The 420469-nt window shown below is 44.6% G+C and overlaps 4 protein-coding genes, 3 long non-coding RNA genes and 1 other non-coding gene across 22 annotated transcripts; 4 read left to right on the top strand and 4 right to left on the bottom strand.

The window, feature by feature from the left end:
* Positions 1-2692: 2692 nt before the first annotated feature.
* On the bottom strand, positions 2693-2765 carry TRNAR-CCU (transfer RNA arginine (anticodon CCU)). The gene has a single exon. It is a non-coding gene; the product is annotated as a tRNA-Arg (tRNA).
* A 1053-nt stretch (positions 2766-3818) lies between these two features.
* UBN2 (ubinuclein 2) lies at positions 3819-129229 on the bottom strand. Of its 6 annotated transcripts, XR_012905657.1 has the most exons (18): positions 128597-129229; positions 119958-120080; positions 115605-115706; positions 103109-103246; positions 101615-101727; positions 90546-91044; positions 85201-85283; positions 84080-84209; positions 81741-81859; positions 80777-80890; positions 79367-79510; positions 57728-57778; positions 54191-54233; positions 49168-50703; positions 19995-20241; positions 14985-15184; positions 14750-14839; positions 12817-12863 (listed from the first exon to the last, which is right to left on the bottom strand). XR_012905657.1 is itself a non-coding variant. In XM_075935246.1 (17 exons), exons 1-17 carry the CDS (start codon positions 129044-129046, stop codon positions 12814-12816), a joined length of 4032 nt encoding a protein of 1343 aa, XP_075791361.1. In that variant the 5' UTR covers positions 129047-129229; the 3' UTR covers positions 3819-12813. The 6 variants fall into 6 exon arrangements, 5 of the variants coding, with proteins under 5 accessions (XP_075791361.1, XP_025042877.2, XP_075791354.1 ...); XM_075935246.1 differs by lacking the exon at positions 14985-15184 and having other exon boundaries at positions 3819-12863; XM_025187092.2 differs by lacking the exon at positions 14985-15184 and having other exon boundaries at positions 3819-12863; positions 85201-85271.
* On the top strand, positions 65440-70243 carry LOC142830441 (uncharacterized). The gene is made up of 3 exons (XR_012905679.1): positions 65440-65511; positions 66981-67113; positions 70106-70243. It is a non-coding gene; the product is annotated as an uncharacterized LOC142830441 (long non-coding RNA).
* A 103-nt stretch (positions 129230-129332) lies between the features above and the next one.
* Positions 129333-157207, top strand: LOC112546549 (uncharacterized). Of its 2 annotated transcripts, none has more exons than XR_012905674.1 (3): positions 129333-130003; positions 155538-155732; positions 156888-157207. It is a non-coding gene; the product is annotated as an uncharacterized LOC112546549 (long non-coding RNA). The 2 variants fall into 2 exon arrangements; XR_003090267.2 differs by having other exon boundaries at positions 129340-130023.
* A 3275-nt stretch (positions 157208-160482) lies between these two features.
* IFT56 (intraflagellar transport 56) lies at positions 160483-247612 on the bottom strand. Of its 5 annotated transcripts, none has more exons than XR_003090266.2 (19): positions 247480-247611; positions 247205-247342; positions 246608-246700; positions 241439-241553; positions 232719-232768; positions 223497-223642; positions 218146-218317; positions 216956-217030; positions 204639-204741; positions 200684-200739; positions 195298-195351; positions 194773-194836; positions 187475-187563; positions 182063-182146; positions 179079-179148; positions 169870-169976; positions 165999-166132; positions 161865-162672; positions 160483-160877 (listed from the first exon to the last, which is right to left on the bottom strand). XR_003090266.2 is itself a non-coding variant. In XM_006127813.4 (19 exons), exons 1-18 carry the CDS (start codon positions 247480-247482, stop codon positions 162561-162563), a joined length of 1665 nt encoding a protein of 554 aa, XP_006127875.2. In that variant the 5' UTR covers positions 247483-247611; the 3' UTR covers positions 160483-160877; positions 162538-162560. The 5 variants fall into 5 exon arrangements, 4 of the variants coding, with proteins under 4 accessions (XP_006127875.2, XP_006127874.2, XP_075791420.1 ...); XM_006127813.4 differs by having other exon boundaries at positions 162538-162672; XM_006127812.4 differs by lacking the exon at positions 160483-160877 and having other exon boundaries at positions 161691-162202; positions 162538-162672; positions 247480-247612.
* Positions 247613-247805: 193 nt separating this feature from the next.
* Positions 247806-360091, top strand: GUCY2C (guanylate cyclase 2C). 3 transcript variants are annotated; one of them, XM_075935275.1, is made up of 28 exons: positions 247806-248145; positions 268958-269216; positions 271127-271239; positions 271820-271887; positions 285125-285340; positions 289415-289536; positions 291237-291333; positions 301685-301802; positions 304095-304233; positions 308763-308845; positions 311579-311690; positions 313708-313789; positions 319279-319384; positions 319677-319739; positions 321128-321199; positions 328407-328511; positions 329792-329878; positions 333575-333707; positions 337939-338076; positions 340385-340473; positions 342529-342620; positions 344107-344265; positions 349027-349219; positions 349588-349762; positions 351840-351938; positions 354939-355033; positions 355505-355581; positions 357895-360091. In XM_075935275.1, the coding sequence occupies exons 1-28, from the start codon at positions 248107-248109 to the stop codon at positions 358067-358069; spliced, it is 3306 nt and encodes a 1101-aa protein (XP_075791390.1). In that variant the 5' UTR covers positions 247806-248106; the 3' UTR covers positions 358070-360091. The 3 variants fall into 3 exon arrangements, with proteins under 3 accessions (XP_075791390.1, XP_075791393.1, XP_075791399.1); XM_075935278.1 differs by lacking the exon at positions 247806-248145 and adding an exon at positions 263515-263574; XM_075935284.1 differs by lacking the exon at positions 247806-248145 and having other exon boundaries at positions 269080-269216; positions 285259-285340.
* Positions 271909-291635, bottom strand: LOC142830439 (uncharacterized). Of its 3 annotated transcripts, none has more exons than XR_012905677.1 (4): positions 291459-291630; positions 291205-291277; positions 274892-275162; positions 271909-272171 (listed from the first exon to the last, which is right to left on the bottom strand). It is a non-coding gene; the product is annotated as an uncharacterized LOC142830439 (long non-coding RNA). The 3 variants fall into 3 exon arrangements; XR_012905678.1 differs by lacking the exon at positions 271909-272171 and adding an exon at positions 278182-278308 and having other exon boundaries at positions 274802-275162; positions 291459-291635; XR_012905675.1 differs by lacking the exon at positions 271909-272171 and having other exon boundaries at positions 274802-275162; positions 291459-291633.
* A 3574-nt stretch (positions 360092-363665) lies between the features above and the next one.
* Positions 363666-408320, top strand: PLBD1 (phospholipase B domain containing 1). The gene is made up of 11 exons (XM_075935232.1): positions 363666-364002; positions 374042-374261; positions 378629-378712; positions 380761-380899; positions 381982-382143; positions 384286-384430; positions 395511-395711; positions 395829-395969; positions 405504-405689; positions 406649-406755; positions 408073-408320. The coding sequence occupies exons 1-11, from the start codon at positions 363930-363932 to the stop codon at positions 408238-408240; spliced, it is 1626 nt and encodes a 541-aa protein (XP_075791347.1). The 5' UTR covers positions 363666-363929; the 3' UTR covers positions 408241-408320.
* Positions 408321-420469: the final 12149 nt, after the last annotated feature.

Raw genomic sequence — 420469 nt, 5'->3', positions numbered from 1 at the left:
TGGGTCCCAGGCACCGCACCAGCCTCCTGAGTTACCTGCCTGGGCCTTGTGCGCTCATGGTGCCCCGAGGGCTCGCGCTGCGCTTCTTTAGTGTGTGACAGTGGCCGAGCGGTCACACTAAAGCTACACAACCCCAGCCCCGCCCGTCATGGTTCCCCCCTACTGAGAGAAACGGTTCTAGCAGGTTGGGGAGTGACTAGGAACATTTACTGGTTGGGCTTCTCTACTCATGCTGGGCAAGAGCCCAGGGATTTGTTAATCCCGGCAAAAAAGAATTGACTCGTTTTTATGTGTTTTATGTCAGCTTCTTCTCACCTGAGCTATTTTGGAACCTCTTCTGCTGTATTTTGAGTGCCTGGTGTCATAAGACTGATGAGCAGCATTTAGGGTTACCAGATGATATCAAAAGTATATGGGACACACTTGATCTCAGATGGGTGGGGGGACCAGCTGGCTGGGAAGAGATGGGGGAGCAGAGCTGGCCAGGGGAGATCGGGGTGTGTGTGTGTGTGTGTGTGTGTGTGTGTGTGGGGTGAGGGGGAGGAACCAGCTGTGGAGGGGTGTCGGGGTGCGGAGGGGTGGGGACTGGCTGGGGGGGAGTGGGGCTGGCCCGGGTGCACGCAGATCCCGGGGTGCTGTCCGTCCTGCGCTCGGTCCCAGCGGGGCACATGGGCGAGTCTGGCCCCAGGGATTCCATCCCGTCCTGGGCCTGCCCCCCTCCTCTCTACTGTGTAGTTGCTACTGCCTGGCTGATAGACATGATACTCATGATAATAATAAAACTTAATTAGAAAATACAAATGTCCAGTATTTTCTCAATTTGTTTCCCGGACAGAAAGGTCAAGTACCGGACTGTCCAGTTTGAAACCGGACACCTGGCAACCCTAGCAGCATTTCAATAATAAATCAGTGTTTGTACTCTTAGTAGCTTGTGGGCAGAACTGTAGCAACACACTGATGTGCACAGCTTAGTGCAAACACAAGCTAGTGTTACCAACTTGTATTTATCTTGAATTTTGCAATATTTATTTTTGTAGGAGTTCAACAACTGGAGTCAAATGATTACATGAGCCTTTCAACTTTAATTTAAACATTCTGTTTCTTCTGTTGTAGAGAAAAAACCTCCAAAACATAAAGGCTACGTCTAGACTGGCATGATTTTCGGCAAATGCTTTTAACTGAAAAGTTTTCTGTTAAAAGCATTTGTGGGAAAGAGCATCTAGATTGGCATGGACGCTTTTCCGCAAAAGCACTTTTTGCGGAAAAGTGTCCGTGCCAATCTAGACGCGCTTTTCTGCAAAAAAAAGCCCCGATCACCATTTTTTGATCAGGGCTTTTTTGCACAAAACATATCTGAGCTGTCTACACTGGCCCTTTTGCGCAAAAGCTTTGCGCAAAAGTTCGTGCGGAAATTCAAGTGGCTGGTGTAGACAGCTGGCAAGTTTTTCCGCAAAAGCAGCTGATTTTGCAGAAAAACTTGCCAGTCTAGACATAGCCAGACACTAAAAGCTAGGGGGAAAAAACCCATCACCAACCCTTCTCCAAGCAACTTCAATCTCTCCCCAAAACAAACACACACCTGTCTTCATCATCTAGTACACAGAGCATTCATTTTCTGCCATTTCATTCATGTGCTCATTTGTTGCTTCTGAGTGTCATGTCAATGGAGTGGCCTTTTTTTTTCAATTTTTCTGTGTAACATTTCTCTAAGTGCCCTGTTAATTTGCTCACTTACCATGGAAGTTGTGTTGCTGTCATTCTCAACATATCCAAAATATGTCCAGTATTGTCTTTGTGTGATAGTTAGATTGGTTTGTTTTACTTAAAAGTTTCTTATGCTGCAAGCAACTCTTTCTAGTGGACTCTGAAGATCTTCCACAGGTATTTATTATGAGTTGATTTTCTTACAATTTCTGCGAAAGATTGATGTTGTCATTAATAATAGCAACATATTATTGTGTGTGGACCAATTATGTTACTTTTTTCAAATCCTGTAACAGCTTTGGTAATATTTGATGTGTGACAAATGGCCTGGTGCTGCCATCATTACACATCTAATTCCTTAATCACATACAATGACTTACTTCTAGTGTTTCTTCATCCAGTCTAATAGTTGCTTTGGGGATATTGGTAGCCATGTATTTTAGCTTCCGTTTGTTAATGAACTAATCAATTTGTTTTGTTGTATCAGACAAAAGCGATGTGGTGGAGGGGCTCACAACGACACTATTTTATTGAACCTCTTCTCAGTACAATATTATCAACCCAAACACTCAAAAATCACTTTACGAAATCTGGGGTTATTTTTATTTGCTTTCTGGTGTGGGGGTAAATAAAAAGAACCTATAGTTATTAAAGTCTCATAATTTTGAAGCCAAACTCATGATACTTAAATGCTTGGAGCTGATACAACTGCTGGACAGGTTCAGTAAGAGTCTGGTTCCTTCCCCCAGAGTGTGGTAGGCAGCCTACACAACTTTCGCTAGGAGCTGAGATGTTTATGCTTTCAGTCAGCTCCTTTCAGTGTTTAGTTATGCAGAGGACTATATTAGGCACTAGTCATCGCTAGTGACTTCACTCGCCCTCTAGCTGAAAGCAGAGCATACAAAGGCTTGTCCTTGGAAACATCTAACTTCAGGCCAATTTTTGAACGGATAAAGAGTTTGGCAAAAAAAAAAAAAAAAAACACCACCACCCCAGATGGGACTCGAACCCACAATCCCTGGCTTAGGAGGCCAATGCCTTATCCATTAGGCCACTGGGGCTACCGCAAAACAAACTCCTTCATTCATTTACTTCTCTCTAGATCCAACTGCCGTCTCCTTTTAACGAATGGTGATTGGTCAATTTACCTGCATTCGCCGTCAATTTAGCCCGGAAGCAGTGCGCGCAACCCTCTGGGACTTGTAGCGTCTCTGCGCGCTGCCTTCTGTGATTGGCAGCGCTCCCCGCACAGAACCCTGGGAGATGTAGTTTACTCGAAGCCCGTAAGCGCTAGGGGCTGTGCGTAGCCTTAGGTCCTGGCCCCTTTGTTAAACTGGGGAGGCCACGGACTAAGCGGAAGCCTCGTAGCTGGCGAGGCCATAAGGTTGTGCCTGAGTCTGCTCCTGCCACGTGGGAGCTGACAAGCATGTTTTACCGCCGGAAGGCAAGCACCGCTGCTCAGCTCCCCCATGGACCCGGATAGCAGGTTGCCGCGGGGCAAGGCGGGCTGGGTTTGCTGCGCACGGGCAGCAGTTTCTGACAGCTGCGGTTGGGAGTTAATTGGTCAAAAAATAAATATGGGTCAACCTTTCCGCTCTCTAATTTAAGAACTTGCCCCTCTGCACTGTAGCCGACCTGCGAATAAAACTGATGGGAATCAGGGCAACAGTTTAATGCAGAGGCTTTCCGGTTAAAAACGAGATGAGGTGGTGCTAAGATGGTGCTTACAGGCTAAGATGGTGGAGCAAAGCGGAAAACAAAACGCATCTGCCCAGCACCACTCCCCGGGCCAGAAGCAGCTCTGGCCGTTTCAAGGAAGTGAAGGGCATTTTAAAATTATTCTGATTGGTGGAGGTAGAAGAGGGAAAAGTAAGATGAGATGTATTTTAACATCCTTACTTACTGCCACGTTTGTCAGAGTAGCCATTAGCCAGCTTGTGTTGTATAACTCTGTGATTCTTCCTCAGGCTTTTCAGATTTAAGATATGGCAATCTACATTCTTTCCCAAACAGTGGGGGACTGATTGATCATTGTACCTGACAGTGAATCTCTGATTAAATTATAATTTAATTAGTGCACCAGTAGAAATAAAGGCCATAGGAGAAATCTTAGATATGTATATGGTCCAGTCTTTATTGTGCTGAGTTCACAACCACACAGACAGTGCTAATATGTACATTCCTCTTTATTTAATACAGCACAGACACATGACATACAAAAAAATACACTCATGAAAAAGAACCCTGTCACAATTAAGGACAGGAAACATCTACACGGAATTGAATAAGGCTCTTTAGAACACAGGCCTGCTAGCTACACTTGGAATCTCAGAGCAAGACTATTGCCAAAAAAGTCTCAGAACCCTCTTTAGGGCAGTGAATGTAGGGAGAGAGAAAACATGTTTAGAACCTGAGAGACAGGCTCAGAAGATTGAGTTACCACACTGAGATCTGCTAGAGTGAGGGCACAGATGTGGTTATAAGATAGCATTAATTCTCTGCCATTAACCTACAGGACTGAAGCATGATAAAAAGGAATTATGTTCCACCACCTTTTCTTAGAGAATGTCAGCTACAGAACCTGTCAAATCAGAACAGTCCTGCAAAACACAGGATAGTCTATATGAATATTTGGGAGGAAGGGGAAAACATCACAGTATCAAAGTGGAGACTTACCAGGAACCTCCCAAATGGACAAAGCTCTGCCAGCCACACTTGGAAATGTACACAAGAAAAATTAGCTTCCTAGTTAAATGACTAGCATGTATTAAACTGATCTGTAAGCATACACATTTGGAACTGGTACAGCCTTTTGTGGCAGCAGCTTCCCCAGTTTTCTGCTCCAGTTCAGGATGGAAATTAAACAGGCACCAGTTCCTCTGGCAAAGAGCCTTATACACTTAATTAAAAAAAAACTAAAATAGAAAAAAAGGGAGACAAGTGTATTTACAAAATCCATGGCTGGTACAGTACATTATTTTTAAGACACGCTAAATGCTACAATCTTTCAGGTCCTGAGATTATTACAAAAAAAATCAACTCAAAACTTGTGTTCGGGTCCAGTTTTATAAGGAGAGAGAAATCAAAAATCACGTTTAAAAATACAGTATCCCTTCAAGTTACTGAAACGCATCTTTGTAAAAAAAAGTAATTGGCACCCGTCACCAATAAGTAGCTGGATTTGGTTATTAAGGTCCCTCTCTTCAAGGGCGGCTATACATACTTATTGTCACATGGGGGAAGCATTTCACAGGGGAGTTCATTAGGTAAGCACATGGCTTGCTTTTTCACCAAGCCAAGGGCTTTCCCATGTTCTGAAAGCAGGTATTAAGGAGCAAGGTGACATGAATTTGTGTGGAATAAAAAGAAAAAAAAACACAGAATCCCCACTTAAAATTGTTTGCCAACTCACAGGAATAGTACATTCCCTTTCTTAGTAGTAAGGAAAATTACAAGAGGCTATATATTGACAGTTTATTTTTAAGTTTAGTTGAAGCATTTTTTGTTCTAAACTTGGCAATGACAGTCAAAGTACCCAAATGAAGAGCCCTCACTTTAAATAATCTACATTCCCAAGAGCAACATCCAGCCAAGCAGAATTAAGCTGGGTAACTCTCATATTTTTAAATGAAACAGCAAACAAGGATACTGCAGCCTAAACCCTTTCACTGAGAGGACTCCTGTTGCAATTAGAATAGGCAGCTTTTAAACTTGGAAGCTCTCCTTTTGAGCAAATGTCTTCACTAGGCAGAGGTAAACCATATCTGTTCACAAAGAGAGTTTAGCACAGTGCTTACAGATACCCTTGTCCTCCTATAGTAAAGCATCTTTGACTGGTAGGCTAGAAACTGCCAACATTCTAAGGGTTATTTCACCACAAAATACATTTGACCCCTGACCCTTAGATGAAGGAGGCTGGAAGAGGGAGAGAAAAAAAATCAGGTAAATAGTGGACTAATTTAACTGGTAAAATATAAATGCTCAGCAGAAACTTTGAGGGGGAAGTAAAACAGAATTAATAATGAATGTAGTTTACTTTTTAAAATTAATAGTCCTAAATAAATATTATGGAGAGAAATAAATCCCAGTGTAAACCTTGAGAATATATGCAAGAAAAGTGCACAAGTTGCCACAGCAAGATGGAAATACTGACTTTAAAAGAGACTCACTACAGCTCTTGCCTCTGAGCTAGATTGTTCTGCTGTAACAATTGCAACACTGAGCAGTGGATGAGAAGTGGGTGTCCCAACTCATCCTCTATTTAGAAGAGATTCCATCTATAAGACATCTAGTCACTGACTAGTTGAAATCTCCTCTTGATTAGAAGCAGTCAGTTCACTAAATATTTTAATGACTAAATCCTATGTTTCTGTGGTAGGAAGGGCACAAGAAATCAATCCCACACTCACCAAATAGTGTAATTATATATCAGAATTATTTCAGATTACTGTGGCTTCTTGATCCAGTTTTGCAGAGCTGAATATTGTGCAACCATCTAAAAGATCTCAGAATCAAACCTACCATCAACAGGAGATTTTAATCTCCCTTCTAAAGCCATTTTATTAGACTTCTGACATTAGGGTTTGCACCAGAGAATGGGTTTCTTTTCTTTTTAAATACACAGTTCATTTTCCATGCTAGAAAAAAAATACTTTTTGTAGTACAGACATTCAAAAAACTATGCCATATTTCTTTGGGTAGAAGTTTAACATTTGTTTATGGGGGCAGCGTGAGGAGTGTACATAACACTGGAACATGTAAAGAATACATATCTGCATAGTTGATATTCATGACTACTAATTAAACTAAGGCCTTATCTGGAAAAAGCTAAGAACACAAAACAGTCCACCCCCTTCCCATTGTGGAAACTAAATCAGTCCCAAATAAGCTCTGGGTGTCTCATCAGCTACTTGGTTTATCTTAAACTTGGTGGTCTCTCCTAGCTTTTTTTGGTTGGACAACAGATCTTCCCCCTCACATCCTTTTTTTGGTGCTGGGCAGTCAAGAACATTGTCAAAGTTAACCAAAGGTAGTGTACCCTGCCTATACTATACATTTTCATTAGGATTGCACATTTATTATCAGCTTATTGCTTCGCAGCCAGGATGGGGGTGACAAGAGAAAAAAAGTTGCAGTTCATTTCCACAAATATGGAATAAGTAGAAGAGAACTTCTTTCATTATAAGAGTTGCTTTGTAGAGTTATAGTTATCACATGTTGGATACTAAAAATAGACACACATCCTTTGCCTCAGCTAAGGGGAGCACAGCACAATCAGGTAGAGGGTGCACATATAGAGGGAGGGCACCTTTTTGTTTCTTCATATCCTAGAACAGCTGCATGATCTATTTTGGAACAGCTTCATGGATTCTCTAAATTATCTCAACTAGCAATAATCCCAAGGGGCTATGTCAACAGCCAGGGATTGATGAGTAGAAGGGAGAGAAAGCCAGCTTTGGGGCTAGTTTGTGCTAGCAATGATCCCTAATTTATATAGATAGGTTCATGATTTTCAACAGGTTAAAAAAAAACTTTTAGCCAAGTTAAAAACTAAAATCACAGCCATGCCCTATTTTCATTCACAAAACTATACCCTGGTATTTGACATTCTACTATGCTCCCTAGATTAACTTTGTCCCTAATTAGGGAGGGGAGTTCTCAACCCTCCACCTAGTTTCTGGAAGGAGAAAGCTCACTGTTCCCCATCACACTGCAACCAGACCAAACCCCTCACTAAGAGAAACACTTCACAGGGCCACCATAGCATATTTAATTTTGTCATTTTAGGTTGAAGAATATTCAGTATTAGTCAATATTTGATTTTGACTTTGACTAGTCAACATTGAATTCTCTGAATGTTTTTATATAAATGCAAGCTAGACATTTGTTCAGTTATTTTTAGCATATAGTAAAACCTTGCTAATTTGCATTAAGTCACTTGAACAGCCATTAACAGATTACTTATTATATAAAGAGCAAAATTTAACAAAACATATGTACATTTAGTTTGATCACTGTAGTTAAGATGTATTGTAATTATTTATGCAGCCAATTAATAAATGTTCGTACAAATAATGAAGTGTTAATACGACATCTCTCTCCAGTCTTTGCTAAGAGTGGGGAAAAATGCACTTTTTTGGTGAGTGATTTCAGCAGTTTGTGAATTATAGCAAGGTTTTATTGAGACTAATTACAGGAGAACAATATAAGGAAGCCCTCTCCATACATCTATTGCATGTGAGAAAAAGTGGCACAACTTTGGTGAATTTAAGTACTCATTTAAGATAGGGACTGATGGCATGATTAATGCCAGGCAGATGTGGATAGCACCATGCAAGCTTCCCTGTAATGCACTCTCAATTCTGAGTTGTTGCAAATAGTATTTTAACTCAATCTCTTCTAGTAAAAGGGCTATCAGTTGATGGGAATCGTGTCAAACTCTAGGAGCATGAGAGAGTCTAATACAGGTAGACAGATTGAGACTACCAAACTAATTTCATTTGAGACCTAAACAAGATTCAAAAAGACCTCCAGAGGGAAATACATCCAATTCCCTTCACACTAACCAACCTCTCTCTCTCTCTCTCTCGGTCACATACACGGCTACTATACTGTCATCTATGCCCAAATGTCCACCTTCAGAAGGAAAACAGGATTTTTAGGAATACTGCTTTGTGTGTGAGAGAGAGCGCACAAACAGAATGAATGCCATGGTACAGCAGCTATAACATATTACACACACTCACTACACACTTTTTACAAAAGGGAAAAATAGTATAACAGCATAAAGTCATCTTGGCAAGTTTAAGATTTTTCTCCTAAATGCCTCACAGCACTTTAGGATCTCTGAGAGCAGTTTAAAGGAAGGGGGAGGGGGAATAAAATAAAGAAAAGGCACTTAAACAAAGGACAAAGGCCTGAATCAAGTCAGTCATGGAGGGGTAACAGCCATTTCACCAGAGTTTGGACCAATAAGAATCTAGCAACTTTTATTTTTAAACCTCTATAAAATTAAAATTGCATAAAGTGTTAGTTAGCCAGTCATTTACCTACCACATTTATTTTCTGGTTCATTTTAAGAAAACAAAACAGCAAGTGTCCCTATTGTTATCCCCATCTCAGCAAAATATAGGGAACTGGAGTCCTGGTGTAAGCCTTCCAGAGCTTTGCTTGACTGCAGGTTTTGCTTTTTCCTGCAATTCCATCTTCAAAGAAAGTCAAAAACTAAAACAGAAGAGGGAGCACTGTGCCTTTAACAATGCACTAAAAAAAATAATAATCAAACACCCAATCATTCCTAATCCATCTGTGGGCAAAAACTACTCCAAGAACAAACTGTAAACTAGATTAAAATTTGCTAATAAATACAGCCAAAAGTTCATTTTACAAATGTAGCAGCAAATGTGATAAAGTTAGTTGGAGTCCTAAGAGTCAACCCCCGAGGGTTAGGGTTTGCGCAACTGATGGCAGGTTGGGAGAGTTGCGGGATTTCTCTGCTTTCATGTCCTCAAGTGTCCTAGACCAAGTGGAGGAGGAGTGTAGAGGAAGTTTCAGGGAAAAGAACAAGATCCTGTGTGCCTGCTTCACTCAAAATCTATGCACCAAACATCTTTGACTGGATTCAAACAAAAAGCAGAATCCAGGTAAGTAACAGTCACTTCTGATTAGCTGAAAACAGATGTTAAACCCACAGCAACCACACTCACGACTTGGTGCCACAACTCATTAACAGCAAACTAATAGAGAATGATGGGCAAAAACCGATTTAGGCCATCAATGTTTTACCTATGGAGGTGGAACACACAGCAGTCATGATCCAAATAATCACAAGCTGCAAAATTTCTGGTTCTTCTAGTCTAGCTCCTATCTCTATTGTTTGCAAAAAGTTCACAGGAAATTTAACATAGCTATTTATGCCTTTTGGAGCTTTGGAACATGTAGCAGAAGGCATTACCCACAGGGTTTTAGCTTCAAAAAATTATGTTTGAAATTATTGCTTGCACTATTTGAGGTTCAGAGTGAGCTTGATACTTTAGCTCACATAAAATCCTCAAATTAAGGTCAGCCCTGCTGCCCAGAAAGACAGCTCTTCTGGCTCTTATTGCTTGTGAATACTGAGGGTTATTTAGTATGTACAACAGTTAAACCAAAGGCCCTTAAAGTAGTAAGACTCTTGAAAAACAGCTTAAACAACACATAGCTGTGCAAGGACTAGTGAAGTGTATTAATCTAATTTTGAGTTGGGATGTTGCAGATATCCTTCACTGCATATCTGCTCATGCTCCCCCATTCTGCAAAGATCCTGGGAATTACTCTATAGATATCTTTTGACCTGGTGTTTCTGGGTTGAGCAAGTAGAGAACAGAGAAGGAGTTGGAATACAAAATCTTTCTCCTCTATGTCACTTGGTTCTGAAGTGGCCTACCAGACTGGTAGTGAACAAAATCAGTTATCCTTTGAGAACAGTTTCAGAGGCCTACAGTAAGTGATTGTGTGATCTCAGTCCAGTTTCTCATCATACAACTATTTCAACAACTAGTATTAATATGCCTTCTTGTTACCAATCTCAGTAAACATGCCAATGATTGATTGGAATGTGGAGACTGAACTCCCCCTGTCAATCCTAGAGATGATACCCTACAAATGAGGCACACTTGCGGTATGGGGAGAAGGAAACTTGTGCTGTCATCGTCTGTGCTGTATGGATAAAGGGCTCCAATCTCTAGAACTGTCAATTGTGTTCATGTCACTAGATCTAGAATTTCACTTTTTTTTTTTTAAAGTGTCAATGTAAAGGATAGCAATATGAGTGAGACACCTTGATGGAAGAAATATAGAAGGAGGCAGAATTCTCTTAGGGTAGGGGGTCTTTTCCACATATTGCTGCTGGATGGCTCTTCACTTCAGCCCCCTCCCCATCCCCCAGCTACATGCATTATTAGAAATGTTGGTATGTTTGGCTTAGGTCAAAGAATTCTGGCCTTACAATATCTGCTTCCTTCATCCTTCTTGGAGTAAAAGACCACACAAAAGTAAAACTTGAATGCTCCCCTCTGAATAGTTAGTGGAATCTTATGCCTCGGAGAATTTTCATCTGACTAGGAATGCCACTGTCTGTATGAATATATATACACACCCTTTTTTAAATTAACCTTGATGCCAAGAGTTATAGTTTAATCTAACCAACAGGCCACCTACAGAACACTTACATTAGCAGAAATATCAATTTGCCTAGTGCCATGGGGTGAAATCCAAAACCTAACGGATCTTATTTTGGTTTAATCTGTCATTTACAGAAATTCCTTGTGCAAAATTCTTTATTGCTGGGCTCAACCCAACATTCATTTATTTTATACTACATATACAATATATATTATCTTAAATTCATGTTTATATAAATTTATATATAAAAATTAAAGAGATCTAAATTGAAAAAATGAACTGTTGTCTGGTTTCAAGAAAAATCGTTCACATGTAAAAGAAAACAAAGCTAAAAGTTAGTCTAGCAAAAACACTAGAGATTTAATAGCCAAGGGTCAAAGTTTGTACTTGGAAGCTGTGAGATAATCAGTCACAAGTACAATCTCTAATCAGAACTACTGGAAAGTTCAAGTAAAACTAAAATTCCAATATCTGATCATAAGGATGTACTGGATTTACAAGTGAAAATGTCTCAAATCAGAAACTGATGTTCCAGATCAGAAGATTTCATACTTTCTTGCTTTTATGTTGCAAATTCTGCCAGGCTTCCCTTTCCTCTTATAGAACGATGGGACTCAACAATACAGTTTTAATCTAAAGATCTCTTCTGTCCTATTGTCAAAAGTGCAAGGTGTGCTAAATGTTTCCTAAACTTACAAATGGACCACCCAATATATTGCTGTTCAAAAATGAAAGCTAGCCATACAGTCTTGTATTACCATGTAGGGCAGAGTTCAGGTCATGAGTACCCCAGGCCAGCAGGGGCCAGAAACGCTGGAGAGAAAACACACTTAGCCCCAGGAGGAGAAAAGGCACCCCAGGTCGCTTTTGAACGACTCCTCTTTGGCTAATACTTGAAGCAGTATAACCTGGCTTTGAAGTATGCCTCATCCAGCTCTGCTTAGCTGAAGGGTTCACTAAAATGTCTGGCTTTTGAAAGTAGTTGGATGGAAGAGGTGTGCTTTATAAAGGATGAAGATTCCACACTGTAACAGTAGAGATGCACAAGGAGAACCAATTGAAGAAATGAAGCAAGTTTAAGGGTGGAAAACCAGAGTGTCCATCTTCCAAAAATAAGTTGTGGGGAGATAAGAATTCTGTCTGATGTGAAAAAAAATCTATTTTATGTAAAAAGACAGAATTTTGTCTTTAAATACCAATCATTCTATGCTAAAATTAACTTGGGAGCAGAGATTAATAGGAAACCCCTTTGATTCTTCTCCTGCTTCTCCAACATGATTATCTCTTTGAAAGGGAGCTCTGTCTGGGGAGTACTGAGATGGCTTTTCCACAGGATCCACAAAACCAAACAGGGCCTATATTTGTTAGGCTTTTCCAAAAAGAGGTAATGTTGGACAAATGTCCTTATTAGAAACTATCTGTACAAAGTTAATTTCTTACTTATGCCATAGAGCACCCAAGCAGAGACCACCTCTGGTCTGCCACTACATATGGTCCACAACTATATGGTACACTAAGGGCCCATTTATATTCTTTTACAAGGGCCTTCAACTTGTTGAAGTGGATGGCTTTTCATCTCCCAAGATGGAGTAAATTTCTCCATCTTCCTTCATGCTTCAGCCTTAATAAATGTTCTGGGTAATGCATAATGATGTGCCACTGTGGGTTTGACAACTGAAACTTGCCAGTCAGAATGGATTTTGAAAGGCTGAGTTTCTTTAGGTAAGCTCAAACTATGACCAATCTACATGAAAGCATTTCCTCCTTTTCCTCCTCAATTTGATCAAGTATTTTCTTTTTCTTCTTTCCTCTCACCACAGTGCTTGGGATCAGAGTATGTAAACATTGACAGAAACAGCAGCCCTGTGACCATGTAAGCATTTTCCCAACTGGGCAGATTCCATCAGCCAATCAGAACTGCTTCATGCTCCCTTGCTCATCCAGAAATCACTGGGTTTTCCGCTGTAACTTAGTGTCCCCTTTACTTTGGCCTCCATCTAGAATTTGGGGGTGGGGACAGAAGGGGGAAAGAAGAGGAACAAAGAAACACAGGCATAAAGTTATTTTGTGATTATCTAAGTTACACTATAAATAAAGCAATGTACACTGCAGAATATTGAACTGCATTCCCACTGGTTGGTGTATTCTACCATTCAGGGTACATCTAGACTACATGCCTCTGTTACCAGAGGCATGTAGATTAGGCTACCAGACATAGGAAAATGAAGCGGCGATTTAAATAATCGCCGCTTCATTTAAATTTACATGGCTGCTGCGCTGAGCCGACCAACAGCTCATCAGCTGTTGGTCGGCTCAGCGCGATAGTCTGGACGCGCGGGTGTCGACATCAGAGGTATCTGTCAACCACCCAGGTATACCTCATCCCAGGAGGCATACCAGGGTGGTCGACAAATACCTTTGATGTCGACACCCGCGCGTCCAGACTATCGCACTGAGCCGACCAACAGCTGATAAGCTGTTGGTCGGCTCAGCGCAGCAGCCATGTAAATTTAAATGAAGCGGCGATTATTTAAATCGCCGCTTCATTTTCCTATGTCTGGTAGCCTAATCTACATGCCTCTGGCGACAGAGGCATGTAGTCTAGACGTACCCACAGTGGGCGTGCACAACTTTGACTTGTAGTAAATGAATGTACTTGTTTGCGTCAAAAGCTGTGACTGACTGACAAGTTTTCTACAGAGCGAGGGCAGATTCTGTTTTTTATTAAATGCATTTCTATTAGGGATGCCCAGGTCAAACACTACTAAAATGTACTCTCTCATGGGCTGGAGGATCCCCTTATCTTCTCGCTAGCTTATTTGATTTGAATTAGAGTTGTTGATGCTTAATGCTCAGCTCAAGACACTTTTCTCTCGAAATAACTAAATTGTCATTTGAGAGAATGCTAAGATTGACCTTCAGATCATTCTAGTACTCTTTACCTTGTAATAAAGCATATAAAATCAACCTGTGGAACTTACTGCCACAAAGACTTACTGAAGCAAAGAGTTGAGTAAGAAAGGTTGGACTATTTTCACAAGATCTTGGAACAGCACTTCCTAAAACCCATGGAGCAAAGCATTATGTGAGTGAAGTAAAAAGCACTCCCAAACAAATCCACCTACTTTAGACTATCTACTTCCTGTCTGAGTCATGATTCAAAGTAGCCCAGAAAGTTCCTTGCCCTAATAGTTGTAAACTTCCTCTACAACTGTGGAATGATTTTTCAGCCAGAATGAGCCTGTGGACCAAAAAAGATGGCGAACCTCTGATCTAAACTATCCTGCCTTAAAAATCAATAACCTAACCTTCTCAGAAGCCACAATATTCTTCTGAACTAATATTCTGTTAGGAATTTTTAGCCTGCTCCTCCTACTGAAAGTATGAGATTTTGTACTTAGGCAAAGCAATTAACAAAAAATGAAGAAGTTGGTAAATGGAAGTTCAGCTTCACCTCCAAAGGGGAAGAATGGCTCCACAATTAAATCCCTCCTTAATCTTGTAATCAATAAAATAATTATTTCCTGGGCATTAAAAACTACATTTCATTGGAATCTTAGGATTTCATCTTTCAGTGCAAGGAAGTTCACTATCCCCCAAGATTTTTGACATTTTGAGGCAATGGTAGTGACAATTTATGACCGAAAGACCCACCTTCCATTCCCACACATACAACTGCAATAGCATGTGCACTATTTGCCATTATTGCAGCCTGAGAACCTTCCAACCACTTCCTCTGTTGTCTTCATTATCTTCAGAACAACATCAGTCTGGTCCCCAGAAAGGAAGCTGAAGCTCAGATAAATTCTCAGGTCAAATATTGAAATTTGGCCTTTTGGTTTTTAACCTCTGAGAAAGGGAGCTGGGGAAAGGATTTCCTTACCTGTGTAAGCTTGCTGCAAGTGAGCAGGCAGAGGTGAATGAGATAGCGTTGCTGCATGCTGAGCACCTGGCTGTAAACCCTTCAGCAAATCTGAAAGAAATGAAAAGAGCAGGGAAAAAAGCAGGAATTTGGACCCAATGTATACGAGAAGGCTGCCATCTTTAAAAATAGCAGCCTCCTATTTTCAGAGCTATGTTGATGGGCACTACAGAAAAACAAACAAACTGTTACCTACCTATCATAACTGTTTTTTGAGATGTGTTGCTCATGTCCATTCCAAGCAGGTGTATGCGCGTTGCGTGCTGTCATCGGAAGATTTTCCCCTAGCAGTACCTGCCGGTTGGCTGTGGAGCCCCCTGGAATGGCGATGTTATTGTGCTGTATATAGCCCACTGCCGATCCTCCCCCTGTTCAGTTCCTTCTTGCTGGAAAACTCTGACAGAGGGGAGGCGGGTAGGAATTGGAATGGACATGAGCAACACATCTTGAAGAACAACAACAGTTACGAATGGTAAGTAATAGGGATGCTAAAAGTTGTTTAATGAGGTAACAAGCCATGTAAGCTGCTCAGATTTTTGTGGTTACAAGTACTGCAGACTCTGCCGTATAAAGCTTAAATAAGCTTCATACATCATAGCCACCTCCCCAGGAGCAGGGCAGAGTTTAACCAATATCATTAACTAATAAGATTAATCTTATCACATCAACTTATCTGTTAACCGATTAATTGGTTAATCTCTAACTTGCCTAGCAGGTAACTGTTTTTTCTTCTGCTAGCGATTGCTCATGTCCATTCTAAGCAGGACTACCAAGCAGTTCTCTGATAGAAGGGCCAGAAATTATTGAATTGCCAACTGCAGCACAGCCCTTCTGAACCCAGCATCGTTCCCAACATGCAGGTGAACTGCTTAGTGGGAAGTGAACACATGGATAGAGGACCAAGTGGCTGCCCTACAAATATTCTGGATAGGTACATGCACCAAGAACGCAGTGAAGGATGCTTGTGCGTGTACAGAAAGGGCAGTCAGTGGTGGAGCCACAATCTTGGCCAGGTCATAACACACCTTAATACAGGTTGAGATTCAGGAAGAGATTCTCTGCAAGGTAACTGGAAGACTTCTCATTCTTTCAGCAATTGACACCAAAAACTGAGTGAACTTCTTAAATGGCTTAGTTCTAGCAGAGAATGAGCACTACAGTTCCTTGATGTTTGTCGGGCTGTAGAGTTTGATTTAGAGCACTTTGGGTAAAAATTTACACTTTGGGTAAAAATTTTGCAGGAAAATGTCCTGGCTGGCATGGAAATAAGAAACCATCTTTGGTAAAAAGGCTGGACCTATGGTTCTTATCCTTATAAAAAAACTGTGTAAAAAGATTCCAATATGAATGTCTAAAGTTTGGATACTCTCCTAACCAATGCAATAGCTACTAAGAAAGCCACTTTCCTTGATAGATGCAGAAGGTAACATGTAGCTAGAGGTTCAAAAGGTGATGTCATTAGTTTTGATAATACCACAATAAGGTTCCACTGAGGGTCCAGCTGCTTCACATGTAGGTAAAGCCTGTCCAAACCCCTGAGGAGTCTGGAAACTGCTGGGTCTGTAAACACCATGTAGCCAGCTGAGCCAGGATGAAAGGCTGAAATGGCTTCCAAGAGCACACTTACCGAGGCCACTGTGAACTCTTACTGTTTTAAATGAAGCTGCCTAAGACAGTGTTTCTCAAAATGTTCTGTGGGCTTGCTCTGGGAAAGCTGCTAGCAGGCCTTCACTGCTTTTTTTTTTTTTTTTTTAAACCTAAAGGGTCCATGGCTATGGAGCCTCACAGTTACCATTGGCTCCAGTTCATCATTTCCAGCCAACGGGAGCGTGGACAGAAAGGAGGGATAGTGATGGTGGGTAGGAAGGAGGGAAGAAAAATGACTGGAGGGCATATCCCAATTGCACCAGGCTTTAGATCCATTGGTCTTAGGTGATGTGAGATAATTGTTGGCTAAACATGGGGATAGGATATGGTCCACGAGGCTGGTAAGTCATCCATGATCATACCTTGAAAACTTTTACTTTGGACCAGGGGACTACCTGGATGACCCCTGGCCATGATTATTTGAGGAATTTGGTGGTCTATGTCGATTCCTATGACCATTCCTCCTGCCCTGGTTATGCCTCTGATGGGGTGGGTAGAGAGTGTAATACTTAGGCAGTGGTTGAGGTTTAAAAGCTTTCCTCCATGGTGCAGGTGTGTGGAGGTCCAAGGATTTCAGTGTTGCCCTGGTGTCCTTGAGGCTATGAATCATAGAATTTGCTTGTTCAGAAAGAACTCCAGAGCCATCAAAGGGCAGGTCTTTGGCAGTATGCTGGACTTCAGGAGGAAGACCTGAGACATGGAGCCAGGAGTTCTTATGCAACAGGACTCCTGTTGACATCGGGTGCACTGTCAAATCTGCTGCATCTAGTGTTGCCCGGAGAGAGGTCCATGATATAGTTTTCCTTCCTCTAAGATCACCGAAAATTCTGATCTAGAATCCCCAGGGAGGACCAGGAGTTAAAATTATATTGGCTAAGAACTGCCAGCTGATTAGAAATCCTCAACTGAAGACTGCCTGATGAGTAAATTTTTCTGCCAATAGGTCTAATTTTTTGGCATCTTAATAGATTTAGGGGTAAGCCCCTAATGACCCTGCCTTTATTTGGGATTCACCACATCAACCACTAGTGTCCCAGCTGCGGGTGTGTATAAAAGGTACAAAGTATTTCTACTCCACAACCCTTGCAGTGGGAGGAATTGAAGCAGGGGTTAATCAAAGACTTAGTGATAGCAGATACTGTCTTAATAAAGAACAAGGCCACCCCAGAGATGCCTTCAGGGGTCAATATGTTCACCACAGAATCAAGGTCTTCTACAACCTTCTCTACCTTGAGACTTAAATTAGCCACCCTCTCAAGGAGGTCTTAGTGGGCACAACTGTCCATGAAGACAGTGATGTAGATCTGGTCACTGCCTCATCTGGTGATGAGGAGGAGGATGATCCTAATGGTTCAGGGTCCTCTTGACCTATGAGCTCATGTTGCGTGGGTAGGTGCTCGATGCTGTGATGTCCTGCACATGATGTGTGGTGCTGAGATGGAGATTGGTCACTTAATGAATCTCCATAGTTGAAGGGGCCTGCTTACCAAGCGTGGTGCTGGCTTGGATGTGGGAGGGTGTGGGTTGCGGTGTTCCCAATGCCTTGCCTTGTCATGGTGTGCATGCAGTTCAGGGGGGCATACTTGGACTTGGTGTTGCTTTGTGGTGCAACAACAGTGCTCTGCTGAATATATGACTCCATGCTGGCTTGACCACCATATTCAGTGCTGGGTTGCATGCTGTTTCGGTGCCAGGATGTGCTGCATGCTCAATGCCCTGGAAAGTAGAGGTGCCCTGGCCAAAGAGTAGGACTGAGGACCTCCTCCTGTCGGATACTACCAACACTGATCAGAGGCTGGATCTCTAGGCTTGATGGTACAACCATGGCATCCGATAGAGCCACTGTGGTGGTGCCTGCCATTGTGGCCACAGCATTGCTGAAGGCCAGTGTGATTGGTCCCATTGAGATTGCACTAAATGGCAACTGCTTCTCATGGAGACATGAGCGCCACGGTCTGAGTCTAAGGACCAACCCAATCTTGATGACAAAGGAAGAGCTGATCCTGATGGCGCAGGAGAGCTGTGCTGAAATGATTGGCCTCTGGGAGTCGCGGTCTCAAGGAGAGAGGTGGTGGGATGAGGAAGACTGTTGACTAAGGTTGGCAGGGTTGCCCCATGCCAGCACTGAAGCAACAACAGACTAGTCTCGCAACCATGGATATGAAGAGTGCTGGGCCATCAGCTCTGTAAGATCTTGAGCCACTTCAAAAGGTCTCTGGAGTAGATGGCAAGTCCAAATCCCCAATTTGGCTACCTCTTGATGGGGACTCAAGGTAATCGGACTCAACGGCTTCTCCAGTAGTGGTGGAATCAGTGGTGCCAGAGTCAGTAGTGCAGGTGTATTTCTAGGCCCAGTAGAGTATCCCAGCATGGGGACACACTCTTTGGGCCTTATTGGACTTGATAGGCATCCTTTCTCGCTGGGTCTTTTCTTCTTGTGTGGTACTGGTGAGTAAGATCAGTGCCACAAAGAAGTGTCTGTAACTCTTGCATTGGGAGAGTGTCAGAGCCAAGAGGTCTCGGCAGTGGCTTCTTTCAGTGCTGTGCTGTCTCGTACTGAAGAAGGCACGCTGCACACCAAGAATGCTGGTTTGGGTGTTGGTTGCATTGACTGTGATTCCAAGGCTGATTCCAACAGGAGAAGCCTTAGTCTAAAGTCTCTTTCTTTTTTGGTACTGGGGAGAAAGCCCTTACAAATTTTGCACTTCTCTCTTTGACGTCCCTTGCCCAGGCACTTAAGGCAAGATTTGAATGGTGTGTAACAAGAAGCACAGGGCTTGAAGTCTTGGGACTGAAGAATGTCCTGGCCCCTAAGATGGGGAAGACAGTATTACTCCCACTATCTAAATAACTGTAACACTTACAATAGAACACTAATTACAACTATTAGCTAAGGGAAAACAGTTGCTGGAGGCAAGAGAGTAAAGCTCCAAAGACCATCACTGGTGGTAAGAAGAAACTGAGTGGGGGGAGGGTCAGCAGTGGGCTACATATGTCACCAGCCATATGTATAGCCGACCAATGGATATTGCGAGGGTAAAATCTACTGACTATGCATATGGTGGACACATCTGCTTGGTATGGACATGAACAATCACTTGAAGAATAATTAAATGCACAGCAGCACATTCCTGTTTGTTTTTTTTAAAGCCATACCTCAAATCTAAAATGAAATATCAAGAATTACACGATAACATTGTCACAGGCGGGTTAGGGCCATTTGGCTATATCGCCAAAAGTTGGTCTATTCAGTCATGGTCCTGTTCAATACTTTAAAAAATGGGATAAACAAATACAAGACATGTTCAATTAACATATATATGATATGTGCTATTAATATATTAGTACTGGTCATCTTGAATAAACTGTGGCTAAGTTTTAGAACCGAGAGACTTATATAGCACATTATAACACTGTTCTTTGCCCAATCCAATTTGAAAATAACTTTAGCAGTGGTTTCTATAATTTCCTTCCCAGTTTGAATTTGCAAGTGGTGAAGTAAAGAATGATGTAATTACTCCTGAATTAGATTGCAGTGTGAATAATTAGCTTCACTTACTCTGAGTTAGGCTGTGGTGGAAAACCGCTGAGGTAGATCCCGAGGTGGTTGTTACTCCAGCTGTGTCCGTTCCAAAGCCAAGCAGCTCCAAGGGAAATTGGAAGGGCACGGTCACAGGAACAAGGCCACCCAGCATCCCAAAAGGAGTCAAGGGTGCAGACGTCACATTCTGATTGGTTACAGACAGCGGTGATGTCATAAGAGTCAGAGGTGAGGCATTTGCCAGTAATGATGCTCCTCCTGTTGACTGTACAGAGATGGGTTAAAATAACAAACAACTTTTACATGCATTACTGTGACACCTACGAACCCTACTCTCAGACCAGGACATCATGGTGCTAAGTGCTGTACAAACAATGAAAAAAAAATCAGTTGTTGACTCAAGGAGTTTACAATCAAAGCCTTAATGGAATAAAATCAAGAATTTTAAATTAACATATTAAGCAGTGGTTCTCAAACTGCAGTCCACTGACCACTAGTGGTTTGCGGCTCAAGCTCAGCCCCCTCTTTACTCCTCCCACAGTGGAGAACCCGTGCTGGAGCAGCAGCCTCATGCACTTGCAGCCCTGAGGTTGGAGCATTAGTGCTGGCTTGACACTTTGGGGAAGGGGACCGTTTTGAGAAAGCCCCAGCCTCCCTGCTGCATTCAGCTCATGGGGAGCCAGAATCAGCTCTGTGTGCTTCTGCTTCCCTTCCCACTGATAGGGGAATAGCAGCGCATGGATGCATTGTCTGGAGTCTTTCCCTGCTGCTCCCAATGGGAGAAGCAGGAGGTCATGCCTGGGACATGGTGCCTGAGAGAAGAAGGGGGCACAAGGCAGGAAAGTGCCCCCCTTCCCCTCATGTCCAGTCCCTGCACTCTCATCTCCTCATGGATCTCCCTACAGAGACGCCACAATTCCAGCCTGCTCCCGTACCCTCCCACCAGCCAGATAGCCTACCCCCAGCCTAATCCCGAACATTGCTCCTACACCCTCTCTCTTGGCCACACATTGCTCCCTCTCTTGCTCCTGCCCCTCTTGCTCCAGGGGAATGAGGTGTCTCAGTTGGGGGACACATCAGAGAGGGTTTTGTTTTGGACAGAAATTAATATTTTACTTTATTTAAAATGAAGTTTGGTAAACTAACATGAGAAAGTTTAAGCACTTCATCTGTTTAATAATTTTGATTAATATTTCCTCTCTTACTGGTTAAATTAAACCGTTCTCTCTAGCTGCAGCACTAGCAAAATGGCTCAGGTGCAATTATGTAATTAACAGTGAATTTTCATTAGCAACTGGTGCTCCGCAGAAAGGTTTTCATTGATTTCATTGAGTGGAGTGGACCGGACCATAGGCCAAAAAGTCTAAGAACCAACGATTTAAAGAATTCAAATGTTCTTGTTATATCTGGTGTTTTTTAAAATACTAAACTCTTTATAAGTATCTGCTATCAGTGTTTAAGCTTCTCTCACACTGTTGGCTTGTTACATAAGCACTTTATAAGATTCATGCATAATGACATTCTTGTTCATCTCTTGTGTTTGCCTTTAAATTTAGACATAACACCATTTCTTTGTTGGTTGCACATGAGGAAGAGGGTAATCAGAGCTCTAAATAGGACATTTTCCATTAAGTTTTTGTACTGTTATTTTTCATCTAATAAGAGGAGCTCTGAATTTTGAGGCAGACAACCTCTTCCCCCTTCAAAAATATATTTTTAAAACACCGAGTCTTAATACACTAGCAGATTTTTTTATAGTTGCTTACGATAAGAAGTCCTGAAAACCACAGCTCCATATTTAAAAACAGTTCTATTTCAAGAGGTATGCGACTCTGCAAAGAAGTGTCCATAATCACACTAATTAGAATTTCAGAGGGAAAGCAAATGAAAAAAAATCATGCTTAAAGAAAATATCTGCCCAAAATTAGATATCTAAATTACCAGGGCTTGCTGAACCGCAGCGAGCCCCGCTTGCCAGCCGTGCTATCCGGCGATCTGCGCATGCGTAGATCGCCCGAACCCAGCTCTTCCGGGTTACAATCTACTCGCTATGGGCAAGTAGACCGTACTATTTGTTGAGCCCTGTAAATTACAATTGTGTTCTCTAGGACTGAAGCAAGAAGAGTCAAGAATACCCTCTAAAATGCATTAATTCACCTGCCATTTAAATATCAGCAACTGTTCAGCCCATTCCCATTAACCAATATTCCTCCATCACTAAGTAACTAGAAAATTGATCTATCGCTATTCATTCAAGAATCAAGGTGAAAAGGACAATAAAAAACAGAAAAGTGAGCCTGTGTGAATGGACACCAACATGGATATGTAAGGGCTCATCTAGACTACGCTAAAGGGTTGAAAGAGGATATGCAAATTCCATGGGAATTTGCATATCTTCTTCTGATCTCACTTACAAAAGCAGAGCTTTCCTCAAAAAATGAGGTGTACGTAGCTTTTTGAGAAACAGGGAAGGAGGGAATTGCCAAAAAAATGCATCTGGATTACTTTTCCGCTGAATTTGCATATCCTCTTTCGACACTACAGCGTAGTCTAGATGAGCCCTAACAGGCATCTGAGACACAGACATCTATTGAATATAGTACTAGGAAACAGCTTGTATCTGAATAGTAAACTTGGATTAAATACATAATCATTTTTTAAAAAGGAACTGAGATCACCAAGATGATGGAGAAATCTCTCATTTTTAAATAGAGATTCTGGTAGGAGAAACCAAGAAAGAACAGTTCATGACAGAATGGTGAAAACTTCTGCTGACTACATCAAGAATAAAACTAAGATGAAAGTGATTAAAGAAAGACCAGCTGCTGCCTGCTTTCTACAAAGCAAGCAAATGGAATGCTAGAATATCCAGTACCCCAGAAGGACAAAGAAATAAGACTGGTTGTTAAAAGCTTTACTTGTCCTCGTAGTGGTAACAGGGAAAGATCCTAGAGTAGTTGGAGGCCTACTGAATCCCATAAGAAAAAATAAACATTGGTAACAATTATTTTTTAAAAAACAAAAACACTTATTCCTGCTCTGGAGTCCTTAAAAACAACTAACGTATCATGTATAAAATCACATAAGTCAGCTGTTCACTGCCTATATAATTATAATCATTAGTCCTGCAAAGACACAGAAAAAAGGTTATATTCCCTGCCATTACACGGGCCTTAGTCATTGGTGTACCTCAGTCCTTTCTGCTGTTTGCCTGTGGCACATAATAGTCTCTTATGGGTTGTAATACCACGTCTAATTTTGATTGTTGGGTTTAATATGTGAATGCTGGGTGTGTTGGTAGGTTTGTGATATAGGAAGTAAGATTAAATGATCTGGTGATTCCTCCTGACCGTAAACTTTATTACTCTAATCTCTTCCAACAGTTCTTTTGTGAAATGTTGGAGAACCAGAGATGAGCTTCTCACAATGTTCAAAAGTAAACAAATCCAGGTTCTGCTAGACCAAAGGGCAGGACAGAACATTCCAGGACTGAAGATATATACAGACAGAGCTCCAGCTCAAATGCCTCTGATTTCTCCTACAGCTACAAGACACAATGAAAGAGCTAACGCCTGGTAACTCAGACTCAACTCATTTAGCGTTTTAAAGGTCGAAACTCATGAAGTAGCAGTAGAACAAATGAACACAAAGCTCTACTTAAATAATTAGGCTGCCATATTTTGGATTAGCTTCAATTTTGAATGTTCTCAACATATAGCCCCAAATATAGTATGTTATATTATCTATATGTCAAGTTGACAAAAGTACACATAGGTTTGTTGTGGTCTATGTCAGAACTAAAATAAAATAAAATGAATCACACTTGCCATATCAACCATAGAGGGAAAAAACAGTTACTAACATTCTGTAACTATTGTTCCTTGATATGCATTGTTCATTCCATGTTTGGCACATATGCCATGTGCACTGTAGCCAGAGTTTCTCTGTTAGTGTTATTTGTTGGGCCAACTCTAGTGCCCTCTGGAGCCTTCTTCTGCTTATATGCCTGCAAATGTGCAGAGCCAGCAGTACCCCTTATACTGTTCTTTCTTGCTGGTAACTGTCAGAGGGATAAGCAGGGTGGGTCATGGTGTAGGCATGAGCAACACATCTCTAAGAACAATGAGAGCAGCAAGAAATGGTGGCCTGGACTGCGCCACATCCTGCAGCTCCCACTAGCTGGGAATGGTGAACTGCAGCCACTGGGAACTACGAGCAGACATGCCTGTGGATGCTCAGGAAAACAAATCAACTTGTAGCCCACCAACAGCTAACTCTGATGCATCATGTGCTGCCAGCACTCCAAATGTTTCCCACCCCTAAAGAACACCATGAATCAGAATACTAGAACTGGAAGGGACCAGGACCAAGCAACCCTAGAACCACCCCTGTTTATCTAACTTGCTTTAAATATTGCCAATGATGGAGATTCCACAGCTTTCCTAGGTAATTTATGTCAGTGCTTAACTACTCTGACAGGAAGTTTTTCCAGATGTCCAAATCTAAACCTTCCTTCCTGCAATTTAAGCCTATTGCTTCTTGTCCTAGCATCAGAGGTTAAGGAGAGAAATTTTCCTTCCTCCTCCTTGTAACATCCTTGTAGGTATTTGAAAACTTAGCACGTTCCCTCTCAATCTTTTTTTCCCCAAACTAAACAAACCCTATTTTTTCAGACTTACCCCATAAGTCATGTTTTCTAGACTTAATTTTTTTTGTTGCTCTTCTTTGGACCTTCTCCACTTTCTCCACATCTTTCCTGAAATGTGATCCCCAGAACTGGACAGAATACTCCAATTGACACCCAATCAGCGCAGAGTAGAGCAGAATTACTTCGTGTGTATTGCTCACAACACTTCTGTTAATGCATGCCAGAATCAGAGAGTAAACAGACCCTATCCACATCTGGAGGAATCAGACACAGCTTTGTGTATTTAATCATGCAAGTACAAGCTGCCATGTGAATCTCCCGAAAAGCCTGTATGCAGGATGTACAGGCAGTCCCCGACTTACGTCGGAGCCGCACTTACGAACGGGGCTTTCTCGCCCCGGAGGTCGGGGCGAGAAAGCCCCATTCGTAAGCTGCTCCAGTGCCCCTGGTCTGCTGGAGACCGTCTCCAGCAGACCAGGGGCACCGGGCGGGTTCCCGCGCTTCTGAGGCTTTTTCAGAGCAAAGCCTCAGAGGCGCGGGGAACCGCCGCTGCTGCCGCTTCAGTCTGGGTGCCTGTGGTCTGCTGGGGACCGTCCCCAGCAGACCACAGGCACCGGGACTGAAGCCGCAGCCGCGGCGGGGTCCCTCCCCTCTGAGGCTTTGCCAGAGCAAAGCCTCAGAGGCGCGGCACCCCGCTGCCGCTGCGGCTCTGCTCCCCGTGTCCCTGGTCTGCTGGGGGGGGGCGCAGCTAGTGTGCTCTCCCCCCCCCAGCAGACCAGGCTTTTGTTTTGGACTCTGGGGCAGAGCAGCTGGGGCGCTGCCGATTGGTCCTGCAGTGCCCGCTCTGGGCACTACTGGACCAACCCGGCAGCACCCCAGCTGCTCTGCCCCAGGTCCTGATTCAGCCGCTGCTGGTCAGTTTCAGCAGCGGCTGAATCAGGACGCCTGGGGCAGAGCAGATGGGGTGCTGCTGGGTTGGTCCAGTAGCACCGAGGAGCGGCGCTACTGGAGCAACCCAGCAGCACCCCAGCTGCTCTGCCCCAGGCGTCCCCAAGTCAGCTTCTGCTGAAACTGACCAGCGCTGACTACAGGAAGCCCCAGGCAGAGTTGCTCTGCCCCGGGCTTCCTGGAATCAGCTGCTGATCAGTTTCAGCAGCAGCTGACTTGGGGACGCCTGGGGTTCTTAAGTTGATTCTGTATGTAAGTCAGAACTGGCGGTCAGTTTCAGCAGTGTCTGAATCTGGATGCCAGTTCCGACTTACATACAGATTCAACTTAAGAACAAACCTACAGTCCCTATCTTGTATGTAACCTGGGAACTGCCTGTATAGTAAAGTGAAAATAAGAATTCTGCAGGTTGAGGAAAGGTCATCGAGTCCAGTACCCTACCTTCGCAACAGGACCAAGTACCATCCCTGACAAATTTTTGCCCCAATCCCTAAATAGCCTCTGCAAGGATTGAACTCACAACCCTGGGTTTGGCAGGCCAATGCTCAAACCACTGAGCTATCCCTCCCCCTAACTCGAAGGGAAGGGAAGGGAAGGGAAGGGAAGGGAAGGGAATACAGTGGCAGATGCCATGGCCGGATGCTGATGCACTGTTGTAGCAGTGGTACAGGGCTGCTTTACAAGGGTCAGTGTGGCAATCAGTGCCAATTCTGGTTTCAGTGCCATGGGTTCTGGAGCATTAATGGACAGGCTGGATGCAGTAGCAGTGACACTGGACAAGTAGGTGCTACATGAGGCTGCCGCTTGTAAGGTGCCTGAAGTGCCTAGAGTACCAAAAGTGCTGAGTCTAAGAGCAGTAGGCACCATTGACAGAGACCTGATTGGAGAGCTTTTTCCGCCTCTTACTTTCTATGCAGTAATGTAGGTAGCTTTTTTTGCTGCTTTTCTCTATTTTAAGGACTGAGGCAGGGAAGGGACTGGAGACCTGTGTGTGGAAGGTCTGCCCAGCCCGGGTTAGAACCTGGTCAGAGTGACCTCTCCATTAGAATGGGTTGCAGGCTCAGGTCCCTGTCTCTTCAAGCCCTAGCCTTAACGTTGGAGCACTGGGCACATTTCTGGGAAATATGGAATTCTCCGAAACACTGGAAACATTGACTATCAGAGATTGGTTTTGCCTCACTGCAGAGAGAACATCTCAAAACACAGGGAGCTGGGCATCCTGTTGACTGAAAAAGTCCATTTGACAGATTTTTTTAAAATTTAAATCTGATTTTAAAAAAAAAATCAATAAAATATTAAATTTCTAATCTAAAAATAGCAGTTACAATTAAATCTTTTCAGAAACATGCTACATCAACACGAACAACCTCATAAAATAAAATACCGTATTTTCCGGCGTATAGGGCGACTGGGCGTATAAGACGACGCCCTATCTTTTTAATTAAAAGATAGGGTTTCATCTTATACCCCAGCGCCCCTCCGCCTCCTTTGCTCCCGGTGTCCCTGGTCTGCTGGAGATGGTCCCCAGCAGACCAGAGGCACCGGGAGCAAAGCCGCCAGGAGCGCCTGGGCTTCCTCCCCTCCCCCCCCCGCCGGAGCCTCGGGGGAAGCCGGCGGGGGGGCATCCCAGGCGCGCATGAGCTGCCCCCCCCGCCGGAGCCCTTCCGCGGCTTTGAAAGCCTCGGGGGAAGCCGGCGGGGGGGGGGGCATCCCAGGTGCGCATGGGCTGCCCCCCCGCCGGAGCCCCTCCGCGGCTTTGAAAGCCTCGGGGGAAGCCGGCGGGGGGGGGGGCATCCCAGGTGCGCATGGGCTGCCCCCCCGCTGGAGCCCCTCCGCGGCTTTGAAAGCCTCGGGGGAAGCCGGCGGGGGGGCATCCCAGGCGCGCATGGGCTGCCCCCCTGCCGGAGCCCTTCTGCGGCTTTGAAAGCCTCGGGGGAAGCCGGCGGGGGGGCATCCCAGGCGCGCATGGGCTGCCCCCCTGCCGGAGCCCTTCTGCGGCTTTGAAAGCCTCGGGGGAAGCCGGCAGGGGGGGGGGGGGGGGGCATCCCAGGCGCGCATGGGCTGCCCCCCCGCCGGAGCCCCTCCGCGGCTTTGAAAGCCTCGGGGGAAGCCGGCGGCGGGGCATCCCAGGCGCGCATGGGCTGCCCCCCCTCCGGAGCCGCGCGGCGCGGAGGGGCTCCGGAGGGGGGGCAGCCCATGCGCGCCTGGGATGCCCCGCCGCCGGCTTCCCCCGAGGCTTTCAAAGCCGCGGAGGGGCTCCGGCGGGGGGGCAGCCCATGCGCGCCTGGGATGCCCCCCCCCCGCCGGCTTCCCCCGAGGCTTTCAAAGCCGCGGAGGGGCTCCGGCGGCGGGGCATCCGGCGTACAAGACGACCCCCGATTTTTGGGGGATGTTTTTTAACTTCAGAGGTCGTCTTGTACGCCGGAATATATGGTAGCTTTAGTCTGTCCAGTCTAACAACCAGTTCTTGTTTTTTGAAAGTTTTGGGCTTTCCATTTCTGCTTCTGAGAAGATTATCATGTGCAAAGACAGAGACACGCTGGACAGGATTGTTTTTGTTTTGTGCTTATGTAGTGGCAGACCAGACAGACACACAATATATAGGAACAGTGGGGCTGACTATCACCGTGGGCCCCAGGACAAGATGTGTGTGAGGGGAGGGAGAAGGCAGTTCAGTGTCCCTGGGCCTTGGGCAGAAACGGCGGGTCCAGGGGCAGCCAGCCCTCAACACTGCCTGGATTGTGGTGCTGGGCTTCCCCCACGCCGCAGAACCACGTGGAGTAGTGCTCTAGCTGCCGCTGCAATAGCAGCAGCCGGAAGCCATAGATCCCTTTGATTTGGTGGGCCCTAGTGCAACTGCCCCACTTTCCTACCCCATCTTCCCAGTGGCAGCAATATGTAGGAAAGGATGGAACAAACACTGACCGGAAAGAACAAGGGAATACATTATTCAGCACACACACAGCTTCCTATATTTTCCTACACTTTTGCCACAGAAAAAAGGTCATGGCTTCTGGATGTAAGAGACCCTATCTAGGAATATTTTGAAGAAATTTGTTCCCTGGGTAAAAAAGGAAAATGTGTCCAGTATAAGCTATGCAAGATGATGATAAAAGGCCTCGCTGCAAGAATGAAACATCATAGGAAAAACTGCTTCTAAGGAGAAATGATGTGGATGTCAGAAAAACAATGTGGATCAACTTTGCTATGCATGGTTCTTCAAGACTCTCTCTAAGCCTTTTAATATAAGTGTCATTTAACAAGTAAGTTTCCAAGCTGCTTGCTATTTTGGATGCTGCTAGAAAAAGGGTTTTTTTTAGCTAATCCTTATGGCTTGTTTAATTAGATAGGGTATATAATAAATAATATATTTAGATTTGTCTTACTGCAACTTTCTGTAATGAATACTTGGACGATAGATTCTAGAATTGTCAGTTGCAACTGAAAGTCATTTTCTTATTCTGTATTACGTAATTCATGCCTCTTATTTTGGAACATCATAGTCAGACCATAACAGTGATGCCATAAGTCTATTCCCTATTTTATTTCAGCATAACAGCTTTTCCAAAGAAACCCTGCCCTATACTTATTTTCAATGGGGCTTACTCCAAAATTAACTGGACCCTAAGCACTCTTTAGTAACCCGGAACCAGATCTGCATCAAAATGACAGTAGTAGTGGGGAAGATGAGAGCTAGCTGTAGATCAAGATACCATAAAACACTAGAACTGGAAAGGACTTCGAGAGTGTATCGAGTCCAGTCCCCTGCCCTCACGGCAGGACCAAGTACTGTCAGACCATCCTTGATGTCTATCTAACCTGCTCTTAAATATCTGCAGAGATGGAGATTCCACAACCTCCTTAGGCAATTCATTCCAGTGTTTAACTACCCGGATAGTTAGGAAGTTTTTCCTAATGTCCAACCTAAACCTCCTTTGCTGCAGTTTAAGCCCATTGCTTCTTGTCTTATCATTGGAGGCCAAGGAGAAGAATTTTTCTCCCTCTTCCTTGTCACACCCTTTTAGATACTTGAAAACTGCTATCATGTCCCCTCTCAGTCTTCTCCTTTCCAAACTAAACAAACCCATTTCTTTCAGTCTTCCCTCATAGCTCATGTTCTCTAGACCTTTAATCATTCTTGTTGCTCTTCTCTGGTCCTACTCCAATTTCTCCACATCCTCGTTGAAATGTGGTACCCAGAACTGGACACAAAACTCCAGTAGAGGCCTAATTAGCACAGAGTGGAAGAATGACTTCTTAGGTCTTGCTCATAACACTCCTGTTAATGCATCCCAGAATCATGTTTGCTTTTTTTGCAATAGCGTCACACTGTTCACTCATATTTAGCTTGTGGTCCACTATGACCCTAGATCCCTTTCTACAGTACTCCTTCCTAGACAGTCTCTTCCCATTCTGTATGTGTGAAACTGATTGTTCCTTCCTAAGTGGAGTACTTTGCATTTGTCCTTATTAAACTTTATCCTATTTACCTCAGACCATTTCTCCAATTTGTCCAGATCATTTTGAATTATGAACCTGTCCTCCAAAGCAGTTGCAACCCCTCCCAGCTTTGTATCCTCTACAAATTTAATAAGCGTACTCTCTATGCCAATATCTAAATCGTTGATGAAGATATTGAACAGAACCGGTCCTAAAACAGACCCCTAAGGAACCCCACTTGTTATGCCCTTCCAGCATGATTGTGAACTGTTAATAACTACTCTGAGAACAGTTATTCAACCAATTATGCACTCACCTTATAGTAGCTCTATCTAAGTTGTATTTGTCTAGTTTATTGATAAGATGATCATGTGAGAGCATATCAAATGCCTTACCACGTCAACTGCTTTTCCATTATCCACAAGGCTCATTAACCTATCAAAGAAAGCTGTCAGATTGGTTTCCCGTTTGTTCTTTACAAATCCATTCTGTCAGTCACCGATCACCTTATTTTCTTCCAGATGCTTGCAGATGAATTCCTTAATTACTTGCTCCATTATCTTTCCTGGCACAGAAGTTAAATTGACTGGTCTGTAGTTTTCTGGGTTGTTTTTATTTCCCTTTTTATAGATGGGCACTATATTTGCCTTTTTTCAGTCTTCTGGAATCTCTCCTGTCGTCTTCCACGATTTTTCAAAGATAATAGCTAAAGGCTCAAATACTCAAGAAGCTGATAGAGGAGGTATTCTAGGATACATTTCATCAAGCCCTGGTGACTTGCAGATATCTAATGTTTCTAAGTAATTTTTAACGTGTTCTTTTTTATCTTCTAAATCTACCCCATTCCTACTAGCATTCACTATGTTAAGCATTCCTTCATCATCAGACTTCTTGGTGAACACTGAAACAAAGAAGTCATTGAGCACCTCTGCCATTTCGAAGTTTCCTGTTACTGTTTCTCCCTCCTCACTGAGCTATGGGCCTACCCTGTCCTTGGTCTTCCCCTTGCTTCTAATATATTTACAGAAAGTCTTCTTGTTTCCCTTTATGTCTGTAGCTAGTTTGAGTTCGTTTTTTGCCTTTGCCTTTCTAATCTTGCCCCTACCTACCTGTATTGTTTGCTTATAGTTCTCCTTTATAATTTGTCTTCGTTTCCACTTTTTATATGACTCCTTTTTTTTTTTTTTTTAGATCACGCAAGCCCGGTGAAGGAACCCCTTGCAAGGCAATCTTTTGCCATACTTTCTGTCTTTCCTACACAGCAGAATAGCTTGTTTTGGGGCCCTTAATAATGTCCTTTGAAAAACTGCCAACTCTCTTCAGTTGTTTTTCCTCTTAGGGTATGTCTAAACTACATCCCTTTCTCCATAAAGGGATGTAAATTAGATGTATCAAAATTGTAAATGAAGCCGGGATTTGAATTTCCCGCACTTCATTTACATAATGGCAGCCGTGGCTTTTTTTCCCCCCACGAACAGAGATTTTTTTAAATAAACCCGCAGTCAAGACTGGGATCTTTCAACAGAAATGCCCCATTTCGAAAGATCCTATAAATCTCGGGTTACAGGATCTTTAGAAACGGGGCATTTCTGTCGAAAGATCCCAGTCTTGACCGTGGGTGTTTTTTCTTTAAAAGCCGCTTTTTGAAAAAAAAAGCCACGGCTGCCAGTATGTAAATGAAGCATGAGAAATTCAAATCCCGGCTTCATTTACAATTTTGATATATATAATTTACATTCCTTTATCGAAAAAGGGATATAATTTAGACGTACCCTTAGTCTTGCTTCCCATGGGACCTACCAGCTCTCTGAGTTTACCAAAATTTGCCTTCCTGAAATCAATTGTTTCTATTTTGCTTTTCTCCCTTCTACCATTCCTTAGGATGCTGATCTCTATGATTTCATGATCACTTTCACCCAAACTGCCTTTCATTTTCAAATTCTCAACCAGTTCCTCTGTATTTGTTAAAATAAAATCTAGAACAGTTTCCTCACTAGTAGCTTTAACTTTCTGAAATAAAAAATTGTCTTCAATGGAGCCCAGGAATTTATTGGATAGTCTGTGCCATCCCTAAAGGGCATCCGCAGGGTGGGAGGCTTGGGACTGGGGCAGTCCTAGATGGGAGAGGAAGAAGGGTGCACCCCCAGTCAGACTCTTTCAGCAGCCTGGTGATTCTGTCTCTTTTCTGTACGGTTTTACGAGAAGCAATCCCATTCCAGGCATATCCCATTGTCTGGCTGTGGCCAGACAGACTAACCCCATATCATCCATCTTATTTGCCTCTCTGAAGCACAGGGCAGAGAAGGAGCAATAATATCAGCATAGTCTATGCTGGCTCATCTGATCCTGAGAAGCTGAAACACAGATATGTGGATAGAGAGCAGTTAAGTCAATAAGCTGGCCTCGAGGCTGCGGCTGGCACCTATGTTGATTCGAACACACACAGTCCCTGGAAGGGGAATTTCCCACTGAGAAAACAATGTCCCGTACTTCCAATTTAATCATCTCAAATCTCTCTTACAAGTGTAAATTAAGTTCACAACTCCCTTGTAAGAACTGGTCTCACAGCAGACAGACCAGCATCAATTGGCATTACAGATAAGAAAGAGAAATACGTGACCCCATGAGTATAAAAGATGGGCCCAGCACACACTCACTTTGAGTGTCATTCTACCCTCTACCTGCTGGTCAGGTTAGGTGTTTGACCTCCCGAGGTTCTATGGGGACGCCCACCTCGTATTTTCGTCTTTCCTAGGAATTGAGGGACCGGCCCTGGCCTGACATGCTGGAGTCGAGAGGCACAGAAGGGGGTAAAAATTGTACCTGGATGTGGTCCTCTGTCTTAAGTGTACACATAGAAAGAGTAAGCTGTTACTTGGTACCATTATTTCTATTTTTCTATCTTTATCTTCTTTGTAACCATTTTTAAGACCTATATTTTGCTAATAGTTAAGAAATAGAACAATAGCCATTGCAACCATATGATTTATAAGCTTCCTCAATAAACCTGTAACTGTTTAAGTTTTAACCTGACTCCTTCAGTTGTTGTAACAGAACCAAGCACAATTTAAAAACTTCAGCCGGTCTTAGGGACAGATATAGGGAGAGCTTGGGCGTTTGGATTTGTGTCACACCCAGGTGGCACAATCCATTGGGGCACTCGTCAACCTCCTCCAGGTTGCCCGCTGCAAGGGACCCCGGTCTCAGCAGTTGAAGTCTCGGGTGTATAGCGCGCGCACACACACACACACACACACACACACACACACACACACACACACACACACACACACACACACACACACACACACACACACACACACACACACACACACACACACACACACACACTGCCCTGACTGTCGGCTGACACTGGCACAATGAAACCTTGACCTTGCTTAATGATAAGAGGAAGCTGAATACTGAATTTGGTGGTCCTAGCTCTTAGGAGTCGTTCTTGAACAAGCAGACATACACACAGACAAGCTCTCAAATATATAGTAGACAAGAAGATTTATCCAGCATTGCTCAGATCCTTAACTCACGTAAGTCTGTTTTTCTTAATTTAAAACACTGTTCTGGGGTGTGCCTTGGGATGAAGAGTTCAATATGCAGGCTGCTCTGGGGAGAGGAAAACCCCAGCAGCCTGGGGCCAGGAGTCCATGGCCGCTGTAGCAGGCACAACCACGAGAGAGGTGCATGTCTCCTGGCTGCGGGAAAGACACTCTCTGAAATGTATAGTAAATAGCTGTCCCTTTCTCCAGACCTGCCCCTTGCTGGCCCAGTAGGGTTATAGCTGTCCTGGTCCCCATCTTGGGCCCCTTACTACCCTCTGTGGTCACTGTATATTATAACTGTTACTCCTACCAGACCCCTCACTTTCCATTTTATGAGACAATCAAATTCCAGGCACATCCCATTCTCCTGGCACAACCAAACCCTGACCTTGCTTTAAGTTATGATTAAAAGAAGCTACATACCAAATCTGGTGGTCCTAGCTCTTACAATTTAGCAGTTCTCGAACAAGCAGACTTATAGGCAGATAAATGCACACTTCTAAAATATATAGTAAGATTATCATCCTTCATTTTGGATACAGTGGGCATCTCTCTCCAGTTATGGTGCATTAAGGATACTGTGGCATAGGGATATGAAGGACTAGTCGACTATCTGATGTATGCTTATTGGATAGTCAACAGGATAGTCAACTAGTGACTAGTCACTCCGCCCCTCCCCCCCACTACCTCTATCAAATAGAGGCAGCAAGAGGCGGGGGGGGGGGGGGGGGAGAGAAGAGAAGTAGTAGTACTTAAAAGCAGCAGCACCTCTTGAAGTCTATAAGAACACCACTTGTCATCACCTACAGCCCCCAACTTAAACCTGTCCAACACATTATCAATAAACTACAGCCTATACTGGAACAGGATACTAAACTCCAAAAGGCTCTGGGAGACAAACCCATAGTCTCCTATAGACAACCACCTAACCTCAGGATGATTCTTACCAACAACCACAGGACATGCCACACTAATACCAACCCAGGTACCTTCCCTTGCAACAAACCCCGTTGCCAGCTTTGTCCACATATTCACTCTGCCGATACCATTATTGGACCTAACCAAGTGAGTTATAAGATCAAGAACACGTATTCCTGCGCATCTAGAAATATAATTTATGCTATCATGTGCCAAAAGTGTCCATCTGCTATGTACATTGGACAGATGTCTCAGACACTTCACCAAAGGATCAATGCCCACAAAACAAATATTAGACAGGTTCACAAAGAAAAAAAAACAGTTTCTTGCTATTTCAACCAGAAAAAACATTGGCTCAACGACTTAATTACCTGCATCCTGCTTCAAAAGCCTTTTAAGACTGCACTTGAAAGAGAATCCTCTGAACTGTTATTCATGCTAAAATTCGACACGTTACACCTGAGTCTGAATAAAGGATCTAATTATCTTACCCATTACAAAGATAGCTTATATACTTATATATTAAAAGTATGCCTTATATATTAAAAATGTATATAATTGCGACAGATTGAGATGGACACAGGTCACAGATGTGTTGAGTGTTAAGGTAAGGTTAAAAGGGGTAAAAAGCCAAGGCGATGTCATGGTAGGTGTCTATTATAGGCCACCTAAAAAGGAAGAATAGGAAGATGAGGAATTTTTAAAAACAATGATCAAAATCATCCAAAAGCACAGGACTTGGTGATGGAGGACTTCAACCATCCAAAACATATGGTGGGAAAGTAACATAGCAGGGGACAGAGTATTCAACAAGAATTTATTTATTTCAGAAGTTGGAGAAAACTACTAGGGGGGAGGCTGTTCTAGATCTTATTTTAACAAATAGGGAGGAACTGGTTGAGAATTTTAAAATGGAAAGCGGGTTGGGTGAAAGTGATCATGAAATCAGAGTTCATGATTCTAAGGAATGGGAGAAGGGAGAAAAAACAAACAAAAAAAAGACAATGGATTTCAAGAACACAAACTTTAGCAAACTCAGGTAAGGTCCCATGGGAAACAAGACGAAGAGGAAAAACAACTGAAAATAACTGGCAGTTTTTCAGAGGGACAGTACGGTTGCAAAAGCATACTATTTCTCTGCACAGAAAAAAAATAAGAAGTAAAACAAGAGAGCATCTACGTTTAACCAGAAGACTGAACGATCTCAAAATCAAAAAGGAGTCTATGAAAAGTAGAAACTAGGGAAAAGTACAAAGGATGAATATAAACAAGTAACACAAATATGTAGAGGCAAAATTAGAAAGGTGAAGGCACAACACAAACTCAATCTAGCTAGAGACAAAGGATAACAAGAAAACAGTCTACAAATATATTAAAAGCAAGAGGAACACCAAGGACAGTGAAAGGCCTTTATTAAGTGAAGAGAAAAAACAAAACAAAAACAAAGTGTGGAAATGGCAGTGGTTTTTAACAACATCTTTGTTTAGGTTTTCACCAAGAAGGTTGGTGGTGACTGGATGCCTAACATGGTGAATGCTGGAGGAAAAAGAGGAAGGTTCAGAAGTTAAAATAGGGGGAAAACACACATGTTAAAATTACTTAGAGAAGTTAAATGTCTTCAAGTCACCAGGGCTAGAAGAAATACATCCTAGGATACTCAAGTAGCTGACGGAGGTACCTAAAAGAGGAGAGATTCCTGAAGACTAGAAAAGGGCAAATATAGTGCCCATATACAGAAAGGAAAATAAGGACAACCTTATTTAAAAACCAGCTCTCCTCACAGACCTCCTGCCTGTCGCCCTGCACTGTTGCCTTTTTTACACAGGCAGCAGTGTGGGGTGGCAGCAGTCCCTGTCCAGAGAGTTGTCTGAACTTCCAGACCTAGCATGAAGCGGAACTGAACCAGGCTGCCTTCCCACCTGGCTTCTAAAACACTTTAAATGCAGAGCCACAGCAGGGGTAGGTTCTAGATCCGATGCAAGTCAGGACTGAGCTGGGCTGCTGGCCTGCCGGCTAAAAAATTTACTGGGGGGGGGGGGGGGGGGAGGGGGGAAGACGGGATGTGATGTGTATAGTCTATAGCATTAATTGATAAGCTTTTACTTATCAGTTATTTGGTTAACCGACTATACTATTACATCCTAATGGAGGGCTACTCAACACTTGGGCCGTGGACCACATGTGGCCCACAGCCGATTTGCATATGGCCCGTGGTGCTTTGAGCTGCTTCCTGGGCCGCCTATCTGCCTCATCACTGTGGGCTCCAGTGGCAGTGCCTCCCCGTGAGCTGAGTGGCACCACATTGAGACAGGCAGCGTGTGCAGGAGCTGCCAACTGGCTGGTGGGGGCAGGAAAGCAAGAGGCAGTGGCAGAGCCCACCTGCCGCATCGGCCACAGTGGCAGCGCTTCCCCATGAGCAAAGCCATGCGGCGCAGCACTGAGCCAGGCTGCAGTGGTGCGTGTGCAGGACCTGCTGGGGCGGCAAGAAGCAGTAGTGGATCTGGGCAGTGAGGCACATGGCAAGGCAGTGGCAGAGCTGGGCAGCAAGAGACATGGGCAGTGAGAGCGAGGTGGCGGCAGAGCAGGCAGTTAGGCTGGAATGAGAAAAGTCTGCGCTGGGGCTTGGGTAGGGTTACCGTATGTCCGGTTTTTCCCAGACATGTCCTTATTTTCCACATGTTAATCACCATCTGAACAAGTTTTTTAGAAGGCAAAAAATAACCAGGAAATTTTGTCCCGCAAAGGGGACTGGGGAAAGGGGCCACAACATGTACCTTGAATAGAACAATTGGAGCCGCGCGCCCAGACCATTAACAGCCGCTCTGTGCACGGGCTCCAGAGCCTGGAGGGAAAAGCACATGGCTCTGGTGAGACCCAAGGCGTTACCCTCCGCCCCATTACATAAGAACATAAGAACGGCCGTACTGGGTCAGACCAAGGGTCCTTCTAGCCCAGTATCCTGTCTACCGACAGTGGCCAGCATCAGGTGCCCCAGAGAGGGTGGACCGAAGACAATGATCAAGCGATTTGTCTCCTGCCATCCCTCTCCAGCCTCTGACAAACAGAGGCCAAGGACACCATTTGATCCCCTGGCTAATAGCCTTTTATGGACCTAACCTCCATGAAATTATCTAGCTTCTCTTTAAACTCTATTATAGTCCTAGCCTTCACAGCCTCCTCTGGCAAGGAGTTCCACAGGTTGACTACACGCTGTGTGAAGAACTTTATTTTATTCGTTTTAAACCTGCTACCCATTAATTTCATTTGGTGACCTCTAGTTCTTCTATTTAGGGAACTAATAAATAACTTTTCTTTATCGGCCCTCTCCACACCACTCATGATTTTATAGACCTCTATCCTATCCCCCCTCAGTCTCCTCTTTTCTAAACTGAAAAGTCCCAGTCTCTTTAGCCTCTCCTCATATGGGACCCGTTCCAAACCCCTAATCATTTTAGTTGCCCTTTTCTGAACCCTTTCCAAGGCCAAAATATCTTTTTTGAGGTGAGGAGACCACATCTGTACACAGTATTCAAGATGTGGGCGTACCATAGTTTTATACAGGGGCAGTAAGATATTCTGGGTCTTATTTTCTATCCCTTTCCTAATAATACCTAGCATCCTATTTGCCTTTTTGACTGCCGCTGCACACTGCGTGGAAGTTTCCAGAGAACTGTCCACGATAACTCCAAGATCCCTTTCCTGATTTGTCATAGCCAAATTAGCCCCCATCATACTGTACGTATAGTTGGGGTTATTTTTCCCAATGTGCATTACTTTACACTTATCCACATTAAATTTCATTTGCCATTTTGCTGCCCAATCACTGAGTTTGGTGAGATCTTCTTGGAGTCCCTCACAGTCTGCTTCTGTCTTGACTATCCTCAACAGTTTGGTTATCATCCGCAAACTTTACTACCTCACTGCTTACCCCTTTCTCCAGATCATTTATGAATAAGTTGAAAAGGATTGGTCCCAGGACTGACCCTTGGGGGATACCACTAGTTACCCCTCTCCAATCTGAAAATTTACCATTTATTCCTACCCTTTGTTTCCTGTCTTTTAACCAGTTCTCAATCCAAGAAAGGACCTTTCCTCTTATCCCATGGCCATGTAATTTACACAAGAGCCTTTGGTGAGGGACCTTGTCAAAGGCTTTCTGAAAATCCAAGTATACTATATCTACTGGATCCCCCTTATCCGCATGCTTGTTAACCCCTTCAAAGAACTCTAATAGATTAGTAAGACAGGATTTCCCTTTAAAGAAACCATGTTGACTTTTGTCCAACAAATTATGTTCTTCTACATGCTTCACCATTTTATTCTTTACTATTGTTTCGACTAATTTGCCCGGTACTGAAGTTAGACTTACCGGTCTGTAATTGCCAGGATCGCCTCTAGAGCCCTTTTTAAATATTGGTGTCACGTTGGCTACCTTCCAGTCATTAGGTACGGAAGCCGATTTAAAGGATAGGTTACAAACTACAGATAATAGCTCAGCAATTTCTCATTTGAGTTCTTTTAGAACCCTTGGATGAATGCCATCCAGTCCCGGAGATTTGTTAACGTTAAGTTTTTCTATTTGCTCCAAAACCGCCTCTAATGACACTTCAATCCGGGACAGTTCCTCAGATTCATCACCCACAAAGGACGGTGCAGATTCGGGAATCTCCCCAACGTCCTCAGCTGTGAAGACTGAAGCAAATAAATTATTTAGTTTCTTTGCAATGGCTTTATCATCCTTGATTGCTCCTTTTATAGCTCGATCATCTAGGGGACCCACAGGTTTTTTAGCAGGCTTCCTGCTTCTAATGTACTTAAAAAACATTGTTATTTCTTTTTGAGTTTTTGACTAGCTGTTCCTCAAAATCTTTTTTTGCTTTTCTTATTACATTTTTACACTTGATTTGACAGTGTTTATGTCCTTTCTATTTATCTCACTAGGATTGGACTTCCACTTCTTAAAAGATACCTTTTTGTTCCTCACTGCTTCTTTTATATGGTGGTTAAGCCACAGTGACACTGTTTTAGGTCTCTTGCTATGTTTTTTAATTTGGGGTAAACATTTAAGTTGGGCCTCTATTATGGTGTCTTTAAAAAGTTTCCATGCAGCTTTCAGGGATTTGGCTCTAGTCACTGTGCCTTTTAATTTGTGTTTAACTAACCTCCTCATTTTTGTGTAATTCCCCTTTTTGAAATTAAATGCCAGGGTGCTGGACTGCTGAGGTGTTCTTTCCACCACAGGAATGTTGAATGTTATTATATGATGGTCACTATTCCCAAGCGGTCCTGTAACGGTTATTTCCTGGACCTGATTGTAGGGTAAACTGAGGCAGCCCTAAATGTGCTAGTAGGCCTCTAAACAGCATAACTCCATTCTAGGATTAAGGCCTGGGAACACCACAGTCAGGATAAGAGCTGCAGACAGTAAAAGACCCATAGCACCATAGCAACCACGTTCTAAAACACTCGGACAGGGTCTCAGTTGGTAACGCAACACATTTTGCTTAAGATAACATTCATAAAATGTGCTTAAACTGTCTTGCTTCACTCCTAGATAATAAGCCTGAGAACCAAGCGCTGCACCAACTCAAGGCCATACCCGCCTGCTATAGCAACATCATCATCTATGCAGACTAAAATGTTATTACTGTTTTGCTGACATGTTTTGGCATTTGAACAATAACCACCTGTATATTAATTAATGAGCTGTTACTTTGCAATGGGCGGAGATATTATGTAATCTTTAGTAGTTCTATTGGCTTACGTGCTCATTTAGTCTTGCTGCTAGACCTATCAAATCATTTTTCCTCCGTCCACCTGCTGACTATATAACCTATTGTATTGTGTTAATTAACCAGTGTTCGCCAGGGTAACCCCTGCGTGTCACTCCATCAGCTGGTGTAATAAATCCTCTGCTTGTTTTCACCTGCATCCAGAGTGTCCTGGCTTATTTCCAACACTGATCCTGCACTCCACTCAGGACTAAATCGAGAATTGCCTCTCCCCTTGTGGGTTCCTGCACCAGCTGCTCCAAGAAGCAGTCATTTAAGCCATTGAGAAATTTTATCTCCACTTCTCTTCCTGAGGTGACATGTATCCAGTCAATATGGGGGTAATTAAAATCCCCCATTATTACAGAGTTTTCTATTTTGGTAGTCTCTCTAATCTCCCTCAGCATTTCAATGTCAGTATCGCTGTCCTGGTCAGGTGGTCGATAATATATCCCTACTGCTAATTTCTTATTTTGGAGCATGGAATTTCTATCCATAGCGATTCTATGGGGACATGTTGATTCATTTAATATTTTTATTTCATTTGCTTCTACATTATCTTTCACATACAGTGCCACTCCGCCACCCACCCGGCCTGCTCTATCCTTTCTATATATTTTATATCCCGGTATGATTGTGTCCCACAGATTTTCCTCATTCCACCAGGTTTCAGTGATGCCTATTATGTCAATCTCCTCATTTAATACGAGGTACTCTAGTTCACCCATCTTATTAGTCAGACTCCTAGCATTTGTGTAGAAGCACTTTAAAAATTTGCCAGTGGTTATTTGCCTGCCCTTCCCTGATGCATTGGATTCTTTTGAATGTGGTTGTTTGTCTGCTCTTGCCCATGGTTTGTCCTCTCCCCTCCTCTCTTTCCGACTACAGCTTAGAGAGTCTCTATCAATGGATTCTCCTCTAAGAAAAGTCTCCCTCCGATTTACGTGCATCTCCGCACCAATCGGCTTTCCCCCATCTCTTAGTTTAAAAACTGCTCTAAGGCCTTTTTAATGTTTAGTGCCAGCAGTCTGGTTCCACCCTGGTTTAGGTGGAGCTCATCCTTCCTGTATAGGCTCCCCCTCTCCCAGAAGTGTCCCCAGTTCCTAATAAATCTAAACCCCTCTTCCCTACACCATCGTCTCATCCACGCATTGAGACTCTGAAGCTCTGCCTGCCTACCTGGCCCTGCGCGTGAAACTGGAAGCATTTCCGAGAATGCCACCATAGAGGTCCTGGATTTCAGTCTCTTTCCTAGCAGCCTAAATTTGGCCTCCAGGACATCTCTCCTACCCTTCCCTATGTCATTGGTACCGACATGTACCACGACCACTGGCTCCTCCCCAGCACTACACATAAGTCTATCTAGATGCCTCGAGAGATCCGCAACCTATGCATCAGGCAGGCAAGTGACCATACGGTTCTCTCGGTCATCACAAACCCAACTATCTATGTTTAACAATCGAATCACTACTAACACCTGCCTCTTCCTAACTGGCATTCCCTCCCCCTCAGAGGTATCCTCAGTGCGAGGGGATACCGCAACATCCTCTGGGAGGAAGGTCCCAACTACGGGATGGTTTCCCTCTGCTCCCATTGAATGCCCTGTTCCCTTGAGGCTTTCATCCTCCTTAAGAGCACTGGGGCTCTCAGACTGGAGGTGGGACAGTACTACAGTGTCCCGGAAAGACTCATCAACATAGCTCTCTACCTCCCTTAGCTCCTCCAGTTCAGCCACCCTGAACTCCAAAGCCCGAATTCAGTCTCTGAGGGTCAGGAGCTCCTTGCAACGAGTGCACACATACGCCACCCGCCCACAGGGCAGGTAATCATACATGTTGCACTCGACGCAATAAACAGGATAGCCCCCACTCTGCTGCTGGGCTTCTGTCTGCATTTTTCTAATGAATAAGTTTAGGTGTAAATGGGATTCTTTTTAAATCTCTGGAATATAGATTATTCTAAGAGTTATGTTTTAAAGAAGGTCCGAAGTCACTGGTGCCCTCTAACCTCCCCCTCTAAACTCCCTCTCCAAACTCTCCTGTTAGCTTTATGTTCCCTGCTCTACAGGAGGGAAAGGGCATTGGGTTAGAGCAGGGGAGTCTGGGGGGTACCTGGCTCTGGGGGAGGGGAGGAGCATTGGGTTGGAGCAGGAGGACTAGAGGAAGCCTGGCTCTGAAGGAGGGGTGGGTACACTGAGTTAGAGCAGGGAACTGGGAAAACTTCTGGCTTCTTTCCTTTCCTGGATGTGGGCAGTGGGTCTGTTGGTTAGATTTGGGGATTCCAGTCTCTGCTCTGAGATGACTATGGGATCTGGTGCTTGGTAGGGAGGGCAGTGGAAAGGAAGGGATTCTGGGAAGCAGGATTCCTGGGTTCCTTTTCTAGCCATGCCACTTCTCCCCTCGGTGCCTTTAACTTCACATTGACTGTACTTGTATTTCAGTAAATATTATATGGGCAGTATGTGTTTGATTTGTTAAAATTGTGAAGCAAAACCAAAAAAGTAATCAATACAATGGTCTTCTGTTGATATGTGTTTTAGTAGTTAAATTCCTGGACTGTCATTGCTCATTAAAAGTGCTATCACATGGGTAGAAATCAGGCAAATATTGCATTTTATTAATATCAGCAGCACTGACTTAAATGGGGCCTGCATGTTGTATAGTCTTGCCTTAATCTTTGTAGTCATGCCCGTCAGTGTGAAATAAGCTATTTTCATACATTTGCATAAATATTTGCATATATATGCAACCACACTTAAGTTACAGCACTCGGCATGTGCTGTGGGTATCATTGTGGCCCCTGGAGCTTCCAAAGTTGAGTAGCCATGTCTTCATGCAAAGTACTTCACAAAGGAAGGAACAATTAGTTGCACATATCCAAAATGGGAAGTGCCTAGCTAGGAAGGAATACCGCAAAACAGGATCTAGGGGTGATTGTGGATCACAAGTTAAATATGAGTCAACAGTGTGACACTGTTGGGGAAAAAAGCAAACATTCTGGGTTGCATTAATAGGAATGTTACAGAACAGACAGGAAGGCTACGTCTAGAATGCCCCTTTTTGTGTAAGAAAATACGCAAATGAGGTGAAGCGGTGAATATCTTTGCACCTCATTTGCATATTTAATGAGCCACCATTTTGCACAAGAGGCGTTTGCCCAAAAATGAGCCATCTACACGGCTCCTTTTTGCCAAAGGGGGCTTTTGCCCCTTGCCCAACTCATTAAGCATACAAATGAGGTGCAGCAATATTCACTACTTTGCCTAATTTGCATATTTTCTTGAACATAAGGGGGCAGTCTAGACCTAGTCGAAAAGTAATTCTGCTCTACTCTGCGCTGATTAGGCCTCAACTGAAGGATTGTGTCCAGTTTTGGGCAGCAAAATTCAGGAAAGATGTGAAATTGGAGAAGACCCAGAGGAGAGCAACAAAAATTATTAGAAAACATGACATATGAGGTAAAACTGAAAGAATTTGGTTTGTTTAGTTTGGAAAAGAGAAGACAGAGGGATAGAATAGCAGCTTTCAAGTACCTAAAAGTGTAACACAAGGGCTACCTCTAGACTACAAGCCTCTTTCGAAAGAGGCTTTTCTGAAAGATTCTTTTGAAAAAGAGCGTCTAGACTACAACCAGTACTTTTGAAAAAGCGAGCTGCTTTTTCGAAAGAGAGCTCCCAGGCAGTCTGGATGCTCCCTTTTGAAAAAGCAGTTTGCATTACATAGCGTCCTTTTTCGAAAGAGCACTTTTGAAAAAGGCATTATTCCTCGTAAAACGAGGTTTTCCGCGATTGAGAAACTGCCATGTTCTTTCAATTTACTTTCAAAAGAAAGTGGCAGCAGTCTAGACTCAGGGGAAGTTTTTTTTTTTTTTTTTAAAAAAAAGGCCACTTTTTTCGAAAAAATCCTGTAGCCTAGACACACCCAAGGAGGAGAGAAAAATTATTCTCCTTAACCTCTGATGATAGGAAACGAAGCAATGGGCTTAAATTGTAGCAAGAGAGGCTTAGGCTGGGCATTACGAAAAACTTCCTAGCTGTCAGAGTGATGAAACACTGGAATAAATTGCCTAAGAAAGTTGTGGAATCTCCATCATTGGAGATATTTAAGAGTGGGTTAAGGTAAACATTTGTCAGGAATGACCTAGATCAGGGATGGGAACCTTTTTTGAGTCAGGGGCTGCTGACCCACAGAAAAACAACAGTCAGGCTCAAACTAGTAGATTTTGTGTGCTCCTACCTCATGAAGGGAACCGAGGGCGGGGGGGGAGAATACCAGTGGAGTACAGGCAGTCCCCGAGTTACGCGGATCCGACTTATGTCGGATCCGCAGTTACGAACAGGGCCCTTCCTCTCCCTGGTCTCCAGCAGACCAGGGAGAGGAAGCAAAGCGGCGGAACACGCGGGCAGCGGACAGGGCTGTCCCGCTGCCCACGCGCTCCGTGGCTTGGCTCTGCTTTGCTCTGCTTTGCCCCCCCCGTCTCCCTGGTCTGCAGACAATATTCAGCAGACCAGGGGGACGGGGAGCAAAGCAGAGCAAAGCCACGGAGCCCGAGGGCAGCAGGACAGCCACAGCGTGTCTGGGCTGTCCCGCTGCCCCCGTGCTCCGCGGCTTTGCTCCGGACACCTGTGGTACAGCAGCTGGGGCGCTGCCGGTTGGTCCCGTAGCGCCGCTCTGGGCGCTACTGGACCAACCGGGCAGCACCCCAGCTGCTCTGCCCCAGGCGTCCTGATTCAGCCACTGCTGGTCAGTTTCAGCAGCGGCTGAATCAGAACTCCTGGGGCAGAGCAGCTTGGGTGCTGCTGGGTTGGTCCAGTAGCGCCGAGGAGCGGCGGCACTACTGGACCAACCCAGCAGCACCCCAGCTGCTCTGCCCCAGGCGTCCCCAAGTCAGCCGCTGCTGAAACTGACCAGTGGCTGACTACAGGAAGCCCCTGCCCCGGGCTTCCTGGAATCAGCCGCTGATCAGTTTCAGCAGCAGCTGACTTGGGGATGCCTGGGGTTCTTAAGTTGAATCTGTATGCAAGTCAGAACTGGCGTCCAGATTCAGCCGCTGTTGAAACTGATCAGTTTTAGCAGCGGCTGAATCTGGACGCCAGTTCCGACTTACATACAGATTCAACTTAAGAACAAACCTACAGTCCCTATCTTGTACGTAACCCGGGGACTGCCTGTACTGGTACAGGCTCCCCAATACTGAGGGGGAGCCCTGAGCCTCAGGAGCCAGATCCAGGCAAACCTTAGGTTCCCTACCTGATCTAGACGGTATTTGGTCCTGCCATGAGTGCAGGGGACTGGACTTGAGGACCTCTTGATGTCCATTCCAGTTGTAATATTCTATCAGTACCACATGACATTTTGAGTAACAAACTAGTCTAATACAAAATCAACATGGCACACGTTAAACATATTAAAACAAGGTGATAGGTCTTGAAATGTAATTTTGAACAGGGAGCCATCATGCATGTTTTTAGTAGGATGCCACAGGATTCAGTTCTTGGTCCTATGCTATTTAACTATTTGATCAATGATCTACATAAACCATTACTGGCAAAGTTTGTATATAACAGAAAGACTGGGTAAGTGGTAAATAATGACGATACAGATACACTGAAAGAGGGAACTGAAATGCTTGGAAAGTTGCAAGAATGCAAAACACGCATTTCAATAACCAAACTTAAAGTCATACATCTAGGAACAAAGAATGCAGGCCACACTTGAAGGAGGATTTATTCTGGCAAGCACAGTTTCTCTAAAAGAGACTAGGGGATCATGGAAATAATCAGCTACACATGAGCAACTAGTGTAACGTTATGGCCAAAGGGGTTAGTGTGATCCCGTGATATATAAACAGTGAATACTGAGGAGAAGGAGAGATTATATTAATTCTGAATTCAGCACACGTATGACAGCTAGAGGAATATGGTGTCGAGAATTTAAGAAGGACATTGATAAGTTGTGGAGGGTTCAGATAAGATTCACAAAAACAACTGAAGAATTGGAAAATATGCCTTAGCAAGAAAGACCCAAGGAGCTCAATACAACTTATCAGAAGGTTAATGGGTGAGTTGTTCATGGTGTATGATTACCCATGTAAGACAAAACTTCGGTAATAGAGGCCTCTTCAGGCTAGCAGACAAATGTATAATGAGATCTAATGGCTGGAAACGAAACCAAGACATTCAAGAAATGGGGCACAAATTTTTTAACAGTGACTAGGGTTGCCAGATGGTCTCCCAAAAAATACCGAACACATGGACTAAAAATTTGCCAAGCAAACGCCGAACACACATCCTGTGTGGATACTACCAAGAGCCACCAAGCTAGGAACAAAGGGGGAGGCAGCAGAGCCTGCTCTGCAAAGCAGCAGCCTGCTACCCAAAGGAGAGAGAGGCAGACCCTGGGACAACACAATGGTGGGGATGGGGGGGGGGGGGGGGGAGGGGAAGGGAGAAACATGGTTAGGAAGAGGACTCCCCCATAGCCAGGTCTTTGGGAGTCCCAGTGGGAAGAAGCAGAAATTCCACCCCAGTCAGTTTTGGCTGAGCGCCCATGAAAGGCGCCTCAATGCAACTACAAAGCACCTGTGGGCTTCTCTCCTGGACTACGGCACCACAACGCACTTGAACAGCACTCAGGAACAGGGATGAGGCTTCTCCTCCTCCCCAAGGCATCACTCCTCCTCAGATGCAATCAGCTGAGTGCTCCCAGTGCGGATTGCACCCTGCCTCCCAGCCACTCCCCCCGCCTGGCTTCTGCACGCAACTACAAGCTCCCTGGCTGGGAGGTGGGGCCGCGATCAGCGCTGGGAGCCTGTGGTTGTATGCAGAAGCTGGGCGGGGGAAGTGGCTGGGAGTCCCAGCCACTCTCCCCGCTCCCGCCAGGCTCTTGCACACTACCAGAGTCTCCCAGCACCGATCACCGCCCTGCCTCCCAGCCACTCCTCCCACCGCCCGCCCCTCCCCACTTTCTGTCCAGCACACAGCTGAAAAAAACAGAAAACACCGGACACTGCACATGTCCTGTATTTCTGAATTTTTTTTTAAACCGGACAGAGGGCGCAAAAACCGGACTGTTTGGTAGAATACCAGACACCTGGCAAACCTAACAGTGACAGTAATTAACTATTGGGATAACATTAGCAAGATTTGTGGTGGATTCTCCATCACTAGACATTTTTAAATCAAAACTGGATTTAAAAACACACACACACACACACACACACACACACACACACACACACTAATTCAAACATGAATTAATTCAGGGAAACCCTATGGCTAGACTAGATCACCACAACAGTCCCTTCTGGCCTTATCGATGAACCATAATTCTCATACTCAGTGGAATGCCCCAAACTTCACATCAACCTTTTTTTGATGGGGGCACCCACATGGGCAGGAGCTCCTGAAATTCAAGTGGGAAGAAAAAATGGACCAGGCTCCCCCATAAGCCTCCAAATCCACAATATGGTGCCTGTAAGACTCTTTTTACTCTGGGATAAACAGTGATCTCTTGCTACTAGCAAATATAGTGAGACCTGTAAGTACTATAAATCTTCAGCACAGAGGCTGGGTTCAATCTAGCTGATGATGCATTATGAAGGAGGTCATTACAGATGTACATAACATCTATTTTTATGCCATTAAAAAGAATCTAAGATTACATACAAAATGCCATGTTAAGTTATTTCAGTTGCAAAGTCAAGCACTCAAGAAGTTAGGAAAAGCCAAATTTATAGTTATCTATCCAACTTTAAGTCAGCCCAGTTGTATATATATGCATTATGACAACGTGTTTGATTACATGATCACAGGGTCTATTTTTTCCTACTTTCTCCAGTTCATCTGTGCAGCAAGAATAGTCGAGTAAAGATGTGTTTGATGAACTTATTACACAAAAATGTAAAAGCATAAACAGCTTATGAATAAGAGTATGGAGAACAACAAAAAAAAGTAACTGTTTACATGCTAACTTTTCTCAAATGTTAACCTGAGACCTAAAGACCTCAGACCTGGAGTGATAATTAATTTGAAATTCTGTTTTGCCCAGACCTTCCAGTGACCTGATTATCCTACTAAACAGAACAGAATATTCTGGAAATTATAAATTCTCTTCCCTGGTTCGTGGTACCAAAGCTCTCTCAAGTCTGGCCAAGGACTACTGTCAAACTCTAGTATGAGCAACTAGGAAGACTAATCTTACATAGGCTGTTTTTATTCATGTACGAGCAAATCTTGCCCATGCTTTTTTTTACTAAGCTCATTTCCAGGTCATACATGCACTATTAAGCTTTCATACTCCTTCTGAAAGTATTCCATAGCCTACGTAATATGTATTAGCATAAATACTAAAAACATGCTAGTTATCCAACAATTTAACAGACATCATGCTTGCTAATCTAACCCTATACATCTTAATTCTCATTGTGCAAGTCAATCTTGGAAGAGTCAGAGCAAACATACTAGATACCCTTATTCTTCAGTGACATTAGAATAAAGGAAATCAAACCCAGAAGATGTAGACAGGAAAAGTTCCAGTCTACCAATGTTTGATCCGATTGTGATTTCCAGAAACCCCATTAACTAGTTACAGTCCACAGAATCCAACATGTCTCTTCTCAGTGTTCTATAGAAGAAAAGCTCTACTGCCATATACCACAGACCTGCCAATATATGTTGTGATGAAAATTCCTTCCCTCCCGAGCTATAAGATCAGCTGGAACCCTTCCCTTGTGAGAATACAACCCTTTCATGAATGTGAAACAATTTCAGCATATGCATTAGAGAGATTTAGTAAAAACACATTCATGACCTATCTTCAAACACATTTATGAGAAAGAATAGCTACAAAAAGAAACTTCAAAGCAAATCTAATTACAAGTTCCACAACCTAGTCCCACTGGATACATACCTGCACGCTGGCTGCTACAACTGGAGACCCTGAGGCAGAAGACGGTCTGTGTGGAGTTGACAACTGTTTAGTAGCACCCTGTGTTCCACTTCCTGTTCCCCCAGAGAGACTAGTCCTACTTGCTCCACTTGAATTAGGGTTACTGCCCCTGCTGGCAGGTACATTCATTCCAACTCCACTCAAGTTATTTTTGCCAATAGTCCCAGAGGAAGAAGAGTTGGACAACTTTGAAGAAGCCTGAGTGTTCTTTGCAGACTGAAGGCCTGCAGTGCGACTAGAGGGCAGCAAATTCATTGTGGGAGACTGCCTGCTGATATTAACTCCACTGGGCTGTTTATGAAGGGGGTTGTTGCTGGAGTGACTACTCTGGGGGGCTAGTGCACTTGAACTGGAAGAAGTGGGTGATGTTGTGGGCCTGGAGGATGAGGTTGATTTAGATGGAAATTTATGTGATGCTGTGGGCTTGGGTGTCACAGAGGGTTTGGATGCAGTGGGCTTGGGAGAGGCAGCAGGTTTAGGGGAGGCAGCCATGGAAAAGGGAGGCTTGAAACCGTGGGAAGAAACCTGTGACACCATAGCCTTTGCAAAACAGTTACTAGAGGTAGAGGAGCTGGATGCTGTCCGAGAAACTAGTGGGTGGGATACTTGAGAACCACTTCCAGATGATGGGTTAGACAAAGGAAGGCGATACACTACTGTTTTATCTGGACTCTTGATGACTGGAGATGAACAGGAGAGCTTGGGATTACTACTCAGTTTCACCACTGGATTGGTCTGTGACTTACTAATAGTTGCTTGTAGAGGAGACACGTATTTCTGTTGGACAGCTGAATGCTGGTGCGCCTTTCCCACTTGTAATGTTGAAGAACCACCTTGGCCTTCTGAAGAGGATACCAGGAGAGGAGCATCCTTGCACCTCTGAGAGGAGGACGAAGTAGCTGCTTGGCCCTTGGAGGAGGAAGAAATATGGGTCTGCGTAGAGGAAGCAGCTTGGATCTGGCTTGACCTCTGTAGTCCTTGCTGAAGTAGCTTGGCTGGCAAAGGTTCTAAGGAAACCTTGGGATTTTGAATTGAAGAACCAGCAATAAGGCCAGAAGAGATGCCTGTGTGAACCAAGTCCTGGGGTTTCTTTGGTACTGGTCCTGTGTGACCAGCAATAAGACTTGATGAATGTTGAGTTTGGGCTGGTTCTACCTTCTTTGAAGTTGCTAGAGGCAACTTACTCATGATACTTGCTAGCTTCTCTTCTCTTAGCCCAGGGCGAGGTCTTGAGGCTGGTGGGTCTATAGTGGACACCACTGGAGAGATCTTGGCTCCATTGTTGATAACTGCCAAAGCATCAGATATAGAATCCAAAGAGGGTGGGTGAAAAGAGAGGTCTTCATCCAGTGAGTCATCCAGACAGATGGTCTCTGGAGCTGGCGTACTGATAGAGCTAGCGAGTGTACTTATAGGTGTGCTGGAACTCAGTGTAGTAACACAAGCTGAAGTCACCAAAGTAGTACAGGGTTTCTGCTCTTTCTTTGGACTGGAGTCCTGGTGGAAGGAATGGGATAAAATAGAGAAAAACAATAAGAACTCAGAATGCCTTCCCCAAAGCAGAGCAATATAATTTTAAGTGCAAATCCAGAAGTGCAGATCTACTTCTGTATTTTTCCTTTAAAGATAGACTTAGCATTATCTGACACCTACATGCTGCAATACAGAATACCTCGCTCACCAAGTAGTAAGGTATAGGAATGAGACAACAGCCTATTCAATTATGAGGAACAGGTATTATGCTCCACAAGCAATCATATTATGCATGCTGAAAGTAAAAATGTGAGTTAAGTGGTAAGGCACCAGGAATAGCCTCTATGATATCTTGATGCAAAATTCCAGATAATGAACTTGCTATGAGAAGCCCAGATCCTCCAAAAGGTATTTGGATGCCTAACTCCCAATGATTACAATGTGAGTTAGGTGCCTAAATACCTTTCGAGGATCTGGGTCAGAGTTTATAGAAGACCTATAAAGAAAAATGTGAGTATATATAAGAAACTTACCCCTTAATAAGCTAAGCATCAATAAAGCTATACATTGTGGCAGACTATCCCACTTTTCTCTTCCTGTGTGACTGAATCCCCAGAGGAAGAGATGGTGTAGTAAGGAAATGGTTCTAGGATGCAACATTTTAAAGTTTTCAGTCAAATTCAGTCCTGTGTACTCACAGAATACTAGAACTGGATGGGACCTCGAGAGAAAAATCAAGCCCAGTCCCCTGCCCTCACGGCAGGATCAAGCACCGTCTAGATCATCCCTGACCGATGTCTATCCAACCTGCTCTTAAATATCTCCAGTAATGGAGATTCCACAACCTCCTTAGGTAATTTATTCTAGGACATAACCACCCAGATAGTTAGGAAGTTTATCCTAATGTCCAACCTAAACTCCCTTGCTGCAATTTAAGCCCATTGCTTCCTGTCTATCATCAGAGGCCAAGAAGAACAATTTTTCTCTCTCCTCCTTGTAACATCCTTTTAGATACTTGAAAACCACTATCATGTCCCCTCTCAGTCTTCTCTTCTCTAAATTAAACAAGCCCAGTTCTTTCAGTCTTCCCTCATAGCTCATGTTTTCTAGACCTTTAATACTTTTTGTTGCTATTCTCTGAACCTTCTCCAATTTCTCCACATCTTTCTTGAAACGTGGTTCCTAGAACTGGACACAATACTCAGAATCATGTTTGCTTTTTTGGCAACAGTGTCACACTGTTGACTCATATTTACCATGCGGTCCACTATGACCCCTAGATTTCTTTCTGCAGTACTCCTTCCTAGACAGTCACTTCCCATTCTATTGTGTGTGAAACTGATTGTTCTTTCCTAAGTGGAGTACTCTGCATTTGTCCTTATTAAATTTCATCCTGTTTACTGTAAACAATCTATTGTATTATTTAGAACCAGACCCATATGCTCCTGGGCTATGTCTAGACTGGCATGATTTTCCGCAAATGCTTTTAACGGAAAAGTTTTTCCGTTAAAAGCATTTGCGGAAAAAAGCATCTAGATTTGGCACGGACGCTTTTCCGCAAAAGCACTTTTTGTGGAAAAGCGTCCGTGCCAATCTAGATGCAGTTTTGCGCAAGAAAGTCCCGATTGCCATTTTCGCCATCGGGGCTTTTTTGTGCAAAACAATACCACGTTGTCTGCACTGGCCCTCTTGCACAAATGCTTTTGCACAAGAGGGCTTTTGCCCGAACGGGAGCAGCATAGCATTTCCACAAGAACACTGACAATCTTACCTGAGATCGTCAGTGTTCTTGTGGAAATTCAAGCGGCCAGTGTAGACAGCTGGCAAGTTTTTCCACAAAAGCAGGTGCTTTTGTGGAAAAACTTGCCAGTCTAGACGCAGCCCTGGGGTATGTCTAGACTGTATCCCTCTGTATGCAGAGGGATGCAGATTAGGCAGGTCGACATTGCAAATGAGGCAGGGATTTAAATATCCTGTGCCTAATTTGCATAACAATGGCCACTGCGTTTTGCCGACTCAGCACTTTGTCAGCAAAAAGCAGCAGTCTAGTGGGGGATCTGTCGAGAAAGAAAGCCTTTTTCGACAGATCCTGTAAACCTCCTTGCAGTAGGCATAAGGGATCTGTAGAAAAAGGCTTCCTTTCTCGACAGATCCCCTCTAGACTGCCGCTTTTTGCCGACAAAGTGCTGAGTCGGCAAAATGCGTTGGCCTTTTTTATGCAAGTTAGGCACGGGATATTTAAATCCCTGCCTCATTTGCAATGTCGACCTGCCTAATCTGCATCCCTCTGCATATAGAGGGATGCAGTCTAGACATACCCCTGAAGTGTATTATTAGTACAGTTAGTATGGCTCACAGGAGCAAGACTTAGAGCTGTAATTTCACTTGGAATATCACAGTAAAGAAGAATAAACTTTACAGGGTTGCAGAGCTAATCTTCAATATGAAGAAAATTAAAGTAAATCTGAGTTTCAACTATACCTACAACAGAACGTGAGACATACAGTCATTTAGAGGCTACCTCAGCTTATTGCATTGAACTTTTCCACCCAACATGCAGAATTTTCTAGTACTCACCTAATTTATGATGAAAATTCAGTCACCAAAGCACCTAAAATCTGTAACATTTTAATGCATTTACAACCTTCTGATAGCCTATTTTCAATGTTTATATATCTTAAAAGTACAGTAAAACCAAATGGTACGTTACCTACTTTAAAATCTATGTCATAAGGTTCTAATATGCTACCACATGCAATTAAGTGCTGTTTAAAATATCTAACCATAATTTTTCAATTGATATAAAACAGGATCATGAGCTAAATATTCATGCTAAATGGTTTAGTATGTAAACAAAAACTCCACTGTGTGGCAGGCAGGGAGCTGCTCCAGCCCCCACCAGTTAAACCTTCACATATCTACGACAGCCATGAAGCTAAGCACTCCAGATGTCACAATGAACAGGAGGCAGACTTTTGAAAAGTGCATGTGCTGTTTTAGGGAGGTTGCCAAATTGGTCCACTCAAAGAACCTAGATAAAATGTTTGATAAAAAGTGCTGACCAAAAACTGGAATTTCTAACCTACATGGAATTCTGAGATTACAAATCTGGTTCAATCCTGAATTATTATGAAAATTTGAAATTTTTTTTTTTTTGGTGCGTGAAATGAAATATTCTACAGTATTTCATTTTGATCTCACTAAAATTACTCTTTTTTACTTTGACTTTCATGTATAATATATGTCAAAATACTGACTTGTAATAATAATAATATAAATTGAAACAAAACTTTGACCTTAATGTTAAATTTCATTCTCTGTTGAAAATGTCAACGTTCCCCAGAAACGTTTTGATTTCATGCAGTCAGCATTTTCTGAGGGAAATACTTGCCTATTGAAAAGTTTTCAACCTGTACAAATGACTTGGCGATGGAAAAAAATAAATGTTTTAAACATGCACTATGTTAAACATCACTTCCTGAACGTTTGCATGAGTGGCTCCAATATTTACCTTTACTTTGGGCTTAGGTGCTAGAATCACCTTCTTCTTTGCCCTAGTGCGGGAGAGGGAGAGGGAGACACACACACACACCAAGAAAAAAGAGGGTTAGTCATTCTAACTCTAGAAGACTTAATCAAAATAAGTTCACAGGACTACAGAAGACATTCTCCCTCCCTTCCTCCCCCCAATATAAATTGTAACTTTTGTCTCAGGGACTTCTAAGGGTGGGAGGGAATGGGCTAAAAGGAAGAAGCAAAGGTTATATATCATAATATCATGCTGTGTCACACTTCCCTGGGCTTCCTTAGATCAGTAGTTCTCAAACTTTTTTTTCCCTCATGACCCAGTTGAAGAAAATTGTTGATGCCCATGACCCAGCATAATTTGACTAGAGTGAGAGTTCTGGGATGGGGCTGAAGATGAGCTTTGGGGTGTAGGAGGGTGCTCGAGCTTTGGGAAAGTAGTCAAGGTGGGGCAGGAAACACTTACCTTGAGCAGCTCCCATCAGCAATGCAGTGGGGGTGCTAAGGAAGGCTTCCTGCCTGTCTTGGCACCACAGAGCATGCTGTGCCCCAGAATAGGATGTTACATTTTGATTAATTGACTAATCAAATAGTCAATTCAATTTGCATCGACTATTCAATTAGTCAATAAGGGAACCTCAACATTTGAAGAGTAGAAACAGCCCCAGGGCTGTTGCTATACTTCAAAGGCAAAAGAGCTGCAGGGAGCACGGGGCCAGTGGGGGACTCCCCCACTGGCCCCATGCTCTCCGCAGCATTTCAAAGCAGCAGCCCTGCATTCAGCCCAGGATCAGTGGGGGAGTTCCCAGCTGATCCTGGGCTCTTTGCAGTGTTGCTGCTTTGAAACATTGCGGGGAGTTAAGTGTCAGGCTCCTTGTGGCATTTCAAAGCGGCAACACACCGTGGAGGCTGGGATCAGCTGAAACGCCACATCAGTCTGGGAACTCCCCAGCTAGTCCTGGACTGCACACAGTGTTCAAAGAGGTAGTGCTGCATGGAGCCCATGGTTTGTATAGAGGAAGAAGCTTGGATCTGCTGCTTTGAAGCACCCCCTCTGCTCCTCCCCCCCACCTCTTTCTGATAGAGACAGCAGGTGGGGGTAGGGGAGGGGGAACAACTAGTTGACTAGTGTGTTGACTATCTAATGAGCATTTGCTTATTGGATAGCTGATTAGTTGTTTACATCCCTACCCCAGAAGCAGCCAAAAGCAGGCTCCCAGCCAATGGAGTGCAGGGCTAGTGCTCAGAACATGGTGTGCTCTTCTGTCCCCCGGCCTCACCTAGGAGCTGGTCCTGTTGCCAGCCGCTTCTGGGGCACAGTGCACTCTGCGATGCCAGGACAGGCAGGCTACTTGCCTTAGCACCCCCCACTGGTCACCTGACCACCCTGCAGTAATAAGATTTAGTGCCCAACTTTGCACAACCCAGTATGAGGTCATGACCCATAGTTTGAAAAACATCTGACGTATTTGCTGACTAACCAAGTTAAAAGCAGCTCTCTCATTTTGTACTCCTGAGGCAGAGAATATTTTTATTCCTATTTAGAGAGAATACACTGTTTAATGTAAACTCATATTTCAGCCTATTTCAGGGAAAACTGTTTACGCCTATTTAGTAGCTGCTATAGCTTTGTACAAACTGGAGTCATCTCTCATATTTGGAAGCCTGTTGTGTTACACAGACATGGCAGCTGAGCCAAATAATTCACCAACGTGCAATCTGCCTCACAATCAAGGAAACTGTTGCATGCAAATTAGGTGTACAGTAAGGATGATGGTTGGATGAGTTACCACTGGTATTACAATGGTCTAGAACAGGGCAGGGCAAGATGCAGCTCGCGGACTGGATCCAGCCCCCCTAACACTGTGATCTGGCTCGCAGACTGCATCTGACCACTTTCTATTTATATGCTCCTACCCATGCCATTAAATTGTCAGGCAGTGGCTCAGGCAGCAGATCCTATTTAAATGTCTCCTAGTTGCGTGCCTCCAGGTCCAGACAATCCTAGGGGGAAGGCTGGTCTCAGCCTTGCCCCTTCCACCTTAGACCAGATCTGTTCCGGGGGTGGAGGAGGCCCAGGACCATGTACCAAAATTCATTAAGTGCCCCCTTGAAAATTATTGCCGACCCCTGGCCTAGAACTATTAATGTGGCATAGATGCATGTCTTGCTGTTGCATAGGTTTAGTTTCAAAATATGTAGATTGGATTGGTAACAGACTACAAATCCTAGTAATGATGGAATCTGGTGATATTCTGCAACAAGAAGAGCTCAAAATACTTGTAGTGGTTTCTATCACTTCACATGGTCACTCTGAAGCCAAGAATGTCTGAATCAATCATGAAATCTTATTGTTCAGATAAAAGTGGCTTATATACCTTCTATTATAATTGACAACAACCTATAACACCTGGATGTCCTGAATGTTTTTACATCTGTATTGTGTTGTCAAACCATACAGAAGAAATAAATATTAAAATAGACAAAAAAGCAAAAAAGACTAAATTTCTGTCTGACAAGCTTATAAAATGGCAAAATGGTCACAATTAACTTTTGGCACTTGTGTTACTGAAACAACCAGTTTGGTAAGATGCAAAAATAATTAATCATTTAAATTAATATGAATAGCATCTGTCGTTATACCAACTCAAATAATTATAAGAACTAACATTTCTTAGCTTCAAAGTCTGAGGACTACTATTCACTCACCTGTACCCTCCACTGTACACATACTTTTGCCCTTCAATTTCCTCGAGGGATTAAATATTTTTCTGCAATATACTGTTTTTATGCCCTTCTCTGAAGCATTTGGTAATAGCCATGTTTGAAACCATATATGGACCATAGTTCATACTTTATGGACCACTGTTCAGATCTGCTGTTACTATTCGTAAGATTAAGAATTGTTTTGTTTTTTGCTTATCCTGGGAGTTACAAGTCGCTTTGTGCTCCAAGTTATAAATAAGTATTCTAATTCTGGCTGAACTACAAAGACTCCTCACAGAGAAGGCAACAGCACTAGTGATGTTTGAGGGCTAGAGAAGGTAGAGTTTTACTTACACCAGAGTGGATATCTTACTAGATAGGTTTTTGTGGAGTGAAGCCAAGAGAGGAAAAGTGAGAGAAATACCCACATGCTACAATACTTATTTGCTAAGGGTGTAGCAAAGTTTAGGATTTGTAAATCACTTGGAAATCCTTGGATGAAAGGTGTTATACCAGTATTAATATCTGTTCCAGATATTTAACCACTTCATGCTTGAATTCCACAAACCACAATGCCTCAAGGACACCAAAATGGTAGGTCAGAGAGTTAAATCATTAAAAGAAAAAAATTGGGTATATTTTAAAGCTACTCAAGCAGAAAAACAAAACAAAAAGCAGGAGGTAGAAGCAGTGAAAATAATCCATAATCCATCTGAATTCCTAAGGAGTAGAGCAACACACAAGACTTGCCACAGCTACCCAGACAACTGAAGCACAAAAAAAAAAAGATACCAGCAGGTGCCAGCTTTATACTCACGGAGCAGAAGTGAGATGATTGTGAACACTTCGACTTTCTTTAAAGAGCATCCTGAAAGAAAGAGGAGAGAGACAAAGTAATTCTATAGAAGCAATCATGACATGGTCATCAGCAAATCATCTACCACCAGGTTTCCAGATAGGCCATTTACTTATCTGCCCCCTCTAAGCACTAAGCAGAAGTTTATTTGCACAGTTTTCTTGGTATAGTTAAAAACAAATAGTCAACCATAAACAGAAGAATGCTGCAAAACAGATTACAATTCACATTCAATATACATAACTATTAAGCTGTCAGAAAGCAATGCAGACTAGTATTACCTTTAATGGGACAGAAGTATTGTATTTTAAAATGTCACCCTCCCCTTGTCAAGGTTTTCAGTGCAACGTACAACCAAAAATTACCATCAGTATTTCACATTATAATGGTATTGGCAATACCATGGTCCTTGATTTAAATTAACTTCTGGCACTGCAAGGGGTCTACACATCAGTTTCCTTACCATGGAGGAGGAGGAAAGCATAATCCAAAAGACAAGCTAGATCCCAAACATCTCAGCATCATGTACAGAATACTAAAAAAACTGCTACACATAACATCACTTTGGTTGCTTTGACACTGTCAAAATTCACTAATGGGGTCAACAAGTACAGCTCTACCAATGACCGCAACAGCAGAAGTTTCAAGGTAGATAGCGTTCAGGTATTATTACCTTGTCACCAGATCCTGCTCTGAGATGGGTTGGACATCATGGTGCTATAAATGCCCACATCCACTTGAATGTCCTCTAATGCCACCACACCACCACCGACAGCTGCATCAGACGTGAATTACAGTCCCCCCCCTTCTTTCCTGCCAGGCCCCCTCCCCAAGTTTAGGCATCAAGGCTTTAAAGGTGCACTTGGACAATGAAGCATTTTTTTGCACCACTTCCATTGTCAGGCAACTCATCCACCATTTCACCTAATCCTGAACAGCTATTTATACAGCTTCCACTACTGATAACACACTGGAGAGGTGCACCCCAGCAGAAAGTTTTCCAAGTATATAAAGTGCATTGCAGCATGATGCACTCATGCAGATTCAAGAGTAGAATTTCATTAATCCCATCAGAAAACTCTTCCAAATGTCTTTTCAGTACAGCACCCAACTCCCACCTCTCCTCAATTCCATTATTCATTCTTCTGACTTCATTCTCATGACTGCTCTCCAGTCCTATGTTCTCATTCAATTCCATCCATTTTAACAATCTTCAACCTCGTTTCACATCCCCTGTACCGTTCCTGCTCCTAAGCCACTGAATGTCTCTAGTCTAAAGAAAATCCAGGGAGAACATGGACTTCCTCCTTTGCAAGTTTATTTTGTTTACTCTTCCAACTTCTTCCAACAGTTATACATTTCAATCTCCTCCCTGCATCCCTTCCAGTGGCATAGCGAGGGTGTATTGCACCCGGGAGCAAAGGCAAAATTTGTACCCCCCTCCCGGCGCATGGCTGAGCCCAACTGTGGGGGGGGGGGGGGGGGGCAAGAGAAGAGGGGGGAAGCTGGTACTGCATCTTCCCCCGCCCCATCCAGTTTGGAGCCAGGCACCGCCCCCCGTACTGATCCACCGGTGGAGATGGAGTAGGGTCGGGCTGTGAGCGGAGAGGAGATCTCCACCTGCCAGCAGCGGGCAGAGGAGGAGCAGGCAAGGCGAGGAATGACAGGGGGAGTGAAGGGGGACTAAATTGGCACCCCTCCTCCAGCATGGTGCCCGAGGACAACTATCCCCTTCAGCCCCCCTTTGCTACACCACTGAGCCCTTCTTTACCTTGAGATCTTTTCCTCTGAGATCCTTCAGCCTGGAACTTACAAGGTTCTCAAGGTACAAAATAATGGGCTTATTCAGTAAACTAAAATTAGAAACAATACTCAAATGATAGAGCACCATAGATTCTAAAGCAAAAAAAATCCACACACCCTAGAAATATTGAATTTTCTGAGTACAAATGCCGTGCTTAACAATACAGGAGGAAGCGTTGCAAGGAGGAGGCGTTGTAACTCGAACCCTCATTTATGATCAGTGCCATGGTAAATGTGGGCCAAGGATGCAAGTCGAGGGTTTTCAGCCCCATCCGCACTTACAACAATTGTTGTAAGTGCAGAGGGTCAGAACTCGGGCAGTAGCAAGTCGGGGGCCTCCTCTATATGAAAGTTTAACCTAATGAGAATGTTCAGTTTAAGACACTCAAACTAACTACGCCCTTCAAATTATATAAACCTCATCAGACTGCAGCACCAACAACAGCTGGACCAAAACACTCAGCAAAAGCAAACAGTAAAATTCTCTTCAAGAAAGATGAATGCTTTCCAATGATGAAAACATACTTTCTGCACCTCCTTTGACACTCAAAGGGGAGAAACAAAAAAAAACAAAAAAGGGACAGATGTGTGTGCATGCCTGCCACATGCACCAGAGTCAGAAGTTTTTCCCTAAGCAGTACCCATAGATGCCGGGGTCCCCAGTGCCCCCTGGAGAGGTGTGCATATACCACTCTATAAAGGCACTTCCTCGCCTCTCCCTCCTCAGTTACTTCTTGCCAGAATTCTGACAGAGGGAAGGGGGATGGGAAGTTGAATGTGCACAAGCAAACATCTCTTGAAGAACACCAGTTACAGAACAGGCAACTGTCTCCTCTCCATCAAGTGCTTGCTCATCTCCATTCAACACTAATGGCTGCAAGCAGTGTCTGCGGAGGTGGATAGGAGTTAAGGACATGCAGACTGCCGTATAGCCCTGCCAAACGCAATGTCATCCATAGCCTGTTGCATGATAGCATAGTGAGATGTGAAAGTGTGCACCGATGATCATGTTGCTGCCTGACAGACTGAAGTGGGACATACGCGAGATAAGCGCATGATGAAGCCCAAGCTCTGGTAGAGTGGGCTCTGATCAACGCTAGCATCTGGGCCCTTTTCAATTTGTAGCATGTACGAATACAGGAGGTGATCCATTTTGAGAGCTGCTGGGAAGAAATACAGGAACCTCTCCCCTGCTCTACATAGCCCACAAAAAGCTGTGTGGACTTCTGGAAGGGTCTTGTCTTAAGTAGAATGCCAGTGTTGTGTAAATGTCCAATGTGTGGAGATGCCTCATTGGTTGCATGAGGTTTGGGATAAAAGACTGGCAAAAAAATGTCCTGTCCAAATGAAAGGCAGAGACCACCTTAGGAAGGCTGTCTGGATGAGGCTGCAGCTGGATCTTCTCCATGAAGAACCAAGTATACAGAGGTTCTGATGTCAGGGCTTGGACACTCTTCTAGAGGACATGATTGCAATCAGGAAGGCTACCTTGAAAGAAAGCAACAACATAGGGCTCATGGCAAGGGACTAACGATGGTCCCATGAGCTACACCAAGACCAGGTTTAAGTTCCACCAGGGAAGATGATCTTGGGTCTGGGGGTACAGCTGTTCCAGATGCTTCATGAACTAAGATGTGACATTGTGGGAGAAGACATAACGACAGAGGAAATGTGGAAATGGGCATTAGGCGCACTCTAATGGTGGCCAGGGCAAGCCCTTGCTGCTTCAGATGGAGGCTTTGACAGGACAACCTGTCACTGCTGTGCCCACACTGAAAAATGAGTCCATTTGGCCATGTAGGTAGACCATGTTGAGGGTTTTGATTCTTGAAGAGATCCCTCCAAGCCTCACCCAAACACACCAGCTCTTGAGGGTTCAACTATGGATGAACCACACCGTCAGGTGCAGCAAGCTGAGCTTAAAGTGTAGGAAATGCTGATAGTCCTGGGCCAGCACATCTGGTTTCAGGAGCAGCTGCTTGGGCACGTGGGATACCAGATTCATGAGCGCCCCAAACCAGTGGTGACATGGTCAGGTCAACATGATGAGAATCATTGTCGCCTTATCCCTCTTGACCTTCTAGAAGACCTTGCCAATGAGGAGAAATGGAGGGAAGGCATAGAGAAGACCTTCTGACCACTGAAAAAGGAATGCATCCACTAGGGAGCCCTACTCAAGACTGAACTAGGAGCAGAATCTGCTGCATTTCACATTCTATTGTGTCACAAAGAGGTCCACTTTGGGAGAGCCCCAATTGCAGAAGTGGGAAGTGATCAGAGCTGGGTGAAGAGCCCACTCATGGTGAGAACTCTCTGCTGAGACGGCCCACTATTGTTTTGCATGCTCCTGGAAGGTGACATGCCTCTAACATGATGTTGTGAAGTACACAGAACTCCCGAGAGCTTCACTGCTTCCCTGCAGAGCTCTGGGTATTGGGCCCTAAATTGTCTGTTTATGTAGTACACGATGGTGGTGGTGTTGGTGAGAATGCGCATCTCCCTGCCCATAAGGCGAGAAAGAAAGACTGATCACCCTGAGCTCTTATTTTTAAATGGAGTGATCTCTCATGTACAGATCACACCCCTTGAGTCTGAAGGGTCCACATGTGGGCTCTCCAGCTGCACTCTGAAGCATCAGCTACTAGCTCCCTCAAATGCAGCTGAAGATGGAATGGAATGCTGGTCATGATGTGCTCCATCCTTGTCCTCCACTCTAGGGCCCTCGGGACATGAGGCAGGGCTGTTACCACTTCTGTCAAAGGATTTCCTGCCTGGTGCATACAGCGCCGCTAGCCATTAGTTGAAGGGGTCTCATCCTGACCCTGGCTAGGGGCACACCATGTGTGTAGGCAGTCATGTGCCCCAGGACTTGCAAAACACCCTTGCTGTGGTTATGGATATTCTGGCGAGCTGCTGCAAGAGGGCTGACAGGGCCTCAAAGTTCTCTTGAGGGAGCAATGCCCTGGCCTGGGTGGAGTTCAGGACCACCTCTATGAATTCTATCCATTGGGTTGGCACTAACAGTGACTTCTTTTCATTTATTAATAGGCCGAGCTGGTGGCACATGTCCAGAAGAAGACAGTTGCGTTGGACCTAGATCCTCAACAGACCTCTGAGAAGCAAATTGTCCAGGTCAGAGTACTTACACTCCTTGGCACTTCAGGTATGCTTTTACCACTGACTGCATTTGGTGAAAATCCTGGAGGTCAAAGACAGACCAAAGGGCAGGACAGCCAACTGGTAGTGGTTCTTTCCCACTACAAACCTCAGGACTTCGAAGATGGCAATGTGGAAGTACACAACCTTGAGGCTGAGGGCAGCATACCAGTCCCCGGGATCCAGATTGGGAATGATAGACGCTAGAGAGACCATGCAGAACTTGAGACAGACCAGGAACTGGCTGAGATCGCAAAAGTCCAATATAGGTCATAGATCCCCTTTGGCCTTGGTAATCAGGAAATAGCAGTAGAAGCTTTTGTTTTCGAAATCTGGTGGAACCCACTTTAGTGCTCCCATCTGGAGTAACTGAGATAACTCCTGTTTGAGGAAGTGCTTGTGAAAAGGGTCCCTGAATAGGGACCATGCAGTGTGGAGCACAGCTGGAGGGAGTAGCCATGCTGGACAGTGGCTAGGACCCAACAGTCCAATGTGATGTCCCTCCATGCTGGGAGGAAAGGCTGGAGTCTGGAGAACAAATGGGCATGATCTGTGGAGTCTGGTATACCATCCTCGGGTGCACTCTCAAAAGGTGCACTTGGCCTGAGGCTTAGACTGGCTAGTTGACAGCTGGCCAGACTGAGGATGGTGGCCTGGCTTCCTTCTGGAGGACTTTGAGCAGGAGTGGGCCGTATCCTACTGGGGATAGTGGCCCTTCAGTTTAGATGTCTGGGGTTTACATTTCTTCCTCTCTGTCCCTGGGCGGTATAAGCCCCAGGTTTTTAATGTTGTACAGGAGTCCTTAAGACCATGCATTAGCGTCCATGTGCTCTGCAAACAGGGCACTCATATTGAAGGGCAGGTCTTGGATGGAGTTCTGCACCTTTGAAGATAGGCCTGAAAGGAGGAGCTATGCTGGTCACCTAATGGAGATGGCAGATGCCATGGAGCGATCTGCCAAGTCCACCACATGTGAAACTGCCTGCAGTGCCACCAGAGCCACTGAAGACCCTTCCTTGACCAGGGCCTTACTTCAAGGCCCATCTGGCAGGGAGGACTCGAACTTGGCCAATGCCTGCCATGTGTTGAACTTGTAATGGGCAAACAATGCCTGGTGGTTTGCCACCTTCAGCTGAAAGCTGGCTGAAGAATAAAGTTCTGCTAACAAGTCTAGGCACGTACAGTCTTTATACTTGGGGGTGGGTGTAGGCTGTCCCTGGCTCTCCCTGTGGTTGACTGATTCCATCACAAGGGAGTTGGGTGGCAGGTGGGTATAAATGTAATCATGGTCTCCCCGCAGGGACGAAATACTTCTTTCTTCCTTCTTGGCTATACATGGGATAGACTAGAGGAAGGGGTCTGACATAAGGTCTCAACAACCTTGACGACTGCTTTGTGTAGAGGTAAGGTGACCCTGGCGGGGCTCACTTTTCCCAGGACTCCAAACAAGCTTCGCCTGGTTGCCCATGAGGTGCTAAGGGCATGGAAGGGGCTTATGATGCTCCAGTGACTGAGCAGGTAAAATGGGGTTGGAGCAGGAAACCCCAGGGAGACCATGGGCACCACAGCCTGCCACTGCAACTGAGACCTTGACATAGCTAGTGCCATCTCAGGGTATGTCGAATGCAATGAGGCAGAGGGCTGAGATGTCTGTGCAGGAGGGATGGAAGCAGAGTCTGAAGCCACAGTGCAGGGCCAGATGCTTCCTGATGCCCAAGATGAAGACCTTATAGGGCAACTGCCCCAGTACCAGGATTCTATAACCAGTGGAGACCTTGAGCTACGACACTCAGACCTACCCCTCAAGTGTGGGGATTGGCATCAAAGAGGGGAGCCTCAGTACAGTGATGGAGACTGGGACTACCATAACAAGCTTCTGCAACTGGCATAACTTGGTGCCAGTTTGTACCTACGGCACAGTGAACGGTGCCACAACCGACTCCAGCAGCACACAGGACCATGAATCATGCCCAGGCCTCTCTCTGACAGACCTCTGAGGACTTTGAAGAGGCCATGGAGGTTGCCATCTCTCTAGCGGAATGGGCCCTCAGTCTGGGCGGTAGCGATCTATTGCGCAAGGAGTAATATCGCGTAATGCAGGATACAATCAGGTTGGAAATGTGCTGTGCGGAGAGCTGTTAGCCTTTTGAATGCTCCGCTATAGATAACAGAAAATGCTGCGATTTTCGAAAGACTCGTGTCCTTTCTAGGTAAAAGGCAAGCACTCTTCTGACGTCCAGCGCATGTAAGCGCATCTCTTCCGTGGTGGAGTGCGGTTTCGGATAAAAGGTTGGAAGGCTTATAGGTTCGTTTATGTGAAAGGTCAAGTTTACCTTTGGCAAAAAGGACAGTTGAACGCAAAGTATTACTCCGTGCTCTGTGAATAACGTGTATGGGGGATCAACAGAAAGTGTTGCGAGTTCACTCACCCGTCATGCCAAGGTAATGGCAAGCAAGAATGTCACCTTCATAGCGAGCGTGCAGAGATCGCATGTCGCAAGTGGCTCAAAGGAGGGGGGGAGGAGTTAGAGGGTCCAGGACTAGACCTAGGTCCCATGGCTCCCGAGGAGGTCTGTGAGGGGGGCACAGGTTCGCAAGACCCTTCAAAAATCTTTTGGTTAATGGGTGAGCGAAAATTGAATAGTCAGTCATTGATGGGAGCTTGAAAGGCTGATATTGCCACCAAGTAAACTTTCATTTCAGGACTTTGGAGCCAACTAGGAGCCATGCAGTGAGGTGCAGGCAGTCGATGTGAGGATGGAGGACTGTACCGTGATGTTGCAACAGTAAGTTGTATAGATTCGGCAGTCATCATGGTTGGGACACAGACAACCATAACAACTGCAGCAGCTGTGTCTGTTGGGGCCAAAATGACGTTAATATCACTGTGGCCCTGTCCATTGCTATTTTCTCCAATACTCATGGGATGAGTGGAATAGGGGGAAAAAGCGTACAGCAAACAGTGAGGACCCCAGTTGAGGGGGAAGGCATCCCCTGAGAAGCTGCACCAATGCTGGCCCTTGAGCAATAGCAGTGACACTTTGTGTTGTACTGGGTGGTGAAGAGGTCTATACTGGGGTATCCCCAGTGTTCAAAGAGGTTGTGGGCCACATCATTGAGCAGTTCCCACGCGTGTTGTGGGGGAAAACTCCTACTGAGGGCATCAGCAATAACGTTGTTCTTGCTGAGGAGGTACACCACGGTAAGGGTGATCCCGTTTCAGATAGCCCAATGCCATAAGCAGATGGACTTGGTGCAGAGGGATCGAGATCGAGTACCGCCTTGCTGGTTGATGTAATAAATGGTGCATATGTTGTCAGCGAGGTTCTGTACTGTGATACTTTCCACACATCATACAAGGTATTTGCAAGCGTTGAACACCGCCTGCAGTTTGAGAAAGTGTGCGCGCTGCAGGGACTCCTGAGGTGCCCACAGACCTCGAGCACGATAGTTCCGTAAGTGGGCCCCCCAACTGAGTAAGGGTGCATCTGTGGTCAGTTGTGTAGCTGGTTTCAGGCTGTGAAATTGAATGCCCAATAGCATATTTTTGGGCGTGTGTCACCACAGAGTCTGACATGTTTGGGAACAGCGACTGCCTTACGCATGCTCTGGATCCCTGGTGCATATACAGTGAGTACCCAATGTTGAAGGCACCGTCAATGGAGCCTCGCTTGAGGCACAACATAAATAGTGGCAGCCATGTGTCCCAGTAATTGTAGGCAGGTAAGTATGGGGGTCTTGGGAGTGACCAATAAGGTGTGGACCAGATTTTGGATGGTATGAAATCTGTCTAGGGGTAAGTATGCTCTTGCAGTTATCGAACCCAGCCTCGCCCTGATGAATTCCAGAGATTGGGACGACATTAGGGAAGATTTTGCCAGGTTGATAATGAGCCCCAGGGTTTCGAACGCTGCCCTGGTTGCGTTACTGCCAACGTAGCCTCGTCTAAGGTGGGGGCCTTCAGTAGACAGTTGTTCATATAGGGGAAGATCGTGATGCCGAGATGTCGTAGGTAGGCAGCGATGACCGCTAGGGTCTTGGAAAATACTCTTGGCGCTGCCGAGAGCCTGAACAGTAGCACTCTGTATTGATAGTGTTCCATGCCCAGTACAAAACAGAGAAACCTCCTGTGGCCCGGGTGTATCGTTACGTGAAAGTAGGCGTCCTATAAATTGAAGGATGCGAACCAATCCCCTTTGTCTAGAGCTGGAAAGACGGAGGCTAATGTGACCATTTTGAATTTGTGTTTTCGAAGGTGGTGATTGAGCCGACGCAGGTCCAGGATAGGCCTCCAGCCTAGGCCTCCAGCCTTCTTTCGAGTGAGGAAGTACTGGGAATAGAAGCCCTTCCCTCGGAAATGATCCGGTACCCTCTCCTCTGCCTTGATGGTAAGGAGGAATGAGACCTCTTGGTGCAGAAAAGGTTCGTGAGAGGGGTCCCTGAAAAGGGACAGGGAAGAAGGGGTGGGAGGGGGCAAAGTAGTGAAAGGGATGGTGAAGCCCGATATGAGGATCTCTCGGACCCAACAGTCGGTGGTTATAGCAAACCAGTGCAGGTGGTATGGCCTCAGCTGGTGATGGAATAAACCGCCTGTGTCATGCGGAGCCTCTGTAAGGGGGATGGCACACAGTCCCTCGATCGACACATCAAACCTGCTGCCAGGCATGTTGTTGATTGGACACTTTGTTGGGCTGCTGGCAATGCTTCTGTGGGCATTGTCTCTGTCTGGGTTAGTCATATGGCCTAAAACAGGGTATGGCATAAGAGACCAGTCTCTGCTTATTGTAGGGCACGCATCTCCTGTGTCTGTATGGTGGCGTGTACATTCCCAGCGTTCTCAATGTGGTGCGAGAGTCCTTGCCCGAGTGAAATATTTGATCAGTATTTTGGGCAAAAAGCGACTGATGATCAAAAAGTAAGTCTTCTACCTTTGATTGTAGGTGGATGCGAGGTAGAGCCAGGAGGAGCGGCGCATGACCACCAATGTGGCCGTGGTCTGTGCCGCTGTGTCTGCAATGTTGAGGGTGATCTGTAGTGCTGTACGAGCTGCTGTATAGCCCTCCTTGACAACCACTTTCAGGATCTGCCTCTTGGTAGCAGATAAGTGTTCTAGTAGAGCGACCAACTTAGTATAAGTGGCAAGGAGTCCTGTGGCACCTTATAGACTAACAGAAGTGTTGGAGCATAAGCTTTCGAGGGCAAAGACCGACTTCATCAGGTGCATCTGACAAAGTCGGTCTTTGCCCACGAAAGCTTAATCTCCAAACACTTCTGTTAGTCTATAAGGTGCCACAGGACTCCTCGCCACTTTTGTAGATTCAAACTAATACAGCTACCCCTCTGATACTTGACATCTTAGTATAGTTGTCAAAGTCGTGGTTGGAGAGGAGAGCCACATAATTAGCCATCCTCAGCGTGGCAGTGGCAGACTAATAAACTTTTCTGGCCAAAATGTCCAAGCATTTTGCATCTTTGTCACTGTCGGCGCTTTTGCCCTGTGGAGTTTTCACACTCTGCTGAGCGACGTCCAGGATGATGGAATTGGGTTGGGGGTGTGTAAACAAGAATTCTGTGGCCTTAGACGAAATGAAGTACTTTTTAATCTGACCGCTTGTTCATCGGCAATGTAGAGGCTGGAGTTTGCCAGATGTCATTAGCAATTTCCAGGATGGCCTTATCAAAGGGAAGTGCTAATTTGGATTTTTGGGACAGCTGTAGGTTCTTCAGCAGGCGATGTTGTTTTTGTGCCATGCCCATGGTCTGTACTTCCTGGGACTGAGAGACTCTTTTATAAAGCTCCTGGAATTGCTTGTAGTCATCTGTCGGGGAAGAATCCCCCTAAAACACTGCGTCGTCAGATGAGGAAGATGACTGGTCGGTGGGGGAATCTAAGCAATGCTGCTCGCGGTCAGGGTGCAGGCTGTCATCCCTCTCCTGTTGGCTAGTGGCCGAGGGCACGTCTCCCATGGGTGTCGGAGGAGATGTACAAGGAGGCGGGTTGTCCTGGTCTGATGCTGCGAAGACAGGGATTACCTATGTCTTGGTGATCTAGATCTAGAGTAGTCTATGCTATGTGAGCATGGGCGCTCGCGATGGTAACAGTGTAGTGTCACCTGTGATGATATGCATGAGGGGAGTGCCTTGGGGAATAACTGCTTGCACTCCTGTAGTGTTGGGAATATACCCAAAGCGTTGGAGATCTCAGCGATCTTGACCTCAATGTATAATGTGAGGGCGACCGGGAGTGGAAAGAAAGATAATATCATTGAAGCATTAGAGATCGACGTGGTGATCTTAGGTACCGTTCCCGGGAAGAAATGTAGCATGGAACACGTTGTTGGCTCCCAGAGTGATACGAAGCTGAAAAAGGAGGCTCTGGAGAAAATAGCCAGCTCCGGACTAGGTGACGGCGTGCGGACATGCTTAGCTTTTCGCTGTGCCTCAGTGGGTATTGGAGGAATAAGCGCAGGAGGTGAAGCTGTGCGCTGCGGGCTGGTCGGTACAGAGACAACGTCACCTGGTTCCAAACCATCCTGGTGCTCGGACGGTGCTAAAGGCGTCAGTAGTGGTGATGTCGGTGCCGTAGATGTCACCGGTGCCACCTGTGCTGCTGGTAGCGGTGCTGAGGCCATCGGCACCGCAGGAGGGTGTTGCGGTGCCGATGGCTTCAGTGCCGAAGGCTTCAGTGCTGAGACTACTGGCCTCGTGGTAACATGGGCCCTTGGTGCCGTTGCTGACTCTGGTCGCAGCACCGCATGCACCGTTGGTGCCGGGTTGCTAACTATGGCAGAGCTCAGAGCCAATGTGCTACAGCCCTTACTTGCCTTGCCACTAACATGCCTGGGTGGCAAACTGGAGGTGCCAGGTCTATCTCCTGCACTCGTGCTCCTGTAAGGCGTGGAACTCCTCTTATCTTGAGACTTGTGCACCACAGGCGTCTCGTCCGCTGGCGACTCTCTGGCTGGTGGCTTCAATACTCTATTGAAAAGAAGCATTTTGAGCTGCATTTCTCTATCCCGCCTGGCTCGGATGGTTAACTTGGTGCAATGCATGCACTTTTGAGGGATATGATCCTCCCCAAGGCACTTAATACAGCGTGAATGGCCATCTGATGCAGGCATCCCATCTTGGCATGTTGTGCACTTTTTTAACCCGGGGGACCCAGGCATGATGGTAACTGTCCCGTGTAACCAGAAATCTTAAAGTAGTCTCTCTGTCTCCATCTTCTTTTCTTTCTTACATTGTTGGCAAACAACGAACAGGAGAAAAACGTTATATTTTTAAACTAGAACAGAATGTTATGAACTATAACTAATGGAAAGGGCTAAACTGGGACGAATAAAGTAATCTCTTATTTTTCTTATTCTTATTTTTCCTCAGAATGGAGGAAGAACTCATCTGGATTCCGTCCGTGGCTGTGGATGGTTAGGAGGAACTAGCAGGGCCAGACCTCGCTCCGCAAAAGAACGCAAACGACGCAAGACGGCGAGCGAGCATGCACGCGCATTCAGCTGGGCTACTGCTAATGAAAAATCTCCGACTTGCAGCGCCAGGACGAGCCTGACTCCTTCAGTGGAGCACCCACAGGGACACTACTAGACAGGGAATCAAAAAAGTTCACAAAACTATTCACAGGTACTTAAATAAGAAGATAACTATCTACCATGCAATGGAATAGACAATGCTATCTACAAATAAGTCTGAAGCATGCTGTTCCAAGCACCACCACTGGCGATAAGGAATTGAGGGATGGAGGGTCTGGGAGCATCCTATGTAGCATGGCACGGGTACAGGAGGCCCCTGACTTGTGACGTGATTGGTTCCAGGGGAAGTGTTGAAAGTCGGGGGCATCATAACTTGAACCCCATTTACGATAGGCACCATTGTAAATGTGGGCCGAGGACATAAGTCAGGAGTTTCTGGCCCCTTCTGCACTTACAAAAATGGTTGTAAGTGCGGGAGGTCAGAACTCGTGAGGTCGCAAGTCGGGGACCTCCTGTACTACTTGGGGAAAACCTTCCGGCACCAATGCATGCGGTAGGCATACCCACCTATGTTGAATGGACATGAGCAAACACTAAAAAGAAGAATCAACTGTGTTTCAGATTAAGAAAAAAAACCCCTATCAGTAAACTAAATGCTTACCAAGAATATTTTACTTTCATACAATGCTTTTCATCCTGAAGGATTCCAAAGCATTCCATCTCTACAAATGCACACCAGTGAAATAGAACTGCTGGGGTGGAGTAAGGCAGATGGTATCTAGCATATCATATGACAATGGGGGATTGCGAAATGGTGATAGGTTTTGGCCAATGACACTGGGGGCCTACTAACCAAATGCCAAGAGATCTTTAATGTCCAAGGCAAAACAGATGAGACATTGATTTAATGGTTTCTTCTGACAGTCTCTCTGCACACAGTAAATTACAAGGAATTCAATGTGTTGGTTTAGTTCATAAGAGGGAATAACTGATCAGGACTAGACAGAATCTAGATATTTCAAACCACTTGTTCAGATCATTAAACCGGTGTCATCTGGAATTCTGCATGCTTATCCATCCATCCATGATTTAACATGAAGTGTCTTATTAATTTCCAGTTTACATAGTTCCTACTGTTGAACAAATACCAATCCAAACCTAAAAAAATGGTATACATAATGGAACATACTGAGCATAATTATCAACACATTTAATAAGCAGGCTGGTTAATAAATGAGACATACCAAATGTTAAGTACTAACTGATTATTTACCCCCAATCACTCAGCAACTGCTATTACCATCTGGTGGTAGGGGCTTTAGACTGCTCTATTCATATGAACCTGGCTGTCTTCTGCTCAGTGTCCCTCATGGGTCTCTCTGGGGAGCTGAAGCAGCTGGGGCCAAGATTAGAGATGTCAGGGAAGCATCCTGAAGTCAGATTTCCAGTAAAAGGAATTAATGGGATATACATTAAAAATAGGACTGAACAAGAAATGTTCCTTATCCTCAGAGACAGACACACCTTGCAGTACAGTTGGACTCATGTCTACTGATCAGTGGTTCATACAGTTGAGTATGTAGAAAGGACTAGCTTCAGGCTGACCTTTTTTCACTGTTTCTTCTGTGTACATGTTGGGGACCTGGGCTCATTAATAGTCAACACTGAGGACTATGACCATTGCTATAGCCAGCCAGGTTGAACTGTTTGGATATGGTATTGCAATCAACAGCATTAATTTTGGGTGTTGGTCAACCTCACACATGTGGAAGCCCACCCCCCCTCCTCACGAAGGTACCATCTGATGCTGGACTAACTGTCAATCTGCCAATCTAATTTTTTCATTTTGGCTATTGAGAACTGCTATGTGTTCTGAAACTACCCAGGCAGGAGTGAGTGCAAGACATTTTTCCATCACTGTTAAATATGACATGTCTGACTTGATATGTGGTACACATCAGTGACATATCCTATCTTCCACATTTTCTCAGTATACATGAACTCTCTTGATAAAATATCCTCTAAATCAGGGGTAGGCAATAAATTTTTGCCAGGGGGCCACTCCAAGATTTGGGAAAGTGGTCGAGGTCCCCACTCTTCCATGATACTAATGGGGGAGGTGCAGTGTCTAGGATGGAGGTTGGGTGCAGAAGGGAGCTTAGGGTAAGGGACTGGGGTGCAGGAGGAAGAATGGAGTTTGGGAGGGAGTCTGGGTGAAGGAGGCAGTTGTGACCTAAGGCAGGGGACTGGAGTGCCAAGGTTTTGGGATGTGACCTAGGATAGGAGGGGATTGTGATCTGGGACAGGAAATTGGGCTGCCAGATCTGGGAGAAGGTATGGGGGCAGAGGGTTGGGGTACGGAGGGGCTGGGATGCCAGAGGCAGGAGACTTACCAGCTAGCAGCCAAACCAGGGTTAAGGCTTGCAAAGCTTAAAATGTTTCCCAGCCAGTTTGCTTGCCCAGCCATATGCTTGTGTGAATAACTGAGCTGAGGAGAGGGGGCATGGTTCTTCTTGGCTGCCTGTTATTCAAACAGGCAACTCCCATTGGCCAGTTTCTGGCCAGAAACTGGCCAATGGGATCGTGCTGGGGGCAGAGGCAGCACCTAAAGCTTTCCCCCACTCAGCTCCGGGACTACAGTTTTGAAAGTGAAACTGGGCCAGGCAGCTACATTTAAGCAGTGTGTGGGGCAAGCTTAGGAACCTGCCTGGGGCTCCTCACTGCTTCTGCGGGCTGGATCCAGTGGCTTGATGAGCCACATTTTGCCTAGGCCTGCTCTAAACGCAGGTTACAATTGCATCAGTATGTGGATATGTAATTATGTATGTCTTGTTTTGTAAACCTAGCAAGTTATTTTTCTGTTACACAATTACCAAGTAGATACATAAAACTAAACTCTGATAAAAGAGAAATCTTGTTTGGATGAAGAAGTGATTTAGATGAGAGTGCTGTTTCTCCACTTGTTGAGATCACTTGTCTGGAGGTAATAAGAGTAAAATCTTGAAAGCTCTTTTCACACATTCCTCCCATTAAAAGCCATGTGCCAAAGGTAGTATAATGTTTTCAGTAGCAAAGTATGCCCAGGCTTAGCTTTCATTTATCTTGGAATAACTTCGCAACAGGAGACATTTTCATTTTCCTCACCAATAATCTCTCCTGACCCTCTCTTACTTAACTGTTGTCCTAGGTCTCGTTTATCAGAGTGTAAAGAGTCACCGCACTATATAAATACATTAAAACAAATACTAGACATACCCATGAAAATTGGTATTCATTAGCACATTTACTCACTATTTAAAAAAATCATTACATCTTCCTTTGTATTATTTACATAGCAGATTGGTTATTTATTTATAACCTACCAACCATAGCACAAGTGTTTATTTCAGCAATAAGTAGTGTTGCCTTTTGGCTACACTCATGATCTCCTTCTCCTTGTTTTAGATTATCAAAACTTGGACATTATCCACCTTTTAGGACTTAAAGTATTATGCTCAGGGGTGGCAGAATTCACTTTTAAAAATAAAAAGCATAAATATTATCCATACAAATTAAAAAAGCTTTTAAAACAGATTTTTATTGATCTTAATGATCAAATTGCAGAAAGTTATGGGGAGGGTCAAATAGCTATTTAATGAAATTAGATGAGACAGGAAAAAAAAGTTAAAGCTTACAAATGTTAAACTGTCAACAAGTCCACATATGCAAAGTAAATAGCCCTAAACCAACAAAAGATACCAGTATTTACTATTCATTTGCTAGTCCACTTTGACATTCCTTCATACATTGATTTGAATTTTAACAAGAGTAAGGCCATGTTTATACTAGCAAAAAGATAGATGCTTTGGCAGTTGATCTACTGGCAATTGATTTAGTGGGTGTAGTAAAGACCTACTAAATTGAATGTGGATGGCACCTTCCTCCCCTCACACCTGTTGATGACGATACTCCTTGATTAGTAAGGAGAAAGTAAAGTCAATGAGAGTATTTGCTCCTGACCTCCCTCTATGAAGCCAGCGCAGAAGGCTGAATTTAAAGTATGTTGACTCTAGCTATGCACTTAACAGGTAAGTAGACATGGCCCTAGAAATTGCTGTATTTTGCTTATGTCACTGCACATCAGACATGTGTTAGCCAGGGACAGTTTAGAAACAGAAGTATAAAGGATTGTTAATAAAATGTTTTGTGCACTGATAAATTAAAATCATAATCAAGTCACCATGTTAAATTGGTCAGAGATTACAGAGACAGCTTCACTTTCTACATCACCCAAACCACCAGAGGAAAAATCTCCCCAGCAATCTCTCTGTTATCTCCTGAGCTTCCCCAACAAGATGTGGTTTGAACCATGATCTTCATGTTCTGCTCTGATGTTGTTTAGCCACAGTGGCACTTTTTTAGTTCTCTTTTTATGCTTTTTAATTTGGGGTATACATTTAAATTGAGACTCTACTCTAGTATCTTTAAGAGTCTTTAAAAAGTTTCCATGCAGCTTCCGGGAATTTCATTTTTGGCATGGACCTTTTAGTGTCTGTTTAACTTCATTTGTGTGTCATTCCAGTTTCTGAAATTAAATGCTATTATATTGGACTGCTGCGGTGTTTCTCCTGCCCCAGAGTGTTACATTTAATTTCCAGAGGTTTAAAAGTGTAGCCATGTAAATGGCTAACTGATAAATATGAGTTTATTGGTTACCCAAACAATTTTTCAGCAGTTACATGGTTAGCCAATTACCTGCATTTTAACATCCCTAATTATTACCAAATGTCCAGCTATATGCACCTTTTGGCCCAGATCTTGTGCTCCACTTAACGATTAAATCAAGAATTGCCTCTCCTCTTGTGGGTTCCATGACCATTTGCTCCAAGAAGCAATCACTTAAGGTGTCAAACTCTCTTTCTGTATCCTGTCCTGAGGTGACACGTACCTCATCTATATGAGTATAATTGAAATCCCACATTGAGTTTTTTATTTTAATAGCTTCTATAATCTTCCTGAGATTTGACAGACACTATTACCACTCTGCTCAGCCAGCAGTAAATCCGTACTGCTACATTCTTATTGTTGGAGCATGGCATTACTCTCCATAGAGATTTTAAGATACTTTTGGTTCACTTAAGACTTTTTACCTCGTTTGAGTCAATACTTTCTTTCACATAAAGGGCCACTTCCACACCAGCAGGACCTGTTCTGTCATTCAGATATTTTTTGTACCAAGGTATTACTGTGTTCCATTGATTATCGTCATTACACCTAAGAGTCTGATGCTTATTGTATCAATATTTTAGTGCAGGATTTCCCAATCTTTTCAGGCATCGAGTCCCTATCGGGGTCCTGAAAATTTGGCAGAGCCCTTAAAATATTTTCATTTTTAATTAAATAGGTATCCAAATATACAAAGATTTAGAATTCTATTTTATGTATTTTTTTATAAGTGTTATTTTTTCAAGAAAACTAAATAAGAAAATTAGTAACAAAAGAGAGTCACTGTTATTGAAATTAGAGATGTGCATGGTTAATCAGTAAGTATCACACTTAATGGGTGATAATTACAGGATAATGATTAACTGTTACCTGGGAGCAAGACCACCAGGGCAGAAGGCTACTCTATTATGAGGGGCTACTGCCTCCCAGCCCACATGGGTGAAGAGTCCGCAGCCTCGCAGGGAGGAGGGAGAGATGCAGAAGTGACAGTGGAAGAGAGGCTACCAGATCCCAAGCCTGCACGGGTTGGTAGCCAGCAGTCCTTTTGCCCCCCTTCCAAGTCCCGCAGACACTTCTAGCCCCACATGAGATTGCTGATTCCCAGCTCATACGGGTGGGAGCCAGCAGCCCACTGTGGGGTCAGAAGCAGCCAGGCTTGAGCAGCCCCTATCTATGGCGCAGGGGCTGCTGCAGCTCACCTCCATTTAATCAGTTTAAACATTAAATTTAATGTTTAACCAGTTAACCAATTAAATGGGATTTTACATCCTTATTGGAGAGCAGTGATCCCCTCTTAGGTGCGCGCTTGTGAACAAAAAATTCTAAACTTGCCCACCTCCTTCCCAGCAAGGACCCAGAAGGTCCTGGACCCAGAAGGTGAGTGGCATGGCTGCTCGGGTGGATGGGATCCGGGGCCAAGTGGGGGGCGGCTACTAGGGTGGCTGGGACTGAGTGTTTTGGAGCAGCTGCTCTGGCTGCTCCGGGCCAAAGCCGAGTGGGGAGGGCTGCTCCAGCAGCTGGGAACTTTCCATTTAAATCTTGCAGTCTTAATTTTGCTTAGTCCAGCTGGAGGAGGGTCTGGGAGAGGATTATAAATGGAGGAAGTTGGCTACTTAAAATTTTGCTGTATTAATTTTTTTTATTTTACTTCATATTAAACTTAAAGTCATGCATCTTGTTAATTATGCCTTGTTTTAGAGAGAGAGAGAGAGAGACAGAGAGAGAGAGAGAGAGAGAATAACTTTGATGCCAAGGTGGCACACATCCGAACAAGCACACATGTTGGTGCACAAGACAAAACTCACTGTGCTCATGAATGGAAAATCTTAGAGGGAACTCTGTTGGAGAGCCCATTAAATTATGAAAAAAAAAATGTAACCACTTTTTTTCTTTCCTTTGCAAATCCATTTAACATCAGGAATGATGCTGCAAATCTGGATTCTTAGGTGCAGCAGCAAATTTGTTCCTATCTTCTGTTTTTGTTGCAGTATAATACAAAAATCCAATTTCACACAAATGTTGTAGCAGAGAGAAGGAGTTCATAAACTGCATGTTTCACAACTTTTCGGTACTCTTGAATCAGGTTACTCCAAAACTTAGTGAAAGTTTGCTGAAATTTTGCTTCAGAAGTCATGTTGATCAGGATCTCAGTCTTGAGTTGATAAGCCAAATGACTTGGCTATTATTAAAAATAGATGTCTCTCTCAAGAATTGTTGTTTGTGTGTGGAAAGTGTTCTAAAAGAGAGGAGTGTAAGTCACTTAAGTGCTGTACACAGTCACTGTGAATATCTTCACTGAGAATGGAATTTGTTTCAGTCCAAAAGTCATTCAGTGTAGGAAAGCAATCAAAGTTTTTTTCTTCTACAGAAGATGCACAAAATTCCAGTTTCCGCAATAGTGACATTTTATCTTTTACGGTGAAAATGTTCGGCTTTCTTCCTTGCAGTGCCAGATTAACTTCATTCAGCTTAGTGAATGCATATGCAAGATATGCAAGTCACAGCTGCCATGAGTAATTTTTAAACAACTAGTTGATGTTTGTGATCAATAAAGTAAACTAATTCTTTGTGACAAAGTTCAAAAAGTCTTATAAGCACTTTCCCTCCTGATCGCCACTTCACCTTCATATGTTGAAGGAGCGCTGTGTGCTGACTGCCCATTTCTTTGCACAGAATTTTTGAACAGTCTGGATTGGTCTAGTTTTTATATAATTACTAATTAGCACTGCCTCATCCAGAACACATAGAGGTAAACAGGCATCTTCTTAACAGTAAGAACTTGTCTGTGGAGAACACAGTGACTGACCGTGCAGTTTGGAGCCACATCCTTAATTTGTGATTCAGCTTTGGCCATTTTCCCAATCATTGCCCTAGTACCATCACTACACACATCAATGCATTTCCCAATTTCATGTCTTGTAAAAGTTACTTATCCAGTTGTATTTCTCTGCAAGGATTCGCATGCCAGCAAGTTCTCTTCAATGGCTTTATCAAACATATAATGGAGAAACACAAGTAACACTGCTAGCCCCGTCATGTTATATTGTATCCAGCTACAACGAAAATAAAATGTCAGTCCAGAAATTAGCTCTGAGGTCAGCAACAAGATCTTGAATGTGAAGTGCAACAATAGTGTTTGATAGCAGCACTGCTTCCACTTTACTAGATTGCTCATCAAGCAGACACATTGCAATATCTTTTGCACAAGGCTTGATGAGTTTTTCTGCCACCGCAGATGCTTCCCCAGTGAGTGCAATAAAGTAGCTCACTTTCTAGAATGCTTCTGTTAAGTTTTCTTTTTCCAATTTAGCAATTTTAATAATTGAGATTTTACTATTTGAAAGTATGCCAAGCTTTTATTTGAAAAAACTTATATTTGTGTCTTTGTGTTCAGAATGATTTGTTTCTAAATTCCTTTGCAATTTAGCAGGTATCAGAGAACTACTGGAACCACACACTACTCATTGGGAGCATCTTCCAATGCAAGTAATTGCAAAAAATTAGTAATTCTCATCATACTTATGTTTCTTGTTGTCTGCCGCTATTAGACGGATGAAAGTGTTTTTTTCTTCGACAGCTCACTTTCAGATTTTTTAGTCACAAAAGGTTGTGATTGTCCTCCTTTTTCAGTCCTGATATTTTGTTCATTTGTTCCAGCCAAAGTCCAATTGTTAGAAAACAAAGGGGTTTTTTTTTTAGCCTCTTATCCATGGAGAACGTGTTTGGTAATAAAGGTGATGCATTGCAAAACACTGAATGAAAACGCAGCGTGAAGAGCGCTGTATTGCAGAGAGCTTTGGTCCAAAAAAAAGCAGGAAATAAATTTCTTAAATCTTTGACTTGTGAAGAACTAGGCCACATGGATGAATTGGGCATTTAAAGCATTTAATATAAGTAATCAGGTCTGCAGCTCACAAGGAACTTGTTATAAGCTACCGCAAAACACCTTAATTTATGTCAGCTGTAGTCCCCATGTTTCATCGAGCTATGTAGTTTTATATACCCTCTGCCTCCATTTCATGTTGCAATGTCGAGCTTATTTACTGAATGTTGCCACAATAATTCTCAATATAATAGGCTATGTATAAAACGTTGCTTCATACAACTGTCATTAATATTTTCCCACGGACCCCCTGTACCCATCGGACAGAGGCTACTTGGGAAGCCATGGCCTAGTGTAATACGAGGCACTCTAGTTCACCCATCTTTTAGACTTCTAGCACTGGTATATAAGCACTTTAAAAGCTTGCCACTGTCTGCCATTACATGATGTAATCGAACGGGCCTCTTTTTTAGATGACAGATGTTTTTAAATTTTCAGGTTTTAATGATCTAAAGTATTATTAGTAATAGTGTCCTTCTATACCAACAAGCTGTAGAAGGACGTCACCTTAAGTGAGACTCAAGAAGCTGTTACGTAGTGGCAAATGGAGATACTGAGGAAGTTTCTTACCTAGCCTGCATCCAGCCTTTAGGCCAGAGTGGTTTCACCTCCGTCTCCATAAAGGTCTTGAGATAATCCTCTGGAGACTGACTTCTATTTGGCTCTAGGTCATAGCATCCCAGCTTTATCTTGACAAGGTTACACAGCAAAGCCCTGTTGAAAGAGAGAAGCCAGACATGAACCATCTAATGAACTGCGGAAGTCAAGCTGAACACTCAGCAGAGTGAGGAATGTAAGAGTTGCTACTATATAATGGGGTGTTCAGTGGCCTCTGTGAAAAAGTCCTCTTGTAGGAAGGGAACCAATGTAAAAAAGACAGTCATTGGAACATAGTGATGACCCATTTCTCCACTCTTCTTTAAATTCCCTCCAGGCCTTATATAGCTAACTCCCTCTGCTCTCTGACTCTTGACTCCTTGTCCTTTTATGTGGCGTCCCCATGTCTGGAACCTTCTCCCACAGCTGGTTTGTCATAGCTGTAATTTCTTCTTGGATCAGAGGATGCTTAAAAGCTCTATTGATAAACCATATCCTACATCAGAGTACATTGTTCATTTGAACCACACACTCATCTAGGCAGAGACCTTGTCCTTTTATTGTAACTAAAGTGTCCAGACACAAAGCTGTACCAGAAAAACTGGGTGTGTGATGCAGCCCTATGTCAATGTTAAGCAGTGAGCTGTGGAGCTGTTTAGAGTCTTGCAAATTTGTGGATATCTGCATCCATAGTTGTGAATAAATGCAGATACTTTTTATAGATCGCATGAGGATACACATTTTTGTATATGTGAAGAGCTCTACTAATCAGTGTCCAAGAGCTGCAAATTCAGCACCTTTCACTAATGCTAAATTCAGAACAGAAACTAAGACTTGCCTAGACTGGGAAATACAACCTTTCTTAATACTGATTTAGTGAGATTCCTTTGCTAAAACACAACTGTCAGTAACTGTTAAATTTCCTGGAGTAGACAATACATGTCAGGTGAGTTTCTGTGCTTTCCAGAATCTCTACCCACAGTATATCCTCTTATAATAGGGCTTTTAAGGTGGGTCTCTGGGATGCAGCCTTTCAACTGTCTTCTGAAATTCCTGCATCAGGGATATCCTCCCTTTGGCCAGATATAGTATTCTGATGGCCTTTTATACTGTTCCAACATTTTTGTATGGCATAAAGGGGTTAGATTGGAGATAAAGGTCCCTCACCCCTCAAGTTTGATATAAAACTGCCTGGTAAACTGAGATGCCTTCCTTCATATATGCCTATTTTTTTATAAAGTCATTTTCCTCTTATCCCTTTCCCAAACTTCTATCAACTATGTTTCTGACTGGGATTGTATATTAGACAATGCCGTGATGCAATGTCTCCATAGGTATGTTAAAAAGCTTGCACAAAGTGAAAAGGGCAATTTTGTGTCACACCTCACTGTATCATCCCAGCGGAATTTCTTTCTTGGCCCAACAATCCTCTTGCCTGGCTTCTCATCATCATCTTCCTCAGACCCATTTTTTTCTCGTTCATCTTCTGCTTGCAATCTAGAACAATTTTTTTGTGAGAGTTAGACCTTAAAGACACAGGTGTATTCCCTTAAAAAGTCATCAATTCTCTACCACCAAGCTGTACAAACAGGAACACTATCCTCAGAGTCTCATTATACCATTCCCAAAGAGGTAAACATTTGTTCCTCCTCCCACACCTCTCCATGTGATTCTCAACAACTGTGGCTGGCAAGGCAAGTTGTGTAGATTTCTTCAGGGCTGTTTACTGAGTCTAGTTCTGTGAATGGAGAATGCTCACCAGTCAATTTTTATTCCTCTACCCAACCTCAAGCCCAAATCAGTTTCCCTCATGTAGTTAAGAGGTAACGATTTTAATAATCAGGACAAAAATAATTAAGAACATAAAAATACATCTCATTTCCAATATTCTTGCTAATCTTTTTCACTCGTGTGGAATAAATGTTATGTGCTCTGAGGAGGCATGTGTACCACCAGGAGAAACACAAACTTAGCTGTGGGTGCTGTTCATCAACTAGGCAGTAGTGGACTCTCTCCTGAGCAGCTGCACAAGCACACAGCTTACAGGGAACACTGCTCAATTCCATCTTCTTGTTTTGCATTCTTAATATGTTACAGCCTCCTTTTCCCCCCATTCCTAAGATTTTACCTTACTGGGACTTTTCAGTCAGTTAACAACAGTAATTAGCTAAAGGAATCAAAAAGACTACTTTGCACTGTCCCAATTTCCTTTTACACCCCTATATGGTGTGAGTACACTGCCCTTGCAGTATTTATACCCCAGAGCTGGGAAACAGAAATGTAATCCATGTTTCCTGCACGAGTCCCCAAGCCAAACACATCCTATTCCAACTTAAAAAGTACACACTTTGCATTCTTAGCTTGGTTGCGAGCCTGACAGTCTTCCTGATACTTGAATAATTGTTCAGGCATGACGTTACTGACAGCCAGTCTCAGCTTTTGCAGCGGTTCCCGCAAACGGTCATCCTGGGAAAAGGCAAAAACATCAAAGTAATCTTAGTATATACCCTCTAAAGGCCACACCCAAGATTTTTTTTATGAATATCTACTCAGATTGCAATCAGGCCTCTAGAGTGATTTCTAATCAATGTCCCCAACAAAACATTTAGAAACTTTAGAAACAGTTCAAGAAATAACTGCTTACTGGAAAACAACAAAATCAAGGAAGATTTTGTCTAAAATGGCCCTGAACTATTATGGTTTACAATGGTACAAAACAATGATACACTTTTTAACTGATAATACAGCTGAGATGCTCTTGAAACCAAAAAGACAAAAAACCCCAACTGGAAAGAAACATTTCTATCTCTATATGCTTCTCACAACATTACTTCCTGGTCTTTTCAGATGACCCTTTTTTGTAAAAAGGGGCTAAAAGAGTTTGATAGAAAAATAAGAAAAATGGACTAACGTGTGCACCAACACTTACCAGCAAGTAATTAAAGTGACCAAAGATTCCCGGTTGTACATGAGCCATTTGGGTAATATGGAAGATCGCTCCCCAAAATTTGGTGATCATATTCATAACAAAAAACTCATCAAACGTTAAGCTGATATTGTATTATTCCATTTACCATTTCACCAAATTGTAATTATCTTACCCTGGCCACTGCAACCATTTGTAATGAAGGAAGACTCGAATAACATTCCTACAATCAGCAAGAAGATGCTATAACATACAAGTGGCATTGTTCATTTCTTACGCTGCCCCTTTTCCTCCCCATACCACACAGGTGATGAACCTTGTACCTCCATGGAACATTTACAGGCCCTGAACAAGGCTTGGTCTCGAGCTCTTCCACCACCAACCCTAACTACACACACAAGTGGCAATGCATTTAACAGACTCTCAGGACAGCTCTGCTATTCAATCATAGATCACAAAATACCATCATTTACTCATCTGTACCAGGTAAAATAAATAAACCCATATTTAAAAGCAAAGCAACTGTGAAAATGAAGTACTAAAATAACTTAACAGTAATAAGAAGCACAAAAAGGGGTTAAACCAGATGACTCTCACGGTTCATTCAAACCCTATCATTTTGTGAAAGAGTACAGGCAATCCCCGGGTTACGCGAATCAGACTTATGTCGGATCCATAGGTACGAATGGGGCTTTTCGCGCCCCGGAGGACGCGGATGGCGGGACCGCCCAGACGCGCCGCGGTCCCGCCGCCCGCGTCCTCCGCGGCGAGAAAAGCCACTCCGCATCTCCCTGGTCTGCTGGGTGGGGGGGGGCGGGGCGCGGGCGGCGTGCACTGGCTGCGGCCCCTCCCCCCCCCAAGCAGACCAGGCTTTTCTCGCCGACACCTGGAGTAGAGCAGCTGGGGCGCTGCCGGGTTGGTCCCGCAGTGCCGCTCCTCAGTGCTACTGGACCTGGCAGCACCCCAGCTGTTCTGCCCCAGGTGTCCCCAAGTCAGCCGCTGCTGAAACTGACCAGCGGCTGACTACAGGAAGCCCGAGGCAGAGTTGCTCTGCCCCGGGCTTCCTGGAATCAGCTGCTGATCAGTTTCAGCAGCAGCTGACTTGGGGACACCTGGGGTAGAGCGGCTGGGGTGCTGCCGGGTTGGTCCCCGCAGCGCCGAGGTGCAGCGCTGCGGGGACCTACCCAGCAGCGCCCCAGCTGCTCTGTCCCAGGCATCCAGATTCAGCCGCTGCTGAAACGGATCAGCGGCTGATTCCAGGAAGCCCGGGGCAGAGCAACTCTGCCTCGGGCTTCCTGTAGTCAGCCGCTGGTCAGTTTCAGCAGCGGCTGAATCTGGACGCCAGTTCCGACTTACATGCAAATTCAACTTAAGAACAAACCTACAGTCCCTATCTTGTATGTAACCTGGGGACTGCCTGTATTAAGACTCACAAAATGGGTTAAGATAGTTAAACTTCTCTTATGCGAATGGCCTATTTACATGGAATTCTGTATAATCAGGTACCCCAGTTTTGTGTGTACTTACTGTGTGTTATTGTGTAATTTACCATTAGATTAGAAACCACACAGTGCAGCCACAGCCTTCTTGATTTCTAATCTCATCTAGCCTTCAAGAAGGAGCAGTACAATTTTCATAAAAATCCTGAAGACAAAGCTACCTGGCAAACTAGCTTTGCCTTCAGCATCTCGTCCCTCCACCCCGAAATGTCCTTACCGTTACATACATCACTCGTGAAGCAGCAACTAGTTCCCTTTTACCTGAACATTGAGGTGTAATTTCTTCAGACGCTTTATCAGTGTGTCTTTATTGCATGGCACAAAAGCCTCAAGATGAGAGTACACGCTGTGGCGGATGACAGGACTTATCTCCTGTAACTGCAGCTCAATACTGACAGAAACAAACAAAGATAGCTAACTAGTGAGGCAATCCTGAATGAGGATGGAAACAGCAAAAACTTAACCATACTTTAGTTATGCATACAAACACATGTTGAGGATGGAAAGTATTTATATAAGTGTATCAGTAAGAATAATTCTCGCAGAAAGATGGAAGCACAAAGAAAGTATATTTAAAAAAAAAAATCGAATCTAATGCATATTAGATGTTGGCAGTACTAAGGTTTGTTTTGTATATCATTCAAAATTGCAATTACTCCACCAATTTCATCCCAGGAATGATTCAGTTGTGGCTGTTACATTTACTCAGAAATAATTTGATAAAATTTTCCAAAATATTTCTTTCAACGTATATTACAATCATACAAGCGGCACGTGCATGCATGCACACACATGCCACCCCAAACAAAAAAATCACGTTCACACATCAGACACTAAACTGCAACGATTAGAAAATTAGAATGAGCTAGATTTTTCCTTCTTAATAAAATCTGAAATCATGTAATTGTATGAAAACATGGGCTGTAGGAAAGTGATGTACAAAACTTCCACAGAACTCTGCTAATGAACTCAAGGCCATGGGTACTGAAAAAATATTTTACACTGGTTAAACCATACATTTACATCTCTGTATTGAACTGGTTGTCACTTGTACCAGTACAGATCTTCAGCTGGTCACTAAGGCTATGTGTACACTCACAGCTTCTTGCGCAAGAACATCTTGAGCAAGTGTTCTTGTGCAAGAAGTCTTGTGCAAGAAAATGTCCACACTGCCATGTACGAGCTGTGCTTTTGCGCAAGAGTGCCTATGGCAGCGTGGACGCTTTCTTGCGCAAGAAAGCTCTGATGGCCATTTTAGCCATAGGGCTTTCTTGCGCAAGAAATCCCTGCTGAGCATCCACACTGCCCTCTTGCGCAGCAATCTAAAGATAACATTCCAAAAACATTCCAACACACACAGAACTGAAGAGATAAACACTTACTCCAGCAGAATATTGTTCATATCCTGTGTGAAGAATTTCTTCCTACCTTCTTCATCAAACAGCTTGGCAGCCTGGAAGGAGAGCAATAAAAATACCAAGAAATTTATAGCACATTTCACCCTAAAAATCTTTACAGGATTTAAATGATACACAAACTACCTTTGTGGCCATATATCACACTGTCTTGAAATCCTATACCACCATGAAATACAAAACCACTACATGATTATTTAAACCAGGACCTGAAAAAATATTACTACAGGTTGTACCTCCCTGAACTGGAATTCTCTGGTCTGGCAACACCATGGAACCCAGGAATAGGGGAGTCTGGCAGCAGGGCAGGAGCACATCTGGTGGGGGAGGGGGCGTGACACAGCGGGGAGTCTCTTCTGGGCGTGAGGGAGGGCAGTATGACAGACAGCTCCAGCCCTAATGACTAGGGATCCCCGGCTCCAGCCACAGAGCTCTGGCCTCATTCTGACATAAGTGGCCAGGGAGCTCCAACCCTAGCTGCAGAGTCAGAGCTCTGTGGCCACCTGGCTCTGCAGCCGGAAGGCCAGAGCTCCGCAGCTCCCTGGCGGCAAGCCTGGGGCAGCAGGGCTGGGCTCAAGCCCTAGCCCAGAGGCAGCAGAGCAGCATGAGTCATTAGGAGAGGGATCTCCCCTGGTCTGGTAAATCCCCTTGTTTGGGACCTTCAGGTCCCGAAGGTGCCAGACCAGAGGTCCAACCTGTATATCTGATTAAAACTACAGAAGTGCTAACAGGCAAAACAATCTTTTAATTTAGAATGTGGCCAGGTCTGTGAGGTTAGAACCCCATTCTTGCTACAAGTGCCAAAGGACTTTTAACTGGAAAGTTATTAGGATCTTTGTTTCAATTTGCTCCAAAAGATACCCCTCTAACAGAGATATCCTTCCCCAATAAAAACAAAGAACAAAAAAAAACAAACAAAAAAACCCACACCAGACTAGAAAGGTGGCTCATTGTTTACTTGAAGGAAAGAACACGACTCAGTATACTGTACCAACAGCAGCAACAACAGGCAAATCCCTGCTTTCAGTTCATTAAGGGTTCTGTTCCTCCTCAGCATTACTAATCCCTAAGGAAGACAGAGGATCTGCAGAAGAGGACCTGTTTCCACTACTCCTGGTGAAACCCTTGTGAAAGAACCATGTAGACAGAAAGAACAACCACTTCCTGCTGTCTAGTACTGTCCAGTGTTCTCCCCAATTCTGGTCTTGCAGAACAGAGAGCTCATTTGTGCGCCCTCCTTCTCTTCCTGAATCTATGTACCTTCTTAGCTCTGTAGGAAGTGGGAGGAAAAGTGGCCTCTCTCCTACGCCTTCCCACTGAATTGAAATTTAAGGTGTGATTCACAGCTCTGGTAGGCATACCCACGCTAGCTTTCAACTAGCTAGCAAACTAAAAATAGGAGCACAGATACCGTGGCATAGGCTTTAACATAGGCTATATAAGCTAGCCTGGTCAATCTGAGTACATACGTTACTAATCCATGCTGCTGCATCTTCACTGCTATTAATATACTAAACCTCTTAAAAAGAGTGAACTTGTGAATGCCTCGAGTAGTACATGAGTATGGTATCATTCTAATATGTGTGGCTACAAATAATGTGACAATCCCACAGCAGTGCAATTGATAATATTTATGTGGAGAATGTCAATCCTTTTGAAAATGGAAAACATTCTTCATCTATTTCTACAGTGAATGTGTTATTCTTACAAGAGTAATTAAACTGCAGACAGATATCCTGAGTTGACAAAGCTCCTTTAATATTGCAACACACCTGTTCTCATTCTTTTGTAATATACACATGAACTATTTCACTTTCAAACATGTATTATTGGGATAGTGCATTTTGTAGTGCATTTTGTACTGCATAAGAGTTTAGTAGTCAATAACAAATCATTATGTTTTGTCCTTCAATCATGCACAGATAAGCCTATAATGGCAAAATAGTTTAAGTGCTAGAGCTAGACTGTATGCACTGCATTACTATAGCAGAGTTCCAGAGTCTGGTACTGTATCTCTTTATCGGTCGTAAAAGCCCTGAACCATTTGTTTTGTAAAGACTACTAAAAATACATGAACTTTACAAGTTATTTATAAGGAAAACTACCACAAGACAACAGATTTAATTGTAAACCTTCCAACCCCAATGCGTGATTAAAAAGGCTCATTTTGTAAAGTGGATTCTATTTCATTTCTTCTGACAGCCACATCATCACAGTCTATTTCCTTCCTCCAACTTAACAATATTCTCAACTATTTTTATTAGTTTCTCTTGCTTCATTTTTAGCCTTGTATCAGAAGGCTGCTGAAAAAGATTAGTTAGGGTAGGTGAGAGGAGTCGAACTGACCAAGAATAAACTGAAGTATAGTAATGACTAATGTACTCTGGCTGTGCCTGTTCCCCGCAAAGGCAGCACATGACTGGAAAAAAACCCCCATAAAGGGTTCAAAGGTGACCTCAGAAGTCTAGGTCTGCCAAATGGAATGCATGGTAGTTTTCCCATTGAAGAGAAAAACATTCAGAGGTTTGGGTATATTTTTAATCACACAGATTTCTCTAGAATACTACTAATCTGTTGACTTGTTGGAAGGCTGGTATGGCATTTGGACAACTATTCTCACAGGAAAAAAAAAAATCTCATCCTGCAGCCTCCATTAGACTGCTTCTTGGTATGCATCTTTCATACAAAGGAGTAGCCAATCCTACCCATACCAGAAAATTACTGGAAAATTAAATATTACTTGTCTGTCACAATAGTGGAGATAGCGTGTATGTGAGGGGGAAGGAATTACCTGAATTTATTTTTTGAAACAAATTTGGGAATTCACTTACATTTGTTTAAGAAAATAATGAAATGTTTAGTAGGACCATGTTTTTATTCAAATTAATCTCATGGTTTTTAAAGATCTCACACCTATTCTTGTCTGCAACCAATATTATCCATAACTGACAAGGCTAGGTAAAAGGAGGTTATTCACTTTGCAATAACTGACATTCTTCAAGATGAGTGTCCCCATGGGTGCTTCATATTAGGTCAGTGCGCCGCCATGGATTGAAGTCTTCACCACAATGTCCCTGGGGCTGCACATGCAGGCGCCACTAGCCACATGCTCCTATTATACAGGCATTGCACATGTATGACCCCCCCCCCAAGTTCCCTCTACTTCAGAGTTCTGACCTCACTGACGTAGAGAAGGGAGGAAGGTAGAGTAATGGAGCACCCAGAGGAACACTCATCTCGAAGAACATAAGTTACAGCACAGGTGAGTAACTTCCTCCTCTTCAAGAGATGTCCCTGTGGGTGCTCCTCATCAGGTGACTTTATATATGTATTTATGGAGGCAGAGACTTCAGATTTGACATAAAAACCAAGTCCTTTGTTATGGTTTGCTATGGAAACGAATAGTCTAGTAGAAAACCTAAGGTGCTTAGTATGATGTAGATAAAAATAAAGTGTTCTACACAGCTCTAGAGTGTGCATTTTTTACTCAAAGGAGTTAGTATGAGGTTTGGGGAAAAACATGGGTAGGTTTATTATTTGATTGAGATGGAAGGATAATCTTTATTTTTGGGAAGAATCTGGGGTGTGTGCATAATGTCACTTTGTCCTTGAAAAGGATAATATATGGAGGGTCTGCCATGAATGCTGCAATTTCTCCTACCATCTGGCCAAAGAGATGGCTACTAGAAAAGCTGTTTTCATAGACAAGTGCAACAACAAATTGGCAGTCATTGGTTCAAATGGAGGGTGGGGAAGTGCATTTAAGACCAGATGCAGGTCCCAAGGCTCCACAGGTGGAACCATCTCTCGGTTGAGTGCTTGTAAACCTTTCAGGAATCTCTTACAGACAGCATGTGCAAAAATCAAGGAGTCGTGTATCTTAAGGTGAAATGTTGTTATAACAGTCAGATGGACCGTGACAGTAGTAGTAGCAGCAAGGGCAGATTATTTAAGCTAGTAAAAACAGGTACAAGTTATATATAACTACAAGGATACAACTTGCAATAGCACAACAACTGTCATGGGCAGTGAGAAGGAACTGAGGAGGGGAAGTTTGGAACAGTACCACCCTCTATACCACTATGCAGCAGTGCAGCGCAGCTGGGGATGCATGTGTTGCTTCAATGGGTATTCCTGAAGGAAAAAAATGCTGACAAGAGTGCAGTGGATGCACATTACATGAGCATTCCATTTATGGGTATCACTCAAAGAAAATCTGACTAGTTTATTTTTCATCTTTCAAATAGATTTGCACAAAGTAATCAAGCAATATAGTGAAAAATTCTTTCAGTATCAATAAGATTAAGGTGACAAAAACTTGAGAGGTAGCCATGTTAGTCTGTAACTTTCAAAATGAATAGTCCTGTGGCACCTTAGAGACTAACAAAAATATATAGGATGCACTTTCGTGGGTAAGACCCACTCCTTCTTACCTCTACAAATAAAAATGTTCAGAAATCATTGAAGTTAGCAAAAGGGTCAAAGTTCCAAAAACTACCACTAGAGCAGAAGCTCAGAAGACGTTTTCAAGTGTCTCTCCGGGTGTTTCTAGACCACATCGCTCTGTAGGCAGAGGGATATAAATGAAACACTTCAAAAGTGCAAATGAAGCCGGGATTTAAATATCCCACGCTTCATTTGCATAATCACATAATGGCACTCTTTTGAAAGCGCTATTTCGAAAGAGTGCCATTATGTGATTATGCAAATGAAGCATGGGATATTTAAATCCCAGCTTCATTTGCACTTTTGAAGTGTTTCATTTACATCCCTCTGCCGACAGAGGGATGTAGTCTAGATATAGCCCCCCGACACAAAATGGAAAAGTCTCTTTAAAAACCTCACAGGCTTACTCCTTCCTGACAGAACATGGCAAGAAAGGAATGAATGAAAAGACATTAACTCCTAATTCCTTATTAATTTATTTTGCTAATAAAGATGGAAGAGCTTTATTAAGTCATCTTGTCTACCCAAGCCCAAACCTCAGGAGTGCTGGATTTTTCTCTACAAAATATTCAAAATTGTTTTGTCTAGTCAAATTCAAGAGAGTGTAAGGTACCACTACCTCCCTAGGGAGAGCATTCTACAAGCTTTCATAAGTTGAAATAAAGAATAGATCTTGTTGCTGGTAATTATTTCCTTGTTACTCAACCTTTGCTCAATTTCATCTAATTAAACCAAACAGTTATGCTCCCTTCTTGATATTTCTACCAGCATTTGAAGGGTATGAAGTCACAGCTTAAGCTGTAATTATTCTTCTCAGTTCTCAAGGGTTGCTGAATGTAATCCCCCACCAATGAGTTTATACTTACTATTCGTAGGTCTCCAACACGCTTTTCAAGAAGTACAGGCAGACCTTCTGGGAGCGCAGGCACCTGCTTTGGTGTCGTGACCTGAGAAGTGTTGGTTGGCTGAGTGGCACTTCCATTCTCTCCCGATGGCTCAGACCCTGGGCTGCCATTAGAGGTGCCATCAAGCAGCTTGTCAAAGTCAATATCTCCCAAAAACTCCAGGGCACTTTCGGTTTCCTGCAGGAACTCATGCTCATTTGTGCTACCAAAAATGGGGAGGACAGGATCGGTCACCCTGAGGTTTAAGTCAGAAACATCATTTCCTGTGGTAGCAGAGGAGGAAGGGATTTTACTAGGGGTGGAGGTGGCAATAGTCATTGGGGGTTCTGGATTGGATTCTTTCTTCCTCAGTGTTTCCTTCTCCTTTTGGAACTTCCGGATCATGGCTGCCAGAGAGAGTGAGTCCTTGTATAATTTCTTCTTCTTCTTTTCAGATTTGTGTGAATTTAAAGCCATTACTCTGTAAAGAATGGAAAATTTTGTTAGAAAGCATATCACTGCCAATGCCAACATCATTTTCTGCAAATTCACAAAAGCTAAAAATAACCTGTGGAGAGGAAAGAGCAAAGTCAGCCTTGTGTGCATGCATCATGAGATTTTACCCAATCAAAACATTACAGACTTCATTGCCAACCAAAATGTTCCTTTTCCATGCTGCCCATCTCTTAATTGTTCAGCACTAATAAATCCTGTACACTATATAGAATTAGCGAAGTAAAGCTCAGACAGAGTCAACACTTATGTTCTAAAGTTATTTTCTGTATTGCCCTGCAAGCATTTGAATGATGATCAGTTTGCTTGTGATTAGGTATGTTTAACTAGCATATAATACATTTTTCCTAAGAATTTTGAAAGTGTAGGATTCACATTTATAGTCTACTCAATAAAAACGAGGATTCATTTTTATAGTCTACTCGTTATTTTAGCATGTTATAAGCTATATGAGGTTTTCAGAACTAATTCTAAGACACTCAAATGGGTTACTTTTAGTTCATGGAGAACTTTCCAAGAGTTAACGTTACAAATCTTTTTCTTTACATACTAGCCAGAGAGAACAGGTACGATTAAACTAAAAGATAATTTAGCTACCCTTACCGTTTGTTACTAGTATTTAAGATTTTGGGGGGATTATAAAAAGTTCTCCAGGATCAGACAGCAGAACAGTTGACACTCTCCTAGTATATAGTTGAAACTTAAATTGTTCTAACAAAGACTGCATTGGTAGGAAAACTGGATAGAATGGATGCATGGAGCAAGAATGTATGGACTGAAGACTTTAAAAGAAATTTATCTAGAAAGGAAGACTGACATGGTTATGAAATGCAGTGGGGACAAGCAGGATAGGAGAATCTAGCTGTGCAAAGAAACGGAGGTGGTGGGAACAAAACAGAAGATGTACACAAGAAGAAGTATGGTGAAAAGATGAAAAATAGACTAAGGTAAATTCAGGAAGGACAACATATAGCAGAGGTAAATGACTCAAAGGAGAAAAGTCTATTAGAAAATAGGGAAGAGAAGGAAAAAAAATGCAGCAAGTGCCTCAAATGTGCTCTTATTTAGCAATATCAATTTGGAGTTCAGTATCATCTTAGAGCCCAACATCAATGAATTATTTGAAGTTGAAGCTCAGACTCCATATTTAACATGTTAAGATTTCACTAGTGCATGAATGCCCAAGTTCCACTACAACTTCAAGCATTGAAACATTCAGCACTGAAATCTTTATCATCTTCAGAATTCATGTGAAATCACAGTTAGAAAATAAAGGGACCGGTATAGGAGAGGCATGGAGAAAAGTGGGGAGGAGGAGGCACAAAGAGCAACAATACTGCTTTCCATCTTACCTGTCTAGAAACAATTTCTAGATAGTTTCCTTTCTCATTTCATGTCTCTCTATGCACTTGCCCTTAACAAATGTGAATGGAACAAAGGAAAGCAAGGGCATGAAGGTGAGGGGGAAGGAAAAACAAGAAAAAAGAAACTAAGGATAGGAAGGAGTCTTCATGACATTAAAAAAAAAAACACAAGGGAAAAGAAGAAAATGTATTGCTGGTGTAAGGGGCCTTGGGCTGAGTAGTGATGCTGACTTTCATGGATTCCAGGCTCCTTTTGCATATAGCAGAATCTCAGTTATGAACTTGTAAAATGAAGTTGTTCATAACTGTGAAACATTTGCAACTCTGAACAAACCATTATGGTTGGTCTTCCAAAAATTTACCACTGAACATTGACATAAAAGAGCTCTGAAACTATTATTGAGAAGAAAAATCTCTCGCTTTCTAGTAGTTCACATTTAACACAGTATTGTACAGGTTGAACCTCCCAAACCCGGGACTCTCTTGTCTGGCAACATCCGTGGTCTGGAAGGAAGGCCCATAGATGTTGTTGGACAAGAGAGCCCTGTAGGCGAGGAGCACAAGTCAGGGAGTCCTACAGGTGCTGGGGAGCCCCAGCAAAGCTGGCAGGGGCTGGTCCTACAGTGGGTGGGGAGTCCAGCCCTGGGGAGCCCCTGCACAACTGAAAGGAATCCCCAGTCCTGGCTGAGAACCCCAGCAGCAGCGGGGCTGGCACCAGCTAGGAGCAATCCTTGGCCCCAGCTGGGAACCCAGGTGGCAGTAGAGCTGGTGGCGGGTACAGGGACTTCCCGGTGAGGACCCCGGGTGGAAGCAGGGCCAGCAGTGGCTGGAGGGGAAGGGACCCCTGGGGGAAGTGGGGCTAGCAGCCCAGAGAGGAGCCTTGACCTCCCATAGTCCAGCAAACTCCGTGGTTCATGACCGCTCAGGTCCTGAGAGTGCCAGACCAGGGAGGTCCAATCTGTACTGTGTTTGAGTTTTTGTGTGTTTGCTGTTACCTAATTGTGAAATTTCAGTTCCAAGTGAGGTATGTGGTTAATAGATCAGTTTGTAATTCTGAGGTTTCTATGATACCTTCATTTCTCCTGTTTCTCTTTCCTGCTTAACGTGTTGTGCAATACAGATGTTTAAATATTAATTACTAAATGCAAAACCACAAATTCCAAAACAAGAGTTTTGTTAGCTAGCAGTTATGGTTGAGAACAAATATAGTTATTATAGTAGTTATGAAAAATAACCTGTGGAATTGCCTGCAAAGGTATACAATTCTGATACCAAACTTTGGACATATTACAATGCCCTGCAGTTCAGACTAAGGAGATGTGAAAAGCTGTGTGTACTAAAGTGCTGCTCTTGTAATTCCTTCGTGCTGATTGTGTAAATTATTAGTGAGAAGTCAGGACCTCTAAGACTATACCCACAACATCCTCAGAGACGAGATAAAGCTCAGCTCTTTTGTACACACTGCTATTCACACTCCCTTATTCAAAAGGGCAGGCCAGTGTAATCACGTCATCTCCATCAGTTCGTTAATGTACACTTACCTAGACTACAAATCTCTGTCTGAGTAACAAGCCAGTCTCAACTCTACATCTGTATTGCTGCTCTGAAGTTGGGGAGAGAAGAAACTCAAAACAGCCTTCCCATCCATAAGAACTTTTATCTCAATGACGACAGCCACTGTAATGCATTATTGAGACTCGTATAGTAGATGCACAAATGCTATTCTGCTTTGTAGGTATATATAGTCTGCCAATCAAACATAAGAACATCCATATTAGGTCAGACTAAAGGTCCTTTAACCCAGTATCCTGTTTATTGACAGTAGCCAGTGCCAAGTGCCCCAGAGGGAATGAACGCAGCAGGACATCAAGTCATTTGTCCCCTGCCCATTCCCAGCTTCTGGCCAACAGATTAGGGACACCATCTGTGCCCATCCTGGCCAATAGCCATGGATGGACCTACCCTCCATGAATTTGGCTAGGTCTTTTTCAATACATAGTCTCGGCCTCCACATCATCCTCTGGCACAGAATTCTGTAGTTTGACTGGGTATGGTGTGAAGAAATACTTCCTGTTATTTGTTAAACCTATTAATTTCATTTGGTGACCCCCTATTTCTTGTGTTATCAGTAAGCAAACACTTATTTACTTTCTCCACACTAGTCATGATTTTATAGATCTGTATCATATCCCCCTTACTGATCTCTTTTCCAACCTGAAGCAGTCCTAGTCTTAATTTCTCCTCATATGGAAACCTTAATATTTTTGTTGTCCTTTTCTGAACTTTTTCTAGTTCCAATGTATCTTCTTTTAAATGGGGGTAACCACATCTTCACACAATATTCCAGATGTGAGGATACCATGGATTTATATACAGGCAATATATTTTCTGTGTTATCCTTTTCTTAATGATTCCCAACATTCTGCTTTTTTGACTGCTGCTGCTGCAGAGTGGATGAACTATGCAAGATCTCTTTCTTGAATCTCTGATTATAGCTAATTTATATGCTATCATTTTATATGTACAGTTGGGATTAGGGATGTAAAATCCTGTTTAATTGGTTAAGAAGTTAAACGTATTGATTAACCAATTAAAGGGGAATAGATAGGGAGGGCTGCCCCAACCAGGCTGGAGCAGCCCTCCTTCCTGCCGCTGGAGCACAGACCCCCAACCAGGCAGAAGCTGTACTGATTTGGCTAGAGCAGCTCCTGCCTACAACCCCTGGCATGCAGGGTATATGGGCTGCTACAGACAGAGGATGTTGGAGCAGCCCCTGCCTGTGGTGAGCCCTCTGTGAGGCTGGAGGAGCACCTGCCCCTGGCAGGAAAAGAACTGGTCCAGCCCCCACTTGTTAACTGGTTAAACATTCACATCCCTAAGTGGGATATTTTCTAATGTGCTTTACTTTGCATTTATCAGCATTGAATTTCATCTGCCTTTTTGCTGCCTGGTCACCAAGTTTGAGAGATCCCTTTGCTGGTCTTCACAATGTAATTTTGCAACCTCATTCTTTTTCCCTTTTTCTAGATCCATTTATGAGTAGTTTGAATAGGACAGACTCTTGGGGGACACCACTATCCACCTCTCTACATTCTGAAAGTTCCATTCATTCCTACCCTTTGTATTCTATCTTAATTTTTACCAACCCAGGAGAGGATATGAATAAGTCATACATATTCCAATTCTCTCTTTGCCCTCTCCACCAGTTTTCTATCAGTCTACTCCCTCTAGCTTTGCATCCTAGCTTTTCACCTACTAAGCATTTGTCTCCCTCTCTAAATAGCGCGTATGAGTCTTCATTTCACCACACCAGCTCCCAGTACCAGTTTCCATCCCCGGGCTCTTCCCTCCAGTCTCCTTACCTCACCAGTCCCAGCCCGCAACCCATCATTGGCTCCTCATGTGAATGGTCTTTCACCCTCCAATGGCTCTGCATATTTCCTCCTGAACTGGTTCCCAGACCTCTTTCATGCCCATATTCCCCTTCCTCCCAACTGGCTCCCAATTTTAGTTTCCCCCTCCACAATGTATGCTCCCATTTCTATCCTAGCCCAAGTCTCAATCCTCTTGTCCCCACCTACTCGCTCTACCACCACCCATCTCAGATCCAGTTCTAGTCCTCTCTGCAGTTAAGTCAGAAGGCTGCTTCTTCCTTTCTGCCAGAGCTCCAACAAAAGGAACACAGACTACACAGTAACCCTTCTTTGAAGTTAGTCAGTCAGTGCTACTGCAGCCAGGAACAGCAACTACAGAGTGCATCTTGCTCACCCTTTGCAGATCTGTAGAATTTAGCTGACAAACTCCAACAGCACTATTGAGCATGTATAAATGGAGATTATTTTCAAAAGGCCTATGTGTGTGGTTTTAATCCCAGGAACAAGACCATGCAATTCCAGGAGGATACCCTTGCCAAATTTCCAGTCACTACTCCAAAGAATGATGGCACTAAACTGCTCAGTGACTCTGTTTTTGGATTTGATTTTAATATACACAAAACAATTTACTTTTCCCTAATCATCTTATTTTCAGAAACTACTGAACCATTTTTGCTAAAACAATCAAAAAAGTGAGCCTGAGGAAAATTCCAGCCCACATGGCTAAAATTTGGCACACTTAAAATTAAGCAACTGAAAACAGGGTCTTAATAATCAAAATGGCTGTGTAAACCTTAACTATAAGTATAACAAACTCCTTTTTGGACTAACAGCATAAAGAGTATCATACCACCATATTTTTGTATTTGTTGGTATACTTTAGGCTCTCTGAAAACTCTATCACCGTGGATTACAAAAGCAAATAGTAACAGGTGATACTATTATGCAGGAAGAGCTACAGTTGTATAAATGTGTTATATACCCCCTGGGTTGAAATCACTCTTAGATTTCATCTTGTACTTAAAACTGATTGAATTCTTTATGATAAAAATCATCCTAAAGGAATAATAAAGAATGGGAACGATATAGTTATGATTGCAATATACTGGTATTTTAAAAAGGTCTTGTGTCCAAAATTTAAATTCTGTAAGCTACTTAAAGTTCTTCATCCAAAAAGAACAAATCTTTCAACTTAATGGCCTCATTTTGCAAGCCTTTAATACCTTGAGTAATACATGTAATTGTGCATCTATTAGGAGAAGCACTTTTCCACTTTAAACAATCAACCACTTAAGTTTGTTAGAAACTGCATTAAGATCAAAACTAATCATGAGAAGAAAAGAAATAAGGCGACAAAGTATTAAAAAAACAAAGGGCAAAGGAAAACAAGATGGGACTGCAAAACTGTCTGGGCTTGACAACAGTTTTTTTTTGTTGCTATGGATAGCTAACCTGCTATTTTTCGTTTACTAGGTACGGCAACATATTAAATATCAGAACTAGGGATGTAAGCGACTAGTCAATTATCAAGTAACTAGTCGCTCCTCCTCCTTGCTGCCTCTATCAGCACTGTCTCCGCAGGGGACAAGGGATAGCAGGGACCATCCATCGACTAGACGATTAATTGAATAAACTAAATTTAACATTCGTAGTCAGAACCAACAGACTGCAACGTTAGCAGAAGAATCGCAATAAGGATATACATCGAAAGCATTGGCTTTTTCTGGTTTGCATAATGCCTTCAATGTCAAACAAAAAGTAGACAAGATTATGAAACGTTATTTTTTCAGTAGCAGATTATTTCACTCAGTAGACGTTCAGTCGCACCTTCAGATCTAACTTCATCTCTAACCCCCATATCCGATATAGACAGAGCATTAGTGCCAGTTGCACTTAGGTTGGAAACTATTGGTCAACTATTGGTCAACCTTAACAATGACTTTAGTCAGTCATAACTATCAGAATCTTACATCTTTAGGCTGAAAGTTTTCCAGGCCTGTTCTCTATCTGAAGGTAAATATGGAAAGTCCGAACAACAATAGTTTAACCATTTGAGTAGGAGCATGGGAAAAATAAACTCCACAGCAAAAAGGACATGTTTTCTCCCTCTCCCCACACCGTTCTAGCACCCAAACAGCGGAAGTTACAGAGCTGAAATTTGGCAAAGATACAATCTATGGAAACTACCTTTGAGCAGTGAAAAATTGACTTCATTTGGCAGTTATGACCCATATAAACACACACACACACACACACACACACACACACACATCCCATTCATTCACAATATCATCTGTACTATTTTTGAAGCAATGTTTGTAGGAAAATTATGTTATGTAATACGTAGTGCATGACACATGGCTACATTATCAGCAAAGAGAAAGATTTTTGTATTGAAGGTACACTGTCAATTGAAGTGGTGTTATATAGAAACCCTTGTTTTTTTCCATTGTGCTTCAAGTATACTGATGACTTTCACAAACTGTCACACAGACTAGTATTCAGAAGTTAAGATGCCACTCATGTAGCTAAGACTGGTAAATTACACAGGTTGAACCTCTCTGATCCGGCAACATCCATGGTTCAAAATTATTTGAGTTAGCCAGATGTCCACTTATCATGGGTGCGGCCAAGTTTCCCATGATCTCATAAAATTTGTTTACAGCCACCAGTTCTGACTCTCTCAGTTTTTTGTGCTATTATTTAGCTCTAATTTACCCCTAAATGTCTTCCAAGAGCCTAGTAAGCAGTGACAGCGTTGGTAATGCTGCTATACAATACTGACCTCCTATGGTCTGGCAAATTCTCTGGTTCGGCACTGGTCAGATCCTAAGTAAGAATGTTAAGAAGCAGGTAATTCGCTAACCATGTAGGCAATACTATTTGTATTTACTACACAATTAGTCAATAAGGGAAGGGACTCTGTACTACATTTAAACTGCAGAGCCTCAGCAGGGATAGATCCCAGACCTGGCATGAGCTGGGACTAGGACCACTGCACCAGCCTACCCTGTCCCCCACCCTCCACATTGTGGAGATGGTGCTGGGGGGAACTGGCTTTTAATCCAGCTCCCCCTAGCACTCCTGCTTCCCACCTCCCTTGCTGCCTCTGATATAGAGGCAGTAAGGGGGGGGGGGGGGAAATGAGTAGTCAACTCAAATACCTGAAAAGCCTAGACTTATTGGGTAGTCAACTACTTGACTAGTCGCTTACATCCCTAATCTCGAATGTGCCAGACTAGAGAGGTTTAAAACCTGCACTGTGAGAAAGTTTATGAAATATAATTCAAGATCTTGTTAAGATAATCTTAAAGAATAATGTACAAGGGGACACTGTATGGAACCTAACTTTTCTATTTTATATTTCCTGACCTGCTTAAAATGTGTGCGCTTTTTGAAGAGCCAGGAATATTTTAATGAACTTCCATATTTTTACAATAATTTAATCACAAATTTGTATCCAAGAATGTGAAAAAGTGGGCTTTTTAGTAAGCAGAAAAGTTACACAACTATGTTCAAAATTTTGAATTACTTTGGAAGCTTGGTAGTTATACATAGGTTTTTAAAAAGAATGTTTTAAAAAAGGGAAGCTTATGTTAAAACTCATTTAAGAAACACCTCTGATTAATGCCACTACTTTGTACCATAAAGGCAATGAAAGCTATCTAAATCGTCACAAGTGAAGCAGAATAATAAGGCCAAAAATTAAAAACTGAAGCTTCCAACCAACAAAGAATAACGTTCATGCTTAACTTTATGCACTGACTGCTGAGTAGTGCCATGGAAATCAATTGGACTATTCACAGTGTAGAGAGTTAAGAACATGCACACATTCTGGGCAGGATGGAGGCTTCAGTCTGTTCAGTGACACACAAGTTTGCATGTTTTCACTTTGTGTGTCATATACACAATCATCTGATTTGAAAGTACTGCAGGGTAAAGTATAAATGCAGTAGGGATGTTAAAAAACAGTAATTGTTACATCCTGACTCCCTAGGAGTGGGGCCGACAACCAGTGTGCTGCTCCCAGCTCCACTCCTGGGAAGTCAGCTGCTGCCTTGTGCTGCAGACTCTCATACAAAGTCAACAGCGCAGCTGGCTCCCAACACGTACTGGGCTCCTGCCTGCTGCCAAGCGCTGCTGCCTATGATACAGAGGCAGCAGCGCGGGACGGCAGTTGGCTCCTTGGAAGCTGGTGTACACCAGAAGCTGGCTTTTAAGCTGGCTCTAGGTCCTGGGTTCCCAAACTGGGGGGCATGAAGAAATTCAAGGGGGTGGGGGCGCGAGGCGACCCAGCCTCTCCCCCATCAAGTTTTGCTGCCCTGTTCAGTTCCTTTTTTCCTTGCTCAACAAGTTTTGCTGCTATTTGGCAGGGGAGGAGGGCGGGGGCGGGCTGTTAGGGTTTTTCAAAAAAATAAAAAAGGGGGCGCATTTCTTCCAGCATTAGGCAATTAACTTTCTCCACACATGATTTTTTTTAAACAGGAAAGGTAAAATTAAAATTTATAAATCAAACTTGATTAACTGAGTAGAGACACTGTGTGTAAAGCTGCATTTCAGAACATTTTTTAAAAAATTAATGGTCACATTACTTTAAGCCCTTGAAAAAGGAGTTATAAATTGGGAAGTATGATAAACACTCTATTATTATGCTAAATCCAGGAAGTTTCCAGACAGTGAATGACAGTCTTGTACAAAGCAGAGCTACTCAACACGTGGCCCATGTGCCACATGCAGCCCATGGCCTGTTTGTTTGTGGCCTGCAGTGCAGTTTGGGTTTACAGTGTTGTTTGGGTTCATATGTGTTTTAATAGTTAAATACCTGGACTGTTGTGAAGCCAAAACAAAAACGTAGTCAATATAATGGTCTTTTGTTGATATGGTTTTTGGAAATTAAATTCCTGGACTGTCATTGCTCAGAAGTGCTGTCATATGGGTGGAAATCGTGGAAATATTGCATTTTATTAATATCAGCATAACTGACTTAAATGGGACTTGCGTGTTGTATAGTCTTGCCTTAATCTTTGTATTCGTGCCCATCCGTGTGAAATAAGCTATTTGCATATACATTTGCATGTATATGCAACCACACTTAAGTTGCGGCCCTTGGCATGTGCTGTTAGTATAATTGCGGCCCTCAGCTTCCAAAGTTGAGAAGTACTGATATAAAGGGTGTATCACTAATACCCAGTTACAAACAACTGCCATAGTCCTAAAACTGCAGTAGATATCCATTTAAGTACAACAGACTGATTCCACTTCTAACACCTTCATTGTTCTTTAGATAATTACATTTTACAACTTTACATTTAGACTTGGAAGGATTAGATTTTTAATCGGTAAGTGTCAGCAAACATAGCAAACTGTCTTCATACACAAACCCACAAAAAATTTCTATCTAGAAGTAAAAGAAAGCTTAAGAATATTTACTTTGTATAGTTTGACGTGTGATGTATTTTTTTTCTAATGGTTATAAAGCTTTTTTTAAAAAAAATCTCACTGTGTAATTAAATAAGTATTTGACTTCCTCCATAATTTTCCACATCTGTGAAAATTTAATTAAAAAAATTTTAAATGCTTAAAATCAATATCACTCAAAATTAAAAAAAAAAAAATTCTGCCAAGCTTATTTACATTTAACTATTTTCATCAAAAACAAAGTCAAGACTGGCAAATGAACTTGACAGCGATGGTGTGTGTGTGTGTGGGGGGGGGGGGTCAAGGGACATTAAGCTCTTGCTTCTCTTGCTGTAGTGATGTGCCCTCTCCTTTAAAAAAAAAACCTGACAAATTGACCTACCCCAGCTGCTTAGGAACTTTCATTTTCCGAGGCTTTTTCTCCTTCTCTGTCCCATCCTCTTTCCGCTTGCGCTTCTTAATTCCACGATCCTCTCCTCCTTTTAGTTTCGTTTCCTAAAGAACCAAAAAGGCGTTACCTCTGCTCTACAAAGTGCTTCAGCCTCCTCATGTCTGACAATTCAGAGTTGACATTATCACTGTTAGGCAACTGGTTTAAAAAAAAAAAAAAAAAAAAAAAAAAAAGCAGCAAAGAAGGGCACTCCTTCACCTGTTTAACTTACCAACAGCTCCAAGCTCCAATCACACATCTTCTTATGTGTGTTCTTTTTTATTTTTCACCACTTCAGATGACAAAACAGATATAAGTATTCTTAGACTAAGTTTTCCTAACAGGTTCCTGCTTTTGAATGTGTTTATATAGCACAAGGAGGTACCTGACAGTATTAAGTATTGCCACTCATAGCTAACTAAACATTTTTAAAAATTAAAAATATACATAATTGAATGTATAACTACATCCTGGAATTTCACTGGCTCCATCAAATGGGTGGTGTAAACAGATGCTAGAATGAGTTGTAACCTGCCAGAGGAAGTGTAAATTTTAATAAAAAGCCGCCACTTTTCAGAATAGAACTATACTGAGTAACATATTTAGAGAAATATTTTAGGAATGTGTTTCTAAGGCTACTTTGGACAGTAGGAACAATTTAAATTCGTGATATGAATGGTTAACCAGTAAGCACCACTCTTACCAGGTTATGGTTACTGGTTATGATTAACTGGTAAGGAATGGAGCAGCTTTCTGCCTGCTGCAGGCAGGGTCTGGTCCAGTCTGGTGGGTCCCAGTGGGCAAGGGGCACACATGGTGGGCCCGGACCATCACACTGCCGGCAGGAGCATTCCAGCCTCGCCAGAGCAACCCCCACGTACATCAGAACTGGCCTGGCCACAGTAGCACACCGCAGGCTGGCGTGGCCTCCGCTGCTCATCCCAGTTTAATTAGTTAACCAGTTAAACATTATGTTAATATCTATTAACATAATATTATATATTTAAACATTAATATAACTGATTAAATGGGATTTTACATCCCTAATTTAAATCTTACAATATTTTGTGAAATTGTAAATGTTCTCTCAAAGAATTCATACTGAATTTTCTTTTACGGCAATGTTGTTTTTACAGAAATAATATGAGCAGACCTCAAGAAGTTTTTTTTAAAGTGTATGGGTCCAATTTATTTGTTTGCTTTAAAGAACTTAGCAGCTTTGGAATACTGCATAGCTTGCAGAAGTCAGAGGTTATTTATGTAAGGAAACCTTGTGACTTCCCATTCCCTTATAAACAAGTACCAAGACAAGGACACTGACCTCACCCTTTATCTATTCATCAACAAGCTCTCAGTCTTCTCATTTTCTTGTAGCCATCTTATGAACCCTTTCCTGATTTTGAATCAGCCATAAACTCCGGGGGAAAAGAAACGAAGATCACTCACTTTAGGTGGCCTATGTTTTTTGTCCTCTGCAAAGTCTTCATTTTCTGAATCAGATGCTTGGCGAAATTGCAATGTTCCCGTGTTTATGTAAAATCCTCCATATTTGGTTGTCAGAGATGCAGGAACCAATTCATCATACTGGGCAAGAAATAGAAGAGTCAGGCAATTAACCAATATCTACCACCTTATTAACAGAAAACATTCATCTATCTAGTCTCTGAATAGGAGGTATTAAATACAAACATATTACATAACTTGACAGATATCAAATCATAAAAATATCTATGCTGCTGAAAAGTTGCCAGGTCTTGGAATGCTAGTGTCACAGTATCAACCACTACATTCGAAACAGTATTTGGGAGAAGGTAACATAGTACCAATGGAGTGGTCAGTGGCATATCTAAACACACTACCAGTCAGATGTCATACTTTAAACATCTAAGTCAATATTCTGTCTGTGCCGGTGTCTACTACTAGCAGCTTCAAACAACTGTACACGAAACCATGTAGCAGACAATATGAAATGTCCTCTCAAAGGTCAAAGAATATTTCTTCCCACCTCCATCAGTTACAGGGTAACTTAACCTACAGTATATAGATTTAATATATCTAGATTTTTTTAAAATGCTAAGATCTTGACCTCACTCATATTTGTTAACCACAGACTCTATAGATTTATTATAAGTTTTTAAAAAATCCTTTATCAAATTTTAACGTGTTGCATTTCAAATTTCACAGAATTCATTCACTCTTATTTGTCTATTGTAAGAACAAATGCCTAATTTAAATTCTCTACATCATTCATTTTTTGTGTAACATGATGCTCTCAATTTCTCTCCTAAATGGTCCTTATCTTTTTAATTATCATCATCATCTGTTCCTAGATTTGTTTCTGCTATATATTTTTGAGATAAGGTGACCAGACTGAAAAAATTTTGCAAGTAAAGGGGCCCATGAATTTATGTATAGGTTTTCATATTTATACTTTATGTAAGGATTTTAATATTTGTAATATTATATTTTTAATATTTTGTTTGATTTTTTGAACCTCTGCTCAATTTGGGATTTGTTTCACTGAATTGTCCAAGATACCCAGGTCATACCCGAACAGAAAGCTCAAATAATGGACTGTCCAGTTCAAAACCCGATACCTGGCAACCCTAGTCACAGTCATAAGTTTTCCTCACTGCTTTTCATGCACTTGCAAGATCTCTAACATAGAAGTTGTATTTAGCAACTGAATAAGCAATGATAAAGATGACAAACTTCTAGCTCTCATGTTTCATTTTATGGAAGGGAGAGCTGTCTTAATAGATGAATTGCTATTTTCTGCTTCCACAAGTTTCACATGCAGAGCAGTCACATACATGTAATGCTTACTCTTTTCAGAAGGACTCATGAATCTGGCAAGTTACCAAAAAAAAAAAAAAAAAAAAAGTCTAATATTTAGATTTCCATGAATTGTGAAAAGTGTTGTTTTCCATATTGATTTAACATACTCTTCTGTACCACATGCTTTAAGATTACTTGGTCCAGGGCCTCTGGTGCTTCAGAATTTTTTTAAACCAAGGTTTATGGTGTATTCCAGACATTTCTCTTTGTAAAGTCAAGCATGTCTATGCAATTTTTTTTAAATACAGATGTTTATTTCGGAAGTTAGTATTTGACACAATGTTAAGCTACCTGGCTCTGACAGCAACAAAGACTTCAGTTCAGCAGGTACTTAAACATACAGTTATCTTTAAATACCATCAGGTGTCCCACTAAAGGCAATGGGATTGCTCATGTTCTTGAAGTTAAGACACTTGCTCAAGTACCCTGCTGATTCTAGGCCTCCAAAGTAATTATATTGGTACCTGAATCAACTAGGCCCTCTCTCTTCTATAAAGGGAATCAAATTACACTTTATAGAAATAGCAAATCAAGTGGTTGTTTATTTTACTACAGATCAAACCTCCTTTTTCCGGCACCCCGGGGACCTGACTGGTCCTGAACCACAGGATTTGCCGGACAAGGGGAGGTCAAGGCTCCCAGCTGGGGCTGCACCCTGTACTGCCTCCTCTACTTCATCCAAGCCTCTCCTCCCCCAGACTGCACCAGCCCCGGCCAGGGGCCGCCCTGCTGCCTCAAGCCCCAGCGGCACCTCCCACAGTGCCAGGCCACGCTGCGCACCCAGGTGCTGGCCCTGTTGACTCCAGCACTGACTGGGGTTGCACTTCCCACAACTTGCCAATCCCGCTGCTTCCAGCCCTGGCTGTCAGCTCTGCCCCACCCCACTGGGGCTACGCTCCTTGCCACCCCAGTTGGGAGTTGAAAAGGTGAGGTATACTCGCCATTCTTTAAAACTTTTAAACTAAACTATATTCAAAACTTTCTGATTTAAATAAAAACCATATCAATAACCTAGGTTGCTGTAGAAGAGAATGCAGGCAGAAGCCCAGCAGCAGAGTGAGAGCTATTCTGTTTATTGCGCTCAGTGTAGCATGTATGATCACCTGCCCGGCGGGTGGGTGGCATGTGTGTGCATTCAGCACAAGGAGCTCCTGGCCCTCAGAGACCGCATGCAGGCTTAGGAGGCCAGGGTGGCTGAAATGAAGGAGCTAAGGGAGACAGGTACGTTGATGAGGCTTCCCAGGACACTACAGAATTGTCCCACCTCTGGTCAGGCAGTCCCTGCGCTGTTAAAGAGGATGAAAGGCTCAGGGAAGGAGAGCAGTCAACAGGAGCAGAGGGAAACCTTCCCATAGCTGGGACCCTTCCTCCAGATGATATTGGGGTATCCGCTTACACTCAGGTTACCTCTCTGGGGGAGGGAACTCCAGTCATTAGGAAATGGCGGTGTCAGTAATGGGAGATTTGATCATTAGAAACATAGATAGCTGGGTTTGTGGTGCCCGGGAGAACCGTATGGTGACTTGCCTGCCTGGTGCGAAGATTGTGGATCTCTCGAGGCATCTAGATAGACTTGTGTAGTGCTGGGAGGAGCCAGTGGTCATGGCTCATGTAGGTACCAATGACATAGGGAAGGGTAGGAGAGACCTCCTGGAGGCCAAATTTAGGCTGCTAGAAAGAGACTGAAATCCAGCACCTCTATGGTGGCATTCTCAAGAAATGCTTCCAGTTCCACACACAAGGCCAGGTAGGCAAGCAGAGCTTCAGAGTCTCAATGCATGGATGAGACAATGGTGTAGGGAGGAGGGGTTTAGCTTTATAAGGAACTGGGGAAACTTGGGATATTGGATGCCTATACAGGAAGGATGGACTCCACCTAAACCAAAGTGGATCCAGACTGCTGGCACTTCACATTAAAAAGGTTGCAGAGCATTTTTTAAACTAAGAGATGGGGGAAAGCTGATTGGTATAGTACAAGCATGTCCAAAGTCCGGCCCGCGGTCGGATTTAATACGGCCCCCCGCTTCTCCCGGCTTTCCGGTGCTTCTTTTAACTGGCGCGCGCAGCGCGCCGCTTTGGGCCGCCGCCGTGGTCCCAGACCCTGCCCCTGCACTCCGCTTTGGGGCTGAGAGTGCGGGGACAGCCCCCCGCTTCCTCCCCCTCTCCTGGCTCCCCAGCGCTCCTCTGAACTGGCGCCACTTCCGGCCGCGCCGCCACCGTCCATGGCGGCCGCTGCGGTCCTAAAGTCTGCCATGTAGGGCACGTCCGCAGCCCCGCTCCCCCGCTTGGCTACGGGTTCGCCCTGCCCCTGGGCCGCCGTGAGGCCAGCGTGCCCTGCGCTCTCCGCCCGCCTCCGACCCTGCAGGCCCTCTACCTTGGGGCTGAGAGTGCAGGGACGGACTCCGCAGCTGCTCAATCTCAGTATCTGTGATTGGCCCTGCGCACTGTCAGCTTCCTGGCGGGCTCAGGCACGTGGAGCTGCGAACACGCCGGAGCTCATCATTAGACACTTCGCCACAAAGGCAAGAGAATTCTTGTTGGGCAGTGTATTAGTGCAGTGTATTAAACCTCTGGCACTGCGCTCACATGATCCCTTCCCCTTCTGGTCAATTTAAAAAAATGGCGACTGTAAATAAGAGAAGGAAAGTTGACAGTGAGGGCCGCCGCTTCCAGGACAGGTGGAAAGTGGAATATTTCTTCACTGAAATACAGAATCACTGTGTTTGTCTGATATGCCAAGAGACTGTGGCTGTTTATAAGGAATTTAATGGCAAGAGACACTACCAGTCGAGACATAGCACATACGACAAGCTTACAGGGCACGACCGCAGTGAAAAGTTGAAGCAACTTGAAGCTGTTTTAATGTCACAACAGAAATTTTTCATAAGAGCCCGTGAGTCAAATGAAAATGCCACAAGGGCGAGCTATGAGGTGGCAACGTTAATTGCTAAAAATTGCAAATCTTTTGCTGAGGGTGACTGTATCAAAGAATGCGTTATGAAAATGGTTGAGAATATCTGTCCCGAGAAGAAGCAAGAGTTTGCCAACATTTGCCTGGCTCGTAACACTGTAGCACGGAGAATTGAAGAGATTTCAACAGATATTAAGAGACAGTTGACATCCAAAAGAGTGGATTTTGACTTCTTTTCAATAGCCTGTGATGAAAGCACGGACCTATCTGGCACAGCTCAGTTGCTGATTTTTATGAGAGGGGTGGACGATGAAATGAATGTGACTGAAGAGCTATTTGACCTCCAGAGCCTTACGGACCAAACAAGAGGAAAAGATTTATTTGTTTCTGTTAGTTCCGCCATAGATGACATGAAACTGCCTTGGAACAAAGTTACTGGGATTATTACTGATGGGGCACCTGCCATGGTTGGCGAACAAAGTGGATTATCAACCCTAATCTGTAACAAGGTGATCGAAGAAGGAGGCAAAGCTATTAAACTCCATTGTATCATTCATCAACAAGTTCTCCGTGCTAAACATCTCAAATATGATCATGTTATGAAACCGGTGCTAAAGACTATTAATTTTATTCGCTCTAAAGCCCTGTGCCACCGCCAGTTTAAACAGTTTCTACTGGACATCCAGGCTGAATACGAAGATGTTTTATATCACAACGATGTAAGATGGCTCAGTCGGGGGTCTGCACTGCAGCGTTTCTACTCTCTCAGAAAGGAAATCGGAGAATTCTTGGAAACAAAGGGACAACCAATGCGAGAACTATCTGATCCTATTTGGCTGGCTGATTTGGGGTTTCTAGTTGACATAACAAAGCATCTGAATGTACTGAACACGAGTCTTCAGGGGAAAGATGCAGCGGTGAACCAGCTTTATTCACACCTCAAAGCCTTTGGGACAAAGCTGCAACTTTTCATAAGGCAGTTGTCACAAACACAGCCCAATACCATACATTTTTCAGCGTTGCAGGAAATAAACAGTTTTCCACAGGACAATATCAGTGCGCAAACGAGCAGGTATGCAGCAGACATTGCATCTCTGGCTGGGGAGTTTAAACGGCGCTTTCAGGATTTTGCAGCTATTGAAAAGGAGATCAGCCTTTTCTCCTCTCCATTCTCTGTTGACCCCGATGATGCTCCAGATCAGCTGCAGCTCGAGCTCATTGTGCTGCATTGTGACAGCGAGTTACGCAGTCGTCACCAACAGCTCTCTCTTGTGAACTTTTACCGCCAACTGGATAAGAGCCGGTTTCAAGAGATTCGAACATTGGCTAAGAAAATGCTGAGCTTGTTTGGCTCAACATATATGTGTGAGAAGACATTCTCTGCTATGAACTTTAACAAGAACCGCGTGAGGACAAGACTAAGTGACTCTCACCTGCGTGACATTTTGCACATCAAAACCACTGCCTTTGAACCAGACCTAGCCTATGTGCTGCAGTCCAGATCTCAGTTTCACCCTTCACATTAGTGTAGGCAAGTTTTTTTTTTCAATTGAGATGAATACATTGTAAAATCTCAGTTAATGTCAGTTGGTCTAAATCAGTTATAAATATATTTGGACAACATGTATAGTTGGTGTTATGTTCCTGTTCATATTTTTTTAACTTAAAAGTTGATAATATGTAATGTACTTTACAATGTTCCTGACATATATTTCAGCTTCCTGGATTTTTTTTTCATCTGGCCTTCAGATATGAAAGGCAGAGTGATTTAACACTTGTTTAGATTTGTCATCCATGTGACAAAATGAAAAGTATGCCGTTTGCAATAAACTTTGCATAAAATAGTTAATTTGCATTTAATTTTAATGGTTCAAAGAATGTCAGGCAAAATGGTCGGCCCTCACGCATGTTCACTTCATCAAATCTGGCCCTCTTTGAAAAAAGTTTGGACACCCCTGGTGTAGTAGATCGGACAGAGACTTCACTTGGGCTGTGTCTATACTGGCATGATTTTGCGCAAATACTTAACGGAAAAGTTTTTCCGTTAAAAGTATTTGCGCAAGAGAGCGTCTATACTGGCATGTGCCTTTGCGCAAAAGCATCCATACCAGTGTAGATGCTCTCTTGCACAAGAAGGCTAAAATGGCCATCGGAGCTATCGGGCTTTCTTGCGCAAGAAATTAACGTTGCTGTCTACACTGGCCCTCTTGCGCAAGAATACTTGTGCAAGAGGGCTTTTCCTTGAGTGGGAGCATCAGAGTATTTGCGCAAGAACCACTGATTTTGCACATTACAAAGTCAGTGTTCTTGCGCAAATATTTGCGGCCAGAGTAGTCAGGCGGCAAGATTTTGCGCAAAAGCGTCTGCTTTTGTGCAAAATCATGCCAGCCTAGATGCAGCCTTAGGGGATAGTCTATTGATAGAGATTCTCTAGGTTTTAGTCAGGAGGAGAGGACAGAAGAGGATAAAGTATGGGCCAGATCGGATGAGAAACATTCATATAAAAGAATCTGACATCAGAAAAGGGAAGACAAATTAACAGTGACAAGTTTTTAAAGCACTTGTACACAAATGCTAGAAATCTAAATAATAAGGTGGGTGAACTAGAGTACCCCATGTTAAAGAAAGATAGGGTATGTCTACACTACCACCCTAGTTCGAACTAGGGTGGTTAATGTAGTCAAACGAACTTGCAAATGAAGCCCGGGATATGAATTTCCCGGGCTTCATTTGCATGTTGCCGGGCGCCGCCATTTTTAAATGTCCACTAGTGCGGACTCCGTGCCCACGGCTACACGCAGCACGAACTAGATAGTTCGGAATAGGAAGCCTATCCAGTTCGTGCCACGTGTAGCCGCAGGCACGGAGTCCGCACTAGCGGACATTTAAAAATGGCAGCGCCCGGCAACATGCAAAGGAAGCCCGGGAAATTCAAATCCCGGGCTTCATTTGCAAGTTCGTATGATTACATTAACCACCCTAGTTCGAACTAGGGTAGTAGTGTAGACATACCCATATTGATATAATAGGCATCACAGAAACCTGGTGGAGTGAGCACGATCAATGGGACACAGTCATACTGGGGTACAAAATATATCGGAAGGACAGAACAGGTAGTGCAGGGGGAGGGGAGGAGTGGCACTATATATGAAAGAAAGTATAGAATCAAATGAAATAAAAATCTTAAATGAATCCACATGTTCTATAGAATCTCTATGGATAGTAATTCCATGCTCTAAGAATAGAATAGAATAGTAGGGATATATTATGGACCACCTGACCAGGACAGTAATAGTGATTATGAAATGCTAAGGGAGATTAGATAGGCTATCAAAATAAAAAAAACTCAATAATTGTAGGGGATTTAAATTATCCCCATATTGACTGAGTACATGTCACCTCAGGGCGAAATGCAGACACAAAATTTCTCGATACGTTAAATGACTGCTTCTTGGAGCAGCTGGTACAGGAACCCACAAGAGGAGAGGCCATCTCAATTCAGTCCTGAGTGGAGCGCAGGATCTGGCCCAAGGGGTAACTATAACAGGACCACTGGGAAATAATGACCATAATATAACAACATTTAACATTCCTGAGGTGGGAAGAACACCTCAGTAGCCCAACACTGTGGCATTTAATTTCAGAAAGGGGAACTATGCAAAAACAAGGAGGTTAGTTAAAGAGAAGTTAAAAGGTACAGTGACTAAAGTAAAATCCCTGCAAGCTGCATGGACACTTTTCAAAGGCACCATAATAGAGGACCAATTTAAATGCATACTCCAAATTAAAAAAAACACAGTAAGAGAACTAAAAAAGAGCCACCGTGGCTTAACCACCATGTAAAAGAAGCAGTGAGAAATAAAAAGGGACCTTTTAAAAAGTGGACAACCTCTGGGTCGAGATAGGAAGCCCTTTCATTCTGTCCGCGAAAGCAACGAACAGTTGCATGGACTTACAAAAGGGTTTCGTTCTATCGACATAAAAGCATAACGCCCTCCAAGCATCTAGGGAGTGGAGCACTTGCTTCCTAGGGGAGGCATGGGGCTTTGGAAAGAAAACCGGGAGGTAAATTTCTTGGGACAGATGGAACGGTGACACCACCTTGGGGAGAAAAGCCAGGTGAGGATGAAGCCTCACATTATTCTCCGAGAACACTAGGAAGGGTGGGTTTACAGTTAGCACCCTCAGCTTGGAGACCCTGCGAGCTGACGTAATGGCTATAATGAACGCAACCTTCATAGAGAGGTGCTTCAAAGAGCACACGTGCAGTGGCTCAAAGGGGGGGGGGGGTGACAAGTCTAGATAACACGAGGTTAAGGTCCCAAGCGGAGAGAGGAGGGTCTAACAGAGGGGTACAACTTATCCAAACCCTTAAGGAACTCTTTGACCACAGGGTCAGAGAACAGAGAGACTCCATGTAGGTTCGGCAGGAAGGTGGAGAGTGAGGCCACATGGACTTTGATAGAAGAGGTAGAGAGACCACTGGACCGGAGTTCGAAAAGGTAGTCCAGAATGGATGGGACAGGTGCACAGGATGGGTGCACCCCCCCTTTTGGAAGCCCAAGACAAGAACCGCCACCACTTGGCTGCGTAGGACCGTCTGGTGGATGGCTTCCTGCTACCTAGGAGCACCATCTGCACCTCCTGGGAGCATTCCCTTTCTGGTTGCATCAGCCACGGATAAACCAGGCTGTCAGGTGGAGAGAGCTGAGATTCAGGTGAACTATGACCGCCCCCCCCCCCCGTCCTAAGGTTGGGTCAGGAGATCCCGAACCGGCGGGAGCGTTATAGGCTCCGCGCACAGCATGTCCACTGGGGGCACTTGGCAGCCAAGTCTGTTGCACGTGCAAACGATCACGCCAGTGCCGGGAATGGGATCTATGCTGAGACGAAGCCATCGAGGACCCCGATCTAAAAGAGCCCATGTCCAAATCTGAAGAGTAATCAAACTCGGGCCAGGGTGGCGCCAATGACGAGTACCCCGTCACCATCGGGGGGGCGAACCTGGCCATGGATTCTGGCTTGCCTGCGTGCGTGCAGTGAGGTCGTACCGGTACCGAAAAGTCAGGTTTTGGGCCCGACTGTGGTACTGACACAGTGCACATGGACTGTGGTGCTGAGGTCGGTGCTGGTTGCGGGCGCGGAACTGCATAGTCCAACTGCCCCAGAGGTGGCGCCCCTATCGGTGCTGCCGTGGGCGCCATGGTGGGTAGAACTGAAGGCGTCGGAGCCGTGGTGGCCACCCTAGAAAGGATCGGCGTCGCTGGCAATGGTGGTACTGACATGGCCTACGGGGCCGATGCCAGTACTAGAATCAGTGCTGAAACTTGCAGCAGTGCCAATGACTGTACCTGCACCCCGGGAAAGGGGCCCGGTGCGGGTACTGCTGACGGTGCCATTGACGGTGCCACAAGACCTGAGTAATATGGCACCGACGCAGCTAAGACCGGTTCTGGGCGAGGTCCCAGCACCGAGGCAGATTGAGTCCAGCAGAATGCTGGGTGAGGCCTGGCAGCCTGTGGCGAGTCTGGCAACGACGTAGAGGCAAGTGGTACTGGTCCCACAGGGGACGGTCCCACTGCATACCTAACAAGTGCCGACCAACTTGGAGACGTATGCACCAGCGACACATAGTGACAGTGAAGGCCCGACCTGGACTTCCAGCTCAGAGACCTACCCCACGAAGCCTTCAGTTTCCTTGGTGCCGGGGAGTGAGAACAGTGCTGAGCCCTCAGTACCGAAGTCTGCGCATGGGATGGGATGTCCTGTGTCGACGCCAGCGCACTGCGCACCATGGAGTGGCCAGTCAGTGCCGGTTGTACAGCCGCCTCCATGAGGAGAAACTTCAAGTGCAAGTCTCACTCCCTCTTCGTGCACGGCTTGAACGACCTGCACAGATCTTACAGGCATCTGCTAAGTGGCCCTCACCCAAACACTTTAAGCAGCTATCGTAAGGGTCTCCCTTAGGCATGAACTTGGTGCATACTGTCTGGATCTGAGAAAAGGGAAGAGGACCAGAATCTTGAAGTCAAGTTGTGGGACCCTCCAGCTTCATTACTGAAGGAGTCCAAAGTACTTGGAAACAATTCCAGATTGAGACTGGAGAAGTCAGCAGTCAGGAAGTAAGCCATGCTGTGAGATGACTAATAGCCTTTGTGGTGGATTCCCCACTCATGCATTGAGAGGTAAATGTTTTATTGGGATCTCCTCAGAAGTTTACTTCTTCTGATCTATTTAAAGACTTTCCTGCTATTTGTTTTTTGTGTCTCACTAACTTCTCTTTAAATACCCTCTTACAATAATATATCTGCTCTACAAGTGCTGTAGCAGCAATGCATCATAGACACTTGGTATAGTAACAAAGTTTTTTTTCTGTCACTGTAGCAAATCCACCCTCTCAAAAGGCAGTAGCTAGGTTAATGGAATTCTTCTGCCAACTTAGTATCTATACCTGGGCTTAGGTTGGCTTAACAACATCTTCCAAGAGTGAATTTTTCACCTCCACTAGGCAACATAGGTATGCTGACCTAAATTTTAGGTGTAAACTGGGCCTTAACCCTAATTTCTATCTAAGAGTTTACTTGGACCTAGGTAGTGCTTCTATTTACTTCATTAAATGAGCTGTAAAACCATACCAACTTAATCGCCAGTAGTCCTTGTGTATTTATTTCAACAACAAAATGTTTTAAGTTAGTGAAAACAAAGTGATTCTTTTTGGAGGAGGAGAACCTAAACATTCCTTTGAAGTGCTGGAAACCCAATCATACTAGCATATTGCCACTACCTGGGACTTAATTTAACTGACAAAGGTGAATGAAGTATAATAAAGAGAATTACTGCATAAATAAGCCAATTTGATTTTTAAAATATCTGGTTTTAATCACTTATGAGATAGTAACAAGGTAAAGAATTAATATGCAGTGTACCTTTTATCATTTGAGGAAATGATAATTTCTTGGGTGCCTGAAGTCATTTGTCTTTTCAATTCGTACCACGCACACAGAAGAGTGTAAAAAGTACATTCTCCTCACCCTCCTTAGTAATAAGTACTCTCTCATGTCTTGTTGATAGGGCCCTACCAAATTTACAGCCATGCCAAACATGTCACAAGACCACGAAATCGGTCATCTTCCCATGAAATCTGGCCTTTGAGTGCTTTTACCCTATACTATGCAGATTTCATGGCGGAGTCCAGCATTTCTCAAACTGGAGGTGCTGATCGAGAAGGGAGTTGCAGGGGTGGGATGGGGGAAGTCACAAGGCCATTTTAGGAGGCTCACAGTATTGCCCCTCTTGCTTCTGCACCACCTTCAGAGGTGGGCAACTGGAGAGCAATGGCTGTAATACTGGCCATTTGGCCAGTTCTGATGGCAGCACCCTGTCAACAGTAGTGTAGAAGTAAGGATAGCAATACTATGTCCATGTTGCCCTTACTTCTGTACTGCAGCTGGAACTAATTTGGCCTTCAGAGTAGTGATGTAAGCGACTAGTTGATTGACTACTCACTCCTACCTCCCACCCCGCAGATGCAGCAAGGGGTGGAGGAGAGCAGGAGCTGGTGCTGGGGGGGAACCGGCTTAATAGCCGGCTCCACCTAGCACCATCTCCACAGTGCAGGGGACAGGGGCAGGCAAGGCAAGGCAAAGCCGTAGCACTCCTACGGCCGGCACAAACTGGGACTACTCAGTTCCTGGGAGTGGCACAAGCCGGGACTAACTCTGCTGTGGCTTTGCACTTTACATATAATAAGAGACCTTACTACAAGTGGCTCTTACTACATTTAAGATGCAGCACTACAGTGGCGGTAGCGAACACTTCTCCTTATTGACTACTAAAGTAGTCGAAGGAAATTGCATTGACTACTTGATCAGCTAATTAACTGGTATTTAACATCCCTATTTCAGAGATTCTTCCTGGCCAGAAGCCACTTCTTTAGCTGTCCAGCTCTGAATGCAATGCAGCTGCCAGCAGCCATGCAGAAGTAAAGACAGCAATACCACAACCCCCATACAACAACCCTTCAACCTTCATACAGCTTTTTTGGCTCAGGACCCCTACAACTACATCATGCAATTTCAGATTTAAATACATGCAATTTACCATTTTTTAAATCGTATGACCGTGGAATTTACCAAAATGGAGTGTACATTTGGTAGAGCCCTACTTATTGATGCTTAAATGAGATTTACTCACAGCTTCAGAGTTATCGATGAAAGGGTCTGTTTCATCATAGCCATAACCTATATCAATCAGATCTTGCAAACGATCTTTTCGATGTTTGTGAGACTTTCCACCCTGGGGAAAAAAAAAAAAACACACACACACACACTGTGGTAAGCCAGTCTAGGAATCACATAGTTCTCGTATCAAATGAAGACTGAAATAGGAACAGGAATCCTAGCAGGATGGCTCAATTTCAGAGACCAATGTTCTTCACATCTTGGACACCTGGGACCACACTGAACTAGTCACGAGAGAGACTAAAAGTCATTGACATCCAATAAATGTATTTTAAATTATGCAAAAATAATTAGTTGGCAGTGAGTACAGATAAGTGATTCCTAAACTTTTAGTCACACCTACTTACCAGTAGTGGAATCTATCCCAACACTGTCAAGGGGCCAAGCTTCAGTTCAGGGCCAGGATGGGACGGAGGCAGAGTTGGGCTGGATAACACTCCCTACCGCTGTCCCCACCCTGGTGAGGACAGTCCCAAGCCCCATCACACCCACCCTTAACATTCCTCCGTGCCCACTAGAGGGGCATACGCCACAGTTTGGGACCCTCCAATCTGGATACTTCAGTGGCTGACAATATAAACACTCAAAGTTTAACTCCAGTCTCAACATATACCAACACAAATATTAACTAGTTAATTTTCTATTAGCTTTTAAATCTCTACAAACCAAAACAAATTCTAGTTTTCAGAAAAGAGTTCTACTTCAAGTTAATTTTAGTTACAAGGATAATAGAAGGTAAAACCTGACCTTATGATAGGAATTCAGTTGCACCTTTAAATATGGAGAAACTGTCTCTCCAGAATGTTTCAGGACATTATTAAGGGAATGCATTTCATAATTATATACACCGTATAAAAATCTCTCAAGTTCAGTAATTGCCATGTTGTTCTTTTACTACTGGATAAGGTAAACAATAGTATTCAACTGCTGTTTTCTATACCAGCTATTTTATATACCTATGTCATCTCTCCTCATTAGCAAGCTCATCTGCCATAACAAGTCTAAACTATTGTGTCTAAAACTCAACTATCTCCATAAAATATATTGATATCTTAGAATGAATGTTTCTTATCCTACTAAGGAAACTTGCCTTTTAATGGGAAAAGTTCCAGAGAAGTCAGATAAATCAGTTTGTAATGATATAAACATTAATGTTTACAGAGACATTAACACCAAAAGTATTTTTGCTAACGAAAAGCACTACCCTAATAGCCCCAGACATGGAAGTCCAAGTACAATGATTAAGTTGTTTTAATTGCCAACTCATAATTTAGAATCTAAGTCTATCCACGTGAATTTAAGTAGCAGGTTGGGTGTGGTCTAATCTAACATCTCATGGTTTCTACTTAGGCATTTTTAGTAGAAGCTTATTTCAGGGTGATTATTTAAAAATAAAAGCAATTCAAATAAACTGTAATCATGACTCAAATCAGCAAGCAGGAACCTTGATTCAAACAAGAGGTTTTAATCCTGCTCTGCATTTGTATTTTTTAAGCTATTTCCTAAAGAAAAAGTTGCTTCTCATTCACTGGTAACCAAGTATGTTTTATATACAACTAAATAATAGTTTTTACACTAAATTCAGTACTTTTTACTAACCAAGAGGTTATACTGTATATACATTTAGGCAATAAGACAGCTTATCATATCACTCAGATTCTGAATTCTGATGGTGTTTTTTATTCACTGAATTAATTTTTACTTATGATTGTGTCTAGTTCTATTTAGATTGAAATTGGAATCAAAAGTGCATAAACACAATTTAGTTTTATTAGTTACATATAATTGCCTTAAAAGGTGCTAGATACAAGAAAAGTTTATTCAAAAGAACTTCTGCATTTAACACTGATTTATTAAACAAAGAAAATATCTGCAGTTAGTAAATTAAAGTGTTTGTTTCTGCTCACTGTATCCTTAAGATTTTAGAACTAGTAGACATCTTCTCATGCCTAGATTTTATTCACATATTTGAGGACAAATGAGATTTCCTTGCTTTTTTATTCCCTATCAACTTTTCAATTCTGAAAGAATTGCTCACTGAATTAATTGAAACGAGAAATATTGTCTGCACCTACTACTGTGATGTGGCAGCTTGCCTAAGAAAAGGAATTAAATGACTGACACTTCTGAAGAGTAGTAGTAATGATCTGGGATAGTAACTTGGGGAAAAGAATCCCCTTGCACAGTGTTCTGCAGCACTGGTAAAAGAGAAAAAGAGTACTATCTATAGTCACCATCCTTATATCCTGCAGCACGTGTTTTTCCTCTGACATTTCCCATCCATCACTTTAGAGGTGCATCCTCTCACCCCTTGAAAAGATCTATCATAAATACAGACCAGTACTCCCTCTAAGGTGTGCGGCTGCGCAGCCACACACCAAGAATTCAAATCCTGCCCATCTCCTCCTCAGAGCCATGCAGTGACTGTTCAGCTGTTCGGCCACCATGCAGTTCTCCCCCTAGCTTCAGCCCTTACTCAGCTGGAGCTGCGGGCCACATGGAGCTGCTCCACTGGTGACTTCGGCCAGGGCCTGAGCCAGAGGTGCCTTGTTGGCAGCAGCAGCTTTTCCAGCATCCCTATCCAGAGCCATAAAAGGTCTTGCAGGTGGCCAGCAGCAGCAGCAGCTTCTCCAGCGGTCCCAGTTGGGGCCAGAGCCGGAGCCAGGTGTTGGCTGTGGGAAATAAACAGGTGACCTCCATCCAGGCCTCTCCATCACCAGATTTATGGCACAGTCACCCTTCTCATGGCCAGATCTCAGTGGAGGAGACAAGATGCCTGTTGCCAGACCAAACTAGCACTGGTAATTATCAGATAGATATGAGAGAGCAATTAGGAGTGCCACAGACTAACAGAATGTAATTAATTAATGCATGAATAAGTGCAGACATCCATATATATATATATATATAATCTCCCTCTCCCTCTCCCTCTCCCTCTCCATTTAGATCCATTTAGATCCATGCCTCTAAAGAATGGTCTGGCTGGAAGAGTCAAGGTGCTGGAAACAGATTTCTTAAAGGTCTTGGTACGTGTTTAGATCCTCTCCTACCCCCCACAAAAAGCTTGCCACCTGCCAGATCAGGTAAAGTATTTAAAGTAGGACTTGCATACCCTGGAAATTTATGTGAGTGTTAAGAAATGAGCATTAGTTGTAACTGAGACTTCAAAAATGTCAGCTCCTCTTACTTTCATTTGTTCATAAACAGGGCCAGGAGCATTAGGTGATGGGTTTTACTTAATGGGATTATTAATAATCATTGGATGTACTTGTTTTCTTTGTTATTTACAGACTTCAGTTGCAAAGCTAGGTAGCCTGGTATTAGGGGCTATGTTAATGTGTATATTGTTTCCATTCATGTGTTGAGAGAGCGTGGGCATTTTTATTGTACATTATTAGTTTTCCTCTCTCTGTACAAGTTTGTGGTCAGTGTGTGTTGTCATCTGTGTAGTGTGAGAGCTTGTGTGTCTTTCGGTTCCCATTGGGCTTTTAGTTCCCAGGCTGTATTAGGTTATGCATTAATTAATGTGTAGTTACAGAGGAAGAATTATGTTAACATGGGTCAGCAGTGTGTAGTGTTAGTTTGTGCATGATGTGGTGTGGGTGCTTTGTTTTGTGTGGTCAATGGGCAAGAATTGATCGAGTGAAATCAAATGTTCTAATATAGTTCCCTTAAAAGATCTGAAGAGATCTTAGGAGAATGAAAAGAAGCTCTGTTTAGACATTGCTTCACAGCAATGATCAGACAGCTTTATCTGGCAAATGCCCAGCCCTAGTTGGGAGATTTTAAAGGGGAAAAGACCAAGCTGGGTGTGCATAGGTGCAGAGTTTTGCACCATGTTAATTATCCCTTGTTTTAGTATTTTTCCTTACATAATTTAAAATTTATATATTTATAATTTTTCTTAGTAACTGGTGGGTAACACAATGGCACACACCCAAACAAGTGCACATAGCCCTCAATATTGGTGCACAAGACAAAACTCACTCCACTTACGGATGGAAAAAAAAAATCTTAGAAGGAACACTGGTACAGACCATTGTACAAGTGAAGGTATTTGTTTAGTGAACTCACTTATGGACGTGTTCCCAGGCACAGATAATATCTAGTTAAGCTTTTTTCATTAGTATAGCCTTATCAGACAGAAAGTGTGTCCATCACAAATTAAATACGATAAGAAACTTAACTGAGGCAAGAGAATCAGCTGTGAAGTCAAGAGTAGTAACCACACCAAAAGACTCTGAAACGTTAGCAAAAGATATTACTAATAAATGTAGTGTTACAGTAGCTCTGCTAACATACTCACATATTTTGCCTCACATTTCTTGGCCAGCATTTCTACTTCATACCGCTCACGGAGTTCATCATTAAATGGATCTTCTGAGTGGATAGGTTTCTTCTGAGAGAAGAGAGTGGGAAATAATTCATCCTGTTTCACAGAAAGACATGATGAAATGAAACCTTATTTAATATCAGATTGTGCTGTGATTGTTTTAGTAATCACAATTCAACTCGCAAAAAACAAAAAAAAATTACAGATGGACTTTTCTGCTTCCAATAGCTATTTAAAAGGAGTTAGAATGATTAGATCAGTCAGAGTTACAGGAACTACCCTTTTTCTCATGTATACTTCAGTACATAACTTCTACTATCGTATCTGTAAACAGGCATATTCCAAGTTACAGTACATCCAGTTTCTCAAGTCAGTAGTTCCTAAACTTTCTGATACCGGGGATTGACAAACCCATTCACAAACTTTTGGAGGACTGGTAACGTTTTATTTGCATATTCATTATGCAAATGATGAATATGTAAATATACCATTACCAGTCCACAAAAAGCCCAGACCCTAGAGCACCCAGACCCAGCCCTAACCCCTAGTACCCCCTACCTCTCCACTACCTCCCAGTGCCAGCCACTGACCCGAGTCCCCTGCACCCAATCCCTCCAGTGCCACTCTCCCACCCTCAGAGACCCTCATTGCCAGCCTCCCTATCCCAAGCACTTCAGTGCCAGCCCTTGCCCCCGAGAGGCCCCCACCAACTGACCCCACCAATAGACCCCACCAACAGCCTCTTGTTTCCAAAGCCCTACTGCACCCAATCCCCCCAGAGACTTCCCCAGTGTCAGTTCCCAATATTAGCACCTCCTCCTCCAACCCCCTCCAAGTGTCAGCCCTGCACCCATAGCCCCCCCCACTACTTGCTCAGCCTACAGGGCCCCCCAGCAGTAGCCCAGCCCCCAGAATCCCCAGTGTCTGCCCTGCCCCCTCACCTAGCCCTGAACTGCTACCTGTGTGGCAGCAGTTCTGGGGGCTGTGGCACACTGCCCAGCACATCCCCTCCAGCCACAGCTGTTGGGAGAGGCATGTCCTGCCCCGCCTATCAGCCAACCAGCAGCAGGATCGCCTCCTGGACATGAAAGAGCACTTCCCTGTGCAGCAGGAGGGCCACGCCATGCAGGCTCTCCTCTGGCCATGGAAGAGCACTTCCTTGTGATAAGAGTGATGTACCCCAGCCCTGGCCCCCCATTGTTGCAGTATGGCAGCAGGCTGCGGCCTGGCGGTTGGAATCTGCTGACCCAAGTGATCCATAATTATTCTACCTGGCAAGCAATAGTATGGCAGACATGGAAGAACTGCTGTTTGAGGAGTAACAAAAAGAATGTCCTCCAACCCAATTTACTCTTATTGTTTATGAACAATGTGATGTGATATTTTGTGATGATAAAAAGATTAATTTGGTATATTTTTCCACATGAAAGGAATGAAAAAGAGCTAAATAAACCATGGGCAAAACAGAAAAGAAAGCAATTATCTTTGTATTCTTTCACCATCTCCTTCTCCTTCAAGCAATAAGTAGTTACAGTACATACTGTCTGCATCTCCTGCTATGGCAGCTACAATGATGTTGAAAAGAAGAGATTAAGACATCACTGTATAAATAAGCAGGAAAGAGATACTAGTTTCAAAAAAGCTATTTTCACCCAGCTACAGATAAACTGATGCAAGGGCTGGGGAAAAAAAGTGTTGACAAGAACATAAAGATTTGTTTGAGAATGTGGAGTAGCAGAGGAAGCAGAATTACTTTCCTCAAACAAGATTTCATCTATAGAATGAGAGAGTTGTAGCCAAAAAAAAAAAACCTCCTAGAAGGGTCCACAATTATTTTTCAGGCTAATGCAGTCCTTTATGGACTGAGCCATGCCTTTCTATTCTAATTTTAATTTAGCACTTCAGAATAAGAAAATTAGTGACAGTCTGAACTTATTTTTCTGCAAGTGCCTTCTCTAATTATGATAGACAACCAACATATGACCAAATAGTTGCAATTCTAGCCCAAAAAAGGATTGTGAACTATTCTCTAATTCAGTGTGATGATGCCACAGAGAATAGATCTGCGAGGGCTACATTTCTAAAGTTCACAGGGCTTTTGAACAAGTACACAGAGCAGGGCTACTAAAGATGCGGCCCGTTTGTTTGCAGCCTGCAATGAAGTTTGGGTTTACGGGGGGTTCAACAGGTGGAATCCTTTGAACATGGCCTCCACTGGGAACATACTCCACAACAACAAGTCAGTATAATGGTCTTCTGTTGATATGTGTTTTAGTAGTTAAATTCCTGGACTGTCATTGCTCATTAAAAGTGCTATCACAAGGGTGGAAATCAGGTAAATATTGCATTTTATTAATATCAGCAGAACCGACTTAAATGGGGCCGACTTAAGTGTTGTGTAGTTTTGCCTTAATCTTTGGATTCATGCACAGCAGTGTGAAAGAAGCTATTTGCATATATATTTGCATGTATATACAACCACACTTAAATGATTGCGGTCCTCAGCAATCCTGTGAGCATCACTGTGGCCCCCCGGGCTTCCAAAGTTGAGTAGCCTTGGCACAGAGAAAAGGTTGAAGAAATTACTCATTTAAGAAATTCTGTAATGGCATCAAAAATTTACCACAGACCTAACTAAACTTAACCCCTTTGTCACTTTCATTCTTAAATGGAAAAAATTCTAGTTTATACTGGTTAAAGAATATATCTAAGGTAACAAGTGCGATCTTGCACTAGCGTATATCAGCCCTTTATTTCAAGGTCAATTCCCCCCACATTGGGACCCCATAAAAGCCACATTAGATTAGAATAACATCTTTGTTAGTTTACTTAATTCTATAAACTTCTTAACATTTAAGGACAATTATTACTACAACTTACCAAGACATCCTGCTCATCACACAGCATAATCTTTCATATTTAGAGTTAGTAGAGCACATCTTGTCAGCACTGAACTAAAATGAATGTCTCCACTTATCCAGAGGAAAAACAGACCAAGGGCAGCATAAATTTCTTCTACATAAACCTGCTGTCTATTTCTTACTTGGGGCAGGAAACACACCTCTAGGTCTCAAAAAGAATTAATTCTTCAATGTAGGGATGTGAATGCATACCCATGTATACAGTTAGCCGATGGGTCTAGGCTCATTGGTTAACGTGCATGGTTACAGGCAGCTCCCCTTTCTCCTCCCCAGCATCCACCTCTGTATCAGAGGCAGCAACAGGGGAAAGGGGCAGGCAGGAGTATGCATGGGTACCGGCTTATGGGGAGTTGCCTACCCCCTTCAATCCTCCTGTGCTGCTGGCTCTGATACAGAGACAGCTGTGTGGGAGAGGGGAGGAACCGGGAGCTAGTATGCACGGGGAGCTGGCTTTGTAGCAGCACGGCGAAGGGGGACAGCCAGGCACCTCCATGGGAACTGCCTCCCCCCATATGTAAATGTGTAACTGCTAACATTTTTAGTAGTTGCACATTTGCCTAAAACACATTTTAACATCCCTACTTCGTGGCCACTAAATCTTTGGACTATCCGCTGAGTCTGCCATTATTATAGTGGTGTTGAAAAGTTACATATTCCCAAAGGAAGCTATACAAGACAAACTGTGAGATGCTCTTCCACTTCTTTCAGAAGTCACCTGTCTTTTCTTTTGATGATTGCTCGCTCTCAGGCTTTTCCAGTTCTATCAGATACTGTAAGATAGAAAGGCATATTCCCTGCTCTGTTACACAACATCAAACTTGCAATGGAGATAGTGAACTTCCCTTTAACTAAGCCCTTATAAGTGAGTGGGAAGCAAAGAAAAGTTTTCAAAAAAACGATATTCCTTTTTGCAATAGTAGTATGAGAAACTCATTAAGTTCGTTGATTAAACACATTAATTGATTTTACATTTACAAACGGATATCTTGCTAAAAAATGTGCTCAACTCCAGGAGCTAAAACTACTACAGTAAAACTCCATTAGTCCGGCATCCAATGCTCCAGGACTCCTGATGGTCCGGCACCATCAGGAACCCGGAAGTGCTGGGGCAGCTGGACAGGCTTCCCCCATTCAGCTGCTGCTGAAACTGACCAGCAGCTGAATCAAGGAAGCCGGGAGCAGAGCAGCTGGGGTGCTGCCGGGTTGGTCTCATAGCACTGCCCCTCGGGGACGCTCGGGGGAGTGCTGCTCTGCCCCAGGCGTCCCCAAGAGCAGCTGGGGTGCTGCCGGGTTTGTCCCGCAGCCCCAAGGGGCAGTGCTACGGGACCAACCAGGCAGTACCCCAGCTGCTCTGTCCCAGGCGTCCCCAAGAGCAGCTGGAGTGCTACTGGGTTGGTGCCGTAGCGCCGCCCCTCGGCACTGCGGGACCAACCCGGCAGCACCCCAGCTGCTCTATTGCAGGCATCCCCGATTCAGCTGCTGCTGAAACTGACCAGAGCGGCTGAATCAGGGACGCCTGGGGGGCGGCTATGAGGGGTCTGGGGTGGTATCCCCTCCCACCCCACTGCAGAGCCCTCATAGCCCCCCCTTCTGATAGTCCGGCATATCTGATAATCCGGCACTCCCTGGGTCCTAAAGGTGCCGGATTATCGGAAGTTTACTGTACTTAAAAAAAAAAATAGAATGACACTAACAGTTTCAATATCTGCAGGAAACAAAGAAATGGACTCAGATTCTATCCAAAGAGCCAGAAAGGACAAGGGTGTTAGTTTTTAAGGTTCATTTTAATAAGAATATGTTCTTCATTGTATTAATGGGGAAAATGTTAGCATGGCTCTTCTATATGAAGAATGCCATCAGTTCTGTTTTAACACTATGAATGCCATTTCCCCAATTCTTCAGTTCCCTGTGAAAAATTACATCTGTAACATATCCAGAAAAGTGAAACAGATTGAATAACAAAAGGGCCATAAGAAGGGCCCCCCTCCCCCTGCATATTGCAGTACTACCCTCCCCTAGCTCCCTGCTTTAAAGAAAAAAAATGATACTAGTAACTCTGGAGTCAATTTTGCTTCTATAATACGGTCGAATTAAGTATTTTCTCCCTTTGTTATCCTAGTTTAACTGAGCATATTTTCAGCCCATTCTTTACATTAACATGTCTTTTTAAAGATTCTACCATTTAACAGTTTCAAACAACGAAGGGAGGCAAGAAAACTCAAAGTACTACTTCAAATGGATGGAGGCTCTTTATGGGAAACAGAATCTCACCATTTGATCGTTTCACACTGTTCAGGAGAGAGAAGGCATCATAATCTATCATAAAGTAGGACTCTGCAGGGAATTGACAAACAGCATTGATTTCTTACAGCATGCATAATTCTTGCTTTTTCTGCTACCTAACAAGAAACTTGTTCCTTCCCATCCCAGGGACACTGAAATCCACCATAAAGGTATAGCAGTTCTAGTATAGCTTATTCCTGTTCTCGGAGAGAAATAGCTATACTGATAATAGAATATTAAAACTGGAAGGGACCTTGAGAGGTTATCAACTTCAGCAGTACCCTGCCCTCACAGCAGGGCCACAAATCATTCTAGATCATCCCTGACACGTTTATCTTACCTGCTTTTAAATATCTGCAATGATTAAGATTCTACAACCCCCTTAGGAAATTTATTCAAGTGTTTAACCACCCTGACAGTTAGGAACTTTTTCCTCATGTCCAGCCTAAACCTCCCTAGCTGCAATTTAAGCCTACTGCTTCTTGTCCTATCATCAGAGGTCAAAGAGAAAAAAAATTCCTCCCTCCTCCATTTAGCACCCTTTTGGGTACTTGAGAATCACTATCATGTCCCCTCTCAGTCTTCTCTTTTTCAAACTAAACAAGCCCAATTCTTTCAGTCTTCCCTCATAGGTCATGTTTTCTAGGCCTTTTAATATTTTTTGTTGCTCTTCTCTGGACCCTCTCCAATTTCCACACATTTGTATTGAAATGGAGTGCCTGGAACTAGACAAAATACTCCAATTGAGGCCTAATCAGTGCAGTGTATAGCAGAAGAATTATTTCGTGTCTCTCAACACTCCAGTCAATGCATCCCAGAATCATGTAAAAAAAGCAAACAATATCACTCTGTTGACTCATTTAGCTTGTACCCACTCAGACCTCTAAATCCTTTTCTGCACTACTCTATCCTAGACAGTCACTTCCCATTTTGAATACTTGAAACTTATTGTTCCTTCCTAAGTGGAGTACTTCGCATTTGTCCTTATTGAACTTCATCCTATTTATCTCTGACCATTTCTCCAGTTTGTCCAGATCATTTTGAACTATGACCCTATGCTCTAAAGCACTTTACAGCCCCTCCCAGCTAGGTATCACCTGTAAACATAATAAGTGTACTCTCTATGCCTATATCTAAATCATTGATGAAGATACTGAACAGAACCAGTCCCAAAATGGATCCCCAATGAACCATATGCCCTTCCAGCATGCCTGTGAACTATTGACAACTATTCTCTGAGAACAGTTATCCAGACAGTTATGAACCCACCTTATGGTAGCCTAATCTAAGTTGTATTTCCCTGATGTAATGCAGCTTTAAACCAGTTTATCCACATGAATAGTAATATAAATTTACACTTAAATTATATTGGCATCGTTAAAGCAATGCAACTTTTTTTAAGTTTAGAGAAGGCTCTTGTCAGCGCAATCAGTAACAACAATGGCCAAAACTAATTTTTCATGCTTTCAAAGGGGGAAAGAGAAGTCACCTGCAAGCCAGATATGACTATTATGTTAACCGAATTACATATACAGAGACCTTAAGTAAAAACTGGACTAAAAATGCACAAGAACTCAGCTATCACAAACACTAAACCTCTGAACATTTAACATTCATTTCCAGCTCCCTCACTCAACACCATTTAATGTTCATACAGGAACAAAGATAGTAACTCTAATATTCCTTAGATCCCTATATGCAATATATAGGTTTTCACTACGAGCTAGCCATTTAAGTAACCTGAACTTGCACTGGACATTCACAGTAGCTGTAGGAAGGGACCTCATTATGAAAAGCAGATCCAAAAGAGATAGTCAGAATCTTCACTTCTAATTTTCTGAAATCCCTTGAATCTGAAGGAAGAAGTGATGCTATTTCTCCAAAAAGAGCATAAGGTCAAAGGGGTAGAACATCAAGATGTAGTATTGTCTCATTCAAAGGCTTTGAATGAGTACCCAGGGTTTATCTACCCCAGTGGTGGAAAACCTAAGGCCCGGGCTCAGGACTCCCCATAGCATTAGGGAGCCCATGCTAGCACCCCAACCACCACCCCTTCACTGTCCCACCATGGGGCTGGAGCACACAAATCTACTAGCCTGGGCCCCTGTAGGCTCTGATGTGTGAGGGGAATGTAGGGAGTCTCTCTCTCCTTCTCAGTTGGGGGCCATATCAGTAAGAGTTTGGGGAGGGGTTTGTTTTTTGTTTTGCTTCTCACTTGTGTGTGGCCTCGGACTGATTTTTCTGTGGACCAGAGGCCCTCAACGCAAAAAAGCTTCCCCATCCCTGATCACCCCAATGCTCTGGATGGCCAAGTCAAATGGTGCTACAGACAACGGTATTTACGCCTTTTGTAATCAATATATCCAGCATGACCAGAATTCTGTCATTCTGTCCATATTCTCAACCTAGCCCCACATTCCCAAAGAGAGAACATATACCCCAGTGTTTTCTATACCAATGAGAGGAAAAACAACAATTACATAAATCCTCTAAGTGACTTCACTACTGTCAGCACCTACAAAAAGCATTTGGATATGATAGGCAGCATTCAACACTCAAGAACTGGTAAGAACAGAATAGGTCTAAAGTATCTATTCTAACATTGCTCCACATACTGGTCTCTGATGAGCAGCAGGTGCAGCCTACCTTGCATAAAGCTTTTTTGTAATCTACTCTCCAGTTCCAAATGGGAAGCTTTTTCTGGAGAGTGCAAGGGCATGAGCCACCCATTTTGGGGAGGAGGTTTGCCCCAGAATTCAGAAGTTCTCCCCCTACTCCCCGATAAAGTGAAGTATTTAACAAGTCTAACATTCCAAATAAGCCTGAATCTACAGGGACATACCTCCAGCACTGCTACTGCTAACAGTGTACCTTTGCCAAGCCAAGAACCTCACATAAGACTGCCTCAGTTTCACCCTGCTGCTCAAAACCTTGCAGACAAGTGTGACCTGTCAGGAGCTGTCAGTTTCACTCTGCAGCTGTCTGAAAAAGCTCACCGCAAGAAAGGAAGCACTCGACCAACTTACAGGGAATAAAAACCTGAGAGAGGCATGCCCTGATAGTCAGGCCTCCTGACACAGAGAGGCAGCACTCTGGAGTCTAAGGAAGGGAAACTGTACTGAAACCAGCAGCCAGAAAGCGTGGAGATGGAGTCCTCTCCTCTGCACAGGGCATATGAAGAGTAGGGCACCTAGGCTCCTCAGCAACGCGCTGCCCGGTCCATCTCCAGCGGGGCCCACCCCCGGATTCAGAGGCGCCCAGCAACCTGCCGACAGGCTGCGGGCGCGGTTGGCTATGGGCCAGGCGCCCGAGCCGGAGAGAGGAGGCAGGCACCACACTCCAGGGACGGGGTTGGTCATGGGGTGGGCGCTGCGCGCGGCTCCCCGGGGAGGAGTTGGGGTCCCGTACCCGCGGCTCCCCGCACAGCAGCAGCAGCTCGGGGTAGCTGAACTCCACGCAGCTCTCCTCGGTGGGGTCCTTCAGCACCACCTCCAAGCGGACCGTCTGGCGCGGCTGTGGCGCCTCCTGCGGCGGCGGCGGCTCCTGCCGGCTACTCTCGCGCTGCTGCTGTTGCGGCGGCTCAGGCCGGGGGGGCTCGCACTGCTCAGGCCAGCTGGTCTCGCGCGGCGGCTCCGGCCGAGGGCTGGTCTCGCGCGGCGGCTGAGCCTGTGGTTCCGGCCGGGAGAGCTCGTGCGGCGGCGGCGGCTGCTCTGGCGGCGGCGGCACCTCGCGCCCTAGCAATAGCTGCTGCTGCTCCGGCTCGCGGCCCCCGAGCTCGCGCTCCAGCGACGGGCTCTCACCCTCGCGTCGCCTCACGGGTGACAGACTAATGAACGGCACCCGGCGCGGCTCCGCCATCCTCCGACCCCCGCCCCCCACTCACCGGCCCCCGCCTCACCCGTACGGCGACACTCCCCCGCCGGCTCCTCCTCCCTCCCTCCCCACCCGATCGGAGCTGCTCCCTACGTTCGCCTCGCTGCTAGCACCGCCGCCATTTTGGAGCCCCCCCACATAAATAGAAGCAGGCTGCTGGGCCGCGCATGCGTAAGACAACGTGGGCCCTGGTTGAACCGCCCCAAGTCGCTGTTGTTATTGCTCATCGGTTACTACGTCACGGCAGCCCCAGTGCCCACAAGCTTCTGACGCCAGCTCCCGCCCCCAGTTGCCTTGGAAATATACACGCTGCCTGCGGTAAGGCTCTTAAAGGGCCACGAGCGCAGGTTACCCGGCGCAGGGGTTCGCACAGAGCCTGCCGGATGGCGGAGGCGCCGCGCCGTGAGGCCTACGTGACCCGGGGCACGGACATGGGCAGCACCGCGACCCCCGGGGCGGTCCTGCAGCGCTAGACGCAGGGCCCGGTGCCGGGCGCGCCGCCGGAGAGGTCCCTCCCTCAGCTCTCCAGGGAGCAATGGGGCCACCTCAGCGACTCGGCCTGCTCGGGGCGGGCGCGTGTGACGCGGCTGGGGAGGGGTGGGCGCGCGAGCCGCTTCAGCTTCCCGGAGCGCCCTCCGGCCCCCGGCAGCCGAGGTGAGTCCTGCCCCTTGCGCGAGGGGGCCGGGAACCTCAGCTGTCACCTCTCCGACTGGAAAACCGGGAAGTGTCCCGCAGAGGAAAGACCGGAGAGAACGAGATCACTAGGACGGTGGCAGAAGATGTTTAATAACCAAAACGGTTTTTTAAAAAAAATACAGCCCCTGGAAAGGCGGTGGCGGAGTGCCAGGATGAGTACAAAAGATTAGCACGTGGATGTTACAGCTACCAAAGGACATAAAAGGCAGTAAGAAGTGAGGCTAAAATACTTTGAGGAAGGAAAATGTAAGACCTTTTTTCCATTGGTGAGTTGTGTGAATAACAGATGGCCCTAAACAGGTTGAGGTGTTTTAATAATTTTTTTTCAGTCTTCACTAATAAAGATCGTGACTAGATATGTTAGAAAGAATACAAGCCAGAAGAGAAAAACAACAGGTTACAGTATTATGATAAATTAGATATATTCAAATTGTCAGGGCCTGATTAAATTCACTTCATCTTAACTTAAGGAACTCCGTGAGGCAAACTTGGCACCATTCTCTTTGAGAACTAAATACGTGAGATGTTGGACCTCATTGATCCAGCACTCTGGGGATCTTAGCAGTCCCCGATTAGGGAATTTGCTGCACCAGGGCAGGTCCCCTGCCTCTGGCTCTCTCTGCCTGCTGTCTTTCCCTACCGCTAGCTCCTTCAGTCCCCACTGCTGGCCTGGCGACACGGCTGCCCCCGGCCCTGCTGCCAGAACTGCTGCTCCAGTCCCACTGGCACAGCAGTGCGCAGCAGCACGCAGCCCTGGCCTGCTGCTGTAGCACCAATCCTGCTGCCAGCCAGCATGTGGCCCCAGATGGGCTTCTCTTGGTGTCCTTACTGCCAGCCAGGCTGTTGTGGCTCTGTCCCCACTGGCAGGCTGGAACCAGTCCTGCTCATGTTGCTGCGGCACAACCCTGCTGTCAGGGCAGCATGCACCTTACTGCACTACTGCCATTGGTCTGCTGAGGCTCTGGCCCCACTACCACCAGCCATGCCTTTCCTGGGTCTCTCAGCTGCTGGCCCTCCTGCCCCATGACTCTCTCGTCTGGTATCCTGCTGGACCACAGATGTTGCCAGACAAGAAAGTCCCAGTTTAGGGAGATGCAACCTGTAGTAAAATCTTTCCTTTTTTGTCCTCTCTTTTTGTAAACTAATAACAAAAGGGGAGGGGAAAAAGAGGGAAGAGATGACCACTTATTTAGCACAGAATCAAGATGCTGAGAGTGTAAACCAACAAACCAAAGGACATAAAATGAATACATTATTTCATTGGTTAAACACCAGTGCTAGGAGCTTGGGTAAAATAAGTAGATTTGGAATTCCTCATTTATGACTCTAAATTTGATAGTTAGTATTACTGAAACCTGGTGGCATGAGTTGTACAACTGCAATGTTAGAAATGAATGGTTATAAACTGTTTAGGGATCAAGTGGGCAAAGCAGCACAGGAGTGGCACTCCAAAGGGCACTGCCTGCTTCTGAGTTACTGATAACTTGGAAGAAATAATCTTAAATGCTTGTGGCTTGATGTTCAAGCAAATAAAGTACACAGTGGGCTATTGGTGCCTCTTACAGGCTACCAGTTCACAGTAAGAAACAAGGTGATTTGATTCTGATACATCTCTCTATACTGAATAGGGAAAAAAGCGCTCAGTTATATTGGATCAAAAATTGAATATGAACATTGAATATGATACAATTTCAGAAAAGGCAAATATTCTGTATCTTGTGTATTAACAGGAGAGTCATGTGTAAAACATGGGAAGTAACTGTTCCACTTTATGTGGTGTTGGTGATGCCTCAGGGGAGGTGTCCAGTTTGGGGCACCATACTTTGGGAAAGTTGTGAACAAATTCAAGAGAGTCCAGAGAAGAGCAACAAAGAAGATAAAAGTCTTGACCTATGAAGAAAGGTTTTAAAAATGAGCATGTTAAATCTTGAGAAGCAAAGACTGAGGGGGAGGAGATATAATAGTTTTCAAATATGTTAAGGGATATTATGAGGATAGTAATCTCTTGTTTTCCATGTCCACTGAAGGTACGACAAGAATAAATGTGCTTAGTATGGAGCATGGGACTCTTAGGTTAGATATTGGGGGAAACTTTCTAACTAAAAACGAGTAGTCCTATGGCACCTTAGAGACTAACCAAAATATATAGAATCATGAGCTGTCAAGGGTAAAACCCACTCTATGAATTAGAAATGCACTGGAATGAAAACAAGTAATATATAACAGCAGAGGTAACTGTTAATTGTAGGACCTGTGTTAATGAGACTAATTAAGCGGGTGGGTCATACAATTGACAGGCACTTCTGTTTTTATCTATGTCTATCTTGGTTTCTGTTATTTCCTTTTTGCGCAAAAAAACCCTTTTGCACAAAATCATTATACCTCCTTTTTTGAGGCATTAGGATCTTGCGCAAAAGAGTTTTTTGCGCAAAAAGGAAACATCCACTCTGCTTGTTTTAGCGCAAAAACCCCTTGCACAAAAACAGAGCAGAAGAGATTATGTAAATGAAGCACGAGAAAATGCCAATCTGCGCTTCATTTGCATTGCCTCTTCCGGCAAACATTGTAGTGTAAACGTAGCCTTAGCCCTTAAGGCAACAGCGCAGAAGTAAGGGTGGCATAATATGGCACAGGAAATAGTGTTGATAGTAAGTGACTGAATTACCGAAAAGTCTTTTTACAGTCCAGGACGCCTGCCCCTGGCTAAAGGACCTCCACCCCTCCAGCATATGGGGAGGATCCATTGAGCCCAAAAAAATCAAATGAATACTTAGGACAAGTAAAAAGAAAATAGACCAGTGTGATGGTCAAAGCCTGCCTGAGTAGGATACATGATTGGTATAAAAAGCTATTCTATTAGGCCACCTCATCCGGAGGCAGTCTAAAGTTGCAAATCAGTCTTTGAAATGTTGAACTTTGAAGCCAGGATATTGTGTCTTATTTATATTCACAGTCAAGCTTTAAACAACTTAGATGAGTCACAGTTTTGTTTTAAGCAGCCACCACACCCATCTGTAACATGAATATGAAGGATTATCCTTCATAAGGAATTCTTTTTAGCAAGACTTGAAATGGAAACTTCTGAATGCAAAGGCAATAGTTGTAAAAGAGCTGTGAACATTCTTGCTTGAGGCTTATAAGTAACACAGTGTACAAAATGTATATTATAGATATTTTCCCTATAAGGGATCTTATGCAGGTATTAAGCAAGCACAGTCTGACTGCTTTTGAAACTAGATGAGAATAAAACTGGGCAAATTCATACCAGAATAGACTGCTTATTAAGCAGTTAGTGATTGCTTCTTCAATGTCATCTTTAACTGTTACAAGTACTTCATTAATCCCCCAAAGCAATTCAACACATTTACAAACTACTGCACAAGTAACAAGATAAGAAGAGCTGTTAGGCTACATCTACATTGCGGCACTATTTTGGGATACTTCCAGTTGTTCTTTTAAACAAGATTTTGAAATAACAGGCTATTCCGACATCTCTGTAAATCTCATTCCATGAGGATTAAAGGATGTTTCAGAATTGCAGTTTATTTCGAAATACACTGAAATAAATTACTTCATTTGCGTAGCTCAAATTGCATAGCTTATTTCAAGCTATGGGTGCAGTGTAGACGTACTCTTGGGAACAAGCACTGAACAGTGTTCTTCCCTCCCCAAGAGAAAGGAAAGCTCAAATGAATATATGTAAACGGTCTCAATGAGAACCAAAGATTAGTGGATCCAAATCAACTTTGTGGGGAGCAAATGGAGTAGGAAATTAGGACTTAACTCCCGAGTTGCTTTCCCAGCTCTATGCTGAATTGCTGTAATATTTTAGGAAAAATCTCTCAACTGCTTTTTGCCTCAGTTTACCAATTTCTTAAACAGTTCTTTTATGCCTTTATTACAGGGATTTGCAAAGTGCTTTAAGTTATTTAAATGATGGACATTTTATAATGGCCAGAACCACAAAAGTACATGGATGGCGAAATCCCTATTCAGGTTCCATTGTTGTTATGCAATCCACTGCATCTTGTCTGCCACCTAAACTTACAGGCAATTATCCGACTCATCACCTCATTTTTGCAGTACAAGTTCTGTAGGCACAACCTCCGCAGAGCCTTCCCAAAAGCTTAGGGGACAGATCCCTCATCCCCTCCCCTTCCAGACAAGGCCCTGCCCCGGACAAGCTGGAAGCTGGAACAGGTTCTGATCTGCAGACCCTCCCTGTACCTGGGGTGGGGAAGCCCAAGAGTAGTCTCTAGCCTGTGTTCCTGCCCTGTGAACCTCTTCCCCCCCCAGGCAGGTGGAGGGTTTGGATCACCCCACAGCTCTTTCTCCATCCCAGCTCTGGCTGGGGCCTCAGAGCCACAGCCCAGTTATGGTAAGAGCAGTGGGGTTAGGGATCTGTGAAGAGTTATGACTCTCCACTTGCCCTGGACAAGGACATGAGCATCCCAAGCAAGTAGAGGGGCTGCATGGGTTCAATGTTCAGGCTCCAGCTGCCAGCCTGCCGGGAGGGGAAGGGAAGGGGTGACTTGGGAGGAAAAAGAGGGGTGTGGGCAGAAGGGCTTATGGAGAAAAATGGGGAGGGCCATGGCTCCCTTGTCCTGCCCTATTCTGATGCGAATGCCTAGGCATCTTAAACTTCAGCCACTGAGCAGGCACACTCTTGCCCAACTCTAGCTGACAAGGTGCCTGTCTCATGTATAAACTCCAGCACAATCCATGAACCAGGGGGAAAATCAGTGTTTGCTTAGCTTTCATGTGAGGCCCTACCTGGTAGGTATGCTCAGAGGCTGCCCATTTAATTGTGTCCCATTCAAAATCTGGCCACGGGATAAGATAGTGATGTCCACCTAAATAACTTTTAGCTTAGTGTTCAGAGTACTAACTAGGATGTGGGAGATCTACTATGTTCAGCTTCCCCCCTTAGGCAATGAAGAAGAAATTTTTTGAATTGGGGTTTCTTGCTTCTCAGGACAATTCTCTAACTGCTCATCTATGACTGCGGTTCTCAAACATATTGGTGACCCCTTTCATAAAGCAAACCTCTGAGTGTGACCTCCCCCCTATAAATTAATTTTTTTTATATTTAACATTATTTAAATGCTAAATTTATATCCCTATTTAAAATGAATGTACCTTTTCTTGCTGCATTTAAATGAAGATTAAAACACATTTTTATTGAATTGTTATAAGCAGGAAAAGTTTTTTTAAATAGTTACTGTTTAAAACACTAGAGCTATGTCTGTACTTGCAACTTCTTGTGAGAGAAATATGCAAATGAGCAGGGGTCGACAAATTATGGAAAACCCTACTTGCCAGACAAAAAAGGGACTCGCCACCCTCCCCCACAAAAAGTATTTTTTTAATGGCATAAATTCCTAATAAGAATAAGAACAGTAATTACTAATAAGTTATTAATATCTTATAAACCTCTACCTTTCTCTCTGCTGCCATGTCTCCTCCCCTTGCTCCATTACCTCCCCTGGTGCCTGCTGCCCCCCAACCCCTCATCCTCTGCTGTCCTGACTCCTGCCCTTCTCAATGCCCTCAGTCTTCCTGAGACCTGCCCCCTTCCCGCAGCCCTTCTCTCCCCCCGTGCCCACTCCTCCAGTAGCCCCACTCTGATCATGTGAGCTATGCCTCCTCATCCCCTCTCTTAACACCTCCCTCTACACACCTGCCCTGCCTCTCTCCTCTGGTGCTGGTCCCTCCCCTGCAGGTGTCTGCCCTTCTGCTTCACCCCCAGAATCCCTTGGCATGTGCACCCTCCTGGTGCCTCCCCCTTCCCTCACTGCCCCTGCCCCCTTTGCCCTCTTTTTCCCTGATACCCACCCCCTCACCACCCTCTGCCCCCGTTCCCCTCATGCCTCTGTGCCCTCACAGATGCCTTGCTCCATCCCCACCTTCCTCATGCCCACCCCTTCTTTCAAGCCTTCTCCTAGCACCTCCCCCTTCCTCTCTAGCTCCCAGTGCCCTTACCCTCTCCTCTCCCAGCATCACCCTGTCTCCCCTCCCACTGACACCTCCCCTCCTGCCCTTTTCTTCATTGTCTGCACTTGGCCCCCTGGCATTAGTCTCTCCTGCACCTTCCCCTTTCTTCTTATTATTCTTCTGACCTCCTCCCCTCAGCACAAGCCCCTTCCCCATATTTTTCCTCTCCCCTCCCCACAGCCCAGCCCAGTCCCTTCCCCTCCCCGGGGGCCAGCTCTAGGTTTTTTGCTGCCCCAAGCAAAACATTTTTGCTCGCCCCCCCCTTTTTGTTGTTGTCTTTTACAACTTTGCATTTTGCAATGGGGTTTTCTTTGTTTGTTTTCTTTTTTGTCTGGGCATTTTAGCCCTATAAATAGCAAATAGCATTTTCATTCGTTTTTTTCCATAAAGGCAAAGGCGCTTCAAGTGAACTCCCCCTTTCACTTGCTGCTGGGTCACAGCAGCCTTTTCCCTGCCCTGTCCAGCCCCTCCCTATGGGCAAGCACCCTTCACTCCTGACCCACAGGGGGAGCAGGGTACAGGGACAGCACAGAGCCAGAGGGGTGCAGGGATCAGTGGGAGAGTACAGGGGTGGCGCGGTGAATGGGAGGCACAGAGCCAGAGGGATGCAGGGATCGGGTAGCAGGGTGCGGTGGAAGCACAGGGAACAGGAGGAGCAGAGGGATTGGAGTCTAGGGGCAGTGCGGGGAATGGGCACCACAGAGCTGGGGGGGGGGGCAGAGATCGGGGTGTAAGAGTGGCGCAGAGCCAAAGGGTTGCAGGGAAGAGGGAGAGCAGGGAGTCTGGGGTGCAGGGGAACAGGGTCGGTGGGGAATGGGCAGCGCGGAGACAAAGGGGAGCTGGGGCCGTGGCAGGACTGCAGCCGGTAGGGCGGGCCCTGGATGTGCCACGCACTACAGCCAGCTCTCAGGGACACGTGGCTAGAGCCAAGCTGCCATGGCCCTTTAAAATCAACGGAGCCAGGTCACGCCAGCGTCCTGGCGTCCTGCCCCACCTCCTCGCACCAGAGCTGCACGCAGGCAGCCCGGTGGGAAGAATCGCTGCACTTCCCCCTTCCCAGCGGCGCTCTGCTCCTCCGCCAGCCGGTGGATCGGATGGGGCTGCGCCGCCCATAATGAGGGCTTCAGCCAGCCCGTCACAATGGCCCACCGGGCCAGTCCACCCCTGAACTCGCCAGCTGGAAAAATCTACTTGCCATGGGTGAGTGCATTTGTCGAGCCCTGCAAAGGAGGCTAAGCGTGGAATATCACCAAGCCTCATTTGCATACCTAATGAGCCACCATTTTTGCAGAAGAGGCTCTTGCGCTAGAAGGAGATGTCTACACTGCCCCTTCTTGCATAAGAAATCCCCTCTTGCGCAATGCTGCTACGCTGATTATTTTCAGGAATAAGGCATTGCGCAAAAGGGTTTTTCTTGTGCAAGAAGGGGCAGTGTAGACAGCTCCTGGCACAAGAGCCTCTTCTGCAAAAATGGCAGCTCATTAAGTATGCAAATGAGACTCAGCGATATTCCACGCTTAGCCTCCTTTGCATATTTCTCGCGCAAGAAGCCGCGAGTGTAGACATAGCCTAGAAGTGCAAAAAAATCTTTGACAATATCATTTTTCACATCAGCCACTCTTACTTCTGTACTGCTGCTTGCAGCAGCACTGTCTTCAGAACAGGGTGATTCATGACCTCCCACGTAATAATCCTGCAATCCCTTGAGGGCTTGTGACTCCCATTTTGAGAACTGCTGATTGATAGACTAGTCTGATGGGGGCTCCCTTAACCTCTTGTGTTTTGTAGCTACCCGTTTCTATTTTGTATTTGACTTATCCCATTTTTCCTCCCATATTCCCACTCATTGCTCCTTCATTTTTCACATCCCTGTTCTTTCTTGTCTACAATCCTCCTGTTCTTTTCAATCTGCCTCACGTCCTAATTCAGCCCCTGCCTTCTACACACGTGGCTATTTCTTCTGAGTATTTATATCCATTTCTGTTTTTTGGTGTCAAGAGAGCTAGACTACACTGGATAAGGAGAAGATTTGGTTTTGTTTGACAAGAGGTTGAGTATATAGTTGTAGAAACTCTTTAATATAAAGTATTAACCTTTAATTCTCCTTTGTGAACTACAGGAACTCCAACTCCACAGCTCTGTATCTTCCAGTAAGATCTCAGCCTAAATCAGAGAAGACTTGTTCTTTTTAATCTTAAAAATATTAAACACCAAACAGCAGCAAAGAAATGGTTATTCACCCTATAGATCAGGGGTGGGGAACCTTTCTGGGGGAGAGGACCACTAACCCACAGAAAAATCAGTCGGGGGCTGCACACAAGTAAGAAGCAAACTAAGAAGCCCCTGACTGAGGAAGAGAAAGACACTCCCCACATTCCCCTTGCACACCAGAACCTGGGGGTGGGGACTGGCTAATAGATTTTGCGTGCTCCAGCCCTGTGGGTGGGTGGCTGGGGTGGGCTGGAGCGCCAACACAGGCTCTTCAATGATAAGGCTTAGGGGCCAGATCCAAGCAAGCTGGGGGCTGCATCTGGCCTCCAGGCCGGAGGTTCTCCACCCCTGCTGTAGAACAAGTGTGATTCTTTGAGATTCATACCCCTATGGGTGCTCCATTCTAGTGGCACTTTTGCTCTCTTAATCTTTGATCAGAGGTTTCTCGTAGCAGTGTCCATTCAGGCCATGCGTGTGTGTTACTTGGTCTTGTGCTCTGTGGTGGTGTCATATAGCATTGTGTGGGTGAACTCATAGGGAAATATATCTCAAAGAACCACAGGGAGTTCTCTCTCAAAGCTTGACCAATGAGGATTTGAAATCCTCTCAAAGCCACTAATGGCAGATAAGGGAACCCCTGAATTCCTTTTCTAAGGAGGTATATCATTATCACTGACATAACCTTCCAAAAGATCCTTAGAGAAGTGATTGGCCAAAAGGGAGTACCCTGTACTGAAAATAGTCCTGCAAGACAGTAAAGTGTAGGAATCATTTGTAAGATAGGGGGATCACTATATGAAAATATGCCTCTGCTTTGTCTAGTGATGGAATTATTGCTGTGTTGCTATTTTGAATTTTTGTGCCTTCACAAAGGTGTTGATTATACTTAAATCTAGAACAGGTCTCTAACTGATACTCTTTTTTGGAATCACAAAATATCTTGAATAAAATCATTTTCTTATGTGCTGCATGGGAACTGATTCTACAGCAGCCAGGAGGAAAAGAGAGTACACTTTGGCTGTGTCTAGATTACACCCTTTTTCCGTAAAAGGGATGCAAATTAGACACAGCGCAATTGCAAATGAAGCGGGGATTTAAATCTTCCCCACTTCATTTGCATAAATATAGCTGCCGCTTTTTTCCAGCTCGGGGCTTTGCCGGCAAAAAGCGCCAGTCTAGACGGAGATCTTTCAGAAAATAAAGCCTTTTCCGAAAGATCCCTTATTCCTGATTTTAAGAGGAATAAGGGATCTTTCGGAAAAGGCTTTATTTTCCAAAAGATCCCCTTCTAGACTGGCGCTTTTTGCCGGCAAAGCCCCAAACCGCAAAAAAGCGGCAGCTATGTTTATGCAAATGAAGTGGGGAAGATTTAAATCCCCGCTTCATTCGCAATTGCACTGTCTAATTTGCATCCCTTTTACGGAAAAGGGGTGCAATCTAGACACAGCCTTCTTGTTTTAAGAGTAGTGTGTGAGAGGAATATCAGAAGAGGGATGGAATAGAGGGGCTGATGGGCAGGAGAAAAAGAGTAGATGGACACATGATCTCTGGGAGCTCAACAACTGGGCAGGACAAGATCTCTGCTCTGTTAGGGTATGTCTACACTACAGCACTAATTCAAACTAACTTAATTTGAATTACAGGCAGTCCCTGGGTTACATGGATCCGACTTACATCGGATCCCTACTTACAAACGGGGTGAGGCAACCCTGCACTAGCTGCTTCCCCCCAGCAGACCAGGGAGACACGAAGCTAGCGCCCTCCCCCAGCAGACCAGGGAGATGCGGAGCGGCTTTTCTCAGCAGACACCTCAGCTTGAAAATAAAGGACTGAGGGAAGTGAGGCGTGGGAGAATAAAACTGAGCTCTGGAGAAATGTTTGGCTAGAGTTTCCCCTACAATATGTACCAGTTCCGACTTACATACAAATTCAACTTAAGAACAAACCTACATACATACAAATTCAACTTAAGAACAAACCTACAGTCCCTATCTTGTACGTAACCTGGGGACTGCCTGTAGTTAATTTGAACTAAGCTAATTTGAACTAGCATGTCCACATTGAGTGGACCCTGAACCGAAGCTAAGGCTGTCCGGAACAGGTGCCGGCAGGGCATCAGGTTAGGACTTAGAGCATGGAGCTGCTGCCTCAGGCTAGCCGAGGGCTGTGCTTAAAGGGACCAGACCCCCACCCCGGACAGACAGTTCTCAGGGTTCCCCACTTGCTTGTCTACCTCGATGAGGGACAGCAAAGCAGTCCTGTCTTGGAGTGCCCTGAGTGCCCACACTCGGCACATCACAGCACTGTGCCATCAGCCCGGCTGCACTTGCCGCAGGCTCCTATCCGGGGGGGGGGAAGGGGGTCAATCAGGGAGCTGTCAGGATCCAGGAGACCCTGCAGGAGAGATTCCATCCCGAAGAGCCCGCAGAGCCACCCCAGTCCTCCCCATCGGGGGCTCGTAACCCATTCCTCCCTCACCTCCTTCCACTTACCCCTCCCTAGCCCCCCTTCCTGATGTACAAAATAAAGGACACCTATGTTCAAAAATAGAAACTCTCTTTATTTAACAAAACTGGGGGAGGGAGTAACCTCTGGGGAGACTGGGAAAAGGAGGTGGGAGAGGGGAAGAGAAAGGGTGGGAGAGAGGAGGGGGAAATCTGGGAGGAGGGAGCTGGAAGGGGGAAGCCAGGGGAAGAAGGAGGAGGGGAAGTATAAAACTATGGTATGCCATATCTTCAGTACTGTGTACAGATGTGATCTCCTCACCTCAAAAGAGATGTTTTGGCCATGGAAAGGGTTCAGAAAAGGGCAACTACAATGATTAGGGGTTTGGAACAGGTCCTATATGAAGAGAGGCTAAAGAGACTGGGACTTTTCAGCTTAGAAAAGAGGAGACTGAGGGGAGATATGATAGAGGTCTATAAAATCATGAGTGGTGTGGAGAGGGTGCATAAAGAAAAGTTCTTCATTAGTTCCTATAATAGAAGGAATAGAGGACAGCAAATGAAATGAATGGACAGCGGGTTTAAAATTAATAAGCGAAAGTTCTTCTTCACACAGCACATAGTCAACCTGTGGAACTCCTTGCCACAGGAGGCTGTGAAGGCTAGAACTAGAACAGAGTTTAAAGAGAAGTTAGATAAAGTCATGGAGGTTGGGTCCATGGAGTGCTATTAGCCAGGGGGTAGGAACGGTGTCCCTGGCCTCTGTTTGTGGAAGGCTGGAGATGGATGGCACAAGACAAATGGCTTGGTCATTGTCTTTGGTCCATCCCCTCCAGGGTACCTAGTGTCAGCCGCTGTCAGCAAACAGGCTACTGGGCTAGATGGACCTTTGGTCTGACCCAGTACGGCCATTCTTATGTTCTTATGTTCTAAGCTCAGGGTCAGGGGTCTCACTGGACCACCTTGATTTTCATGCAGACCTGCTCCTGGGTTTGCATGTGGCCTTTGGTGGCCAGGCTGGCAGCTATCCTGCCCTAGACGGCCACTTTTGTGTGCCAAGTGCAGAGGTTGTGGATGTTGGAGGCCTCCCCCCAAACCTGAATGAGGTCCACGATCTCCGCACTAGACCAGGTGGGCGCCCGCCTCTTGCAGTCCCGGGCAGGCTCCTGGGAGCTGCCAGCATGGTCCCGGGAAGAATTGGAGGGCTGGATGGCAGCGCGTGGTGGGCTTGTGCCGTGCTAGATGCAGGGTCTGCTGGCTGGGTTCTGGCAGGCTTGGAACTGGCACGGGCGCCGTAGCAAGACCGTGACCCTTTAAGGGCTGAGGGGCCGGGAGGGGGGCAGAAGACTTTCCCTGGTTGTGCCCAGAGTAGCCACCAGGGCAAGCTGGCAAGGGCTAGCCTCCCACTAGCTCGAATTAAGTGGCTACACAGCCCTTAATTTGAACTACTTAATTCGAACTAGGCGTTAGTCCTCGTAGAATGAGGTTTACCTAGTTCGAATTAAGCGCTCCGCTAGTTCGAATTAAGTTCGAACTAGCGGTTTGCATGTGTAGTGCCTATTAAAGTTAATTCGCACTAACGTCTGTTAGTGCGAATTAACTTTGTAGTGTAGATATAAGAGTTCCTAAACCTTCTCTTGTGAGCATGTCTGTATTCCCCAACACAGCGTTTCCTCTAATTTTTCCCATCCCTGAGCAAAATGAATTTTATGTGCACCAATATAGAGGTGTTGTGTGACATCACCTCCATGTTAGTACACATAACAAAATTCATGTGGTAGGTATGGGCCAAGAGGTTCTGAGTGTGGGAGGGAGCTCAGGGCTAGGGCAGAGGAATGGGGTACAAGGGTATGAGGACTCTGGCTGAGGGTACAGTCTATAGGATGGAACTGTGTCAAAGAGTTTGGGGTGAAAAAGGCTGCTCACAGGCTCCTGCTGGGAGAACTCCCACCAGCTTTCTCTACTCACAGCAGCACCTGGGCTGTGAGGGAAAGGCACCACACCCTGCTGTGGGGCTGCAGCAGCAGAATAGGTGCCTCTAGTCTAGCCCCTCTCCAGTTTCCAGCTGAGGATGATTTGGAGGTGGGGGTTGCAGCTGGCTCTTCAGTGTCAACAAGGGTGTGACCCACAGCCAAATGGGTGTGAAGGGACCATCACAAGCTATTGAACAGCAGGTGAATTGTAACCAAGAGATTTTCAGTTCTATGACAGGCAATTACACAAGCATGACAAAATGGGGAATGCTGAACTCTATGACTCAGCAAGACCCACCAGGACGTGCCTGGGCCAGCATCTTTCATGCAACATGAATTGAGAGTTGTTGCTTGTCACTAGTAAACATCATGAAAGACAGCCTAGGTTGGAGATTTATGGTGCTTCAGTGATCCCACAGTTCTAGGTTGTGCCTCAGTGATCTGATCAAAATAGCTAAACTAAATTACTACTACAAAAACAACTCTAATACATTAACTAAGGGTGGGGGGGGGGAACAGTTGAGCTAAAACTCAAAGTAGACAACTGCAAAGGCTCTGTTTTAAGCAGAGGTGATTCAGAAGAAAATGCGATATAACGACAGCATGTACAATGCAATATAACGACAGTATGGAATATGAGACTGCGTGATATGCATTTGAGGGCTGAACAGACACGACTATGAGAAATCTCAGATGAAAGGTGGAGGGGGGGTGTGCCAGAGCACCTCTAGTGGAGCATGCAGAGGGATACTACCTTAAGAAAAGAACGGTTACTTACCTGTAACTGTTGTTCTTCGAGAAGTGTTGCTCATGTCCATTCAAAATAGGTGTGTGCACCCATGCACCGCGTCTTCCGGAGCGTTTTCCCTAGCGGTACCTGTAGCGCCGGCAGGGCACTCCCTGGAGTGGCGCCACCATGGCGGGGCATAAGTACCCCTGCCGGTGCTGCCCCACCTCAGTTACTTCTTGCCGGACACTCCGACGAAGGGGAGGTAGGGTGGGAGTCGAATGGACATGAGCAACACATCTCGAAGAACAACAGTTACAGGTAAGTAACCGTTCTTTTATTCTTCGAGTGGTTGCTCATGTCCATTCGAAGTAGGTGACTACCAAGCTAACCCCACAGAGGAGGGGTCGGAGCAGGCATACCACCAGAGTCATGAAGGAAGGTGAACAATAAACGGATTTATTTGAACAATCCAACACTGATAAGGCACGTATTAAGAACAATGACAACAGGATATATTTACATATTTACATCACAGACTTGAGGACTGCAGAGCCCACTCCTGCATCCTCCCTGGCCTGCTGTGGTAGCGCATAGTGCGCTGTAAACGTGTGAAGGGAAGACCATGTGGCTGCCCTGCAAATTTCTGTGATTGGTACCTGGGCACCAAAGGCCACCGAGGACACCTGCACCCTGGTAGAGTGTGCCTTCACCCTGGGTGGGGTTTTACCAGCCAGTTGATAATATTCTATGATGCATTGCACCCCCCCATCTTGATAGCCTTTGTGTCGAAATAGGCGACCCTTTCACCCTGTCCCCAAACGCAACAAACAATTGTTGTGATTTACGGAACGGCTTGGTTCTGTCAATGTAGAACACTAGCGCCCGCTTGGCGTTCAGGGAGTGAAGCACCCACTCCTTAGAGGAGGCGTGAGTTTTTGGGGAAAAAACCGGGAGATAAATCTCCTGGGACAGGTAGAATGGTGATACCACCTTCGGGAGGAAGGCTGGATGAGGCCGTAGCCTTACGTTGCCATGTGAAAAAACAAGGTAGGGCGGGTCTACAGTTAGCACCCTTAGTTCCGACACCCTTCGAGCCGATGTAATGGCCACAATGAAAGCAACCTTCAATGAAAGGTGCTGCAGGGAACACGTGGCCAGCGGTTCAAAGGGGGGTAGCATAAGCCTGTGGAGGACCACATTGAGGTCCCAGGTGGGAAGCGGGGCCCTCACCGAGGGATACAACTTTTCCAAGCCAGTAAGAAACCTTTTAACCACCGGGTTAGAAAAAAGGGAGACTCCTGCCGTACCAACATGGAAGGCGGAGAGAGATGCCACATGGACTTTGACAGAGGAAAAGGATAGGCCACTAGACCGAAGCTGGAAAAGATAGTCAAGAATAGTTAGAATAGGAGCCAAGGACGGGTGTACTCCTCTCTGGGACGCCCAAGACGAGAAGCGCCGCCACTTGGCAGCGTACGACCGTCTAGTAGAGGGTTTCCTGCTACTGAGGAGGACCATCTGAACCTCTTGAGAACATTCCCTTTCAGGTTGGCTCAACCACGGATAAACCATGCCGTTAGGTGGAGAGACCAGAGATCCGGGTGAACCATGATCCCCTTGCCCCAGAGTTGAGTTAGCAGGTCCCGGACTGGAGGGAGTGCTATGGGGTCTTGGATAAGCATGTCCACTAGGATGGGGAACCAGAACTGTCTGGGCCACCTGGGGGCTATGAGAATGATCAAGGACCAAAAAGTCCTCGCCCTGGTCAATACCCTGGAAATTAGGGGAAATGGGGGAAAAGCATAGAGAATGCCCTCTGGCCACACGGTCATCAGGGCATCCCCCAGGGAATATTTCCCCAGCCCCAGCAGGGAACAGTAGTTCCTGCACTTGGCATTGCGTGCTGAGGCAAACAGGTCTAGGCGGGGATAACCCCACCTGCAGAAAACCTGGCGGAGAGCAGAGTCCTTGAGTGTCCACTCGTGGGCTCCAAAGGATCTGCTCAGCGTGTCTGCTAGCAGGTTTTTGCACCCCAGGAGGTATTCCGCCTGAGGTGTGATATCGTGCGTGACGCACAAGTGCCAAAGTCACAGGGCCTCTTTGCAGAGGGGAGGCGAACGCGCCCCACCCTGCTTGTTGAGATAAAAGACCGCTGCTGTGTTGTCCATACGAACCAGGATCAAGCAGTGGGAGAGCCGTGGCAGGAAGGCTTCGCAGGCTCTCCTCACCGCCCGCAATTCCCGGATGTTTATGTATAGGGCTCGCTCGGAGGGAGACCAGAGGCCTTGAGTCCTGTGCCGCCCCAGGTGTGCTCCCCAGCCCAGGTCGGATGCATCGGTGACCAGCATCAAGGAGGGGGGAGGGGCATTGAAAAGAACCCCATTGCGTACCACAGTTTCCTGGGTCCACCATAGGAGGGAGTCCAGAATTTCTGGGGGCACCATAATTATCGAGTCCCAAAGACCCCTGGATTGGCTGAAGGCCCTCGCCAACCATGCCTGCAGGGGTCTCATCCTCATTCTGGCATGGCGGACCGTGTACATACACGCCACCATATGGCCCAGGAGCCTGGAGCAGACCCGGGGGGTCGTGATAGGGGACCAAGTTAACCCCGAGATCAGCTCCACTATGGAGAGGAACCTGCTCTTGGGCAGGAACGCCCTTGCCACCCTTGCATCGAGAAGGGCTCCCACAAATTCTATCTGCTGGGAGGGAGTCAGGGATGACTTTTCGACATTTATCATGAGTCCTAACCTTAGGAAAAGGGCTCTTGTGAGTGCCACGTGAGCTTCTACCTGCTTGTACGAGCGACCTCGGATCAGCCAATCGTCAAGATACGGGAACACGTGCACCCCGTTTGCGGAGATATGCAGCAACCACCACCATACATTTTGTGAACACCCTCGGTGCCGTACATAAACCAAAAGGGAGCACCACAAACTGAAAATGGTATTGGCCCACCATAAACCTGAGGAACCTCCTGTGGCTGGGCCTGATCGCCACATGGAAGTACGCGTCCTTGAGGTCGAGACTTGTGTACCAGTCCCCTAATTGTAGCACTGGGATGACCGATGCCAAGGTCACCATTCTGAACCTGTGTTTTATGACCGCCTGGTTTAAATTTCGGAGGTCCAAGATGGGGCGGACTCCTCCCTTCGGTTTGGGGACAACAAAATAACGGAAGTAAAAACCCCTTCCTCGCAGATGCGGAGGAACCTCCTCTACTGCTCCTTTTTCGAGGAGCGCAGACACCTCCTGGCACAGGATGTGTTCGTGAGGGGTGTCCCTTACTAAGGACAGAGAAGGGGGTTTTGAGGGCGGTGGGCCCAGGAATGGGATAGAATAGCCTCCATTTACTATGTTCAGAACCCAGGCATCCAATGTTATTAGGGCCCATGAATGGGCAAAAAGGGATAGCCTGGCCCCAAACAGGGGGCCAGGGCGGGAGACTGGTACGGGACTCTCGAACAGGGCATCACAATTGGGGCTTGCCCTGATGGGAAGGACCGTGGGGACCTCCCCGCTGGGTATCGGTCCTGGGGCGACAACGTCGACCCCTAGCCCCCTGAGGGTGTGCAGCCGCCCCGGAACCTCCACCGGAGGCCCGGGAGCGGCGCCTCCAGTAATCCCCACGGGGGACCTGGGGCTGCGCTCTCCCCTGCTGCCTATAGGGCAGCTGCCGACGCTGCAGGGCCGGCGTGTGGATGCCCAAGGACTTCAAGGTGGACCTTCTGTCCTTTAGGGTATGGAGCCTAGAGTCAGTGTGCTCTGAGAACAGAGTTTTGCCTTCAAAAGGCAAGTCCTGTATCGTATGCTGCACATCCGGGGGAATTCCCGAGACGTGGAGCCATGCCCCCCTGACGCATAACGACACCAGTTGCCATCATGCGGGCTGCTGAATCCACAGTGTCCAGAGACGCCTGGAGAGCGGTTCGCGCGATGACTTTACCCTCCGAGGCAACGGCCGCGAACTCCTGACTGTCCTCCCTTGGGAGTCTGTCTCGGAACTTTTCGACGGCCTGCCAGGTGTTAAAAACATACCTACTTAGCATTGCCTGCTGGTTCACGATGCGGAGTTGTAGTGCCTCTGTGGTGTAAACCTTACGGCCCAACAGGTCCAGCCGCTTAGGCTCTCTCGCCTTTGGAGAAGGACCGGGCTGAGGGAGTCTTTCCTTTTGGGCTGTAGCCTGCACGACCAAGGACCCGGGGATGGGTTGTGAGTACAGGTATTCATGCTCCGAGTGTGGGACGTAATAACGCCTCTCGACCCCTTTTAAGGTAGGGGTCAAGGTTGCCGTCGTTTGCCTCAGGGCATTAGTAATTTTTCACACCGTTTTGTTACGCGGTAAGGCCAACCGCGTAGGCGCATCTTCCGTGAGGATGTCTACCATTGGATCCGTGTCCTCGATGACAGGTTCCACCGGAACGGCCAGGTTGGAAGCCATGCGGCGGAGCAGATCTTGGTGCGTGCAGGCATCCATTGAAGGCAGACTCGGTGCAGGGTCTGCTAGTGCCTCGTCCGGAGACGACGACAAGGACTCCTGAACTGGCACAGGAATGGTTGTCGCCAACTGCGGTGCCGGTTGGGCAACTTGTGCTCCCGATGGGTCCGCCTCCAGTGCCGGCGATTGCAGTGCCGCTGGATCGGGTTGCGGCGCCCAAAGAGGGGAGGGAGGGGCCCGGGACAGGCACGCCGACGGTTGGGAGCGATGCCTTGAAGTCTCCGACCCCAAAGAAGGAGGCAGCTGACCTTGCCACTGATGGTAGGCCCAGGGGGTCCAAAAGGGCCACTGCGGGTGCGGAGGCCACGTTTGCTGAGTGTGGTCCCTCCGATGTCTGGACCTGGACCTGTGGGCCGAGGATGCTCCCAAAGACCCCGATCGGACGGAGACAGCATCCGAGTCCGAGGAGTAATCGGACTCCGGCCAGGGTGGAGCCGAGGAAGAATGCGGGGCAAACTTGGCCATGGACTCAGGCTTACCCGCATGGGTATGGCGGGGCCACACTATCTGTGGAACCGGGGGACCCATGCCCAGTGCCGGGAGGCCCGCTGACAGTTGCGGCACCGGGGGACCCAGACCCGGTGCCGAGGATTCTACGGAACCCAGTTGCGGCACCGGGGTGCTCAGGCCCGGTGCCGATTGCGTCGCCAGCAGTTGCGGCACCGGAGTGTCCAGGCCTGGTACCGGTTGAGACGCCAGCAGTTGCAGCACCAGGGTGTCCAGGCCCGGTGCCGGTTGAGTCGCCAACAGTTGTGGCATCGGGATGCCTAGGCCTGGTGCCGGTTGAGACGCCAGCAGCTGTGGCACTGAGGCGCTCAGGCTCGGTGCCGATTGAGATGCCACCATTGGCTGCGGTACCAGGGTGCTCAGGCCCGGTGCCGGTTGAGTTGTGGCCAGCGGTTGCTGCACTGGGGTACCCAGGCCCGGTGCCGGGCGAGACCACTGCATTGATGCCGGTGCAGATGAAGGCACGGAGACGGATGCCGGCTCCTGGGTGACCTCCATGGAGGAGAGAGATGTCTGAGTGGATGCCACATGGCTACGGAGATACGGCACCGGTACCGCCAGCGGGGAGCTGGCAAGGAACTCATCTGCAGTGAAGTTCGCGCATGGCTGGAAGCTACCTGAGACTGACGGCTCAGCATCAAAAAGGGAGCCGAAGTAGCGATCGGTACTGACCCCACATGGGATGGTCCCGACGCATAAGCCACCTTAGCATGCCGACCTGGGCCATGCTGGGGCGAAGCCGTAGCCAGCCGAGCCTCCGACAATGGTGATCTCGACCCTTCCAAGTCGACCGAGGATGGAGGGGAGGTTGTGAGGCTAATAAGGTCCTGCGCCGCTTCAAATGTGTCCGGTGTGGACGGGCGGTGTGGAGGCAGGTGACCAGGACTATCGAGGCCTCCTTGACGCCGACGGTGTGCCGGAGGAGATACGCGCACCGGTGAGCCCACGCTGCGGTGCCCGACCAAAGTTGGCTTCTTTGAAGGGGACCTTCCGCGGGACTTCTTCACCCTCTTGGACGGAGGAGAGGGAGACCGGTGCCGAGACCTCGATGCTGACGCACAGTGCCGGTGTGGAGCCTCCCGCGTGGAAGCCGGTGCGCTGCACATCGCAGGCTGCTCCGGTGGCACCGGTTGAAGCGCTGTCTCCATGAGGAGAAGCTTCAGGCGGGAAACCCTTCCTTTTCTGGTACAGGGCTTAAAGGACTTACAGGCAATAGCCAGATGAGCCTCACCCAAGCCCTTAAGGCAACTGTCGTGTGGGTCGCCCCTGGGCATAAACTTCCTGCAGTCAGCGCACGTCTTGAAGCCTTGCGGCCCTGGCATTCCTTACCCCCAAGGGGGAAGGAACAAAACAAAGAACTTAACTATCTAACTACAAGAACTATTTACAAACCAATGTGAGAACGGGAACCATTAACTAACAAGGGGTGTGTCTAGACTACATGCCTCCTTCGACGGAGGCATGTAGATTAGCCAGATCGGAAGAGGGAAATGAAGCCGCGATTAAAATAATCGCGGCTTCATTTAAATTTAAATGGCTGCCCCGATCTGCCGATCAGCTGTTTGTCGGCAGATCGGGGGAGTCTGGACGCGATGCCCCGACAAAGAAGCCTTTCTTCATCGACACAGGTAAGCCTCGTGAAACCAGGTTTACCTGTGTCGATGAAGAAAGGCTTCTTTGTCGGGGCATCGCGTCCAGACTCCCCCGATCTGCCGACAAACAGCTGATCGGCAGATCGGGGCAGCCATTTAAATTTAAATGAAGCCGCGATTATTTTAATCGCGGCTTCATTTCCCTCTTCCGATCTGGCTAATCTACATGCCTCCGTCGAAGGAGGCATGTAGTCTAGACACACCCTAAGAGACTAAGAGAGATAGAGACGCTCCAACGTCCGTCACCGCGGTAAGAAGGAACTGATGTGGGGCAGCGCCGGCAGGGGTACTTATGCCCCGCCACAGCGGCGCCACTCCAGGGGCGCCCTGCCGGCGCTACAGGTACCGCTAGGGAAAATGCTCTGGAAGACGCGGTGCACGCGGTGCGCACACCTACTTCTAATGGACATGAGCAACCACTCGAAGAAGAACTTTCTAAATCAGGGTTACTCAATACATGACCTGTAGGCTGCATGTGGCCCATGTCCCGTTTGTCTACGGCCCATGGTGTGGTTTGGGTTTACACGGGACTCAACATGCAGCCTGTGGGTGGGATCCTTTGAACATGGCCTCCACTGGGAACACGTTCCAAAACGGCAAGGCATATCCCAGGCGGAGTGAGCATTGAAAGACGCAAGCGGACAGGCTGGCTGCAAGAGACAGTTACAGGATATCGGCGTTTCTAGCCCAGAAGGAGGAGGTGCTGGGAGTGCTGGAGCATTGTGGGAAGTGCTGGCTGTTTAGCCTTGTGGGCAGAGCCTGAGAGGTGCTGACTGGCTCACACTGGCCACGTTTGGGTCCAGCACCATGGCTTAAGATGTATTGTTCATATTCATGCCTGTCAGTGTGAAAGAATCCATTTGCATATATTTGCATACATATTTGCATTTATATATAACCACACTTAAGTTGCAGCCCTCGGCCTGCGCTGAGTATCACTGTGGCCCTCAGGACTTCCAAAGTTGAGTATCCCTGTTCTAAACTAAACCTTTCAGATCTTCTTTATACATTATCAAGCAAAAAGTTCAATCCCTTCCTTAATTCAGATCATCTTTATTATCAGTACATAGACTTGCTCTACACTAGGGATATAAACTGTGCTGGAAGACATGTTAAGTAACACTTTTCTTTTCAAACAAGTTAAATTCCTCTTAACAAATATTGTAAACAAAGACTAGCATGTATAAAAATGTAGTTGGCCATATATCAACATTAGACTGTTACACTCAGCTAAGTCATTTAAAAACAAGAAATATTTTAAGTATGACAATTATTGAGATTCTAATTAAGTCACAAAAATACAGTTCTTAAAAAGAAAGTTTAACGCCCATGAATTAACACTGCCTGACTGTGAAATAACACATACACTTGGACTGAAGCTGAGATGAAACTAGGAGACAGTCTTGTTGAAAATCTCTGGGTAAGGATAAAAGACATAAAAAGCAAAGACAATATCATGGTAACTGTCTACTACAGACCACTTAGGAAGAAGAGGTGTATGAAACTTGTTTTAAACAACTAACAAAATTATCTAAAGCACAGGACTTAGTGGCGATGAAGGACTTAAATAAAACGGCAGGGCACAGACTATCCAACAAGTTAATGTAATATATTGGAAGCATTTTTTTAAAATTTCAGAATGTTGAAGAAGCTACTAAGGGAGAGGCTGTTCTAGATTTGATTTTGACTAACAAAGGAATTGGTTGAGTATTTGAAAGTGGAAAAAAGCTTGGGTGAAAGTGATCATGAAATGATAATTCATGATTCTAAGCTAAGGAATGGTAGGAGGAAAGATGGTACAATACAGATACAGGCAATCCTCGCTATACGTCTAAGATACGTTCCAAAAAACTTGGACTTATAGCGAAACAACTTAAAAGCGGAATTTATTTTTTCCATGGCTGACTTCCATTTAAGCAAATTGGAGGGAGTGTTTCACATGACTTATAGTGGGGAATGGCATCAGTTCCTACAAACGTCAACGACTTTAGTGTGGAATTGATGCATGCTGGGGCAACTTATAGTGGAGATGCCCTGTACTAGATTTCAAGAAGCAAGAGTTAAGCAAACCCTGGGAGATGGCAAGTAAGATCTTATGGGAAGCGACAATAAAAACTGTTCAAGGGACTTGGTAGTTTTTCAAAGAAACATTATTAAGGGCACAAGAGCAAACTATCCCACTGCATGGGAAATAAGGCAAAAGACCACTTTGGCTTAACCAGGAGTTCTTCGATGTTCTAATGATCAAAAGAGAGTCCTACAAAAAGTGGAAACTAGGTCAAATTACAAAGGATGACTATAAACAAGCATATAGGGCTAATATTAGAGAGGCCAAGGAACAAAACAAGATTAAACTAGCTAGAGAAGGTGTCAGCAACCTATGGCTTGCGAACCAAATACGGCTCTCTAGGGAGCCAGATATATGGCCCTTCTGGAGTCCCAACTCAGCCCCTCCCCCTTGTTCCCCCCCACAGCAAGAAGCCTGCACTGACACTACAACCTTACGGTCTCCCACAAAACTGGAGGATCAGCACTGGCTTCCGGGGAGGGGAGTGGAGGTAGAAAGCCCTGAGGCTCTGTGCCAGATCCAGCATGCAGGGAACAAGCAAAGCAAAAAATGTCTCAGTGTGCTGCAATTTTTCCTTCCCTCCACATGCAGGAAACAAGCAGAAAAATGCTCATGCACATCACTCCTTTTCATCCCTTCAGGAAACTTCCCTGGAGGATTCCTCTGTGAATCCTTCTTGGAGGCTTCTGGGGAATGGAACAACAGGCATGTTAAACAGTGCCTGCCATGTGGCACACAAACAAGTAAGTGCACCACCGCCCCCTCATGCCCAGACCTCAACCCGCTCACTCACTCCTCTTGGCCAGACAGCCCCTGCCCCCTGGCCAGAATCCCCAAGTCCAAAATCCTCCCTACCCCGTCCCCTGGCCAGACACCCTCTGCCTTTCACCCCTGGCCAGAATCCCCCGGCCTCCTCCCCTGGCTAGAATTCCCCACTGGCCAGGCAGCCAGCTTCCTGCCCCCAGCTCGCTCTTGTCCTCTGGCCAGACCTTGAACCCTCACCCCCTCCTACATCCTACCTCCTCCCACCTAGATCCTGCACTCCCACATCCCTATCCCATTCACTGATAGCCCTGTTCCGCACACATAACCCTGCATTTTGGCCCCACCCAGAGCCATGGGGGGCCCACAAAATCTACTAATCCTGGATTCCCAGAAGAGTAAATCTAACCTGAGGCCTTGACACTCAGTCCTCCCTGCCCCCTCCCCATTATGGGGCTGGAGCACCAAAGGTGTGAGGTGGGGGGACGGGGTCACATCAGTGAGGATTGGGTTGGGGGGAGGGTTTGCTTTTCACTTGTGTGGTCCCCGACTGATTTTTGTGTGGGTCAGTGGCCACCAACTCAAAAAAGGTTCCTCACTCCTACCATAAATCAAGACAATGTTGAAATCTTTTGTGTTGGACATTATATTTTATTTTATTTAGAAACTAAGCCTGGCCAACAACCCTCCAACTGGGGCTCAGCCCCCATCTGGCTGCAGTGTCATAACATTCCTGCACCTCCCCCCCCACACCAACCCTGAGTCCATCATACACCAGAACCTCCCGTCCTGAGTCCCTCATATCTCCACATCCCTTGACTCCTGTACCCCCACATCTCCAGTTCCCTGCCACAACACTCTTGTACTTCCACACACCCCAACCTTGTGCCCTGAGTCCATCATACACCCAATCTCCTGCCCTGAGCACCTCATATACCCCAACCCAGTCTCCTGCACCTCCACATCACCAGCCCCCTGCCATAAGATTGACAGAAGACAGCCTGATTGTATACATTAAGTTGGATTTGATCAGTTATGATGTAAACTTCAAAGAAGTGCTAATCTATTAAAAAAGAAACAAAGACAACCTGGGGAATTATAGGCCAATCAGTTTAACTTCAGTAATCAGAAAGATAATGGAACAAAGAATTAAGTAATCAATTGCAAACACCTAGAAGTTTACTCACCTGGGGCAGTAACTGAGGTTCTTCGAGATGGTTGTCAGTGCAGGTGTTCCACCTTAGGTGTCTGAGCGCCGCTGCACTTCTAATAGAAGATTTTAGATAGTAGTGCCTACAGTCAGCTGCCCTGCGGAGTAGCCAGTGCACGGTTTGAAATAACTATTCCGCATGCATAGCCAACCATCTCTTCAGTTCCTTCTGCCCTACACATGGGAGATTCCAAAGCAGAGGGGAATAAGGATGGGTGGTGGAGTACCCACTGGAACAACCATCTTGAAGAACCTCAGTTACTGCACCAGATGAGTAACCTTCCCTTCTTTGAGATGTGTCCCTGTGGGTGCTCCACTCTAGATGATTATGAAGCACTCATCATATTTGGTAGAGGGAGCTTCGGGAGACCTGAATTGGTTACAGAAAATACTGTTCGGCCAAACAGAGTATCAAAAGCGGACTAGGTCTTGATGGCATAGTGGTTGTAAAATGTATGTGTTGAAGCCCAGGTGGCAGCTCTGCAGAGGAGGAAGGTATGCCCTGGAGGAAGGCCATGGATGCTGTCATTGCTCTTGTGGAATGAACCTAAATGGCTGCTGGGGGCTCCTGCTGGAATATGCTATACACAAGGGCTATGTCTAGACTGGCATGATTTTCCGCAAATGCTTTTAACGGAAAAGATTTTCTGTTAAAAGCATTTGCGGAAAAGAGCGCCTAGATTGGCACGGACATTTTTCCGCAAAAGCACTTTTTGCAGAAAAGCGTCCGTGCCAATCTAGACGCAGTTTTGCACAAGAAAGTCCCGATTGCCATTTTCATGGTCGGGGCTTTTTTGCGCAAAACAATACCACGTTGTCTATACTGGCCCTCTTGCGCAAAAGCATTTGCGCAAGAGGGCTTTTGCCCGAACGGGAGCAGCATAGTATTTCGGCAAGAACACTGACAATCTTACATGAGATTGTCAGTGTTCTTGCGGAAATTCAAGCGGCCAGTGTAGACAGCTGGCAAGTTTTTCCGCAAAAGCAGCTGCTTTTGTGGAAAAACTTGCCAGTCTAGACGCAGCCAAGATGTATGCATCCTGAGATCCATCTGGATAGCCTCTGTTTTGAAATAGGTAGACTCTAAGACCTCTCTGTGGTTGAAATGAAGAACTTTGGAGATTTTCAGAAGGGTTTTGTGCATTCTAGGTAAAGGGCAATTGCCCCGTGGATGTCTAAGGTATGCGAGGCTGCTTCCCTGCTGTCCTTGTGAGGTTTAGGATAGAAGACTTAGTAAGTAAATTCGGGTGTGCAAGGAAGACTACCTTATCTTTATGAAAGACAGTGTAAGGAGGGTCCGTCATGAGAGCCCCTAACTTGCCTACTCTATGTGCTGATGTCATTGCCACAAGAAAGGAAACTTTCATCGAGAGATAAGCAATGAGCAGGTGGCCAGCAGTTTGAAAGATTTGCCTGTTATTACTCTCAGCACTAAGTTTAAGTCTCATGCTAGCGCTGGGTCTCTCACTGATGGAAACATTGTGTAGGCCTCTGAGAAAGCACTTCATCAATGGGTGTGCTAAGATGGAGTAGTTGTCTATGGGGGGATGGAACACTACATTTGCAGCCATGTGCACCCTGATAGAGCTAAGGGAGAGACCAAAATGCTTTAGACAAAATAAGTATTGGAAAAATGTGTGGGAGGTCTGTGGATGTTGGTGGACATTTGTGTTCAGAGCACCATACTGTAAAACTATGCCATTTATGTTTATATATCTTTCTTGTAGTGGGTCTATGGCAGTTCATGATGACCTCCCGTACAGATGCAGGACATGCAGTTTCAGGAGGAGTCAGCCAGCCAGAAGCCACACCTGGAGGTGGAGAGCCTGTACCTTGAGAAGATGTAGCTGTCCGTTCTTTTGTGTGAGCAGAGATGACACTGGCAGGAAGCACCACAGAGAAGCTAAACTCATATGTAGCAGGTACAGATACCATGTTTGTCTGGGCCTACCGGGGGGCTATGAGAATGACCCAGGCCTTGTCCTGTTTTATTTTGAGAATTACCTGTTGAAGGAGTGAAAACATGGGAATGCATATAGCAGGGGCATTTCCTATTTTACACTGAATGCGTCCCCTAGAGAGTGGTGGCCTATCACTACCCTGGAGCAATAGTTGCAGCATTGGGTGTTCGAATGAGTTACGAACAAGTCCACTGCGGGGAATCCCCACTGTCTGAACAGAGGAACCAGCACCGAAGAGTTGAGTTCCCATTCGTGGTTCTGTGGAAAGTGTCTGCTGACGTTGTCTGCCAGCACATTTTCTTTACCTGATAGGTAGGTTGATTAGGTGGATGTTTTGTGGAATGCACCATGCCCATAGAGCCGGACTCACCCGGGCATGTGCAGATCCCAGGGTGCTGCCTGCCCCATTCATGCATCCCTGACTGAGACAGAGGCGAGTGGAGAGAGAGTGAGAGGCAGGAGGGGGAGAAGAGAAAGAGAGAGATGGAGTGGAGAGAGAGAGGCAGGAGGAGAAGAGAAAGGAAGAATAAGAGGCAGGAGGGGGAGAAGAGAAAGAAAGAGACGGCAGAAGGTGGAAGAGAGCTGAGAGAGAGAGAGAGAGAGGGAGGAGGAGGAGAGAGAGCGCAAGCGCTCAGGAGAGAAGACTGACGTGGAGGAGATACCTGAAAATCCCGTCTTATGACGGGCTAATTGGCTAGTTGAAGGAGATGGTCCAATTTATGCAGGAACACATCCTCATGAGAGGGGTCTCTGCAAAGGGATGTGAGAGAGGGGTAACTGAAAATGGAATACAGTAATCAGTTAGAATAATTTCTAGCACCCACCTATCAGTGGTGATGCTGGGCCACACTGAATAAAATGAGTCTAGTCTCTTGCCAAATGTTGTGGATGAGGTGGATTGCTGCCGTGCAAATACTGGGGCTGTCAGACCCTCGACCAACACTTCAAAAGGTCTGATGTGAAGTGGATGGTTGTGGGGCTGATGTCTGATTGGATGTCTGTCTATGCCTATTTGGCGTGGTTGGCACTTTTTCTCGTATTGTCTATTCTGTTGGTTAAAAGGCATTGGTCTGTATCTCTGTGTAAGCGACCTTCCCTGATTTCTTTTTATGACAGGGTCATGGATGCTGAGCATCTTGAGCATGGCTTGTGAATCCTTAAAAGTGTCCAGCGAGGCATCAGAGGACTCAGCGAAAAGTTTAGTGCCCTCAAAAGGCAGATCTTCAACTGTGGACTGCAGCTCGCAGAGAGCTGCGTCCATGAGGCCCATTTCATCACCACTGCCAAAGAGATGGATCTAGCCGTCATGTTGGCCAAGTCTAATGTGGCCTTTAGGGCTGTTCGGGAGACTAGAGCACTCTAATTGATATTTGATTTAAATTGCTCTCTTTTGTTGTCTGGGAGGAATTCAATAAAGGTTGTCTACTGGTCAAAAATGTTGTGAGTGTATTTCACAAGAAGAACTGTATAAGATTTTGAGCTGAAGGCTGGCTGAAGAGTACGCCTTCCTCCCAAACAAATCCAATCTCTTCCCGTCCTTGTCATAAGGTGTTGTGCAGGCTGTTTGTTGCCGACCCCACCTGTTACCAGCATCCACCACCAGAGAATTTGTAGTAGGGTGGGAGAATAAGAAGTCTGCCCCTTTGGGGGGGCTATGTAATACTTTTTGTCTGACCTCTTCCATGTTGCGGATATTGTTGCAAGCATCTGCTAGATGGTTTTTGCTGGATCCATCATAGGGAATGCAAGCCTGGCATAAGGAGAGGCATGAAGTATATTTGTCAGCTTATGCTGATTCTCTGGCACGGCTGATAATGGGATTTCCAGGGAGTGTGCCATTCTTTTGAAGAGCTCTTGGAATGACTTGAAATCATCCCCGCAGTTGGAGGTAGGGGCATGATTGTGTCATCAGATGATGAAGATGACAGGTAAGTGGATGGAGGAGAGTCAGGTGTTTGCTCCTCACCCATTACATCTTCTGCCTTCTCCTCTCCCTCAGAGAGAGATTGGTCAGGTGGTGGGTGCCTGGGACCTGGGTGCTGGGAAAGGTTGCTGTGGCTGTTGTGGTTGCTGTGTCTGGTATGCAGCCCATGGGTCCCAGTACAGCTAGCTGGAAGGGATTGGTGATAGCAGCCACTGTGATGGTTTCCACTGGAGAGGCTGTTTGCTCGGCTTAGGAGAACAATGTCTTGGAGTATGTATCTCCAGAGGATTGTCATCACTGTTGTCGCTGGACAATGGTAGAGCTGATCCCGCAAGGGTAAACTAAAATGGGATGTATTTGGGGTGCTGTTGGTGCTGAACAGCAGCTTCCCGAGCACCGAGGAGACCATGAGATGTGTACCTGCCTGGTGACCAGAGCCGGTCCGAGTCATTCTTGCGTCTCGGGCGCCCAGCGCATGTGTGGTTCCGCCCCTGGGCGCCCAGCAGCCCCAAAAGTTTAGGGACTACTGTGCTAGGCAGTGGAGCTGGTACTGGGGCAGTTTGTGGCAATGTAGGTTGAATTGCCAGTGCTGAGTGCTTAGCATGCATTGGCAGCACCATTTGTTTCATATGGGCTCAGAGTGATGGTGCCATGGGCAGTGGCATGGTAGCGTTCGGTGCCAGTGCTGAACATGGTCTGGTTGGTACTGTGGTCGGTGCCAGCAGGGCCTTGGCCAGTGCCAACACCAGAGGCTTTTGCTTTGCCTCTGTTGGTGCCTTGGAGGAGGATCAAGCCTCCTCCTTAGAGTCTTGGCCCTTGTTCGTGTCGGACTTGCCAGTTGCTTCCTTTTCAGGCATCTTCAGTGCAGCTGGTGCCAGGGCAGCTTTCTTATGGAGAGAGCATTACCTTGAGGGGGAGTCAGAGCTTGAAGAGGAATGGGATATCTTCTTGGGCACCTGAGCCCTATCAAGAGCCTTTGGGGCTCAACCTTGCGGGAGCTACTGTCTCAGAGGCTACATCAGGAGACGGTTGCCTGAGCAGTGTAGTGTGCTCTGGGTCAGAAGCAGGTCAGACCATTTTCTCAAGGATCATCATTTTTAACTATAGCTCCCTGGTTTTCCTGGTCCTTTTGGTGAGTTTCTTGCAGTGGGGGCACTGGGAGGTAGACTGCTCTTCGTCTAAGCAGCGAACACACTGGGAATGTCCGTCTGAGATGGGAATGGACAGCCTGCAGGTTATACCCCTCTTAAAGCCAGGTGAACCAAGCATGTCCCAAGAAAACAGCCGTTACTGGAATGCAGGAACCTTAAAAACCTAGAACTAGAACTAACTCAAGCTGTCCTATGAATTTTTTTAACAACTACACTACTAACTACGGACTGTTAAAACTGAGGAAAAAACTAGGAAACTGCTATTAATAACTATCTAAATGATAACACTAACTGATGCTTGAGGGCAACTGCTGGGTTCCTACTGAAGCTGACAACGATAAAAGAAGGAACTGAAGGGATGGTTGGCTGAACATGAGGAGTAGCTGTTTCAAACGATGTGCATCAGCTGCTCCATGTGCTCAGTCGAACATGGGCACAGCTACTTAAAATCTCGATTAGAAGCACAGAGGTGCTCAGACACCTATGATGGAACACCCACAGGGACACTCCTCAAAGAAGAAAAAGGCGATTTCCCATCTGTGAGGATAGCTAAGCACTGGAATAAATTGCCTAAGGAAGTTGTGGCATCTCCATCATTGGATATTTTTAGGAGCAAGTTAGACAAACACTTGTCCGGGACAGTCTAGGTAATACTTAGTCCTGCCTTGGGTGCCGGGTCTAGATTAAAGAGCTCTCAAGGTCTCTTCCAGTCCTATGATTTAATTATTGTTGTCTACCAGTCTACAGTGCCTTAAAATGTGTTGCTGTGGGATATTCACCTAACTTGTTAAAGATTAGCAGTGGATCTGGGGGTTCTCAGGCTTTTCTGCTGATTAAGCATCAGTGAACAGAATGATTAGCTGCATTTAACATCTGTTACAAAGTCACCACACTGATTTTTCTGTAGCTTTAACCAAGACCCACAGCAGCCATTCCAAACTGTTTTCAAGTTAATTAGACTGTCAAGGAAAATAAAAATCTCTCTTACAAATTGAATGTTTTATGTAATTGCCTTTGGTGACAGCATTTTATGTGGTCTCTTTTTGCAACATGGTGACACTACCCTTGTTCCTGTCAGTTTGAGAACTTTATTTGTACCACTATCATGATGGGGTCCTTAAAATGGAATCCTTTCTTATTTTTGTATAAAAGCAGGTGACCTACAGCCTCTCAAATCATTCCAGACATCACATTGTGATACAGGTAGAAGTTCTTGTTTGAAGATTTGGGCATGCTGCAGAAATACCTTTGCTTCTGCTGTAGTAAGATGATAAAAGGTAAATGAAGTTCCTTATCTCCAGCAGAGACCTACTGATATCTTAAAAGATAAGCGCCTATTCTTTAGAAGCTGGGGAGAATTCAGAATCTCTTCGGGAGTAAGAAAAAGCAGAACCAACACCACTTACAAATATAAGGGTTATCCAGCTACCCTCATTTCAGAATCCAACATCAAAGGTAAGTACATAGGCTCTTGGGTCAGGCTGCTTTAACATGGTTCATCTTCATCTGACCATGAAATGCTGATTTGGCATTCAGTCAATTTACACATCTGCCCACTTCTGAAGTGAAATAAATTTGTCATATCAATTACCAGCCTCATCATAATGAGGCAACAAAGCCAAGCAAGAAGTTAGACTGAAAATCCAAGTATAATTTTTAATCAAAGTACAGAAAATCCAAGTATAAGTATTAATCAAGTAGCATAGTGTTAAATTAAATACTTTCTAGCAAGGTACAAAAATACTTTGTAAGTTAAGCAGTTTTTCTTTACAAATAATGTACAAATCTTATGTACTGTAAACACTACAATGTGTTTCTACATCGTATCCATTGTGCCTTTTTCTTATAATGTCACCTTCTTTAGTATTAAGTGCTATGTCCTGAAAAGGATTCTCCACAGTTCCCTGTTCAGACCCCCTTGAAACACAGCAGAATATTTGCTGAGCAAAACTGTCAAGCAAACACACGACAGTTAACCACTGAGGAGGTTAACTTCCAGTCCTATGATAGCGATTGACAAACAGTCTGATCCTGTAAATAAACATAAATAACTTTATCCTTCCAAAAAGTAAACTGATGGTACAATTCACATGATTAAACTTAATAACATGCACAAATGTTTGCAGAATAAGGCTCAATAGCAAGAAACAGCTCAATCAGACCTCATGCTTTGGTAAGTAATCCCCCAAATCTTGTAATTATCCTCCTTGAAAATAAGTAAATGCAGGGCTCCAAAATTGCTTGTGGTTAATTCTGAACATGAAACTAATCAATCTGACTTTGGACAAGGGATGACAAATCGTTTTGGACAAAAAGGAAAGCAATAAAGAGGCTAGTAATTGGTCAGCAGGATCCATCTACAAAATGGATGTTGCTTGGAATGCTGGCCCTGAAATAGGCCAGGAATATTAAAAGCATGTTAACTGTTTAAGTCAGTCACGAAGGGTATGTCTATACTACCCTCCTATTTCGAAATAGGAGGGTAATGTAGGCATACCGCAATTGCAAATGAAGCCCAGAATTTGAATTTCCCGGGCTTCATTTGCATAAGCCGGGCGCCGCCATTTTTAAATCCCGGCTGGTTCGAACCCCGTGCCACGCGGCTACACGCGGCACGAACTAGGTAGTTCGAACTAGGCTTCCTAGTTCGAACTACCGTTACTCCTCATTCCACAAGGAGTAACGGTAGTTCGAACTAGGAAGCCTAGTTTGAATTACCTAGTTCGTGCCGCGTGTAGCCGCGCGGCACGGGGTTCGAACCAGCCGGGATTTAAAAATGGCGGCGCCCGGCTTATGCAAATGAAGCCCGGGAAATTCAAATCCCGGGCTTCATTTGCAATTGCGGTATGCCTACATTACCCCGCTAGTTCGAAATAGCGGGGTAGTGTAGACATACCCTAAGATAACACAATCCTTCTTCCATTTGTCTTCAACATTATTGTGTTGAAGCAGATTTGCTGAGCCATTTTAAAGACGATTCTTCTTTGGAAGCCACGAGAACTATTTTAAAATACAAACCTCTCCAACTGCCACAGTATATCTTCTGCAGTACTATTAGAGTTGGTACAAAGGAATCTGGAGTGCATGTGAGAGGCAGGTTGAGTTGCTGAATGTTGGAATCAAAGTATGGAAAAGGTTGAAAATCCTTGGACTAGACACTGAGATTGGTGTAGAACAAAAAAAATGCCACTAAGATTTGGATGGAAAGAGCATGAAATTCATCCCCCTTTTCTGTTCAAAGAAATGCTCCTTAGCAAACTCATGGAAATTTTTTTACAGTCCAACTGTGGTACTCTTCTTGCTCCATCTGAGAGTTTGGCAGTCATGTTTAACGATAAACCAGCCCTGAAAGAAGACTACAAAGATGAGGGGCGGATGGGGTGTGCGTGCGTGCGGTATGTGTGTAAACCAGCCCTGAAAGAAGATTACAAAGATGAGAGGGTGTGTGTGTGCGTGCACGCAGGCAGGCAGGTAGGGTGAACGGAGAGGGCTAAGACTACAAAGATGAGAGGGGGGTGTGTGTGTGTGTGTGTGTGTGTGTGTGTGTGTGTGCGCGCGCGCGCACACGTCGCGCGCAGGCAGGCAGGTGGGCGCGCGCACACGTCGCGCGCAGGCAGGCAGGTGGGGTGAATGAAGAGGAGAGGGCTAAGTTCCATGCCCTCTAGATATGCACAAAAAGAGGGCAGCTGACCTGATTTTCTTGGTGGTGCTGTTTTAGACAGGCACTCTGTTCTCTTTGGCCCACTTCTTCATGATGCGGATGATATACTCTACCTGAGGATTACCAGTGCTCCTTAGGAGATGCAGCACTTCCCGCAGAGTCTCTCTGAGAAGACAGAAGACAAAAGTTTAAAGCAGGGTGAGGATCACTTGGATAGAAACAGCTGATATTTCTGTGCATCTTTACATCCTGAAGCACAGACTCTAGGTATGTAATCTACTTCATCTATGACCGAGGAAGGTGACAGCTAATAAACACAGCAGAAAACCTACACAATCGTATGGATCTAGAAATAAATAAAGAATATTGTATTTAGGTTCATCTAGAAGGGGAATTCTAGGTCAGCCAAATTTGTTTATACTGAAGCCTATCAGGACATAAAAATTAACATTCCTTGCAAAAAAAATGCCACAGGACATTTAATGGCAAATTGTTAGCACTTCAGTTTTTCAGGCTGGCAGACTTCAACAGCACAGCATTACCTATCTCAACACAGGACCACAGCTCAGACTAATTAATCACTGCATTTTAAGCATATTAAGTGTTATACATATTTTTTACTAGAAGATTTATCCAGCATTGCTTGGGTCCTTGAGGGCAGGGGATTGTAGGTGTGGGGGGTGCCGGAGTCAGGGCAGGGGCTTGGGATGTGGGGGGCTCAGGGCAGGGAGCTAAGGTTGTGGGGGTTGCAAGAGTCAGGGTTGGGGGTGAAGAGAGGCTCAGAACAGAGGATGGGGGATGCAGGAGTCAGGGTACAGGGTTAGGAGGTAGGAAGGTTTAGGGGTGCAGGAGTCAGGGCTGAGTGTGGAGGTAAAGAAGTCAAAGCAGGAAGTTGGAAGTGGGGTAGGGATCAGGGCGGGGTGGCTAGCGGGTGCTCCCTGTGGCTGTCATGGAGTGGCAGGGACCATGCTGGGTGACCAGTGACTGCTCCCTGGGACCAGCCCAGGGCAGTGGGCACTATACTGGCCAATTGGTAGCTACTCCCTAGGGGCAGCAGGGGCTGTGATGGCTGGTTGGTGGCTGCTTCCCAGGAGCACCAGGGGCTATGCTGCCTGGCCGGTGGCTGCTCCCCAAGATTGGGGCACTTACTGCCCCCTGTGGTCATTGTGGAGTTTAACTGTCCCTGCAGTCAGAGCCCTTCCTTTCCATTTGATGAGAAACAATCAAATTCCACATCCCATTGTCTTGGCACAATCAAACCTTGCTTTAAGTTATAAGAAGAAGCTGCATACCATATTTGGTGGTCTTAGCTCTTACTGTTTAGGAGGAGTTCTTGAACAAACAGACTCACAGATAGACAAACATATACAAATTCTCTCAAATATATAGTAGATGACTAAGACAGACAAGTGCTTTCCCCAGAAGAATCACTCCCTGAAGTACAGTACCTTATATTTTCCTTGTTAATCTTGTTAGTAGGTGAATGGGAATCTAATCCAGAGATATCTGATGAATTTATTCACAGTCTGAGGTGGTTTGCATTATTTAGGGGGAACAAGACCTGATACAACAAGTTAATCAGTTTGTTTCTTGAATGTCTACCAGCTCCATGCAGAAATCAGATTTTGTGGAAAGATTATCTCAGTTGCAGTTCAGAAGTTTAAGGTGCACTACTGAGTCTGCACTATTTTAGTAAATGTCGCAATTAAAAAAATGGAGGGCAAGCAAGGGAGAGAGTAACAGATGCCATGGCTCTGTGTGCTCCTGTCTTGTTGAAAGGTATGCATTTAAGAAAGCAATGGCATCTTCTCCTCTGTGTGACCTTAAGTGGAGGAAAAATAAGAATTCTAGAGTTTCTGTGAATGTTAACCAGAAGATACGGGTACTCTGCCAGAGGGAAAGTTAGAGGGGTGCATTAATTAATACCACTGCTTTCAGAGCTTATTCGCCCACAGCATAGCTGACTTCTTACTAGACAACAGGAGCAGAAAGTATCCCTCTATCTTCCCCCCTTCCCATATCCAGAGAGATATGCCAAAGGCAAAACAATCAATAAAATCAAGGAAAAGGACCATTTCCTTTTTTCTTTTAGTGATTCAATCAAACCAATATCCAAGCTATGCGTGGAATGGATGAAATGTGCAGTAAGAGACATTGGGCTTTCACGTCATTCATTCATCATTCAGAAACATGTTTCTTATCCCTCTTTGAGGTGTGAATAACCATCCTCCCATTTTAATTCTGCTGTCCTTGAAATTCCAAGACCAAAGAGGAGTGGATACAACTTCCACTCAGAGGTTATCAGTACCTCTCCTTAAGCTAGGGGTGGGCAATCATTTTTGATGGGGGGGCCACTCCAAGATTTTGGAAAGTGGTTGAGGGCTGCACTCTTCCATGATATTAATGGAGATGCGGTGTCTGAAATGCAGAAGGAAGCTTGGGGTAAGGAACTGGGGTGCAGGAGGGAGATGAGTCTGGGAGGGAGTTGGGATGAAGCAGGTGGTTGTGACCTATGGCAGGGGACTGGAGTGCAGGAGTTTGGGGTGTGACCTAGGGATTGGAGGGGATTGTGATCTGGGGCAGGAGATTGGGGTGCCAGATCTGGGAGGGGGTATGGGTGTAAGAGGGGGACAGAGGGTTTGGTTATATTGAGTGTGGGGGGAGGAGGGGAGTGCTGGGATGCCAGAAGCAGGCTGTGGCCAAGAGAATTACTTGTCATCTGCCAAACTAACCTGCCTGCCTGCAGAGTTTAAAATGTTTCCCAGCCAGCCTGCCTGTTTGCCTGGCCATGTGCTTCATGAATAATTGAGTGCAGGAGAGGGGGCATGATTCTTCTTAGCTGCTTGTTATTCTAACAGGCAGCTCCCATTGGACAGTTTCTGTCAGAAACCAGCCAGTGGGAATGTGCTGGGGGTGGGGTGTCTCCTAAAACTCTACCCCACACCCTTCGCATCCAGTTTCAAAACAGAAACAGAGCCCTGCATCCACTTCTCTGCGCAGCATGTGGCGCTACCTAGGGAGCCTGCCTGCCTGGAGCTTCCCACTGCGTCCGTGGGCCAGATCCAGTAGCTTGGCGGGCCACATCAGCCTGTGAGCCGTATTTTGCCCAGGCCTGCCTTAACCAGTGATATGAGGTCCTCTCTCACTGCCTTTAGGTAAGAAACATGATGTGTCTGTAGTTTAGCTACTTCAAGAACTATGTCCTATTTGGGTCTTTGAAGTGCAGAGCATAACTAGATGATGGATTATTTTCCAAAACATAGACTGTTCCAGTTGGCTGGAAGATAGAGATTAACAGTAGTTATTTATTGTTCAACTACTGGGGTAGCAGAGGTTTCTTTCAAAAAAAAAAAAAAATTGGAAGTATATGGGACGTCTGTTCCTGAAATTGTGTGTCTCTTCACAAAAGCAGCTGTAACTGTGGTTCTAGCTTCAGCTTGCTGGGAATGGAAGACTAACAAGAGACATTCATACACAGCAATGGTACGTACTTTGGTTCTCGGCCAGCTAAGATCATTTGGAAGATGCCCACACAGGCACCCCTCTTCCCTTCCCAATATTCAGGGTTAGGATCTAGTCTCTCCAGAACGTCAAAAGCTTTGGCTGAATAGTAAAACTGGCCCATCTGTATAGAAAGAAAAAAAATACATATTTTAGTCACAAGATTGACTATATAGAATGAGAGCCAAAGTTACAGCCTGGTTCTTATGCTATTTGTCTGGTGTTAGTCAATAAGAGGAATAAGTCATGGGAACAGCACACATTTTCCTGCTCTTCTAAGGTAGACTATAACTAGAACAGGTAGATTCCAATTCCACACAGGCCATATATATAGATATAGATATAGATAGACTAGGAAAATAGGTAATATTTTATCTAATATGATTTTAAACATGATTTTTTAAATCTAGTATAGACAGGCCAAGTTGAGATGTTTTGTTAACCTGTTGTGATCAATTCGAGGCTCACCCTCTGTGTAAATCACATTCAACTAATATGAGCTAATAAAGCTTATAAAAAATGTCATCCCCTTATTTTCGTATTCAAAGTAGTGTTGATCCCAGAATATTAGAAAGGCAAGTGGGGTAAAGTACTGGACTATCACCTGTTGGTGAGAGAAACTTTAAGACTTACACAGTGTTGACTCAAGAAGAATTCACTGTAAATTAAATTGTCTCTCTCATTAACAGAAGTTGGTCCAATAAAAGATTTTACCTTATCCACCATGTCTCTCTAATCCCTTTACTTTTGACAATTTCAGGTTTTTTTCAAGCAGCCCTAATCTTTCGCCTTTGTATATCCTAGGTGCAAAGTCCAATTTAAAAACATGTTTGTTAAGACAAGTTTATCTCTATGTTGTTTTAAAACACGATGAATTTTCGTAGTCCAGGTCTGGGCATAAAGATAACTGAAAATTGCTTGTGTATTAATTCAGAACGCTCATTTTAGCTTTCACTATAAAAGTAAAAAGAAAAATCAAATGCAGTACCTGATTGGTACAGTTGGGAAATTTTCATTTCTTCTCTTGGGACTTTTCTAAGTTAGATTTTAAAAAATGTAATGTTAGCTAACACGTTTTTAAAATCTACTGTACCCAAGACAGAGTATATTTTATTATGTGTGAATTTGCTCGAGTTAAAGAGTATGGCATTTTAGCATAACTTAGCTTCATATTTGTTCTCATAGGAAGAGTGAAAAAAGGTTAAAATGTGTGCATGCCAGTCCTGGGATAATTTCCAGCATATCATCACAGGACAATTATCAATGTGCTTTTGAAATCTTGCATGATCTGTATCTCGATATAAAGAAATGGACAAAAATTCCAGTGCTAGAGGCTGAAGATGGCGATCTCATTTGGTGGCTTACTGTATTTAATCTTGAAAGTGGAAAAACAAATACCAGAGTATCTGTGCTAACTGACAAGGTAGGAAAATGTTAAACTTTTTAATGGACCAATTTCCGTTGGTGGAAAGGACAAGCTTTTGAATTTCACTAAGCATTCTTCAGGTCTAGGGAAGGGAACTGGACTGTAAAATATAAGATGGGGGCAGACTGTTAAGCATTAAGGGGGTTACATAGGCTCTAGGAGATCTCTTAAAAGGAAGTGGACATTTAAGGGTTAGCAGGAAGAAGGGTGTGAAGGCAAATCATAATGGCCCACCAAACCAGTGTCTCAGTTTAGCTTATAATTTTTAGCATCTGGCAAAGTAAGTAATTTAAATTCCTTTGTCTTCTGAAGCTGTTGTGAAGATTTCCTTTGAGGATGAGGACTGTGATTTCAGATATGGAGTGATCATTGTGTGCAAAGCATTCAGCAGGAGTGATGATGTTTCTGTCATTTTTCTGTGTGAGCTCATTCAAGAATGTAGTGATTGTCTGGTTTCACCAACAAAGCTGTTAATGAGGCTTATGATGCACTGGATGAGATACACATTTTGTGCTAAGCATTTGTAGGACCCATAGACCTTGAAAGGTTTGTTGTGGGTGGGTATTGATCAATGTAGCAATAGAGATATGTCTGCAGGTTTTGCATCTGTTGTTCTGGTAGGATCTGACAACACTTTAAATTAGTTGGCTCTTGATCCTTGGGAAGCTTACTTCTGATGATGAGCTTAGTGAGGGTGGGAGGTTGTTTGAAAACCAGAGTACGGGATTCAGGAAAGATTTCATTCAGGATGCGGTCCCCATCATGTATGGATTGTAACTGTTCAAAATGGGTTTCAGTGTGGGGTGACAATTAGGATTGTGTGGTCAGTGGAGGTTTTCCCCCTGTACTGAAGCAGTTTCTCCTGAGATATTTGGATAGCCTATTCCACAATGTGATCTACTTCTCCAGTGGAATGTTCTTGTTTAGAGGAAGCAGCTTAGAATGTGATTTAAATGGCCAACTACAGATAACAGAGAATGGTTGCAGAATCTGAGGAGGTAAATGTGGTGATCTGCAGGTTTCTTGCATACAGTCATTTGTATGCAAGAAATCCGCAGAAGGTGAAGTTGATTGTGGTATAGGTTGAACCTCTCTACTCTGGCACTCTTGGGACCTGACCGATGCCAAATCAGAGAATTTGCCAAACCATGGGAACTCAATATCGTCTAGCAGCATTATCAACACTTCCACTGCTTACTGGGCTCTTAGAAGACATTTAGGGGTAAATTAGAGCTCAATAATAGCACAGAACACTGAGAGCCAGGACTGATAGCTGTAAACAAACTTTATGGGACTGCGTGAAACTTGGCCACACCCATGATAAGTGGACATCCAGCTAACTAAAATCTTACCAGACTATGGATGTTGCCGGACCAGAGTGTGCCGGACAAGAGAGGTTCAACCTATAACCAGGAAGTTGATGCTGAGGTGGGTGTTTTCTAGAGAACATGGTTGTGGTTAAAGTTATGGTGGAAATCTGAGGGAACTGATGTAATCTGTCCAGAGGATGAAAACGTCATTGATGTACCTCAAGTAAATCATTGGTTTTGTGGTATATTTTTCCAGAAATTCTTCCTCAAGGTGTCCCATGAAGAGGCTGGCATACTGGGAGTCGGGGGAGGCATCTTAGTATCAATGGCTATTCCCATAGTTTGGAGAAAGTGTTTGCTAAATGTAAAGTTGCTGTTTGTGAAGATGTCTGATGAATTTTGCAATGTGTTTGAGTGAATTTTTCAATGTTGTATATTATCTTGCAAATATTTGAGGCAGGCAGCAATGTTATCATGGTAAGGAATCTTGGTTTATAGAGACATAACATCCATGCTGGCAAAGATGGTATTCTGGGGGAATATGCTGATAGAGTTTCTGGAGGAAATCAATAAAGTCTTGGAGTCTTTGTGCAATAAGTGGTTTGAGGGTGGTTTCTATGAGATCTAATACTCCTTCTGTAAAAGTCTTGTAACTAGATATGACAGATCTGCCTTGCTTCATTTTTTGTGCATCTTGGGAAGCATGAAGCAGGACCCTAGTATGGGTTTGTTGGGATGAGGTTGTAAGATTCATGTTCTGACTACGAAGGGCAGAATCTGCTGTTCTAAAGAAGTCCAACTTATAGCTTCTGGTGGTGTCTGCATTAGATTTTTCCTCTTAAAATTTCCCATTGCGCCTGCCACTGAAGCTTTAATAAAGGTAGAAATTGTGATTAGGTCTAGTGTAACCCAGTCACCAGCATTTTAACTTGCATATTGTCTAACTAGAAGACATGCTGGTTAAAATATTGACAGATCTCTACCAGACCGTATATGTTGCAGAGCTTCACTAACAGTAGCAATGGAAAGGACTTTTACAAAAAGGAGGCTGCTGTAGACAAGGCATCTGAGTGTCGTGCCACAGAATTAACACACTAGATACCAGGCTTCGAAAAGAAAACTCACCTTGTAGCAGTCATTCGCAATGAGTTGCAAGAGACTAAAGGACTCTCCTGAGGTTTCCATCTTCAGGTAGAGCTCCCAGGCCAGTCGAGGCTTCTTATTCATGATATCTACAATGAGAACAGAAAATTGGATCAGACTGCCCAATAACAGTGAAGAAATGCCATAGTGCACTGCCCAATAACAGCAAGACTAAAATGTTCACCATCTTATCACTCATGCGAAAGATTCAAAAGAAGATATGCAAATTCCACGACAATCTGCATATCTTCTTCCGATCTCACTTTCGAAAGCAGAGCTTTCGAAAGTGAAAGTAGTTGAGATGTGGGTTTTTCGGCAACCCCCCCTTTTCGAAAAGCCGCGTAAACCTAATTTTCCTTCAGAATTTGCATATCCTCTTTCGAATCTTCCGTGTAGTCTAGACATAGCCTTACTGAAAACTATGGAGTTTAAGTGAAAGCTAGCCGTCCCCTTAGCTAAATTACTGATGGTGGTAAAGTGCTAGTTTGCAAATACAAGAAAAAAGAGTTATGAAATCGACACCACCTCGGATTTATATTTCACAGATTGAGCACTTACAACGCTGGAACTCAATGGTCCATCTAGTCTGGCATCCACCCTGGTGATACATCAAATCAGTCCACTGCTCTAACTACTCTAATATTCTGTCCCTGGTTACAGACAAACCAAATGCTTAACAAGATAAGGGGAACAGCGATGGAAATAAGAGAGAAATTCTATTATACATAGCTAGTTATACAAAACTATACATAAAAGAAACAATTCCTGATCCCCATTTTATCCTTTGAAAGAATTTCATATTGCTCTCATTATCTTAGTGTTCACAAACTAACTGAAGAAGTGGGTTGTGCCCATGAATGCTCATGATACCATCTACATGTTTTGTTAGTCTTTAAAGTGCTACTAGACTACTTGTTGTTTTTTAAGTTTTCCTGTTACAGACTAACTCAGCTACCTTGCTGAAGCTTACAAAATTAAAGAAGTTCTAGCTACCTAAGTCGGCAGAATTTTACACTAAAAAGCTTATCTGCACCTCAACACATGAGCCTATAAGATAAGCCCTTGTCTACATCACATAGAAAGTACGCTTATTAAGTTTGCAGATGATACCAAGCTGGGAGGGGTTGTGACTGCTTTGGAGGATAGGGTCATAATTCAAAATGACCTGGACAAATTGGAGAAATGATCTGAGGTAAACAGGATGAAGTTTAATAAAGACGAATGCAAAGTGCTCCACTTAGAAGGAACAATCAGTTTCACACATACAGAATGAAGAAGCGACTGTCTATGAAGGAGTACGGCAGAAAGGGATCTAGGGGTTATAGAGGACCACAAACTAAATATGAGCCAACAGTGTGATGTTGTTGCAAAAAAAGCAAACATGATTCTGGGATGCATTAATAGGTGTGTTGTAAGCAAAACACGAGAAGTCATTCTTCCGCTCTACTCTGCGCTGGTTAGGCCTCAGTTGGAGTATTGTGTCCAGTTCTGGGCACCGCATTTCAAGAAAGATGTGGAGAAATTGGAGAAGGTCCAGAGAAGAGCAACAAGAATGATTAAAGGTCTAGAGAACATGACCTATGAAGGAAGGCTAAAAGAACTGAGTTTGTTTAGTTTAGAAAAGAGAAGATTGAGGGGGACATGATAGTAGTTTTCAGGTATATAAAAGGGTGTCATGAGGAGAAGGGAGAAAACTTGTTCATCTTGGCCTCTGAGGATAGAACAAGAAGCAATGGGCTTAAACTGCAGCAAGGGAGGTTTAGATTGGACATTAGGAAAAAGTTCCTAGCTGTCAGGGTGGTCAAACACTAGAATAAATTGCCCAGGGAGGTTGTGGAATCTCCATCTCTGGAGATATTTAAGAGCAGGTTAGATAAATGTCTATCAGGGATGGTCTAGTCAGTACTTGGGTCCTGCCATGAGGGCAGGGGACTGGACTAGATGACCTCTCGAGGTCCCTTCCAGTCATAGTATTCTATAATTCTAGTATTCTATGATTTTGAGTATCACTCTCTGGATGAGAGGAATTGGTGGAAATGCATATGCTAGAGGCGCATCCCATCTGATGTTGAACGCATCCCCCAGAGAGCCGGGGCCTAATCACACTCTGGAGTAATAGTGAGGGAACCATGAGTTTGTGTGTGTGGCAAAGAGGTTCATTGTTGGGAACCCCCGTTTTCAGAACAGATGATTGATGGCCGACCTGTTGATCTCCCACTCGTGATTGAGGAAGAAGTCCCTGCTGAGATCGTCTGCTAACATATTGTCTCTGCCTGGGATATATGAGACTATGAGGTGAATGTGCAGAGGATGCACCATTCCCGTAACCGTACTACCTCCCAACAGAGCTGGCAAGAGCGGACATCGCCCTGCTTGTTGATGTAGTGCATCTGGGAGAAGTACATGCATGCATACTGGACTGATCTGAGCTCAAACAAGTTGATGTGTTTGCATTGCTTGTCCAGTGTCCACCTGGCTTGGACTCCCTGGTTCAGCCTGTTAGTGAGGCATCTGTGGTAACGGTAAGTATTGGAGAGTTCCATTGAAAAGGAAACCCCTCTCCATACACTCTGTGTTTGTGTCCACCAAGTAAGAGAAGCTTTTATGTTGCATGGCATGATGAGAGACTTGTTCAATGGGTGTACATGCAGCCTGTACACTGTCCTGAGCCAAGTCTATATCGGACTCATATGCAGGCATGTTTAAGGCACTATGAATGTGGCAGCTGCCATGTGACCATGGAGGTGCAGGCACTGCCTGGTGGTTATACAGGGGCTGAACTGTGCCAGATGCCCCAAGTCTTGAATTTGCTGTGAACCTGTGCTGTGGAAGCGAGGCTGTGGCTGTTTTGCAGTCCAGGTGTGCCCTGATGAAGTCTAGTGTCTGCGTAGGGAGCAAGACAGACTTTGCCAGGTTTATTCATAGTACAAGTCTATCAAATAGTTCCCTGGTAAATGTCACTGCCTGCTGCGTATGGTAAGGTGACTGACCCTTTATGAGGTAGGGAATCATTGAGGTAGGGAAAAATGGTAATTCCCCTTGTTCTGAGGTGAGCGGCAACCACTGCTAGCACCTTTGAGAATACCCTTTGGGGCAGTCAACAGGCCGAAAGGCAGGACTCTCTGTACTGGAAATGTTGGTTCACCACTGTGAATCTGAGGAAGCATCTGTGTAACAGGTGTATTGTGATGTGGAAGTAAGCATCCTGAAGGTCGAGGGTGGACAGCCAATCTCCTTTCTTGAGGGCGTGTCTGACTGTGGCGAGGGTCACCATTTTGAAGTGTTGATAATGCACGTACTTATTGAGTTCTCTGAGATCTAGTAAAGGTCTCCAACCCCCTGATTTCTTGGTTGTGAGGAAATAGTGAGAACAACCTCTCCCGTTGCAGTCGAAGGGCACTTCTTCTATGGCTCTCAATTGCAGCAGACATTGTGTCTCTTGTACGAGCACAGCCTCGTGAGAAGGGTCCCTGAAGAGGGATGGGGATGGTGATTGTGGGTGGAGGTAAAGGGGATGACATAACCCGTGTTGATGATCTTGAGAACCCACTTTTCAGTCGTAATGGATCACCAGGCAAGATAGAATGCTGCTAGTCTGGAGCCAAATGTGGTATAAGGCTTGGATAGCTGCCCTGGATGGATGGGGGCTGTCCGACTCTTGACGAAGACTTCAAAATGACTGATGTGCTGTAGCTTGTTGGGTGAGGGGTTGTTCCAATGATTGTCTATGTCTGGGTTGTCTTTAACATCGTCTATTGTCATAATGTCTAGTGTGGTTGAAAGGTATTGGCTTGTACCTATATGTAAACTGTCTATTTTGCTTTCTTCTATTGGCAGGAGGTTGGATGCCAAGTGTGCGCAGAGTGACTCGCAAATCTTTCAGGGAGTGAAGAGTCGTATTCTTAGTGTCTGCAAAGAGCTGGGATGTCTCAAACGGGAGGTCCTCGACTATGCTCTGGTCTTCCTTTGGAAAACTTGACAGTTGAAGCCAGGACACATGCCTCATCACCACTGCAGATGCCAGAAATCTAGCTGTATCTGAGGAATTGAGGGCAGACTGAAGTGTGGATCTAGAGATCAGAGAACCTTCCTTCATCAAAGCTTTGTATTGCTCTCTTCTGTTGTCCGGTATAATTTCAATAAAAGTCAACAGCTGGTCAAAAATGTGGTGCGTGTATTTGGAAAGAAGTGCCATGTAGTTAGCAATATGGAGCTGAAGGCTGGCAGAGGAGTCTGATCTCTTGCCCCTGGCATCAAGCCTCTTACATTCCTTGTCATATGGGGTTGATCACATAATCTGCTGTTTACCCCTCTAGTTCGCCGCCTCTACCACTAGAGAGTTTGGAGAGGGGTGAGTTAACAGAAATTCTGCGCACTTTGGAGTGATGTAGTATTTTTGATTTATTCTCTTTGATATAGGTGGAATTGTCACCAGGGTCTTCCAGAGGAGCTTTGCTGGATCCATCAATGCCTCATTCATGGGTATTGTGACCCTGGTTTGCACCAAGGCATGAAGAATATTAATAAGCTTATGCTGTGTGTCAGGAGAAGTGAGGAGGGCTATTTCTAGTTTGTCAGTTACCCCTTAAAAAGGTCCTGAAAGGACTTAAAATCATCCCCCGAACTCATAAGCAATGGCAACATAATTGTGTCTGCAGATGAGGCTGGAAAGGAGTGTATAGGTAGCGGGAAGTGGAAGGATTGTTCTTCCCCTGTGACATCCATGTCCTCTTTGCCTTCAGAAAATTCAGACCTGTCTAATGAATGTAGGCGGGGAAGGTGAGGTCTGTCAGACGAGTGGTATTGGCATCCTGATTGGGGTAAGGGCTGCTGTCTGAATGGGGCCCATGGATCATAAAATGGAGAATCCTGAATAAATACAGAAAGTATTCTATAGAGAGTAATGGACTGTGACATCCTCTTACTCTCTATTCAGATTGTGAGATTTAGTGTTGCCCACTCTCATGTTCATAGAAAGCAAGACAGACATGAAGGACTGATGTCTTGAATGACTAGCATCCACCTGATTTTAAACACTGATTCCCCACAATTCTCATTGCTCCAAAGAAAAATAAAAGTATACACAAGATCATTGCAATTGTGTTTCCTGTGAGGAAATTATTTCAAGAATCCATAGAATGTGTAGTCATTTTAACAGGGTATATATGAGCAAGAATTGCAATCAGCCTTTAACCGAATATATTTCTGGTACAGCACAAATAGTCATAAGTGCCAGAATGCACCCCAATAACATGCATCTAGCACTTTTGGAGACAGAAAATTCTACAAACAGACCTTCTGAAGGTAAGAAAGTATTTAACCTAAAGTTTGGCCTGTTAATTCCAGACATCTGTCAATGTTCTCTTATTGTGGAGAAAAAAAGTCCCCTTGGATCAGATGTCTATCTCTTTTCGAGAGTTTCACCATCTACCATTCTGTGTGCTGGCCATTAATATGGGAGAAATTGTGCTCTTCAAGGCGAAGGAATGCTTGGTATTATGTGCACAGAAGTGAAGTGGAGTAACAATCATTTCTGACAATTATCAGAGATACCAATATAAATCCTTTCACACTACACTGGAAACACTCTAGTTTCTTTGCACAATCAAAGATCCTAAATAAAACAATAATCTAGGGATAACTGAATTTAAATTACAAGAACTTCACATATTTCTGAGCACAAACTGTTCAACTGCATTCAGGGAGAAATCCACCTTTCCTTCACAATCAACATGGTACGGTATTGTACTAGGAAGTGTATTATGAAGAAATTACATCCTGCAGTGGTCACCATTATAGATAGTACATAAGAACAGGTGATCACTGGATTCTCCTGGTATGGCAGAAATTAAGGCACCAGAGTAGGGTTTTGTGTCTTTAGCTTCCGTCACAGCACACTTATCAGAAAAAACACTTCTTCTCCCTACATATGATGATCAGATGTCTGAGCACTGAAAACCTTATAAACCATAATTCCTTATGGGAAAACAATGCTTGGATAATTTAGGAACAACTAGCAATCTGTGCATACAGAGAAACAAAGTACAGTAAAACTCCATTAGTCTGGCATCTAGTGCTCCGGGACTCCTGATGGTCCGGCACCATCAGGAACCCGGAAGTGCTGGGGCAGCCGGACAGGCTTCCCCCATTCAGCTGCTGCTGAAACTGACCAGCAGCTGAATCGGGGAAGCCAGGAGCAGAGCAGCTGGGGTGCTGCTGGGTTGGTCTCATAGCACTGCCCCTCGGGGCTGCGGGACCAACCCGGCAGCACCCCAGTTGCTCTTGGGGACGCCTGGGGCAGAGCAGCTGGAGTGCTGCCGGGTTGGTCCCGCAGTGCCAAAGGACGGCGCTGCGGGACCAACCCGGCAGCACCCCAGCTGCTTTGCCCAGGCGTCGGGATTCAGCCGCTGCTGTTTCAGCAGCGGCTGAATCGGGGACCCCTGGGGCAGAGCAGCTGGGGTCCTGCCAGGTTGGTCCCGCAGCGCCGTTCTTTGGCGCTGCGGGACCAACCCGGCAGCACTCCAGCTGCTCTGCCCCAGGCGTCCCCAAGAGCAGCTGGGGTGCTGCCGGGTTGGTCCCGCAGCCCCGAGGGTCAGCGCTACGGGACCAACCGGGCAGTACCCCAGCTGCTCTGTCCCAGGCGTCCCCAAGAGCAGCTGGAGTGCTGCTGGGTTGGTGCCGTAGCGCCGCCCCTAGGCGCTGCAGGACCAACCCGGCAGCACCCCAGCTGCTCTATTGCAGGCATCCCCGATTCAGCTGCTGCTGAAACTCACCAGCAGCGGCTGAATCAGGGACGCCTGGGGCAGAGCCGGACTATCGTATGTGGGGGCTATGAGGGGTCCGGAGTGGCATCCCCTCCCACCCCACTCCAGACCCCTCATAGCCCCCCCTTCTGATAGTCCGGCATATTTGATAATCCGGCACCCCCTGGGACCTAAAGGTGCCGGATTATCGGAAGTTTACTGTACTATGTTAGGAGGTAAAACAGAACAGGGCGTCTCTTCCAAGAGTCGCCCCAGTATACATTGGTTCTGCACTAGCATTGTTGATACTTGTGGGAACTGTTCCCAATTCCCCACTCTTTCTTCATGCAAAAAAACAAACCAAAAAAAAAAAAGAAGACCAATTTACGAAAATGGAAGTCAGCCAGAGGAAAAATTTTTCCCCTCTTAACGTCCTTTCACTATATGTCCATGTTTTTTTGAACGTATCTTGGACGTATAGCAGGGATGCCCTGTAATGGCTTTTTCAAGATAAGGTCTAAGTAATTGGTACAATAGTTTGAGACCACAATATTACATAGAGCCCTGAATGAGTGCACTTCCAGCATCTCTTGCCTCCTGCAAATATACGAGGACAGACGTGTCCTGGAGATGATCTGAAGGCCAAAAATACAATGGGGGTTCAAAATAGAATTAAATTAGTTCATGAAGCATAGATCCATCACTGGCTATTAGACAAGATGGCTAAGCCTCTGAATGCCAGTTTCTGTGACTGGAGGGGATGGGTCACTCAATAACTGCCCCAGTCTGTTCAATCCCTCTGAAGCATCTGGGATTGATCACTTTCAGAAGACAGGATATTAGACCAGACGGACCATTGATCTGACTCCAGTATAGCCATTCTTATGTTCTTACAGTATCTACTCATGCTCAAAAATGAATATGCTAACATTTGCATATGCTAACTGTAGCATTTTTCACACAGAAAGATCCCAAAGTAATACTTTGCACATCCAAGGATAATTTCAACCACTACTGAAAGTAGCTGGCCCTGTAATAAGTTGTAGCAGCTGTTTAATAGCACACATCAACATTTTAAAAGATATGGAAGAAAACAGCAACTTTACTGGAACTTCAGAGGAAACATAGTATGAAGAAAATAATTACTAATGCTACATTTATTTAATGTACCCAAGAATAATTAACTATTTTTATGACAGTTCCACAGAATTTTTTAATGACCACAAGGTCACTATAGAAGTCCTAGCAACATAGTAGGGAATTGCTTTACAACAGAATTAAAGGGAAAGCATACAACCTATAGAATCAACACCACCATTTTATTCTGCATCTTGGGTTCATCCATCAAAATAAAACTTCATTCACAGGTAAATGCAAAACATAAAATTGACAATACAAATTATAGATTTATGGATTCATGAAGTAAGAAACTGTGAGGTCCCAAAGCAGAATCAGGGATGGGTGGTCAATGTATGTAGTGTGGAAGTCTCCAGCTATCTGTCTGGGAAGGGCATAGCATAGATGGTGAACCTATCTCCAAAACAGCATCATGAAGCTACCATTGTGGCTCTGGAAGTCATTGGGGTGAGAGGAGGGCAGTTGAATGCATGTTCTTAATACTGTGTTGAGGCAACAAGGAAATAACTGCCACAGGACATGTCTCCAGTTGGAGCTGCGCAAATATGAGCAAAGGCCACCTCCTTGGTACTCTGTTCTGAAACAGTGGTACTGCTTATGTGCCCTCAAATTGACAAAATGCCACCTAAAGTAAGTGACATTGGCAAGCAATCATCACAGTGACAGCCCATGTGTTCTTTAACTAACTAGACAGTCTATGGTTTTCTTCATCAAAGCACAATCACTAATAGATTTTATCGTCATAATATCCTTTACAGTTAGGGAAATACTGTCCCCATTTTATAGATGGGAACTGAGGAACAAATATAAATGACTTGTCTAAGATCCTGACTGTTAGCTTGGTGCCCTGTCCACTTTGACTATCTTTCCTCCCACTGGTCTCCTCCTATTTCTCTAGGTTTTATATGGCGTCATCACCTGTATATTAGCATCTTTTCATGAGAGGGACTTTGCAAAAACTGGAGAGAACCAATATTAACGTAACAGCAATTCATGTAATCTATTTTAAAGGTTCAGACAGTGTCCTGTTCAGACAATGTCCTGGACTGGGAAGAATGAGATCAAGAATGAGGTATACTGGCAGAGCTGTGTAGGGGCCAGAACGGAAATAGGAGGGGTTATGCACTCCAAAGAAATGCTGCTTGCATAATACTTGCTGACAATGGCTAGAGCAAGTGCCATTTACACTTCACTTTCATAAATACTAAATCCACCCACAACATTAAAAAGCGATTAGGGAAGGTGGACTGGCAAGACTAATGCAAAACATGAGGATCCACATCCTGCAATCTTGCAATTAAAGTGACTCACAGCAACGAGCCAGCCAGCTAAGGTAAACATAATCATTCTTGATCTTCTCACTCTGGATTAAGAGGAACACCTGCAGGAAAGAAGGAAAAAGAACATTATGTGCATCTGCTCCACCATATACGCAGTAGGCCTGTCCTTGTTCCAATATGTAGCCAAGGCTCAGGCCGGAGAATACTCAACAACAGCTTAATGGAAAGTTAGAGTGTGAAATTGTAATCTATAGGGGCATCTCTCTGTCTCAAGCAAGTGGGGAATTCAATCAGTACAACATTTATCATGAGATTATCTAGAGCTCTAAAATGCCAAACTATGGTGTGGCCTCACTTGAACAACTGCCAGTGAATGTGTTTGTACATAACAAACCAATCATAAATGAAGACAGGATTTGAGGGAAGACAGTAGTTTGCCTAAGCAGCAATTGAGAATGCACTAATTTATAATGCAGTGCAGAGACTGAAATCAGTATCTTTCTGAAATACTAGATGTCTCATTGTAATGATGATCCCTTCCCACCCCTCTGCCACATATTGTATGTAACACAGCAGTCTTGGATTAGCAATAACAATCCTTAACCCTTAGTTTTATCAAGGTGCTGTGTCAACATCTTAGCTTTGTACAACATACTGTGGAGTTAGTCACAATGGATGATCTTGTTGAGTTCCTGAGGCCTGATCTACAGTATAGTGTTATGTTGACCTAAGCTGACCTGTTTTACATCTATCCACACAACAATCTGTATCCTGCTGATGCAGGCACCCAGCAACATCAGTGCAATAATAACCCAATAATTCAGTTACAAAGGTTACATTCTTCCATTTAGTGCTAAACTAGACAATGCACTACCTGTATCAACTCTAACAGTCCTTTGGGGGCTGTTCCACAGTGACCCTCCTCCACAGCAGCGGTTGCTCCATTCTCTATTTTAAGCCCCACATCCTAGGGTTCCCAGATACCAGAAACTCCTTTCTCCCATTTAGAAAATTCAGCATGTTTCTGAGATGACTTTCCCTGGTTGTCCACCTTAGCAAGCACACCTACTAGCCCACATTTGCAAGCATCCAACTATGATGGTTCAGCACAGAGAGCTACAATTAATCTAGAGGAGGGCAAATACTGGCCCACAGGTCGGATCCGGTCTATCAGGGTTAGCTCCGGGCAAGCCATCACTGATATATTTACCTGCGCCTCTGCACGTATGTGCAATTGGCTGCAGATCACCGTTCCCAACCAATGGGAGCTGTGGGAAGTGGTGTCCTGGTCCATGCCACTTCCCACAGCTCCCATTAGCTGGGAACAGCAATCAGCGGCCAACAGGACCTGCAATTACCTGTACCTGTGGAGGGATAGGTAAATATTACACTATCAGACTAGATGTGGCCTGCAGGCTGGTATTTGCCCACCCCTGGACTAGTTGTAGTTCCTCCCTCTACCATAAAGCCCCACAGTTGGCTCTTCTAATAGTCTTTGTGTCTGACTGGTCAAATTGAGCCGACAGCCAGTCCAACTCACTCCTCCATTCTCCTAGTAGTCTTTCTCCATTCATTTCAAAACTATTAAGTAATACACAACATGCAGCAGCAGTAATAGTAATGTTTGCCTTCCTGAGATCCAATCTTGTCATTAAACATCACTAACGAGCTTTGAGTATAATAAAAGCACATTTGACAGTCATCCTGCACCTGGTCAGCTGGTAGCTAAATATTTCCTTGATTCTGTCGAGGTGGCTAGTGTATAGTTTTCATGAGAAAGGGACTGGTTGAGTTCCTCCAAAAGCAGTAATGGAGTTTCAATATCCTTATACTGGTATCTCCCTACCTTGCCAATGAATACATAAACTGAAAAAGGGTACTTTTCCATGATTATTCAAGTACTAGTTGATCACCAGAGACACTTCATTGCTATAATTCTGGGCTGGTAAGGGAAGATGGATGAAGCTGTCATCTTTAAGAACAATGTATGCTCCCCAAAGCTGAAAGTATGGACAATCTTTACTGACCAGCACATCTATTGATACACCACATTTTCTACTGACACAACCATTCATAATGAGGACATGTAGCAACAATGCAAGCAGTAAAGCAAGCATATGCTCAAAACAGTTAAAAAAAAAGTCACTGACTGCAAGCCAAGATAATTATTTCAACCAAACTTTGTAGTGCAGACACTGCCTCGATCTTCTCTGGCTTCTCCCAGCAAAAAGGTACAAATATCCTTTCTTTAGAGTCAGTTTATACTGGGATACTGCTAGCAAAAATAAAAAAATCCTATCTCTGTATAGGCTAGTTTTTATGCCAATATTTATAATACACTTACTAGAAAAGTGTGTTCTGTCAAAAAGTTGTATTGATAATGAGGTCTTTGGCCTTCCTCTTGATGGGTACTACTTTCTGTTCATGTGCCTGTATATTTATACCTGCCTCTGCAATTTCCACTACATGCATCTGACAAAGTGGGTCTTTGCCCACGAAAGCTTATGCTCCAATAAATCTGGAGCATATTTATAAGGTGCCACAGGTCTTTTAGTTGTTTATGCATATTCAGACTAACATGGCTGATACTCCGATACTGATCTGAAGAAGTGGGTTGTGCCCATGAAAGCTCATGATACCATTTACATTTTTGTTAGTCTCTATGGTACTGCAAGACTATGTTATTTTTTAAGTTTTTTCAGTTGTAGACTAACACGGCTACCCCTCTGAAACTGATCAAGAGAGCATTCTTTGATCAGTTAGAGATAGCTTGGAGTGCTTCTCTCCCAACATGATCCTCACATACCCCAATGCTAGGAGGTTAGCAGGACTCTGACTCCCTTGAATAAGGCTCACTGAAAGCAAGACATACATTTAAATTCCTGCAGGAAATGGCAGCTCCATTTCCACACAATAGGCAGAATCAGAAAGGTGTGAGGGAACAAGTGTGGGACTGTGTGTGTGGTGGGGTACATAGGATTTCATTGTTTGTTTTTTAAGAAAGCAAATACATACCTCCTCACCCTCGCTGGTATTGCCAGTGGCAGCTTTGGCTTGGGCATAGTTAAAGTTAAATGTATCATCATTGTAGAAATAACTCTAGAAAATAAGCCAGACAGACAGAAAACCATGGCATATAATATTAAAAATAAAGATCCAAAATCTGAATCAGTCTATATCAGACAATTGAGGAAAATAAACAACCCATACACTTTAAACATTAGGCTTTTACAAACAGTGGCTAAAAGAATTATGGAGGGCCTTTCCATCCTGAGTCTATGACTACAGGCAAAACCGAAACATTCCACTATATTAACCTTGGTTGGTTGTAGAATGTTCCAAGCCAAAAATTGTGGCGTGGCAGCTTTTGTGGGTTTGGCTTTGGCTTTCATTCTGGGCATGCTGAGACTTGCTTTAAGGCTGTAACCGATTCCTCCATGTAACCCTTCATATAATCTCAACACTTTAAAATATAGGGTGGTAAACAAAGAGCTCTGACTCCCCAATGATTTAAAAGGGTAAACTCTTGCTTTGTGAAGCTAGTTAGGTGATACTCAGAATCATAATTCTGTGCTGAGTATTCTCCCTCAACAATTGTTTTGTCAGATTTAGAACAAATCCCAGAGTTAGGGAAACTTAGTAAGCAGGAAGCTAGCTTCTCTGAACCACCACTTCCTTTTGTACAGATACAACCAGCCTTCTCACACAAAGTTCAGCACTGGATGTCAGAGGATGTCAATGCTACTCCTTCCTGTGACTTTATATCTCAGAATTCTTCAAGCTGTGGGAATCAGCACAAATAAGGCCCATGTCCACTCTACAACTTTTACAAATTCTAATCAACTATTGGCATGGTTGGCTATACACACAATTCAAAACTGTGACAGCAACTATGGTCAGCAAACACCAATTCACTCCAATGAGAGTGGATCTGCAATACAGCAGTGAACAAAATTGGGAGGAATATGCCTTGTGTAAGGACATCTGTTGCTGTAAATTCACACTAGTCCTTTTGATTTTATTTGCTCTTGTTGAACACATTGACACTGCTCTAGAGAAGACTGACAGAGGTGGACCACATGGTGGTTAATTTTGCTTGCAGCATATCTAATCAAAACAGCACAATGATCACTTGAATGCCATTGGAAACACAGAATCATAGAACACTTAGAATTGGAAGGGACCTCAAGAGGTCATCGAGTCCAGTCCTCTGCCCTCATGGCAGGACCCAGAACCATCGAGACCATACCTGATAGATGTCTAACCCATCTGCTCTTAAATATCTCCAGAGATGGAGATTTCACAACTTCCTTATACATGTGATGTTTCTTGCATTCGTGGGTACAATGAGAAGGTTGTAGGAACAAGTGGTTATTAGTGACCAAATTTCTCTGGAATAGACCAAGTCACATAGTTCTAGGCTGGTAATGGTTTACTTCCTTTATCCTGTTCAGCACTCTTTTTTACAGTGGGATTTGGACAAACTAGTTATATTCAGATAATTAGTTTAACCAGCCTTCCTTGCTTCAGGCTCTCTTATCTTATGTCCCAGAGTGCATTGCTCCACACGCTGCTGATGTTGCTTTGTTTGCATTTCCTTGGCCAAGGTGGTTGCCCAGATTTTCCCAAAATGCACTGATAAATGTGCTTAGATAGCATAGTAAGTGCAGATGTACAAATAAAGCTCTTCAGGGAAAAAGTGTGCCCTGTTACACTTATCCAGTTAAACTGCTTTAGCCTCTATTTACAAAATCATGGATAAAAGTTATATGGTTGAGGGCCTAAAAGATCATTGGCTGCTTTTTTTGGAAACAAAGTACAAGTTGAACCTGTCTAGTCTGGCACCCTCAGAACCTGACTGGTGCCAAAGCAAAGAGTTTGCCACAGAAGGTCAATATTCTCTGACAGCATTACCAACACTTCCATTGCCTACTGGACTTTCAGAAGACATTTAGAGGTAAATCAGAGCTAAACAACAGCACAGAACACTGAGGGCCAGGACTGGTGGCTGTAAACAAATGTTATGGAGCTGCAGGAAAATTGACCACACCCATGATAAGTGGACATCCAGCTAACTAAAATCATGCAGGACCACAAATGTTGCCAGACCAGAGTGTGCTGGACTACAGAGGTTCAACCTATATTATTACTTACCCACTCTTGTTAATGTTTAGACCATGCATAGGGACACATCTTTCATCTACAGCTATGACTATATTAGACTATTTTGTGTACTCTTTTTGCTTGAAAGCACTGGCAGTGCATTGTATACAAGGGGTTAACCCAAACATCATGGCTACGTCTACACTGGCCCCTTTTCCGAAAGGGGCATGCTAATTTTAAACTTCAGAATAGGGAAATCCGCGGGGGATTTAAATATCCCCCGCGGGATTTAAATAAAGATGTCCGCCGCTTTTTTCCGGCTTGTAGATAAGCCGGAAAAGAGCGTCTAGACTGGCCCGATCCTCCGGAATAAAGCCCTATTCCGGAGGATCTCTTATTCCTACTTCGAAGTCACATAGTTCTAGGCTGGTAATGGTTTACTTCCTTTATCCTGTTCAGCACTCTTTTTTACAGTGGGATTTGGACAAACTAGTTATATTCAGATAATTAGTTTAACCAGCCTTCCTTGCTTCAGGCTCTCTTATCTTATGTCCCAGAGTGCATTGCTCCACACGCTGCTGATGTTGCTTTGTTTGCATTTCCTTGGCCAAGGTAGTTGCCCAGATTTTCCCAAAATGCACTGATAAATGTGCTTAGATAGCATAGTAAGTGCAGATGTACAAATAAAGCTCTTCAGGGAAAAAGTGTGCCCTGTTACACTTATCCAGTTAAACTGCTTTAGCCTCTATTTACAAAATCATGGATAAAAGTAGGAATAAGAGATCCTCCGGAATAGGGCTTTATTCCGGAGGATCGGGCCAGTCTAGACGCTCTTTTCCGGCTTATCTACAAGCCGGAAAAAAGCGGCGGACATCTTTATTTAAATCCCGCGGGGGATATTTAAATCCCCCGCGGATTTCCCTATTCTGAAGTTTAAAATTAGCATGCCCCTTTCGGAAAAGGGGCCAGTGTAGACATAGCCCATTGGTTTGGAATGTAAGGAGGGACTTGGTGCAAACTGGCACCAGGACTTAACCAGCAGGGAATGTTCAAGTACCCTCAGGCTGGATTATCAGACTTCTGGAACTGGCTTTGTAAAGCACCCTATTTCTCCATCACTTCTTAGCTGTCCTTTAAACCAACTGCATTGTTTGCCAGCTTCATGTCCAAGTGCCTTTATTTTAGTCATCTCATCTGCATTAGGGATGTTAAATTTCGATTAACTAATCAAATAGCTGATGGGATTTCCATCAACTATTTGATTAATCAATAAGGACTTTTGTGGCGTTCCACCTTTCAAATGCACAAGAGCCAACAGGGGGTCCTGTGCATTTCAAAGTATAAAGCACCCACATGGAGCCCGGGGTTTCAATCTTTGAAATGCACAAGAGCCCCTGCTAGGGCTCTTGTACATTTCAAAGTGTAAGCACCAGTATGGAGCCTGGGGTCAGTGGGGGACTCCCTGCTGGCTCCAGGCTCCACGCAGGGTTTCAATCTTTGAAATGCACAAGAGCCCCTGGGCTCTTGTGCATTTCAAAGAGGAATCCCCACATAGAGCCTGAGGCCAGTGGGGACTCTTGTACATTTCAAAGTTGGAACACTACCTCTGCACTCCTGGCCCCTCCCACGGAGCTGGAACTGGGGGGGGGGAACTGGCTTTTAAGCCAGCTCCCTCCAGCACTCCCTCGTCTTCCGTCCCCCCCTTGCTTTCTCTTTGTGTTAACTAGTGTGTTAACTATCCTATCAGCTTTTGCTTATCGGAGAGTCGACTAGTCACTTACATCCCTAATCTGCATATTAAATTTCTACGCTTCTTTCTTTCATCTACTTCACATTTCTACAGTTACTCTGAACTCTGCTATACTGTAGTGAAATAATATACATAATATCAAATAAAATATAGGAACTGTTTTTACATGTGAATGATCAAAGAAATGAGAAAAGGCAAGGGTATGTGCCTGTGTACAATAGTGTCCTCTAGTGGGTGGCCCATGAAAGATCTGCTCATGTGCAAATTGCCAACTAAATGCAGGAAGCTGCTCCTTCAGCATGTAAATGACAGACAAGAAAAAGTATGTGTGTGCGCAATAATGTATTTTGTGGTAGGAATAGGTTATTCACCCGTGACCCCTGATTTGCTCCTGGAAGGTTTATATTTAAAATCAAATTATAACCTATACGTTAGGGAAAATTAAAATGTGTAAAGATGTTGATGATAAAAATAATTAAAGCTGTAATGCAAGTAGGGAAAACAAATGCAAAAACGTGCGCAACAGGCTCTGCAAAAGTTGGAGGCATAGAAAGTTAGCCTAATGTGCTTGACCTAAGGTTTTAAGATTTAGTAATATTAATTTTTTGTTAAACAAATAAACCACAAAAGAGCAGTTTAAGTTTGAAATAATGTATTTTAGGGGATTTTTGGTATTTGTAGCCATCAGGTTAACCACATTAACATGTTGGAAATACTGGAAAATATATTGATACAAATAGCTTATGTCAGCAATCAGAACACCAATTCTGATTTCCAAAAAACACACACATGGGAAGGAACTGATAGGCAATCTAAGTATGGATACTGGATGCATGAGGGACGTAACACAAATTGGCATACAAAGATTGTCAGACCAATCCCAGTGGATACATCAGCTTGACAAGATGATACAAGTTTGGATTGTCAAATCTCACTTCTGATTTTCTTCCTCTTACTTTTCCTTTATCCTCTCCTGACCAGATGCTTCTGATAGTCTTCACATGGTTGTGAGAATGCATAAGGCAAGGGATTGTTCTGCTATACTTATTTGTTTCATAACTACTATGTCTTTATGTATTTAAGTATTAAAAAAATGTCTGATGTCTCTGTGTGATTCACCAATCTCATCTCCTTTAATAAATTTGTATAGCCATCTGAGTAGGAGACTCTGTTATTAGTGACCCAGGCTATTTGGATGCTAAATTAATCAAAGGGCACAAGGTCAGGTTTTTCCATGCATATTTTAATTCCTTCTGTTGGGTGTATTGGAAAAGGGTCCAGCAGGCTGCTCTTGTTCCTCAGCACGTAGAGGTTTGCAGCTGAAGATAAACCTCTTGATGTAAGGTATTAACACTGATAGCAACATTATATACAATAAAGCTCCCTTGTTTTCACTTTGCCTACAAACATAAACCATACAGAAAAAAAGATAAGGCACCCAATGACATTTTCCCATGCCACACAAGTAGGTTATCTTCTTCTCTCAATAGGAATTATGCACACAGAAGCCTGAGAGAAAAAGCTCTTATCAGAAAAAGTTGGTAAACCCACAATAATTAAGGTGCTCTACTGACCTTGACAGAGTTGAGGTAAATCAGGACATCATCAAACTGTCTGAGCAGAAAAAAGCAGGAGGCCATGCACTGTCTCCCTGGGATCGTATCTGAGGCATAAGAGGAAAAGGCAGATATTTAAAGTTGGGGTGTGGTGGAAAATTAACTCAGACATCTGCCTTTCCAACTGCAAAAAAAAAAAAAAAAAAAAAAAAAAAAGCCCTAGAAAATAATATAATCTGCCCCTTTCAGACAGGGGACTACACTATAGATGGAGAAAAGCTAGCTACTAGTTCATCTTGTAATCCTTCCCTATCTTACTCAACCGATAATGCAAGATTTTTTTCCTAAAATAACTTTTCTAACCCTAAAATATTCACATATTTTGAAGTCCATTATATTAGTCTCTACATGAGGCCATACTATGTCCCACTGGAAAAACTCTTAATTTCTCTGTAAATGGCACACTGATAACACAGTACTCTTATATAGCACTTTTCATTAGTAGATCTCAAAGCAATTTACAAAGGAAGGCATTATTATTCTCATTTTACAGATGGGGAAATAGAAGCCACATCTTTTGAGTCCTCTGTATCTCTGTGATCTTCTCTCACTGGTTGGGGTTCCTATGCAATCTGGAATAATTTAGAGGAGAGATGTTTATAATTAATTTAAATTCCCAGTGGTGGTTATGCAAATATTCAGACCGGTGAAGCTGCACCATGTGAAGGAAGCAGCACTGACTTAATTTACCTGATTCAGGAGCTCTGAAAGACAGCCTGATGTGACTCAGGACAGACCCATTCTGCAACAAAAGACTGACAAATTTGTATATTGGCCTATCGGGATTTCATGCGGATGATGGAAATACCTGGTAAATTTAGCACTTATGTAGACTGTTTATTACTTTATGATGAGTTCTCTCTGTAATACTTTTGACAGAAATAAATGCACTATGCTTTGTGAAAGCTGGCTGGTTACTGATTTAATAGTTATTGTCCCTGAGAAACAGCAAAATGGTGCTGGAAATAAAGTTAGGTGCTGTAATAAAGTCAGGCTGGCTGGGATAACAATGAATTGTAAGCTCACTGTAGCTCTAAGGTTTGGATCTGGAAGGAGAGGAGCACTGGTTCCTGCCCAGAAAAAGAGTACCACTAGAGGATTGAGACCTAGCTGTGTGACCTTGAGGCAGTCATGAAGGTGGGAAGTATATAGTTCACATCAATATCATGACAATTTTCAAACACAGAAAACCTATCCCAAGCTGAACACTATAATCTGACCGCTGGGCAGGAGATCTGGAATAGAAAATTCACTATTTGAGGGGAAAAGTTTTGGTTTTGCTTTTTAAATGAAGCAGCAGTTTGAAGTTGTTCAGAAGACTTGGAAAATAAGAATAAATTCTACAGGGATATGGATTAGTGGACAGAGGATTAGGAGGAAATCAAGTGTTATCACAGGGCTCTGCAATTTAACACATTAATATCACCTCTAGGGGTGTGTCTAAATTGCAGGGTTTTTTCGAAAAAAGTGGCCTTTTTCCAAAAAAACTTCCCCTGCATCTAGACAGCTGCCATGTTCTTTCGAAAGTAAATTGAAAGAATGCAGCAGTTTTTTTGACTGCGGAAAACCTCATTTTACGAGGAAGAATGTCTTTTTTCAAAAGTGCTCTTTCGAAAAAAGGCGCTATGTAATGCAAACTGTGCTTTTTCGAAAGACAGCATACAGACTGCCTGCTTGCTTTTTTGGAAGTACTGGTTATAGTCTAGATGCTCTTTTTTGAAAGAGGCTTTTTTGAAAGTATCTTTCGAAAAAGCCTCTTTCAAAAGAGGCTTGCAGTCTAGACACAGCCTAACTGTGATGTGTTTATATGAAACACACATGTACTTTGGTTAAATGTTAAAACAGAACAACTTGAGTGTTTAAATAGTTTCTTATATTACCCATGAATGGAGTCTATCTGAAAACGGTAAGTTTTTGTTCCCCTTCTCTATCTACAGCCAGACTCAAATCTTAATGTCTTTTCTTCTAGAATTGTTAGAATACTGTTTGTCTACATCAATGGTCCCCAAACTTTTCTTTTCACACATTCCCTGTAATGGAGTCTGTCTGCACCATTCCCCTCCATTACTGCACAGCCAAGACTTCCTCAGGAGAGGTACCTAAGATGAAGGCAGAGCTGTGGGCAGAACTGGGGATGCAGGAGGAGCTGAGAATAAAGGCAGAGCTGGCATGAAGGAAGAGAGGGAAAGATGGCAGAGCTGAGCAAGAAGTGGAACGGAGCTACAGCTGGGACCAGAACTGGGCTGGGGCAGAAAAGGGTTCAAAGCTGGGCTGGCAAGTGGAGTGAAAATGTGGCTGGGGCATGAATGGAGCTTTCACTGTAGGCATAGGTGGTCTGGGGGTCAGAGTGGAGCTTAGGCTAAGATCAGGGCTGGTTTGGGGACAGAATGGAGTGGGTGATGTTCTCTCCCCACCCCTCATGTTGGCTGGCCAACCCCCCACCCCAAATGTTGCCCTGGAATACTGCCCCCCAATTTGGGGGCCACTGATCTGTACTCTGGCTTCCAAGGACACTTCACTAATATATCATATTCTCCTACCTAACTTGGGAATAGAAATTAGCTTGTGTGTTTAATTTTCCCTTCACTTAAATGTATGCCCATCACCAGGGCTCGACAAATCAGTGTATGTACTCGCCCGTGGTGAGTAGATTTCAGCTGGTCGCCCCGTTCACTGGCTGCGCGTGCATGTGCAATGTGGGTCTGGTGCATACTCAGTGCGGGTCTGGCGAGTGGATTTTGCCATGGTTTGTCGAGCCCTGCCCATCACTATGTGCATCTTTACATGTCAGGGAAATAAACTATATACACTTCAGTATTCTTCCATCCTTCCTCATGGCAACAGAAGGCACAAAGCAACCACAAAAGAGTCCCTTCCCGACCTAACAAGATATTTGAGTTCATAAATTCATAGTAATTTATAAACTACAAGATGTAAAGAAAATATAAAGAAATATTTAAAGAGAACAGTCGTTGAGAATATATTTTCTTTATGAATTAATCAATATAATGGAACATTAATTTATAAAAAACAGAATGTTCAAAGGTCAATAAATTCTCTCAAGATTTATTCTTTTCTACCACATCCCTACTCATCTTCCACTTTTTAGTAGATCATCTTATTCCAGCACACTCCCCTCTGCATGTATTTCTTTAAATTGCATTTTATTAAAGTAATATTCATACATTTCATACAACTCAGATTAATGCTATACATTTCAAAGACAGTCAACTAGTACATTGATCTTAGCATTCTAATTTTTCCTCACTGTCACATTCATATAGTTCACAGAATGTTTTGGGATGATGACTATATAAAATATGGCATTAAAAAGATAATAAAAGAACACAAGAAAGTCATGAATTGGTACCACTATTGCCAACCCTGGTTTACCATACATACTACTCCTTTTATGGCAGGAGATGAATGGGAGACTTTGCCTTAGCTCTGTTCCATTTTGATGGACGTAAAATAGTAAAGTTGGGAATTTCTAGACCTGATCCATCCCATGTGATTTCCACAGAAAAGAGGAAAAAACATCACATTGAGAAACTCCATTCTTTGTGCAACTTAAAGCGACTCAAGTGCAAAGTAACAAAAACCAGAAAAGAGATTTCCCCCTTTCGGTGATTTGATGTTTTTTCCTTTACCACATGCCAGATTTGGTCTTAAAACTACTGAAGATGATTACATTCCATTATTTTGGCAAGCCTTATGTTCCAGCAGGCAGAGCTACCACCAATCCACTGGATCCGTATCCCAGAGGGAGTTTAGGGCAGGCTCTCTGTTTACCCCACCCCCACAAACCGCTAAGAGAAGGGGGCAAAAGGGATCATGTGCTTCTTTGAGTGCTGCTGCAAGCCAGGAGAGAGGAGAGGCTTTGCATGCTGCTCCCACTCCCAGCACAATCTCACAGCTCCCATCACCGGAAACTGGCCAATGAAAGTGCCTGGGCCATGTTTGTGGGGCAGGCAACATACAAAGTACTCCCTCCCACCTGGGACTTGCGGTACTCAGTGAAGCACATAGCCCCCCACAACTAGCCATTCTGAGCAGTGTATGGGGTGTGTGGAAGGCAGGAAGTTTGCCGCTGGGAGCCACCAACATAAGCGCCTCCTGATCAGAGCCTGTACCTGGCACCCCAGCCTCTCTCTTCCTTTCCCCAATATTCTCCTCTGCCTCCTGCATCCCTGCCCCAGGTCACAACCCCCATCCAGACCCTGCAACCTCTCTCCTTCACCTCTCCAGGTCAGAATCCTCTCCTGCACCAATACCCATACCCCCTTATAACCCTGCATCCCCTCCTGTACTCCAATCTCCTGCCCCAGGTCATAACCCCCTCCTTCACACAAACTCTCTCCTAGACCCCATACCACCTTCTGTGCCCCAATCCCCTACTCATGCTCCCTTCTGAACCCAAACTCCATCCCAGATCCTGCACTTCCTCCATTAATATCACGGAAGAATACGGCCCTTGACCACTTACCAAATTCTTGGAGTGGCCCCTCATCAAAAATTATTGCCCACCCCTGAGCTACCAGCTATAGATGTGGCAGCAGCAGCCATCTGAGTGGGCTACGGGTCCACTCACATTGCGAATTAAGTTTGTCTAGTGGTAATTGGATATTTGAGAGTTATGCTCAGCCACATAAATCATAAACCATTTATTAAGTGAATGTGGCAAATCACTGCCTCTCCCCATACTTCAGTTCTTCTTTTACTGTATCCAATAAATCTAACTCTCATTTAATTCTCCACCAATAGGCTAAAAAAGGTGAGCTATTGGGAAAGATCACTCAGAGCACCGGCATTAACTGCTGAGAGAACAGGCAACAGTAAAACAAACAAACAAATAAATCATGCAACCTCTAGTGCCCTAATCTGCAATGTGAATTCCAGTTTATGAGCCATTGGTGACCAATAGTTTAAGCCATCTTTTTTTTTTCCCTGAAATGAAATGTACAGCTCTTGACTTTGGTCAGGTTTTATTCTGGAGGAAAAGTAAATATTGGTTGCTACATAATGGATACTTCTTGGCATAGGTGACTCATGGTAGCACTCAGTGGTCCACCACCACTCTGTGCCCCCCTCAAAATTGCAATTGCCAAATGGGGTACCCCCTCATACCTCCTCCCTGTTCCTCCAGGTGACCATCCCTGCACCCTCTCTCTCTACAGGTGCCAATTGCCTATGCTTCTGAGGTTTTTCTCAAACTACACAATAATTAAAAGTCTAGACTAATATAGCTCCTGTATGGAAGGACTCATATCCTAACTTTGCTCATTGTGTGTTTCTTAATTTTCTGAGTCATTAACCTAACTGGAAACAACAGATTCTGGAAGACTTTGCTGAAAGTGTGACATAGTTCTCATAAACTACACTGTTCCTGACAGTTTTTTAACATTTTCCATTTCCCCATTTTCTGGTCCTAGGATCTCTACAGAGAGTGAGGGTACATCTACATTGCATTCCTCCTTCGAGAGAGGAATGCAAACGCAGACAAACGAAATTGCAAATGAAGAGCAGATTTCCCACGCTTCATTTGCATAATCACAGACCGCTGCTATTTTCGAAATACCCTATTTAGAGATAAAAAACGCCGTGTAGACGCGGTTATTTTGAAAGAAACCCCTTCCTTCAAAATAACCCTAACGGGGTTACTTTCAAAATAACCGAGTCTACACGGCGTTTTTTTATCTTGATATAGGGTATTTTGAAATAGCGGCAGTCCGCGATTAGCAAATGAATCGCGGGAAATTCAAATCCGTGCTTCATTTGCAATTTTGCTTATCTGCGTTTGCATTGCAAGGAGCAATGCAATGTAGACATACCCTGAGAGATGCAGCAAGACTGGGCTCAGTGAAGAGAGTGCTCTGCTTTTTCTGTTTGATCATTTATCTTTGAAAATTCCCAGTAAGTTAACGGGCTTGTGAAGGTGCTATCAATCACTTCTCTAGCTCACCTTTCAGAGACAAAACAAACTCATAACCCCCAAAATCCTAAAGCAGGGTTTTTTTCCCACAAAACATTATTCCTTTCCAGTTTTGTGAAACAGTTAGGTATCCTGATGTAGAGCACTGTCTAAGACTTAAATAGACAATCTAATTGTACTGGCTCTTTACACTCCTGGGGACCACCAAGAACTAGCAATAGAAAGACGTACTAGAAATAGACTTCTAAGCCAGCAATGTTTGCAAGAGCCCTCATACAAAGGCAGCAAAACTATAATCCCCATCCTAATTCTAGGGAAGCAAATGCAAACACCAAGATCAGCTGGATGACTGTAAGTAGCCAACAGAATGGTGTGTTATACCTCCAGTACACTGGATTTTGGAATATTGCACTGAGAATTCTTATTGCTCCTGTTTATTAAATGCCAACATAATTTGACTGGAGTGTGGGCTCTAGGGTGGGCTGAGGATGAGAGCTTTGGAGTGTAGGAGGAAGCTCTGGCTTTGGGGGGAGCGGGGAGTCAGGGCTGTGGCATGAGGAGCTTACCTTGAGCAGCTCCCAGTCAGTGATACAGCAGGGGTACTAAGGCAGACTTCCTGCCTCTCCTGGCACCGCAGACAATGCTGCGTCCCAGAAGCAGCCAGCAGCAGGTTCCCAGCCAATGGGAGTGCAAAGTTAGTGTTTGGGACGGAGCACTGTACAGAGCCCTGTGCACTACCTTCTCTGCCCCTCTCCCATCTAGGAGCTGGGCCTGCTGCCGGTTGCTTCTGGGGCATAGGCAGAAGACGGGTAGCCTGTCTGAGCACCCCAACTGGTCACCTGATCACCCCCAGCAATGAGACACAGTACTTCACAACCCCAGTAGTGGTCGTGACCCATAGTTTGAAAACCACTGGCTTACAGTCTAATTTAGACAAAAATACGTTCTATGACAATAATACTGGTAGATCACCAGGCCCATCTCTAGCCCAAATTATGTTGTTAATGTGATTGTTTACAAACCATTTCACATGGGTAAAGATGCTGTTTTATTACAAACCAATTTCTTTAACTGGAACAATGTAGGTGTCTACAACATGCACAAAACTGCATGTACATGTATGTGAGAGCACAGCCTCAATTTCGTATGACAGCAGATGTACCATGTGGAAACACCGTGTTACCAGCATAACTACAGCAACACAATACCTGGCACTACACATGCTGAGAGTCAGCAACTTCACAGACACTATTATAGGACAGTATATACTAAAGTATCAGTAGACGAGTGTTTACATAATGGAGAAAGAAAACTTCAAACGTACCACATTCACTAGCTGATCCACCCACCAGCTGGAAGAACTGCTGAGCAATTTTCAGATGATCCCTCTTGGAGAGAAACAAATGATATGAGATTCAAAGTATGGAGTGGTCTCATGGAACAGAATGAACACATGCTCTACCGTGGGTGGGTAGGGTGAACTGGAGCAAAGTGAATACATACATTGGAGAGCAAGGGGGAAGATAGGGACAGAGATACAGTAAACAAGGAAGAAATCTTATTGGGTGAACCCATAAACAAGGAATCATTGGAAAAGGAAGCGAGACTTTTGTAAGCAGGGATAGAGAGACTCCATTCAGTTTGGATGAGTCTCAGGGCTAGTAACCAAAAACTCATAATTCACTCACTCTGGACTGCAAATTATGGAGAGAGGAAATGAAGGGACTCAGAAAGCATGGGATCTGAGTGTGAAACTACCACCTCTTTCCCATTAGCTCTATTTTAAAATACATTTATTCCTCCCCTAATACTCATGTAAATGCTGGAGAACAAGAAGGGTTTTACTTACTGAGCCCATTTCCTGTCCAAGGGCTGCATTCACCACTCCCTTGAGTATGTACTCCTACAACAAATAAGAGAATCAGAGAAGACAAGTTAAAGAAATCAGAAGTCATACAACAGCAGCAAGCAACTCAGAAATTATTTTGTTCCTGGCCATATCAACTCTATTCAAACTTTATTTTATTAGTAGTCAGATATGATTGCACATCAGCAGTGTGTAATAAATAATAATTTAAAAAATCAATCCTGCACATGAGCCAGTGGTTTATCTGAAATGAGCTAGGGTTCTGAATCAAGATCCTAGTGTAGACATAGCAACATTATAAAAGCACTATCCAAATTGCCAGGAATTGTCCTGTGGTTATCAGTTGCAGCAGAGGGATCCAAGCAGATTGAACTCCCTTTCCATGCATATAAGTGGTCCCTCCAGGGAGGAGGAGATGTGTCTCTGACTCAGGACATGTAAGTTTGCATTGCCTCTGCTATTTTATATCTACCCTGCGAATAAAGAGGACTTAAATCTCTTTCTGAGGGTATGTCTACACTACAGCACTAATTTGAACTAACAATTCGAATTAGTTAATTCGAACTAAGCTAATTCGAACTAGTGCATCTAGACCTAAAAACTAGTTTGAATTAGCATTTTGCTAATTCGAACTAGCATGTCCACATTGGAGAGGACTCTGAACCGAGGTTAAGGCTGGCTGGAAGCAGTGCCGGCAGGGCATCAGATTAGGACTTAGAGCATGGAGCTGCTGTCTCAGGCTAGCCGAGGGCTGTGGTTAAAGGGACCCAATCCCCACCCCGGACAGACAGTTCTCAGGGGTTCCCTGTTTGCAAAGCAGTCCTGGCTTGAAGTGCCCTGAGTGCCTACACTCAGCACATCACAGCACTCGGCCATCAGCCCGGCTGCACTTGCCGCAGGCTGCCATCCCGGCGGGGAGGGCTGTCAATCGAGGGGCTGCAGGAGAGCTTCCACCCCGAGAAGCCCGCAGAGCCACCCCAGTCCTCCCCATCGGGGGATCATACCCCATTCCTCCCTCACCTCCTTCCACTTACCCCTCCCTAACTCCCCCTTCCTGATGTACAAAATAAAGGACACACGTATTCAAAAATAGAAACTCTCTTTATTGAACTAAACTCGAGGAGACTGGGAAAAGGAGGTGGGAGAGGGGAAAAGAGAGGGTGGGAGAGGGAAGGGCAACTAAAATGATCAGGGGTTTGGAACAGATCCCATATGAAGAGAGGCTAAACAGACTGGGACTTCTCAGCTTAGAAAAGAGGAGACTGAGGGGGGATAGGATAGAGGTCTATAAAAGCACGAGTGGTGTGGAGAGGGTGCATAAAGAAAAGTTCTTCATTAGCTCCCATAATAGAAGGACTAGAGGACACCAAATGAAATGAATGGGTAGCAGGCTTCAAACTAATAACAGAAAGTTCTTCTCCACAGAGCAAATAGTCAACCTGTGGAACTCCTTGCTGCAGGAGGCTGTGAAGGCTACAACTAGAACAGAGTTTAAAGAGAAGTTAGATACATTCATGGAGGTTGGGTCCATGGAGTGCTATTAGCCAGGGGGTAGAAATGGTGTCCCTGGCCTCTGTTTGTGGGAGGCTGGAGATGGATGGCACGAGACAAATGGCTTAGTCATTGTCTTCGGTCCATCTCCTCCAGGGTACCTAGTGTTGGCCGCTGTCGGCAGACAGGCTACTGGGCTAGATGGACCTGTGGTCTGACCCAGTATGGCCGTTCTTATGTTCTAAGCTCCGGGTCGGGGGTCTCACTGGACCACCCTGATTTTCATGCAAACCTGCTCCTGGGTGGCCAAGCTGGCAGCTATCCTGCCTTAGACGGCCGCTTTCCTGTGCCTAGTGCGGAGGTCGTGGATGAGGTCCACGATCTCCGCACTAGACCAGATGGGCACCCGTCTCTTGCGGACCTGGGCAGGCTCCCGGGAGCCGTCAGCCTGGTCCCGGGAAAAGACGGAGGGTTAGGTGGCAGCGGGTGGCTGGCTCGTGCCGTGCCAGGTGCAGGGTCTGCTGGCTGGGTGCTGGCAGGCTTGCACTTGGCATGGGCACCGTAGCCAGACCGTGCCCCTTTAAGGGCTCCGGGACCGGGAGGGGGGCAGACGAGTTTCCCTGGTGGTGCCCAGAGTGGCCACCAGGGAAAGCTGAGGAGGGCTAGTCTCCCACTAGTTCGAATTAAGTGGCTACACAGCCCTTAATTTGAACTACTTAATTCAAACTAGGCGTTAGTCCTCGTAAAATGAGGTTTACCTAATTCGAATTAAGTGCTCCGCTAGTTCGAATTTAATTCAAACTAGCGGTTTGCCTGTGTAGTGCCTATCGATGTTAATTCGAACTAACGTCTGTTAGTTCGAATTAACTCTGTAGTGTAGACATACCTTGATTTATTTTGATACAATCTGAAACCTGCTAGTGGCTTTTAGGGATGCAAAGGACTAGTCGATTAGTCAACTATTTGATAAGCAAATGCTTATCGGATAGTTGACAGGATAGTCGACTAGTCATTTCCCCACACCTTGATGCCTCTATCAAACAGAGGGGATAATTCAAAGCGGCAGCGCCACTTGGAGCCTGAGGCCAGACCCTGGGCTGACCCTGGGCTCCACGCCGAGCTTTCACCTTTGAAGTGTAGCAACAGCTGTAGGGCTGTAGCTACACTTCAAAGGCAGAGGTGCCCTATCAACTAATAGAACGGTGGATGCAAAATGCATCCTTAGTGGCCGCCCAGGAGGCCCCCAACCTGAGGTTGAGAACCAGGATGGTTAAGGACACAACCCCATACTCTGAGGCTACGTCTACACTGGCGTGATCTTGCACAAAAACTTTTTAGCGCAAGACTTCTTGCGTTAAAGTAGTTGTGCAAGAGAGCGTCTACACTGGCATGTGCTTTTGTGCAAGATCATCCTTGCCAGTGTAGACACTCTCTTGCGCAAGAAAGCTCTGATGGCCATTTTAACCATAGACCTTTCTTGCGCAAGAAATTCATGTTGCCTGTCTACACTGGCCTCTTGCACAAGAACAGTTGCGCAAGAGGGCTTATTCCTGAGTGGGAGCATCATAGTTCTTGTGCAAGAAGCCCTGATTTTATACAGTAGAATGTCAGTTTACTTGCGCAAGAACACATGGCCAGTGTAGACAGGCAGCAAGTTTTTGCGTAAGAGCGGCCGCTTTGGCACAAGATCGCGCCAGTGTAGACACTGCCTGAGTGTTTTAAGCCTCTTACTACAAGAAGCTGGGACTGGACAACATGGGATAGATCACTCAATCGCCCTGTTTTGTTCATTCCCTCTGAAGCATCTGGCACTGTCCACTCATGGAAGACAGGATACTTAGCTAGATGAATCATTGATACAACCCAATCTGACCCTTCTTGTATATATTACATATTGTATATTATCAGCTTTGTGGCCAACACTAGCATATACACGAGGAATGTATTTATAAATCAAGCACATGCATAGAAATCCTTCATGTGGAGATGGATCTATCATTCTTAATCTGAGGAGCTCCAGTCACCTTTTCAAAAAAGCCTCCTAGAGAAAAGTTTCCTCTTTTCCTTCAAATCTGAATTTCCTGCCAAATACTGATAAGCAGGACTTAATAACATCCAACCTAGAATCAGTGACAGATTTACAATTGTAGAAGGTCTCTGCAGGGCTAAATAAAGGAGTATATATCATTGCTATAGAAAGATGTCCATTTTGCTAGTGGGAACAAGCATTTGACGTTAGCCATTGAAGGTTCTAAAATGTCAGATCTGAAAAATTATATGATTTTTGAAAATACTGTTTTAGGCAATATTTACATCTCCCTAACATTTATTCATTGTAATTTCTCTCTCTCAAAAACCCTACACAGTGGGACTAATGATGACTAAGAAGCCTGGCTTTACAGGCAGACAAAGATAATAAAATAGTACCAATGAATATTTTAAAATTTTATAAAATATTTTTCTGTAAAATATGTGGCATATGCACAATTGAGGTGATAGGAAAGATTTACTTGTACTCATCTAGAATGATATGCATAATTTGCCTATAGTATTGCCATTCTCAACTCATGTTCACATAAGATTTATAATATATCTCCACTACCAGTTAGCAGATAAAGAATACATGAACACAAATAGATAACACATGATGAAGTGGTATGGACAAAAGGCATTATCAGCATGAATTTGGGATGACTTGCACAAAGTCATCAATAGCTGCCCCAATGCAGTCAAAAATAGGTAAATTATTGATGGTGCTACTCCACCATCAACAATGATGGAAGCTGGAGGGTAGGTACACAGGTTTCAGGCATTCTGGTCACTGTATCTAATCTTCTAGAACACCCATTCCGCCATGTCTGTTTTAGACATTCTCTCTTGTTCGTAAAACTAGGAATGTAAAATCCTGTCTAATTAGTTAACTAGTTAAACATTATGTTTAACCAGTTAACTGATTAAATAGGAGTGGGCAGTGGAGGGGGAGAGAGCCGGGCTGCAGTACCATCCCCCACTGCAGATGGGGGGGTGGATAGGAGCACGCTCCACCTGCATCGGGCCCCAGAGGGCTGCTCCAGCCTCCACCAGTTAATCTTAACCATTTATTCAGGTCCCTAGTTCAGACCCACTGTATTTATACAATGTATGCGTGTGTATGCGCGCTCTTTCAGAAAGAAAACACAGGAAGGAGCAAGAGACCGAAGCTGGCTCAGCAGTTGTAGTAAGCAGTTTGAATTGGGGTGAGAGGTTAAAATAGGGCCCAGCTGGGACCACCTCTCCCACCTAGAATGATCCAGACCTATGCAGAGGACACCCTGTCCTCTCACAAGAACCTATGAAATCTTCCCTCTCCTCCTCAGTCATGTAACCTATGAGGGGAAAAAAGCTAAAGGGAAGAGTCAGTAAGAGACAGAAGCAAGCCCAGCAGCTGCACAAAGCAGTTCAAGCAGCAGCCAAGGACAGGGCAATTTTCACCCTGAGCAGTCCTTCCCCTGTGCAGATTGGCTGTTGCTCCTAACACCTCCCTCCATCACTCTTCCTATATAGCTAACATGCTTAACATAACCCAACTGAAAGGATTTAAATAATAAAATTGCAAAGTTAACATTATTTTTACTGCCATTGGATTGTTCTCTCTGTTTGTACATTCTATTCCTTTCTACTACCCTATTTCTGTCTGGTCTATTTAGACTGTAAGATAAATAATACCTGTATGTCTATATTTCACATATATACAAAGCTTTAGCATGGGTGAAAACTAGTGAAAGGATGAAAGCAGGATATTAAAGGGAATGAATCCTCAGGGATCTGGCTTGGATGTGACAAAGTCTATCCCAAATTGTAAACTCTCTAAGTAACCATGCCATAAACCTTAAATTACCTGTGGAGTTGTAGGTTCCAGGTCCTTAATCAGATTATAAGCCTCCTGCACGTCATCTGAAATACCAAAAGTTATATACATGACAAACCACAGTGAATTGTATTCAGAGAGACCACTCACTTCCACAACATTCCTTTACCCAGTCACAGAGGGCATGTCTACACTGGAAACTATTTTGAAATAACAAGGGGAGTGTGCACACTACCAAGCCTGTTATTTCAAAATAATGGGCTTATTATTTTGAAATAACTCTTGCTTGTGAAGAAGAAGAAGCTTATTTTGAAATAATTATTTCCAGAGTTATTATTTAGAAATACTTATTTCAAAATAACCTGGTAGTGAAGACATAGCCAGAGAAACAAAGCATTTGATGGGGAGGAGTCAGGGGACTATAAATCTGTATAAATGTATACTTGGCTGGTGGTGGCTTTCTTGAGCCTGTATAACAAACATAGTTTGAGTAATAGCTTCTTTTTAAATACATTTCCCCTAGAATAGAGATCACTTATGCCTCTTGTTCATAGTCCAGTGAATGACTTCTCAACTGTATTAGGTTAAGATAATAAATTCCTCATGCTCCTGTCTCATCCAACATGTTTATTCCTCCCCCAGGGCAAAACAAGATTAGATGCTTCTGAATACAGACTTTATAGTTTCCTTATTAATACTTCAACATTTGGCAAATTAGGGTATCTGATTCTAATTCTCCCATACAGAAAACACTGTTAGTGCAAAAGTTAAAGAATGTAACTCACACACAAAAATTATATATAAAAAAGTACTTTAAAAAAAAAAAAAAAAAGGATCCAGTCTTAGATCATCTTAACTCCATCCCCGCCTCACTTTCATATATTTTCATAGGGTTTTTTTGGTCACACAATTATCCAACAAGTTAATTCTCACTAATAGCCAGGAAATCCACTGCAAATTAGCAATTGCTGATAATAAAGCAAATGAATTTGATTTTTTTTTAAAACAGAAGTACTATATAAACAGCATATTTTGTTAATGTATTTTGACAAGTATAGTTTAACTTTAATGATACTTCATTGTATAATATTGATGCATTATTTTACATCTTCAAAACACTGTACAAAAATCAAATCCCACATAATCATGAGCTACTGAGGTACAGATGAGGCAAATTATTTTTTAAATACTTTACTCTTAAATACCAAGTACTTTTGGTTCACTAGTGTATATATTCTTGCACAATTTGTAAAAGTAATGAAGTCTTAATACAAGATCTTACTGCACATCTCTGGCATTAAATCTTTGATAATAAATTAGGAAAAATTGCCATATTTATGAGACTTAAAGGGCCTATGGATTAGCAAAATGATATGGAGGTTCTTCTGTAAAGCAGGTACTGCAAATGAGTTAGATTCATTCAGGGCAATAGAAAAAGAACACACCTATGTACTAAAATTTGTCACAGCTCGTGTAATGAAGCTAAGTACCAACTGGATGTGCAGATACAGGGACATCTTTGGAAGCAATTAAATAGAAAGATGAAAAAACTCATTTGAGACAAGTCCTCTGACAAAGGGATTAAATATCAACAATCGTATTGGCATGGCATAAATGTTGCAAAAACTGGCATAACAAGCATAAGAATCAATATAATTAAGCTACAGAAGACTCACAGAGCTTTTTCTTTTCATATTTTTTTTGCCACTCAAACTCCTAGATGCACTTATTGGTATGTAAAGTTTAGGGTATGGTTTATTTCTGCTCTTCAGGTAAGAAGCCTAAAGTTTTTCTGATTATTTTGAACCAACATGACCAAGGCTATGGTGCCACTGTAGTGCTTCAATATAGATACTACACCAACAGGATGGGTTCTCCATTCCTGTAATTAATTTGCCTCCCTAAGAGATGGTACCTAGATCAATGGAAAAATTGATCACCTCACTATAGGCATGTATTCACTATCCACCAGATTGATGGGAAGCGATTGATCCAGCAGGACAGACACAATAAATCAACTACAGTAAAACTCCAAGGGTACGTCTAGACTACAGGGTTTTGTCGACGGAAGTTTTGTCGACAGATACTGTCGACAAAACTTCTGTCGACCTAGAGTGTCTAGACACATTCGGTTCTGTCGACAAAGCAAGCTGCTTTGTCGACAAAACCCTGTAGTCTAGACGCAACCCTACAGGCAATAACACCTTCTGTCGACAGAACTCTGTCAACAGAAGGTGTTATGCCTCGTAAAATGAGGTTTACCAGCGTCGACAAAACTGCTGAGTTCTGTCGACGTTTTGTTGACAGAACTCAGTGGTAGTGTAGACGCTGGTATAGTTTTGTCGACAAAAGTCCACTTTTGTCGACAAAACTCAGTAGTCTAGACACACCCCAACTGTCCAGCATCCAGTGGTCCAGCACTCCTGATAGTCCGGCACCAACTGGAACCCAGAAGTGCTCCGGCCAGCCAGACAATTGGAGCTGCTCTGCCCCCGGCTTCTCCAAGTCCACCGCTCGTCAGTTTCAGAAGCAGTGGACTTGGGGAAGCCCTGGGGCAGAGCAGCTGGGGTGCTGCCAGGCTGGTCCTGTAGCGCCGCCCTCTCCCATGCTGCGCAGTTCCCCGCCAACCCCCCACCTCCCACCCCAGACCCCTCATAGCCCCCCTTCCAGTACTCAGGCATATCTGATAATCTGGCACCCCCTGGGTCCTAAAGGTGCCAGATTATCAAAAGTTTACTGTACTGATTTACCGGTTGATACCAGTATTCCACCAGAACAAGAAGCATAGGTGGAGCTGACGAGAGAGACTCAGCTGTCAACTTACCACAGTGAAGCCACCGCAATCTGTTGATCTAAGTACATCAACTTCAGCTACGTTATTCACATAGTTGAAGTTGTTTAATTTATATCAACCGTTATATATAAGATCAAGTTGTTTAACTTATATCTGTGGTAATGTAGACTAACCTCAGATTAGGTTGTTTTAACTACATTGCTCAGGGGGGTGGATTTTTTTACACCTGTGAAAGAGATAGCTATGCAGACATAACTTTTCACTGTAGACCAGTCACAACTCTAGACAAATAGGTGACAAATCTGGAAAGTTTACTATCTGAGGCAGTCAACATTACTGCAACCTTCTTTGAAATACAATAAAACAGAATATGTGGGACACAACCATAAAGACAACGGAGATAACATCTACTGCTTTTAAATACACTGCTCTAAATAACTAGTCATGCAAAATTGATGAATTACCATGAATAAGGAAGTCAACAAGTAGAAAAGTGATCAACATATCCCATTACATATGGTGCAATTAACACCAAATCACCAATCAATCCACTTCTGAATGGAGAAATACAGTGGTGATGAGCATGAGGGGAGAGGGAGTCACTGTAACCAATAAAAATACAAAAGGAACCAAAAATAAAGACTGAAATGAGTTGGACACAGAAGAAACTTGCTTCTGCTGCCTGGGGAATCTACCTACATTCCTGTTACTACGGCAGGGGACTGGACTTGATGACCTCTCAATGACCTCCAGTGCTAGTATTCTATGATTCAATAATTGGCAAACGTATAAAGAATGGACATTCTTGTTCACAGACTACAGCCTTGTGTCGGGCCTCTTTGATTTATAGCAGGTTTGTGCCACATTTACCAAATAGTTTTCATTGATAGGTTGCTGTCCTATGTACATTTTTAGCATGTTAACAGGCTTAAGGGGAAGGATTTCACTAGCGTAAAAAAAGGTCTCTGAACTTCTGCTGAAGTGGATTTGTTCAACCCCTTGAAAATGGTTTTTCTTCAAAAACCAAGAAAGCTTATAAGATGTTTATTTCCCATAATGCTACCAATGAAATAGCATAAAGAACGCTATGGCCTATCTGAGGAATGCTAGTTGTGAGATGAAGAACAAATGTCACAGAAAAAGAAAAGTTTCTAACCCCTGTATGTAAGAGTCAGAGGGAAATTTCTTTACCCTGCCGAAGATAGTAAATCACCAGGTTCAATCTGGCTTCAGGAATAACATCAACTAGCGGTGGCAGAACCTGCAGAGCCCCTTCCCCTCCTCGGAACACGACCTGCAGAGAAAAAAGCACCAATCTTGTTAGTCCTATAGAGTATTCCTGTATGTGGTTTCACAACCACCCTTGAAACTTCTACAGTAATAAGGGGCTGTAGTCAACAGAATCAGACATGTGAAAAGTGTCATGTAATTTTTAAATGACCAAAAACAGACAAGTCTTCAGTTTCATATAACAATTCTCTCCTTCCCAAAAGCCATATGGAACACTTATTCAGGTGTAACTTGGGAGGGAAATTTACCACTTGCTGAATCATTGGTAAAAGGATCAAAACATAATTCCACCATGGACATCAGAAGTTATGCTTAAGTTTGCTGTGACTGGATGAATGACAAAAACTTGCCATTTGCATAAGTTTCTCAATCACAATGCAACTTACTGAACAAAAAGAAGAGAACCCTGAACCTGGCAAGGGATGTGTTTTGGTGGCTCTTGTGATGGGAGAGGACAAAAGAACATGTCTTAAGAGATTTCCAGCTCCACAGGACTTTCTGGATAAACTTGAGGTTTTATAGGATTTCGCCCATTATTTGGATACATAATCTTGTAGGATTTGGAGCCATATAAGCCATGATAAGATTCATATTCTCAGAGCTAGACTTTGTTTGCTAGTTTCTGGTAGTCAAATAAGAAGAAAGCACAAGGAACATATGGATCATAATCAGCAGTCTGGCAATGACCAAAACCTGCCTGATTATGCAAGGCATGTGGCTGACCATCTGTGGACCAAGAGCCAGAGGGGGGGAGTGCAGCAGATGGGCAAACAGACCCACTTAGCCACTTAGTACAGAGGACCGTGTGTTATCTATCCCAGATCAGGAGGCAACCAAAAGTAAGGAAAGAGAGAAAAGAACATGAATTCAGGAAGAGAACCACATTCTAAGTGGGCAAGAATAGGGCAACTCACAGAGATAACACAGTCCATTTCAGGTCGGACTGGAGCCCTGGAAAATAAGTCAGGCACAGTGTGAGTTCACAAACAGTTGGGTTCCACTGGGAGAGCAGGGGAAAGCCCCAATGGTATGACCCCATCAGTAGGTATATTTGGATTCAGCACACTCCTCTAGTGTGACCATTTTGTCTCAGGCAGGTAGAGCAAAGTGGGAGCTCTGGTGGGAGCAATGGGCTGGGCTCTAGGTAGTTTCAAGATTAGGCCTAAAGGAGAGCTCATGGGGAACATGAATGGAAAGTTATAGAACATGCCCTATTGTCTGCAGGCATAGGCAACCCTTAATGGCCAGGTGTATTCTCAGCTATTGGCTTTCCAGCTGCTAGCTCCTCAGAGAGTAGCCTTACAGTAGGCTTGTGCCCTACATTATCTACATGAAGGTGACAGGACAGCTATACCCAGTAACATATGAGCCCATGCTGATGTATTTTGACATTATATATCATGCATATAATACATTTTCAAGCACCTGATTGCTCATGTACGATGAGCATATTACAATTAAAGTAAGCTTGAACCCCACCCTGTGCTGGGATAAAATTGATAAAGGGACTATGGCTGGAGTTCATAGTTCAGAAGCACGAGAGCATACCCTTCCCCAAATGAATTGCAGTTACGTACTGGTAAAGCTGGGGTGTGAAAGGAGCGAAGGGGCTTGCCTCAAGGCATTACACACCTGAACAGCTGAGGCTTTCATGCTGAGACTACAATGCAACAGGAAAATGTCTTCACATATAGTGTATGTTATGGAATGAACATGAACATTATGAGGTCTTCAGGCGACCCACATTTTAAGTGAACCTTCCCCCGAGTCCAAGACTGCATGGAATGGGGGCAAGGCCAACAAGGCTGAAAAAGGCAACATCTCCATTAATATGGGTGTTTTATCTCCCCCGCTCTTTAAGGAATTGTTACCCCAATATGGAGTCCAAATATTTCTGGGAGGATTTTGTTCAGGATTTCAGGGACCTGTATGAAGGGAGAGGATGAACATAATGACAAATAACCTCAGATCTGTTAAAAGCATGGAGGGCACATCTAAGAACAAGATTCAAAAGGGGGTACATTTGGGCAGAGTCAGTGTCCTTTCCCAAAGAAAGTGCCTAGCAAGTATTGCCTCACTCACTGTCTCTCGTACACAAAAGAGGAACTGGTGACTGATGAGAAATAACTTCGGGCTGTTCACTTTGCATCAGTTGAAGTGGCAGTGCACATGGTATGCTCATGTGGCCTTGCTTGTAAAGAGCCACATTAGGTTAACCTTTGACATCCACCCAGTGGACTGTGCCCTATTGGGCTTTTCCTTCAACGGTCAATTTTATGTTGGCAAAGCAAAGTCCATGGGTATGCGTGCAGCCTTTGAAAAATGCAGTACCTAAAAACATAATGGTCATACCGTGTTTAGCCCAGTATCCTGTCTTCCAACAGTGGCCAATGCCAGGTCCTTTAGAGGGAATTAACACAACAGATAATCATCAAGTGATGATCATCTCCTGTTACTCATTCCTAACTTCTAGCAACAAAGGATAGGACAGTTCAGAGCATGGGTTTGCATCCCAGCCCAACCTCACTAATAGTTATTGACAGGGGTGAAAGTAACTTAAATATCTTACAGCTACTATCCTATCATAACAGTGCTTGTAACAAATGCAAAAATACTTGTAAGAAATTTTTAAATGTGGGGTGGAGCGCCGGGGGCTCAGAGCAGAAGGTTGGGATATGGGGGTGCAGGAGTCAAGATTGGAGAATATGAGAGGCTCAAGGCAGGGGGCTGGGAAGTGCAGGAGTCAGGGCTGGGATATGAGGAGTGACTCATAGAAGTGTGGGCGAGCTCAGAGCAGGAGGAATATGGGGATGCAGGATTCAGGGGCAGGGGGCTGGGAGTGTGTAGGGATGAGTGAGGAGGGGGTGAGGGTGCCATTTTGGGAGGTAGGTGGGCTGCAGCCACACATACCGGGTCCCTATTGCTTTTACTGCTTCCTCTGATTAGGAAGTGAAGGGAAAGTGCAGAGCCCGCTGTGTTTCTCTTGCTCCTGGCTGCCCAGGAGAGGGGCGGAAGAAGAACACAGCAGCCTCTGCACTCTTCCCTTTGTTCCCTAGTCAGAGGAAGCAGGAAAAGCAACAGGGACCTGGTATGTGTGGCTGCATTCCAGCAAAATTGGGAGGGTGGGAGCTCAGGGCTGGGGCACTCTTCTAACATGCCTGGCTGAGTGCTTCTGAGTATAGTCCTCAGAAACTTTTCCCCAGCAGTCTCCACGTAGTCAGCCAGGGTATGTCTACACTACAAAGTTAATTTGAACTAACGGACGTTAGTTCGAAATAACTTTAATAGGCGCTACACATACAAACCGCTAGTTCGAACTTAATTCGAACTAGCGGAGCGGTTAATTCAAGCTAGGTAAACCTAGTTCGAATTAAGTAGTTCGAATTAAGGGCTGTGAGGCCACTTGATTCGAAATAGAGGGAGGCTTGCCCTCCCCAGCTTTCCCTGGTAGCCACTCTGGGCATCACCAGGGAAACTCATCTGCCCCCCTCCTGGTCCCGGAGCCCTTAAAGGGGCACGGTCTGGCTACGGTGCTCGTGCCAGGTGCAAGCCTGCCAGCACCCAGCCAGCAGACCCTGCACCTGGCACGGCACGAGCCAGCCACCCACTGCCACTCAGCCCTCCACCTCTTCCCGGGACCAGGCTGGCGGCTCCCAAGAGCCTGCACGGTGCCGCAAGAGGTGGGCGCCCGCCTGATCTAGTGCAGAGATCGTGGACCTCATCCACGACGTCCGCACTAGGCACAGGAAAGTGGCCGTCTAGGGCAGGATAGCTGCCAGCCTGGCCACCCAAGAGCAGGTTTGCATGAAAATCAGGGTGGTCCAGTGAGACCACCCGACCCAGAGCCCTGTGCTTAGAACATAAGAACATAAGAATGGCCGTACTGACTCAGACCAAAGGTCCATCTAGCCCAGTAGCCTGTCTGCCGACAGCAGCCAACACTAGGTACCCTGGAGGGGATGGACCGAAGACAATGACCAAGCCATTTGTCTCGTGCCATCCATCTCCAGCCTCCCACAAACAGAGGCCAGGGACACCATTTCTACCCCCTGGCTAATAGCACTCCATGGACCCAACCTCCATGAATGTATCTAACTTCTCTTTAAACTCTGTTCTAGTTGTAGCCTTCACAGCCTCCTGCAGCAAGGAGTTCCACAGGTTGACTATTTGCTTTGTGAAGAAGAACTTTCTGTTATTAGTCTGAAGCCTGCTACCCATTCATTTCATTTGGTGTCCTCTAGTCCTTCTATTATGGGAACTAATGAAGAACTTTTCTTTATGCACCCTCTCCACACTACTCGTGCTTTTATAGACCTCTATCCTATCCTCCATCAGTCTCCTCATTTCTAAGCTGAAAAGTCCCAATCTCTTTAGCCTCTCTTCATATGGGACCTGTTCCAAACCCCTGATCATTTTAGGTGCCCTTTTCTGAACCTTTTCCAAGGCCAAAATATCTTTTCTGGGGTGACGAGATCACATCTGTACACAGTACTGAAGATATGGTGTACCACAGGTTTATACTTCCTCCCCTCCTTCTTCCCCTGGCTTCCCCCTTCCAGCTCCCTCCTCCCAGGTTTCCCCCTCCCCTCTCCCACCTCCTTTTCCCAGTCTCCCCGAGTTTAGTTCAATAAAGAGAGTTTCTATTTTTGAACACGCATGTCCTTTATTTTGTACATCAGGAAGGGGGGCTAGGGAGGAGTAAGTGGAAGGAGGTGAGGGAGGAATGGGGTACGATCCCCTGATGGGGAGGATTGGGGTGGCTCTGCAGGCTTCTCGGGGTGGAAGCTCTCCTGCAGCCCCCTCGATTGACCCCTCCCCCCCGGATGGCAGCCTGCAGCAAGTGCAGCCGGGCTGATGGCCAAGTGCTGTGATGTGCCGAGTGTGGGCACTCAGGGCACTCCAAGCCAGGACTGCTTTGCTGTCCCTCATCGAGTTAGACAAGTGAGCAGGGAACCCCTGAGAACTGTCTGTCCGGGGTGGGCGTTGGGTCCCTTTAACCACAGCCCTTGGCTAGCCTGAAACAGCAGCTCCACGCTCTAAGTCCTAATCTGATGCCCTGCCGGCACTGCTTCCGGCCAGCCTTAACCTCAGTTCAGGGTCCCCTCCAATGCGGACATGCTAGTTCGAATTAGCAAAATGCTAATTCGAACTAGTTTTTAGGTCTAGATGCACTAGTTCGAATTAGCTTAGTTCGAATTAACTAATTTGAATTAAGTTAGTTCGAATTAGTGCTGTAGTGTAGACATATCCCCAGAGAGTCCCCTGGAGGGCTGCCGGTATATGGCGCTATGTATGACCCTGCTGGTCCACCCCTCCCTTGGTTCCTTCTTGCTGGCTACTCTGACAGAGGGCAAAGAGGGTGGGTATCGGAATAGATGTGAACAACACATCTCAAAGAACAACAGTTATGAAAGGTTAGTTACCAGTTTTTCTTTTTCCAGTGCTTGTTCAGGTTGATTCCAATTTAGGTGACTCCCAAGCTATTACCTAAGTGGTAGGTTTACAGTGAGTCTGCCACTGATTGTAGGACTGCCCTGCCCACATCATCATCATTACCGTCCTGCCAATCAGTGGCATAATGGGCCATGAATGTGTGGATCGAGGATCCGGTAGCTGCTCTGTATACATCCCGAATTGGAACCTGGGTTAAAAAGGCTGCAGAACAGGCCCTCATGTTATGAACAGTAATCATTGGTTCAGGGACTCCTGCTAGCTTGTAACACTTGTAGATACAGTCCGTGATCCATGAAGAAATGTGCTGAGAGACAACAGAAAGACTTCTCAAATGATCTACCACCTACACAAAGAGTTGCAGTGACTTTCTTTAAAGGACTTTGTACACTCAATGTTAAAGGGGAGTGCTCTACGCATGTTCAGTGATGGAAGTCTTATACTAGTAATGTGGCTTAGGATAGAAAACTGGGAGGAAGATGTCTTGACTTAGGTGAAATTGTGACACCACCTTGGGAGAAAGGCCAAGTGAGGCCTGAGTTGCACTTTGTCTCTGTGGAAAATCATATGTCTGAGCCCTCCTTATAAGTGCCCTCAGCTCCAAAACCCTTCTGGCAGATGTGGTCACCACCAGAAAAGCCAATTTCCAGAAGAAATAAAGGAGTGAACAAGTAGCTAGTAGTTCGAAAAGTGGTAGCATCAACCTGGAAAGGACCAAGTTGAGGTCCCATACAGGGAGCAGCTGTCTTACCCAAGGAAAGGATCTATCTAGCCCCTTAAAGAAAGGTACCACTAAGGGATTTATGAAGACAGAGCGAGCCCCATCCCTGAAATAACTGAAATAGCTGCTAGATTAATTCTGACCAAAGAGAGGGCAAACCATGCTCCTTCAGATGGAGCAGATTATTCCTTTCATTCTGGACTGACACCTGGGTCAGGAAGACCTGGCACTCAGCATACCAGCATAAAACCCTCTTCCACTAAGCAAGGTAAGCGGTCCTGGCTTCCTATGCCTAAAAGAATCTGCTGGACCTGAAAAGAGCCGTGAAGTTCCATGAACTTTAACCATGGAGCTTCCATACCATGAGGTTCTGCAACAGGACATCTGGGTGCCGCAGATGCCCATTGTCCTGCATGGTCAGATCCAGGTGAAGAGAGAGTTCTATGGGTGATTCCACCAAAGCTCCAGGAGCATCATATATCAGCGCTGGTACAGCCAGGCTGGCACCAGCAGGGTCACTTCAGCCCCATCCCTGCAGATCTTGAGGATAACCTTGTTGATCAGGGAAAATGGGGGAAAGATATGCATTGGCTGATCCTTCCAAAGCAGCATGAACGCATCTGCAGCAACTCTACACCGTGGCCTTGGAAAGAACAAAGAGGAGCTTTTCCTGCTGGTCTCCATCATGAACAGATCAACGTGGGGAACTCCACAGTGATGGAAGAGGAAGTGGAGAACGTTGTCCCTTACCAACCACTTGTGGCTGAGAAAAGACCTGCTTAGGCAGTCTGCCACTATATTTCAGATCCCTGGGAGATAAGAAGCCTCCAGTTGTGCGGAATGAGCTATACAAACTCCCAGAGGAGAAGAGCTTCTTTACATAGTGGTGACAACCTCTCACTGCACTGTTTGTTGATATATAACATGGCAGTAGTATTGTCTATCAGAACTGTCATGCTTTGACTTTCCATAGTAGTGTGAAACATATGACAGGCCAAACAAACCTCCCTGAGCTCCCTGACGTTCATGTGGAAAAACATCTGATTGTCTGACCATAGGACCACAGATCTCCCAGGTGCATCCTACCCTCCCAGGTCCAACATGTTTGTGACTAGCATAATCTCAAGCTTGAGGACCCAAAAGGGAACACAGCCCAGGGGTCTGCCCACTCAATAGGGTCTGCAGGGTATTCAGAGGAATGTTTAGGACTTGATTCTAGCTGTCTTGACCTGGATCGTAGACTGAGGAAAGCCACACCTGGAGCGTCCTGAGACTCAATCTAGAGTGCGCAACCATATACATACCCACCACCATGTGGCTCAGGTAGCTCCAGGCAGGGGAAGTGGGAAAACACTGTAGGGACTGTATGAGCCAACACATGGCCTGGAACCTTGAGTCCAGCAGGGAGGCCCTCGCTGTCATGGAGTCAAGGATCGTTCCAATTAATTTTATTCTTCTGGTGGGAATGAGCGTTGACTTTTCCAGGTTGAAAAGAAAGCTCAACCTCTGGAAAGTGTTCCTGATAAGATGAACATGTGCCCCCACCTGCTCTTTGGAGTTGCCTCTTAGCAGTCAATTGTTGAGGTAAGGGCAGTCAATTGTTGTTCTCTGCTCTCTCCTGTGGAGAAACGTGGCCACCAATGCCATGCACTTTGTGAACACATGGGAGGCTCTGGAGAGGCCAATGGGAAGCACCATGAATTGACGCAAAAAACAGGAATAACAAGATGGTTTATTAGGTGATGAGCTTTCGTGGGCCAGATCCACTTCCTCAGATCAAATAGTGGAAGAAAATTGAATTGATGGTGTGCCTGACTTACCACGAATCAGAGAAAGCATCTGTGCATCTGGTGAATGGCAATGTGGAATAGGTGTCTTTCATATTGAGGGCTGCATACCAATCCCCTGGATCCAGGAAGGGGATAATGGAGTTTAGCAAAAGCATGTGGAACTTTAGTTTCAACAGGTTCCTGTTGACACTGCAAAGATCCTAGATGGGTCTGAAGCCCTCTTTCGCCTTTGGAATAAGGAAATAGCAGGAATAGTACTCTTTTCCCCTGAATTCCTGAGGAACCTCCTCTATTGTCCCCATGGCCAAAACCAATTGCACTTTCTGCTGAAGGAATTGCCTGTGAGAAGGGTCCCTGAAGAGAGCTGGGGAAAAGTACTGGGAAGCAGAACTGGAGCACGTAGCCCATGTCTACCATTCAAAAGACCAAGTGGTTCAAAGTGATAAGGATCCATGCCTGGTAGAAGCAGGATATGCAACTGCCAAATAACGGGAAAGGATCTAGGGTAGAGATTGGTCCACAAGTCCTCAAGCATGAACCTGGGTGAACCTTGATTCTGGCCAGATGACCAGGACAGGCTTCTACATCTGTTATTTCAGCCCCTGCACCAATAGGAGTCTAGGCAAAGTTGGGCATACAACTAGTTCTGGCAATGTTGTTACTGTTGCTGTTGATGTGCTCAGAAGGGCCTATATTGCATGGTCGGAGTGTGCATCCCCCAGGAGCACGTTGGGGCTCTAGTGTCTTTTAAGCTGTGCAGCTAAGTCGATTTGTTCAGAGAACAACCACAAGTTGTCAAATGGGAGGTCCTGTAAAGTATGTTGCACCTCCAGACGGAGACCAGAAAATTGCAACCATGCCAACCTGCGCATGACTATGCTCAGAGATTAGGAGCGGGCTGCTGAATCCACCCCATCCAGAGAAGCTTGGAGAGCTGTTCCCCACTACCTTCCCTTCCTCTATCAATGCCGCGAAGTCCATCTGAGAGTCCTCTGGAAGGAGCTCCTTGAATTTCCACGTGGCTTGCCAGGCACTGAAATTGTATCTGCTGAGGACAGCCTGCTGGTTTGCTATCCTCAACTGGAGGCCCCCTACCATGTATACATTTTGAGGTGCCTGGCCTCTTTGGCTTTTGGTGCCGATTGGTCCTGTCATTCCCATTCGTTGACCAAAGAGCTGGGAGGGAGGGAGAGTAGAACTATTTATATCCCTTAGATGGCACACAGTACTTTCTTTCCACTCCCTTGGCCGTTGGGGGAATGGAGGGAGGAGTCTGCCATAGAGAGAAATTGCTTCTTTTCCAGAGTCTTTATGAAGGTGCTAGAATGTCCACCATAAGATCCTCAGCCTTAGCCGGATTTGACAGTGCCTGGACTGTGGAAGTTGGTGGTGCCGCCTCTCTCTGCCTTGAAGTTCTGCAACCTGAGAGAGGCTTAGCGGGCTGAAGGGGGGAGCACTCTGTCATTTTTCTTATGCTCTTGGATACCGGAGAGTTGGATTGGTGCCACAGCTAGGTATCTCACTGTGGTGCTGGGACTCTTTGGAAGTGTCCTTAGGTTGTGCCATAGTTGCTAGTGGCCTGAGTGCCACTTCCAATAGTAACTACCACAGACAAAAGTCCCTTTCTTTCTATATATGAGGCTTTGCCTGATGGGTTTCCTGTAGACAACGTTGCCAAGAATTGTGGGTGGTCACTGTTGGGCATTCTTGGGCTTGTGGTATAACACAATGCCAGATAGAAGGTGGTAACAACTACCTACCATCTTATCTAACAACTACAATGATTAATACTTAATTAAGAACAATGCAAACAAACACCTAGGCAATGAGACACTCGTAAAGCAAGCAAATGATGTTCCAACACCATCACAGATGGTAAGAAAGAACTAAGGAAGGGATGGTCAGCAGGATCATACATAGCACCATCACTTCATGGGGCTCCCTGCTGACCCCATGGAAGCTATTAGGGGAAAAGTTTCTGATGATCATGCACAAAATGTGCGCACGTTTCATTGGAATCAGCATGAACAAGCTCTCAGAGAAGAACACATAGAGACCCTCATAATGTAATAACTGGCACCTCCATCAAAAGGAGCCTCCAAGAGTTGGCGAAGGACCAATGAGATTCAAGTGATGATGCTGGGCTGTCCAATGTGAGCCTTGGATGTAATTTAATTAATAAAGTTGTATCCTGGTTAAAACCCACACAAACGTGTCTGCCTTTTTCTATCCAGGGAGCACACCAAACTGAGCAACTCTCCAACATCAAATAAAAGCAAACTACTATAAACAGCCATTTAACAGAATAGCAATAAAATCACTGAACTGGAATGTTGCCAGATGATCAATGTATCTCCTACGTCAAACACAAATATTTTTATTTGCCTTAGTATCTGCCCAGCATGAGTTCCTAATCATTAGCATGGCAAATAGAGACATTTTAATTCCACTGATACTGTACCCTGATTAGACAACATTGTTAAGAGTCCTCATTCATCCTAACTTTTGCATTACAGTCCTGATTTTGACAGAGTTATTCAAATAAGATTTGGGATTTAACCAGTACAAAAATAATTGGTCAAATAACATAAAAAATGATAAAATAAAGTACTAATTTATTAGAACGGTAACAAAACAAGTAAGACTTTATGGTCTCCAACAGGGTTAGCCTTAGATATTTATGCTTAATTACAAAAAAAACAAGTACTTAACTGAGTCATTTTAGCTAAAAAATGTGAAATATAATTAAATGAAGTTGTAAAAATGAAAAAAGGCACCATGATGCAATAGGCTGTATTCTTGCTGGAATATATGGTGAATATTTGATTATGATCAAATAACTCACAGTCAGTTCTCAATCCTAACCTCAAGTCTTCTGCAAGGACAGGCTCACAGGATATTTAAAGCATCCTAAAATGCTCCTGACAATAAAGCAAGATTTCTTCATGACATGGTAACAAGCTGTGCCAATTTAAAAATACCTCTAGGCTAGGAGGTACTGCTGTGACAGAACCCCACCTCCCATGCTTTATGAAATGGACTTATCGACAAGAATATATATAACTCAAAGGTGCTTTGAGCAAATTATTTCATGTACCCTATCAATCTTCATGTCATGATCCTCTGGTTCTGTTTATCTTACTTTGATGTATGTATTATTTTTGTGTGTAAAATTAGACATATGGAGTGGGGAATACTTTGTGGGTTTTAAATGTGTGAAAGAGACATCGAGGGTATTACCCTCAATGTCTTAATGAGCAAGTGTTAAACTATCTCTTTTGTCCTTAAGTCTGAGCAGTAGTTGGTAGGGAGTGGCCTCAATTCTTAAGAATAAGAAAGCAGGGGCCAAGGTCTTTTGGCTGGGCTGCAATTGTAGGAAGGAGCCTAAGACCCTAGGATGGGAAGATAGCCCTGGTTTGGAGGGACAGCTGGAAAAGAGGTTTTAGGGTGAGTTTGAAAAGTTTGTATTGAGGTTTCCGTGTAGAATTAGCTAAGTGTTTTTGTTTCTTTTAATTTGTAACTTACTTTGCTCTGCCTGTTCTCACTTATTACCAGTTAAATCCTACTGCTTGTACTTAATAAAAATCACTTTTATTTTCTGTCAAACCGACTGTAAATCATTGTTACCTGGAGGGGCAACCAGTGTGTACATGCTCCTTTCATTGTTAATGGGAGCTTACCTAGGTAATTCATTGGGGGTTTCAATTCCATTTGGGGAGTGGTATCTCAGGGTACTGGGCCCAAAACTGCACTCTCCTTGGACCTGCAGAGGTTCAGTGTTTGTACTGCTTCTCGGTGGGGGCAGGGATCTCAGCTTGGGGCTTTGGCTGGGGGAGACCAGGGAGCTGGCCCAGCAGGAGTGGGAAGTGAGGAGCCCCAGAGAGCAGGAAGGCAAGTGGCAGTGGCCATGTCAGCCCTCCCAGAGGTACCCCCAACATGTCTTCTGTGACCTCACCCCATTGCAACTGCAACAATTTTGCCCCAGAAAATTAAGTAGAAAGAGGGAATAGGAATGCAAGCTCTTGTCTTGAAGTTGGCATAGAGACAAGCAAGAAAATGAAACTGATTAAATAAAAGTGGGAAGCATATTAATCAGACTGCCTCCATTCCTTACATGATGACCTTTATGGATTAAAACAACCTCTTAACATCCCACCTTCTAATGTTCAGTTTCCAATTATCAGTGGTGCCTCATCACAAAAAGCTCCACAGATCAGAGTTTGAGATCCACCAGCTTAGATGAATTCATTACTTACCAGATTGTGCTTAATGAGCTCCTTAGCAAACTCAAAAGATGATGAGGCATTGTCCATCAGACTCTTGAGTTCTGCCTGAAATTAAATATTATATCTATAAAAAACTATACAACTTAGCACCCCCCTACACACACACACATATACGTGTAGATCCATACCACAGCTGAAACTGATGGGGAAGCAACTCCAGTTCTGATTAACTGAGTTGGTAGAAGAAAACAAACACATCCCCATTATACCTTGATGATTATTGCGGATGGATAATTCATACAAATGCAAAGCAATACTTGCACTGGGAAAATGGAAAGGCCTGCATACCAGAGGTGGCCAACCTGTGGCTCGCAAGCCACATGCAACTCTTCTCCCTCAAAAGTACGGTTTGTGAAGTTGCTCCTGTGTCCCCCCCCCCCCAACAAACCCCGCCCTCCTCCCCTGTGCTCACTGGGGCGGTGATTCAAAATGGCACCCAAGATAGCAGCCACTGACGGGAGCCTGATATGGTCAAAAAGCCTAAGCTTGTTTCTTAAAGGGACAGCCTCCTTTTTTTTTTTTTTTTGCGCTTGACAATTCGGGGGAGGGGGGCTGAATTCTGGTGTGGCTCGTCACCCTTGTGGGTGTCACAAGGAGGAAGGCGAAAATTTGTTCCTCTTGGTTTCTGAGAACAGGACAAGGAGTAATGGGCTTAAAGTGCAGCAGGGGAGGTTTAGATTGGACATTAGGAAAAAATTCCTAACTGTCAGGGTGGTCAAATATTGGAATAAATTGCCAAGGGAGGTGGTGGAATCTCCCTCTCTGGAGATATTTAAGAACAGGTTAGATAGACATCTGTCAGGGATGGTGTAGACGGAGCTTGATCCTGCCTTGAGGGCGGGGGGCTGGACTCGATGACCTCTCGAGGTCCCTTCCAGTCCTATTATTCTATGATTCTATGATTCTATGATTTTTTCTGCCGCTGTGTCGGCTCTTTTTGTTAAATGGGTTGGTCACCCCTGCTGTATACATACAAAAACTAAGTGCCCAACAATGTGAGGACTATGGATAGGTAATATCCTTTATGGGAGAAGACTCACATGATAAAAGGCCATTTATCAATAACCTGTAATTAAGAAAAACATAACATAACAGGGAAAAGAAATTTGCATGGTATCTTGAATGAGACAGACAAGCCAAAAGGGCTTTTCAATAGTTACCTCAGCAGCCTTGCCATTGTACAGTCGGAAGTGATTACAAGCCTTGAGGTTTAGAGCTATGGTGCTGTCAGGAACTTGCTGAAGGTAAACAGCCAGCACCTCTTGTGACACATCATAGTAATCCAGCTTGTAGTAACATAAAGCCACATATACATTGAGAGCCAGGTATTCCCTGAAGGGTAAAAGAGAAAGAGTTCACAGAAGCATTCATCTCCTATCAGAAAATTGTGCCAAAAATGAATATTACAGATCATTATGCACGCTCTCTCACTTTCCCAGGTACCTTTTACAAATACAACAAATACTGAGTTCCTGAAAACAGCCTTATACAGGCAGTCCCCGGGTTACGTACAAGATAGGGACTGTAGGTTTGTTCTTAAGTTGAATCTGTATGTAAGTCGGAACTGGCGTCAGCCGCGGCTGAAACTGATCAGTTTCAACCGCGGCTGAATCTGGATGCCAGTTCTGACTTACATACAGATTCAACTTAAGAAACCCAGGCATCCCCAAGTCAGCTGCTGCTGAAACTGATCAGCGGCTGATTCCAGGAAGCCTGGGGCAGAGCAACACTGCCTCGGGCTTCCTGTAGTCAGCCATTGGTCAGTTTCAGCAGCGGCTGACTTGGGGATGCCTGGGGCAAAGCAGCTGGGGTGCTGCTGGGTTGCTCCAGTAGCGCGGCTCCTCCGCGCTAATGGAGCAACCTAGCAGCACCCCAGCTGCTCTGCCCCAGGCGTCCTGATTCAGCCGCTGCTGAAACTGACCAGCAGCAGCTGAATCAGGACGCCTGGGGCAGAGCAGCTGGGGTGCTGCCCGGTTGGTCCGGAGCGGCGCTGCAGGACCAACCGGGCAGCCCCCAGCTGCTCTACCCCAGGGGTAGGCAAGAAAAGCCTGGTCTGCTGGGGGGGGGGGGGGCACTAGTTGCACCCCGCCCCCAGCAGACCAGGGAGATGGGGGTGGCGGGACCGCCCAAGTCCTCCACGGCTTTGCTCCGTCTCCCTAGTCTGCTGACCTGGGAGACCCGGAGCAAAGCCGCAGAGCACGCAGGCAGCGGGACAGTCCAGGTGCACCGCGGCTGTCCCACTGCTGGCATGCTCCGCGACTTTGCTCCCCGTCTCCCTGGTCTGCTGGTCAGACCAGGGAGACGGGGAGCAAAGCCGCGGAGCATGCCTGCAGCGGGACAGCCCGGGCGTGCTTGGGCTGTCCCGCTGCAGGCATGCTCGAAGGCTTTGCTCCCCGTCTCTCTGGTCTGCAGGGAGATGGGGAGCAAAGCCTTGGAGCACGCCCGCAGCGGGACAGCCCGGGCGCGCCACCCGTGTCCCCCGCGGTTTTGCAAACCAGGGAGAGAGGGAGAAGCTTTTCTTGCCCCGGAGGACACGGGTGGCGACCCGCCGTCCGTGAGCTCCGGGGCGAGAAAAGCCCCGTTCGTAAGTGTGGATCCGACATAAGTCGGATCCGCGTAAGTCAGGGACTGCCTGTATGTGACTCTCTCAATGCAGCTTCTCCTACAGACAAGCACAAAATTATTCAGGATTGTATGCAAAGATCCCATATGCATTTGTCCAACAAGAGGAAGTAATAGTGTTGTGACCTTTGCATATATGAAGACATTCTGTCATGCACGGACTCTATGATTCAATGTGCATTGACTCAATGTCACAAACACATTATCCCAACATTATGTGGGTAAACCAAGAGCTGCTTCTTCCAGGTACTAGTGAATACAAGAATGACGTGTGAAATTTGAGGCTCGTCATTTTGGAAATTGGCAATAATCCCATGTGAAGGAGTGTAAAAGAGAGAGTGCAATTATTTTATTTCAACTGATGAACTAAGGCTCATCCACATAATGAACACAACAAGGCAATTTGACTGTTTCCCTTTACCAAGTATATTGCATGCATACAAAACTTCAACAATATTTGTTTAATGTCAGTATTTATTTTTATTTCAGGTATAGTTAACCTGTGAAACTCACTGATGCATAAAAGCAAGCCAAAAAGGACAAGACAGTTACTGTAAATGTTTTTCTTATTCATGTAACAACAAATTGTAGTATAACAGTATGCATTGTTGTGGTAGCCATGTCATCCCCAGTATATCTGAAAAATGTGATGGGTAAGGGAAGGTTACTCACCCTGTGCAATTACTCGAGTTCTTCAAGATGGTTGTCCCCGAGATGGCTGCACCCATGATCGGCAGACTTTTGATAGCAGTGCCACTCTGGTTGGGTATGCACGTGGAGCGCTGGCATGTGGCAGTTGGAACAGTCATCCCACGCACACAGCCAACCATCTCCTCAGTTCCTTCTCTGACCCAGAAGCAGACAGATCCAAAGTCAAGGGGAGAATGGTGGGTGGTGGAGCATCCATGGGGACAACCATCTCAAAGAACTCCAGTTACTGCATAGGGTAAGTAACCTTCACTTCTTCTTTGGGGAATGTCTCCATGGGTGCTCCACCTTAGGTGACTAAAAAGCAGTGTTCGTGCTTGATGGTAGGTGCTTCGGTATCGTTGACTCAGTGACTGCAAGTACAGTTCGGCTAAAGTGTGTGTCTGTGTCCACATAATGCTGTGAGAATATGTGAATAAATCCCCATGTGGCAGCTTTACAGATGCCCTCCATTGGGATTCCACTGAAGAAGGCTGTTGTTGTTCCCATTGCTCTTATGGTCGTTGGGGGTGCTCTGTTAAATATACGACAGGCTAGGGGTATACAGTCCAAGATCCATTTAGATAGTCTTTGTTTGGATATGGGTAGCTCTTTTGATCTTTCCACAGATGAGACAAAAAATTGTGGAATTTTTTGAAAAGGTTCCATGCATTGGAGGTAGAAGGTGATTGCACTACGGATGTCTAGGGTGTATAATGCCCCTTCTCGGTCATCTTCATGGGGTTTAGGAAAGAATACCGGTAAGCATATTGGTTCATTACAGTGGAAAGAGGCAAGTACTTTTGGGAGGAATTTAGAGTGAGTACGGAGGACCACCTTGTCTTTATAGACATTTGTGTACGGTGGTTGTGTCATGTGTGCCTCTATCTCACCCACTCTTCTTGCGGAAGTAGCTGCCAGAAAAAAGGCTAACTTCATTGATAAGTGTAATAGGGAGCTGGTAGCTCATGGGGTAGTTCAAAGGGTTTACCCCATGAGTCTTTAGTATAAGACTGAGGTCCCATGCGGAGAGCGGGTCTTGTTGGGGTGGGAATGTGTTTTGTAGACCCTGTAGGAACCTCTTGGTGAAAGGATGAGTAAAAGCCAAGTAGCCGTCTATTGGAGGATGTAATGCCGCTATTGCAGTGAAGTGTACTGTGATTAAGTTTACTGATAGTCCTGTTTTGTGTAGTTCTAGCAGGTGAGTAAGTATTTCTGACACTCCTGATCCTATTGGAGTGCAGTTGCGTTTGAGGCACTATAACTTGAAGCCGTGCCATTTCTAACTATGTTTTTCTTGTTGCATGTCTATGACAGTTTACCAGGATTTGCTGACCTCTGAAAGCATCATCCAAACACCATCCACACGTGGAGGTAGACAGCGTGTACATTCAGATGGAGGGGAGGCAGCTAGCTCCGCACACAGGATGACTGTTCCAACTGCCGCATGCCAGCGCTCTGTGTGCACAGCCAGAGGTGCACTGTAATCAGAAGTCTGCCAATTACAGGCACAGTGGTGCTGGTACACTTAAGGTGGAGCAGCCACGGGGACATTCCTCGAAGAAGGTAATATCTTTTATTAGACCAACTTTTTTTGGTGTGACCTGAAGAAGAGCTCTCTCTGCATAAACTCGAAAGCTTGTATTTCACAGCAACAAAAGTTGGTTCAATAAAAGATATTATCTCACCCACCTTATTGAGCTTCACATTTCAGGGCACAAGTTGATCACAGCCTGAGGGAATGTCAAACTGAAATTTCCTCCCAAAACGCAGACTTATACAACAAGGTCCATTATGGAAGCATTTCAGCTTTGTCTGAAGCATTCATCATGATACATTCCAGAATAGCAATTTATACGCTGTCAAATGTTCCCGACTTCTTGACCCTGCTTCCCAGGCCAGAAGCATCTAGAGAATTATTACAAAGGCAGCACACTAAAAACTATCTGTGAAGATGTGGTTGAAGGAAAACACATGCCTTGTACTGCTCAACAGCAATATCTCCAAAGATTTGGTTCCTTATCTACTTCCTGGCTGAGTTTGGTGGCTACAACTTGGAGTCCTGAGACAAGGGTTATAATTAGGGATGGAATAGTGTAGTTGATTAACTGATAAGCAAAAACTTATAGCTTAGTGCTATAGACTACATGCATTTCCCCACACCCATCAGTACATTTTTTAGCAGGCTGGCCAGCAGCCCAGCTCAGGCCTGGCTCATGCTGGGTCCAGGACCTACCCCAGCTGCAGCTCTGCATTTAAAGTGTATTAGGAGCCGGGCGGGCAGGCAGCCCAGCTCATTTCTGGCTCATGCCATGTCTGGGAGCTTAAACCCACCCTGGACAAGGGCTACTGCCACTTTGCACTACAGCCTCTTTATCAGAGGCAGCAACACAGGGCGACAGGCAACCAGTCTGCAAAGAGAGCTAGTTTTTAAACTGGCTCCCTTTGTGGACCAGCTCCTGCCTGACACCCTGCACTGCTGTCTCTGATACAGAGGCAGCAGGGTGGAGTGGCAGGGGGCTCCTCGGGAGTGAAGCTGGAGCGCACTGGCTACCAGCCCCGCCCCCAAGAACTATATAATAGTCGACTAATCAATAATAATTCATGAGATTAAACTACTATTCAATTAACTTATATTTAACATCCCCAGTTATAACAGGATAAATGGGAATTGAAAGAATCCTCAGAGCTCAAAAGGACACATGGGATCCCTTGAATTAAAAAAAAAAAAAAAATCTGAGAATTTCTGAAGAAGGCTGGGGTGGAAGAGAATTCAGTTATTAAAAATCAGGGCCAGAGAGGCAATCAGTCAAACAAAACAAAAGACAGGTACATGATCTATACTGAAGATAAGACACACAGAATATTATCTACTCTGCTAATAATTCTGCAGCATTTCATAAGAAACAGGAGGGGGAGTCTCAGGATGAGCTACAAAACAAAGCATGTTAAAAAAGGGGCTCAGGGTGGATACATTCTACATGTGCCTTATTGGTGTCACAATTCCATTTCCAGTGACAAAATGGAGATAGATGCATTGTCCCTTTCTCACATAGGGAGAGACACAAAAGCATGAATACCATCACAAATCACAAATAACAGTTTCTAGAACCAACTACATGGAATGGAAACACAAATTAATCGGAGATACTGCAGTGAGATTGAGACTAGAGAGGGAAGGGAAAGAAAAAGAGACACCAACCGGTTATCAAGCAGTATGCGTTTGTAGATATCAATAGCCTCTTGGTAGTGGGACCGCATATAGTGGATAGATGCCAGACTGAGCTGATCTTCTGTGATGTCCTGCAAATTCTGGTGGAAGCTCATCAACTTTTTTTCATCACTGAACTAACAAGAAAGAGACAGACAACCTCTAAAAGCATTCAGCATGGAAAACAAAAGCAATTAGTCATATTAATCAGGAAGGGCATACAACAAGTAGTAAGTGAGACTGAACTGCAGCAAAGATGATTCAGGTTAGACATTAGAAGTTACTTTCTAACTTTAAGACGTTTTGTCAATGGAGAAATTTATTGAGGGAAAACATAGAAAGCCATTGTTGGGAATAACTGACGCTGAGGCCAAACACACAACTGTCAGGTTTGATTCAGACATAATTAAATCTGCTATGCCATGATATTAGGGGATACTAGCAGGGAGATGGACTAGATACACCATGCTCAAAATAAATCTGCAATTTAAGACTTTACTACTATAATTAGAGCTAAGAAAAAAATTGGTTTTGGATCCAAAGCTCAGTTTTCAGGGACCCCTCTTCTCACTCCTCCCCACAATACATACATACATACATTTTTTAAAAAAAAAATCTCATGCTGAGCAAAAGCCTACCAGAAAGAAAATTACTACAATACTTGTTTGTACATTTTAGATCTCTCTTTCTACAGGGCTCATATCTTCAATTTCTGCAATTCCATACAGTTTAATGTAGTAATTTCCATTTACAATAATTGTTGAATTTTAAATAACAAATGCACACATGTAAAATGGAGGGAGCACAATTAACAATTTTGTAATTGCAGAAAACAATATCAGTCCACTCAAGTCCCTTACAATTCTGATGCTTCCCCTTCTTCTAAATGCTGCTGCTAAAATGGTAATTATGAATCTACTTTAGTGCTGGTAGAGGTAGGATGTGGGTTTTTTTCAACCAGATGTCTTTTTGTTGTTTTTTAAAAAATCCATAGATATCCCAGATATTTCTAGTAAAAAATCTGTCTGCTCATCTTTGTTTCATATCTCTTTTGCTTGACCTGGTCATGCAATAACATCCCACCACAGCCAAGAATGCTCAAAAAGAGTACTTTTATATTGTCATAGTATCTTTCATTCCAAAGGCTCCTAAAGTACAATAGAACCTCAGAGTTATCAACACAAACTGACCAGTCAACTACTTGTCTCATTTAGATCCAAAAACATACAATCAGGCAACAGTAAACACAAGAAGGGAAAGAAAATACAGTAGTATTGTGTTAAATGTAAACTACTAAAAAGATAAAGAAAAACCTTAAATAAAACAAGATAAGGAAACTGTTTCTGTCCTTGTTTCACTTAAATAAAGATAGTTAAAAGCAGCATTTTTCTACTGCATAATAAAGTTTCAAAGCTGTATTAAGAAATTGTTCAGTTATGTTTTTCCTTTCAAAAGTTTACAACATTTTGTTAAGAGCACCAAATAACCTCCACTCCCAAGGTGCTTGTAACTCAGAGGGTCTACTTTGTAGACTATATACTTAAGGATTGTTCAACCACCACTGTAGTCAATTTGCATCAGTGCCACTGCACTAGGGATGTTTAAAAGCAGGTAACTGTGTAACTGCTGAAGGCTACACACACTTGCAGTGTGGGATGGCAGTCCGCAACCAGTGCACACTGGGAACCTCCTTTTAAGCAGACTGCTGGAGCATATCAGCTGTCACCCCAAGCTTCTGACTCTGTATCAGAGGCAGCAATGCAGAGCAGCAGCTGGCTCCCCAAGAGTCAGTGTATGACTAGAGCCGGCTTTTAAGCCAGCTCCCAGTGCATACTGGCTCCAGGCTCCCACTCTGCTCCCAGGAGGCCAGCTGCCATCCCACACTGCAAGCTCTGATAGGGTACTTCTCCACAACAGCATTATTTCGAAATATCTAATTTCGAAATAGCATTTTGAAATATCTTATTTCAAAATAATGCGTCTACACACAAAATGCATTTCGAAATAGCGTTTTGCTATTTCGAAATAGGGCGTCCACACTGAGCGGATGCTGAATCGCATTTAAGGCTGGCCGGAACTGGTTCTGGCAGGGCATCAGGTCAGGAGTTACCTTTTGTGGCTGCTGCCTGAGGCTATCTGAGGCCTGTGCTTAAAGGGACCTGCCCCCCTCACCCCCAACAGCCAGTTCTCAGGGTTCCCTGCTTGCTTGCTTACCTCACTGAGGGACAGCAAAGCATTTTTTTCTCTGTGTGCTCTGGTTGCCCTCACTCAGGACACCACAGCACTCTGCAGCATGGAGCCAGAGCAGCTCCCGGGCATTCTGGTACTTCTCCTGGACGTGTTGCTGGGAGCCTGGCAGCACGTTCTGCAGGCAGTAAGAGTCTCCCTGGTGTGCCCCACTGGGGGCTTGTGCCTCATTCCTCCCTCACGTCCTTCCATTTACCCCTCCCTAACCCCCCTTCCTGCTGTACAATAAAAGATACATGTTCATTACAACAATCTCTTTATTGAACAAAACTGGGGTGGGGGGAAATGAAAGTGAGGTGAGACTGGGGAAAGAAAGTGGGAGAGGGGAGGACGGAGGGTGGGAGAGGGGAGGGGGAAACCTGGAAGGACGGAGCTGGCAAGGGGAGGCAAGGGGAGGAAGGGGGAGGAGAAGCTCAGGTATCAGTGTTGGGGGTCTTGCCTCCCAGCTGCCTCCCAGCACCGCGGGTATGGGGGCCTTGGTGTCCCCAAGGGTGTAGGAAGGGGTTGGAGGGTGTGGAGGAAGAAGCGGGAGGGGGAGAAGGAGTTGGAGGAGGAGCAGTAACTGGAGAAGCAGCAGGAGCTGGAGCGGCAGGAGGCAGCAAGCTCTGCACAAGGGTCTGCAGGTGCTCGCAGATGGCACGGCCCTGGGCAAGCTGGTCCCGCTGGAGCTGCAGGTATTCCTTCACCCAGTGGTTGAGGGTACGGTGCAGGGCTCACAGTGCCCACAGGTGCTCCTGCTGGTACCTCTCCACTGCACGGGTGGGCCTGAGGAGTCCTCAGGTGTGGGAGGATGTCCCAGGTGGTGTGGTGCGCCCTGCACTTGCAGCTGGAGCGGCTGTGAAGAAACAAGAGAAGTCGTCAGTTCTCCCTGAGGACACAGGGGGTGAAGCCCAGCCCCACTCTGCAAGGCAAGGATGACAGGTTGACCATCAGAGTTGATGTGCTTGCACAGAGGAAATGTTCGGGATGTCCTGCTATCCCTGGGAGTGGGAGCTGCCCCGGGACTGCACCCATGTCTCTGTGATGTATATAGTAAGGGTGTGGGTGTGGGGGGGGGAGGGAGAGATGTCCCCTGCCTCTGCGTAGAGGGGGCTCGTGGAGGGAGGGCACCCTGCGATCAGGAGCATGTTGTGTCTCTTCACACATGCGTGTGGCTAACAGGCCAAGGCCCCTGTGTGGCAGCCAGCTGGGGCCATGTGCCCAGGGGTGGCACGGCACGCGCTCGCACGTGCACAGGTTGCTGTGTTATCCGTGGTCAGCAAGGCCCATGCACGCGGTCCCTGGTCTCCCTCTCCTGCCCCCCCATAAGAGTATAGTGATGACACTCACATGCTGTTGCCTCCCTGGATGACACCGGCAACAGGTCTGCTGGGACGGTTCTGGGATCCTGGCTGCACGGTACACTCCTTCCGGGCTCCTACGACTCCAGGCCTTCCCCCTCCTCCTCCTCCATGACCTGGTCAGGGCCCTATGCCCCAGGGTCGATGACTACCTGTGGGACACAGACCGTCCCACCCCCCAGGATGCAGTCCAGGGTGTCAAAATAGGGGCAGCTCTCTGGATCTGCCCCTGTTTGGGAGCTGCCCCCTGTGGCCCTGGCATAGGCCTGCCTCAGCTCCTTAATTTTCATCCAAACCTGCTCCTGGGTTCGGATGTGGCCTTTGATGGTCAGACTGGCAGCCATCCTGCCATAGATGGCCGCGTTCCTCCATCTAGTGTGGAGATCATGGACACTGGAGGCATCCCCCCAAACCTCAGTCAGGTCCATGTTTGCCACACTGGTCGAAGAAGGCACCCGCCTTCTCCAGCCCCTGGCAGGCTCCTGGAAGCAGGGAGACTGGGCCCAGAGAGTGGTGGAGGGCTGGCTGGTACTGGCTTCCTGGCTCATGCTGGGGCAACTGGGTCAGAGGAAGCGAATACTGACTCTGGGCTGGCAGGCCTGGAGCTGGTACAGACACTACCGCTTTAAGAGCTCTGGGGAGGGGGGGAGGAGAGGAGTTTTCCTGGTTGGGGCCAGAGTGGCCACCAAGGCACGCTGGGAAGGGCTGGAGGCCCCCAATTTTGAAATAAGCATCTACACAGCGCTTATTTCAAAATAGCAATTTTGAAATAGGCGCTATGGCTTGTGGAATGAGGTTTACCAATTTCAAAATAAGCTCTCCACTATTTTGAATTAATTTCGAAATAGCGATTGGCTTGTGTAGACACTAGTACAGTTATTTCGAAATCACGGCTGTTATTTCAAAATAACTTTGCTGTGTACACATACCCATACTGAGCCAGCAGTATGGGGTGGCAGCCAGCTCACTGGGAGTGGGGCTGGAGCTTCCATGTAACCATTCATGATAACCAATAAGCTCAGACTCATCGGTTAATGGTATAAATGGTTATCCTATTGCATCTCTACACTACAAAGCAGATTTTAGTTAAGGAAATGAAGAATTATGTTTTCAAATAAACCTTCAAAAAAACAGAATACAACTATCGAAATTAGAATTTGCCAGGTTACCAGGAGTTTTTGCAGAAAGTGCCATTATTTGGGTGAGAGAGAAAACCCAAAACACAGAAGTACAGTGTTCTTTTGCTGCATGCTGGGGCATGGCACAAAAGTAAGTCACATGGAATAACACAATGCCTAATGAGGACCCAATCCAGCAAAGCACTTAAACGATATGCTTAACTTTAAACATATTCGGAATGTGTCCTTCACACATTACAAAGCATGTGCCTGACCCACTTTTGTATTTGGCTTGTCAATCTGATAGCCCACTGATGTCAATGTGGCTATTCATATACTTACTAAAAATTAAGTACCGTGAATTAGCATATAACGCACGGGTTATACATGTTTTTACAAACTCCCCCACACACCCCTACGGGGTATACATGTCCGCATCTTATATAAATTGATTTTTACTCCAGGAGCATCAGTTCTCCTGAGCGGCTCTGCCCGCCCCCCATTAGAACTGGGTTAGCTCCACTGCAGGGAGGGCCTGACGAGCTTCCAGCACGTCTGCACTGCACTCTCTGTTCCCCCCGCCTGGAGGAGGGTGGGTGGTGCCTGGCTGTGGCTGCACGGGGCGGACCTGGGCACGAGCGTGGCTCCCCTCCCGCAGGTCGGTCGGCTTGCTGACAGCAGGATGGCTATTGCCTTGTGTCTGCTCTCTATGCGCTGCTACTCAAGTCCCTGGGGCTGCTGCAGAAGTCTCTGTGGTTTATACATGTCCGCAGGTAATCTTTTTTTTTTTTTAAATACATAGGATAGAAAAACCGTGGGTAGTACAAGGGTGCGGGTTATACATGGATGCGGGTTATATACGCTAATTTACGGTATATGCTTAAACATTTTACTAGATCTAGGGCTTGCATAACAAATACCACTTCTTACAGGACTTCAGTTTTCTGTGACTGTGCTTAGTTTATATGATCTCACAAAAATCACAGCAATTAATAATATATATATAATAAAGACATTTGTTGGGAAGTGAAAGGCTTAGAATAAGTGGCATTTTATCTGTTCCTTTCTCAAGTTGAAAAGCCCATTCTGAAAGATATCTGTTGATAAAATTAAGTTTCATTCTGAAAACAGAATCACATCTTGGTGTGGTTGTCTTATTAACTTTTCATGTTTCTAAATTGCCAGTAAATAAAAACCACTTATTCACAAGTGGCTTATGCCGTGGACATAAAAGTTCCCTTGTTAATAATAATAAACAGATCTATTTATGGAATAAAAGCAATCTAATTAGCAGGCTAGAAGTGAAGGAGCTCTCATTAGTGGGCTAGGATAAGACAGACCTAGTCCTCTAAAAATCTGTTTACTTATTCTTGCACATACCATAATGTAACAAAGTGAAGTTTGTGCTTCAGTCATTTTTTAAATGAAAATTAAATCTTCCTGCTAGAAACAAGATTGTGTTTTGGGGAACTGAATAACTCAGAGGTTTAGTATCAGAAATGACAGGTTTTTTTTTTCTTAAGTTGTTCCAAGACACACACACTCGGAGAAACTAGCTGATCTTGGAAGAATGGAAGTGTAAGTAGAAGTCTTTCATATTGTTCGTTTTAATTAGGTCATATGGTGGTGGCAATGGCCAAAAAAATATCAGACAGATTCTATTAGGCCTATGTGAAATGAACTGGTAGGTCTCACTCTAGTTCCTAGCACACTGGTGTCTTCTGTAAGCTCCTCTTTTACAGCTACCAAAGTGAATGGATTTAAATAATGTGATTTAAACAATGGATTTAAATCAGGATTTAAATAACCAAAAATCATTGAATTAAATCAAGTTTTCCACTGATACTTCTTCACATTTCTTCAAACTATGGTGCAAAACTAATCCCTAAAACATGTTAATTTATGGCTTAGTACTGCATTTTACAATATCTAAGAGGGTATATTTTGTATAACTTTTAGATACCTTGATTTTATTAATTTAGGAAATAGTACATAATACTCAGTACTTGTATCAGCCTTCAGATGCAGTAGCAGCACATTAGGAATGGCAAGAACTAAATCACACAAACATAAGAGCAGTTATATAACATTTAAGATGTAATTTAATAAAATGTTTCATATTTGCAATTGGAGCAGTGTCCTGTGTTACCGGCTGACAGCTGACCTTAACCCCTTTTTTTATTTAATTTTCAAATGTTGTTAAATCTGAAACACAAAAGCTTCAGACGGTTAGCCACATTAGTCTGTAACTGGAAAAACTTAAAAAACAACAACTAGTCTTGCAGCACCTTAGGCCGTGTCCAGACTCAAGGTTTTTTTTAAAAAAGTAGCCTTTTTTCGAAAAAACTTCACTTGCATCTAGACTACAGCTGCGTTCTTTCGAAATTAAATCAAAAGAACACGGCTTTTCTTTCAACGGCGGTAAACCTAATTTCACGAGGAAGAACGCCTTTTTTCGAAAGTGCTCTTTCGAAAAAAGGCATTCTTAAATGCAAACAGGGCGTTTTCGAAAGAGAGCATCCAGACTGCCTGGGTGCTTTCTTTCGAAAAAGCACCTTGCTTTTTCGAAAGTACTGGTTGCAGTCTAGACGCTCTTTTTCGAAAGAGGGTTGCAGTCTAGACGTAGCCTCAGAGACTAACAAAACATGTAAGTCCTCAATGTATGGTGTCCTTAAAACTGCTACAACTAGCTCTCCTCTTCCCCACTCCTATTGTCATTTTGATGCAGATCTGATTCCAAGTTAATAAAAATGCTAAGACTGATTGTGCTTAGAATACACTTAATTTTAGAGTAAGCCCCACTGAAAACAAATATAGAATGGAGTTTCTTTGGGAAAGAGGAATTATGCTGAAGTAAAATAGGGAATAGACTTATGGCACCACAATTATGATCTGTGACCATAATGCTTCAAAATAGGGGGCATGTATTATGTAGTATAAAATAAGACAATGACACGCTGTGGCAACTGGCATCTCGAGAATTCTCTTATTGCAGCTTTCTGTGCTGTATATTTGGCTAATAGAATCTAAACCTAGTTAACTAATTAAACAAGCCATAAGCGTTAGCTAAGCTAAACCTTTTTTCAAGCAACATCTAACATAGCAAAAAACTTGGGAATTTACTTGTTAAATCACACATACTAAAAGAAATAGAGAGAGTCTCAAAGAATGATATAAAATTGATCCACATTGTTCTTCAGACATAGGCACATCTTCATCCACATCATTTTCCTTATAATGTTTCATTCTTGTAGCTAGGCCCTGCATTTTCTTCTTGCACTGCTTACACTTGACATATTTTTCTTTTTTTCCCAGGGAACAAATTTTTTCAAAATATTCCCAGATAAAAAGTTCACTTTTACACCCAGAAGACATGACAGTTTTTCTATGGCAAATGTTGAGAGGCACATAGAAGCTGTGAGTGTGCTGCATAATATCTTCCCTTTTTCTTTCCAGTCCATTCCACTGCCTCTGTCCTTTCCTATATATAGGCTGTCTACACTACAGAGTTTCTTTGGAAAAACAGATGTTTTTCCGAAAAAACCCCGTCAATTACATCCACACTGCAATCGCGTTCTTTCGGAAGAAAAAAATGAAATAACAGAGGGATTTTTCTGACAGCGGTAAACCTCTTTCTACAAGGAAGAACGCCTTTTCCAAAAGAGCTCTTTCGGAAAAAGGCATGTGTGGATGGGGAAAAGTGGGGGTTTTTTTTCGAAAGAAGAGGCCTCCAGGAAAAAGCACAGGTGCCCTGGTGGCCACTCCGTTCATAGTAATCACAAATTAAATGCGAGATAACATTCAATGAATGTGGATGATGTCTTTCGAAAAAGCAATCACTTTTTCAATGCACTTTGGCAGTGTGGACGATCTCTTTCAGAAGAAGATTTTTCGGAAGATCTCGTCTGGAAATGCTTCTCCTGAAAAAGCCTGCAGTATAGACATAGCCAGTCTCACTGTCTTTAGACAATATATCTTAACTAATTCTGCTGTGCTTGGGCTTGGCCCACTACCACATAAGCACAAAATGAAAACAATCCTGTCCAGACTGTCTGTCTTTTCACGTTAGTCTGCTGAGAAACAGAAATTGAAGACCCAGAACTTTCAAGAAGCAAGTGCTCGTTGTTAGGCTGGACAGACTAGAGCCATTCATTCCTTTTTTTTTTAAGATTGTAAGTGTAGGAGTAGCATGTTTGTGATAAGATTTAAATGTAACTGCTATTTTTAAATTAGAAATTTAGTATTTTATTGGTGAGTTAAAAAATTTAAAAAAATCTGATTTAAATACAAACACTGATCGTTTAAAATAATTGATTTTTATCCATCCTGACACACACAGAGAATTACTCTAAATCAGATTAAAGCAGTTGTGTTGGTGGTTGGGAAAATCTGTTCTGCTCATGATGTATCTACAATATAGACTCATTCTGGAAGGTTGTCAGTCTAGCACCAATTACTGATCAACATTCAGAAAGACACATGATGAGTGAGCAAAGAGACATACATACCTTATGTGCTAGATGAAAGAGCAGACGATTCTGGAGTCGACTTTTAGGTGCTGAAAGAAAAATCCAAAAGTAAATTACAGAGCCCCAGTACCAACACAAGATGCCCCTCATTGTTTGTAACATCCCTCAGACATTCTACTATCTTGCCTAAACACACGTCACCAACACCACATAGTCTATAGCTGAACTTCTTGGAACTTCTCACAATCTTGGCACTGTTTAAGAGTCTTTCTGTATTTCCCAACTTCATCAGCTCTACAGCTCTTTTTAATTCGCTGCTGAACACACATGTTCTCCCATGCTTTTACCTCTTGTCTTCCTTATTTTCATGGCTTTATTACTTCTCTCTAAAACATTTTGTATATTTGCTAGAGTTTATATGAAACATGCTATACAAAGCACACTGAAAACAATGTATCTGAAAAGAAATATAGGCAACCAACCCTTAATCAAGGCTCCAAGTACCATATGTTACAATTGCTGTAAATTATGTGGCAAGACCTTTAAAATTACATAGCAAGATTCCTGGAATTATGAGGCAAGGCCCAGCAAAGCTGAGAATCCAAACAATATCAGCATCCTTCAATAATACCATCTTTTATGCCTGCTAACACAAATCAGTTCTAATTATTGTATTAATGAATATGGAATAAATGGGTCCCAGAGACTCAAATTTGTTGTAACCTGTCTAATATTAAAGAGTTTTAAATAAATTTCATGGTTTGGTATGCAAAGACTTTGGCCTGCTTAGTACCATTAAAATAATTTTTAACCTTTTGTTAAAGACATAGAAAAGGGAAAAAACAGTTAAAGCATTTGAAATGTAAAGTATTAAATAACGCTTTATTTTTAATAATGGCCCTTGTTCACTTTCCCTGCAGCTAGAGAGAATTTTTAGATGGAACCACACCCTTACCCCTGGAATTCCAGTCTCCTAAGTGGTATTAAAAATATTTATTGTCCTTTTGGGGAAATTGAAGAATCTCCTGCACTCGATACTTAGTACTATGTTAAGTGCAGGCAACTAGACTAGAAAACTTCTCAAGATCCCTTCTAGTCCTACCATTCTAAGAGCCTACAAGTTAGTTGAGGTGTGTGTCTCTATGGGTATATCTACACTACAGCACTAATTCGAACTAACTTAATTCAAATTAGTTAATTCGAACTAAGCTAATTCGAACTAGTTCATCTAGACCTAAAAACTAATTCGAATTAGCGTTTTGCTAATTTGAACTAGCATGTCCACATTGAGTGGACCCTGAACCGAAGTTAAGGCTGGCTAGAACAGGTTCTGGCAGGGCATCAGATTAGGACTTAGAGCGTGGAGCTGCTGCCTCAGGCTAGCTGAGGGCTGTGCTTAAAGGGACCCGACCCCCACCCCGGACAGACAGTTCTCAGGGTTCCCCGCTTGCTTGTCTACCTCGATGAGGGACAGCAGAGCAGTCCTGTCTTGGAGTGCCCTGACTGCCCACACTCGGCACATCACAGCACTCGGCCATCAACCCAGCTGCACTTGCCGCAGGCTGCTATCCGGAGTAGGGGAGGGATCAATCGGAGGACTGTCAGGATCCAGGAGACCCTGCAGGAGAGCTTCCACCCCAAAGAGCCCGCAGAGCCACCCCAGTCCTCCCCATCAGGGGCTCGTACCCCATTCCTCCCTCACCTCCTTCCACTTGCCCCTCCCTAGCCCCCCTTCCTGATGTACAAAATAAAGGACAGCTGTGTTCAAAAATAGAAACTCTCTTTATTTAACAAAATTGGGGTGGGGGAATAAACCTCTGGGGAGACTGGGAAAAGGAGGTGGGAGAGGGGAAGAGAAAGGGTGGGAGAGGGGAGGGGGAAACCTGGGAGGAGGGAGCTGGAAGGGGGAAGCCAGGGGAAGAAGGAGGAGGGGAAGTATAAAACTATGGTATGCCATATCTTCAGTGCTGGGTACAGATGTGGTCCCCTCACCTCAAAAGAGATGTTTTGGCCTTGGAAAGGGTTCAGAAAAGGGCAACTACAATGGTTAGGGGTTTGGAACAGGTCCCATATGAAGAGAGGCTAAAGAGACAGGGACTTTTCAGCTTAGAAAAGAGGAGACTGAGGGGGGATATGATAGAGGTCTGTAAAATCATGAGTCTTGTGGAGAGGGTGCATAAAGAAAAGTTCTTCATTAGTTCCTATAATAGAAGGACTAGAGGACAGCAAATGAAATTAATGGACAGCAGGTTTAAAACTAATAAGCGAAAGTTCTTCTTCACACAGCACGTAGTCAACCTGTGGAACTCCTTGCCACAGGAGGCTGTGAAGGCTAGAACTATAACAGAGTTTAAAGAGAAGTTAGATAAAGTCATGGAGGTTGGGTCCATGGAGTGCTATTAGCCAGGGGGTAGGAATGGCGTCCCTGGCCTCTGTTTGTGGGAGGCTGGAGATGGATGGCACGAGACAAATGGCTTGGTCATTGTCTTCGGTCCATCCCCTCCAGGGTACCTAGTGTTGGCCGCTGTCAGCAGACAGGCTACTGGGCTAGATGGACCTTTGGTCTCACCCAGTACGGCCATTCTTATGTTCTAAGCTCAGGGTCGGGGGGTCTCACTGGACCACCTTGATTTTCATGCAAACCTGCTCTTGGGTTTGCATGTGGCCTTTGATGGCCAGGCTGGCAGCTATCCTGCCCTAGACGGCCACTTTCCTGAGCCTAGTGCAGAGGTCGTGGACATTGGAGGCCTTCCCCCAAATCTGGATGAGGTCCTCGATCTCCTTACTAGACCAGGCGGGCGCCCACTTCTTGCGGCCCCGGGCAGGCTCCTGGGAGCCGCCAGCCTGGTCCCGGGAAGAGGCAGAGGGCTGGGTGGCAGCGGGTGGCTAGCTCATGCCATGCCAGGTGCAGGGTCAGCTGGCTGAGTGCTGGCAGGCTTGCACCTAGCACGGGCACCGTAGCCAGACCGTGCCCCTTTAAGGGCTCCGGGGCCGGGAGGGGGGCAGAAGAGTTTCCCTGGTTGTGCCCAGAGTGGCCACCAGGGCAAGCTGGGAAAGGCTAGCCACCCACTAACTCGAATTAAGTTGCTACACAGCCCTTAATTCGAACTACTTAATTCAAACTAGGCGTTAGTCCTCATAGAATGAGGTTTACCTAGTTCGAATTCAGCGCTCCACTAGTTAGAATTAAGTTTGAACTAGCGGTTTGTATGTGTAGCGCCTATGAAAGTTAATTCAAACTAACGGCTGTTAGTTCGAATTAACTTTGTAGTGTAGACATACCCTATGTGTGTACATGGAAAACACAGTTTTCGTCTGTGGTAGTGACTTTTACTTGCAACCTCGATGCTGGAGGAACACTGGCCCAGCACAATCTTGGCCACTCTGACCAGCATTAGGCTTTGTTTTTAGTTGCTTCTTTCTGGTCACAGGCTTAGTGTTGCAAAATATGCAGTCTTGGGTGGGTAACCAAGCCTCGTATTACATAGAAGGAAAAAGGGGTATAGAACAGAAAAGAAATAAGGTAGGAAAGGAAAAAGGATACATCGGAGTGGTGCAGGAGAGACACAAAGTCTCTTCTTGCATGTGGTGGACAGGCTTCAGCCAAACCTGATAGCAGGAGAGATGTCATTTCTATCTCTCTTTCTGGTCTGATCTTTCCAAGACTTCTTTCAGGATCAGGATGATGTAGACATAGGGAACCAAGAGATGTGTCGTCCATGTCTGGGTGTTGGCCAGGATAGTAAAGCTTGCTCCAGGAACCAATTTTTCTCCTAAAGTTTATTTTTTAAATCCCCTACATCTGAGTGATGCAGAGATCATCCCATTCCCTCATTATTTTGCCCACCAATCAGGCACAATATCCAGAACGCCAATTTTGATTGGTTTCTGGATCCACATTCTTCTTGTTTACCAAGCGTGAGCTTAACACAGACCTTAAGTTAAGTCAATTGCCCTTTTTTCTCATTGACATTTGTTGCGATAAGATGGTTATTGTGAGATCTTATTAACTAATATCCTCTTTTTACAATTGAGTTCACAGGCTACATCTAGATAGCGGCGCAATTTCAGGATACTGGAAATATCAGCTATCCCAAAATAGCTATTCCGAGTCTTTAAACAAGCCTGTTATTTCAAAATAGATTTTTAAATAACATGCTATTCCAGCATCCCTATAATCCTCGTTTCATGAGGGTTAAAGGATTTGTTGGAAGAGCACTTTATTTAGAAATAAACTATTTCAAAATTAAATCAAAATAAGATACACAATTTGCATAGCTCAAATTGCATAGCTTATTTCGACCTATGTGTGCAATGTAAATACACCCACAATTAGAGTACATATGTAGGTCCAGTTATTGCAACAAATCACTCTTCTCTGTGGAAAGAGGTATGTGACAGCAGTTGGGAGGAAGAATAGAAAGTATTGAGAAAAAGATTGCATACAAGGAGTTGTTAATGTTCAAATCATGAAACAGAGGGAAGTTCATACAAGATATCTCCTCTATGCAGTTCCTAAATTTCACTGCAGCACCGTCCTAATCTACAAAGATTAGGAATGCCATAAGGTACAGTTCCCCATCTTAAGAGCTACACAATGGAAGGTGCCTATCTTAAGCTGTGTCTACACTGAGGAGCTATTTCAGGATACTTCCCATATCGCAAAATAGCTATTCCGCATCTTTTGAGTAAGTCTGTTATTTTGAAATAATTTCAAATAACGGGCGGCTTATTCCAACATCCTGGTAACCCTCATTGCACCAGGTGTAAGGGGAATTTTGGAATAGTGAGTTATTTCAAAATAGCATCAAAGTAAGCTACACAATTTGCATAGCACAAATTGAGTAACTTATTTCAAGCTAAGAGTGCTGTGTAGATGCACCCTAAGAGTGTACCTCAGCCCCATAAATTAGCAAAGTAGTTTGCACCAGAATCTTTGTTAGTGCTGATTTGCTGAGGTAGGAGTATCATTCCTACCTCAGCAAATGACTTAGATCAGTGGTTCTGAATGCAGAGGTCTTCCAGGATGTACACTAACTCATTTAGATATTTGCCTAGTTTTACAATGGGCTACATAAAAACTACTAGTAAAGTCAGTACACACTAAAATTTCATACTAAATACTTGTTTATGCTGCTCTAAATACATTTCAGTGTATAGTAAGAACAATATTTGCATTCTGCGACAAAAATGAGAAAGTAAACAATTTTTCAACAATAGTGTGTTGTGAAGCACTTGTATTTTTATGTCTGATTTTGTAAGAAAGTACTTTTCAAGTGAGGTGAAAGTTGGAAGTACACAAGACAAACTCCTGAAAGGGCTACATTAATCGGGAAAGGTTGAGAGCCACTGACTTAAGATTCCATATTTTTGGAGAAAGGCTGTTTCTTTTCCTCCGTCTAATATGGTATTTCCCAGTGTTTGGAGCCATGATGAGGCTCTTTTTAGCTTTGCCTTTTAGCCTCACCCATAAGTTGGGACACCGGTGCTGGTCCTAAAAATGCAGTTGTCTGTGCCAGGGCTGCTAGAGTTCAGGCCAACCTAATATCAGTGCCAGTTACTGATCAGTGCAACTGTACTTGGTGCCAAGATGGTTGGAGTTGACGTAGCTAGCACCAGTTTTAACAATGTTTTCCCCCCTTGTTTTCCTATCCCTGATCAACCTGTGGTGTGATGTCTATTACAAGGAGTACTCACTGAAAAAGTACTCTCCTTGTTCTTTGGAGGTAATAGTCTCTTCCAGGTCCTTGGTGGCGCATGTTGATTGTTCAAACAAGTGCAGTTTCAGCCATGCATTCCTTGACCACCAAGTCCTTGAGAGAAATTTACAAACCACACACTTTCCTCCAAACAGAATAAGCATCAACCAGAAAGGATTAGTAAGTCATGGATCAGAGTGGGTTTAAGCCTAGAAGGTTTGGGGTCTTCCATAACAGTAGGCAGGGGGTGCATAGGCCTAACATATGGGGGGGTGTTAGAATGTCCAAACTGAAGAAGAGAAAAGATAAGAGGATTAATATAGATTTCTTCACAGAACAGTTGAAAATGGGTGAGTGCAGTAGAAGGAGTGGGTCAGAGACTCACTGGATTCCATCTTGCTGCACAACACTTCTCTTGCTGCACAACACTAGCTCCAATCACTCCTGTCCAGAAGAGCTCAGAAAGCAGTTTTCCTTCTCTCCAAAGGCCTTCAAAACTATGCAGTACAAATGTTCAAATTAACATCAAGTTGGCTTAGCCCTTGTTAAAATGAAATACAGTATAGCTAACAAAGTATTTTAGCATAATTAATAACATAACATGATAAGATTTCCCCAACAGGGTCTCAGATCCAAATTGGGTTTCTTACTGAGAGTTCAGTTCATTTCCAGCATCAGGGTCCTGAGTCCCAAAGAGATCCTGGCTTTTGGGGACAGATTTTCACTGGCTTCCTGATGTTTATCTTCTAATGACTCTTCTAATAACTCTTGTTTCTTGTCCACATGGGCTTATTGCATGGGTGTTCAGTAAAGCTGTAATTGATCAAAATCTAGTCCATCTTCTCAAAAGATTGATAGATTCCATTTCCATTCCCAGATCTTTTCCTGATATCCTTAGTTTAATGTACATTCTTCTGAGCTGTTTGCTCTTAATTCTGTACTAATAGATATCTAGGTTATTTTGCCCCTTTGCAGTCATCTACTGTACTTAGCAATGTCCAAAAAAATCATCTTTACTTCCAGTGACCAGTCACAAGAGCTTCCTACATTGATGCTTCTCCCCAGATGGCAACGAGATCTAGGGTCTCAGCATGACTCCAAGGTCCTAACCATGCCAGTTACAAGATCAAGAACACATATTCCTGTTCATCCAGAAATCTAATTTATGCCATCATGTGCCTAAAGTGTCCATTTGCTATGTACATTGGACAAACGTCTCAGACACTTCGCCAAAGAATCAATGCACACAAAACAGACATAAGACTCTCTCACAGAGAGAAAGCTGTTGCCTGCCATTTCAGCCAGACTGATCATTCCCTTAATGACCTTAAAACATGCATATTGCTTCAAAGAGACTTTAACTCCAGACTTCAACGAGAAGCTTCAGAACTGTCATTCATGCTTAAATTTGACACTTTATGTATGGGTTTAAACAAAGACTCTAATTATCTCACCCGTTACAAAGATAGCTTCCCCGATTATCACCCCTATGTCATTACCTCACAGAAACTTACCTTTCCCCCTCACCCCCACTCTGTTCTAAAATTTGATTTGTCAATTTCACATGCGTTCTTTTTTTGATTGTATCACTTTTTTCGAAAAAACTTCACCTGAGTCTAGACTACAGCCGCGTTCTTTCGAAATTAAATCGAAAGAACATGGCTTTTCTTTCGATGGCGGAAAACCTCATTTCACGAGGAAGAACGCCTTTTTTCGAAAGTGCTCTTTTGAAAAAAGGCGTTCTTGAATGCAAACAGGGCTTTTTCAAAAGAGAGCATCCAGACTGCCTGGGTGCTTTCTTTCGAAAAAGCGGCTTGCTTTTTCGAAAGTACTGCTTGCAGTCTAAACGCTCTTTTTCGAAAGAGGCTTTTTCGAAAGTATCTTTCGAAAAAGCCTCTTTCGAAAGAGGCTTGCAGTCTTGACGTAGCCCTGCCCTCTCCAATCAATCCCTTTTCCCCAAAACAAACATACCAACTTAAGCAACAAGCCAAAAGACAAAACACCCAACCCTAAACAAGGCTTTTACCCGGAAAAGGGAGAAGAGTCAGAAACTCCATGAAGTCCACTAGGCACTCCACTACCACTATTAATTTTAAATGGAATTTGATTTTATTCAAATATTACACTGAGGCAGAGGGAAAGTGATGGGTAACTTCTCAAAGTGAAACTGCAGTGAGAATTTTAGGAAGGCAAAACAGGTAGTTACTCTACCTGGAATTGGGTGCTGTTCCATCCTCTTTTAGTCAGTGCTGTGGAAACTTTAGAACCTTTTCTTGCAACATCCAAGTCCTTCAGCAAGGTGCTGAGCAAGGACATACCCTTCATACAGCATAGCATACAAAAACTGGAAATAATACTCAAGATAAAATTTCACCAATGCCAAGTAGAAAAGGACAATTACCTCCTGTGCCTACATATAGTATTCCTGTTAACACACCCAAGAATTATATTTGCCTTTTTTTGCAACTGTACCATATTAATGGCTTATGTTCAATTTGTGATCCCCCATAATTCCTAGATCCTTTCCTGTGATACTACTAAATAGCTTTTTATTCCAATTTTTATATTTATGCACTTGATTTTTCCTTGTTAAGTGTAGTACTTTGTGCTTGTCTTCACTGAATTTCATCTTGATGATTTCAGACCAATTCTCCAAGTTATCATGTTATTTTGTATTCTAATCTTGTCACTGTAGTGTCTTCTGCTAATTTTATAAGCACGCTCTCCACTCCATTATCCATGTTATCACACAATCAGGAAAAAAGTATTCCTACTAGATTATTTCAATTCCAGATGTTCCACCTGCCCAAGACTTTCTTACATAGCAAGAGACTTTACAATCCTCATGTTAAATAAAAACAGCTTAGAGTAACAGAATCACTGAGTTACAAGGAACACGAAGATCATCTAACTACCTGCCAAGATTTAGGATAAATCAGCCTCTTGCATTTTTGTTTCAGATCTTACTTTCCAAATCATAAAATACTTTCTGTAGAACACGCTGTAAAGGCTTTTAAATCACCAACTTTTACTACAGTCAATCAATGTGATGCACCTCACCTTTCAATCCTGCCTGTTCAGCTTGTGTATACATCCCCAAGAGGAAGTATGTGCATGCTAGATTCACCCAGACATCCGGGTTACAACCCGATTGCTTGCTCAGACCCTCATATTCCTGAAAGACAGAAGTTTTTAAAAACACTTTCTCTTTGCTAAACTAGACATTTGACAGTAAAACAAGTATTATGTAGACCTGAAAGGGAGTATGCTATGAAGAAACCCTGGAAATTTCTGATCTACCAGCTTCCCGCATACCCCATCCCTTCTCAGTACTGATACTTTGTGTGTTCTTCTTAACACAACTTGTCTTTAACAATGAAATATGGACAGATGGCTACATACACATATAGTACGACATATACAACTGAAAAAGCCCCTCTCAGTAAGTACTGAGCTCAGTTAGACTGGACAATTGCTGGGAAACAGAACCCATGCTGTATGGTGATTAGAAGTGAGGACTAACTAACAGATGTTACATAAACTCCCACAGAGTTTTAAAACATTGAACAACCCATTATGAAAATTCAATAAATAATTAATAAATAAAATTGACCATTACACAATTTTTTCTGTGTACTTCCTATCCTGTCAGGGGTACACATATCAGAGTTTGGGAATCCCAAAGGTAGACAATATTACTCTCCCTTTCTGATACTGGACAGAGTGCTATCTGTTTATATAGAGCAGCCAATTTTTTCCAAAATACAAAAAGGTAAGTGAGCTGTATGAAATAACATTGGGACAGGGATTTGAAAGTATAAATGCAGGAAAGGAAAGAGGTGCTACAGACCATTCTAGATTTGCATCTAGAATTTCAAACCAGATTAGCTGTTTGTGGCTGTTCAAACTCTGGGAGGAAAGGGGAGGAGCAGAGATGGAGTGCAAATCAGGCAAATTCATGCACTCTGAAAGTGCTGGGAGGGAGTGGGGAGGTCTCGGAAGTACAAGGCTTCAGTATCCAGTGCACAAAAGGAGTGTGCAGGAAAGAGAAAGACAGTGGGACAACAGGGCCGCAGGTAGAACCCCAGTGGGCCACGGCTTGCCGAGACTGAATGAGGTGAAGAAGGTACACTCATGTGAACAACTCCCTATTTTTGGTTGCCCATTGGTCTAAATGATCACGTGCAGGTTTGGGAAGAGATTTTTCCCCAGGTCAGATTGGCAGGAGTCTTGGGAGTTTTTCTGCAGCAAAACACAAAGGTCACTTACCAGGCAGGAGAGATCTCACTCATTTCTCTGCTACTAATACAGAGTGTAATCCCTCTTATTCTCTGTCTGTGCCACGTAATAGTTAGGTCTCTTATATGCAGTAATACTTTGTTTTAATTTCAGTGGTTTGATGTGAGGGTGCTAGGTGGTATTGCTGGCCTGGGACACACAAGAGGTCAGATTAGATTATCTAGTAGTCCCTTCTGGTCTTAAAACTCTATTACCTTTGTTTCATATTAGATTTTGACATCAAATGTGTGTTCCCTTTTCACACTATAGAACAAGTCAAGAGTATGGAAAATCTATCAATATAAAAGTTAATTGCAGGGTTATGTAATATATTCTACTAGCATATTTACCCAGCATTGTTTGGGTCCTTAAGGAAGGCCTCAAGGCTGAGGGTTAGAGGGTACAGGAGTCAGGGTTTCGAAGGGTGGGGTGGGGCTCTGTGTAGGGAAGAGAGAGAGAGAGAGAGAGAGAGAGAGAGAGTGTGTGCGCGCGCAACAAGCAACTTTATGCTTTGTGAAAGACAGCTGTGATAATAAAAATCATAGAAGAGACAAAGACCAGGCCATAAAGGGTATAGATGTCCCACACACATCATTTTTCACTGATTTGCCTCAACCCCTCATGTAAAGGGACCATTTTTAGGGAAGAAGGGAGCATTAGTCTCCACAAACTATTCAACTGTTGGGGTACCAACTGTAACGTGGATATATGGCTCACTAGGAACTGACTGAGACACATCTACTCATTTCACACAGACCCCTGAGCAGATTTTAGCTATTATTATTCAGACTAGGGATGTAAAACCCTGTTTAATTGCTTAAACAGTTAAATGAAGTGCTAATATTATGTTTAACCATTTAAAGGATTAAAAAGAGAGGAAGGTGGGAGGCTGTACCACTGGGCCTAGAGTGGTCCCCTTGCCCATTAGAGTTGGGCTAGAGTGGCCCTGCCACAGGCAGGGGCTGCTCCAGCTTGGCTGCTCTCAGCCACTCCAAGGGGGCTGGCACCATGGCTTCCGGACTCCTGCGAAGGGTGCAACGGCTGCCCCTGCCCCCTGCCAGTCAGCCCCCAGCCCACGCAGGCTGGAACCCAGCAGCCTGTGCAGGGTGCCTGGCAGGACTGCTTCCAGGTGTCGGTTAACCATTACCCAGTAAGCATCACCTGTTAAGGCTGATGCTTACAAGGTAACCATTTAACTGGTTACCTGTTAACATCCCTAGTTCAGACATGACCATTCTGGACCAAATTAGATACAGAGTTTTTCAATATCTTAAATGTTAGAATTGAGTAGGCTAAATGACATAAGTTGCCTCCACTGAAAAATTCTTTAATTACATCCAGAAACTATATGCCTATGTAGATGGAGAGATACTCAGTAAAAAAACCTGACTTCTTTACATGTGCATAAAAAAAGATGCCACGCCACTTTCAATTTCAACTTAAAAACTGGTCTTCGCGTATATTTATGTGTGTACACACAGACTTTGTCTACACTGCGAGTTTTTGCGGCAGAAAATATGCTAATGAAGTTGTGACATAAGTAACATATTTTCTGCCATTTCGTTTTGCGCAAGGGGTTTTTGCACAAAAAGAAGCAGTGTAGCTGCTTCCGTTTTGTGCAAAAACCCTATTTTGTGCACGATCCTTATGCCTCTCCAGGACAGACAAGGATCTTGTGCAAAACAGGGGGCTGAGCAAATCGGAAGTGGCTACACTGTTTCTTTTTACGCAAAAACCCCTTACGCAAAAAGAAATGATAGAAAATATGCTAAGGATGTCGTGATTCATGCTAAGAGTCCCTCATTAGCATATTTTCTGCCGCAAAAACTCGCAGTATAGACGAAGCCACAGAGACCAGCTCCTAATGCCTTTATCAGCAAACAGCAGAAGAGATGAATACAAATATGTGAACTTTTTAAAAGACTGAATTCAACAATGCCACCTGGAAATGAAACAGATCTAGACAAACTGGATAATGTGTCAGTTTCTCTTTTACTCTTGCATGCAAGACAGTGTTCAAAATTTGAAATCCATCCCAGCTTTCCTTCTAGTAATAGATAAACAGGATAAACGTTTTTTCTATGGACTGTCTCTTCATCTCATAAGTAAATATTACCAGCAACTAAAAAAAAGTTTCAATGCCAATTCATACCTTTTAGCCAGTTGGTTGGCAAAACATGGCTCATGGGCTGAATCTGGGCCACTAAACATTTTTTTCAAGGGTGAAGCTGGAGAAAAATGTCTCACCACCCAGCATTGTGCTTAGGCAGTCAGTCTGCCTGTCTGCCACAACTCCTGCCATGCCATTCCTAGATTCGCCATGGCCAGAGGCTGCTGGCAATCATGTCTCTGCATGCCCCTTTGGAGAGGAGGCAGTAGGTCTCTGCAATGCTGCTCCCATCCCCAGCACCATTCTCAAAGCTCTAATTGGCTGGAAACCAGCCAATGTGAGCTGCAGGGGGGGTACTTGCAGGTATGAACAGTGGATGGAGACACAATAAACCCCACCTTCAAGAGGTGCACAGCTTTGAGCAGTGTAGGGCCACCATGCAATGAAGATTGCCTGCCCACCTGCCTCACTATGATGGTGGCCAGGAGTCACCTATGGTAAGTGCCTCCCAGCCAGGGCCAGAGCCCACACCTTGCATCTCCTTCCACACTCCAACTCCCTGCCCCAGGTCAGAACCATCTCCTGCATCCAAACTTCCACCCAGACCCTGTACCCTCTCTTATACTCCTATCCCAGCTCAGAACCCCCCTTTGCACCCAAACTCTGTCCCACATCCCTTCCAGCAATATAACTGAAAAGTGCAGCAGCTGACCACTTACCAAAATGCTTAGAGTGCCCCACTGCAAAAATTATTGCCCATTTCTCCCTGTAGTTAACCCACTTAATTTAAGGTGATAGAAAATGTAGAGGTCCACCTGTTCTAAGCACCCCTTACAACTGTAGGGAATATAAAAAATCAAGCAAGATATTTTCCCTTCTGCTCCTAATTTTGTCCAAAATAAGGGTAAGATGAAACATCCTCAAGAATCTTGCAGACATATTCCAGGATGGTTGAGAAGGGAAATTTCATCTCCATCCCAAATCTGAAAATCAGTTTAAACCTGTATGTGTGAACAAAAGTTGCCACCTAATTTTATAAGGGAAAAAGTCATCATAGTCCACAGTATAAAACTCTAAAAGCTATGGAGAAATTGTTTTTTCCCTTGTGATCCCTACTTCTATGAATTCACTTCTTTAGTGAAGCAGGTGGTACTGTGGAGCCAGTGCTGGAGAGAACCAGCTTTTAAGCCAGTTCCCCCTAGCACTAGCTCCTGCTCCCCCCTTGCTGCCTCTGATAGGGGGGGGGGAAGAGGGGAGAGGGGCAAAATGAGTGAAGTTGACAAGATTAACCAATAAGCCTAGGCTTATCAGTTAATTGTCTAGTCGACTACACATTGACATCTCTAGCCCACACACACAAAAAAGCCACGCCCATACAGTCCAAGCCTCTTTGGTAGGTTCACATAACCCTTTGCTTTTAGATGGGCAGCTGTGATTAATATAGCCTTACCATTATGTTAACTGAAGAGTATATTTGCACCCATCAATTGCAACGAGGTTTTAACTCAATCCATAAGGAGATTATAACAAAAGCTTTCTACATATTATTTTCTCAAAGTGTACATACCAAAAAGGTGAAAGAATAGAAGAACAGTTGTAATGAAATTAAGAAAAGGACAACTTAGACTTTTGAGCAAAGATTAACTATGATACCTAACCAATAGACTGTTTCAGTGTGGAAACTCATACTTTTCTAATACAATTCTGTATAGTTTGCTTTATACATAAATGGTCCAGCCCATTTCTTCCACAGCACAAAAAACATCTCTCATGCCTGCTGCCACCACTTTAGGATAGCATACTGATTCTCTCCAGCAGGATGCAGGATTTTTTCATCTCACCTCCAATGCTCTCTTGTAGTCCCCCAGGTGAAAGGCACAATATCCAATCCAGAGGTCAGTGTCCTCATCTTGTTCCCCAACATGACGTTTAAACTTCAAAGAAAAAGAGATGCAAAAATGACACCACCTGCCAGTAACTCATGTGAAACAAATCCATTTATAAAATTAATATTTGGATGATTTGTGCTGGCTTGACAACCTGGACCCTGAAGTTAGGCACTGTCAATGTCACATTTTCAAGGAGAAGCAGTTTCTATCACACGGAGGGCCAGTGATTATTCAGGTTGGTACAGGGCGGCATAACAAGGGTGCGAGAAAGAAGAGAAAAGCCAAATTAGTTGGAATTGCTGGACCTTTTTCCAAACTGGGAGCTCTGCTGGAACTGGGAGCCGTCTGCCAGAAGGCACCTCCTCACCCCAGCCACTGAAAGGAGGGACTGGTCAAGGCGCCGGGGGCTGCGTTCTGCACTGATCCTGCACTGATGGGGGAGAGGGGCGGATCGCACGCGATTACCTGAGGCCCCTCCCACTCGCACCTCGTTAGCGCAGAACCCCCTAAGCTGGCCCCTGCCGTGAGCCCGGGGCAGCGCTCGGTTACCTCCAGCAGGGCGATGGCGCCGGTGAAGTCCCTCTGGGCCAACAGTTCCTCCAGCTGCGGGACTTTCTTGCCTTTCTTCTTCCGCTTGTCGCCCTGCGGCGGGGCGCCCCCCACGGCCGGCTTGGCCCGGGAGAGCATCTGGACAGGGGAGAAAGAAGAGAGCAGACGGGGTCAGCGCTGGGATTGGGGGTCAGACGTCCCTGCTCCTGTGTATCCTCCCTCCGCAAGCTCCAACCCGGCTGGGGCGGCGCCGCCCTCCCCGCCCCGTCCCTCACCATCTTGCCCCTCTCCTCGCTTCTCCAACGACTCCGTTACCGTGGTAACCACGGGGGGGGCAAGAGGAAAGAGGACTGAGTGCTACACAGAATAGGACTCGGCTGGAACTTGCTTTCTCGCTCATAGTTCCGGTTCCGACCCCGGGGCTCGGGCGGATGGGGAATCGCTCGAGTCTCTGGGGAGGCGGAAGGAATTTAAAAGGGATCATTTCCGGCGCTCCTGGCGCTTATCGCCATAGCAACCCACGGAGCGGGGTGTGATTTTATCGCCGCAGTGCCACACTAGTTGGCGTGCACAAGCGGTCGCTTAAGACTGCGAGTTTCCGTGTATAACACAAAACCCGGCGGCCTTCAGGGGCATGGAGACAAGCTTGAGAAACCAGGCTCCAAGTACGCGGGAAAGGCTCAAAAATCAAGGAAGCGAAGAGAACAGTTTTGGGGGCCCGATTCATGGTTGTTCAGGGCCTGGGGTTGGCAACAGAGGGATCGCGCAGCGCACACACGGTACGACACCAGCGGTTTGTCAGGCGCAAACATGGACAAGAGCCTTTGGCAGCGCGTAGGACAGAACATTGAATCGCGAACGTGAGAACAAAAGGGGCAACTGATTTTCATCGCAGGGAGCAGATGATGCAGTGGCGCTGCCATGACGTGTATCAGCATGTGGTATGTGATGTGATCGCTGCATTCTTCAATGCCATCCGTGTGCAGAGACCTTTTCAGACACTATATGAATTCTGCCCCCCACCCTCCGCGTTGGCTCATTAACTCTTCTCCAGTCATAGGGAGGAGAACGGAGGAGAGCAATTGTGGGGTCGAGTGGTTGTTAGTGGGTTATATAGATTGTCCTCATCCTCAAAGAAAGCCTGCACCAACAACTCTTGGATCTTACATTCTTAACTTCGTTGGAAATTAAAAATCACGGATCAAATAGAGACACTGGATTAATGGTTTATTTGAAACGTATAAGTGAAGTGTAAAAGGGCCACTACACCTTGAATGGGCCCTTCAAATATGTGTTAACTATCTCCTGAGGGGGCTTTTCTGTGGGCTCTGTAGTATGAAGCTTATTTAAGCTTCATACCGCAGAGCCCACAGTGAATGTAACCGTGTAACTGTTACCTTATTAAATGACTTTTAACATCCCTAGTAGACATGCTGTCTTGGAACTCTAGCCTGGGGTGCCTTTTGCATGGCTTTGTTGTATAAACAGTGACTCCTGGCCTGTTTACACAGTTTTCAGCATTGTGACAAGTATAAGAGGGGTAGCTGTGTTAGTCTCTATCTGCAAAAACAACAAGGAGATCTGTGGCACCTTAAAGACCAACAGATTTATTTGGGCACAATTGTGTGCAAAAACCCACTTTATCAGATGCAGGGAGTGAACATTATAGAGACAGGCACATGGACATCTGGTGCTGGTGGCTTAGGGGGCAGAAGACTCTGCTTTCCCCAACTGCCAGCCTGGCCCCGCCCACAATCCATCCCCAGTGCCCGCCCTCCCCATAATCTGGGGAGGCTTGGGTCATGCCACTACCTCCCTTCCTGCTGCTCCCCGGGGTGGGGAACTTGGGCCCGTTCAGGCTGCACAGCCGCCTCCTTACCTGCTGCTTCTGAGGGCGGGGAGTCTTGGGCTGGCTCAGGCCATGGCTGTCTTTCTTCCCGCTGCTCCCAGGGGTGGGGAGGCTTGGGTTGTGCAGCCTCCTCCCTTCCTGCTGTTCCAGGGGCTGAGGAGGCTGGAGCCATGTGGCCTGCTCCCTCCCTGCTGCTCCTGGGGGTGGGGAGGCTTGTGCCACACAAATGCCTTCCTTCCCACTGCTCTGGGGCTGGGGAGGCTGGAGCCATGTGGCCGTCTCCCTCCCTGCTGCTCTCAGGGCTGGGGAGGCTTGTGGCTCAGGCTGCAGCCGCCTCCCTTCCCACTGCTCCCAGGGTGAGGAGGTCTGCCTCTCCCAGCCCCATCTGCACTGACTATCCATTGGCAGGCATAAATATACTAGTACATGAAAAGTTATTAAGTGGAGGACCTGTGCTAAAATAAATAAATAAAGACAATTCAATCAAGGTGGATGTGGCTCACTCCCAACAATTGATGAGGAGGTACAAATAGCAAGAGAGAGAAAATTGCTTTTGTAGTGAGCCAATCATTCTCAGTCCCTATTCAAAACCCAGACTACTGTAATAGTGTCAAGTTTGCAAATGAATTGCAGCTCCGTAGTTTCTCTCTGAAGTTTGTTTTTAACTTTTTTTTTTTTTTTTTAAAGAATGGACACTTTTAAATCTATTACTGAGTGTCCAGGGAGACTGAAATATTTCCCTCTTCGTTTTTGTGTGTTACCATTCTTGATGTCTGGTTTGTGTCTATTTATTCTTTTTTGTAGAGACTGTCCAGTTTGATCAATGTGCATGGTTGACGGGCATTGCCAGCACAAAATGGCGTATATCACATTAGTAAGATGTGCAGGTGAATGAGCCCCTGATGGTATGGTTTTATGTGGTTAGGACCTATGATGGTGTCGCTTGAGTAGATATGCAGGCGGAGTTGGGAATGGGACTTGTTGCAGGGATTGATTCCTGAGTTAGTGTTTCTGTGATGTGGTGTGTAGTTGTTGTTGAGTATTTGCATCAGATTGAGAGGCTGTCTTTAAGCGAGGACTGGCTTGCCTCCCAAGGTCTGTGAGAGAGAGAGAGATCATTTTCCTAGATAGGTTGTAAATTATTGCAATGTGGTGGCCATTTTTATTCTAATGAAGCAGGGGATATTTAAATCCCCGCTTCATTGACTATGTTGGTATGTCTAATTTACATGCCACCGTTGGCAGAGGCATGTAGTCAAGACATAAACTATGTGTGGAAGTAAATATATTAAACCAAGGGATAATTAACAAGGAGCAATGATTACAATATTTAATATGAAATCAAATAAAGAAAATTAACACTACCCTTGGAGTACATGTATCATCATCCTTTCTAACAACTCAAGCTAGTAACACACCGGAATGCATATTATCCACACATAGCTCAGCTTTAAGATGCTAAACAAATCTGAGTCAACTAGAAATAGTATTTGCAAGGAGAGCATGACTAATACAATATTTACTGACACTGGAAAGGAGAATAAAAAGCATTCAGTAAGGCTTATATAGTTTTTCTGGGGAATGTTTAGGATCCATGCTGTAAAAACAGATAAAAGTTCTTTTTCACCTTGTGTTTGTCACCAACTCAAAGACTCAGAGGGATAGCGTGTTAGTCTGTAAAGGTATGCCTACACTGCATCCCTCTTTCGAGAGAGGAATGCAAATGCAGTTGAGCGAAATTGCAAATGAAGGGCAGATTTCAATTTCCTGCGCTTCATTTGCTTAATCGCGTTTGGGTGCTATTTCAAAATACCCTATTTCGAAAAAAGAAAGGCTGTCTAGATGCGGTTATTTCAAAAGAAAACCCTTCTTTCGAAATTACCCTTAAACCTCATTTTATAAGGAGTAAGGGTAATTTCAAAAGAAGGGTTTTCTTTTGAAATAACCTCGTCTGGACAGCCTTTCTTTTTTCGAAATAGGGTATTTCGAAATAGCGCCCGGGCGTGATTATGCAAATGAAGTGCAGGAAATTCAAATCCATGCTTCATTTGCAATTTCGCTCAGTTGCATTTGCATTCATCTCTCGAAAGAGGAATGCAGTGTAGACATACCCTAACTGAAAAAAAATGTAAAAACAATGAATGGTCTTGCAGCACCTTAGGGTATGTCTACACTTGTATCCTCTTTCGAGAGAGGGATGCAAATGAAGACATTCAAAATTGCAAATGAAGCTGGGATTTATATATCCTGAGCTTCATTTGCATAATCGCGTTATGGCTCTTTTTCGAAATAGCACTAGTTCAAAATACAAAACGCGGTGTAGATGCAGCTATTTCGAGAGAACACCCTTCCCTTGCAATAACCCTTATTCTTCATAAAATGAGGATATTTAAATACCGGCTTCATTTGCAATTTCGAATGTCTTCATTTGCATCCCTCTCTCGAAAGAGGGTACAAGTTTAGACTCTTAGGGTACGTCTACACTACAGCGCTAATTCGAACTAACTTAGTTCGAATTAGTTAATTCGAACTAAGCTAATTCGAACAAACGCGTCTAGAACTAAAAACTAGTTCGAATTAGCGTTTTGCTAATTCGAACTAGCATGTCCACATTGAGTGGACCCTGAACAGGGCTTAAGGATGGCCGGAAGCAGTGCCGGCAGGGCATCAGAGGAGGACTTAGAGCGTGGAGATGCTGTCTCAGGCTAGCCGAGGGCTGCGCTTAAAGGGACCCGACCCCCACCCCGGACAGACAGTTCTCAGGGGTGCCCTGCTTGAAAACCAGTCCTGGCTTGGAGTGCCCGGAGTGCCCACACTGGGCACATCACACCACTCGGCCATCAGACTGGCTGCACTTGCCGCAGGCTGCCATCTGGGGAGAGGGGGCAATTGGGGGGCTGCAGGAGAGGTTCCACCCCCAGAAGCCCGCAGAGCCAGCCCAGTCCTCCCCATCGGGGGCTCGTACCCCATTCCTCCCTCACCTCCTTCCACTTACCCTTCCCTAGCCCCCCTTCCTGATGTACAAAATAAAGATAACGTTTCTTCCAACATTGACTCTGTCTTTATTGAACAAAACTGGGGGAGACTGGGAAAAGGAGGTGGGAGAGGGGAAGAGAAAGGCTGGGAGAGGGGAGGGCAACTAACATGATCAGAGGTTGAGAACAGGTCCCATATGAAGAAAGGCTACAGAGACTGGGACTGTTCAGCTTAGAAAAGAGGAGACGGAGGGGGGACAGGATAGAGGTCTCTAAAAGCAGGGGTTGGGTGGAGAGGGTGCATTCAGAAAAGTTCTTCATGAGTTCCCATAAAGAAGGACTAGAGGACACCAAAGGAAAGGAATGGGTAGCAGGCTTCAAACTAGTAAGAGAAAGTGGTTCTTGACAAAGCAAATAGTTAACCTGTGGAACTCCTTGCTGCAGGAGGCTGTGAAGGCTAGAACTAGAACAGAGTTTAAAGGGAAGTGAGATCAAGTCATGGAGGTTGGGTCCATGGAGTAGTCTTAGCCAGGGGGTAGGAGTGGTGTCCCTGCCCAAAGTTTGTGGAAGACTGGAGAGGGATGGCACGAGACAAATGGCTTGGTCACTGTCTTCGGTCCATCCCCTCCAGGGTCCCTAGGGTTGGCCGCTGTCGGCAGACAGGCTACTGGGCTAGATGGACCTTTGGTCTGACCCAGGACGGCCATTGTAAGCTCAGGGCTCAGGGTCGGGGGTCCCAGTGGACCCCCTTGATTATCATGCACACCTGCTCCTGGATGGCCAGGCTGGCAGCTCTCCTGCCCTAGCCGGCCACTTTCCTGTGCCTATGCGGAGATCGTGGACGAGGTCCACGATGTCCGCACTAGCCCAGGAAGGTGCCCGCCTCTTGCGGTCCCGGGCGAGCTCCCGGGAGCCACCAGCCTGGTCCCGGAAAGAGGGGCTGGGCTGGGGGACATCGGGTGGGTGGCTCTGTGCCGTGCCAGGTGCAGGGTCTGCTGGCTGGGTGCTGGCAGGCTTGCACCTGGCATGGGCACCGTAGCCAGCCCGTGCCCCTTTAAGGGGTCCGGGGCCGAGAGGGGGGCAATAGAGTTTCCCTGGTGTTGGCCAGAGTGGCCACCAGGGAAAGGTGGGGTGGGCTAGCCTCCCACTAGTTCGAATTAAGGGGCTACACACCCCTTAATTCGAACTAGTAAGTTCGAACTAGGCTTAATCCTCGTAAAATGAGGTTTTCCTAGTTCGAACTAAGCGCTCTGCTAGTTCGATTCAAATTCGAACTAGCGGAGCGCTAGTGTAGCGCCTATGAATGTTAGTTCGAACTAACGTCTGTTAGTTCGAACTAACATTGTAGTGTAGACATACCCTTAGAGACCAACACAACTCAAAGAGTAGAAGCTCCAGAACAAAGTAACACGTGCCTTCAAGATTGGTAGACAGAAGGAGTTTCAAAGAGTTTACAAATAAGGTTTCATCCTACAAAACAACTAGCATCACACCTAGTACTTGCCACTTCTGACTTGTAAGAGCCAGAACTTTACCACATAGCAAAAATCTCGCATTGATGCAATAGAACAGCGTTTCCCAAACTATGGGCCGCGGTACCTGGCCGTGGGAAAAAAATACCGGGCCTCAGCGTAGCTGCCAGGAGGGGGACCAGGTGGGCTGGGAGGCAGTGTGGGGAGGTGGAGAACCAGCCGCTGGGAAGCAGGGTTGGGGGCAGTGGGGCTGTCCAGCGGAGATCGGGGGGTGGGGGCGACGGGCAGCCGGCAGAAACAGGGTTGGGGCCAGCGGGGCTGTCTGGCAGAGATCGGGGCTGGCGGACAGGGGCAGCAGGGCTGGCCAGGGGTGGGAGGGCTGGCTGGGGGAGATTGGGAGGAGAAGAGAGGAGTGAGGGGGACGAATCAGCCAGCGGGAAGCGGGACTGACCTGGGCACACAAGTGAGTCTGGCCTCAGGGATTCCATTTCCTCCTCCCCCCCCCCCAATACTCTTCCTCGAGTAGTTGCGAACTGCCTGGATGGTAGACACACTCATGCAGCGTGAGCACATCTACCAGCCAGGCAGTTTGCAGCTAAGGACTGATACACCTAATTATAATAAAATGTAGCTAATTTGTTCCCCAGACTGTCCGGTACAAAACTGGACACCTGGCAACCCTTCCCCTCCTTGCACCCTCCCTCCTAGCCAGATACCCTACCCCCAATCTTCTCCTGCTCCTGCCTTCTGGAGTGCCCATGCGGTACCGGGTCCCTCAAGCCCTGGCCCAGGCTGGGCGGAGGATGCAGCCGGGTGAAACACTGAAAATTTATTCATTTTTAATTCTTTTTTTTTATATGTGTTTATATTTTTGGGCTGCAAAAAACAGTACTGAAAAAAAATGGGTTCCAACCAGGGCCGACTTATCCATTAGGCACAGTAGGCACAGTGCCTAGGGCCCACGATACTTTTAGGGGCCCACGAAAATGTTTTAATTTCTTTTAAAATCAGAAGAAAAAAATGAACTTTTAAGGTCGAAGAAAATGTTTTAATTTTTTTCTCCCATCACGAAACGAAACTTTTAGGGCCCACGAAAATCTATTAAATTTTGCCTAAAACAGAAAAAAATAAAATGTTGAAATATTTAAAGTTATATAAAAAATAATTTTAAAATATTTTTTATGGAGGAAGGGGCCCACGAAGGCAAAAGTGCCTAGGGCCCATGAAAGTCATAATGCGGCCCTGGTTCCAACTAAAGTAAAAAGTTTGGGAAACCCTGGTCTAGCCAGCTTTTATCCATCTTACAGTCCATTTATCCAATCTGTATTCCCTTGACTTGCTGGCAAGAATATTGTGGGTGACTGTATCAAAAGCTTTGCTAAAGCTGGCACTGGAGGCTTTGGGAGGACCAGAAACAAATTATTTGAATATTCATCATTTGCTTAATGAATATGCAAACATGCAAATGAATGTTACTGGTACTCCAAAAGCTCGTGAATGGATTTACTGGTCCCTGTGTCAAAAAGTTTGGGAACCCTTGCAATACAATATACCATGTATTAATTAGTAAAACAGAATTTTAAAAAGTCATTAAGATCAAAGTTTTAGATATCTACAACTTTCCAAAAAAATTGTTAAAAGAATCTTTTCTTTTCTTACTATAAGCCGTTAACACACCTATGTAAACTTTGTTTGAAAAGTAATCATGCAAATGTCCTCCTGGCATGTGCACACACCATGCAGCCTGCTTTCCCTCCCTGCTACCTCCAACCCACGCAGACAGAGAGGACTGCAGCAAGTCAGTCAGGACAGCAAAAACAAACTGCCCCTGCCTCTACCTCACTGCACAGATGCCAGCACCTCCTTTTCCCCACCTACCCCTGTGCAATCCGCTTTTCCCAGCCCACGTAGGGGCTGGGATAAAATCCTGCTTCTCAAACTAGCAGGCACCAGCAGCCTATCTAGGAGCTAAAACAGGACAAAGCACAAACAAATTATCCACACTGCCCCCACCTCACCTCAGGACACAGCACAAACTCCTCACCTTCCTCCACCTCACCCCAATGCCAGCACTCACCCACCTCTTCTTTTCCCCCACTAACCCCATGCAGTTAGCTCCTTATCTCCTCCTTACGAGGAGGCTTGAGAGTGCTGAGTTTCTGCCTCTTTCCCCTCATACAAACGGGACTCTCCAAACTGCACTCCACTCTGACTTTCTCTCAGACAATTCCTCCCTACTTCTGCTCTTCCTCCCAACAGCCACTTATTCTCTTCTTATCTCCCTTCTTTACCTGCTGTGGGAGCTACTCAGTTTCAAGCACGCAGCTGCTCCATTTAGCTGCTAGCTTAGCAAAACAACACCCCTCTCCCTACCAGTCAATTGAGCTTCCTGTCTGTGCGGAAGCTTTGAACCTCTGAGAGGAGCACAGAAAACAACTGTGTGGCCATGCAGCTTACAAGGAATTTAGCTTGGGACTGTTCCTTGGTGTGCTGATCATGCCACTGACACCCACTTTCTTGCTCTCTGAGGCTTCCCACCACTCCTTCCTGCTGGGCCAGTTCCTTTGGTCTCCCCCAGACAAGGCACAGAGTTACTGGAATTACTGCCCCCCTGAAGAGCATGCAGATACTGAACCATTTCAGCTCTGGGAGAATGCAATTCTAGGGCACAGTACCCAGGAAACCAACCCCCAAACGAAGGAATCAAAACCCCAAATAAATCTGTCTTTTTAAAAAAGTTTTACACAATCAGTGCTCATTCAAATAAGCCTTCTTTATCAATGAAAGAAAAGTATGGACACTGATTCCCCTCAAGTAACAGTTATTTACACTGGGCTTGATAGAAAACAAAAGTGTTGTTTTTTTAAGTACAAACAGTAGGATTTAAGTGGTTGTAAGTGAAAAACAAAGATCAAAGTAAGTTACAAGATTAAAATGAAAAGAAAATGCATAGCAAGTTCTAATACACTAAAACTTATTGGAAACAAATTCTTATCCTAAAAGCTGTTCTTGTCCTAGCCATAATCTTCAGGTCAGAGACTCTTTTACCCTGACTTGGGTCCCACCTCTCTTTTTGGGTGTGTCACGCCAGCCAAAGACAAAGGGACTAAGAGCTTTCCATTGCTTAAATAGACTTTCTCCTGGATGGTAATCTTTTCTTCTCCATTCCACCTTCTATGGAAAATTACCTGGTCAAAATGGAATCCCAATGCCAGGTAGTGTGGTCACGTCTTACCAGTCTAGTCACCCTTGGACTTATGGAACAATCAAGGCTGTTTATGACTTGTTATGTTGATCATCCAGTCATTAAGGCTTCTGGAGCACCAATGATGGCTGTCATTAGCATATTTATAACCATAAACAATCTCATACTTCAAAAAAATGAGTGGTCTTGTAGAGATTAACAAATATACATATATGTAGTGTCATGAGTTTTCATGAGCACAATCCACTTCTTCAGATGAGTGGAGTAAAAACGAAAAGTGGGTTGTGCCCACGAAAGCTCACGATAAACCTGTTAACTGGCCACTGAGGTGTGTTTATTTACCAGCTCCACAGCCATGGAGCCTCACGGCTCCCATTGGCTCCGGTTCACCATTTGCAGCCAAGGGGAGCCACAGGAAGCAGCGGCTCCGCTTGGCTGCAAACAGTGAACGGTGAATTGGAATCATTGTCCCTCATATCCCTCTCACTTCACTGCGGTCATCTGAAGAAGTGGGCTGTGCCCACGAAAGCTCATGATACCATCTACATATTTTGTTAGTCTATAAAGTGCTATCAGACCATTTGCTTACTTCTTTGGGGATTACTCCAGTTAAGATCTATGTGATAAACAGTCTCTTTGTGGACTTGAGGTTTGAAATATTACTGTGCTGCAATGTACATGTCTTATTCATGCCTTCCTCCTGGTGAAGTGATTTCCCCACACCAGGAAGTGGTGGGGTTAAAGCAGACCAGAGGGAGCCTGTGCAGAACCCTCCAATCAGAGAAGGGCTCACAAAGTAAGCCATTCAGTAGGTGGCTTGTGGCAGCTGCCAACCAGGGACATATATAATGGACTGCTCAAAAGGGCAGAGGGCAGTCTTTCCTGGGCCTGCTAGGGAGAAGGACTGGTTGCCTAGGAGCATCTGAGCTGAAGTAGTGCTGGGCAGAGTAGCAGAGCAGAAGGAGCTTCTGGCTGATCACTGCCAGACTGAGGCCCTGGAAGAAGGGTAGATAAGGTGCTAGAACTATGGGAATACTGGCTTAGGGAAAAGGGGCAGCAGAAGAGTTGGAGTAGGGGCAGTCAGGATTCCAAGTAGCTGCTAAGTCTGATCCCATTCCCCCTTTCGCCTACACTTGCTGCTGAGGGAAGTGGCAAACTCACACTGCAGTTTGCCCTTGGAGCAAGATACTAGACTGCTGACCACAGCAGGCCATTGAGGAAAGTGGCTGGACTACAGTCTGCCATTTCCCCTCCTCCCCCCCCTCAAAAATGGGGAAGACAGTGGAGTGAGCTGTGCACCACTTGCATTACTTACTCTGCTGGTCCCTCCCCTCACCAGTCAGGAGTGAGAGGAGTGCACACAAACTGTGTACTTTCCCCGCACTATTTGAAAGTGAGGGGACGAGGAAGAAGAACAAGCAGTGTCTGGGTACGTGCATTTGTAGCCCCACCTGCCCTCCCAAAATCATGCCCTTGGAACTGAGTAGTACTCAGTTGCTGCATAGAGCTTGAAGAGTGAAGGCTGGCTACCTAGCTGGCAGGAGAAGCAGCAGGTCCTTGAAAATATCCGTGTAGGCAGGCTGAGCCTGGGATACTGATCACAGAACTTGGCTAGACCATATAAGGATACCAGTATGGGCCCTGCTGTTCTGGTGTTTAAAAAATGCAGTGCTTTGGGGAAGAAGCCATAGAGCTACAGCCCCACATCAGGGCCAAGAAAGATTTGGACTGTATACCCAGGAAGGAGGGAGACAACATGTATAGCTCAGCTGGAGGCCTGAGCTACTGAAGACCCTCTGAGAGAAACATTGGCTAGTGATGGGGGGCTTGTGAGAGGTGGGTGCCAATCCTGTTACTTTTATCCATGAAGGACATAAAGGATGAAGACATTAAATAAATGCCATAAATGGGCCAACCAGCCAGTGTGATCGCTTGGTTTCAGCAAGGAAATAAACAATAAAGTGTTTGCATGTGAACATTAAAGAACTAACAAACCAATACAACATAAAGTACTTTTAATAATTAACACATCTACCTAGCTGACAATGGAAAAGACTATTTACAAATTTATGTGAATATGAGGCTATCATTACCTGGTTGTAGGGGGACTATTTTTTCAGGTGTATTGGAATAATGTACTTGAAAGACATAACATATCACAATGTTAACAAGAAACTGCAATGCACTTTTGCTTACTTTGATATTCTAGAACAAAGGTTGGACAACGGATCAGAGTTCAGTGCAGCAGAATTTAAGTCATTCTGTACAAAACATGATTTTGATTATTTTACTAGCAACCCATGCTATTCAGAAGCGAATGGAGTGTCTGAGAGAGCTGTGCAGACAGCCAAGAAATCCATAGAGCAGGAAGATTCATTCCTTGGTCTCTGAGCTACAGGTCAGTATCAATAGCAGCTATTAGATATAGTCCAGCACAACATTTGATGGAAAGATAACTTAGAACTACTGTTCTAGCTGTTGAAAATAATCTATTTTCAAAGTGCCAGATATAAAAAAGTAGATAAATCAGATAAAGGCAAAAAAGAGCTTTTGATCACATTTATATCACGCAACACTCAGAACTGCTGAGTCTAGAACCCGGTGACCATGTTCATGTCAAATTTAATAGAGAGATAGTATTGACAATTTCAGCTGCCATAAAGTGAAATAACTCAGAGCCCAGATATGTGAATGAGACCAATAGTGGAGAGAGCAACAGAAACCTCATTAGCATCTGAAGTTGTTCTTCAGAAAAAAAGGTCAACAGAGAAACTCTACAGATCGTGAATGCAGAACAAAATGAAGAATACTCAAGGATTCCAAACTGACCACAGCATGTTATTGCATGGGCTGCCAGATGACCAAACTATTACACATCCAGATTGTGTAATTAGAAAGCTAATATGATTCATAGACATTAAACAGATTAATCTGTGCTGAACTTCAAAAATAAATTAAATAAATTTTGTAAATGTAAGAATGTACTTAAAGGAGGAGATGGAATGGAATGCGGAATGCTAAACTGTATTATGCTGTGAAGCCATGAGGTGGCACATAAGAACAGCCATACTGGATAAGACCAAAGGTTCATCTAGCCCAGTATCCTGACTTCCAACAGTAGCCGTGCCGGATGCCCCAGAGGGAGTGAACAGAACAGGTAATCATCAAGTGTTCCCTCTCCTGTCATCCATTTCCAGCCTCTAACAAACAGAGGCTAGAGGCACCTTTCATACCCAACAAATTATATTCACCCATGTGTCTGACAATTTTATTCTTTACTATAGTTTCAACTAATTTGCCTGGTACTGATGTTAGACTTACCGATATGTAATTGCCAGGATCACCTCTTGAGCCCTTTTTAAATATTAGCATCCCATTAGCTATCTTCCAGTCATTAGGTACAGAAGCTGATTTAAAGGTTAGGTTACAAACCACAATTAATAATTCCGCTATCTCCCATTTGAGTTCTTGCAGAACTCTTGGGTGAATGCCATCTGCTCCCAGTGACTTGTTACTGTTAAGTTTATCAATTTGTTCTCTCCTAGGGGAGGGAATCACATGAGGATTACCTGTTGTGTTCCCTCCCTCTGGGGCATCTGGTATTGGCCATTGTTGGCAGACAGGATACTGGGCTGGATGGATGTTGGTCTGACCCAGTATGGCCGTTCTTATATTGTTCCAAAATTTCCTCTAATGACATCCCCATCTGGGACAATTCCTCAGATTTGTCATCTAAAAAGAATGGCTCAGGTTTAGGAATCTCCCTAACATCTTTAGCCGTGAAGACAGAAGTAAAGAATTAATTTAATTTCTCTACAATGACCTTATTGTCTTTGAGTGCTCTTTTAGCATCTCAATTGTCCAGTAGCCCCACTGGTTGTTTAGTAGGCTTCCTGCTTCTGATGTACTTAAAAACATTTTGCTATTACTTGTTGAGATTTTGGCTAGCTGTTCTTCAAACTCCTTTTTGGCTTTTCTTATTATATTTTTTCACTTAATGTGACAGAGTTTATGCTTTTTTCTAATTTCCTCAATAGGATTTTAACGTCCACTTTTTAAATAGCAGCTTTTTATCTCTTTCTGTTTCTTTTTCTTAGTTGTTTTTTAATTTGGGGTATATATTTAAGTTGGGCCTCTATTATGGTGTATTTGAAAAATTTCCATGCAGCTTGCAGGGATTTTACTTTTGGCACTGAACTTTTTAATTTCTGTTTAACTAACCTCCTCATTTTTATGTAGTTCCCCTTTCTGAAATTAAATGCTACAGTGTTGGGCTGCTGAGGTGTTTTTTCCACCACAGGGATGTTACGTTTTATTACATTATGGTCACTATTTCTAAGAGCTCCAATTAGATTAACCTCTTGGACCAGATCCTGCACTCCACAGTGTACAGCATACTTTATTTCAATTAACCTCAGCTTTACAAGGCAAAACATTAAATGATCTTATGAAAGCTGCATTTCAGGTATATATCTTTGAGGAAGAAACTCGATAGTCAGCCAGTATCTGACATAAAAGTTTAACCTACCAGTAGCAGCCCTACAGCCTACTGTGTATGAGGTATATATGACATCTGTGACATTGGAAGACTCCCTTAGCAAAGGGAAGTACAGCAGTGTTGGGAAGAAACCACCTGTATCTACATTCACAACGAGAGCATCCCTGGCCCCCACTTTTCTGGAGAGAAAGGTTGGCTGGATTGCTGAGCTCTGATGCCCTACAAGCTCTCCAATACTGGCTCACCCAATTGATTGGTGCTTGAGTACCCTGATGGTGCCTGTGGGATTGGCTCTCCATTGGTTGGCATTACATGCCCCTGAAGGTGCCATGGTCACTCTGGCCTTTTGCTTCCACAGCATCAAATGAGAGACCATTCATAGTAAATTATGAAGGTGGGTGATCTCTCTTCTCTTTTCTGACTTGTGATGAAGCAGCAAGTTAACCATGTTGACAATTAAATAATCATAATTGGTAATCTGATCTAACATGTAACTGAGATGAATGGAACTGTTCATACTTCTCAGAATTATTGTTTTATGTTCTCTGCAGATGTCATCTAGTTATCACTATATAATCACAGCTGTATAGTTAGCTTATATAGTCACTCAGGGGGGACATCTACACAGCAGCGTTATTTTGGAATAATTTTAAGATGGATGACTTCTTAGTCCTGTAACCCTCATTTCACAAAGAGTAAGGGAAGTTGAAGGAAGAGTGTTCTTCCTTTGACTTCCTGCTGTGTAGACAGCACCAAAACCGAATTAAACTATTTTGACTTCAGCTACACAATTGACGTAGCTGAAGTTACGTATCTTAATTCGACTTTTGCCCTGCAGGGTAGAGATGTCCTAGAAGACTTACCCAGCATTGCCCAGATCCTTCAGGCAGGGGACTAGCATTGTGGGGGGTGCAGGAGACAGGGCAGGGCCTTTGGGATGTGGAGGGGATGGGGCAGGAGGCTGGAGGGTGCAGTAGTCAAGAACTCCTCCTAAATGATAAGAACTAGAGCCTCCAAATTTGGTATGATAATGAAAAAGGGGACGTTACCAGAGTGCTTCTGTGCTCCAACAATTTCTTGCTTTTAGAAGGATATCTCAGGAGTTCCTTGCAGCTGGATGCAATTTAGAGCAATGGTTTTCAAAGTCTGGTCATGGGCCTACCTGGGTAGGCCACTGGTGGGCCCACAACACTTTGTTTATCTAAGTGTCTGTAGCCATGAAGCCTCGCAGCTCCCATTGGCTGCTGTTCACCATGCCGCTTTCTGCAGCCAGCCTGACTTCTGCTGGGGTCCTGCCACCTAGGTCCATCACCGGGGAGGGAGGAAGGCTGCTCCCACCAGCCCGACTCTCCAGTTAACTGGTTACCCCAGAAAGCGTGCCGGTAAGGCAAATGCTTATCAGGTAACCAGTTAACCTTTTATATCGTTAATGCCAACATGCTTTTTTTAAAATGCTGTGCCAGATTAAGAAATCTGGCTGCTTTATTAATAATACTGCTGTAACAACAGTGTTATTAAACACCTGCATTATCTCCCAAGCCATGTACTTTTAGTGTGACTGATGATCTTGTTTATTCCCACACAGAATTGCTGGGAGACAGTGGATTTACTTGCACTTCGAGCAGCAAAAAGGGAAGTCGTAGAGCTAGGGCTAAACATAGAAATAAGCGTGGGAACACAATAAGATTTTAAACTAAAAAACAAAGAGTAGATTATAAGGCTTGAGAAGAAGGGAAAAAGTGAAAAATGGAGCAAAAGAAAAGGCAAAAAGTGAAGTGCATTCTGACAGCATTAAACATTGCTCACAAAGGCAATGACAGTGTCAGTTTGGCAAACACTGAAAGCAGTGCAGGGTGAAAATCCTATAGCCTTTCTGAAGTTCTGGGGCTAGTATTCTATAGAATTTGCCTCTCTGATGCCTTGCATAGACACATCCACAGATAACAAGCCAAAACCGTATAATGAGCAAGTTGTTTTATCTACAGTATTTAGTCACAAATAAATCTTACAGTAGTGATACATAGTCTGAAAACTGCAGTAATTAAAAAAACTTCCTCTGGCCATGGTTCTTGGTTGAAAACTACAAAGATGGATGAGGACAGAAATTACTACTATTTTAAATGTTTTTTATGTCATTTAGATTATTTGGTTGTTTGAATAATTATGGCCTTTGGGATATTGGATTACTATGAATTTTGGATTGATTTAAAAAAAATCTCAACCTATCACTTTGTGCTGAGGTCTCTCTCTCTTTCTCTATTCCCTTTTCTAGGTAACATTGGCCTGGTCACAGGTTTCAGTAATGGTTCAAAGAGCTCCATGTGGGAGAATCAGAACTTTTATTCTCAGTATGTCAGTTTCAAGAAGCAAAGTACGGTCAGAAACATTACTGTGAAAAAATTTTACCTCTCTCTTTAAGCCTTCCGCCATAACTTATCAGCCTTCTTTAATTAGAAATAGCTCTGAAAAGCAAGTGCAGATTCTATTATGCTTTGCTTGTCATCAGCAATACTCTCTTCCAGATCTGGAAAGTAGAATCCTTATTACAGTGGTTGATGTAAGAGACAGAAGTTAGAATTTCTGATCCCAGAGGGATTTTAGAATGTTGGCAGTTAGAAAAAAGTCACCTTTTAGCTAGCCATACTGTATCTAAGGATGTTAAGGAATAGAAGACTAGTCGACTATCCGATAAGCAAATGCTTATCGGATAGTCTAATTGACTTGTTGATTCTCCCCCTTGCTACCTCTATCAGATGCAGGCAGCAAAGCAGGGAGGAAGAGAGGGTACGTCAAAGAGGTAGCGCTGCACGGAGCTGACCCTGGGCTTCATGTGGCTCTCCCCCTTTGAAATGCCGCCCCAGCATTTCAAAGCGGCAACACCGCATGGAGCCCGGGATCAGCTGGGGACTAGCTAGTTGACCCCTGGCTTCCTGTGGCATTTCTGTGGAACCTGGAGTCATCTTGGGAGTCCCCAGCTGATCCCAGGCTCCGTGTGGCGCTGCCACTTTGAAATGCCAAGAGGAACCCAGGATCAGCGGGCTCAAATATGGCATTTCAAAGCACACAGAGCCCGGGATCAGCTGGGAAGCCCCCAGCTGATCCTGGGTTCTGGGGAAATGCCGCTCTGGGCCCAGGATCAGCTGAGGATTTTTCAGCTGACCCTGGGTGCTGTGTGGCATTTCAAAGCGGCAGCACAGCATGGAACTTGGTATCATCTGGGGACTCTTGTACATTACAAACGGGCATGCCGCATGCAGCCCAGTGCCAGCAGGAAGTCCCGCTGACTCCATGCTCCATATGGGTGTTTCCACTTTGAAATGCACAAGAGCCCCCAGAGGCTCTTGTGCATTTCAAAGGGTAAGCGCCTGCGTGGAGCCCAGAGTCAGCGGGACTTCCTGCTGGCCCTGGGCTGCACATGGAGTTCTGCATTCCTCCTTTGAAATGTACAAGAGCCCCAGCTATACCACCATGTTTCATTCAGAATATAAAATCAGATATTTGTGTAGCAGTGTATGATTCTCTACATGACTATTTTAAAATATTCTTTTAGCTGATTGAATGTTCCTTAGTACTTTAGACAGAATGTGGGATATTAGGCACCAAATAAAAGATATCCCTAAAATGCAGAATATGAGTTCATGCACCCCTCCAAGCTAGTAGGGGGACAGAAATAATGTTAACACCCATGCTTTGTTATTCATTGCTGCTACATTCATCTGATATGCTCACATCACTTACTGATTGCCAGGCTGTATGTTTTCAGGAATCCTCAGTTACTTGCTTCTCACTATTACTCCTCTATCTCCACCTTTCAGGAGGGAGAGGAATTATTATGAGTTGACCAAGGAGTACAAATAAGAAAGTGGGATGTAATTAAGAAAAGGAAGATAAGGATGGATACCAGAAAAGATTGTTAACAATGAAACAATGATCTCTATTAAGGTGTGGAAATATAACTGGCCCACTCTGTACCCCATTACACCTTTAGAATGCGAGTTCTCTAGACTAAGGGACTCTGTTACACCATGTCTGTTATGTTCCAACTAGTGCACAGTGTTCTTGTACTTCTAATAATGTTTATAATACAATTAGTGTTTAATGCCCCGTCACTTGAGAAATTTAGAACTGGACTGGATAACATTTTACAGGGACTAATATTAATCGGCTGAAGGAGCTAACAGAGCAACTCAGTAGGTATTCTCCTTTTCAGAGTTCTGTTATTCTTTGTGTATATGAATATTCCAGAAGAATAAGACTGAAGCACTCATAGTAGTTTTAGAACAGGAAGTTAATGCAGTATTATCTGTTTAAACTCAATTGAACAAATTCCAGTTGTTTATTATCCAATACAACAGCAAGGTGAGCAAACAAAGCAGTGTCCTTGAGTTGAGGATGAAATCTTAGCTCCACTTACGTCAGTATAACACTCCATTGACTGCAATAGAGCAAAGATGTCAAATCTAACACAGAAATTCAGGAATCTCTCTGTCCCTTCCCCTCTCAATATTTGTGATATTTACAACAGTCTGAGTGACCACATAATACAGTATATTACACACTTCCCATAGGTATAATGACATAAACATGTAACATAATTAATTTACTGTACTTTACTAGTATCTGCTGAATGCTTCCAGAAGGCAGGCTAAGAAGAGCATTTAGGTCCAAAGCTTGCTCCCGCTGGAATCAATGACAAAACTGCCATTGACATATGTGGGAAAATAATTAGACCCTTAATAATTACCCCAGAACAGCCAGAGATGAGCCAATGATCTAGACACAAAATGCTTCATATTCCATTCCCAATCTGCTGGTCCATCCATCCACTCCCATGCTCTTTCTTCTATTACACCTTGTTATTTAGAGTTCCTACATTGTTTATGAGCACAAGGTTAGATGGGCTGGTTTGCAGTTCTAGGCTCATATTTATATTCTGGATAGAGTAATATGGTTTGCTCGTAAACCTGAGTTGCTGCCATTGAGTTATCCCACCTTCAGAACTAAAGAACAGCAAAGCATTTATTTGGCATTATGGGATGGCTCATATAAAATAATACATAGATGTTGTAAAGAGGTATATAAATATGTGATGCTCCTTTAAACACGGGCTTTAATAATGAGATAAACCAAGAAAATTATGGTCAGTGGGTCTGTGCCGCAAACACTGTATTTGTTCAGAGGGTGTTTAATTTTCTTTGTTTAAAAATCATTTTCAGAAGCTTATAAAAGCTTATTTAGTCTCCAGTGGGGCTTCAGTCCATGTTCTAGTGGGCAGGCAGTAGCTCCCATGGATGTCCATTAGTCCAAAAATGCAAGACCCATCATATTAAGTAAAACATGGATTCAATATTTGTCTGTGTTAAGGGCTGTTGGATTCCTCCACCTTTCCATTTACTTTTTTCCCTTATCAGAATAGTCAAGGGTCAGTAGATACCCTCCCCCCCCCCCCCCCCGCCTTTCTGACCCCCTGCTTTGAGAACATTCTCAGGACGTGTTTTTGGGAAGATTCACTCCAGAAAACTGCCCTATTATTTCGACATAAGAATGGTCATACTGGGTCAGACCAAAGGTCCATCTAGACCAGTATCCTGTCTGCCGACAGTGGCCAATACCAGATGCCACAGAGGGAGGGATCACAACAGGTAATCCTCACGTGATCCCTCCCGTCACCCACCTCCAACAAACAGAGGCTAGGGATACCATTCCTACCCATCCTGGCTAATAACCATTGATGGACCTAACCTCCATGAATCTATCTAGCTCTTTTTTGAACCCTGTTAAAGTTCTAGCCTTCACCACATCCTCTGGCAAGGAGTTCCACAGGTTGACTGTGCGCTGAGTGAAGAAAAACTTCCCTTTGTTTGTTTTAAACCTGCTGCCTATTCATTTCATTTGGTGACCCCTAATTCTTTTTTGTGGGAATAAGTAAATAATTTTTCCTTATTCACTTTTTCCATACCAGTCATGATTTTATAGACCTCTATCATATACCCCCTTAGTCTCCTGTTTTCTAAGCTGAAAAGTCCAAGTCTTTTTAATCTTTCTACATATGGGACCCGTTCCAAACTCCTAATAATTTTTGTTGCCCTTTTCTGAACCTTTTCCAGTGCCAATATATTTGTTTTGAGATGAGGTGACCACATCTGTACACGGTATTCAAGATGTGAGCATATCATGGTTTTATATAGAGGCAATAAGTTGTTCTCTGTCTTATTCTCTATTCCTTTTCTAATGACTCCTAACATTCTATTTGTTTTTTGACTGCCGCTGCACATTGAGTGGATGTTTTCAGAAAACTATCCACAATGATGCCAAGATCTTTCTCTTGAGTAGTTGTAGCCAAATTAGTCCCCATCATATATATAACTGGGATTATTTTTCCAATTTGCATTACTTTACATTTATCAACATTAAATTTCATTTGCCATTTTGTTGCCCAATCATTTAGTTTGGTGAGATCTTTTTGAAGCTCTTCACAGTCTGCTTTGGTCCTATATTGAGCAGTTTGGTATCATCTGCAAATTTGGCCACCTCACTGTTTATCCCCTACTCTAGATGTCAACTTCTTCTGAATGTCAACTGTACCATTTGAGGTTTGGCTTTGGTCCCACATGTCAAATCTGTGACCTGCAAGAACTGGGTCCCTGCATGACTCTTAACAGCCAATCACAAAAACAATTAATACAGTTGCTCCTCTCATAGGTAGTCTCAGTAGACAGGCCAAGACCTAAATAGACTATTAAAACTGCATTCTCTAGAGATGATTTCTCTATAGCAGAGTTGGGGTACGTGGCCCCATGGTGATATTGGGAGATTCCTATCATATTGATTCGGTGCTGATTCTATTCTGTGGATAAAAATGGAGGTTTTCAGTGAGGCATTTTTTTCCATCACTAAAAATTATTTTTATGGGAAACATTTAAGTAATGAAAATGGTATGTTAGGTGCATCTACACCGCAGGGCTTAACTCAAAATAAGCTACACAAATTGAGCTCCATCAATTGCGTAGCTTATTTTGAAATAACTTATTTCAAAATTGGGAGCGTCTTATACAATAAGTGCTATACAGCACTTATTTTGAAATAGACCACTCCTCCTCCAACTTACCTTCCTCCTCATACAATGAGGGTTACAGGAGTTGGAGTAAGAAGTCCTCCAGCTTGATGGTATTTCATCATTATTCCAAACTAACTGCCTGCTGTGTGGACACAGACTAAGTTATTTCAAAATAATGCTAGTTATTTCGAAATAATGTTGCTTTGTAGACATACCCTTAAAGACATAAAAATTATATGTAGTAATATAATAATCCCCAGAGTTAGTGGCACAGCCAATATGGGTGGGATGGCAGGCCAAAACACAAAGGAACCATCTGTGTTCCTCTGTGGCTTTAATGGAGCTCTTCTTTTATATTAATTTTAAAAGGCCTCCTTTTACAATCAGGTTGGCCCCTCCTTCTTTCTCTTCTCTACCCATCACTGTGATGCAAAGTTATATTGTTCTTATCAGACAAGGTGCCAGTAATGTCTCCTTTTTATAGCCTAAGCCTTTTAATGAACAAACATGCAAAGCAACCTTTGGCCTCGCTCTGTGCCTGAGTTCTGTTATTGCTCACAAGCAAATGTGCGAGTTAGGGTAAATGGGTGTGGGGTGGATGTAGATACTGAAAAGGGGAAAGAATTAAAGTGTGACAGAGATGTGGTATAGCTGATCGCTGGATATACAATGCAAATCTTTGTTTCACCCTACCCAGGAACAACGTAGAGTGGACGTGAGCAGTGAGTCTAAACTGAGAGGAATAATGAAGCAACAAATGCAGGGTCAGGATCTCTGGCCATTACTCCTCTGTCTCCTGATGCTTTGGCAAGTTGGTGAGAGCAAGTGCATCAAGGACAATTATGTAATCAATGTGATGCAGCTGAATCACTCAGATCTTCCATGGACCTTTGATAAAATAAAACCAGCAGTGGAACTAGGATTACGTATGGTAGAAAAGGAGCTGCAGGGGGAAGGTAAGAATATGATTCCTTTCTCCTTTAGAGTTTTTGGATCAAACTCCAAATCCTGGCCCACCCTCACTCAGTGCTTTTACAAACTGCCCCAAAGAGCTGTTGTAGGGCTTTCCGGTCACCATGTAGATTAGGCAATAACTGTCCTCCTTCTCTCAAAACCAGTGAGCCACAATGCAAGGGCTGAACTAGGGATGTGTGTGCCAGTTGATGCAAATCCTTCCTGAGATAATTTCTGAAATAAAATGATCATTTGGGAATTGAGAACATAGGAAGTACTGAACTAGATCAGATCAAGGGTCCATTGAGTCCAGTATCCTGGCTCCTCCTTTATTAGAACAGGCTAGTGATCTATCTAATCAGGTAACTTCTATGTTAGATAATGACAGATGTGTCAACCTCCTGCTCCAATGACGCACATAATTTTGTAACATTATGGTAAAGAAATGGACTCCAGCTGCTGCTCACATTATTCTTTGAAAAGCATAGATCAGCAGCCCTCATAACTTTTAATTTTGGTAGTATCACTGCAGATATTAGTCTTACTCCTTTTCATATTTAATACTTCTTCTCAACATCACTAAACAACTACCTGCCTCCATAATGTCCTGCGACAGCAATGTCTAAGAAAACTATTTCCTTTTCCTTCCAAATTTGAGTGTTTTGTCCTTTTGTTTCATTTGAATTTGCCTTCTGATTTTTTTTCCTGTAGCTTTAAAAATCAATCCGATATCCTGTCTCTGATCATGCCCAATATCTTGTGCATCAGAGGAGGATGTCAGTCCTCTATATTGGCACTAATTCTGTCGTCACATCTAGTGGAATGGAGGGTAGGGAGAATTGCTCCACTGAATGTTGGGATGGGAGACGTGCAGGTATGATGGACGGGCCTCTGGGGTTGGAGCCCAGGCCCCTCAGAAAACCCAACCCTCCCCAAACCCATGAAGTAGTAGTTAGTAGCATTGTGATCTGCACCCAGGGTTGCAATGACACTTACATTTGGCCCAGCCACTTTTCCATGACCAATGTGCAGCTGGACAAACCTGAGCCGTGTTGCAACCCCAACTGCTAGGTCACCATGCCTAGAACAGAGAGCCAGCTCCAGCCCCGTGAGACAGGGACCACTGCGGCAGGGTAAGTGCAGGTTGCACAGTGGTTTTTGAAACTGGGGCCCTACTACCCTTCAAAAAAAAATTAAAAACTACTGACAGGAGGCCTCAGGAGCAGAGAGTATAGCATCATAGGTGACTTGTGGTAACACTTATGAGGTGTACTGCTCCTCTATGCCCCCTCCAAATTTTAATTGGCTAAATGAGGTGCCCCCACATGCCCCTCCCTGCCTCTATAGGTGGCCCTCCCTGCACCTCCTCCCTCTGCAGGCACCAGTCACTCCATAGAGCAGGGCTCAGGTTATTATGTCTGCAGAGTCCAGAATGTTCTTAATCTGGAACTGTTACTATAGCTATGTCTACACTACATCCCTCTTTCGAAAGAGGGATGTAAATTAGACAGATCAAAAGTACAAATGAAGCGGGGATTTAAATATCCCGCACATCATTTGCATAATCACATCACAGTGTTCTTTTGAAAAAGGGTATTTCAAAAGTGAAACTGCAGTCTAGACACGGTTCTTTAAAAAAAATCCTTTTCAAAAGATCCCGTACTCACAGCTAGACTGCAGTTTCACTTTCAAAATACCCTTTTTCGAAAGAACGCTGTGATCCGATTATGCAAATGACGCGCGGGATATTTAAATCCCTGCTTCATTTGCACTTTCGATCTGCTTAATTTACATCCCTCTTTTGAAAGAGGGATGTAGTCTAGACATGTCCATGATTGTTGCCCTGTCATGAACTGAAGGATCATGAGTGAGTAGATGTGGCTTGTAATGCTATTTTCCATTTTTCCCATAGAAAAAAATGTGACGATCAGTGCCACCTACCATGGCTTCAACACCTCACTGTATGTCTCACAGGGCTGCCATACTAGTACCTGTGAAGGGGTGGAGGTCATCAGGCAACTCTATGTAAGTACTGGGCATTTCTACCAGAATCCTTCTTTTCTATATGTGAAAGTGAGGGTTACGAGTGTTGACTAGAGGCAGGTATAGTGTGTGCTGGTGGCAAAGTACACGCTTCCTATACAGATAATCATTTCTCCTCCTTTCCAATTTATAGAAGCCCCATACATATGTATAGCTAGCCCCTCTTTAGCTACTTCACTCCTCACCTGCAACTCCAATAGAGCTCGGATGATGCATTTTTATTCTGACATCTAGTTCTCCGTGCTGTTCCAGACTTGAGCTCCCACACAACTTTGTTATACATCTCTGTGCAAATCACACACTGCTATGCATCGTTCTGTCCCTTCCCTGCTCCTCTTGCTCCAGATTCACCCTCTTATCCTTTCCCTCATTCACTAGCCCCTTCTCTCACTACCCTGCATTTGCTCCATGGCAGTTCATCTCAGTTCAGTTTTCCCACATTTCAGTCTCCCCCCTCAGTCCTCCTTGCTTGCGCCTCGCTCCATATTGAGCATTTTCCATATTGGTAGTCCCTTCCCTTACGTTGCACTTTCTGTTGCAAATGCTGTTTTATTTCTTGCAGGATAGTGGCACACTTGGCTGTGTTGTCCTGGGACCCACTTGTACTTATGCCACATACCAGATGGTCTCGTAAGTATACAAAAAAAACCTTACTGTGTTCCAGGGAAGTAAGATATTCAACAAAATTGTTTCCTACTTGTGTGAGCATAGACACTGAACTTGTGGGGGGAGGGGCATAGTGTGCTTCACAATCAGGATCCTACAGATCTCTTATACCTAGCCTTAAATTTCTGGCGAGGACAAAATGCCCCCTTAAAGAACCTATCCATGCAACTGCTTTACTAGGTAGGACTCAGTAGAGAGTGATAATGATTACTCAAGGTTGCAAAAGGCTATGTCTTCAACACTCCCATCTGGAGAAAGAAATTATCTTCAGCATAGAAATCTCCACATTGGCTCAGACCAGTGGTCCATCTAGATAAGTATATTGTTTCTGGCAGTGGACTGAAGTGCAGGGTGGGCAATAATTCGTGATGGTAAGTGGTCAAGGGCCACACTTTTCTATGGAAGGGCTGTGGAGTCTGGGATGGAGGTTGGGTGCAGAAGGGAGCTCAGGGTAGGGAACTGGAATACACAGTGGCATAGTGAAGGGGAGCAGGAGGGGGCAATTGCCTCCAGGTGCCGTGCTAGGAGGATGCTGATTTAGTCCCCCTCCGCTCCCCCCTGTCATCCCTTGACTCGCCTGTTCCTCCTCTGCCCGCTGCCACTGGCTGGAGCCTTCTCCCTGCCTCTCCGCCCCCAGCCCGACCCTCCTCCATCTCTGCTGGCAGGTTAGTGCATGTGGAGGTCCGGCCCCAAACTGGAGGGGGTGGGGAAGACACAGTACAAACTACCTCCCTGCTCCCAAGGTTGGGTTCAGCCATGATCCAGGTTCGGGGCCCAGCCATGCGGTAGCAGCGGGGGGGGGGGTCACAAATTTTGCCTTTGCCCCATGGCACATAACACCCTCGCTACACCTTTGGGGGTACAGGAGAGTGTGGGATCTGAGAGGGAGTTTGGATGAAGGAGTGGGCTGTGATCTAGGGCGGGGAAATAGGGCATAGGGTCTGGCAGGCGTATCGATGCAGGAAAGTGTTCTGGCCTGGGGGAGTGGTATAGGAGGGAGGTGTGATAGGGGTAGAATTGTGATGTAAGGCAGGGGGGAGGAGGGTACAGAGGGTTTGGTTGTGACCTGGAGCAAGAGATTGGGGTGCAGGATTCAGAAGGGGGTATGGATTCAGGAGAAGGATTCTGGCTGGAGGAGAGTTTAGGAGGGATGCAGGGCCTGGGAGGAGAGTGGGGTGTCAGAGGTGGGCTCTGGCTGGGAGCTGCTTATCTATACATCTCTTGGCCAGCAGCAATCTCAGGCAAGCTTCCCACTACACCTGCCTCAGCAGTCCCAGCTCGCTGGTTGGCTGTGCATTTGGGTCTCTGTGCTGCCGGAATTGAGGAGGGAGGGAGAGGCTTCACATGCTGCCCCTGCCCTCATCATAATCTCTCAGGTCCTATTGACCAAGTTCCTTCCAATGGGAGCAGAGAGATTTTGCTGGAGGAGAGAGTGGGACAGCATGCTGAAGCCTTTTCCTTCTCTGTGCAGTACATAGAGCAGGAGTGGCCAATAATTTTAATGGGGGAGTGGCACTCCAAGATTGTGGCAAGTGGTCAAGGGTTGCACTTCTATGGAGGGATTGTGGGGTCTGGGATGGAGGTTGGGTGCAGAAAGGAGCTTAGGGTAGGAGACTGGGGAGCTGGAGGGAGTGTGGGGTCTGAGAGGGAGTTTGGGTGAAGGAGGAGGATGTAATCTGGGGCACGGGCTTGTGGTGCATGGTCCAGGAAGGGGATAAGGGTGCAGGAGATGATTCTGGCCTGGGGGAGGGGCTTTAAGAGGGGGTGCAAAATCTGAGAAGGAGTTGTGAAGGGGTGCAGAGGGTTTGAATGGTGACCTTGGGCAGGGGAATAGGATACAGGGTCTGGGAGGGAATATGGATGCAGGAGAGGATTCTGTTCTGGGAGAGGGGAACAGGAGAGTGTGCAGGGTCTGGGAGGGAGTTGTGACTTGGGAGAAGGGGGGAAAGGGATTCAGAGGGTTTGAGTGGTGGCCTGAGGCAGGCAGGCAGAGTGGAGAAAAGGGGTGGGGTGCCAGAGGCAGGTTCTGGCTGAAAAATGCTTACCTAGGTGGCTCCCAGCCAGCAGCCCTGCAGAAACCTGAGGCAGACTGTCTGCTGCAGTCTGAGGCTGCTGACTGCTTCATGTGGCTCTTCTCCGGGAATGGGAGGCAGGGAGGGAGATTTCCCACACTGCCTCCCAGCAAAATTTCTCAGCTCCTATTGGCCAGAAACTGGCCAATGGGAACTGAGAGATTTTACAGGGCAGGGCGGGGGCAGCATGTGAAGACTCCCTTCTCCAGAGTGGGGAACAGCTGGCTGTTTAAAGTATGAGCTGTTGTCTGCTTAAGGGTTCTGGCAAGGAGGCCACGGGCTGGATCTGGTGGTTAGGTGGGCCGGATTCAGCACTCTGGCAGCCTCTTGCCCACCCTGGCATACAGCAACACGGAGCAGCTAGCTGCTGCAGGGGTAGGTGTGGGCTGGATCAAAAGACTTGGCTGGCCAGATTCAGTCTGTGGGCCATATCTTTCCCGCCCCTGGTGTAGTAGATGCTTCAGAGGAAGATGCAGGAAACTGTGCAGAAGACAGTACTGGGATAATATGCCCTAAAGGGCTTTCCTTCTAACCCCCAACATTTAGAGGGTTACTCATTTTCTGAAAGATCCCTTATCCCTTATTTTAAGAGGGATAAGGGATCTTTCGGAAAAGCCTTTATTTTCCGAAAGATCTGCGTCTAGACTGGCGCTTTTTTCCAGCAAAGCTCCGTGCCGAAAAAAGTGGTAGCCATTTTTATGCTAATGAAGCGGGGGAGATTTAAATCCCCACTTCATTAGCAATTGCGATACGTCTAATTTGCATCCCTTTTATGAAAGAGGGATGCAATCTAGACGTAGCCGCTGTGTATATAGAGGTATTATAATTATTTCTCTATTACACTCCATCTTATTTCTTAAACATCCTAGCATTGCCTTTTTGGACTCCTGATGTACCTAGATCAAAGATTGTCATTGAATTGTTTACAGTAATTCCAGGTCTTCTTCTTCGAGTAGTGTCCCCATGGGTGCTCCACTGAAAGGTGTCGGGCTCGTCCTGGCGCCGCAGTCTGGAGATTTTTCTATAGCAGTAGCTCCTGGAGGACCGCGCATGTGCAGAAGCCGCCTTGCGCTATTCGCACCCTTTCTGCAAAGCGCAGTCCGTCCTGCGGGGTCCTCCTAACCGTCCACGGTCGCAGACAGAGTTGGGACAAGCTCCTGCCTCCGCCTGAGGAGAAAGCAGAACCAATCATATTTAGTCTTTTCTTTCATCCCAGTTCAGCCCCTACATTATAGTTGGTTAGTATTTTACAGTTCTAGTTAGTTAGTTTAAAAAAAAAAGAGAGAGAGACTTTTTAGTTACTGTATATAGTTCAGTGTTACTCCGCAGACTCCCTTAGTTTTAGTCTGACGGATGATCTCAACGTGCCCAGCTCCCCGGGTTTCAAAAAAATGCGCATCATGTGGAGACGCCATGTCTGCATCGGATGGACACTCCAGATGCATAAAGTGCCTGGGGGAAGGCCACATTCCCCATAAATACAGCCATTGTTCCAAGTTAACAGCCTGCGCCAGGCGAGATAGGGAGATGTGGCTGAAGATGCTGCTCTTTAACAAAGCTCTCCAACCGCCGCCTCCCGAACAACAGAAAGATCTTCCAGCCCATAAGTCCCACGAGGACATGGGCCCTGCTATGCTTCGAAGCACGAAAGTGGGAGATGCACCAGGCACTTCAGGCTTGCCGTCGGGACATACTGCAGCTAAGTCTTCAAAGCCCTGTAGCACTTCAGCGCCTAGCCCCGCAATCTCTTCTACATCGGGGTCGGCGTCGCATGAGCCACCCCACCCGGAATCAGCACCGGGCGCAGCACCACGAGACCAGCCGACACCAAGAATGGTGCAAAGACCTGAGCCAGTGCTGTTGACGGCACCAATGGCTGAGTCGGCACCGAGGAGCCATAGGGCACCGAGATTGGTGGTGTGGGGTGACCCGACGCCAAGAACTCAAATGACGCTGAGGGCTGACACGGCGCCGAGACCCAAAGCGGCACCAAGACACGAGACGGTGCCAAGGGCCGAAGTGGCACCGGGACACGAAACGGCGCCAAGATACCACACTGCGCCGAAACATGAAGACGCGGCACCGAGACACGAGGCGGCACCAAGAGCTGACTCGTTGCACAAAAGGGATACGGCACTGAAGAACGAAGCAGCGCCGGGCAGTCTGCAAGATGCACCCATTCCCTCGGCACCAGGCAACATCAGCGTACCGGAGTCTTCCCTCTGCATCCAGCGCCGACGTCCCCAGTGCCTAAATCACCTTCCATGGATCGAAGCGTATCAGAGGTTGGTTCAGTCTTATCTGCACCAGTTAGCCCTGCACTTACAGTCCCTTCCCCACCACAGAGGTCCATCTTGCCAACCAAGGCACAAAGAAAGGCTCAGTATGTGCATACTCCTTCCCCCAGCCCTGACAGGACGGTGTTCTTTCCTGAGCTGTCTCCGTCTCCTTGTCGTCATACAGACAGGCATGATCATAGTCTGGACAGGTCACCGTCTCGCCGGTACTGGAGATCCCCACGCAAATCGTGCACACCTCCACGGTACTACCATTCATATCGATCCTGATCTCCGTTGCATTACACAATCTGTTTGGGATTGGAGGTGTCTCCACCACGGGCACACTATTCCCATTACAGGAGTGTCAGCTCCTATTCTCCTCGACGCTCCCCGCACACCATGGTAGTCATCATACTTACTACTAACGACATCATATGCATCCCCATAGTACGGCTCACTCACCATCAATTTCACCAGAGAACCCTTGTTCTCGCTCACCGCATCTTCCCACCCAAGAAATAATTCCCCCGGGACAAGCTCCACCAACACCCACGGGGGACGCCCCCTCAACTTCCACCCAACACGAGAGGGATGACAATTGCTCCCCTGCTTGCGAGGAGCAACACATGGACTCTCCTACCGACCAGTCGTCTTTGTCGCTGGACGATGCAGTCTTCCCTAGGGACTCTTCCCCGGTAGACGACTACAACTAACTTCAAGACTTGTTCAAGAGAGTGGCTCACTCTCAGAACTTGCGTGCCTCAGATGTGCCACAAAATCAACATGCCCTCCTGAGGAATTTACAACATTCAACCAAACCAAAATTGGCTCTACCCTTCGACAAGGCCATATTAGAAATATCCAATGACATCTGGCAAACCCTGGCGTCTGTACCCCCTATGAACAAATGTACAGACAAAAAGTACTTTGTTGATGCCAAGGATGCAGAATTCCTGTTCACGCATCCTCCCCAACTCTATCATTATGGACGCAGCACCGCAAAAGTCCAAGTCAGCACAGGGAAGAAACGCAACGCAGGACAGAGAAGCGAAACGCCTAGAATTTTTGGGTAGGAAAGTTTATTCTTCGGCCACAGCAACACTGAGAATGGCCAATTATTCAGCCCAATTGGCCAATCATGATTTTGACAATTATTTCAAGTTGGTACCTCTGTTGGAATATTTGCCTGAACCCAAAAAGCAGATTCTCAAGGCGGTGGTACAGGAGGGGTACACATCAGTGCCCACTGCCCTCCAAATCGCCCTTGATGTCACCGATACGGCCTCACGAACAATGGCGACATCTGTGGTTATGCGCCATGCTTCCTGGTTCCACCTTGCCTCTGTGCCCAAAGACTTGCAGCCCAAGGTCGAGGATTTACCCTTTGATCGGCATTCTCTGTTTGCCCAAAACACAGATCAAGTGTTCAATTCCGGGAAGGACTCACACACCACCCTGAGGACTCTCAGTATGTACACGCTGCCCTTCAGGCGTAAGAAGCCTGGCCCATACAATACGCAAAGGCCTTTCTCATATGTCACTCCCAGATTCTGGCCCTATGACCAGACAAGGCAGAGACAACGTCCACAGCGCCAACACCAACGACTCAACAAGGCATCGAACCAGCAACAATCTAGGCAGCAAGTTTGACATGCCGGTTGAGAGACTGCACGCTATTCCCCTCCCAGAGGCTTCTCACTAAGACGCCAAGCTATTTCACCATCGCCTAAGACCCTACTACGCCTGCTGGTATGCCATAACGACAGATCGCTGGATCAGAGGATCATCGCCTCTGGTCTCACCATTCCCTTTTCAACTCATCCCCCTCCCAACCTTCCCCTTCCGTCTCTCTTCAGGGACCCATCTCACGAACCTCTATTGCAGCAAGAGGTTTCTCGCCTACTTACCATCGGAGCAGTGGAGAGGGTCCCTCATGAGTTCAGAGGCATAGGTTTCTTTCCTCAGTACTTGCTTACGCAAAAGAAGTCCGGAGGATAGAGGCCTATCCTGGACCTACGCAAACTGAACCGGCACCTGTGGAAGCAAAAGCTCAAGATGGTTACATTAGCCTCTATCATTCCAGCACTGAACGAAGGGGATTGGTTTGCATTTCTCAACCTCCAGGACGCATACTTTCATGTGGCAGTACACACAGCCCACAGGAGGTTTCTCTGTTTCACTCTGGGCGATGACCACTACCAATACACCGTGTTACCATTTGGCCTTTCCATGGTGCTGAGGATGTTTTCCAAAACCTTGGCCGTTGTAGCCTCTTACCTCCGGCATACTGGCATCACAATTTTCCATTACCTGGACGATTGCTTCTTAAAGGCCCCTAGCGTGGAAGAGGCACGGATGGCAGTCAATATCACCAAGCATATATTTGAGGCGATAGGCCTCCTTATCAATGTACCAAAATCTTCTCTAACTCCTTCCCAGTTGCTCGAGTTCATTGGAGCGAGACTGGATTCCAAAGCTGCTGCCGCATACCTACCTCTCGACAGATCCCAGACCATTTGAGACCTAGCAAACGTCCTGCTTACCACTCCCAAATCCACCATACTTACCTTCCTGAGGCTCCTGGGCCACATGGCAGCCACCGCTTTTGTCGTCCCCCACGCACGCCTTCATCTCAGTTGCCTCCAACATTGGGTTCTCACAATTTACAAGGCATTCACAGTACTCACAAGCTGGTGGATCTCCCTGCACACGTCAGAGATTCTCTGATGTGGTGGCTCGATCCAAGCAACATGCTGATTGGCGTACCTTTCCATACCCAGAAGCCATCAGTTCAAATCACTACAGACGCATCCCTAGTTGGGTGGGGTGCGCACATGCGTCATCACCAAGTTCAAGGGCTATAGTCACAGAAAAGTCCCTCCTGCATATAAACTTTCTAGAGCTACAGGCTGTCTTCAATGCCTGCAGACATTTCATGCAATGGATCCGCGGAGTCGCAGTGCAAATCCTCACTGACAATATGTGCACGGTCTATTACATCAACCGCCAGGGTGGGGCCAGATCCAGATCCCTTTGTGCGGAGTCCATTCGACTGTGGAATTGGGCCATTCGTCACGGGATTACTTTCACAGCGGTATATCTCCCTGGAAAGAGCAATATTATCGCCGATGCTCTGAGCAGATCCTTTCACCTACAGCACGAGTGGGAACTGCTCAATCAGGTGGCCTGTACTCTCTTTGAAGCCTGGGGATACCCCACTATAGACCTGTTCGCTACTCAGCGCAACAAGAAGTGCTGTTTCTACTGTTCAAGAGCTGGCATAGGAACCAATTCTCAGGGGGATGCCTTCCTTATGCACTGGGGAACACACACCCTCTCGTACACTTTCCCTCTGATCCCGCTTATCCAAAGGTGCTAGAAAAGATAGCCACAGATTGAGCCACTGTGATACTAATAGCACCCTTCTGGCCTCGTCAAACATGGCTAGCTCAGCTGATGTGGATGTCGGCATCCCAACCGTGGCAGTTACCACAGTTACACAAATTACTGTCACAACAGCACAGGTCGCTCCTTCACCCCCACATCGATCGACTGCACTCGACGGCGTGGCTCCTGACTGGCTCCAAGGCCCAGACTTAGCATATTCTCAGGCGGTCAAGGACATCCGGATACATAGCAGGTGCCAGACCACATAGAAATCTTACCTTTATAAGTGGTGTCGTTTTCTATCTTGGTGTCAAACAAATAACCTGATCCCTTTCTCAGTCCCGATTCAGCGAATTCTGGACTACATACTTCACCTGCTAGTCAGCAGGCCTAGCATTATCTACACTTAGAGTACACTTGGCAGCAATCTCCGCCTTCCGTCTACCAATCGATGGCCACTCAGTCTTCATCCACCAGCTCACGAAAAGGTTCCTGAAAGGCATCGTGAATCTCTATCCCCCACGCAAACCGCTCCCGGAACCTTGGGATCTGGGTCTTGTCCTGGACACTCTTACCCGACCACCCTTTGAGCCAATGGCAACTTGCGATTTAAAAACTCTTACCATGAAAGTGTGTTTCCTGCTGGCTATCACATCTTCCCGTCGTGTGAGCGAACAGGCGGCGTTGTCTGCTAACCCTCCCTATACGTTATTCACAGAGCAAGGAGTAAATTTACGCAGTCATCCTGCCTTTCTGCCGAAGGTCAAGTCACCATTTCACATCAACGAACCCATCACTCTACCTACCTTCTATCCAAAACCGCACGCTACAGGAGAAGAGGCGCGTACACTCACTGGACCTTAGACGAGCGCTCGCTTTTACCTGGACAGGTTATGCCCTTTTCGAAAATCACAACGTCTTTTGTTGTCAGTAGCGGACTACTCCAAGGGCCAACAGCTTTCCTCTCAACGCACCTTTTCCCACATCGTAGCCTGCATCACCCGCTGTTACTCTCTGAGAAACAAACCCTTGCCTGGCAGACCAAAAGTGCACTCTGCCAGAAGCATGGCTATTTCTACAGCCTTTCTTAAGGGTGTGCCACTTCGTGACATATGTCAGGCCACTACCTGGTCCTCTACATCAACCTTCGCCAGGCACTATGCCCTTCAATGCGTCATGGCTATGGATGTGGCAGTGGCACACGCAGTGCTCTCCACGGTTCAAAGACCTTGATGCTGAAGCAAAACAAATTTGGGGTTACTGCTTCACATTCATCTTTCAGTGGAGCACCCACGGGGACACTACTCAAAGAAGAAGGAGTTACTCACCTGTGGAGTAATATCTGTTCTTCGAGATGTATGTCCTCATGGGTGATCCACGACCCGCCCTCCTCCCTGCTTCGGAACTATTGTCCTTATGGTTTTTTTTCAGATGTTCTGGCTAGGAGGAACTGGTGGGACGGACCGCAGAAAGGGCGCGAACGTGCGAGGCAGCTTCTGTGCATGCACAGTCCTCCAGGGGCTACTGCTGTAGAAAAATCTCCGGACTGCAGCACCGGGACGATCCCGACACCTTTCAGTGGAGGACTCACGGGGGGACACATCTCGAAGAAGAGATGTTACTACACAGATGAGTAACTCATTCTTCTCCCTACCAACCCCAGTTAATTCAAAAGATTCCCGAGGAGTTGAAGCTTCTGCATGGCAATGAAGAGCACCAACTCTTAGGCAACTAGGTTGACCCAGGGTAAAATGAAGAGATTTGGGAACCAAAAGCAGGTTCTTTATCTGGCAGTACTCTAGACCAGCCTCATAAATTTCCATTTCAACAATGAAATCCTCTTCCTAGTTCACTGCATCATTTATCCTCCTGAGCTTCGTACATCCCTCCACTGGCTTCCTCTTTTCTACTGCATCAAACAAACTACTTCACTTCATAGAATAATAATAGCCTTTTCTGGAAACAAAGTTCTTCAGTATTCTATTATACCCAGTGCCAGACAATTCTAATTGTTCAGTACAGTATTTCCTATGAAGTGTAAAAGCTTCTCCTGCAGAATTTTTCAATATGATAGCATTGCAACATTGCAGAAAATGCCTTCACCCATTACAACCTCTGTATGGAGGAAAAATAGTGATGTTTTCATAAAATTCATCCCAGGGGGAAGTTTACCATGTTTGTCTCTATAACTACTACTGTTTCTCTGTTCCCACAACACACTAAGGCTACGTCTACACTGGCAAGATTTTCCGAAAATGCTTTTAACGGAAAAGTTTTCCGTTAAAAGCATTTTCGGAAAAGCACATCTAGATTGGCAGGATGCTTTTCCGCAAAAGCACTTTTTGCGGAAAAGCATCTGTGGCCAATCTAGACGTGGTTTTCCGCAAAAAAGCCCCGATCGCCATTTTTGCCATTGGGGCTTTTTTACGGAAAACAGTACTGTGCTGTTTACACTGGCCCTCTTGCGCAAATGATTTGCGCAAGAGGGCTTTTGCCCAAACGGGAGCAGCACAGTATTTCCGCAAGAACACTGACGATCTTACATGAGATCAGTGTCCTTTCGGAAATTCAAATGGCCAGTGTAGACAGCTGGCAAGTTTTTCCGCAAAATCAGATGATTTTGTGGAAAAACTTGCCAGTCTAGACACAGCCTAAGGGTATGTTAATTGTGTATCTGAATTTGAAGTTGCTTAACTCGGCTTTTGGCACTATGTACGCTGCAGGAAGTCCAAGAAAGAACACTCTTCCTTTGACTTCCCTTACTTGAAGTCAGCGTAAGAAGCCCGTTATTTCAAAATTATTTTGAAATAACGGGCTTGCTTTGTAGATGCACACGCTGTTATTTTGAAATAAGCATGCAGTGTAGACATAGCCTAAGAAGTCTGGGTTTTCCATGAGCTTATAGAAGTAAGATTTGTCAATGGCTTTGAAATCTCTCCTCCAGCCTTGCTCCCTGAAGTGCTAAATCCCATTTAAAAAGAGTGGCCTGTGATTCATTTCACATCACTCACCTGGCAAAGGGTGGCAGCCAGTGTTCCCGCTAAGATTTTCCATCCAGGAGCAGAGTGAGTTTTGTCTTGTGCACCAATATTGAGGTCCTGTGTGCTTGTTTGGATGTGTGCCACTGTGGCACCCAGGTTATTAACAAATATATTTTATATATTTTTTAAAATGTTATGGAAGAACGAATACTAAAACAAGGGATAATTAACAGGGTGCATGACTTTAAATGTTTATGTAATATGAAGTCAGATAAAAAGAAAATTAATACCGCAAAATTTTCAGTAGACAACACCCTCTGTTTATAGCCCTCTCCCAGACCCTCGCCCAGCTGGAATAGATGATCTTCCTTGCAGGCTTATTATTACTATCAGAATTCAAAACACCAAAAAGATATTGGAGGGTTTGCTAGCAATATGAGAATTATGAGATCCAGCAGAAAAGTCTGAACTACAGCAGCTCTCAACTTTTATTAGGATACCAAGGCATGACCACCGTGCATGAATGCAGGAACGCTGAAAGAGTGAAAGATGTATCTAAGCTCCCTTTGTGCCTTCTGTATTTTCCATCTAGCCAGAAGCAAGTCCAGCTGCTGGTGTATGTTAGAGCAGCCTCAAGGCTGCTGTAAGTCTGCACTGCCCACAGTTCCATAGAAGTCATAGGAGGCCAAGAATAAGCACAATGCGGCACTGTTCTAGTTTTCCTTCAGAATGCCCCTAGCTCAGGAGCTGGGTGGGGGGCACCATAGAGCCATTTCATTGGCTCTAAGCAAGATAGGGAGTCCTACCTACACTGAGGGTTAGACCCAAATAGGGAAGTGAGATCACTGGAGTGCAAAATGGCCATACTGCATGATGTGCATAATGCTGCACAAATAGGATGGATTCCCACTGGCACAGCCAGGCAGAATCTGGGGCAGGGCGCTCCTTTGCCCCCTTTGCAGTGGTGCCGGCAGCCTGTGGCACACTATTGGGGGAGTCAACATCACTCCCTCCCCCGGCTGGATCCCTGCCCTGTTTTTCTCCACCACCACCCCCATCCTTCTACCAGTGTCTGAGCCGTGTGGTTGCTGTCAGCACAGGGCGGCAGAGCAGCAGGAGAACAAGTGGTAGGCAGCACCATGTGGGCTGCAGGGCACCCAGGTGCTGGGGCGGCAAGCCCACAGTGACATCAGAGCACTGAGCAGCGCCATCATGCGCCTTCCCCTTGGGAAGGAGACTCACTCAAGGCCTGATGTGAAGGCCCTAGTGTCTCCAGTGCCTCTTGTGCCTGCTCCCTCTCCTGCACCCCTCTGCCGGCGATGATGACAGGAGAATGGCAATCTGATACCCCGTAACAGCAGCTCCCAGTCTCCCCCATGCTGCACTGCAGCCCCAGCTCCTGGAGCAGCCACACCGCAGCCCTGGCTCCAACTCCAGCAGCTGCCCCGGCCCCAACCTCCAGAGCATCTGCCACCCCCTATGTGTCCCTGGCCCCAGCTGCCACCCGTCATGCAGCTCTGGCTCTGGCTGCCAGAGCAGCTGCTACCTGCCATGTGGCTCCAGCCCCCAGAGCAGCCAGACAGTCACTAGATGGCCCTGGCTGTAGTTCCTGCTGTGGGGAGTTGGGGACAGCAAAGAGCTGCCTGGATGAGCCCCCACTCACCCACCAGCACTCCTAGCAGCAGCAGCTGGTCTTCACCTCTGCTTAAGAAGTGGGCAGGATTGAAATTTCCTCTGTGTGCCCGCACAAGTGCGCACCTTAGAGGGAACTTTTAGCCCACAGTTCATCTAAAGCTGGATTCATAGAAATAACAAGACTTCACTAGGCTGTTTTAGATTTCCTTAGTGCATAGTCTGGCACTGTATAATAATTTTACCCCCCTCCATCAGATGGAATGTAGTAACTGTCCTGGAGATCTTTAAATCACATGTAGAGATTGAGAGATTACACAAGGAATTGGTCAGAGGACATGTAGCTTTTTGTTTCTATGTTATTAGCTTCCACCTGGCCTCAAGAAAATGCCAGTCATCACCCTTTGATAGCTGTTAATTGATAGATTTCATAACAATTCCTAGCGGTAGGTTTCATAACAACTCCTAGCGGTAGAAGATGGCATCACAATAACCATCATCACATTTTGCAGTAATTTGTCCCTTGTTAGCAAACCCAGGAGATGTAACAAGGACAGAATAAGTCACAGATTCTGCATTCTCATCTTACCTCTCACCTCCACTGCAGAAATGGAAAGGTAGCGTGTAGTGGAGACCGGGAGTGTGCCTATACCAAGGTTAGTTAAGTACCATTATTAAGCTGTTCTTTAGTGGGATGGGTTAGGCTGTTATTTCAAATATAGTTTGTTGTAAAACTAAGTCAGTAAACAAAGTGAGAGGGTGCATATGAATTACATGGTAGCTACCATGATGTGACATCAATTCATGCAATAGCCATATTGTTCCCCCCGCCCTTTCTCTTTTCCTTTAGCCTTGACACAATTATGGGCCTGCCTATGATCTCTGCAGGAAGCTTTGGACTGTCATGTGACTACAAAGAAAATCTGACTCGAATCCTGACTCCAGGCAGGAAACTGACCTACTTCTTCTTTGATTTCTGGGCAGAGTCCAGATTGCCATTCAAAACCGGCTCTTGGCAATCCACCTACTTCTATAAGACGAATGACAACACAGAAGACTGCTTCTGGTAAAAGCATTCTCAAGTCTCTCCCAGCTACTGTCTTAAAAAGATACCTCTGGAATGATTCCTTTAGGCTGTCCTTAGATTTTTTTTTTCCTCCTTTTTCTCTCTACCGCTGTCATAGAAATGACTTGAGCATTGGAAAAGCCCAATTAGATTAATTAATCCTTCTCTCCAGAACAGCAAAATTCTCTACACAGCATTTTCCATTGTTACATCCAGTCTGCTTGCAAATATTCCCAAATATTTGGAAGTCACACTTTCATCAGGTGCCTTGAGAGAGTATTTCACAGTCTAATAGATTTCACTGCCAGAGTTTTTCCTGGTATGTAAATTAAAATGTTCCTAATTAGGTTTCATCCCATCACTCCTAATAATGACCTTTTGTATTATCCTAAATAATTCCACTCCTTCCTCTTTGTTGCCTGATTGGCCCCACACAGGATACTAATCAGTCCTATTATTACTTATATCTTGCTAGGAGGAAAAGGGTGTGTCTGGTGGTTGTGAAAGTGGGGGAGGAATCAAGTCCTTGGTTTTTCGTCATGATGTTAAGAGGCGGGTAATTGGCCAATCATGTAGTAATAGAGGTAGCAGCAAGGTTGGGGGGCAGGCAGCACTGTGTAGATGGTGCTGTGGGGAACCGGCTTTTAAGCTGGCTCCCCACTAGCAATTGTTCTTGCCCTGCCCTTGCTGCCTTTACATCATGGTGGGCTGTGTCTACATTGGCACCCCTTTCCGGAAAAGGGATGCTAATGAGACCAGTCGGAATTGCAAATGCCACGGGGGATTTAAATATCCCCCGCGGCATTTGCATGAACATGGCTGCCGCTTTTTTCCGGCTCGGGGATTTGCCGGAGAAAAGCGCCAGTCTAGACGGGATCTTGTGGAAAATAAGCCCTTTTCCGAAAGAGGCTTGCAGTCTAGACATAGCCTTAGAGGGAACACTTCCCCCAGCCTCTCAGATGCTGAGTTAATGTCACACACATTGGGTTAATGCTATTGCAGGATAGTTGCATGAGGGGGGTTTGGTGGGGGTCAAAATAATCCCTATTGCAGTGGTCCCCAATGCGGTGCCAGCGGGCGCCGTGGCATTTATGTGTGCCTGCCTAGTGACCAGGGCTGGCCCGAGCCATTCTTGCACCCTGGGCGTGTGGCGCATGAGCGGTGCCGCACCCGGCAACCCCGAAAGGTTGGGGACCACTTCCCTATTGGTAGGAGGATGGTGGGAAAAATCCTTAGAGGGGGGGTCACATGACACCTTTTACTTCTGGTCATGTGTCCATTTTGCCCCGAGAGTGTTACCTCTAGAGGCCTGGCTAATGGGAATCGGGGTGTGGCTAATGGGGGTCAGAGGTGTGGTTAACAGGGGTCAGGGGTGTGGCTAATGGGGGTCAGAGTACATTTTTAAACAATTATTTGGGTGCACACCCTAACAAAATGTGCTGCACACACCTATGCCTTTCAGTGTGACTTATGCATGTATTTAAGTGAATTGGGAACTAAAATACAATCCCAGTTCCATTATCTCATAGATGTTTAATGGTCATTTTCTCTTAGTATTTGTCATTTTATTAAGGATAGGAATTTGACTTGACTTAGGATGATATTGGCCAGGATCATTTTTCTTTCATCTTTTGGAAGTCAGTTTGGTTTTTTTCCATCTAATCTTCTGCTATATTCCCAAGTCATAACTTTCTAAAAAAAATGTCTATGGTATCATACATTGTTTAGCTAGATTCCTTTAATACTTTAGGTTTTCTACCATTCAGTACTGTTGCTTTCTATATTTTCATAATTTCCAAGTATTTTCTTGCTTTTTCTTCATAAATACTACTTTACATTATCTTCTTTATTTCCTAATTGTTCAAACCTTGTTTCTTTTATTGTTATATTCAAGGAGGACTATTTTAAGAAAGGAGTTTAGTATCTCTGCCACTTTTAGTTTTCATCAATTTAATATTTTCTCCTAATTTTCTAGTGCTTATTTTTCTCCTAGTACAGTTATATAAAGGCATCTTCTTCTGTGTAAAGTATTTTGGTTAACTGAAGTGTTTAAAATTTATTATTTTATTTTTTAACTGGTTCAGTTTCCAATAAAGCATCCATTAAATAGTATGGCATGGTTAATTCTCCCACTCCCCCACAAATATTTCAAGGCATGAGACTATTCATGTATGAAAAGTTAAGATACCGGAATATGTGCATGATTGGAACCTTATTCACAGAGGGTGTGTCTAAACTACACCCCTCTGCTGACAGAGGGATGTAGATTACGCACATCACTATTGCAAATGAAGCGGGGATTTAAATATCCCGCGCTTCATTTGAATAGAAATGGCCGCCACTTTTTGCCACCGCGGCAATTTGCCGGCAAAAAGCAGCAGTCTGGACGGGGAATGGTTGACAAGGAAAGCCTTTTCCGACCAATCCCTTATGCCTTGTGCAATGAGGTATACAGAATCGGTCAGAAAAGGCTTTCCTTGTTGACCGATCCCCATCTAGACTGCCGCTTTTTGCCGGCAAAGTGCCACATCGGCAAAAAGCGGCGGTCATTTCTATTCAAATAAAGCGCGGGATATTTAAATCCCCGCTTCATTTGCAATAGCGATGTGCCTAATCTACATCCCTCTGTCGGCAGAGGGGTGTAGTTTAGACACACCTTAAAAGTATGAACTTGTAAAGTGAAAACAATGGGGCTGTGTCTACATTGGCACCCCTTTCCGGAAAAGGGATGCTAATGAGACCAGTCGGAATTGCAAATGCCGTGGGGGATTTAAATATCCCCCGCGGCATTTGCATGAACATGGCTGCCGCTTTTTTCCAGCTCGGGGTTTTACCGGAGAAAAGCGCCAGTCTAGACGGGATCTTGTGGAAAATAAGCCCTTTTCCGGAAGATCCCTTATTTCTACTTTCAAGTCTAGACTGGCGCTTTTCTCCGGCAAAGCCTGGAGCCGGAAAAAAGCGACAGCCATGTTCATGCAAATGCCGCGGGGGATATTTAAATCTCCCGCGGCATTTGCAATTCCGACTGGTCTCATTAGCATCCCTTTTCCGGAAAGGGGTGCCAATGTAGACACAGCCTGGGAGAAAAAGGGATTCAGCACTTCACAGGATGTAGCCCCAAGTGCTATTGGATCACCAAGGGTACAACTACACTGCACAGTAATTCGAAATAAGATACGCTATTTGAGCTGTGCAAATTGCATATCTTATCTTATTTTGATGCTATTACAAAATAGCTTATTTAGTCATTTGTTGCTGTTCTACACAGTGCCAAATTTTGAAATAAAGTGCTATTCTGAAGCTTCCCTTACTCCTCGTAGAATGAGCCTTACAGGGACATTGGAATAGCGAGCCCAAAATAATGGGCTTGCTGTGAAGACACAGGATAGATATTTCGTGATACTCCAGTATCCTGATATAACGTTGCAATGTAGAGGTAGCTCAAGGGAGAAAAAATAGAGAAAACTATTTCTTCTCCCTCCATCAGTTTTTCAAATATAGTGATCTAAGGTAACTAAAGGAGATAACATAATTTTCAGCTAAAAATAAGATATTCAAGCAATTTCCCTTTAGTGTTTTTATCTAGCATTTTTTTATTTTTTTAAAACCTTCAGTATTTAAGCAGTCCTTTGAAAAACCACATTTGCTCCTTTGCACTTTTATTTGTATCTTCTAGGATTCCCTAATCTCCCATTCAGATTCATTGACTAGATTTTTGTAATTCCTCAACATTTTCTGATTTGAAAATTAATATGTTACTATACTAATGTCTTATTTGAACCAATCCTTTATAATACCAGATTTAAGTGGCTCTTGGTCAGGGTCAAAGTTTTCCTTTTTATGCTCTGTATTGCTTTCCCTCCCACATTCTGTTTAATTTTATTGATGTTGAATGACTATTGGATTCTACCCCAGAACAGGCTACATTTCTGTAATAGGTGTAGTGATTCTTATTTGCTGCAAACAGTCTATCAGACATTTTAAGATTATTAATGAGAGAAGGTGATATATAAATGTAAGACAGTAGCGATATTTTCAGTTGATCTATAACCTGCACATCATTCCCTGCATCAGGTACCTCAATGCACTGGAGGCCGGAGTCTCATATTTCTCTTCAAAGCTGACGACCAAGGAGGTTTTAAGGACTCCAGAACAATTAAAGAAAATTGTGAAGGATCAGGGTCGGAAGAGCAACGGTAAGAGTATATCACAGTTCTCTCTCCCTTGCATGAATGCTGTTGGTCTCTTGTTTATGCACTACTGCCTGGTTATGTTCCACTTATGGCAGAAAGAGCTTAGATAATGGTTTTTATCTTCTATTATTGTGAGTGTGGGAAGATGGCTCAGAATTCAATTCACCCACTGTCCTGATAAACCCTATGGGAATATTCTGAGTCTAGAGTTTTCTTGGGGTGGGTTATCTTCTGCAGACATGGCACTATTTTCCTACAAGCCCTGTCCAGTGAAGGATTTATAACCCAGCAATCCGAGGCCATAATTTGTATTCCTGTAACCCAAAAACGTCCAGCTCCTCTCTAAGTGCATCTACAATGCACCATAGCTTGAAATAAGATAGGCAATTTGAACTACACAAGTTGCGTATCATATTTCGATCTTATTTCAGAATAATTTAATTCATACTTTGGCGCTGTCTACATAGTGTCAGATTTCGAAATAACCCGCTATTCCAAAACGTCCCTCACTCCTCATGGAATGAGGTTTACAGAGATGTCAGAATAGTGAGTCCGCTATATTTTGAAATAATGGGCTTGCTGTGAAGACATGGGATAGCTATTTCAGGATACTCCAGTATCCTGAAATAGAGTTGCAGTGTAGATGTAGTCTGTGTGTGTCTGTTTCTCCCTCACACCCCACCCCTGATGTGCAACAAAGTGGCTCATTCCAGACAAAGAGGACCAATCCCTACTGGAAACCCTGGCCATGCTGGTGATGCCTCAGATCTATTAGCAAATGTTTATGGTAATCCTAATCCCTGACATCTGTGGAGGGGGGAAATTTAAGAATAAGAAAGCCAGTGGCAGATGAATGATTTTCTTTTAAGATACTCTGTTTCTGCCTGGTTTATTTTTCTATTGCCCTTTGCCTTAGAACCTTCCATACTATGTTATTGATATTATTTTCTACTGCACTCCGTGTCTGTGTGCAGTTTTAATCCTGATGAAAGTGAGGTGCTGATAATAAAAGCTGGAATCAGGTGGAAGGTGGACTGGTGCTGAGAGAACTTTCACCTCCGAGTGTAGTTCAGTCCTGACCCACAGCTATCTATTCCCCCATTTGTGGCAATGCACCTCAGCCCTGGCCTGCTGTTTCCCTGCTGTTCTAGAGCAGGGTTTCTCATAACAAAAATTTTGGAGGCCGCAGACTGAAGTCACCAACACTTACGGGTGGCAGCTCTGACAAATTTTCTTTAAATACTTAATTACCTATGCACCCTGAGGTCCTTTTTGTGGCCTCTCACAACTCTCCTTGCCTCTTGACGATAGCACCAGATAAAGCCAGTACTGCTGAAGCCTCACTGATGTAACTGAAGCCCAAAGCAGTAGCCTTATGGCTGAAGTAGGGGGACTGGGAGGCATCAGGCTGAAGCCCAAAGGCTCTTGGGGTGGGGAATAGGAGTTAAGGCTGCCTCTAGAGTCTGTCAGCATTGCAGGTAAGGGCCACTGATTTTTCATGCATCCCATCTCTTTCCAGGAAGCTGTTGTGGTCACAGGAAAAAAAACAACAACACATAATGGCCACATGCAGCCACAATTGCTGCATTTGAGGAATGCTATTCTTGAGTGTATGTTCTAAAAGTAGTATGTAAACTCCATTTGTCCTCTCCTTATTTGTATGTGTCTCACCTTCTCTCCATTTGCCTTTGCCTGGGCGATAGTGATCATCATGTGTGGCTCCCCAGATGAAATCGAGAAAATCCTAGGGCAAGAAAGACTGGATGAAGACATAGTCATCATTCTAGTGGATCTTCACAAGTAAAGTATCACCAATGATTTTCCTTCTCCTCCTACCTCTGTTTCCTTCAGGATGGAGATAATGGAAATAGTAAAAGGGAAATACTCATGATGAGACATTTCACCATGAAACACTTCCCACTCACCTCTTTTGTAGTCTTCTTGGTCCCCTTTTAGCCAATTATCAGAGCATGTTGGAGTCTGAATCAGGATGCATTTTCTATCACTTATCCAACCCATATTAGATTTTTTTCTAAAGCATCTAAATTTTGGACTGTGATGTCATAATCAGTCATGACCTCACTGCAGGATGAAATTATAGAATAATAGAAATCAAAGTTGGACTCTAATGTCTTTTTTTATTTACTTCCTCCCTAATACCCCACCATCAATTGCAGGAATGCACCTTGAAAGATATTCTCCAGTGCTTTGTCTTGTCCAATTTTAAATGGCATAAGTAGTGGGGCTTCCACCACTGCTCTTAAGAAACTATTCCATAGCCAAATGGGTCTTTCTACTAGCATATATTTCCTGATATTCAGCCTAAATGTGCACCTGCTCATTTTAATCTTAGTGTTCCTAGTTACACCCTCTTACATGATTTGTCTCCTTCATTAAAATGGGATTTTCAAAGGAGCCTGAAATACCCATATCCTATCTGGGTAGTAATGAGTATCTGACTACCTTAGGCTCTTTAGGCTCGGAACACCATGCAGCTTCCTCTTAGCATATCTTAAAGCAAGGTCAGGGATTGGTTGTTCCAGGAAAATGGGATGTGCCTGGAATGGGACTGCTTCTCATAAAACCATACAGAAAAGAGACACAATCACCAGGCAGGTGAAAGGGGCTGGCTGGTGGTGCACCCCTTCAGGATTATCCCAACCCTTCCCTGATTTGTACTAGGGATGAAAAGGACTAGTCGACTATCCGATAAGCAAATGCTTATTGGATATTCAAGTTGACTAGTGGCTCTTTCCCCGCACTTGCTGCCTCAATCAGAAAGAGTCAGCTGGAGGGGAAGGAAGGGGTACTTCAAAGTAGCAGTGTCACGTGGGCCAGACACTGGCTCCATGCAGTGCTGCCGCTTTAAAACACTGCATGCAGCCTGGGGCCCACTGGGGTGTTCCCAGGCTGTACACGGCTTTTCAAAGTGGCAGTGCTGCGTGGCAGTGCTGCGTGGAGCCCGGGATCAGCTGGGGACTCCCCTGCTGACTCTGGGCTCTGTGGGGTGCTGCCACTTTGAAAAACTGCATGGAGCCTGATGCTGGGCTCCCTGTGGCATTTCAAAGTGACAGCGCCACATGGAGACCGGGTCAGCTGGGGAGTCCTCAGCTAATCCTAGGCTCCACGGAGCGCTGCCGCTTTGAAATGCCACAAGGAGCCTGATGATGTGCTCCCCACAGCATTTCAAAAAGACATTGCCGCATGGAGCCTGGAGTCAGCAAGGGAGTTCCCCACTGACCCTGGGCTCCACGCGATGCTGCCACTTTGAAATACCATGGGGAGCATGGGGCCTGCAGGGGACTGCCCCGCTGGACCCATGCTCCCTGCAGCACTTTCACTTTTGAAGTGTAGCAATAGCCCTAGGGCTGTTGGTACATTTCAAAGGTGGAGGCACCCTATCGACTAATCAAATAGTTGATGCAAATTGCATCAATTATTTGATTAGTCAGTTACTCAAAATTTAACATCTCTAATTTGTACAAGGATGTTGCTGGCTGTTCTCCTTTGTCAGGCAATAAAGGGAAAGTGCACAGTTTGCTTAATTCCTTACTCTGGCAGGACAGTGCAGGGGGCAGACAAATCTGCACCTGCCGCAGCAAGGGGACCTGCACCCCTCTCCCAACTTTGTCCACTGGAGCTGCAGAGGCCACAGAGAAGCACTTCTCACTTAGCCCTCAACTGTTGGGGTGATAGAGGGTTAGAGTAGTCCTCTGTTCCCAGGGCAGCCTGGATACTGAACCCCTCATCGTCAGCCCCACCCCAGAGCACTAATTTAAATGAAGAAACACAAAAATTAATTGAGTTAAGGACCCAAGCAATGGCGGGTAAATATAAAAGTGAGAGAGAGAATGGCTGTTACCAGGCTAGTTTTGCAATGACTTCCACAGCAGTGATCTCAATGGGATTTCACAAATACAAGATTCTGATTTAATTACAGGATGGAATAGAAGCTGGAGGCCTAGAAGTTTTCACTCACTGAATCTAGGACTCAAACACGTATCAGCAATAACAGGAAAAGAAAACAGGAATTGATAAGGGTTGGTGGCATTGAGAGAAATGGTCTTTCAGGTTTGCCCTATCATGAATCCCTCTTTGAAACATACTAAGCTCAGACATGAGCAAGTGTATAAATCTGAAGGAAATCAAATAGCAGTAGTATATTGACCATCTTTTTGACAGTACGGATAAGACAAATTTTGATTATAGATTTTGGAATAATATTAAAGCTATTGAAAATATTACAAAATAGGGTGCTATTAATGGTATTCTAAATATCCTCTGACAATAAGTCACCAGGTCCAAACAGGTTAATGCCAAAGCTGGCAAGCAGAGAAACTGGAAAACTCAGATTAGGAACCGGTTTTGGAACTTTTTACTGGGACAGTTCAGTGTGAAATGGGCTGGTAATCTCACTATCACTGGGACAATAGGTGATTTTTACCATTCATATTAACTAATTCCAGTAGTGGTAACTTCAAAGAGGACAAGAATCTCCAGGACCATGGAGTCTGAATGCCTCTCAGTCCTAGAGCTAGCTTCTCTGTGTCAGAACTGAGGTTATGAATGATTTAGCTACAGAAGCAGCAAATAGGGAGTTTTGAGAGGGCGTTCTCCAGGTGAAGGAGGAGCAAATATGGGACTCTTGAGATAAGTGACTCTCTGTAGTGTTTGTTTGGGGATTACTTGCTGTGTGCTGAGCTTGTGTTTGTCTGTGTGTGTTTGTTTGTTTGTTTGTTTGTTTGTTTGTTTGTTTGTTTGTTTGTTTGTTTGTTTGTTTGTTTGAAGGAGTGTGTGCTGTGGCCGGCAGTTGGAAGCTCTGAGTTTCTAAAGGTTTGAAATCTTGAAGCCTCTGTTAATTGGCTGAGCCTTAGTCAGGGGGTGGGGCTATCAGGAAGGCCATGGCTTTATAAAGCAGTGAGTCAGCGACCAGGAGCAGCAAACAGGGAGTTTTGAGAGGGAGTTTGGAAGGGGAGTGGGAAGGGGCCAAGATACACTTGTCATTCTTTATAGTTTAAAGGTTTTAAATCAGGAAGTTTTTGATTAATTAGAAACCCTATCAATAACCTAGGTAGCTCTAGGAGAGAATGCAGGCAGAAGCCCAGCAGCAGAGTGGGGGCTATCCTGTTTATTGTGCTCAGTGTAGCATGTGTGATTACCTGCCCTGAGGGCAGGTGGCGTATGTGTGCATTCGGTGCAAGGAGCTCCTGGCCCTCAGAGACCTCGTATGGGCTTTGGAGGCCAGGGTGGCTGAATTGGAGGAGCTGAGGGAGGCAGAGAGGTACATAGATGAGGCTTTCTGGGACACTCTAGAATTGTCCCACCTCCGGTCAGACATTCCCTATGCTGTTAAGGAGGATGAAAGGCTCAGGGAAGGAGAGCAGTCAACAGGAGCAAAGGGAAACCTTCCCATAGTCGGGACCGTCCTTCCAGATGTTGGAGTATCCTCTCGCACTGAGGTTACCTTTCCGGGGGAGGGAACTCCAGTCAGGAGGAAAAGGCAGTTAGTAATGGGAGATTCGATCATTAGAAATGTAGATAGTTGGGTTTGTGATGCCCGGGAGAACTGTATGATGACTTGCCTGCCTGGTGCAAAGGATGCAGATCTCTCGAGGCATCTAGATAGACTTATGTGTAGTGCTGAGGAGAAGCAGGTGGTCGTGGTACATGTAGATACCAATGACATAGGGAAGGAAAGCAGAGACATCCTGGAGGCCAAATTTAGGCTGCTAGGAAAGAGACTGATATCCAGGACCTCTATGGTGGCATTCTCAGAAATGCTTCCAGTTCCACGCACAGGGTCAGATAGACAGGCAGAGCTTCAGAGTCTCAATGTGTGGATTAGACGATGGTGTAGGGAGGAGAGATTTAGCTTTATAAGGAACTGGGGTTACTTTTGGGATGGGGGAGCCTATACAGGAAGGATGGGCTCCACCTAAACCATAGTGGATCCAGACTGCTGGCACTTAACATTAAAAAGTTTGCTGAGCAGTTTTTAAACTAAGAGATGGGGGGAAAGCCAATTGATATGGAGGATCATGTGGATCGGACAGAGATGTCTCTTAGAGGAGAGTCTATTGATAGAGATTCTCTAGGGTTTAGTCAGGAGGAAAAGATGGAAGAGGATAAAGTATGGGCCAGATCAGATGAAAAACATTCACATAAAAAGGAATCTGACACATCAGAAAAGAGCAGACAACTAAACAGTGACAAGTTTTTAAAGTGCTTGTACACAAATGCTAGAAGTCTAAAAGATACGATGGGTGAACTAGAGTGCCTTGTGTTAAGGAAGGATACTGATATAATAGGCATCACAGAAACTGGTGGAATGAGGACAATCAATGGGACACAATCATTCCAGGATACAAAATATATTGGAAGGACAGAACAGGTCGTGCAAGTGGGGGAACGGCACTATATATGAAAGAAAATTTAGAATCAAAGTAAAAATCTTAAATGAATCAAGATGTTCCATAGAATCACTATGGATAGTAATTCTCTGCTCTAATAAGAATATAACAGTAGGGATCTATTATCGACCACCTGACCAGGACAGTAATAGTGACTATGAAATGCTAAGGGAGATTAGAGAGTCTATCAAAATAAAGAACTCAATAATAGTGGGGGATTTCAACTATCCCCATATTGACTGGTTACATGTCACCTCAGGACGAAATGCAGAGACAAAATTTCTTGATACCTTAAATGACTGCTTCTTGGAGCAGCTGGTAGAGGAACCCACAAGGGGAGAGGCAATTCTCGATTTAGTCCTAAGTGGCACGCAGGATCTGGTCCAAGAGGTAAATATAACAGGACCGCTTGGAAATAGTGACCATAATATAATAATATTTAACATTCCTGTGGTAGGAAGAACACCTCAGCAGCCCAACACTGTGGCATTTAATTTCAGAAAGGGGAACTATGCAAAAATGGGGAGGTTAGTAAAACAGAAATTAAAAGGTACAGTGACCAAAGTAAAATCCCTGCAAGTTGCATGGACACTTTTCAAAGACACCACAATAGAGGCCCAACTTAAATAAATACCCCAAATTAAAAAGCATAAAGAAGAACTAAAAAAGAGCCACCGTGGCTTAACAACCATGTAAAAGAAGCAGTGAGAGATAAAAAGGCATCTTTTAAAAAGTGGATGTGAAATCCTAGTGAGGTAAATAGAAAGGAGCATAAACACGGCCAAATTAAGTGTAAAAATGGAATAAAAAAAGCCAGAAAGGAGTTTGAAGAACAGCTAGCCAAAAACTCAAAAGGTAATAACATGTTTTTTTAAGTACATCAGAAGCAGGAAGCCTGCTAAACAACCAGTGGGGCCCCTGGACGATCGAGATACAAAAGGAGCACTTAAAGATGATAAAGTCATTGCAGAGAAACCAAATGAATTCTTTGCTTCAGTCTTCACGGCTGAGGATGTTAGGGAGATTCCCAAACCTGACCCATCCTTTGTAGGTGACAAATCTGAAGACTTGTCACAGATTGAAGTGTCATTAGAGGAGGTTTTGGAATTAATTGATAGTAACAAGTCACCAGGACCAGATGGCATTCACCCAAGAGTTCAGAAAGAACTCAAATGGGAAATTGCGGAACTGTTAACTATGGTTTGTAACCTATTCTTTAAATCAGCTTCTGTACCCAATGACTGGAAGATAGCTAATGTAACACCAATATTTAGAAAGGGCTCTAGAGGCGATCCCGGCAGTTACAGACTGGTAAGTCTAACATCAGTACCGGGCAAATTAGTTAAAACAATAGTAAAGAATAAAATTGTCAGACACATAGAAGAACATAATTTGTTGGGCAAAAGTCAACATGGTTTCTGTAAAGGGAAATCATGTCTTACTAATCTATTAGAGTTCTTTGAAGGAGTCAACAAACATATGGACAAGGGGGATCTAGTAGATATAGTGTACTTAGATTTCCAGAAAGCCTTTGACAAGGTCCCTCACCAAAGGCTCTTAAGTAAATTAAGTTGTCATGGGATAAGAGGGAAGACCCTTTCATGGACTGAGAACTGGTTAAAAGACAGGAAACAAAGGGTAGGAATAAATGGTAAATTTTCAGAATTGAGAGGGGTAACTAGTGGTGTTCCCCAAGGGTCAGTCCTAGGACCAATCCTATTCAACGTATTCATAAATGATCTGGAGAAAGGGGTAAACAGTGAGGTGGCAAAGTTTGCAGACGATACTAAACTACTCAAGGTAGTTAAAACCAAAGTAGACTGTGAAGAACTTCAAAAAGATCTCACCAAACTAAGTGACTGGGCCACAAAATGGCAAATGAAATTTAATGTGGATAAATGTAAAGTAGTGCACATTGGGAAAAATAACCCCAACTATACATATAATATGATGGAGACTAATTTAGCTACAACTAATCAGGAAAGAGATATTGGAGTCATCGTAGATAGTTCTCTGAAGACGTCCATGCAGTGTGGAGCAGCAGTCAAAAAAGCAAACAGGATGTTAGGAATCATTAAAAAAGGGATAGAGAATAAGATGGAGAATATCTTATTGCTCTTATATAAATCCATGGTATGCCCACATCTTGAATACTGTGTACAGATGTGGTCTCCTCATCTCAAAAAAAATATACCGGCATTAGAAAAGGTTCAGAGAAGGGCAACTACAATGATTAGGAGTTTGGAACGGGTCCCATACGAGGAGAGATTGAAGAGACTGGGACTTCTCAGCTTGGAAAAGAGGAGACTAAGGGGAGATATGATAGAGGTATATAAAATCATGAGTGGTGTGGAGAAAGTGAATAAGGAAAAGTTATTTACTTGTTCCCATAATATAAGAACTAGGGGCCACCAAATGAAACTAATGGGCAGCAGATTTAAAACAAATAAATACAGCACATAGTCATACAGCACATAGTCAATCTGTGGAACTCCTTGCCTAAGGAGGCTGTGAAGGCTAGGACTATAACAAGGTTTAAAAGAGAACTAGATAAATTTATGGAGGTTAAGTCCATAAATGGCTATTAGCCAGTATGGGTAAGGAATGGTGTTCCACGCCTCTGTTTGTCAGAGGGTGGAGATGGATGGCAGGAGAGATATCGCTTAATCATTACATGTTCGGTTCACTCCCTCTTTGGCACCTGGCATTGGCCACTGTCGGCAGAGAGGGTACTGGGCTGGATGGACCTTTAGTCTGACCCAGTATGGCCATTCTTATGTTTTTAGGTTCAAACACCTCTTACAATGACAGGTTGAAGCCTGACAGGCTCAACTCAATCTTTTCTCTTCTCCAAAGGGAATAAGTGAAGTAGTGTGAAGTTCACTTAAGTGGTGTGTTTTTCAGATGACTCCTTTAAAACATTGAGTTCTGTAAGCTATTTATTGACATTGAGGATCACATGACACTTTCCATAAAATCAGAGGGGGATGCCTTCATGTCCTTAACCATAATTTCCCTGCCTTCACCAGTGTGCAGATTAGTGTCTGAAATGGTTTGCCTCTCTCACAACCAACTGCTTTTATTTCAGTGGTGTTTTGTTCGATATAGTTGTAAACAGTAGAGTGGGGAGGAAGATGTGCTCCTAATTAAGGTACACGCCTTGGACTTAGACACTTGAGCCACGTTCCTGGACCTTGGGGGCTCTTCATTAAGGGTTTGTGTATATGGCATTGGCAAAGTACGTTAGAGGGGTGTGATTTATAAAGCACTTTAATGAACTGTGTTACTATTGCCCTGTATAGCCCCTCCTGGAACAAGCTAAAAAGATTTTATTAACAAAATCTTTTAGTTTATGCCTGTAACGTCTACATGGGGCAGTTAGAACATTTTATAAATCACACCCTTCTAATGCACTTTTCCAGTGCCATATAGACAACCTTTACAAAGATATTTTGAAAATAAATGTATTAATACGCGGCTCCGTATCACCACCTTTTCTAAAAATATCTTCAAGTAGGGTGGTCTGTGCATGGTAGCACAGACTAAATCTTTACTCTGTCTGGACTGTGGAGGATAAGATAATCTTTTCTTCCTTCAGTGGGAAGTTTGGCGCCACCACTGCTATTGCTGCAGTATGTGGTCTTCTGACAGGGCCAGATGCCTCAATGCTACCGTGCCCTCCTGCCATTTGCTGCTGCTTGTGTTTGAGTCAGATCAGGTCTTCTCGTACACAAAAGTATTCAAAATCAAACACTCAGCAGAGCGTAACTGTGTCAGGCCCCTCTTTAGTGGTGGAGTTCCCCAGGTATCTCTGTGGATTTAAATTCAGTTGGGCCAACAGACCTTTTCCAGCCAAGATTCAAACATCGATGTTGATATGTAGAAGACTTAAGTACCACTGATAGGAGGGATTTTGGAGAGCTACTAAATCCTGTGGACACCATAGAATTTTCTCCATTGGTCAATCCGAAACCTGATTGTAAAGCACAGGGTTATTCCTCAGGGTGAAAAATGCAGTGTGAGTCTGAGGATATTATTTATGGACCAGGGTAGTGTGTGTGCATGAGATAGGGAATGCTGCTGCTGTCTGTGCTTGGGCTAAAGAGAGGATTTTGGTCTCCAAAGCTCTTACTCTGGCACTAAATTCATTCTGAAAGTTAAAAAGACAAGAATGAGCAATCAAATGTGAGTTATGGGAGGAGATTCATAACAGGAGGGGTATTTTTTTTAGCAATCCAACTGTATCAAAAGCATAATACTGCCCTTTCCCATTGATACTTATAGTCAATCTCCTCTGACTGATGCTTTCAGCAAGTGGTTCTGACTGTGGCCTGTGGAGCTGCTCCTGTCATGGGGTGATGTCGCAGCCATCTTCAAATAGTGACACATTCTGCTAGTGTAGCTGATCACCAAGGCTACGTCTACACTGCGGAGCTCTTTCAGGATACTGGAATTATCCTGAAATAGCTATGCTGCATTTTTAAAGCAGCCCGTTATTTTGAAATAGATTTTGAAATAACAGGCGCGCTATTCCGGCATCCCTGTAACTCTTGTGGACGATTCAGAATAGCGCTTTATTTCAAGGTAAGGGTGCAGTGTAGAAGCATCCCAAATGTTGATGGTTTTCTTTCCACAGTCTCTTTCAGCTCACCAATCTAAGGAAAAACAGCTTCCTTGGCCAAGTGTTTCTTTATTGTAAATTCTGCCATGATCAAATTTGTAAAGGACACCAAAATTAGAGGAGGTCAAAAACAAATTAACCAAATATCCTGGAGAAATTGTAGTAGAGTCTGAAGACACCAAGAAGTGACCCAGACCCAAATTTACCAAGGTATTTAGGCTCCTAACTCGACTGATTTAGTGGAGTTAGGAGCCTAAATACCTTGGTATTAAGCAGTTAGGAGACTAGATAGACAGACTGAGTCCTAGAACCAAAAAGCTAAGTTTAAAGTGCTGCAGGCAGTCAGAGAAAATAAACAGCACAAAAACAAACCAGGGCAATAGTACCTACTTAAGCATATGTGTTTATTTTTATCTGGTCTCTTCAGATCTGTTCCAATATTACCATATTGTGTAACTAAGCACTATAGTTGCCCCAGGGACTGTGTGAACAATGGAAGGGGATGTATCTTCTAGTGAAAAGTGATTTAAAATGTCAAAACGTTTGTTTGAGAACCAGCATGTGAGTCTGTAACCTGGGGTGTGTCTAGACTACATGCCTCCTTCGACGGAGGCATGTAGATTAGCCAGATCGGAAGAGGGAAATGAAGCCGCGATTAAAATAATCGCGGCTTCATTTAAATTTAAATGGCTGCCCCGATCTGCCGATCAGCTGTTTGTCGGCAGATCGGGGCAGTCTGGACGCGTCGCGCCGACAAAGAAGCCTTTCTTCATCGGCACAGGTATGCCTCGTGAAACCAGGTTTACCTGTGCCGATGAAGAAAGGCTTCTTTGTCGGCGCATCGCGTCCAGACTGCCCCGATCTGCCGACAAACAGCTGATCGGCAGATCGGGGCAGCCATTTAAATTTAAATGAAGCCGCGATTATTTTAATCGCGGCTTCATTTCCCTCTTCCGATCTGGCTAATCTACATGCCTCCGTCGAAGGAGGCATGTAGTCTAGACACACCCCAACAGTTCCCTTTGGGGGAGAGGGGAAGGTCTCCCTAGGTATTCAGAGTTAGAGGTCTCCCCTGTTCCTGTTATCGTTGTCCTATTGCACTTGTGTTTTTTCTTTGCAGTAACATATACTTTCAGGAAAACACCACATCCGCCAATTATATGCAGAATGTCCTTGTTCTGACGCTGCCACCACCCAGTTACAGACCGAATTCCACCAATTCCACAGAAGACTACCTGGTAACCATACTATTTAATACCCTGTCAGTTAATCCAGTTCACTTCTAGAAAAAAAATCTGCTATTGACTGTACGTGTAACCCACACACCTAGTGGGTGTCGTTCACTGTCCCATGTAGTGGCACTGGGACCACCTACAGCAAGAGATAAGAATGAGTGAGCTCTACAGTCTAAGCTGAGAGCAGTGATGGTTACATATGCATCTCACAAAACAAATTAATCACATTGCAACAGAGCAGCATGATACAGCAGCATTTAGCTCTTCATGCAATGACAGTGCAGGATTACTTCTCATTCTCCTTCTATAGTCTGCCATCACGATGTAAGGTGGCAGAAGGGATACAACATCACAAGGCAAAGGTACAAGCTAGTTATGCTACATTATGAAGCCCAAACTAAGTTCAAACTTTTTAATTGGCCTGTTAGTGTCTAGTTCATCAGACTTGGGAGAGATCTGGGAAAATAGGGACTCTAGCTCAAATCTATCAGATGTTTTTTAGAGTAGCAATACTACATATTTCAGGCAGTATTTATAGATGTTGTGGGGCTGTGAGGAAAAGGGAGCAGTGGCCAAGTTTGAGAGAGACAGATAGTGGAGGAAACAAGGGCTGAGAGTCAGATGAAGCCAGGGGAAAAGTAGGGTCTGGAATTTGGGGGAGTTGTGGGAAAACAGAGATGAAACAACTTGCCCCCCAAGGAGAATAAGTGGGGGATTTGAAGAGGACACTATCTTGCATTTAAACTGTGATTACTATGGATGGAATGGCCACCAGGGCACCTGGGCTTTTTCCTCTTTCTTTTTCTTCCAAAATAACTCCCTCTTCTCTCTCCATACATGCTGTCAAGGGGCACACCCCTGACGGGGGTTGCGGCCCCCTTCTACTGGCCTGTGTCTCGGTCCAGGCCCTTCTCTCAGGGCATATACAGTACCCAAAGTCCCAAAAGTCTCGGCCCCTCTCTCAGGGCATATACGGTACCCAAAGTCCCGGCCCCTCTCTCAGGGCATATACGGTACCCACGGCCTAGTTCTGGGGAAGAAGCCTCTCCTGGCCAGAGTGATTCCCCAGGTGCGGCAAAGGGTGGTAGGGGGACCCGGGCCCTCCCTCTCCACTGGGTCCCAGCCCAGGGCCCTGTAGGCAGGGACTCTAGGTCCTGCCGGCTCGGTGGGGAATCCAACTGCTACGCACCGAGCTGAATTAGGAAACCTCTGCCCTGGGCTGCTTCCTACCACCCTGGCACCCCTCTTAGTCTGTCCGCCTGTGCGGTGGTCCTTACCAGGGCTGGGGTCGGCAGGGTAGGTGTTCCCGTTACTCTGCGGGGTTGTGGCCGGCTTCACTCCCGGGGACCAGCACTGGCCTTCAGTCTGGTCCGAATTGTCACACGAACACCAGGTTTGCAGCCTGGCTCCTCCTAACCTCTAGTTGCCTTCTCTCCTGCTGGGCAATTGCCTGCTTTATATACTGTCCCTACTGGGAGCATGCCCAGCAGGGCTGTAAGAGCTCTTTCAGCCAGCTGGGCCTGGGCTACTCCCAGCCCTTTAGTGTGGGGCTTGTTCGCCCCATCACACATGCCTTTTTCCGAAAGAGCTCTTTCGGAAAAAGGCTTCTTCCTTGTAGAAAGAGGATTACTAATGCTGGAAAACCCCCTCCGTTCTTTCAATTTTCTTTCAAAAGAATGTGATTGCAGTGTGGACGTAATTGAAATTTTTTTGGAAAAACAGTTGTTTTTCCAAAAAAAACTCTGTAGTGTAGACGTAGCCCCAGCTATAATGTCACAGCAGATCCAGCTTTGTTTGGAGCTTGTGCATCTGCATTTCTGTTCTGGGTTCTCTCTGCTACCTTAGTTGCATCAGCAAAGAGTCATGCAGGATCAGTGCCTTATGTCAGTTTAATATTAGCAAGTCTCCCTGGCAGGGTTCTAGAAACCTGCAAAGAGCCATCAAGTTTTATAGACTAGCGAACTAAAACACAAGGCATGGAAGATTCAGAATACAACATTTCTCAGGAAGTGTCTGCTATGGCAGGGCTTGATCTGCAGTACCCTCTTACTATAGTCCTGTGACTCTCTCACCTCACTCTGCTTTACATATCAATCGCACCTTGCAGCACCCCATTTTTCCAAGCCTAGGTGCTTCCTCCCTCACACCACTACCAATGTACCACACTCTGACCCGCAGCAGCTTCTGTTGTTCTATTCCTGAAGTTTCTGCTGAGCTAATACCCCAACTGTGCTGTAGTTTTGGATGGAGGTATAAACAAATATGTTGCCAACTTCTTTTTTTCCTCCATTCTAGCTGAATAATGACTATATTGTTGGCTATTTGGATGGAGTCTTGCTCTTTGGACATGCCCTGAAGAAACTTCTGAGCTCCCAACAGCTAATTGAGAGTCCTAGTGTTTTCATTGATCAATTTCGGAACATCACTTTTAAAGGTAACCAAGTACAATCCTGAGCAACAGCTCACTGAGAGGGAGAGGGAGTTTGGTTTCCAGGAGGGCACGAGGGGAAGTTCCCTTACCACTCAACTGGTTCAAATTCTGCAATGAGTTGTCTTCCTTCTTGTTTTGTTCAATTGATTTTTGAAATATGATAATCAGCACTGAAAAAAAGACTAAATAATATCTATAAAAATGGATGATTGATTGCAGCTGAGGCTAGGGGAGGCTGCCCCTAGCCCCACCTACAGTCCCACCCCCTCTGCTAAGGCCCGGCACCCACTACGGGGAGGGGAGGATGCCAAGTGGGCCCCCCACAACATGGGGAGAGAAAGAGATGGGAGGGGACATATGCATGCCCCAGTCGTCCCAGCCTCCGGAGCACCAGGGAGGGAAGAATCTGTGTGACTCCAGTCTTCCCTGCCCTCAGAGCACCAGGGAAGGAGGAGACTGCTTGGCTCCAGCCTGCCCAGCCCAGAACACAGGGAGGGTGGGCACTGGGGGCAGCAACACTCTGCCCATACAATGCCTACAGCAGGTGTTCTAGGGGCAGAATGTGGACAGAACCATGTCTGACAGTTTGGGAAGGCAAGCCTTCCCCTACCTAGGCTAACAGATGCCCGTGTCCATATACAGAGAATCCCACTCCCCATGTGTCACATATAAAACAAGAGGTGAAGCATTTTATAAATGTATAAATTTCAATTTAGGGCCAAAATGTTTGGGGGCCAAAATCTCTCCTGGCTGCAGGCTCTTCACCAGGTGTAAAGGCTAAAGAAATGACCTAGGATCGATATTTCTGTTAGTGGGAAAGGCACACCCTGATCGGCACAGAGTAGGATGATATATATTAAACTCCATAGCCTTATTACCTTGGATAATACTGTACTTTTCTGATGTAGGTATAGAGGAGTGAATTGTCTACATGGGTCTATTGCCTGGGTAGACCAAAGGATGTGTAACAGTGATGCAACCAAGTGCATTGCAGAGTCCACTAGACTCTTCCCTGTCATCTGACTGGCATCCAGGTTTTATTTTGGGCTCAACACAACCAAATCTATCTCAAAGCTTCATTCCCCTATGGCCCGCAAATGTAGCAAGTTCTTCTTTTGTCATTGTTCTGGATGGTAATGCAGGGGTATATGTATAATAGATAACATAAAGCATCAGCATCAATTTCACCATTTACTTCAGAAGGTGCAGAATTAGGTTAACAATGAATGCTTTTGAAGCTTCCTCCCAAAAATCCTTAGTTTAGAACATTAACATATCCTGAGTTAGGGTATGTCTACACAGCAAACCGCTATTTTGTTATTTCGAAATAACACAGCAAACCACTATACCATTATTTCGAAATAACTTTCCTAGCATCTACACAGCCAAATTGCTATTTCGAAATAAATTTGAAATAGCGGAGCGCTTATTTCGAATTTGTAGACCTCATTCTACGAGGAAAAACACCAAATTCGAAATAGCTAAAGTCGAAATAAGAGCTGTGTAGATGCTTATTTTGAAATAGGGGACCTCCATCCCTTCCCAGTGTGCCCTGGTGGCCACTCTGGGCCAAACCAGGAAAACTCCTCTCCTCTTCCCAAGCCCCGGATCCCTTATAGGGGTAGACTCTGGCCACAGTGCCAGCTGCAAGCCTGCCAGCACAGAGCCAACAGTCACTGCCCCTGACACAGTGGCCTCACCATGAGCCAGGCAGCCAGTGCCAGCCAGCCCTCCACTGCTCCCTGGGCCCAGTCCCCCAGCTCCCAGGAGCCTGCCAGGGGTCAGAGAAGGCAGGAGCCTTCCTGGTTCAGTGAGGAGATCATGAACCTGATTGAGGTTTGGGGGGATGCCTCCAATGTCCATGATCTCTGCACTAGACGGAGGAACGCAGCCGTCTACAGACGGCTGGCTGCCAGCCTGGCCATCAAAGGTCACATGCGCACCCAGGAACAGGCACGCATGAAACTGAAGGAGCTGCGGCAGGCCTATGCCAGGGCCACACGGGGCAGCTCCCACACAGGGGCAGACACCTGCCCCTATTTTGACGCCCTGGATCGCATCCTGGCGGGTGGGACGGTCTGTGCCACCCTGGGGATCATCGATCCTGGAGCAGAGGGCCCTGACCAGGGCATGGAGGAGGAGCGCCAGGAGCTGCAGGAGCCCAGAGGGAGCGTGCCACGCAGCCAGGACCCCCGAGCCGTCCCAGCAGACCCATCACCAGTATCATCTGGGGAGGCAACAACATGTGAGTGCCATCACTGTCTCCTTGTTGGGGGGCGGAGAGGGAGACCAGGGACCGCGTGCTTGGGCCTTGCTGACCACGGATCATGCAGCAACCTGTGCAAGTGCGAGCATGTGCCATGCCTCCCTTGGGCACGTGGCCCCAGCTGGCTGCCACACAGGGGCTTTGGCCTGTTAGCCACACGCATGTGTGAAGAGACATGACCTGCTCCTGATCCTGGGGTGGGACACAGCAGGACGCCCTTCCTCCACAAGGCTATTCTACACAGAGGCAGGGGACATGTCCCCCCCACCTCAGCCACACTGTACACAGTACAGGGGCATGGGTGTGGTCTCGGGGCAGCTCCCACTCCTGGGGATAGCAGGACATTCTGACCATGGCCTGTGTGCAAGCACATCGGCTATGATGGTGCAGGGCACGGTCATCCTAACCTTGCAGAGTGGGGCTGGGCTTCACCCACTGTGTCCCGAGGGAGAACTGACCGCTTCTCTTGTTTCTCCACAGCCGCACCAGCTGTGCGTGCAGGGTGCACTACCCCGCCCAGGACATGCTACCGCACCTGAGGGCTCCGCAGGACCACCTGTGCAGTGAAGGGGTACCAACAGCAGCACTTGGGGGAACTGCGAGCCCTGCACCGCACCCTCCAGAACTGGGTGCAAGAAAACTTGGAGCTCCAGCGGGAGTAGCTTGCCCAGGGCCGTGCCATCTGCCAACACCTGCAGACCCTGGTGCAAAGCGTGCTGCCTCCTGCTGCTCCAGCCCCTGCTGCCTCCCCAGCTACCGCTCCTCCTCCCACTTCTTCTCCCCCTCCTGCTTCTCCCTCCACACCCTCCACTCCTCCCCATCTCCCTGGGGATGCCGAGGCACCCACATCCGCGATGCTGGGAGACAGTTGGCCTGGCGAGACCTCCACCCCTGAGCTTCCCCTCTCCCTTCTTCCCCTTGCTTCCCCCTTCTAGCTCCCTCCGCCCAGGTTTCCCCCTCCCCTCTCCCACCCTCTCTCCTCTTGCCTACTTTCCCCAGTCTCACTAGAGTTTCATTCCCCTCTGCCCAGTTTTGTTAAATAAAGACAGTTGGTGTTTATGAAAAAAACGTGTATTTTGTTGTACATCAGGAAGGGGGACTGGGAGGGGTAAATGGAAGGACGTGAGGGAGGAATGAGGCACAAGCCCCCAGTGGGGCAGACCAGGGAGACTGTTAGTGCTCCTCAGGATGGCAGCTCTCTCACATGGCCTCCTGAATACTGATAGCCCCCCGATGGACCGCCCGGATGGCAGCCTGCAGCAAGTATAGCCAGGCTTGCAGCAATGCGTCCAAGAGAAGCACCAGAGTGCCCAGGGACAGCTCTGGCTCCATGTTGCAGAGTGCTGTGATGTCCTGAACTCTGGCTCCATGTTGCAGAGTGCTGTGATGTCCTGAACTCTGGCTCCATGTTGCAGAGTGCTGTGATGTCTGGTTGTGGCACAGTTCATCTGTGTTGTACACACCGAGACACAAATGCTTTGCTGTCCCTCATTGAGGTAGACAAGCAAGCAGGGAAACCTGAGAACCGGCTGTCTGGGGGAGGTGGGGGAGTCCTTTAGGGACAGACCTCAGGTAGCCTCAGGCAGCAGCCATACAAGGTAAGTCCTGACCTGGTGCCCTGCTGGAACTGGTTCCGGCCAGCCTTAAATGAATTCACAGTCCACTCAGTGTGAACGTGCTATTTCGAAATAGCAAATATTAACTATTTCAAAATAAGATATTTTGAAATAACACTGTAGTGTAGACATACCCTTAGAGAATGAGGTTATTAGCTCGAAACAGGAATCCCTCAAAAGATGAAGCCCAAGTGAAGCCAATAGAAAAGATCATAAAATATCTCTCTTTGATGACAGACTTTGAGACCAAAGGTAGAAGCAGAGTTTCATTCTTACACCTAGAATTGGTCCCGTCAAGGCACTTTAGTAAGATCAGTATATGGAAGTAAAACAGACTGGTTGCAATGTGAGTTGTATCTTTTCTGAGGTTAAGGAGAACTTCATTCTTCAGTACTGTCAGTTCTGCTCCTTTTACCAATGTTAAACTCGTATTTTTAACTCAAACGTAGTAATGAAATAAGGGAGAATCAGAGGCTAAATAAATTGATGAGTACCCTTCTTAGCACCCACTAGTGTGGATGCAGAAGGTGGATGGGAAGAAAAACCCGAATGTCAGAAGTTTCTTAATTTCCACCTCTCTTCCTGTCATGTATTAATGCATCGTAGGAAAGTGCCAGGCTCCTTTATTGATCTGTTCCTTGTATCTGCAGGTGCACTGGGTCCAGTAACCCTGGATGAATTTGGAGATCTTGATGTGAATTTCTCCTTACTGTATACAACAACAGACAAGAAAGTATGTGATTCAATTAAGAAGATATTCTATGATATGAGAGAGAGGAACTAGAGGGATCTGGGTTGGAGTGTGATAGCCAGACCTGAAATGGAGGTGTATTATAACTGTCAGTGTAGTGAAGGTGTTGGGGCCAAGGATCCCCTCTGGTCCCTCCCAGATCCCACTTCAGGTCCTTGTAACATCTTTCTCACCCTCCTGGCAGCTGCCCAAGGGGTTCTTTGAGCAAGCAAACAAATGAGGAGCCCTCTCATCGCTTTCTTCCCTTCTGGGAGAGGGAAATTTGTGTGAAATTAAAGAAGAGTAAGGATGGCCTAGAACTCAGGCAGTCTTCCTGGATCAGCTCTTTGGGCTTAGTCTAGATGGGCTGTATCTCCAGTCCCTCCTCATGGGGTATATTGTTTTGTGGCTCAGTTGTGCAACTTTGGGAAAAGTGAAACTGGTTGCTGTCTTTCAGTGAGCCTCTCTTGGCTTTCAGTGGTAGGGCAGCTTTCCCCACTCCAGACAGAACAAACCTTGCTGGTGTGCCTTGTTGGTATTGAACAGGCCCCAAAGAGCTTGTTTGTTTAATCTCTGCCAGGCTATGTCTACACAGCAGCGTTATTTCAAAATAACTGGTGTTATTCTGAAATAACATAGTCCATGTCTACACTACAAGCAGTTATTTCGATGTCATGTTGAAATAATGTCGAGCTGGAGGACTTCTTAATCTGACTCCTGTAACCCCTTACTTCTCCTAAAATGAGGAAGTCAGAGGAAGAGTGCTCTTTCTCGGACTTCTTGCTGTGTAGACAGCGAAAAAAGCCGAAATAAGCTATTTTGACTTAAGCTACACAATTGATGTAGCTCACGTTGCGTGGCTTATTTCGGTTTTAGCCTTGCTGTGTGGACATGTGTGAGGGCATGCCCATTCACAGCAGTGCAACGAAGCAAGTGGGGAAAGAAATCACTCTGAGGACTTGGCAGAATGATGTAGTCAAAAATACCAGAGACTTTGTGGGATTGCTGTACCTCTGAGAAGGACAGAGTAGTAGTACAGCCAGAATATGAAAAACAGAGACATGGACCAGGCTAGAGGATGACACATCACTTTAGTAGAGGGCATGAGTCTATTTTGCTGAGGGTATGTCTACCCTATAAAGTTAATTCGAAATAACAGCAGTTATTTCGAATTAACTTTAATAGCGTCTACACAGCCAAACCGCTATTTTGAAATAAATTTGAAATAGTGGAACACTTATTTCGAATTTGGTAAACCTCAGTCTACGAGGAGTAACACCAAATTCAAAATAACTATTTCGAATTAAGTAATGTGTAGACACTTAATTCGAAATAGGGGGCCTCCAGCCCTTCCCAGGGAGCTCTGGTGGCCACCCTGAGCACAACCAGGAAAACTTACTCTCCTCTCCCCCAGCCCCGGAGCCATTAAAGGGGTAGACCCTCGCCATAGTGCCTGTGCCAGCTCCAAGCCTGCCAGCCCAGAGCTAGCAATGGCCACTGGGGCCCCTGCTCCAGTAGCCCCAAAACATGAGCCAGCAAGCCACTGGTAGCCAGCCCTCCACCGCTCCCCAGGAGCAGTGTGCCAGCTCCCAGGAGCCTGACAGGGGCTGGAGAAGGCGGGTGCCTTCCTGGTCCAGGTTGGAGATCATGGACCTTATTCAGGTTTGGAGGGGATGCCACCAACTTCCACGATCTCAGCCCTAGACGGAGGAACACGGCCGTCTATGGTAGGATAGCTGCCAGCCTGGCCACCGAAGGCCACAGGTGAACCCAGGAGCAGGTTTGCATGAAAGTCATGTTGATCTGGTGAGACCCCCAACCCTGAGCCTTGAGCTTCCCCTCCCCCTTTTTCCCCTTGCTTCCCCCTTCCAGCTTCCTCCTCCCAGGGTTCCCCCACCGCTCTCCCACCCTCTCTCTTCCCCTCTCCCACCTCCTTTTCCCAGTCTCCCCAGAGGTCCATTCCCCCCCAGTTTTGTTCAATAAACCCAGTTTCTATTTTTGAACATACATGTCTTTTATTTGACATCAGGAAGGGGGGTTAGGGAGGGGTAAGTGGAAGGACATGAGGGAGGAATGGGGCATGAGCCCCCGGTGGGGAGGACCGGGGAGGCTCTGAGGGCTTCTCGAGATGGACGCTCTCCCACAGGGCCTCCTGGATCCCCGGATGGCAGCCTGTAGCAAGTGCAGCTGGGCTGATGGCAACGACTCCACGAGACGCACCGGCGTGCGCAGGGGCAGCTCTGGCTCCATGTGGCCGAGTGCTGTGGTGTCCCGAGTGTGGGCACTCAAGGCACTCCAAGACAGGACAGCTTTGCTGTCCCTCATCGAGGTAGACAAGCAAGTGGAAAACCCTGTGAACTGTCTGTCCAGGGTGGGGGTAGGGTCCCTTTAAGCACGGAGCATAGTTAGCCTCAGGCAGCAGCCCCACACACTAAGTCCTAACGTGATGCCCCGCCAGCACTGGTTCCGGCCAGCCTTAACTTCGGTTCAGGGTCCACTCAGTGTGGACGCGCTATTTCAAAATAGCAAAACGCTATTTCAAAATAGTTTTTGTGTATAGATGCGTTATTTCGAATTAGCTTAATTCAAATTAACTATTTCGAATTAAGTTAATTTGAAATAGCACTGTAGTGTAGACATACCCTGAGAGTTGTGACATGAATTATGGGAGGAGGAATCAAAGGAAAGGGACTGAGCATGAGATTTTTAATAAAATTCATTTCTATATTTTCACAGTTCCAAACCCTTTTGGAGTATGACACTCACCAGAATAAGACCAAACCAATTACTTCCAGCCCATCTTTCATATGGAAGAACGGAAAGCTGCCTAATGACATTCCAAGCACCGGTGAGATACCTACTAAAACTGGTCCCTGATTAAACGTGCTTGTGCACAGTTAAGATAACACTGATCGTGCAATGTAGCCACTCAATCCTAATTGTCACAGAGAGTGACTCTCAATTAGGAGCTGGGTCTATAACAGTACTCTAACTTAACCTGTCATTTTTTTATGCATCTAGTATAACTTCAGATGATTGTTTCTGTTCATCTGCCAGGCCCCTCACTGTTCTGGTTGTGGCACAGTTCATCTGTGTTGTACAGGATGGTTAACTGGAAGACATCATACTGGAGAATACAAGTGATAGTGTTAAGTGAAGTGTAATGCTATTGTGATGGACCAAAGAGAAAGAGTTAATGTTGCATTGCAAGTGTCTCCCTAACTTTTAATTTTTTTACATTTGCAAGGTTTGTGCTTTTTTTGCCCAGACAATAGTACCTCCACCATCTTAGAACTTAAATTAAGGATGTTAAATTGCAGTTATTTGGCTAACTGTGTATTCAATACAATATGTATCAACTACACGATTAGTTGATAAGGACCGCTCTGCACAGCCACAGCAGGGGTAGTTCCAGGAGCCGGCTCTAGCTGGGACTGAGAAGTCTTTGCTTATGTCGGTTCTGCGAACCACCTATGCTGCGCCTCTGCATTTTAAATGTAGTAAGAGTCCGGCAGCCGGTACTGCTTGGTCCCAGTTCATACTGAGTCCAGCCCTGTTTGTGGCAGCCAGCCCTGTCCACCGTGAACAGGGGCTGGTGACAGAGCAGCCTCTGGCTGCTGCGAGCTGCTGCTGGAGCACCTTCTGTTCGCGGTGGCCAAGGCTGGCTACAGTCTCCCCTATCCTGCCTCCTCCTCCCCCCTCCCCCCGGTACCTCTGATAGAGGCATCGGGGTGGGGGATGGGGGCCAGGCAGCATCACAGAGAAAGTGGTAGGGGACACTGGCTTTTAAGCTGTCTTCCCCCTCCCCCCTGCCGCCTCTGAGAGGCAGCAAGCGGGGAAGTGAGTAGTTGATACTCCAGTCAACTACCGGATAAGCTTATGCTTGGGCTCCAGTCCTAGCCCTGCAGCAGCCTGTGGGCTCTGACCCTGCTTCTGTGGACTGTCTGGAGCTCTGGCCCCATGCTGCTGGGGCCTGCCACCATCCCTGGCCGCAGTCCCACTGCTGTGGGCTGCCTGGAGTTCAGGCTCCTGCCCCGTAGCAGGTCACAGGCTCTGGCTCCACTTCCACATGCTGCCTGGGGCTTTGGCCCAATCCTGCGCTACCAGGGGCTGCCCTGACCCGGTCCCATTGCCGCGGGCTGTCGGGGCCTTCCAGCCCCTACCGCAGCCCGCTGCTTCAGCCCAGCCCCTCCTGGATTGCCCTCCTGTTACTAGGCTATGGGCTTCTCTGATTCAGGAACATCCATTGTCATGTTGGACCACCGATATTGCAGGACCAGATAATTCCAGTTTTGGGAGGTGCCACTTGTAAAACATAGCACTTTATAGTGTGTAATTTGCAACAGCTTATCCAATGCTGCTACTCTTCCCATCACATTCCCTGCAATTAAGGCTTTCACTCTACCCATCTCTGGATGAGGTCTATGGACTCCCAACATAAATTTTATTCTTGTTCTTTAGGAATCTGAATACATGGTATTAATGTGTGGTGTAATATTCTTTAGCATGCTATACTATCATCAGCCACAAGAGAGTAGCAGAGTCTCAAGAAGGAAACTGGTAATGTAATATTACCATTTCAGATATCACCCAGTCACATTATTGAAAAAGGAGTTTGGAATCATGTAGGCTTCTATCATTGAGACTCATGTTTCAGGTGGTTTGGCAGTGTGACACCTTGTGAGTCTTCATGCATATCTTCTTGGTAAATGTATTTATTGGTGACCTGATCTTCCGCTTTCCTAACTGGAGGCCAGTCTTCCACTAATGTGAACGGGCTTTGCATCAGGCCCTGGGTATGTATTTTTTGATACGTGTTCAGTGTTCTCTCAGTTTTTATATTTTCCCATTTCTCTTCTTTGCAGGCCTGGACATCCTGACTATTGCTGTCTTTGCACTCACAGGGACCGTGGTATTGGTTCTGATCATCGCTCTTCTGGTGTTGAGGTACCATTGCCATCCTTCTTCTCTCCTCCATTTGCTGCTTCTGGATATAGGTTGTTTGGTATCTCCTTGAACATTTGTCTTATTATGTCCCACCCATCAGCAGAGTTCTTACTGGTTTCTCTGTGTGTGCCACTCCATGCACACAACTTGCATGGCACCTGCATTCAGCACACTCTGCTTTGAAAAATGATCCAGATGCTCAAGTGGTAGCCATGACAGATAGGCCTATTTTGCCCATTAGAAAAGGCACACACACATACTCAGAAAATATCTTTGTGAGGACAAGGCCAATCTTCAGACTTTTTATCACGTATTGCTCACACTTTATATTATTCTACCATGTTTCTTTATCCTTCTGGATAAAGTTCATTCTGGAAGGATAACTCTATCTTGTGTCATTGCACAAATAAAAACACCAGAAAATTTTGGTGCCAGAGTCTCTAGACCCACTTTCTGTCTTAGGGTACATCTACACAGCAACATTATTTCTAAATAAATAGCGTTATTTTGAAATAATTTAGTCTGCGTCTACAGCAGGCAGTTTATTTTGCAATAATGTCAAAATACTCTCAAGTTGGAGGACTTCTTACTCTGACTCCTGTAACCTTCATTGTATGAGAAATAAGGGAAATTGGAGGAAGAGTGCTCTATTTCAAAATAAGTACTGTGTAGACACTCCCAATAAACTACGCAGTTGATTTAGATCAGTTTGCATACCTTATTTTGAGTTGAGCCTTGCTATGTGGACGTGCCCTTACTGTTTTCCCAGACGCCTCCTGCCTCACTGCAGCTTGTTCACACTCTTTTTCTATGGCTAAATTTTTCTGGCTAGATTGTTGTATAACTGAAATCCACTCTATAATCCTCTCAGACAAAAAATCTCAACCCATTTCCAGTACATCTTATATTCACAGGACTCAGCACCATTGTTTCTGGTGGTTTCAAAGATGTATATTTTACCTGAGCCTTTAGTAGCTTGGATGACTCCTTTTCCACAGATCAAAGGACTCCAGAGACAACAAGAAAATTGGATTCCATGAAAGACTGATTAGTAGCACACTGTAATCTTTGTCATTTTTACCTGATGTGTTCGCCTTGCTAGATAACACTTTTTATGAGGTAAAAATCCAAATTGTAGTCAGTCCATGATTGGATGTCAGCTGTATGCAAGAAACAGAAGAGCTTATTGTTCCCAAACTTAAGAATAAACATGCCAACAGAGTTAATCTGTATTTGTTTATTTCTTGGAGCATTAGCAGAAATTTGGCATACAGCTATTTCCAAACCCTTTGCACTGCTGCCAGAAGTGCTGCTATTCCTCCTGAATCTGTTCCAGTGAATCTATTAAGAGGCAAAGGTATTAATCATTAAATTCTATTTAGAATGTTATGTCACACCCAACACTGTGGTCTCTGAGATCTTCCAATGCAGAAAAAATTCTGGGGATTCCTCAGAATCAACTCTTGCTATTTTTTTTCTAAAGAATTTACTTTTTGAATATAGAAATGTTACCAAACTTCACAGCCCTAGCTAATTCAGACGATGCAGTGGATCACCTCATAATTGTCAAGGAATACCACCTGATAATGGCATTCTCTTTTGCCAGCCATGTAATTCCCTGGTTAACAACTGTCTACATCCCCATACCAATTTTGCATATCGTATCAATAGAGCCAAGTTCCACAAGCAACCCGACTTAAATGGAGAGCTTCTGTCCCTAGTTTTGATTGTGCAATAATCTCCTGCTCTAGTAAGTTTGATCTCTTTTAGAATATAACAGTAGTCCTAAGGATCCATTAGGCAAGAAAATGAACAAAAGTAGCAGTCATTTTTTTTATATCTCATCCAGTATGCCACACTTTTCTGGGTAGTTCTGGCTTCCAAGTAAACAAATCAATCCTAAATCCTCAAAACTCACAATACCAGTATTCGACATGGGAAATGTTATTCCTGTCCAATAAGTGTTTAGGTACTAATAAATAAAAATTATTTTTATCTTTTGTACTGGGATTAGTTAATTTATTCATAGTTCATAGAATTTTCTTGTTAAGATTATGTAATGGGAATTTTCCACAATTTAAGGTTTTCTTAATCATCCTAAAATTTCTCCTCTATGATATCTCTATTTTTGAATGCTGTGAGAGCTTCATATGGAGAACTCAGAAGACACAGTGAGACCCATGATAACTAGAGCTCCATTATCTCAATTTTTCAGAACTTTGACTGGTGCTCCTATTGGTAAATTAAGATAGTACAAAAGCAGCTCAACATTCCATACTAAAATCAGAAAAAATATTTACAGCCAGGAATGGACATTCCATTCCCCTTTCTCCTTAGCAATGGCAGTTAAAATATGTTAGAAACATAGAGTATTTATGCTGGTCAGCTTCCCAGAATCTTCAGTGGTCCAGAGCATTCCTCAGCTGCCAATCATTTTTTCAGGATTTGTCAGCATTCCACTAACCAATATGTGGGGCTCATGTATTTTTTTACACAGGAATAACCTGCTTAGAAGAGTGGAAATTCCAATGAATTGCTTTTCTATTTCAGTTTTCTTATCATTCTTCTGTTGAGGGAGGTCAGAAAAGACAGGGTACTCCATGCCCCAGTTCCAAGGATTATTGTTTCCCCTATATAATAATCACGTAATTGGGGAATCTGCCAGAGGTAAAGTCCCTGCACAAGAAGTCATTCTGTTCCCTCCCCGTTGACTTTTCCTGGATAGCACAACTCATTTCTGCAAGAGCCTTACTGTCAGGGCTCATCAGATCCATGTTTGCCACTATATACACAGCTTCCGCAACAACGCACAGACTGACATTATTCACAAACGACAACAAGCGACACACAATCTTAGCCGCGCTGAACACCATGCCATCCAGAGTCTCAAAAACAACCTGGACATTGTAATCAAACCAGCTGACAAAGGGGGTGCTGTGGTCATTATGAATAAGGCCGACTATAACCAGGAGGCAACCAGACAACTCTCGAACACCACATTTTACAAACCTCTCCCCTCTGATCCCACCTTGGACTACCAAAAGAAACTACACTGTCTCCTTAAAAGCCTCCCCACAGCTACTCGGGAACAAATCCTCACAGAATCACCTTCTGACCCCCGACCAGGATTGTTCTATCTACTTCCCAAGATCCATAAACCTGGGCACCCCGGACGTCCCATCATCTCTGGTATTGGCACGCTCACTACTGGTCTATCCAGCTATGTAGACACTCTTCTCAAACCCTTCGTAACCAATACCCCCAGCTATCTCCGAGACACTACTGACTTCCTAAGGAAATTACAAAACATCGATAACCTCCCCAATAATACCATCCTTGCCACCATGGATGTAGAAGCTCTATATACCAACATCCCACATGAAGACGGATTACAAGCAATTAGAAACACTATCCCAGAGGACACTACTGCCAACCTGATAGCAGACCTATGTAACTTTGTTCTCACCCACAATTATTTCCGGTTTGAGAACAACTTATACCTCCAGATCAGCGGCACAGCCATGGGTACACGCATGGCCCCACAGTATGCTAACATCTTTATGGCTGACCTAGAACAACGTTTCCTCAACTCCCGTCCCCTTTCACCCCTCCTCTACCTACGGTACATCGATGACATCTTTATGATCTGGACACATGGCCAAGAAACACTGGAGATATTCCACAGAGATTTCAACAACCTACACCCCACCATCAACCTCAGCCTGGACCATTCTACACGAGAGATCCACTTCCTGGACACCACCGTACAAATCAACAATGGAAAATTAGACACCACTCTCTACAGAAAACCCACTGACTCATACAGTTACCTACATGCATCCAGCTCCCATCCAGAACACACCACACGATCCATCGTCTATAGCCAAGCCCTTCGATACAACCGCATCTGCTCTAACCCCACTGACAGAGACCAGAAGCTTCAGGATCTCTACCAAGCATTTATAAATCTCAACTACCCACCCAGAGAAACAAAAAAGCAAATTGAAAGAGCCAGACGAATACCTAGAAACCATCTACTTCAAGACAGACCCAAGAAAACCAACAATAGAACACCACTTGTCATCACCTACAACCCCCAACTTAAACCTGTCCAACACATTATCAAGAAACTACAGCCTATATTGGAACAGGATACCATACTCAAAGAGGCTCTGGGAGACAGACCCATAGTCTCCTATAGACAACCACCTAACCTCAAGATGATTCTTACCAACCACCACAGGACATACCACACTAATACCAACCCTGGTACCTTCCCTTGCAACAAACCCCGTTGCCAGCTTTGTCCACATATTCATTCTGCTGATACCATTATTGGACCTAACCAAGTGAGTTATAAGATCAAGAACACATATTCCTGCGCATCCAGAAATATAATCTACGCTATCATGTGCCGAAAGTGTCCGTCTGCTATGTACATTGGACAAACATCTCAGACACTTCGCCAAAGGATTAATGCCCACAAAACAGATATTAGACAAGATCACAAAGAGAAAACAGTTTCTTGCCACTTTAACCAGAAAGGACACTCTCTAAATGACTTAGCCACCTGCATTCTGCTACAAAGACCTTTTACATCTGCACTTGAAAGGGAATCCTCTGAACTGTCATTCATGTTAAAATTCGACACTTACCACCAGGGACTTAACAAGTCTTTGAACTTTCTCACCCATTATCAAGACAGTTTCCCCAATTATCACCTGTAATACCATTAACTCACAAACATCCCACTCTCCCTACCTTTAATATCAGCAATTCACAGACACTTACCTTCCTTCCTCCCCCTTCCCACCCCCCCGCATCCTCCTTCTGTTCTGCAATGTGATTTGTCCTTTTCATATTTGTTCATTTTTTTAAATTGTATCCTTTGGTATATATGGTTGTGACTACTTTCTTCCACTATTTGATCTGAGGAAGTGGGTCTGGCCCACGAAAGCTCATCATCTAATAAACCATCTTGTTAGTCTTTAAAGTGCTACATTGTCCTGCATTTTGCTTCAACTACCCCAGACTAACACGGCTACATTTCTATCATGTTTGCCACTGGGATTGCCCTCAGAGGACGATCAATAGCACAGAAAAGTAAAAGGTATAAGCTACCATAGACTCATTCTATGGTAACTTCCCCTGTGTGTAAATGTGAAGAATTAGGCAGCAACCTCCCAGCAATACCTCTCCTGCATTGACTCCTTAGATTTATAGACCTGAAACCTCTGAGATCCAGGACTTCTCTACAGTCCAAAAAAAAAAAAAAATGAGTAAGTAATGGAGAGAGCTTTTCTCCCTTGCAGGCCTCAAAGCTAAGAACTCTAGGAGCAGACTCTCCAGGAATGCATGAAGAAGAGAGTACAGCAGTTAGTGCTTGGGAGCCTGTCAAATTCTCCAAGATTCCCCACTACACTTAGCAGTATGGATTCCAGTTGTTTGATAAAATAATTTTAATGAAATAGGTTCTCTTTGTTTCACAGGAAGTACAGAAGAGATATTGCACTTCGGCAGAAGAAATGGTCTCACATACCACCTGACAAGATTCTGCCTCTGGAGACCAATGAGACAAGCCATGTCAGTCTGAAGGTAGGCAGGACATGATATCCCTGCGGAGGAAGAGGTGGCTCAGAGTCTCTGCACTATTGAGGTTTAGTGTTAGACAAACAGCGACTGCCATTTGGACTTTGACAGTAGTAAAAGTATTTGTTTAAAACTGATTAAAAACATTGTCTTTTCACCTCCTGCACACTGTGCAGAAGAGGAATGAGATTAATCCTCAGTAATTTTGGCATTAATCCCCAGTAACTTTCTGCAGTCTGGTGCTTGCCAAGTGGAGTATATCATAAGCACTGGTTAATGAGGTGTCTTTGTTCCCCAGATTGATGAAGACAAAAGGCGTGACACAGTCCAGAGACAGCGCCAAGCCAAATATGACAAGAAGGTAAAATAATCACAGCATCTCTGCTCCCCTTCCCTTCTTTAGTGAGATGCTTTTATGAAGGACAGTTGATTCTCTTCAGAGATAAAGAAGCAATGTCACCCACTCCCATTCTCATCTAATCTTGATAAATAGTTGAGTTTATGGAGGGGGTGAGGCATTCATTTTCCTTTGAGGCCCTCTTGCATGCATCTGCCAGAGACAGAATACTGGACTTAGTGAATCATAGGCCTTGTCCTGAATGGCAAGAGGGAGGATGTGGAACCCAACCGATCACTGGTCTGATTAGTGGTATGAGGTAAATTAATGCACTAGAGGAGCAAAGGAGGACTCTTATTATTAGACAGTCTTTCTATTAAGTAATAGTTCTTGTCTGTCTGTCACAGAATTTTCAACTTTCCCCTCCTGCGCATTCACTTTGCCCTGCCTGCATATGTGCTGGCCATCCTTACCAGCTCCTGCAGCAGCTCCTGCAGGCATGCACATGTGTGCTCTGCCGCATGGCTCCCTTGATGAGGCAGGCAGCCCGCCATTTCCTATATGCGGGCCCGCCTGCCTCTGTGTTGCCAGCTCTGGGTCTCGGCCCCCCTAGGCAGCCTGCTAACCAGCTCCTGCCCCCCCTTAGCAGGATGTCCCCACCAGCTTCAGCTCATAGACCCCCCATCCCAGCAGGCCGCCCCTGCCCCCTGGCCTGCCTGCCTCTGTGCTGCGCCACACAGCTCCTGGCCTATGTGGCTTTGCACTGCGTGGCTCATGGCCCCCCGGCAGGTTGCCCCCGCCCACTCAGACTTCCACTCCCCCGGCAGGTCACCGATGAGGCAAGCCGACTCTGCCAACTCCGGCACCCAGCCCTCCTGGGAGCCCACCCCCGTCACCTCCTACATGGGGCCTTTGCCAGGCTTCATCCCAGCCCCCCTACAGCTCACGGTCCCCCCTCACCAGGCTTCATCCTGCTACCAGCTACCAATTGAGGAGAAAGATTGGATGGCTAAGTACAATTCAAGGCAGTTGCAAACAGTTAGCTATTCAATCTTTGTCCTGAATTGGTATGTGAAAACTTTATTTTCAGTCTTTTGGTGAGCTTTTAGAAAGATTGTCTTTAAAATTTATTTATTTATTTGTTTGTTTGTTTATTTGTGTCTGAAGTTCCCTAAATTTCAGTTGAACTTTTTGCTTGAGTAAGGTCACTCATGAATGAAGGGTTTGAAAGATCAGCCCCTTAGTCTGTTCCAGGACAAAAGAACCTATCAACTTGGTAAATATTGTTAACAGTAATGTAATAATCCATTGTTTATTAGTGGATAAGGTTGTACTTAAATACCAGTAGTTTAAGGGAGCATGGATGGTTGTACTACTGCTATGGTTTTCTTTCAGTTGTTTCTTCTTTCCAGATCGTGATCCTGAAAGATCTCAAACACAATGATGGGAATTTCACAGAGAAACAAAAGATAGATCTGAACAAGGTAACTGTTTCATGTAGCAGCTAGATCAGCAGTGGGCAATCTGTGGCCCACAGACTGCATGCGGCCCTCTGGGGCTCCACCTGCAACCACCCCTCCCCCACGTATCAATCATGCACCGGTGCCCTGCACTTTCTGCTCTCCTCCTCCCTTCCTCCCGCGCCCTTTCAGAGAAGCTGCAAATTGCCTTATTCACCCTCTGTCCCCACTCCTCCCCCTCCCTCACAGAGATAGAATGCCGCAAATCAGCTATTTGTGGTGTCCCAGCTCTGGAAGGGAGGGGGAGGAACTGGGACGGAGCATGAATCAAGCGATTTGCATACTCCAAAAGTGCTGGGAGGAAGGGGGAGGAGTAGGCAAGTGTGGGGCTCTGGTGCATGAGAGGTGCATGGGGGAGGAGGACCTTGCCTACCCCTTACAGCTCCAGTAGCTTGAGGCCATGCAGCCTGGGAGTTTGGTTGGCCAGAGCCTCCCCAGCCCTGCCTTCCTTCCGCAGCACTGCTCCATCTCTAGGAAGCCTCCTGCTTCCCTGGCAATCATTTTCCCTACTGCTCTCTCCAGAGCAGCAGTCAGTTCTCCCTCCAGCTGGTCTATGTCTACACTGGCGGGTTCTTGCACAAGAACGTCTGTTCTTCCGCAGAGCGTCCATACTGCCTGCCCTTGCGCAAGAAGATCTACAGTAAAGCGTGGTAAGAGAGGGCTTCTTGTGCAAGAGCTACACTCTTTTCTAACAAGTGTACGCTCTCTTACACAAGAGCTCTTGCACAAGAGGGCAGTGTGGACGCGAGGCAGGGGTTTCTTGCACAAGAAAGCCCTATGGCTAAAATGGCCATCAAAGCTTTTTGCACAAGAGAGCATCCACAATGCCATGGATGCACTTACACAAAAGCACATGGCAGTGTGAACGTGTTCTTGCACAAGATGTTCTTGTTCAAGAACCTGCCAGTGTAGACATAGCCCAGGAGCCCTTCTTTATATAGCCTCATTAGCAAGAGCTGCCTCAGCTGGGGCTTTGCTCTCAGCCCTCACTCAGGGCTGGGGTTTTGCCCTTAAAAGGCCAGTGCAAGGCAAACACCCTGTCACACATACCCCCCAGAATTCTCTCTAATACCCCTAAGGGTACTCGTACCACTGGTTGGGAAACACTGTTGTAGTCATATCTCCTTTTATTAAGGGCTATATTCACCTCTGATGTGTACAAATACATCTTTATTAACTTTCATAGAGTTATGTCCTGCATTAGTGTTTAATTTGTCTTTAATACCTTATAATATTTTTACAAAATATGCTAAGTATATTTTTACATTAGGGATACCTACATTGTAAAGTACTATAAATAATTTAAATTAAACTGCAATAGCCTAAGTACATGAACAAAGTACATCCTTCGGGATCATCATATTTTTATTATTTGTTATTTTATTATTTATTATTCATTATTTACTAATTTGCAACATTCAGTCAATTATAAACTGTGTCCAGAGTGTGAAACTATGAGGTTCTACTGCAAAGGCAATAATGGAGGTTGATAGAGGAGGTTCCTGAGCCTTTAGCTATCATCTTTGAAAAGTCATGGAAGTCGGGGGAAGATAGCAGAAGACTGAAAAAGGGCAAATATAGTGCCTATCTATAAAAAAGGAAATAAGAACAACCCAGGAAACTACAGTGCAGCCAGTTTAATTTATATGCCAGGAAAGATAATGGAGCAAGTAATTAAGGAATCAATTTGCAAACATCTGAAAGATAATAAGGTAACAGGTAACAGCCAGCATGGAGTTGTAAAGAACAAATCACCACAAACCAATCTGATAGCTTTCTTTGATAAGATAACAAGTCTTGTGGATAAGGGAAAAGTAATGGATGTGGTATACCTAGACTTTAGTAAAGCATTTGATATAGTCTCGCATGACTTTAAGGGGCGGCCCATGGCTATAGACGGACTTGGCTGCTGCCGCCCGGGTCGCCCAATGATAACGTCACGGGGGCGCCCGGGGTGCCCGCCGATGACATCAGGCCATTGACGGCCCTGCAGGTGGGGGTGCGAGTTGCGCACTCCGCCTGGGGCACCAGCTGCCGCAGCCGGCCTCAGGCCTCTCCTGTCACCTTCTTATCAATAAATTAGGGAAATAAAACCTAGATGGAGCTACTGTAAGGTGGGTGCATAACTGGCTGAATTACCATTCTCAGAGAGTTGTTATTAATGATTCGGTCATGCTGGGTGGTCATAAAAAGTAGAGTTCCGCAGGGGTCTGTTTTGGGACCAGTTCTGTTCAATATCTTCATCAACAATTTAGATATTGGCAAAGAGAGTACGCTTATTAAGTTAGCAGAGGATTCCAAGCTGGGAGGGGTTGCAACTGCTTTGGAGAATAGGGTCATAATTCAAAATGATCTGGACAAACTGGAGAAATGGTCTGAGGTAAATAGGATGAAGTTTAATAAGGACAAATGCAAATTACTCCACTTAGGAAGAATAATCAATTTCACACCTACAGTATGGGAAGCGACTGCAGAAAGAGATCTACGGTCATAGTGGACCACAAACTAAATATGAGTCAATAGTGTGACACTGTTGCAAAAAAAGCAAACATGATTCTGGGATGCATTAACAGGAATGTTGTGAGCAAGACATGTGGAGTAACTCTGCCGCTCTACTCTGCACTGATTAGGCCTCAATTGAAGTATTGTGTCCAGTTCTGGGCACATTTCAAGAAAAATGTGGAGAATTGTAGAAGGTTCAGAGAAGAGCAACAAGAATGATTAAAGGTCTAGAAAACATGAGCTATGAGGGAAGATTGAAGGAATTAGGCTTGTTTAGTTTAGAAAAGAGAAGACCGAGAGGGGACATAATCACTGTTTCAAGAATCTAAAAGGGTGTTATATGAAGGAGGGAAAAAATTGTTCTCCTTGGCCTCTGATGATAGGACAAGAAGCAATGGGTTTAAACTGCAGCAAGGGAGGTTTAGGTTGGATATTAGGAAAAACTTCCTAACTGTCAGAGTAGTTAAACACTGGAATAAATTGTCTAGTGAGGTTGTGGAATCTCCATCACTGGAGAGCTGTGTCTAGACTGGCTGCTTGAATTTCTGCAAGAACGCTGACTTCCTACTGTCTGAAATCAATGCTTCTTGTGAAAATACTATGCTGCTCCTGTTTGGGCAAAAGTCCTTTTGCGCAAAGTTTTTGAGCAAAAGGGCCAGTGTAGACAGCTCAGATTTGTTTTGTGCAAAAAAGCCCCGATTGCGAAAATGGCGATCGGAGCTTTTTTGCGGAAAAGCGTGTCTAGATTGGCACGGACACTTTTCCGCAAAAAGTGCTTTTGCGGAAAAGCGTCCGTGCCAATCTAGATGCTCTTTTCCACAAATGCTTTTAACGGAAAACTTTTCCGTTAAAAGCATTTGCGGAAAATCATGCCAGTCTAGACGTACCCGAGATGTTTAAGAGCAGGTTGGATAGACATCTATAAAGGATGATGTAGACAGGGGTGCCATTTAGGGGAAGCTAGGGAGCAGTAGCTCCACCTCCTGAGTTTGAACCCCTGGATTTCATGCTTGGATTCTGCCTAAAGCCCATGCCCTGACTCTAGAGGTAGTTCTCAAATGCAACACTTCAGGCTGCTTGCAGCTTTGCCTTTGGAGTAGGGAGTTTGTTATAAAAAGAGGGAGGGGAAGGGGAATTAACAATAACAAACGGCAGGTTAAATTTAAAAAACAAAAAATAGTCTAGTACAGTAGTTCCCAAACTTTTCAGCACCGTGCCCCCTTTTTGATTTTTGAGAAACCCTCACGTCCCCCATGCTCCCCCTCCAATAGCAGCAAAACTTGTTGAGCCAAAACAAGGGGGGGGGGGGGGGGACTGATGGGGGCCGAAAAACAAACATAGCAGGAAAACTTAGGGAGGAGGAGATTGACGGGGGGGAGGGAGGTATGCGGAGGTCGCGTTGCACTCTCTCTGGAATTTCTTAACGCCCCCCCCCAGTGGGGCATGCCCCTCAGTTTGGAAACCCATGGTCTAGTAGCACCTTAAAGACTAACAAAACAAATAGTAATAGAAATGTAGCCATGTTAGTCTGGTGTAGCTGAAACAAAATACAGGACTAGAAATCAAATAGTGGTTATGACTATTTTCTTCCACTATTTGATCTGAGGAAGTGGGTCTGGCCCACGAAAGCTCATCATCTAATACCGTGGTCCCCAACACGGTGCCCGTCGGCACCATGGCACCCGCGGGGGCATTTCTCTGCGCCCGCCAAGTGCTCAGGGCTGGCCTGGCCCCGGGCACGTGGCGCATGCGCGGTGCCGGAGCCGGCCCCAGGCGCGTGGCGCACAGTGAGCGCCGGCCCCGGGGGCGCCGCGGATTCATCCCCCGCGGCGCATGGGGGGGAGAGAGCGCCAGCACCGGCCCCGGGCGCGCGGCGCTTGGGGGGAGAGGAAGCGCCGGCTCCGGGCGCGCGGCGCTTGGGGGAGGGAGGGGGGAAAGAGCGCTGGTGCACGGCGCTTGGGGGAGAGAGCGCCGGGCGCGCGGCGCTTGGTGGAGGGGGGGGGGGGGAGAGCGCCGGCCCCGGAATGCGGCTATGGGGGAGGCCCTGCCCCCCCCCCCGGGCGCCCGGCGGGCGAACGGCCACGCCCCCTGGCGCCCGGCAATCCCTAATGGTTGGGGACCACTGATCTAATATACCATCTTGTTAGTCTTTAAAGTGCTACATAGTCCTGTATTTTGTTTTAACAAAACAAAGGCAGGTTATTCAGGTAATTGAAGGATGGTTAGATCATCATGAAAACATTGCCAGGTACTCCACTTAAAAGATGTGTGTGGGGGGGAAAGTGTTGTGCTGCAGGGATCTGCATTTAGATCACTTCTGTTAAACTTCTCATAAATGTTCTTGAAAAAGGGGTAAACAGTGACTAATCCAAAACTGACTTCAAGGAGTTACAAAGGGATCTCACACTAAACTGGGTGATTGGGCAACACAAAGGCAGATGGAATTCAGTGTTGATAAACGCAAAGTAATGCACATGGAAAAATATAATCCTGACTATAGATACAAAAATAATGGGGTCTAAAATAGTTGTTACCTCTCATGAAAGAGATCTTGGAATCCTTGTGGCTAGTTCCTTGAAAACATCTGCTCAATGTGCAGTGGCAGTTTGAAACTAAAAAGCTAACCAAATATTGGGTATAATTAGGAAAGGAATAGATAGTAAGCCAAAATACTATATTGCTTCTATATAAAATTATTGTATTTCCACATCTTGAATACTGTATGCAGATCTGGTCATCCCATCTAAAAAAAGATATATTGGATTTGGAAAAGGTACAGAAGGGGCAACAGAAATGTTTAGGGGTAAGAAGCAGCTTCCACACGAGGAGAGATTAACAAGATTGGGACTCTACATCTTGGAAAATGACTGTAGGGTGGGGGGGGGGGGATATGTTAGAAGTCTAGAAAATCAGGAAAGATTTGTAAAAATAGAATAAGGAAATGTTATTCTTTTCTTCACTAACATAACACAAAAAAATGATTCAATTTACTGTATAGGCAGCAGATTTTAAAAAAACAAAATAGTTGACAGGGGAGATGGATCATGATGATTGCCTCTTTTGTTTATACCTTCTGAAGCACCTGGCATGGGCCACTGTCAGAAGACAGGATACAGGACTAGAAGGACCGTTGAAGATATGTTAAAAGTCCAGAAAATCATGAATGGCGTGGAAAAATAGAATAAGAAAATGTTATTAATTTGCTCACTAACATAACACAAGAAACTGACCCAATTAAATTTATAAGCAGCACATGTAAAACAAAATAAAGTATTTCTTCTCGGCCAACTTGTAGAGTTTTTGCCAGGAAATGGTGGAAAGGCCCAAACTGTAATAGGGCTCTAGTCAGAATAAAATAAGTTCAAGGAGGATAGGTCCCTCAATGGCTACTAGCCAGACTGGTCAGGGATAATATCCCTAGATTCTGTTTCCCAGAAGCTGGGAATGGGCAACAGGGGATGGATCATCTGATGATTGCCTCTTCTGTTTATTCCTCCTGACACACCTGGCATTGGCCAATGTTGGCAGACAGGACACTGGGCTAGAAGGACCTTTGGTCTGACCCAATGTGGCCCTTCAGGTTTTCTTATATATAACTGTAATGTATCTTCCCTCTGCTGTAACCCACCAGACCCCTCTTCCCTTCCAGAGCTGAGAGAGAGACCAGGAGTCCTGCCAGGGTCTCTCTCTCTCTCTACCCAGAGTTAATAACTAAGTAAAAATATACATTAGCCTTATAATGTTAACTAGTGTCCCTTAAGTGACTTGCCATAAGATATCAGAATATGTTAGTGTTAGAGCTGAGTGTGTCTAATATTTAATTTCCTTTCTTTTTATTTAGGAAATAGATACAGTGCTCCTGCTAACCGCTAAGTTGTCTGCCAAAAAAGCAGAGTTTTCCAGTGCCTTAGTAGCCCTGAGACAGAGATGAGGTGGAAGGGGGGAGGGTGGAAGGAATTGGTTTCTCTGCCCCCCTTCCCCCGCCATTTGGTGCTTGGCTTGCACTGAGCATGCTCAGTAACACTGCAGAAGCTGCTGTCCTCAGTCTACCTCCCCATGCTCTCACTCCCCCACCCTGCTCATAGCATGCATAGATCGCCCCCTCCCACCAAAATTTGAAATGGTGCCTCTGGATCTAGACAGTGCTTGGTCCTTCCGTGAGGACAGGGGACTGGACTCAATGACCTCTCCAAGTCCCTTCCATTCTAGTATTATATGATTTTACTGAGATAGCAGAATTTGGAATATATAAGAATCACTCCCTGTCAATGATTCCTCTAATCTTTTCCATCCATGGGTGGATTTTTTTCCACCCATGTGCGGAATAAATTCTTTTGTGCACCGAGACATGAATGTGTACCACAAGTGGAAACTTAACCTAATTGTGGGTGCTCTACTAATCAATTGGGCACAATTTGAATCTCCCCTGAACAGATGCACAAGTGCACAGTGTACAGGGAACACTGCACCTCACCCTAATCTCCCTAAACCAGAAGGCTCTGGAATGAGAGCTACTCTTCAGCAATCATTCACTTTGGTTCCCCACACATGCACACTGAATGCATATCAGGATCTGGGACTGAGAGCCTCTTCACACCATCAGATTTAATTTTGGCTCCCACACTAACTATTGAATTTGTTTTTAATGGATGAATTATTTTTGCTTTAGCTCCTCCAGATCGACTACTACAACCTGACAAAGTTCTATGGCACAGTGAAGATGGATACAATGATCTTTGGAGTGATTGAGTACTGTGAGAGAGGATCGTTGCGGGTAAATAACTGTGCAAGCCCCTCTTACCAGTTTGTATAACAAAATGCTAACTTGCCAGATGGCAGAGTCTTAGGGCAGGAGAAGGGAAAAGAGCCAAAGAGAAGTCAGTAATATTACTTTAATATTTACATGAAGTAATATCACTAATTTCTCTTCTGCTCCTTTCCCTTTTTCTGCTTGGAGTCAATCAACAGCAGGCATAAACTGACATTGCTTCTGAGTCAATGGAAAGACTATCTTTGACTTCAGTGGGCTTTGGATCACTTTCCTAATTAAAGAGTGCCATGACAGACAAGTCAGAATGTCTTGCTAGGCTTTGCCCAATGTCATCAACATATTCACAGAGTCTCATTTTTGCCACTGGAAACCACAGTGGATACAAGTTAGGTTCTCACTTTTTTGTAGTTGCCATGTAAGACAAAGATGTTCCATTCCTTAGCTTCCAAGTAAACCTATGTCATAATTTATGTAGAAAAACTTAAAAACAACGAATAGCCTAGTAGCACCTTAAAGACAAACAAAACACTTAGATGGTATCATGAGCTTTTGTGGGTGCAACCCACTTCTTTAGATGACTAGAGTATTAAAAGTCCAGATTCAAAAGTAAATAAGGGAAGTAGGGGGAAGGAAGAAAAAGAAAAAAAGGAGAAAAAAGACAGTGAAAGGTAATGTGGGAGCCAGCCAATATCCTTGTTCATTTCATTCTGATTAGAATCAAACTTGTAAATAAAGGTAAGTTCCAACCATTCCCTGTGTATTTGGCTTGTGGAATTGGCCTGAAACAACAGTGATCCATTAATGACTGCTGGGCAGGTTAACATGTTCTCCAACAGATTTTGGTGTGTTGCCTTTTCGGATATCTGATTTGTGTCCATTAATTCTTTCTCGTAGAAGCTGTCTAGTTTGGCCAATATACATGGCAATGGGGCATTGTTGGCATTTGATGGCATAGATCACATTAGTGGATGTGCAGTTAAATGAGCCCCTGATGTAGTGGCTGACGATGTTGGGTCCAGTGCTGAAATCAGTTGTGTAGATGTGTGGTCAGAGTTGGCACCAGGGCTGATTGCAGAGATGGGTTCCTGGATGATTATGATGGAGGTGTATTGGGTGGTTACTGAAAATAATTTGTACTTTATGTACTTTTTAAAACAGAGGGGTACCCCTTTTTAGTCATTGGCCAAAAGGCTGTTTGATTTAGAGCTTTGTTAACATTACACAGAGATGTCTGTTCCGGCTGTTTCCTTGCTATAGATTAGCCTTTCTTTGTGTCCTCCCAGGATGTCTTAAATGATAAAATCTCCTATCCAGATGGCACTTTCATGGATTGGGAATTTAAAATCTCTGTCATGTATGATATCGCCAAGGTAAGTGAATCAGTGGCACTGAAACATTTATGAATCTGTTCACATGCTATAAAACATACATAATGGGGAGCGATAGGTGAAAAGGCCTAACATAATATATGCTTTAGACTCCTGAGAGAAAAGGTGCTATCTATTGGCTAGAGAAGGGATTTAGGCACTTGAAGCCCTAGGTTTTATTCCAAGCTATGCTGCTGAATTATGGCGTATGGTGTTAGGCAATGGTAGAATCACACCATCTTGTATCAAAACCAACAGAATTGAGTTTGTTTTTAAATTAAACACTGTAGTTAATGTTTTAAAGAATGGTAAAACTTACTGCTAGGTGAAACCATTTCAGGAAGTAAGAGCAAATTAGAGAGTGAAGAAATTAATCCTACACCAAAATCAAGGCTGATTTTAAGAACCTTCACTATGTATTTGCATATTTTGGACGGTGGCCAGTTGAGCTGGATAGTAAAAAAGGCTTGTTTTTTTAACAATTTTATATTTGTTTTATTTTTAGTGAAATGGGGCCCAAGAATTCCACACAGAGATAAAGATGATTTATGCCCTTACCTTTCTTACTTCTCTATAAAAATCATATTCCCATTCCTACCCAGTCCTCCCATTTCCCTACATGCCTCAGGTCAGATGGGGTCTCAATGATGAATGCATTTGCTATGTCTGTTTCAATGTGATAATGACAATCTCACTTTTTATTAAAATCTTCTTAATCCAAATTGTCACAGTTTGTTGGTCATGTTAATAACCATTTCACATTCAGTTAACCTTCAGCATTAAGAATTATTTTAAATATTGTGGATGTGTTCCCTTCTCTTCTGGAATCTTACAAACAAGTTTTCTTAATCTTTGGCAGTTAATCTTCATAGGACTCTCATCCAGGCACTGACCAAGGCTGAGCCTGCTGAGAGTATCAGAGCTGATGAGATCATACACGGAGATAGAGTGAATACTGATTCCAGTGAAGTCATTTGCAAACTTCTCACTAACTTCAGTGGGTTAAGGATTTCCCAGACAAGCTGCCAGCCACTGCACTGTTTGTAAATGGGATATGGAGCCCAAGGGTAAAAGGAGTATGAGGCCCTTTCTATGGAATATCACCTGTTGTTATTTGAACCAGTCAAGATGATTCAGACAAATTCTCTGAAGAGTCCTCCAAAATACATGACCTCTACCTGTGAAATCTGCTTTCTGCTTCCCCTACTCTTTAGCTGACCCTGAAGAGAACTGGTGGAGGGGCTGATACCTTTAGCAGCTCATTGTTTCTGGACAAGAAGCTAGTACTATCTTCATAGCTGCAGATGAAAAGAGCATGAAGCAGCTGCTGTCCCTATAGTAGGCCCTGGCAGTGTGTAGAGGACAGTGCAGGCTCTACCAGCAGAAGCAGTTTTAAGCCAGTGCCCGCTGCTTCTGCAGACCTGTGACAAGTTCAAAGAGTGGCATCTTCTTCGACACAGATCATAGGACCCCAGGACTGGTGTGTCTGTATTGTGTACTAGCTGCAAGTGACCAAAAAGGCCTGACAAAAACCCTGATACAAAGGGATTGTGGTAACTGAGTCTTATGGGAACATGTGCCCATGTTGCTATTGCAAGGTTGTTGCTTGTTAATCAAGAGGGTGTTGTTAAATACACCAAAGAAAACTGCAGCTGAATACAATATTTTTTACTCTATCAGAAAAATAGCCTGGTTGAAAGGGCTTGGCCACAATTAAAGCTAAAGGATTGAAGACTCAAAAATGTCATGGGGCTATATTTTAAAAGGTATTGAGGTGCCTAAAGATGCAGAGAGGCATTTACTGGGATTTTTAAAGGTGCCAAGCCATCTAACTCCTATTGATATGTCCTTAAGAAGTGATGCAGAAATACAAGCCTCACTGAAAGTCAATGGAATTTGTGCCCCTAACTCACTCATGCAATTTTGAAAATCCCAGCCAGGTGCGTAACCATGCATTCTGCTTTCAAATCTGCTTCCCTAGTCAAAAGGGTGGTAGTGAAAGAGAAAGTTTTATCATACACACCAACTCCCCAACTTGAAGGCAAGGGATTTCTGTTACACGTAGACTATAGTATTATCAGACCCTCTCATAAGAGGCCAAAACTGGTAAGGAGTTTTCTGCTCTAGTGGGTTTGCTCTTTGGGTTGGTGTCAGCAGGAGTGTATAGGAGATGCAGTAGCAGAAGGCGGGCCTTGAAGCAGGGCTGCATGGGTGTATCAGCAATTGTTTTCTTTCAGCACACATTACTACATAATCCCACAGGTTCAAGCATGATATATGTATGCATAGGGTAATGAGTTCCAACCACTGCTGTTTCTGTCCCAGCTGTGTCACAAGACTTCCAGACTCTTCCTCTGCTGTAAGCAAAACACAGATCTCTTTTGTGAACAAGCAGCATGTCACACCCTGTGATTATGATCACACAATTTGTATAATCCAGATTCATGATTATAATCTATTATCCTTGAGGATGACCTTTGCATGTGTGTTTAAAGTTATGGAGACAAATTCAGAGGGGAACTTAAACTGGTGTCATATACACCTTCTTCTAACCTCCTCAGCATACAGATTGTACTTTATATATAATGGGCTAGAAGGGAGTCTTGGGAAGAAAAAATCACTATTAAGAAACTGTAAATATGTGTAAATTGTGCACCATCTACTTAAACTTACACCTACCTACTGGTTGTTTCTCCTGCTATACCACTCTTTCAGCTTTCTTGACATACAAGATACACCATCTTTGACTCCCCTTCACTAAGTGGGCCAAATTCACAAGTATTGAATAAAGGGGTGAAATTACATGTCTGCAAGTATGTGTCAGAGAAAAAGATTCAGAAAGTCTGAGTCTAAAAACACCTGAATTAGCATAACCTGCATGCTGAGGGCACTGGAAGATTGATCTCTGAAGTTAGCCTACAGGTTGCAAGTACTATGTATTGACTCATGTGTAGAGAGTCATCATTTGTAAGATCAGAAAGGATCTTTATGATCATTTAAGAAGGCCTCTTGTGGCCATAGAATGTCATCCAGTAATCTTTGCATTGCTCCATCAGCTGCCCTCTACTTTGGAGAATCAAATCTACTCAAGTACTACTGACCAAGTCCCACTTGTAGATTGATATTTACAGCAAGGATACAATCTTAACACTTTTATCAGTTAATGAGGATTTTTCATTTATCTACCGTCATCATTCTTTACAAAATAAAAAACATTTCCCCAGCCACATTTTTAGGGTTGTGAAATACTTATACAAGACTGTAACCTTTATTAAAAGCACTATAAAAGCAGTTGTTGCAAATTCAATGAACTTCAGTGGGAGGAAATACATTTCCTCAAACTCAGCAGATCTAGTACCATCAAGGAGCAAATCTCATTATCACATAGTGTTAGCTGAAAAGAAGGATAGGTTTGTTAAGGCACTGGCCTGGAATTCTAGAGACCTAGCTTCATTTCCGAGATGTATCAAAGACATCTAATTTAACCTTGGAAAATCCCCTTTAGTAAAATAATTCCCTGTCATGCATGGATATAGTGAGGATAAAATTCTTATTAGTTGTGATATGCTCAATTCTATGTGGAGGAGGGTCATGTAAGTACCTAGATAGATTTTATGATGAACCATCAAATTCTTACTAATTCTGGTACAATCGAGTCACACACATACAGACTCTCTCTCTCTCTCATATCAATCACAGGGAATGTCCTACCTGCACTCAAGCAAAACTGAGGTCCATGGCCGCCTCAAGTCCACAAACTGTGTAGTGGACAGCCGCATGGTGGTGAAGATCACTGATTTTGGCTGCAATTCCATTCTTCCTCCAAGGAGAGGTATGCCAAAATAGTCACAATCCCAGCTCTTGTTGTCTCTTTCCTACCTGTGGAATAAGATAGTTGGACTATTAGGCCTTATTACAGAATGTGGGAAAACAGTCTTAATTGAAAGCAATATGTATGTTTCTATGCAAAAGTACTCTTATTGGTTTGTCTAACACTAAAATGGTGTTGAAGGTTAGATTTTCTTAATCCACTGAGACTTTTTAATGTTTATTCTCTAGAAACTACATGATGTTCTTTGATCTATTATGCATTAGATGGGCTGGGTACAGAGAAAAGAATGCATGACATGTAATACAACTTTATTTGGTATAGCATTTTTCATACAAACTGTGTCTGAAAACATTTTACTGAGTTAAATAATACAATCACAGAGCGAAGTAATGGCAGAAGGAAAAAGGAAGCAAGTAGTTAAAAGAAGAGAGAATTTTCAACTGATATTAGAAAAGCATGGGGAGTTTGTGGGAGGGTGGGATAGGAAGGTTGTTCAGATGGTACGAACTGCAGGGAAAGGCTCTCTTACAGCATGTGGCAGGGTGGCTCCAGCTAAAGTGTCCCCCTGTGGCAGACTCAGCATATCTAGTTCAGCTATCTGTTTCCTCTGGTCCAGTCATAAAAGAAATACAGTCTCTCTCAATGTCCAAGTCAAAAGCCCTCTTCTAGGCATGGGGGATGGAGTGGGGATAGCTCAGTGGTTTGAGCATTGGCCTGCTAAACCCAGGGTTGTGAGGCCTATCCTTAAGGGGGCCATTTAGGGATCTGGGGCAAATCTGTCAGGGATGGTATTTAGTCCTGCTGTGAGGGCAAGGGACTAGACTCAATGACTTCTCAAGGTTCCTTCCAGTTCTATGAGATGGTATATCTCTGTATGTTATATTGTAATGTATTCATGTACACATTGAGTAATCTGCATAACCTTTATGATAAAACCGTTCTCTGGAAATCCCAAGTGACAGCAGGTATAAACAGAGCAATTTTTCATGTGCTCTTCAGTGATGTCATTTCCAGGTTACCCACCCACAAATTAATCACCAGTGTTTCACGGTTCCTTTGCCCTTGCTCCACTTTCCAGGCCATGTGTTGGAGAGTTATCAAAGTTGCTTTTCTCCCACAACTCTGGTACCAGTGTTCTATTTCCCAGTCCTTTCTGCCTGTGAGTCCTAACCTGCTTAAGGGACATCCTTCCAGATTCAACCCTCTTGTTTCTGGATTCAGCTTCCTGCAGCCCTCCATTCAGACCTGGTATAAGAAGGCTCCCCACAGTGTTCCAGTTTCCCTGGCCTCCTTGCTTGTGAGTCCTACCTCAGATCCTGGGATCCTAGGATTCACACTCCAACATCAGCCCACTTGTTTCATTCTCAGCTTTCCCTGACCAAATTGATTCTTCCTTTTTATCCTGGGGTGTTGCACAAGCTCTTCTGCAACTTGGCAGGGGTCCCTAGCTCTGGCCAATGTTCACTAACAACTTCTGGTCTTCCAAACAGCCCTTGGTTCCAGCTCCCATCAGCATCTTCCCTCGCTCCATCCCGTTTCCTGTAGCTCTCTCCCAGTATCTCTTGCCAGCTCTCCTCTGCTCTACTCTGTCTCCAACAACTCTTCTCTGCTGCTCCTATCTATTTCTTGGTATCTCCTTTCTTTTCCAGGCAGCACTCACCTGTCCTTTCTGTCTTTACTAGCTGCCCCTCTGAAACCCAATGTAGAGACAACTGATCAGTTATAGTACACTGGACTTTGCTTCTCCTCAAAGGAGACAGTCACTCTGACAGGCCTACAGTGATGAGATTATGTGACTGGTCAGAAAAGAGGCTAGGTGATATTACTGATCACAAAATATCACCATCATATTATTGATCATAAGACATACCCAGGTGGACTGCATGAAATATCATTATATCTTGTGATGTACTATGATATAATTCAAACATTAACATGTCATTTTATGCTTTTAATTCTCTAAAGAGATCCTTAATATATGATATTAGATGGAATTCCAGTAAATTATAGCTTTCACTGTTTTTTCCTCACATTTTTTCTGTCTGATAATAATCACAAGAGTATTTCTCTATAAATAAGCATTCCTTTCTTCTCCCCACCTATCTTCTCTTCCCACTTGATCTTTGAGTAAAGATATAAACCTGAAATTGTGACACTAGAATCACGTGATTGTATCATATCTATGATGAGTGGTTAAAAGAGAACCTAGGGGTGGAATGGCAAGAAAAGGTTCTTAGATTTACACACAAACATTTGCAGTAATAGAGATAAGAATGTGGAAAATTATTGGGTAGGAAAGTGCACAGAATGTACACTCCTCCTGCTTAGGTCTTTATCACTCTCAGATTTCATATTTATATTCATTTTATTCACATTATTGGTAACAAAAATTATTAGAGGTATGGAATGGCTTTCAGATGAGGAGCAACTAATAAGATTGGGACTTTTCAGCTTGGAAAAGAGACAACTAGGGCGCAAATGATAGAGATCTTTAAGATCATGACTGGTGAGGAGAAAGCAAATAAGGAAGTGTTCTTTACTCCTTCTCATAACACTAGAACTAGGGATAATCAATGGAAATTAATAGGCAGCAGATTGGTGAACAGGTGGAACTCCTTGCCAGAGGATGTTGTGAAGGCCAAGATTATAACAGGGTTAAAAAAAATTAGATACATTAATAGAGGATAGGTCCATCAATTGCTATTAGCCAGGATGGGCAGGAAATCAGGGATGGTATCCTTAATCTTTTTTTCACAGAAGCTGAGAATGGGAAACGGGGGTACATGTTGGCCTCAATTGTAGTATTGTGTCTGGTTGTGGGCACCACATTTCAAGAAAGATGTGGAGAAATTGGAGAAGGTCCAGAGAAGAGCAACAAGACTGATTAAAAGTCTAGAGAACATGACCTATGAGGGAAGACCGAAGAAATTGGGCTTGTTTAGTTTAGAAAAGAGAAGACTGAGAGGGGACATGATAGAGGTTTTCAGGTACCTAAAAGAGTGTTACAAAGAGGAGGGAGGAAAAACTATTCTCCTTGGCCTCTAAGGATAGGACAAGAAGCAATGGGCTTAAATTGCAGCAAGAGAAGTTTAAGTTGGACATTAGGAAAAACTTTCTAACTTTCAGGGTGGTTAAGCACTGGAATAAATTGCCTAGGGAGGTTGTGGAATCTCCATCTCTGGAGATATTTAAGAGCAGGTGAGATAGACATCTATCAGGGATGATCTAGACCAGTGTTTCTGAAAGTGTACCACAGAAACACTTTCAGAAACACTTTAACTGGCCACCCTGGTTTGTTTATGTACCAGCACTGTGGCCACGGAGCCTTGTGACTCCCATTGGCTCCGTTTCATCCTTTTCAGCCAAAAGGAGCTGCGGGAAGCAGGCAGGCAACTGGACTCGATGACCTCTCAAAGTCCCTTCCAGTTCTATGATTCTATGTTCTGTTAATTCCTTCTGGGGCATCTGGCATTGGTCACTGTCGGAAAACAGGATACTGGGCTAGATGGACATTTGGCCTGAGCCAGTATGGCAGTTCTTATATTCCTATTTTTATATTAGTAACAGGTTTGTCTTCGGTCTCTGGTAGCTCAGGGGGAAAAGTTGTTACAAGCAGACTGAAAATTACTAAGTGTTAGACATCATCCCTTTAAACAAAGTTATTGTATCTCAACAGGGGGATGTATGCATTGTGGTGGCTATGTTGCAGCTAATAGAATGACTTTGCTTTACATTATGATACAGTATCAACATGTGGTGATAGGGTGCCACAACAGAATAACACCACAATGACTAAATATCATGGTGACTGGTATATAAGAAATACATATGCATGTTGTTATATAGCCCCAGATGTTACTACACAGTGATGTTGTCAGCCTCAAAAACAATTGGGGATTATTTTCATGGTTCATGGAATTTAAGTCCAACCAGGACCTTTTGGCCCTCTAGTCAGATCTTCTTCACAACATAGACCACAGAACCTCATCAAGTAATTCCTGCATCTAGCCCAACAACTGAGCATATCTGTTAGTCAGTTATCCAGTGTGTATTGAAGTTGGCCCTTCTACACAACACCTGATCTAATATCTAAAAAATACCAACCTCTTGGGGGGATGGGGATAACAATAGTAAAAAGAGAATATTAAAACAACATGAAGGGGATGAGGTTTAGAAGAAGCTCACAAAAATCAATTTTGTCACACTGTCTGTACCTCTTCTGTCTGCTCAGATCTGTGGACAGCTCCTGAACACCTTCGTCACGCTGATGTGTCTCAGAAAGGTGATGTGTACAGCTATGGAATCATTGCACAGGAGATCATCCTTCGCAGGGAGACCTTCTACACTAACTTCTGTCGGGACCATAAAGGTAGGAGAGTAAACACTATCATCTCTCTTACACTACAACCACAGCGTTTGGGTGCTATGGCTGTGACTGTCACATATTCCACAACTTTTAGTGAAAAACACCATCTCTGTTAAGAGTGTAAGCTGCTATTTCTCTACCTGGGCAATGAATGAAGAGTCCAGTAGCAGTGACACAGTGGAGCAATTGCTGTTTTCTTTTAAGTTAAAATATTTATTGTTTTTCCTTTCCTTCTGTCCTCCTTGCAACATTACATAATCCAACATGTCACAATTCAGCACTACCAACATCAACAACAAAACCAACAATAAGGGCAAAATAAATCCAATGACATGAAATAGGAGTGCTTGGTGTTTATAAGTGGGCTAGCTAGGCATTCCTTATGACATTTCACAGAGCTTACAACTAATGCATCAGGAGAAGAAAATTTTCTTCTCCATTTCATCCATGAAATCACATTTCATGGTACTATTCTGAATAGTTGACAGTCTGGCAAATTCTAGTTTCCTTGGCTCAGAAACCTAATCAGATCTTTTGTGCTGCAGGGAATTTTCAACATACTTCAGAAACAAGATTAATTATATGTGCACCAAACTGGCTGCTATTTTAGAAAACAGATCCATGCCTTGAAGGGTATTTTAGGAAGTTTTGGTAGTTCTGGTGTCACTGGATGAACATCAACTTGTGATTTTTTGAGCTGAAGACTCATACTTCTCATAGCTAGTAAAAACAAGCAGAGAGGTTCTGAATCCTTTGATCCTGAAGATGAATAATCCCAGATTGTGTGTTTCAGAGAGTTAGCTGTGTTAGGTTGTAGCTGGAAAAACTTAAAAAACAACCAATAGTCTTGCAGCACCTTAGAGACTAACAAAAAATGTAGATGATGGGCACAACCCACTTCTTCAGGTGAATAGAGTTAAGTTTTCTGTGCTCATATTTTTGTCAGGTAGCTGGAGCTTTAGGCATGAATTTTGTATACACTGTGCAAATGATGAAACAGTAAGACAATGCAACTTTAAACCAGAACACCATTAAAATTCTGTTGAGGCCTGCTGGGGCTTCATCTTCAGAGGGAATTAAAAGCAACATTTTCAAAACTGCCTCAGTGACACAAACTTTAGTCCTAGGCAGTTCTGAAAATGTACTGTTAATCCTGTTTCCATCTAATTGTGCACAATGCATGATCCTTCCTCATATTATAAAACACAACTTTTAGATCTCTGCCTGATTTGTAAAAAAACTTTGCAAGAAGCTTTGTAGGCCAATGAGATAATTGTGTGAGATTTACATGGAAGGCTATGCTAATAAAAGGCGCTCAATGGACAAACTTAACCCTAAAACTTCTTGTTTCAAAGAAGCTATCAAAGAAGTTTTTTTTATTGGAAAGCTAGCATCATATTGGTCCTGAAATGGACACATTTTGTTTGTATGATGTAAATCCTATAATGCCACACCACCATAATCCATCTATCATTATAATTATAATAACCACAAATACCTAAGAATTTAAGATTTCCCACACTCCATACCAATAACAAGTTCAGACTCCTCTTCTACCTTTGAGTCATGCTGCCAAACCCTCCCTGTGTGTGTTTGAACAAGTAGTACAGCAACATGTCAGCCTCCCTATTAGCTCTTTCCTAATAAACATTTTAAAATAATTCCTGGGGTAACCTCATAATGCTCCCTGACCAGACATATAATCTTTATACTCTGAGAAACACAGCATCTCAAATTACTAACTCAATATGAATGAACATCTGAGAAAGCTCACTTGGCGAGGTGGGGACATTTCAGATTTACTTATGGATTTCAGTTTGCCTAAAAATGGAAATCTTCACCAATTTTTGAAAGTTTACAGTGTTCTACTTAGTTAAAAGATAAGGAATCATTAACTAAATATATTACATTCATGGCATATTGGTCATCTTTAAAGCCCTGTCTGCCTAAGAGCACATGTGTGATAAATATCCTAATGGGTTTCTCACATTGTCTTTTGCCATGGCTACACCCTGTCCTGAGAGAGGCAATAAAATGGCTACTGCCCATTTGGGAAGATATCATGTCTGTGTTTGTCATGCACATATGCATTCCTGCTCCTTTCATTTCCCATGTGGCTTCAAGTCATTCTGTTCTGGCCTTGAGCCTTATAACTAGACACCCCACAAAGTTCAGATCCAGAAAAAGTGGGTGTCAAAATCCATGCTTTTTCTTTGGGCCCTTCTCTATTTATAAAACTATTTTGGCATATTGAATTAACCTAGAAATTAACCTCTTATTTTTTAAATATTGTACTTTTTTTTTTCATTAGAGAAACTTTGCAGAGTGGAGAGTAGCAAAGAAGTTAGACCCTTCCGCCCAGACCTGATCCTAGAGACAGCAGGAGAAAGAGAGCTGGAAGTAAGCCTACACAAAAGAAAAGAGGAAATGCTTCCATCCAGGCCAGAGATGTCTGTGGTGGGAGGATGAAGACTATATACACTGAATGGTCCAATGCTCTGGTCTCTCAAAAAGAAAAAAAAAGTTCATAATTAAAATCAATGCAGTGAAATGTATTTTACTGGATTTTTTTCCTCCTCACTCCAAGGCCCACAACATAGCATTTCTTTCGTCTGCAAGTGGTGACTTTTGATAACTACAACATGTATGAAAGGTGGTTCTTTCTGAATTCACATGGTGTACAGTGGCATGCATTTGCCAATCCCCTGGAAAAGAAAACAAATAACAACAAATCAGAGGCTATTTCCTGCACATTTAGAATTTTTTAAAATTCTGTTAATTTTTTGATGGGACATATGGAACAAAGGAGACCAGTGTTCTCTTTTAGCTGTGCCACAGCACAGCTTCATAGGAGATTAATCAGCCCCATCCAGTCAGTCAGCTTGCACTGAGCCCTGAGCATCTGACTGGGCCAGGCTGACTAATCACCTGTGAGGCTGTGCTGCCAGTCAGCTTAGAGCAGTGGTCACCAACCAGTAGATCGGGATCTACTGGTAGATCTTGGAGCCTTTAACAAGTGATCCTGACTGGTTTGGCCGGGAGGCTATCAAATGCAAGCACTTCATCTGCCCCTCTAAGCACTGCTGTGCTGCTCCTGTCCTCTACCTTGGAGGTGCCCCTCACCCCTTGGAGTCTCCTGTTTGCTGTGCAGGACACAGGAAGAAGAGGAAGAGGGGTGCTGATGTCAGGGTGTCCCTCCACCCTGTACTACTTCTCCACCGAGCAGAGGGGGGCAGGGATGAAGGGATTTTGCTGGCTGCTTTTGGGAGTGGTGCAGGGCCAGAGTAGGAGTGGCTCAGAAGCCACCTGTGGTAAGTGGTGCCCAGCTGGAGCCCACATTCCGAACCCCATCCCCAGTCCTGAATCCCTCCTGCATCCCAAACCACTGCCCCAGCCTGCAAAAGTGAGTGAGGATTGGGGAGGGAGGATGGAGTGGTCAGGGGCGGGGTCTTGGAGAAGGGGCAGGAAGGAGGCGGGGCAAGAGTGTTTGGGTTTGAGGTAGATCCTAGATTGCACTTAAATTCAAAAAGTAATCTCATGCTTAAAAAGGTTGGAGACCACTGGCTTAGAGGGAACACTGAAGGAGACACCGTTTAATTTTAAGGAACGTGTATGTTTAGTATGGCACAGTGTCTGTTGGTCTTGACCAGATGAATCAAGCGGAAGAAAGATATTTTACTTTTGTCTGAAGCATCAGCTGTTAAGTCAGTTCTACTGGTGGAATAACTAGACTAAGTTATTGATCATCTGATTCTACCTGATAAGAACCCAGATTCCACTCATGGATTTTGAAAGGAAGATCCAGTGTGACAAATCCTGAATTCCTAAGTGGAATGATTTATGAGGATCTATGTAACTATTTGGAAAAGAGTTACACTTTAAAACAGTAGTACAGTATTAATTTCTATATTACAGTGGCATGTCTTTTAGAATGTGATATTATTAAGCCACGATGATCATTAAAGGAGTCTGAAAATCAGTCTTTAAACAAGAATGGATATCTCTGAGGATTGGTAATAGCATAACAATTTTATTCTGAGTCACCAATTCCAGCCAGGACCCACGCTCAGGGAATCAGGGATGGAATTACTAAGACTTTCACCTCTAGGTCAATAACTACAATGTGGTACCATGTTGAGGGATTGGATCCTTTAACTTGGCTTTCATTTATGGACCACAGATTCAAAATCTATTCAGGTTAGTCATCATTACTGAATGTTGGTATCGTCTGATGACCAGTAGCTAATGTGAAATGGATGTTACTGTAAAGTGCCTATAATGAATTCCATGGTCACAGATTAGTAACAGTTGGTTGCATTTTAATGAGTCACTGGCCAAGAAAGATGGGAGAGGAATTCTGTACTGACTAGTGAACAGATCCTCATTTTATTGTTTAACACCATTATACTTCTTTGCAAATGTTCACCTGATTTCTCCTGGGTTGTACATTCTCAGGTATATATGCTTGTGAAAAGTTGCTGGGAAGAAGACCCAGAAAAAAGGCCTGACTTTAAGAAAATTGAGAGCACTCTGGGTAAAATATTCAGGTAAGCACTATGTTTCAAACTCCCAGCTACTTGGAAGCAGATAGTTGTAGGTGGATGTTGTGATGCTGGCATGACTCTGTCAGTGGAAAAAACCAAGCTTACTGACTGGGGTGCTTTCTCATGCTTTGACAGAAGGGCAGGTGTGTTAGAGAGATTTTCACCTAGAGCCTGAATTATTACATTGTGTAAGGAGGGACTACTCAAGTATCAGGTAGTGGGTCATGATGTCCAGGTTTCAGGAAATTAATGGAGATGGCTATTGAATTAATGGATTCAGATGACCACAAAGTGAGATAATTAAAAAGATCAGGTTACTCAGAGTAAGATAATTATAGGGTTTGGATGAAATTAGGTCATTATTCGTAAAATACAGAGATGGAAAAGTCCCATTCAATTATCCAGTCCTTTTATATAGCCATTATAGGATTGTTCCCTGCCATACTTTTTTCTAATATAGTTATTTAAAAGTCCCAAACAATGGGTTTTCAGAGACTATTTAACAATTTTTACACCTATCCCTATACACCTAAATCTGTTCCACCACTCCCATGCTTATATTTTTGTTGCTGTTCTCTAAACATCTTCCAGATTGTCATTCTTGTTCTAATAATGTGGTGTTCATAACTGAACATAATGTTCCAGATATGGCTACTCCAAAGAGGTGCAGAAAAATAGCTAATTCACCTGCAAGGGCATAGAGGAGCACACAGTTCTGACCTACAGCTGCAGAGGCAGCAGCATTACAGGGTGGCTTACCTCTTGGGAGGGCAGTTGGTTCTACTACCACCATAACATGGATGTTTTGCTTGGGGAAAAGGCAGTTTTAAAATCCAGCCAGGACTGTCAGAATGTGAATGATTGGATCTTCCAGACATTTTGGCTTCATCCACTACACAGGCTGCATCCACTAGCTCTGGACCCCAAGTGAAGGAGAGATTGTGACTGGCTTGTATATCATCTATGCTTCTGGCAATTGTCTATTGATGGGAGTCTTCAAACTTGGTCCCATCAATGGAAGCCAGCAGATCTCAGTGAGTGAATGTAACCGACAGCCTGTTACTTCCCTGCTTGGTGATAAGATGCCATTGCAAAGGCAGCACAAAATTGCACTGGATTTTTTGATACTATATCCCACTGTAAACTCCTATCTAATTTGCTGCCTCTTATCCCCTCTACCTGCTCCTCAGAATTCTTCCTGTCTGTGGAACTCTCTCCCATTGAATATTTGTGTCTTGGGTTATTTCATATGATCTGAAACTGTGGAGATTAGCAGGACCAGGAGATCTGGGGCTCAGAAAATTAGCAAGACGGGTGACCTGGGTTGGCCACAGGCCTTTTTGCCTTAAGAATAAGCTCTTTGCTAAGTGGTGAAATTATGAGCTTTGAGCAGTTATTCTAGCTACAATTAAGCCACATGCTGTAGCTCATGTTTGCCTTTGTCCTGCCAATATGCTTTGTTCATCCTTTTCCCAACTACTGTTCCCAGTAACTACCACAGTCAGACCAATGAAAGCTACATGGATACTTTGATCCGGCGTCTGCAGTTGTATTCCCGGAACTTAGAGCACCTGGTAGAGGAGAGGACAGAGCTATACAAGGCAGAAAGGGACAGAGCAGACAGGCTTAACTTCATGCTGCTCCCACGGTGAGTGTTGACAAACAGAGGTTTCCATTTAGTAGGAAGCATTCAATATTAACTGAGAGGCCTACTGGTGCGTAATGCATCAGACTTGTGGGAGGCTCCAACCACAGTGAGAACAAAGACATGAATAACACTTGCTCCAAAGATAAAATTATCTAAATTATTCTGTCAAATATAACAAGTGATTAAAAGCAGAATTTGGAGCTGTAGAACTGAGGTCCTGACTTTGTAAACTGACTAAAGATCCCATGTCTTTACCATTTAGTCTTTGCTAACTGATAACACACATTAGGACACTCCTCTTGAGATGATGGATTTGGTATGGTTCTGCAGGGCCGTTATTAAAAATACCGTTTTGCCTGAAGACCATAATAGTCATGGCCTGGTTTAACATCCACACCTTTGCCTTTCACTATTTGATCATCCAGAGGACCAGTTATGACATGGTCTTCATTAAAGCAGTGTTCCAATCAGTGAATGACTCTCACTATCACCTGAACTTGGGCATGTGAGTCACCTGATTAGAATACACATGAACAAGCATGCGAAGAAGAAAAAATGGCTATTCACCTTTTCATAACTGTTGTTCTTTGAGATGTGGTCTTCATGTCCATTCCAATACCCTCCTTCCTACCCCTCTGTTAGAGTGGCCAGCAAGAAGAAACCGAGAAGGTGGGGTCAGCAAAGGTCTATATTGGATGACATGAAGGCGCAACTCTTTGGGGTGCCTAGGCCAACCCTATGTCTAGCTGCTAGGTGGAAAATCTTCCTGCTACCATATACATGTGCTTGCACACACTTGATTAAAATGGACATGAACAACACATCTGGAAGAACAACAATTAAGAAAAGGTGAGGTTTTTTTTCTCTCAGATGCAGGCAGGCCTCACCACTGTTGTTCATACTTTTGTCACCTTGAGCCTAGAATAGATTAACAAACTCTTGATATCACTTGGAAACTGAAGTTGGTGCAGAATTCACCTGCCTGCTTATTGAGAGAAATTTACACTAAGGCCGTGTCTTCACTTACCAATCCAGAGATCGATCTTCTGGTGTTCGATTTAGCTGCCTAGTTAAGACCCACTAAATTGAACCCTGAAGGCGGTTCCAGACAGCACCAGTACTGCTTCAGTCGCAAGGAGTAAGGGAAGCTGATGGGAGAATTTGCTCCCATTGGCCTCCCCCTGTGATGACAGTGCCAAGATCATCTTTAGGTAAGCCAACTCCAGCTACGTATTTTACCTGGCTGGACTTGTGTACCTTAACTTAACCTTCCACGTCTAGTGTGGACCTTGCCTCAGAGCACATGCTAGTGCTCTAGGATCTGCATAGGTTTGCCTGTTGTTATCCAGGTGGAATTGAAGGTGTTGAGTTTTATCTATAAAGTACTAAATAGTTCTGACTTGGTTTCCTATGAGACCGTCTCTCTCCCCAAACTATACTGCTGAAATTGTGGTCAACAGAAGACCCTGATACAAAAGAAATGGGTCACATTCTGTGTGAAGCCTGATCTGCTCTGCATTTTGCTTCTCACTTGGTCTGACAGATCAGCTAACTTCCCAGAAATAAATCCACACTCCTGAATGACATAGTCTGATGACTTAATTCTCAGTGTTGACACAGCAGTGTTGATGAGAGAATACCATTGTTTGAAGAAATGGCATTTCTTCAGCAACAGAAAATCCCCATCAGTTGGTGGAAGCTGCATCTATGCTACAGGGTGGGTTATGCTGGTATAGATATGGCTATTTAACTATGCTGGTATATTCTCCATAGTTTAGTCATACCCCAGTTTGTTATCTGTAAAATGTGTTTGAGTATAAATAGATTATAATTGTTGCAAGGCATTTCCGATTCTAAATTTGTCTTGCAATAGATGAGCACTTTCTAGGTTATGCATGTCTCACCATGACCAGTAACATACTGATCTATTTGAATGCTAATCATGTTTAAGAGGGTTGTTTGCTTAGAACTGGCTAAACCAGTGCTCCTCAATGTATCTAGGGGTACATCTATACAGCACGCTTATTTCTAAAGAAGTTATTTCAGATTTTTTTTTCCAAAATAGCTTATTTCAAAATAGCACGTTTACACTACAGGGAAGCTTCAAAATTAGTCTGAGGCAGGCTTCTCTAATGTGGACATGCTACCTCGAATTAGAGCCCCAGGAGGCACTGGAGAGTAATTACACTGAATGGCCCTGAAGAGGAGCTATTTTGAAATAGCAGCAGTGGAGCATCCACATTACTGCTATTCCAAAATAGCTATTTCAAAAGAGGCGTTATTCCTCGTGGAATGAGATTTACAGATTTCTAAATAAGCCGTCTGTTATTTTGAAATTATTTCAAAATAAAGGAATTAGGGTATGTCTACACTAAAGCGCTAATTTGAACTAACTTAGTTCGAATTAGTTAATTCGAACTAAGCTAATTCAAACTAACGGATCCAGACTAAAAAACTAGTTCGAATTAGCATTTTGCTAATTCGAACTAGCATGTCCACATTAAGTGGACCCTGAACCGCGGTTAAGGATGGCCGGAAGCAGTGCCGGCAGGGCATCAGATGAGGACTTTGAGTGTGGAGCTGCTGCCTCAGGCTAGCTAAGGGCTGCGCTTAAAGGGTCCCGACCCCCACCCCGGACAGACAGTTCTCAGGGGTACCCCGCTTGCAAAGCAGTCCTGGCTTGGAGTGCCCTGAGTGCCCACACTGGGCACATCACAGCACTCAGCCATTAGACCGGCTGCACTTGCTGCAGGCTGCCATCTGGGGAGAGGGGGCAATTGGGGGGCTGCAGGAGAGCTTCCACCCCCAGAAGCCCACAGAGCCAGCCCAGTCCTCCCCATCGGGGGCTCGTACCCCATTCCTCTCTCACCTCCTTCCACTTACCCTTCCCTCGCCCCCCTTCCTGATGTACAAAATAAAGAAAACGTGTGGTCAAAAATAGAATCTCTCTTTATTGAACAAAACTGGGAAGGAGGTGGGAGAGGGGAAAAGGAGGTGGGAGAGGGGAAGAGAGAGGGTGGGAGAGGGGAAGAGAGAGGGTGGGAGAGGGGAGGGCAACTAAAATGATCAGAGGTTTGGAACAGGTCCCATATGAAGAGAGGCTAAAGAGACTGGGACTTTTCAGTTTAGAAAAGAGGAGACCGAATTAACTTTGTAGTGTAGACATACCCTTACTGTGTAGACACTTGCATTGTTATTTCAAAATAACGTCTGTTATTCTGGAATAATGCTGCTGTGTAGGTGCAACGTAGGTGTCACATCTGAAAGGCATTTAGGACTGATGCCAGAGGGAGACCTATAGGTGCAATAGAGGACTAAACAGTCTGGAGATCATTTGAAACATCTATTTTGCACTAACTCCCCAGGTGGACACTTTTATTTTGCCCTGTGTGTTTTAGCTTAACATATTTCCAAGGCCCTGGGATATGTAATTGAGAACTGAAACAGGAGCAGGAATGTAGGGAGACAGAATAGTGAATCAATGAGGAATTTGGCCAGGACACCAAGCCAAACACCTCCGCTGTGTGTATATTGGCACCCTTTTCCGGAAAAGGGATGCTAATGAGACAAGTCAGAATTGCAAATGCCGCGGGGGGTTTAAATATCCCCCGCGGCATTTGCATGAACATGGCTGCCATTTTTTTCCGGCTCGGGGCTTTGCCGGAGAAAAGCGCCAGTCTAGACGGGATCTTTGGGAAAATAAACCCTTTTCCAGAAGACCCCTTATTCCTGATTTTAAGAGGAATAAGGGATCTTCCGGAAAAGGCTTTATTTTCCAAAAGATCCCGTCTAGACTGGTGCTTTTCTCCGGCAAAGCCCCAAGCCGGAAAAAAGCGGCAGCCATGTTCATGCAAATGCCGCGGGGGATATTTAAATCCCCCGCGGCATTTGCAATTCCGACTTGTCTCATTAGCATCCCTTTTCTGGAAAAGGGTGCCAATGTAGACACAGCCCTCAGTATTGTCAAGAGTGAGATGTACAGAGAAAGTATGTGCGCCAAAGAGCACTGAAAAATAGATTAAATTTCCAAAGCTGTTAAATACTCACTAGACAGATTGGAACTAAGGAGAACGAAGTATGGCTATGTGTACACAGCCCTGCAGTTGGGTCTATGAATGTGTGAACTGAAGCGCACTCCAGTGTACTGTGTTGTAACTTCTCCATATGGACATTGTAAGTGTGAATTAACTACTTCACATTAACATAGTCCTCTTTCAAAAGCACTAAGTTAGTACAAACTAGGTACCTTTTAGATTGCATACATACAAGTGAGTTATAGCGCAGCACACAAATGTGTGCTGCAATTCACATCCCTTGTAGTTTAAGGAGTGGTTCCATATAGACAGGTCATGGGGCTCTTGGCTTTAGTGTTCACAGTTCCAATCTAGAGCCTTGATAGCAGGTCTTGGGATGAGGCTGCCTGCCTGATACAGTCTGGTCTCTGGATTTTCTCAGAATCTCAGTTATGAATAAGGTAGCACAGAGATGCATAGTGTTTTGCAAAAATATAAGAAAAGTCTCTTCCCCAAGTAGTTTACAATCTAAATAAGAGCTCCTCAGCTATAAGGCTCTTGTAACCAGAAATCCTAGCATGTCCAACTTTCCAAGTACTGGTTGAATTCAGCACCAAAATGTTGGTTTGTTTATTTACCAAACCTCTATTTCTGGAACTCTTCCTCCCCTGTCAGCTCTAGAAGGTTGGGTTGTCCTCTAAAGCACAAGGTATACTTATTTGCATTTCCCTTCCACCTTTCCTCACAGGCCAGTGGTAAAATCTTTGAAGGAGACTGGGCGGGTAGAGCCAGAGCTGTTTGAAGCAGTCACCATCTACTTCAGTGACATTGTCGGCTTCACCACACTGTGCCAATACAGCACTCCTATGGAAGTGGTGGACATGCTCAATGACATCTATAAGAACTTTGACCATATTCTTGACCATCACGATGTTTACAAGGTGAATAGAGCCTCACTTACATTGAAATAATCATCAGGTTACATAGAACATCACAGACTGGGTAATAGGGAATAGAGTTTGGTACAAAGGCTCAAAAACGTGATGCTAAGTAAAGAAAAAGGAGAGAAGTACAGGCCGAGATTATTTCTCCCTAATGTGTGTAGCAATCTGTAAATGGTTTCTGATGCTAAGTGGTCACAGATTCATTACCTAGAATGCTGTGTACTGAGCATTTCACTAACAGAAAGATGTCATCTAATTTGGTAATCCTGTACTGCCAAGAGATGACATAAGGGGCCTTTTCCATCTCCAATTTATAGGTATCTTCCAATAACTGGGAATGGTAACAGCTAACCATGTTTTTACAGGTGGAGACCATTGGTGATGCGTATATGGTGGTGAGTGGCTTGCCAAAGAGAAATGGCAACCGCCATGCAGTGGACATCTCTATGATGGCATTGGATATCCTTAGTTTCATGGGATCCTTTGAATTACGGCATCTTCCAGGCCTGCCTGTTTGGATTCGCATAGGGATTCACTCTGGTATGGGGTCATGGCATATGAACATGAATGATGTAGCTATTCTATCTAGATAAAAAAGTAACCTCTAGTTAGAAGTGCTCATGCTTCACTGTTCATAAATTGATTCTCTGTGAGGATGGTGATTTAGCATGACACACAACTGGCCCAAAGCCCTGTGACTAGCCTTCCTCGAAAGGATCACATATAAAAAACCATTGATGGAGGAAGGGCAGTGTAATTTAATAGACCACTGGCTTGCTCCAATATCATTTAACAATCCAATCTGTGTGAGGTTGGTAGCTGAGCAAACCAGCCTCTATAGTTACTTATGAGATTGAGTTGGTGACATTATACCCTTCTGAGCCCTTAGTTCTGGTCTACATTATTTTGAAATAACTCCCCTTATTCTGAAATAACAAGCGGAGTATCCACACTACCAAGCCTATTATTTTGAAATAATAATGCCTGAGGAATAGTTTCCATGAGGAATAATGCTTATTTCAAAATAGTTATTTTGAAAGGGTATGTCTACACTACCCCGCTAGTTCGAACTAGCGGGGTAATGTATGCATACCGAACTTGCTAATGAAGCCCGGGATTTGAATTTCCCGGGCTTCATTAGCATAAAGCCGGCGCCGCCATTTTTAAAAGCCGGCTAGTGCGAACCCCGTGCCGCACGGCTACACGCAGCGGCACGGGGTTCGCACTAGCGGCTTTTAAAAATGGCGGCGCCGGCTTTATGCTAATGAAGTCCGGGAAATTCAAATCCCGGGCTTCATTTGCAAGTTCGGTATGCATACATTACCCCGCTAGTTCGAACTAGCGGGGTAGTGTAGACATACCCAAATAGCGGTAGTGTGGATGCCCAACTGCTGCTATTTTGAAATAACAACTCCCCAGAGTCATTCAAAGTTATTACTCCCCAGTGCTTCCTGGGGCTCTAAGATGAGTTAGAGGACTTTAAGGGAGCCTGCTTTGGACTAATTTCAAGGCTTCCTTGTCATGCGGATATGCTATTTTGAAATAGTTATTTTGGGAGTTTTATTTCAAAATAAGTTAATTTAAAATAATTTCCTACTGTAGACATGTTCTTAGAGACCACCCCCTCACCCTGCACATACATTGAGAAGCAGGATTATATTAGATGCTTTTGAGGCAAATGTTCTCATCTGGCTCATGTGAAAACCAGTTTTTGGTTTAATTTATTAAAGGGGCTTTGTAGATAATCCAAAGATCCTAAATTCTCAGGGAAACTTTATCTTTCTGTATTTGCTTTTTTCACTACTCTGTTGTTTATGTCCATCAGTGGAGAAGGGATATAACAACTAATTTCCTTAGGAAGACCCTCATGACGTCAGCAGAAACTTCTCCATAATGAAGTTAATTCTCTCTATCCCCTGGTTCCTGAGCTGACACTCGGAGCAGGTTTACACTTACTGGGAGATTGGCACCACAGTGATCAATCCCCAAGAACTCAATTTATCAGGTCTAGTAAAGACCTACTAAATCGACTGCTGATCATACTCTCATCAACTCTGTTAGTTCACTTGAATGAGACAAATAAGGGAAGTTGGCGGCAGAGTTTCTCACATCAGCATCCCTGCAGGGGAGACCCCACAGCAACTTGATTTAAGGTATGTCGACTCCAGATACTCTATCCATGTAGCTGGAGCTGCATACCTTAGTCAACATTATCCCATAATACATACACTATGTCAATACTTATGCATTTGTATGTATATAGAAATATGTTCAAATATTATGAATAGTCTCTTAATATATTTAATACATTTTATATTTTACAAGGTGAACAGAGACTGGTCTGGTCCACACTTGGATGTTAGATCTCCAGATGGTGTGGAAAGTGATATAGATTGTGCTTTCAATCTGTGCTGAATCCAGTGCCCCTGCTCTGCTGCTTGAAGTGCTGTCTTCCAGATGAGACCATCCACTCTGCATAACCCCCATAGCAATGAGGGCACCATACTAATTCCTAAGCTTCGGTTTCTTTCAGGCATGTCTGATATCTCAAAGACTTCTCTGAATCTCCAAGGAATAACAAGAATGTCTTTTCCTCTACCCTGTTTCCTGCTTTCAGGGCCATGTGCTGCTGGTGTGGTTGGAATTAAGATGCCGCGTTACTGTCTGTTTGGTGACACGGTTAATACAGCTTCCAGGATGGAATCCACGGGTTTACGTAAGAATTGAAGCCCACCTGTCTATGTAGTCTGGCAGTAGGCTAGATGTACACTCAAATACAGTGTCCCTTCTCTAGCCAAGAAATACTTCATCATCAAAGTATCGAAGTTTAAAGATAGAAAAGACCTATTAAATCATATTGTCAATTCCTCCACTCCGTCCTGAATAACACAAGCCTATCCCTAGTTCTTGCTTGCTAGTTGATGAAGGTGCTAACTGTCTGGCTGGCTGGGTTCCTGTAGAATTGATTTTAATACCACTGAGATTAAAGTAATTGCATGTATTATATAATTGATTTATATGGGTATGTCTACACTACAGCACTAATTCGAACTAACTTAGTTAATTCGAACTAAGCTAATTCGAATTAGCGCATCTAGACTTAAAAACTAGTTCGAATTAGCATTTTGCTAATTCGAACTAGCATGTCCACACTGAGTGGACCCTGAACAGAGGTTAAGGATGGCCGGAAGCAGTGCCGGCAGGGCATCAGATTAGGACTTAGAGCGTGGAGCTGCTGCCTCAGGCTAGCCGAGGGCTGTGCTTAAAGGAACCTGACCCCCACCCCGGACAGACAGTTCTCAGGGGTTCTCAGTCCTGCTCACACTCGGCACATCCCAGCACTCGGCCATCAGCCCGGCTGACCTTGCCGCAGGCTGCCATCCGGGGGGGGGGGTCAATCAAGGGGCTTCAGGAGAGTTTCCACCCCGAGGAGCCCGCAGAGCCAGCCCAGTCCTCCCCATCGGGGACTTGTACCCCATTCCTCCCTCACCTCCTTCCACTTACCCCTCCCTAGCCCCCCCTTCCTGATGTACAAAATAAAGGACACATGTGTTCAAAAATAGAAGCTCTCTTTATAGAACAAAACTTGGGGAGACTGGGAAAAGAAGGTGGGAGGGGGAAGAGAAAGGGTGGGAGAGGGGAGGGCAACTAAAATGGTCAGGGGTTGGAACAGGTCCCATATGAAGAGAGGCTAAAGAGACTGGGACTTTTCAGCTTAGAAAAGAGGAGACCGAGGGGGGATATGATAGAGGTCTATAAAAGCATGAGTGGTGTGGAGCGGGTGCATAAAGAAAAGTTCTTCATTAGTTCCCATAATAGAAGGACTAAAGGACACCAAATGAAATGAATGGGTAGCAGGCTTCAAACTAACAACAGAAAGTTCTTCTTCACAAAGCAAAGAGTCAACCTGTGGAATTCCTTGCTGCAGGAGGCTGTGAAGGCTAGAACTAGAATAGAGTTTAAAGAGAAGTTAGATAAAGTCATGGAGGTTGGGTCCATGGAGTGCTATTAGCCAGGGGGTAGGAATGGTGTCCCTGGCCTCTGTTTGTAGAAGGCTGGAGATGGATGGCACGAGACAAATGGCTTGGTCATTGTCTTCGGTCCATCCCCTCCCGGGTACCTAGTGTTGGCCGCTGTCAGCAGACAGGCTACTGGGCTAGGTGGACCTTTAGTCTGATCCAGTACGGCCATTGTAAGCTCAGGGTCGGGGGTCTCAGTGGACCACCTTGATTTTCATGCCAACCTGCTCCTGGGTGGCCAGGCTGGAAGCTATCCTGCCCTAGACGGCCACTTTCCTGTGCCTAGTGCGGAGGTCATGGATGAGGTCCACGATGTCTGCACTAGACCAGGTGGGCGCCCGCTTCTTGCGGACCTGGGCAGGCTCCCGGGAGCCACCAACCTGGTCCCGGGAAGAGGCGGAGGGCTGGGTGGCAGCGGGTGGTTGGCTCGAGCCGTGCCAGGTGCAGGGTCTGCTGGCTGGGTGCTGACAGGCTTGCACCTGGCATGGGCACCGTGGCCAGCCCGTGCCCCTTTAAGGGCTCCGGGGCCGGGAGGGGGGCAGAAGAGTTTCCCTGGTGGTGCCCAGAGTGGCCACCAGGGAAACCTGGGGAGGGCTAGCCTCCCACTAGTTCGAATTAAGTGGCTACACAGCCCTTAATTCGAACTAGTTAATTCGAGCTAGGCGTTAGTCCTCGTAGAATGAGGTTTACCTAGTTCGAATTAAGCGCTCCGCTGGTTCGAACTTAATTCGAACTAGCGGTTTGTATGTGTAGCGCCTATCAAAGTTAATTCGAACTAACTTCTGTTAGTTTGAATTAACTTTGTAGTGTAGACATACGCTATCAGAGTGCTTAGTGACTTAGACAGGCATCAGTGTTCCTTCTAATCTTTTTCATCCATGTGTGGACTTTTTTCTGTCCACATGAGGACTACATTTTTATATGCACAGAGGCATGTGCGAATGTTCACCACCAGTAGAAGCAAAAACCTAGCTGTGAGTGCTCTGTTAATCAGCTGAGAGGCATTTGAATCTACCCTGAGCAACCACACAAGCACACAGCTTACAGGGAACACTGATAGTCATTTTTATTATATTAAATATAAATAAATAAGAAGGAGTCCTGTGGCACCTTAAACACTAACAGATATATTTAAGCATAAACTTTTGTGGGTAAAAAACACTTGGTCAGATGCATGATGTGGAAATCCGTACATCTGATGGTGTTTTTTATACACAAAAGCTTATGCCCAAATACATTTGTTAGTGTTTAAGGTGCCACAGGACTCCTCGTTGTTTTTACAGAAACAGACTAATATACCTACCCCTCTGAGATTTATAAATATCCCATAGTCTGATAGTTTTGCCATTAGGAATGTTTCTTGAGAGCCAGCCTAAAATTTCTTCCCTTTGCTCAATTTCTTCCCATTCCTTCCTCTTCTTGATATTTACTCCTTCCAAATACTGCTATCACTTCTATCCTGAGATATTGGTTGGTACAGGTGTAGTTGTTTTAGTCTTTCTTATATAATGCTTTGTGATGGAGTAGTTCTTTCTGGGTTTAACAATATATGAGTAGCTTCCATGTCATTTGAATCACAGAGTTGGTCCTAAGACATCAAAGACAACTAGATAAACCTCTCTAAGCACAGATTTGCACAGAAAATGAAAACATTCATACATTAAGTTTCTGAACTGAGCATTTCTGGTTACTTTTAGCTTTACGGATTCATGTAAGTGGGTCTACTATTGCCATCTTGAAGAGGACAGACTGCCATTTCCAGTATAAACAGAGAGGAGAGACTTACCTGAAGGTAACGTTCATTATGTCTACAAACACACTTGAGATGTTTGCCTATTTTAGACAAACATCTAGGAGCAAGAGAGACATATTTGTTGGTTGTTCAGTCACAGGGTGACGGAGACATCCCTCTAGATTTAATGTAGTAGTTGAAAAAGCATCTGAAACATAAGTAAAGGAAATATAGATATGTGTAAAGTATTGTAGATGAAACCTATCACTGGTAATAAAAATTTGAAGAGTGGGTAGTGGTGAATGGGCTTAGTGGTAGAGTGCTATTAAGTTGCTCACCTTTGTTGTGATACATTATTTGTTTCAATTTATAAGATTTGATAGGTGTCTGTCCTATGCTCTGGTATCTGTTACATACAGTAAGCAAGAACAATACATCAATCATATAATACACTATCACATAAAGTATATAAATCATATAGTTTGCCTAACTAATCCTTAAACTGTGCTTCTCTCCTGTCTATCATATTAGGGCAAAGGAACAGAAATTACATACTGGCTGACAGGAGTGAAGGACCGGCAGTATAATCTCCCAACACCTCCTTCTGTGTAAGATGTTCTTTATATATAACAAGGGAGAAAAAAGCTCTCAGCCTTTGCACTTGAGCCTTCACCATTCATTCAGATTTTCACTTTTCCCCCTGAAATTTTTTTATTTACAATACTTTTTGGTATTCCTTGGACTCATGAAAAGGACACAGCAATATATGTGCATATGGACACACTATCATTAGTTCTGGAATTTCTTATATGCTTAAATACTTTGGGGGATCAGGGTTTTAGGTGGGAGACATTCAAGGAAAATTCACCAGAATGGGATGTTGATTTAGTAAGTGCAGGGTTCAAATTGGGGGAAAACAGTGGTGGTATTCACCCAAGTTTATCGCCAGTCCAAGCTCCACTTACTTTTAACACTAAAAGGAGATGCTGGTCACAATCGATTGTGCAGATTTCATGTTATTTCCCTTCTTTATTCTTGTATGCTTTGATCAGTAGTGAAATAGTTAATAATATTAAATTGTCATTACTAATCTTCAGACCCAATTCCAAACTGAGATGAATGAGAACTGTGCATATCTCTTAATTACCCTTTTATGTTGTTTGCAGACTCAGGACCTCTTTTTTTATATTTGGTTCTAATTTTGAAAGTTACTTTCACAGGCATAAGGTCTAGATAGTTTTTTAAAACTTCTAAAGAAAACTTGTTTTGGGGGTATAAGAGAGGCATTACAGGCAAAAATACTTGATCGATGTCCTGGTTTAATCAGACCCAGTTAGGTAACAGTCTTCCTTTGAAGTAACACTGAGTCAGTTTCGGAAGAAAAGAGTTGTGATGACACTGAAGTGCTGCTTTTCAGAGTTTGCAAACTAAGTTCTGGACAACTTGTGGTAATTTCAAATGTACTTTGCACAATACAAAGGGCATCAGTTACTCTGACATGATAAAAATCAAGTCTGGCTGATAACATTTTTCCAAACAATTTCAGTGGGATATGGAGTTTTTCTTCACTGCCTATCCTAACCCAGATACCAATGGACTGAGGGACAATTCCCACCTATGTGCATATCCACTTGTCACAGCTAACTCTGTAAAACTTCCCATGGGTGATGTACTCAAACACTTATTCCCTACTACTTACCTAAAAGCTTGCACACCTAAGTCTGGGTCAATGCAGGTTATTTACAGTATGTACCTTGTCACTTTTTAAGTAAGACTTCTAATTTTTTATAATCCAAGGTATGACCCCAAATGTACAGAGCCATTCTTCTAAACCTTTGTAATGCTACTTTTTATTTCAAACATTAGCTTTAATTTAAAAAAATGAAATAGCTGCCACAATCCTCATCAGGAGTGACTGTTGCAGTACAGATCCCATACTACACATGGTAGTTTGTAAAAAATATTGGGATATTTTGGGGGTGTAAAATTTTATTAATTATTATTTTAATTGCAAATTTTTGTGAGAATTAGGTCATGTCCCATTGCACAAGTTTAACATTTTGCCCATTCATTCCTGTCTACCTGAAGAAGGAGGGGTGGTTTTTGCCAGGGTCTTTCCAGATCAGAGAGTATCCAGTTTTCTGGATAGTATATAATACCAAAAACTCTTGAGAGATTTGTTATGCAAATATTTATCTGTGGGATGAACAAGTAATACTCGTAGTCTGTTTTCTTCAGTACATTTTTTTTTCTAATTAGGCACTTTTTTATCATAAATAAATTTTAAAAAGAGAAATAGAAAGTATTAGCTTTAGGGGTTTGGAACTCAGTTTGTCGGTGTGTTCAAAGGTATCTCTCAGACCTGACTAGTTGCTATTGGTGGTGGTATTTATGTGTTCACTCCATGATATGCACCACTGCCAGTCTGATATATATATGGGAATTTTTTAATTATTCAAAATGGAAAATACCTGTGAAAATTATACATGTCCCATGAATTTCTGGCAGGGAGACAATTCTAAGAATACGGACATTATTTTGAGAGATCCCTGCTGCTGAATATTACAGGTACTTGAAACTAGGTCTAGTCATAGAGAGAGAGCCATAGTCCATTTTAGCTAAGTTTGTGAATCTAGTTCAGAGGCTTTTCTCCTCTTCATTTTAAGAGCATTCACAGACTCCACAGGTGGGAGATTGTGATGCAAAACAAACTTCCTTGGCAGAGAGAGTATCTCATATTGTCAGGGACAGTCACAAGTAGATCCTGAGTTGGATTTATATGTTCACTTGGAATTTATTCTGCTAACAATCTGTCTGCAAGAATGGTACGATAAAATTGTCTAAAAACACTTTGGGAACTGAGGATCATAGTACCTGTATTACATGAGTCACTGATATCTTTCTTCTCCTGCTATTTCCAGGGAGAATCAGCAGCGGTTGCAGGATGACTTAGCAGGGATGATAACAAAGTCTCTGGAGAAAAGACAAATTGAAGAGGTCTTGGTGCGTGAGCCTTCCCGGGTGGCCAGCTACCGAAAAGGCACCTTAGAATACCTGCAGTTGGCCACTACAGAAAACTCCAGCACCTATTTGTAAAACTGGATGTCTAGTGTAACATAAAAAACAGCTAATCCTCATACAGGCCATAGAAGATACTACAGAGACTGGAGACTGACATTCTCAGGGAAAGCTAGAGGGGAAAACAAGATCGTTTTCTTTTTGGGAAATGTCTCTATCATCTGCCTTTTTATCAGTGGATGGGATAGACCCTTTGCTGTATTGCCAAAATGTAGTTGCCTCCATGCTTGCTGCATCTTCCCAGTCACCTAGTGGTCATGCACATGCACCCATGCCCATGCACATCTATCTTGCTTTGGGGGAAAAGAAAATATGTATTTGAGACTGAAATATATTGTCTTATAGTTTTAAATGTGATCAGCTGTTCAATGACCCATTTCCCAAAGTTTTCTCTGTGGATTCTTAATGTATCATGATTTTAAACTTAGCGTTTCTCTTGTAATTTTTTATTTGGAAATAATGCAGTTTAATATATTTAAAATTATATGTAGATATGGACCAGCAATTTTGTTTCTTTTGTAATTTCCTCGCTATATATTTTCAAGTGTTTTGTTTAGTCAGATTTATCTAGCTCAAGAAATGGTGTTTGCCACTGTTTCTCTAAGGAGATTACTCAAATGTATGGATGGTTTCTGAAGCGTATTTGAATCTCTTGGGTCTGCAGAATTAATCTTGCAAAAATTGGCTCTGCCATAGTATTTCTTTACTTCTGCTTCTGGCCCCAAAACCAGAAGCACATAGACCACTGCAATATTTAAAAATACAATGTAACGGAAGATAGCATAACTTAAAGAGTTTCATTTCATCTTTTTTGTTTTGGATTTTGTTTGGATTTTATCTGAGTTGGCTCAATCAGATGCTAAAATGAACACTTGATATTAATTATATACTTTAGCAAAGAGCCAAACCACAGTTGTGTAACAGAGGAGACAACTGGGATTTCACTGAAGAAATAATCACTCGCAAGCAACATTTTGCACTTTCTTTGCATACGTGTCTTTCAAACTCTTCTTCATGGACTTGTAAATGACCTGTATGAATGACCAGTGGTAAAGTACTGGTCAATATTTAAACAGTGAAACTTACTGTTCAACTGTCATTAATTCTAGCACTCTCTTTTGTATGTTTTCCAAAAGCTTTTTTGACTGAGGATTTGTCTAGGGATGTAAGGGGGTAGCTGACTAGTCAACTACCCAATAAGTTGTATCAGGTAGTCGAGTCGACTACTCGCATTCCCCTCCTCTTGCTGCCTCTGTATCTGAGGTAGTGGGAGGGAACAGGAGCCAGTGCTGGGGGAAGCCAGCTTAAAAGCCGGTTCCCTCCAGCACCATCTCTGTGCTGCTGCCCGTTCTCCCTCCCCCCATCACATTACTGAATTTGAGGGAAGCAGCCAGATCACTGCTGCACCCATGGGAGGGGAGTTGGCCCCAAAAGTGGTATAAAGGGGGCCATGTGAGGTGTTGAGTAGAAGCTTACTGTCTGCTGATTCTATATATGCTATTCATGTAATTGTATAGTGTCTGTGTGTGAAGTTATAAGCATGTACTTTGTATGAGTACTGAATGTTTATATGTGGTTGAGCAATGGGCAGAGCTCGGCCTATGGACATGCTAATTAGCGAGGCTCTGTGGAACAATAGCCCTCAATAGGCCAAGGATACACCTCAAGAATGGGGACTGACATCTAAGGGCTACCAACAGGGAACACGGATAGACCGCTGGCCAAGTGACCTGCTGCAGCCAAGAAGAGATTAAGAAGGAGCTATAAATATGCCATGTGACCGACTCTATCTTGGTACTCAGCTCAGCCCTTCATCTCAGAGGCAGCAATGCAGAGATCAAAGAGCCGAAAGGAGCTGTGGAAACCATCCTGATGCTGGATGTTCACCAAAGACTTTTAAGCCAGCAGTTATAACATCTCTGCTGCGAGCCTGCATCGAGAACTGGGAGATTTGATGCATGTAACATATGATACCTTAACAACCTTACTCTCATGTTTTTCTTTCTCGTAGTAATAAACCTTTAGAGTTTAGATTCTAAAGGATTGGCTCAGCATGGTTTGTGGGTAAAGTCCAGAGGGTAAATTGACCTGGGATCTGTGGCTAGTTTCTTGGAACCGGACAGGACTTGTTCGGGGAAGGTGAGATTGGGCTCTAAAACCTCTCACCTGTGTATGAGGCCCGGGGCCATCTGGGGCACGGATATTGCTGGGGCGTTGGAGGGGTCTTGCTTGTGAGGCTTCAGGCAGGCAGCTGAAGCGCTCTGTGGGACTGATTGTGGCCTATTAGGAAAGGTCTCCAGTCTGGGGGCTGTAAGGAGCCCCGAATTTGAGCAATTCGCCCTGAGTGGATGCCCTCAGCTGTGCCCAGACCTGGCCCAGTCAGTTACATCCCCCTCCCCCGATAGGGGCTCTAGTGATGGCGGAGATGTGTGGCACCATGGAGATGGTGCTGTGGGGAACTGGCTTTTAATCTAGCTCCCCACAGCACCAGGTCCTGCTTTCCTCCCTTGCTGCCACTATCAGAAGCAGCAGGGGAGGCAGCAGCTGCTGCCACGAAGAAGCCCCTGTCTGTGGGGGGTCCCCCTGCACACAGGGCCCAGCTGTGAGCAGGGGCTTCTTTGCGGCAGTAGCCACTGTGTGTGGGAGGTCCCAACTTCTGCTAGGACCTCCATGCAGAGGTGCTGCTGCCAGCTGGCCAGGTAGCCTGGCTCAGTCCTGGCTCACGCCTGGTGCAGCTCTGCAATTTAAAAGCCTCCACCTGCCCCTGTCTCCTCCGTCCTCTACTACATTTTAAATTGCAGAGCTGCAGTGGGGTTTGATCCTGCACCCAGTGTGAGCCGGGACTGGTCCAGGCTGCCTGCCCACCCAGTTCCTACTACACTTTAAATGCATAGCCGCTGTAGGGTCTGCATTTAAAATTTAGTAGGTGCCAGAGGGGCCTGGCTCTGTCTCAGTTCACGCTGGTTCAGGACCAAACCCTGCTTCAGCTCTGCAACTTAAAACACAGTAGGAGCTGGAGCGTGGGGGACAGGTTGCCTGGCTCCTACTGCCTTTTAAATTGCAGAGCCACAGCAGGGTTTGGTCCCACACCCAGCACAAGCTGAGACCGAGCTAGGGTGCCTATTGACTAATCGAGTAGTCGATAGAATTTTTATCAACTGCTCGATTGGTTAAATACCCTCCTCTTAACATCCCTAGTTTTGTCTACGCTGCCAATTGAGTGACAAAACTTTTAGTGTTCACAGGTGCTTTAAAAAAAACCCAAATAACAAAAGTTTTGCTATGGCAAGTGCTAGTGTACATGGATGGCAGGTTTGCACAATTTTTGTTGGTGCCCAGAATAGGTCAAAGTCCCACTCTCTTACAACTGACTAACTCTGGGAGGGGGTTTGGGTGTGAGAGGAGTGCAGATACTGGAAAGGAGTTTTGGGGCTGGGTGCAAGCTCTGGGCTGGGCAAGGAGTTGGGATGCAGGGGGCCAGGCTCTGGGAGGGAGTTTAGCACCTCAGTATATTATATAAGATATGGTATGTCTATACTACCCTCCTAGTTCGAACTAGGAGGGTAATGTAGGCATACCGCACTTGCAAATGAAGCCCGGGATTTGAATTTCCCGGGCTTCATTTGCATAAGCGGGGAGCCGCCATTTTTAAAACACCGCTGGTTCGAACCTCGTGCAGCGCGGCTACACGGGGCACGAACTAGGTAGTTCGAACTAGGCTTCCTAGTTCGAACTACCGTTACTCCTCATTTCACGAGGAGTAACGGTAGTTCGAACTAGGAAACCTAGTTCGAACTACCTAGTTCGTGCCCCGTGTAGCCGCGCTGCACGGGGTTCAAACCAGCGGTGTTTTAAAAATGGCGGCTCCCCGCTTATGCAAATGAAGCCCGGGAAATTCAAATCCCGGGCTTCATTTGCAAGTGCGGTATGCCTACATTACCCTCCTAATTCGAATTAGGAGGGTAGTGTAGACATACCCATAGAGAGGAGATGCAGTGTCCAAGCATTGGCAGTCTAGGAATTGATACACTTGGCCTTTTAAGAACACAGCCCCATGATGACATGCAGCATCCTCTGAGAGGGGAAATAAGAAAGTCTCTCTGCACACACATCCCAGTCCCGATCTTTACAAACACAGTAGATGTTTCATCCCATCAGGGTACCTGTTATCCCCTCTTCACCGTCCTGTGTGGGGGTTTTACTCCTGCATGCAGTCTGGCACTTTTAGTGACACAACCTTGTTGAGATGGCTGTGTTAAAAGCTGTGTAGTACTGTAGACAAAGCCTTAAGCCTTGTTTACACTACCAAGTTTTGTCACAAAAAACCTGCCTTTTGGAATCAAAACAGAGGGAGTGTACACATTGCAATGTAGCTTTTGTTGGGGAAAATGCCCAGTTTTGGCAAGAAAAAATGTCCACCTCCGCAGAAGACACTTTTTCTTTTCCCCTTCCTTTATTGCTGTTTGTTTTGTTGCCAGAACTGTCTGCCAGGATTCCACAATGCATGCCCTAATAGTTCTGTTCAGTGTTTTGATCTTTGCTGCCCTGCAGACATGGTGTACTTATCCTAAACGGGAAGACACTGCCTTCCCAAACCTCCAGCCTGGCCTTGCCCACACTCCACCCCCAGAGCACCTACTGTAGGTATTCTGGGGGCGGAGTGTTGCTGCCCCGGTGTCCACCCTCCCCCTGCTCCACGGCCAGGTAGGATGGGGCCACACGCTGCCTGTCCACCCTGTGCTCTTGGGCATGCGCGCGCACCCACCCACCCTCCTCGTGATGATGGGGGCCAGGGAGGTGGCTTGGCTCCCATGGGGACAGGGCCTCAGCAGAAGGGGCGAAGTTGGGGTGGGGCTGGAGACTTGCCTCCCTCAGCCCTGCCTTCACCCACTGCCCATGCCTGCAGACATGCATTCCTCTCCTTTCAAAGCTCTGGGAAATATCTGACACCTGAGTGTGCTTTTTTGCTTGGGGAACATGCAAATTAAATCATTGGAATGCTTCTATTCTGCACTAGGAACATTGTGGCAGGCAGATGCCAGGATGAAGGTGAGGGAAAGACTGTTGTGCTGTTTTCACATTCCTCAGGTGGAGAGCTCACAGAGCTACTGGTGAAGCCACTCACTGAAGAGGCTGTGGGAGAACTTGGAGGGAATCCTAAGATGCTTTGTGCCCTGGACCTCCATGAGTCCATGACCAGTCCTACTCTCTGATTTATTTTGAGAGACCCCCTGAAACCAGCCTATGGCCACACAAGGAAGGGGCAAGCCCAGGCTGAGAACCACTGTATAAACCAAACAAGGTGGTGGTGGGAGGGGGGAAGACGGGGATAAAGACTTAGGAGAGATCTCGGTTCATTTCCCAGGTCACAAGCTTCGTCTATCATCTTGGGGGAGCCAATTAACCTTGCACCTGTAAACTGGGAGTAGCCCTCCCCCCCCCCCCCAATCGCGTGAGGAGGCCAGGTCCGCTGCCAAGGGCCATTGGGCCAGGAGTGTGAGCAGCAGCTGTTGGGTGGCGGCTCTGGTACTGTTGCCGGGCTTGCACAGATGGATTTTGCAGGGAGTCAGTGGGGGACGGCAGCGCCCGCCCAGCCCCGGTGTTTGGCGGGAAATGCTGCCCAGGCCGACCCGGGAGCGTCCAGGTGTCGCTGCCGCCCGCCCCCTCTATGGCGGCGCAGTGTCCCAGGGACAAACCCCGCGGCCAGGCACAGCCCGGCCGGGAGGGCGGCCCCGGGAGTCTGCAGCCGCAGCCTCTCCCCCAGCCTGGGCGTGAGCCGGGCCCGGGAGGAGGCGGGGGCAGCGGCGGGACCTGACCTGAGCTTTCCCAAACTTCCCCAAGTCCCGCAGCCGCCCGGCCGGGAGTCTCGGGGAGCAGCATGGCCCGGCTCCGCGACGCAGGCTGCTGCTGGGGGCTCGTCCTCCTGTGGGCGGCGGCGGCGGCCCGAGCAGGTGAGAGGGGCAGACGGACGGACAGAGCGCGGCCCCCTAACGACCGACAGACACCGCCGCTGCCCCGGGGGGGACTGACAGACTGAGCCTCTCGGGGAGGGACAGGCGTGCACAAGCCCTCGGGGGACGGACGGAGACCGGGGCCCCGACACTCTGCAGTCCCCGCTGCGTCGGGCGGGCGGGAAGCCCCTGGTGTGAGAGACAGAGCCCCTCAGGCTCCCCTGGCCCCCCTCAGAGCAGCGTGGCCTTGCCGGGTAAAGAGCTGATCTGTTCCCTGCACTGCTTGGCTGAGCTCGTCCCTCCGGGTCTCCCCGAAGAGTCACGTTGTATCAGAAAAGCAGCTAGGGAGATCCAGTGGCATTGCATATTTAGGTGCCCATATTGTCTGTGCATAGCTATCATACCCAGCGGAGGACAGTGGCCATAGGCAGGGAGTATTATAGTATAACATCTGCTTGAGAGAGCCGTGTTAATCAGTAACGTTAAAAACAATGAGTGGTCCTATGACACTTTAGAAACTAACCGAAATATATATAGACTCATGAGCTTCTATAGGCAAAACCCACTTCCTTCTGATGAATTAGACTTCATCTGATGAAGTGGGTTTTGCACCTTTGTAATTGTAATGAATTTTCAAGTAGCTTCAACCCTTTCCTGCTGCTTGCAGAGTTACTGTTCTTAAACATATTCTTATTTTTGGATAACAGTAGTAATTAAGAATAAACCCTTTATAGTGGAAGCAAATGCAAATTCAGCGATTGAATTGTGCACCAGATCCATTCTCTAGTAAGCAGATAACTGTGACCCTGGCTGCCTACAAGGATCAGCTTTCAGAGGTTTGTCTGTTTCACCAAAAACAAAAAGGTCCAGTGACACCTTAAAGACTAACATTATTATTATGGCATAAGCTTTCCTGAATTGCAGCTCACTTCATCGATGCATGAAATGAAACTGAATTGGCATAGAATCCTGGGTCTGGCCAGGATAAGAATGTTTGAGGCAGACTGCACACAAACTTCCCCTTGGCCAAGCCCTTCAGTTCTGGTAGGAACTAATGATAGTCAATTGGTAGACAAAAACAGATGCAGCATTATTTTGGAACCAGCTCATTCCCTGCAGTAAAGAGTCCATTCAGATTTTGTGCCTGTGTGTGTAGCCATGTATTTAGTAAAATGAATAGGAGAAAAGACACACACACATTATTTTTAAAAAACACCAACAAATTATTTAGGTGCCCATATTTTCTTGTGTATAGCTTATCATATGCAGCAGGGGATATTGTTTGTAGGCAAGAAGTATTATAATATAGCATGACATATCCTACAATGTTACAGTTTATAATTTTAAAGATTTGTGGGTGTATAACAAATATTGTCCTAGAAGGCAAATGATACATATATTAAAGATCTGGTGTTTTGTGTCTGTATATTAACATATTGCCTCTTGTTTGTTGCCTTTACTGTGATCAGTGGGAAAATATCAGCGTATTTTAAAAAAATCTTATCTATATTACAAAAAAGAGAAGAGATTCTGCACAGAACTGCTTTTCATTTTATATTTGCATAAGAAATTTGTAGCCAGAGTTGTAAGGTTAAAATTAGGTTAATTTAATAACTACAGCTGCTATTGCACTTTTAAATTCCTTCCTGGATTGCTTTGATTTTTCTGCTTTCTGTTTATTCTGTCTGCTATCCCACACCTTGGTAACTTCAAAGCTAGGGTTGAATTTAACTGATATGTATGTATTTGATGGTCTGCATTTTTCTGTGGAACTGGAGCTTCTATTTAAATAAATTATTTTTCCCACCTATTTTATTTGAGAAACCTTGTAGATATGAATGAATGCTTTGGGTCTAATTATGTGCAGCTTTTCTCCAAATTTCAGTTGTGTTGACGTACCCCTCAAACTTATCTCGAGAAACCCTAAAGGTACTCGTACCACTGATTGAGAAACACTGGTCTACACTGTAGCTTTACAGTTCTGTAACTTGCTATGCTTGGGGGTTGTTTTTTTTCATACCCCTGACTGGGGCTATGTCTACACTAAGGGGCTTTATCAGAAAAAGGTACACAAATTGCGCTTTGCAATTTGTGTACCTTTTTCCGATAGTTTTTTTGGAAGAGGTTTTTCCAAAATTTGGCCCTTGTGGGGGGAGGAAGGCAGGGCTTCCAAAAGAGCGTGTCTGCTGTTCCGCAAAAAAAAGTGGAAGAGCAGACGTGTTCCCTGGACGCAGTGGAGTTTTTCTGGGATACCAGAGGTATCCCGGAAAAAACCTGTAGTCTAGACATAGCCTGAGAAAGTTACAGCGTAGTTGTCAGTAGTAGACAAGCCCTTAGTGATGAGAACAGCAGGGAATATTCAACAATTGGAAGGAAGAAGGAAAGAGAAACTAAAGGGGAAAGACTGTAAGAGAAGGTAGAGAGAGACTAATGGAAAATAGCATAGAGGACAGTGAAAGAAAGTCCATGGCAATGGAGAGATACAGAGGAAGGAATTAGGGGAAAAAGATCATCAAACAGAAAATAATGTCAAAAGTTCAAATTCATAAGAAGTGGTCTGACATTGCCCACAGAACAGGAATAATAGAAATACAAAGGAGTACCGGGCAAGAATCCTACCTACTTTTCTTAGCTCTTGCTTGGGATCCCAGCACATGTTTTTCAGGAGTGTTTTAAATTTGTTTCTGGTCACAGAACATTTAAAAATTCAAGAAAGTTTTGCTATATAATGGATGAGAGTTCAATTTTGTAGGGGAGGTGGCGATGGATAGAGTGGTGAGGCTGTCCTAACTTATCTCAGAGACCTCTTTTTCAAATTGTAACTGTGGTGACAGGAATATGTATTATTACATCTGTTGGATTCATGAGAACACTAACAAGAAAGATACGAAAACTCAAAAAGAAACTTGCAATATGGAAAAAGTGTTTCAGTCCATATCTGGCTCTCTGAATAGCATTGTTTTGAAGTGTAGGCAGTGATGGGAAGATTACGGAGTAGTTAGTAGAGCTGGTTCAGTTGTTGTTCGAACAGTAAATATAGACTTTTTTTTTAAAAAAAGGTAACTTGTCTAAATAGAACATGGATTTTTTTAAAATAAATTGGTTCACTATTCAATATATCTTGAAGTAATATGAAAACATTTCATTCCGCAATTGGGCTGCTGTTTATAGGAAGTATTCAATTGACTACTCTGTGTTTTAAATTAATTATTTAAATTTCTGATTAACTATGTCATCTAAATCACTTTTGTTCCCTTTTATAGGTGACAACCATTTCTAACAACATTTTATACAAACAAAACATAACTGTTATACAGGACTGCAGAGAGCCATTTAAATTAAAGTGTGTGGGAGCTTCTTAGGCATTCCCCCATCCTCAAGAGCCTGACTCCCCTGGTCCAGGAACCCTTGTACCCATTTCTATCAAATTTGAGTGTGTGGATTTGAGGTCTGGTGCATGGAGTCGCAGTACCACTTAAATCTGTCCTTGCCAAAAAATTGGTCACACCACGGCCTGGGTACTTCCAGTTCCACAGCCTGTGCTTATATGTATGTTTGTGAAAATCACGTATGGACAATTTAAAATGCAATACATAATTCACATTGTGTTTGAATACTTCCCCCTTACATCTTCCCAACATTTGCACATATCAGGTAACTATCTTCAGATAATGGTAAGTATGGTGAGATGAAATATCTTGCTTTGACCTGATTGCTTGGGGAAAATAAACCTAAATTTGGGCTGATAGTTAAGTATTCCTACTGGAAAAAGGAAAACCCAAGTAGCATCGAGTCACATAAAACAGAAGGCATTGTCCTTAGACTTGTTTCTTACCTTGGAAAGGATTAGTTTTCTTCTCTAGTATATGTGCAATATAAAGAAATCTGTTTTTAAAAAAGTACCAGAGATTTAACTTTTGATATATTTTCAATCTTAAATGTACTTCCAAATGAGTGTAAACTTCCTATTTTTGAGGCGGGGGATAGTACAAGCAGTATCAAAATACAAGTTAAAAAAAACTGGAAAAACACCATAAGTTCCTCCTGTGGTTGAACTGAAATATTAATCTTGACATCTAAATATTTTGCAATGTGTTTGGCTGAAAATGAAAGAAGTACAAATTGGTACAAGTTCTGCATTTGTGGGTACCAAGTACTGCAGAAATAATTTTCACAGAAATGGTAGTGATAGTGTTGTATAATTAATTATTTGTATTAGTCCATCTAATACTTCCCAGTCATATTAACTGTGTGTATTTTTTGTAATTTAAAATATGCTGTTTAGCATATTCAAACATTTGAAGAATACACCCAACACCTACTTACTACCCTAAGGACTAAGCCTGCTAACTTGGCCAAATAGTATTATCACTCCTTCAAAGTTGCATCTCCTACAGCAAGGGCCTTAAACTCAGTTTAATTTACCTTAAGGCCAGTGCCAGACCTCAAACCCTTCTAGCGAGCAAGCGGGCACCTTACTCTGGCAGGACTCTGGGAGATGTCTCGGTGCATTTCTCCGCATGACTCCCAGCCCCACCTGCCACCCCCAAAAGATGGTACTTAGTCCTGCTGTGAAGGCAAGGGACTGGACTGGACTTGATGACCTTTCAAGGGCCCTTCTAGTTCTAGGAAACAGGCATCTCCATTCATTAAGCTACATTAAGGATGTTAATTCCTGATATCTGGTTAATTGTGTAGTCTACACAATGAGTTGAGTCTACACAATGAGTTGAGAAGGGCTGCTCTTTAGAGTCACAGGGGGGTAGCTCCTGGTCCCGGCTCATGCCAGCTCCCGGAGCTACCTGCGGGTGTGGCTCTGCATTTTAAATGTAGTAAGAGCTGCCGGGCTCTTACTACATTAAAATGCAGACACACAGCATCCCGGAGCAACATGAGCTGGGACTCCTCGGTCCCAGCTTGTGCTGAGTCCAGCAGCCTGTTTGTGGCAGCCAGCCCTGTCCACCGTGAACAAGGGCTGCTCTGGCAGCAGCCCTTGTTTGTGACAGCAAGGCCTGGCCATGGACAGGGGCTGCTGCTTGAGCAGCTCCTGCGTGCAGCCAGCCAGGGCCACCATAAACAGGGGCTGTTTGGTGGCAACAGCTCCTGTCTGAGGGGGGGAGAGGGGGAGGGCAGCTCCCCTCTGGGACCCCTGTAGACAGGGGTTGCTTTGCAGCCACCTCCCCATCCCTCCTCCCTGCCTCTGATATAGGCAGCAGTGGGGGAGGGGCAGGCGGCACTGCGGAGATGGTGCCGGGGCAGAACTGGCTTTTTCTCATAGAGGCAGCAAGCAGGGGAGAGAGTAGTCGATACTCCACTCGACTATCCAATAAGCTTATGCTTATTGAGTAGTCAACTAGTCAACTCCTTGCTAACATCCCTAACCTTCATGCTGCTGCCCGCAAGTCCCTGTGGCCTGGGGGAGGTGTGTGCATAGGTGTAAGCTGTGAAACTATTAACTAGCTTTGTTAAAATGACTAGATATCAGTGATGCCAACTCTCCTGATTTGATTGCAAGCCTCCTGATCGCTGTGTTTTTTTTTTTTTCTTTTCTGGAAAGCCCCAGCCATGTTGTTAGAATTAAGCCAGGTCCGGGAACTTTACTACCTGATACCTCCTGCACGGCTATCAACTGTGATCGCTCTGACTTAGTAGATTATACTTGTTTGCTGATACATTGCTGGTATTGGAAGAGAATCCCAGCTTTCTTTTTCTTTTTTTTCTTTTTAAAAGGAAGCCTTTAGGTCTCATGGTTCTAGAGAATAGCTAGAAAATATGCCCCAGGTTCATCCAGAGTCCTCAAACAACAGATGCCAAATAAAAAGATCCCCAAGTGTAATTTTTAATCTATGGTTTCTAGAAGCCATTTTCTTCTTTTCAGTGGAGGAGGGGGCTGATTAATGAGTTTTGAACTCTTAGGGTTGTCACTATAGTACATGCAAGATGATAGTATCACCTCCTGTGTCCAGGAGCCTAGACAAAGACCAGGATCATACAAAAGACATGAAACTGAGTCCTTACCCTGTAGGGATGTTAAAATGCTGATAATTGGGTAAATGTGTAACCACTGAAAATCTCAGAGGTTACATGTACCTGCAGCACAGTGTGGCAGCTGGCTCCTCTGGAGCTAGTGTGCACTGGAAGCCTGCTTTTAAGCTGGCACCTGGTGCATACCAGTTCTTGCCTGCTGGCCTGCTCTTAGGGAACCAGCTGCCATCCTGTGCTGCTGCCTCTGATAAAGAGGCAATGGGGCAGGGCAGCAGCCAGCTTGCCGGGAGACGGTGCACCCCATGAACCAGCTTTTAAGCCAGCTCTCAGTGCACGCCAGATCCCACCCACAGCCTCACTCCTGAGGAGCTGCCTTTGATACAGAACAAGAGTCAATAAACAGGCATACAAACCAGATTCTCTTGAAAACAGATAATGGAACAGGTCCATTATAGAGGTGTCCTAGTATCTCCATTACTACTCTGGGATTCCAGTTATAAGTCTGATTTCCCAAAACATATCCATTTTGAAAGTCACAACCCAGGAATGAGAAATTTCTCAAGACTGTTTTACGCTGTATATCTCCAACATGACTTGGCCTACATACTCCAAATGCTTTCACTTATTTTTGTTGGCCTTGCTGAAGAGTAGACTCTTTCATTGGTTTGGGTTGGGGTTTTTTTGTTTTTTTTTGCGAGATGGAGGAGAGAAAGAGTAAAGTGTTTGTATGATTGTGTCTACATGCTCTGTGTTTGGGTAGGTGGGACAGGTTAACTAGGGGCTTTTAAGAATAAGGATACAAAGAGGAGGAAGTGAAAAATTGGGAGGAGGGTCTGAGAGGACGGATTACTGGGAGTCAGAACCAGGTTTTACCTTTTTTTTTTTTTTTTTTTTTTTTTTTAAGGCAAAACAGCAAACAGTTGGTTTAAGTAAGAGAACATCTTACAATGTTACTAAATTAATACTTCTGTGTGAGAACAATAATTAACTTCCCCAGTTGTCCTGCTTGCTTCCTATTTAGTCACTAAGTTAAGGTGGGAATAGAGCATTTGATGTCCTCTCAGACCCTCCTCCCAGTTTTCTACCCTTGTTTTCTCATCCTTCCTTACCCTTTACTCCCAAATGCTCAGTGTTGCAAACTAAGTTTGCAGAGATTATTTGTAACTCTTTTCAGCACTACCTGTTTACCAACCTTATGAAAACAACCTTTGTTTTCAGAGTCGTTCAGCCCTAGTGAGTCTCACATGATTTCAGTTCCTCCTAAACCTGGGTAGAGAGATATTGTGCATGAATAGATAACTAAAAAGTTTTAAGCTTTCTTTTTTGTAATATGTGTCCAAGTCTTTCATGTCTCAAAATAAGGATATTAAGAAGCGGGTAGTTAACTAATCGTGTAGCCAATACAATTTGTATCCACTATATGATTAGTTGATAAGGAGAGGTGCGAGCCGGAGCGAACCCTGCTGCAGCTCTGCATTTTAAATGTAGTAGGAGCTGGGTGCGCAGGCATTTAAACTGCAGAGCAGCAGCAGGGCTAGGTCCTAGTCTCAGTGTGAACTGGGTCTGAGCAGTCCTGGCTCATGCTGAGTCCCGGACTGCTGTGCCTCTGTCTCCCCTGTCCCCCTCCTCCCCGCACTGTAGAGATGGTGCTGGGGAGAATCGGCTTTTATGCCAGCTCCCCCCCAGCACCAGCTTCTGCTCCCTCTCTCACCTGATACAGAGGCAGCAAACGGGGGAGGGGAGAGAGTAGTTGAGTAGCGACTTGACTACCTGACTAGTCACTTACATCCCAAGTCCCAGTGCATCCATGCATTATCCTCTAACTCCATCCACAACAAGCAACACCTTTTAAAATAGTGATGGGAAACCTAAGGCCTGGGGCCTGATTTCAGCCCTTGGCTTGTCTGGATCCAGCCTCTGAGGATCAGGGTCTCCCTCAGCATTGGAGAACCTGCGTTGACATTCCAGCCTCCCCCCACCACCACACACACATCCAACACCCCACCACAAGGCTGGAGCATACAAAATTTAGCCTAAGCCACCTTAGGTTCTGGTGTGGTGCAAGGGGAAGTGGGGAGTATCTTTTTCCTTTCTTCTCAGCTGGAGGCCATGTCAGTGAGGGTTCGTTTTGGTGGTTATTCTTTAACATTGCAATGAATCACAAAATTAACCGTGATTGTGTTAATTGATTGACTGTCCTAATTATTTGTGATTATCAACATTGTATTTTTCACTGTAAATTGGCACATGAATTGTCATACTCATTGAAGGCAGACAGGAAGTTAAGTCAGAAGACAGTTCAGTAATCATTAAAATTTAAAAAAGCCTTATTTTTAAGATAACCTCATAATTTTGTAGGTTCTTTACTACTAATTTTTTTTTTTAAATACTATGCAGGTATCTTGATGGGCTGTGAATGGAGACCTGATGTAACCAGGTCATTGAGGGATGAAGTATTAAGATTGGGATTTACAGAAGTTCTCAACACTGGTCTTTTGCCATTGATTTCCAGTTAGAGCAGTTGAATTGGTAGAATAAGTGAACAGGGACAGGTCTCCATAGAACAGCACCATGATGTGCTCTTGGCATGTTTTCCTGTATTCCGTTCAATTGAGTTTCTGTGTTGCCTTCACCTTCAGTCTTTGATCCAGCAAATTAGAATAATCCCGTCTATACTTGACTAATACATAGATTGCTGGGGTCACATATTCAAAAGGAAAGTGTCTGATTATCTAAGTGCTACATCCAACTTCCCACAAAAATTAGCTCTTTTAGCCTTGTGACTTGAAGAAACAGTAGTGAGAAACATCCATATATATCTGTGCAAAGCATGAGTGTACACGAGTTGAAAATTAGTCTAATTTACCTGCATTACTGTCTTAGTTGAATGTGATTTTCAAAATGCTATAGAAAATAAGCTTTGTGGGTTTTTTCTGTGATTATCTAGAAAAGCAAGATAAATCTAAATTTATAGGGAGCCACTGTCATAATAGCTTGGGTTTACCTGCTTTAATATGAGATGCTGAACGTCTATCAAGTAGTTCCTTCACTATTAGTTGCACAAGGGAACTGTTTTAAAATAACCATTGGCAATCTTTTTGAATCTTAGCTGGAAATCAAGACTGATGATGCTGATGACACTCTGTTTGTAAATTGAGTTCAGTATCTCTCTTTGTAGGATTTCTTCTGAGTCAGGTACGGAAGCATCTTTTCTTTATTTGAACTCAACTTCGGCTGATGCTATGCATTGAAAAGACCGTGGACATAGTTTCCTGCAAGTGATATAGCACATGGTCTCTAGCTTTTTACAGGGCTAGTGTTAACAGACTGAGCAGTTAATGTAGTATGTTTCTCTCTTGTCAAAGAAGAGTGCTTTGCTATAGTGTAAAGTTGGTTAACTTTAATTGAACGAGTTGTATGTGATGCTTTTGTTGTTGTTTTTTTAAATTCAGTAATTATTTTCACATGTGCCAGAATTTAAGTCCTGGAATCTGAGGATGTGCACAGGTCAAATCTGGACAGGAAGCATCTGTACCTGCTTCTCCACAGCTCTCGCCTACTAATTAGCTTAACTTAGATCTGTCTTTCCGGGGCCATCTCTAGGTCTGAGTAGGTAGCCTGTTTTTTTTTTTTTTTTTTGGTCCCAACCAGCCTGTCCAGTTATCTGTTACTTAAGTCAGCAAATAGGCATCTGCTGAGAAGTGTTCCCTCTAAACTGCCTGGTAGCACAGCTTCACAGGTGATTAACCAGCCAGCCCCTCCCTCTCCCTCCCTCAGTCAGTTAGCTCTGTGCATGGAACCCTGAGCTCTTGAATGGGTGGGGCTGATTAATCACCAGTGAAGCTGTGCAGGAGGGAACACTATTGCTGATAATTATTCTAAATCATTAGATCTAGATTTGGTTGGCTGCATGAACTTCACTAGCAGTTGTCTGATCCATCTAGTTCTCAGCGACGGATAGGGTCTCTAAGTGTAGCAAGGTCCCCACACTTCTTGTCGTTGGTGAGATGTAGTATAATGTTTTAACTTTCTCCTCCTTGGTTTTTGTTTGCAGAAATCCGCTATGCAACTGTATATTGGATGAAAACTGAGAAAACTTTCCAGGTCAAAGACATATTGGACAGGAATGGCAATGCCTATGGCTTTTACAATGACACCGTACAATCAACAGGGTGGGGAATTCTGGAGATCAGAGCAGGATATGGGAGTCAGTCCATAGGCAATGAAGGCCTCATGTATGCAGCTGGCTTTTTGGAGGGTTATCTCACTGCTTCGTGAGTACCTATGTAATGGAATTTCAGTGCATGATATTGCCATCTATTTCTTCCAGTCTCTTTTCTCCCTGTCTGTTTTGACACCATATCTAAGTTTACTGTAAGTGTGATAGTTCAAGTATGTTACAATATTAATACTTACCTCCTTTCATCCAAATATTTCAAAATCTCTCAACAGCTTGGAGGGAGGGGCTTAATATTTATCTATTTTCTTAATGAGGAATTGAACCACAGAGATTAAGTAATTTGAATACAATTCAGCAATTGGAATGCAACCTAGGAATCCTGCCTCACATTTCCCCCAGCAAGATCACAGATGGATGAATTAGTCACTATTGAAAAATAGTTCTTATTCCTTTTCTTTCCCTGCTCAAATGCTGAAAGAAGCCTACCTGACATAAGGCAGTTGTTCTTCCTTAGGACCGGTGTGTAAATCTTCCATGCTGAAATCTGAAAACAAATAAAGACAAGTTGTACTTTGTTCCCCATCTAACTGTCTGCCAGCTGCCACATTTACCTGGTCTTTGGAAGGTCTGTTCTCCCAAAGCCAGCATTGCCTGAATTCTCTCCCACCAGAGATAAGTCTCTTTATGCCCTTGTTCTCTCCCTTTTTGCACGCAACTCTGACCACTTTTGATGCATGCAGCTTAACAACAGCTTTTAGGATTCTTCTCTTTTTTGATAACAGGAAGTGGAAAACATAATAATCTGTTCCAAGATGCTGAAGGCTTTGCTTGCCTCAAACACTACTCTGCTGTTAGGCATCAGGCTACAGCAAAACTATCTAAATAAACAGGCATACTCTATTTCAATAAGGAGCACCTAGGCCCTCCCTGGCTACGTCTAGACTGGCATGATTTTCCGGAAATGCTTTTAACGGAAAAGTTTTCCATTAAAAGCATTTTCTGAAAAGTATGTCTAGATTGGCACGGACGCTTTTCCGCAAAAGCACATTTTGCGGAAAAGCGTCCGTGGCCAATCTAGACGCGCTTTTGCGCAAAAAAGCCCCAATTGTCATTTTCGCGATCGGGGCTTTTTTGTGCAAAACAAATCTCAGCTGTCTACACTGGCCATTTTGCGCAATAGTTTTGTGCAAAAGGGACTTTTGCCTGAATGGAAGCAGCATAGTATTTCCACAAGAAGCACTGATTTCTTACAGTAGGAAGTCAGTGCTTTTGCGGAAATTCAAGCGGCAAGTGTTGACAGCTGGCAAGTTTTTCCGGTAAAGCGGCTGATTTTCCGGAAAAACTGGCCAGTCTAGACACAGCCCCTATGTTTCAGAAAACCAGTAAAGCATTTTATGGTGAAATAAACTCAGAGGTGCTGATGCTGTTTTATTATATCTTATCATTTACCATATAGATTAAGAAAGTATGTGTGCTACTGTACTTTTTTAAACTTCTTTAACTTCTTATAAACAAAATGACTTTCAAATAAAGAAGACTCACCACTTCATCCCCTCTCCCCCATGGCTGTTCCTATGTTCATGTTAGTACCCTGGACACTGATTAACATGAATGGACACCTTTTTTAGCATTGTGCCCAAAAACTGTGCATTGCCTGGTGAAATGTATGGGTAGGTAGGAACCGGGTAAGAAGTTTATTTTATAGTTGCTTTTATATTTTCAAAATTCACACAGTTCAAATTTGGTGGGCACTGCCTATTAAATTTTACTATTAACTAATTGTATTCAGACCAGGATGCAATCAGCCATTGCTTGGTCCAAAAATGACTCTGAGATCTTTAAAAAATCCTTTTAAAATAAATGGTCTTAGAATTATTGGCTCGTTTTTAAAAGCAGGTATCTGAAGTTAGGCACCTAAATTCATATGTGGACAGCTAAATAAATGTCCTGACTTTTGATCTGAGGAAGTGGGTCTGGCCCACGAAAGCTCATCACCTATTAAACCATCTTGTTAGTCTTTAAAGTGCTACACAGTCCTGTTATTTGTTTCAGCTGCACCAGACTAACATGGCTACATTTCTACCACTGACTTTCAGAGGCACTGACATAGTTACAGGGCTGGCTGCATCTCAGATCCCCTCTCTGAGTGTACCTCCACAGGCAATAATCCTCATTTCCTTACCTCTGCCGGGAGGGAATCCTGCAATGCTCAGTTTGACTGGGTCCTGAGTTACAGTACCAGTGGATTAGCTGAATTTAGCTCTGCAAACCCAACTGGTTTTGGGTCCTCTCATACTTTCTTCTAGTGACAGAGAAATAAAATTGAGATGCGTGTTAGTCCTCCCTTTGCACAGCCTATTACAGAGCAGCTCCAAATCCATCACACTGAGCTCTTATGTTTCTCATTTATTTCAATGGGATATGATTAGGGATGTTAAGGACTAGTTGATTTCACCCCCCGCTGCCTCTGTCTGATAGAGGCAGCGAAGGGGGCAGAAGAGGGGGTACTTTAAAACGGCAGCGCCGCACAGCTGAGCCTGGGATCAGCTGTGTGGCACTGTCCCTTTGAAATGCTGCCTTGGCGTTTGAAAGGGACAGTGCCACACAGCTGAGCCGCCGCGCGTGGAGCGCAGGGTCAGCTGGGGGCTCCCCAGCTGATCCCAGGCTCCAGCATGGCATTTCACATTGCTGGGGACTCTTCTACATTTCAAAGCTGGCATGCTGCATGGCTCTGGGCTGCACACAGAGTTCCGCATTCCTCCTTTGGGGCTCTTGTACATTTCAAAGGAGAAATGCGAAGTGCCTATCGACTAGTTGATGGAAATTCCATCGACTACTCAACTAGTAAATTAACTGCTACTTAACATTCTTAAACAATGATAGGCCCCAGAGAGCAACCTTTAAACCTGAAATATGATTGGTCAGATGTCAATCTGGTATGAGGTCATCCAGTCAGTGAAGCTCCTGTTGATTTTACAGAGGTAAATTGTAGGGATGTAAAAGACTAGTTGAATAGTTGACTACCTGTAGTTTAGGTGACTACTCACATTCCCACCCTTTTCCTGCCTCTGATATAGAGGCAGCAAGGGGTGGGGGAGCAGGAGCCAGTGATGGGGGATGCTGGCTTAAAAAACGACGCTTACTACATTTAAAAGACAGAAGTATAGTGGGGGTAGTGAGCACCCCCCGCAATCGAGTAGTGGATGGAAATTCCATTGACTACTTGATTAGCTGATTATCCACAATTTAACATGGCTAGTAAATTGAAGCTCTTCTTTGGAGTGCACCTTGAGATTCTAAGTCCATTTTCATGATTCCCTACCTTTTGTCCTAGGTAGAATAAAAAAAACTTTAACTTAATCTGATGACCTGATCATTGCTTGAGTATGACACCATTATAAAGCATGAAGGACTTAGGACATTATATATTGCAAGGCAATTAAAAAAGAATCACTGGAATCCCTGAACTTCTTACTCTCTTGTGCCTGATGTGTGCAAGGAGGCCGGGCCTCTCTGAGAGCTACTAGTCTCTGATTCTGCACTGGCTTGGTCCTGGCATCACTGAGAGCAGCCTAGAGATGCCACTGGTGCAAGGTCTGCTCTGTGTTGCTGAATGTTTACTGGGTGTGACAGAGCCATCTGTCCGGGCTGATTGAAACTCTTTGATTACCTGCCCTGCCCTTAGTGAAGCAACCAGGGAGCTGCTCTAACCTGCATTATCTGGCTGTCATCCCCAAGGGACTATCTGCTGCTAAAGATCACTTGAGTCTATTGCACTCTGGCAACTCCATTTCCCTGTCCCCAACATGTCCTTTCTGGTCTTGATGCTAGGAGGAAGCACTTTATGAGTGGCTCGGCTTAGCTCTGCTCACTCAGGATACCAGCAAAGCTCCTGGCAATTCCCATCCATTCCTTTTCCTCAAAATTGTAAGGCCCAAGAGAATCTTTGGTGCTCTGGAAGTGTGCAGGCTCCATTATTCCTTCTCTAAATATACATTTTTGCATAGATATTTAGCTCCTCTTTTTTGAGAAATCAACTAACCAAGTGTTTCTAAGTAAAACACTGTTAAATGTCAGTTGAGTTTTTCATAAGCTATCAAATCAACATTCACTGGAATGATCCTCCTCCAGTAACTATCTGTGTCATACTTTCAGTTAATGTGCTAGGAGGTCCAAGATGCTACCTATTATATTCTCAATAACAAATGTGTCATTACAGGGATACTTTAATCTCACCCTCTCATCTTTTTCCACTGTAAGGTGTTTGAGTGGGTGTTGAGCAATGCCATTTGTTCTCTGGAAAGTCTGTCCTTATTACAGTCATCATGGCTTGTCTTGCACCAGAGAAGCAAGACTAATACTGTGATAAAGAAACAGCTGACTTGCAAAGTGTGCTGCTTATCTGCTACTATTCATTAAATAAGAATTGATGGGAAAATAACATGACACTTATTCTTTCAGACATATGTATGACCATGCTTCAAACCTGTATCCACAACTAATTAAGGATCCCACTATTCTGACCAAAGTTCGGCAGTTTATGGGGTATGTACTAAGTTACTAGAGATGTGAATCTTGCGTTCATGCTTAGAAATAAAAGAATGATGGAATCTTTAGGTCTTTCCGCATAGTTTGTGTGCTAAAGAGGAGGCATAGGCTCCTTCTGTTATACTACAATAAGAAAAAGTAGTACAAACAGGCATTAAGAAGGGAATATGCCCTGTTCCCCATTCTGTTCCTTCAGAGGCATATGAACTAGCACTACAGACAGGTATAATTAATGCCAACTAACTCACAAGCTTATTGTATTCAATAACTTTATGGACAAGCTTGTGTTCTGAATACCATATTGGGCTATCTCTTGGCACCTGTAATTTTTCCCTATATTTGTCCCACTGTAGGCATTTGTATAGTTTATATTGTATAAGGCCAAGTATATTATATATTAGTTACTGAGTTCTGGGACCGCTCATAAGTGGGAGAATCAGGAGTGATTTTATTCAAGTCAATGGAGTTACACTAGTAGAAATTAGGTACAAATGGGAAGAGAATCCGTCCCTAAATGGGAAGCTCAACGTTTGGCCTACATTATTTATTTCCTTACGTTTATGTGTTGATGTAAGTTCTATTTTCTTTCTTTGACTACAAATACTTCTGCCAAATCTCAGCCATTTCTGTGAGCCATTTCTGCCTTTTGTCCATTTTTTTGCCAGGAAGCGATGGTTCCACCAGTAGCTTGCTTTTAGTAGTTCTGGATCTCACACTAGGACTTGTGCTTGTGGCTCATGCTATTATTGATGCACTGATACTTCCCATAAAGTATCATATTAAAGGCAGTTTTGGTCCAACAACAGAAATTAGGCATCTCAATGCTTCCATACTGCTCCTCTAGCCTCCAGCCCATCTTTCCTCTCTGAAAAAAATAGTGGGCAGTCACCATGCCCTGGTAAACATTCCTGTGAGGTTCTGTGCTATATCCCCAAAGAGACTCAGCGCAGCAGGCGTAACCCATGGAGATGGATGAGAGTTAAAAATGGCTTTGTCACAATTCATAGGCCAGATTATGGATTGTTATGGGGATACATCAACCTTTGCTGGGCTGCCTTAAAAACCTTTATTCAGTACAGAAAACTTGTAGCCCTGAGAGTTATAACTATGCCCCCAAATGTTCCCATGATGCACACTATTCCTCATCCTGTGGAAGGAAGAATGAGAGCATCGTAGAGCCATTTATGTCAGTCCTACTTTGCAACAGGCACTGGGGAAATTCAGCTGTAGCCATTTTACACTCTTCTATGCTTGCCAGGTAAAGGGTCTGAAGCAGGGGCCAGAATCTGGTTGGGCCTGTTTTAACAAAAGTAGCTTTTAATCCAAACTATGTCTCTAGGAGAGAGGCAACTGTTGCTGCGTATCACTGTGGTGATTACGTTTGCCCATTGTTAAACCACTCAATTGTTGAATCATAGAACACTAGAACTGGAAGGGACCTTGAAAGATCATCAAGTCCAGTCCCCTGCTCTCACAGCAGGACCCAGTACCATTGAGATAATCAGTGATGGAGATTCCACAGTCTCCCTAGGCAATTTATTCCAGTACTTAACCACCCTGACAGTTAGGAAGCTTTTCCTAATGTCCAACCTAAACCTCCCTTGCGGCAATTTAAGCCCATTGCTGCTTGTCCTATCATCAGAGGCCAAGGAGAACAATTTTTCTCCCTCCTCCTTGTAACACCCTGAAATGCTATCAATCTTCCCTTTTTCATGCTAAACAAAGCCACTTCTTTCAGTTTTCCCTCATAGGTCACCTTTTCTAGATCTTTAATTATTTTTGTTGCTCTTCTCTGGACCTTCTCCAGTTTCTTCACATCTTTCCTGAAATGTGGTGCCCAGAACTGGACACAATACTCCAGTAGAGGCCTAATCAGCACAGAATAGAGTGGGAGAATGCATCCTAGAATGAAGTTTGGGGTTTTTTTGCATCAGTGTCACACTGTTGACTCATTTAGCTTTTGGGTGATGGTGTAAAGTGTTGGTCTTTATAGAATACACAAAATGTGAACTGTGCTCTGTAAAACCAAATTTCTTCCTGTGTAGGAAGCAGGATCAATGGACCAGACAACAAATAAAAAATAATAAGGATGACCCCTTTTGGAGACATGCTGGCTATATTATTGCACAGCTGGATGGACTGTACCTGGGTGCCCTAGAATGGGCTAAGCAGCAAAAACAAACAGTAAGATTGATGAAGCTCTCTAAGTTGTTCTAAAATGAGGAGGGGAAGGATGGGGTAATTCAGAGTTAAAGATGTAAAAGATATTTAAAGGCAAGAGTCTCTGCCTACCTATTCAGCATACAAAGCTTCTGTTATCAATAGTGGATGTTCTATACGGCATATGTAACAAATCTTCAATGCAGATCAGAAAAGTGTTCCCTAAAACTAATTTGCACCTTTTCCACTTGAATGCTGGTTGGGTTGAGAATAATTTTTGAAAACACTCTCAGACTAGAAGGCCACATTATTAATTGGTTTGTGGACAAATAATACTTGGGTGTTCAAATTGGCAGGAATATTGTGAATAAAAAGCTAGAAAGTCACTAATGGATTCATCTTTATTTTCCAAGGATGCTTTAAAAAAGCCCTTTGAAGCCCTGACATTTTTTTAAATATTCTATTTTAGTGTATATTTGACTGTATTACTGCAGAGTGGGGTTTGAGTCATATCATAATTTGTACTTGAAGTATCATTGCCACAATCCAGATCAGCAGCTAATGTAAATCAGTGTTGCTCCATGAACTTCAGCAGTTACGATAATTTACAGTGGCTGAGGATCTATCCCAAAATGTCTAAAGCATTTCACACAGTAAAGGCAATGATTTGAGTTCCTGAAAATGACCTTTCAGTCATTGTGATATGGATGGTGAGCTAAAAAGCAGTAACGTTTAAATGTGTGTGTGTGTGTGTGAGAGAGAGAGAGAGAGAGAGAGTGAGAGAGAGTGTGTTGCTTTCGGCCTTTATTGCAGGGGAGCCCAGGCTGTGAAAGAGAATAGGGCCATGTCCATTCAGAATAATGTAGAGAGGGACTTCCTTGTAAGCAAGAACTGTTGAGATTGTGTTAAGATGGCTTGACAAGAGTACACAAAATTTCATACTATAACACTGGCATTTAGCTACTTGTAATCCCAGCATTCTTTTGATTTAGGGTGAAAGAAAGACTAACTGGTGAAAGAAACACTAACTGGTAGTAACAGCTGAAGTTGCTCCCTCGGTCACATCTCCATCCAAAAATAAATGTTATGGTCTCTTTGTCTCCAAGCCCCTGAGTATCTTTGAAGTCCACTTCCTGAATGTAATTGGAGATCTGTTGGATCTTATTCCTGCATTATTCACGAATTCAGCCGTGGGTTGGCACAAGGGTGACCCAACAGGCCATGGGAGAGATCATTGGAATATGGGTCACTGCTCTGCTCTGATCAAGGTGAGGGCAACCTTTCTCATAACTTCGATCTCCTGAGTAGAATTATATGATGATCATGTTGCTGTAACTCTCGTTTATATTTCAGAAGCATGCAGGGCCTCAGTCAGGACCCCATCGTTCTGGACACTTACAGACACATCAATCTTGATTCCATTTTGTTGTAACTGATACTGTATATAGATAAGTTTTCTAACATTCTAGTTCTTGCTTTTGTATCTTGTTTCTGTTGTATTTTGTCTTTCATGTGTGTCTGAACTGAAGTAATCTACTATCTGAAGATGGCTAAAAGCCATGTTGGAGAGACAGAAAAGACGTTCTCATGACTTTTTAAAAGGTGTACAAAACACCTCAGAATGGAGGATCCTGGGATTCTGCAGTGTGCTACCTTTGAAAGGGGCAGCATTTGATTTTCCAGAGCTAGTCTCTTGTCCATTGGTCTGGTAGTGATCAGGAAGGCTGTCTAGGAAGCATTTTTAGCTGTCTGGGAGGAGGATTCTACAAAAGACATGAAACTGAGTCCTCACCCTATCACCCTCATGTCCTCATGCTGGGATCTTGCCTTCTCTCCACCCCCTCTCCCACTAAGATCAGCACCCTCGCACTTAAATCCTGCCTGCTGTCCCTCTAACATCCATGTCTTTACCCTGGGATCCCCCACCATTGCCTGGGGTAACCGAAAATGAAACTCACCAGCTCCATCTTGCTGGCCTCAGAAGTGCAGCAGAGGATAGCTTCCCTGGCTGAACGGTGTCCTCAGTGGCCATGACCATGGGGGCTGCTGGGAGCCATGCGTGTGAGTGAATCCTTAGACATCAGCCTTTCCCTTCACCTCGGGCTGGCAGCCACACGGGCCCGATTAAATAACTTCTCAAAATATTTCACAGGCCGGATTGGGGAAGTGCTCAGGCTGCCCTAGGCTGGGAGTTTGAGACTCCTGATTTATGGGATACTCCTTTTTACTGCAGGGAATGTTCCATCTTAGCAGCCTTAGCTGAATTTGGAGAAGAGTCAGATATTTACTTATTGTAACTGGTTCCTGGGTGAATATTGGATATTAGAGCTGAATCAATATTTAGAAAGACCCTTCTGTCAATACACATTTAAATTTTTAAACAAATTTGCTTTTCCTGATAAAGTCCCTTGTTTTTGCCTAGTGTGCTTTCTATTTAACTAGTTCACCTAGAGGAACATTCACAAAACCAGCATATTTTCAGCTAATATTGAGGAATATTTGCAGAAAGCAAATTTTGCATTTGCAAACAGTCACCTGACCATTCCCAGAAATGTCAGTGACTAATTTTTAAGGGCTGTAGTTAGCTGCCATAGGGTAGCTTTTCCCAGCTGATCTCTGTAAATTGCCCTTAGCGGTTCCACCAAGGTTGGCAATAAATTCTTTTTAAAGGCAAACAACTGGGAGAGGTCCACAGGTGAGCAGTGCTTCCCCTGCTTATGTCTCTCTGAGTGAGGTTGTGTCTACACTGCAGGGAAAAGTTGGTAAAGATACGCAAATTGTGAACCACAATTTGCGTATTTTTTCCACTTTTTTTTCCTGAAAGAGGCTTTTCTGAAATTTGGCACGTCTACACTGCGCCATATTTTGGAAAAATCTCCTCTTTTGGAACATCCTTTATTCCTCTCAAAAAGAACATGTCCGCTTTTTTGGAAACTGTTCCGAAAAAGCAGACTCATTCCTTGGACGCGGCAGAGCTCAGCCTAGACATAGCCTGAGGGAAGAGTCGGGTTGTATAGCATGCGTTTCCCCAGAACTTAATTTAGGGTGACTGTCAGAGAAGAGCCTTGTCCCAGTCTATACTGTAATACTCCTGATCCCAGGCCCTTAAAGAAACAGTAACCTGGATCTTCCCAGACACTAACCACTTTTTCTCTCTCAGCACCTACCTCTGTCATTTCCTAGGCCCTCACCTGCTCCAGATTTCCTGCTCTCTCAGAAGTTCCCTCTCTGATTTTAAAAGGCCAGTATGTTCCATTACAAGAACAGATTCAAATGTAACAGTCTGATAATTCTTGAACAAAGCCAAAATCCATTGAATTGGTTATTTGTAACAAACTGTTCTGCCAGCTCTACTAGTGTAGAGTGTTACAAGGATTAGGATTATTCACTGTTCAGCTTCTGTTTTCTAGGTTCTCCCTGGATATGAGAACATCTATTTTGCTCATTCCAGCTGGTTCACATATGCAGCTACATTGAGAATATATAAACACTGGGACTTCAACATTACTGATCCAAAGACTGTGACTGGTCGTATGTCATTCAGCAGTTACCCAGGTACCTGGGGTGTGAATAGGAAATCCCATGCACAGTGTTCATAAATGCATTCATGTCCAAATGTGCCTTCACATCTCACTGACTCTTGTGTGTGGACTTTTCTATAGGACACTGTTACTGTAGGCACCGAGACTGACTTATTTTAGAAGCCAACAGAGAAAAAATTTCTTCCAGATTTACTGTTTTGAATGTGTCCTTAAAAAAATGTCTGACTTGGGGTTCTGAGGAATACTTGTTAAACATTCTGCAGTCCCCTAGCAGAATTATGGTTCCTTTTAAAAGAGCTTGAATTCTGCTTGCTTACATCAGCATTGCTGATCTGTCCCCCACCCTGTCTAAGATTAGCATGTCTTTAGTGCAGTGGTTCTCAAAGTGGGGTCTGCAGACCACTAGTGGTCCGCGGATGCCTTGCAGATGGTCTGTGGTTCCAGCTAACCTCCTCCTCCCCCGCTCCCTGCCTTAGGGATCCCATACTGGTGATCCAGCCTTGTGCCCTGCCCCACGAGGTTGGAGTGCCAGTGCCAGCTTCCTGCTGTGTGGTGTCAGTGTGTGAGTGAGTGGAGAGAGAGGTCCGTGGACGTGCTGCCTAGAGGCTTTCTCTGCTGTTTGTATTGACTGGATTCCAGCCAGTGGTAGCAGCAGGAGAGCACATTAGACAGTGCCTGGGAGTGATGGGGCGGGGGGGAGGGATGGGGCGTGAAGACAGGTAAGTGCCCCCCTTCCCTTCATGCCCAGACCCTGTACCCCACCCCCCTCACACATACTCCAACTGTGACCCTGCATCCCCATCCTGCTCCTGCACCCTCCCTTCAGGCCAGACACCCTGTCCCCACTGTGCTCCTGCACTCTCCCTGCTGGTCAGACACCCTACTTCCAACCTGCTCCTGCACCCAACCTCCAACCCAGACCTGGCACTCTCACCCCCTCCAGCACCTCACCTCATGCCCAGATCCTTCATCCTCATCTTATTCACTGGCAGCCCTGTCCCACACACTGACCCTCTCATTTTGCCCCCTCCCCAGGCTGAGCTCTAGGAGGGAGCGGGGGTTTCCACGAAGTCCACTAACCACAGAATCCCAGAAGAATTAATCCGGCCAATGGGAAGCCTTGAACCTTACTCCTCCCTGTTCCCTCTCCATGGGGCTGAAGAATGAGGTGTCTCAGTTGGGGGCCACCGTTGGAGGTAGTGAGAATTGGGGGTTTTGGGAGGGTTTTTTTTGCTTCTCACTTGTGTGGTCCTCGACTGATTTTTCTGTGGGTCAGTGGCCCTGACCCAAAAAAGGTTCCTCATCCCTGCCATAAATACAATGTTGAAACCTTTTGGCTGTGTCTAGACTGGCAAGTTTTTCCGCAAAATCATCTGCTTTTGCAGAAAAACTTGACAGCTGTCTACACTGGTCGCTTGAATTTCCGCAAAAGCACTGACGATCTCATGTAAGATTGTCAGTGTTTTTGCGGAAATACTATGCTGCTCCCGTTTGGGCAAAAGTATTTTTCCGAAAAACTTTTGCGCAAAAGGGCCAGTGTAGACAGCAGAGATTTGTTTTCCGCAAAAAAGCCCCGATCGCGAAAATGGCGATTGGGGCTTTTTTGCGGAAAAGCGCGTCTAGATTGGCCATGGACACTTTTCCGCAAAAAGTGCTTTGCGGAAAAGTGTCCTGCCAATCTAGACGCGCTTTTCCGAAAATGCTTTTAATGGAAAACTTTTCCGTTAAAAGCATTTCCGGAAAATTATGCCAGTGTAGACGTAGCCATTGTGTTGAACATAAATTAATATTTTACTTTATTTAAAATGAAGTTTGGTAAACTAACATGAGAGAAAGTTCAAGTGCTTAGTCTGTTTTAATAATTTCAGTTAATATTTCCTTTCTTACTGGTTAAATTAAACCATTTTTCCTAGCTAGAGCACTAGTAAAATGGCCTGGGCTTGCTTAATGGCAAGTTTCCATTAGCAGCTGGTGATCCACAGAAAGGTTTGCATTGAGCCAGGTGGGCCACAGACCAAAAGGTTTGAGAACCACTGGTGTAATACAGGAGTGGGCAAAGATTTTTTTCCTGAGGGCCATATTGTCTTCAGAAATGGTATGAAGGGATAGGTAGGGAAAGCCGGGGGAGGTTGTACCAGCCCAAACCACCAGGCATCCCTACCCCCCATCTAGCCCTGTCATCTTCCCACCTCCTGACTGGGATCCTTTGCAGCCACTCACCCCTACCTAGCCCACCTGCTCCCTGCTCTCCCAGGACCCACAGCCCCCACCAAACTGCCCACCTGCTTCCCACTCACAGACTGCAGAAACCTGGGAAACAGTGATCATGAGATGGTAGATTTCAAGATCCTGACAAAGGGAAGAAAGGAGAGTAGCAAAATACACACTGGACTTCAGAAAAGCAAACTTGGACTCCCTTAGAGAACTGATGGGCAGGATTCCCTGAGATGCTAACACGAAGGGGAAAGGAGGCCAGGAGAGCAGGCAGTATTTTTAAAGAAGCCTTATTAAAGGTACAGGAAGAAACCATCCTGTGCAGTAAGAAAAGCAAATATAGTAGGTGACCAGATTGGCTTACTGGGGAAATCCTTGGTGAGCTTAAACACAAAAAGGAAGCTTACAAGGAGAAGAAACTTGGACAGATGACTAGGGAGAAGTATAAATATATTGCTTGAAAATGCAGGAGAGCTATCAGAAAGGCAAAAGCAAAATTAGAATTGCATCTAGCAAGGGATGTGAAGGGTAACGAGAGGTTTCTACAGGCATGTTAGCAATAAGAGGGTGATCAGAGAGGGTGTGGGGCCCTTACTGGATGAGGGAATTAACCTAGTGACAGATGATGTGGGAAAAGCTGAAATACTCAATGCTTTTTTTGCATCTGTCTTCACAGGCAAGGTCAGCTCCCAGACTACTGTACTAGGCAATGCATTATGGGAAGGAGGTGGGCAGCCCTCAGTGGAGAAAGAACAGGTTAGGAACTATTTAGATAAGCTAAACATACACAAATCCATGGGTCCGGATTTAATGCATCTGAGGGTACTGAGAGAGTTGGCAAATATAATTGCAGAGCCTTTGGCCATTATCTTTGAAAACTCGTGGAGATCGGGAGAGGTCTCAGATGATTGGAAAAAGGCAAATGTAGTGCCCATCTTTAAAAAAAGGGAAGAAGCTGTTGGGAATAATCTCCGGACACACTGGGTGTTGGTGAAAACAAGCAGAGGATTTATTGGTTCACACAGCGCTGGTGGAGTGCGGGCCAGGTAGTTAGCCCAGAGCACACTAACTTAACCAAAACATACATTAGATTATATAGGTAGCAGATGGACGGAGGAGAAGTGATTTGATAGGTCTAGCAGCGGAAGTGAGATATGCACATAAGCCAATGGTCTAAGACAGTTACACAGCATCTCCGCCCATTGCCAATTAAACATGTTATCACTAATACAGGTAGTTATTCCTAACAAGCTAAATGTGCCAACATAAACAGGATGGCAGCCCCCAGAATGAATATGTTGCTGTAAGCTTGTTAGCCAAACTTGTGATGTCTAAGTGGGACAGACAACTCCATCCCCATCCTGCCACAGTCCTTGAGATTCAAGCTCATTAATCTGAAAACACAAGAGACAGCGAAACCTGTGCAGCCTGACTGATACCAGCCAGGCCTTATCAAAATGAGAGAGGCCCCTTTGGAATGTAGTTGCCATGGGAATCAGGGTCATAGTAACTGTTGAACTGTTTTACTTCCCAAGCTTGGCCTGATACTTTCACATTTGAGTTGGTCAGTTCTCATACCATGGACTGCTTTAATTTACCCTACAAGGACAATCCAGAGAACTACAGACCAGTCAGCCTTACCTCAGTCCCTGGAAAAATCATGGAGGGGATCCTCAATGAATCCATTTTGAAGCACTTGGAAGAGGGGAAAGTGATCGGGAATAGTCAACATAGATTCACAAAGGGGAAGTCGTGCCTGACCAATCTGATTAGCTCCTATGATGAGGTCACTGGCTCTGTGGATATGGGAAAGTCAGTGGATGTGATATACCTTGATTTTAGCAAAGCTTTTGATACGGTCTCCCACAATGTTCTTGCCAGCAAGTTAAGGAAGTATGGATTGGATAAATGGACTGTAAAATGGATAGAAAGCTGGCTAGACTGTCAGGCCCGACTCAGTGATTAATGGCTCGATGTCAGGTCAGTGGTTGGTTTCTAGCGGAGTGCCCCAAGGATCGGTTCCAAGGTCGGTTTTGTTCAACATCTTTATTAATGACCTGAATGAGGGGATGGATTGCACCCTCTGCAAGTTTGCAGATGACACTAAGCTAGGGGGAGAGGTAGATACATTGGTGGGCAGGGATAGGATCCAGAGTGACCTAGGAAGATTAGAGGATTGGTCCAAAAGAAATATGATGAGGTTCAACAAGGACAAGTGTAGAGTCCTGCACTTGGGAGGGAAGAATCCCAAGCATTGTTACAGGCTGCAGACCGAATGGCTAAGTAGCAGTTTGGCAGAAAAGGACCTGGGGATTACAATGGATGAGAAGCTGGATATGAGTCAACAGTGTGCCCTCATAGCCAAGAAAGCAAATGGAATATTAGGTTACATTAGAAGGAACATTGCCAGCAGATCTAGAGAAGTGATTATTCCCCTTTATTTGGCTCTGATGAAGCCACATCTGGAGTATTGCATCCAGTTCTGGGCCCCCCGCTATAGAAAGGATGTGGACGCATTGGAGAGGGTCCAGCGGAGGGCAACCAAATTGATTAGGGGGCTGGAGCACATGACCTATGAGGAGAGGCTGAGGGATATGGGCTTATTTAGTCTGTAGACGAGAAGAGTGAGGAGGGATTTGACAGCAGTCTTCAGCTTCCTGAAGGGAAGTTCCAAAGAGAATGGAGAGGCGCTATTCTTAGTAGTGACGGATGGTAGAACACAGAGCAATGTACTCAGGTTAGGTACTAAGGGGAGATCAAGGTTGGATATTAGGAAAAACTATTTCACTAGGAGGGTGGTGAAACGCAGGAAGGGGTTATCTATGGAGGTGGTGGAATCTCCATCCCTAGAGGTTTTTAAGTCTCAGCTTGACAAAGCCCTGGCTGGGTTGATTTAGTTGGGATTGGCCCTGCTTTGGGCAGGGAGCTGGACTTCTGAAGTCTCTTCCAGCTTTATGATTCTATGATGCTGCAGCGGTGCTGCCTGGAGCTGGGGAGGGTGATGCTGCGGAAAGGGCGGGAGCAGAAGGGGCTGGAGGCTAGTTTCCCCTGTTTGATGCACTGCCTGGGAATTGGGCTGGTACCTCTTGACAAGGCAATCCCGACCTGGCTCTCCAGCAAGAACTCAGGGGCCGGACTGAAGTGTCCGATGGGCCAGATTGGCCTGCGGACCATAGTTTGCCCAGCTCTCATGTAGTGTCACATGTCACTGAAAGAGCAAGATACAGTGATTTCATCAGTTTGCACAAGGTGACAGTGAGGCTCACAGACTTGTTTTCCAAATGAAGAACTACAACCTAGATGCAGGCTTGGTGGCCATCCAGAGATACCTTGCAATAAGGAAAACTTCCAGTTCTACTGCTGCAAGTTATAGTAATGAGATGGAGCCCTGAAACTTTTGCTTATTTGATCTTTTGGGGTTTGCAGTAGAACCCACTGGTCACACGTCCTGGCTCCAAATGAAGATTGCAACCTTCTCCATGTTCGTGATCCACCTCAGAAGATCACTTTTTGCCCTGAGCCCACATAACGACTGATTTGAGCGAGCCAGCCAGCACTGTCCTGATAAAATGCAGTGTATTCTGCTTAGTTGCAATCCTGCTATTAGCAGCTTCTGATTAATGACGACATATTATCAGGAACCAGTGCCATCTCATTAACACCACTGTTAATGGGATATGGATATTAGCAATAGCATGCTGCTTTTACAGTTTTGGGGCAGGGGGGAAAGGATTATGTTTTCCAGGCTGCAGCCCAGAAGGAAGCAGGGGGATGTGCAAACCTGCCCGCGGCCAGGGCTTAACATGTCCTAGTCACTTCCTTTAGAGGCTACATCCTAGAAAACCTGCCTGCAGACAGGGACCCCACAAGAGCTAAAGGGTTGTTAGCTTCGGGGGAGATGGCTATGGACTGAGCAGAAGCAAGGAGAGAGAGACTAGCCCGGATGCGGGAGCTGCACAGGACCGCTCCCTGTCTCTCTGGGGGATTGCATGCACAGAAGGAAGCAATGGGACATACCAAGCTCTGACCACTGGAGAATGCAGGGAAAGGTGCCATGTAGCAACATGTGCTCCAGTGCTCCTACTCCCTATGGAAAGGCCCAGCATCCAGACTGCAACTCCCTTCCCACAGCACGGATGGGACTTGTCTTCCATGGCTGCACCCCTTGGACAGGTTTTCAGGGTCTGCAGCCATGGAAGACAAGTCCCGTCCGTGTTTCCTTCTCTGGCTGTCACTTTGCATCCCAGCCTTCTGCTTATTAGCAGCTACTGGATAATAGCAACTTTTTGCTGGCAACCCAGAAACAGAATCTACTATAAATTGAAAACCCAAGTCAACATAGTGTAAATATAAGTATTTAATTGACGTTTCTCAGAGAAGGTATTAAAGACATAAAACAGAGATCGACATCCTGCCAAGCCAACTCGGATACTTAGTTGACAAAGTAATTCTAGATTATATCTGGTCTACCTCATGACAGAAAAGTGTTTGGCTCTTCTACTTTCTAAAGCTGCTTCCTATCCTCTGTAAGGTCTTCAAGAAGTGATGTATCCTCCCAGGAGGAAAAAAACCCTCCCCATTTTGTGTACTATTTGACACCCTTTTCCTGCAACACAAGTCATGTTGCCCGGGATAGGTGATCTATACGAGTCACAATAATACTGTTTTTTAAATCTAGCACCCTCTTTTGAAGTCTGGAAAATAAGTTATTCATTAGATAACATTGTCACAGCATTTATTATGCTTTTGATTAAGAATCCTTTATTTATTTTGTGGTTAGGAATAGCTACAACCAGAGGGTTGTACATATCCTTGCTTATGCAGGCCAATCTGAGAAGTGGAGGGATGGGGGGAGGTAGCAAAGCACTTTCTATCTCTGAACCTCTAGAAGTTTCACAGGATACTGCCACAAAACATACATTTTATTGTCCATTTTGTCCCATCTGTTCCTCTTCACCTTTCTTGATTTATCAATTTCACATCAACAACAAATTTTCCTTGATGGTGCCATTTGGTGCAGCAAGCAGAGGAGCCTGAGCAGTAGTATTGTGACATCAGAGGTATCTCAGCCAGTTCTCTCTCACTCCTTTCAGTGTTCTTGACCATAACCCTAACCTTGCTGCCTGCAGGGGTTGGATTGGTCATTTCTTCCCTGGACACAGCCCATGTGGTGCTAAACACTGAGGAACATTGTGACCTCATGACAAACAGAGAAATGCCATTGAGTTGAGCGTAAGGCATGATTTTGCTGGGCTAATTAAGTTTTAAAGCCTAGCTGAAAACACAATGCTTTAGCCACTGGCTCACCCTTAAGGAGAATGCCACATGAATCTAAATATAGCAGATACAATTCAGAATTGTCCAGGATGGGACCTGATTTCTGCAGCTGCTGGGGGAAGCCATGCTACATGGACCATGGAGCCAAGTCTCAGGCAGAAACCAGAGTCTGGAGCTCCTTGGCCCCAGTGGATGTGGCACCCAACTTCTCTATCAAAAGAATAGACAGTCTGGCAAGAAATGGCTTCAGCAAGTAATTTCCAGTGTGCAGCTATGTTCAAGAATTCAAAAAAGGCCTTCAGTGTGAACAGAAAACAGCTTTATTGACAAAGATGACTTACATGATATGCCTGCTGCTTTTAGAAGGACTCCTGTTACTGGGATCCCCACTCAGATTGACGTGTTTCCCCCCCCCCCCGAAAGACATAATTGTTGCCATCTTTGAATAAGAAAAGGTACCATCCAAACTACAACACACAATACATGTAGCCAGCTGTCAAGTAGCCTATCAACCCTGTGGATTGAGTCAGCAATTTATTGATATCTGATCTTCTGTTTAAGCAAAGTAATAGAGAGCTATCTCCAGCGACACCTGTCTGCTACCCCTGTCTGCTGACAATAATCTTGGACTGTTCCTGGTCAGGACACGTTGCAGAGAAGCATTATTCATATCCCCATACTCATAAGTTCTGGCTAGAATGTGAGAGGCCTGGCGGGAACAGAGACATGAATGTTCCTGCTGGGGAGGAAGGTCTAGTTGGAGTGGGAACAAGTGCCCCGGTTGGGGATGGGCTGGAGTTGGGTTGAGGAGCCTGGCTGCAAGAGGGCCACAAACTCCTTCCCAATTCTTGCTCTTTCCCTAACTTGATATCTCCTCCTCATGCCTATATCCAGATTGACTCTGCTCCCCTGCTGCAGCTCTTTCTGAGGTCACTGTCTCCTCTTTATATTCTGAGTGATGACTAGAACATTCCCTGTAATTTTGGAATTCATGGGATGCAATAGTCAAAAGATATTGTGTTACATGCAGATAAATTGAGAAATGCCATCAAATTATGTACAAAGCCTCACTTTGCTCAGCAGTTAATAGTGCCATGATGAATGAGGCTCCAGATCCTGAAAGATTCAGTCTCTTACATAGCTTGGAGATAAGCTAAGTGGCTCCAGTCCAGAAGATGTAATCAGAAGTGCTTATGCTGGCTTTTATATAGAAGTGACAGAATTCATTTGAGAAGTTTGTTTGAGATATGCTGATAACAATGGGAGACTGGTTAACAGATGAAGTAGATGAATTGTACAGACAGGAAATAATTGACACACACAAAAAAAGGCAATTTCAGTTACATCAACCTCTCATGCATCTTTAAACATGGAGCAAAAACCAAGGATGAATGAATGGAACTCCAGTCATCTGCTGATTTCTCATTTTCACTTGTGCTTATTTCTGAGGGCCTTTCCCTCTGGTTGAACTTTCTCAGGTTATAGATATGCCCCAGGCCACACAAGCATGTGTAATTAGACTGGGCAAGGTTGGCAGATGGTATTTTATTGAAAAACAATTGGAGGACAAAAATCAGTGAAAATGAAAACCCAGGAAGAAATAATCCTTTCTGGCTTACCTGGATTTTCGCATTTTTGTAATTAAAAATTCCCCTTTGTAAATAACAGTCATTGTAGAATAAAATCACAAATTACAGATGTGACTTGCCTCGGTTGGGGAATCCAGCTGGCCAGACCATATGCTACAGAGAACCACACACAGTCTCCTGGAAACGTCTAAGATCCTTGAAAGACATGGTACCCTAAAAGATGGCTTGTTTGAGTCAGGACCATCAGGCCATTATGTCTTCAAGGAGAAACAGGAACTGGCCTTTGCACTCCCATGGTAGGGCTATTTCATTGCAAGACCTGTATATGGGTATCTAAGTCTTGTCTCCATGGAAGTTGAAATGAACATTCAATAAGCTGGAGTTATTTTAGAGCAAGCCTATGTGTGAACAGTTATTTCATAATAAGAATGTCCTAGTCCAATACAACTTAAATGGGTAAAATCTACTTTTATTCCAAGTGAGTATCCACACACAGGCTTGCTCCCAAAGTAACTCCAGGTGTTGATTACAACTAGTTTAGTTGTTTCAATTCCAATTTCCATGTATACAAATCCTAAGCATTTTGTACTTCCTCTCATCACTGTAGTATCCAAGTGTCTTCTGTGTAAAATACTAGCAATAGAGAAGTCTCTTCTCACTTCTTTTGGCATCTCTAGCTCTTCTCCCATATCTGTTCTTGGGATAGGTTTTATTTGTTGCAGACTTTTGGTTTTTGGAACTAACTACTCAGAACTTCAAGCCATGAGTGTTCCCTACCAGTTTTGTGTTTGCAGATACATGTTGCAGCTGCATGTTCAGACAACAATAGAATTCTGATTTATGAGGGGGGATAATGGCTTGAGCCTTCAAAATTGCTATTGCTCTATTGGAGCACATATAGCTGTTGCACGTTATGTGCCTTGATTGTTTGAGAGAGGCCCATCTTTTGGTTAAAGCATAGCAATGGGAGGCAGAGCTAGGGTCTGTTCCTAACTCTCCTGTGGATTTCTTGTGTGACCTTGACAAGGTTTTTTATGTGCGCTCAGGTCCTTATCTGAAATATGGGAATAATATTTACTAAATTTGGGCTGCATAGTATTAATTTAATGCATTTTACAAATAATGAAACTCTCCAATAGAAAATGCTGTAGAAGTAAAAAATAAAATGGCCTGCATAAAATTACCTGCAACCTGTCTGAATAATCATACTGAAAGGGATGCTACTCAGCTGTTTAGAAATGAACATTTTAGGGAGTTCTGTTTACTCTGAAAAGTTATGCGATTATAAATTGTATTTTAGGGGTATAAGTTTGTTTTTATGACTTCTTTTTAATCAGGGTAGCTCATTTAAAAAGTTCCCCTCTCCCAGCTTTCACAATTGCAGCCCCAAGAACTGCACTTTGGGATCTGAAATTCAAGGTATTTGTGATTTATGGATAGTCTGCAGATACTTGTGCAATCTCAGTATTATACTGGCTCTTTATAGCTCTGTACATCTTGTGGTGTGGAATCTGCAACTGGAATGCTAACAAAGGGATCCTGTTCAGTGTCCTGTGGCTGTATTATCTTTAATAGGCCGAAGTAAAAATTTGGAAATTTGTCAATAGTGACAACTAGAGAGGACTCTCAACAGACACAGCACAGAAACGATGTCTAAGATAGCACCATTTTTTACTTCATTTTTCAGAGTAGAACTAAACTTTAAAAGGTGGAGTTGGGAAGAGGATTTCCTGCTATAATTATTTAATCCCTGCTGGGCTGACTAATTATAAGAAATACCTCTTGCCCCAAAACTGAGAGATCTGAAGCTTGAACAGGTTGATGATGATCCCTTGAAAAAAGGAGTCACGTTATTTTAAATGGATCCTTTGTGTGCAGTTATATAACCATTACTATGGAAATAAGATTATTACTTATCCTCAAGTCTCTGCTGTGCCTTGATGGCTGTTTATCTAACAAAGCAAGTTAAGAGCCTACAAAGATAACAAGGAACTCTTCTGTTTTTCTTTAAAGGTTTTTTGATGTCTGTGGATGACTTTTACTTACTTGGCAGCGGCTTGGTAATGCTGCAGACCACAAACATTCTGTATAACCAAACTCTACTTGAACACGTGGTGCCTGAATCTCTCTTTTCTTGGCAAAGAGTCCGTATTGCCAATATGATGGCAGACAGTGGCAAAACCTGGGCACAAACCTTATTAAGGTACAACTCTGGTAAGTACATTTTCTATGACCCTCTGAACAGGGAAAACACTCCCTACTCTCCCCCCCCCCCCCCAGCTTTTCTAGGCAATAGTGAAAGATCTAACCTCCTCCTAATTGCACTCACAGGAACCTACAACAATCAATACATGGTCCTAGATATGAAGAAGGTGAAGCTGCAATATAGCCTGGATGATGGAGCGCTCTATATCATTGAGCAGATTCCAATGCTTGTAGAGTATTCTGATCAGACAAATGTTCTTCGTAAAGGTAATCACTGACTTGAGAGCTTTAGGGTTAGGAAAATTAAACCATTTGTTCAAGGTGGCAGGAATATTATTTTACATATGAGAAGGGTTTACATTGGAGTCTTAATGCATGTGTCCAAGTTGGGAAGCTTTTTGTGTAAACGTTTCCTAGCTCTCACCAACAGTAATTGCTTGTGAGCACCATGCTGTACCATATGTAACTGGCGCTAACCTGGTGCCTGTGCTGAAGGTAAGAATTGATGACTTGTTCTTTCCCTGACTTGGTTTTCTCCTGCATGGTTTCCCTCTGTACTGGAGTACTTTATTTTGTCCCTGAGGCAGGAGGCAGTGCTTTTGAATTAATGCTGAATTATTGTGACATTGAGAGTCATTTGGACTTTTTTGTGGTAGTCACCCCAAAGGGAAATGGGTTTAAAAGGGGGGGAAAAAGACTCTGATAGCCAGACTCAGTCTCTGAACTGAGCTTTCTTGGGGTTATGCCATCTAGCAAATACTTGCTGTCCAGAAGATGCCTTAAGCTTATAGCAAAACTAGTGACAGGTTGACTGAAAATGTCACCCACAGGTGTACTGAGAAATCATACTAACAGCCCAGTATCAGCAATCAGAGCACATTCACAAACATTTTCTAGACGCTTGGGTCTGAGTTCTGTCCACCGACTTCACTGTTTGTTTCTATGGTGCTGTTGCACAGCTGAAGATATGATGAGCTGGAGAACTGATGCGCAACTTTTTGGTGTGATGCTTATGAATAATCAGTAAAATTTCTTCACCCACCTTACATTTTTTGTACCATTTACCCACTGAAGCAGCTGACATAAGTGGTTTTTCTCCTTGAGATGTTCACTATTATCAAAATGGCATAATTGGGAAACAAATTGAGGCTTCGTTAATTCCTTCCGGTTAGGGGAGTTCATTTCAGAAAGTGAAGTTTGCCAACTAGCGAATCTGATGTTGGCCATTGTGGGCAGATGCTTCCCCCATATCCTCTCTGAGGATCTGAAACAGGGTTATTTACATGGCAGCTGGTTGTTCTTGCTGCTGAGTGGGTGGGCTTAGCATCACTACTTCAGTGGCTGTTCTGAGGGGGTAGAAATGAAGGTGCTTAATAGCTGATCTCAAGGGAGGTGGCAGGAGAGAGATCTTTAGCAAGATGGTTCCTCCTTCTCCTTGCTCTGAGAAGTTTGCGACGGACACTGAAGTGCAGTGCCGGCTGGGGATGCATCAGTGACTGGGACCAAACCATCTGCTCTGCCTGGTGGGTCCATGCCTTTCTTAGGCTGAACTGCAGCTGCTTTTGTGCAATTGCAGGTTTTTCTTGTCTTGGTATAGTCACTTTGCCAAGTCCCCATTTGTGAAGCCAGTTGCTCGCCCTTTATTATCCCCGCAGCCCATATTATTGATTATCTGTGGCTTTTCCTTGTCAAGTCTTTCTGTCATGTAACCAGAGTAAGGTGGTTCTCTGACTGTGCTTCTGTGTCTGGACCCCCTAGACTGCCCATTCACTTGCACCATGTATTCAAGACAAAATGGGGAGGCTAGATTCAGGCCTGGGTGTCATTTAAGCTGTTCCATTTGTTTCCAAGCCCTAAATCTTTCCTGACTTGTATTGTTGGGCTAAAATCAAGAAAACTACTGGCCTCATCCCCCACCTATAGCTGCTTCCCAGAACCTATTGTGACAGGGTCAGGCCAGAAAGTTATGGGAGAGTAGTAGAAGCAAAGTATATGAACCCTAGATTAAATAGGCAAACTAACAAAGGCTAATCCAGAACCAGCAGAAACTTGCCAGGATCAATCAGGCCAATTAAGACACTTGGAATCAATTAGGTGGTTTCCAGAATCAAGTAAGCCAGGCTAATCAGGTCACCTTACAGCCAATGTTGAAGTGTAGATGGGTTGAAAAGGGCTCCACTTCTGAGCTGAGGAGAGACAGTGCTGAGGAAGGTCTAGGAGGAGCAAGTGCGTACATATATTAGGAGAAAGAGCCTGCAGTAAGGAAGATGCTAGGGAGGGCCATGGGGATCATAGATGTCACACAGCTGTTGCTGGATACATTGCAGGCAGATGCGATCACAGGGTCTCTGGGCTGGCACCCAGAGTAGAGGGCAGGTCTGTGTTCCCACCCATTATCCAACTCTCTAGTCAGCACAGGAGAAGGACTAATTTTGGCAAAGAGATCTGTTCTGCCCAAATCGTTTGGAGGGGCAGCAGAAGCTATGCAGCTCGGTCTCCCCTCTTTCCCCCATGCTGGCCAATGATGACGCTGGCTCAATAAACGGCAAGCTGGTGCCCTAGAGAAAATATCTAAAATAAAGGCTGCAGTGAGCCTCTGAGGTGAGCAATCTGCCTGAAAGCACAGGACCCACCAAGAGGAGAAGCTTTGACAGCTTATCGATAGTCTGTATTTAGACATGACTTACCCTTCACTCCAGCATCTGCTGTCACTTCTCCCAGTAGCCTGTTCAAAACTGTCTGCTCTAAGCCTGGCACTAGCAGTTCCTTTTTAAGGTCTGGCCTGTGAATCTGGCTGCTGAGAGCCAAGCAAACAGAGTCCTGACTTGTCTCCAGGGGAGCAGGACATACTACCCCTCTGTTTAGCAGCTGTATGCATCTGATCTCAGTAGCTATCTTCCTGCCTATCTCCAGTGCTGCCAATTGGCTCCTTCCTTCAGGTAATTAGGGCTAGCAGTGGCGCTAGTCAAGAATGGGCCTGAAAAGTGATGGGTAGCATCAGAAGACATTGGGGAAGTCCTGATTCCATCCAAGCTGTTGGTCAATGACAGGCAGATAGAAAATATGCAGCGAGGACTAAAGAACTAAAAGGAAATCAGACAAGGAAGAGAAACAAGTCACAGCTAGTGCATTTACAAAAACTATCAACCCACAAACTGAAAATTTTGCAATAAACAGAACAACTTTGCATTTGAATGTTTCTCGTACCACATGTAGGAGATCTTAGGGAAGGGTAGAATAAGAGCCAAAAGATGTTTTCATTGCACAATTCAGGAGTAATTGGGAAAACTGCAAGTATGTAGTAGTTTGGTTTTTTTTTTAAATAGGAGTGGAAAAGAATGTTTCCTCTAATTTTTTCCATCCATGTGCAGATTGAATTTTGCACCAATATCAAGATAATATGCTATAGATATGGAAGAAAAATATTAAAATAAGGCATAATTAACAAGATGCACTGCTTAAGATATGTAATATGAAATCAAATAAAATTAATACTGCCATTGGAACATATGTTTTTATCATCCTTTCTAACAATTAAAGCTAGTAAACACACCAAATGTAATATATTTAAAACAGGTACATAAAGAAAGACAAGGTCGTTAAATAAAAGCATAAAAATATGCACCAGAGGCCTAATTTAATAATCTACTCCTCTTTACATAGACTACTACATCTTCATGGAAAGCTGCTCTCAAAAAATGAAGCACCTGCCAAAACACTACCATACTATGGATTTTTGTAGTTCACAGAACTATTGCTCTTGCCTGCATGTTATCTGCACACATAGCTCAGATTTAAGATGTTAAACAGATCTCTGAATCACTAGAAATAGTCATGATTTCATCATAAACACTAATACAATATTTTCTGATACTGGAAGGAGAGTAAAAGGCACTTACTGTGGCTTATACAATTTCTATGGGATATCAACTCAATTGAATACTTTACTCACAGAAAATAATAAAAATAAATAATAAAGCAACACAGAACAAACAAAATTGCAAACAAATGACAACAATGAAAATACAAAGGGAAGTAAAACATCAAGTGGTTGGCTACATGTATTTTAAATGGGCGTTTAGGACCCAGACACTGTGCAAATGCCACAGAGCCCTGCAGAAAAAGGGAAAGTTTTCCTGGTTTTACACAGTATTTCACTGGCTTAAAAAAAATCAGAGAAAGCTCATTAAGTTTTTACACATCCCTTAAGTAAATGGAGCTCCTTAACACACAGCTTCAGAGCTTACATTCCTGCTTCAAAGAGCTTGCAAATAAGGTCTTTATTTTACAAAGCATAAGTAGCAAGCACTATGTTTGGTGTTATGAGTCACTGAAGTACTCTGAAGAGTCAGAACTATACTAGACAACAAAGATCTGGCCTTAATGGTTTTCATACCTCTCTTGAAAAATTCAAAACCTAATGGGAATCACTTGCCTGGAATCCAAGTTCTAATTGCTCAGGAAGAGGCATCTCTCCTGGCCAGTGCCACTGTAGCCCCTGAGTGGAGATTTGGACACGACAGGTTAAAACCACAAGAGTTTGGATTCATTTTAAAAAACAAACCACTGTTACTCCAGCCAGAACATCTCTCCCCTCCCAGCCCCCAAACAGCCCAGCTGGGGTTGAAACAGAATCAGAATCTCCTCTGCCTGCCCTCCAGCACTGCTGGAGCTGGGACTTTTATTCTCTCCCAGCTCCCAGGCAGCTCAGTTGGGGATGAAATGAAGTTGGACTCTCCTCTGCCTGCCAGCTGCTGCTGCAGCTGGTGTGTTTCCCTGGCTGTTGCAAGCAGCCCAGTTGGTAGACCCCCAAACTTAGTCCCAACCCCATCTAACCCACTGATCCTCATGCACCCCTTTGCCCCCCCCCCATTCCTTATTTCACCCTTTTAGCTCACTTTCCACATCCTCTTGAGGGTCCAGGAGGCATCGAATTAGCAGAATCATAGCCAGGCCTGCGCAAGTCCACTAATTAGATGTGCAGTCCTTCATTTTCTTGTGTGGGTGCACGCCTGGGCACCCTGCAGGGAACTATGGTGGAAAATGAAATAAATTGTGAGGCTTAGACAACTTACAACTTTGAGAGAGTCTTTGAGTGTTACATGTTGGAATAAACATTTTACATTCCGTGTTATAGCAAGGCACCTCTTTTCCCTCGCCAGTCTTAACATTTCCCTTCCTTTGGTGATGGTGAGCCTGGGCTAATCCAAACAAAGGCTGAAACCTTTCCCTGCCTCCTGGATGGGGTGTCATCCTGTTTGCTTGTTCTGAGGGGGCGTGTCTGCTTCCCTATGGGAATAAACTGTCGCCTATCCTGCTGGAGAAGCTGCTTCCCTGCTGCTACTAGCCTGGTACAGGTTGAACCTCGCAAAGCCGGGACACTGGTCCAGCAACAACTGTGGTCTGGCAAAGCCACGGATGTTACTGGACCAAAGAGCCCCAGAACAATGCTGGGGCTGGGGAGCCCTGACTGGGCCAGGCAGCATCTGGGGAGCCCCTGGTCTGGCCGGGAACTCCCACCATCAATGGGGCCAGGTGGCAGCTGGGAGTTCCTGCCCCACCCAGGGAATCCCCAGTGTTGGTGGAGCCATGGGCTGGGTGGCCCTGACCAGGAATCCTGGCAAACTCCCTGTGGCAGCAGGATGAGGGTGACCGTGAAGTGGGGCTAGCGGAGGCAGGCAGCCCCAGCTGGGGAACCCACAGAACCCCCAGCAGCAGGGAGGGATGGCTGGGCAGCCCTGGCTGGGGAACCCCTGTTGGCAGCGGGGCTGAGGGCCCCGGGTGGCTCCAGCTGGGAACCACAAGGAACAACCTGTGGCAGTGGGACCACCAGCAGCCAAGTGGTCTCAGGAGACCTTGAGGCAGCAGGCGGACAGCAAAGTGGGGAGCCCCTGCCGGGCCAGCTTTAGCAGGGTTAGCAGCTGTGATCCCTCTGCTGTGCGGCAGCACAGCTTCACAGGTGATTAATCAGCCCCGCCCAGAGGCTCAGGACTCCATGCAGGGAGCTGACTGACTGGGTGGGGCTGATTAATCTCCCTTGAAGCCATGCTGCTGTGCAGCTTAGAGGAAACACTGGTCAGCAGGAGCGCAGGGAGCTCCAGGGAGGGGAGCCCCAGAGCAGGGTAGTCAGCAGGGGAGCACTGACCTCCCCTGGTCCATCAAACTCACTGGTCTGGGACAACTCGGCTACATCTAGACTGGCATGATTTTCCGCAAATGCTTTTAGCGGAAAATATTTTCCATTAAAAGCGTTTGCGGAAAAGAGCATCTAGATTGGCACAGATGCTTTTCTGCAAAAGCACTTTTTGCAGAAACGCGTCCGTGCCAATCTAGACGCAGTTTTGTGCAAGAAAGCCCCGATCGCCATTTTCCCCATCGGGGCTTTTTTGCGCAAAACAATACCGCGTTGTCTACCTTGGCCCTCTTGCGCAAAAGCATTTGTGCAAGAGGGCTTTTGCCCGAATGGGAGCAGCATAGTATTTCCGCAAGAACACCGACAATCTTACATGAGGCCCTGGAGGTTTTTCGCCTTCCTCTGTAGCATGGGGTACAGATCACAGCTAGAGGATTCTCTGCATCTTGGGGTCTTCAAAGTATTTGAAGGCTTCAATATCTGAGATATAGGTGAGAGGATTATTCTAGGAGGGGTGGGTGAGATTCTATGGCCTGCACTGTGCAGGGGGTCAGACTAGATGATCATAATGGTCCCTTCTGACCTTAAAGTCTATGAGTCTATGAGGTCGTCAGTGTTCTTGCGGAAATTCAAGCGGCCAGTGTAGACAGCTGGAAAGTTTTTTGGCAAAGGCAGCTGCTTTTGTGGAAAAACTTGCCAGTCCAGACACAGCCCTCAGGTCTGGAGAGTGCTGGACCAGGGAGATCCCACCTGTAACAGCTGCTCTTTTTCTCTTCTCTTCCTCTCACTGGAGGAGGGGTTTTAAAAGGTTGCAGGCAGCCCTTAATTGGATTCAGGTACCTCTAATTAACCTGAGGTAACCCCTTTTCAGTTTGTGGGATAAAGGACCTTTAACATTCTGGGGCTAACACATCTGCCTTCCACTACCCTCTTCAGCCATCTGGCCTGACTCTTACAGTGTTTTGATAACATGGTCATTTCCCGACTATCTGGACACACTTTGCAAATATTGGAGCAAGCACAGGACAAATCAAACATTTTCCTGAAATCTGAAATACATACACCACTTCTTCTCATCCCAAAGAACTTTTACAGTCATGGGAAGCATTATAACATTGCCTTTCATTTCTGTCTGTGGCTTGTTGCTCCATTAAGCCCAGCCTGGTCATGTTCCTGCATACTAATTCCCATCAAGTCAAAACGAGTCCTGTGGCACCTTGAGGACTAACAGATTTATTTGGGCATAAGATTTTGTGGGCAAAATTCCACTTTGTCAATCGCATCTGCCAAAGTGGGTTTTTACCCATGAAAGCTTATGCCCAAATAAATCTGTTAATCTTTAAAAGGTGCCACAGACTCAGGCTTGTTTTTGTGAATACAGACTAACACAGCTACCTTTGCCATACTTATCATCTAGTCGGGGGTCAGGCTCCGGGTCTGACTGACCATGGTTTTAGGCATCATTTTTCACGGCATCCTGTCATCTATTTGGCTTTTATGGTAGCAGAATCATTGTAATCTTTTTGTTTGAAGCCAAACTTGTACTGTCACTTCACATCCTGCGCCTGCTAACTTCTTCAGTTATCGTAATATCTTTCCATGGTACACTTGTCATTTGACACTTGTCATCTTCCAAAGAATGGTCATCTCTGTTGCCTCCAGCCTTCTGATGTCTGTTTCATTTAAAGCATCAGCTTCCAGGCCACAGAGTAATACTGCTAGTACATTGGTTTGATTCATTTTCATTTCGGAGCCAAAGAATTGTTTTATCAAATGCTTAATTTCATCAGCTTTGTTACGAAAGCACATGTCCTTTTAACCTCATCCTTGATGGAACTATTGGCACTGATCAATCTTGCTAGGTACTTGTTCTATGACTTCAATACTTCGGCATTTCAACACTTTATATAGTGTCACTTTTCCAAGCTACAATAAACGTCAAGATGATGAAGTGGCTGCCAGTCCGGATTGACTACACCAGTTTTTCAAGGTAGTAAAAAGTGTCAGACAATTCAAACAGGTCTGCTAGTTGTACAGTGTCATCTACAGGATCTTAACTTCCGATTACCCAGCATCAAGCCCTCCAATCTATCATTTTTAACATCCAGTTTAAGAACGTCATAAAAAGTGATGGTGATTCCATGCCCCTTGTCTAACACCCAACTTTGACTTTCATCACTTGCTTAATTTTCCACCAGTTTTTATGTCACTATAGTATAGGAATCTTTCTACATAACTGTTATAATTGAAGTAATTCTCTCTGGAACTGCATATGATTTGACTACTTTTCATAATGTTTCCCTCCAAACCAAATCAAATTTTTTCATGAAGTTGACGAAAAGAGCAAACAACTTTAACTCCATTCTCAACTTTTCTTTTTCCCATCAACTGTTGGAGAGTGTGGGGGATCAGTTCAGTTTTGACCTTAAATGAAGCTGCACTGTTCTTTTCATGCCTCTTCTATTATGCAAATTGGCAGGATCACCTTTCTTCAGGATTGGTAAAATTATTGTCTTCACTCACTCATCCAGTACTTTTTGCTCTTTGCTCCCACACCACTTTTATATATTTTTTTCTAATGCTTTGATAACACTTATTCCACCAGCCTTTAGCAGCTCTGCTGTTATATTATCTATTCCTGCAGTTTCCCCCGTTTTTAACTGCTTCATTGCTCTTTGTTTCTCTTTTAGATGGTGGCTCAGTGCTTTTATCCATTTTGCCCTGTTCATCTGGCATGTCTAAAATGCTTGCATCTGGAAAAATTACATGGTTAAGCACTTTCTCAAAATGCTCCTTCCATATTACCAGAAACTCTAAACTATTTCTTGTGGTTTCACTGGCAGCATTTCTTACCACTTGTGTCACTAGCTCAGTTGTGTTTCGTTACAACAACGTAGCCTTTTTGTAGATAGACAGGAACTCTGATTTCAAACCAGGGCAGATAGATCTCAGACCGGAGGGAGTGATGCTGAATGATCTAAGCTCATTTCACCTCTTTAGGCAAGTCTGTCTAGGACAGGGTGGGGAACCTATGTCCCATGAGGTTCATGACTTGCCCCCATCCCCAACTGTTTGTTCCCTGCTTTGGCACAGGATTCCTACCCCTTCCTTACTTCTGAGCTTGTTCAATGCTTTAGCATGTTTCTCAACTGTTCAGCATGCTGTTTGGATGCATCTATTTGGTGTGTGAAGTTGGCCACCTTTTCCTTTTAGGAATCATTTTTTTCTTTTACAAAAGCAGCTCAGGGTAGCTTCAAGATGTGCTTGCAGGAGACAGGTGTTACTGTGGATGAGTCGTCTGGCTGCATCTTCTGCTTCAGCAAGTCTTGAGGGTTCATAGGTGGTCAGCTTATGGGTACTATCTATAGGTGAACAGCTCAGATCTCCCCTCTTGTAAGTCTAGCCTGCAAATGACTCAAAATTGCTTTGTGGGATTAAGCCTCCAAAGTGGAAACCTGAGGCTTGGGACTCTGTTGATGCCATCTATCTGGCGGAATTATTTGTGAGTTAACTCACTGGCTTCTGTAGGTAGCTGACATGTTATGCTGCTGTTAGACTGGGTCTAGCTTATGTTCCCTCACTGGCATGGATAAGGCAACAGAAAAATTAAACATTTTTTTAAACGAGTGCATAGTTTGTTTGAACAAAACGGGTTGTCTCCCTTGCAGGATACTGGCCTTCTTACAACATCCCTTTCCATGAAACCATCTACAACCTTAGTGGGTATGCAGAATATGTTGAGAAATACGGCTTAGACTTTTCTTATGAATTGGCTCCCAGAGCAAAAATTTTCCGGCGGGACCAAGGGAAAGTGACTGACTTGGAGACCATGAAGTACATAATGAGATATAACAGTAAGAAGCTCATTTGTTTTCCATTACCTGATTTTTATTTATTGTTTATATTACAGTGTTGCTCTAGCAGCCCCAGTCATGGCTCAGGATCACGTTATGTTCAGTGCTGTATGAACAGAACAGAGACAGTCCCTGTTCTGAGGAGTTTACAATTTAGGTATGAGATTAAAAAAAGAAGGGAAATGATTTTCATGTCTTGAACTCCATTTGGGAACAAGGGAGGGCCTAGTCTAGCTAACCTTTCCAGAGAACATCTGAAACATCAACAGAACTAGGAGGCTTGCTAGGGCTTTCTAGGGAAAATTGTTCTTGGCTACAGCTAGAGCAAGGAAAGGATATTGCATCATTTTATGTACTAAGCAATGTGTCTATAATACTAACAGAGAGGAATTAGCATAACATCTTTAAAAAAAACCCTACTTTAACATTCCCCTCAGAAGGCGTGTCCTTCAATGCACAGTGCTTTGTCTTAATGCTATCAGGCTCTATCTTATTGGGTTTAACGGGAAAAAGTGGTTTAAATAAACCTCTAGTTATAGGTGACCTTAGCTGCTTTATTTTGATTCTCTTTTGCATGTAACATTGATTGCCACCTGTAATGTTTGGGAGGACTTTTGGCCAGGGTGAACTGGCAGTGATCTAAGGGAAAGGGCAACGGGACTCCCGATTTTCTGCTCCTTGCCATCTTGATCTTTTGTCAACATTATTTTGTAATTTTCTTTTTCTTCTGCTCTAGACTAAAATATTAAGACCAGAGTTGTTCACTCCCTTCTCTCTCCTGATCCCTCCCTGGTTCTCGTGTTGGCTTTCTTTCATTACATCTTCCTAGGGAGCGTTTGTAGCATCAGATTGCAGAGTATTCCATTCCGGACTCTGTGGGAGGAACTCTTATCCCTACTGTGGATGGCTGTGTGACCAGACTGACTTGATTTCTTTTCTCTTCCCCATTTATTTCCCAGACTACCTGAAGGACCCCTATGCCAGGCACAATCCGTGCAACACTATCTGCTGCCGGGAAGACCTGAACCCTTCTCTCCCAATGCCAGCAGGCTGCTATGACTCAAAGGTAAAGATCCCCTGGCTGGCCATACATACTGTCTGACTGAAGAGCTTCAGGTGGTAGAGGAGTTAGTCTGTTACAGAAAAAAACAACAAATGGTCTGGTAGCGCTTTATAGACTAGCAAAACATGTAGATGGTATCATGAGCTTTCATGGGCACAGCTGATGCAATTTGTATCGACTGCACGATTAGCTGATCAGGGGAGGTGCTCTGTCCCAGCTCACGCCAGTCCAGGGGCTACTGCAGTTTACATGTAGTAGGAGCTGTGTGTGCAGGCTAGTGTCAGTGCATTGGTCAGCATGGGACAGTTTGCAGAGGATTGTAGAGCTCTGCCTTGCCTGATACTTGACTCCCTCTGGTGGTGACTCAGCCCACAGGCTCCTCAATCTATACAGGCTCCTCAAGATATGGGGGGAAGCAGCTTCTGGGCCCACGTATGCCCAGCCGCAGAGAGCACCGCCTGGTCTGGAAAGCTGCGCTGGCTGCCACTGGCCCAGGGAACTGCCTGAGCTCACATGCAGCCGGTGGGGCCAGTTGGTTTTGCTTTCAGTCAGCCCGAGGCAAGGGTGGGTGATCTCAGCGCAAGGATGCAGATGCTAGTGGGGAGGACAGGCAGGACTCAGCGTGAGGGGGTGGATGGTAGTGGGGGGCAGAGGGGTGTCGGGGGGAGGACTCAGTTTCATATTTTTTGTAAGCTCCTAGACAGGGAGGAGACACTATCAACTTGCATGGACTGTATTACTCACCCCAAGAGTTCAAAACTCATGAAGCAGCGCCCCCCCCCATGCCCAAAAGGGGATGGCTTCACGGCCTATGCAGTCACCCAGCAGGCCAGAGACTTCGCAGCCACTGGAAGAGCAGTGCTCCCAATTAGTGGCTAACTCTGACCCCACCTGCTGAACTGAGGCTTGGGAGTCACCTGATTTGGAATGGATAGGAAAAAGCACTTGGAGAAAAAATGGCTACTCACTGTCTCATAACTGTTGTCCACGTCCATTCCAATACCCACCCTCCTGCCCCGCTGTTAGAGTAGCCGGCAAGAAGAGATGGTGGTGTGTCAGCTGGGATCTATATTGAGGGCCATGGGACGCAACTCCAGGAGTGCACAGGCTGACCCAACGGATGCTGCTATGGGAAGAATCTTCCAGCTACTGGGTGCATGGACGCAGCTGATTTCCTTTGCTCAGTTTCTTTCCCTTACTCCTGCATATACCCGCTTGGCCCAACCTGAGCAATGCCTCCCTCTCCATGGAATGTAAGTACTTCAAGTAGGATAGAGCAATGTATTCTCTAGCTGTAAAATCCTGCTCTGTCCTTCACAGGTGGCGGATTTCCATATGGCTTCGGTGTTTGCAGCCTGGGCTGTCAGCGGCCCAACTGTAGAGGATGGGCTTCCTGTGTTCAGCTGGAAACAATTCAATGGGACCAGGCATCAGGGTCTGCCAGAAGTCTACAACTTTGACTTCATCGCCATGAGGCCAATCCTATGAAACCGGTATCAGAGTTTCAGAAAAAGGGAAAATATTCATAAAACTTTCTCTTGCGCATAAAATAAAACATCCTGGAAGTCCCTGTGTTTGTGCCGTCACCCCTTTCTGCTTAACTAGCGTCCAGAGCTTTGTTCTGTGAAAGAACGGGCTTGACGGGGCACCATCTAATCAGTCCTATATGAACATAGTAACTACCATGGGTTAGTCACAAACGGCAGTTGAACAATGAGAATAATGACAAAACAGCAATGAAGGAGGACGTGCCTTTAGCAAATCACTTGTCATCTCTAGGCCTGAGTTTTTCCATCTGTAAAATTAGAATGATGCCTGCCTTTCCTTTGTTTCAGCTGAAGAAGTGGGTTGGGCTCACGAAAGCTCATGAGACCATCTCCTTTTTTTAGTCTCTAAGGTGCTACAGGACTAGTAATTGTTTTTTAATTTTTTTCCCTTTGTAAGGTACATCTGAGAGTCAGGGGTGAAAAGTCTATGCAAGAGTTGAATTGTCTTATTACACAGTAGAGGCAGAACATACCCACTTTGCACAGCTTGGATAGCACTGCTCTTAGGGGCTGGATGGAGTGCTTCCTTCTACAGTGCATTCTTGTCAGTAGTTGGTATTAAAGCACTTGTTGTCTCTCCTGGTAGAGAGGGAAAGAGCCAGATTGTTAAAAAGTATTTTGGTACCTAGCTATGCAGAAAGACACCTGGTGCGCTTTCCCCACCACACACCTAAGTATTTCTAAAAATCCAGCCATGGAGCCTGTGACACAGTCATGTGTGGAGGAAACCTTTGAATTCAAAGACTGTTTTGTGGCTGGGTTGGGGCTAGTCAATAAGGTGTGAGGACTAGGAATGTGAGGTATTTTCCTATCTACCCACAGGCATGTGACTGGGCAGCCAGAGACATGGGATTTGTTACAGCTCATCCACTGAATTGTTCATTGGACTTGTATGAATCACACACTCTGTCCAGTAGGTAAAATGTGGCATAGGAATGTCTCCCTTTGTGAGATACCTTAACATCTGTGAAGGAGCAGCCCTGTAGCTATTATTTCTTCTTTGAGTGCCGCTCCCTGTGTGTATTTGGCACATGGGTATCCAGGCGCATCATGTGCCTGAGTCTGGAAAACCTAGCAAGTAGGGTACATTGGTCGACAGCTGCTCCCTGAAGAGGAATCGGCTCAGCACAGTAAAGGAGAAGTGCAGACTGTCTGCCTCTCTAAGTTCCTCTCTACAGGAATCCTTTCTGCCTCAAGATATCTTTGCACCAGCTTTCTTATCCATAGTTTTAGTAGCCCCTTTATAGCTAGCATGGATTAGTTTTCCCTGTCCTTGGGAGGTTTGAGGTTTAAGAATCATGGCTCCTGTCCTTGCTCCTCAGTCAGCTGTGACCATGAGCATCATCTTTACTGCCTGGGGGAGGCACAGATCCCTGTCAAATGCAGGCTCTGCTGCTCCTTCCCTCTCCTGAGAGGGACAAGAGCTTAATCTAAAGAAGTACTTCATGGAGAAAGCCATGGGGCCTCAATCAGATCCAGGCTGGGGAGATTCCTCCCTGCACACCAGCTTCATCCCTTGAGTAGTGTCCCTCCAACCATGAACTCTGGAGCAGAGACTGATTGTCTCAGACTTCTCATGGGAGTAAGGGGCAGCTTGACAGGCACAAAGACAAATCCTCTTCCAGGTCTGCTCCAGAAGGAAAGGATCCCTCCCTGCCTCCTTCCAGCTCAGGTGAGTCATTGCACTCAGGGGCTACAGACTTAGGCCTCCTGACCAGAGAAGCAAGGGGCCCAGAAAATGACCCAAGGGTACCAACTCAGGGACCTCCTAGTTCTCTGGAGAGCTGGCATTTAGTGACACTGATCAAGAGCTCTGAATGGGACTATTTTGACACCAGAAGAGGAGTCCATGTTGAGGAGAAGGCGCAGGGGAGTCTTATCAGCACAGAGTCTCACTGACCTTCGTCATGGCTTGAAGTCGATGTCCAGGGTGAACCATTGCCTCCACAAAGGGTAGTGAGCCTAGACAGGGCTTCTTGACATGCTTGGAGGCATCCACCAACCAGACAAGATTACCCTTCCAGAGACCGCTGGTGCCTGGGGATCCTTCCTGCAACTGCATTCGAACTGGTGTTATTGGGGTCCACAGGATTCCTACCCTTAGTATCCTGTATCCACACAAGAGTCTCGCCAGTTCTCTTCTCGCAGGCAGTGGCAATTGGCTCCACTGAAGTAAACAGAGGAGAAAGCTGTTGAGCTGGACAAGCAAGTCATCCTGCTCACCCGATGGGGCCATCGCTCCATCTTCACTCTGCCTGCCCAGTAATCACAGGCACTACCTAGAGCTCTTACAGATGGTGGCAACTGAGCTTCATATCCCACTTGAGTAAGGTCATGGCCCATGGCATAAGCTCCCAGTAAATGAAGCTGTCATGGAACCACCCAGGCTGGTACGGCACATACCAGCCTCATGCTTTCCTACTCCCAAAAGAGCCGAGTGATACTTTGTCCCTGTGCAAGGGTCAGAATTTTTCTTCATCCCTCCAGCTCTAGCAGTATGTGCAGCCATGGAAGGATCAAGGCAACAGTGCCCCAAGACCTTGCAGCCAAAGGTGCTAAATGCTTTGACCTCCTGCGAAGGAAACTGTTCACATCCAACAGCTGTCAGTTTAGAATTTTTAACTACCAGGCCCGTTAGTTGAGTGAGGTGTGATTTTATGAATGACTCCAAGTTGTTGGATGATACAGATAAATGTACTCTGAACACAGAGTAAACTCATGACCCAAACTTCACTTCAAGCCGTAGTTGACATGGTCGATCCCATATCTAGCGCAAAGCAACTGCAATAATAAAGGGCTTCACTCTTGAGGGGTTCAGAACACTATTGAGGGCTTTCCCTTTGACAAAACTAATCACTTTAATGAAAGAACAGATGAGTCCACGTGCTGATTAAAAAACTCCAGGACAATTTCCTGGGTTCATGCAAACATCAGAAGTTGCAAAGACTGGGGCAGGGTTGGGGAACCTAAGGTCCAGGAACTGGATGTTGCCCCCAGCCCCTGAGGCTCAGGGCTCCCCCTCCCCAGCACTGGGGAGCCTGTGCTGGCACTCCAGCACCCCCCTCCACCACCCTACCATGGGGCTGGAGCCCACAAAATCTACTATGCTGGGCCTCCTCTAGGCTCTAGTGTATGAGGGGAATGTGGGAAGTTCCTTTCTCTTTCTCAGTCGGGGACTATGTCAGTGAGGGTGTGGGGTTTTGTTGTTTTGCTGCTTCTCACTTGTGCATGGCCCCCGATTGATTTTTCTGTGGGTCAGTGACCCCACACCCAAAAATGTTTCCCAAATCTGGGCCCTGAACTCCCATCCATCTTGATGTCAGCCACCCAACCTCATCCACCAGCTAAAGCTTATTTCTGAAAGGACATTGGAGAGTTGCACACCATCACTGATGCCATCCCCACCTCTTTCCAAAATCTTTGGTGGCCCTAACATACTTTGTGCACAACTGGAGGGCTACAACAATGGACAAGTAGCTACTAGACACCATCCACTTTAGCTAAACTACTGAGTTGTTTCTGCACCTCCCCAGAGCCCCTCATCAGAAACCACTCTTGCGAGAAGATCCTCCAGTAAGAGGTGTATTCCCTCCTCCAATGAAGGTTACACAGTATCAAGATAATTCTCAGTTCCCAAGGAAAAGGGAGGATGGCCATCCATTTTTTACTTGTCAGCTAAATACATTTGCAAATTAAAACTCCCCATGTCTAAATTGGCACCAGTAATTCCCTCCCTAGAAGAAGAAACATGATTCATGGCTCTTGACAGGAAAGTGCTTGTTTTCATGTGAGTATTTCCCTTTCCAACAGAAGATTTCACAGGAACACCCCTAGGTCTGAGCATTCCTATTCAGTCTGGCAACAGCACTCAGGGTCTTCAGAAAGGTCTTCTCATAACTCCAGCGAGGAACGGAAGTTTCACTCTCTTGACATCAAACAAGCTTTACAAAGAATGAAAAATAGCTTGTCTCTTTGTTGCCATAGAGCAGCAGTTGCCAACCGCCAGTCCATGGCCCAGTGCTGGGCCGTGAACTACTGACTGCCAGGCAGGGGCTGCTGTCGAGGTCGGGGCTGGGGTACACCACCCTGTGCCTCTCTTCCCGTCACGGCTGTTGGGAGAGGCGTGTTCTGCCCTGCCTTTCAGCCAATCAGCACCAGGCAGAGGCGGGGTCTCCTCCAGGACACAGAAGAGCAGTTCGCTGCGTGGTGGGAGGGCTGCACAGAGCCCGGCACAGCAGCCTTAGAGTTGCCGCAACCCAGGCAGCAGCGCTCAGCTGGCGGCTAGAGGTAGCGCAGGGCGAGGTGAGGGGGACCGGGCAGGCGCTGGAGGCGGGGCTAGTGCTGGGGAGATCTGGGGGTAGTGGGCTCTAATAAGTGAGGAGGTGGCACTGGGGGGGGGTGCTGAGGCCAGGGCTAGTACTGAAGAAGTCTAAGGGGTGGGGGGCTCAGAGGCAGGGGGCTGACACTGGGGGGCATTGGGGAACTCTAGGGGCGGGGTTAGTAGTGAGGGCTCTGGGGATGGGGCTGATACTGGGGACTGAGGGCTGGCACTGGGGAGGGTGCTGGGGGGGTTGGGTGCAGTGGGGCTCTGGAAACGAGGCTGGCACTGGGGGGTCTGGTGGTGGGGGGCTCTGAGGGCAGAGGGCTGGCACTGGGGTTTTGAGTGCAGGGGACTCTGGGGTCAGTGGCTGATGCTGGAGGGTGATGGTGCAGTGGGGGGTTCTAGGCATTAGGGCTGGCACTGGGGAGCTCGGGGCTGGAGTGCTGCCACAAATAGCCAGCTTCAGCTTTGGAAGCCATCTGGGGGCTGGGGCTTTTGGCAGCCCAGGAACATTTTATTTTAATATTTCTTATATGCATAATGAATATGCAAATATACACACAATGTTTCCGGTCCACCAAAAGTTTGTGAATGGGTTTGCCAGTCCACGGTATAAAGAAAGGTTGGGAGCCACTGCTCTAGAGGATGAGCACAGAACAAGCAACAGCAGCTCCGAGACACCTTAGGTAGATCTTGGTCTGCACCTCTGCTATCAGTGCATCTCCCTCCCCAGAGAGGGGTGAGAGCCCATTCCACTGGTGTACAGGCAACCCCAGCAGCATCACTTTGTGCTGGTCCTGTGTTCGTCATTCACGAGTCCATCCACAGGGCCACAAAGTATTAGGCTTTAGTCCATGCCTCTGCTGCAGACACAGCCCTGCAGTGCAATACACATCTATACTGCCTGCATCCTTGCTCCTCCCATTTCACTGGCATGCATACAGGGATCAGCCCTCAAAGGAGAAATGGAAGTGACTTACCTGTATTTGGAGGTTCTTTGAGAGGTCCAGTCCCTCTCTGTATTCCATTATCCTTGCTCCTTCCCATTTGCTTCAGAACAGGAGTGGATTTATGTTAGAGAAGAAATTGAAGAAGTGGTCGATCACACCTTCCCTTACTTTGGTGCTGAGCATGGGGGAACTCCAGGGTGCAGACACAATCCAATGGATACAGCTTGCAAGAGTTTCCCATCTGAGGCAGATGGTGTGCGTGTGTGTCTGTGTAGAATACAGAAACTCTAGGTAAGTAACCTTCATTTCTTATTTGTGCAGTAGTGCCTACATCCCCATTTATGGTCCAGGACTTCATTGCTCGGGCACACCCAACAAAAAGATCATTCTTGCCCCAAAGAGCTTACCATCCAAGCTAAGATGCTTTAAGCACTATTATTTATCCACATGAAGGTCTGTCCTCAAAGTTCCCTATGCCATCTAGTGCCGATGTACTAGAGCTCCTGATTCAGGTTTCATAGTACTGCAAGGAACCTTGAGGGGTCATCAAAAGGCCAGTCCCCTACACGCATGGCAGGACCAAGCACCATCTAGATCATCCCTGACACGTGTATCTAACCTGCTCTTCAATATCTCCCATGATGGAGATTCCACAACCTCACTTGGCAATTTATTCCAGTTTAGACCTCCCTTGCTGCAATTTAAGCACATTGCTTCTTGTTCTGTGCTCAGAGGTTAAGGAGAGTAATTTTTCTTCCTCCTCCTGGTAACACTCTTTTAGATACTGGAAAGCTGTCACCCAGTTTTTTCAGTTTTCCATCATAGGTCGTGTTTTCTACACCTTTAATATTTTTTGTTGCTATTCTCTGAACTTTTTCCCGTTTGTCCACATCTTTCCTGAAATGTGGCACCAGAGCTGGACACAATACTCCAGTTGAGGCCTAATCAGTACAGAGTAGAACAGAAGAATGACTTCTTGCTCACAACACTCCTGTTAATGAATCCCAAAATCATGTTTGCTTTTTTTGCAACAGCATCACACTGTTGACACATATTTAGTTTGTAGTCCACTATGACCCCTAGATCGCTTTCTGCAGTATTTCTTCCTAGTTTTGTGCCTATATGGTCTGACTAATTTGCTCCATCCCTTCCTTACAGTAAACTCCCCCCTCCCCCCAAAAGGCATAACTGACCTATTAGGACCAAGTTGTTGTGTGGCTGTAACATGATGTGAATTTAACTGAGGATAATAAACACATTGTGAGCATAGAAAGGAAGGGTTGCTTTCTCCAGGAGACTATGTACAACAAATAGTTGCACATGTACTGTGAGGAGGAATGATAGTCTAGAGCAAGGGAGATGTGGGGGTAGGAATGCAGGTAATGAACAATTTTATTCTTGAAATAAATGAACATAACAAAACAACATGACTATAAATTAGCCGTTTCTATTGCAACACGTTCAAATGAGGGCTTTGGCCCCACTGCCTGAACACCCTCTCTGGTGGAAAAAGCAGCAGAACTGGACTTTTCACTTGTAATTATTGAGCCTCCCAGCTGCTCTCTTATTTCACTTTGCATGGAATTTTGAATACAGTAATCACATCTTTGCCCTTGATGAAAGTAATGGTTTTGACATTTGGCTGGTATTACTTAAGTTCCATAAAAGCAATGTGTAGGTCCATCTGTTACACTTGTTGCTTCCACTGTATGTGTGAATAGAAGACAGTTCTACTTCATCTGTACAAACTGCCAAACGCTCCACTTACCTTTATTCCTTTTTTAATTTCTTTATTAACATAAATGTCTTTTAAAATGGTACCAGTTTTGAAATGAATCGATCCACTCAGAATGTAGTGGTCCAGGGGGTGGGGAGGGTAGAGTGATCACTTCTTCACTTACCATTTAGCTCTGTCCTTGTCTAATGCTCCACAACACACACTGGCAGGTGGCAGCATAGTCTCACTCGTGCACTCTGCGACGGGCGCAGTGGCAGCACTGTCCCTCCAGATGGCATGACTGTGCCTCACACAGTCTGTGTGTGTTTAATACGTCCCGATTCCAGATAGACTAGCCACAAAGGCAGGGACATGGGGCCCAGGCTGTTGAATAAGAAACCCGCAAGCCCCTCATGGCCTGTTACTTTGAGAGATTTTAAAGGATTAAAAATTGGGCTGGGATTCTATTTACTTTGGACTAATATGTAATTCAGGCTTGGCCAGAATCCCCTATGAGGCCTGGGGAAGTTACCTGCACCTGTTCCACCATGGCTAACTGAGGCTAACCCCGCTCATTCTCCTAGGTGCACAGAGGATCTAGCGACTGTTTTATAGAAGCTTTAGAGCTTGAAAAGAGCTGTCAGTACACAGTGTAATTCTAACGGTCCCACCAGAACACAAGCAGCAAAAAGCAACAGCGCAGCTAGTGACCAAGAAGTGCAGTTAATCCCATAGAGCGGTGAGGAGCCATTGGGAGCGTGAGAGGAAGTTGCATTTACTGGCATTAAGGCACCATCAGCCAGACAAGTATTTTCATGGCTGTGGACGAAAATCCTTGCTATACTCGTGGGAAGCAGCTCCAATGGACGTTGCCATCCTGAAGAAAAGGTACAGTTCAGGTCTCTTCTGTCTCTCTCTTGCCAGCCTCCTGGGAGTGTGGGGGAAGGGATGGGATAAGATACATACCTCTGCAATTTCAGGCCAGAGGAGTGTCAGCCACAGGTCTGGTAGGGCTAGCTCTTTTTTCCTTCCTCGTGTGTGTATTTTGGGAGAACGGAGTATGGATGGTGGGGCACAGGGAGGTGGGTGCTGTGTCACCTTCACCCATCATGTAAATTGCTGTACATTTGCTTGGTATCTCAGGGCTGGCTCTGACACAGACATCCAACATCAGGCCCTTGCATTCTGTCAGCCCTGGACGGATCCAATTGGTTGTGATGGTGCGAGGCCTAGGAGGCTGATCATGGGAGCTGCCACGATCCTCTCTTAGGTTACTGTAGACATGAGGGAGGAGCAATTGCAGCTAAATGGCATTTTCCATCCACTCCACTGGAGGATTTCTGGATCCGTGTCTGATGTCAGCCGGGGCATGCAGCATGTGCAGCAATGCCCAGGGAAAAGCTAGAAAGCATAGGCTTTTTAATTGTTTGGCTCTGAAGCAGGGGAGTAAATTGTATGTTGGACTAAAGTTTTCCAGAATATCATCATCCTTGGTCCAGTATAATTTCTGTAATAAAAGCGTAAAATTCTGATGAGGTGTATTCACTGTGGAAGCTCAGCTTTAACATGCAACCTATGATCACTAGGTGGCACAGAAGAAAAGTTTTTGCTTTGGATTAGTGGAACTGTGTAAGGTTCCAGCATGTTGTGCTTTATTACTGGGCGCTCAATGTGCTGTGGGCCTTGGTTCTTTGGTAAGTCTGAATAACTTAAGCATAAATGAATTACATATTTTTGGTGCAACGTTAACTGAGTGAGAATTGCAGGCTGAAGGGAGCAGCGCACTGTTCAGCATCCCTTTGGGTGCCATCTGAGTATCTCAAAGGCAGGAAGTTCCAGAGTTTGGTGAGAAGTACGTCCATGATTCAGGAACTGGAAATATCTGGACACAGATGCATTGTAAAGGGAACAAAGGAGCTAAAAACTGGAACAGCATGTGCTTTGCTGTGTCCTCATCTCACTGCAGGGAATTAATTGGATCCTTGCTGAGATTCAGAGCCTAGACTTGCTGAAATTGCACCTGCCACTGGGCAGTTTGAGGTGTGTGTTACAGCTGGTGCATTTGGAAGTAAAATAACTTGAGAGAAGTGGATAGAAATAAAAATTAAAATAATTGGAAAACTTGTGTTTTAAAAAAGTCCTCATAAAAACCCGCCGAAGCATTTTTAGCTTGAACCTCAATGAACAATCAGTCCTTGCCCCAGAGTTGATGAGCTAAAACCCTGCAAACTGGTAATTATTTTTATATATGTATGAAGCTGAGCGTGACCGACTTCATAACACCTATTTCCAGTATCTGATTGTGTCTGTATACCCTTCCCAGTACATAAGTGAATGATATACATGAAGTAATAGAGCATAGGACGGCTTAGCAGATTTTACATAGCAAAAGGTAAAGTGTTATCTACATATTTACATGAATTTATTTTAAATAACAATTTTAAAATATTGCAATAATTCTGCATCAGGGGAAAAAGCTGTTTTAAATAACCAGCCACTATTAAATTCTCTCCAGTACCTGTTTATAGACATATTGGAAGAGTTCTCAGGTGTTGCCTGGGTCTTTCAAGGGCAGGGAGTTGGCAATGAGGGGTGGTGGTGCAGGAGTCAGGGCAGGAGGCTGGAAACATGAGGGTGAGAGTGTGTGGGCTAACGGGGTGAGCAGTGGCTCAGGGCATCTCGTCCGGTGGAGACTACTGTCTTCCTCCACATGCCACTAGCTACCAGGGGCCTTTTGTTTCCCACCCCTTTTGCTGCCAAGGGCCAGAGGAAGGGGTTTGGGGCAGATGGGTTACTTACCCGGTCTGGCAGTAGGCAACATGGTGTAGCCCCAGCCCTGATGGCTGCTCTCTCCATCATGCAGCTGCCCACAGTGGTCACTCTCAGCATTGCATCCCTCTTCTCTGCCCCCCACCCTTTTCATGTTATGGAAAACTGTCCCATTCCTGGCACTTCCTATTTTCTTGGCACGACAAAAACTCGACTTTGCTTTAAGTTAGGGTAAGAGGAAGCTGCATGCCAAATTTGGTGGTCCTAGCTCTGACCATTTAGGAGGCGTTTTTGAACAAATGGAATTGTAGACAAACACACAGACAGATGACTCATGGACAGATGCACAAAACTCTGTATAGATGTACTTTTCAACTAGTGCCATTGCATGTGAACATTCTTTGCATCATCAATTTAGATAAATGTTGACCATATCTAACCAAGTTTTAACTTAAGTAGGAAGAGTACAGCTCCCTGTCCCCTAGTGCTCTCCTATTTAATTTCTTACACCAAGACCATCACCACCTAGGAACATGCTGCTGAGCCACCCTGCCCATACCAGTCTTGGAGGCATTTGGGCTGGAGGCTGAGGTGACTGGCTCCTGCTGCAGCTAGGCTGTAGCTCTCAACACTCAGTTCACTGCCTCTGTCACAAGAGGAAAAAGTATGCAGCACTTTAAAGACTAACATGATAGTTTATTAGATGATGAGTTTTTGTGGGCCATTTCACATTACCTTACAAATTACAGACAGCTTCCTCACCTATTGATAGTCCTAGTAACTCCAGATTAGCCATTCATTGTCTTACAATAAACTATTTCCTCCTTTCCCTTACCCCACCTTCTGTTCTAAAATCTGATTTGCTAGTTTATAAGGTCTTCACTTTCTTCATTGTATGTGTTATATATGGTCATGCCGATTCTCTTTCAGAATATCAATAGGACTATTAATAGGTGGGGAAACTGTCTTTGTAATAATGTGTAAGGTAATGTGATATGGCCCACAAACTCATCACCTAATAAACTATCTTGTTAGTCTTCAAAGTGCTACATATTTTTCCTTTTGTTTTACCGAGATCAGACTAACACAGCTAGCTCTCTATTACTATTCTGTCACAAGCAGCAGCAATGTGGGAGGCTGCTCCACATTTAAGAAGTTTGTTTTCAGTGAATAAAGGTTTAAACCGCTGGCAAATGCAGACCCTCAGGAATCACTTTTATGCTAATGAGACTCTTCCTACAGCCTTTTACTGCCTTTGCCCTTAAGAGTCACCATGCTCCTATGCAGCCTTACCTTACCTGCTGTGGCCAGCATCTGTGCTTCCTTCAACAAGCTCTTATCTGCACCACATCTCTGCTGCGGTGCCTCTTAGAACATAGTCTAGCCAATACCAACCTTTCTGGGTAGTGGACATTTCCCAGCCTTTCCAGAATGGCAGATTCATCAAATGAAAAGTGAATGGTTAAAGGAGTAAGTTAATAGACTGCAAGTCCTCCAAAAAAAGGAGCTTTACAGACCCAGTGGGTAAAGGTGGCACTGAACTACACAGAGCATCAAGGTCTCTACCAGCCTCTCAAGTATTGGCTCTTCAGGCTTCAGAAAAATCTCAGCATGAGAGGTGGATTGAGTTACTCAATTCTCACCTCTCAAACTAAGGTTTGCTTAGTTACTGGTTGGCACCTTAGCATGTTTATGCTATAGCCTGGCCAACACTTTAACTTAGGCTGACATAGCAAGATGGGAAAAATCCACCCCCTTCAGCACTGTAGCTATGCTGAGCTAATCCCTAGTGTAGATGCAACTAGACTTGCAGAATAAACAGCACTAGCTACTGGGTTTTTTTTGGGGGGGGAGGGGAGGAAGGGAGGAACGGAGGACAAAACCACCCGTACTAGCTACTGTTGCTAGGGGTGACATGTTCCTTTGTGTCACTATGGGAACTCCACTCCCCCAAGTAATATTAAGTAGTTTGACAGCAGTCTTTTGTTGACCTAGCTGTGCCTATGCCACAAGCTAGGCGGACAGAGCTATAGTGCTCACTGCTGTGGATTTGTCACATCCCTGCTTACCCTAGCTATGTTGACCTACATTTTGTATGTAGGTTAGATCGTAGAAATGTGCATTACAGCTGGCAGCTTAGTGACAGATATAACTGAGGTTTTGTGGATGTTGCCCCATTTCAATTCCTCAAGTTTATCCAGGCTTTAACTTGGCCTAAAGGGCAACTAAAAGACAACTTTCTCAGGGAAAAAAAAGTATGTGTGTATGTGTTGGAGCAAAGGGAGGCTTACATGTCAATGTCCCGGCTCCTATTCTCACCCCATGTTCTTTTTACTTGTGTGAAGTGCTGTAGGAGCCTGGAACTACAAAAGCAAAAAGATGCTAGAGAAAACCTTTTGAGAAGACTGGCAAA

Source organism: Pelodiscus sinensis, chromosome 1 (genome assembly GCF_049634645.1).
Source record: "Pelodiscus sinensis isolate JC-2024 chromosome 1, ASM4963464v1, whole genome shotgun sequence".
NCBI classification, from domain to species: Eukaryota; Metazoa; Chordata; order Testudines; family Trionychidae; genus Pelodiscus; species Pelodiscus sinensis.
The sequence above is the reverse complement of the archived record's forward strand: the minus strand, read 5'-3'. Positions and strand labels throughout refer to the sequence as shown.

Bases quoted from the DNA above. Each gene is read 5' to 3' on its own strand.
- UBN2 (XM_075935239.1), bottom strand. From the start codon at position 129,046: ATGGCGGAGCCGCGCCGGGTGCCGTTCATTAGTCTGTCACCCGTGAGG. The intron at 120,081-128,596 runs GTACGGGACCCC...TCTGTGAAACAG, and splicing joins TGCTGTGCGGGGAGCCGCGG to GATGAATTATTTCCCACTCT. The intron at 85,284-90,545 runs GTAAGTATAAAC...GTATTTTTATTG, and splicing joins GTGTTGGAGACCTACGAATA to CTCTCCTTCCAGGCTGCCAA.
- PLBD1 (XM_075935232.1), top strand. From the start codon at position 363,930: ATGGCCCGGCTCCGCGACGCAGGCTGCTGCTGGGGGCTCGTCCTCCTG. The intron at 364,003-374,041 runs GTGAGAGGGGCA...TTTTGTTTGCAG, and splicing joins GGCGGCGGCGGCCCGAGCAG to AAATCCGCTATGCAACTGTA. The intron at 384,431-395,510 runs GTACCTGGGGTG...TTTTCTTTAAAG, and splicing joins GTCATTCAGCAGTTACCCAG to GTTTTTTGATGTCTGTGGAT.
- GUCY2C (XM_075935275.1), top strand. From the start codon at position 248,107: ATGATGCAGTGGCGCTGCCATGACGTGTATCAGCATGTG. The intron at 271,888-285,124 runs GTAAGTATACAA...CTTTTCCTTTAG, and splicing joins GCCACATACCAGATGGTCTC to CCTTGACACAATTATGGGCC. The intron at 313,790-319,278 runs GTACCATTGCCA...TTTGTTTCACAG, and splicing joins ATCGCTCTTCTGGTGTTGAG to GAAGTACAGAAGAGATATTG.
- IFT56 (XM_006127812.4), bottom strand. The intron at 218,318-223,496 runs GTTGGTGTCTCT...TTTACCCTTCAG, and splicing joins CGCATACTGCTTGATAACCG to GGAATACCTGGCTCTCAATG. The intron at 200,740-204,638 runs GTAAAGAAATTT...TTGGTATTTCAG, and splicing joins GATTTACTATCTTCGGCAGG to ATGACGTGCAGGAGGCTTAT.